Raw genomic sequence first — 547,941 nt, forward strand, 5'->3', positions numbered from 1 at the left:
CAAGTAGATGAGGTAGGCAGGTGTGCTGGGCAAAGGGAGCACAGTTAATGCTCAAAGGCGTCAGAAACTTGGGGCGAGTGGGGAGGATGGCGAGCTGCTCAGAGGCCAGGCCATGTAAGGTTTCCATTTTATTCTGGGGTCAGTGGGAAGCCAGAGTAGGACGTAGAATTGAACAGCAACCTCATTAGATTTGCTTTTAGAACTTATCCCTCAGGAGGCAGAGGATGGGTTATACGTGAGATGGGGACACCAGCGAAGAGGCCACTGGTCATCCAGTAAGAGATGATGGCCTGAATAAAGCCGTAGACCTGGACATGGGGACGAGAGGACGGGGACGGCATGATCAGCAGTATTGGGTCACGGACTGAGTGTGGGGGTGAAAGAGCGTTGTTGAGGATAACTTGCCCATTTTTGGCTTCATTGATCGAGCCCACGTGGTGCCATATACAACAGTAAGGACCTGGAAAAGGAGCAATGGAGGGAAATTATTGTGGCTTCAGTGGTGAGCAAGCGGAACTTGAGGCCCCAGGTGGTCACACAGGTAAAGATGCTCAGGAGGCAACCTGGAGAGATCAGGAGAGAAATCTGAAGTACAGAAGTAAGTTTAGTTTCGAGAGCCATCTGCGTATGGATGGAGCAAAGCCATGAGGATAAAACGGGCCACAGAGAACAGTGAGTGCTGAGAAGTGGGCCGTGCAGGGGAGAAGCAAAGAGGGCCCTGAAGAAACTGAGGAGGGGTGACGTGAGAGAGAGTGCACAGGAAAACCATCAGAGGGACCCTATGTCAGTGCTTACAGGTGTAACTTTTTGTTTTCAAAAGAACTGGGTTCAAATCCCGCCACTGCAACTCTCTAGCTTGGATGGTCTGGTCTTGAGAAGCAGTTTAACTTCTCTGTGCCTCAGTTTCTCATCTGTAAAGTGGGGATACTTGAACATACTTCGCAGGGTTGTTGTGAAGAAAACAAGGTGCCTGTGTGACACGCTTAGCGGAGCCCTGACATGTAGTAAGCACTGTGGTCTGTGATTGTTTCTTATGAACTCCAGAGGAGGACAGTTGTAAGAAGCAGGAAATGGCCAAGGGTGTCGAAATTTACAGAAAACATCTTTGGATTTGGCAATTAGGTCATTTCCGCCATCCCCAGAATAGGGTATGGAGAGTCAGAACTAGAGAAAGGAAGTTTGGAAAGAACTGATTCAACCTTCTCTGTCCATCTCTTTGGGCCCATAGTAGAGACAGGGGAGAAGACAGAGATTGGGGCCAGCTGAAATAGAATTTCCAGGTGGCACTATTCGTGGGACCCAGGTGAAGCAAGACCGTCTCCTATGTGAGCAGACCTATGGGAGACGGCAGCCATCTGTGTGTCCCCCTGCCCCCCACCTCCGCCACTGTGATAATGCAGAACTATCTCTTCAAAGTTGCTATGGAGACGTGGATGGGTTTGTAAACAGTTACAAGGTCTATGTTACATCTTTATTTTGTATTGGTTGTGAGGGCAGGGACCATATTTTATATATCATTGTACAACCTCACCACCTGTCACATTGCAATCTTATATACTCGCTTGGCTTTCATTATTAAAATACCATCCACAGGCTGACCACTCCCAAATCTATTCTCTCCGGCCCTGTTTGCATTCTGGAGCTCAGACTAACATGTCCAGCTGCCCACCGGACGTCTTCTCACCGGTATCCCACAATGCTGCAGACTCGAAATGTCTAAAACTAGACTCATCATCGCGTCCTCCTTTCCCCGTGAACCTCCTTGAGCTCACCCCATGTTCCCCGTCTCCGTAAATGGCACCTCCTTCCACTTGGATCCCAAGTCAGAAAGTTGGGCTCCTTCGTGGTTCCTCCTTCTCTCCCCGCCCCCCACCTCTACCTCCAGTTCATCACCAAGCCCTATTGGTTCTGCCTACTAGGTCTCTCATTCATTCCACTTCATTCCCTTGGCTCAATAAGTGTATTGGCATCTACTCAATGTTAGCTACTATTCTAGGTAATGGGAATATGTTGGGGCAGCCAACAAGCTGGATTTCTGATGTCATAGAGCTTGTATCTAGAGAGGGGTCCACCCAAATCGCCGCTCTGTGGTAGCTCGTTAGATTGAAACAGTCCCCTGACTACCTCCCTGTCTCTCACTCACCGTTAACATGTATTTGTTGAGGTTTGTGCTTGGTGCCTGCCCTGTGCTGGCTGTGCCTGAAGAATGCAGAGAAGACCAGCATGGCTGGGAGGCATTGAGCAAGGAGAGGTGGACGAATGGATAACACAGGAGGGTCAGTAAGGGTCAGAACACCTGGGACCCAGTGGACCATGTGAAAATGTACCATTTCCTTCCAAAAGGATAGGAAGCCACTGAGGACAGAAAGGGCTTTCAGTAGGGGAGTGACGTGATATAGCGAAGCCAACTCTATCACCCCTGGGGTCATTATTACAGTGAGTACGGAGCTCATTCGATGATAGTCTAACATCTGGACGTCAACACTGTCCAGGTGCCCCAGTCACACAGTGGGGATGCTGGGCTGCCATTCAGACCTTGCCTGGCTGTTTCATCAGAAGCGGGGAGGTGGCTTGTCAACGACAGGCGGCTCTTGATATAGCTAATCAGACATGGCCCGTCCCATTTCCTTCCCATTTCAGCACCTCTGTCAATTTATGTCACCCATGATCTCAGCTTGTCAGATGTTAGCACTTTCAAAATTGTCATCCAGTCTCTCCTGGCGCACCTCGTGGCTGAATGTGGCTACATGTTGATCATTACGTGAGTTCTGCTTGAGAACTGGAGAGTCGGCAGGTGGCTTGACTGCCTTCAGGCACGTCTCGGAGCTTTCAGGCAAGCGCCTGCCTGGAACAGCCCTTTTTCACCCCCTAATCACGGGGGTGGGGCAGAGACTGTGGAGACTGACTACATGCCCAGAAAGCAGAATTCGGAGTCCACAGAGTTTGGCAGAAGATTGCAGTAGTATTCCAGGCAAGTAAGCACCCCTCAGTCCCGAGAAAGAGTAAAGAGGGCCCTGTGACATGCACATGGGGCCCGTAATGGGGAATCCCAAAGCAGAAGATAACCAGAAATTGCAGCAGCAAGAAATTCATATGTGAGTGGGTTGTAGGATCCCGGTCTGTAGCCAGCAATATAGAAATAAGAATTGAGTCCTGGGGGAAGAGCAGATAGAATAAATGTTCTAACAAGGAGCCGGCACATCTCAGGGGCTTGACGCTATGGAAGTGTGTTTCTCACTCACCTAACAGTCCAAATATTCCATGGGCAGACTGCCACACAGCGCTTGGGGAACACAGGCTCCTTTAGAGTTGTGACCCCGCCATCGGCTAACTCTCAGTTGCCTCTGCTGGATCCCCTGGGCAAATGGGGAAAAGAAAAAACACGAAGGAGGTTTTTACAGGTCAGGCCTGGACGTGGTATAAACACTCCCACCTTCATTTCCATGGCCAGAATTCAGACACTGGCGACACCTACCTGAAAGGAGGCTGGGAAATGGAGCGGGCCCAGGAGGAAAAAGAAACAAGTTTGGGAAACACATAGCATTCCTCCCTCAGGTAGGTCCCATCCTGGATATGTTCCCAATCTAACGACTCCTGCCATAAGCAACAAGCCACTAGAACAGGAGCAACTGAAGCCCCCCGTCCCCAAAAGCCAAAGCCCCAGAGTCAGTTCAGGGATCAGGGATAGAGAGGAACTAGCCTTTACGATGACAGAGTGCTGACATCTGACCCAGTTTCCCCAACTCTCCCCAAGAGGCTGAGCCTACTTCCCATAGCCCCAGCTGCTAGCAGGGGTTCTGCTCCAAGGCCACCACCAGGACCCTGCCCACAGCTCCAGGAAGCCATTGGAGCCATCCACATACGATGCTCTTCTAGACCCAACTAGGTGAGACTCATCCACCCAGCCAGAGCCTCTCAGATTGTCGTGCTGCTTGAATCAAGCATCCGTTCTCTGAATCAAGTGTCCGTTCTCTGAATCAAGCGTCTGTTCTCCACCTCCCAGTGGACAACGGGAATCAAATATTTGCTCTGCCTAACGGAGTCAGCCTTGTACCTTGAACATGTTGTCAAGCCCCTGTCTTTCATGGTCCTAGCTCCCTCCCCATCTTCATTGGTCCTGAGGTCTTTGAGTTAAATAGTACCATACTGAGATCCCACAGCGAGTATGTACGGAGGTCCCAGCCTGCCTGTACCTGTGCCCACCTGAGTTGGACAGACCCTGTGTCAACCTTTAATTTCATCCTCTCCAAACAAGCCTTTCTGTGCATTTTCAGGACTCAGACTAGATGTCACCTCTTCAAGGAAGGCTCCACGACCACCCATGATGATAAATTGTACCTCTGTGTCCTGCCCTAGTGCCCCAAGCTTTCTCCATTGTCATTGCCTGATTAATTGGATGTCTACATCCTAGATGTAAGCTTTTTAAGAACGGAAACTGTATCTGATTCAACAGCATATCTCCAGTGGCTAGGAGAAAGCCTGCCTGTCACTCAGTAGGTGTTCATGTAATGTTTGTTGAATGAATGAATGCACGTCTGCCTGTGTTTCAGGTAGCAGCCACCAGATGGCAGTAGTGCTCTTTGGGTTAGGAAGGTAGGTCGTAATGCGCTTTCTGCAAGAACACTTGAAAGAAACTGCGGTCTGTTCCTATCATCCAAGCATTTGATTAATCTTCTATAAAATGTATCAATTTGTTGAAATAACCACAATATCATTCCTCAAACTAGATCTTCTCAGAAAAGTATAACAAATGAAATATTGTAAAGAAAGGAAGAGGTATAGAGGAAGCACCATGGAATTCTCGAGTCCTACGTGTCATTCTCCACGTGAGCTCAGTAGGGTACCATTCACCTCCAAGACCTGAGAGTATCCATTCGGATTCCCGAGCATTTGCAGTTTCTGAAGCTGTCCCAGCCTGACACCCCTGTGGCTGCCTGTACCCATTCCGGGTTTATTGGCTCTAATTTTACCTGCCTGTCTTATCAGGGTTTTTCCAGTAGACCAGTTTGGCTGCAGTAGAGGGTTCGTAAATAAGGCTAGTGAGAGATAAGGTAGGAGCGATAAGGAAGGGCCGGTGGGAGGAGGCCTCTGGACCCCAGAGTGTGTGGACTTCCTCTGACACACAGCAGAGTCCTGGCAAAGATGCTTGTGGCACACACACGTGAACATGCGTGTGAGGGCAGGCACGTGTGTGCGTGAGTGAAAGGGAAGTGGAATGGGACGGGAGGGACATATACCAAATGGTGCTGAGAAGGAGACCAGCTGGAAGATGTCTGCAGCAATGTGGGAGGTAAGGCTGGGGCATGAGACAAGTGGAGGACATGGACGGTGGACATCTGGGTGGCTTCAGGTGATGCTCCTATAGGTAGGGCAACTGGAGGACCTGAGGACCGATTGGGAAGACGAGGGAGAGAAGAGAGTCTAGAAAGAAGGTTCACCGCTGGGCTAAATCCTGACTTTGTGCAAATTAGAAAACAGCACCTTGCCCGGGTCACTTTACTTCCACCTGTCGGAAAACTGTCTTGTTTACACGGTTCCTAGGTGATTAGTGCCCCTGGGGTTATTCCCTGCCCACCCTGATCCACAGCAGCCCTGCGAGGAAGCCCAGGTGAGGGAGACGGGGAGGGTAATCCTGAGGGGACTGGGGAAGATGGCGGGAGAACTGTCGTTGAGAGAAGCAGCATCCCAAGTTTCATGTATCTCTAATGCAGTGGTTCTCAGGCATTAATGAGCATCAGACACACACGGGAGGGCTTGTTAAAACACAGATTGCTGGGCCCCCACTGTCTGCATTTCTGAATTGGTCGTTATGGGCTGGGGCCTGAGAGTCTGCATTTCTACCAAATTCCCAATGAAGCTCATGCTGCTGGTCCAGGACCACTCTCCTCTCTGAGAACGACAGACGCTTCTCAACCCCACCTGTGCATTCCAAGCACCGCAGGAGATTTTTTTAAATGCTAAAGTCACAGCCCTTCCCAAACCATCTGAATCAGAATCCAGGTGAAAGAATTTCTTGGAGGGGTTTCCTTCCACCTACACTTTAGATTCAAAGACACCTCAGGTTAGATTTGCTCTGTGTGAGTTGCAGCGTATCAGCAATTTCTCTGGTTTCTGTTCATGAATTTCCCCCCTTTTGTCTCCCACAATCGCCCCTTTCCCCCCAAAAGGCCCCAGCTCCCCCCTCTTTCCCTTAGAGATGTACCAAACTGGCCAGAAGTGTCCAGTCCTGCCTCAGGGTCAATGGAAATTATTTCACATTTGGTTCCTTCACCGTAAGCCCTCATCACTTGGCTTTTTCTAGCTCTGATTCCAGAACTGTCTATTCTGCATTTCCTGTAGGTGAGACATGCTGCTTTCTGTAGACCCCTCCCCTCCCTCCTTTCTCCAAGGTGACCTCCCGCCACCGCCCTGGCCTCACCCCTGCACTCACAGACTAGCAACCCAACTATTTTGAGCCATTGTGTCTTCCCAATAGGATTATTTGAGCTTCTGCAGGAACGGAGAGAAGCGTGTCCTCTCTCACAATATGGTAGTGAAAAGATGAGGTAACATAAGGTGTGTGGGGGATAGAAGTAAATATGGGCCTGAAATCCCACATAATTACATAATGGAGAGGTATTGCCAAGGTAAATTAATAAGAAACTGTTGGGTGATGTTTGCCAACAGAATCAGTTTGGGGTGTGTTATTCGCTGCTTTTGCTTTCTTGAATGAGCCGTGAATTCGAATACAGTAGGTCCCCCCTCTTATCCACAATTTCGCTCTCTGCATTTTCAGTTACCTGAGGTCAACCGTGGTCCGAAAATAGTAAATGGAAAATTCCAGAAATAAACAATTCATACGTTTTAAATTGCACACTGTTCTGAGTAGCATGATGAAATCTTAGGCCACCCTGCTCTGTCCTGCCGGGATGTGAATCATCCCTTTGTCCAGTGTTTCCACGCTGTATAAACTGCCCCCACCCATTAGTCACTTAGCTGTCTCGGTTATCAGATCGATTGTCACAGTACCGTGGTGCTTGCGCTCAACTCACCCTGATTTTACTTAGTAACGGCCACAAAGTGCAAGAGAAGGGATGCTGGCAACTCGGCTCTGCCAAAGAGACGCCATAACGTGCTTCATTTAAGTGAAAAGGCATGTACTCGTATGTAGAGGAAACACGTAGCATATGTGCACGCACACACACACACATACACAGAGGGTGCCAAAAAAATGTATACACGTTTTAAGAAAGGAAAAAACTGTATTAAAATTACACTGATGGTAACCACTTTGAGCACCTCTTGTAATTGCAGAAGTCAAATGTGACTTGTATTCATTTTTTGTTATCGGCATATATTGAGTAGTACAATTTTAATACAGTTTTTTTCCTTTCTTAAAATGTGTATACATTTTTTTTGGCACCGTGTGTGTGTGTGTGTGTGTGTGTGTGTGTGTGTGTAGTCTGGTACTCTCCATGGTTTCAGACATCCACTGGGGGGTGTTGGAATGTGTCCCCCGCGAAGAAGAGGGGAACTATTGTACCATGTTTCCCCGAAAATAAGGCCTAGCCAGACAATCAACTCTAATGTGTCTTTTGGAGCAAAAATTAATATAAGACCCGGTCTTATTTTACTATAATATAAGACCGGATCTTATATAATATTATAATATAACATAATACAGTATGATATATAATATAAGACTGGGTCTTATATTAATTTTTGCTCCAAAAGACACATTAGAGCTGATTGTCCGACTAGGTCTTATTTTCGGGGAAACAGGGTAATACATCTCAAAAGTGGTGACATCATCATGGAAGTGACCAAATTATTCTATCTCCTCTGCCAGGCTATCTAGAAACTAGGAAAATTGCCAAGGTAACACCCGGGAGCTACATGGGGGTTCCTCTGCCCACTGGCTGCTTTGCTGAACATCTCGCTGTTTATCTGTCTGTCTGTCTCTCTGCTTGTCTCTCCCATGTCTGTCTTATCTTTCCATCTATCCCACTCCCGATGCTCTTCTTACAGCACTGGAAAAGCAAGGCCAGGGTTCTCATCTCAAACTCACATTCTCAATGTCTGCCTTAAATTTGCATTCTCTTACATCAAAGGCCCTGGATGGCAGAATTGACACCTCAATCACATTCACTGTCAGTACCATGTAGGCACCTCTCCTCCCAACAGGTCTTGTCAATGGGCCAAGCCAGTTTGGGTTTGCAACAGGACTTGGGCTCATAGCTGGGTTGGAGGAGCCAGCACACGGTGTCACCCATTTAGGAAGCACTCTGGAACAGCAGCTAAGTGACAGGCTCAGGGACAGGGGCTAGGAGAAGAGGATGGACAAGTGCCCTGTGCTCAGGAAGCTCGCCACTCAGTGACTCAGGACAGCAGATCCAGTCAAGATAATAGGATGAGAGTCTGGTGAGAACTCAAGGTCTGTTTCAAGAACCGATGTCTTTGGAAAAGTCTGGAAAATCACAGTCTTTGGAAAACCAAGCAGAGACTCCAGACACCTAAGTCAAAACTGGTCTCTGCTTCAATCTCTCCAATTCTGGGGAGCTCACTTCCTCGTAAAGCAGCCCTTCTCTTGCTGCACAGTTCCAGAACCTGCGTCAGATTTCCCCAAGGCCGCATTTTCCCAGGCCCTCAGCTCCCACATCTGTCCTTTCATCTGATAGTGACAACTACCCTGTGATCTGGGCAGAGCTGCAGAGTGCCCACTTGGCCAAGCAGAGACACTCTGGCTCAGCCAGGTTCGGTGAACCTTGGCAAAGAAGAGACTAGAACTCAGCCCGCTCAATGCCTGGCCTGACGGTGTTTTCGTCAAACAGCTCTGCTGTCATGTTGAGAGCAGTCCAGAGTCCAGCTTTCTGAGTCTGCAATGTACCAACAGTCTAACCTTCCCAGCAAACCTGGGTGAGAAGCTGAGTGTTGGAACCGTGTGCCCCAGACCTCCCACCGTCGTGAAGAATGAGACAATTGCCCAGCCCATGGGCTGAGTTGATGCAGAATTGAGCTGAGGATCAAAGGGAAGGAAGCCTGCCCTTCACAACCCTGGGTGGAGATATGGCTTCGGAGGTGATTTCTTTGTAATTCGATGATTTTTCTGTCCTGAAGGGATGAGACCATGTTGTGCTGCTTCAGAATCCAAGAGAGAGGGATGGAAAGGCTGGTGAAGCACAAAGTCACACAAATAGTCCAGAAGAAGCACCCATCCAAAGGGGGCTGGGCGGAGAGATGAAAACCAGGCCCAGACCAGCGGATGGGCATCCAAGACTTCACTTATGTAGAGTAGAGAGGAGGGAGGACCTGGGAGGGGGCCCATTCTGCCTTCACTTCATTCAGCCTGGCTGGCTTGGAGACTGGGTCCCAAACGTCGTAAGTCTCATTTAGACCTGCTTTTGGAAGAAAAGAACAGTATACATTCTTTGTCATCACTGAACCTCGTATTTGTTAATATTCAACACAGTTATAAAGAAGATCTGGAAAATGCATCGTCTTAAGTTCTAGGGTTCCTGACACAGGTAAGGTGGCTTCAGTTACGCAATTAGAGGAAAATGGTTATGTGGGATTCAGGGACCCAATCCAGGGCCTGACCATAGTTTGGGTGGCCGTAGTCTGTAAGTCTGTGATCAGTGCTACTACTCAAAAGAAGCAGGATATAGAATAACTAAACATTTGGACAAACCTAAGGAATGCTAGACTTATTCTTCCACCTCAAAGACTTTACTGGAAACTGTAAACAGGCCAGTGGGCAATAAGTTTTCCTCAAGCCCTTCACCAGAGGCATCTTTTCTTGGCCAGTGGGTATAGCCAGTCCTTCTGTGCTGATATGGAATCACACACGAAGAGAATGTGACTGCCTTCCAAGGTGGGGGGTATTCAAACATTTCCCAGAAGGACATCATTGACCAAACGCTGGGAGGTTTCTGGATCACTGAAGGTTAGAAGGACTGGATATGAAAGGTCCATGCCTTCCTGGGACGTTCTTCTCCCCTTGTGGTCCTCAAACAAATTGGCACTTCCTCCACAGATGAACGAAGTGACCTTGTCTGATTCTTTGCAGCCATTCAAAGCACTATGGATGGGGTAGAGTTAACTGTCCGTTTTTCATGAGAAGTGGATCTGATACCAGCATTAATCATACAGAAACATTGGGGCTCTCTATCCTTTCCCCGTCAAATGGGGATGGCATGTGGATAAATGATATATTCTACCTCCAACCCTTCTTTTGCCCCGTCTACTTAATTCGAAACCAGTCTCTAAGAAGGGTGCTGTCTTTATTTAGACCTAATCCACAAAATGCAGTACAGGACAGAAGATGTGCTTTTGCATGTACACATGGAGAAAGCAAAGGAAATTTACTTCCTGCTGTTTGTCTGAACTTCCTAAAATCTAGAATGACATGTATTACTATTGTAACCAGGGGGAAAGGTTCTGGGAAAGCTTCTGGTTTGGGCTGCAGGCATCTGATACAAGGATAAATATACATGAAGATGCTTGTTCCCTCCATCTCAGTCTCCCTGAGACACTCACCCCAACGATGTAGGGTCAATATCATGTCTCTGCGCTTGTGCATTTTTGCTCAGTAGGAATTCAGCCTTGGCCACAACCTGTGGAACATTTCAGCCTCATTATCTTTGCTTCAGAAAGAGCTTCCATCTAGCCTTTTATGGCAAGCTGGGGAAAAAGAGCTCTTTTAACATCATCTACACTGCTGCTTTTCAAGGATGGCGATAAGAAATAAACATTAGATATTGAATTTCCACCTGTGGGAGACGGTTCTGTGGCATGAATTCTAGTTGTGCCAAGGCCAGCACTTGAGAGCCTTGACTTTGGATGCTAGAAACCATTGAGCCCCAGATTTATGACTGTTCCCATGTCTCAACCACCTGCTCCAGGCATGTTCCTGAAATTTATGAAATGTAATTGTTCTAAAGGGTACAGGCCAGGAAGTGCAGGGTTGAAATATTCCACCTGGCCAGAGACACTGTCATGTGGACTAATTTAAGGCCCTCTTCATTTTAAGTAGGGTATTTCTCATTCACGACAGAGTACTTTCCATGTGATCTGAAGTAATATGCATAAAGCAGTCAGTTCCTGCTTGAAATGCTCAGAAAATATCCCTCACCAAAGTCATTTGCTATTTCCATTTTTAGGGTTAATTACTGCTGTAGCTCTTGTCTGAGTGAAAAAGTTCTTTTCCTTTTTATTTTCTTCTTTCCCTTCTATTTTTCTTTTCACAATTAGTGAGCCTGTAGACCATGTCTAGATTTTTTTTTTTCTTTCTCAGAAGTAACTTCCACACTGTCCCTTTCAAGAGCCCCAATCAGGCCAGGGAATCATTTCTAGTTCAGAATCATCAAGAAGAGACAGAATCAATCCTCCTGAGATGTTGAACTTTTCACAGACAGGGAAAGGAGAATATGCTCTCACCATTCTGTCCTTCTCCAGGGGGGATAATTTAGCTTTCAGATTAATTGTGAGACACAGTTCTCTTTTGAAACATCTTCTGAGAACAGTTCACCTCACTCACCCATACCACACCTTTGATCGTGAATCTTAGACCCTTGGGAAACATCTGTTCACCACAGATGTGACCCATCATCCAGTGTGACAAAGAGTGACTGTGTGTGCAGAGTATATAGAGATTTGTCCCCACACAGGCAAGAAATAATGTTTCCCCTGTAAACAGACATTTTTAAGAAATCTCAATATCTTTCTGGTTGAATCCCGTCAAAAATTAAGTTATTTCAAATTCTGCTTACTCAAATTAGGATTAAATTACAGTGACCTCAGTCTTTTGATTTTGCTTCTCAGACCCATATGTGGTGTGTAGAGAGAATCTTAAAGACACCCGACTTTTCTTTAGGGAGAGAGTAAAATCGGCATAGGTTTCAGAATTACATAATTCCCATGAAAAATGGACCCAGGCTAACGGGCATAGGTTGAGTCTATGCAGTAGTGTTAGCTCTCACTCTGTTGTGATTTGCTTTTAGATATTTATTTGTGAAATATAAATCTTGCTAAGATTGAAGTCTCTTCCAGAGAAGTGACTACTGCATTTTCTGTAGCTTTAATGGAACTGTTGAATCTTCTCGGAAAACAGAGAGATTCAGTTATATAAATATATTATCCTGGTGAAGGTAAATATATTCATCCTAGGGACATATAACATAACAATTCCAGAGAATTCACTGCTGTCCCTTCTCAGTGAGACTGGAGCTACATTCTGCAGATGTGTGGTAAGTTAGGCGACTTGCGATAACATTCTATGTGGTTAATCAGCTCCAAAAAATATGAGTGACTCTAAAAATGCTGAGGAATTAGAGTCTATGTCATTAACATGACAGGCGTTCGGTTGAAAAACAAAACATATACACAGACAATAGTTGAGTGGTTACCAGAGGGTAAGGGGGGTGGGGGGTGGGAGATGAGGGTAAAGGGGATCAAATATAAGGTGATGGAAGGAGAACTGACTCTGGGTGGTGAACACACAATGGGATATATAGATGATGTAATACAGAATTGTACACCTGAGATCTATGTAATTTTACTAACAATTGTCACCCCAATAAATTAAAAAAAAAGAAAAAAGAAAAACAAAACGTATCATCAGTATTGTCAGTATATTTACGGATTCTTTTCTCATTGATTCATCCCATGGCTAATACAACACCTGTTACATAAGAGACGCTTAAACGCTATTCTGTTCAGTACAACTGGTAACACTTCCTGGTGGACTGTTTGGATTGTCTGTCAGTCAAAATGATGACTTAGAATACTAGTTTTCATCCAGTAAAACAGACTAGGTCTGAGCATAGAGGGCTGAAGGATGTCAAATGCACCACTTCTTTAAATGATCACTTTCCCACAAGGGCTGCATTTGCATCCTGTTGGCTATTAGCAGGAGCCATGACAGTCATCGGCAAGGGGATCCCACGTCTGGGGTCTAGTTGGGGAGCACAACCCCTCCTGCCTAGAATATATGTGCATGAACTATTCATACCTGCAAATGCTCTAGTCCGCTTGGTCAGTGGAGCTGATCAGCAAGCACTGTTTTCATTGAGACCTGGAACACTTCCATCACGCAGCCGTCATCCCTCCCCAGAGTGAATGGGAAGGGAGATGGATGAAGAAAGATCCAAAAGAAAAGGCATCGTCGATTCTTCAAACCATAATTTACTGAGTGTCTACTATGTACCAGGCACTGTACTGGGTTTACAAAGATGAATGAGACACAGCCTCTGTCCTCAAGAAGCTCATGGAACGGGAGGGAGACAGGTGCATAAGTGGATCATTGCAACTTGGGAAGAGCAACGATGGAGACATTCCCAGCTGAGCAGAGCAGGCTCTTAAAGGAAGAATAAGCATTGGCCAGATGTTGGTGGAGAGGAAGGACCACTGGGAAAGAGATCAGGGGTGTCCTGGACCTGGCTCGAACGGGCTCACAAATACCAAGCCTTAAATGTTCATGAATTTTGCAAGATTGCTGTTAAAAATGGTCATTATTAAAAATTTAATTATGTATGTTTGCAATTCAATAAATTATATTAAAACAAAGATAACAAATATTAAAAATGTATCACTCCCTAATCATGATACTACAGTTTACCACTACCGATACCCTTGAGGGTTTTTTAGGTCTATTGTATCTGTATGATGGAAATACTGTCTAATAGTGGCTACTGCCCATCTCTTCCCAGCTCCACGTGCAATGATGTCATGTTTGTTTGAAACTGGCCATGATAGGAATATTTACTCCAGTGGGCAGACAGACAAAACAGAAGTAAACAAACAAAATAATTGCAAATTGTGATACAGGGATTTGGAGGAAATAAACAGGGTAATAGGAATAATGGTGGGAAGTGGGAATGCCAGTACTCAGGGAGGTCCAGAAGGTCTTCTCTGAAGGTGTCATATTGAAGCCAAGACCCCAGGGGTGAGGAGGAGCCTGCTGTTTAAGAGGTAGCAAGGAGGGTGGTCAGTACTTGCCGTGGGCAGAGGACCTGATTGAGGTGGGGAAGGGGCTGCAGGACGCGTGTGGTAAGATGAAGTGAGGTCTGGGGGAAAGAGGCAGGGAGGAAGTCGGGCCGGACCTTGGAGCCAACACAACAAGGATTTGGGATTTTTGTCCTAAGAGCACTGAGAAGCCACTGGAGGGATGGCATGCCCTGACTTGCATTTTTTAAAGATTACGTTCAGGCCACCATGTGGAGAATGAATTGAGCAGGGGGGAGCAGGGGGGAGAGTGAGGAGGTTGTTGCAGAAGCTTCGACAAGAGGAGGCACTAGGGGCCGGACCGGTGTCTCAGGCGGTTAGAGCTCCATGCTCCTAACTCCGAAGGCTGCCGGTTCGATTCCCACATGGGCCAGTGGGCTCTCAACCACAAGGTTGCCAGTTCAATTCCTCGAGTCCCGCAAGGGATGGTGGGCTCTGCCCCCTGCAACTAAGATTGAACACGGCACCTTGAGCTGAGCTGCCGCTGAGCTCCCGGATGGCTCAGTTGGTTGGAGCGCATCCTCTCAACCACAAGGGTGCCAGTTCGACTCCCGCAAGGGATGGTGGGCTGTGCCCCCTGCAACTAGCAACGGCAACTGGACTTGGAGCTGAGCTGCGCCCTCCACAACTAAGACTGAAAGAACAACAACTTGAAGCTGAACAGAACCCTCCACAACTAAGATTGAAAGGACAACAATTTGACCATTGTTCCCCCAATAAAGTCCTATTCCCCTTCCCCAATAAAATCTTTAAAAAAAAAAAAAAAAAAAAAAGAGGAGGCACTGGCCCAAACAAAGGAGATAACTATGGAGATAAAAATTGGAACGTGGGGATGGGCAACGGCGCTGGGTGGGGTGAAATCTACAGGCCTTGCTGATGGATGGCTGAAGGAAGAGAGAGAAGCATGGGCTGATCCACAGGTCCCTGGCCTGGAATGTGGATGTGGGAGCTCCCCGCTGGAGAGGGAGATGTAGTTAGAGGGTGACAGGATATTAGACGATGGGTCAGGTGGAGCAGGCCAGGCTGGCTGCCAGGGAAACCGGGAGACCTCCATGCCTCCGAGACTGATCCAAAGGGATAAGCAAGTTGTTCTAGGACGTGTGTGCCAGCTGAATAGAAGGAATGGAGAGGGAGGCCAGTAAATGAGGACGTGGACTTAATTCAGGGCAGTGAGAAAGGTGAGGAGCTCAAGATATTTTGCCGAAAAACATGGGCAGCCCATGGAGATAAAGAAGGGAGAATCAAAGGTGAGATGAGAAATGAATAATGCCAGTGTCTGCGAAGAGGACAGGTGGAGGGATGAAGCTAATGTCTGATAATGTTTTAAAATAGTGACAGGGCTTCCAGGCAATAAACATAGAGTCAGAATGAAGATCTGAGGTCTAGACTGCTTGCCAGATGACCCACATCCTAGGCAACTGAAAGTGATTCTGTCTTTCACCCATGAATTCCCAGTCTTCCAAAAATCAGAATACACCAACATACACTTAGCCTTCAAACTGCTTTCCTTAGTCAAACCACACTCAACATAACTCATCGCTCTTTGGAAATTCACAACTTTCCTTTAGGTTCTTGTCATGCTTCAGGGTCAGCATGAGGAACATAAATTATCATTGGTATAAAACAACCTTATCTGAAACGGAACTACCATGGTTGGGAGCCTTGATGTGTGAAAGGTACAAAGACTGAGCTCCTGGCTGGAAGGTTTCTAGTCTCACACTTCTTGAAATTTACACAGATTTTTTTTTTTTTCCCCAACGGTAGTGCAACTAACATCTGCCTTTGCTTTCCCCACGTTATCTTGGGAGCCATATGGTAGGCAGCTAATAATGTGGTTTGCAGAACAATGTACCTGGCTACCCCTGATCAAAGCACAGTGAACACGTGTCTCCACCTACTCAGTCTCCCTGTCCCGTCCCTCCTCTTCTTCCCCTGGTGACAGTCTCCTTCTCCCCATCCATTGGCTTCCACTTCCTGTCTTCCTCCCCTTTAATGCTGTCTTCTCTTCCTGCTTCACCAACTTCTTTCTTTCCCTGCTGGCCTGTCTTCTTTGCCTGCTTCATCCATCTTCTCCCCTCCAGAGCTCATAGATTCACCACCGCACGTGCTTGAATCTCATTGTCTGAGCAAGGACTGCCCTCCCTGACTTCTGCCTGTTAAAGGCAAAATTCTTGTCATCTAAGCTTCATGGCTGCCTGGATTCCAGATAAACTAAGATTTATTGTGTGTGTGTAATGGTGACCCCCAGGCTACACACTTTGAATGCATGTCATGAGTGTTCCGAAGAGAAGGGTTGAGGCAAGCAGTCACTTTGTTTTAACCGGAAGACATTATTTTTGTAATTATTGAAGGAGGAAATAAATGAAAGCCAATGAATACTTCACACGGCCAGATCACTGGTCGAGGTCAAAGGAGTCACTCAGAGGACAGCATAGCACCTTGTAGGAGGTTTAAATACTGTATCCTCACTTGTGAGTGTGCACGAGGGTTCTGAGCAACCCATGTGCTACCTGGGGGCCTTCGGTTGTTGACCCTTTTCTTAACTCTTGTCTTTTTCCCTCCTCCCCACCCCTAAAGCCAAACAGGAGGGTAACAAGCTGGTGAGAGTTGGGAGATCTGCTTGGGACAGGAAAGGTTAGCAGAGTAGGGGGGGAAGCCTTTTCTTCCCATCTCTTAACGAAGCACTTTCTACCCAAACAGCTGAATCACTACATGCTTATTTTATTTGTTAAAATGGACAGAATAATAGGACTTTGGAAAGGCTTCCTCCATCAATTCAGCCTTTTTAATAACCAAACAAGATGATAGTATGTAAGGATCAATGTGGGGCAAAGGGCTAATACAATGGCCCAAATCCTTGCCTGACCTCAGAATAATCAACTCAGGCATAAATAACCTCAGGGAGAAGTCACCTGGCTCAGTCAGTACTCACTAGGTTCTTTCAAAGTTGAGAATGAGACACTGAATTTGGCCCCATCACTCCCTGAACTGATTTTCTGGGGCCCCAAGTATTCATTTTGTTCCAGATAGATGCGGCTTTTCCTCAAAGCCTCTATAAGGATATAAAGACAGACCAAGAAGAAAAAACTCTTTTAAATGACAACAATAGCTTCGTGGGCCTTCTTTCCATCTGTGTGTTTAAGACTCGCTAATTATCCTTTCATGGATTTTCGTGTGTTGCAATTTGTATGTTGAATGTTGAGTCTTTCGTGAACATTAGGATTGGACTGTCTATATCATGAGAACACATCTTACTAATTCAGTTAGTTCATTTGAAAATCCTGGGTATTACGTCCACATGAGGTCAAGCAGCAAGTTTAACATCAACAGATACAACCTTTGGAAAGCTTTGGAAACATGCACTGCATTAAGGAGTTGCACATTCTGTATCCCAATCGTCATTAGAGGCTACAGTCAAAATCTGAAACTCTCCTTTTTCTTTCTTTTTTTTTTTTTTAATGAATCGACTTCATTTTTTTTTTTTTTAGAGTAGTTTTAGGTATACAGAAAAATGAGCAGAAAATACAGGTAGTTCCCATGTACCTATTCCCACTCCCCTAGTTTTCTCTATTATTGACATCTTACACTGATGTACGTTAGTTACAACTGAACCAATATTGATACATTATTATTAACTAAAGTCCATAGTTGACACCAGGGTTCCCTCTTTGTGTTGTACATTCATTCTGTGGGTTTTGACAAATATTTAATGACGTGTGTCCACCATTGTGGTATCAAACAGCGTGGTTCCACCACCCTAAAATCCCCTGTGCTCTATCTGTCCTACCTCCTTCCCCTGGATCACTGGGAATCTCTGACCTTTTTATTGTCTCTATAGCCTTGCCTATTCTAAACTGTTGTCTAATTGGAATCATACAGCATGCAGCCTTTTCAGACTGGCTTCTTTCATTTAGCAAGACACATTTAAGGTTCCTCCATATCTCTTTGTGGTTTGATAGCTCATTGATTTTTTATCACTGAATGATATTTCATTGTATGGATGTACCACAGTTTATTTATTTTTTTAAAAAAATTAAATACCTACTATGTGCTCCAAATGCTACCCAGTTCTATGAGGGCTACTCCCAAAATTCTAAAATAGCTTTGTTTTCAAGGTTAGTCTAATTATGAAAATGAGACATATGTTAGACAGAATGATATAAAAGGATATTATAAAGCATTGAAGTATATAGTTTGCAGAAAACAAGTGTGATCTAGAAAAGTGATGTTTTCAGGGGAACATACCCCTCTTGAAATTAGACACATATTTTTGTATATGTGTCCAGGGTCCAAGGCATTCATCAGATTCTTGAGGGGATGTGTTACACCTCCCCCCCAATATTACGAACCACTGTAGAGATGAGGAGAGGTGGCATTTATAACTGGAAAAGAGCTGATGAAGGTACTGAAGCTTGATCTGAAGACCGAAGGATGGTGGTAGGACCTGTTAGGTACAGCAAGGAGCATACAGCAAGAGGCAGGAAAGTTAGGTGGTGGTGTGAAATAGGGAGGAAGGACAGATTTACTTTGAATTGGGGAAGGGAAGAGAAGTAAGGCGGGCTAAGAAAGGGAAGTCCTTCAAAGTCAAGGAGATATTTAATTTGGGATTAAAACCTACAAAATGTCATCTTCACCCCAAATGAAAAGTGTCTCATGCCAGCTGTTGGTTGGCATACGCACACACACACACACACACACACACATACACACATACGCATGATCTACAGAAATAATACTGTCCCTTGGTTTAAGAAATACAGCCTTTTGTTTCTCTTTTGCCACTCTTGTGTGGAACAATTCCCCTGCAAAGAGGCTTTAGATTAGCAAGTCAAGATAAAACCGTAAACCCTGATTAGGAAAGAGAAGAAAGGGCAGAGGGGAAGGGAGGCATGGCTGCCTTCTGTGAAGTCAGGTGGATCTCAAGACTCGGCCCTGAAAAGCTTTGCTCATTTTCACCTCTGCAGCATGCATGACAAAATGCTCTGCAAACTGTAGAACACTTTGTAAGTGTTCCCGTTATTATGCTGTCCCATCTCCTGTGAAATATGTTGCCTTTTCTTCTCTGCTTTTCTAAATCAAATTCCTCCCTAAATGTCTGGCTCAAAATTTAAGCTTTCCTTGACTATTTCTGAAGACTGTGATCTTTCCATTCCCTAAAAGTCAATAGAATTTATAATAAGAATCTTTCACTTAGCCAGTATCACATACCGTCCTTCTATTATTTGTGTGTTCATTTTTTTTCTGGGTCTTTATTTTATCTTTTACTACAAGATTGTGCGACGGGTGTTCACTGATGTGTAACCATGCGCGAAAACAGTGTCTGGCACATAGTAGGTGTTCAATAAATACTTTTAAAATGTACTGATGACTAATGGGATTCCTGCAGGGATGTTTTATGCTAGTTTTCTTCCTCACAAAGTTTTAGTGCATGCCATTCAGATAACTATGTAATAGGTAACCATTTAAGTATCTATCTAGACACTAGTGATTTGATCTGAACATCTTACCTTTTTAGCCATGAGTTAGGCTGCAAACAACTCAATGATGCTTCTTTGCGTAGGTCAGATAATGTTGAACGAAGCTTTCATATCCCTCTTCTTTCCCTTTATTATATTGCCTTGTTTCCTATTGATATCCTCTTTTCTGGGCCTCAAATGATACTAAAGGATGCTTACAGCTTAAAAAGTGCATTTTCCAAGGCATCTCTTTTGGAGGAAAGGAGTGAAAGGAATCCCTTCTCTCCTCCCTCCTTCACCCTTTGCAGCAGAGTTGACTTAGTAGCCGCAGCCTTTGGTAAGAGCAAACTCATTTTCCTGTGACCAGCTAAACAGACAAGGCTTCTGATCCCTGTCATTGCCCCATAGCCCTGGTGACTGAAGGGGACTGGTAGCCACTCACCCAATTCACTTCGTGGGATTCCTGAAGAATAACTACCTATACTTTGTTGATCACTGCTTTGCTTGTTTGTTCTTATTGTCAATAAAATATGCAGATTCTGGGCCCAGTTCTAGAGCAAATTTTACTTCAAAAACAGGGTCTTCAACCACTGAGACCTGCAGAAAGAATAGAGACACTAGCGTGGGTGATAACACAGATAGCACAGCAAACAGATTACGGGTGAGGCTAGTTGACTTTCAGCCTCAGGGATTTATCTCTGAAGAATCTTGTGAAGCCAGAGGGCGGGCCAGGTCTCAGCCTTGTGGTTTTGGTGACTTGATTTTATCAGTTTACCCTTGAGTTTTCGGGATCTGATGAGTTGATCCATTCTAACCAAACCGCAGACTAGTTCCCCTCCCCCAACTCCACCCCCACCCCCACCAAAATCAGAATACCAGTGTATTAATTTAGAGTGAGAGATATATATCCTTCTAAGGCCCAAATATTTAGGTCTAGGACACGTACCTTCTGATATACATGAAACTGATAAATTACATTTCTAAGGAGGAGACAGCTTGCAAAGCATGGAATTAGCGTTTGGGGCCTCACTCTCTGTGGAGAATAGCGTAGCTTGATACCCACACAAGCCCTCCACTGCTTTAGAAAATGTCTTCCCGGGAGAAAGAATATTATGGTGGAGACATACGGACCCATTCTTCCACGTTGCTCCCTTTTTCCTAAATTTCATGAGGACTGCCACCCATTTCCATGTGTCATTATAAAATGCTTCTTTGTGTCAATACTTAAAAGTCAACACTTAAAATTCGTTTAATTCCAAAGTATGGGATCATTGCAAGAAATGAACCAACACTCCAAAGATGTGTAAAGGAAAAGTTAATAAACTCATGTCTCTGCCGTGGTCGCCATTCCCAGCCCTTGTAGAGGAACAGATGTGGAGCGATGCCATGCAGCCCTCTGCACCTCTCACCAGGACCATCCAATGAACTGCAGCACAGTTGGGGATTTTCAGGTTTCTTTTACAAATACGGGATTATATGACGCACCTTACTCTTCTCACATAGTGCATCAGGGACCCTCCTCCTGGTGAATGGATAGACTTCAAGTTCAGTACTTTTCATAGCTGCCTCATATTCCATGGTATGAGTGGATGTACCTACCTACGTCCCTTCTAGTCTTTGGCCACCACCACCAACAAAATGTGAAACACTTCTGTGCATATTTTGTTAGACATTGATATTTTTTGTTTCTATAAACTAGATTTCCCAAAGTGGGTCAATGCCTTTCTAAAAGAAAGGGTAGTTCCAGGTCTATAAGCTGGGTTTTTGTTTGTTTGTTTCTTTGTTTGTTATGAATTACAGTGAATTTCGTTGACCATTTCTTAATGACACAAAGATAAGGACCTTATGTTTATCAGAAAAATATAAAAAATAAAAAAAAATAAAAGAAAAATGTATCCCCCATTCACCAAAAGGGACTGTTAAACCCATGGGATGTAGATTCTTCTAAAACTCCAGCCCCGGTGGGAGAAAGTCCCCCATTTGAGCACTGCACCCTTTCAACAGCATTTGAGAATGTGTGAGCTGGCCTAGCCCAGTGGCCACTTAATAAATATTCGTAGAGTGTTCAATACACGAAGGTCATCTGGTTCGAGTTTCTCATTTCACAGATGGGGAAATTGAAGCCCAGAGGGTTAAGTGAGGCACAATTAGGGGGAAAAGGAGGAAAAAGCCTGAGTGCTCTAAGTTGCAGAGATTTGAGAGCTTGGAATAGGGAGGAGAGACAGCTGCCTTGTATAGAGGCTCCACACAGAGAGGGAGACGTGAGAAGATTTACGAAGTTTGCCTGTGCCTTAAGAAAATGATTCTTCCTTGAAACTTTCTCGAGTGACTGCAGCCAGGATTTAAATTTAATTTTCTTATTTTAATTCTTTCTTGAGGCTGAAGCTATGTGTCTTTGACCCCGTGCAGGAACGGGACCATTGGCAGCACAGCTTTGCACACCGTGTAAGGTACTGCGTGGTGTTCCCAAAAACGTGTCCTCTTCCCCCCTCAATGGGTACATGCAGCCACGTGACTGAGTCGCTGCCCTTGGAGTGCCCTTGCAAGACAGCACAGTTCCTAGGGCTGGGCTGTGACCTCTCTTATGGGGGGTCCTCCATCCTCTCTTATTTGTCTGCCAGCTGGAAACTAAGGGCTCCCAGGTCCCCCACACAGCTGAGGGAAGCCTGGGTCCCTGAATCACTGTGTGGAAGGCCGCCTGATAAACACCCTCTCTGGGCTGTTTTAAGAGTGAGAAATCAGTTTCCACTGTTAGGCCACTGTTACCTCTTATCTGTTACAGCAGCTTGTGTTACTTCACTGAGGCACGGGCTTCCACGGCATTTGTGTTTCTGTTTTTTAAATAAATCACCAGATATAAAACCCAGAACCTGTATCAACCAATAGTGTGGTCATTGTTACACATCCTCTTAATAGCCACTAATTAATGCAAATTTAAAATGGAGTTCTAAGCCACCTACTTTATCCATGAGAATGAATACATAAGAGCAAGAAAAATAAAATGGTCTGACATTAAAAATTTTCCTTACTGCCATGTAACTTAATTTAGGTTGATCGCAGTGGAAACTTGATTTCCTTTCTCCAAGAGTTTCATGAATCATTTTTCTTTTTGAGCACTGCCCTTTTATCCATTGTTCTTGCTTAATCACTCACATGATATTGGGTTTGTTGTCTTGACAGGAGTGGAAACTTTCTAAATAATTATTTCAGTTTTTCTGGCTTTAAAGTTAGGATAAAGGATGAATAGAAAACAGTTGGGGGAGCGGAGGGAAGGAGGATGCCAGGAAATTAGCAGGACTTGCATTGTTCTAGTTCTCAAAAGTCATCACGATACTGTTAATAGGAATCGTAGTAATAGTAGGAGAGGTTTGAAAGTTTCATTGAAACATGAAACCTAGAGAATCCTCTTGGTCCCAACTTACATTTGAAAATAAAGCTAAGACTTTGTAGCTAAGACACATCATTTAGTAAGCCTCAGCGCTTGGTGTCCCAGTTTGAGATAGAATGATTGCCACTTGGTCACAAGTAGGTGGGGTACAAGGAAATTATTGTAGGGAGATGTGTATATGTTGTGGTGAAGAGGAAACGACGGAACATATGAACAGATGACTTTGGCATTTTATCTTCGTGCCTCACTAATCACGTGGCTGAGACTACAAAGCAGCAGTTAGGGCCCAGTATGGGTTGATGGAGAAATTGACCTAGAACTATTAATACATGTACAGACCTAAAAATACTCTCGAAAAAACATACAGGATACAGTGAGTTGAGACCGTAGTGAAAAGACGGTCAAATCCTAGCCCCTGAGCCAGACATTTCACTAATAAGGATATTAAGCATATTCAAAGTACAGGCATTTCTACAAAGTAATATAAAACAAAAAGGTGAATATGTCTGTCTGGTGGGGTGGTAAACCAGGTCAAAATGACACACCGTCACGCCAAGGATGCCCATGCAGCAAATAGGTGGGTGTCACAGATACAGAATTGGGGAAAGGTGTTATATCCTGCTTTTGATAACAATTTGTAAGATGGTCACTTACCCCGCCTCAAACCCTTACAGCTTTTGTTTCCCAGTCTTTCCATTTTTCATCCTCTGCCAACTTGGGCTCCTGCTCAAAAACGCTCAGTGCTTCTCTGCTGCTTACAGAAATAGGGTCACACACCTCTGCTTGGCACCAAAGGCCTTCCCTTATCCAGGCCCAGCTGACTTATTCACTGTTGCCTAACCCCTGTCCCCGTTGGGCCGGGACCATCTCCGTGCAGCGCACCATTCATTCTCAGCTCTGAGCCTCTCCTCTTCCCTCCAGCTCCCCTCCATGTGTCCAACGCTCGGTTCTCTGGATTCTAAGATCGCCACACAGGTCGGGCTCCTGGCTCCCAAAAGGACAGGGTGGCTTCCTGAGTGCAGGCGCACACGGCTCTGTGTGTGGCTTCATGCTCTGCTGTCACTGTCTTGAAACGCTTAACAATTTCTGAACAAGGGGCCCCACAGTTTCATTTTGCCCTGAGCTCCGCAAATTATGTCTCCAGGCCTGTGGGGGGGGAACTATTTGTGTGGGCAACTGCAACATATGGCCTTGTGTTTTTATTTAATTAAAATGGAGATGAAGCTCTAACATACCTAGGGCACTTTACGTGTACAAAGCACCTGCACACACAGCACCTCACCCAAACCACACAGCCGACTTGTGGAGTAAGGGTGCTGAATTCCAGCACCAGTTGGGGGTCTTCAGGCATTTCTGAATCCATCTATGGTCTTCCTTTTGATTTTTGTTCACATTTTCTAGCTCCCCGTGCTCTTTAATGTTTATAATAATAAAAGGTCAGAGTAGCCTAAATGTTCACTGAACAGGTGTGGCTAAACTCCCCCTATATTCATGTTCTTTGAGCTACTATAACAATGTACCACATGCTGAGTGGGTTAAACACCAGAAATTTATTGTCTCTGGAGTCTCGAAGTCTGAAATCTTGGGGTCGGCAGGACTGGGTTCCCTCTGAAACCTGGAGGAAAATCCTTTCTTGCCTCTTGCTAGCTTCTGGTGGTTTCGGGCAATTTGTGGCGTTCCTTGGTGGATAGATACATCACTCCAATTCTGTCTTCACGCACTCATCCTCTTATAAGTACACCAGTCATACTGGATTAGGACCCACCCTCTTCCAGTGTGTCCTCATCTTAATTTAACTGATTCCATCAGCAATGGCCCACTTTCCAAATAAGGTCCCATTCCAAGGTTCTAGGGATTAGGACTTCAGTATATTTGGGGTTGGCAGGGAGGACACAATTTAATCCGTAACACACCCCCTGTCCTGCACACTATTAGTCACTAAGTCCTATAGATTCCAACTCTGAAATGTCTCTTGAAACTAGTCATTTCTCCTAACCTTTGACATCACCATGGCCCAGGCCTGGTTCAGCCTTTGCCTTGTAATCTTGTGGCCCTCCAATCTATTCCCACCCTGCAGTCAATAAGGGCTTTTAAAACCTGTGTGCTCTTGTCACTCCCTAACTTCCCGTTATCTCTGGACAACCCCATCTCTGATGAGCTTTATAAGGCCCTTGCATGACTTGGCCCCACTTACCCCTCTGACCTCCCTCCATTGCCACCTTCCCCCCCATCACTTGTTCCCTTGCTAGCCTCCTATTCCTCCCGTATGTTCCAGGCGACTGAACTTCCCCCAGTGAAGGGCTGTGATCTCTTGTTCTGCAGACCTCCATGCTGCCAGGAACACCCCCCTTTCCTCCTCATCCTTCAGGTTTGGCTTTCACGTCACTTCTTTCAGGATGTCTCCCATCCCATGTGCCCATGTGTCTGAGCAAAGTTAGCACTAAGAGGGCGGACAGAACTTTCTTCTCTACTGTCTACCAAAGAGAACCCTGAAATCACCAGCCTTGAAATGAGTGCCCTGCCCCCTCCCTTTAACCCCAAAAGGGAGGTGAGTTTAAGTCAGTCCACACAATGAAATGCTGGGGTGCTTGGGAAAAGGAAATAAAGTCGGGCGTGGAATGAAGAGAGATTTAATAATTCTTGTCGTGCATGATGACCTTAAATGCCCCTCAGTGTTGTTCCAGAAATGCCAAAAACCAATGGGATTTACTTGAAATTACTTGGAGCTCATGGACTGTCCTGACTATGGCAGTGCTCTGAGATCGAATTTCACGGGATTGCAAGAGTTACCCTCGTGTAACACTTGCCCTTTGTCCATCACAACCGTTGTCACACCACATCATTGGGTTTACTCTTCTCTCTCCCTTCTAGACCACAAGTGTCTAGCACAGGGCCAGGCACCTAGTAAGCCCTCTCATGACTGGCTAAATGATGTAACAGAAGCCAAGTCACAGAGACGTTAAGAGATTTGCCCTTGGTCAGATGGAAAGGATGATGAAGAGGCAGACATTGAACTTGGGTTGACATTTAGACCATGTCCTTCGCCACTGCTCAGTGTGAGTGATGAGCTAGGAGCCTCAGGTCTGTCTTGTCACAGTTGTATTGTCAGTCCCTCCTTGTTGCATGAGAGAGAAATGAGAAGAGGTAATAAAAGAGAAAGGAATGAAGAGATTGTAAAGGTCAGAGAAAGAGGATAGAAAACAGAGAGGGAAGAAAGGAGGAAGAGAGAAGACACGAGAACGCCTTGCCACCCGGCCTAGACTCAGAGGCTGCTGCCTTCTGTTCTCGTTCATGCGACCAGGATGCACAGAAATGCCCAAAACTGTTCTAGATGTTCAGATCACATCAGTGAACAAAATAAACTAAGACTCCTGACTTTGTGGAACTTACATTTTAGTAGGGAAAATCAGACAGTAAAAAAGGAACTGAAAAGATAAGTATTAATAAATAACATATGATGTGAGAATATGATCGATATTATGTGAAAGTAGCACAGTAGGCTAAGGGCAAGGATTCTTATGCTGGACGCCCAGGTCCACAAGGGGTTCGTGGATAGAATTTGGGGGCCTGTGAACGTGGATGGGGAAATTTCTGTGAACTTTCATTAACTTTAAACCTTCAAATCTGACTGTAGGCAACCAACTACAGGAGTAATCGCAGTACCTGTGATTCTGTTACCAGTGAAAGTCACAGATATTTTTACATCATGTTGCCAGTTGTTACAGGTATCCTGAACTATTGTTTATACTCGTTGCTACCTTGTTGCTATTGGGCCTGCAGTTACAGCTTGTTATTTAATGTATCAATAAAGACACATATATTTGGCAACTGTATCTCGGTATAAATAGTTTCTTTTGTAACATTGTACATTTTGGAAACATCATTCTGTGAAGCGGTCCCCACAAGACTGCCAAAGAGTTCACAGGAACAAAAAAAGTTAAGAACACTGGATAAGAGAATGGGGGGTGCAGTGGAGGACAGTTTGAGTGGAAGGACGAGTTGCAAGACAGTCACACACCACCTGACGACGTTTCAGTCTACGACAGTGGACCCATAAGATTATCATGGAGCTGAAAAATTCCTATCACTTAGCTGTCATACGTCATAGTGCAATGCACTACTTATTACTTACATGTTTGTGGTGATACTGGGGTAAACAAACCTATTGCACCACCAATTGTATAAAAGTATAGCACATGCAATTATATACAGTACATAATACTTGATGGTGATAATAAACAACTATGGTAATGTATTTACTATACTATTTATCATTATTTAAGAGTGTACTTTTTCTACTTATAACAAAAAAGTTTGCTGTAAAACAGTGGGCCGTGTTATGCCGGCAGCAGCATCATACATCTCGTGTTTACTGCATCTCTTGATGGCATCATTTTTCTCTTGTGCTTGATTTAATCTCGTGTTGTTTTATACAGTAATGTGATGTACAGGCTTCTAGCCTAGGAGCGGGAGGCTTTGCCATCCCACGTGGGTGGGCAGTAGGCTATACCATCCAGGTGTGTAAGTACAATCTATGATGTGCATTAATTGTCGAGTGATGCATCTCAGAATGTATCCCCATGGTTACTGGAGTGGGCAGCATTGATCTCATGCTGAATGCCCAGTTGAACCCGTTTCTAGCACACGCTCTCCGCGGCCACCCCCCAAAGCTCAGACTCAGATGCCTAGTGAGGCCATCTTGTTGTTTACCAGCCTGTTTCACTGGTGAAAGAACTCCGACACCTCCCTGCCACTCACCACCTTCCCCTCTCAGTGGCTATTTAGCACAGGATTTAACATGCAGAAGTTCCGAATCAACAAAATAATGTTGGAAGAACACAGGGAAATTCAAGGCTATTTTTAAAATCTTCCTGTCTGTTGTTGTTTTGCCTTCTATTTAAATGTCCAACTCATCCAGACAAACTAGCTCTAATCAGCCAGGCAGTATATGTCTCCTAAAGAAAAGATAAGCAAATCAGCATTCTCTGAATGTTGATTAAGTGTATCACCTAGGGCAGATGGAATGAGACGGAGATACTGCCCTGTTTCAAAAGAAATTCTTCAAAAATTCAAATTCATCTCACACGTACAGTGAACATCCTCAGAATTCTGTGACAAAAGAGCCTTTGTTTTTCAAAAATGACACTTTGAGGCTGTCGAAATATTTTAAGAAGATCTCCACGTAGACTATGATAAAACACTATCAGAAAAATCACAAAATTGAAGTCTCCCTTGTGTTAATTAAGATGCTGTTGGCGCTAAGTAATGGGGTGCAAGGCTAAAGGTGGCTTAAGACCTGGCTGCTCTCACTCAACAAGAAGCCTGACGTCAGTGCCTCCGAGGTTCGTTCGTTTCCAGAATGTCAGGACCCTCGGTTGGCCCCTCTAGCCCTAGAGAAAACCATACAGCTTCTCCCGTGATTGAGGCTCCCTCTTCCCAGTTCATCCTTAAACCTCTTAGCTTCTCACACCAGTGGGTGTTCCAGTGCCTGTTGAAATTCTCTGTGATAACTATATCTCTGAGAGAGTCCATTTAAAATGCAGATTCCAAGGCGCCATCCCCAGAGACTCCTGAGTCAGTGGGCTCGGGGTTCTGCCTGAGGAATCGGCATCTTTAGGAGACCTCTGTGGGGTTTGGGCGCAGGTGACCCAAGGGCCACAGTTTGAGAAGTACCACCATGTAACCTCTCCCTGTGTGACCTTGCAGCTCCTTTGGATGAGCCACCCATTGTATACTGATGACTCAAAAGCATGTCTGAGCTCCAGCCCTCTACACCCACTTGGCAACTGGAATCCCTCCATGAATATCTCATAGGAACCTTAAGCTCAACAGGTTCAAAATGGAGCTCACTTTCTCCCCACACCTGGTACCTATAGAATAAAGTATAAATCCCTTGGCTTAGCATACAAGACCCTGCCTGTATCTCTAGCCTCATTGCTGACCACTGCCTGTACCTTATTCTTGGTGTTTAGCAATATGGTGGCGTCTTACAGATACGCCTTTCTCCTTGTCGTCTCCTCCTGCCAGAATTCATGCTGCTGGGCACAAACGTGCCATCTTCTTCATCCCATAAACACACTCCTTGCCGTGTGTCCCTCTGTGCTGGCTTTTGACCAGGTGTATGTATCTGTCTGTTGCTGCACTCATCATATCATGTTGCGCTCTTTACCTGGTGGTTTTGAACTTGATGCTTGAAAGTAGGGGCTGTGGCTTATTCCTTTTTGTACTCTCAGCTCCTGCTGTAGAATCTAACACATAAGAAGCAGTCACTGCACATTTGATGAATTGAATTTCTTGGTGAAAGAAAAAGAAAGAGAGAAGGAATGACCAGGAAGGTTGAAGGGAAATTTAAATAGTGCATCCTTATGAAGTCAACGGAGGGAACTGATTCAAGAAGGGATGAAGGGATTAACAGTCTCTAACTAGTGTTTGTTTAGAGGTCAAGCAGGGGAGGGGCTGAAAAAGGGCACCGGATTTGGCCCTGAAAAGTTCCTTGGCAGTGTCAGAGCAGTCAGTCCTAACAGTGCTGTGCCATGACATTCAACCTCCCTCAAAGGGTTGCCACATAGGGGCAAGCTCTTTCATGCTGGTGGGAGGAAACTTAGAGATACAAACTGTGCACAGCCCACTGGTTAATCACTGAGCTCGGCTTAACTTGGTTTAACAGGACTCTCGGGCTTTGAAAAGAGCTCGCCTGGGTCTACCTTCCCTTCTGCATCTACTTTCTGTGCCATTTCTGCCTAGTTTGTCCACGTTCAGCCTAGACTACATGTCAGGCAAAGCAAGCTATTACCCATCTCCCCTCATCACATGTTTCTCTGCTGGGCTGGTTTGATTTTCAAGAGAAAATGCATCCTAATCTGCCATTCCTGCCACCTCCAACATTGCCCTGTCTTCGGCACATCTACGTCACAGCTTCTTTTACACTCACAGGGCGATGGCATTTGTTTTTTAATTTTTTTAATTTGTTGCCATGATTGCTTTCTGCTGAATGCCATTCTGGCGTCTCTTTGCCATTTCTGTATCCCTGTTCAGGTGTGTGATCATTTTTCTTCTAGGAGCAGAAACAGAAAATGAATGATGTTTTCCCATTCCCCTGATTTTGCCAGTGCAATCTCTGCAAGACTTGCCACTTCCACAATCAGATTCCCTCCACCCTGCTAAGCTCTACCCTTTGCCCTTGAAACGATTGTTCCCTCATTTGAATGCAATGTTTTCTCTTTCACATCCTCTGTCAGTGTAACACCCTATCCTGGAAGCTTTTCTTTAAGGGGTCCTGTAGTTGTTGAATACCAGTCTATTAAAAACAATGTATCGTTTAAGCTGTTCAAAGGTTTAAAGCAGAAATCTGAAGTAATTTCTTAGGAATGACTAAAACAATATAGGTGTATATTATGACTTGTTAGGAAACAGAATCATAAAAAAGAGGAAAGGAGAGAGAGGAGAAATAATGTGGAAGAGAGAGAAAGCTCCAGAGTAAAAGAAAATGAGACCGATACATTGTCAAAAAGAGAAAAACAGATACATCGATGGAGAGACCAAAAGAGAGATGTGATCTGGAAACACATATCCTGAAAAGTGAACTGCCTCCTCTGAGACACGTCCTCCAAAGACAAAACCACAGGCCCCAACACAGAAATAAGGACCAGACAGGAAAATGAGAGCAATACACACCAAGTCCGATAAGACACGAGCTGCCCAGACGTGGTACCGTGAACCCCCTGAGGAGAATTACAAGACACGCACACCTGAATCTGTCCACCGCAAAGAAATCTCTCCATCGTGTGGCCTTGGAGACATCATGGTGTTGTGCATTTTCACAACTGTAGGCGTAAATGAAGACCCTCTGTCGCTTGTCCTGTAAGCAAAATGAACGTGAAACGAGGTCAAAACTCTCCGTTTGCTCTGCCAACCCCTGAGAAAGATGTCACTTGTGCCATTTTGTAGAAAGGCATATAAAGAAGAGGTCACGGGCATAGATGATTACTAAATCCTTTCTAGCTTTTTTGCCTTTGTTATTGTTTTTCACAACATGTTGAAGTTAAGTGTTTTTTGGCAATCGAGAGTCCCATTTGGGCCAAAAAATCAGGTTTATTAAATGAGTTAATATTTGTAAACTTCTTAGAACACTAAGTGCTGGTGGGTTTATTAAGTAACTACGGTACAATGCGTACTATCTCTAGCCAAATGTGATCGCTCCTGGACCCATCTCATTGGCTCACCCCCCGGGGTGACTTCCGTCCCGCTCTCTACCTGGAATATTCTCTAGTGTCCTCTCCTGTCACCTCCCTAACCCTCCTCACACTCCTCCCATGTCCCCCTACCAAACACTACACATTCTTTTCGGGCTGAATTTAAGATCCCTACATTTCCCCCATAATTAGTGTCACCAAAGTCACGGATGTAACTGTTGTTGCTCGATCCAGTGGATGCCTCTCCACTTGCATCTGAAGTGACCTCTCCTGAGCCTCTCTCTGCGGTCTTTGCCCGAGGATGTTCAGGTACCATTCTGTCCAGGTTGTCCACCTCCTTCCCCATCCTCTCCTCCACAGGGAGTCCTTTTTCCTCCTCCCATCCTTTAAATACTGGTGCTCCCTGGGCTCTGTCTCAGATGCTCTCCCCTGCCTGCTCTCACTTTCTCCTTCAGTGGCATTTCACTGTTAGGTTTATATCCTGTTCCCACTTGACTGCAGTGCCTAGAGGGAAGGGAGATGGGCACACTCAATCTGCCAATTCATGAAAAACCAACAACTCCGAATTCATTTAAGTAACATTTTCCATCTCTATGATGCCAAGTACGCGAGCTCAACCGAATGTTTTTCACTGCAGTGGTGCATCACGTAGGTATAGCTTGCGTCACGGTGTAGAGAAGAGGAGACGGAGAGCTTATCTGTCTTGCTCCATCCAGTTCTCCTTTCGTGGGACTTATTTCCATGCCCAAGATGGTTCTTTTCCTGTGGGAAGGAGAACCACTCTTGAGATGTTTTCAGTTCACACATGTGATCTTCCGTCATTTTAATTCACCTTCTGTGGGGGAATGCATTAGTTTGCTAGGGCTGCCATAATATAGTATTCCAGACTGTGTGGTTTTAAAAACTGAAATTTATTTTCTCACAATTCTGGAAGCCAGAAGTCTGAGATCAAAGTGTTGGCAGGTTTGGTTTTTTCTGAGGCCTCCCCACCTTCGCTTGCAAATGCCTGCCTTCTCCCTGTCTTCACAGGGTCTTTCCTCTGTGTGTCTCTGTGTTCTAATTCTGTTATTAGGAGAGATGCTGGATTAGCCCCAGCTCCATGACCTCATTGGAACTTAATTACCTCTTTAGAGAACTTACCACCAAATACAGTCACATTCTGAGGTACTGGGGGTTAGGATTTTAACATGAATTTTGGGGGACAGAGCAGTATTCCAGAAAGTGAAGCTGTCTAGAATTACTCAGGGCTAGACAGCAAGCCGGACAAAGTGGGAGACAGTTACTAAACACTAATCAGTGTAAACCCTGAGCTGAGGGCTATTTAGACAAGTATGCTGTGGGCCACGCCCCAAGATGCTGCCAACCCCATTGTGGAGACAGGGCATCTGTATAGACGAGGAGAGTCAGCCGTCTAGGGTGGGTCGTGCCATGGACAACAGAGCATGTGCGGTAAGCAGGAACTGCTCTGTAAGCCCAGAGGAAGAAGAGGTAAAAATCAGTTGGCTAGGTCAAGGAGAGGTCTTAATAATGACAACAACCACCTTCTATTAAACCTCTACTATCTGCTAGCACTCTATACAAACTCTTAGCTCTATTCTAATCCCATGTCAGGTGCTCGGGGGGGACTATAAGGAGATAACTTGATATAAGGAAATAACTTACATCAAGTTCTTAGTGTTGCACTTGACACAAGTGAACATGTGCTAAATGGCAGCTATCATTCCTTCAACAAATATTTGTGCCAGGTGTGTGCTCATTGCTGGGGATATAACGTCAAGCAATATCAACGTGGTTTCTGCCCTCACTGAGTGTATAGTTTAGAAATGCATTGTCCAATATGGTAACCACTAGCCACACGTGGCTATTAAAAGTAATTTAAATGAAAGATTTTAGGTCCTCAGTCACACTGAGTCACATTTCATATGCTCAACAGCCACAAATCATTACATTTCCATCATGGGAGAAAGTTCTGGCATGCACTGGAACAAGGAAGAGAGATAATACCTGTATGGTAAAGGTCATGATAGACACTTATAGGTGCAATGGAAGAACATTATTTATTATTATTATTATTACTATCTTATTACAATCGAGATGCAGAAACAGAAGGTCTGAGAGGTTAAGCAATTTGACCAAATTCACACAGCTACTAAGCAGAAGAGCTGGGATCTGAATGCAGGTCTGTCTTAACCTCATGCTACCTCAGGCTGCTTTGTGGAGGAAATGAGTCAGGCACAGGTAGAATCTGGTTAAAGAGAAAAGATGGAGGAGGTACCCTCCGTGGGAAAGTGGCAGTTTGGGCAAAGACACAGAAGCACAGAGGGCAAAGCTGGTGAAGAACCATGAGTAAACCAGTCTGACTGGAGGGGCCGTGACTTGCTGAACTTAAGTGCTTGGAAGGGTAAGTCAGGGCCTGCCTGCCTTGATTGTCCCAAAGAGTGAGGAACCTCAGACCTGTGTGCACAGGTTGGGTCCCTGAGGGATGTGAGCAGGACCCTGGCATGGGCAGAATTGTGTGTTATAAAGGTTGTAGTGCTGAGGTGAACAGGGCTGAGACCGGTTAAGGATGACAAGGGGGGTAGGAAAGGAAGGGATGCATGAATGACGTGAAGCAAAGAACACCAGAGTGGGAGCCAAGAGCTGTGACCCTAAGATTCAATACTGTGTGACACTGGGCAACAGACTTCATTTCTTTAATTCTGAAAGGGCTGGCTCAGCTGATCTCGGAGGCCCATTTTAGCAATGGCATCTAGAAACCTGTAAATGTGAACGACAGACTAAGAGATGCAGTAGGAAAGGTAGCATTGAATATGGGGGTGAGGAAGAAGGCAGAGTCAAAGGTCATCCTGACATGAAGGGGCAGTGATGCGCCACGAACAAAATGAGCAAAATGTATGAAAGGGCGTATCTTCTGGGGAGCAGGATCATGAGGTATGGAGGTTGGCAACGATACGTGGTAGTGAGACTATGATGGGTTTGTTTAAAGAAAGTTGTGCGGTATTAGAGACTTTACACCGCCACACAGATTTAAACTTTTTTTGATCCTTGACTTTCAGTATTAGGAAATACAATGTACATCATGGTACATACAGTTGTCCAGTGCATATAACTGAAACAAAAGGTTTGCGAAACATAGTGACGGTTACTAAGGGCAAGGGATTCTAATGTTGTCTATTCTGTTGCATTTCAGTTTTTAAGCTGATTGCCATCCACTGACTTTTTTTTTTTTTTTTTTTTTTTTTATGATCAATTAATGTGTCACGACCCACAGTTTTCAAAACACTGCCTAGGAGGAGACTCCAGTCTTCTTAAGTTGCAGGCGATGGCAGGGATTCCTGTCAAAGACGCCAGGAGGGGGCTGCAGAAGTGAATGTGGAGAGGCTCCGGGCTGAGGAGAATTTGGAGATTTTTTGAAGCCCCGATGGGAGAGAGGGTGGAAAGGAGCAAAGGCCTGGGAAGGAGTCGGCGGGAACTACCCGTCCTGGTGATGCAAGAGGAGCCCCTGAAGATACTGTGGACGTGAGGACAGCGTGGAAATCAGGTTCTCACCGTAATTCAGCGACCGCCGGGTGCCGCATTTCCTAAGTGTGCACGGAATGCCTTCTGCATCTCTGACCTGATACGGATTTCCAGCTCCTCGACTCACTCATCCTCCCTCCCAGGACGGCGTGCACCGCCCACTCCTTCACCCATTCTTCCCACACGGCTCTCAGGGATCGCCAAGGAGGTGCGACTGGGGGAGACACGCTGCCGCCGGTGCCCCCTTGTAAGTCTGTTCCCCCTCCCGCCCCAGCACGCGCGCACACACGCACAAAGTTCTGGTTGCTACCTCTGCGGACGGGCTCTCCTTTGCTGATCAGAATTGATCTGGGCGCACACCTTGCCCTCCCTCGCCTCCCTCGCTCCCTTTAATATCTACTCCCAGGCCCCGCCCCCGTCACCAGGCCCCGCCCCGCAGGCCCCGCCCCCTCTTCCACCCGGCCGGCCCCGCCCCCCCCGGCCGGCCCGCCGCTCTGCCCTCGGCTCGGCCTTCTCCGCCTCGCATCCGTGCCATCGGCGCTCGATTGCGCGCGGACTCCGCTCTCCGCGGCTCCCTCGCTCGCTCGCGCTCGGCCCGCCGCTCCCCGCCCCCCGGCCCCCGCCCCCCGCCCCTCCTCCCGGCTCCTCCCGCCCCTCCTCCGCCTCCCGTGCAACTTTTGCCGAAGCCCCCACACACAGCCATGCTGAGCTGAGCTCCGGCCGGGGACTGGCCGCGCGCTGCCCGCCCCGGCTCCCGCCCCACCGCGGACCCGCTCGGGGGCCGCGGCCGCTCGGCCCCTCGGCCTCGGCCGCTGCGCCCGCCCGGCCGCCCCGGAGCCCCCCGCGCAGGGCCCGGGCCGCGGCGGCGGCGGCGCCCGGCCCCCTCCTCCGGCACCGGCCAAGTGAGGCGGTGATGCGGGCGCTGGCGGCCCCGGCTGCGCCGAGAGCGGAGACACAGGCTCAAGATGGCAGATTCCGACTGAGGCTGGGGGGGCCGAGCTCGCGCGCCGCGTTCCCTTCTCCGTTGCCATGAATCGCGGACACCCCGGCCCCGATGGCCCCCGTGTACGAAGGTAAGGGGTGCCCGGCCCGCCGACCCCGCGAGCCCAGCGCCGCCGCGGTCCCCGCAGCTTTGTTCTGCCCGCGGCCCCTCGCCGGGCAGCCCCCGGCCCGCAGCCCCCGGGCGCCCGGCCTCCGCGCCCCACCCCCGGGCTTCCCCCGGCCCCCCACCCCTCCCGCGACCCCCTCGCCTGCCCAGAAAACAACCGGGATCCGGAATTTAACAGGATCTTATTTCCAGGGTGGAGAAGGGGGGTGGGGGTGCGAGGGTGGGCTGCTGCCCGAAGAAAAGACGTGGGGAGGGGGCGCCTGGGAAAAGACCGATCCGTGACTGTGCTTTTCATTTATTTGTACTAAATAAAGGTGATGCGGTTGAGCGTTCATCTTCACCCCCCGCCCCCAACGAAGATTACCTTTAGGATTATCTCCTTTCCACTCTGTCCTCACCGCTCCCTTTCCATGTCTCTCCACTCCCACCCCACGCTCCTTTATTCCTCGCGAGCCGCTGATTGCGGGGGGCTGTGGGATCGGAATGTGCGGGGCTCGGTGATGAGAGAGGAGGGGAGAGAGGAAAAGTCCATTTCAGACCCGGGCAGAACAATGAAATAGGCGAAAATCTCCCCGCATCAGCGTGTGGAAGGCGAAATGTAGTTTAGGTTTTCAAGTCGAGGAGGCGGCCAGGACGTTTTTCTGGATCGGTTTGGGTAAACCTGCGTGGTGCACCTTCACCTGGCGTTGGGTCATTCTTTTTTTCTGGTTTGACTGTCTTTAGGAAGAAAGAAAAGAACGGAAGGCAAAAGCACTACGTTTCTCTCGCACTCTCTCTCCCTCTTTCGTTTCTCTTGAGTCAGTTCTGTCAGCTTCCAGCCAGAAATCAAACCAGAATCAACTAAGTTTTTTACACTTCAGGGTGTTTTTTTTTTTTTTTTGTGCGTGTGTGTATGTCTATGTGCTTGTAGTAGGAGGGATTTTAAACCTAAGTGTGCCTAATTTTTCAGTCATTTCATCGTGAAAATGTTTTTCTCATGAAATCATTGGAATAGCAGCCTTTACATACTTTTAGCGTCAGTCCATCTGGCTTTCTTTCGGTTTTGTTCAGATATTCTGTGGATGAAATAGCAAATGAGAGGGGGAAAGGGTTTGTGTGGAACAGAGAGGAGGGGCGAGGAAAGATTTTAATCCTTCTATAAATCCGGAGAGCAGTGGTGGCGAGTGAAACAGGGAACGCATTAATAGTTTTATCTCTGTTGTAAGAGGCAGATTAAAAAAAAAAACTTATCTGAAAAGAAAATCTGTTATTAGTTCCAGGGCTCCAAATGAATTAGGTTTCTGGGTGGAATAAAGTTACCAGTCAGGCCTTGGATAACGAGGCTGTAAATAACCTATGGACTGTAAATATTTTTTTTCAGACTCTCTTGGAAACAAAGGGGCTGTTTAGAAGGCAACAGAGAGATGTTATTCCAGGGGCTTTCCTCTTTGATTCTGAAGAACACAAGGTCCATTTAACCATTCGACAAAACAAAACGAAATTTCTGATCACTCCACCATGCAGAATAGAATGAGCCCGTGGCTCTGTGAACATGCGAGGAGGACCCATGATGGGCATTCATTGTTCGCCTGTGTCTATGGGAGGGGGCTACAGTCACTGCTCCCACTGTCTATGGAGTGTTAAAATGAAACAATTTTCTCTTTATTAAGTACCTCCTTGAGACTCCCTCTGCTGGACACTCCGGGTGAACATTAGAGAAGGAACTTGGCATTGAATTCAGAACTATAGTAACCGGCTGCTTTCCCTTTCACAAGGGGCTGGGTATGTGGGTTGGGATGTATTTTGTCAACTTTGTAGAAAGCCATCCTGGGAACTGCGCTGGTCCTCTCCTGTTCCTTTCATTCTAAATGGAACGTAAGCCATAGCCCTGAGGCGAAGACTGGGCACTCCTGTTCTTACCACAGTGTTCTTCCAGGGCTTTACACCAGATAAAGGGCTGCGGGTGTGTAAGGTGTCATGGTTGAAGTATAATCAGGGATCTCCGAGGTCTCAGCAGCACTGTTTTTATTTGCAAGCCTCCCGCCCTGTCCCAGGTGACCTTCCTGGTCCCCTCCTTGAAGCCTGGGTGTCGCTCTGTCTTGTCTCTGTGCTCTCTTAATCATTCCTATATGCTTTGTACCCTTGGAGTCTGCAGAGTTTCTCTGTGCGTCTCTATAATTCTTTGCCTAGTCTGACTCCTCTCCCCTCCTCAACCAGTTCAGCCTCACTCTGCACTAGCCCAGGCCTGGGCCTTGCTGGACGAGACTGTGGGTCGTGCTCTAGAATAGACAGGTGACCTCTATAATCAACGATTGTATTGCTGGGACCTCCATTCACGTACTGTGATGAGTGCTTTTGAGACTCCAGTGACCTCCTTTTTCCCTCCTTGGTGACATCCTCTGGATTCAGTGGACCTGATTTTTACCATATCCCAATCAGAGCACGTGGATTCCCTGTGTGTGTCTTGAAGGAGCAGGGCTTCTCCTGTGGTAGTCTCCAAGAAGAGTGATTTCTTATAGTTTTTGAGTTATTAAAAAAAAAAATCAAACATGGGGTTCTTCTTAGGAGACGTATGAGAGGTGAGGCATTTCATCCGAAATTCAGGAGTGTACTCGTTTGTTTAAATGGGGTGGAGTTGCGTCAGGTTGGGATATTAGGTGAAGGCCTGAATGCATTAGGGGAGCATTCTGAACTGCCAGATATTTAGGGAGAAATGCTGTCTTTGAAACGGTATGTTTGATAATACGAATTAATGCGTAGCAAAATGTAGTCAGTCCACCACAATATGTTTCTAAGGATAGGTTTATAAATAGCGCATTCGTTTTCAGTGGCTTGGTACGGTTTAAGTTAAACTTCTTTAATAAGGTTTATTTTCTTTAGAAGGTTAAACATTCGCCTTGCGATTGTTGTTTACCCCATCAACTTGCTTAGCAAGGCTTTCTTTCATTATGTAGTGCAAAGGCCAACCACAGAGTTCTCTAGTGCCATGGGTTCTGAATGAGGGGATCCTAAATTCCACGTTAATTATGTTCTGCTGTACCTGAGATGAGCCACGGACTTACACAGTCAGGTTTCCCAAAACTGCAGTGCCGAAATCTATCATCAGCTGGGCCCGAATATACCTACCAAGATGCCTACCTACCAAGATGTGGATTCTGAATCATCTTCCATGAAAAGAATTTGATGACACATGTTCCAAAATATCTTTTCCTGTGTTTATGTTTTATATTTTTAAAATGAGTAAGTATAAATATTGTTTTCAGGCTCACCACATTTGAGTAGTGAATCAAGCCTCGTTAATTTTATCCTCAATTCCAGATAGTGTGGGTACAATACTTGAATCAGAGAAACCTGTGTTTGAATCTGGCTGTTATGACTTTGGGCATGTTACTTAACTTCTCTGAGCTTTTTCTTTTTAAGCCTTATTGGATTATGTAAGGACTCGGCTAGAAACCAGTATATGTAAAGTGCCTGGCGATAGTAGGCATTTTCTCAGTGCGTGTTAAATCTATCTTTTGAGCTGCTTGCAGGCGTGATGACTCCAGGGAAAGAATAACCCACAAATAGTTTAGAAAACCAATAATAGCAACATTTCAATTATTAATCTCCTGCTATTCCTTTTCCAGTTTGGGCACCAGCAACAATAAACCCCCTCTGGCCACAGAAGAAAGAGCATTTTTTGACCCCCTCTGTGACCTTTCCAGAGTCTTGATTCCCACTGAGCTGCTGCTGATTTCAGGTAGAGAATTTCTCTTCTGTAGTGGCACATTCTATACCACTTTAAAAATGAGGAAACAAACCGTTAGAACAGAGTTTCAGAGGCTGCAGCTGTGCCTCTGGGAAAGTATCCCAAAGAATGAAAGCTATAACCTTTGCCCTAAACCAGGATCTACAAACTTAGACGCTAGACCTGGAAAGGGAGTACCCAGGGCTGGCTCCCCAAGGGTCTCCTCGGGGAGGCCCCCAGCTGCCCTTGAGCTCATCATGCACTAAACATAATCTTCCTACAAAAGAAATTTGGTGCTTTATGCAAATTACAGCCGCTCATATTCTTCATATTTTATTTGGTCTGTTTTTTCCTTTCTCCCTTCCTCCCATAGAAACCAATCTTGGGGAACCACCTTTGAGGTCTAGATGGAACAAAGTAGTGATGATCAAGAGGGTATTGCCAGTGCTTTCTGGTAGTCGTATGATGACAATTCAGTCACTTCAGGTTGCTATCAAAGGCAGGACTCAGAATAATGCCAGCAGACTTTATATAACCATGACAGAGTGTGCGCATGAAAGGCCCAAGCTCATAATAGTCCATTTCACGTGGCAGTACTTTATTGGGGAGAAAAAGAAAAGGGAAGTTGAAAACCTGGAGTATAGGAAGGTCTTTAGTTTTCATCTCAAAGAAAATGAGGCGCCTGCAGTTTGTCGTGATGATTGTGACGCAGACCCCCCCTTAGTTTGTGCTACACTCTCTGCCCTCATGAACTCACTTCTCCTCCTAACAGACCCACAAGGTAGGCACTGTCCAGACAAGGCACGTCTTTAGTGTGTTCATTTAACAACCATTTATACATTTATGTAGGTCCCTGTCCTGGAGGAGTTCAGGGGGGATGGGAAGTGAAAGTCAAAACTAAACATGGACTCTCCAGCCTGCTGTGTGGCTCAAGATGGAAGGCTGTTTTTGTGTGCACGTATTATGTGCCAGCTCTTAATTTTTACATGCTAATGTTTCTTACGGTGGAAAGGGAAGATCCCATTTCTTTGTTTTCTCTTGAAATATTTTCTTGGAATCAAAAAGTATTTCTGATTATAGAAAATACCTACTACAAATTTCCTTAGAAATTTCCTTAGAAATTACCACCTCTAATTTGCAGAAGATTCTGTCTTCCTCTTTCATGACTTAGATTGTATGCCCTTGTCAATGAACATACATTTCTGATTTGCACATGGTGCTTGGAAACTTGGGTTTTGGTGTTTAGCATTACAGGCTGTTTTGCGAATGGATCCTTGCATCAGATGTGGCTGTTGGAAGATTAATTCCTGGTTTTGCTGCCTGACTGAGATCTTGAACTCCAGGTCGTTCTGTGGCGCTCGTTGGCAGGGATATAGTTGGGTGGTCCTTCAGCAGGTCAGTCAGGGTAGGGAGTTGAAGAAGAAACCCAGCTCTGCCTGCCTCTTGGGAGCGTGGAGCCCAGAGCAGGAGAGGACCTTGGGAGAAATATAGTTCACCCTCCTGCCTTCAGCAAGCGACTTGAAATTGTCAGTTTATCAAAAAAAGTTTTTTTCCAGGGAAAGGCCACACTAGTAACTCCCTCCCTCAGTGACCAATCCCAGTATTCTATTAGCCTGGTTGTCAAGAAACTCCTGGGCCGACCTGGAACCTCTCTTGCTGTCACTCAAACCTGTTTGCTTTTGCTCGGTTCCTTTCTCTAAAACCTTTCATATACTTGAAGATAATAACTGGGTCGCTGGAGCTTGTTCCTCACAGAGCCTGTTCTGTGTCCTCCCTCCTCTGAACTCTCTCTGTTTTCTCCACATTAAAAACAAATGGTGGTGATCAAAACTGAATACAGTTCTTTAATAATGGTCTCATTAGTACAGCTCATACAAGAAAAACGACTTCAGGGTGGTTGCCTCATTGTGAACCCCTGGAGGGCAAGAACCAAGTCTGATTCATCTTTGTATCCCCCACAGCAGCTGTGCAGTTCCTTAAACTAGTAGGCACTTCATAAATATTTGTTGCGTTGACTCCTCCTTTTAATATATTTAAGTAATAACTGACATTATACGAGCCCTGGGTTGATGGCTCTTGGTTACCTTGCTTTCACCTCAATTCTGAGTATTTTTCTTGTTTTCATGTCTTGGTTGCCCTCCCCCCAACAGTGCCATCTTCTGCTTGACTCTTTGAATCTGGTCTGCGTCATTTTGAATTTCACCCCAATACTTCCAGCTCTCTTGGAACCTTATTTAATTTTCTGCTGCAGATCCGACAAACAAAATGCAGAGGACATAAATATAAAAAAGTTGAACTACTCTTGAATGAAGAGGTGAGAGCACACAGAATAATCTTGATGATGCAGTGTAATCTTAGTTCATCCAGGTTTAGAAAGGACAGTTTGTCAAAATCTTTACAGATGCTGAGTCAGCTAAAGCCATACCTGTTTTACCAGGTTCTCTGCAGAGAGTCAGCGAGGTGTCAGGAGAGGGGTTGTAAGTAGACTTGCAGTGGGAATGCCTCCCTCTCTTTGGTCTAAAGCCGATGGAAAAGGCAAAAGACATGATGGGCAAAGCCATTCAGCTTGTGATTCTCTAAAGGACAACTTTGCCATTAGAAAGGAAGCTGGTAAAATAGTTGCCAATGGAACACAAAGGAGCAAGCCCCTAAAATTGCAAAATAGTTTTGTCGTTTTTCAGCCACCAATTTCCAAACACGGCATTGAACAGATTTGTATTGTTTTTGAAAGTGGTCCGTGTTAGCGCTTCTTTTGCTCTGTAGGATCTGATGAATTAAATGCCACTGTGTTTAAGCAGAATGAAGATTGATTCCCTCTTGCATGTGCTAATGCTGTAGACTTTACCAAACCTTCGTTGTCACAATAAGAATTCAGTGTAATATATGGGTGGATAAGGGCATTTTCCCCAGGTCGCGCTGTCCGTCCTCAGTGAAGGATTGCTACAGAACCTGCCAGAACATTGGGTACAAAAAATCCCATTTGGTTCATGCAGTTACAGATTGTATCCTGATGAAATAAAGTTTGTTCCTCTATTTTTGCCGTTTTCCTCCCTATCAATCAATATTACCTCATTGATTCAACCTATGGAATTGTTGTTCACAATGTAAAATGATTTTTCCAAGGGCTTATCATAAGAAAAGTGATCCATCACCCCGTTCAACATAGAACTTCTCCTTTCATAGCACTAAAGAGGCCCATTCGGATGGTATGTGTTCCCGGAATCCTGTTGAAAGTCACATGGTAAGGACATTTGGGAAGCTCTGGCTCGCTGCTGGTAGTGGAAGTGTGTTCTTTTTTTATTTTAGTTTTTTCTCTAATGAGGAATTTATAGGCTCTGACAGAAGCCGGCCTGTAAACTCTTGAAATTGTGCAGAAAAGCAGTAAGTTCCACCCTCCTGAGTTCTGTGTAACTGTACCTATTCACCAGACTCCAGGCTGATAGCAGGAGCTGCTGCAGGGGAATACATTTCAGGGGAACTCATAAGGGGTGACAGGGGGGGAAGAGAGAGAGAGAGAGAGAGAGAACATGGGCACTTGGCGTTACCCCTGAACCACTTCCATCTCCAGCTCCAGCGTGATTACTGTTATTCATTAAGCGTGACGTGCGCCATCAGGAAGAGGTTAATCGATATTCATTATGTTCTGTTAACGGAGATGGGGAGGGTCTCTAATGTATTAGAGAAATGTGTTCATTAGCAAATGGTTAAAATAAAGAAACTCTTTCATTGGGTTATACCATGACTTGCTCTGAAAAGGATTTAAGGCTGCTTTAAAGGGTTCCGTTTCTGGAGGAGGGGAGTTTGTGTAGATCAGTTTTGTGGAGCTGCTGATTTCCAAGGCTGTCGGATAAATGGGGGTCTTCCTATATGAAGAAGCCACAGAACCAGTCAGAGCTCTTGTTCTGGCTTAAGAAGGTGAATAAGCAGAGTGTATAACGGAATTCACTTGGAGTGGGAAGCACGGAGTAGAGTAGCAGACGAGAACGGAGTGTTTGGGAGCAGTTGTTAAAAGGTTTAGAACAGGTTCTGATTCAAGAGACATTTCATGGTGTGCAGGGAGAAGGGGACTGGTATAATCCACGTGATACTTGAACAAGATCATTGTTCCTGGCCTGGACGTCCTAGAAGGAATGAGGCAGCCAGGGGTGAGCCCTGCTGGGAGGCTGTGCAGTGTGGTGGGAGGTGTGAGCACCGTGGCGATGGGGTCACACAGGAGAACACATGGAGAGCACTTAGCACGCCTGACCCAGGGCTTCAATACATATGTGTTCCTTTTCGCTCCCCTCCCCACACCTCGTGGATTTAGGATCAGGAAAGGTTGCTGGTGTTAGCAATACCATGATATTCTGCTTTTCTAAAGAATTTCTTCTTTTTATAGGCTTTCTCACATTCCACATTAGGATCACACTCTCTCAGGATCTTACTGGGCCAGAGTGTAACCCAAGTGGGGTCCTCACACATTAGTATTAACCTTTGGGAACCCAGAGCAGTGAGGCGGCTGCCCCAGTGCCGCCGGGAGAGTTGGGGGAAGGCAGAGCCGAGCCTCTGGCCCCCGGGAGAGTGTGCGCATAAAGCCCAGAGCACGCGTAGGGCTTCTCTGGGCTGCGTTACCAGAGGGAGCTGGAGGGGTGATGGTTCCCACAAGGCCGTCAGAGCCAGGAGGCTTTTTCCCCAGACCCAGGAGGGAGCTACTGGTGGTGGTTCTCCTGGGTCCCCTTGCAGTCCACCGTGCCTCACCGAGCCCAGCGAGAGGGCGAAAGTCCCCCTTTCCCAAGGAAAACAAGGCCGCGCGCTCTCAGCTCCAGTGTCTAAAGAGTCTTCTGTCAGGAAGTTGTCCCTTATGTTTCCCTGAGAAAGTTCACAGCTTGTCACCATGAGCCACTTATTAAAAACAACCACAAAAATCACAGAAGAGAGACCAGTACAATCGTAATGTGTTTCCCAGAACCTCAGAGTACTTTGTAGTCAAGTGGCTTTTTTAAAAAACTCTGACTTCCCAAGGTACATGTTAGAGTCATTTTTTTTTTCCCATTGACATGACCAAAACCAGAGACCCATCTCTGTTGTCACGCATGACATTCTGGCCCCACATTGGATCCCATTACCGTGCTCTGTCTTGTGTTGTTCCTGACCTGCCTTGGAAGATTCCCATCCAGAATGGTAACCCACCCATCAAAGTATTTGAACACGCAAGCTTGCCTTGACATTGGTGAGTCCTGGGACGACAGTGCCAACCAACGCTCCCAGCCTACGAAGCACCAGTTCTCTCTCTACCCCTGGTCTGTGTGTCCGTACTAAACTACCTCCACCTCCCCTTGGACCTGGGGGTGCCTCCTGGCCACCTGCTGAGGGGTGTCCACGTGTGTCCACAGGCCCTGGAGAAGGACTGGAAGTAGGCATGAGGCCTTTTGGACAGGGATTCCCGGGGACCCAGAGCACGGTCTGGGAGTGGGCACACCTCGTAACCCTGGGACTCCTCTTGCCTTGAAGAGGGGTGTGGCTGGCACCTTGAAAGTATGGGGTCCAGGGTGGTGCCCCTGTTGCCCTGTTCGAAGGGCAGTGCTGATAAGATAAGGGGACTTGTTGCTGTAAAACCTTGGGCAACAAAGGCAACTTGAAATGTTTCCTATTTATGCAAGCCATGGCTGGTGGTTGCTCACTGGATACTCTGTCCCTTTTTCCCTCCTCAGCCTTGATCTTACACTTACGGCTGCTCCATAAATCATAGTTGGTGAACTGATCCCTTTCCTGTCGCTTCCTCAGGAAAGGTCAATAACCAGTATGTTCCTTCTGCAGTGAAACTGAACAGAGAGCCTAGTAAATCGGACAGCTTTCCTGTTTTGTCTGTTTCAGCCACTGACATACGTGACCTCTCCTACTGCTGCCCTTCATTGATGTCTTCTCACCTCTGCTTCCACCTACTTATTATTGTGTCCCACTTGTCTACCCACAGCCAGATTCCTTTCCCTACCTATTTATTTGGTTTCGTGTATCTTGGCTGTGCATCTGCCTTGTTATACTTGTAGGTGAGAGGGTCTAAGCGGGGAGGTACACGTAGTTCTCTCTGGGGTATTTTTGTGTAGGGAACTGTTTTGGAGAAGTGGTTCTCCAACTTTGGCGATCAACAGTCACCTGGAGGGCTTGTTAAAACAGATCACTGGGCCCGCCCTCAGAGTTTCTGTTTCAGTGGTTCTGGGGTGGGGCTCGAGACTTTGCATTTCTAAGTGAGAACCCCTGTTTTGGAGGATTGCGTTCAGAATGAAAAAATGAAATATTTAAAATCAGATTTAAAAAAGTAAATGTATTGGGGGTGACATTGGTTAATAAAATTCGATAGGTTTTGTTTTGATTAAAACTTTCCTTGGCTCTGTAAGAGCCGGAGACGTGGCTTGAGCATTATTGCAATTCAGCTGCCTTGTGTGGCCATGACGTCTGGAAGCCGTAGGACACTGTGCAGATCCAGCCTCCAGCCTTCCTGCCGCGGTGCCAGGAGACACAGGCCCCGTAAGTGTGGGAGCTGCGTTCTCTCGTTCTTCCAGAGCCACTCCGCCTGTGGTTCATCCAGTTTGGCCCTGGGGTCCCAGAATAGAAGGGGCAGATATCATGCAATAATAATATATTATTATTAACTAACAGAAAGAGCTCTACGATTTTCTGTATTTACAAAGGAGGTAATTGAGGCTTAGAGGTATTAAATAATATGTCCAATGTGTCATCAGCAGTCACTGGTAGAGCCAGGACTTGAGCCCCACACGATACCAAAGCGTGCCCTTGACTGGCAGGCTGCCCTGCTCCTCACAGGTAAGAGTGGTTGATGCAACACAGAGCAGTTGGGATCGTTGTTGGGGAAGGGCAACCACGGTGGGGCTGATGGTGCTCGAGTGTTACGGTCACATTTCCCAAGGCTCTGCTGTCCCATTTGCCTCCTCTTCATCGAACAGGGTCACAGGAGAGTGGGTGTAAAGCACTTGGCCCAGGGGCTGGCACATAGGAGGGGTACAGTAAACGGCAGCCAAGCCACGAGCCGCCTTTGAGCAGCAAAACATAAAATGTCTGCGAGTACTCACGGAGACCTCTAAGATAGAGGTGTTATGAAAAAATGTTCGTGACAGCTAATAATTCTCCAGCCCTAGCTATTGGCAGTTCTGTTCCACGGCTTCATGTACGTTCGTTGAATCCTTGTAGTAAAGCTCTGAGGTAGGTTCTGCTACCGTTGTGTTTTACTGAAGCACAGGAAGGTTCTGCAGCCTGAAAGTGGCCAGAATTGAGACTGCCCCCAGGCAGCCTGGATCCAGAGCTTGTCCCCCTGCCCGCCAGGCTGTAGCTGCAAAGTGGAGAGTTTCCCCAAGCCCTTCCTAGATAAGGGAGTGAAATTTGTAAATGTGCTCTTCTCCAAATGTAAGTCTTCTTTGTTTCAATCAAAATCTGAGTAAATGTTTCAAAATTTGAGAAACTTCTTTCTGTTGGTCTTCTTGAAAGATGAGGTGGGCAGAGAATCGTCAGGTGTGAAAGAGAAAGAGGAGTGAAGGGGCTGGCTCTCCCCTGTGTTAAACCTTAAAGCTTCCAATGGGCACAAACGTGGACAGACCCATCAGTGGGGCAGCATAGGTGAGCCAGGCTTAAGGCCCTGCTATCTGAGCACGAAGTGGATGGTGAGGGCGGTGCCACAGAGCAGTGGGAAGAGGACGTCGATTGAACAAACGGGGAGGGGACCATGTGATAGCAGTTTGAAACACCTCACTGGGTATTATCACTTCACATCATTATACCAACAAAAATTGTGTGTGATTAAAATGTTACAGCCAACAGAAGCCTGTTGAGCACATTCAGTACGCCAGAGGCTGCTCTAGGTGTTGGGTGGGCAGCAGTGAACAAAACAGGAAAACCCCTCAGCTGAAGCAGTGCGCATGTTAGTAGATAAAGGTAAATCATCCATTTTTTTGTTGTTGTTTTTTAAAGCTTGAAATAAATAGAGGTGGGTATTAAATGTCTGGAGGGGTTGAAATTTCTAAGCTTAGCATCTGTAGAAGAAATCACAAGGAAAATATCAATAGTTTCTCAGTGTAACATTTCCAAATGTTAAGGTTATTTCTGGTTTTCCTCTCATGAATTATTTCTCATTGTTATTCAATGTAACATTAAGGGGTGTCCGAATTTTAGGATAAGTTCTCCAAAGTAGAATTACTGGGTCAAGGAGTGTGAACATTTATTGGGTTCTAGATGGATACCACCAGATAACATTCCTCCCCAAAGTATTTTTATATTCAACAAATCAAAGCACCTAGGTAAAGGTTTAAATTCACCCACCTGTTAACTCAGGAAGGAACAGAGTTCCTCACTGCTCTTAGGGGTTCCTGGGCCCTCTCTTCTTACAAGACATGTCATTTCAAAGAAAGGCTTTTAACACCATCTCTATATGTCAGTGACTCCCAGAGTTATTTTTTTACTTAGACTTCTTTTTTGAGCTCATAAAGCCATCAATCTACGTGACATCTCTGTTTGGATATCTCCCGGGCATCTCAAGCTAAACGTACAAAGAAAAAAATCTTGTTCGACCCTCTGAAATATGTACCTTCTAGAATTCTTGATTTCCGTAAAGAACATATTCTTCCACCTACCAGCTCACATCAGAAACCTGAGAGTCCTCCTTGACTTTGTTTTATTTCACATTAAATCCACCCCCAAATTTTATCGATTTTTGCCTCCTAAATGTAACCATTCTTGGTTTTCGCTGCGGTTCGAGTCTATAAAGTCGCCCACACTGAATTAGCAAATGTAAACCATTGCTCTTAGGTTAGCTTCCTGCGAGCCTCTGGCCATAGTTTCGTCAACTGATCAATATGTAACTTTGTATTATGTGTGCTTCTGTTTAAAGACACCTTACTTATTATATCGGTGATTCATTAACGTTGAACTCATGGCCTATACGACTAAGCTTCTTTACTACGACACGTATTTCTCTATCGGGCCTATCACAGCCTTTTTGTGCTTGGAAACCCCGGACGGCCCATCAGCACTATACTTCGGGGTCATTTTTAACCCTCAACAAGAAACACAAATGCGAAAAGTGGGGTACTTAAACAGACGGTGGAAAGCACACTTGACTTACAGGGTAAGAGCTGACACAGGAAGACGGAGCACAACCCTGTTTGACCTCAGCCGGGAGCGTGTGCGTCAGGCAGCCTAAATTCTTCGCTGCGGCTTGTGCGGGCCAGGGAGGGCCTGAAAGCACTCTCTGAGTACTGATTTTGAGGTTACAAATACATTTTCAGTGCGTCTGAATTCATAAAAACGGAATCCGTGAATAATGCAGAGCAACTGGATATGGTGAACCTGTCTGTCTGTTTCTCTCTGGTCCAGTGGTCAGCAAACCCAATATGTCAAGGGCCAGATAGTTATACTGGGCTCTGGGGCCAAAGGACTCTTGCAATGACTCAGCTCTGCAGTTGTGGTGAAAGCAGCTGTAGATACATAAATGAGTAGGCGGGTCTGTGTTCCAGTAAAACTTAATTTACAAAAATGGGTTGGGCTGGCTTTACCCTCAGATTGTCGTTTAGACGCTCATAGCCTAGTCTAACCCACCATAAGGTCTCGTCTGGACTGCCTTCCTGACCTGTCCCCCCCATCTGTTCCTGAGCCTCCAGCCGATTTCCATGGTGATTCTAAGTGTAGATTAGATCCGATCACTCCCACTTCAGATGTCCAACTGCTCCCCATCACACTTCCAATAAAACCCCCAATCCAGAAGGTCATGGCTGCAGCACGGTCTCCGCTTATGTCTCCCAATCGCATTCCAGGCCGGCCCATCCTGGCCTCTTCCATGTCCGTGACTGTTCCCAGCTGTTTCCTGCTTCGTTGCCTTTACATTCTGCCTGCCTGGCTAACGGTTACTCACTCTGTAGTCATAACTGAAATGTCACTTCCTCCAGCATATAAATTAGACACCCCTCTTCTGATCACCCTGTTTGCCTTCATAACACTAGAGCTGTCAGGTACATTTTATTAGGGTGCATTTGTTTTCCACCTGTCTCCCCCATTAGACCACAAACTCTGTGAAGATGGGAATATGTCTGTGTTCTCTACCAGTGTTGCCTTCAGACACATTGTAGACACTTCCTAGAACTTGTTAAATCAGCAAATGATTGTACAATATAGTTTCGTTTATACAGATTTTTGTATGAAGCTACAATAGAGAAACCTGAAAAAGTCACCCATTTAGAGCATATAGTAGTATATCTTCTAAAATCGAGAGAGATGATTATTAAAGAGAAAAGTCATCCCGATAAGTGAGTTTGTAAACGGGTGAGAATGTATCTTTATTGTCAAAGGGTGATTCTGCCAACAATTCTATCTAGTCTAGTGTTTTCTCCCTGCACCTTGAGTGCTGTGTTAAATCCCGTTAGTCTGCCTTTTCTCCTACAGATTTTTTGAACATTGATGGTAATGTTTTCACGCAGGGAAGTGGGGTAAAGTGTGCTTAAGGAGGCATTTTGGTACATTTAAGGATTGGCATTAATTTCTTCTCTCACCGTCACCTCATTCCTCTGAGACCTTAACTAGTGCTTTATGAGTTTTTTCCCACAGCACTGCCATAGTCTGGGGGGAAAATCTTTGATTTGTCAGAATTATTTTAGCAATTAAGTCCAAGTCAGAGATCATTCCCAAATTATTCCAAGAATCCTGCATGCTATGTGTAGATGGAAAGACCACGTAGCATCTTTTAGGAAGCATTGTTTCCTAGGTGGCCTTTTGTAGATTAGCAGTGGTAAAATTTAAAGTCTTCCTTAACTTATCTTTTTAAAATGAATTATTATAGCAACACTACTTGTGCATTATGAAAAGTTAGAAAATCAAGGCAAGCAACATACACACACACACACACACACTCACACTTTTTCTCTCTCCAGAGATTACCACTGTTATACCTCACAGGCATTTTTCTATGCATATATATGTACACATACTTTTTTTTTTTAACCAAAATGATATGTTACTGTTCTGCAATCTGCATTTTCCAATGAACAATTTCCAACTTTGCGTTTCACTAGAGTTCATTTCCTTTAATTCCTTGTCCATATTTGGCCCCCAAATGTCCTTTGAAGCCAGTTTGTTCAAATTAGTATCTAATTGAGGACTATGAACTGCATCTGGTGGTAACTTCCTTTCAGTCTCTCAGCCTGGCACAGCCTCTCACTGAAGAAACGGGCCAGCTGCCGGCGCAAGTTCTCCCCTTCTGGCTGTGTGCTGAGCGTCCGTCTCAGCCGCTGGGTTTCCTATAGGGATCTACAGGCTCATCAGATTCAAGTTCTTCATTTTTGGCTAGAATATCCCAGGGGTGATTGTGTACACTTCACTTACCTCCCAGTGACTTACTGTGAGTAAAGCTAAAATTTACCCCCTGGATTAGGGTTGTGGCAGCCTGGACGAACCTTCCATCGCCCAGTTCCATCTTCCCCCTTGAGACCAAAAAGTGACCTGTGTGGTGTAACATTGGCATATAGACCATTTGCTAAATGATTTTAGCACTGAATATTAATTCTTGCCTGAACTCATATGTTCATTAGGTTTTGTGAAATGGTGTTTTTTTAATCAATAATTTTTGTGTTACAACTTCAGGCAGTGAGAGCCCTTTAGCTAGCTCCTGTGACCCTTGCACAAGACCTCCCTATTCTTGAAAAGCTTTCTTGCTAATGGCATAAGATACCCCGGGCTCATCTCGGACTTGTTGGTGGAATTGGGCAGCGGTATTAGAGACTGTACCGTAGGCATTAGGGTGGTCATTGCAGCAGAAGTGACTTGTTTCTAGGCAATTTCAGTGGGCAAAGCTAGAAAACACATCTTGTTAAAAATTAAGACTTCAGATTGACAGCTTCAATTTCATTTTAATTTCCCTGTGCTTTCACTTAGTTTCATCAATTTTGTCACTGTAACTCCTTTCTCTTCTACAGAAAATCTTTATTTTTTCTTTAACCTATAAATGTAAGAATAATGTTTCAAAATACCAGTATGTATATTATTACAAATATTGAAAATACAGAGAAAGTATAACACTTTATTATTTTTGTCTTGGCCTTAGAATACATCCGGCTAAGGGTATGTAATAAAAAACTGGCTCTAAAGTCCCTAAAAATGCTTTTGTGGAGTAACTGTGTCACCCGTTTGACATATGGTTAGGTTTGAACCTTTCAGTTTCTTTTCAGTTTAAGAAACTAATTTAGCTTTTTGGAGATAGGTGATGCATTTACATGACTGAAAGTTCAAAACTATATCAATGTTAAATCTAGATGGGAATTTGTTAAATTCTTCTCTCTACATTTCTTTATGTTTTAAAGTTAAAATAATTAAATTTAATATGTATAGAAAGACATACACAATGAAGTCTTGCCCTTTTTACTTTGTTCCCTCATGATAATCATTTTTATTTGTATCTTGCTTAACCTTTTGAGTCTTTCATTTTGCTGATTCAAATTGCGTGTGTGTGCACATACTCTCATTCTCCTTTATTTATACAAAAGGTAACATACCATATATGTGATTCTACATCGTAACTTTTTCTCTTATCAATATGTTCTAGAGCGCTTTTCAAATTAGTTCACAGAGGTTATCTCCAGTCTTTCTTATGGCCACAAAGTACTCGATTTTGTTGACATATAGTTTATGAAACATTAACATAATCTTGGATTATATCCAATCCTCTGCTATTTAGGAACAATCTTTAATGGGTAACCTCATATACATGTCATTTCCTACTCATGCAGGTGCATCTATGGGATAGGGTTCCATAAGTAGGATTGTATGGTCAAAGGGTGAGTACATCTGTAATTTTTTAAAGGTATTGACAAATGCCTCCTGTTAGGACTTGTACCATACTTCACTCACACAAGCTGTATGTAACTGTGCGGGTTTCCTTAGAGCATTGCCCTCAGACTCTATTGTCAAACTTTCAGCTTTTTGCTGGTAGGTGAGAAATTGTATTTTGATGTATGTAGTTTTAATATGTATTTTTTTATTATGTTTTATTATAAGTTCATTTGTTTAAATGTCCTTTTATATTTATTTTTATGTGAACTGTATTTTGAACTTTATACATCTTCCCACTGTGCTACTGGTCTTTTTCTTTATTTCTAAGAGCTCTTTATATATTGTCTTCAGTAGGAGTTGCAAATATTTTTTCCCAGTCAGTTGTGTCTGTTTGGATTCACTTATGGTGGGTTTTTCCCCCCTTTGAAAGTCTTTAATTTTATGTAATCAAATTTGTTTTTGTTTATGGCGTCTATATTTTGAGTCAAAGAGTTAGAAAGACATTTCCTATTTAAGTTCCTTCTGGTACTCTTATAATTTCATTTTTTTCCACTTATGTCTTTGTTCATTTGGTGTTTACACTAAGTTATGTTCTGAGGTTCAAAGCCAATTTTATATGTTTCAAATCCTCAATTGTCTCTACACCATTTATGAAAAGGTTTATATTTTTCCAGCAGTGTTGTAATGTCTACTTTGCCATATATTAAATTCCTATAGGGTTGAGAGTCTATTTTTGGACTATATATATTTCCACTGGTCAGTCTGTTGTTAATTACTGAGTTTATATTATCTTTTAATATCTGAAAGGACTAGCTCTCCCTCATTACTCTTCCTTTTCATAGTTTTCTTGGCTATTCTCTTTGTCTGTTTTTCCATATGAACTTTGGAAACAACATGTCTTGATTTCAGAAAATACCTGTTCGTATTTCCATTGGGATCACATTAAATTTATAAATTACTTACGGAGAATTAAAATCTTTATGCGGTTGAGTCTTCTTATCTAAGATCATGTTTTCTTTCCAAGTTTTCTTTTTGTAATGTTTAAAGTTTTCTGTATATAGTTATACATATCTTAAGTTTATGCTTATAAAGTCTTTCATTGTCTTCTATTGGTTATGGTGATTTCCATATATATTTTAAACAGTGTTATTGAGATAGAATTTGCCTATTTAAAGTGTACAGTTCAGTGGTTTATAGGATATTTACAGAATTCTGCAGTCAGCACCAATCTCTAATTTTACAACATTTTCATCACCCCAAAAAGAAACTCTGTACCTATTAGTAGTCTTTACCCAGTCCCACCCTTCCCTCAGTCTCTGGAAACCACTATTTTTTTTTAAATTCTGGAATTTAATATAAATAGAACCGTACAAAACATTCTTTGTACGTGTCTGCTTTTACTTAGCACGGTGTTTCCAAGGTGTATCCATGAGCAGGTGTCTTTTTTATCATAACCATCCTTGTGGGTGTGAAGTGGTATCTCACTGTGGCTTCGATTCACTGACTTCTAAGTGTATGTAGTTTCCTTTTGCCTCCCACACTCTTGAGATATCATGCATGAAGGTAAGGAGTGGGCTTTTGATTCTCAATCCCCAGTGCCTACCTTGGTTTCTGGCAAATATTTGGTATTCAGTAAATGGTTAATGAATAAATGATTGGATCTATTATATTTCTAGGCCACCTTTACTTTTTAAAGTTAAAATGTGGTTTAGTACACATAAATTAATTTTTATTTTACCCGAGGCAAAATAACATAATTAGAGGGTGTTTCCCCCTCCTCTGGGAGAGTCATGTGTTAATCCAGCAGCGCAGTGAAAGCATTTCGTAGGATACGTGGTATGCGGTGACCAGCGTTACTGTTTCTTACATTAGAATGAACGAGAGCTGCTGGTACATGTGTCTAAGAGACACGTTGTCTTTTCAGGAGGAGGATTTTATTAAACCCTAGATTCTATTACTATTGAGGCTACTTGGTAACATATATAAGATAGAGATGAAAAATTAGCAAAGGTATTCTCGGCCTGGGAATGGGAGTTTTGAGTGAGATTGACCAGTTCATGCATATTTAAGAAGTCCTAAGTTTACCAAGGGCTGTGTTCCAAAATTTCTTTTTTAATATGGTTGCGTGGACATGGGTCACATTTAACAAAAGGGGGAAAAAAGTGGTATCAGGTAAGATTAGGGTCTTAAGCGAGCGTTAAAGAATATTTAAGAGAGCGTAACTGATGCATGTGTGAGAGCAAAGGGGTACATGGGAATCTCTGTACCTTCTGCCCAATTTTGCTGTGAACCTAAAACTGCTTTAAAAAATAAAGTCTAATGAGAAAATTTTTAAAGAGAGCATAGCTGAAGTAAATATATTTTATAGGAAAAGGGAAATAATTACATGCCAAAAAATAATACTGCATGAGAAATGATTATTTCTCTTTAAAGCCAGTGTATGAAGGAAGAAATTTTAATTTTAGAAATAGGTGAGGGGGGTGTGTGTGTGTGTGTGTGTGTGTGAGTTTGCAGGAGAATTTTGGGCACTGTCCAAGTGTTTAGAGGCTGACAATACTGGATTTCTATATTGCCACAATTTTGTCTAAAATATGTGACTTTTAACATGATTCTTAGCTTTCTGTTACGATGCACTTTTGGGGTCGGGGTAGGAGGAAGAGTGAGAGAGATTGATTTGTTCACTGAGTCACTCCTTCATTGGCTGATGGAGACAGATTGATTTCCTGAAGTGTCTGGGCCAGAGAGATGGGGGAAGGTAGAGCCTGATTCAAAGACTATGCTTTGAGGAAATATTTGTCTGAAAGGAATTAATTAAGAACTAAACTGTGTAAAATAGAAGCACTATCTGAAGGGCAGGTGGATAGAAAAAGGTAGTTGTGGATCCATCTTGAACCAATGATTTGACGGCCACAGGGAGCTGAATTAATCAGATTGCAGAGGAGGAACGTGCTGCAATGTCCCCAGCAAGGGGCCGTCCCGGGACACACGATTCTCTCGCACTGGAGGGATTCAAGATGAGCACCTTTTGATGGGACTGCTGGGGAGGAGGATCCAGACGGATGGTTGGACAAGCTGACCTTTACAGGTTCTTCTGAGAGAGAAGGGAATAGGCCTGGTCCCACAGGATGCGTCTGAAGCCCATGGTCCCAGCTCTGTTCCTCGTCACCTCCACAAAGGTCCTGATACACCCAATTCTGTTCTCCGTCAGTGCACAATGAAGCTTCAGTCGGGTGTTTCCTTGACCCAAAGCTAGATGACAGTGTTCATTGACCATCCACCATTTGTGCTCCTTGTGTTATGGGAGAAGTAGACAAAATCACTATTGTTCTTAACTGGTCCTGAAATTAAAGGACAAGGGCCTGATGGACGTACCGGATCTCCTTTTTCTAGCCCTTCAGTTCAGGCCTGTTTGGGCAGCTTTTCCCCCACTTTCTGTGAGTGTCTCTCAGGGAGACGTGGACTCCGAGATAACCAGGATTCGATCCTGAGCTGGAGCAGACAGCGGCCTGGGGCCGTGAGCGGTTCATCCTTGCCCCCGTCTGTCTACGTCTGCCTCTGAGGTGGTGCCTCTCTTTGAAGTCAGGTTGAAGCCCAACGGGCAGGGCCGCTGCCCTCCTGTTCCTTGGTTGTTCGGTGCAACCTTTAGTCTAGGAAAAGTGCCAGTGTTCATTTCCAAGAATCATATCTCCCTAAATGGGGCAATTTGCTTTAAATGCCTTCCCACCTGGCGCCTTCCCCATCTCACGATTGGCATAATTAAAGGAACAGGTTTACCTTTGCAACCGCTTGTACTGTGCTCGATCAGGGTTGGGGGTTGGGGGCCGTGCTGGGGTGTGTGTCGCACACATGCACGAATCCCACCCCTCAGCCCACTTCATTTTCAGAAGTGTGAAGAGTCATAGGTATGCATAAGCCTTACTTCTGCGTTTTCCCTATTGTGCTCGACCTAAAAAGAATTTTTTTTTTTTTTTTTTAAAGCTGACTAGTTACTACGATGCACAGGGCTTTTTGGATCTTGCTGGAAACAATTGCATGCTGAACTGAGAGATATTCCTCTCTCTACATGATCCCCAGACGGACTTTGCTTTATCTCTCCTGACATTGCTGTCTTTCTCCACTGATTCCCCCCTTTCTCCTCTTGCACCCCCAGTCTCAGGTGAGTGCCATGGTGCTCTCCATTCACACAGTTGGGGCTGGTCAGCAAACAGAGTGTCTGCCACGTTGGCTCATCCTCTGATTTCCAGGTCAGCTGACACGCCATCCCCATTCAATTGAGCTCCTTTGGAACCTGGATTTTTATTACGACCTGCCACTCGGCCTAAACCAGTGGCTTCTCTAAGGGCACGTCTGGGACCGCTGCTACCCTCTGTTTCATGAAGGCAGCCGCTGTTTCTGAGCACTTGACTCTCAGAAGTCAGTGTTTCTGGATCATTCGAGGCCCACTGTGTGTGTGTAAAGCCCTGCGCTAGCTGGTTGAGCCGAAAACAGAACAGAAGAGAAAACTGGAGCCCTTGAAAGGGTTGGGAGAACCTTGTCACAGACGCCCCCTGTGCTCTCCTGAGCACAGACAGGGACCCCTCCTGTGGGATGTGCACTTGGAGTTGGGTTTCCTGGTGTTGGGGACAAACCTGTGTTCCTGTCTGCGTCATTTGTCACCCAGGTCCCCTTTGTGATGAAATCTGACCTGCAGAAGTTTAGCCTACAACGGTGGCAGTAGGCTCATGTTGGAAGTTCGGGAACTTTTGGCCTGGAAAGTCTGAGGAAAGCCCCTCGCATTTCAGCAGAGCAGTTGTGGCTGGTTCCCCACATGCTTGGCAGAGTTTATTGTGTTTGTGTTTTTTTTGTGCTGTAAGGAAATATAGCTCAGTGAGAACTAGGATTTGCTTTACAGAGGATGACTTTGGAGAATCAGGTCCTCAAAAGCAAAAGAAACCTAAAGATATGAGTCCTGAGAGAATTTTGGGTGTAGTGGTCCTAACCCCAATAAGTTAGCTTTGGGGGCTTTCTGGAAGTTTCTGGGTTTTCAGCATTAAAGAAGCAAGGTTGACTTGATTGGGTGCAGAAGGAAGAGAGGTGAGAGTGGACATGAGTGAATCACATGCAGACACCTGGAGAAAGGAGGGGTAAGACAGACCACACACCAGGGGAGGGGAGGGCATGCAGAATCTGGCAGTTGAGGGTTACTGGAACCTGAAAGAACATCATTTCATTTTGCCACGTACAGAATTGATTGGAGAGTAAAGAGCGCTCTGCTGCATTACATTTCAGGTGTCTCTGGGACATCTATGGAAGTGTCCTCAGGATGCAAGGGAGCAGGCTCAGAGTGGGAAACGCCTGACAGCGGGCAGTGGGTGCAGGAGCTGGCAAGGGAGGGACTCAGCCACAGCTTGCTTTGCAGTCCCGGTTCAGCCAAAGAAGATGTGTTTGTGCGGGAGGGGGTGGCTGGGTGAGTGGGCTGAGAACATTTAAAATAGTTTCTGAGCCTGTGCAGATATGCCCCTGTGGGTCTGGTGCCTCTAAGAGAAAAAGGCAGAAAAGGCAACATTGTTGGTGACTTGAGAACAGTTGCAATTCAATGTGGAAACAGTTTTACCTTGGTCCAGAGATTATACAAAGTATACTTTTGAATGGACTTAGTCAACTCTCCTGCTTCCCTCCCTCCCTCCCTCTCTTCTGTGTTCTTTTGCAGAAGAGCAGGAGCTATTTGTATATAGTGGTAGAAAACTTGGTGGTTAATAGAGTTTCTAATCGCGTTTATCAGAGATTAACATTTTAGCCCTCCTATGGTTCAGGAGAGAATCCGGACAGCTGCATTTTTGAAGAATGTTTTCAGGAGTGTTTTAGTTATGGCATCTACCTCTTCCAGCCCTTTGTCATTTCTCATCTATTCTTCTCTCTCTCTAAGTGTGCAGTTCAGTGCCTAGCACTTAGTAGTGGTAAAAATTAGTATGTGTGGTTGGCCCAACAGAAACCCATGTTTATTTGTCTGTCTATCCATTCATCCATCCGTCTGTCCAAACCACTCATCAAACAAGGAAATCTTCAGTGAAGACCCCCAGCTGTTCTCCTCTCCTTTTGGATGGAACTGGTAACAAGCCCAGCTCAGATCAGTTACTCCCAGGCACAGGAAGTGATTGGTTTAGACTAATCAGAATTGGTTCCTGACTCACGTGGGGGAAGGTGGGAGCTTGTTGGAGGAGGTGTTGGGGTGACTTCTGAACCAAATCGGGGTTCTGCCAGAGGAGAAAGCAGAAGGGCTGTTAGGAAGGCAGCTTGTATTGTCTGTTTCAGCATGTTCATTTTTTACATTTTACCCTGTGTCATTTTTTAAAAAACTACAGTGTTCTCTAAGTGTGGCTATATTTACTATGGTAACTATCTTAATTGAGTTCTAGTCAATTAATTATTTATACCTCACCTTGTTCTACAAATTATTTGTTTTACAGTATAAATACATATAATAACCAATACACTACAAAAAGAATTTAACAACAGGACCACGAAAATACAAATAAATGTAGAAGTTCAAAGCCAGGAGGAGAAGAGGCACAGGCAGTGAGGCCCCTCCACTACTTTAGTCTCTGAACTTCCTAGGAACAAAGAGACAGGACAAAGTGGTCGCTTCAGTAATTCTTGCTGCCAGAGCTGGAGGGCATCCCAAGTCCTCAAGAGAAGCAGAGTTTTAGTTCTTTAGTTCTAAATTCTGCATGTGGACTTTTACCGAGGAAGAACTGAGTGGTACTGCGAGTGAGTTGCTGACCGTCCCCAGAGCAAATGGAAACTGGGTTCCTACGCCCCTTTTCACAGCAGTCCTCCCTGGACCCTCAAGGCAGGACCTCTGAACAGCATTCAGCAAATGCAACTCTCCACGGCTGAAATAACCGATCTCAGGACTTCACCTACTACTAGTGTGCTTTGCTGCGACGCCAGAACCCCGAATACCAGCGCTGCTGATCTCCTTTTCCATCAGACAGTCTTTCTGACCATTGTTTCTTTGGACTGGTGCATGCGTGTGTGTGTGTGTGTGTGTGTAGAAACACACACCCTCATATACGTGTGCGATACTATGGATCTAGCAGACAGTTGGAGGTTCCGTTCCCCACTGTGCAGTATTCTAGCTCCCTGACTGAGGTGCTAGGAGCTGACCTGGTATGGTTGACATTGTCTAGAAATTAAGGGCTCTATTTGAAACACTCACAGAGGAGCGTTCTATTTCTGTAAATAGGATAATTGGGTGGAAAACTGTGCTAATATCTGTCTTTATTTAACCACTCCCAGGGACGAAGCCTCACGGTTAAAACCGCGAGGCCATAACCAAGAAACCACCATTTACCCAGAGACAGTCTCATCTCTATGCAGGCGAAGCAATTAGAAAGAATGGGGGGGTTGAAAGCAGCCTATTCGGGTCCATATTGCTGTCCCCAGTGTGTGGGTGGAGGTGGGACAGCCGCAGGGAAGAGGGGAGAGTGGTCAGTGCAGGGACCGCCGCTACCAGGAGTGTTATGTAGGGAGAGGGTAGGGAAGCGTGTTTCTGGGAGCGTCAGACGAGATCGTTGTGTCCTGACAAGTGGGATTTATTCTAAATGACTTTTGATGGTCTTCCATCTTGGTGCAGATTGGAAGAGTGGTTAGTGGCAGCACAGCATGGATTATTAGAGTGTGCAATACCAGAGGAACAAGCACTTATAGAGCTCCTACTGTGTACCAGGTGTGTCATTAAATGGTGAGGAGTGTGGCTTTGCACTCAGACAGACCTAGCTCTCGGCTCTCAGCCCAAGTTTCCTCACTCAGAAAATGGGGATAATGAGGGTCCCTTACCCCACACACTCCCTGTGGGGTGTCGTGAACACAGTGTCAGTAAATGTTAGTTATTAGAATGATGCTGATGAATAGGCCTTTCAGAACATGTGAGGTGGATCTCATGCTTCCCATTTTAGAGATAGGTAAACTGAGGCGTAAGGAGGTTCATTACCTTGTCCAAGATCTTTCATCTGGTTAACATCAAAGCTGGGATTCCAGCCAGGTTTTCTAGCGCTGGAGCCTGTGGGTTCCTCTCTGTTCCGTGCTGCCTGAACTTGTAGATGACTCTCTAGTGTCTTGTCACTCAGGGGTGTGGGCCGTGGCACCTCTCTGGTGCACTGTGCTGGGGGCAGACTTTCTGTTCGCTGAGCTCGCGCAGTGATCTGTATGACGATGGTGACGCCCAAGCGCCCTGTGAAGGCGACTTTCCGTTTGGGGTTGCCGTGCTCCAGGGGGGTGAGGCCGTCCGCCTGGGCAGGCCTGGGGGAGGAACTTCATGTTGTGACCGTGCCAGTCGTGACAGTGTTCCTCTCGCACTTCCTTCAAAGCCCACCCAGGTTTGGGTTTTGGTTTTTGCACCTTGTTGAATCTAGTACGGTGGGCTTGCCTTGGCTTGATGTATAAGGGAAATAGCCTTATGTGGAATGAGCTTCTGCCTGGGGTCTCCACCTGCTCCCACAAAGCTGAGTAGCCAGTGGCTTCCTACACATCTTCTCCTGTTAATAGAACATGGAGGACAGAGTGTGTGCCTAGAGCAGTGCTTCTACTTGGAGGCTTTGAGGGCTGTAATGGGGTGAATGGTGACCCCTCCCACCTGCCAGACTCCTGTTGAAGTCCTAACCCCGAGTACCTCAGGATGTGACCTTATTTGGATACACAGTTAAAATGAGTTCAGACTGGAATGGGAGGACCCTAACCCTGTATGAGTGGTGTCCTTGAGGGGGACATTTGGACACAGACGTACACACAGGGAGAAACTCAAGTGGACATGAAGGCAGAGATCGGGCAATGCGTCTGCCATCCAGGGAACACCAAAGATGGCCAGAAAGCACCAGAAGCCAGGGAGAGGGGCCTGGGGCAGATTCTCCTTCAGAACCTCCAGAAGGAACCAACCCTGCCGACATCTTGACCTTGGACTTCCAGCCTCCAGAGCTGTGAGACGATACATTTCTGTTGTTGAAGTCACCCAGTTTCTGGCTGTGTCACAGCAGCCCCAGCAAACTAATACAAGGCTCCTGGAGCAACAGTGACTTAAAAACTCCCGAAGAGAAGTACGAACCACTGAGAAGCGTTGGTGCAAGTTCCCCCTGGAGCGTGGGAGTTGGGTGTAAGGCGGAGGCTTCAGGAAGTAGAGGAGAGAAGCGGCAGGGACCGGCAGACCTGCTTCTGCAGAGCGTGTTTGTGGGTGGGGGGATGTTGCTCTGAGGTCGTGACCTTTACCTCACTGGGTTTCTCAGGGAAAGCAATTTATCCTTTAGGGCAGTACATCGGTTCTAGGAGACCACTAGGTGACTTTTTTTTTTTTTTTTTCAATTAGCTGCTTACAAATGTAAATTTCTTTGTCAAGAACAGTTTTGTCTAACAGAAACTTTGGTACTTTTGGTACTGATCGCATGGCTCAGAGCCCAAATTGTCTTAGACTCTTTGTACTCAGTAGAGAGATGGGGCAAATGAGCGAACGTGAGAAGGAAGTGGGGAAGCTGTGTCTGTGGGTCCAGGTGGACTGAGAAGTTCACATACAGGTCACGTGTGCTGGCCTCAGTGTGCCCTGGGAGGGGAGGGGAGGGGCTGCCGTCCCAAGGTCAGGAAGGCAGGGATGTCCAGACTAGACCACCTTCTCTGAAGGCAGGAGGGTCGGTCACCCAGGTGTGTTTTATACCAGGTTTGTTGTGTGCAGAAGTCTGGTAAATGCTACTAGAGCTCAGCCCCCACCCCCACCCCTGCCCCCCGCCCCCTGCACTGACAGTGTGGCCAGAGGACGCTGTTTTGGAGACAGCGCACGTGGGATTTTCAGAATCTAAGATGCACCAACAGCTGGGCACTGTTAGCTGCGGTTTCACACTGGAAAAGAGCAGTTCCCTGTGAATGTTCTGGCCGGCCCAGGACAAATGACCGTTGTCATTGTATCACCACTGGCTTGGACTCAGTGCCCAGTACAGCTTAGAATTTGCTTCTTTTTCCCACTCTACTTAGTTATCATTTTAATTTCACAGAGAAGTCAGTGGTTCATCAAATCTTACGATTTTTCTAAACCCTGAGACAAACGAGGGGTGTGATGCAGAGACGCTTTATGTCAGAAGGGTGCCTGCCCCTCCATGCTCACTTCACTCTGCAGACTGGACTCTAACCAGTGTGGGGTGTCCTGGAAGGAAGGGGCGGTAAGCCCATGGATGTTTAGCAGCCGGTTCTGGGTCTTGGAGGGCAGGGGTTTTAGACTGAGGAGGTTCGGGTGAGAACAGAGGTGGAGGGAGACCTGCTTGTCAGCCTTCAGCACATGTGGTGGCTCGTGCCGTGTGCATGGCCTCGCACGCAGGGACTGGGGACGCCGATGAGCAGGGGTAACTGACAGTGACGGACGCTCATGTAGACAGTGCTGCGGTGTGTTAACCCACGGAAGCACCAGCTTCCCGTTCGCCAAGAACTTGGGAACCCGTTGCAGCTGAGATGAAGCAAAGCACCAAGATGACAAGTGACGCAAGGTGATGCGTGATGAGCACCATCAAAGAGGCACGGAGAGAAAACCCCAAGGGCCCTAAAGACCGGTGGTGCCCTATCCGATCTGGGCTTTGAAGGGTGGCCTTGATTTGGACGGGCAGCCAGAGTGGAGGGTGCTCCAGGCATGGGGACAGTGGGTATCTAACTCGGTATGACGGGAACAAGTTACAGGTCACAGGTTTTTCCATTTGACTGTAATTATTTGACTGTAGTAGCCATCAGCAGATGGGGAGTTCAGAGGGACTGCACTGAAATAATTAATAATTTGCAGAGGCGGTCAGTAGCCCAGTGTCAGCGTGCCTTCCGTTCCAGCAGAATACACGCAAAGCGCAGCTCGCAGCCCCATCTGCTCTGCTCTTCCTGGCTCTGACTTCTACTTAGTGACCTCTCTGCGACCCGTTCATATGACCGATGCATCCATCTCCTCTTTTTCCCTTTTTCCATGTTTAAATAGCCTTGGCTGCGACTTGCAGTGAAGGGCTTAACTAGTAGCGGGTGGGATTGACCTCTCGGTTCAGTAAACATGGAGCCTAGGGCAGCGCTGTGGTGAGCACACAAAGGAAGAGGTGGACGCCAGCCCTCAAGTGGAAGAGGAGGTCCCAGCCCCCGCCCTGGGTGGGAGAGGGGGAAAGGGTGTGCCAGGTCAGCAGGGCCACGGGGACCTTGTGGGACCATGTGGGAAAAAGGGACAGGGGGAGTAGGCTTATGGGGTGCAGAACAGGGTAGTGACCTTGACGTGGGACATTTTAAGTTAGGGACAGGATGTCCCGGTGGAGACATTCGGTGGGCATTAAAAAGACCGCGACGAAGAGCACTCATAGTGAGAGCGGGAATTCATTTGGCTTCTGCGTTCCCTCCCTTCCCTGAGCAAGCAGTTCCCCATGGAGCCCCTTCTGATGGGGGGGAGGACAGTGTCTTCAGTCCCCCCAGCCTTTATCCTCACACTCGAATGCTAAATCCAGAACTCCCTGTTTCTGCTAAGTGGTTCAAAAGCTCTGAGGGCTCCTTGGAACAGTCGCACCCTGGTGGGACTTTTCAGAGCACTCCTGGGGCTGGGAGAGAAATTTCAGGGTAACCGCAGAACAATGTGAGCTGTAACCAGCTTGCGTGCTCTTCCAGCTGGATCTGGATGTGAGGCGGACGTGTTTGAAGGTTGGTGAATACCTGTTGACCTGAATGACCCAACTGGCTGAACTCCATCTGCCTTTTGATTCCTTGCTAATCGCCGTGAACTGCACACCCGCTCGTCTTCTGTAAAGCGACAGGGGTGAGCGACAGGGGTGAGCGTTCCCTCCAGCCTCGCCGCCTTGGTCGGACAGGTCAGGTGACTGCCTTGAAGCTCTACTTATTCATCTGTAAATTAAGGGATTTGGCGCGATGCCCTTTAACACGACTTCCAACACCAGCATTTGATGTCAGTCAGTGACTCTTTGTCCAGGGAGTGCTGTTTTTTCCATAGGAACAATTCTGCAGTTGCTAGTGAGCGTATCATCTAGGTGAGAAGCAGCCAGGTGAGGTGGACAGAACCCGGCCTTGGGCATCAGCAGCCCGCGTTTAAATCCTCTCTCCGGGACGCGGCTTCGCTGTGCGACTCTTGGCAATCACCTCTTCCTTGCCAACCCTGAAGAATGTTCACCTGTAAAGGGGTGATGATGACATGTATGCATTTCAGGTTCATTGGTGATCGTATGTACCAAGCACCTGCCGTTGTGTCTTTTTTTAAAAAAACTACTTTGTTGAGACGTAATTCACATACCATAAAGTTCACCCTTTTGAAGTGTACAACTCATGTGGGTTTCAGTATATTCTCCGAGTGGTGCATCGGTTACTGCTGTGTGAGTGCAGACCATTTTCTCACCCCATGAAGAAATCCCATCCTCATTAGCAGTTAGTCCCTCCCCTCCCCCTAGTCCCTGGAAACCATTAATCTACTTTCTGTCTCTATGGATTTGCCTGTCCTGGCCACTTCATATCAATGGAGTCGTGTGCTTTTGTGTCTTAGCATAGCGTAATGTTTTCCCAGTTCACCTTGTAGCATGTGTCAGCACTTTGTTTCTCTTTATTGCCAAGTAATATTCCATTGTATCGATGTACCACTTCTTGTGTACCCATTACTCTCTTCATGGACATTTGGGTTGTTTCCACTTTCTGGTTGTTTTGAACAATGTGATAACCATTTGTGCACAAGTTTTTGTGTGGACCTGTGTTTTCAGGTCTCTTGGTATCTCATCCAGGTTTTGATTTGCATTTCTCTAATGCCTAATGATGAGCATTTTTCATGCGCCTTTTTGGCATTTGTATATCTCCTTTGGAGAAATGTCTATTCAAATTCTTTGTTCACTTTAAAAATTGGGTTATTTGTCTTTTTATCACTGAGTTGTAAGAGTTCTTAATATATTCTGAATATTGTGGCCTGGCTTTGACATAGGCCTGCATTCAGCGTTAGTTCCCCTTCCCAGGTTTCTCACAGAAGTCTGTCACCTTTGAGGGGGCCTCTAGATGCTGACTCCCCAGTATCCTGGGCCTTACGCCCTTATATCTTGTCCAGACCTCTTCTTAGGACAGCGCCCTGAGCCGTTGTGATCCTGGAGCCCAAATCTGGGACCTAGACCAGCAGGGAGAGCTGTGGTCTGGAAGGGAGCTCTGGTGGAATCCTTGGGGGCAGTGGCCATTTCTAAGTCTTGTTTTTTCTGGAGGGAGGACTTTAGGGGTAATTGTACAGCTTTTTTTTTTCTTTCCTGCTGCTCCACCAGGATGTCCTCCATCCTGTGCTGCGGGCTTCTGGGTGTTGGGGCTGACACACTAGCCTCTTTCTACGGTGCCACTGCCAAGATGAGTGATATATGTTCCAAGAGTGACCTGGCAGTTTTCAGTCACATATAAAAATGCCCCGAGGAAAACCACGGGTCTGTTTTAAAGAGAAGAAAGTTTTACGGGAAACCCCTGAAGCTCCTTAGAAGACCTAGAAATTATTCTCTGTTCTGAGAACGGTGCTCAGTGTCCCCAAGGCCCATTACTTATATTGCTGCCCCTTTGCCTTTGCAGCTGTCATCCTCTTTCTCCATCCCTCCCACCTGGGTGTGTAACCTCTCGGGGCTTAGCAGGGTCTCCCCACCTCCCAGAAGCCTCTCAGGATCTCTGTGGTTAGGCCCTCTTCCTCCCAGGGAAAAGGTGCCCACGGACAAGTGAAGGCCTGGGCAGTCCAGCCTGGACCGCCCACCAGGGAGCCACCTCCAGACGTTTGTGAAAGAGCCGAGCCACAGGTCTGCCCTAAGACGCGGCCTTTCCTTAGATGTGCGTTTGAAGGGTTGTGGACAGATGCTATTGATTCCTCCTGTGAAGTCAGTCAGAGCAGTTTAAAATCCCTTTAATGCCCAGGGAAATTTGCTTTGGAGGACAGAGCCTATCCAGTTGCCTCTGCATGATGCTGACTTGTTCTAAAAGGGCAGCAGGCACCTCTCAATGTTCAAATCCTGTAGGAGTGGCTGTCCGGAGTGGAGCTCTCTGACGCCTTCTGCTTCGAACATTCGGACCTGCCTCTCCCTGGCTGCCATCTTCTTGATTTCACAGATGAGCAATGGGTTCCCTTGGGCTGTGGGGGAGCGATGGTTTCCCGGTGCTTTGAAGGTGCTCAATGCAGAACCGGCCAATGGAGGCCTTCTCTCTCCTCTGCAGAGATCGTCCTCACCTCACCAACCCATCGCCCCATGTTCAGAACGTGCTTGTGTGGCTTTGGGATTGGTACATCTGCCTGGGAGATTAGTGTGGTGCCCAAACACGAAGCGCAGACATTTGTTCAGTGCCAGCTTGGAAGGGCCGCCTGCCTGATCCTCAATCCCCAGTTGTGTCGGCGGTAGCCTGGCTGCTTTCCTGGGCTTCCGTCCATGTGGGTTCCCGTCTCAGCGCTCGCTCTGGAAGATGTCAGGACTCACAGGCAACAGGCCCCCCAGGACCAGTCTCTCTGACACCTTCCCGTCTGATTGCTCTCTGGGTTTCTCCTGGCCCTCACCCTCTGCCGGTTTCTCAGCAGGCGTGCTGAGGAGCCCAGTCTGTGGGCAGCGTAGACTGCCCTTGGCGCTTTGACCAGGAGCGCAAGCCGCTTTGCCGTGCTGAGGGGACAGTTGGAGAGAGTGCCAGCCTGCACCCTGTCCAGCTGCACTGCGCACAGAGGGCCTCTTCATCTGGGCCCAGTGTGCGCTGTGCCAGACCTTGTCTGCCAGGCCAGGTGCTGGCTCGTGCTCCAGGCAGGGACAAGGCTAAGGATGCTGCTGGCACCGAGAGAGTCACAGCTTCTCTCATTTACTTACCTCGTCTCAAACAAACCCTGACTTCTGCTTCGAATGTAGGCTGTGGTGTTTCACAGAATGACAGAAGGGCAGTCGTTTCTCCAGAATTGCCTTCTGTGGGCTGTGACTGGGACCCCATAATGGCATGACTCTTGGGGACTTCAGGAGGCCACTTGAGAAAACAGTGTGACAGTTCCTCAGAGGGTTAGACCTGGAGTTACCACGCAGACCCAGCAGTTCCCATCCTAGGTCTGCACCCAACAGAAACGCAAACATTGGTGCACACGTTCATGGCAGCGCCGTTCACGGCAGCCAAAAGGTAGCAGCTACGCTAACGCCCCTCAGCTGACGAAAGGATAAACTCATGTGCTCTGTCTGCTCCGTGGAATATTATTCAGCCATAAAAAGGAATGAAATGCTGACACCTGCTCCAACAGGGATGAACCTTGAAAAATTACGTGTAGGGAAAGAAACCAGACACAAAGGGCCACATATTGTATGATACCATCTATATGAAATGTCCAGAATAGGCCAGTCCATGGAAACAGAAAGTAGATTATTGGTTGCCAGGGACCAGGGGAAGGAGAATGAATGGGGGGTGACTGCTAAGGGGTGTGGGGTTTCTGTTCAGAGTAACGATGATCACACAACTCTGAATAGACCGTGTTTCCCCGAAAGTAAGACCCAGCCGGACAGTCAGCTCTCATGCGTCTTTTGGAGCAAAAACTAGTGTAAGACCTGGCAGTATATTATTATATTATATTATGTTATATTATGTTATGTTATACCTGGTCTTATAGTAAAATAAGACTGGGTCTTATATTAATGTTTGCTCCAAAAGACGCATTAGAACTGACTGTTCAGCTGGGTCTTACTTTCAGGGAAACAGTATATGTCAATAAAGCTGTGATCTAAAAAGCTGCCCTGAGGTCGCCATTGCAGTCACGTCCTTTGTGGACCTGTACAGGCTCTAAGGGTCAGTGAAAAGAGGTGGGAAGGCCCCTGTGAGAGAGAAGCTGTGATACTGCCACTGGAGAGAAACACGAAGTGGGGGGCAGGGGGTTTGGACAAGCAACGCTTTGGGGACACATGGCATGTTCTGTGGAACCCAGGGTGTTTGTTCAAATTTTTGGACTGCCTTGAACTTCCTAGTTCCAACCCCCTACCTGCATGGAAGTTCCAGGAGGATCCTGTTAGATTTCATTGGTTAGCAAATATTCATCCACATACATTTAGACAACATTTTATTTACAAATAATTTTAAACTTACTGAAAGTTTGCAGAAATGCAAATAATACAAAGAATAGCTCCAGGTAACAGCTACATGCAATGTCAGAGGGGCAGTAGATTGGGGGAGGTGAGTTATCACTGCGTGAGGGGTGTCAATGTCTATTACCTTGTTTTGTACACCTGAAACTAAAAAAACAAAAACAAAAAAACAAGCAAACAAAACAAAAGCATGGCTCCAGACCTTTTACCCAGATTCACGGATTAGCATTTGACTCTCTTTGCTTTCTCATTTGCATGCACCAGCACAACGCTCTGTTTGACTCTGCCGTCTCACGTGTACATAGCTATACGTGTGTATGTATTAAGTGCTGCTTTTTCTGAGTGGCTTGCGGGTCAGTTATAAACGCCATGGCCTTTGACTTCTGCACCATCCAATACAGCAGCCAATAGCCTCAAGTGGCCATTTAAATTAAAAATCCCTAAAATGTAAATGTCAGTGCCTCAGTCACACCGACCCGACCCCATTTTCAAGCGCTCCGTAGCCACCTGTGCCTAGTGGCTGCTGCGCTGGACAGACGAGGTTACAGCGCCTTTCTTTCCAGTGTGCACGGAGTTCTCGGGACAGCCCGCTTGCCCTCTGAATAGTTCACTGTGTTTCCTGAGAATGGGGTCCTCTGCTCCACCCCACAGTACAGTTACCCACGTTAGAGACTCACACACTGAAACAGTCCTTTTTATCTAACCCACAGTTCACACGCCAGTTTTGTCAGCCGACCCAGTAATGTTCTCAGTGCTTCTGGAACTGAGTCTTGTTTGTGGCCCAAGTCAGCCTGGCTTGTGCCCAGGGAAGCGTCTGGACTCCGCACTGCTAAGCTTTGCGGCTGTTCCTTTAGGACGGCCGTTCTTCGCACAGATCCGGGTCCTTTCTCTGACTCGTGTGCTTGCAGCTCGCTGCTCAGGAGTGTCCACACATCTTCGTCGCTGGTCCAATAGCTCAAGGTGCGGCGCCCCCTCCTGCGCTGACATGTGGTCTCTGAGCAAGTGTGGCTGTGCTCTTAAATCAGCAGGGAAGATTTCCTGGGAGAAAAAGAAACTGCCTCCCCAGCAACCGTACTGTTTTTCTTTGTTGTGATAACTTCTCCCAGATTTTAGCCTCAGCTGAAACAAGGCTTATCTTGTTCCTCATTGGTTTCTGTTTTATGGCTGCGTTGTGGTCCCCGAGCTCTGAATCACCTCCCGTGGCCCAGGACAAGGGCACAGAGGAGCTTCCTGCCCTGGTTGTGTCGCGGGGGCCAGATCTGCCTGGCCCTGGGCTGCCCGTCCCTCATTCCAGGTGCTACCGACCCTGCCCATCCTCAGCTCACTTTTTTCTAGTCCAGGGCAAACGCAGACTCCTGGCAATTTTCAACCACGCTTTGAATGAAGAGGGGTGGTGGTGGTGGGTGAGGAAACTACTGGTGTCAGAGCTTATCCTCCAGGGGCTCCTGGGGGGATTAATGGGATTTTATGGCAGGAGTAAGTATGGAAAACAGATTCCTGACTTCACTTCCGTGGAGCCTCCCTCCGCCCCCTCCCAATAATTCATAGCATTTTATGGGAGGAAAAACCAGGAAACAAGAAATCAACAGGCGTATTCTTTTACCTTCCTTATATTTCCATTTGCCCCTTAGAATGTATTCTCACACTTTCTCCCACCTTTTGTTTTGACTTGGCATTTCTTGGAATAGAAAAATATTTAGCAAGGTGAGCCACTGACAGCCTCGGTGGGAATCCTGTATGAGCCACAGAGTTTGCGCCAAGAAAGAAAGGGGAAATGGATTCATGCAGAGAGAGTGGAAATGGAGCTGATAGCTTCGTTTTCTGCTTAACTAAAACAGAATGAAAAGGGCTTGGCTGGCAGGGTCAAGGCCACTAGGAGAGCCGCTGAGAGCTGTGTGTACAGGACGGGCAGTGAGGTTTCGCCCTTCACCACCTCGAGAACTGCTGTAGAGATGACTTTCAGTGCTGGGTCCGCTCAGCTCATTGGGAGGAGTAAATTGAGGGATTTGATGCTGGTGACAGGACCCTAGTGTGTCCACTGTATCCAGCCATCAGAACAGCGTCAACAGGGATGTTCTCTGCGAATATCTCATGTGTAACAAGAGGCACCCTCATTGGCTAAATTGCTTTGATTGACGCTGTGCTTCTGTAAGGGTTGTCACGTGTTTTAACAGGTTGTAGGTCTCTGTCTCTCCCGGACCGCCGCCCCCCCCCCCCCAAGGATTAAGGTTTTATGTCCCAGCTTCTGCTTGTCACAAGTCAGCAAACTCAGAACCAGCCTGAGGGCTGATTGAGTTTCAGATCAACTCTGGCTGTGGAGATTCACTCACTGAGACTCAGGCAGGCTGGAGGGGCTTTGCCGGCGTGTGCCCTCTGCGTTCCGCTGCCTCAGTTCCCTCGGGGAAGCTCTGTGGCCTCCTGGTCCCTGGCGTGTCCAAGCTCTTTTCGGCAGCAGTTCCACACCCCTGTAATCACCCTTGTTCAGAGGGCCCAGTGCCGACTGGGTCTGGCCGTGAACACCGGGCATGCCTCCCTCTGTCGCTCCAAGTCAGTGAGGCTCCTGAAAAGGACCAGGCGCTAAAGGCCCCTAAAGGCCCTTTACTTCAGACTCCAGGTGGTTTTTCCATATTCCTTCGCCACTCCCTCAGCAGCCCTCCCTCAGCCTCAGTCAGGTGCCTTTATTTTTCCTTGCTTCCCTTTAGGTGGGTTTGGTCCCATTTTATCTTAAATTGTTTTATTTTTATATTGTATCTGCAAACTAATCTAGGTCCTGTGGAAAGCAGACGTCGTATAAACCTTATGTAAAATGGGTCCAATGTTGTTCCCTAACCCTGATGTGTGTCCCTTGGCCCCCGTGCCTCAGTTTATCCCCTCCTTCCTCTTGGGGTGCTCTCTCTGTGCTCCCTCCGCCATCTGAACCCTGCAACATACAGTCAGTGAAGGATACTTACAACTACCTTATATACTCTCTAATCTTTTCTCCTATCACCCACCTCGTCTTGTTGGTCTCTTGAAAAGCAAACAGTGCTGTTTTTCATGGTGCCCATAGCCTTCCCACGACGGTCCCGTGGCATGTGAACACAGTAGGCGCTCAGCAGATATGCTGGATGCTCACCAGGGCCTGGCAGATCTGGACATTTGACTTCATAAATTCATCAGGAATCGTTAGGTTCAGAAGGACTGATTGATTCATAAGGTATAACTAACCTTATAGAAACCGACTGAATGACCAATCCGAATCGTTTAAGGAGAGACCATCCTTGCATTCCAGGGAGGCTAGGCCCGCATATACAAGGACATTTCTCCTTAGTCAGAAGGTCCTCTCTGGAATCCCAGTAAGAGATCAGAGATTGCTTATTGAGCACAGAATTTGAGCAAAAGGCATTACGTGCTTTTTAGGATACCTGTAAATTATGCCAACATTTTCTGCTCTAGGGGTTGTTCCTTCTAAAGAACCTGAAGCAGGCATCTAGAGTGAACTACCCTCTTAACGATGAAAAATCTCACACTCTGGTTTGTAGATTTCACTAAGACAACTGTCGGTTATCACTATAACCTCATCCCTCTTTATTTTGGTATGTTCGGCATTCTATAGTGCCCAAGTTGGTAGTTCTTATTAATCACATTTTAGATGGACCATTTTTTAGTCACACATAAGAGGGCATCTTAAGTCCTGGTTTTGTCATTTTTGAGGATTCCTTCTTTTAGGATCTGCAGATCTCTATTTATAAATTAGTACAACATAACACCCCTCCTAGGGGAATGACCAGTGCTGTGCCTCAATTCTAGGAGTCTCAGTCTAAAACCCCATGTGAGCAAGGAGTCCAGAATAGTGTTTGTTCGGTCATTAATATTAGTGGTACCCTGGGTGTGTGAGCCGTGCTATTTTTAAACCCATTGCTGACTTCAGTGATAAAGAGGGTACAGAATGTGCCTTGCCAGGCTTATAAGCTTACCATGAGTAATATTGATGGTTATTACGATGTCAGAACTTGAATATTCTTTACCAAGAACATAGCCATTACATCATGCAACTGGGGGGCAGAGTGTGAAACGCCCATTTTCCCGGAGAAAACAGCATCACAGGGCATGAGCTGATTCTCCCATTAGGGTCCTCACGCCTGAATTCAGCAGTGCCAAACCCCTCTGGTCAGTTTGAAGAGCAGCTTCCCATTTTAAAGTCACCAGAAAGTCATTTGTCTCAAAGTTTCCAAACCAAACAAGTGACATTTGTGACGGATGATCCCATACCTTCCACTTGTTAAGGGAAGTTATTGGCAGCGATTAGTGTGGGCACACTTGAAATCACCTATAGCTGTGAGGATCAGAGCTATTCCATCACTTGTCACATCGATAGGATGAAGCATTTTCACAGGGCCCAGAAGGGATGCCTGACTATGGAAGACAGGGATTGAACTGTTTAGAATTTTCAAAGGCATCTCGAAAACTGTGCTTTGGTTTTGATGGGTGAGCATCAAAATGCAGTTACACTCGGCCTCGTTCATTCAGACTCATTCGGGATCTCAGTACTAAGGGACGTGACAGTGCGAGTTAGGGTGGGCTAGGTTACGCTGCAGCAACAAACAGCCCCCGTACCTCAGGGACTTATGGCAACCAAGGCTGGTTTCACATCCACGCTCCCTGTCCGCCGTGGGGCAGCTGGGGTCTCTGCTCCTTGTTATGCTCATTTAGTCCCAGACTAAGGAGCCTCTGCCTCCCTCCACCTCCATCATCGCTGTTTCCCACAGCAACGGGAAGAGGGAGGACCAAATACTGTGTTTCCCTGAAAATAAGACCTAGCCGGACCATCAGCTCTAATGCGTCTTTTGGAGCAAAAATTAATATGACTCAGTCTTTTATATAATATTATATTATATTATATTATATTATATTATATTATATTATATTATATTATATTACATTATATTACACCCAGTATTATATTATAGTATACCTGGTCTTATATAAGATCGGGTCTTACATTAATTTTTGCTCCAAAAGACGCATTAGAGCTGATGGTCCGGCTAGGTCTTATTTTCAGGGAAACCCGGTACGCAAATTGCACACTGGCTCTGAAAAGCTTCTGCCCAGAAATGACACTTCCCACTCACTTTTTATTGGCTGAGTTTTTCAGAGGGCCAAGACTAGCCCTTTAGTTACTTGGCTTGGGTTACCTAAGTCATAGCAGGGGTTTTCAAAGTGAAGAGCTCAGGACAATTTATTGGGATACAGAAGAGAATATTAGAATATGTATATTTTATCTCATGCTTTACAATTTTCTATTTTTGTGTTTTTAGCAAACATAGTAGTAAAGTAAAACATACATAATTTATTAAAAATAAACATAGCATGTATTAGAAGGGTTCAGTTTGTTTTGGTGTTTTTTTTTTCTGATGAAGAATTCAGTCAAAAAAGTTTAGATCGTATATCATAGACTCAAATCTGCAGTGAGCATGTTTTACATAGAAACTGGGTCCCAGTTATGACCAAGGGTAGTCCTTTTGGTTAAAATAGCACATGGAAAAAGAAATGTGTTTTATGCTTAAGTAGGTAAAATATAGAGTCTGTATCTGAGTCTTCTGCAGCCCTTAAAGCTTCCCAGGCGGCCTCTTCAGAATCATTGGAAGTGGCTTTCTTCCTGACCAAACCTGCCTGTCCTTGAAGGAATAGCATTGAGATAAGTAACAAACAAGCTTTTGTCCCGTTTCATTGTTTTCCTGTTTCCTTTGTCCAATCGTTCAGAAATGGCGCGCTGAGTCCCATGTATGTGCCAGGACGACTTAGCCATGAGCACCAGCGTCCATCTCAGACGGCAGGTGTGTCGGCCGCATTACATGTCAGATAGGCCTTGCTGAGCTAGCTGGCCGGGTCTCCTCATCGTTCACTGAACGTTTATTTAGGGCTTACTCCGTGCCAGGCACCGTTTCAAGTGCTTTGTAAATACTAACTCATTTCATCCTCACCGCGACCCTATGAGATACTATGACTGTCTCCATTTTATATATGAGGAAACTGAGGCACAGAGAGGCCGTGTAACTTGCTGAGACCATGCAACCAGCCAGGGACGGCGCCCGCATCCGTAACGTAGTTGCTGGGAACTCAGAAACTATGGGTTCAATCTGAAGTGGACCCTTGGAGCTCAGACTGTCCGTGTCACCGGATGCCTTCCTATGTGTTAGAAAGCAGGACGCATGAGAGCCATCTGATGCTTTAGCTGTGCCCCCGAGTGGGCACTTCCCCTCCGCTGAGCGCGAGGGGCCCAGCACTGAGGAGTCGTTGGGTAATAATCACTCCAGAACTGGTTTGATGACAAACTCACAGCATAAAAATGTCCTTACAACAGACCAGAGAACCCACTTTAATATACACCGCTTAGAATAGGCTGCGGGTTGCACTGCCAAGGGATCCTGTTGCCACCTGATTCTCACACCCACACAAATACCTGCTGAAATGCCGTAAATAAGACTTGTGTTGCATTTGTGTTGTGCTTTATAGTTCACAAAGCGCATCACAATGGTGCTTTGGTATCCTGAGTGTGCTCCCGGTACAATTCCACTCGAGTCTGTTTTCTCACTTTTATTTCTTTTTCCTTTTCTTCTTCCTCTCCCTTACTCCCTCCAGCATTCCTGCCTGCCTTTCCCCCAGTTCCTCCAGCTTTCCTTCCTCTGTGCCTTCCCACCCTTCCTCCTTCCCTGCGCCCTGTGGGGGTGGCGCTTCCTGTGCCTTTCCCAAGGTGACCTCTAATTAAGTTTCGTCAGATGTCAGTTAAAGGCAAGTGAGAGTAATGAAAAAATTCTCTGGGGACCAAAGGAGCTGTAATGTAGAGTTACTGTCGTAAACAGCAGTTGCCATTTAAATCAAGAAAGGATATATGACTGTGCTTTCAGAGGAGGATGGAATGAGTCCTGCGCTTGAAGAGAACCCAGGGGACAGGGTTCTGTGCACTGGATGTCCCAGGCATCGCTGGGCCTGCATGACATTTCTCAAAGTTTTCTTTGCAGGCAGCAAACAGCCTAGGGGAGAAACATTGAAGAACTACATAAACATGAGTGCAGGAGGCAGTGAACAGGTGTTGCACTGACAGCAGCTGGCAGGCCAGAGTCCTTTGTCCTGCTTTCTTTGTATCTCACAGCAAAAAGTTTCCTTCTAGAAAGCGCAGGTCTGAGGAAATGCCATCCCGGGACTCCTTAACCTTAGCTGTTGGTGCAGCTACCGAGCATAGACTCAACTTTCAGATGCCTGCCTTAGAAACTTTGTTGTTTTGCAGTCTTAGGTCTGTCATGATGAACTAATATATTTGCATAAAGAAAGGCGGTGTTGGCACCCCAGCAGGAAGTGGAGCTGAGCCATGGGAGTAAGGTTGAGGATGCAGCTATGGCTTTTCAACCAAGAGGCTGCAAGGCAGGCTAGACTGTAAGGGCACTCAGCCAGCATGACTCCACAATTGTTAGAAATACTGCAGCAGAGCCTGAGCACAAACGTGCTTTTTCAATGAAATACACCCTGAATTATATTACAGAGTGTACTAGTTTCCCAGGGCTACTGTAACAGTGTACCACAAACTGGGTGGCTTAAAACCGCAGAAATGTATTCTCTCGTAGTTCTGGAGGCCGGAAGTCCGAAATCAAATTGGCCATGCTCCCTCTGATTCTTCCGTAGAATCCTTCCCTGCCTCTTCTTAGCTTCTGGGGGCTCCTGGCACTTGTTGGTGTCCCTTCGCTTCCAGCTGCATCACTTCAATCTCCGCTTCTGTCGTTTTGTGGCGTTCTCTGTGTGTGTCTGTGTCTTTTCTCCCCTTATAAGGACACTGGTCATCTTAGATTAAGACTCACCTTCACTGCCTCATCTTATCTTGATAACATCTGCAAAGACCTTATTTTCTAATAAAGTCACATTCACAGGTACTGGCAGGTACTGGGGGTCAGGACTCCAACGTGTGAGTATCTTGAAGGGACACATCGTAATAGAATTTACACAGAGTAATAGAATATCATAAAGTAGTAGAATTTACATTGTTTTGGTATAAAAGAGAGTTGGCAGCGGCGCAGTAATAAGAACACCAAAAAGGGAAAGCGTATAGTAGGTTTCTGAGCGTGCAAGACATTTCTGAAGGAGAAACTTGAGTAACCTCAACAAGATGAATCAGTGTGGGCTGGGCTGGGGATGGGGAAGGGTTTAGTAAAACACATATTTTCACTTTAGCAATATAGTTCCAGGCATTTATGAATAGCTAATTCTTTTCTGCAGAAAAGAGAAAAAAGGCCTACCAGATTTTTTGTCATGATATAGACTTTACAAATCATTTCCAAAGGATGGAAAAATTCACTCAGAGGCTTAGAACATTCAATCTGAACACTGGCTGACACACACCTACCTCCCGAGTGCCTGCCCAGCTCCACCTTACGACTTTGTTGGGGTGCTCAGTAATGATTTTGAAACAATACTGAGTGGAGGGGAATTGGTATGCCAATAATAGGGGGGGTGGAAAGATTCAGGGGACGATGCTTGTATAAAAATTTGTGACTCAAACACCTGAAAATTAATACTGCTGAAACTTTAACCACCTTCTGTAGAACATTTGAGGGACAAAGTGAATGGCTTTCTAGATCTTTGAAAACTGTGTATTTTAAATGGAGTTCCTCTGGCTTGAGACGAGAAGTGTAGCTACTTTTACAGTTTTGGGATGTTTGCCTTGTTTGAAAGGTTATCTTCTTGAGATCCTCAGTTAGCAGGAAAATGCCAAGTTGAAAAATGTAACAGTCTCTACAGACTTTGGACTAAAATGACAATGTGGGTAACAGAAGAGAATTAGAGCGAGAAGAGGGACCTGAGCCTCTCTATTAACCCCAAAGGGGACCTGAGGAACGAAACCTCCTAACCCTTACCCACCCTGTGCCGGCCCACAGCTCGTCTGTCTTTTGAGCTTCCTCATGTTCTACTTGAGAAATGCTTGACACACTCGGAATCGGAAACATAGTTTATGCTCTCCCAAATATTATGCCACTGCCAATTCTCTTGTATACCAAAGTGACTACAATTACGCCTTGATATATATTAGATACATTCTTGCATGGCCTTTCCAGAAGCACTGTAACATAAACTTATGCAGAATTCAATTTAAAATAATCATTTTGCTTTTGCTTGTTTCCATCTTTGACTCATTGAAATGCTCCCATAGGTCCCATAAGGTAAGATATAGGGAAATCACAAAATGAAATGTCTTATCTCCAAGGAGGGAAAAACAGAATTCTTTGGAATATCATGACTATCTATCCTGAGAAAATTATACTTTAGTAAATGCTTTTGGTTTCCTGAAACCTGTTTTTATGGGTTGAACTTTGTCCTTCAAAAACTTATATGTAAAATTCCTAAGCCCCAGAATGTGACTTTGTTTGGACGTAGTGTCTTTACAGAGGCAATCAAGTTCCAGTGAAGTGGTTAGGGTGGGTCCTAATTCAATATGATTGGTGTCCTTATAAAAAGGGGAAATTTAGACCCAGACACATATAGAGGGAAGACGATGTGAAGAGACGCAGGGAGCAGATGGTCACCTACAAACCACAGAGAAGCCTGGAATGGACCCTTTCTTCGAAGTCCTCAGAAGGAATCAATTCTGCTGGCACCTAGATTTTGGACTTCCAGCCTCCAGAACTGCAAGACAACACATCTCTGTTGTTTAAGCTGCCAAGTCTGTAGTTTTGTGCCACCTTTGCAAACTAATACACTTATGTTTAGAAAGCGTTTTTTTAGTAATTAGGATTCTTAATTAATGCAACTGTTGTTTTAAAAAGGAGTCTTTGAGTCATTTTGTTTTCATTGTTTCCACCAATTTCCTGCAGAAAAGAAATCGAAAAGTGTGTGTGTGTGGTATCAGCACCATTCTCTAATTCACCAGAATTATGTGGGGGTGGTAATTTTCAGGGTGGTCATTTTCAGAATGCATATGAACACTTGGTAACATGGCCTCTAGATAATCAAGTTATGGACTGTGTGTCCTTACCCACTGCAATGAAAGGCTGGCTCATCCACTGAGATTTATGGCTTAGTCCAAGACAGTATGGCAGAGTCACAGAAAGGTGAATTAACGAGAGGCTTGAAGCTGTTATGGGTGAGCTTAGCAACTTTCAGAAGGAGAAGTAAATCTGAACATGGAGAAGGGCTGATTTCGACAAATAATGAGCCAGTTGGTAGAGACTATATGGAAAATTTACAAATGGTAGGAAAAAGATGTGTTCTCAATTGAAGAAATATAGCTTATGGTAGCATTTGCCGATTCAAGGAGGAAGACATAAAAGATTTTGAAAGTCCTAAGAGAATCCCATTTGTTGCAAAAGCAAGGGGCATAACGTGGTCCATTTGTTTCTCTTCCCCAGAGCACCCCTTCTTTCTCTTCTCCTGATCCTGTGGGGGAGGGGGGCTAGTGGCTTATTCCCGGCCGTGCCCAATAGCTCTTTCTCTGTTGTCGTTCTCCTGGGTCAGTCCCTTAATTGCGTTTATTATCATTTTATCCTTGACCTTTCCCTGTGACTCATACTGTCCTCCGGATACTATTTGACAATGTCTGTGTCTCCAAGGATTACTTTATTTGCCATCTGCTCTACTTTCTACACCGTTTCTCCTGGGAAGCAGATAACCCATATGGATTCCACTTTCCTCTAGGTGTTGACGACAGTCCTTAGGTCAACATCTTCCGCCCTGACCTCTCGCCCATTCTCCTGTCCTGGTTTTCTTCCGTTTTGGTACATATAGAACATTTCCTCTATGTTGCTAGTGCCTAAAATGAAATCTATCCAAAATAGAGCTCTTCCAGCTGGACAGCTAGACTTTGCTTTCACAATCGGCAACTCCATTCCTCTCTGTTTCTGGGATGTGAACCTTTGATTTCTGTCTCACCCTCCACCCCACCTTTTTTGGGGGTCCCTCTGTCCTGCTCATCTTTGTTTAGCAGTATTTTTGGCTCCATCCTTTGTCTTTGGCCTTATGCACGAACTGGTGCAGGGTCACCTTGCCCATTTCCCCCACTGATTAATCCTGTGCAGGCTTAGCCCATCCTATTGATTTTCATTCTCTTTTCAACACGGTTTATCTTCATTCAAGATTCAACTTAGCAAGTGGGAACTAGATGCTGATTGTCAATGACCAGCGGCTCCTGACACTTTAACTGTTGATAAATCAAGCAATTCCTTGCATCAGTTTTACTATGACTAGTTGAACACTGAATATTTCAACTTGGATATCCTGCCAGTGCTTATAATTCAACTTGCTAAAAACCTGCTCCGTTATCACGTGCCCCCTGAGATAAACAACACTTCAGTACCACTTCCCGTCATCCCTATCACTGTCCTTGGAAGCCACCCCGTTTAGTCCCCCAGACGTATTTCCTCTGGGGGACTCGCGTCTTCGCCCTTGCATCCCGTCTGTCAGCGTGTCTTGCCTTTTCTTCTCTGCAAAGTCTTATGTTTCTGCTACTTCCCTCCTATTTCCTCAGGCAGTTCCTTAGTCAAGACCCTCCTTACCTCACCCCTGCACTGCTGTGATAGCCCAGGGCGTCTTACTCAAGACCAGTCTCTGTCCACTGTGCCACTGTGCCTCAGATAAGTGAAGTTTACCTCTTTAAGGGGGTACACTTATTTTATTTGAACTATTTTGAATGGTTATCTGTCTCAAATGTCATCGTAACCAGAGGATACAGAAATGGTCGCTGACAGGACCATTGTTGGTAGGTGTCCATGACTATACTAAGTGGTGTGCAGTCGGCGCTGCCCCATACTTCAGATCTGCTGCTTCTCACACATCAGCTTTCATTTCCCTTTGGCTGTTATTGTACCCGTCTCCCTGTGTGCTGCTTCTAGTCTAAGAACCTAAAGAGTGAAGAAGGAGAATGGCTAACAGCATGGATTTGGGAGTCAGGCAGACCTTCGTGCAAATCCCAGCCCTGCTACTGGTAACAAAGTGACCTTGGACAAACTGTGTCATCTCCCAAAACTGCATTTGTTCATCTGTAAAACAGGGAAAATGCACCTCTCCCTCCAGTTGTGGGTTGTTAGCACCTGGAGTCTTCCACAGAGAGCAAACTCAATAATGACAGTCCCTCTACAACTTGTTCATTGCGTGTTAGATGACAGTCAGTAGGAGCGAGTGAAGCTAAAAGAGTAAAGCGACTGGCTTTGGTGGTAGAGCTTCACACCAGCTTTTATGAGTAATTTAACAATACGGCTAGAAGATTGAAGTTATCAGAAGATGACAGTTCTGGATAAGTAGGCTGTTGGTGCCCAGTGTAGAGCGGCGGTTAATGACTGCTCTAGTATTGTGGTTGCATTACTACTACGCAAATGCTTCTAATTTGTCCCCAAGCAAAGGCTCAGGTTCCTGAGGGCAGAGGCCATCGTGGTGGCTGTTCACCCTCCACTTGCTTACACCCGGTTAGCAGGGTCGGGAACATTGTCCTTCTGCCTTTCCAATGATACCCCATCTTTCTAATCGCAGCTCAAGTCGTAGCTCCTCCGTGAACCCTTGCCCAACCACAACCATAGTGATTCCTGCCTCCCAACTCCTCTCGGGTTGACTTTGGCAACTTGCTTCTGTTGCCTAGAATTGCTGGTTGTCTCTTCATTTGCAATGAACTTGGCAACCCCATGAGACTTTAAGCTCTTTCAGGGCAGTGCGACGTCTTAGATGTCTTTGCATTTCCTTTGGGGCCCAATCCGTCTTTTATATTGAGGACCCTTGAGGCGATCAGCAGTATTGTTATCATCATTATTGACAAACGAATCTGCAAAGCTTGTGGTTGATCCTAAACTGTGCCCTGGTGGGATATGCTCTATGTTTAACACTACGCAACTAGTGGGTTAACAGACTTGGACTGAAAATGATATAAGAGACCCATAGACATTTAGTGTGCACTATTTGGGAAGTGTGTCGTTTAGAAATGGGGTGAATCTGAACTTATCCTTGCACTTCTTGTGAAATATAAACTTGACATGCAAGATGAGTATCATTCAAATTTTATGAATATTGTATTGTGTGTCAATGAAGAAGATTTTTTCTAGTACCTTTCAATCCCCAGGGGCATCAAATTACCATGTCATATACGATAATCAAGGGTTATACAGATTAACCCTTTTCTAGATGTTTTAAAATATCCATTCAGATGCATATTTCTAACAATCATAATTTTTCACGTTTCTTTGGACATATTCTATAATTTTATTGTATTTGATGTGTATAATGTGACATATAAGACAGAGGAGGCATCCCGTTAGGTTTGGGAGTTAATCGCTCCTTTGAGTTTTTGATTATAAAGAAAAAGATCTGTAGTATTTATCAAATACTGATTATTCAGCAGAAGTGTGTGTCCACAGGAGTTCAGGAAGTGGGAAAGTAGGTACCTCTTTAAGGTGTTGTTGGTTGTGTTCCTTTTAATGATGGATTCCAACTGGTAATTTATTTCATGTCTGCCAAACCAAAATTAAACGTTATATACTGATAAAAATGGTGCCACTGTTTTATTTATAATTCCTTCTCTCAAGCTTTGGTAGAACTCAATGAAATCGAATTTCAGGGGGTTTTTTTGTGTGTTTTTTCTTAAACCATAGTTGAACCCTCACTCATCCCTGTGGTTTCACCAGAGTCTGATCTTCCAGTAGATAATTTTGGGTGGTGAAATAGAAAGGAAATGTACTCAGATATGAAGCAACTTTTCAGTTCATCTAATTGTGAAATACAAAATTATGAAGAAACTAAGTAAGTAAGTGGGGGAATAAAAGAGCTAAATGAGCCAATCCTTTAACAAATGACATTTTAAAAAATCTTGTAAGACCTCAGGAAAATCATGCAGATTTTTAGCTCTTCTTCTCTTTCTCCTTCTCCTGCTCCTCCTGCTCCTCCTTCTCCCTCTTCTTCTTATTCTTCATGGAAAAAATTATCCTCAATCCAAAGGAATGAATTTCTCACTGAACCATTAAGACAAAGAGGCACATGGAATTACTCAGGATGGAACTTCTAGGTAACAATCTGGGTTTTTTCCACATATCATAGGAGCCTAAATAAACCCATCATTTGACTTTCTAGCCTTCAAACTAGGACCCTTGTGAGAATGAAAGTGGAGCGGGTACTCTTACTCATTGAATTGGCTTACCCAGCCTAATTCTGGAGTGTCCCAAAGTCAGACGTATGCTTACTCTGTCCATAAAACATCCGGCCCAGAGCCTGGGATGTACCAGATGCTCCAGATTTTAAAATCTGGAGAATCATGAGACTCCTGAGGAATTGGGTTTGAAATCAAGTATGATAGCATCATACAGACATAAATGGCATCCATGGTAAAGGCTAGGAGACACATGTTTTTCAAATAGTATTTTGAAATGCAGACTTACTTGCACATTTTTTTTAAATGCAAAATATGCATTGGAATAAAGTAGCAAAAAGAGGTCCGAGTGCCTTCATTACCTTTAGTATATATGCTATCAAAATGCACCCTAAAATAAATGGGGAGCCTGGATTTGTTTGGGGCATGAAAGAGGCAGTCTTTTCTCTTTGTGGTAGTAAGAAATGACTTCTTACAAATAATGGACTTTAATTCTACTAACTAAAGGATGTATTTTAGTGTCAATTTTATAAGAGCTATTTTTCATTTGCCGTATGCTAGGAGGAATATATTACATACAGTTGTATAAGTTGTTTTACATTTTAAGAAATTTGTTTTTAAATGCTTTTTACTGATCATTTTTACAACTTGTATTGGTATCATTAAAAAGCACATAAGGCCCCAATGTGTATCTCATATCCAGTGTTTATGATTTTGACCTGCTTCTGAGCCAGAGCTGCATGGTAATAAGGATACTTACTGCCTTTTAGAAGCTTTAGCTCTAGATCTTGGTGCCTTGCTATGCTGTCATGAGTGAAAATGTGGACATCTTGTCAGATGTTAACCTTGGCAGGCTGCTTAAGCTTTCGTGGAATGGTCTAGGTCGAATGACCGCTCTAGGAAGCAGGTGTGATTATGGCAGGTTTATTCTGCTCAGTGATTTCCCGGGTCCCTCACACCACTCGCTCCCCATGGGCTCAAAACCCACCCTCACAGTCGGGTTGTAGAGCTTCCCCATCTCCCAACAGAGGGAGAGCAAAACCCACTTTGTCTTTCAAGAGCCAAATTGGAAGGGCAGACATGACTTACAAAACAGTTGAGATTTTGCCACAGGATCAAGCTGGAAATGTCCATGTAGCCCCCACCTTTTCTGAAAAGAAAATGGACAAAGAAGGAGGGACGTAGTCCTTGAAGAGAACAGAGGTCAATACCAAAAGAGATGAGAGTGGAAAACATAAAGGTTCTCCCCTTCCTCGTCCCCAGCCTTAGGGATCTGAATAAATAGGACGTAAAAGGCGTGGAGCTAAACTGATCAGAGGATTTGTTCCGGAAAAACACTCTCAAGGAGGAATATTTGGAACTAAGTTTGGGTGTCGCCATAGATTATTTTAAGATGAAACTGCACAACCACCAGCAGTGTTAACTCCTTATGAGATATTTTAGAGATTTTAAAATGGTAATAGTATTAATTTATGATTATTAACATTAAAGACTTTCTTTAGCTATATTTTCTTTGAGCATTTTGCTTCCCAGAGCAAAATGGCCTCTGCTACAGAATAAAGGTAATAAGGCTGTATTTGCAAACTTCCAGTTATAAGATAAGTTCTGAGATTTAATATACAGCATGGCGACTATAGTTGCCAATACTGTACTGTATACTTGAAAGTTGCTAAAAGAGTAGATCTTAAGTGTTCTTACCACACACACACAAGGTAACTATGAGATGTGATGGACGTGTTGACTGACCTTATTGCAGTAATCATTTCATAATAAATACATGTATCAAGTCATCGCATTGTACACCTTCAACTTACACAATGTTACATGTCAATTATCTCTCAATAAAGCTGAGGAAAAAAATAAGGCTGTACTGGAAATTGTGTCTAGTTCTTAGAATGGTGGCTGGTAACCTTATACAAGAGCAGCAGTGCCCACACCACGCCAGGCCAGAGTCTGAGGCAACTGGTGTGGTGAAGGGCATTTCTAGTCATGTTGGTCCCCTCTGATCCTGGGCATCTGTCCCCAGAGGTAGCCAACGATGATTTCCACAGTTTGATGACTGTTGGCTGTCTTCCCAATAAGTCATAAGCCATCCTCTTCCCCTCTGTAAAATTCCACTTCTGCAACCCTGGCCTTTCCACCAAAATTTTTTTGAAACGGTGAAAACAGAGCCACATATCTTTTATGTAACATCAGCATATTTCTTCCACTGCCAGCCCTGACTGATGCCTCCCCCACCCCAAGTACTGGAGGATTGAGGAGTAAGGGGCAAGCTAGATACCAAAGGATGACGGAAATGCTTACTCGCTTTGCCTCTTCAGTGGATAAGTTACTGAAGATAATCCGGTGGCTGAATATGGGCATATTAGAGGGATTGTATACAACATTTAGAACAATAAGGATATTCAATACTGATAAATATAGAAAAACCATTTTCTGTGTTATTATAGAATTAGCAGGAGGTTGACTTGAACAAAAAGAGCAGTAGGAAGAAACAGGGAAAGTACAGATTCTGAATAAGCAAGCCAAAATAGTCTCGTCAGGCAGAAGGATGTATATAGAAGCATAGTTATGTTACACAGGTAGATGGTGGAGGTTAGGATTCAAACAAGGAAGGAAGCCTCTGTGGGCTCAGGCTCCAGATGGGATTCACGACAGGGATTGGGAAGTCAGCATGACCAGGCTGGAGCCCAGACAGAGCATGACTGCTGGCCCCAGGACAGGAGCTGCCAAGCCTGTGCCTTGGGTATTTTTTTTGTGTGTTTTTTTTTAAGTCTTGGTTTGGATAGAAAAGTATTGGCAGGTGGTTCTTTACTTTCCAGAGTGAAGCCAGGTTCCATAAGTGTCCTGTGACTAGTAGTTGCTCTAAAGCCAGAGAACTAAGCCATTCCGGAGGCCAGGCCACTTAGAGTGCTTTACCCCATCAGCTGTGTGCCTACCGTGTATAATAAACGTGGTTTATTATAAAGTGTAATAAGAAGTATAAGGTATAAACTATAGTTCTTGCTCCAAGAATATAGCCTAGTTATGGAAACATGACCTAAATGTATAAAAAGTTAAATAGCACAAACGATAAGTGATTCAATTCAACCATATAAGAGATTTTGCAAGGCAGAAATGCAATTTCTGGCCAAAGGGATGGTATATATGGAAGCGCCACAGGAACAGAGGGTTGGAAGCAGCCACTGTGGGTTGGAGGTCTGGGAAGGAGAAGGATCCGATTGTCTTATCTTTGGATAAGTTGGGAGAAATGGTGAAGGCATGGCCGATGGAGGACGGGTGTAAGAATGTGGAGGTAGCAAGTATAAGAGCTGGTCTAAAAACAGTGAGTAGAACAGCTTGATTAGCGTTGAGGGTTGAGGAAGGCTAGTAGTTGCAGATGAAGCCAGCAAGGTGTTGAAATAAAACGCGATGGTGTCAAGTTAGAGCCTCAACTTTGTCTTCTAGACGCTAAGGATTCATTGACAGTTGTTGGACAGAGGAGTGACGTGCTTAGAAATATTCTAGGAAGATTCATCGGGTGGCTGAATATGGGCAAATTAGAGGACGAAGGGTGCTCAGGTAGACCAGATGTTTGCGTTTGCTTTAGTCCCGCTAGAAAGTGATACGTAATTTAACTATGGAAATGGCAGCAAGAACAGAAATAAAGAGATAAATATAAGAGATATTTTGAAGGAAAGAGAGACTAATAAGATTTAACACCTTCTTGTCCATGGAGGCAAAGAGGAATCATCAAAGGTAAATCCAGAGTGTTGGAACCAAATGACTAGAAGAATATTTTATAAACAGAAATGCGAACGTTAGGATGGACGCGTCAGATGGCTAAATTTTTAGGAAAAGATAAGGAGTTAAGCTTTGGAGATAGTCCTTGATGTAGCTGGAGGCAGAAATATATTACAGGAAGGTACAAGGCAGAGCCTGGCCTGTGATGAACCTGGGGAGTCGCCTGCATAGAGACGACGGCTTAAACTGTTTGAATGGATGATATCTTCGAGAGAGAACAGAGTCAAACGTTGGAAATGCCAACACTTTAAAGGAGGAAGAGGAAAAGTAACCACCAGGGCACAAAGTGTGCAGTCAGACCCTGGAGGAGGAGGTTACAGATTCACAGAAGCACAGATAAGAACATCAAGACGGAAGCTGTGGTCAGCAGTATCAGATGCTGCAGAGAAGTCAAGGAGAATAGGGGCTGAAAAAAGACCATTGGATTAGGCAATTAGGAAGTCATTTACCTTTAAGAACAGTCTTCTCGTGTGTGTGCGCATGTGAGGGGCGATGGATTCAGGAGTGCGCCTTGCAGAAAAGGGAGCGTAAACCATGGATTACAGGTGAGAAGAAGGGTAGCGTTAAAGGGGGAGAATATGGTTGTTACTCCTCTTGCCTTCCACGTTGGGAGAGTGTGTGTACACACACGTGAATCAGAAGACAGAGATTAAGTCATTGATTTGTTTGGCAAAACTTTACGAAGCACCTGCTAAGGAGTGAGGTCTAATTAACGGAGAAATTGAAAGCTGTAAGAGAAAGGGGAGCGTGGAGGGAACGGGGTTCAAGAGAAAATGGACAGGATGAGTCATGAGAACGGGGAACTTTTAGTATTGGAAAAGAGACACCTCTTCCTCTGTGACCGGAGAGAAGGAAGAAAGGATGGAGGATGGATGTAGATTCAGGAATGTTTTGAAATAAAGAGAAGAAAGATGGAAGGCGAGGCTGCTGACCTCAGGCTTCTGGACAAAGTGGAAGGTGGGTGGCCTGCTGAGACAGGATGGACTAGGGTGACCAGGAAAAGGTCCAATAACCACAGTAGATCGTGCTAGGGGGTCAGAGAGGTACCAACACTCGGGAGGGTGGCTAAACCCCAACGGTGCTTGATGGAAACCCCACTTTCCTCGTGCCTCTAAGAGATGTTTATCTGTTGCAGCTTAGAAGATGGACGGTGTTGGTTTCTACTTTCACCTTTAAGAACTTATTCTTCCCCATTGTCTTATTATTTTTCCTTCATACATTTTCTATGAATTTTTGTTAGTTTTTTGGATCACCATAATTATAAACTGGACAACTATTCCAGAGTTATGCTCTCATAGATTTCTGAGATTATCTAAATGGTGGGTGAAATGTATGAAACCATAGTACTTTCTAGACAAATTTATTGATATATGAACTTAGCAGAAAAAAAATTAGTGAATAGAGCCCCTGAATTGTGCTACCCACTCCCCCACCCCCCAGAAAGCTAATAGAATGTTTTAGACTATGTAAATGAAAACATCAGACCAACTGCTGATCTTCTCAGCCCTGCAGAATTCATTTTCGATGACTAAGATCCAGAAGTAATTATAGTTCATCCAGAAGCTATCAGATCGTGAGTGGCTCCGTGGTTGGACCTATGTGGGAAGATGTTTCTTCAACCGTGAACTAGATAGTGAGGGTGTGTGCCAAGGAGTAGCTGACCATGTAGGACAACATACATAACAGTCACATAGCAGTTAACTGGGCCACCTGATACAGTCTTCAGTTTTAGTAGGATTGTAACCCAGTGAGAACTGAGGAAGAATTCGTTTCTATCACCAACAATATGTACAAAATAATAAGTAACGAACAAAGTCCTGACTTTGAAATTCTGTGTCTTAGTTCTGATTGTATTCCTGGCTCTGCTCTACAAGTCTCTCGCCCTCTTAACAGTGGCAGGTAGGACACGGGAACTACGTGGCCTCACAAACTGAGTGACCGGAATGTGCTTCTGGGTGGAATAGATCCACTTTTCCAACCTTGCTTTGAAGTGGTAGGAAAATACCCTGTAGGATCCAAGCCACCAGTCAGAACAGAAATGCATCTATTGAGTTTATTCATGCCATGGTGACCACAGGATTTATTTTTCCCTTTCTTTGTCTTGTAGGTATGGCCTCACATGTGCAAGTTTTCTCCCCTCACACCCTTCAATCAAGTGCCTTCTGTAGTGTGAAGAAACTGAAAGTAGAGCCGAGTTCCAACTGGGACATGACTGGGTACGGCTCCCACAGCAAAGTGTATAGCCAGAGCAAGAACGTACCACCTTGTCAGCCAGCCACCACAACCGTTAGCACCTCCTTGCCCATCCCGAACCCAAGCCTACCTTACGAGCAGACCATCATCTTCCCAGGAAGCACCGGGCACATAGTCGTAACATCAGCCAGCAGCACTTCTGCCACTGGGCAGGTCCTCGGTGGACCCCATAACCTAATGCGTCGAAGCACTGTGAGCCTTCTTGATACCTACCAAAAATGTGGACTCAAGCGGAAGAGTGAGGAGATTGAGAACACAAGCAGCGTGCAGATCATCGAAGAGCATCCACCCATGATTCAGAACAATGCCAGTGGGGCCACCGTAGCCACTGCCACCACGTCAACTGCCACCTCCAAAAACAGTGGCTCCAACAGTGAGGGTGACTACCAGCTGGTCCAGCATGAGGTGCTGTGCTCCATGACCAACACATATGAAGTGTTAGAGTTCTTGGGCCGAGGGACGTTTGGGCAAGTGGTCAAGTGCTGGAAACGGGGCACCAATGAGATCGTGGCCATCAAGATCCTGAAGAACCACCCGTCCTATGCCCGGCAAGGTCAGATCGAAGTGAGCATTCTGGCCCGCCTGAGCACCGAGAGTGCCGACGACTACAACTTCGTCCGGGCCTACGAGTGCTTTCAGCACAAGAATCACACGTGCTTGGTCTTTGAGATGCTGGAGCAGAACCTCTATGACTTCCTGAAGCAGAACAAGTTCAGCCCTTTGCCCCTCAAGTACATTCGCCCGGTCCTGCAGCAGGTGGCCACAGCCCTGATGAAACTCAAGAGCCTCGGTCTGATCCACGCCGACCTCAAACCGGAAAACATCATGCTGGTGGATCCATCTAGACAGCCGTACCGAGTAAAGGTCATCGACTTCGGTTCAGCCAGTCACGTGTCCAAGGCTGTGTGTTCCACCTACTTGCAGTCCAGATACTACAGGTAAGACCGACCGATTGCACCAAGACAGGAGACGCTGAGTGCCCAGGGGCATTCACAGCAAATGTGCAGGGCTCGTCCCTGTTGAAGCTGCTGAAATGCTGTGCCGGCAGTTGCTGCCCTTGCGTGATCCTAATTTAGTTGGGAAGTTAGGACATGTGCTCGTGGCAATGATGATTAGAAGCCATGTCAGAATGGAGCCAAGTAAGATTCTTGGCATAGATTTCAGAGTTGCAAGGGCCTCATGGGGACTGGGGTGAAGCAAAGAACAGAGGCAAAGCAGGAGTTTGGTCCTCCTGGATGGTAGGATCCAGACATGGGTGGAAGAGAGGGGGCAACGTGCAGTATTGACGTTACTCCAGCAGAAATGCAAGACGAGGGCACCCACCTGGCCAGAACAGAGAATCTGTGGGTGGTGCGAGCTGTGATTGCAACGATAGGTTGGGACCAGGTGGTCTTCAATACCAGACTAAGGGGTTGCAACTGTGTCCTTAAACATGGAGCAAGCACTGAGGCACTTGAACACGAAGTGCCAGGATGAAAGAGATGCTCTGAGAAGATGGAGTTTACAGCCTGTGGAGGAGGGATCAGAGAGCAGAGTCTAGCCTAGGGCCCGTCGGCATGTTCTGTGCTGAGAGAATGCCAGGTCTGGGGGTCAGATGCTGGGCAGGTGATGGGCATAGGGAAGTTCAAAACTTTCCTTCCTTCACTCATTCAGCAGGATGTATTTCACTTCCACCGTGAGCCAGGCCCAGTGCTGCTACCAGAATATAGCCCCGACAGCAGACGGAAGGCCCTCGCCATCCGAGAGCCTCTAGCATGTGCTTCCCACCCTGGCTACACGTGGAAATCACCTGGGGGCTTTGAAAAATCACCTCCCTTGGCTCTCAGTCCCCACAAACTGAATCACCATCTCAAGGGGAGGAGGGGAGAGGCCTTGTGGATGTTTTTAACAGCTTTTCTGAGAACCAGTGCTCTGGTGGGGCCCAGCTGAGAGCCCCGGCTTTGGAGCCAGGAAAACCTGGGTTTGACCCTGCTCCGCGTATTCGCTAAGCTGTGCAGCTTGGGCTTGTTGCCTGATTTCTCTGCACCTCCATTTCCTCACCCGTAAATTGGGAAGGTCCAGTCACCAGCAGCCTGTGGGGTTGTTGGGATGCTGGCATGCTGTGACACAGCTTAAGGGCTTTGCTCCGTGCCCTGCACAGGGCGGGCGCACCGAAGGAGTGGATAGAATGGGAAGCAAGACAGTCCATTCGGCGGAGACAGTGATGGGCTGTGTTTGAGGTGATGTTGAACAGTCCAGTGAAAATGGAAGTTGGCAAGAAATGAAACCAAACTCTCATGAGAAGATGGGGCTGATGACACATGTAAGAGGCTGACATGTAGGCAGTAAAACCAGAACTGCAGGACTCACGCATGCCTGCCACGCTGATTGTGGCTGTGCTGTCTCCATACCTCCTTGCAGGCCCCGGAGGAAAGGCTGGGAAAGGTGCTAGAGCTGGGTGGGCACAGCTGGCCCGACCTCCGGACCTCTACAACCAGCTCCCCTTGTTTACTGACTCCTCACCCTCGGGCCAGGCCTGGCCCCAGACAGGACTTCAGAGATCTCCTCCCACCCCACCTCTCAACCTGTGGCCTCGGTAGACAACCTACAAGATGCGGCCCCCAAAGGCCTCTCTCACCTTCCTGGTCTTCATCCTGGCCCACTGGTCTCTGGTCCCTCCACCTGTGCTATTCTCTCCCTGCCTTGGCCCACCCTCTCTTTGGGAGGCCTTTCCTAAAGAGCTGCAGCTGCTCTGTCCTAGGCTCTTGCATCCGCCCTTCCCCAGCCAGTCCTTTCGCGCTAAGTTCAGGTGCACCTACGGGTCTGGGGAGGAGCCTCCTGATCGCCCACGCCCCCCACGCACTCATTTCTTAGCGTTTGTGGTCTGCTGCGGTCCCTGTGCCCCGGAGCCAGGCGTTTCTGGTCAGACCTACGGAGCTACGTGGAGAGGGAAGCGCAGAGCTCAGGGCTGTGGCCCCTGCGGAAGGTAGACCTGGGCTTGCAGGGAGGGGGCGAGCACCCTGCATGGGCCCTGGGGGAGGGGTGGAAGAAGGAGAACAGCACGGGTTCTCCTTAGAAAGTGTCTGAAAGCCCGCTCTGGGGCGTCACCACAGGTCACCAGCCTGTTGGAGGGGGAGCCAGTGCCTACTCGCCGCTGCTGTTGTCACCTTCTATTTAGGTGCTCTGAGCATGGCAAAGACTGCTTTGTCCTAGGTCTTGGGGGAATTTAGGGCGAACTGCAGCAAACGCGGGCTGGTCGGACTTTTATGATTTAGTTATCCTGAATTGTTTCATGAACAGATACCAGCATTATTCAAGTTACTAAAAATTGAGCGTGGTGCCTTGTCAAATGGCTTTTTAAAACTCCATTTAAAAGGCAATGTCTACTTAGAGAAAACTTGATGAGTCAAGTGGACTTTGGGATTCTCAAGCACTCTCATCTTCTCACCTCGTACCCCTGTGACACACCCAACTCCTGCCCCAACAGATGGACTCTCCAGTTTTACTTTGCTTTCAGCTCTGTCCTTGGTGCCCTGGTGCCGGGGACCCTCCTCAGGAAGTCTGGGGGGGCAGAAGAAACACCTCTGAAGGGTGGTGAAGGCTTGTTTGCTGACACCCCCAGATTTTACATTAGCTCTCATCTCCCACCTTCCATTTTCCACTTCCGCCCCTGCCACCTCACTTCCCTCCCGAGGCCCTTTCTCTTGGTGCTGTATTAGCCCCTGCCTTTAAGCCTGAAGTGACTGTTGCCTAACATTCTGAGGAGGATGCCCTTTCTCTTCACGGTCGCTTTGGCCAAAAAAGGCAAGTGTTCATTCTGGCCTGCAGGTCCTCATGGAGGCCCCGGGGCCCAGCTCTGGTTTCAAGGGCACAGTCAACATGAAATCCAGCCTAGTTTTTCTGCCTGAAGTGATGCTTCATCTCAAAATTGGTTACCACGTCCTGTTTCTCCCCCTGGCCTGGTCTGAGCCCAGTAGCTTGCGGCCATACAGAGCAACCCGAGTGTTTGAGGGCGGTCTCCAGCTCTAGTGCGTTAGCCCTAGCTGTGTGGCACAGCCACCTCCAGGCCACATTTATCAAGTCGGTTTTCCCCATGGCTTTGCGGCTCATTTGCGGGGGGGATGGGGGCAGCTGTTCAATTGTCCATTGTTAATCTGAGAAGGAAGGTGTTTCCAGCTGCATCTTGAGAGAGTGTGTCTGAGCTGCCTGTGGAGAGGCAGCCTCACTGTGTACCTGACCGCAGGCAGAGCCTGGCCCCCCACCCCCACCCCGCGTCCCCCTGTGTCTCAGCTCCGTGCATCCCAGGACCTCTCACTTTCAAAGGGGAGAACACTTACATGCCCCTCCCTGTTTTAAATGGGACAGTAATAAATGTCTCATCCCACCCTCGGTCCTACCTAGCGACATGGAAACTGTGATATAAAGAGAAATTCCTGTCCCCAGCCTGGGGCACCTGGAAAGGTAGGTGGTGTCGCCGGCAGTGAACTGTTTCCCCAGCTGTTAGGCATTTGCGTGGCTGAGGTTGGGGCACTGGCTGTAGGTATTCTGTGAGGCGAGTCTGATTGTGTGTTTTTCAGGAAACAAAGGGTGTATTTTTAGTTTTTTAGGTCTGAGGCTGGGAAGGTCAGGTACATAGTTAAGTGTCACATTGCCCTGGTTCTCAGGCTCTCTTATGCATACGAGTCACCTGGAGAGCTTGTTAAAAACAAATTACCGCCAGGGTCCTGCCCCAGACCCACTGCACCGGAATCTCCACCCGCCCCCAACCCCCTCCCCCCAAAAAAAGAAAACCACCCCCACACAGGCACTGGAGGTGTGGTGGTGCTGTAGGTAATCCTGTTTACTCAGCTCACCTTGGAAGCCGCAGCCATTTCCCTGTTTGATTCTGCACTGATGCCAGTTACTTTTTGGAGCAAGCAATACATGAATGTGGGTATATTTCCACACTCAGTGTGACCAGCAAACTGAAAACCCAACGTTAAGCTCCACTCTCAGGAAAAGCAAACAAAAAGGCATGCCATTCAGGCAGAAGATAGAGATTAAAATGCGTAGATTTTTTTTGTTTCTGCTCTGGGCCATTCAAAATACTTTTGTCTATTAGACATAGTTTGAAATGCTTAAGGCCATTACTAGGACCCCCGAAAAAATAAATGGGCATAAAAATTTAGGACATAAAAAAATGGCCAGTCATCTACTTTTTCAGAATAATCTAACCTTTCTTGTCTGATTCTTTTGGTTACAGACACTACAAGTTGAGTCCATGGTCCTTTTAGGTGAGAGTAGAGGTATATTTTAGTTCAGCTCAACTCATCAGACATTCATTGGGTACCTGCGGTGTCCTTATCACCTCCATTGTCGGGGGTACATGATAAGGCATGAGCTCTATTCTTGAGTTTAGGGTCTCTCTTAGGTGGTTAAAAGACACAGATGGCCTAAAGTGTCATTCCGATGCTTTGATGTCGCAAATGTTTTCTCAATCAGCGAACACTCATTGAGACTGGAGAACAAATGATGAGAAAAACCAGTTAAAGAAATTCAAGTCAAGGACACAGATTTTGTAAATGGGATAATAGGGATGGTTTATAGATCAAGAGCTACATTGAAGGAACCTTGAGGTAGGTCTAAAAGGAAATGAGAAATGGAAGTGGGGGGACCTGGGAGCCATGGAGATTGGAGTAAGGAAGGGAAGATGAGGGAAATGACAGTGTCACCTGGAGGGAGTTGAAGACCTCGGCTGGAAAATGAGCGTTAGGTGAGGGAGGTCTGACAATGGCAATTTTGATGTAGGCTTGAGGGGCTAGGGTTTAACAAGGAGTAATTTAACAAAGTTAAGGATATTAATGAGACTAATCCATTAAAATGGAAAAAAAAACACACATTTTTTTTCAGTTGGGGAGAATCCCAGAGGCTAGGAGACAATAGTAGTTACTCAGGAGTAAAGGGAAAAGGCCGTAGATTATGATGGGGGATTCTTTCCCCCCAACCCCCCCACTAGTATAAGTGAGCACTTATAGTGCTTTTCACTTTTCTGGTACTACGGTTACAGAATGGGCGTAGAGGGAATTGTTGTTTGTTTGTTGACTTGGCTTTCTCTGAGGCACAGTTCTGAAGCTCTGGTCTCTTCAGGACCTGGTTTCAAATCCCACCACTGCTATCCAGTAATAGACTCTGGAAGGAGCATTGAGACACCTTAGCTCAATTCTGGCCATATGTGTCCCCAGCTAACTGTGTTCCACTCAGTCATTACTGGTAGAATGTCAACTGTGAGCCATCCACACTCCTGAATTGGAACCCGTTACGGCCAGGGCCTGTGTATATGAGACCATTTTGTCCTCTGGCCAGAGTTTAGTCTGTGGCCAAAGGACACTTTTATGTCCTGTGGGTTGGCCTTGGCCACATTAGTCCAAACTGGGACCCCTCCATGATCTCCTCCCCATCAACAGGGCACATGGCATATGCCAAAGTGCCTGACAGGCAGACCTCGTTTTATTTCACTTTGCTTTATTGTGCTTCACAGATGTGTGTTTTATGAATTGAAGCCAAGACCCTCCACCAGCAAAATGATTACGAGTCTCGTCAGTGCGAGACTCCCTTCATTGCGGTGGTCGGGAACCAAACCGCAACATGTCCAAGGCGTCCCTGCGGTCTACGTCACTTCAGAAAAGGGCCATAGCTCTGTAAAGCCATAAACATGAGTAGTTTCAAAAATGGCACAGCTTCTGCAGACTATAAAGTATGGAAGGTGACTGACTAGAAGTTAGGTTTTATTGAAAAGAGCCGAAAGTGAGATACTGCATTGCAGCCGTTAACTTTTTAAATTAATTTCTCTTGTGTTACTAATACAAACAACAGGAAGAGTCGCTATTTTACACTTGAGGATATTAAATGAACTATTCAACCCACTGCCAATCTCATTCACCACAGAGATGGTTATAACCAGAGTTATAACCAGAGAGATGGTTATAAAGACATGAAAGATTTCAGGGTTGCAGCTATTTTCTGGGGAGAAGGAATGAGTTACCTGAGTTACTGTCTTCAGTTTTCCCTGACTCATCTCTTGGACCTTGCGTTGTGCAGTGAAATAATTTACAATTGAAATTTTCTTTCCTGTGAAATAACTGAAGTTGGAAGTCCTGTGTGTATTTGAGTGTGTGTCCGCAGCCCCCCCTACATGCACGTGTGCTCACACTCAGGTGACACAATATAAACCCATGCGTGACATCGGCAGGCATAGGTGTGCTGTGAGCATCTTGGTGACAGAAGCTAACTCTCATCTGTAACAGATGCTGACATGCACAGACGCCCACCACGCGGAGGGAGACACACAGACACATGCAACAAACACGCAAGGACACACACTCACACCTTCAAAGACGTTGAAATACCTCACACATTTACAGGTCGCCTGAGCCAACCTGAGGGCCCAGATACAAAAGTGTGTGAGTGCCCCAGAAACTTGGCCCAATTTTCTGCCGTGGTGCAGAGCTCCAACTCCGTGTCCCCAGACCTGAGGACAGTAGGGCTGGACCCACTCGTGGGCTCAAGGTATGAACCAGTCATTTTCAAAGTGTGAACCAAGGACCCTCCTGCCCCAGTATCACCCAGGTACTTGTTAAAAATGGAGATTCCTCAGTTGTAAAACAAATGTAAGGAACAGGCCCCTGGGGTGGGGCCAGGTGACATACATTTAAACAAGCTCCGCAGCTAATTCTTTTTCACTTCATTGAGATATGATTGACATACGAAAAGCTGTACGTATTTAATATGCACAACTCAGTGAGTTTGAAGATAAGTGTATATCCATGAAAGCATCACCACCATCTATGCCTTAAACAGTTCCTTCACCTCCAGAAGTTTCCTCCTGCTGGCATTGTTATTATTATTCCTTTGAGAACTGGTGCTCCAGGCAGCTTGGATTCCAGAGTCCATCGCCCGCAGGGGATGTACTAAGTGCCCTGTCAAGGTGGGCGCAGCGGGGCTGCTGGTGGCAGCCTGGCATCGAGCTCCTCTTTCATCCGAGTGGTTGACGGCCCCTCCATGGGGCCCAGTTGTTACATTGCTTGTGGCCAAACCCCTTGCAGCCCAGCGGTGGTAACAGTGAAGATCCAAAAATAGTTGGTGAGCGTGACAGGAGCAGCCCTGTGGGTCGGTGACCTGGCGAGGGGGTCGTTTGGAGGAGAGGATAGGAGTCCGGTGGCAGCGGGGGAGCAGACGAACAGCCGGGGAGACACGCGTGTGTGTTACTTTCTGCCTGACTGGCCGTAGATGCAGCACTGAAGCAGCTATCGAGCTCTCCCTGTAGCCTCAGCGGGGTTTGGGGCTTTCAGCCTCGTTCATGCATCGAACAAGTAATTTTTTGAATTCCGGAGATGTGCCAGACAACTGTGCTTTGTGCTGAGGCTCCAAGAAGCGAGTAGGAGTGCCCTCAGCTCTGCAGTTCTGCCCCAAATCTGTACTCGAATGAGCTGCCCCTGGGGAGCCAGGGCTTGGGTGTGCCAGCCATCGCTGTCCTCGTCCGCCCGGCATAGCAGCGAGCATTAAACTGAGAAGGCACCACGTGGCCCCCTGGAATGGCTGCTCATTCTCCCTGGCTCTTTGGGCCACGTGTATGTTCTAAGTCCTGAGTGCTGTCCCCAGTGAATGGCCCCTCTCCCTCCTGCCCTTGGCCTCCCCATGACAGTGGGTCTCTGCATCACAGCTGGCACAGTTTGGGTCATCCTTTCCCCCTCCTTCCCTCACCAGCTCCCCAGAGAAGAAGGGGTGAGCTCCCAGCCACAGGCTTGCTGAGCTGTGAAGTTTCCTTTCTCCCTCGGCCCCTGGGGTCTTAAAGGCGATGGAGGATCAGGGCTGTTGGTTCCTGGGCAGAGATGGTGATGGCGACGTTATGGAAGCAATCATCTTCGATGGGTGTCCCCAAAAGCAGAGCCTGCGATAGTGCTTGGGAGCAGGGAGTCTGTTTGGGAGAAGGTCTCAGGAAGCAGGAGTAAGAGAACGGGGAGGGTAATGCCAGAAGGAATTAGGGAGCTGCTCCATTCTACCTCCAAGGGCATCAGAAGGGCGGAAGGTGGGGCTCTGATTCCCCCGGGGCCGAGGGCCGAGGGCCGAGGGCCATCGGTGTTAGCTGCCCTGTGCCTTTGTGTGGGCAGAGCTTGTGCGAGGTCTGGGTGGGCTTGAGCAGACTCAGGAGCCCAGGAAGCACAAAGCAAGGTGATATGGTGCCCAGAACAGACCCTGAAGTCAGAGGGAGGGCAGCATGCCTCCCGGGAGACCCCAGTGTCAGCTTCATCACCATGCCCGGGACATCCATCTTTGTCCTCCCCACCAGTTACATGTGTGGCATCTTTAAATGGAAAGAGAATGAAGGGGAAATGCCTTCTTAGACAAACTTAAGGACTGTCCGCTCAGAATTCAGAGTTGAACTCTAAACTTTGTTGTTTTAGGAGTTGGGGATCTGACATAAAAGCTAAAAATAATGAATCTTGCCTCTACCCCACCCTCCTTTTTTATCTGGCTAGCCTGCAGTGAGAGGGGGGAGACAGGTTGGGCTTTGAAAGAGAACACCTGAGCAGGGGAGGTACCTGAGGGCCTGAAATAAGAGTTTGTCAGAAACAGTGGAGGGAGGTGGAGGTAAACTCCTCTTCCATGTTTTCTCTGTTCGTGCTCAATAGTTGTTGTAAATACCATTCCCCAGGGCCCCTTTGTAGAATGAGTGAGTGAGTGAGTGAGTGAGTGAGTGAGTGAGTGAGTGAGTGAATGAGTGAATGACTGGTACCAGTGGCCTCATATGTCTCTAGCTCAGCTCACACTGTCACACAGCAGAAGCCCTCACATGCTTGGTTTCCTGTAGCCTTTCATACAAGTCCTTTCACAGTTCACCTAAACATTGGGCACACAGCATCCGGCGTTTCCAAGCCCTGGATCACACAGGCCCCCGACATCCGCCTCTTGGGGAACATAAACATCTCACCAAAAATGTTCATTCCCATCATGCCTTTCCACCTGTGAGATTTCAATTTAAAACCTGAAGACAGCGGAGTCAGCATTTAACAGATTAGTTCCCTGAAATCAGCCAACATCTGTCATGTCCCATTCTCCCTGTACAGGCGATTAGAAGTGGCTTCTGCAGCATGAAGCCCTGACTGGAAACCTTGAGGCTGTGAAGACAGCGCCATCCTCGGGCCTCTCACCTCGGGCCTGCTTTTCTGTTTTCGAGCCTTCGTGGACATGCCAGACATGTGCCCCGTAACTTTGTGTTCACACTTAGGAGCCGAATGAACCGAGATTTCCTGTGGAGAATGAGGCTAGCTGTGCACCACTCAACATGTGCCTGGCACATGGCAAGCGCTCAATAAATCTTAGCTGCTATTACTGTTCTTACTACCCACTGTTATCATTGTTCTTACTTTCATCACTTCATGTGGCAGACACACCTGGATTTGAATGCTAGCTCTGCTAGTTTATAGCTGTGTGACTTCAGGCAAGGTCCCAAACCCCTCTGAGGCTCACTGTTCTGTTCTTGTATAAGAGACGTAACAACAGTTCCTGGGGTTGTTATAGGACGGAATGACATAGCCGCACGTGTGTGACTCACCTGCGTGCGCCTTGCCTGGCACTAGGCCTGTATATCGTTGACCACCACCGCACTTTCCCCTGCGCTCCCTTCACAGTTCACGTGCCTCTGGTGTGGCGTTCCTTTTGTTTGGCCTGTATGGTTATTAGCTGTCCACGTCTGCGGCATTCCCAAGCTTCTTGGGATCCTGCTTCGTTTCTTTCTCATCTCTGTAGACACTCTACTTCCATTCAGTGCGTCGTCACTGCCGAGGGCCTGCCTGTGTGGTGGGAGTGTGCTTACTGGGTTTCCTCTGGTGTCGGGAAGGAACTGACCAGAGCAACAGTGAAAGGGTTAACATGTTAGGAGAGGAGCGACCTCTCTTGACGTCTCTTCCCTGAGCCAGGAGGGAGACCTGGCGAGAAAGGTGGGTGCACCACTCTTGACTTGAGGACATGGCCCAACACCTTCCTGCTGCCGCCGGTAACATGAAGCTGAGCTGTGAAGCCCCCACTCTTTGGGCTGGGAGAGGGAGCGGGGCACCGCAAGCTCCTGAAGTTATATTGCGTTGGACACCTGCTGTGATTCCTGCATCCACTCCATCTCCACGGACCTCAGAGGGTTGAGGAGCCGAGACTGGGGTGATGGAAGACTCACTACCTAGACACCCCTGAAGGCAGCGCATGTGTGTGGGGTGTGTGTTGAGTGTGCACGTTGAGTGGCAGCAAGTAGACTGGTCCTGGTGTCTGGAACCCCTTCTCGTCCTGATTCATGTGACTGGGGAGGGGTACTTTCCAATCACGACATGAAAGTGTTGACCATAAAACAAAAGTGTTTTGGTGCCACTTCTTTGTCGTCCAGTGACCTCCAGGGAAGAAGTTCTAGTCCTCTTCTCTTTGTAAATTAGAACTTATATTGGCAAATGGAAATGTGCAAAGTGTGAACCCCCAGAATACAAATAGATCTGGCACCGAGAGTCAGATGTTCTCACTTGTGAAAGCCAACTATTCACCCTGAGCAGCAGCCAGGAGACCTTGGGGAGGGGGGCTGCTCTGTGCCCTGATTGTGGTGGTGGTACCCCAAATCTATGCATCACCTAAACCTCCTAGAATTTACATCAAAAAGTTAAATTTCAAAAAAAAAATTTTAATTTAAAACCTATTTACCCCTAAAGACCTCTAAGGAAATTGATTATAATATTAAGCCCTTAAACCTTATCTTGCCTAGTTTTTCTTCCTGTTTTTGTTTTGTTGTGTTGTGCTTGGGTAAAAGAGATATCTTTGTCCATCCTGTGACAGGATGGCCAGCAGAGTAACAATCATTTCTGGAAACAGCCAGACAGGGGGACCTATGAAAACAAGTCTGGGAAATAAACAGCTGCTGATGACGGAAGCATTGCTATCAGGCAGTTTCTTTATTTTATATGCTGTTGCATGTGTAGGTCGTGGACTTGTCCTCTAAAAGTTAAGGACAGTGACTGCCAGAAATGGAGAAATGATGAACTATTAACCTCTGAATGCCAAGCCTTTGGAAGTCCAGAAAGCAGACTAAATCTTGGTGGAGTTTGGTTATCCAAATTACTGTGCCTTCCAGGTCCTGCCCTTGACTCTGGTACCGTAATACCATGGTAATTACTGTAGCCAACACACCCACGTGTGAAACAGCATAGCTTTCCCTAAAATCGTTTTCCCAAAACCAGCTTTGTCCTACAGCAAGTCTCCCAGCTGAGGGGACTTTCATGGTTCTTACAGAGAAGTGGCTGGCTTTTGCAGGAATGGATTATTCCTGGTTTTTGTAGGAATGGATGACCTTAGATGCAGTGGGTTATCTTGTGTGTGTTCTAAGTGCTGGGGCTTGGAGAGGGATCCCCCTCTCCGTCCTCCGCAGTGATCCCAGGCTTGATGAGGCCAGTTCCCAGCCGCGTGACCTGGGCCATGCACCCCAATAATTGGGCCGTGGCCCAAGGCCGCATGATGGGCGCAGAGCCACGTTCCATCCCTTCCCTCTGCACTGACAGCTTTTTGCTTGTTTCCTTGGAAGAAGCAAGAGGGTCAACAGCACATGAATGTCATTTCACGGTGTCCTCTGAAACTCAGAGCAGCCAGTTTAAGACACGTGTTTTCTGTGACTCTCCCAATAGTGAGACGTCTGTTTGCAGATGTGAGCTCATGGCCACCCCACCCGCTGGCCTTGCCACGGAACCCACCCATCACGCCACTCCGCTGCACTCTACTCTACATTAGTTCCAAGGAGCATTGAGACTGTCCTTCCTTGCTCTTAAATATTCCCTCTTCTTTCTCAGAAGACACTCCCTAAAGCCCCTGCCTTGATTCTGTGTACTTTCCTCTGTTCCCTGCTCTGGCTCTCACATCCTGGTTCCTAACCTGGAATTGAAAGTCCTTCACCTTGGGGCCCCAGCCTTCCCTTCCCCCCATGTGGCCTCAGTACCCAGCCTCCTGTGAGCCCACCCAGGCCCCTAAATCCAGCCCTGCCCCCACTTCCTTTGTGAAACTCATGCCAAATTTGCCACAATCGGAAGTGATTTCTTGTTCCTTGAAACATTTGGACTTAGTGTAATCTGCCTTGTTAGTCATTCATCCATCCATTTGATCTCCAAGAAATGTCTACACTTCCTGGGACCAGGGTCTGGTGCGTAGTCCCTGTGAAAGAACCAGGGTGATGTCATCTACCATTTTTACAGGAGCTGAAGTGACCAGTCACCACCAGCCTAGTCTCGGGAAGTGAGAGGAGACATGAGTCTCGGTGCCCTTTCCTCAGCTTGCCCGGTCAGATGACCACACCAGGACGGTGGAAATTGTGAGGGTCTCTAAGTGTGAAGCATGTGTTTGGCGTCACATAGCCCCTCTGTGTCTTTGCACGGTGCAGACTGTAAATATGTTTTTCCTAACCGTGACCTGCCCACCTCCTCTATTTCTGGCTTTTCCTTTTTCTTTTCTTCCCTCCACCTGTTTGTATTCCTGAAGTTCTCCCATGCTAAGCCAGGTGGACAAGTAGATGAGAAGTCTCCAGACACTGGGGGACACAGTGAAGGGAAATCGAAGTTTTGAGAATGTTGCCAGTTAATTGCTTTACTGTCGTATGTCAGGGCTGTCCCTGCAAGAAATGTGTTCGTGCATAACTCCCAGTTTGGGGCCATGCAGATCCAAATGAGGCTTCTACCGGCACTGACAGAAACAGTAAGTCTGAAGATAGATTTTTCTCTGAGAAATGTGCCATTAAAAATTTTTTCCAACTTCTTATGGTTATATTCTGTGCGTGGCTTGTACAGAAAGATCGCGTCTTCACCTCATTGCTTTGCTTTATGCGCTGTATGCAGCAGGTGATATCACACACTACCTGTACATGTGTGACACCGCAGACACCAAGGGGACCCTACCCTGGCTTTGGGGGCGTGTGCAGCTTCTTTGGAAAGAACAACTCTTAATGAGCCTCACTCATTGGGGTGAAAGCCTCAGGAATGTGAAGGCACCAAAGAAATTAGCAGAGGTGCCAAGTGGGCCAGACCCCCTCCCATGGGGGTTGGGGGTGAATTCTGTCGAGAAAGTCTCACGTGAGAAACGAACTGAGAAGGAAGATCATTTATAGGCTGACATGGGTGGGAGGTTTAACTATAAAATGCAGATTTCAGAGAATGAAGAAAATAAACATTTAGAAAATGGGGAGCATAGCTCTCTGTGTGAACTAAACCTAAGTTTGTATTTGCCCAGGGCCTTTGGTGATGATGGTGACACGTTTTCTGTGTGTTCTAGGAACGTGGCTTTATGTGACTTTCATTATAACTCTGAGGGTACATCCTACAGCATCTCACTGTGCGGTCAGTGCCTTGCTTTGGGGTCACCCACATGCTAGTGACCAAGCCATGAGTGCATCCTGTGTGTCCCGCTCTGTCCAGGCGACTTCTGCCTCCCTCCGGAAAGCCAGGGATGTTGAGAACCCTGGGCGGAGAAATCTCACGGATGTACAAGGACAGCCTCAAGCTCCTCTGGACAGGCCCCGGAATGTGTTTGATCTAAGCAGTTAGTTACCTCGCCATCACCTGCCCTCCCGCCCCGCCCTCCCCCTGCCCTCCCGCCCTCATACAGGCGGGTGTCCTGTCCTCTAGCGAGTACAATACGCTGAGCGGTGATTCGTTTTCCCCTCACGTTGAGTCCCGTGCTGGGGTCTGCATGGACACAGGATTTGCGTACTGCACAGTTTTGCATGTTGTTCCCTGTTTGTCCTGATGGAAGTGAAACGTGGTGTCCTTGACATGCTGGACAGGGCTGCCTCTGTGCCCACTCTGAAATGAACGAGGCTGTGGCAGAGACCCAGCGGCGTGGGTGTGACGCCTCAGTGCGCGCGTGGCTGGCTGTGGCTGGCTGTGCGGCACCTCCGCGCTTCGCCCTGCAGCCTGGGGTCGCGGTGGATTCAGGCACGGCTCAGCCTTGACCCCAAAAGCTTACCCCTCAAACATAAGCAGGATCGACGCAGATAACTGCGATGCCAGGCTGGGAGCAGTCAGTTCCTGTGCTCAGTCAGTTCACGTGCTCCGGGCTTTTGCGCAGGGAAGGACCTCGCGGGAGCTCGGTGCAGAGGGACCCCTGCGGGCGCATCCTCCCGGCGCGGGCCCCACCCTGCCCTCTGACAGCGGGGGCGGGCCGACCTGCCCTTTGATAAACTTCCTCTGTGCAAAGTCTGACTTCGGACTGGGGAAGGAGGGGGCGCACGGCGTAAGCTCGGACCCGGCCCCCAGGTACTAAAGAGGAAGCAGGGAGGGACCTCATGCACATTCATCTTATCATCCCTCCTTGCACGAGCTAGACTCACCGCACTGAAATACTTTCCGCTTTGCCTGCACAGCAGGAGAAGTGCTAGGTGTGTTTTGCCATAGAAATCGAACATTTCTAAGGCAACAGGAGAGCTTTGCCTTTGGTAGCAGGAAGGAGAGCTCTTCTGCAGGAGATGTGCTTCCTGAGGCCCTCGGGAAACGAGCTGGTGCCCTGGGCTGGAGAGAGAGGTGGAGGGTTCCAGCTCCTCACGTCTCCCGGTTGGGGTGCTTGCTGCCCAGCTGCCCCCCTGCATTATCAGCCAGGGCACCCCCTTCCGGAAGGCAGGCCATTGGATAGGATCCAAGCGGGCTGTCGTGCTAAGTGCTCTGCGTGCTTATTTTTATTTATTAAACCCGTCTTTCAGGGTCTTACTCAGGTTTCATTTCTCTATTCATCATTCTTTGGCCACTCTGTTCTCTCTCTCTCTCTCTCTCTCTCTCTCTCTCTCTCTGCTGTAAATTCTTGTTGCATTTAAAATCTGTGTTTTATGCCTCCTCGCAATTGATGGAACTTTTGAACTTACATTTGTTTTGTAATTGTGTCCTGGGTTTTAGTCCTGGGCAACCAGCTAGATTGTAAATGTCGTCAGTGTCGTTCTGGGGATTAACACATTCTCCATGCTTGACAGTGGGGTTTGAGCATTAGAGATTTCACAAGGCCTGTGAGACGAAAGCTGTTACGTAAATCCCATAAGCTTTTCATGTGCCACAAAGGTCAGTATTCATGAAAATCATGTCAGGAATTTTTTTCCTCTAAATTAGATATGTTTAAAAGAACTTTTTTAGGAACCTTCATACATTACTAGTGGGATGTGAAATGGTACAGCCACTATGGGAAACAGTTTGCTATTTCCTCAAAAGGTTCAACACAAAATTACCATATGATCCCTGCAATTCTACTCCTAGGTATTTACCCAAAATAACTGAAAACAGGGACTCAGACAGATACTTGGACATTCATAGCAGCGGTGATCACAACAGCCCAAAGATGAAAACAGCCTAAATGTCCATCAGTGGAGGAATGTTTAACCAATTGTGGTACATTCACACAATGGAATATTAGGCAGCTGTGAAGAGCGATGAGGTACTGATACCTGCTACAGAGTGGAGGTGCATCCAAAATATCGTGCTGAGGGAAAGAAGCCAGACACCAAAGGTCACACGTTGTGTGATGCTCTTTGTAAGGAATGTCCAGAATAGGTGAACTCCATAAAGACACAATGCAGATTTGGTGGTTGTCAGGAGCAGGGAGCAGGGAGGAATGGGGTGAAACTGGGGGGTGGGGGAAGGGTTTTACTTCAGAGTGATGGAAATGTTTTGGAAATAGATAGAAGTCGTGGTTGCATAGCATTGTGAATGTACTAAATGTTACAGAATAGTTCACTTTAAAAAGGTTAATTTTGTCTTATGTGAATTTCAGCCCAATAAATTAATTATTCAAAAGTAAAAAAAGAGGTTTTTCAGGCTGAGAAGTTGGCATGGGATGAGATTATACTGGGCTCTGAGATTTAGGCCCTTTTTTCTTTGTTTGTCCGTGGGACCTAGAACTGTTTAAAAATGCCAGCTAGAATATGAGTTGCTTTGAGAGCCGTATTTGTATAGTGGCTCTAGGAACTGATTTTTAAAAATCCTCACAAAAGCAAATATTTTAGGATGATTTATAGTTTTCTGGTACTAGGCTAAAACACTAAAGTAAATTTTGGTTTGTTTTTTCCCCCCCTGGGCTTGGGAAGAAAAGGAATAGCTTTATCCTCGCTTTCCTTGAGGCCCCTGGGCACGCCAGCAGGTAAAAGTGAAAGCCGGTGTTGCTCAGGTGAACGTGATGTTACCTGAAGAACAGGTGCACAGTGCCCAGTGGGCCAGGAGTTCCAGAGCCGGCTCAGCTGCCTCTGGCCCACTTGTGAGCTCTCCCTCCCTCCCTCTCTCCCTCCGTCTCTCAGGACTAATCTTTTTCTGGGGGGGAAAAAAAAAAGATTTTGTTTATGATATTTTAGTATCTCTAAAGTGTATGGTATAGTTGATTTTAGAGTTGGCAAACCTGAAAGAGAACTCCAGTTCTGCAGCTTACTGGCTATGTGTTCTCGGGCAGGTTACTAAGCTGCCCTGTGCCTCAGCTTTCTGGTCCCTGCATTGGGACCAGATAATGACGCTGTCTTATAAAAGCGTGAGGATTAAATGGAACCCACACATGCAGTGCCCGGCCCCTGGAAATGCACAGAAACATTAACCTCTCTGAAGAGAAGCATGCTGTGACACTGTCACCCATAGAGTGTCACCTCCAGGGAGATGCCATTTGTTCCCTCCAGTCTTGTTCTTGACTCCCCTCACCCTTTTCACCCTTCCCTACACCTGTGTCACACCCTTTCTTTGTCCTACTGTTTAGAGGAAGTACAAAGTACCTGGGTTTTCTTGGGTGTTTTCATCGACTATCTTCCCTAATCAGTAAAGACTCCGTTTCCCCTTTCCCAACTCTGGATTGCCACATAGATAATTATACTTTTTTCTCACAGGCCTTTACATGAGGAAAAAAGGTTGCGTATTGCCACATGTGTATTTACATATTGGCTGTTTCCCTCCTCCTGTCAACACAGCCAACCAGAGTCCAGCAAACATTACATGAGCCTTGCTTTCCAGGCACCCATCCTGCCCTGGTGTCCGTGTGTCTGCAGGACACTTCTGTCCTCTGACCCGTCCTCCCAAGTCTTAAGCATTCATAGTATGTCTGTTCTTCTCCACGTCTTGATTTGCTCCTACTTTTCTTCCTCCCACTTCATTCAGGAAACATTTACAGGACACCTGTCCAAGCCAGGCAGTGAGCCACGGTGAATCTGAAGTGGGCCCCCCCTCGGGGAGAATCATTAAGGAAAGTTAGAAACCTGTGGGATCCAAGTCAGGTTGCGTTCAGTGGGATAAGGTTTCAGTAAACTCTGTTTTCTGGTCGCCGTTTTATTCCCCGGACACGATTTGGGGTAATTTGTCCAAACCGTTTTTTGCAATGTTTCATGACCATTTGTGATCTCCCTTCCCTAAATTTTTCTCTCGAGTGGTTTTTCTTTGGCCACCTGGAACTTTGTAACAAACTGTCTGGCAAATCGTCCCGTGGAACAGCTCTTGTTTGTTCTGCTCCTTTGCTTTCCTCTGGCCTCTTGAAACATTTTTAATGTCCTCAAGCTCAACTAGATCCCTTTCTGTACCATGAATGAGTACAGAAGTTTTTCTCCCTGTAGCACTGACGTCCCGTCATGGGGTTGGCGTCATCAGCCCCATTTCTGGTTGCGGGGCCCCAGGAGGTGATGTGGTGAATCCCCCAAGGCCACCCAGCTAGCTGGGGACGAAACGTGGCTCTGGACCTCTTAACGGCCGTGCAGTTTTAGTTAGGCTTTCCCCTGCGCTCTGGAGCTGCCGCTGTCATGGTCACTTTGAGGACCCTGTGCTCTGAGAATCCAGCTGCAAGCAGCCTTCTCCTCCGATGATAGAACACATGAGGCTGCTGCCAGTGGGAGAACAGTATGAATATTAATACACTATATTTCACTTTTATTACTTTTTTATTAGGTTTTCATGGAGATGGTGTTTGTGAGCAAAGTCCGTGCACTGAGCTCTAGACAGGCGTTTTGTTTTCTTGACAAAATGGTGAGCCTTGCAGCCAGAGGCAGGGGTGTGCTTAGGAGCAGCCAGCTAGGAGGAGTGCCGGTCGGCATGGCAGGCCATATACAATGGGGTGAGCCCGTGAAGTTTTACATTGTAACTGTCACCGGAGGCCCCATCGGTGGTGCCGAGCCCTCCCTCCCCACGCACTGCGCCTCCGAGCCCCGATTCTCCACCTCCTGCGCTCACTGACATCTTTGCACCAAACCACAGCAGACACTCCTCCCCCATTCTCCTGTCTTACCATCCGTCTCTATTCTTGCGTGACCATGGGTGGCCCTGCAATGTGCAGGAATGATTGGGCCAGCAGGTACCGGAAGGCTTCTCCAGACCACTGGACGGGGCATGTGGCCCTTTAGACCCAGAGAGACCAGAACAGGCCCCCTGCCTGCCTCCAGAGACAGGATGTGGTCCCTCACTGGGGCAAATATGACTCTTCTGCGTGCGCCTTTGGTCCTGCCCTGGCGGAGGGCACCATGTGGAGCTCTGAGCTGAGTGTGGTGGGATGTGTCACGGTCACATTCTCTTTGTGGTGGAGATGGGTGTTCGTCACTGGACCAGGTGACAGAATCTCACTCTCGCCACCCAGCTGGTGTCTTGTGGAGCGTGGGAGTGCGTGTGTCTCTGGGAGAGCGAAGCACTGCTGACTGTGAGAGTTGTAGGTGGGGTAGATTTATAATAATGGAATAGATTTGATTCATGAGTCAGGAAGATCAAATGAATTTCTGCTAACTCGAAATTAAATAGTCTATTTTAGCCAGGTCAAAACAGAAACGCGAGAAACCAAAGTACTGAGTAACGCACAACACTTAGACTTAACCATTCTTGGCTATTTATTGAATAGGGAAAGAAAGTATGTTCCTGCTTTTTTAATTCCAGATTTTTTTCTCAGTTTAGAATTAATTGCTTCAAGGGAAGACTGAGCTCCTTATGCACGTAGAAGTTGCTCGTTATTAGAGTTGGGTTATCGCTCTTTTCATGTGTGCAGCGTGCAGCAAGCTGCGTGCCTACTGTGTGCTGGATGCTGTGCCTTAGTACGCTGATGAATACAGGTGTTTTCAGAAATGTTTGCAAGAGTCACGCAGTATTAGAGAATAAAGAATATACTGTGTGTGTAAGTTTTCCAAGTGATGACACATATCCATTTCAACACCATGCTTAACGTGTTTTCACTCTAACAAGAAGATACCATCGCACCACTGCCTTCTGATACAAAGTAGGGGACACAGGGAGATGGCTCTGACATTTAATAATATAAGCACCTGCTAAAGGCCAGGGGCCCACATTTAATCCTCGTGGCAGCCATTATCATCCCCACTTAGTAGATGAGAAAATCAAGTATCAGAAAACCAGTTGAGCGACACAAGTGCTGCTGGGATTGGAACCCAATGTGTCTGTCTTCCACACGCACCATCTTCCCACCAAAGTGTGCTCTTTCTGCAGCAGAGCCTTTTCTCCATTCCTCAGGGTTATCACGAGTGTGATGAAATGTGCTCAAATACAGAGATGCGTTCTATTTAGATGTTTAATTCTCTTTGCTCCAAAGTTAAAAGGCTTCTGTTATCTGTATTCATTGAGTTCTTAAAATAATAACTAGAGCTGCCATTTATTAAGTGTCTGTTATGTGCCAGGAACTTTACATACATCAGTTCTGGCAATGAGATATCACTCCCGTTTAATAGCTGAGGAAACAGGCTCAAAGAGGTTAAGGAAACTGCTCATGATCGTATAACCACTAAGCGATAAGCCAGATCTTTCCGCCTCCAGAGCGTTCACATTTTCTCATATTGGTTGGTCTCTGGTTCTCTCGGGGTTCGGCCAGCTCTGCTCACTGCTGTCTGTGTGCCAGCTCCCTCCCCCCTTCCAGTGTGATATTCTAATGTGTTCATGACTGCAGAGTCAAGTAACCAAACTTGTTAGAGGTAATGAAAAAATACTGGCACAGGAGCCAAAGGACCTGGATGCTAGCCACGGGCTGGACATGTGACCTTGAGCAAGTCGTTAACTCCTGGAATGTTAGAACTGTGAGCCCCTGGTCCCTGCTCCCCTGCCTGAGCTGGGCATTCATCACAAATGTAGGAAAATCTTTATATGTCCCATCCACATAGTGTGTGTAGACTGAATTATGTTCGGTACATATGGACACAACTTGTATTTTTCCTGATGCCTATAGATGATCTTGTGATTAATATATTAAAAAACATTGCTTGGCAATGTTTTAGCCTGTGAGCATTTTTTTCTCAGTTGGAAGATAATTATAAAAGTCCAGTTCCTGTCATGTGGCTTCCCCACACCGCCACCATTTTACAGATAGGACAGAGTTCCACCTGATATCGGGGCCACCGTCCCCACCGGGGAGTGTGCAGGGATACCACCCACCCTGCACACCTGAGCAGGATGGCCGCGTGCGTCCGGGATGTGGAAACACTGCAGGGGCACAGAGCCAGCCCCACGCTCTGCCCTTGCAGGGTGGTGTCTGCGTGAAGCAGGCTGTGCAGAGGGTCTGGCGCCCTGTCCACACCCACGTTCATGAACTTGGTGCGTGGACTCTGGGACTTCTATTTGTGGTGCTCAAAGGCTTTAGGAGTTCACCTCCAGACTCTGAATTATATTCTAGGGGGTTGTTGCTGCCAAAGAAATGAGTTCCACGTGTTATTAAACTTATGTACTCTTCTGAAAAGAAAATACCGTTTCTGATACTTTATAATTGAAATTACATCAGATTGGTCTTTTCTCTGAGTACTGACTTAATGAAAAAAAAAAAAAGATTGTCTATATATAGGAATGCATTTTGGTACTTTAAAAATCTTTCACCTTTCTTAAATCTGATTTTTGAATATAAGAATTTTTTAAAAACTTCTCTTTTTATACCGCCTGGTTACGACAGATTCAATATCTTCCTTGAAAGGAGAAATAAGCATTCCACATAGTGTATTTGTGTTTCAAAGTCTATCTAGAGTTGTTTCATAGAACACAGTTCTTAATTCGTTATTTGTTTTCAATATATAAATATAACTTTATGCTTTACAGAGCACGGTCACGTGTACTATATCATTTAATCATCAGAACAGCTCCGTTTCATGCCCACTTACATATGTGGAAACTGAGAAACTGCCTTGCCCAGGACTCAGACCCAGGAGGGAGTCGAGCCAGCTCTCCCGACGCCCAGGCTTTCACTTAAGTCCTGTTTCTCATACATGACTTGTGTCCCATACAGTAGTACCAGATCAGAGTTTAATAATTCCAAGTAATATATTCCTCCTAGGTGGGGGGACAGGGCTCCAAGTACAAGGCCCGATTCCACGGGCTCTAGCTCGCGTTGTGGTCGTATGGCGTTAAAAGAGAACAAGCCCATTGTCACCCCCTGCACAGAGAAGCACCCCGAGCCTTATTAATCATAATGGTGACGGGCTCATCTGAGTGCTGAATTACCAGCCACTGCCATGTCATTGGATGCTCAGTTTTATCAGCGGCAGGGCCAGATGTTTGCACAATAGAAACTATCGCGCTGCAGGGACATAGACACCAGGCTCGGCAGCGAACCACCTATACTGCGCATCCTGGCCTGTGACAGCAAGGAAAGCACTTCTCCTTTTGTCTGCAGGGGACCTTTCCCACAGAATCCCTGCACTGTGGCGCCGAAAGCGATTGTGGCCATGATCTGATCCCACCTCCTTCACAGTAGAGCCTGTTCAAGGCAGTTATGTCCAGCACACACTTGCCCAGGTTCAGATCTGGCTGGTAGGGGCCCGGCGCTCACCGGGAGCCTCTGTGCTGTGTGTCCCGCTCTCGCCCCTCCACTCTCCGCTGTCTAGTGCGTGGGACCCGATCCAGGACTGTGACCAGGCTGCCCTGATGTGCGTCCGCTGCTCGTGACACTAACCAGTGGCAGACGTGCTCTAGCAGATGGACCTTGGGTTGATGTGGCCTCTGTTCCTTTAGACTGGCCAACAAGCATTCTGCAGTCTCTGCAGCTCCTCTGGGCACAGCGCCTGCCCAAGAACTCGCCCTGCTGTCCCCTTAAAATCTGTCATCTCTGCTGCTCCCTGGTCCTCAGGTACCTGGCTTTGGGCCCCCATGTTCCTGTCAGGGAAGCTCTGTGTCTCAGGGTTATTTACTCATTTCTCCCAACTCTTTCCTCCTCTTCTTTTCCTAATGTCGGAGTTAGAACTCTCTAGACCCCACTTAGTTCTGACTTCTCTAGCACCGTTCAGGCCAGACCTTTGAGCTCTGAGCCACATGATTACGTGGGATGTCTGAGATGGCCCTTGGACCAGTGGGAAGCTGGCGAGAGGCAGCGACCAGCGACGGGCAGGTTTGCATGGGGCTCGTTAGGTGGTAAACATTTCCGGTCAGCTCCCTTGTAGCAGGCCGAGTACGACGCACCTGGCTAGTACGTGTAAGTGGGGTTTTGTGAAAAGAATTCTGGGCTATTTCACGGGAAATATCTATTTTAATTCCAACGTGGGTAGCAAGCCGATTCTTTCTCATGAGAGAGTAGATAACGTAAATTACTTTCAGATGATGCACTTGGACCGGATAACCCTTAACCCTGAGAACTTCAAGGTTCTATTTTGTGCGTGAACTTCGTGGTGGTGATTGAATTAGGGCGCCCCGTTAACACCAACAGAATGTGACCACTTTCTCTGCGTGCGTGCGCCCCCGACTTGGGGAGTTTTCCCCCGTAGCAGAGCAGGCCTCCCTGGCAGAAGCCCAGTATTTCCCCAGTTCTTGGGGAGGAAACCGCTGGGTCCGTGGCTGCATTTACACCCCAGGCAAATGCAGTGCTCAGCGGGCATCTCCAGGCCGTAGCAAGATGGATCTTCACCTAGTTAGTGCTCTAGGTCGCCAGCTGGCAGTTAGGGGTATTTTCATTTTGAGACTTTCTCATCATTTGCCTTGTGAATATTGGGGTTTGACTTGCAGTGATACCATAAGACATGAACTGAAAATAAAATTGCAGAGTATTTTAATATACAAAGCTCCTGAAAGTACCCGTCAAGTCTTTTATGAGTTAATGGTCCTTTTCACTAACTGATTTTTTCACATTCTGTACTGGTAACACTAAATATACACATAGGCAGACTGCTGCTTGCAATGAACCTTAGTATTTTTAAGTTTGCTGTCAGGATGTTGGTTGGGTGGGAGGCAGGAAAAGGGAACGTGATTTTGCATAGGAATTCATCTCTGATATTAAAAATAGTAATCAACGGAGACACACGATTGATACACAAATATTAGCCCATGCCATGTTATTCAGGGAAGCATTTCATGCTAAAATTGTTGCCTGTAGTGGAAAATAGGAGACCAGCCCTCTGAAGTATCCCGCCACCACCCCCACCCATAGGTGGGATCAGGACGCCCCCACCCCAGCTAGCCCCTGGGAGAGAACCAGACAGCAGCCATCAGCTCCCACCTTCTGACCCTTCACATTTGACCTAGACTCTGGGGGTGAGACAGTAGGGAACCAGTTCTTCTGTACTTTCCTGTGTCTTCCAGTCTCCGGCTGCCCTCAACTGCTTCTGATATTCTGAGGTCAAGTTATCATTTACTTGACAATCACCACAAGGTAGCAGAGCCGTAAGGAGAGGAGCTGGGAAGAGTAAGGATAGAGACGCCGAGGAGCCAGCAAAGCCAAGAGAACGAGAGTGGGGGTGGGAGGGGGGAGCACCCCAAGATGAAAGAGTCATCAGAGCCAGACTCACACGGTCAGAAAGGAGCAGGACCTCGCCCAGGCTGGATCTGGCAACGAGAAGGGCGGAGCGTGTGTGTACAGACGTGTGTGCACGTGCGCCATGGTGCATGCACACATGGTGTCCCCCTGGACTTGTCCCTGCAGGCCCACGGGGCCATCTGTGTTTGCTGACCTTGGCAGCATGTCACAGTGGGTTGGCATGACAAGAACGTGTGTTGCTTGAGAACAAGGGCAGACCCACACCTGGCGATGCTCAAACTCAGCTTTCAGAGCTTGGCTAGGAAGGAGCTGAGATCTGGTTCTTCCCAGAGAGCTTTGCCCTCTCTGGGAAATTTTATTTCATCTCGTGTTTGGATTCTTTTCCCACCCACCCATCCACCCGCCTGCCCAAAACTGCCTGAAAACATTATTGATCACAAAGCTGAGCTGTCTGAGCCAGAATTTTGTTTCGTTTAAGGTTAATTACTAGACCCACCATGTACTGATTGAGGTTTGCAAGTTTATGAATCCAGGGGACGAGTATTTCCTCCCAGATGTGGGCGTACTGGTCGTGATGGGGGTGTCTGGTGGTGGACTTGACACGTGGATGGGATGGATTGAGACCAAGATTGGGGGTGACTTATCACCCATACCCTTTGTTAAAATTAAAACTGAAATTCTTAAGTAACATGAAATGTTCTGTGTTGGGCACATTTGTCCGTTTTCTTTACCAATGTATCTGGCACCACAGAACCTAACTATGCCAGGCATATTATAAGTAATAAATATGTTGTTGAATGTTGCTAATTAATTTTTTAGGCATTTAGCGTTTTGAACAATATCTAAAATTTTGCCACTGATCACTTACCTTTAGTCCTTGCCGTTGACAGCTTGGTTACACCAAGATGAGTAGAGTACTTCTTTATACACTTCCTGCATCTTCTATGCAACGGCCCCAGGGCTTTGGGTGGTTTGGCTTTAGGAGCTCTTTCAGGCGGGGACCCTTCACCTCTCTTTTGTGCATCACCTTGTGTCACCTCAGTGAGGGTAACTACAGCCTACTAAAGATATAGTTTCCTAGGCCCTCCTGTTGGAGAGAAGGGAAGAACTTTTATCTTTATATGCTTATCGATTTTTTTTTTTTAATTTCCTACCCCCAGCTGTTTAGACTTATTACCTGAGTTTTATAAGAGCTAAAGTTTGGTTATAATTATTTCCTTTGCAGCTACTCTAACTTGGAATCTGTCATATACTGTGTCTCAATAGAGCTGTTTGTTTGGACTTTGAAAACATGCATGTTTTACTGTAGGACATTATTTTTTAAAGAGTTAACCAAAATGTAACTTTTTAAAGTAGCATTACCTGGAACCAGGTGGGGGACAGTCTAGTACAGGAGGGTCTGGAGAAGATCTACCCTCATTCCTTAAAATTTCCCGACCCTGGCATAAATTCAAAAGCAAGAATATTTCCTGCTAAGGACTTGAAACAATATTATATCAGTGGCATGAATTGTTGAAATGTTTAAAATATTTATATATTTAACATGTTTAAAAATAATATTTGTACAGCCATGTTCATAGCAGCAGCATCCACAGTAGCCAAAAGGTAGAAGCAACCCAAGCATTCATCAACAATGAACGAATAAACAAAATGCGGTGCACACATACAATGGGATATTATTCAGCCTTAAAAAGGAAAGAAATTTTGACAGCTGCTCTAACAGGGATGAACCTTGAGTACATTATACTAAGTGTAAAAAAAAAACAGTCACAAAAGGACAAATATTGTGTGATTCCTCTTATATGAGGAGTAGTCAAATATTTAAAGACAGAAAGAAACATGGTTACCAGAGGCAGCGGGGAGGGGGAATGAGGAATTATTGTTTAATTGGTACCCAGCTGTGCACCTGCCCAAAAGGACCCAGAGATGGGGCAGGTGCGCAGCTGGGGGTGATTAGGGAAAACGTCCCATCGGAGGTGGCCTCCAAAGCGGGCCCTGAGGAAAGTAGAATTGTCATCTCCCTTCTCAGCGCCCCAACAGATCCCTTCATTCCGACACCTCATCGCACATGCGTGTTTATAGGTCTGCCCCTACTCGAGTATGAGTTTCTTGAGGAAACTGATCTAGAGATGGGTGTCTCTTAGTGTCTCTGGTGTCAAGCACCATGCTTGACTCACTGTAGGTCCTCAGGGGAGAATGAATGAATGAATGAATGAATGAATGAATGAATGAATGATTGGGTGAATATAGTGATTGATGAGACTGGAGATGTAACCTGGGCTGAATTGTAAGGGCCTGGAGTGCCATGAGCTAGTTGGCTGTAAAGGGTGATTTCCTTCTAGGATGGAAGCATGTGGCCTGTAGTCTGCACCAAGTAAAGGGTGGAAGCTGGGGGAGGAGCCACATCAGTTGGTGCCTTACCATGAGCCCCCACATTTCCACGTTCTGTGCCCAAAATGGTGTAAGGTGTGTGCCAGTAACAGAGGTGACAAATGAGGGGAAGGAACCAGACCTGAGGATGCATTTGTGATTCCTGGGCTAGAAAGAGCAGGGCCCGCTTAGGCCAAACCACTGTGGTCTGAGAGGCAGCTCCTAGTCCTGGAAGAGGGGCCCCAGGTCACCAGACGAAGAAATACAGGGAGACTCCAGCTCCGAGAACTACAGGCTTTCCAGTCCCAGGAGCAGTGGATGCCGCAGTGGATTTGGCTGGGCCAGTGGAGAGTCCGGGCTGTATTCCGAGAATTTCCTTGGAGAGAACCTTTTCTCCATGGAGACCCAGGACTTGTCATGTACGGATCTTTACATGTGCTCCTTAACTTGTATGTGAAGCAAACAAGCTTAACTGGGACTCAGAAAGTGAGCCGTTTTTTCTTAGTGGTAGTTAGCAATCACTGGAGATCATTTATTTTATTTTATTTTTTTGCATAGTCACCTCTTGATTGTCCACGATAATGGGGTTTGAGGTGGATGGAGCATTGGAACTCAGTATGTAAAACAGCAGGTAATCCAGAAATCTTTTGGCTCTGAAAGTGGATTCGTGCTTCTGTTTATGTTGAGAGGTGCCTGGTGTTCCGAAAATTCACCACAGCATTTCGAAATCAGCATTTAATTAAGACAGCTCAGAAGGACCTGAAAGGCGGGACCGCTTCCTCTCCCCATTCACCTCCATCCTGTCCCAGCCCCACTGGAGAGGGCAGCCTGCCTCCATGCCGAGGAGGAGAGGGTTAAAGCTAAGCCAGAGAAAACTTTGCAAGTTGTCTATGTATGTGGTGTGGCAGTTAATACATTGACCCAATTAAAACTTCCAGGCTCCGTCGAGAGCTGCCTTTCGTGGCCTTTCCTGTACATTTTATATTAGGAAAGGTGTATTACCAGCTCCCCCAAAGTGCAAAGTCTGCCCAAAATAGAGATTGAAGAGTGGCTTTATCATATAGTGAGTCAGTGCGGCTTATCATATAGTGAGTCAGCGACAGCCAAGAGGAAGGGTGAATATGGCCTCATGGCATTCTCCACGGGAAAGTCATGGGCAGGCACCGGGATGGGGCGGGTGCTGTGTAATGCAGCAGTCCTGGGGTCTAACCAGGGTCCTGGGTCCCGTGACAGATGTGACACACAGCTTGTGGGGGTGTGCTTAAAAGAAGACTCGATCAGGTGGCCCTGTTCCAAAATGGGAGGGCTGGCTGTGCCCTTCTCGTCCTGGTTGGGAAGTTCACGAAGCACATTTAAACATACACGTGCCCCCAAACGTGAAAAAGATTGTCTTCCGAGGACTCTTGGCCGATCTTAACATGAAGTTAAAGACGATTTGCCACATTTGAGGCATTCCTTCCAGGCAGTTTTGGATACAGTCCCTGATTATTCTGTTTCTAGGGACATTCGATACCCACATCTGTCATGGTGTATGCTTTTCAAAACATCTCTTGCCCCCACAAACGCCCTCATAACACAGTATCCCCTCCACGCCCAAGGCATCTTGTGGGGCAGGATTTCTAAGTCCCAACATCAGTTTAATATTAAGTACCTAAGCCCGAGTTCGCTTCGGCCCAGGGGAGGGCTCTCTTTTCTAAGGCCCCAGCCTGCCAAGCTGTTTGGGCACCGGCTAAACTGGGGTATAAATCAGGACTCCCGATGGGGAGGAGGCCCCCTGGAGGCGTGTCCTCAGGAAGAGCGAGAGCGGGGAGCCAGCTGGAATCCAACACAAACGTTCCTGGGGCAGAGGGGAACTTCTTTGTCCAGAGTGGTTTGCAAATGCTAAGCTTATACTAAATTCTGCTTAAAGAGCCTTTGGGGAAACCCAGGGCATTCTTCTGAGCTCGATTTACCTTAGAAAATTCCTGTTCACCCTTACTTTCCCGCCTTCTCGTACCCCATGCACACTCTGCTTTGGCATAATCTGCAGAAAGCTTTGTTCCCCAGGGTTCTGGCTTAGGGAATGGAGAAAGACTAATGGCTAGTGCCACAGTGAGTCCTGATAAAGGCGTCCTAGGTGTTAAATATTTATTTTAAGCTAAACGTTCTACTTCTGAGAGGTCAAAAAACAAATTATTTTCATGCACAGCCTTTTCCTAGTTGGCATGTGAGGGTCTTGGGGCTTTTTTATTTGACTCTGCAGCAGCCAGCTAACAAAGTGCGTTCCTGAGATGAGCTGAAAAGCATGCAGAAATGAAGAAATAAACAAAAAGCCATGTTAATTTCAAGCTTCAGTAGGAATACAAAAAGACACATTAACATTTGCTGAATGACAAATAATGAAATGGCTAGGAATTTTTAATGCTTCTAACAAGGTTTTGTAAGCTCTCCTGGAATTTCCACCCAGCAGGTATGGCACATTTATAACTAGCAGTGCCCCGTGAAGGTGGTTTGATAGGTAGTTTAATTTAAAGATTGGTACCTCCGAGCATATGGCGTTCCTAAGCTGATTCCACGGCCCCATTTATATGGCTCTAATCTGCTCAGAGTAGCCGCATCTCCTTAGCAGTATCTTCACAATAGCTCATCCACTAAGTAAAAGTCACTGCACCCGACAAGAGGGATGGTCCCAGAGTTGTTGTTTTGTTGTTTAATATTTATGTAAAACATATGTATGCATGCCAGCCTCTGGCTCCTATTTATTTTCTGTTTCTTTTATGATCATGTTCTTTAGAAGTCTGTCCTCTCACCTTAACATAGTATTTTACACATTGAGAAATACAGAGGGTGTAAAATTTGTATTCATGTGTCAGATAGATGTAAGGCGCTGTTAATTTACATTTACAGTAATTCAATTTAGTACATGATTTTGAGTACCCACTGCATGCAAGGAACGGTGTGAGGCATGGTGTAAATGTAGAAGCATGTGGAGTTTCTTGCAGAGGAAGATGCTATAGCACATCAGGACGGGGAGCTTCATCTGGCTCCGTTCTTCTGTTGAAATTACCGTCTGCCTGTCCGTCTACAATGCTGACACACAGGAGCTTGTTTTCTGCTTTGTCTACCCAGCACTTAGCAGGTGCTTGGCACACAGTGGGGCAAAGGTGCACTCAGGAGCTGGTTGGGAGAGCAGGGAAGGTGTAATGGTGGAGGAGTCTGGGAGGTGGGTGGGCAGAAGAAAGTGTAGGACTTTGACAGTCAGTAATGAGTGCGAGGATACTCCAGGTAAGGAGACCAGCCTTGGCTGGAAGGCCTGAAGGCGGGCAGCTGAAAGTTCACCCCGGAATTCCTGCAAAGGGGTCAGCACACCATGGCCCATGGGCCAGCCACATCCACTCTTTTCCCTGGGGTCTGGCTACTTTTGTGCAATGGCAGCAGACATGAATAGTTGCAACGTATGGCCTGCTACGCTGAAAGGACAAGTAGTTATTATCTGTCCCTTTACAACAAGACTTTGCTGACCTCTGCTCCAGAGGGATAAACCTTAGGACCACATTGTAAAGCAAAGGTACACACTTGTTTCTCTTGCTCAGGGGACTGACCTGATCAGAGGTTATGGTTTAGGAAAGTGAATGTGGGAGAGATTTGTATTGGGGAAGGAGCTGGCTGTCGGAAAACCAGTCAGGAGCTTATTCCAGCCATTTGCTCAGGCATCACTGAGGACAGTATATCACTTGATGTTTTTTCTGAGAGCTGGCTTGGCGCACGTTGTCCTTTGGGCTAGAAACCCTCACCCTCCTGCTAGTTCATATCACTAGCTTGGGTGTCCATCTCAAAGTTCCTTCCAGAAAACTCAAGTCACAGCCTTATTTCTAGTGTTGTTTGTGTATAGGTGCATGTCCTGTCTCACAACCTGCCAGTACCCTGAGGACAGGGACTTGGCCACACCTCTCTCAGTGGTTAAAGTAGTATTTTGAACATAACTAGTCTTTTCGAAATGTTCGGTGATGATACAGTCACTGAGCAAGATGTGTCGTTGGAGAAAACATACCCTATCTCGTTCCATAAATTAGTCAGAATACATCAGGTTAATAATTGTAAGAGCCAGCATCTGTCTGTCTTAGCACCATCATCCCTCAGATAAAGCAGTTAAACCCGCGTCAGTCATTTTGGTACAATAAAACTAAAATTAGACACAGCACACATACAGTCAAGATGAGAGCATTTATCTCAATGTTTGTTTGAAGGCCGATAGAGGCAAATGCTAAAGCCTTTGGACTTTAAGAACAGTTCAGTTAGGTGGCTCTTTGCAGAGAACAGCCTGGGCTGAGTGAGGGAAGGTTATGGCTTGGGGCTGGAGCCTCAAGTTCCCACCGAGCACCCCCTTCTCGTCTTGACCCGAAGCCCTACCAAGGGTATGAAATGCAAGTGTTTTGGAAATATTTAGTCAGCTTTACTTAGTAATATTCATTAATGACCTAAATCAAGGGAGAATCTCCTACTTAATGAAGTAATTAATTTGCTCTGGGAATTGACGTTGAAAACAGAAGACTAATTGATTAATGTGATTACCGTGTTCATTTTTCTTCCTTTCGTGGAAAGGAGCCACTGTTTGGTCCATGCCAGGTTTGATACTTGGGGCTAGAGGAGATCTTTCTGCCTGGAGTTCGTTTTTACTCTTCTCCACACAGCTTGTCTGATTCCCATCTCTGTGCTTTTTTTCCCCTATTCTGCCGACAAACAAAGGCCCTCTCTTTAGCACTTTCTCTCTAAAACCTCGTTTTAGAGGCTCAGCTCACATCTCACCCTCTAGATGGACCCAGGCTGTCTCACCCTTAGGGATGGATCTCTCCTTCCTTAGATTAAGTCACCATTTTCACTTAATCAGTACCATATAGCTTAGCATTTCATTTTTCTTATTGCTTTATGTGTGGGATAATGGAAAAGGATGAAAAGACCAAAACCAAAAATCTCCCTTCACTTTGCCTGGTGTGAAATCTGACCTCACTGAGCTGATAAGCAGCAGACTTATGCAGCCCAGCTCTGAGGAGCAGATGAGAGAGTGTAGGGAAGACTCCTCGTAAAGGGAAGACATGCCACACGTCTTTCACTGCCATCATTCCTGTTGGCTCTCTATACCCCAGCCTTTCTGCTACACTTAATAGTTAAGAGCTCCAAACCAAAAGTCAACAAGTTTTTGAACATCCTGTATGTGAGTGGGCTGTACCCTGTGCCAGACAACTTGCTGGAAATAAAAAATTTTAGAACAGACTCCTTCAGGGTCCCTACTTCCGTTGTAGGTGGAAGGATAGAGAAGACCCACGTGAAACAGTGTGAGAATTCAAATGGTAAACACCTGGGGCCGGCTCTCCCTCCCCCCAGAGCCTGAGAAGGGACCTCCCCAGCCACCAGCCCCCGGAGCCCTCACACAGATGGCCTGACAGACCTGTCTCCAGGGACTTCCCCAACCCTCATCTTCCTCCATGTAGTCTTACAAAAAGCAGCAGAAGACGGCAGGGCTGCTGCTCAGAGAGAGGGGGGGTTTGGCAATGTGTTCGGAAGCACTGGTGGCTGACCGACTTTCCCTCTATGTGAGAGAGAGAAAACTGACAGAATGTGAATGAGAACGAGAGTACGTCGCTGGCAAGGTCAGAAGCCTGCCACTACCATCTTCATTTGTGGCTCGCTGGCGTACTCCTGTGTGTTTCCATCTGACAGTCTTTCAGTCTTCTGTGTTCTCAGTTCACCGTCTGCCCACTCTTCTCTCCTGCAGAGCAGGTGGGGTAGCTCTTCAGGTTTTTAATATAATTTAGTGGCCATCCGCTTCCCTTCCCCCCCTTTTTTCATTAAAAAAAAAATGTTCTAACCACTGCTTGTCTAATCACCACTGTTCTGACCACTAGGACTTTCTGTTCTAGGCAGATTTATTGCTATTAAAATATTTGTCTTCATTGTTGCAGGTGGAAAAAGTTTACCTTATGGGCTTTGTTCCAATTTGCATTATTTTTTGCAAGAAGAATACTGAGTAAGATATAAAATATTAAATCTGGCCATGTCTGAGAATAGTAAAAGTGTACATTCGTTATAAATATAATAGGAGTTAAAGATGAGTTAAGTATGTAGAAGACAGTGATTAAATAAATTGTGATTCTGGTTTAATGAGCTTAATTAATCCCCAAGATTAATAAAAATGTTACTTTTCATTATTGTTTTGAAGTCCTCGTGTTCTGAAGTCAGAAGTTGAACTGACCTTTTTACAGTAGTTAATAGTTAGTTGATATGATATATTTAGAACTTTTCCCAGTTCTTACAAACTTGACTGGTCTTCCATATCAAAGATATTTTATAATTTCATAGCAAGTTAAATAAATGCAACATTTCATTTTCAAATAACTAAGTCAGAAGCTAATCAGTTCTGTTAATATTCAAGCGTTATGAGATAGAATGTAAATTCCATTAGGGGAGGGATATTGGAGGGATACATCTGTATTATTCACTGTGTTATCTCTAGCATCTAAAACAATGCCCAGCATACATGGTGGTCACTAGGTAAATATTGAATGAGTGAGTGAATGTATGAATGAGCTATAGACATAAGCTATAAGAAATCAATAAAAATATTTTTATAAAAATCCAGAGCAATGTATTATAATAAAATTGAAACGTGTCATTTTAAGCTAGAACTGTAAATAGTGAACAAATGGGAGTAATTAAATTTTTTTTTCATTGCCCATCTAAACATTCAACACCCACAAGTTTGGTAATGCCCATTTCTAATAAATGCATTGAAGTCACTTCATTCAAACTTTATTCTCAACTAAAAGAACTATAAGAGAGTCTAATCCATTTTGGCATACATCATATAAATATTTCTGAATCTGCTTTAATTTTCTGATCTGCATTCGGCAGTGTTTATAGAGACTGGTGTAAAGATAGTTGCCAAGAAATCACAATATTAGAGAAAATGTCACGTTAGCAGTTCTGTTCAAGTAAGTCTATAAAATACAAAGTTCATCAGTGCTGTTTTCTATAAACCTGTCTTTGGCATAATTACTATTTCTTTTAATTATTCTGCCTTTTACTTTTATAATCTCCTATTATTGTTTGATGTGCCAATTTTCACTTCACTGAATTCCAGTTGTAATACCTTGTTTTCAAGTATTATAAAACTATCTTAATGTTCTTTCGGTCGCAAATCACTCTTTGGGTTCACTGTTCCAAATTGTGGGTTTTAAGTGTTACTTTTCAAGCTGTAGTCAAAACTGGAAGATGTTTAAACTTGGCTGAAAAAAAAAACCCGTTTGAATATTGGGATGCAGAGACCCCCTTCCTTTGCTGCAGTCAGCAGGAATAATTACATGAGGTTCTTCTTGCCATGCAAAGAACCAAGCAGAGGGCGTCCAGAATCTTACTTCAGGGTGCCGACCTAGGACGGGGGTACCCAGCCTTGTGGGGAAAGGTGTGCACTTGTGGGAGAACAGCCTCTTTGTAGGACTTCTGATCCCACTCAGGCCGCCTCTAACCAATAATGAGAGTTGGAAATGTTTAGTTTCTATTGTGTCACTTCCCACTTGCCAAATGTCTGAAAGCAATTCGAGGGTAATTTAAACCAAATCTTTTAGACGATCTAGTGAAAAATAAATGTAACCTGTTAATTGTGCTACATTTTGCTCAGTGTTGGCATCTCCATACATAAAAGGTTAAAATGATGGGTGTCACAAGAAGTACATAAAGCTTGATTATCCCAGTTTACATTCAGGGCCGGGTATGCCTGTGCCTGGCCGTGGAGTTGACCTCATTGCCATGTGACTGCCATCAATAGCTCTTTATATCTCATCCATGTCCTCTAAAAGCCACACTGACACGTTTACGTTGGTAGTTTTTTTCCCCCATCATAATTGTAATGTAGTTTAGATTATTGAAGTGTTTTGTGAGATACGATGTATTTGACGATTCAAGGCTTTAACACTTTTTACTTTGCCGAATGTTTTTGTGACCGTGGTAGTATTGTTGCTCATGAAGCAGTTCAGTGAGACCTGTGAATTGCGCATGTCATTTATGTGTTCTCATGGTCATCTCTCCATTTGCTGAATTTCATCCGTGCAAGATCCATACTCAACAGATACTTTGTGGAGAACCTGTTCCAGTCTTGTTTTCTTATTCACAAATGAGTTTTGAAAGGCTGAATTTAAGAAGACAATTTTTAAGATCTTTCTCAGTCTACAAAAGAAAAACGGGCTTATTAATGTTACCTCTGTCTTTAATTATGTGGAATCACAGTATAGCTGTCTCCCTTCCCAGCTTTTATCTCCCCTGCCAGATCACCAACTCCTCGGAGGGAGAGATCATGGCTTCTGTTTGTGGTTCATCCTTTTAAATGTCTTCAAAGCAGGCTGAGTACACAGTGACCCACGGCCTGGAGGGTAGACTGCGGCTCCTGGGTGGGAGGAGGGATCTGTGATTCTTCTGGAAAGGTCACTCCCTATCCAGAATGATAAGCCCTCCATTTTTGAGTGTGCTTGTTAGCTAAAGGGATTAACTCAAAGAAAAGGATTCTAAGGCTGAGTCCTTGGTTTTGTTGTTTTTGATAAGAAAATTGGATTGACCCTTCTGGAAATTCTGCAGCAGGCACAGGTTGAAATGATCCTGCCACTTGAATTCTTCCATGGTTATTTGATTGTTTTTAAAATATCTTGACATTTGAAAGGCATATCGACAAAAGCTAATCAATGTAAATAGTTACATTTAGAAGAATAAAAGACAGTCATCAGCCATTTTTTACTTCATTTTTAACCACTTGAATTCAAAGCTGGATTTTGTCTCAACTAACAGCTATTATCCAAACTAATGTGCATTTTTAACATTAACCAGGCAATCCCAGAAAATCTGAGTAACATTTGTAACTTTTAATCACAAAAACTAATGGCATTAAACTCTAACAGCATTGATTTCATTTGTTAATTTCTTCTAATCAATCGAGAAGAAATAAATGTGATAAAGCACACTTATCAGTGCTTCTAATGAGAGATGTCCTACCAGACACCCAGTTAAATAAAAAGTAAATTGTGTCTGTTTACCACAGCATTTAACATTAATCAGAGTTATTTGGTTAGTATTGAGATTACCTGACTACTGTTTGCATAAAATATTGTTGATTTTAATTGATGGGTATTATATGCAAATAAATACTCTCTTCCCTCTTATTTAAAAAGTAACCCAAAGTAAAATAGAATGTAGTCATTACTTTTACGTATGAAACCAGATTGTTCTAATGTGCAAAGGAAATTAACCAATATGTTTTGTATGTTACCCAAATGTACACATTTTTTCCTGGGACTATGGCAAGTTTTTTTTCAAGATCTCATTCTTTGTTGTTGTTTTCTTATTATCAAAGCCAGCAAGTCAATGCCATTTCTGAAATGGCAGTCACTATTTTAAGATCCTGCAGCAAGTGACTCAGCACAAAAGATAGATCAAAAATATAAAATTGAATTTTAAACTATGTATTTGTGTAATCCTTCTAAAGATCAATTTAGCAATTTATGCCAGCAGCCATAAATATTCTTATTCCTTTTAACTTGATAATCTCATTCCTTAAAATGATAATTACTTTTTTAAAATACTGTGTGTGTGTGTATATATATATATATGATTATTCAACTATTGCTTTTAAAAACTAAATATTAGAGAAAACCAAAATCAGGAAATCAGCGTTAAAGAATAAAAGTTTGAAAGAGAATATTCACAGTTGTTGGACTCTGGATTATAAGTATAAAGACCAAAAGTATACAAGAGAAATGATAAACTATCAAGTAACAAAGGAGACAAAATTTAAATGAATAACAATTACGTTAGAGTAAGAATATGAATTTTTTCTTTAGTTTTTTATATTATTACAAAGTTCAATATATTTTCAAACATGTTTTCGTTATGCAGCGCTATAAGGAGGAATAGAAGGGATTAGTTAATGACATGTCATGTCACCCAAAAGAAGGAGTCTCAGTGGTATCATGGTGCCATTTAACAAATGACTGCATCCCTCTGTGGCATCCTGAAAGAATGACTGCTTTTCCTAAGAGTGCTTTACCAACGCCCATAAAGTCGTTTACACAGTGGGATAATTCCTTCTCTAGTGTTTTATCTGTCTAGTTAAAAACCTCATGGAAAAAGATGACATTTGCCAGGACATAAACTGACCTTTGGCCACCTGACCTTTGACTTTTAAGAAGTGCCAGAGGGTCCTTAATGGTTCCAGCGAGTCTTGGGTTTTCGGTGTTATCATAGGGACCGTCCCTCTTATGGCCACCGCCTTCTCCTCAGGTCTCAGAAGGACCCGAATCCACAGTCGCTGGGTTGAGTTCAAGAATAGCTTGACATTCCCACCCCTTTTAAGACTGATTTAACTGGTACTCTTCTTGACTTTTTATTAAAGGAGGGAGGGTTCAGATAGGTAAAATATTTGCTCTTTGTGTATGCCAGTAAATTATTTTGAAAAATTGCAACCTCCAGAAACATGCTTACCATGTATGTCATCTCTATCCTTTCTTACTTTGTTTTTGATTGGGTGTTATTGCTGCCCTTATAGAAATTGGCTTCTGGCTACTAACAATCACTGCCCATCAGCACAGCCTATCAAGTAACTATGCTATTGAAAGTGCCATCTGGACAGCTCAGTGTTTAAAAAAAAAAAAAGCTCTGCTTACTGATTTTTAAAGAGCTTACAGTCTAGTTGGAAACAACTGAAGGATGTCCTCAAAGCTCAAGAAGAGCAGGTCACATCATAAGTATTTGCTGGGTGATCTTGAACACATGAGTGACAGGGTCAGATTAACTCAGCAGATGGCACAGGGTGTCCCAGGTGGAGGGACTGTGCCTGTCAGAGAAAGGTAAGTACCAGGACCTAATTTAAAGGGGATGACTTTGGTAATGTGAGGAGAATAAAGAGCACTTGTAGATTTTTGGTAAGTGGGTAATGGAATAAAAATTGTGACTAAGCGATGGGTTGATTGATTAATGGAGCCGGAGGCTGGAGACAAGAGCCCAGCTTGAAGTGGGTCAGTCCTACATACCGTGTTTCCCCGAAAATAAGACCTAGCTGGGCCATCAGCTCGAATGCGTATTTTGGAGCAAAAATTAATACAAGACCGGGTCTTATATAAGACCCGGTATTGTATTGTATTGTACTATATTATAGTAAAATAACACCGTGTCTTATATTAATTATTGCTCCAAAAGACGCATTAGAGCTGACGGTCCGGCTAGGTCTCATTTTCGGGGAAACATGGTAGCTAGGGGATCTGCTGAGAAAATGGGGAAGGCACAGCAAAGTTAGATCTTCTACAGGAAAGGAATCTGCTGGGTTTTGTAAAGTACTGGATGTGAGATAAGGAGGAGGAAGGGCAACTAAGGGGAAGAGCCAAAAAGAATTTTAAGCGTTTGGAAACTGTTGTTAAGGTGGTGTTGATGATAAGCTGGGGACAGGGTGCCTATATTAAGATCAGAGGAGGGATTCTGAGCTGCTTGTGTGGTAAGTATCCAGTATCAGCAGGATGTTCCTGCAGACAATTAAGGTATAGAATTTGGAATTAGGATCTTTTTGAGCTTTGGATGAGTTACTATGCAGAAGGAAAGTACTTGAAAGTCAATGGGAGGATGGAATGAATGGTGGAGAAGGGGCAAAGGGAGAGTAGAGAAACCTAGGGCCACAGCGTGGCCTCAGGCCCACTTCACAACCCGCAGAGGTGACTCTCAGTGTCTTCCAAAAGGGACGTTCTAACATGGCAGTGAGGATAGAAACCAACGTGTAGGAATGAAGAAGAGCGTTTGCAGGAGAGAGTTTGCTGATTGGAGTAGTTGAAAAAGCAGGTGGGGAAAAGCAGGTGTCGGGGGAAAAATGAAAGATGAAAGCTGGGTGATAAACGGGAAGATTTTTTTTCAGTTCCAGAGAAGTCTGGGTGGTTAGGCATGAGAGAGGGGCGGCAGTGAGGCAAGTGACTGGTGTGAAGAGAGAAGGTCCTCGTGGAAAGAAGGCCGCTTGGAGGCCTGGCACTGCTTCAGCCTGCCCGTGCCGTTTGCTTGACAGAGGACCATGGAAAGAAAAAGTTCCCAGCTTGCCCTGGGCGTGAGCGAAACCAGGATTAGTATTTAGAAGGTTTCTGGGTTAGTGGCTTTTTATCAATTACTTTGTCTCTAGGCTTCAAAGGGTGGGCATGTGGAAAGTGCTAATCTCTTAAGGTTAGATTTCCCCCCAGAGTCTAATTGAATTTAACTTTTACAGGGTGTTTGTTTGTTTCTAATGTCTCTGTGTTAACCTGAAGCTATTACTTAGTTTGGTTCCTAATGCATATTAATAGCATGAAGATGGCCCTGCCTGAAACCCCTCCTCACCCATCTGTTAGTTTATGGTTTATACCCTTTAGCGGAGGGATACCAGTCATAATACCAGTAGCCTACAACTCTGTGGGTCTTTTCAATTTCTAAAGAACGTTCAGTGTAGTGTCATATCTGAACCTCGGGCAGTTGGGGAGGCCTGGAGGTCGTCCAGCTCCTAAGTGGCAGAACCATCATTCAGACTCAGGTCCTGTGGCTCTGTGGCTACACTGCCGCCACCACCTCTGTGAGGGTAAACTCCCTTTAGAGCTAGGAAGAGAGCTCAACTTGGTTGTAAAGGCCATCGTTCTATGAATCCGCGACTAGAAGCATTTGAGTGAATATTGTATAAAGAAGGCAAAGGTCAGTGGGGACCAAAATGGAGAGAAGAAGCTGCATGGGGGAGGGGGCTTCCGGTGTACCCTGAAGATGAGGTAGGACTTAGCAAGGCCGAAAGCAGGAAGATAGTTTATGGGCTGAGGGAGGAGTTGCAGGAATTAGCACAGCTGGTAGTGGACAGAAAGGCTGCCCGAAATAGAGCAGAAGGGGTGTGGCGGCCAGGTGGATGGTGGGGCCAGGTGACAGAAGACCCTGAGAGGGAGAAGGCGTAGGATGTATACAGAGGAGAGAGCTAAAGAACCCTGGGAAGGCCCTGAGTGGTAGAACTTGTCACGGATGTCCAGAAAGTGTCTAGTAAGGATTATTTCGCAAGTGGTTTATAAGAAACTACAATCATAAAGTGCCCCTGTGACTTGACTGAGAACAAAGCGTGCCAAATGAATCCCATTTATTTTCTTCATAACGTTCCTGGAGGGATAGATCTGCAGGGCGAGGGGCAGATAATAGGCAAATCCTTACCTTTGTGCAGTGCTTTTCTGCTAAAAGTACATTCTAAATTTCAGAATTTGACAAATGTTTGAAATTCTAGGAGCAAGACGGAGAAATACAGACTGGACAGTGGTAGAGTTGGGTGGATTTCAGCTGGTAGGAAGACCATACTCAAAAAGCACAGATTAAAGAATTGTGCTCCCTGGAGGGAAATCTAGAGCATATCTCAGGATTCTGTCTGTGTGCGTGTATTCAATGAAGACCTCGAAGGCTTGTTTACCACGTTCGTGGGTAACACAAACTTTGGAAGAATAAAAAAGTTCCTGGATGATAGAATCAATAGGACAGAAGCATGGGCCAAGCTAACCATATAACATTTAGTAAGAAGAATCTACTTAGCATGGATTTTTTTTTAAATCAGTTAATAGGAGAAACCTGAATTAATTGTAGAGCCCATTAAAAGACTTTGAAATGGGGGGAGAGGCTTTGGGAGAGAGAGATGTAAGGATGAGTGGTCAGTATCAGATGGTTGTCAAAAGGGTAAATGCAACCTTAGGAGAGGGTAAGAAAAACAGTGTTTAGAACAAAGGAGATAATAGTCTCGTTTCATCATGTTTTGGTTATGTTACCTACGAAACATTTTATGTTCAGTTTATTGGGGGGCACAGTTTTACTTTTGATGTGAAGGGTGACGATTGAATAATCTGGGGATATTTGCTTAGCATGGAGAAGAAACACCTCAAGGTTCGTGATGACTGTCTTCATATATGTAGAGGTTGCCATGTTCAAGACCCCACGATGGGTAAGTTTATTCTCCAGTGGACACACATAGGGAGTCTCGGGTAAACAGATTTTGACTCACGAGCAGCTCGTCAGCAGAGGATTAAGCAGACGTTGTATGAAGTTGTCAGAGATTCTGTAGAAAGGCCTGTTATACTGGGTCCTGGGTTGTATTTCATGTTTTCTTCTGTGTATTTTTCAGTGTTGTGCTGGAGCTGATTTGTACCAGCTTGCAGGAGCCGATTGTTAAGTGATCAGGGACTTGGCAAGCTAGTAGTTAAACTGTTGGTGGCTTGAACTTGGCCATGGGGGCAGTATTTATGCCACAGAAGTTCTGTGGTATAATGTTCTGGACCAGCCCCGCCCCACCCTGCCCCCACCCAGTGCCACGGCACCACCAGTTCTGCCCAGGATAAAGAGTGTCTGTTAGAAGCTGCCATCCTCTGGAATGTGAAAGAGCAGATCGGGGAAGGGAACGTCCACGTTTATGTTCTTGTTTTCAGATTCTGTTTCCCTTCATTGTGTGCAGCTCCGCTTGTTGGTGCTCAAACCACTTCCTATCTCCTGCCAAGATCTGGGGCCTGTGAATTTCTCTGTCACCGGATCTGCCAGGGAAACTCGGATGTCTTCTGTTTCTTGGAATAATTCTTTCCTTGTTATGTATCTAGATTGGCCAGCCCTATGGAATAGATGGCTCCCACTGCATTCTCAGCACTAGCCAAAAGAACTGTGAATCGCTAATGAATTCAGACATTGAAATAGGATTTAGAAACACCTGGGCTGTTGAGAACATGTGCTTACAGTTGCAAGGTCCAGCTCATGAAAATGACAAAGCTGATGGTGGGGCCAAACGATGGGGATGGGACCGGCTGTGTGTGCTGACCTCAGACCAGCCTCTGTCCTGAGGCCTGATGGGCAGAGAGCAAACAATGATTTTAATTCTGTTGTTGATCATTGCTTTTCAAAGAGAGGATTTGAATAAAGTCTGAATCATGATGTGTAAGGGGAAAGCCAGTGTCCTGTGGTAGACACGATAGGCAAATTCAGCCTGTGGTTGTGCAAATTCTGCTTAAGTTTGTTCTGAGGCTCTAAGGCAAAAATGGATTGTTTTTACTTTTCTGATGTCTTCTATCTTCTAGGTCACATTTGAAACCCAAAGGCTTTTGTTTTCCCCAGCCCTGCCTTGTCCCCACTCCCTCCCCTTGGTTTCCTAGGAGACAGACTACAGCATAAATGGTTAGAAGCCAGATGTGAGCTCCTATAAGTGTGGAAGGCCCTTCCAATAGTTTGTATTGCCAGCCAGTGAACTGTTTGTATTAAATAAAAAGTTTTCTTATCAAAACAATCCATCCAAAGGTGATTTTTGAACTGTGGAGCAAACAACTCTGAATCTCAATATTCAAATTATACGCAAGGGAGTTGAACTATAAGTGCCAACACTTTTAATACGCAGTAGTGTATTGTGAAGCTATAAATGAGCCTGTTTTACAAGAGACTAACCCAAGTAGAGATGAGCTATATGCTTGTATGATGATGGGCTATGAAGAAGGGTCAGAAAGAATTGAATGAAGGAATAAAGGCAAGGCAGGAAGAAAAGACAGAAAAGAGACAGAATGCAGTTCTAGCCAACCCAGTTCACAGGCTGGAGACACCCCCTTTGAAGGAAGGCCAAGGACAGAGAATAAAGAAAAAATGGGCTTCCTGCTGCAGAAGCTATACGATGACAGGAGGTGACAGGATGATCATTTTAACCCGAGGCCTGACCTGGGGCAAAGGATCCCAGGGAAGAATCTCACTCGAGGCTGATAAAAGCTACAGGTGCAGCCTGGGGGCCCAGCTGGGTTTACTGACCAGAGCTCTGCTGCCTGGGCTCAGGGCCTGGAGAACCTTGCAAAAGGACGGACTTGGATACGGTTGCTTCTGACTCGAACCGAGTCCGACTGCTGTTCATCTGCGCCTGTTGCATCTTCAGCTGCATGAAAGGCATACCTGAGCGTGCTTACTGAGTAGAGTTTGGTTTGAATGGCCTGATTGTGACGCACAGCAGGGAAAATGTTAGGAAAAGGGCTACTCCCCGGAAAGAAGTAATGCAGTGAGGGAAATGTGGACACAAGGGGCATAGAAAAGCCACTGAGCTCACTAAGGTAGCGCTCTCCAGTAAAGAAAATCACTACCCCCCGCCCCCTTGCCCTTGGTGGCAGCAAAGAAACAGGGCACCTATTGTTTTGGTCAGCCACATGCAGTTGGCCTTAGTAAGAAATATGTCCACTGGTCTGCAGCTAACCTTCCCCTATCACGGGTCCAGGGGAGAATTAGCCCTCCTGCCCTAAGATGTGTGTAACAAATCTACTTCTCTCCTGGACGCCTGGGGTGCTGCTCAAGAAGATGACAGGTAATTTTCTGTGTTCTGTAGTTCAGATGAAGAACCTCCTTGAGAAAGGGTGGCAGTGCCATGACCTGAGACTGGCCTTCCAATATGAAATCAGCAAGCATTTTAGCAGCCTCGTGGGGTTCTGCCTGAAGAAGGTTGCAGAAAGCAGCTGGAGTCATAGACACTCGAAATTGGGAATGTATGAAGCAAGATCTTACCCCACTTTAGAAGCACCTCCCATCAGAACTCTGATTGTCTCCCATCTCTACCCGGGATGAAATCCTTTATCAATAAGCCTAATCTATGCTTCCACGTCTCTCCCCCGTCAAAACTTCTAGTCTTGGGTTTAGAAAATAGGTATGTTCCAGAATATTAGCATTGTTAGTTTCTATGAAGAAAACTTGGTTTTTGCTTTTTCATTTCTCATAGAAATCATTCCGTGAAAATAATTCAGTGGCATGGAAACCCCTTGTTTCATCATCACTTAGTAGCCTGGTCATTTGTAGAGCATACGTTGCATGACTGAGTGAATTAAGTTTATAATTAACAGTCTTTCACATAGGTTGACAGAACTGATCTTTCCCCCAATATATAAAGTTATCAGGTAGGAATTATTCTTACTGTCTTACAGTTGAGTAAACTTAGGCGCATAACATTTAAGTGACTCAACCAGAAACACAAAGTAGGTTAAGTGGCAAAGTCAGGTATAGAGCCCAGGTCTCTTGGGTCACTGATCCAGAGCGCTTGACCAGTCACATGGTATGAGACAAAATATTAAGTCCACCAGCTGTGTTTTGGTGAGTACCTGTTACATAACACTGTGTTTGGTGATATGGGTGTCCACGAAAAGGAGATGCTATAGTTTTTTCGTCAAGAAGCTTAGTGTTTAATGGAGATATTAAACTGTCACAACCTAGAAAAAATTAAGTGTAATGGAAGGTGCGTGAAGGAAAAGAACAGCGTTCCTGAATGCACCAAAGAGGTTCCTGAGAAAAGAATTGAAACTGAATTTGGGGCAGAGATAAGACTGTGTAACCAGAGGCCAACAAGCGTGAGGGTCCAGCAAGCAGGGGATTGTGGCCAGAGGTCATCTGGCTGAAGGTAAGACATACAAGTCCAGTCTGTATCTAGCAGTCTGACGGTGAGGTCTGAAAGCTCAGCATAGGTGAGCCCTGGGGCTTTGGACCAGTAGAGTGAAAAATCAAATAGAAACAGTCTGAAGGGACATTTGGGTAAACCCACGCATGGTAGTGACCTGCGATGCTAAGCCCAACGTGGTCAAAGAGAGCACCCTGGCTGGTATAAGACAGTGGCAGCGAGCAAGGAGGGCAGAGCACGGACTGGGGCTCGTGATTAGAGCAGAAGCCTGGGGTGAGGTGTGGAAAGACCGCCGCCCGAGGTGCAAGTGGAACTGAAGTCGGAGGATGTTTGGAATTTGAACAGAAGAGGGAGAAGCCGTTCCAGATGGAGACAGCAAGAAGGACGGAGTAAGAAGTAAAGATTCTGACCTGAAACAAGAGGAAGTTACTGATTGAACAGAGAGACCCACGATGAGATAAAGAGATGGGAATGGCTACTCTGGGGCCTGGGAAGCAATTAGAGTTTGGATGGCATGCAATAAGCACATTGGTTCTGGAGAAAGGAAGGTGTGATGAAAGCAGTTTTAGGAAACCAAGTCCGGCAGCAGCAGTGTGTCGATGGGATTGGAAAGGGGGGGAAATGAGAGGCAGAGAAACCAGCGGGGAGACTGTCAATAATCTGGGTGAGACCGTGGGGGAAAGGTGACTATGAGGTACATTCCGAAACGAAAGCAGAAACTTGAGAGGTAAGGGAAGATGTGATGGGTAAAGATGACTCTTGAGGGTCCTCATTTTGGAGACGAAACAATAATGATTCTGCTGGATAACAGGTGGCTTGGAAAGGAACCCCGCCCGTTTTGGAGGGGGCAGTTCATAGTCAATTTGAGGCATCCAAATAGAGATACTTCAACCTGTGAGAATCCGGACCTGGAACTCAGGAAGAGGTTGGGGCCAGCGGTGCAGCTGGCTGTTGATACCTGACAGTGAACAAGACCCACGGGAGAGGGAGAGGGCCCAGCGTAAGGAAGTGAGAGAAGGAAGAGCAGCCAGCACAGGAAAGAGAATTATGGGAGAAATCAGTAGAGAACCAGCAAAACACATTATAGGCCTAAGAGGATTTTGCAAGTGAGTTGGACATCAACAGGGTTATCAAAGAGAGAGAAAGCTGAGGTTGGGAGCTGAGGAGAAGGCCAGTGGATCCCCAAAGAAGGAAGGGGGTCAGTGGTGGCATGCGAGAGCAGTGTCTCTGTGTGGGGTGGGCGCCTCCTCCAGCATTAAATTACCTGCTGGCCTGTCGCCCTGCCCCCAGCCTGCTCAGCGTCTCCTCCTTGGTCCTCCAGGGGCCTGCTAGGAGAGAGCTTTCTCCAAAATCATAATCAATGAATAGTTATGTTTCTGAAGTACAAATCTAATCATAGGTTTTAAATTGGATTTGTGAAGTACGTTGGAAATGAAGGAAGGTTGTGTAGCTCCACGTGTGAGCCTCTGTCAGTGGAGAGAATGAGAGAGAGGGAATTAAAGAGGGGAGAGCTGGGACAAGCAGCTCTGTTTCAAAAGGCAGAAAGGGAGCAGGGGCAAGGGGAACAGTAAAAGGAAGTGAGCGTGTTTGAAGCAAAAGCAAAGAAGCCCTTGCGTGTGGGATAAGGTGTAAGGTGAGGCTCTGCGAGTCGCTCCTCCCTGGTCGTCAGCGACCTGGGGCACCAAAGGCAGACGGACGCCTCCTTCAGCACAAAGCCCCCTCCCCCATGAACTCTATAACCCCCTTTGCTCACCACTTACAGCTCCGTAGGTGATAAATCTTTCCTTCGTTCCAAATGAAGGTACATATTTGCTTATTTATCATAAGTTGCTTCATTTGCTCTCGATTTGTTTGCCTTCTCAGTACTTCCCTCCACTGTTTACCTGTTTTGCATTTATTGTGACTCTGGCCCCTTAACTGCGTGTGGTGATTGCCATTAACTCTGCACCTTCTGGCCTCTTCGAATTCAGTGACTTGCTCATCACTACATCAGCTCCAGGCATAGGACCTCATTCCTGGAGCCACTTTCTTACGTAAGTGAGCTCCTCCACCACCGTCATAACAGCCCCTCGTGCAGAGGAATGGCTTGCATCGCTCTCTGTTGCCTGTGACTAATTCCGTGTGACCAGAAGGAAAGCAGTCATAGAATCCTAGAATCATGGCGTTTGGCAGGAACTTGAGAAATCTCCCTTCTCAACCTCCCACCCACAGGGCACCCCTTCTGTTTAACTTTTTTGTTTTATTTTGATAGCTTTTCTCTTGATTTAAACTGTGCCCCAAATAAATATTGGGTGAGTGATCCAGGGAGCGTTTCGAGAGTTGACATTAGCAAGCTTCTCAAAACTTGGGAATTTTGTTGGACTTACAATTATGCACACCCTACCTGTCCTCCCTGCCGAGCTTTTGCTTTCTTGCTAATCACTGTCCCCATCCACGGGGACAGCCCTGCGTGCTCTGGCAGGGGAGGCGCAGGGGAACCAGATGACAGACCCTGCGAAGCCTCAGGCCGTGACTCCAAGGACCCCACCCCTTCCTAAACGTGTCCAGCAGTTCCAGAGATGCGTTTTGAATGATGGTGGGTGAGCCTTGTTCATGGGGCAGCAGTTTGGACGTGGCGCCCATGCATTGAGCCTGTGTGAACCCATGGGGCCCGTCAGGTCTCTGTGCCACAGGGACCCTGTTTTGTTTCTTTGTCATTCAGCATGCCAGGCCGCACATGCCTAGTAAAGACACAGTCTTGGGGGGCAGGGGAGCTTGGTTTGCCTTCCCCCCACCTTTGGGAAGGAAAAAGCATTGCACAGGTGGGAAAGCCTTGCTAATGCAACATAAGATTTGGAGACCTCCATCGTACCAGGTCAGGTAATCCGGCTGTGCTTCTTGGGGCATTTCCCCTGTTCACTTACTGCCTCTCAGTGGCCAGCTCCATAGGTGTGTGTGTCAGACCCTTCCAGTATGGTGGCAGCGAGAGAGGTGTGACTTGTCCCATAAAATCTCTAAACCCACTGGCCATCTCACAACATTTAACAATCCCCAAGTACCGTCTTTTCCAGTTATTCCTATTTAAAGACAAACGCCCTTGTGTCTGCACCTTCTGAGTAAAGGGATGAAAGAATAGCTTATTGTCTTACCCCAGGGCTGGCACAGGAAGTGGAGCTAGTCTTTGTGCCCTGGTAGCATTTGCCCCTTACACTGCCCTAGCCCATCGTGTCCCTTCCTGGTTCTCTTGCGCATTCCTTGTGTTCTGCCTCTGCACGTACTGCTTTCTGACCTGCAGGCCCTCTTCCTTCTCTGGACTCCCTACTGGTCATATTAAACCCTACCTTTTTGAATTCTCCCCTGTTCTTCCCAGCCTGGAGTGGGCAGAGACTGTCTTTTTTGTTCATTGCCAAATACTTGGTGCCCAGCACATAGTAGGTGCTCAGTAAACATTTATTGGCTGAAAGACAGTGATTCTCCTTGTAAACTTAGCTGGCACCTGATATAGCAGGGGTGCTCAAAAAATGCATACACATGACTTGTATTCATCTTTTGTTATCGATATATATTGAGTATTACAATTTTAGTATTGGTTTTTCCTTTCTTAAAATGTGTATACATTTTTTTGGCACCCCCCAGTATATGAGTACAGACTTCTGTCTGTACTCACCTTTCCATACATACACATCAGACACTAAGCTTCTTGAGAACAGAGACCAAGACTTTGTATCCCCCTCCAGCAGAGTCTTGAACACACCAGGAGCTCAATAAATACTGGTGATTGCGTTTATTACGTGATCACTCAGTAATGTTCCCTGAGCATGGGGTGGGGGTGGGGATGCAGGAGAGTGTCTTTCTCCCGTTCTCTTACATAAAACCACCTTGAGCAGCATTTTAAGGGCCCCCCTCCTCCCACCCAGCACTTGACTATTTAGAAAGAATATTCTTAAAAGCACGATGCTGTTAACATTACATTCCTCTTCTAAAAATTTGCAAAAGACTGTATAGAATTGTCCAAGAGTCAGTTATGCAGTGGTTGGCTAGTTAATTCCTGAGTAAGCCACTCTGAAAACTGATTATAATCCTGCTTCAAATGGAGAGTTGGGAGAAGGCCAAAAACGGGTATATTATTGTGTCTTGTAGGAGGGAAGAATCCAGCAGATATTCACTGAGTTATGGCGCCAGGGCCTTCCTTTCTTCTGTTATTGTAAATTATTGTTATAGTAGAAAAGCCAAATCAGCAAAGTGGGACTCCAGCATTGCACTTCCTCTCAGCTGAGGTCTTATATAATGAAGACCTTCATAAACAAACATTGCATAAACTTAACATGGCATCTCTCCGATTAACGTTCATGCTGTTTAATGTAAAGTGGAATAATTGTTTTACGGTCCTGATTAGCTCTAAGGTGTCCCTTGCTTCTGGGGTAGCTGTTGACTAAACCTATTGAATAAAAGAAAAGTAGTCTTACACCCCTCCAAAGTCCCCAGTACACAGCTAAAAACAGTAATTTTGCTGAGCTACGGCCACTTGTCTTCCTGCCTCTGACCTCTCTCCTCTGGATCGCAAACTCAAATGCTCTCGGGCCAGGCAGGTAGTTCTGTGAGCTAGTGAGGACGGAGCAGATGGTACACAGGTGTGCCATTTAAGGGGCAGCGACTCAGCCTGACAGAATTGCTGCCAAGAACAAATGTGTAGTTGCCAGAGCTGTAGATTTTCAAGAAAAGCTGGAAATCCAAACTTTTAGGAAATATCACCTGATTTCTAAATGTTAATAAATAATTTAAAAAAAATTGTTTTTTCTTTTTTTAAAATTTATTGGGGGGACAATTGTTAGTAAAATTACATAGATTTCAGGTGTACAATTCTGTATTACATCATCTATAAATCCCATTGTGTGTTCACCACCCAGAGTCACTCAAAAAATGTTTAAATCCTCTGCAGGCCAAATAGTCTGTGTCTCTGTGTTGGATGCTTCCAGTAGGATGGCGCTTTGCAACCTTTGTTCCATTCCCTCCAGCCTTTCTGCCTTTGGGTGCTAGAAAATTCCCCTCAGGCATCATTCATTGTACCACCTACCTTTTCTGTTTTTTCCCTTTCTTCTGCTGCACGCCCCCCCCCCCCGCCCCCCCCAGCCATTGTTTCTCAGTCTAGTTGTGTAGGACACAGCTCCCTGGCCCATGCTGGTATTAGGAGCCTTGAGCTCCCCCCACCCCACCCCACCCCCCTGGCTGAGGCAGTCGGTCACCGGTCAAGGGTCCTGTTGGCAGCCAATCGGCTGCTCACGGCAGCTCAGGCCAGCCTCCAGCTGTCCAGGGAGAGCTGTTATTCACAATCTTAGCTGTAGATGGTACAGCTCACTGTCCCATGTGGGAATCAAACGGGCAACCTCGGCGTTAGGAGCACCGCACTCCAACCACCTGAGCCACCTGGCAGGCCCGCTACCTACCTTTTCAAGGGGGTGTTTAATTGATTCCCTTCCAGAGTGTCTGCCCCTGTAGGGAAGGGACCAGATGGACAATGCTAGTACAATGCTGGGTACCAGGCAGAGACTTGTCGAAAGAACAAGTCTTCAACTTACATTGCATGATCCCTCCTCTCTTAGAAATATGTCTACACGTGGGTATTAGTTATCTGTCGCTGCGAAACAAATGTCCTCAAAACTCAGTGGCTTAAAGCATGATAAGCATGTATTATCTCACATTTTCTGTGGGCCAGGAATCTGGGAACAACTTGGCTGGCCAGTTCTGCTTGAGTTCTCCAGTGAGTTGCCCTTCAAGCTCTCCGCCAGGGCTACAGTCATCTAAGGGCCTGGCTGGGCTGGCAAGCTGGTGTTGGGGGTTGGCAGGAGGCCTCAGTTCTTGTCATGTGGGTTGTTCCATAGGACAGCTTGAGTGTCCTCACAACGTGGCCACTGGCCTCTCCCAGAGCGAGTGATCTGAGAGAGAGCGAGACACAGCTGCAATGTCTTTTATAACCTAATCTCAGAAGCCCTATGTCATCATTTCTGCAATAGCCTATTGGTTATGCCCATTCAGTGTGGGAGGGGAGCATCGTGGAGGCTGGCTGTCACAGCTGCGCTTACAATAGACCCTCAGTCAATCCTATGTAAACAAATGATCCAATACTGAGAGGAGTTTTTCAAAAAACCTAAAGGAATGATATTTATGTCACAGTACGTAATATTCATGCCATTTACTATTGTGTTTTTGAACCTTAGAAACTAAATATCCTATTTTTATAGCCTGTCTTAGAACTGTCTTCCCTAAAGGGTCCAAAGCATTTTTAAAACATAAATTTTAAAATGCTACCTGTATCACCCTTAGAGTGATAGATTTAGGTGTACCATCTGCTGTCAAGGGATCTGTCCGTTATTGCTTACCTCCATTTGCTTCATGGGCATTCCTTGTTCTCACATTCTCTCAGTTGTTTGAAATGACACTTGTCTACTGAACCTAATGTTTTTTAAAGATTTGAAAGAAATCCCCAAGAAGTAGCATCTGGAACAAAGAGTAGTACCCCCTTTGATATAATAATAGCACTTGTGAAAACAGATAGCCCCCGGCGATTCCCTGGGGCCCTCTGGGTTGGTAAGGGAGGGGTGCCGGTTAATCAGAGGCATCAGGGATTCCTGCCACAGGATCCATTTCTGGTAGGTCCTTTCCAGACTCCCCACCCCAACTCACACAGCAGGACTGAGTGGGGGGCTGCTGGTGTTCTAAACACACACACACACACACACACACACACACCCTCAAGCTGCGTGTTGCCTTTGCTTCCTTCAGGATCACCCTTCATACTCATTTTAACCAGATTTCGCCTTAATAAAAATGTTAAGGGGAAGGAAAGGTGCCCCAGTGTGATTTCCCTTAGGAAAATTCCCACTGGTAGCTAGTTCTTATTTGTTCGATAAACAAAACCTTAGACTGGGAATTGAAGGTCAAACAAGCAGAATCCACGTGGCACATTTGCCTGTGCACCTGGGGGAGGGGGCCGGCATCGCCCCACCCTCCACCCCGCCCTCTGCCTTGGCAGTGGTCACCAGGCGGGTGTTGGTGAATGGAAATGAAATGTATAATTCATAAGGCAGAGGTGGCGTGCGATCTGTGGAAGGGGGGTGGTGATTACAGAATTGAGAAATGAGGCTGCAGTGCGTAAGTAACCTTTCTAGGTTAGAGGCTGCTGTGATAGATGGCCCGCATTGTTCTCTTTCTGACCCTTTTCTGAACTTCCCCTTAGAAGAACAGAGGAAATACAGTTCTGTCTTTTCCCGTATTGTTTTTGAATAATACCTTCAGATTCCAGCTTTTTGCATTTCTGTTCTTCCGTTTGGGGTTTTGCTTCCCCCCTGAGCTTTGCTGCTTCCCATAGAAAACTGTAGCCGCTAATTACTTTATCCCAGTATTAATGGCAAATACAGAGGCTACACAAATATTTGTCTTTATTGAACATAGTATGCACGGGAAAGAAAATACCCCTGCAGTAGCCTTTCCTCCTCTCTGCCCCACCTTACCCCGGCCAACCAAGACAGTCCTGAGAATCGTCCTCGGCAATGATGCAGGTGGGCCGATGAAAAATGTGTGGGACGTGGCTGTCCGGTAGGAACAATGATGGACCCTGAGGTCCGGCTTGCAGACCAGAGTCATCTGAACCAGATGTTAAGGTGCGCGCAGGAAGAACGCTCACTCACATTTAAGCTATTGCTGCATTCCTAGAGAAAAACAAAATAACAAGGCTGGGGAATGTGTGCCTTGTGTCTTTCATCAACCTTTCCTCTGTGTAACCCAAAATACCCAGTGTTACACCCTCGACACATCCCTCCACCAGCATTGGTTTCCTGGTCTGAACTGTGAGTCCCCAAGTGATGGTCCCTAACTTTCCGCTCTGTGATCATCTGAAGTCTGTCGGCCTCTGGAAAGTCAGGCCACCCGAGAGGAGGGAAGAAGGAAGACTTCTGTTTGATTTTTCACACAAGCAAGCACCACTAAAGAGTCAGGCCGAATTGTTTCAGCCTCAAAACTGAAATCTCGAGTTGAATTATGGGGCTATTTAGGGTTGTTTTGTTTCTTGAAAAACAGTCTTTTTGAGGCCAAGTGAAAAGGAACTACACAGTTCTCTCAGAGCCTGTCCAGCTGGGGACAGAATTTGGGTATCTCCATTTGGTTGGCTAATGCTGATTGAGCACCTGCTGTATGCAGAGTAACCACACTCAGGCCGCTGAGCACTTCCTTAGGAAGCAAATATAGCTTCTTTCTCCCCAGGGGACTTTTGATCTCATGGGGGAACCCGGGGCAAGCCTAAATACATACATGCAAAAACCAAATGATGCAGCCGACACTCTGTCGAGGCAGCCTGACAAGCAGCCGCTCGGTTACTTTAAATGATATTTCAAAACCTTTATTCTTTGGCAGAAGAGACACTGAGCTCTTCCCACCAATCATCGCTGCCATTCTTTCAAACATCCATTTAATTGCTTGTGGGGTTTTTTAAGTTGATTTTTTTTTTTTTAATCTCCCTAGCTGCCTCCTCTCTACCACACTCCACTTGTTATTTCTTTCTTCATCCCCAGATAGTTTCTCCTTTTTCACCCACCACGCCTCAGCTTATATATATTTTAAAGATACACTTCCTGTGTCAAGCTTCTCCCATTAAAAATAAATGGAGCTTTATCGGTTTCTATTCAGATTTCTCCGTGGAAATCCCCGTTGCCAGAGAAGAACTAGGAAGAGCTTACTTGCTCCCACCCCTTCTCTTTCCTTAACAATAAATATATACCTACATAAAGAGATAAGCAAATAGTAAGAATTCCCTGTGTTTACTTCTTCCTCAGCTAGTCCCTTCAGTTCAGCGAACATCTGGGGATTGAGCAGCATGTCCTTGCACAGTGTTGGGTGGCAGGGAAAAGGTAAAGAATCTGTAGCCCCTTCCAGCGCATGAGTGTGAAGCACGACAAACAATATCTGGAGGACATTCCCCCCCCCCCCCCCCCCCCGCCCCACGAGGTGTGCAGAGAGACATAACGCACCGGCCAGCACCTCAAGATACTTCCAGTCTCGGCGAGAAGCTAACTATAGGCTGTTCTCATTTTAAAAACTAGTAGCTGTCGGTGGAAGGATGAGTGAGTAGAGCTGAACCGGCAGTAGATACAAGGTGGGAACACAGACTAGGAGAGCCTCAGTCTGGGAGGGGCCCTGGAGGAGGCAGGATGAGAGGTGAAAGCCTGGAAGGCTTCAGACCCAGCCAGAGAGGTGCTTTCCGCAGAGCTGACCGGCAGGGGACGCAGGGGATGCCTGGGGGTGTGCAGGGGCCGCCCCCCGACCACTCAGTCCCCCACTCCATTTCCTTCTTGCTCCCCCCGCGTGAGGCCCTGCCTCCTTTCTTCCTTTCTTTTTCCTCTCCCTCTTCCAGCTGGCACGTGGCAGCTCCCTGATTCCATAGTCTGGTTAGCTCACTTGGCTAAGTGGCGTTCAGTGCTCAGGAGGACGAAGTGAACTTTTGATCTCTCTTGCTGAAGGCTGCTCCGTTCCGGAGGCATGTGCGAGGGTCCCAGCTCCTGGCTTATGAAGAGGCTCCATTGTCAGGAAGAGAAAAACAGTTTAGGAAGATGGGGCCGCGGTGCCCTCATCTGGGGGACAAGTGACGTCCCTTCCACTGACCCTCTTCCTGGGTGCTCCACAGTTTGCTGTGGATTTCTCACAGTGCACTTCAGCCACTGTCCCCGGTGGGTTCCGTCCCTTCGTCCGCTGGGAGCTTAAGGTTCAGGTGCCTTTCAGATCGCGCGTGTCTGCTGCACTTCAGCGCCCCCTAGTGTGAGCTGTAAAGAGCCAGCTTAGCTTTCCCTCTGTGGCCTAAACATGAGAAAGCCAACTTGGGCTTTGTTGGGTTTTTTCAGCTCCTTTAGGAAAAGTTGAATGTTGGGAGGTTTTCCCTAAATAAGCTGCCCTTGGCTGAAGATATGGAATTTATGCCCACTTTGTTTGGCAAACTGTCCCGTTCCTAACTCCTGCTGGAACAAACAAGCAGCCGCCATGGGAGCTCCGTCCTTGCCCTGACCGTGGCCGCAGGTAAGGCCACTCTGCAATGTCTCCTGCTGGAGAGTTGGGTGAAGGCTGTGTCCTCGGTCCTCTGCTGCGGGGTTGGTCTCCTGGCAAAGCCAGAATGATGTGCACTCTCCCAGCCTTGTGCACCTGGCTCCTCTCGCCCTGCTCACACCTGCCGGCTGGGAAACGGCACATCCTGACCTTCCCGTGTCACCGCCGACTTCACGGTGCAGAATGGCTCCGGGCTTTATTTGAAGACTGGCTTAGGGGGCGTATTAGCAGGCTTCAGCCCTCGTTTCTCAGTAGTTCTCTACCAACAGTGCAATACAGGAGGGAGGCTCCTGAGGGTCTGGGAACATCCCTGTGGCTGCCACGGAAATTCACCCTCCAATGTGTGTGCATCTTTACTCAATGGATTCTTTTTCATAGCTCAGGCTTCTGGCTTCTGCTCTCTTAGTTGTAGGTCTCCAGTCAGCGACCCTGAATGCAGGTTCCCATCTTCAGTCCCAGACGATCAGCCATGAACGGTGCCTCATGATTTAGCCCTATAGGCCACATGGTCAGATGGGGCTGTCGGGAAAGGAATTGTCTGAGGATGAGCCTTGTTTCTGTTACAGTTCACTTGCTAAGAGTTCAGAACTCCGGGTCCTCTCCAGTGCGGGCATAGGGGCCTCTGGAAGGGAGGCATCGTGATTCTTCAGCTTTGTGTTTGTTCATTCTTTCTTCCCACAGACATTCTGAGTACTCGCTGTGAACCAGTCAAAGCTAAATATTAACCAATGAGAAGTTTTACATTTAAATCAATGAAGTTGCATATTAGTAAGTGATATTACCTGCTTAGTATGCTTTTATCTGGGGTAGAGGGTGAGCTTTGAATTAATTGATTAGTGTGAAAGAGGCCAGCCTTTTTTCCTGGCCTGATATCTCATTTTCACTCTACGGGTGGGTAACATATCACCACTCTGAATACATTGAAGATGCTGCATTTGCAATTGATCCACAGGAACTGAAATAACCAAATTCCCTCCCAGTGCACAGAAAAGAGGAGTGGACTCGGGGAAGCTAAAAGGTGACAGCAGGTGACTGCGTCTTGGACCCGACCTTCCGGTGTCAGCAGGCTTCCTGGGGAAGCTCTAAATGCACAGTTTCAACCCTCACTTCCAGTCAACAGGCGAACAACAAAGCAGAAGGGAAACAATCAACAAGAGGAACTGAAATGAATGTCAGAGGCTTTGTTTCCTTTCTTGCTCAGCCAGCTGTGCCATTTTCCCTGTTCCAGGCCTTTGGGCTGAGCCCCTTTTGGTTTGAGCTGGAGCTCCTGTCAACCCACCTGTTCAGATGCCTGTACCTGGGCACAGTGGCAGGGTCTACCTGAGGCTCGGCGTCTACATCACTGACATGCACATACATCCCTGAGGGCTGCATTTGGCCACCGCATGTAGGTGGGAGAGCGGATCGTGTCAGGAGGGGATAGGAGAGACTCTCTGTGATGGTGGCCACGTTCTGTTTCTCCACCTGGCCGGTAGTGACACTGGTCATTGTTTCCTGATAAGTCACTGAGCTATAATAGGTTTTTGCTTTGTGCATGTCTTTGGATGTGTGGTATCTTTCACTGTTAAAAAAGATTGAAAGAAACTTTAAAAAAGAACTTGGAACAGTACATGTGTAAAAAGAATCGCTATATGTAGATACATGCAGAAACCTGTGATTCCGTGTCCCTGGCTGGCAGGTGCTTCTACAGACATTTATTGAGCATGTATTTTGGCAAAAAGTACGTGCATTAAACCTGGTAAAACTCGAGTCCTGTGGGGTGTTGGGAAGTAAGAGCAGGCTTGGCCCAGGAGCCTCGGTTTTGTGGTAAAGAGACCAGAGACCAGACTGGGAGATAATGGGGCGCCTGGGCTGGATGCAGGCTCAGTGGGCACCAGGCACCTCAAAAGGAGAAGGGATTTGACAAGGCAGCGTGAGCATCTCTGAAATGCCCCGTTGTGGGGTCCAAGCTGGTTCTAGGAACCTTTCCTCATTGAGATTTACAAGGAATTTAGAGGCTAACATCAGAATATACTCCGGACATCTGAGCACTGGTTTCTGACTTATACCGACACCATCAGAAGCCTTTGGAGATTATGGTCAGTTAAGTTTCAAATCCAAACGTTTCTTCTGGTATATAAACAAGAAAGTTAGATTTTGGCCCTGCACTTTGCAGAGTGGCACTCGTGCTGGGAATCACAGATCAGCATGGGGTGGGGATATTATATACATTTAGTGCACACCAGGAAAGAAGGTCTCATTCGGAGCCAAGATGAAAAACAAAACAAAAAACCACTGCTTCTCTTGAGTTTAACATTATACTGGAAATGGTCAATTGAACCAAGGAGGCCAGCTTCCTTTGGGAGACTGTCCAAATGTGACATGACAATGATGTGAACACCTAGACCAAACTGTGACTATACATAATCCACCTTCCATGTGGATATAACATCAGTTCTAAAGTCCTGAGCAGTTCTGTTGGTGATAGCTGCAGATATTCAATGAAGACAGAATCACCGGGGAGGTCTTAACATGAACCTCATCAGCACGCAGCTTGGTGGTCATCGGTAATGGCCCCTAAGGTGGAACTTCTGGAGCGTCTCTGCAGCAATTTTGCAGCGTGTGTCACATCCAGCTGGAGCCACTCACAGGCCCGAGTGGGGTGTCTCTCCTCGCTCTCCGTCTGGAGTCTGAGCCTTGCTCCTTTGCTGCAGCTCCCTGCATCACAAGGCCATCTTCAGCTTATTACAGGGCAGTATACTCTCCTGGGGTGGGGGTCGGGGGTTTCTAGAGATCTTAGGGTCCATAGTGTTTGGCAAGGCCATTACAAGGACAGCCTCCTTGTCAGCTGGGCTCAGTGCAAGCTCACACAATGGATGGGCTCCTGGTCAACCTCACCCGGTTTCATTCCTGGAGCTCCACCCGTGGGTCGCTTTGTCTTTCTCATCTACCCAGCACCCCAGGCACAGACAAAGCTATTTCTCTCCTCGCTCCTCCTTGCCGAGGAAGCTGTGTCTTTTTCCAAATCAAATCCCAGGCTGGCCTTGGATTAGCCAGGCCTCGGTCAATATGTAGATAGATCTCTACTTGGACCTTCCTGGATCCCCCAGACATGGTGCATAAATCCACCTTTTAGGGGTGCTGCTCCCCATTTTCCTGGTAGCCCGCCTGTCCAGAGCCTTCAAGCTTTAGATCCAGTTTCTCTCAAATAGCCTCCTTCTAGTCCCCAGATGTCTGTCCTGTGTTTCTAGGGTCCTGTGTTGCTTTGATGTAAGCCCTTGCCTCCCACTCTGGGTCACCAGATCAAATAATGGCTCAGCGCTCATGTCAGCGTTTCCAAATCTCCTGATTTTTGCAGTGGAAACATAAGATTTAACAACCCCTCTGAAATACAATTTTACATTTTGATTGCTTCTGCCCCAGCCATACCGAGGTTACTTTCAATCTACATATATTTGTGGGAACGGGCTTCTCCACTGCAGTTCAATTCGAGTCCACCTTATAATATCAGTGATTATAAAATACCATGGGCTAATAGAGTGTCTTGCTTCCAAGGAGTTCAAACTGCTTTATAATTCTACCGACCATAATTTATCTTCATAAGCTGCTGTAGAGACAAGAAAAAAAGCAAGATTAATAATCACATTTTATAGATGGTGAAATAAAAACTCAGAAAAATTGAGTAACATTTTTCCAGAAATGCACAGTTCTTCCTGTGCTCTCTGATTGGTGTTGCAGATGGATTGCCTAAGTTGGGAGTGGCTGTGAACCCTGTACTTGTTTTATTAGTATACTGTGTGGATGATCGAGACAATGACGCTGGTCTTAACACTTGGCCGGGGAGGTTGGGCGAGCAGGAGCTTGTACCATGAAAGGAAATGCAGAGTTGGGACCCTGCTTCCCTCTGCCAGGAGGGAGTGGGGGCCATGGGCAAGCAGCTTTCTTTCTAAAGCCAGGTGGTAGGTCCTTGGTTGTTGGCTATATTAATCGTCATCTTTTTTTATATAAATAAATGAAACAAAAGGTGTTTCATGTATACGTTTTAATAGATTTAAAGAGTTGTCCTAATGTTTCAACTTATAAAGAGGAAAACAGGCTTTAAAAAAGAGGAAAAGGGACGCTCTCCATTTGATTGCTGTCACATGACCGTAGGCCTGTTATAGATAAGGGATTTAATATTTGTTGACTGCCTCCTCTATGCCAGGCCTGTGGTGGGTGTTTCTTAGCGCACTCTGTTTAATTTCACCCTCGTACCAGCGTCAGGAAGCGTGTGCACAGCTGGACCCTTACAGAGCTGAGTGTCCCTGGGAGCACGGGGCGCCCAGCATGTGTTGTGTGTCTTCACTCGGCTTCTGTGGTCTCCCCACCGCTGTTGGGGGTCACTGCCCCAGAGGGTCGCGTGACCTGCACGTGATCTGGGAATAGCCTAGCAGCTGTGTGCGCCCTCAGGAGAGCTGGTGGAGCGAAATATCAAAGCTTCAATAATTGATGTGTTGAAAATGACAGTTGTTGATTCTCTTTTTACAGGAAAATAGAATTTTCAGTGGCTTGCTATGGGAATGTGGGAAAGGAGCAACCCCTCTCTCACTTACGTGCAAATTTTGTCTGATACTTCATGTATGTTTAAAGTATTTTTGATGTCCCAAAATAGCAATGAGGAGAGTCTGTTAGATGATCCCGGGGTGTGGGGGGGTTGGGGGGGTGGCGAATGAAGGATGAGTCATTAACAGAACCCGGGTGATCTGAGCCCAATGGGAAAGGTCATTTCTCAAGTCAGCGGTCCTACCTGCTGTGGAACTGAACTGAGAACAGAAACAGCCCTCATGGAAAAAACAGAAATGTGATATTTTTTTTTTTCTTTAAGCAGGCAAACTTTGAAACAGAAAGGCCAAGGAGATGGTGCCAGCTTCAGGAAAAGATGGTACCTGTTGCGGGTATGGGGTTGAAACAGAAAGATTCATTCCTTGTGCAAATGTATAGTGAGCCCCTACCATGCTCAGGCACTGTGCTCGGCCTGGAGCTACAGCAGTGACATGGGGAGGGGGCCGGAGAGGACATGCACTCACCCTGCCCCGTGCCTGGAGGCCGCCCCACATGTCTGCTTCCCAAGCCTCAGCTCAGAGCGCTCCCGGAAGCCCTCCCTGCTTTGCCGGCTCCCCCAGTGAGCCCCTCCTTTGTGTACTGGACACACACTCGGCCCGCGGTGTGTTAGCTCTTGGCGTGCTTGGCCTCTGACTAGACGGAGACCTCCTGGAGGAGCTGTGAGGTCCGGTTTGTTTTTCGATCTTCGCACCCAGCACAGTGCCTGGCATATAGTAGGCATATCGGAAATGGAGGCTGAACATTCGAATATGTGAACGAATAAGTGGAGCTTGAGCCAAATACTGTCACAGAACCAGTCTGGGCAAGACTCATTGGCAAGTCTGGGTTCTCCTTCACTGAAGAGTAAATAGGCCTTAGAACCGCCGAACGTGCTTCAGGTGTGCTAAACACAAAGAAACAGATTTTAGACTTGGCTTTGAACTTTCAGGAGCGAAGAGGCTTATGGGTTAGCAGCGCAGGGGACACGGCATCTGGCAGATCACAGCAGAATGGCCTCCAGTCCCCCAGGGATGACTGGGGGGCGATGGAGAGGTGCCTTCCTTACCGCAGGGCTCCTGGCCTGGGTGCTGAGCACATTTTGGGGGAGCTCCTGCTGTGTGGATCAAAGATGAGCACAGCCCGACCCTGCCCCTCAGAAGGCCTCGTAGGGGGCAGATATGCGGACATGTATATGGAACAGGAAGTGCTCGATGAATATGCATTGGACCAATCTGGTTATTCATGTGTGTGTCTTCAGCACCTGGGACACCAGCACAGAGGAAGAGGGCGGTGTGTCTGAGGGAGGGAGGGGGCGGGGAGCAGGCAGGCTGTGTCAGAAACATGATCCATGTATCGTGTGTGCAGACGAAAGGACACATTCGTAGGGATGAGGCAGAATTTCAGGGTAGATTGGAAAAGGTTGAACCCAAAGGCAAGAGACCAGTAGGGGCTTTCGAGACCAGTAGGATTGAAGATGGCTTAGTTAAGATGGTAGCAGTAGGAGCTCGTGGGGAACTAACTTCAAGGAATTAAGAAGAAATAGGCTCTAAAGGACTAGATCTCGGAGGCCTTTTCTGCCCTAAGGTCCCAACCCTACCCTGCATTATCCTGGTGCCACCTCCGGCCCCCGCCACTCCCTCTAGCTTTTGTGCTGTGACCCCTTGGTGAGCCGCTTGCAGACAGGCATCTCCGGCCCTCGGGGCCAGCCCTGTTGCAGGTGCCTTGCACAGGTGAGCGTGGCTGCACGGTCATGCCCACCTCTGGGCCGTGGTTCTCGCCTGCACGCAGGTCTGCTCTTCGCAGGCTAAACCCTGCACCTCGTGCCCGGGCTTTCATCCCTTCATGAAGAGTCAGCCCTTCTGCTCCCCTTTCTTTGCACTGCTTTACAACTTTTAATCTGAATCACATATTGTGGCACTTTCTTCTGTTTATTAATGGTTTATTCAATCAACAAACCATTATTGAGTGAGTGGCTACTAACTGCCAGGCACTGTGCTGCCCTCGTGGACGTAGCAGGGGGAAGGACAGTAAGCAGGTGATTGGGAAAGTGCTGTAAAGTGACATTTATGGCACTGTAGATGGAAACTAACTGGTGTCCAGGGAGGCCTTTCTGTGGTGGTGACAATTAAGCTGAGGTTTGAAGGATGCGAAGGAGGCGGCCATCTGAGAGCCCACAGAGAGAGAGCATTTGAGGCAGAAGCATAAGATTGCATAAGGGCTCTAGGTCCAGAAGTAGCTTAGGGATTCTAGAAATTGAAAGGAAATGGATTGGGCTGGAGCTTATTGAACCAGGAGAGTGGATTTCAATGACAGTGGAGACCTGGGCAGGGTCCCCATCAAGGAGAACCCTGTGGGCCATGGAAGGATTTAGATTTCATTCTAAGTGCAGTGGGGAGCCTCTGAAGGGCTTACAGCCAAGGGAGATGTGACCTGTTCACTTTGGCAGCTACGTAGAGAGTGGATTGGAGGAAAGACAGACCACAAAGGAGGCTCCAGGTGTGACAGGAGACCCAGGGCCAGAGTGGTGGCAGCAGAAGTAGAAAATCAGGAGCCAATTTGAAATAAACTTTGGAGCTGACCATGTTGGTGGATTGCGTGGTGAGGTTGAAGGGAGACAGAGAGGCCTCAGAGATCATTCGCAGGTTTGTAGCATGAGAGGTGGGGCGGGAGAGAGGGGGGTAATTTCGTTTTGTGAAACAAGAGGGACAGAGGGAGGAATATGTTGGGTGGGGAAGGGGGCAGAGGGGAAGAGTTCCCTCTTAAACACACTCAGCTTTTAGCTGATTGTGAGACATTCCAGTGGCGATGTCAGGCTGCCAGAACATAGTACATCGAGAGCTGAGAAAGGTCCATGATGGAGATAGACGTTTGGAAGTCACGAATGGAATTTAAACCTGTGGGAATGGATACGATTACTGTGTCGGTTTCTTAGGCCTGTGGGAACATGCACCACAAAATGCATGACTTAGAACAACAGATATTTATTCTCTCACAGTTCTAGAAGTCCAAAATCAAGGTGTCGGTAGGGCCAGGCTCCCTCTGAAGCCACTGGGAGAGGATCCTTTCTTGCCTTTCTCCAGCTTCCAGTGGCCCCAGGTGTCCCTCGGCGTGTGGCAGCATCACGCCAATCTCTGCTTCCGTCTTCACCTCATCTTCCCTCAGCATCTGTGTCCAAATCTTTCTCTTTTAAGGACACCAGTCCTACTGGATCAAGGGCCCAACCTACCCCAGGATGACATCATCTGAACTAAATTACATCTGCAGTAACCCCACTCTCAAATATGGTCACGTTCTGAGATACCAGGATTAGGATTTCAGCATGTATTTTTGGGGGGCATAGATTAACCCATAACGATGACCTAGAACAAGGATGAAAAGAGAGAAGACAAGGGGTCCTAGGACTTTGTCATCATCTTGCAGTTGGATGGAGGACAAGCCAGCAAAGGAAACGGACAAGCCACATGCAGAGAGGCAAGACAAATATGGGTGTGTGTGGCGTCCTGAAACCCCAAACTGTTTCAAAGCAGAAGGGAATGGTCAGCAGTGAGAAAGAAATGTGGCTCTTGGGTCACAGAGCTGAGAAGTTGACCAGTGGATGTGACAACGTGGTCACCGGTGATCTTGACCAACACAGCACTGGAGTGGAGCATAGGGTGGAAGTCCAGTTAGAGGAGATGAGAAGACGATGTGAGGCAAAGCCGGGGAAACCGCAGGAGATGACACTTTAGAGATTTGCCTCTGGCAGGAGAACAGAGAAATAGGGCAACAGCTGCAGGGAGAAGAAGGGATTAAGGAAAGGCTTGGTTTGGGTTTTGGTGTGTTTTGTTCTTGTGTTTTGCTTTTTTTTTTTTAATGGGAGATGCTGGCGCATGTTTGTATGCTTGGATTAGCTCTATTTTCGTATCTGTGTGTTTATATTGTGTATGTTTTGTATTCCACTTTAGTTGTTATATGTGAGTTTTGGAGTTGCCTTCCCAGCATCGGGGCCCCTTGGGGACAGGACTGTGCCTTCTATTTCTTTTGTCTTGCATCCATCTAGCCTGACACCGAGCATTTGTTCATTGTAGTCACAGCAAGAAAAACATTGTGCTGTACTTATCATGGCACTGGGCACGGCTGTCATTTCATTCTCTATTGGAAAATAACTACGAGTGATTTTCACAGGCCCTGTTCATGTAACGTCAGCCGACGAAATCCACGTCTGGTGCTTCTTCCCAAAGACACCACTGCAGTGCCCTCGGCGTGACAGCCTCGTTTGTTAGATTCTGCCTGGCACGTCCTCAGGGAATAGAAACTGGGAAATGGGTTTCCTGAGGTTCCAAATGACCCCCTCAGGGGCGTGAGAACCAGTTAATTAACCCCAGAGGAAGGGCAGACCCACAGTCACCTCCAGAGAAGTCCTCACGGAACCAGACCCGCCTGTTCCTAAGACCCAACCTGGAGACTGGAGTGTCCAGGCGGCCAAGTGCAAAGGTGCAGGTCACAGGACTAGGAGGACAGAGATCCAGGCATGAGTGACCTGGAGCCAGGAGCCTGCCAGCGGAGGGGCTCCTCAGGAACCGGCCTCAGATCTCTTCTCCCGGGAAAAAGCCTGAGTCTGCGTGGGGGGACGAGGTGGGGGACACACCTGACCCGAGAACAGAGAGGGCAGAAAGAGAAGCAGCGTCTCACACATGTGCACATGTGTAATAAAAGCATGCTGTTTTCTCTGTACTGTTCTTTCAGAGATTGCCTTTTCTAAGTGCTGTGGGGTTTGTTTTTTCTAAATAAACCAAAACCATCTCTAAAGAGATTGCATTGCTAGAGGCAGCTGCCATGATGTCGTCAGTTACACACGATGATCAGGTGACTCTGAAAGCCCTGGTGTGGGTGGGTGGAGGCTGGACACAGTGAGCTAGGCAGGCCATGGAATTGAAGGCCCCGTGATACAGGACAGTCCAGCACTGATGGGCCATCAGACCACCACAGGCAACCCAGTGCATCAGTGCCAGGGGGCCAGAGTGGCCTCCCGTGTTTACGCAAACGATCAGCAACCAGAACTGGAGGAGACACAGACCAGAGAGAGGACCACGTACCCGGCAGGACACTGGCAGCTGAAGGTGCCTGGCAGTGAGGGGACAGGGACACGGCAGGCCCAGTAAGTAGCACCAAGGTACTCTCCCCCACGCTCCACAGTAACTCCGTCCTGAGAAGGCCCAGTCGTGGACTGCAGGAAAAGCATGTCTTGCTACCCAGACCAATGACTGTGGCATTCCAGAAGCACCCACCCAGCCGCAGTGCTGAATTTCCACCTCAAAAGAAGTGAAGAAACTCTTTTTTAGATCAGAAAAATCAGAAGACTTTGTAACAAGACATCTGGTTTTTGGTTTGTTTTTTTCCATACTATGATATGGAGAAGAAAGGTGAGCAATGAGAGCGAATTTATAGGAACAAGGTGGGGAGATGCTTTCCAAGTGGGGAAAATTTCAGCTCGAAGCTTCGAGGCAAGTGAGGTGTTTTCATCACACCCTGCTTCCCTCCTCTCAAGCTAAATGGGTGAAGATAACCTAGATAGAAAAGGCTCCCCAGCAACCTTCACTCCCACAACAGGCTGCTGAAAGGGTAGGCGAGGGGCGTCTTCTGGCGTTGCTTGATCAAGTGGGAAATTTTTAGAGGAAACAGAAGTTGAGCTAATGCATTTCGTGATCAGTAGAGTGCCCTGAACCTCGTCGTTTAAAAAACATAAACTGTCTTCCCATCTCAGACTTTGAACTTGGTTTTCTCCAAGATGTACCCCTCCCTACTCGGGACAGATGTTCAGAAAAGAAGATGCCCTCTGTGGTCTCTTTGGTTTTGGTTACTAACTACATGTGAAATGTTCTCTGCGTTGAGGTGATTTCTTTCAGAAGCTCCAGTATGTAATCTTCACCTCCTGTCTGTGAATAACTCCTACCGTCGGGAACGAGTTTATAATGGAATTCCGATTGACACCCCGATTATGTATTCATGAACATGGTTCTATAATTGTAATGTTAGAGAACTTTTTAGGAGATTAACTTGTTAGAAGCTAATGAAAAAACTAGTGTTTCCTTGAAAATGTAACACGGACTCCTAAGAAAGGGACACCGGCATGAACCGCTATTGGGTTTAATCCCATTATGCTGGGTGGAGGCAACTTGTTTTGTATAGATTATTAAAAACAGAATACCTGTGTTGGGGAATTTCTTTGGAAAACCTAGGCGTTGTCTAAAGATTGGTTTCCCGAGTTTTCAGCTACAAAAGAGAACGCCTGAGTATCTAAAGTGGTTCTTGGCTCATCTGGTTGGAGTGTAACAGTAATGGAGTCAGTAGATGTGGTTCCCTGTAGGTCTGTTCCAGAGCCACAGACCAGCCATCGGACCCGGCTCCCCACTAATGGGGAGGAGCAGGCCAAGGAATGGAGGAATCACTGCCACACAGCTGAGAACACAGGCCCGTTAGAGGGGTCAGTGATGGCACCCTGGGTTTGAAACATAGGATTTTATGTAGAATTCATACAGAAATAGCTGCCTGCATTTCCAAATAGCTAATGCTTTCTTCCGTTCTTCCTTCGCAGGGCCCCCGAGATCATCCTTGGGTTACCATTTTGTGAGGCCATTGACATGTGGTCCCTGGGCTGTGTCATAGCAGAGCTGTTCCTGGGCTGGCCGCTGTACCCGGGCGCTTCCGAGTATGATCAGGTGGGTCCGAGCAACACAGGTATTGACATCAAGCACTCGGTTTTCACTCGGGTTAGCACTTTGTGTTTATGACATGAACGTGCGTGGGGTTCTGGGGTTATGTCATCTCCCGAACCTTGCTTCCCCCAACCTTGCTTTTCTTTCTTTGTTCCTCTTTCTTTTTTTACTTCTTTCTTTCCCTATAGCATTGTCGTTTTTCCTCAAAGGCACTAGGACCAGGAGTCTACCATATGTACAATGACAGGAAAAGCCCTGACCTCATTCTCATCTTTTCTTGCAGATTCGGTATATTTCACAAACACAGGGTTTGCCAGCTGAATATTTATTAAGCGCAGGAACAAAGACGACCAGGTTTTTCAACCGTGACACAGACTCGCCGTATCCTTTGTGGAGGCTGAAGGTAGGAAGAGCATCCCCTCCATTGCTCACCAACACCCAACGCTCAGGGAAGAAGTGGGGAGCTTTTGACAGCAGCACGTTGATTCTGCGTCTCACTCGGATTGGGCCGGCGTCATGGGGGAGGGGCGGCTGTTGTTGATACGGGGTTTGGATGAATGGAAATGTTCAAAAGCACCACTTTGCTTGGCTTGCAGAGCTTGAGTCCCAAGCTCTGATTTGCTAAGCTCCCGGGATTTAATTGATGACCTGTCTGGTTTGTGTAGAGAGAGAAATGAATGACCCCCAGCCCTCAAGGAGCTCCCAGTGCAGAGGGAGGCCAAATGCGTGCAGCAAACCCTCGCCCCGTAACCTGTGGCAGAGGGCCGGGGAGCAGCATTTGAGCCGGGCTCCAAAGGATGAAGAGTGTCTTCCAGGCAAAGGAAATAGCTTAGGCAGCCACGGCACCCTGAGGCCCGGGCAGGGATCTGTTTGTCCAGCTGGCACGTGATGCAGCGCCCCGTTGCACACCATAAACTCGGGTGGCTTCGCTTTCACAGAAACATATTTTGCTTTCACTTTGATCTACACCTAGTAATTAAAATTAATGTATTTTCCTGGGAAGGAGAAAATAATGGAAGCTTTAAGTAAGTTTTCTGTTCATTTTAGGTTCTTCTTCTTTTTTTTTTTACCAGAGAGTGAGTGGGTGTTTTCTGCTTATGCTTTTGGGGTTTTTTTTTTACAAAAGCCATAGCCAAATTCTAATACGGTTGAAAGATAATGTGAGGCCAGTAAGTTACAAAAGATTTACTAGAGATGTTTGGGAGCTAAGCAAGCACTCTGGGGCTATTGGTGGGAGGGCTGGCATCTGGCAACTGTGAGGGTGAGTGACTCAAGGTCAGGTCCAGTACAAAAGAGTCCTGGGACGGAGGAGGGTGAGGCCAGGCAGGGGCCTCTTCTGTCTTAGTTAAGAGCCTTGGTCCTTCTTGTCCAGCTGTTCCTGGGATCGAAGCCTAGATCTTAGCAGTTCCAGGTGTGCTATTCTTAGTGAGATTTTGAGGATTAATTACTTGTGATCCAGGGGTCCAAAAACCCATAGTAAATGAAAACAGCACTTTCCTAGACGAAGGGTAATGGGGAAACCGGATGTGTGTGCCCCAGCCCCAGGCGGAGGGGCGGTGCAGAGCACAGACTCCAGAGCCAGCTGCCACATACCGGCCATGTGACCCGGCAAGCTCCTTAAGGTTTCTATTCCTGTTTCTCCCTCTGGAAATGGGTTGGTAATCGTCCTACCTAAGATTGTAGTGAAGAGCCTTAAATGAGTTCATGTGCTTTAGGATTAGTGCCTGGCACACAGTCATAGCTACATGTGTAAGCATTTGATGCATAAAATTAAATTAAAATTTTAAAATGTGTGGGAAAGGGCTTCTGTTTTTCCACATGTGAAATTTTACCTTATCCCTTAAATTAGGGAAGAATGTAAAGTTATCATGGATATGGCATATCTTGCTTTTCTTGGAACCCTCCAGACCTGACTCAGAGCAGGTCCCAGCAGGTGTTCATGGGAGAGAGGGAGGGAGGGAAGGAAGGAAGGAAGGAAGGAAGGAAGGAAGGAAGGAAGGAAGGAAGGAAAAGAGATGAGTTAGTGTGGAAGATGAAGAGAGAAAGGAATGAGTTTGCAGGTTACTTTGAGAAGAATCAAAGTCTCCTCTAAAAAGTGGGGAAAAGACCCTCCGTGAGAAGCAGAAGCTCGAGGGTTTAAGTCACAGTGACCAGAAAATAATTCACGTGACTCATCAGTTTTTGCCTCTCTTGACCAGACACCAGATGACCATGAAGCAGAGACGGGGATTAAGTCAAAAGAAGCAAGGAAGTACATTTTCAACTGTTTAGATGATATGGCGCAGGTAAGCAACGTGGGTGAGTATGCCATGTTAGCCCTTTAAAACCCAGCACGGCAAGACTTCTGCAAGAATAATGTAGCAAGGCGTGTAGCAATCCACATTACTCAACTGCAGTGGTTGACCTTGACCTTAAACAATGATATGCCAGCCTTAGTAAGAATACCACTGGATTTGTGGGACATTTGAAAAACCTTACACCAGCTCCTTAAAAATATCTTCAGTTTATTGGTTGCCATTTTTGAAGTGGTACTGGCCAGTCTTACCGATGTTTTCCTGAGAAGAATTCAAGCCCAGTAGTACATTTGAGTGCATTGCCCGTGGTTCGGCGTTACTTCCCTTGTGTGACAAGGTACCACAGTTCTGGGGGCTTGAAGTTCGAAATCCAAGTATCAACAGGGAGCTGTTCCCTCTGAAGACTCTAGGAAGAAACTGCCCATGCCTCTCCTAGCTTCTAGCCCCTAACAGTCCTCAGTGTCCCGCCATCCCCCATGCTCGGCCTCCTCCTTCGTGTGGCCTTCATCCTGTTTCCTCTTATTTCTGTGTCCAAATATCCCTCTTAGAAAGGCACCAGTCATTGGATTTAGGGCCCAGCCTATTCCAGTTTGACCTCATTTTAACTTGATGACACCTGCAAAGACCCCATTTCCGAATCAGGCCACATTCACAGGACCCAGGGGTTAGGACGTGCACATATCTTTTGCAGGGACACAATTCCACTCACTACACTCTGTCTCTCTTGGCTCACTGGAGAGACCACAGGCTCTCACCTTTGTGCTACAACTTCAGCTATTTTTAACGTAAAGACTAGTCTAAAATCAGGGCAACCCAAAGTGAATTTTTCTTAAAAGCAATGAGAAATAAAGCTAGAGACCCATGAACACTTAGCACACCTCTTACTGAAGATAAGTGTAACCAAAAACCGTGATAGTCAGTAAAGTATACTTGTCAGTTGATTGGAAGCTTAGATTGTCTGAGGAAAGTGAAATTGCTTTCCAGAGCATGCCTTGGAAAACATAGACAGCGCCACAAAACTGGTCTTTTCCAAGGCTATCCCAGTATAGACTTGCTCTGGGAAGAAAAATTCTGTGTTCAGATATCCTGCTTGTCATGGTCAGAAGTAACCCCAATGAACACAAGGACTGAAATGATCCTGGCCCTAACTCGGGGAGCTACAAGAAGACTGATACACATAGATGTAGGAAGGGTCACGCGGGCCCCTACATTTCCCTCTGAAGGTTAAATAAAGAAACCTTTTTGCATCTTATTTTGTACTGCTGGGTTGTAGTTATTGTTTTTTAATTGCGGTAGAATACAGAGAGCATAAAAGTTACCGTCTCACCATTTATAATTGTACAATTCAGTCGTAGTAAGTACATTCACATTGTTATGCAACTTATGACAGCGCCTCCAACAGGGCAGACACAGCCTCCTGGGAAGTGGGAGGGGGTGACTAAGAGATTGGGGTGGAGCTGCAGGAGAATAAGGGAAGGCGGGGATGGGGGAGGCATAGCAGGGTCTCTCTAACCTGTCCCTACTTACTTCCAGGTGAACATGACAACAGATTTGGAAGGCAGTGACATGTTGGTGGAAAAGGCAGACCGGCGGGAGTTCATCGACTTGTTAAAGAAGATGCTGACCATAGATGCTGATAAGAGAATCACCCCGATCGAAACCCTGAACCACCCCTTTGTCACCATGACACACTTACTCGACTTTCCCCATAGCACACAGTAGGTGTCCTGCTCAGGGCTTTATACCGGGGCTCGGCAAACTTTTTCTTTAAAGCCTGATTTAAAGATTTTTTAGGTTTAATGGCCATACAGTCTCTGTCACAATCACTCAGCTCTGCTGTTCTGGCTGAAAGCAGCTGTAGACAATTCATAAACAAATGAGTGAGGCTGTGATCCAATAAAACATTATTTCTAAAAACAGGTGGCCAGATTGGGACCCTGGGCCACAGTTTGCTTTACCCCAATAAAGGAGGGGACGGTGGAGCATAGGAAAGTTCAGGGTTGCGTGGACCAGACTCTGGGTGTCTGTGCATGAAGGGAGATGCTCAAAATGACTGGATACGGAGGCATAGCAACTTCTAATGCCAGAGGTCACTCCCAGGACCATTCCAGGGAGGACTCAGTCTAATTTGGATTTGGGTTTGTTCATTCATCCATCCATCCATCCATCCAGTGTGCTGTGTGCTATGCCAGGTGCTGGGGGTACACTGGGGGGCTGAGGTAGAGATGGAGCCGCTCCCCACTGGAGCTTGCAGTCCATAGGATAGAGAAAGGTATAAAACTAATGATACCCAAATAGCCTGGCTGATATCAGGGAAAGTATAGGGTGTGATGAGAGCGTGTGACGAAGGCGACTCGCTTGGGGTGGGACAGGCAAGATCCTGGGGAAGTAACCGCTGAAAGATGAGTGAGAGGGAACTGGTGGAAAAGCCCACGAAAGCGGAAAGGGCACGGCCTGTGCAGAGACGCCCCTACTGGCAGGGACAACCCTGAGAGCTGGGGGACAGTGGGAGAGATGAGGCCCCAGGATGAGCCGAGGGTGAGCCTTCCGTGGTCAGGATTTTGGTCTTGGTCCTAAGAGTGAGGTGGCGTCACTGCAGGACGTGTAAGCAGGGACTGGCTGGTCAGAGCGTGGTTACCAAGATCTGTCCACTGCTGCTTGGTGAGTCAGTGAGCCAGGAAGACGTGCCCATCACATTTGGCAACTTGGAAGCTGTTGGTAACTTAGTGGGAGCTGTTTCAGGGGATGGCAGAAGCAGAAACCAGCTTAGCAGGATGAAAGACTGAGAAAGAGGTGAAGAAATAGGAAGCTTTCAAGAAGGAAGGCTGTGAAAGGGGAGGGAGGAAATAGAGGGGAGACTGAGGAGGGCCCAAGGGGGCTTTCTTTTAATATGGAAGAGATTTGAGCGATTTTAAATGCTGATGGGAGTGTCTGGTAGCAAGTGAGAGATTACAGATAAAGGATGCTCAGAAGAGAAGTTTCCTGAGACAGTGGATGGGGCTGGGATTCAGAGCACGGGTAGAGGAATAAGCCTCTGTCACCGGAAGGGTCGTGAATGTTGGCAGGTGTGCTGGTCTAGCGGAGCACAGCTGAAGGAGTTCTTCAGCAGCTCTGTCTTCTCTTGTTGAGAGCAAGGTGATTGGTGGTTTAAGAAGGGTAGGAAAGTTTAGGTAGTCGGAACAGAATACAGAGCAACTTGAACAGAGACATACAGTAGAATTGAGCTTGGAGGTTGGACACAAATCACGTGGGGTGTCACTGAACTCCCCAGGTGAAGGCACAGAGAAAACAGGTAATTGGGTTCATCCAGGTTGGAGTTTTGCCAGGTGGCTAAGAGAAAAAGACAGATTGACAGACTTACGTTGTTGGCAGTAGAGTAACGTATAGGAAATGGGGTGGGGGCACAGTTCAGCTCATAACTGGATAATGAGAAATCTCACTTCAGCCTCTCAACCCCGAGGCACTTGGGATTTGAAACGCACATCCCTGGGTGTCTGCTGGGAGCAGCAGTGTACTAAAGAGAGCACCAGATTTTAGTTAGGGTCAGGAGGAAAAGGGGATATGTGAGAAGAGGCTGGGGATAAGAGACCTTTGCAGAGGACAGTGGGCCCTGCCGTGGCCAGCCTCAAATGAGGCCGAGTGTCCAGGCTGGACTTGACCTTAAGCAGCCTACGAGAAATGAATGGGTGGCGTCCACCACAGATTGTGCTTCCTCTAATTTCAGTTCTGTTCCTTATCCGTTAATGTTAAGCAAGTCAAATCATATTACAACAACCAGACACTGAGTCTTTAATTTAGAACCATGTTTGAAACAAGCAAACTCCAATACAAAGAAGGAACTTGAACTCGTTTCTTGCAAACTCTTTTTATGATGGGATTTGTCCTGTTTCTGGGTGTGGTAGGGGTAAGTCAAGGGGATGTCAGTTCAGCACCATAGAATGGTCTTTTTACATTCAGGGCGGAAGTGGGATGATTGAGGAACAGCTATTGGGAGGAAAAAGAGGGGTGCTCTCCAGAGGGCTCCCGTTGGCCATCCACACTAAGTCGATGAGACAGTCACCCACATAAAGCCACAGTCACGGTTGATGACCTCAGGGTTCTGTCCGTCCCTGGGTTCTATGAGGAAGCAGCAGTAGAATGCTTCACTGTCCTTGGTGAAGACCGAGCATGGAGACCATGAGCGTCAGCTTCAAATTCAGACCTTGGTGAGGGTCCCAAGAGGACCACTGACCACTTATAACTCAGAAAATGGGCCTCAGAAGGAGAAACAGGTCTTTGAGCACACCTGGGCTTACCTGGCAGTAAGCCTAATCCCTAAGGGTCCCCAGAACTTGCTGGGAAGACTATGAGAAGTCCGGGTGAGAAGAAGCCTCCTGGCCCACCTGCTGTAGACCCCACCCATGGAGCTGGACCACAGCTGCCCCAACATCTAGATTAATAGTTGAAAGAGACCCCACGCATCCCTCCAAACCAGGACTCTAGTGCACAAATTCCTTAAAAACCATTCTCATAGGATTAACCCAACGTGAAAGTGTTTGCCTCTTCCTGAAACTCAGAACTCAAACCATTTCAGAATATTCTGAGTCTAAAAGCTTTGGGTTGAATTGTCACAAAATTAGTGAATCCTTTAATATACTACAAAAAGACTACAACATCCATCATTTTATTGCTTCAGCTTCCATGTGAAAGCACTTAGCAGTGTGCTTGGTACTTAGAAGGTGCTCAAAGTGTGTTGGCTTTACCAGCATTATTAGTTTTGGTGTTTTTTTTAGCTATTGGTTACCGTAGAGTCTGTTTTCCTTTCTCTCCAGGGTCAACAGTCAGTAAACATTTATTTCATGGGCACTGTGTGGCCAATGTAAGTCGTCATCAACTCAGAAAGAAAGGATTCTCTGAGTATATCTAAGTCAGTTCGGAACATCTTTCATGGAAAGAGTGTTTTAGGATAGCCCGCTAGCACCTGTTCGGCCCAAAATACAGCTCACCTCTGTGATATGCAGAAATAGTACATACTTGTAATCTTAGAATGGTAGAAAATTATTTATTTATATTCAGTTATTACATATAATTAAAATAAGCTTAACATTGAACTTTAAATGCTGTTTTATTATCTTGAATTTTGGCATTTAAGGTAAACTAAGTTCAGTTAGAAGAAGACACAGATGTGAGAAACCATGTGTAAATTCTGAAGGACACTTTATGGTGGGTTTTGATTCTGGTGTCGGCAACACATTTGTACTTTACTTTCATAATGAGGGTTTTGTTTTGATTCACAAATGCAACGGTGGGTGGGGGCGAAGCGGGAGAAGATTTTATTTCATGTAACTGGGCAAGAATTAGAAAATAAAAAGGAAGGATGAAAGAAGTTCACGAGGATGTATATGTATGTGCATACATGAAGATTGCCAGTAATTAACTCTAGACCTTGGCAAATGACCTCTCCTCTCTAAATTTCATCCTTACTTGTAAAATAGGGGCAACAATGGTCTCTCCCTCTCGTGGTTGTTGTAGGACTGAGTGAAAGCATCTGCACACAACAACCACACTTTGAATCAATGTTAGCTGCTATTATTAATTATTGCTATTATTATTGTTCTCCTTACATCCACAATTCTGGTGGGAAGAGTGGCAATAGGGCCATAGTAGGTTGGCTAGTGCCCTGGCTGTCCCCTAGATGGCGCTGGTGCCCCAGAATAGCTGGGAAAGATCAGACCAAGGGGCCCTGTTTGGGGGAAGGTGGAGGCAGATCATAAGCTGCTGTTTAATGTTCTAAATCAAAGAACTTATATGCTTGTTTATGGGCTAGAAAGTACTCTGAAAGCTGAGAGTGAGCACTGAAGCTGGAGGCAGATCAGCGATATGAGGAAAATGCAGTGACAGCCATCAGATCTGTTGTGCTGTGGAGAACCTTTACCCATCCAGGGTGGGGAGACGAGGTAGAAAGACAGTGGGGGAAACTCATCTAAATAACATTGACTGTTACAGACATAGACTTTACATGAGAAATCCAGGAAATTTAGACTTAAAGTTAAGTTCCCCCAGTTTTCTTTCCTGTAAGGATTAACTGTTGTCTCCTCTTCCCTCTCCATTTTCTCCCCCCTTTATCCCACATTCCTCTTGTCTTTCCCTTGTGCCTCTGTCTCTGCCTTTTGCATGAACAGCGTCAAATCATGTTTCCAGAACATGGAGATTTGCAAACGTCGGGTGAATATGTACGACACAGTGAACCAGAGCAAAACCCCATTCATCACACACGTGGCCCCCAGCACATCCACCAACCTGACCATGACCTTCAACAACCAGCTAAACACTGTCCACAACCAGGTAAGTGGGGAGCAGAGGAGAAAGGCAGGGCTGACAGCATCAGGAATTATATTTTCCCTCCAAACCCAGTCAGGAGACAGAATTCCTCCCATATCACATACAAGAGACAAAATTCCGCTAGTGTCATATTCAGTTCCATAAAAAGGTGTTTGTTTCCAAGGTTATTTCCTCTGAGAGCCCCAGGCACTCTTTGTATCAACTGCTGGCCCCGCTGAAAGATCCCAGAAAAGACATAGTAAGGAAGTTGTTTCTGAGATGGTACCTCTTACCGCTTCCCTCTGTCCTAAAGCGGAAATAAGGTAAAGGAGATGCTATGATTCTTGTATATCACGCATCGGCCTGGTAAAGAATTCTAGAACTGGGACACTAGCAACCATCCTGTCAGGCCCTTGCCCCTTGTCCCCACTCTGCTGGCTCCCCATGATCTCCTTTCAGATAGAATATGTTCTCTCTCCAAGTCGTGGGGAAATGCAGTTCATCAGTCTGTCACCAGAATCCCAGCATCTGGAACTAGAAGGGACCGAGAAACTAAGGTTTTCTTCCCACAGATTTCCAGCCTTTTGCAGAAAATTAGCAGAATCTAGCACCTAACATGCTGCTTGCAATATACATGGCACCCAGGGAATCTAGAATAAATACTCTCTAGGTCCCAGCTCAGGGGGTCTCTGTTATCTAAGAGACTTTTACTCCCATCTTACAATCTTACCAGATCTCGCAAAGACATGTCCCTAGACTTTTTCAGTCTTGATATCAATCTGTAGTGACACCACTCCCCTTCGTGTGCACACACACACACCACACATACACACCCCTCCAGAGGAGAGGAGTGTGTGTGTTCTAATCCTGAAGTATGAATGAATACCTCCACCTGGCCATCCGTTCTTTTGGACAAGTCCCCTACTGTCACTGAGGCGTCACTGACCCTGTTTTCCTAGGTCATTCCTGCAGCACGTTGGGTTGCCAGTGCCTAGTTTTACCTCCCAGCCTGTCCTCTCTCTCTCTGCCTAAACTCTAGAAGAAGCCCCCTGAGGTCACTGGTATTCTTAAAGCTCTGCTGAGGGGAAGAGCTAGTGCTCTCTAAGGCCAGAGAGTCCAGAAACAGCCCCTCCCAGTACCTCGCCCAGCCCTCAGGTTAAAGCATCGCAGCCAGACGGGTGAGCTCCTGGGCGGATCTCTCCATGGTTTTGTTCTTCATCACCAGAGCCGCGTTACAATGAGTAGACTGGTGTGGCTGGTGCCAAGAGCTCAGGGAGCAGAGGGAGACCCATTTAGAAGGGAAGGTTGGCCAAACCGTGGGTAGGGAGTGCCAGACCAAAGGGCATAGGCCGTGTCCATTAGGCAGTGACTGGAGATTTTTGAGCAGGGCCGGTGACATGCACAAAGTAGTCTTTTAGAAAGAATTTTCTCGCCTCTGTGCCCAAGGGCTGGAAGAGAAAGGGTACAGGCCAAAACATCACTAGTCAGAGCCTCACAGGTCCCAGGCACCAGCGGGGAGGGTCTCTGCTGAGGAAGTAGCCACCGAAAAGAGATGGGGAGGGGGGACACTGTGAAGCGAAAAGCAGCAGGACCCGTGACTCATCAGAGGGTGAGACAGTCGAGGATATTGGTGCCCCAAAGAGGGAAGATTGGACCCAAACCCGAGGGGAGTCTGGACTTTGGCGTGTGAGTCTGAGCAGGCAGTGGGAACTGTGTGTGTGGCCTTCAGGAGAGACGGGGCCACGGAGAGAACAGACAGGAAATGCTAGACATGTCATCAGTAACAAAACACGGACACTGGGCCACACGTGTCGCCCACGCGTTCCCAGTCACATGACCTGGAGTCTCGCTATGTGATGCTGCACAAACAGACGCTTAGCGTTACAATATGTTCCTTAAAATGCGAACGTACTCCACATCGTTTAGTCATCACCTTCAAACAAATGAATTTGCTTTGCACTGAAATTCAGCATAAAAGCTAAGTATTAAAAATGTAAAGTGAAATTTTATCCTCTTTTCAAATTTGGCACGCATACATACCCTTCCTATAATTCTATTTGTGTGTGTGTCCAAGGTGTCCTTGTGGTTCCGTCTTCCTTATTCTTCAGTCCTCGTAACCTCTAATGACCAGACCTCTTGTAAACAATGGTGAATTTGAGCCACTGGTAACCTCCACTTGCGGTGATGGAGGCTCAGTGTGGAGAAAGCTAAGATGGGGTGAAAAGGGACAATTCCCAGTGTAGACGTTATTTTCCTTCTGCCGTCTTGCTTTACATGGAAGTTCAGTCTCAGATGATGTTTCTTTCTGAAAGAGAAAAGAGAGAGGACATAATTTCCACATTTGTCTAACCCGTCTGCTTTTCAAGTTTCGTGACCCACCAGCATCTTTCTCTCTGCCTTCCAGCCTTAGTAGTTGAACACCAGTGTAAGAGGGTACCAAGCTCAAAGAAGAAACACCCCCCGCTCCATGTCTGTTTCTATAGCATATTTCTTGCCAGTAACTGCTGTGTAGCACCTAAGCGTATCTAAATAGTGCTCCCTTAGACCTGAACAAGACAGCCTCCTTCTGGCCCCACCTCCAGGTATGTGTGCTTCCATGTCACACTCTGGGTACCTAGGCCTGGATTCAGCCTCCCAAGTATGGACCACACCCCCAGGTCCACATATGTGTGCCCAGAGCCAGGCACCTGTGGGACAGAGCCGGGGCCGGGAGAGAAGGAAGGCAGGACTTCAGCAGCCCCGCCACTATGTTCCAGTACACAACCCAAGGACTGCAGGAGTCCTACACTCAAACCTGGCCTTCCAGATGAAGGCATATCTGTCAGAGTGGAAGGGCAGAACGTTCCTCATGCCTAGCCTAATTTTTAACATCATAGCATTCAGACATACGAGTATGGTACGCAGGCATCAGTTTGCACTCTTGTCCAGGCCCCACACAAGTTAGAACAGGCCTGAATATAAGCACCGAAGGTGAGTCTGTGTCATGTGGCTGCAGGTGCCTGCTTTTTCTCTTGACACTTCTCAACTGTATTTCCACTCCCCTCTGTTTTTGCTTCTTTGCTCTTGATTTTTATTTGTTCTTCTTTGAGTTCATTTGTTTGATTTAGATTCGTGTCTCCCAACCTGCCACTGCCCTCATTTTTTATTTTTGTTTATTTTTGTTTAATCCCCATCATTCCTTTAGGCTCCCACCTCCACCAGTGCCACTCTTTCCTTAGCCAATCCCGAAGTCTCCATACTAAACTACCACTCTGCACTCTACCAGCCCTCAGCGGCATCCATGGCTGCAGTGGCCCAGCGGAGCATGCCCCTGCAGACGGGAACAGCCCAGATTTGTGCCCGGCCCGACCCCTTCCAGCAAGCTCTAATCGTGTGTCCGCCCGGCTTCCAAGGTAAGCATGAGCAGACACAGCGTCTCCCCTGCTCCCGGCTGGACAGCCTCTGAGCTGCTGGCCCCACAGTGTTCCATCCTGGCAACTTCCTGGGGGAAGGCCCTCTTCCTTTCCTTTGGTGAGAGCACCAGCATCACTGAACTTGAGGCCCCTAGCCTACTGTGGCCTAGAAACAATGGGAATTTGTTATTCCACCACCTGCCCGTGATTTTATCCCTGGCCAGCTGTCTGTAAATAAGCACATTGTTTGTGTGCCCCCATTGTTATGTTGATAGCAGCTCACATGCGATGCACTCTGGGTGGCCAATGCCTGCCAGCCCACCTGGTCCCAGTTCTCAGGGAAAATGTAAATCTCTCTGAAAAGTCCCTCCCAGGCCACCCGCAAATGATTCTGTGGCCATGCATCCCCACACTCTTTTCCTGAGAGCACTAAGAAGCTGGCGTTGACCGTGTACTTGGTCACAGTTTACACGGAAAGTTTGAGAATTTGTTTTTGCAAACCCAGGAGGTAAGCATGTGTGGTTGCCCAGTTTCAGAGTCAGTGCAACTCCTAACGGACTCATGTTCTCTCCCCAACACCCCTGGCTTTGACGTACATGATTTTTCTTCCTGTCTGAAGCAGTTGTTCTCCTGTCATAATTTGTCAGCGTAACTGTTCCACTTTTGGTTTTACAGACTCCTTAAATTGACCTTCTAATCTTTGAACACATTCATAGTTATTTTTTGTGGGGTTCTTTTCTTTTCTTTTTGGTTTTCTAAAAAAATTTAAGTTAGAAACGAAAGGGGAGATTTCCACAGGACCGGGCAATACTGGTGGGTCTGACGCAAAGGGGAGTTGAGCGCTGACACGTTAGGATGGCTGCATTCATCTAGCCGGTTCCAATCGCTCAGCTGACCCCTCTCTCTCTTGCCCATTGTCTGACGCAGGACTGCAGCCCTCTCCCTCGAAGCATGCTGGCTATTCTGTGCGAATGGAAAATGCTGTTCCCATCGTCACCCAAGCCCCAGGAGCTCAGCCTCTTCAGATCCAACCAGGTCTGCTTGCCCAGGTAATTTTTTTGTTCTTATTCCTGGTGTTGCCATTTATCCATGTCAGTGTTCCCAGGAGAGACGTCGCTCCCCCTATTGCCTCCCTGGCAGTGAGTTAGGTGCTTCGAATCATTAGAATACCTCCGTCATATTCTGGGTGATCCCAGGAGAATTACCTTCCTAAGTGTCTGGCTTACAATTCTAAGAAGAAATTTAGACACAGGGAGAGTCTGGGGAAATTATTACTATTATTGTATCTTTCTAATGCAAATTAGTAGGGGAGACCTAAGTTTTCATCCTAACACTACTAATAAGTCTCTGTGACCTACAGCAAGTGAGTTAACATTTGTTTGCCTTGATTTTCTTCCTTGTAAAATAGAAATTATTTTCTCAGCACCAAAGAAGACTTGGAGATGATCTCCTTATTTTATAGTTGAAAAGCCAGGATCACAGAAGCTGTGAGCTGGAACCTTCCTTGTCTGTTTATATAGGTCCTCTGATGGTAGAATGAGATCACAGAGGTGAAAGTGGTTGAAAATGTGTAAAGCGCTGTGGAAATGTAAGGTCACATGGTGATGCAGTGACAATGGTAGTGACAGTTGAACCTTAATACATACATCATCATTATGCCAAGCACTTCAGAAATTATTATTGATGTCATCCCCAGAAACACACTAAGGTATTTGTCTTCTTTTGACAAATAGGGAAAATGAGGCACAATCACTGGCCCAAAGTCACACAGCAATTAGGTGACAGAACCAGGACACAAACCCAACAAGTCTGACATCAGCAGCTGTATTTTAACCACCGAGCTAAACTGCTTCCAAATAATCATTTCTGTTGTTGGTACCAAGGACACCTTGACCTAAATGTTGGTAGTTTAGAAGCAGGTTTATTTTTCATTTTATTTTATTTTACTTTTAAGATTTTATTGGGGAAGGGGAACAGGACTTTATTGGGGAACAGTGTGCACCTTTATTTTTAAATAAGATAGGTTCCCAAAAGGTTTTTTTGAAGTATTTTCAAACACATTTTATTTATGGTGTCTTGTTGAATAGAAGTTTTAGCTTTCATATTAATGTAGTCAAATTACATACGTCTGTTTTGGGCTTTCTATTTCCTTCCATTGGCCTCTCTACTATCCTATTGTCTTGACTATTATAACTTCAATGTGTGTGTTGGTATCTGGTAGGGAAAGCCCTGCTCCCACAGCGTTCTTCAAAATTTCCTTGTCTGTTCTTTTCCTTTCAGTTTTCCATGTGAATTTAAATATCACTCTTACATAAGAATTTTAGTTCCAAAAAAAAATTCTGGTTTGTATTTATTGGACTTGCCTTAAATATATATTTACTTTAGAACTACTGACATTTCATCCCTGAACATGATATGACCGTTATTCCTCTCATTAAAGTTTCCTTTTGTTGGAATAATTCTTAAATATAATTAATTATTTTTTCTAATTGTTTGTCTTTGATTTATAGCAATATACTGACTTTGGTCTTTTGAGTTTGTTATCTAGCAATCCTTCTAAAATCTGTTTATTTCTGATTATTTCCGTGAATTCCCTTTGATTTTCTATGGGGATAATCCTTTTATTTGCCAATAACAGTTGTTTCTTCCTTCCTAATCCTTATACTTTATCGTTCTGATATCACTGTGCTGACAGCACCTCCAAAACAATGTTTAATAACAGTATTGATATTGGGCATCTTTAACTTGTACCTAATTTTAAAGGAAATCCTAGCTGTTTGCCATTAGGTATTTTGTTTACTAACAATATTGATAGAGACACTTTATCAAGTTTGCTAAATTTTTTTGATGAATGAATACTAATTGCATCAAATGTTCTTTCTGCATCTATTGAAGTACTCATATGTTTTTGTTCCTTAATCTGTTAATGTAGCAAGTTACTTAATAGATTTTGTCATGTTAAACTGTTCTTGTATTTCCGAGATCAACTTTATTTGATCATGTTGCGTTTGATATGTTTGCATTGCTTTTCAATACCAGATTGTTTGTAAATATTGTAGTATTTTTGCATTCATAAGTGAAAAATGGCATATAATTTCTCTTTCTTATAGAATCCTTATCTGATTTGGGCATCAAGGTTAGACCAGTCTCATAAACTATGTTGGATATTATTACCTCTTCTTCTGTTTTCTGGAACAGCTTGTTTAAGATTGATATTAACCGCTGTTCATCTCTTTGTTCGTACGTCCAAATTGACACTGCAAGTCACCACTAACACCAGCTTCTGGTGACACACACAGTTTTGTCTTGCTGGAAGTGTGTAAACAGAGAACCTTCTGTATTTAAAGCCGGCCCTCTACTCCTACCTCTTGCACTGGTCCTCACAGCTTCCTTTTGTTTGCCCAGTTTGGTAGGAGGGAGTTCAGAGAAGGCCAAGGCAGAGCATGAGAAAGAACTACAGCTCACTCCAGGCCAAAGTAGCTTGTTCATGTTTCATCCGAGTGGCAGAAATCCAGACCAGTCTCCCAGCACGCCTCCTCTGGGCTAAAACCTAAAGAATTCACATATACCTTAAAGGGTACTTTTAGACCCATTTTTGTGTTTGCACATTTAACCTTAGTAAGCCCAGAACCACCTCTGAAAGAAATAATAATTAGCACCTCTTATTAGCTAAAATAGACATTCTTCATTGTTCAGTTGGGTGGAAACCAATAGGCTCAGTGTTTCTGAATTCGTATCAGTCTTTTAATCATAGCAGGGAAGAGCTTTTACCTGTTGCTCACTTGAAAAAGAGTCTCTAGGATGCTGTAAATCTCCTAACCTAAAGCTGTAACTGGGAAAGTGAACAAAAAATATATATATACAGGATTTTAATTACTACAGTGTTTATAACAAGGAACTGCTGGGAGCACGTTGAATGTCAGTAGGAGATTTGTTAAATTGATATGTGCATAAAATGGAACCCCATGTAGCAATTAAGAAGCACATGGGAGACCAGTGTGTCTTCACACGCAATGATTTCTAAGCTCTACTAAGTAAGAAATTCCTAACCTATCCAGTATCATGTTGTGTCTTTTGTTTGTTGCCTGCTTTCTTTTTCTCTCTGCTTGTCACTTAATCCATGCCAATATGTTAGCTTGTTATGATGGAGCTCTGTCCTAGAAATTTTTAAATGGTCCCTTCAAAGGACAAAAATAAGCTAGCCTATAGAAACTAGTATGGTAGCTATTTTAAAAAATAGCAATAACTAAACATTTAAACAGATGCCTTCATTTTTCTCTGGATAAGTTTCTAGGTTTTAAGTTTCTATTATTTATGTTAAATATATCCAAAACGTTGCCATCATTCTTTTTAGCTAAATATTTAAACCTTTTCAAGTATTTTATTGGTGAAAGTTTAGAGACGGAGTCTTTTGAATCCATTGCTCCCGTTAGTTTTGTTTGCTTTGCCCTTCCCCTCCACACCTCCCAGCAGCGTCTCGTGTCCCTCAGAGGGGAACAGTCTCTCTGGGGCATCCTAAGGAGGTGTGCCTGGAAGGAGAAGGTGTCATCACACCCTCTTGTTTCAGTGACATGAAGTGACCTTTGTGGATTGCCGTAGAGTAATGCTGTTTTGATACTGCCTAAAAGCTGCTGTCACCTCTTCCTCCCAAGCCCCAAGCCAGAGCTAGCGTCTTGACCACCATTAGAAATCGTGAAGGAGTCGGTAAAGGTGGGACATGGGAAGTACAGTTCTTGGTTGAGATGGTATTGAATTTCTCTCACTCTTCACATGGCAAGATCCAAAACCCACTTTGACGAGCAAGGCTGGAACAGACTCACAGTCCCCCAAGATGTGGAGATGTCTGTTTGCCAGCTCCTTGTAGACCCTGCCCTTCTGTGAAGACGTTTTTTACATTTTTCTAGCCAATCAACTCATCACCTGAACCCCATTAAATATTTCCCTTAAGGACAAACTGTTGGCCTGAACTCTGAACTGTCCAGAATACAACACTCAAACCTCCCTTGGTAACATTTTCGGGAGCTGGGCTTCCCGACCATTCTCTCTTGCTTGGTGCCTGATCATGGTTAATGAACAAGACTTTTTCATACCCCTTTTACGCCGTTCCCACCAATGCCTGATTCTGAATAGGGCCGTGCATGCTGGGTAGCGTCTCCAGAAAGAGCTGCCAGGAGTATATGGCTGAGAGCATGGGCTCTGGGATTCCCGTGTTCGGATGCCAGCCCCACCACTTCCTGGTTATATGACTCTGGGAGAGTTTTTGTTTTTGTTTTAATTTCATTCTTTTTCAAAGTAATACGTATACACCATTTTTAAAGTTAAGTGCCACCACAAACTTAAACAAAAATAATAGTCTCCTGCTCTCTCCCATCCCCAATATCCACTCCCCCAAAATAATAATGTTTAACTGTTTTATTTTATTTAGCTCCACGTTTCTAAAGAACATGATTAAAATGCTTTTTTACTGATTTTTCCATGTGAGGCACCGACTGACTTCCTACCGTGGAAGACAAAGGCTTAGCTCTCTAACCCCCCATCCCCGTCACACACACGCGTGCTCGTGTGCTCACTCTCTCCCTCTCTCTTTCACCCACTCACTCTTCCCTTCTCTCATTCCTCCCATATCATTTTGTATTCAACCACTTTGCATTATTTACATAATTATTGTCATCAATATTGTATAATATCATTCTCAGCTGAGCCTCATACTGAGTCTGTTTCCTTTCCTGTACCACTTGTTTTCCCTGGAGGTTTGGATGTCTCACTTCTTTGTGGGGTTAGTTTCCTCTGTGTACATCTATTGTTATGCAGCCCCAAACTCTTCCAGGGCCACGAAAGGTCTGTGTTTGATGTGTTGATGTGTTGGAGCGTGTCAAGAAGTTCAGTGTGTTGTTACTTTTTTCTCTTTCTGATGATGTTGTTTTGGTATCTTTCTGAAGCTTTTAGAAGACTCCCTTTGTCCATGGTGGTCTGAAATATGACTACATGCTTTCTTACAGATCTTTTTCATACATTGTCCTGCACACCCTATTTGCCTTTTTAATCTGGAAAATTTTCTTCTATTTTTCCTTTGTTAATTTCTTCCCCTCAATTTTCTGTTTTTCTTTGTGGAATTCTTATTAATTGGGTGTTGGTACTTCTGAATTGATCATCTGATTTTCATTATCTTTTCCCCCCTTATTTTCTCATATATATATTCCATCTGTGACTGAGAGGTTTTCTCACCCTTTTAAAACTTCGATGGAATTGTTAATCTCTGTCGTCATTTCCAAGAGTTCTTTCTTGTTCTCTGAATACAGATATGGATAGATATATGTTTCTATATATGGTCTTGTTTCATGGAGAGAGAGAGAGCGAGCGAGCGAGAGCGAGAGAGAGGATATCTATATCTATATCTAGATATATATAGGTATAGAAATACATTAACTCTGTGAGGACATTAGTTACAGATTTTTGGAAATTTTCTTCTGTTTTTATTTCCTCTGAGTTTATTTTTTTGTTTTAGTCACTTTCATGTTAGAAGCTTCCTTTAATGTGTGGTGAACCTTGGCTATTCATTCGTATTTCGGACTAAAGCACTAAAAACTAACTGGGAAGATTGGGGGGAGGGGTTAGGACTACTGAACGTGGGCTTCTCTACAGGCTGATAAGGCGTGAGCCCAGCATTTTCATTGGCAGATCCCCTGATGTTCCAATGTGATCTGTAATTTTTTTCTATTGAACGAGTCAGTTCACTAGAGAGATTCCTCCAGCCTTCTGCTTTGGGGTGGAGCCTACATTCCAGAGATCTGGAAACCAACAAGTGAAGGAATCTCATGGTTTAATATGCAGACTTGACCTTAGATTCCTTCAGTCTGCTAACTCCGTTAGTAATTACCCTTGTTTTACAGTTTCTAAAATTTTGTTAACTGTTTTTGTCTCTCCCTGTTCTCTCTGTCCTTGTAGATCTATCTATATATTTTATTCCTTTGTTATCATTTTAGTTGGGTTGAGAGAGAGCAATAAATGTATATGTTTAATTTACCATAGTTCTGAACAAGTTATTTAAGTTCTGTGTGTTTCAGTTTATTAATCTGAGAAATGGGAGAAAATGATAGTCTCCATTTCCCAGGATAGATGTTAGTTAAGATGAAGCCAGAAAATCCATTGATGGTCTTTGCTGTGCTTAGCACACAATATGCATCAAGAAATATTAGCTCTAATTTTATAAATTATAAAGTAGTAATAAGTTATAAATTGTAGCAGTGTCGGATGAATTGTCATCGCAAATGAGTTGAACATACCAATCAATGTGAAAGAGGTAAAAAAAAACACAGCCATTTGCCCTATCTCTCTGAGGTAAAATGTTATTATCCACTTTAGGGAGATGTGGGAAATGATGTTCTTAGCTTAGTATCAACATTTATTATTTAAAAATGACATTAGTCAAAACACATGCTTTTCATGAAATCTGAAATGAGTTTCAGACAAAGTCAGTAGCAACCTTACTGCCAACAAAATTGTTAATTATTTAACATCTTGTAACTCTTTTAATCAATTAAATTATTTTTCTGCTTATTGCGTTTGAATTCAATAAACCTGAAATACAATTAACAATAATTAACTACCTTGGTAGAATTGCTCCTTTATCAATATTTATTAAGCCCTTGCTGTATAATCTGTGATCCCTGAGTTTTCTGCCGATATCGGAACAGATCAATGAGCAAACAGGTACTATCAAAAAAACAAATAAGAGATCTCTCTGAGCCTCTTCTGTAGCATGAGATCAATGGACCAGGTGAACTGTCCATTCAGATCTAAAATGTGATCATATCATTTTTACACCCATTGCTGTTGATTAAGCTTTGATTCAAATTTGTAACCCATTTCCAGAAGTGCTTGTGTGTTCCTATGAGCCCAAACACACATAGTAGACACATGCACTTTGTGGAGCACTACATTGTATAAATTACCCAATGTTGGTTGTGTCCAGCCTGATGGAGAGAGAGAGAGATAACTCAGATCCCAAATCTTTAAATTCTTGACCTGCCGAAGAAGATTTTACCTTAGTGGTGTTCCTTTAAGTGTCCAACCTGGACACATTCAGCTGTGTCCAGTCTGAATCATTTAATGACCAGAGACAAGCAGCATTGTGATTTGAGGATACAGAGAGCTTAAAACACACCAACACACACACACACACACATACACACCAGTAAGTCTATTCAAGGAGTAATCAGGAAAATTTTTAGATTTCTTAGAAAAATCTTAATACTTAAGAAGAATCAAGCTGTAGCTTTCTAGCTTTCATTTTTGCTTTGAGAGAGCAAGGTAATTCTCAATTAAGCTTAAAGACCTAGCTAAGAATTTTATTTCACATTTGCTTGCTCTCAGATGCAGGCAAGTACCAGATATTTGGTGATGTCAGAATTATGTTAATGAATCCCTTCCATACAACTCTTTGCCCATGTACATATTATCTTCTGTGTAGTTCATGTATGTTCATTGTATCTCCCCTTAACTTCGTTTTTGAGGCCCAAGACCAGGTCTTTCACACCCATCACAGAGACTAGCACAGAATAAGTACTTGACTCATGCAAATTGATCACGTGATCGACAAACATGGTGATTGCAAACGTCGTCTGTTCCACAGCAGGCCTGGCCAAGCGGGACCCAGCAGATCCTGCTTCCCCCGGCGTGGCAGCAGCTGACTGGAGTGGCCACCCACACATCAGTGCAGCACGCAACTGTGATTCCCGAGACCATGGCAGGCACCCAGCAGTTGGCCGACTGGAGGTAAGCAGGAGAGCAGGCATGTCTAGGCTGGGAGGCAGGTCTGCCGCTGACCTACAGAGCTGCCAGGCTGGCCTGTGCCCGAATTCCCTGATGTGTAGAAAGCTTTTTCAATTAAAAAGAATATTGTGTGGGTGGGATATGACTTCAATGTGAGGAGAGGTCATTTTTAAATAAATGTACCAGAAAACAAGAAAATCAGCTTCATTACTTTATGGTCAGTTGTCACTTTCAACCCAAAATTCAGTTACATCATTAAACCACCACTGTAATTCACTGAATTTGGCTCTAGATGATTTTTTATTATTGCTCAGAATTAAATTCCACTCCCAAAAAACAATGATTTGTCATCAGTGAAAGAATGCAGAAGAGAGAGTCCCCAAGGCTCCTCAGCAATTCTAGAAAGTGTTCTCAAGGTGTCTGAGATGCGGGCACACTGGAGGCTTCTCAGCTCTCCCAGGGGAAGGCTTGACAGATGGGGTTTGTTTCGAACGGCAGACTCTGATTCGTTTGCTGAGTGTGGCTCTTCAGTTAACACGTGGTCATAACTTACAGACTGAAGTCCACTTTCCACAGACCCCAGAGGCATCCAGCTGACAGCCACCAGCACGTCCTACCCCCTGCATCTGTTTCCGGAACCCACCTATCCCCCTGGCTGACTTCCTTACCCACCATTGCTCTGTTGTTTTACAGCCACTTTCCACTTTGCCTTGTACCTCCGCCCACCCCATCCCAGCACCACCACCAGTGCAGAGCCAAATGGCAACCCCCCCAAGTTGTCCCCAGCTCCCCATTCCCCATAAGAGGCAGTTTGGGCTCTCATTCCGCCCAAACATTAGGGCAGGTCATACCCCTCACCCTCTGACAGGCTCCATACCAACTAGGGGCCTCCCCCGCAGTTCCTTTTCTGACCTAAAGGCCTATTATGAATGAAGAGCTCTCAGTAACACGTAGTAGAGCTATAAGCCCCCAGTCAAGCGTCAGCTGCAGCTTCCTCCATTCCTCCATTTAATTTTCTGACTAGTGAAGAGAGTATATAGGCTCTTTCCCACAGCCCCCCCACCACTCACTGACAGCCCCCCATGTCCACCCCACTCATTGGTAAAACTGGGTTCAATCCTGGCTCTGCATGGCCTGGGCGAGTCTTAACCTGTGTGAGCTTGGGTTTCCTCTTCAGCAGAATGGAGATAATAAGGGTGGGGATCATCCTGCCTCAGAGGATGGTCGGGAGGCTTAAATAAGATAAAATGCAAAGCACTTGACCTGAATTTAACATGTACCGTACCGGTGCCTGGTACATGGCAGGGAACACATAAGTCTGTTTCTTCCTTTCCGCTACTGGCATCGGTTCATGCTCAAGACCACGTCCCCTCTCCAGCTTATTAGGAAAACAACCAAGTGGAAAACATTTGCCCAGTTTTTCTTTTTTCTCACCCCTTTCTCTCCTAAAATACCACCTGTATGCTGTACTCCTTCTTTCCTGTGTCTTTGAGCATTTATACCTCATTTAATTTCAGCAATATTCACATACTCATTCATACATATTTTCTTATTCCTCCTCCCTCCTCATCTGTTAACCTGGTTACCTCAGAAAACACTTAAAGCCGACACACTTTCTCCATTTCGTGTGTGGACCAAAGAGCATCCATAACCACGGCTAATAAAAGAAAAGTACCAATGCTAGACCTGTATGAAAGGAAAAAGCCAGTGCTGTCTGTAGAATAGCAACTACAAAATAAAGAAGCTATAACATCATTTTCTAAAATCCATGTAAATGTCCAAGATTATCAAAATCCCTACAAAAGTGTCCTGCGCTTTCTTTTTATCCTATTCATCCTGTTCCCCAAGTTGCAAAGGTAAATTGTATAATATTTTTAAAATTCAAATAAATTTTCCTGTAGCTTTTTAAAATGTATTAAGTGGGCTTTTATGGGCAAGTCTCTGAATGAATCACCACTTCTAATATTTCTGTGGGAAAACAAGCCTTTGCGTTCTATACAACCCAGACCATAAGACCTTTTGAAACAACCCACCTTCAGGACAGTGGCTGCCAGTATCTCTATCAACATGTCTGACTGTTATTAGTTTTGATTTAATGCCAAACTCCATACTATCACGTGTAGTCAGCCTTCAGTGCTAATCGCTGACTCAGCGAGCATGTAATTAGCGGATCAGCGGCCACGGGCCTGAGCGTCACGTGAGCCACTGGGAATTCAGAACAACGCTAATGCCGCCTGACGCCAAACGCATACGGCTCCCAGGCTTCAGTTTGTTTTCCCACATAAACTACGATTTCCTCACGTATAAAATGGCATCACTAAGACATCCTGCCTGCCGCACAGAGCGGGTCACCTGCTGAAGCCACTCCGTAAATTCTGTAATAAAATACGCAGCACAATCACCTGCTCAGGGACTTGAAGCGCTGAGGGAGTATTTCTCTGCTTCTCCCAAACGTAAGCCAAGCCCGCGCACTTGGGTTCTCCCCCGAAATGTCCTCTTTCTCATGCGCCAGAAACCGTGTCCCTGCCGCTCCTGCAGAACAGCACGGACTTCACTGCGCCTGGGACACGGTCCTGATGCGCTCACCTGGCGAGGCTCATCCCGTCACCAACCCCGCGAGCCACTGAAATCACCCACTTTGGGGCTTAATTTGGCTTTTAACTGGGGTGGGGGTAACCTTTATCTTAAAAGGAAGCCCTGTGTTTAGAAAACCAATAACGAGCCTTTTCCCACTTCCTTTCAGGAACACACACGCTCACGGCAGCCATTACAATCCCATCATGCAGCAGCCTGCGCTGTTGACTGGTCACGTGACCCTTCCGGCAGCGCAGCCGTTAAATGTGGGCGTGGCCCACGTGATGCGGCAGCAGCCAACCAGCAGCAGCTCCTCCCGGAAGAGTAAGCAGCATCAGTCGTCAGCGAGGTAGGTGGCGAGGGTCTACCTGGGGGTGAGAACGCGCTGCAGGTCCCAAGTCCGCGGCACCTCGCAGTGTTAGGGAGCATCCGCGCGTGCGCCGAGTCTCGCGCGTGGGACAGGGAATGGCCCGCTGAGTGCTCTCGGTCACGGGTCTGAGGGGGGGTCATTCTGCGGCGTGTGCAGGTGTCCACCCGCCTCTTGCCGCCCCCTCCTCCGGCCTCATCCGCCCCCTGAGGCCGGCGGCCGGGAGGCCCGGTGCTCAGTGCCGGGGCCGTGAGCGAGTCTGTCCCCTGCCCCTTCTCTGGACACTCGGACTCACCCGGGAAGTCGCGCGGTGGAATCCGTAATAGCTTTTCTTTAAAAATAGTCATCATGTGCTTTTCTTGAAATCTGAAGTCAGAAATTTAAGTCATGTCGCCGCTCACTTCAATATAAGCAGTGACTTTTGTTAATCCTGGACGCTCACCAGCAGGAGAATAATCTTGCCCGTTCCCTTTCAATCCAGTCTCATCTCAGTGAACTATTAAAAATCAAAACCGCGCAGGCCACGTGCTGCACGATTCCGTATGTGTGGCGTTTGGGAAAAGGCAAAGCTCTGGAGACAGAGACCAGCTCAGGAGCTGCCGGGACGAGGGCAGGAGAGGAGGCGGTTGACGGGAGCGTCAGGGAACTTTCCAGGGGGGAGAAGAAGCTCCGTGTCCGGATTGTGGTGAGGTTACATGACCATACGTTTGTCACAACTTATCAAACACTTCAAAAGGGTGACTTCCTGTACCACAATGAACCTGAATTGTTTTAAAAAATAGAGATTTCCAAACAAACAAAAAAAAAGAAAGAAAAGGTCAAGACTGCAGTGGCAGAATTACCCTACGTGTCTCTGAGAAACCCTGTCGTGGAGGAACCCAATTGCTTATTAGGTTAGTTAATAGGTTAATTAAGAAAAGTCCAGTATACAAAGTGTCTAGCAGAGTTGGGTTTTCTGCTTCCTCAGACAGCCAGGCACCGGAAGTGAAGCCTGCCTTTTTTCATTCTCATTCGGAAATTAATACAAGAGCTGACTCCCTCCAGTTACCATCCTTCAAGAGTCCTTATTTGGGTGTTGCTGACAACTCAGGGAAATCCACCTTAGGTCCGTGGCAGGCCTCCAAAATGCTTTTATTTGGCAGCCCTGTGACAAGACACCCATGTCTTTATTAGATTGGGCAGCAACATAGGCCACCATCTCAATCCTCGGGCTCTGTCGTGCCCAGCGAAGTAGGCCGTCACACAGAGCACTGGTCTGACCCAGGGCTGATGCTCGCATCCTTGTGGCTCACCTGGGCCAGGTAAGAGCCTCCCAAATTGTTGACAAGTCCCTCCCTGATGCCTGCTCACCATGCAGCTAGCTTTCTGAGGCTCATTGTCAGTGCATTTCAAGATCAGTATAATTCTAGTGAAAGTGGTGTATTTGCCTATCTTTAAGACCAATGCCTTAGGCAAACAGCCTGAAGACCAGAATGTTCTCCGTGTTTGGTGGTGCAGCCAAGCGTACTTTTCTTTAATAATGCCAGTGGAGATATTTTAACTGCTGGAGTGGTGAAAACATAATCTCAAAATTGTAACAGTAACAATAACAAATATATAGGTTTATGGTAAACAATGATATAGTCTTATCAGTAAAACTTATTATTACCAGCCTCCCAAAAGGAACAAGTAACGTATCTGACACCAACTAAATAGAAAATTAAATAAATTCATCTTTATGGAATTATTTTCATCTTACTGCCATCCCCGTAGCTAGAAGGTGGAAGAGTCTCTAAGGACATATCAGGTTGGCTTTGGTCTCACTGTATAGATATGACCCAGTCAGCAAGTGTCATTGGGAAGGGGAAAAGGTCAGGTGTTTTTTCCCTAAAGTTACTGGAAATTACATGGACTTATTTCATGAGGAGTCTTGACTTTATCAAAATCAAGATTAAAGGGTCCCTTTCTAAGCACACCTTTTCCTTGTCCTCTTTTCCCAGTTTTTCATTACAATTGAAACAGACTTGTAAGCTTCCTATGAGGCTCGGGTGTCAAAATCCAGGGAAAGAAATTTTTTTTAAAATTATACACACACAGCTACTTTCATGGTCATGTCTCTTTACCAGAGGAAGAAAGAGGGAAAGCTAAACTTTCACCAACATTAGATCTTTTAGATCTAGACACTCTTAAGAAATGAGAGCTTTAGTTTATTAAATGGTAAACCAGCCATTAGCAAGGAAATGAAAGCTTTATGTGGTAAATACCATCTCTTCCACCAAATAAGACCTCAGGGCGTTTGGGAGGGTGACCAGACAGAGCTCAGGAAATCAGGCCTTGCCCCGGGAGATGAGGCTGCTTTGGGGCCGACACACTTACATCCTGGGCAGTCACACCTACCCCCACAAGACCAGCCCATCTCGGGCACAACCCTGCCCCTTCGTAGAGCCCTGGCTGTTCCCTTTGTCCTGCTTGGAGCTGGCACCCGGCGCCACGCCAGAGCCCTGAGAAGGCCAGGCTGCTGTCCCATCTGTGTAGGGACTACCTGAAAGAAAGCCCTCTAGAGGCGGCCACTTACCTGGTTACAGGTGAAGCCTGAGTGCCCTCACCCTCTAACTTCTTTATGGAGATTTGGCAAAGCTGGGGTTTCTAAACAGTTAGGCTCCTTAGAGGGCGCTGCTGGGCTGACCTTCCTCTGTGAGTCTGTGTGACTTTGTTGTTACAGAAACGTCTCCACCTGTGAGGTGTCCTCCTCTCAGGCCATCAGCTCTCCTCAGCGGTCCAAGCGTGTCAAGGAGAACACACCACCCCGCTGTGCCCTGGTGCACAGCAGCCCGGCCTGCAGCTCCTCCGTGACATGCGGCTGGGGCGACGGGGCCTCCAGCACCACCAGAGAGCGGCAGCGGCAGACGATTGTCATTCCCGACACCCCCAGCCCCACAGTCAGCGTCATCACCATCAGCAGCGACACAGATGAGGAGGAGGAACAGAAGCACGCCCCCACCAGGTGAGGCCTTGCCGCCTTCAGACTCCAGGGAGGACCAGGACAGGTGTGCACTGTGTGTGGTGGCTCACACAGAGATGGTTATCTGTGGAGCGGGGCCACTTTCCATCATCACTCTCTCCTTGTCCCTAAATTGTAGTTTTGCCACGTCCTGGAGTCCTAAAGTGATTTCAAGGGAACGTCGGGCAGATTTTCCATAATTGTTCAAAGCCAAAATAATTTTGAATCACTTTGGTCTTAAAAAATAGTTATAGGCTCTATACATTTGGGGCACTTGAGACCATAAAAATCAGGCACACGATGCCAGTGTATGTCAAACCCCGTAAGCTTAAGAAGCTCTGCCTCAGGCTATTGAATTTATTCCCAGTTGGTCAGACTATTTCTCTAATATCACCTTGGCTCTCACAGAATTCAAAATAATTGTCCAATTAATCAGAAATTTCCCTGTGTCTGATTAACCCAATCTTTCAAACTGCCAGTCGGCTCTTCACCCAGAGAGCATTACTGTTTATTCCAAAGTAGTAAGAACTCATTTACTCTCTGTGCTTCCTGGGAAGAGGGAAGAAATATTATTATATTTGCAAGACTGTTATCTCTGGCACCAGAGCCTCTTTCTACGTTTTCCCGCTGGACTTGAGCAGAATGCAGTGTGTGCTTGGGATGCCTGGTGAACCCCTGGAATTGGTCCCTCCGGAAGGGTGGGTCCCCTGGCCTTCTGCACCTCCAGGGGCCCCGGGACTTTGTAGATGCAAAGCCTCATGACCCCGACCTGCTGGCTCCTCACATTGGGACCAAGGGCCTGGGAAGGGAGGCCTACCAGCCCCAGGCCACACACCCCAGGACCGGATGCAGTTAGGCCCGAATTACTAATTCCTGATTGGATGCAATGTCATTAATTAGGCATCAGAAGTCCTTTTGATTAGATAATAAATTCCCACGCTTGAAATCATCAGGAAATATACAGATAGAGTGACTAAAACATTTTTGGGATGGCTGCTCCCCCGTGGGCGTCCCTCTTCCCAACTTTATCATCAACTCATGTTTTGTTTGGTTTTCATGGTTGGCCTAGCATATGCCTCATTGGGGTGTCCTCTATCCCCGTTTAATGGCTCAGCCTAACCGTCAATGGGTCTCAGTAAAGAATATAATTGGAGCACTGCTGGTCCTAGCATTGCACCAGGGGCCAGAGGGGCCACCGGGTCTGGGAGGCCAGGCATAGTGCTTCACTCCCCACCTACCTACGCCAGGCCTGGCCTCAGTTTCCTTTTTAGTAACAGCCCTAGGTGGAGCCAATACTCCATCCTCCCCGGTGCCTCATGCCCCCAGCCCAGAAATATTATGGACCCAGGCAGTCCCTGCACAAAGACAAAGGCTTTTCCCAGCCCTGGACCGGCCTCCAGCCTGGAGAGGCCCATCCACACGTGTGTAGCATTGGGCATCAGGCGGGCCCAACAGCCTCACACAGCCCTTTGCCACAACTGGAAAAAAGCAGAAGCCGTTTAAAAATATGACAGTTGATTAGGTTGGAATATCATTTTTGAAGTATGAGAGTTGAATTGGCACAGACTCTCCACACACGTGCTCAGGAGAGAATTGAATAGCATGTCTGAGGAAAGAGAGGACGAGGCCACTGTCTCTCCAATCCGAGCTGCCGGGTCTGAGAGCACCAGGCACAGCCGAAGCACAACCTGCTCCCGCAGCAGCCCCCAAGGGTCCGGGAAGAGACAGTGCTCAAGTGCTGGCCAGCACGTGAGGACCGTGATGTAAATGGCTTGAGACATAGGGGAGAGCAGGGAAGGAGCCGAGGGGCAGGGACACGTGTGAGGAGCAGCCACCAGCAGTGACAGTGGGCCACCGAGTCCCAGAGCGTCATAAAATGAAAAATATAGGGGACTGCCCAGGATAATGAAATGTACCCGAGACGAAACAGCGAATGCAGGGAACTGCAGGTAGAGACCAGAGTGTCATCGCCAAGGGTTTCAGCTCTCCGCAGTTGTGACAGGAGAATGAGATGTAGTGTTTTCTGGAAAGATCAAATGACTTGCCTTTAAAATCTGTTCTAGGGCCCAAGAAGACAGGAAAGTGTGTTGGAGTCTGAGTAGGATAAAAAGGAAACCAGTAGCTGTTTTATTTATAGAGAAACGACTGTGTGTAGTGTGATCCCATTATTGCGATTACATTTTGGAATAAGAGAAAAATGGGGTGGATATGATTATTCATCCTTAGAAATCAGAATTATCATAAAACCTAACATGGTAAATATTTATTGGCCCCACCAGCGTAAGAGATTTGCTAGGAACTGCAGGTGTTGTATTAATAAAGTGGGCAGTCTCTCCTAAGGAGGCTTGCAGGGGAATAAGCAAGATAAGACACCTACAAATCATTATAACACAAAACAGCATCAGTCCCATAAAAGCTAGCAGAGCACTATGGGGGTGCAAAGGGAAAATAACTTGAGGAGATAGCAGGGGAGAGGGCACTTTTTAAGGCCCCTTTGGGTCTGCCAGGGGTGGACAAACAGCAGAGGAAGTAAGATTGCCCCAGTGAGGTAAAGTGGGGGGCAAAGCCTCAGAGGTGGGCTGGGGACAAGAGCACATGGGGCGGCCGATCAGAGACAATGCTGGAGGCAAGAAAGAGAGGCTTCTCAGAACAGAAAGCAGGCCTTGAGGGTCCCCCCTTGGACGGGGGTGGTCAGCTTCGTTAGAAGTACTGGGGAGCTCACGGGAAAGCATCAATTCTGTACCCCCAAATGCGACCCACTGGGGGCCACTTGGCTCTTCTCCACTAGAAGCTTCTCTAGCCCGTCAGTGTTCAGTTTGAACAGTGGCGACTTCCCTCCTCGCCTCTGGTCACTCTTCCTCCCAAAGCTGGCTTCTCCTGTGCCCTGAGCATCTAGATCTCCAGTCTGCTGAGTTCCTGACCTCATGGCCTATTAGGTACTCACCCAAGTCTAGCATCTTTCAATTTCCAGGGCTAGCCCCATAACTGCCTGAAATGCTGATTACTCCCCTGTGGGTCTCAGCCTCCACGCCAGCTAGAGAGTCAGGGGGGCGATGATACTCTCGGGGTGGTGAGTGCAGGGTCAGATGGCAGCCCCTCCACCCCCAAGCACCTTTTAGAGCCAACGTGAGGCCAAGAATGGTAAACCCACATTTTTAGACCTCATTGCAGGTGTCACGAAATCTCCAGGACCACATGACATTGCCTAGAATTTTTAAAGGCATGCCAAGGCACAGGTATTATTCCTAACCCCCAGTATGTGACTTAGTTGCCGGAGCAGATGAATGGTCAGCAGCTCCCACTTGAAGGGAGGACTCCAGAGCATGGGGGGCAGGCTGGGAGCGAGTGAGTTAAAGGGGAGGAGGGATCATAAACATTCACCAGGCATTTTCACCTGCACAATGTCGTGCATCATTTGATGGGGTGCACGAGGCCTGTAGTTCTAGTCTCACACCCCCATGCTTAGAGAAGACCACTGCCACCAAATATGCCCCCAAAGGAACCAGGAGGAGTTTCAGTTAGCTTACATTCTCAGCGTTTGTGGTACTGTATTGTACACTTAAATATTTAGGAGGGTAGATCTCGTGTTAAATATTCTTATCACAATAAAATAAAATTTTAAAAAATAAATAAAGCTAAGATTATGCTTAGTCACACACACAGAAATGCTAGCTCTTAGTTCAAATCTGACTCTGCCCCTATGTGACCTTGAACAAGCAAGTGAGCCAGGCTGTCCGCACCTGAAGTTTGTTCTTACAATGAGAGTTGTTACTATTCTTTCCTGCATAATCTGCCTTGAGGATTAGAGGAGATAACACATACAAAGCGCTTTGAGCAGTGGTGGTTGTGCATCCGATAAATGTTACCGAGATTTAGTCATCAGTGTCGTAATAATAGAAGAGTAGTATTTTTCACATATAGCACTGACTATGGAATCAGAGGAGTGAAGTAAGTCATGGGAAGTTTATTAGTGAAGATGAGTTTTGACCCTGGTCTTGAAGGATGGAATTGACTGAGACTGGCAAATCGAAATCAGAAACGCATTCCAGATGGGGCCACACAGGGGAGGGGTCATGGGTTTGTATGCTCTTGTGGCAGTGTTTTCTCCATTGGGGCTGATTTCTTTACTTTTTAGTGCCTTATTTCTAGTCATCATTTTAAAATTATGAACATCATCTATTGCCATGACAACACAATGCCATCGTGAACTCTGGCAGCTTTGTTCCTTATTCCTTATGTTCCATCAAGGCCATTTAAGCAAATATTTCTCATTCTACTGCTGTCACTTTCTCACTTCCATTAACCAATTCATAGTGGAATTGATAAGCGATCAATAATAATTAGACACTATAGTGGAATGAACCCCAGCTGAATCGATGCATTTGAGCCTAAAGAATCCATAGTAATAATGTCAGATGTGTGCTCTTTTTTCAAATGACTCGTTTAGCAGTTTTCCATTTGTTCTCTAACCTGCATAGTATATTCAGGTAGAGCACAGAAATTTCAAACAACAGAAGAGATTAAAAACAGAGCTGTCAAATTAATTCACCTTTTTCAAACCTATCACATGCAGATCCAAAAAGGTAGGTAAATCAGCGTTGGACTGGGTGGTATCTCTTTGCTCATTAGGTGTAGGGGTGTCCCAGCTCCAATGAAAGGGAGGGGACCCATGAAGAGTGGGACCCACTACCTGTTAGGTTTCCACCAGGAGGTGGCCCTAAATTCTTACAGTTCATTTAGACCAAGGTTTCAGCTGTTACAAGACTTGCCAGAAAGCCATTGTTCGGTGACAGGAAGCTCCCTGGTTCATGAAGTGGCCCATTGTATGTTCAGATAGTTCCCATTGTCAGAAAATTCTTACATTGAGCTGAAGCTTCTCCACAGTTTCCAAATTTGAATGAAGAATTCAAAATATGTCCGATTTGAATTTTATTACTGCTTGGCCAAAATTAATGTTGTGTGTGTGTGTGATTTTAATTTGCTCGTTTTGAAAAATACTCAGAAATTAAGGAAGCTATGGTCAGCGGGAATTGGCCACATGTGGGTCTACATGTAGGGAATTTAAGTGTCTTAATAATAAATCTTTAAGGGACCCTCACAACAGATCCTTTAATGCCATTCTCCCTAATGGATTTTATAGCAGGTTGGATGGAGCTGGAGGCATGTCGAGGGTCACACCAGTAAAGGGACAGCAGAGCCAGGACTAGAACACCAGCTCCCAGGACACATTTGAGAGCCAGCCTCTGTTCTTCGTGTGGGGTCCACCACCCCCAGGCACACACCTGCAACAGAAATGTCTTCATTTTGTGAGATGACCAGATCAGCCACTGTGGGTTCGTGTTAGTCACCCAGAACCGGCTGTGACCGAAGCTGAGCGTGAAGGGCAGGGCAGTGCCGTCTCCTTGCATCCCCTAGGGAGCTGGGAGCTGCGTGGTCATGCCTCCCAGGCCTCCTCCCGGTCCTGGGACAACTTTGTACCATGCGGGAGGAAGGCAGCGTTCCTCCTAATAGCATCTCGCTACACAGCAGACTCGGCATGGACGGTCGTTGCCCTTTGCCCAGCCCCAGCCCCGCAGGAAACAGCTGAGGTCTCACTCGTCTTTGTCTCCCTGTGGCAGGTCTCTCTCCTTCCCTCCAATGCTCCCTCCTAATTCCACAGCTGTCCACAATGCCTTGCTGCTCTTGGATTCCTTCTCCCAACTGTATAGCCTCAGGGATCTTTTCCTGGTGCCCCACTTTCTAATTCTTGTGCCAAATCTCGTGTGCCCCCCACCTCCACCTCCTCACCCCATACCCACCCGCTAATCCCTTTTGCTTTTTTGTTTCTGAATAAGCATATGGACTTTTTAAAAATTGAGATATAATTCACATGCCAAACAATTCACTCATGTGAAGTGTGTAATTCAGTGTTTTTCGTTACATTACATTAATTTTTTTACATTGTGGTAACATATACATAGCACCAAATTTGCCGTTTAACTCTTTAAGTGTACAATTTATTGATATTAAGCACATTCACAAATGTTTGCAACCCATCACCACTATCTACTTCCAGAACTTTTCCATCCCCCCAGCAAACTGTACCCATTAAGCAGCAGCGCCCTGTTCCTCCCTCTCCCAGCCCTGGTCACCTCTAACCTACTTACTGCCTCTATGAATTTGCTTATTCTAGGTACCTCCTGTAAGTGGGATCATACGATACCTGCCCTTTTGTGTCTGGCTTATTTCACTTAGCATAATATTTCCAAGGTTCATCCATATTGCGGCATACGTCAGCGCTTACTCACTTTTAGGGCTGAATAATACTCCATTGTGTGGACACACCACATTCTGTTTATCCATTCAGCCGTTGATGGACACGGGGGTTATTTCCACCTTTTGGCTGTTGTGAGTCATGCTGCTGTGAACACTAGCGTACAAGTATCTGTTTGAGTCCCTGCTTTCAATTCCTTTGAAAAGTATATGCCCAGGAGTGGAATTGCTGGGTCATATGGAAACGCTCTGTTTAGCTTTCTGAGGAACAAGCATATGGATTTTTTGCATTTATAATTGTTATAGGTGGGAAGTGTAGGTCTTTATTAATTAAAATTTGTCTATTTTATCAAAGTTAACTTGAAGAGATATAAATATATGCTCATTCCTCACCTTTCGTGTTCTTAACAATTATCTATTCAAATCATTTGACAGTTCATCACGGAAGGCTTTGTGACATCCATTATTCTCTTTAACTATTACTTTAAAGCTTTTACTGTTTAACTTGTCATGTTTTTATACAGTTCCCCCACTGAGATTTTAATCTCCTTCCGGGCAGAGCAGAGACAGGTATTGCATTTCTTTGTACAGGAATTCCCTGTGGCACCCAGCATAGACCTCTGAGACATCTGACTGATGGGTTTTAATTTCTTTCATATCAATCTTCTGGTTTATTCATAAAGTAGAAACTTTTCCAGCAAATCCATGCCTTGATGTAATTTACTTTGCCTAGTTACATTTTTTTGTAAACCTATTTTCACATGTTAAATAAGGTAAATACAATAATAATAATACTAATAGCTAATTTTTGTAGAATACTTACTATATGTCATACACTATGCAAAACACTTCTCATGTATTTTCTAACTTAATTCTCAAAACAAGCCTATGATATAGCTACTATTATTATCCACATTTTACTGATGAGGACACTGAGCCACTCAGGGTGAATAGCTTCCCAAGGCCACATCACCAGCAAATGCTGACGTTTGACATCTGGCTGCAGGGCCCATGTTCTTACCCAGACACAGTTAGGGAGGGGCCTTTCTACCCTGAGCCAGGGGGACAGAATGTGCAGCCCCGAGGGGAATTACCCAGCCCCGGTGTCAGCGGAGCAGGAGACCTGACCTGTGGACTCGCCGCCCAGCGCCCCCAGCCTCCCGTCGGGGAGCAGCCCTGCTGTCCTTCACTCACCTTCTGCCCAGCTGCCTGGGGCTCCTGAGTTTGCGCACTTCTCTGCCGCCCTTAGGAGGCAAAGATCGACCTTGGAGAGAACCTGGCCTGTGACTGGCCGTGTGACCTTGGCCAAGACACCTCGGGGATTGTCGTGTCCCCATTAGGCCTCTATAAATACCGGCTCCTTCTCTTAGCAAATTAGGTGGAAACTGACCATCTCATGTAGGCAATCAGTGTTGCTTAAAAATAGATGATCAATATACAAAAATAGATGAAAATCCATTTTTTAAACCTTCACAATAAGGAACACATTTCATACCCATCATCCTACCAGCCTCTCACGGAGCTTGGAGGCAGATAGAATTGGTTCTCAGAGTAACCGCACAAACATAAATATCTCAGGGGGAATAAAATGTCCTGTGGCCAAGAGCCATCCCGAGCTCGTTCCTCCCTGTTGGCACATTAAGTTTCAGACACAGGGTGCAACAGACCAGGGTCCCCAGGGTCCAGAGCAGCTGTCGCGTAGGCAACGTCCCGGTGGCACCTCAGACCCATCCACATGCAGTGCTGTCACCTCCCTGATCCGAGGGGCCTCCCCTCCCCTCCGAAGGGGCCTCTCAGAGGTCCTGGGTGGCCTGTGCCACAAGGTCACCCCACACAGCACCCTCACAGCAGAAAGGTGGCCGAGGGTGTCGAGTCTCAGCGTGTCTGAACTGCACTGTGGGAATCAGCCTTCTCCGAACCTCACGTTGCTTCCATCCGCATCTCTGTGTCCTGCTTCCTTTCGGATGTTCCATTCCGTCCTGCCTAAGTTTGCTCGGTCTCCCAGGCCCCAAGCCTAAGCTTGTGCCGTTCCCTTCCCAGCGGTGGTGGTCTCCTGAACCAGGAGCTCAGGTGGCCTGGGTCTTGCTGGGCTCTCTGTTTGCTCACATGCATGGCCACCCCAGTCTGGGCTACAGGTGCTTGCCCTGCAGTTCTGAGCGCTGCTGTTGCAGGGGAGAGGCCAGGCCCACCCAGAAATATCTCACTCCCCGGTTTCCAGAAGTGCCTGTAGGCCCAACTCCAGCCCTTTCTCATGTCTTCATATATCCCCCACGATCCGTTAGGCAGGTGACACATGTGTGCCCTTCCTCCCTGTTAGGGTAACAGAATGAGGGCAGAAGTTACATTCCTGCCCCCTTCTCTCGCTCTGCTTCCCTCCCCGCCCCGCATGACTGCTCCGAGCGGCGGGTTTGCTGTCTCGTTTCTCATGGTTGTGTCTTCTCCTGTCCGTTTTCAGCACTGTCTCCAAGCAGAGGAAAAACGTCATCAGCTGTGTCACAGTCCACGACTCTCCGTACTCCGACTCCTCCAGCACCACCAGCCCGTATGCCGTGCAGCACCGCACTGGTCACGCCACCACCACCTTCGACACCAAGGGGGGCCTGGAGAATCACTGCACGGGGAACCCCCGAACCATCATCGTGCCACCCCTGAAAACCCAGGCCAGCGAAGTGTTGGTGGAATGTGACAGCCTGGTGCCAGGTAATTCGGGGCGTGGACAGGTCAGCAACGTGTCTGGAGACTGGTTTTCTTGCATTCTGCTGTTACCGGTTGTGTTACATGAGAGCTAAGTGCCAGGTTATGGCAGATCCTCACCAAGGATTCTGTTCAGGTGGCCAAGGTAGGACTCTGCTTAGCATCACACCGTACGAGCAGCATTTTCATAGTTTAATTCTGTGACTAACACCTCACTGCCTTTACAGTGGCTCTCCCTCTGACCTGGTTGACTATGTAAAATAAAAGGCACCCAGGTCCTTATCCGCCGATCTGGAAAGATACCTAGTGTGGGGAGTTCCTGGCCAACTTCTGGCCTCACTCCTTCCAAGAGGCCCGGGGGAAGTGGGGGTGCTGCCTGTGTAGGAAGAACCTTCTTCGAGTCTCCGTCAGTGATGGTGAAACAGGCTCTTCTTGCATCTCCTTGGAAGTCACTGTTGGGAGGACAGGTCATGGCAAGCGTGCTTCTCCCTCACACGTTGCTTGATTAGGACTCCTTCCATCCTGTGTAGGGCTTGTCCTGAAAACTGGGCCCTAGAAGAAAGGCTGAGAACTTAACCTTCCAGATACACTTAGCGCCTCACCCTAGATTTAGTAGCATCTACTCAGTGACTCCCTTGCTTAGTCTCGCCAGTGGAAGAATTTGGGGAATGAACCAGAAGAAATCTGCACATCTGTTTTTCTGCTGCAAACCGTCACCAGCCCATCCAAGCTAGTCAGTGCCCTCACGGGCACCATTTAGAAGGAAAGGGATACAGACGGCCGAAAAGATTTTGTTTTGATGTGAGAAGTAATTATTCATGAGTTATTACTCATTCATCCCGTCTGTGTCACCTAAGGTTGCTCCAGGAGACCTTGGAACCTTCTTGGGGTAACCACCCCACGAGGGCAAGGCCCACTAGGCCTAGCTGAGTCAGGTAGTCCCCTGAGGATGACCTGAGGGTAGAGAGTGGAATTCAGGATGGAGTCTTTGGGGACTTGTCCAGCCCATAGGCCATCCTGCATAGTGTGGGACGTGAGGATTTCTCTTTCCCAGGCAAGTATTTTAGTGGAAGCCTTGGCAGGAAGCAGCAGTCTCTAGCAGTGCCCAAAGGAACCTGAAGGCAAACAGAGGTGTTCCCCAGGGGACGGGATGCCCCAGAACAGTGGCCCTCAATACTTGTCTGCTCAAGTATCCCACAAATAACTGTTTAAAACTACATCCATCACACAGTTGTAAGTTCAAGTATTTGCAAAGGATGTAATTTCTGTCATGTTGCATATTGTGCCATTATTTGTTTTACATACATTTGTCAAAACCTGGAAGCTGCACGTTCAGCCCCTTTAACACACGGATGTGCTTACTGCCTATGAGCAGTCACTCCTGGTTGTCAGCCGGTGGCCCAAGCTCACTTTACCTCTGTCAGAGAAAGTCTTCCCTGCGACAGCCACCTCACTGCTAAATTTTATCTCATGAATAGATGGATCAGGTAGGGAGTTTACAAAGGGTTTGTAGCCTGGATACAATAAGCCTGCGCAGCCTTCCATGTTTCTTACTGAAAAGATGGCTTTGCTCTTAAGGGCCTATCCCTTGGGAGCTATCCATTCTAGAATTATCCCGTCTGGCAGTCAGTAACCATATTAACATGCAGGACAGTGACACTGGAAGCCGCTCTTTTGTAAAATGGGAGAAGTGTGAATGTGAGAGAGAAGGTGGGAAAGGGGAGGGATGGAGCCCGGTGCTAGTGAATCAGTGTAGGAAAAGATGCATTTGAAAGTTGAGAATCTGGAAATTGACCTCTTAACTCCTTATTTGCCTCTCCCTCAGCCCTACTCATTCCCCAGTTTAAATTGCAGCCTTAAATGCATACTACTTGGCTTAGATAACACTAATGCTCTCAAAACTATGTTGTTAAAATCCTTAAGGAAAACCAACCCTTTTACAGACCCGGAAGAGAAGGAAATATTCCTCCCTTGTCTGCAATCCAAAATCAAAAAAAGTTCTGAAAAGCAAATTTTAAGTTTACGGCAAACTCAGTTGGTGGTTGAAAAAAACAAAACAAAAACAAGCAAACCTGGCCTGAACCAGCAAGAGGCTGTTCATAGTGCCTTTGTCGTAATCATATTGGTGACAGTTATATTTGTGTCTTTGAGGACAGGGTGGTACTGAGGGCCCGCTGGGGGTAACCTAATATATTGACTAGGTACCAAATTACCTTTCTGAAATCTGAAATGCTGAATTTCAAAAATGTCTGACCCCAGGAATTTCTGATCAGGGATTATAGACCCACAGGATGCGACAGTGAGTTTTGTAAATCAAGGGTGCCTGGTTCTAAGACATCTCTGGGAAATTCTGTAACCATAATTATCCCTTAAAAATGCATGATAATGGTATATAAGAATTGGTTTATGACAGACCTAGGAATTGATTTTTTTTTTTTTTTTTTTTTTCAAAAAGTGGCCAATGCTAAATTTCTCTTGGCCTTTTAAAGCAAGATGGAGGATGCTTGAGAGAGTGGCCAGGTTTCCCGGTAGGAATCTTCCGTCTTGGAGCTTTGTCGGCCATACTGCTGGCGCCACTCTGTGGGAGGCAACAACATTGTGGCAAAAGTTTCTGAAATTTTTAAGACCACCTAGTTCAACCTCCCTAGTTTAAGACAGGTAAGGAAGCTGAAGACCAGCCATGCCCGGCTGAACAGAGCAGTTTTCTGTCTTCAAAAACCACAAAGGTGAGCACCGAGAGAAGACAACGTTATGGAGCCCATGTTTTACACATTACTCTCCAACAATTAATCAGCATTCCCCCTTGCTGTCCCCAGCCTCAGGCGTCTCCTCTTTGGCTTTGATTTTGTCTCCCTGGGATTTGTGGTGGAATCGATCCAACTCAGTGTTGTCAAGGCCTGATCCTTATTCTGTGGGCTGCATATTAATACTTAGCATCCTCTACCCCCAAGAATGGCCAGATTCACCCATTTTACACTAGCAATCATGGGTACCTAACTGAGACTATGTTAGGCTTCTGTTTTCTGAAGATGCTCAGGCCCAGGAAATCCGAATTCTTCCTGCTGAACAGCATGAGAAGTAGACCTGTCTTTTGACGTCTGTGCCTGTCCTTGCCATTAGACTCTGTACGGTTCTTCTCTTGAACACCCCTGCTCTGGGCAGCTCCCTCGAGTGTGGACAGTCTTAAGAGTTGGGTGTCTGTGGAAGACAGCGCAGGTTTTGGCGGGTGACTGGGTTCCCTGTGACAAACGCCTCTTTCATGTTGACTGTGGATGGTTTCATCTTGGTTTTCATTTATCTGTACTAGGCAGAGCTTCAGGAGAGAGATGTTTGATGTCTAGAGAGGCAGTAGCACCCAATTCTGCCACGTCCCACATGGTGTGTGGCAGTCCTCTGACTTAGCCCCCTAGAGGCACAGGTCCCACTCAGCTGGGAGCTGGTATTCACAGATCACTAACACCGAAATTGACTCATAGGACTCATTTAATATGAACTTCTTACCCTATTCATTTTATCTCAGTTGTTTTTTTCCTCCAAGACATATGTGGTCTTTTTTTTTGTTTCTTTCTTTTTGTTTTTTTTTTGAGAGGCGGTCATCTTTATCCTGCTGTATCTGTCACTATGTCTCTGTATCTCAACAGATAGCCCCCAACTGCAACCTTAGGTGGGACGCTGAAATGCTGCAGAGATCTCTCCTGCCTTCCTCTGTTAGGCTCTCCTTGTGCTTTTCAGTGTCACCAGACTGTAATTCTAAAGGCCCACAAGGTTTGCTCCCAACCAGTGGAACAATCCAGAGCCCAGTGGCCAGTCCATGGTCAAGGCAGAATCTTAACTGGGCCTGGGGGCGATGAGGCTGATTTGTGATTGGCCAGTGTCAGGAATGGGTTCCTTCCTGGAAGACCACTGTTGCCCCCTAGAGGGGTAGTATCTTCTGCACAGCTGAGGACCTGACCGATCTGTGACCTGTTTCTCCTCTGCACACAGTCAACACCAGTCACCACTCGTCCTCCTACAAGTCCAAGTCCTCCAACAACGTGACCTCCACCAGCGGTCACTCTTCAGGGAGCTCGTCTGGAGCCATTGCCTACCGGCAGCAGCGGCCAGGACCACATTTCCAGCAGCAGCAGCCTCTCAACCTCAGCCAGGTAGGCCCCACCCAGTGGCTGTCTCACCTCGTCCCCTCCATTTCCAGCTTCAGAAAAGGTCACTGTGGCAGACCCATCCCCTCAGAGCTGCAGTCCCTCTAGCGGGGGCAGGAAGTGCCCTGAGTGACCTCTGCAGTTTCCTTTCCTCCATGGTTCACCGTTGGGGAAGTTGGAATCACTGGTTCACGGAGAGCTGTCCCAAAGCAGAATGACAGAGCACTGAGTGATAAGGTGCCAGAGCTGAAAAATAGGGTGGCCCCCACCTTGCTCTCTCAACCCAGTCAGGCCAGGACGCCAGGGACAGGCGTGCAGCACAACACAGGCTTCCTGACTCCTGCAGTGAGGGAGGCCACACACCCGAAGCCCCAAACCAAGGGCAGGAGTCGGGGGATTTGGAGAAAGAAGGTGACGTTTAGGAGGAAAGTAAATGAAGCAGAGTCTCCGAGGGCAGAGCTGACCTGTATGTAAAGGGTCAAGTCAGGTCTGGAAACAGGAGCCTGTTTCCTTAGAAGCCACAGAGATGAGATAAGGGGGAAGTTTGTGTTCAGAAACCCCTGACGTGAAGTGCTGCACCTGGGTTGTAAGCTGAGACTGTCTCTGTGTCATTGTGACTTAGATTCCCCAGGTAAGAGAGGGCTGGTATATGTACCAATTCAAACAGCCCAGTCTCTGAGGGCATCGATTTTAGAGACACAGACTTCACGGTGAGAGAGAAAACAGTTATCACTTAAAGAGGGGCTCCTTTACCCCTTGGCCGCTGCAGTGTGTCCTGTCCTAGGGAGACATACCATGTCCTGTTAACTCGCAGCCGGCTTTGTCTGTGTGTCACCCAGCTGGGGGGTGCTGTGCGTCGCGCATAGCATTCCCTTCTCCGTGCAGGCTAATTTTTACTTCCCAGCATTACTGGGAAGGCATCGTGTGTCACTCCCACCGCTTCTGGCATCCTCTCCCTCCTCCCTCCCCTCCTCCTGCTTCTCCTCTCTCCTCCCCCGTTCTCCCTGCTCCCTGCTCCTCGCTGCCCCCTCCCCCGTGTGTCCAGCCCCCAGTGCAGCCCTGTCCTGGTGCCTCTCCTTCTCCAGGCTCAGCAGCACATCACCGCGGACCGCACCGGGAGCCACCGACGGCAGCAGGCCTACATCACGCCCACAATGGCCCAGGCTCCGTACTCCTTCCCACACAACAGCCCCAGCCACGGCACTGTGCACCCCCACCTGGCTGCCGCTGCCGCCCACCTCCCCACCCAGCCCCACCTTTACACCTACACGGCGCCCGCGGCCCTGGGCTCCACCGGCACCGTGGCCCACCTGGTGGCCTCCCAAGGCTCGGCGCGTCACACTGTGCAGCACACTGCCTACCCGGCCAGCATCGTCCACCAGGTCCCTGTGAGCATGGGCCCCCGGGTGCTGCCCTCGCCCACCATCCACCCGAGTCAGTATCCAGCCCAGTTTGCCCACCAGACCTACATCAGCGCCTCTCCGGCCTCCACTGTCTACACTGGATACCCACTGAGCCCCGCCAAGGTCAACCAGTACCCTTACATATAAACACTGGAACGGGAGGGGAGGGAGGGGAGGACGGCCGAGGGGAGGGGGGGAGGAGGGACCTCGTGGGAGCTGGGCTTTTTATACTGAAGATGCCGCACAGAAACAATGCAAATGGGGCAGGGGAGGGGGAACGGGGCAGGGACGGGACGCAAATGAAACTTGAACTAGGAAGTGGGAGGACTTAGAGCAGAGAACATTTTAAAAAGGAAGGGATTGGGGGGGAGGGGAATCTATGCTTTTTATTTTTAAAAAGAAAAAGAAAAAAAAGAAAACGTCAGTAACAAAAAAACACAGCTCACGAACCCATTCTGCACCAAACTGGAAAGGAGAAGAAGAGAGCAACGGAAGATTCTGGAAGTGGGGGGGCCCCAGTTTTTGAAGAACTTTATGAACTTTTCAAAGATTATTTTCATATGGCAGCAAGTGACATTTAAGAATTTGCTGTCAGGGGACACCTGATATGAAATCCAATAGATTTTTAATTATTGAACGTAAGAATTAGGGATTTTTCCAGAACTCAAAAGGGTCAGCAGCTCTCTAAAAACTCAAGCCGTGGCCTGAGGGGTCTGATATTTGGGGGTTGTTCTGGGGTTGGAAAAGCATAGTTCTGGCTCATTCACCAGGACTGATGGGGGGTGGCCAGGCTGAAGGAAGACTTCCCCTCCACCCCAGCCCCCCAAGAGGGCACATTTTCTCTTTCTGAGTTCTCTGGATAAATCCCTAAGCAATGTTATGCCTCAAATGTCATTAATAACGTGTGTTGCAAACTTGAGGGGTTTTTTTCTTTTCTGAAGGTTTATTTTCTCTTGGAACCAATCCCTAGTCACGTAGTGTAGGGCTCACGGTCATTGCTGACACCCTAGTGGAATGTAGCACTCTGCACCCTTGTTTTCTGCTTTGTGTTCAACTCCAGTGATACCAATAGACTATTCCTCAGTGTAATTGCACAAAAAAAAAAAAAAAAGTGATAGAACATAGGCAAGTAACCAATGTGGTGGTCCAGGCGTGTGCGCGTGAGCGAGCGCGTGTGGCCGCCGCCCTCCCTGTGTCCCTGGGCACGCTGCCGCACTCTTGACTCTACACCATTCCCTCCTAGTGCCTTACCGACGACAGACGCGCGTGAGGGTTTACTTCCATGGTACTCCAAGAAGCTGATGGAAGCGAGTCGGAGCCTCTCGGCTCTTCCTTTGTGCTGTTGTAACATTTTATTCTGGTCTTTCCTGTTTTCTTTTTCTTTTTTTAATTTTAAGTTCATTTTGTTTCAATCCCTGTTGTCTTTCTTGGGCCGTTTGCTACAGAAGGCTATCAGGGAGCTGGCAGGGCTAGGAGAGCCCACGGGTCTTGAGAGGGACATGACGGATGGATGGTCGGGGTTGAACCTGATGGCGATGACGGTTTCAGTTAACTTTTTTTGGAGACAGAGCAAGAGAGACTCCCCACCCCGCACCCTCACCACACTGTGCCCCCAGTTCTACCGGTGCGGTCGGCTCTGCCAATTGTGGAACCAGAGGTCCCCTCTCAGTGTTAGGAACGCTGGCGTAGACAGGTGGCCTCCTGGTGTGGAAGGGACAGAGGAGACAAGGCCGCCTCCAGCCTCCAGGCCGGGCACACCCTTCCTGTTGCTGTCCGGGGGCTGGAGAGGAGGCCTGGTCCCCAGCCCCATGTTCTCAGACTCGCCCCATGTGTCACTGTCAGCCCTGCCCCTCTCTCCTCTGGTTCCTTGGCTGTGTGTCGCTCTCGCGGTCTTGCTGGATCCTTACCTCCATATATACCATCAGCCCTTGGTCACTGCAGAGTCTTTCCTCACATTACCCATGTCTACTCACGACATGACTTTGTTTTGGTTTTCAAGGGCTCTGCTGGGCAGAAGGTTGGAGGGACACTTATGAGGGTGATTGGGGGTCTTACACTGCACCTTGAAAAACTCTCCCACCGCCAGTTACATTTCCAAAGAAATACGCCCTTTGCCCTCTCTCACCACTGATACATTCTGGGAGTTTTCTCAGGCTTTGAACCTGCTGGGTGGAGGGTGTCTCCATTCACAGTAAATTGCGCTTAACACACATGATGGTTGGGAGACTATCTGATCATAGAAGGGGCTTTAAACGGTGGTCCTAATTGTTTGACTCTCAATGCTGAGTACTTAACTAACCCCAAAGCCAAATATCCAGAGTGCAAAGAGGTGGCTCCCAATTTCGGCACTCCACCTCATCTCCCCGCTCCCTTCCTCACTCCACAGCCTCCCTTAATGATTTACTGTGAAAGGTGTTTTTATAGCGATACCCGATCTAATTCAGTGAGGAAGCCAAACCGTTTCCTTAGCTCTTAGCTGTGAAATGTGAAATAACTCTGGAAATTTCCCCTCCCCAACCCTAAGTTCTACTTATCTTACAAAGAAATCAGTCCCCAAACTGGAACCAGCTTAGTCCAGGCCTTAGGCTGGAGGGAAGGACACCATGACCCACTCGAGGCGGCCCCCCCAGTACCCAGTGGGATGCGATGGGACGAGATGCCCTTCTCGTGGTGCCACGATCCATAGTCTGTATCTGGAGGTGGGGAAGTGCCATCGTTCTGAGACAGCAGTAAGATGGCCAGTCCAGAGAGGGTGGGGGGTCAAGTGGAGGACACAGGAGCCGGAGTCCTCCTGGGGCCACATCAGCCTAGAAAACCCGTCCGCCCCGGACTTTGGGCAGCCAGATGGCAGCAGAGCCCAACAGACCTCATGCCCAGTTACACACGTCTTGGCTGCAAATGAGCCTCTGTTTGCCTTAGTGGGTGGCATCCTGGATCCACTGGCACACAGTTCACTTCTGGCCCTTTCTACATCTGCCCTTTTACGGGGAAAGACAACAAACATAGCCTTCCATTTTAAAGAAAACGATTTTGTCTACTAAGTTGGAAGTCTCACTCTTTTACCTGACATTTTCTTTCCTTCCCTTCCAGATCAGGAATGAAAGTTCCATGCTGCTCATAAACATAATATTATTGGACTAATTATTTTGGTTCGTAGCATTGTGATTATTTTCATTATTAGCATCATGTGGATATTTTAGGTGGAGTTTGAAATGCACATTTATTCCGTGTATCTTTGTGTTTTCTCTTTAATATTTAAACTTATTATTATATCTGTGAGTCTGTGAGTAGACAGAAGGGACATACGGATGTCCAGTTTTGTCAGACAGAAAAAAGGAAAGACCCAGGAATTAGGAAAATTGTTTCTGTCATCTCTATTCCATTAAGAGCTGTCAAGAAAGATCTGGCACAGAGCAAACGTTTGGAAAAATCAAAGCCTTTGTCTCTGTACAGACAACACGGGCACGACCAATATTGTACGTTTCTAGATTCTCAGTGGCCTGGAAAGAGGTCGGAGGATGCATCTCACGGGCTGCCATGCTTTTCTCACACATTCCCTGTGCTCTCCTTGCTTCTGAAATCTGCTAACTAGACCCTTGACCTGCCTCACATCGGCTATTTACGTGACAAGCAAAACAAAAACAACCCGCTCCCCAGAGCTGACCCAGCTCGTTTCCCAAATGTCCTCCCATTTCCCATAATGCACCAGGAGTGTGGCTTACATCCTTCAGAGTAGAGACAGTTGTCCCCTCCTAGAAACCACTGGGTGTAATGAGCTGATGTAAGCGTACCAGGCAGGTGGTACCGTCCCCTGAGAAATTTCAGCCTCACTTGGCCTCCTTCCTCTCACTAACCACACTTCTTCTGTCTCTCCCTTGCCCCCAGTGCATCTTCTTGGCACACAATTCTAGGGACAAACTAAAGAGCCTAAAAAAGGCAAACTGATGGTAGGAGGCCAGAGGACACTGACAAAGTCTAGCAGCTCCCCAGATACTGCGGGCCACAGCCCCCCCTGAAATCATTGGCCAGGAAGGGGCACAGCAGGGCCTTCATGGCCATCCCCACTGGGCTCTGACTGCACCCCTCGGTGCATTGCACTTTGTGTGATGGACTTTAAACCAGCTTGAGGTACCCACACGCTGCCCACCGAACCCAGAAACCACGGGCCTGGCTGAAGAAAGGCTTGAAATGGCTGGCTCCACTGAAAGGGAAGCAGCAGCTTACAGAGGGAGATGTCACGCGGTAGCCAGTCCGCAGACACTCAGCCAACATTAGTGTGCCCTCCCCTCGTCCCCACCTGCCTCCCTCTTCCAGTCCCAAGCACAGAGCTGTGGGATCTGAAGCCCCCAGTGAGACAGGCCGGCCCCAGCATGTGCTCCGTTAGCACTTGCCCGAATCTGCCATCCTGTCCTCTACCTCAGAATAAAAGGCTGCCCGTCCCTAGAACCAAGCTCTCAAGTAGAGGGATGCCAACCGAATCCTTATTTAGCCCTCAAATAACCTAGAACAGCATCTGTTCTTTAATTGGCGCCATCCATCCTTCTTTGCTGAAGAAACATCGTTAGAGTAAGGGGAAGATTTCCAAGGACAGGTCAAGGAGAACCGTGCAGTTTGAAGCCTGAGGAACCACAGGTTGATATGCTTCTGCTCGGTGGGTCGGTGCTGACCCGTCTGGGTGTTTGCACCCGTGTCTCTGCGCTCAGGGCCTCTTTCATGACGTTTTAGCTGTTTCCAAGGGAAGGGGTGAGCAGGCCGATGGGTGGGAGAGTCTGAGGCTTGATGCCAGTTATTACTGTGAAGTGGGGCATGTGGCTGATCGAATTCAGAGGGAAAAGAAGGGGTGAGGCAAACCGACGGTTGTCTCCTGGACTGGATTTGCAGTCTGGCCTTCCTGGCGGCTGAGTGGCTTGCAGGCTGTGGGAGCCAGCTGGCTTTGTCCTCTTCACCCTGGAAGACTCAACCCGCCCAGACACCAGATTGTTGGATGTGAGGAAGGGAAGGCGAGAGTAGACAGCTGCTAACAGGCTGATTTGCCTTGACCGGACCTTTAGAATTGCAAACACTCATTTTTGAACAAGCTTGTGGTGGAGGATTTGGAGTTGTGTGAGTGTGTGTGAGTGAGTGGAGCAGACTTTCTTGGAAACCGGAGGAAGGACGTGAGGAGGCTTAAGGCGCTATAACTGATGGGCTGTGGTTGATGAAACGAGATGCATCCACAGGCAGACAGCTTTCATTCCAGATTCTCTGTCTGGTGCCGGGGCCAAGGTGGGCTGTGGGGCTCTTGCTGGCCTGCCCAGTAGCTGCTAGGACAGAAGAAAATAACCAGGAGCCCTCAAGTAGCAGAGAGAATTCAACAGAGAGGCAAGGATTCCTTCCGCAGGCCTCATCTGGGACTTCACAAGGCCTGCGTAAGCGATTTTGCCATGACACATTCCAGCCCCAGGGCCTTTGCATGCTTCTGGCCTGTCTCTGTCTTTTCTTTCTGGTGAATCTTACAGAGTTCAGATGGGGAACCCTCCAAATTGAGCAGGCCAGAGATGTCCTTACCAAATTGGAAAGGAAGGTGAAGCTGTTCCTTTCTTTAGCCAAAGAACCCTTTTCAAAGACACCTCCAAATACGGACAAAATGGCATCATTCCTCTCTCCTTTCTGGGCAACAATGACATCGTCAGTGATGCATTTCCACTTACCCTCTCCTCTTTATCCTGACTTGCATTGTTTGTTTGTTTTTTGCATTTATTTCAAAACTGTACTCATCTTTTAAGAGAAGTGGAGACCAGTCACCCTAGCACGGCTGCTATTGGGAGAGTGGGCACACTGTGTGAGCTTAACAGGTCTGGTGTCAGCACGGGTGTGACCGAAGCAGACCTGCCATGAAGTTTGGCTGCGTCGCGTTCAGGTTCATGCTGGAGCTGGGCTGGGGTGTCAGTGCTTTTCCACTTTGCTGCCGTCTAATCTCCATCCACTAGACGCTGTAAAATCTTAGTCGGGCTACTAGAGAATTGAAGGTGGTGAAATGACATTTAAATGCAATAGAAATCTTTCAAAGGCTTTTGGTGCCACTGCTCAGTAGAGTAACCCAACCTGTAGAGGTTTCTCAACATCCTGCTTGCAGCTTCCAGAAGTTCAAGAGAGCCAGCTCCAAGCCAGTCTTTCCCTTCAGACTCTGAGAGTTTCCAAAGAAGTTACCCTCGGCAGGGCACACTTTCTCAGGATACCTGTACCAGCGGGATCTCCCTGAGGCCCCCAGCTCGACTCCCACAAGCCTTTGAGCGCCCCTTAGCTCAGACCCTGCATTCAAACATTATGTTGACTATCTCTTATTTGGTGAAACTTGCAGAGTCCCTCAAGTAAGTGACAGCCAACATTTGTTGAATGCTTTTGATACGCCAAGCCCTGTGTGAGGGTGATTTCATGGAGCCCTCAGAGTCACCCCATTTATGATGAGGAAGCTGACGCCCTAAGAGAGTAGCATGTGTTCAAGGAAAGAAAACATAATGGCGGTCCGAAATCTCCACATTTCCAGTGAAATTTTTGTTAATGAGGCCTTCACTGAGATACGCTTTTGTTTCTCTTAATTAGCAATGCATGGCCTCCTGTTTCTGACAAACCATTTAACGATACTCCCTTGACTGTGTACCAAACACGGTGCTAAAAGTTGCCCACTGACGATCTTGTTTAATTTAGTCTTCATAATAACCCTGTGAAATCAGCAATATTAGTCTCTTGCAGATGAGGCAGCTGGCTTGGAGAGCTGGTAACCTGCCCAGGGGCACGCAGCTAGTAAGGGAGCCAGGCCTCGAAGCTGGGTCTGCCCAGCTTCAGAACGGAGCTCAGAGCCGCTCGCCACGTAGATACAAAGAGAGGCCTTGGAGGAATGTGACCCTGCGCCATCCCTGCCCGTGCGTGGAACTTGCCACAAGGTGTGTGAGCAGAGGGAGTCCTGAATTGGGTACAAGCAGAAGGGGCAGAATTAGTTTGACTTGTTAGAGAAAATCGTAGGAGTTTCTTCTAGTTCATAGTAGAAATCATTTTAGATTCCTTTCCAGTGTACCAGCTAGCTTTAGTAGTGCTGCTAACAGACTCTTACGAGAGTGAAGGAAAAAAAAAGTGTTTTCTTCTTTAAAAAAAAAAGTAATTCTTTTCTTGCTTATAGTTAATTCTAGAAAAGGCAATACTAAAGGTATATATTTTTTTCTAAATGCTATTTTTTACTGCACTGATAAATATCATAACAACTCTGGTCTCTGTAATTGATCCACTCTTCAGCTCTGGGTAGAACCAGGTGCGGGATTCACACCAAATTTGTAAATACCGTGTGTGGGTCTGGTGTCCAGGAACCTTTTTCTTTGTGTTTAAAATAAAATTTAAAAAAAGGAGGAGAAAGACAAGATGACTTTTAGAAAGAGGAACAAAACCAAGTTTTCTCTTGAGATAGGCTTCTCAAAGAAATGGAAAGCAATAGTTGTGTAAACTGAGGAAACCAGCCAACTTTTAAGACATAAGGAGGGAAAGTCTCTTGCTGACGTATGGGATTAATAGTAATTAATAGTAACAGAAGCACCTTTATTATGGTTGAAAGGTGACAGAATTTAGAAATGCTTAGGACTAGATTTTTAATTTTTTAGAAAACTCTTATTTGTTATGAAGCATCTCCTTGGTTGTTTTGGATGGATTTTTTTTTTTTTTTTTTGGTTTCTGTTTTATTTTTAAAATGTCTTTAGTGACTGGCTCTAGGCTTGTTTACCTAAATTCTTAGGTAGTTTACACAAGTTCTAGAACCTTCTAGAACTTGAACTCCATTGGAAGCAAACCCAACTAATCAGAATTTGAGATCCTGGTTGGTTTCAATAGATGTTCTGGAATTCTGACAGAACACCTACAGATTTTTTTAAAGAAGATTTTAGATACATTATCTTACACAAACTGTGACCTAATGGCAATAATTACCTCAAATGTGGGCATTCATCCTGGTTTTAGCCTTTTTTGAAATCATGTAGCCAGCTTGATCTTGGGATTTAACAGACTATGAACTCCGTGTGGGCTGAAAATGATTAATGCACACTCTGGTCACTGTTGCTTAAGCGAATTCTGAAATAGCTAATCTTACAACAAACATTAAACCAAGGCAGAGATTATACTTTGTGTGTTATAATCAAATGTGATATTCAAATGTACATGTTAAGTATATATGTTTTTAGCTACTGTAAAATGCTGTTAGCCTTCTAAAATACCGAGAGAGTCACATTTTAAATGCGTAAACTAAATAATTGACTGTGGATACTTAAGCATATTTCTGGCTACATTTTATAGTTAAAGTGTTTTATAGTTTACATTTAAACTGGTACTTTTTGAAGAAAATTTCTGTTTATAGCGGACATATTCAAACCCCAGCAATTGCCTCTTTAGTTGGAGGCCATGTGCCCCCAAGGCAGGTATGTTCTACGCATACTGTTGTGTTGTGTAGCCCAACACCAGCATTTCCCGCCATGTCATTGCTTTCCATGTGAACTCGAAAGAATGTGAAAGGATTTCCAGGTTAAGTCCACAGCCTGGGCCAGATGCGAAGACCTCATGCCATGTTGTATCAACACTTGTCTTCAAAGCCTTCTCTTTGACATCTTGGAAGAGGCAGAGAGAACAGATACCTGGTTCGTTGATTTTTGTCCTGATTTGAATGTTTAACTTATTAACTGATCCACTGACTTCCAATCACTAGGCAGTAGGAGACACTGGGATTCAGGTGGCCCGGAATGTTTCTGGGCCCCCTGGCGGCTGTTTCTGGGCCCCCTGGCAGTATTCTGATCTGTGTTTTGCAGGAGAGAGTCACACACCCCTACGCCCATATTCATTGGCTAGGTTTTCCATATATCTGCTGTCATTTATTCCTTTGCTCCTTTAAAACAAAATAAATGCAAAAGGATGTGTTTACTTTCTACACTGTGTCAAACTTAGATTTGAAGCCTAGGTCAGTGGCGGGGGGGGGGGGGGGGGGGGCGCCATTCCTTCCTAGAGATTGTAAGTGCTGCTGAGGAGGGGGTGCTGGGGAACTGAGAGGCAGCCGGGGCCTTTGAGACCCATCAAAGTGAAGACCGTAATTGTAACGGCAAGAGAGACGTTTCAGAGGGAGGGCCCCCTGCCATGCAGGAACAGGCTGGAAAACGCGGGTTCCCCTAAGAGTTTTGGTTCATTTTTTGTTTTGTGAGGAGGACCGGCTAAAGGGCATCCCTTTAGCAGATGAGACCTTGAAAACTGCAAAATACCTGGGACCAGGGAACTGTTTGTGCATTGTTGGTTTTGTTTTGTTTTTAAATGCGTTTCCTTTTCCCTGGGAACTCTGTTGGTAGTCTGTTTTTATTACAGTTTTTTGTTAGAAATGTTACTGTAAAATATTTTTCATCTCGCCCCTCCTAATTCCTGCTTTCCTCTGATTGGTTTTCTCCTTTGCTGTAATTAACCAAATGAATTTTATGTCCTCATCTTTGGGGCTTAACCATATTTTTAAAAACTAGAGGTATAGAAATTGGCTTTAAAAAAAAACCACACAGCTAAATATACTGTATCCAGAAAAGGGCTCCGCCATTGCTCTGTAGTTTCTTTTCAACCAGTTCCGGAGCTGCCTCCCCTCTTTATGTTGGGTCACTGTCCCTGTGGCCACCTCAGCCTCTGCCCTGCTGTCACCACAGCCCCACGCCCAGGTACCCAGGCTTCCCAGGTAGCTCTCACGAGCCAGGAAGCAGGTCCCACTTAGCCTTGTGAGTGGTGGTCTTACTTCCCTGTTAGATATTCTCCTGCTTGGTTGAAGGGGCAATGGACTTATTGTTATCATATTATTATTATTATTTTAATAGTTTGGCTCAGGTTATAAGGAAGAACTTGGGAAGTGAAAAGTGACTTGACCACGCTCACCCTTTGTAGCTTCCTGTGACTTCTGAATGGAACAGAAAGCGTCCCCCACCCCACTCACCCCTGCTCCCTTCCAGGCAAGTGTTCCTGTTGGCGCCGCCTCCACGGCATGTGGTTTCTCCCCACCCCGTCACTCTCCTCACTCGTGTTACTGCTCATTGAAACTTTCTTCCATGGCTTTGCCAGGGCACAATCACTTCTGGCCCCCAGAGCACGTCCTCATCCTCTCCGTGTGCATCTTTTTAACCAAATGAAGTAGACCAGGAAGTCACACTTTGGGGCAGCAGAATGTCTAGTTTAGTAGAATCACTGTATAGATATAGATGTTGATATATATGTTTGTGTATATATATATCAAACCAAATTCCGGATAGGAGAAGTATAGCTTTACGGATGAGGAGGAAGTCGGCATCAGAGTGGGCCCAGCAGGGGAGCCGGGACGGCCCCAGGCCGCACCTGCCATCCCCGGCCTGAGGCGGGGCTCCGCGCACCTTGTCACGCACCTCACCACAGTGGAGGCGGGTGGCCCTGAAGGTGCCACTGTGCCCTCTGGGTCCCCAGCGTCAAGGGCATAGATGAGGGCGGGAGGGAGGCAACAAATCAGAATGACTGGAATTTTCCACCCTGTTTTGCTTTGACCACATGTATCGAGCTGCCGCCTCTGATATATCACGTTTCCAAAAATGGAATCCATTAGGATGGAAAGGGAACGGATCTGTAGAAATGTTTACCTTTCAACTGCCCGTGAATTTAGTCCACTCTGGATAGAAAGACTCACTCCCCGAAATGAGAACAGGGACGAGGAGACCTGGTGACACTCACCAGTCCAAGGGACGTGGCTCCCTCCCCAAGGTCATCTCGTTCTAGATCTTTCTACCAGGTCATCTCAGCTCAATAACCCTATGAAAGCCCTGGTCTGTTGTGTTCCTTCACTGTACGGTTTCTGTAATAAAAAGTGTTAATCCACGTTAATCTTTGTGAAAATTATTGCGTGCAACAGTATTTTCTCGTGTACCTCTTTTTCCTATGTGAATTGTCCCTCTTTTCTTTTTTATTTATAAATGTCTACTTTTTTTTTAAAAGACAAACCAATGTGTCGTAGACCTCTATGTAACCTACTCCTTAGTCTCATATTATAGGTATGTTATAAGAATGGATATTTTACTTGGCTTTAGAATGTTTTACAAGAAAAATAATTCTTAACTGATCAAGTCCTTGCTACTAAAATGCTTGTGTTTTTCATCATGACGTCGTGTGCTTCTAAATTAATAATCATTTTCGTTGTAGAAAAATGGAGTGAATTTATATTAGTCTTGGAAACTAATAATAGCATTGTAAATTTATGAGATGATTTTAACAGAAAAAATTATAGAAGAATATAGTTATTTTAATTGTAATATTACTAACTGTAGGGTGAGAAAGGGGGGTCCCGTTGTGGTGAACTATGTTATAGCTTGTTACTCACAGTTTCTTTTTGATCATTTTTTCGGTCTCTGAGGTGAAACGAGTTATTAATTAAAATTTGTAAACTCACATATGCATATTGTATATGTGTAGAAATGTAATCACACTTTGTCTTGGAATTACATTAAACTGTTTGGAGTCACTGTATACTCAGCCTGGCACACTTATTTATTCTAGAACCAGACTAGTTATAAGATCTAAGAGGTTATTGTTGCCAGTGACATCTTTCGAAAATTATTTACTACATCAGAACATGTTCATAACCCGCTACTGCATTGAAAATTTGCCAAGATGACCATGTGTGGCCATAGAGAAGGGGCGTAGAGATCATTTCACTGCCAAGTCCCGTGCAGCTGGGCAGCGGAGCGTCTCCTCGCTCCCTTTGCCTCATCTGAGCCATGTCAGCCCCGTCCATTTGCAAACTCCTTCCCTGAGGCCTGCGTCCTCGCTGTCATCTGCTGGCCTGAGAGCTTTGCGTCGTTCCCAGGTCCGGGTGCAGTGTGTGGCTTTCCTTGGCATCCGGGCCCTGCCCTCACCAGACCAGGTCAGGCGGCCCCTCCCCGGGACCCTCCCTGGGACTCCCCACTTGAGCCGTGAGCTCCACAACCCACCCACATCCTGGCCACCACACCACAGCCGTGCCACCTCAGGAAGCATAAAAATCCACATCCTCCTCTCACTGCGGCTTCCAGCATTTTCTTATGGTAAAATAGACAAAATTTACCATTTTAACCATTGTAAAGTATAATTAGTGGCGTTAACTACAGTCACAGTGCTGTGCAGCCATCACCACTAGCTATTTCTAGCACTTTCACCATCCCAAACAAGCTCTGTACCCATTAAGCGATCCCTGCTCCCAGCCCTTGGCAAACGCCCCTCCACTTTCTGTCTCTGCGTTTGCCTCCTCTGGCTCCTCATGTGAGTGGAATCATACAGTATTTGCCCCCTTTTTGGCTTATCTCACTTAGCAATGTTTTCAAGTTTCATCCATGTTATAGCATGAATCAGGATTTCCTCCCATTTTAAGACTGAATGACGTTCCATTGTATGTATTGTATGTATGTGTGTATCACATTTTATCTTCATCTGTTGGTGGGTGAGCTGTTTCCACCTTCTGGCTTTTGTGAATAATGCTACACTGGTATGCGAGCATCTGAGTCCCTGCTTTCAATTCTTTTGGATATATACTTAGGAGTGGAATTGCTGGATTAGATGGTAATTCTTAACTTTTTAGGGAACTGCCAAACTTTTCCCCAATGGCTGCACGATTTGACACTTTCACCAGCAACACTCAAGGGTCCCAATTTCCTCCCCTGGCACTCTTACCATAGCTTACACTGCCAGTGTCCTCGGATCTCAGACCACCAGCCTCCCGGCCCCGTATCTTCTGCGCCTCCTGGTCTCACAGGCTTCCCAACCAGCCTAAACCCCACTCACCTTCTCCCCTGTCCCCTCAGCTCCCTGCCACACTTACCTGCTGTAGATGGATTCAACCACCTACGTCTCTGCTCCCACAGCTGCTGGAGACCCCCCAACCCGTGAGCAAGGTCCGGCTTTCCTTGGCATCCGGGCCCTGCCTTCACCAGACCAGGTCAGGCGGACCCTCCCGGGGACCCTCCCTGGGACTCCCCACTTGAGCCGTGAGCTCCAAAACCCACCCACATCCTGGCCACCACACCACAACCGTGCCACCTCAGGAAGCATAAAAATCCACATCCTCCTCTCACTGCGGCTTCCAGCATTTTCTTATGGTAAAATAGACATAAAATTTACCATTTTAACCATTGTAAAGTATAATTAGTGGCGTTAACTACAGTCACAGTGTTGTGCAGCCATCACCACTAGCTATTTCTAGCACTTTCACCATCCCAAACAAGCTCTGTACCCATTAAGCGATCCCCGCTCCCAGCCCTTGGCAAACACCCCTCCACTTTCTGTCTCTGCGTTTGCCTCCTCTGGCTCCTCATGTGAGTGGAATCGTACAGTATTTGCCCCCTTTTTGGCTTATCTCACTTAGCAATGTTTTCAAGTGTCATCCATGTTATAGCATGAATCAGGATTTCCTCCCATTGTAAGACTGAATGACGTTCCATTGTATGTATTGTATGTATGTATGTATCACATTTTATCTTCATCTGTCGGTGGGTGAGCTGTTTCCACCTTCTGGCTTTTGTGAATAATGCTACACTGGTATGCGAGCATCTGAGTCCCTGCTTTCAATTCTTTTGGATATATACTTAGGAGTGGAATTGCTGGATTAGATGGATATTCTTAACTTTTTAGGGAACTGCCAAACTTTTCCCCAATGGCTGCACGATTTGACACTTTCACCAGCAACGCTCAAGGGTCCCGATTTCCTCCCCTGGCACTCTTACCATAGCTTACACTGCCAGTGTCCTCGGATCTCGGACCACCAGCCTCCCAACCCCGTATCTTCTGCGCCTCCTGGTCTCACAGGCCTCCCAACCAGCCTAAACCCCACCCACCTTCTCACCTGTCCCCTCAGCTCCCTGCCACACTTACCTGCTATAGATGGATTCAACCACCTATGTCTCTGCTCCCACAGCTGCTGGAGACCCCCCGACCTGTGAGCAAGGTCGGCTTTCCGTGCGTATCAGCTCCCTCTTGTGGCTAACTGCAAATCACCAGGCTCTCCAAGCTCCTGCCTCCTCACTCTCGCCGGACCTTCTACTCCCCAAAGTGACCCAGAGAAATCCAGGCAGCTCCAGAGCTCCCACAATCCCACCCCCTTCCACAAACCTGTCTGCCTCACGTGTCTGTCCCTTCAGCCTCAGGAAGAAGGGCCTTGTGCCTACCTTTTGTCCCTCACTCTCCAGGGCTCTTTCTTGTCAAGCTTTCCCACCCTCCTTTGGACCTTTGTGCTTTCTCACACCTGTGCCCTTCAGGAACCAGCCGGAGTCATCTCTCCAGGAGGCTTGGCCTCACGCTCCTGATGAGGTGGGGTCCCCTTCTAGGTTCCCAACCCCTCGTGTGTAATTCTCATTACGCCACAGTGTCAGCGTTTTTTTCCTGATCTTCCTTCCCCACAAAACTACAAAATCCTCGCAGGTAAGAATTTATCTCTCATCTCTTTCTAGGGCATCTGTTACAATGCCAAGCACAGAGTGGGTGGTCAACAAATATTTGGATATGTGCGTGGCCCATTTTCATCGCCCAATCAACCCACCTTTCCAGTCTCCAAATTCTGTGTCTCCCAGAATTCAGGTAATAATACCAATAAAGCCCTAAGTGCAGGCAACTCTTGAACTTGGGATTAATTCAACTGAGCCAAAATTCAAGTTACTAAAATCCATGCAAAAGATTGAGACAAAAGTCTTCCGTCATACCTTTTTTTTTTTTTTTAATTAGAAATGCGCTGCTGGGGATCACAACCTGTGGAAACGGAGAGGAAAGCAGACCCCATACACCAGTGGGATAAGAGCGCGTCAATAGAAACACAACGCAGCTGTGTATAGGGTCTTGCCACCAGTATCTCTGGAAAGTTATTTAAATCTAAAGTGGAAAGACATACTCCTGACAATATGTTCCTTCAAGTATACCCAATACTGTGGTCATAACTAATTTTAAATCGTCTTAGTTGCTCACTCAAACTGACGATGAACAGGGAAGTTGAATTCTAGACCCCGCAAGAGATACTATGGGTATTTCCCCGCTGACCCAAGGAGCCCCTAGAAGGGGACCAAACCAACCATTAGATGGCACTGTCACCCAGCGGCCAGCTCAGGACTCTGTCCATGGGTGGGTGGGTCGTGGGGAGTGTTGGGGGGCATGTGACTGGGTGGTGGAGGTCATCCCGAGGAGCCAATTCCAAACAGCCAGGTGTACATTTTTTGTGAGAACCTGACTTACATGTTTTCTAACTCTTCCCTAGACTCCCTAAGCTTAAACAAACACTAAGTGAATATAAAAGTAGAGAGCCAACGGGCCGGCCCGGTGGCTCAGATGGTTGGTGCGCTGTGCTCCTAATGCCGAGGCCTCGGGTTCAGTTCCCAGCAGGTGTACACTTTTCATGAGAGCCTGACTTATATGTTTTCTAACTCTTCCCTAGAATCCCTTAGCTTAAGCAAACACTGAGCATAAAAGTAGAGAACCCCTAGATTTACGTGTTTTCTAACTCTTCCCTAGAATCCCTGAGCTTAAGGAAACACTAAGTGAGTATAAAAGCAGAAACCCGCAGGGCCGGCCTGGTGGCTCAGGTGGTTGGTGCGCTGTGCTCCTAATGCCCAGGCCTCGAGTTCAGTTCCCATCAGGTGTACACTTTTCATGAGAGCCTGCCTTACGTGTTTTCTAACTCTTCCCTAGAATCCCTTAGCTTAAGCAAACACTGAGTATAAAAGCAGAGAACCCCTAGATTTACGTGTTTTCTAACTCTTCCCTAGAATCCCTAAGCTTAAGCAAACACTAAGTGAGTATAAAAGCAGAAACCTGCCAGGCAGGCCCGGTGGTGCAGGTGGTTGGTACCGTGTGCTACTAAGGCCGAGGTCTGAGGGCTCAGGTTCGATTCCTGCACAGGCCAAACAGCCAGTTACGTGTTTTTCGTGAGAACCTGCCTTACGTATTTTCTAACTCTTCCCTAGAATCCCTTAGCTTAAGCAAACACTGAGTATAAAAGCAGAGAACCCCTAGATTTACGTGTTTTTCTAACTCTTCCGTAGAATCCCTAAGCTTAAGCAAACACTAAGTGAGTATAAAAGCAGAAACCTGCAGGGCCGGCCCGGTGGCTCAGGTGGTTGGAGCGCGGTGCTCCTAAGGCCGAGATCCGAGGTCTCGGGTTCGATTCCCACATGGGCCCAGTGAGCCGCGCCCTCTACAGCGAAGGCTGTGAACGACAGCTCCCCAGCCAGCCGGGAGCCAGAGTGAGTGGCCGGCAGTCAGCGGCCAAGTGCCGCCGTGTTTGTGTGTGGCTGCCTTGTGCTACCACTGTGCGCTGCCCGTGCTGTGCTGTTCGTTCTCATGTGCTTGCTGTTCCAAGCGTGGGTGCCGTGGCCGGCGGCTGCCGAGTCCCTCCCCCCTTACACCATGGCTTTGGAGTCGGCCATGAAGCTGGGAAACCACTTAACCTCACCTCTCAAGCTTCAGTTTTCTCAGCAGTAAAATGGGGCTAATACTACCCGTGGCAAAGACTGGCTGGATATTCCCCAAAGATGTTTCTAGGTTATATTTCCTAGTTTTCTTTGCAGATAAATATGGCCAGAGATGGACCCTAAGAAAACTCTCACACATTTATCCACACTCTCTTCCCTGGATTTCTGGCCAGACATGGAAAATCCGAGGACAGGACTCTGAGGGCCTAGAGAATGGTGGGGCCACCAGAAGCCCAGGTCACTGAATGGCTGGCTTCCTGGTCTCCTAATAAACCCACACTGGACAAAAACCACAAAAGAGTAAGAAATGTCTATTATATTTGAGCCACTGAAATTTTAGGGTTGTTTTATTATACCAGTTAACCTATCTTATTATCTTCTTTAACTATAATGCAGGCTGAGTAGGGTATTAGAGTATGCTAACTTCTGGAACAATGCCCAAATTTCAGAGGTTTAACAGTAAGGATCTCTTCCTGGGTCACACCACAGACTAATGCAGGTCAGTGACGGTGAACGGCTCTGCTCCATCCAGGGATGTGAATGGAGAGCTTCACAGAGGACGTGTTCCCGGGAATGTGGTGGAGCAGGCCTGCCACGCACCGAGTTTTTCAGTTTCCTTCCCGCACATGGAAGGATTGTATTTCCTGGCTCATGTGAAGTTAGCTGTCTTGCTTTAAACCAAGGAAAAGTGACACGAGTCCTTTCCAGGGAGAAGCATGTAAGAACCAGTGCACATTTCTCCGTGTTTGCCCTCCCCCCAGCCGTGATTGGTCAAGTTGGAGGTTTCATAGGACAGAAACATTTTGAAACACTGAGTAAAGATGTGACAGACAGCTTTCCTTGAGCGTTGTCTGAATCAGCAGTGCACTGTGTGAGAAATGAAGCCTCTGAGAAGATAAACTTTTATTAAGCACCGACTATGAGCCCGGCTAAGTAAGAAACGCTTAACACAGTGGCCCTGATAAGCTCTCAATTAGTAGTGTTAATTGTGTTGTCATTCCAACTCTGTCTTAGACGTACGTGTCTGTATTTGCTCAAATGGATCCTGTGCTCTAGATTCCAGGACACTCCTGGATGTTGCAGGGCAGCCGAGCATCTTTCTTCTCTCTTCCTCTAAAACATCGGAACGTTTTCATAGGTAGTGGGCAGCTGAACTGGAAGTGCAGAGTTCCGGGATCAAAGACAGTGTGGTGTAGAGGCAAGAGCACTTGAACGAGGAGTCAAGCTCAATTAAGTTCAACACACATTTATTGAGCACCTTGTGTATGTACCAGGCGCTAGAGAAACAAAAAAGTGTGAGACTGAATCCCTACCCTCTAGGAGCTTACATTTCTGCATGGATGGCAAACAAGTAAACAAATTAACAAAGCATGATCCATGCAATAATAAGAGTATAAACAGGAAATAAGAGCCACGAGACCTGACTAGTTCTGCCATGTGCTGTGTGACCTTGGACATGTTACTTAACCTCTCTGGGCCTCGCGGATAGTGAGAATGGGGTGGATCATTTCTAACCCCTGAAATTCTAACATCTACAGCTCTCAAAACCCTGTGAGGTCGGCAGGGCAGGCGTGATTTCTACTTTATAGACGTGGAGCCTGGGGTCAGAGAGCTTTAAAAGCACAGTGGCCTGAGCTACACAACTGCTCGTTGATAGAGCTAGCGCCCAACTAGTCTTCAGAGCCAGGCCTCGTGTATCCACTCCAGGCTGCTTTGGCAGAGAGGTGAGCATGGCAAGAGGCTTCCTGGATGCCCCCACTCCCAGTCTGGAGCTGGCTACAGACCAAGAAGAGGAAAGAGGCAGTTACCTCCCCCACCTCCATCCCTCCTGCTGTAAGTACTCAGCAAATAGTGGGCATTTTTGAAAACCAGGTCTCGTCTTTCGAGGAACAGCACAGTGATATTAGCATGACATCCTGGGGATCCCAGGAACCTTCAGCAGCCAGCCCCATCACCGTCCCTGAGCCTGGTTCCCACTCACAGCCATCTCCTCACCCACTGGGACCTACATACGATGCAAAGGACATTTTGGAGGCCTAGACTGCTCTCCCTCACCCCCACCCCGACCCCATACTTCCAGACCACCCTTACTGAGCCCGCCCAGGATGTATGTGCATGCTTTAGGGAATGCTGTGAGCGCATTTAATTGAAGCAAAACAAATTATAGAGTTCATCTTTGCTGTGCCTCTGAAATCATGCCATGCCCACCGAAGCCAAAAATACAAATCTGACTATGGCGGCCACTGCTGTCTCCCACCATTAACCGGCAAACAGTTAAGGACGCTGTGGGCTTTCTTACTGTCGGGTACCACAGTCAGCACATGCTATGTGTGCCACACCGAGACCAACAACACACAGTGCTCGCTCTCCAGGGGTTTATCATCTGATGACAGGAGCAGTCTGAGGACATGAAGAGACAAGTCATCGATGGCGAGGCAACAGATGGGGCATGGGAGAGGCTCAGTCTTAAGTGCTGGAGGTGCTGGGGAAAGGGAGTGGCCCTGAGGGCTGCTGCTGTCCTGGAAGGCGTCCCAGGGAGGCTCCAGCTGGGCCCTGGAGGGAGAGGAGGACAGAAGTCATTGTTTGCATTACCCACTCTCTAATGGCAATTCATAGGAAATCACATGAAGAAGATAAAAGTGTCCAGAAAAAGAATCGCCTGCAGGAACGCGGACGTCCTTCCCAGGGCGGCCCCTTCTCCATCACCAGCACGCCCCCTCCTCCCTGCTGGCCTTAGAGCTGGGTGGGGGACACACTGGCCACACCCTGGCTTCCCAGAAGCCCTGTGGGTGTGGGTCTGCGTTCAAATACTGCCTCCCCCACCTCCGAGCTGTGTAATACGGAGCAAGTCCCTTAACTTCTCTGAGCCTGTTTCCTCATCTGTAAAGACAAACAGATGAGAAATATATGGTGATGGAAGAACTGACTCTGGGTGGTAAGCACACAATGTGATATACAGATGACATGTTATACAAATGTACACTGAAACCTATGTAATTTCACTAACCATTGTCATCCCAATAAACTTAATAAAAAATAAAATAAAAGCAAGCTTACGATGCAGGCTTTGCAGGGTTGTGGGACATGCACAAACCTAACACTAGTTAACCCTCGCACCGCAGCGGAACAGCTATCACCCTAGTGTGTCTTCCAGAAAAAGTCCTCCCTGTCACCCTCCATCTTCACAAAAGACATCTGAAGGTGGCCGGGTGTGCGTGCCCCAGCCTTCCAAAGACCCCCTGCCCGCTCCAGAGGTTATACCGAGGACGGCGCTGGAGTTTGGGTTCAAATGCGCCCAGGGAGCAGCAGCCCTCGCTCGAGCTAAGTGTGCTCAGTGCTTCCCCCGTGTGGCCGCCGGAGAGCACAGCACCGGGCTCCGCAGCGCTGCAAACACCGCAAACCTGGCCTAGCTCTGACCACGTGGGAGGGTGGGGGCGCTCGGCTGGTTTATAACCTTGGGAAGGATTTTCTGTATTTCTGAAGACTGGCGTGCCAGCGTTTTGTTTTAGTTTTGTGCTTCTTTCCTCGGTAAGAACCAGATGGGAAAACTCTTAAAACACTGGTGACCCTGAGTCAGGTTTCCTGTAGCTTTACAACTGATTAAAATTGTTGTCTGGTCCCAGGACAAACCCACGGTTAGGACAGCTTACTTGCCAATGTGCCTCAAAAGCTCCAGGCAACACGCTTTTGGAGAATCGAGTGAGAAGACCCGAACGACACGGGTTCTCGGTGCCCTGTCCTTTCACACGGCTCCTTCCCAGCCCACCTTGTCGCTGGTCCCTCCCTTCTGAACCCCCAGAGCACAGCTCAATTGCTTCTCCTGGCCTTGGTAAAGTAAAGTTTTGTCCCCTGTGGAGCATTACCTGCCTTGGGGCACTTCTGTTAGAATTAAATGAGGGGACAAGTTAGGTGAGGCGCTAAGGCTTCTGAGCCCGCGGTCTTCGCGGGGGAGGGGAGGGATACTGTGAGAGCCAGGGGCCTGTGAGAACAGGGGTGAGTGAAAGGACCCCCATCCCCAAGCAGCAGCAGCAGCTAACCACTTCCTTCCTGCCACCCCCACAGGCCCACCACCACCACACTGAGTTCCCTTAACTTATTGTCCACCCAGGTTCCCCACTTGCTTCCCAATAAAAACAAAATACAAAACCACAAAGTACCCATATTTTGCTAAAAATCTGGAAAGCATGCGAAAAGGTCAACCAAACCAGTTGATGGCTTTGTGTGAAAGCTGACAAAAGATCTGAGCAAGCAGAGCTGGACCTACCTTCCCTGAGCTACTTTCTAAAAATGGTCTAAGACCCAAATTCACACAGGCAGCTACCAGGCAGGCCGCCCACATCTCACCCGGCCAGGGGCACCAAGAAGAGGTTGGGGAGGCCTGGGCCCCCCCGCCCCCCAGCAACTTGCTCTGGGGCTCCAAGTGTGTGTGTGTTGGAGGAGGGGGCATGCAGGGCCTCCCCAGGCCCAGGGGAACTGCCAGCCTCCTCCCTCCCCCCCTTTCCTCCCCAGACAGACCACGGGGGACAGGAAGAGGGACCCAGGTGAGAGGAAGCCTTCCCTCCGCCTCCCCAGGAACCAGGAGAGAAATGGCTTGGAGACTGCAGGGAGGTGCCGTGTGTGTGTGTGTGTGTGTGTGTGTGTGTGTGTGTGTGTGTGTGTGTGATGTGTGTGGGGGGGTGCGCGCGTGGGGGGGGTGTTTGTGCATGTGTGTGTGCGCGCGTGTGCGCGTGTGTGTGCGCGTGTGTGTGTGGTGTGTGTGCCTGTGTGCGCACGTGTGTGGTGTGTGCGCACGTGTGTGCGTGTGTGTGTGTGTGTGTGCTGGGGGCCAGGTGCCTACACTACTGAGCATGTGGCATTGCTGAGCCACAGGACCTGCCTGGGGCCAAGGAGACCAGGAACCAGGGCCATGGGCCTTGCAGGTGCCCAGGGTGGAGGCCACCCTCCTCACTGCTTCGCCTCGCGGAGGAGACTGGGGCAGCAGGTCTGGCCGCGCTGGAGGGCGCCACGGGCCGACCCACCTCATGTGTAGGCCATCTTGCTGCACACCCAGGGCCGGGTCATCAGACACTCCGTCGATACCAGCCTGGTGGGCTCCACGAAGACACACTCCCCCAGGCCCGCGACGGGGAATCTGTGGCCGGGAGAGAAGAGACCAGGTGCTCACGACCTGACGCACAGCCCACTCCCCACCGGGCCCTGTGGGGTCGGCCCCTCTCTCTACAGTCACCTTCCAGAACATTCAGCCCAAGACCTTTCCAGCAGGGACTGCATTGTCTCCCTACTCTGTGCACCACGGCCCCAGCCACCCTGCCGATGCCCCAGTTTCCTGGGCACACAGCCCTTCTGCATCTGCTCCCACATCCTCCCAGGTCAGCTCACTCGTCCCTGAGCAGCAGTCACTGGGGACCCCCCTCTGCCCACCCTGCCTCCCCCAGCAGCCTGCCTGCTCCCGGGGGCACCACATCACAGCCTCCCAGGGGCCTGTGTCTGTCTGTCCCCAGCAGCCCCAGACGGTCAGCTCCTGGACAGCGGGCTCCCCTATGGCACAGCGTAGCACAGAAAGAGCTCAGCAGAGAGGAGCAGAATTAAATTACCTGGCAGGTTAGGGGTGGTCCCAAATAACCCCAGTGTTTAACACCCAGCACTGTGCTGCCCGGGAAATCACTGACATCATTCGTGGACCCGGGGCTGAGAGGCCCTCCCCATCACCGTCCCTGAGCCTGGTTCCCACTCACAGCCATCTCCTCACCCACTGGGACCTACATACGATGCAAAGGACATTTTGGAGGCCTAGACTGCTCTCCCTCACCCCCACCCCGACCCCATACTTCCAGACCACCCTTACTGAGCCCACCCAGGATGTATGTGCATGCTTTAGGGAATGCTGTGAGCTCATTTAATTGAAGCAAAACAAATTATAGAGTTCATCTTTGCTGTGCCTCTGAAATCATGCCATGCCCACCGAAGCCAAAAATACAAATCTGACTATGGCGGCCACTGCTGTCTCCCACCATTAACCGGCAAACAGTTAAGGACGCTGTGGGCTTTCTTACTGTCGGGTACCACAGTCAGCACATGCTATGTGTGCCACACCGAGACCAACAACACACAGTGCTCGCTCTCCAGGGGTTTATCATCTGATGACAGGAGCAGTCTGAGGACATGAAGAGACAAGTCATCAATGGCGAGGCAACAGATGGGGCATGGGAGAGGCTCAGTCTTAAGTGCTGGAGGTGCTGGGGAAAGGGAGTGGCCCTGAGGGCTGCTGCTGTCCTGGAAGGCGTCCCAGGGAGGCTCCAGCTGGGCCCTGGAGGGAGAGGAGGACAGAAGTCATTGTTTGCATTACCCACTCGCTAATGGCAATTCATAGGAAATCACATGAAGAAGCTAAAAGTGTCCAGAAAAAGAATCGCCTGCAGGAACGCGGACGTCCTTCCCAGGGCGGCCCCTTCTCCATCACCAGCACCCCCCCTCCTCCCTGCTGGCCTTAGAGCTGGGTGGGGGACACACCGGCCACACACTGACTTCCCAGAAGCCCTGTGGGTGTGGGTCTGCGTTCAAATACTGCCTCCCCCACCTCCGAGCTGTGTAATACGGAGCAAGTCCCTTAACTTCTCTGAGCCTGTTTCCTCATCTGTAAAGACAAACAGATGAGAAATATATGGTGATGGAAGAACTGACTCTGGGTGGTAAGCACACAATGTGATATACAGATGATGTGTTATACAAATGTACACTTGAAACCTATGTAATTTCACTAACCATTGTCAGCCCAATAAACTTAATAAAAAATAAAATAAAAGCAAGCTTACGATGCAGACTTTGCAGGGTTGTGGGACATGCACAAAACTAACACTAGTTAACCCTCGCACCGCAGCAGAACAGCTACCAGCCTACTGAGTCTTCCTGAAAAAGTCCTCCCTGTCACCGTCCATCTTCACAAAAGACATCTGAAGGTGGCCGGGTGTGCGTGCCCCAGCCTTCCAAAGACCCCCTGCCCGCTCCAGAGGTTATACCGAGGACGGCGCTGGAGTTTGGGTTTAAATGCGCCCAGGGAGCAGCAGCCCTCGCTGGAGCTAAGTGTGCTCAGTGCTTCCCCCGTGTGGCCGCCGGAGAGCACAGCACCGGGCTCCGCAGCGCTGCAAACACCGCAAACCTGGCCTAGCTCTGACCACGTGGGAGGGTGGGGGCGCTCGGCTGGTTTATAACCTTGGGAAGGATTTTCTGTATTTCTGAAGACTGGCGTGCCAGCGTTTTGTTTTAGTTTTGTGCTTCTTTCCTCGGTAAGAACCAGATGGGAAAACTCTTAACACACTGGTGACCCTGAGTCGGGTTTCCTCTAGCTTTACAACTGATTAAAATTGTTGTCTGGTCCCAGGACAAACCCACCGTTAGGACAGCTTACTTACCAATGTGCCTCAAAAGCTCCAGGCAACACGCTCTGGAGAATCGAATGAGGAGAAATAAGACCCGAACGACACGGGTTCTCGGCGCCGTGTCCTTTCTCGCGGCTCCTTCCCAGCCCACCTTGTCGCTGGTCCCTCCCTTCTGAACCCCCAGAGCACAGCTCCATTGCTTCTCCTGGCCTTGGTAAAGTAAAGTTTTATCCCCTGTGGAGCATTACCTGCCTTGGGGCACGTCTGTTAGAATTAAATGAGGGGACAAGTTAGGTGAGGCGCTAAGGCTTCTGAGCCTGCTCGCGGGGGAGGGGAGGGATACTGTGAGAGCCGGGGGCCTGTGTGAGAACAGGGATGAGTGAAAGGACCCCCACATCCCCAAGCAGCAGCAGCAGCTAACCACTTCCTTCCTGCCACCCCCACAGGCCCACCACCACCACACTGAGTTCCCTTAACTTATTGTCCACCCAGGTTCCCCACTCGCTTCCCAATAAAAACAAAATACAAAACCACAAAGTACCCATATTTTGATAAAAATCTGGAAAGCATTCGAAAAGGTCAACCAAACCAAGTTGATGGCTTTGTGTGAAAGCTGACAAAAGATCTGAGCAAGCAGAGCCGGACCTGCTTTCCCTGAGCTACTTTCTGAAAATGGGCCAGGACCCAAATTCACACAGGCAGCTACCAGGCAGGCCGCCCACATCTCACCCGGCCAGGGGCACCAAGAAGAGGTTGGGGAGGCCTGGGCCCCCCGCCCCCCAGCAGCTTGCTCTGGGGCTCCAAGTGTGTGTGTGTTGGAGGAGGGGGCATGCGGGGCCTCCCCAGGCCCAGGGGAACTGCCAGCCTCCTCCCTCCCCCCCCCTTTCCTCCCCAGACAGACCACGGGGGACAGGAAGAGGGACCCAGGTGAGAGGAAGCCTTCCCTCCGCCTCCCCAGGAACCAGGAGAGAAATGGCTTGGAGACTGCAGGGAGGTGCCGTGTGTGTGTGTGTGTGTGTGTGTGTGTGTGTGTGTGTGTGTGTGTGTGATGTGTGTGTGGGGGGGTGCGCGCGTGGGGGGGGTGTATGTGCGTGTGGTGTGTGTGTGTGGTGTGTGTGTGCGTGTGTGGTGTATGTGTGTGGTGTGTGTGTGCGTGCATGTGTGTGTGCGTGTGTAGTGTGTGTGCGTGTGTGTGTGTGTGTGTGTGTGTGTGCTGGGGGCCAGGTGCCTACACTACTGAGCATGTGGCATTGCTGAGCCACAGGACCTGCCTGGGGCCAAGGAGACCAGGAACCAGGGCCCATGGGCCTTGCAGGTGCCCAGGGTGGAGGCCACCCTCCTCACTGCTTCGCCTAGCGGAGGAGACTGGGGCAGCAGGTCTGGCCGCGCTGGAGGGCACCACTGGCCGACCCACCTCATGTGTAGGCCATCTTGCTGCACACCCAGGGCCGGGTCATCAGACACTCCGTCGACACCAGCCTGGTGGGCTCCACGAAGACACACTCCCCCAGGCCCGCGACGGGGAATCTGTGGCCGGGAGAGAAGAGACCAGGTGCTCACGACCTGACGCACAGCCCACTCCCCACCGGGCCCTGTGGGGTCGGCCCCTCTCTCTACAGTCACCTTCCAGAACATTCAGCCCAAGACCTTTCTAGCAGGGACTGCATTGTCTCCCTACTCTGTGCACCACGGCCCCAGCCACCCTGCCGATGCCCCAGTTTCCTGGGCACACAGCCCTTCTGCATCTGCTCCCACATCCTCCCAGGTCAGCTCGCTCGTCCCTGAGCAGCAGTCACTGGGGACCCCCCTCTGCCCACCCTGCCTCCCCCAGCAGCCTGCCTGCTCCCGGGGGCACCACATCACAGCCTCCCAGGGGCCTGTGTCTGTCTGTCCCCAGCAGCCCCAGACGGTCAGCTCCTGGACAGCGGGCTCCCCTATGGCACAGCGTAGCACAGGAAGAGCTCAGCAGAGAGGAGCAGAATTAAATTACCTGGCAGGTTAGGGGTGGACCCAAATAACCCCAGTGTTTAACACCCAGCGCTGTGCTGCCGGGGAAATCACTGACATCATTCGTGGACCCGGGGCTGAGAGGCCCTCCCTGCCTAAAATCATCCCTTTCACTACGCCCCCACTGGGCTCCTCGGGGCCCATTCCTGCAGCTGCAGGGTCTGGACCGGAAGCTGAGGCTCTTATTCCCCTAATCCCTGCATTTCCCTAACCTAGACTGCCCCCCACACTATCACCACCCCCACTGCCACAGCCACACACACCCCCACCCATGATAGCTGCCACCATCACTCACACCACAAACCAGTCTTGGTGTCACACACCTGCCACCCCATCGCACGCTCACTTCCACACCACGTGGGCCACAAATAACACCAGCACTGCACACAGCCCAGCTCCCTCAGAGCTGTTTTCTCTAAGAGAACGCTCGTGGTGCCCGGGCCTCAGATCCCCTTTCTTCCCCAGTAACAGCGTTCAGGTGGCACATGGCTGCCCAGAATAGAGGCCCCACCTCCCACCCTCCCTGGCAGCCAGGTGTCGTCATGTGGCTAAGTTCTGGCCAACACAGAGGGACGTGCAAGGCACAGACTCTGGTTAGCACAAAACCAAGTGGTTCTCCCTTGGGAGGTGTCCGGGGGGCTGGGCCCCGCCTGGTCTGCGCTCGGTGGCCAGAAGATGAAGCCTCAGCTCACGTGTCCGGCTCAAACGGGTCCCCATTGACCCAGTGGAATTCGTCCCCCACTCTGCGCAGGCCAATCCAGGGTTCCCTCCGCGTGAACTTGAACATAAATTCCTGCACCAAGGAAAGAGGAAAAGCACAGAGTCAGGTGCAGTCTCCTGGATGCTCACACTTCCCAAGACTAACCTCAGCTTGAAAACTGACTGCCAACATGTACAGATGCCAAGAGGAAGGTGCCTCAGTGTACCCCAAAAGTGAGGCACTGGGGTTACAGAGAGCCCTGCGCTCACACTGACCACCCAGCAGTTACCTGCAACGGCCTCCAAGGGACCTGGCTCTGGGAGCCTGCCCGCTGGGCCAGGAAGCCTGGAACAGGGTTTGTCCCTCTGGCTCAGCGGCCCAGGGTGACAGCATTCCTAATTTGCAGGAAGCTGAGACTGCCCACTTGATGGGTTACCTGGCACAAATCTCCACACTCAGCTTGGCTGTCCTTCTACCTGCCTACTTCTGGGGCTTCCTCTGCTGCAGGGGGCCATTATACTGTGTATCGGAGACAAACAAGTGAGTTTTAGGTTACGTGCTATCTTGGATTGCCACACCACTGTTACCCTCCAAATCCAGAAGGGCCAACAGACTCACTGATTGTGTTTCTTTCCCGTTTCTATGGGTAAAACTCTGGGGTGTTCCACGAGAGCTCGTGTCCTGATATGGCCCAGTAGGAGAGGCCGGTGTGTTTTTCTATTTCACAGGTGCATCTGCAATGTGCAATCCTTACATGTTACAATACTGAGTTGAGCTCAGCAAACCAGCCTGGAATGACAACGTTGGCCTTGACAAGAGCAGGTGAAAACGAAGGCCACCGTGGACCCGCTCAGACCCTGAGGGGCCCACGTGCACATGGTGGGCTGTGCGGTGGCTGGGTGTGCTCTGGAGACACGTCACAGGGCGACACCTCCCGAAGGTTGCCCTGTGCCCTGGCACTCACCAGCTCCTTCTGGCTCTGAACCACAGCCAGCGCGGCCTCGTGGGTGTGGCAGTACTGTCTGCCCGTGTTCCAGTCTCTCGGCTCCTCAGAGAAGAAGTAGCATTTTCTTCCATAGAGCAGCCAGTCCTCTGGGCAGGGCGCTTCACACTTGATGCAGCCCTTGGAAGCTACAGGGGAGAGAGAGGGGGCTCAGCATCCAACAGTGCTCCTGCCCCCCCTCTGGCCCTGCCTGGTCCCGCCTGGCCCCACCTGGCCCCCAAAGAAGCCACCTCTGCTCCCTGCAGGTCCCTCCACCTGCCTCAACTTTGGTGCCCTTCACTGACATGACTCACGTGGACGCCTTCTCAGGTGGCACCTCTCACAGGGCCTGGCAGGTAGAAGGGTGGTGGCCAAGGCCTAAGGAAGAGGAACTTGGGGGACTGGCCAGGACCCCACTACGAGGGGCTGAGACAGCAGGTTAGGCCCTTGGTAAAGCTCTCTCTCTCTCTCTCTCTCTCTGTCTCTCTCTCTCTCTGTCTCTCTCTCTCTCTGTCTCTCTCTCTCTCTGTCTCTCTCTCTCTCTCTCTCTCTCTCTCTCTGTCTCTCTCTCTCTCTCTCTCTGTCTCTCTCTCTCTCTCTCTCTCTCTCTCTCTCTCTCTCTCTCTCTGAACCCTTCAAGACATGGAACCCCAGAAACTCAGACCTGGGCGGGCCCTAGAGGCCACTGGCCCCCCTCTCCAGCCAGGGTGGGAACCACTTACAGGCTCGGTGGGCCCGCTCTCACTGGCCTCGCCCTCATTAGCTAACAAGGCAGCCTGTCCCACCACGGACCTGCTGGAAAGTTCTTTTCAGTTCTGCGTTCCAATCTGCCATCCTGGGACAGTGTGACCCAGGGCAAACCCACTCTGCCATCTAGCGCCTACTTTTAGAAGGACACCAGCCTCACCTCCTCCAGGCTTAATCAGACACCGTCTCCTCTGCACTTCTTGGCAGGGCTTGCCCTCCAGACCCTTCTCCATCCTGCCTGGCTCACTGCAGAGTGCCCCCATGGCCACTGAAACGCTGCCACCAGAACAGACTGGAAACAACAGAAGTGGCCCCATCACCAGCAAGTGATCACCACAGCACTACTTTCCAGCCTGCAGACGGCTTCCGTGAGGAGAATCTGGGTATGTGCACACGGGCACTTTTCTGGGAAGGAAGCCCAGAGCTTCCAACAGCTTCTCAAAGGGCCTCCTTGCCCAAACGAAATAAGCCAGACTCTTCGATTGTTTTCTGTTTCCAAGTCGGGTCTCCCCAGTGGCCCGAACATGGCGTAAATCGCTTTTTTATAACCCAATGAAGGGTCTTATATTTCTTTCTTCCACATTTATCTCACTCACGTTGGCTCATTTGTGTTTTTAAAGATACATTTTAATCTTCATTTTTTTTTTCACCTGTCATATTAAACATCCGTCTTTGGATCGTGTATCCTACACATTCTATAAGCATCTTTTGTTTTCGTTTTCATACCAGTGATTGATTAAATGGAGCCCAGGACAGAGCCAAGAAGGGGCCCACGGTACTCCAGCCCCTCGGGACCTCTGGCCACACTGACAGCAGCTAATTAGCGGACACTGCGTATCCGCTTTTCCACAAGGCTCTCTGACGAGACTCTGTGATGCTTTCCTGACATCACACTATGCTGCATACACATGGCACTGCCCTCCCAACCCAGCAACAAGACAAAAGGAAACAGATTTCATTTGTAGGCATTATTCTAGATGAACCCAAGCTGGCGCCAGTGGTCACCAGATTCTTTTCTCAACACTCACAAACACCCTGCTAATCATGCACGCCCTGTAGGCAAGGATTTAATAGGGACTGATAAGTGTCACTGGACTTTCCACCCATTTTGAGGTGCCCACCTCTGGTCCTGCGGCGCTTCTCAAAGATTAAAGAGAGAGGCACAGAAATCACTTTGCAAACCCTTCAGGACCCATGACATCCTTTGACTTGAATGCATTTAAAACAGCCGAATTCCTTGGTCATCTAGCCTCGCCGCCCTTAGTGACCGTGTCCTCCACTTTCATTCCTCTGCCCTTTCTGTCCCACACACCACTCGGTGCTGCTCAGGTGTCTCCCCTTGGATTGTTCTGTTCCCTCTACCTCCTGGTCTCCTGAAAACCCCTATTCATTCTTCAGGGTTTGGCACACGTTTCCCCATCATGGAAGCCCCCAGCAGTAACAGCTCTACACCTGACATGTCATCCTCATCTTTTTTTAAAATCCCTAGCACTTAGCCCAGGGCCTAACTAACCACCACAGGGCTCAAGAAATGTTTGTGGAATGAATGAATGTGATCTTACCCCAAACTCATCTCCTCCAAGAAGCATAAGCATTGCCTGTCTAACCCACCCCAGTCGGTTCTGAGTTCTTGTGGCATTTACGTCATAGAACCAAAGTCACGTCTCCACTTTCCCTGCATGGCTTAGTACAAGGGACATGTGGAATCGATGTGTGAATAAATTATTACAGACTAAAATCTCCTCTAGAACTAATAGTTGGATTTCTATTTACTTTGTCTCCCACAGAATTCGTGATACATCTGAAACTTTCCTTGACCTAAGTAGACGTGCTTTTGACAAGGTGATATACACAGAATTGCATACGTGCTGCCACATCCATGCTCACCCAAGATGCTCATCACCACCAGGATGGCGAACAGAAGGATGGCGATGGCTCCCAGCAGGAGACGGGTGGTGGTGTCTGAGGAGAACAGAAAGGGTTCAATTCCTGGCCACTCACCCACCCACCCACGACCAGTCCCCACAGCCAGGCCCACATCCTAATACTGAGAAACTCTGGGGACAGGCACCAGCCACAAGCCCTCCAGGTACTGAGGACTGAGAGTCACTATTGCCGAGCACAGTCCTGAGTCTGTGATTCCCAGCTTGATAACCCTCCCTCCAGGGCTTTGCACTCAAACTCCTTCTGTAGCCATCAGAGCTTTCCAGCCTCTCATCTCCTGCCACTTCTCTACAGGGCCCTGGTTTCAGCCACACAGACTCCTTGAAATAATGCAGTCCATCCTCCCAGCCCTGCAGCTGGGTTTTTATCCCCAAGGTTCTGACCTCCACTGCTACCTCTTGAAATCCCACCCACCCTTACACCATCCATCCTCTTGCCAAAACCTTTCCTGATCTTCTGGCTGCTCCCTTTTGATATTTACTTGTTACCATTTAAAGTTTTTATTCTACATTTAATGAAAGAATCATGTTAGACTTTAGACATAGGGTCTTTTAATTGTCTTTTTATTGTGGTAAAATGTACATAACATAAAAATTGCCGTTTTTCAAATGTACAATTTTCAAATGTACAATTAGTGGCATTCATTACATTCACGATATTGTGCAACCATCCCCACTGTTCGTCTGCAAAACTTTTTCATCACCCCAAACAGAAATTCTGTTCCAGTTAAGCATTAACTGCCCAGTCCCACCTTCCCCCAATCCCGGGAAACCTCTAATATTATACTTTGCATCTCCATGAATTTGCCTCTTCTCATATTTCACATAAGTGAAAACGCAATATTTGTCCTTTGGTGTCTGACTTGTTCATCCATGTTACAGCATATATCAGAATTTTATTCCTTTTTATGGCTGAATGATATTCCATTGTACGAATACATACATTTTATATATCCATTCATCTGTTGATGGACATGTGGGTTGTTCCACCTTTTGCTTGTGAACAACGCTGCTATGAACATTGGAACACATTCATACATTTGAGTATCTGCTTGAGTCCCTGTTTTCAGTTCTTTTGAGCATATACTTAGGAGCGGAATTGCTGGATCATATCCTAATTCTATGTTTAACTCTTTGAGGAATCACCATGCTGTTTTCCACACTGGCTACGCCATTTTACATCCTACCAGCAATGTCAATGCACAAGAGTCCTAATTTCTCCACCACCTCACCAACACTTTTTAGTTTCCTTTTTTAACATTTTTATTAGAGCTTTCCTAGTAGTGAGAACTCCCTTTTTTTAAAGTCCTTTTTTAAAAGCAAAGTTATGCATGAGCATAGACGAAAGCAGTACCTCTAGTGCTTGTCTGTACACTGTCACTCATCCATGATGACGTGAGTACCAGAAGTGAGGAAATATCTGGACACTTTTATAGCAATTTAACATGCTGCACCATCCACATGCATGATATTTCCAGTGATTCATTTGTAGTGTACTTCACAAAGATTGGGAAATGCTAAACCTCTTAGATTGGTCCTCCGAGTTTTCTTCCTCCCGCCCCTCTTTCTCTCTCCCTGATCTACTACTGTCCCTTGGCCATTTTGCTCTATTTCCTGGAAGACGTTTTTCAACTTTATTTTCCTGCCCTTCGGCTGAATTCTTCATTTCTGAGATTATTTTTAATCTTCAAAGTTGTTTTGGCTTTGTTGTGGCTGTTCTCTGAAAACTTCCTCTTAAAGCATTCTGTTCTTATTTTAATGATGCAATCCTTTCTCTCATCTCTTTGGGGAATATTACTGATAGCGTTTTATTGGGGGGGGGCGCAAAAAGTTTATTCCTCCTGGTATAGTCTCTGTTTCCTCCAACTTGCGTTTCTTCTGATCGTTAGTTTTGGTCTCTAACTTCTATGTTAGAGACTTTCCTTGGATGTCTGGATTATTTGTTCATGATTAAGGCAGGAGGACCAGCGTTCACTGGAGTCTCTGAGACGATGGAGAGGTTTATTAACTGTGGACGGTCATGGCAGATTGACCCAGCGGGGCTCTCTGTATGTGGACTTCCTTGGGTTTTTCCTTTTGGGTGGGTCAGCCCTGGAGAAGACTCTTCTGGTTTCCCTCCTGGAAGGCGTAGGCTGGGCCAGGAGAAGCGCTGGGAGGCCATCCTTGGCATTCCTTATGTAAATGTCACCTTAATTGCTTGCTCTCAAATGTGTTGGCTCTAGAGACCCTCTCTCAGGAGACTCACCCTCAAGGCCGGGAAGAAGATGTACAGAATAGGAAGAGGATCTGGGGATCCAAAGCCTTCCTAAGGAAGTGTTGATCCAGTCCTCCTGTGTTCAGCGCCATCTTCAAGCACTGCCATAGTGATGGTGGCGCCGTCCCTGTGCTTTGGGGGTCCAGCGTGTGACTCAGGGGTTTCCTGTGCTGGTGAAGTCAGTTACCATTCATTCTTTACTGCCTAGGTCTCTAGGTCTAAATGTTGTTGCTATTGTCCTCTCTCCTGTGCCTGTGGTCCTTGTGGCCTTTTACAAGGCCCCTAACTGCTGTATTAGTGGGCTTTGGAAGAGAAAGAGAATAAATGCATGCGTTCCGTCTGCCATCTTTACCTGCAAGTCCAACCAACATTTTGGAGTCATGAGCAAGGTGGACGATGGCAAGCGACCGGGAATCCAGAGGCGGGTGGCTGCAGGTATACGGTAAGAGCAGTGGCCCGAGCCTGCCCTCGAGGGCCGCGCTTTTCCTGCAGCTGCTCTGCTGCCCTCAGTGGCAATCTGTCGCTAGGTGGGTCCCCCTTGAGCTGCATGACGGCTGCCTGTGGCAAGTGCACTGTAGGTATCCTGCCCTTCTTTTCTGCTCACACCTCTCTATCCTCTCCTAGAACACTGGCTCTATAACCCTTTGTGCAGAGGATAAGAGCATAGTGTGTTACAGCTTCTCCACTGGGTTCAAATCCCAGCTCTGTTACATTCCAAATGACTTCGTTACTGAGCTTCTATTTTATTTCATTTTCCTCCTCTTTAGAATGAAGTACTAGTAGTATCTGCCTCTTAGAATTTTATGGAAATTCAATGTACAGTAGCTATAACAGTGTGTGGCATGGTAACCTCTCCGTCAGTGTTAGGAGTTACCAAGCTGCTGCTGCTGGCGAAGATGATGAGCCCACGGGCTCCTGTTGGGTAAGAGCTGTGCTCAACTCCCCTTTCAATTTCCTATACTAGGGCTAAGCCACAGCCTTGCATGTGACAGAATACCCAATGGCACTAAAAACACAGGGGACTTAGCCACGCTGAACGGCAATGTCCTTGGTCGGCCTCAAACTCAACTGAGTTTGTTGGAAAGGGCCCCCTGGGAAGACAGACACCTGCTCTCTGGGGAAAGGGGGTCTGTGCGTGCATCTCCAGCATCACCGGAACTGAGAAGCCTCTTTATCCTCGCATGGGGATAGCTGCCCTGGACGCTGCACTGCGGACAGAGAGAGGACACTCTAGGACGCCCGACTCACTGCTCACTGTCTATCCTCCCAGAGGATGACTGTGGGGCTGGACAATCCAAAACAATGTTGTACTAGTTTCCTAGGGTGGATGGAACAAAGTTCCACAAACGAGGTGGCTTAAAACACCAGCCATTTCTTGTCTCACGGTTCTGGAGGCTAGAAGCTCACGGTCAAGGTATCAGCGGGGCCAGGCTCCCTCGGAAACCTGCACGGAGTCCTTCCTTGCCTCGTCTTAGCTTCTGGTGGTTTGCTGGCGCTCGTTGGCTTATACCTGCATCACTCCCATCTCTGCCTTCACTGTCACATGGCCTTCTCCTTGTGAGCCTCGGTCCTCATGTGACCGTCTTCTTAGAAGGACACCAGTCATGTTGGATTAGGAGCCCACCCTACTTCAGTATGTCCCCATCTTAACTACTTACGTCTGCAACGACCATATTTCCAAATAAGGTCATATTCTGAGGTCCTGGGGGTTAGGACTTCAACATATCTCTTTGGAGGGGACACAATCCAAGCCGTAACAAATGTCTAACTCAGCAATCCTTCCTTCTAGGCAAGGCCCTTATTATGTTTATAAATGGATATGATTTAGCCTAATGTTAGAAGGAACAATTGAAAAAAAGCTGGCTCCCAAGCCCAGACCAATCTCCCATCACCCGCATACCCACAGTGGACATCTCTAAGTTGTCAGGGCCACAGCCTGGCGAGCACAGTGTTGATTGCTCAAAATTATCCAATGTAGAGTTTGGTAATTTTTAAATTTAAAGAGGCTTTGCTAAATGTATGCGTGTGGTTTTGATCAGGAAGTCGTGGGTTTATGCCTAATCAAGAAACTTTCAGCATTAAAAATTCAGAATTGGTGAGCGCTGGAAAAAATCTATAGCTTGAGATATGCAGAATCACTCTGCCCGCACCACCACGCCCCCATGCCCCTTTTCCCTACTCCAACCCCAATGCCAGAAATGTCCCCATCTCAAAACACCTCCAGTCTTCCCAGAACCTGGCGGGAGCTCTGGGTCACCTTTTCCAGCCTCTCCCCAAAGGCTGGGGGTGGAAGGAAAGGTTAATATTCACAGATATGAACAGAGAAGACTTCATCAAAGAGAACTTCTGACTGGCTTTCTATTTATAAAGCTAATTGCTCATCTAAGGAAAGTCTTAATGACCTGAGCGCTATGCCCAACCTTATGATTTAAGAAGCTCTCCATTTCACTTAACCTGTGAGGAGGAAAAATTGTCTGAGTTGGAGGTGGTGGGATTGTCTGAGGAGCACGAGCAGGAAAGCAACGTGCGTCTGAAGTACAATCTGAGTCTCTCCAATTTGCCCCACCAAGCCCGATGTCCTTGGTTAGCTCAGGGCAGTGTAGGAGCTTTCACGTCAGAGGGCCCTGCAGAAAACCCAGTGGGGTTTCATGTGTTAGCAACCAACATGTGTCCTTGGGCACAACACGTGGCTTCTCTGAGTGTCAGTTTCCTCCTCTATAAAATAGATAGAACACTTGCCAACTCCCCACGACGGTAGATGTGAAGATTAAAGGAGACAGCTGTTGTGAAAGCCTCCAGCACATAGTAGGGGCTTGATAAATGTTCAGCTCATGGTAATAAAGGAGCACAGGTCCCCTGAGTATTCAGCTTGGACAAGTCCAGAGGTCTCTTGCTTCTCTCAAGACAGGTGTTTGGCTAAACAAAGTCCCCATGGCCCCCAAATGTGGTAGACCCCTCGTCCATCACGGGTGTTCTCAGTGTCCGTGGACTAGGTTCATGACATGAACTCCAGTTTGGGGTGGGGAGTGCACTCAAGGTAGGCAGAGCAGCAGTCAAAGGATTGCAGCTGAGCTCCCCCATCAGGGCTGCAGGAGGCCACGTCTAGGTCACCGGGGAGAAGAGTCACCTGTGTACAGCCACCCCCAGCACCTTGGTCTGTGTAGCCCTGAGAGGGAGAAATGACTATCTAGCTTGGCAGATGGGGAAACTGAGGCTCAAATAAGTTTTAAAAACCTGGGCAGGGGGAGGGTCTGGCTTGGGTTCACCTGACTCCAGACTCTATGCTCTCTGCCCCTCAGCAGGCTGCCTCTGTCCCTGTCCTGTGATTTGTCCAAGGGCAGGTATGTTCCCTGGGCCCTGGGCTGTGCCTGGGCAGTGTGGGCCCTCCATAAATGTTTGTGGAAGGAAAGAAAGAATAAACGGATGTGGGAGAGCCGTGCAAAGACTGGCCCTGGGCCCACACACCAGCACCCTGGAGAGCACCAGTCCTGCTCCACAAGCTCCGCCCTTCTGACAGGAGATGGCAGCGCCCAGCGAACACCCAGGAGACTCTCAGGGGATGGGCGGAAGGGAGGCCCCTCACAGGGACTCAGATTCCAGAACCTAAAACACCTGGGGAAGAAGTCCATGGGCCCCAGATGCTGAGCCCCCAAGGACCACAGGTATCACGCGCAGGGCTGATCTTGGGTGGAGAACTTGGAGGAGGCGGGACCAGAGGGGGCATGAGACACAGAGGCAGGCCAGGCAGGGGGCCACGCCAGGATAGCCAAGACAAGGCTGGACCACAGGTAGGCACTAAACAGGGAGTGGGCCAGACTCCCCAGCAGAAAGAAGACCTGGCGTCCCAAGACAGCCCCTGGGCCATTTCCTGCCTCGCTCACAGGTGGTCAGCCCAGCCAAGGTCAGGGCTGGAGGGAGAACAGAAACTAGCACTCCAGAGGCATTGAAAGAGGCCACACCACCTTGACGTGGCCCAAACCATCGGGGGTTAGAGTTAGATTAGGGCAGACCCTGCCGAAATCTTACAAATGAACGAATGAGGAAATACAGGCGACAGGAGTGAGCAACTTCCAGGAATCAGTTGGACGGGATGGAGGCAGGAGGTCACAGGCAATTCCAACAATGCGCCTGGAGATACGTGTCAGAGAGGGGTTTGTCCACCTTTACTCAACTCAACTCTTCTCAGCTTGAGGCTCCTCTGCCCCAAGATCCCACCTCTTTGCCTCTTTAGTCCCAATCACCACCCAGGCTCCGATTCCCCTCCAGAGTCTGCACAGCACCCTCTCCGGCTGTGGGCCAGACACTGGCATGACCAACGCCCACCTCTCCCTCCGCAGCAAGGCACCGGCCCTGGCAGGTGCTGCTTATATCCCTCCCCTGAGCCCTGCCCCACCTTCCTCACTGATGTTGCCTTGATCTGACCCCTCGAGGCCACCAGCACTCTTCCCAGGGCAAACCCAAGGCCTCATTCTGTGCTTTAAATCTCTCAATGGCTCCTTCTAAGTCCAAACTCTCTGGCAAGGCCTTGATGACCATTCGCCGTCTGGGCCCTTCAGACTCATCTCTTCTCACCCCTCCCTCCCATCCTGGTATTCTGAAGTTCTGTGCCTCCCGAGGGACAGGCTGGCTCTAGCCATCTGGTCCCTGAACATGTCACTGCTTGCGCCTAGTTCACCTCTTTCTCTCCACACCTCCTAAGAGATCACCAACCCCAGGAAACCCTCCTTTTCTGATACGTCCTCCCTAAGGGTTGGGTGCTCCCGACTCTGGGCTTTCCTAGGTAACGCTACCCAGGTCTCCGCCTTTGGGTGTCAGGAGCACCGAGGAGCCTCCGGAGGACCCTCCCTCTCTCGCCAACTCTAGCATGTCCCACACCACACACCACCAGTGGCCAACAGAAGTTTCCTAAAAACTCATGAACTTGAAATTTATTTTCCACTTTGCTTACTGCCTCCTTGGTCAGCCAGGAGTCACCCCTCTGACTGGAAGGGGAAGGGGGGGACCCATGAAATTACAAGGAAGAGCCTGCGTATATTCGCCATCTCTCCCCTCCCTACCTGGCCCCATCACGACGAGGTGCCCCCCAACTCCCTTCTCACACAGCACCGGCCCCTTCTCTGGGGTCTACAGCTTTTGTCACTTTGCCCAAAGCGTCTCCACTGCTACAGAGTCAAGCCATCCCCTCAACATGCCCACTAGGTGAGTGCCGGACAGTAACTGTCCCCCTTTACTCATGAGGAAACTGAGGCTCAGAGCATGAAACCTGCTCCCAAGGTCAAAGAGTGAGTTAGCGGCAGAGATAGAGGCAAGGCTGTAACTATAGGTGGTCCCCAGTTACATCCCTCCCCACACTCCCAGGATGGCATGTAATTGCCCTGAAATCAGTCCTCCGGGTTCCCGAGTCGCGCTCCCCGCCCTCCCCTCCGGGAGACCCGCCAAGGTGATTCTCAGCCGCCTTCCCGGGTCCCCAGGCCAGGGGCTGGAGGGCCGCTCAGCTCTTACCCTCCAAGGCCGCCTTCCAGCTGGTGCTGCCTTCGTAGCCGGAGCCCGACCGCCGCAGCTGCCCCTCGGGGCCGCGCGCCTCCGCCTCTGCGGGCGAGCGCGGCCTGGGCGCGGCAGGGGCGGGCGCGGGGCGGGCGGCGGGCGGCGGCGGCGGGCGGGCCCGCGCGGGGGGCTGCCGGGCCGGCTCCATGCCCGCTGCTCCAACGCGCCGCGCCCGCGCTCCTGCTCCCGGGTGCGGGGCCCAGCTCGACGCGCACTCGGCGCTCCGGGCGCCCTGGGGGCCCCCAGGCCGGCCTCAGGATGGCGCTCGCCGGGGCTGAGCCCGGCTCCCGGCGCTCGACCCGCTGCGCCGGGTCGCCACGGGCGCCACCGTGCGCGCCGCGCCTGCCCTGCCACGCAGCAGCCTCCGCGCACAGCCCGGCGCCGGAAGAAACCGAAGGAGCGGGGCAGGCGCGCGGGAGTGGGGGAGGGTGGGCAGGGAGGGAGGAGGCGCCGAGCAGCAATGACACCCCCACAGTCCCCGGCCCCCGCCGGCCACCGATCCTCGGCGGGAGGCCAGATGCCGCAGAGCGAGGAGCGCGGATCCTGGAGCCAGGACACCTGGCTTCTAAACCAGCGCCACCTGCCAGCCTCCTACTCGACCTCTGTTAATATCGGGGGAAAGTTTACGGGGACGATGCCTTGAAGCTCGGGAAGATGGGGGCTTTCCTCTGGGCAGAGGGGTGGGAGCTGTGACGTGGCCCAGACTCTTGACAGATGAGGGGGAGAGGACAGACTCGGTGAGCACGGGTCCGAGGGGATACGTGGGGCAACATTTCAAATTCAATTCACATTGAGCATCTACTAAGCGCCAGCGACTTTTACGTATACTAGCTGCCAGCATCCTCAGTTTAGGCTGAGAATTGCAATCTCAGAGGTCAAGGGCACTTTTGAAGGCGGCATCATCAAGTGGGTGGATGGCAGATTTTCTGACTCCCAGGCCAGAGCTTTTTCCTTCAGTCTTTACAAGCAGCTGAGCCAGAGTCACCTCAGACTATACGCCTCCAACCCTGCGCTTGTTTTCTTCCCAGACCCAATCCCACCTGTTTCCTGTCTCACCGGAGGCTCCTCATCGCAGCTTCTCCTGCTCTCTCCCCCCACACCCAATTACCCACCAACTCTCCGGAATCCTCCCTGTGAAGTCTCAGTCTGCCCATTTCTCTCTGTCCTACAGCTGCTTGCCAAGTACAAGTCAATGTCATGTCTTGTCTGACCACAGTAGCAGCCTCATAATGGTCCCTTCAAATCTTCTTCCCTCAAATCCAGCCCCTCTGTCTCAGCACCACAGGGATCTTCCTCAAGTGACAACCTCAGCCATCATTCACCGCTCCCTCTGCCTGTGGGTTAAGTCCAACTTTTTACCAGGCTACTAAGTCTTATTTCAGGCTTCATCTCCTCTCCCCCTTCTCTGCTAGCCCCAGGCACACCCAACTATGTTCTCTTTCCTCCAGGACTTTAAACGTTCTCTCCCCTCTGCCCGACACACGTTTCCTCCTTGCAGCCCCTCAAATACCACTTTGCCGATCTGATTTATGCCAATGCGTCAGATTGCACATCCTCTAGGACACTGCAGATTACGCTCAGATTAGGTTTAGCAGACAAGAGAAAAACCCCAATAACAGGGGCTTAAACTAGAAAGAAGTTTACTTTTTCTCCCATAAAAGAAGTCTGAAGGTCGATACAGGAATAGATTGAGATCTCCAGGGTAATCAGAGACCTAGGTTCCTTCAATCTTTCTGCTCACCATCCCTCGCATGGATATCCGTCTTCAAGATTCCCTCATAATCACAATACGGCCACTGCAGTTCCCGCCGTCACACCTGGTACCAGGGTGTAGGAAGTAGGAAAGATGAAAGGGGGAAAGTGTGTGTCTTATTGAATCAGGCTCCTTTAAAGGGCTTTTCTGGAAACCCAATGACTTCTACTCATCTCTCACTGGCACTTCTATCTGCCAGGAAGTCTGGGGAATGTGGTGGTGTTCAGCTGGAGCCACTGCCTAACAAAGTCACTGCCCAAAATGCAGATCTGTTAGGAAGAAGGGGCCAATGGATCACATGCCCAGCCAGCAGTGTCTGCATCAAAAGCCTCCTGGGACCCAAGGCTGTGTTTGGCACATCTCCTAGAACACCCTCTTCCTCTCTCATCACTGCTCTGACCACCCCCTATTGTCACTGCTTGTCTCCTCAGCCAGAGGGCCAGCTGCGTGGGGGTAGGCACTGCTGTATCCCCTGCTCCTCGCACAGTGCCTGGCTGGAATACAAGGCCCAAAGCATCAGCCTTCATCTCACAGTCATCAGGGGGCATCAAAGACATTTGAGCAGAAAAATACCATGATGAACATGCTTCGGGAAAGTGAACCCTGGTATCAGGTGCCAGGTGGTTTGGGAGCAGGGAGATCAGTGAGGAAGCTCTTGCAATAAATAGTGGAGACAAAGCCATAAACCACAGCACTTCCGGTGCAGCTGACCTTAGAAGCATTCCAAGGGCCAATTGAGAGCCATTAGGACCTGATCAGAGGTAAGGACTAGGACTCCCAGAGTCCCCAACACATCCTTACTGGCTTCCCTGCTTCCCTCCCAAGGCGTCCTGAGATCACTTCCCCAATAAACGACTTGCATTCAAATCTTTATATCAGGGTGTGCTCTGGGGAAACCCAAAGTAACACAGTGACAATTGGAGCTGTCTAAATTAGAGTCTTTTGCAGGGGCTGCTGCAGTCACCAAAAGAGGCTCATGAAAATGGACACTACAACTGAGATAAAACCCATCCACACCCCCTACCCCTTGCTCTGCGAGAGCACGGAGGTTTTGTGATGGCTCTCCTTGGGGACATGGGTGGCCAAGGCTGCAGCAGCTGTGCGGCCACGAGCAAGCAGGCTGTGTGCTGCCTCCCTTGAGGGGGACCCAGTTTTGTATGACAGCGCTAGAGCAGGAACTAAACCCTCTGCTAGCCAATCCCCTTGGGTCCTTACACTGGACACGTGGGTCACGTGCCTATCCCCGAACCAATCACTGTGGTAAGGTCTGGGTCATATGTCCAAGCCTGGAGCTGTGGTCAGGGTCACTCCCTGGCAAATCACAGGACTGAGAGTGGGGAAGCAACAAAGGAAACGCAGGCTCCTGTTACAGGGGAAGGGCTGCTGCGAGTGCAGGGAGAATAGCAAATGTTTGCCGTGTATACAGAGGAATAGTAAGCAGTCATTTAAAAAGAACTGGGTAAATCTGTGTCTGCTGACTTGGAACAATCTCCAAGATAAGTTAAGTTGGAAGAAAGCAAGGTGCAGAAGACTGTGTACCAAAAGGTGTGGACGGAGGCTGAGCCCCTTGGTCGTCTCTCTTTCTCCTTAGAAATTCCTGAGTGAGAGACCACCAGGCCCCACTCACCCACCACAAGATGAGCGCCTGGGTACCAGCTCTGACAGAGAACAGGCAACCATGTTTAGCATTTCCTGATGGAACCAAAATCTGCAGTCAAGGAAAGCTGGTCCTGGCGAAAAGACTGACTTTTGGATGAGAATGATGTCTTCAATAATTATCCTGCTAAAAACCACTCTCTCACATTAGCTCTCTCCCTGAAGGGTAACGGAAACCTGACGGAAAAGTCAACTCAGACCCGCTGAGGAAAAAACCCAAATCCGATTTTGTGTTTTTTTTCCTTAACCGACAAAAATAAACATATATTTTCTTATTACAAAATTAATTCATTGGCTGTTTTCACACAAACAGTACATACATTTTTTAAATAACTTGTCTTTAGAGTTTGCTCTACCCGGTGTGCTTCTAAGCACTTTTGAATGTATGTAAAATAAATACTTACAATTTTTCTTTTTTTACAAAGGTGAGGTTACTTACATGCATTCAATTAAATAGGTATCCAACGTTGTAAGAATAAGCACTGTTCCCTGTCGAACTAAAACTATTTTTCATTTTGAATGGGGTAAAAATACAGCCTTGACGCATCCTTGCTTTCCCAGGTTTTGGCTTTGGAAACGTAGAAAGTTTCTCTGAAGTCCTGCCCCATCCCTTATTGTCTCTGTTGATAACCCACAGGTGACGCCAATCCCTGCGGTGCCTCCACCCTGAAGTTCTGGGCAGACGCTAAGGCACCTGAGCCCAGTATATTGGCAGGAGATGAGTGAATTAGCATCAATCGTGAAGTGTCATCCGGCCGCAGAAAATTCGCTTAGTGGCTGTTTCTCGTGTCTTAACACCCTCATCCATACTCAGACCCTTTGGTTTTGGAGCGGTGACGTGCAGGACTGCGGAGCAATTCCATGAGCTTCCAAACACAGTCAGAGCTGTTATTGTTGATAAATTGTACAAGCTGTGACCACACAGAGACACTGGTTTTCCGAGAAAACTTCTGCGGTCCGATGGTGCGTGCGGCTCCCGCGCTGCTCCCGCTGCGCGGACGCCACCTCGGCGGTGGCCTGGAGTCCCAGGTGCGTTTCGCGGAGGCTCCTGGTCCCTCGGTGTATGTTCTCTCCTCCTTTTCTTAAGGCTCACGTCCTTGCGTTGAGATAATACTTCACCTAAAAACACCATTTTGGGGGCAAACAAGGTTCCCAACGCCGTGGCGAAGTGCCACTTGCCGTCTGCGCACAGCTGGGGGCCCCGGGGAGCTGGGCGGGCTGCCGGGTCCTCCGCCCGGAGCCGGGGAGGAACTGCCTTCCAGACCCGCACCTCCTGAGCCCGGGGCCAACAGGAAAGCCGCGACTTCTTTATCCAGCCTTGCTCATCTGGATTCCCTCGAGGGACCCCGCCTAGGGGAAAAACCGTGGTCCCCTTTCTGCCTCGGGCGGCCTGGTGGTGAGCGGTTCCCACGGCGTGTTGCTTTACCTTTACACAGGGTTGCCATCTAGTGACAACAAGGGCATACTGCTACTTCCTAACGTCAAGGCATACAACGCTACAACCTTGGAACGTTCTGGTTTGTGCAGTGGGGAGTGGACCCAATTACAGACCCTGCTGGGGGAGGGTGTTTGGTGGCCCTTCGCTCCCCTGCAACACGCGGCGTGGGGCCATTTCTGCAGAGGAAGAAGTGTCAGGTCCAAACACTGAGTCAGACCTCTTGTGGACAATACCCTTGTTCTTTCAAAAAGTGAGGCCTATAGCCCCACTGAGGTTGGCTCTGAAAGCCCCAGTGCGGCATAAGACCTGTCTGGAAGTAGTTCTGGCTTAGGAAACCCCACTCTTGGTTGGCAGCGGGAAAGGCGTCAGGGAGTCAAAGGTGCCAGAGGGAGCTCCACCAGTGAGAGCGCAGAACAGGTCTGCCTCCTGGCCTCCCTGAGTCCCCCTCCGGTTACAGACGTGAAGACAGGGGAGGGGGAGGGCAGAACTCCCAGGTTCCTGGAAGTCTCCCCAAAAGCTAACCCCTCCCCCGACCCCCCCAACACAACTCCCACTTATTCCAGGCACAGACCCGAGGTCATTAAGCGTTCAGGCCTGGTGAGACTCCCCTCTCGTTTTCTTAGACTCCCCTAATATTTACAAGGGGTTTTCTTGCAGCCCAGAGCCTGGCTTCTTGGAGGGAAAGCACCCAACCCCTCTAACGGATAATACGTCCTCACAAGCACTGTGCTCCCAAAGGTTGATGACCTCTCTTCCTTCTAGTGATCTGATATTGAGGGCACGGGGGAGAGGGAAAGCAAGTGGCACCACTCAATATGCCCCACTCAATGTGCCCGGTGGATAGGCTTGGCCCGACTGTTCAGGTTCCTTGTACTTAGAATGTGGGGCACTTAGCACCTCTTATCTACAGCTTTGGGCCTTCATTGCCATTCTCCGGCAACAGGACAAATCCCCCGGCAACAGGACAAATCCCCCATGCAAATGGGATCAGTGCATTAATAGAAGCAGATGCAAACAGAGAATGCAAAGAGCAACCAGTGCTGCCATGTACGTTTGTGCAATTTGCTCACTGCACAAGGGCGCCTGTCCTGGGGGGGGGGGCCATTGGGATATGGAATTCAACCCCTAGCCCATCGCAGAGCAGTGCCACCTGGTAAGGCATTGTCTGCCTGGAGCAAGGGGCGCAGTTTTGAATTCACCTGCTCTCTGTGAGTAGGCCCACGAGCTCTACTGGCTGTGCCTGCTCTCAGAGGCCCCCTTTTCCTAAGGCTCACAGAGGCACAGATGGGGTGGGGGGTCAGCTGCAGCCTGTGGGGAGTTAGCAGACTCTCCTTAGAGAAAGGGCTCCTGCACCGAGCCCCAGCCCAGGACTCCTTGGCTTCTGTGGGCCCTGACTCATTTCTGTATTCACTTGCAAGGGTTGCTGTAACAAACTAGGTGGCTTAAACAACGCAGATGTACTGCCTCATCGTTCTGGAGTCTGAAGTCCAAGATCAAGGCCTCTGCAGAATTGGTTCCTTCTGAGAACTGTCAGAGAGAACCTGCTCCAGGCCTCTCCCAGAGCACCTGCTGGTTTGCTGGCCGTCTTTGGTGGCCCTTGGCTTGTAGACACATCACTCCATCTGCCTTCATCTTCACACAGCGTTCTCCCTGTGTGGGTGTCTGTATCCAAATCTCCTTTTATAAGGGCCCAGTTATATTGGATTAGAGCCCACCCTAATGACCTCACCTTAACTAATTACATCTGTAATGACCCTGTCTCCAAATAAGATATTGGGGGTTAGGACTTCAACATCTCAGTGTGTATGTGTGTGCGTGTGGGGGGGAGGGTACACAGTTCAACCTATACAGTAAGATCCCCAAACAAGACAGCACTAAAACCCTCATCTTCTACCCATCACCATGGTGACAGAAGGAGATGTTGGAGGAACAGAAAGTTCAGCTCGTAAATACTATAAGAAAGCTTTTCTTTCTGCATCAGGTTTGTCTCAGGATTGTGTGTGATCACCAGGTAACCAATAAAATCTCTAAGACAGATAATCTCTTATATATGTATCCCCAGCCCACAAAGGAGAGGGAGGTTTCGATAGCCCAAACAGACCCTGAAATATCTCAGTGGCCAGAAAACAGTTCTGTAGGAGGCCTGGAAAGGCTGGTCAGCATGAGCCATCATAGACCTTGCAGGAGGCTGCCCCTTCGGCTTTTGAAATCATAAGCTCTCTTAACCATCACTGTGAAGGTCTCCTTAAAATTAACGATAGCTCAAATGTCTGTTTTAGCCAATGTATTTTGCTTGCAGAAATATCATAGTTGCAGCTGAAAATCAAAGTATTGAATTCTCGACCATCATGGCCATACTGGTTCCCATGCTATCTGAGTCATGGTACTTCAATCTGTTGCATATAAAAGTCACCCATAATCCCAGTTTGGGGCCCAGATGAGACAGGTGGAAAAGTGCCCTCGAATGGCCTATGAAAGCTTCCTGGGCAAAAATGCGCAGAATCAATAAGCCAGCTGATTAGAGCCTCACCCTGTAGACCAGGCCTCCTTACATTGCTGCTCATGGGTGGGCTTCATGAAATCTGTGACCCTCTAAAACTGAAAACTGCAAAATGTATTTTACTAGAGAGAGGGTTCCCAGCTTTCATTGGAGTCTCAAAGGGATCTATATACAAACCATTTAAGGACTATTGCCCTGAAAACACCCATCTCCTCATACATCTTTATGATAGAACAATAAATTCAATTTTTTTCTAAAGTGTAGAAGCTCGTCATGAAATTTGGAATTGTTAGCAATGGGAGCCAGACCTTTCAACTTGACAGTGGCTAATCTCCCAATCTGGACCATGAAGTTTTTGTTAAGGTTATGAATGTGGATTTCTAATTGGGAACGTGAGGCTAGGTGCTTGTGGTGACACAAGGACATATGATGTGATCCCCTGTGGCCTGGGGTCTCTGATGGGTACCCAGGAATAGAAGTGTCCATTCCTTTAGAGAGAAGGGTGGACCTTGATGGAGTCCATGAATGTGGTTGGCACAAAACGTCCACGGGCGAGCAAGTCCAGGCTGTGGTCTCCCCCTGCCAATGCCAGCCTTGGGCCTTTGGGGCCACAGAGGTGTGGCTGGATCGGTGGGTGGGAGATGGGCTCAGGCCCCTGAACTCCTAGAGAAAAGGGACAGGCTTGGTTTGGATTCAGGCCTGAGGGAAGACCTGGCCGTGGGACGTGCTGGCATCGGACTGGCAGGGCTGTGACTTGGTGGCAACATGTGGACAATCCCTGGATTCAAGGACTGCTCCCTTGTGAGGGGTGAAGGTGTCCTCGGGGAGTCACATTGTTCATGCAAGACCCCTCCAAAATCTGAGACAGGTCTGTCAGGGAGCAGGTCCACCTATTTTAAGGTGGGCCAAGAGGACTGAGGGGGCAGGTGGAAGACGGTGAGAGGAGCTGTCCCAGAAGCAGAAAAAGATGAAAGTGGACCAAGGCCTGGGAGGGCAGGAGAACCCATGTCTTTAACAGACAGAGGCAGCCAGGTCAGCTCAGTCCCAACAGAGCCAAGTCCAAGGCCTGAGAGAGCCAGGGAAGATCCACCCCTGTTGGCTGTGGGGTTGCTGAGGTCTTACATCTGACCTTTGAGCCTGACCCGTCCAGGGCTGCCTGCTGGCCTCAGCAATGCCTAGCACCCAGCAGCCCAACTTCCTTGGGAGGACCAATCTGTTAGATCCAAGTGGACCCAGAATCTGGTAAGTTTGAAATTACCTCAGGCTCTTTGTCCTCACTGAGCTCTGCACCATCCAAGCTAGAGCAGGTGGGTAGCCAGGGTCTTGCAAGGAGGCCCCCACATCTTCCTCTGCAGCCCAGACCGCCACCGGGGCTCAGGCACAGGGCCCAGCAGAAGGGCTCTTGACCAGGCTGTGCATTCATCAGTGCAGGCTGTGAACTGCTGAGCCCAGGGCGTGCCACTCAACTAGACTCTGAGGTGAGTGAGGGCTGGGCTTCACTGGAGCTGAGGCCGTAAAGAAGCCACCATCTTACTTTCCTTTAGACTCACTACCAAAAAAGAGAGGCATTTTCTGCTTCTTCCCCTTCAGCAGACAGTTGGACTTTTTGTCCTGAAAATTAGTGTTCCTAGCCCCAGGGGAGAGTTGAGTGTTTCATTTTTAAAAGCCTAGACTCATAAAATAATCATACAAAAAAATAAAATACAATAGTCATACACAGGAGGTTGGGCATAGAAGAGTCCATGGTGTGGGTCCAAAGAACGTCCCAAGGACTGAGGAGTCTGGGAAGGGACAGAAGAAGAAACTAAGAGGGTGGGTTCCAAGCCTGCTGCCTACATGCTCCGAGATACAGAACTCAGGCAGACATTAATCAATGATCCAGAGCAATCTCTCCGGAAGACTAGAGATTCCACTAGGACCATCCGTGTAATTAAGCCCACAGCAAATTAAACACAGGTTGTGCTTTACAAGAGTTAAAAACCAACCTGCCCCTATTCTTCCTGCATCTTACTGAAGTCAAAGATAAATTTACCATTGTTCTATCTTCCTTTCCCCCCCACACCAACAAATTTTCCATGAAAGCAGAAAACACATGCCAACCCTAGCCTGGGGGATGGAGGGAGTCTGTCTTCCACTAGCGATTAGAGACCGCCACGCTGTCTATGAGATGGCCTTTCTTTTCTCACTCTCTGCTAAATAAACTTACTTCGACTTTAAACTCTGTATCGGCTCATGTTTGAATTCTTTCCTTTGTGAAGCCAAGGCCTCTCTCTTCCCGCAACACTCGAAGCCCTTTCATTAGATTTTCACAAAGCCTGATGTGATTTGGGAGATGCCCTTGGCCTAAGGACTCGCTAGCAAACCTCATTCGCAGTGGACTGATTTGGCTCAGAGGGGAAGAGGGTAATAACTTTACCCCCAAATTTGGGGTGTCCCTACTGAGGTGCTCCTGGATACTTGTGTCTTCTCCTTTTGCAGCATGGGGTCCCCAGCAGCCTTATGAAAAGAGCCTTTTACACACCTGTGGTGTGAGGTGGTGGGTACTGCTTCTTCTGTTCCCCTTGAGCCCCTTATCAGTTTCGGTCCCTGGTCTGCCGGTCCTTGCACGTGTCCCACCCAGGTCTTTCCGAGTTTTGAGCCTGCAATACAGAGAGGTCAGCTAAGGGGGTGCCACTTCCACAGGAGAGGTAGGTCTGCCCCATATGTTACTGAGTGGGGCTGTGTATTCACACGCATTAGTTACTCACAATCCCTGCATCCGACAGGAATGAATTCTAGGAGTGCAGCTCCCCACACGGGAGGGTCAGTGTTGGGACTTGCAGCCAGCAAGCCGCGGGTGACTCAGGGAGACATTTTCCCGCCCTGTTATGGCTCTTCTACAAGTCTCCTTGGGTGAGTTTGCGCACATCTAGGTGGAATGTTTTTCAGTCCCTGTTGCAGGCTTACCTACACCCCTGACCCAATGCCACCATGTGTTCCCCTACTGGAGCTGTGTTTGTCCCTTCCCTAGCTGCAAGTGGATCCTCCACTAAATGAGTGAGGCAGAAACAGGAAATCCTGTCCCTCCCACTCTCCGGCTAACGTCTCAGAGCCGTAGCACCCATAAGGGTGAGGAGTGGGGGTGTGGCTGGAGGAACTTGAAAGTGAAGCCTAGTCCAGTGAGTAACTGGGTGGACACCTCCACCGAGGCCCCAACCCATGATTTGCATGGACCAGACCAGCCAGAGACTGGGAATGAAACCTCCAGGGAACCAAGAGGATGAGGGGAGCAAGATGTAGGAAAGGGGAAAAGGACGCGTTTGGTGTCAGAGACGCACAATTGCATCTTAACTTTCCCGCCTTGGATTCATGTGATTCTGGCAAGTTCCTCCACCTCCTGAGTCTCACCTTCCTCACCTGTAATGTAGGCATTTTAGTGCCTTCCTCACAGTTATTATGAAGAGTTAATAGACATAACAGCCAAATGCAATATATGAGACTTGATGAGGTCCTTGTTTTAAAAAAAGGGGGAAATTTAAATATGGCCTCTGAATGGTTTGCACTTGGGTAGAATATGTGTATTCGTAGGAGACACTTGCTGAAGCATTGAAAGGTTGCACCAGATCTGCAGCACACTCCTGGGTCAACAACAACAAAATTATGTTTGCATGGAGATGAAGCAAATTAAGGAAAGGCTAACTGTTGACTCTAAGTGGAAGTTATTCAAGTGTTCACAACTTATTCTTTTCATTTTGCTTAATGTTTAAAATTTGTCAAGTAAAAATTGAGGGAGAAAAAGAATAAAGAACAGGTATGTCAAACACCCCACACAATGCCCTGTTCGGCAGTATTTATTTTGTAAATATTCACTAAGCCACTGGGCTTAAGCTAAGCATCAGCTAAGCAGCAGGATGGCCATGCCGGCTACGATTCTAGGGGACAGAGCAATGATTTCCAGAGGGCTAAAGACGAACAGTAAACAACAAGACAAATATGTGAACATGTTGGCAGAAGACAGTGCTGAGTGCTGTGAGGACACTCCACAGGGGAGGGACACGGGTCTGGGGGTGAGACTGCCCCTGAGCCTCTGAGCAGATGGAATGTGAGCTGAGGATGGACCATGCCAGGGAGCTGGCCAGGCAGAACCCTTTCCCTCCCTTCACCTGTTTGTCCAGGGGCCCTAGAAAGGCCCAAGATGCCAGAGGGGGTGACATCAGCCAAGAGCCAGGGGTGGGCATGTCTGTTTCCTCTCTGGAGCAGCCACCCATGGTTAAGTTTATGCTCTTAGCACTCACCCAGATACCATCAGCTTCCCTGAACCAGTGAACTCTGAGGTGCTGGGGCAGGAGAGGGTGACGGGGGTGCCAGCGGAACCACTTCCTGGAACCAGCTGGTGATCTGGAGCCGGCCTTAGAGGGAATCGCAGTGGCCCTTTACACAGGCCCTGAGAATGGCAAAGACACAACATAAGTAACAAATGAAAAGATTTGTTAACTTCATTTATACCTAAAATAAATGCAAGATGAAATTTCATAATTCCACCTGCCAGATTGGGAAAGACTAAGAGATTGATAATATCAAGTGATGGTGAGGCTGTGGGAAACAATGCTCTCTCCTCCATTGTTCGCTTGGCCTCTTGTGAGTAATTTGGGTAATTGTGGCTTCGTCCATCAGATGTAAAACTGTGAGCATCCTTTGGCTCAGCAGTTCCATTTTAATGAATCTAGTCTCAAGATATCATCAGAGATGTGAGTTATAAAAAACAATGTACAAGAATGGTCATTGAATTATAACTGTGGAAGAAAGAAGCAAAAGAAAAAAAGGAAAGAAAGAAAAACAGGAATGATAACTGTGGCATTTGCAGCATTGCAGTAATGATGTCACGCAAATGGAAACAACTCAAAAGTCTATCAGTAGGAGACTGCTTACATAAATTAGGTATAGGTATACATTTAATAGTGAGTAAAGTTTTGGAAATAAAAATATGTACATATCATAACAATATAGTTTAGGGTATGCATAGAAAAAACCCCAGAAGAATGTACACTGAATCATTAATAACAGAGATCTCTGGGGCATGAAATACTGGGAACTTTTACTTTCTACAGTATGTATTTCTGTAATATTTAAATTTTGTATCACAGCAGGTATTGCTGTTGTAAGTAGAAAAAAAGGATTTTAAAGAGAGAAGGAAGAAAGGAAGGAATGCAGTAGATATTTGTTCTTTTTGCTGGCCAGGATCTGAGCCCCCTTGCAATGTTTTGGTGTGCTCGCTTCGACAGCACATATACTAAAATTGGAACGATACAGAGAAGATTAGCACGGCCCCTGCGCAAGGATGACACGCAAATTCGTGAAGCGTTCCATATTAAAAAAACAAAAGAAATGTTTTGGTAATTTACCTGCCTCAGGGTCTCCCACCACAGAAGTTGTAAATGACCAACGATGCCAGGGCCTCCGTGACTCTGTCATGAAAGGCACAATGCAGACTGCTCCAAAACCTGGTTCTCAGCCCCAGAGAGCCCCAGGGAGCTCAAGGCAGCCAGTGGTTGGACTTGGAGTTTTTTTTACCACTTGCAATCTGAGTGTTAAATGCTATGCTAACTTAAGACAAAAAAAAAAAAGGGGGAGTTAGGGAAAGGGTTTCATGAAATCCACAGAATTGAACAAGCAAGTTTTAGGAAGGGCTGAAACCAGAGAGACTCACGGACCTAAGGAGGAGCTTGTGAGTCTTCTTTCTAGACAGCTGCCCTATTGTGAGTTGTGACAACTTTCAGCTCTGCATCTCTCAGATCAAGAGCTAAATTCCTGCCAGGGAGAAATCTGATTGGCCCAGCTGAGTCAGTGATGGTAAGTGGTGGGGGTGCAGAGACCACCAGTGTCTGGAGAGCCATCCCCAGCGCAGGCAACCAACCGCTCACCGCCCAAACTGTAACTCTCCAAATCAGCACAATGGCAGAGGCCTGGGGGTGGGGGGAGAATGTGGGGGACCAGGGACAAAGAAGAGGGACAAGTCAGGCCGGGCTCTGGGTGCTCCTTCACACGTCTGCTCCCAGCTCTGCCTTTGGGGTAACCACTCATCAAGGCCCTTCTGCCCCTCTCTTTCCCCCTGTGCCTTGTGAAGGCGGAGCTGATGGCCTGAAGGGGAAAGGCCAACAGAACCCCAAACACAGCCAATCCCAGCGGGGTGCTTGAGTGGGTGGGGCATGGCGGAGAGGGGTGTGGCTTGACAACTACAGCGACTCGGCTGAACCGATCCTGACCAGAGAGGCAACACTGATTCTCCACCTGGGCCCAGGTGAGCTCCACTCTGAATCAGTCGGTTGCTCGGCGCCCAGGATGGAAAGGGCCGGGACGGTATCCGGAGGAGACCAAGCCGGGGCCGAGTTCCCGATGCAGCCCTTGGAAAACCAGGTCCCGAGCGTGGAGCAACCACAGGTCCCCGCAGAGGAGCGACGGCATGAGAGTCCTGAGAGCAGCCCGGCTACCGCCGTGCAGGAGGCGACGGGCGGAAAGAAGCTGCCCTCGCCTCTCCCCGCGCGCCTGCGGCTGCTGCCACCCAACCTGGGCTACGGCGCCTTCCGCCGCCAGGCGTCCACCAGCCGGGAGTTGCCGTCCCCGGGCCCCGCCGCAGCCGAGCAGCCCCGGGAAGGCGAGGCTCCGGGGGCCGAGCTGGTGCCCTGGGCCGCACCGGGGGAGCCGGCGCCCGCAGCCTGGGCGCCTATGGAGCTGCAGGTGGACGTGCGCGTGAAGCCTATGGGCACGGCGGGCGGCAGCCATGCTCCCTCGCCCACGCCCTCCACGCGCTTCATCACCGTGCCGGTGCCTGAGTCCCCCGCCTTCTCCCGCCACGCCTCCCCCGCGTACCCGCTCCTGCAGCGGACCGCGTCCATGGGCAGCACGTGGGGCCGGGGCGCGCAGCTGGCCGCCGCCCCGGCGGAGCGTGGCCTGGATGCTGAGGGCCAGGCCAGCCCCGCCGAGGGGGGCGCGGAGCCCCCAGGCTCCCCCACGTGCCGCTGCCGCTGCAAGGAGCAGGAGCAGGAGGACGCCGTGTTGCTGCACCGCGCCCAGGTGGACGGCGGCAAGAAGCTGCACCGGGCGATCAAGCTCATAGGTAAGGCGCACGGGCGCGGGGAATCGGCGCCTCCGCATCCGGATCCTCGCAGCCTGAGGCCCCCCCGACATTCACCCAGCGGAGGGACTAGGGGACCCAGACGACCATCCCAATGCCCGACCCCACCTGGCCTCTCTCTGGCCTGGAACCAATATAACATTCTGGTCTATAATTATAATTCAAATTGCGATAAAAGAATAAAACCACTATTCTTCCCCCTTCCCGAGAAATTTCACATTCCCTCTTATCGTGCGCAGCATCTTTGAGAAGTAGAGGTGGAAGGAAATTCCAGGCGAGGGGAAGTCTTTCAGGGTCACCTGACACCCCCCCACACACACACACACACACACTCCCACGTACCCACATCCCCTCGGCGGGAACACAGGTTCCGGACTCCTGCCTGGCTCCAGGGCGGCGGGACCGCAACTCTACCCAGGGCCGACTTCTCACAGGCTCAGGCTGCCTTTCTCGCCACCAAATACCTTCGGCCCCCCACACTCATCCATTCAGCAGCTTCTGCGTGGGGACCAGGAACCAAACTGTGCTGGGTGTGTGTGGGTTTTCCTTTGGTGGGAGGGGCAGTAGGCAGGAGAAAAAGGAAGAGCATGAAATAGATAATAAACAACGAAATAATCCTGGACAAGGAACCCAGCAGGGAATGTTTGGTGAACTTGGTGGCATGGGAAAGTTTCCCAGAGTTAAGCCTTGAAAGTAGGAATGGGGGTGGGCGAGGTCCCTTCTACCTGGAGCTGCAGGAACAGGCCAGGAGAGGCGAATGGCCTGCACAGAGAGGAAGAGCAAGCCAGCTAGACAGGCCCCAAATCCCAAGGGCCCATGTGCCAGGGGTTCTTAAGCACGGGTAGAATACCAGGGACTCAGATCACTTAGGAACTTTTGCAAAGTTTGGTGTGAACACATTTTCTGCAGGATGGCATATGAGTTTTCTACAGCTGCTGTAACCAACTGCACAAACTTAGTTGCTTAAAACGACAAATGTATTATCTTACCGTTATGTAGGTCAGGAGTCTGACATGGGCTCAGTGGTCTAAAGTCCAGTTGTCAGCCGCCCTGTGTTCCTTTCTGGGGGGCTCTAGGGTTTCCTTTCTGGGGTTTCCTTGCCTTTTCTATCTTCCAGAGGCCACTGCGTTCCTTAACTCATGGCCCGGCTGTAATCAAAGCTGCAATGTCAGGTTGAATCCTTCTCGCACTGACCCTCCTGCTCTTCTGCCTCTGTCTTCCATTTTTAAGGACCCTTGTGATTACATCGGACCCACCCAGAAAATCCTAAGTAATCTCCTCATCTCAAGGTCAACGGATTAGCAATCTTAATTCTATCTGCAACTTTAATTCCCCTGTGCCATAGTACCTAACACAGACATCTTAAGATGTGGACATCTTTAGGGGGACATTATTCTGCCCACCTCAATGAGTCTATAGCTTTTTAAAAATCAGATTAATAATGAGAGAGTCTGTGACTAAAAAGAGTGGGATGGAAACATTCTAGAAAGTGAGTCCTTTAGCACTGTCCTGATAGCATTTAGCACGAGTCCTGACAGCATTGTGGAGGAAAGATAGGACAGGCGTAAGATTGAAGGAGGGCAGTTAGGAGATGATAGCTAGCTCAACAAGAGATGATGAAGACGTGAGCTATGGCAGAGGTGGGAGGGAGGAGGATTCAAGGGGTTAATTAGTGAGCTGGGCCACTGAACTGATAAGGTGTGCCAATGGGAGGAGTGGGGAAAGCTCCTACTATGTTGTTGCCCAGGGTAAAGGTATGATGGACCGCGTTATCCATCCAAGAGGGAGAGCGGGGGAAGGGGTATGAGAGACATAGATAGGAAGGTGCTTTGGGGAGTTCCAGGTAGAGAAGTCATCTAAAGGAAGAGGAACCAGCCACGGACTGGGAAAGAAAAATGTAGGTGGTAGGAAGAGACTCAGGACACGTGGAAGCAGGAAAAGGAGAATTTCTAGAAGAGTGTGGTCAACAGTGTCAAATGCTTGTGGAGGCATCAGGAGAGAGGCAGGTTTGGGCCTGGACGGTTAGACGGTGCTATCACATTGAAACAGTGCTGGGGCTGGAACAGGAAACAAGCATGTGAAGAAGGATGCGTGGGAGAGCGAGGTGTCAGAGCACAATAGAGGGTGCATGCTGATGCTGGGTGCTTCGGGCTTGCTCTCTGGGATTAAGGAAGCTTGGGGTTCCCAGTGCCGGGCTGAGGCTTGGTCTGAGGATGGCTGCTCGGATGAGGAGCTCTGCAGAGTGGTTTCTGCCAATGGTGGCTGGTACCACCTGGGATCAAGCTGGCTACCTGAACAACAGGGCAAACCAAGGCACAGGCTCCGTGACCTGCCCAAGCCCACGCAGGAATGCCCTAACCCAGCTGTTTCACAGCCCCCGCCGCAAGAACCGGAAAGGGAAGCGACTATGGAGAGGGTTGGAAACATTGCTGCTTTGCCTCTTCCCCTGCTCATTTGGGCAAGTGTCCAAAGGTACTGTCCAGCTGTCAGCCGGATCAAAGACTCAGAGAATGTTTTCAAAGGCAGCACTTAGTCCAGGGGAGACATCTGTTTGCAGAGAGTCTAAAACTGGGGGGAAAGCCAGCTCCTCAGAGGCGCTGGTTAGAGTCATTTCCTCTGGTCCCCACGGCTGGATGACGTGTCCTTATTCCATGCTCCCATCAGCACTAGCCCTTGTACTGCTTACTGTGGTATTTCTGGTCCCTCTTTGTAAATATCCTCCCCTGGATTCTGAAACCCCTGGCAGCATGGAAGGGGACAGTCTAGACTTTCACTGCAAGTCCCAACACCTGGCACATCAGTGCTTTGTAAATAATTACTAAATTAACGGCCCTAACCATCTCAAGACACACATCAGAAATTCTTCGCCTCCAGCCCTCCCTGGGGAAGGCGAGAGGGAGTTGGATCTCAGTGGTTGTCCAGCCCACTGGACCGAGGGGATGGGTGGGTGCTCAGGTACGCGTGGTGCTGGTGGATAAGTCAGGGATTCTGAGCTGGGCACGGTTGGGATGGTCTCCTTCTAACGTGTTTCCTGGTTGTCCCCTCCCTTCCCCAGGTCTGCCCATGTACATGAAGTCCCTGCGCTGGGCCCTGGCAGTCATGGCCGTGCTCCTGGCGGTGTCCACGGTCGCCATTGTGGCCTTGGCCTCTAGAGCAGGTATGGTGCCTCCTCCCAGCCCCCTCTCTTCCCTGGCTCCACCGCCAGGGTGTCTAGTCCTTACAGCACCTTTGTAAGAAGCACAAAAGGACATCCCCACTGGGCAGAGGCAGAATGAAGCCATGGGCCTGTTGAGCAAAGATCAGGAAAAGAGGTTCCTCCCCCCCGTTGGATACAGCCCGTGCTCTGACAAGCAATCAGATGCCAGCCCCATGGGGGCGCTTTGTGCACTGCACACATTGTACAGCCTTCCGGGGGCCCTGCCCACCCCGCTCGCCACCCAAAGGCTTGCCAACTCCATGCCTCCAGATTTGGCCGTCAATGCAATGGCCAGGTTTTGATTTTTTAACTTAGTTTCTCCCACAGCTCACCAGTGGTCTCTGCTTGCAGGGGCCAGGTGCCGGCCATGCCCCCAGGGCTGGCTGTGGTCCGGGGAGCATTGCTACTACCTCTCTGCTGAAGCTCAGGCCTGGGAGGCCAGCCAGGCTTTCTGCTCTGCCCAGCACGCTACCCTACCCCTGCTGATCCACACCGAGGTGAGGAGGGAGGGTGGCTGGGCGGCCTAGGCATGAGGGTATTACAGATTAGATTGCTAGGCTGGGAAGGAATTGGTAAAATCGAGTCCAATTCCACATTACAGAGAAAGTCACCAAGGCCTGCAGAAGTAAAGTGACATGGAGGGGGACCAGACTTCAAGTCGCCACGGTCTTGAATTTACTCTTCATTCTAAGAAGTGGAGGTGGAGCTGGGACAGCTGGAGCAGGGACGCACGCAGCCAGCCTGGTGGCCACGCACTTAACAGGGAGCTCAGAAACCTGTGCTGGCAGGTCTGTGGGGGGGACACATGTGCATCCTCTGGGAGGTTATATGGAACAGAAATTACATGCAGTGCTCATGCTAGCCAGCTATTGCTAGGAGAATGCGGGGGAACAAGTCACTGCTGAAGTCGGTGAACTTCGGTGAAGGCCAGAAACGTTTCTTTCTTGCTCGTTGGTCTGTGGGAGGACGGTTGACAGGCTCATCTTGGCTGGGTCTGGCAGACAGCTCAGCTGCAGGGTGCCGATTAGCTGGGCTTGGCTTGAGCCTCCTGGTTGGCTCTGCTCCGGGAGCCTCTCCTCCTTCTACCTGAGAGAAAGTCCTCATGAGAAAAATGGCAGAATCAAGCACCACTTAAGGCTTCTGTTATATCTGCTAACATCCCACTGGCCAAAGCAAATAGCACAGCCACGCCCAACATCAAAGGAATACGGTAGTGTACTCCATCCCAGGGAGAGGGGGAGAGGAGTGAATATTTGCTGAATAACCATCCAACCAATGGGTTGGAGAGTGATTACAAAAAAGGACCTACAATCTGGATCCAGCTGTTGGCTTCCTTTTACTTAGGGCAGGTGCCAAGAATTTCTGTTAGCTGTTCTGATATGCATGAAAAGACAGCATTCCTTCAGCCAGTGCTTTCATAAATATTCATTGAGCACTTACTGTGTGTTTTATTTTTTGGGAGGTGGGGGGGTTCAGTGATGAGCCCCAATAACCCAGCCTCCACATTTGCACAGCTAAGAGAGCAGTGAGTGAGACAGACGTTAATCAGGAAATCATAGAAGTAGGTATTTAAGTACTGATCTGTGCTATGAAGGGAAGGTGGACAGTGTTCTGAGAGTATATGACAGAAGGATGTGACCTAAAGGTCAACGTGGGTGAGGCAATATGGATCTTTTAAGGAAAGAAAAAAAACACAAAAAACAAAGGCCTGGGAGACAGCCAGGCAGCCTTCAGGGGGAACTATTGTCTCCAATAGTTGAGCCTTGTGGTGCTTCGTAATAGAAATTGGTGTATTTTCAGCTTCCTCCCACCCGCCCTCTTGAAAACCCACTGAGCTCTCTTGGGTCTGCTAAGCCAATCAGTTGTCCAGCTTCCAAAATTTTGTTGACATTTCTCATCTATTATCTTCTCCCATTCTTGTTGTCCTTACCCTCCGCCCCCTTATATTATCCTTTAAGGATGTTCCCCTCTGTTTCTGTTTTGCTGAGAGTTTTAAACATGAAGGAGTTTAATTTCATTGGATGCTTTTTCTTCTGTACACTGAGATGATAAAATCTCTTTTTTGTTTCCTCTTTTAATCTCTTCTTGTGAATCACAGTCTTGGTTTCAGTCTTGGCTTTTTGTGATCAAGTTTACTTAGCCATGATTTTTTCTTCCCAAAATACTTCCAGATTTGACTTGTTAATATTTTACTTAAGATTTTCACATGCATGAAATCTTGTTTTCTGGGACTGCTCCTGCCCAGTCCTGAAATAAGGGAATTCTGCCCCATAAAGTAGGGAGGGCAATTTCTGTCTTTTTCTTTTCTCTGGGAGATGTCCCGGGAGTAGATATAAAAATCTGCTGGGGAAAATATTTTACAATAAACATGGGTTATTTTATTACCAGGAATAACGTTTATTTAAAAAAAAAAAAAGGGGGAAATGAAAAGGATGCAGTGTAGACTGAGAAAAATTAAGTCTGTTATCCCAGTATGGTACATATGTATGTAAAGAAAAAACACTGCAAGGAAATACACTAGTAATAATACCACTGGGAGGCAAGATTCTGAGTGATATTTTTTTCTTCTTTAAAGCTTTTTCAAACTGTTCTAAATGTTCTACAAATAATATTAGCTAGAAGTAGGGGGAAATGCTAGAGGCATGGTAGCTGGTGGAGGCAAGAGATCAGCACATAACAGTTTCTGCCCAGGGCCTGGGCTGGGCCCTGAATTCTTAACATTGTGAGATGAGAACAGGCTGGGCAGAGAAACCTGCCCAGGTCCCTGCGTCAGACATCAAACGACCCCACCTGGTTTCATCTGCAAATTGAAGACCAGTGGTGGGGTCGGTAGAGAGTGCTTGGAGCTGGGGATGGGGCTTCGCAGGGCAAGGACTCAGCAGGCCAGCATCATTTTTCCATCTCCTGAGACAGACCCACAGCACAGCAAATGGCATCAGGAAGCCAGTGACCGAAAGGGTACCTGCCCTTTAGGCCGGTTCAATCCAGAATGACCTTGGACCTGGGCTGAGCAAATGGCCTCCTTCTGGCTGGTGGGGGCTCACAGGTGGGGTTGGGTTTAGGGGGGAAAAAAAAACTAACTAAACACACAGGATCCATCATTTGAAATACAAGTAAACATCCAGAAACTGTATCACAGAGTTTGGATAAGCTTCTTCTATAAAAGCTTCCAAAAAGCTCCTTGCAAGAAGACCCAAACTAAGATTTGGGTCCTGAGCGGTTGAAATCCGGAACATGACGGCTGTGAAGCTCTGGGGTGCTCCCCGGGTCTGGATGAGGACCGGAAGCTCCAGGAGGTGCCACACCAGGGATGGTGGGGGGAATACAGGCTGGCGAAGGCCAGGCTCCATGAGCTGGGACGCAGGGACATGCCCAGGCGCCAGGAACACACACAGCTCCAGGATAAACACGGCCCAGCCTCCCCGAGGGCTGGTTTTGCTCAGTTAGCAAAACAAAGAAAGTTGAAGGGCCACCTGTGCCATCTAAGATTCACATGCCATTGGTTTAGTAACAGCTTTGTTTTGTAGGGTGGAGGAAAGAAGCTACCTCATATGTATATGTTGACTAAAAGCCACACCTTGATTTCAGAAAGATTAAAATGACTGAATACCTGTCATACAATTAAGAAAATTAAGTAATTCGGGGCATTTAAATATTAAAGCAGAAATGTATGAAGACAGAAAGTAGGTGGTTGATGGGGGAAGGGGAATGAGGAGTCAGTGTTTAATGGGTAGTTTCAGTTGGGGAAGATGAAAATATTTGCGAGATGCTGGGGGTGATGGTTGTACAACAATGTGAATGTACTTAAAAATGGTTAAAATGGTAAATTTTATGATGTGTGTATTTTACCATAATTTTTTTTAAACAAATGTATGAAGGCAGAGAAAATAATTTACCTGAATTTTAGGATGCAAAATATGAGATTTCAAGTAAATTCTGCTCTGGATCAGAACTTCCCCCCTACACTGGTGGGGAAATTGGAGACGCACAAGCTGAAGGCGGTGAGGCCCCACGATCTCTGTGCCATCAATGCAGAGCAGTCCGTTGAGTCGGAAGTTTCTGGAATTTATAACTCTAGACATTGTTTTTCCCACACCATGATTTTTGCCGACAGTGAGAACAGGTTAATGGAGTCTGAGCTGCAAGGAAAAGAAGAACCGAATGGAGTGGGTATTGCTGGGTGGGGACAGCCCAAGGCTCCTGTCACCAGGATACCCAGAGTGGAAGAGAGCCAGACGGCCTGGGGCTGGGAGAGAAAGAAGGGCAGCAAGCTCTGGGCAGGCATTGCATCAAATGAGGTCACGTGTGAGGGCAGGGCACGCAGCTTTGCATACCGCCCAGCAGTTTCCCTCAGCAGAAGGGACATTTAACGAGTGTGTATTATGGCTTTATACATAGCAGGGGTGCCAAAAAAATGGATACGCATGACTTGTATCAGTGCACATTATCACAATTTTAAGCCAGTTTTTTCCTTTCTTAAAATGTGTCTACATTTTTTTGGCACCTTCTGTATTAGTATCTCAGACCTCATTACAAACATCCCCATTTTACAGAGGACCGTGCTGACACTCTGAAAGGCTGGTAACACAGAGCTTACAAGTCACAGGACCAGAATATGAACATGAGGCAATCTGGCTTCAAAGCTCTACTACTCTCCGCAGTGGCAGCCGTGCTCTGAGCCCCAAGAGAAGCTCTCGGCCCTGAACCAGCAGCTGATTGCTCCCAGGAGGGCGGTGCTGGCCAGCAGGAGCCCCAGATCTGCTGCAGTCACGCAGCAAGACGCTTGGGGCTGCCCTGCCTTCTGACTCACACCTCAGGGCCAGCCCAGGTTCCTGCTCCTCTCCAAAGCTGCCGGCCCAGCCCTGCCCGCAGGCCCCTGCCTGTGGCATGGAGCCAGAGAGGAAATGGCCAGCCAAGGCAGGGCCGTGTGAGCCTTACCTGTTCTGGCCACCACTCTCCACTTCCATGTGCAGTCTGATCTTCGGGATCTCAGGTGGTAGGTTAGCAAGGGTAGCCCGAGGCTGCTTTTGGCTTCACTCGCCTGTGCTCCCTTGGGAAGACAACTCTGGGGCACATCTCCGATCGGCCTGCTGGCCTGGGTTTTACCTGGAGCCCTTGGTGGTTACTGGCAGTTTTGCTGAGCTGGCCTACTGTGTGCTAGGCTCTCATGCTCCATGGTGAGAAAGACAGGCCCCTGGTCCTCTCCAAGTTCACTAATTGACAAGTAAGCAAGCCACTGAAATGCTGCACGCCAAGCTCTCAACTCTGAGGGTTATGGCAGCACAGGGAAGGGCACGCATCTCGGAAGGGTCAGCATGGTGTCCTTACAGGAAGGGACCTTTAAGCTGAGACCTGAAGGATAAATGGGAGTGGCATCAACACAGTCGTCACTCCAGTGCTTGGTTACTAATTCCCAGGGTTAAATACAGAGGTTGCATCAACTAAACCATTTTCTGGGGAAGAACGGAGCATAACCTTTATTTATGCCGTCCCGCTTCTGATCTTCGCTGACATGAATCTGATTCTTGGCATCTCCTTGCTGCTGTGGTCTGCCTTTTTTTCACTTGGCATGATCTTGGATTTCCATTTTCTTGCATAACTACATTTTCTATGTACTTGTCGTCTTAAACAGCACTGTACTTTTCCATCTTGTTGCTGTCTCACAATTTGCCTAGTATATTTCACCTGGGTGGTTTCCACTTTTTCTTTATAAATGGCACTGTGTTACCTCTGGGTAAACTCCTCTGGTCCCCTTTATGTTACTGGCTTTACTCCTCAAAGTGGAATCGCCCATCCAAGAGCGACAAGCACAATGTTACTGCTCGTTATATATGTAGCACCAACGTACGTTCCCGAAAGACTGGACTGGTGTGGTCCCTGCATCAGGAGGTACATTGTTGAGACATCTTTTAAATACAATTGAAATGCACTTTCCAAACAAGGTAAAAAATTTAAATACACTCTTCTGCTTTACTTCCTTGTTACAAGCAATACGACATCAAGGGCAAATAGAAGAAATAACCATCTCTAATAGCTTGCTAACGTACTTGTTTTGGTCTTGTTCCTGTGTCTGCGTCCATGGACGTCCATATTTGTTTTCATTGTTATAGTCCAGTCACAACTTCGATTCACTTTTGTCACTTACTGTGACTGTACTATACCTTCCCCCATGTCGCTCCATGGTCTTCAGACTTTAAGTGGCCTTAACAGTGTTGTACTGAAGTGATATAACGTACTCGATGTTCTTGCTGGCAGGTGTATTGTTGGCCATCCGCTCCCAGGCCACCTCTACAGCCTCCTCTACCCCATCCCTCGCCTCCTGCCCAGTTAGGCTGTTTGCCGTTACCTGCGTGTGCTCTGTAGCCGCCCAGCTTTGCTCGTGCCTCCCCTGTCTCTTCAGAGCCCCTGTGTTCCTCTGTCCTCTCCATGTGAATACCCATCGTGCATTGCTCGGTGGGGCTTGGTATTCACACCCTCTCCCCTTCAGGGCTGATGGGATCACCCCCATTTCTGGTCTCCATTCCTGAGACCAGTGCCTGGCAACCAGCAACTACCCCACAGAGTTTTCCAGTTCCTATAATGTTTGGGAAGAGTTGAGCTGGATTGCTTCTCTGGCCTGGCAAGCTGGGAACTTGCGGACGCATCAGGTGAGCTGTGCCAGCATCCGGAGAATGACCAGCTGCTTTTCTCCCTCAGGACTTCCTGACCAGATACCCAGTCACCAAGTACTCCTGGGTGGGAGCCCGGCGAGGTCCCCAGGGCTGGCACTGGATTGACGGGGCCCCCCTGCCGCCCCAGCTGTGAGTGACTGTGGGGCTGGGTGGGGGGGGCGCCCTCCCTCCCCAATGCATTAGCCTGGGCTCCCCAATGTGAGCAGTGACATCACAGCAGCCGCCAAAGGGCTGCAGGCCTTCCCCCTCCTCTGCGGACACCTCCTCCCCCACTGCTGTCCCGGGTCCTCCATCTCATCCCAGCTTCTGTTCTCCAGCTCCACCCCTGGCCTGGGGCGCCTCTTGGGAGGCTGAGGCCACACCCATGCCCAGGGCCTGGTTTTGTTTAGTCCCCATCACCCCATCCCTTGTTTGGGACCCCCAGCACATTCAGCCAAGCAGGACTGTCATCCTGTTCTACAGATAAGGGGCGTGCCGCTCAGAGAGGTTTGGTGGTTCGCCCAGCACCACAGCTGATGAGTCGGGGGCATCCTCAGGACTCCCACCCCAGAGCTCTTCCCAAACCCCCGCCCTGTGCCATGATTCAAACAGTACCCAGGCCAGCAGAGACAGGCAAGCAGGCTGGAGGGCCCATGACGCCAGGAAGCCCCTTCACCCTGAGCACCCCCCTTCCCCTGTCCTTCCCCAGACTCCCAGAGGAAGCTGAGGACCAGCCGCACCTTCAGTGTGGGGGCCTGGAGGGAGGCAAGCTCGTGGCTTTGGACTGCGCCTCTTCAAGACCCTGGGCCTGCGCCAAGGGGACCAAGTGACTTGGGTCCCAACCCACCCTGAGCCTGCTGGGGCGTGCAGCGCCCCCAGGGGACCGAGTGAAGAGCTGGGGCAGCCTCTTCCCTGGACCCGGGCTGCCACGTCCCCCTGCTCCATGTTCATGGGGCTCTGCCTGAGTGACCCAGGGAGCCAGGCGGCGTTCTGTGGCCCTGGGGCCGAGTGCCCGTTTTAGTCTCCAGCTGCTGGAGAGGATTTGTTTGGTGACCTTGGGATGGTTTTAAGCATTTCTGAGCCTTGGTCTCTCCTTCATTAAAACGGCCATTTCCCATTCGCTTACCTGCTTAAATCACACACCCTTTCAGTCCTAGAGGAACAGAATGAATTAGCAGTCACAGGTGAGCCCAACCTGGGTTCTCATGGAGCCCGTGAAATGAGTTTTCCATTGGCCTGTGGCAATGGGGTTTGGCAGCAACGTCATTGCTCTAAATACCATTTCCCGGCAGCTGAGCAGCAGTGCCATGGCAGATGAGAAGTGGTGGGCCCAAGGAGGAAGAGGGAGGGTCTGCCCTGATGGCCAAGCCTGGGGCAATGCAGAGGACAGGGCAGCCTGGGCAGGAGGAGCCAAGGGAACATAGCCACCCCTCCTCCCCACACTTGGGAGGTGCAAGATGCTGCAAAACATAGGGTCCAAGAAAGGAAACTTGAGAAATGTGAGGGGGTTCAAGGCAACTCTTCCACCGCAGCTGTGGGGAACCAGCCTGCAGATGTCTGTGTTGGGGTTCAGTGAAGGGCCTCAGGGCTAGAGGGAGTGCCACCAGTGGACTGGAAGGGCTTGTTTAGTCTCCTCCGTCTGTACAGACCTCTCCAATGCAGGGGACTGGACCTGCGTCCTACCCCAGAGCCGAGCATGCGACACAACTGTCCTATACAAACCAATTTCCCTCTTTAAACTCTGATCATGCGTCCCAATTCCCCTTGAAAACACCCAAATTGGTCCATTGAAAACAGTAGCATGTACAGACTATACAGGCATCTGGGAGAAAGGGTTATTAGAAGGTTGTAAAGGGCACATCTGACAAGCAATAAACATCTTAGAAACACTTTGGTCTTTCTTGTGGCTTTCTTATTGCAACTACAAATTAACCCCTGAGCTTCACATGTTCGATTTTTAACTCACCTCAAAGCCCTTTTCTGCAGAAGTTCTGTGTGTGGGGCGTCAGGCTGGTTTACTACCAGGAGCCCTTCGGCTCCTCCCAGCTTCAAGGCCAAGGATCGCTGGCTTGGGGCTCCTCGGGGCCCAGGTCCCACTTAGAATACCAGTGGAGGTGCCCAGGGTGCGGTGCTGTGGCCTGGAAATCTGGAAGTTCTTTATCTTCACTTGGTGAGGACAGGGGATGAGAGTGAACTTCTGACTTACCACACTAGGAAGCTACTAGTTACTGTCCAAAGCTGGCAAACCAAGAAATAGCAGTGTAAGCTTATTATTTACAAACACGGAAACAAACACAAGAATAAACAGCAAAAATAATTTTAAGTGGTTGCCTTAAAAATAATCATTGGTAACAGAAGACAGGATAGTGGCTATTTTGGCAAAGGGGCACACACCCAGGACAGACAGTCTAGGGTGCTGGAAGTGGTCTAGGTCTTCATCAGGGTGGGGTTGGGTGCATACATGTAAAAACTCATCAAGCTGTTACACCTAAGATTCAAAACTAAAATGTCTGTCTCCAAGGAACAGGAATGAGGTTACAGAGAGACTGATTTTTTTTTTCTTTCTTTCACTGAGGTACATACGTTCTCACACAAGTTTCGGTCTCGCCTTCACAGCATGTCTTTCCCTTTCTACAAAACAAAAGCTGGAAAAGTTACAGAGCAGGTTGATCTGCATGGAATTCCTCTGAGTAGATTTTCTAGTCTCTGCCCAGCAGGCACTGCACTGCCAAGTGCTATTGTTTGAAATCAACATCTAGTAACTCTGCCACCGGCACCGGCTTGTTTCATGGAGCTTGGAGACCAGCCTCTGGCAGCGGCTCTGGACACCCAGTTTGTTAGGTACAAGGAACTCAGTCCCTCACGTCCTGAGATTCTGATCCAGTGGATCAGGGCCCCCAAGTCAGGTTTGTATCAGCTTTCTTGGTGGTGATTCTGATGCAGACGGTCCAGAAACTACATTTGGAGAACCCTTGTCTGAGAGCCCAGACTGCCACCAGGGGGAAAAAAGCGTATGTTATTTTAAATCAACTTTTAGGTATAATTTGCACCAAAGAAAATGCAGTGATCTCAAAGAGTACCTTTTGACAAATGTAGGCACCTGTGTAATCACTGCCAATCAAGATATGGAATAGTGCCTACACTCTAGAAAGTTCCCTTGCGTCCCTCTGTAGTTGACCCACCCTCCTCCAGCCCCGAGCAAATCTGTAGTGTCTCCATGGCTCAAGCTCAGCTTGTTCTAGGACTTCACATGAAAGAGAAGTACTCTTGTGTGTCTGCTTTTTCAGCCGAGTCTAAGGTTTGAATAACTTACTCATGTCGCTGTGCGTTATCAGTTGGGACTGGGTTACGATTTATCTTGTCTAGTTGGGGGTTACGGCTGTCTCCAATTTGTGGCTATTATGAATACAGCTGCTATGGACATTTGCAGAAAAGTCTTTGTGTGGACATAGGTTTTCATCTCTCGTGGGTACCCGGGAGTGGGATTACTGGGTTTTATGGTTAGGATATGTTTAATTTTTAAGAAATTGCCAAACTGTTTTCCAAAGCAGCTGCACCATTTTACAGTCCTACCAAAACCCACGAGTTCCTGTTGCTCCATATTTTCATCAACACTTGGTGTTGCCAGTGTTTTTACATTTAGCCATTCCTGTGGGTGTTTGGTGGTATCTCATGGTTTGCATGTGCCTTTTCCTGATGACTGATAATATGGAGCTTCCTTCATGAGCAAATAGACTCTTGGAGGGAAAACTGGGAACTTGGAAAATTTAAACATTAGTGTTAAGGTTAATTCTCAGAGAGGCAAGAAAGTTTTTAAAAAATAAAGCCGACTTAGAAATGGAGGGATTTTACTTCAGTTTCAGTTGCTGCTGCTGATACAGCTTGGCAAAGCAGCTTTGGGGAAAATGCCTGAAGAGAGCAAAACGAAGGCCCTAGTGAAGGAGAAACTAAGCAGGACATCCCAGAGGGTTACGTGCTTCTGCAAGTAGGTGACTAAACTTACACTTTCCACTCTAGTCACCAGCTAACACAAAAGTACCAAAAACTGTAGGAAAAACAGAGCTATTAAGATGGAAATTTTAGCGTTCTTCTTACTCCAAGCGGCTGCCCTGGTTTAAGGATGATTGTAGATTGTTTACCCCAAAGTCTAAATACTGGAAGTATCTAAGCAACACAATCGTTCAAAAGGGTTGTTCAAGTGGGATTTATGCATGTAAAGAACCACACAGTGAAGGGATCCAGCATGGTGCCCAGCCCAGGATGACCACGTCCAACACTGGCCACCACTGACCCGTTGGTCCGGCAGCCTGTACCGCCCACCAATCGTGACTGCAGTCACAGCTGATAATACAGGTATTTGTACAGTTAGGCAGAGAATTAGTACTACGTGCCAATTATGCAAACACAATGCTGAAACCTATTTTTCATCATGTTTTGAGTTTGGTGTCCCACTCCAGCCGTGTCACTAACCGTTAACAGGTCAGGTCCCAGTGTTCCTTGTACCCACCAGCTTAACCTTTTCACCTGACTCTACATCCCAAAGCACTAAACCCAAAGTGCCTGTAAGGATTTAGGAGAATAGTGCAGACCACTAGGAACAGAGAAGATACCAAGGAATTTCTCAGCCACCAAAAAGAGAAGGGAATGAGGCCACAGATGCGGGTTGAGTCTCAGATTAAACTGTAAATTCAATGTGTGGAACCAAATATAGCAGAAAACCTTCAATTAATGAGGCGAGTGTCCCTGTTAGATGTAAATCTGACATCAATTAGACTATCAGTTTCCATTTCTGAGGCCCACATTCCTCTGTAACATCAAATATGTCACTTAGGGGAACAAAGACAAAAACAGCTCTTGAAAGGTGATCTTCGTTAACTACACTCACACACTAATTCCATTACTTAATGTATATTTTTGTTCCTCAGGTTCTCTAGAATCACAAGTGATACTTGCCAACTACTGTTTAAATCACTGGGTATACAGCTCTTCAATGCAGAAATCGTTAGTCTCATTAAGTTGGTTATACCATGTTTTTATTTCAGTTTGCTGAATGAGAAATACAAAACAGAAAACAAATGAAAAACCCAGTTTCTTCTGCAGGTCCAGTCCTTCTCTATAGCGATGTTACAGACAGCCCCAGAGTAGCTGGAATATAATCAGCAAGGGACCCCGGTGGGACAACAGTTCATCTGGAATCTTTGCAAGCATGTACTTATTCCTTTGGTGCCTTGCACGGTAAGGCACTATTAATGATGTAACAGAATAGAAGAAATGCCCACAGCAAATAGTTCTAGTGACAATTTACTAGACAAGTTACAGTTTAATAATGGTGGTGGTGATTGTTTCTTCCATTTTATTATTATTTTTTACAATGAGGGTGTAGCCTTTATACTCCACACACACAAAATAAAACAAGAAGTGCTTATGAAAAAGTCCCTGCCCCACCCCCCTTTTCAAAACACCCTGAACATAGCAATTCAATAGAACAGAAAAATCAAGACTTGTTTGATTTCAAATTTTCAATAAAAAAAGCAAAGTATATAATGCAATAGCTGTTCAACTTCCAACTCTAAGTAGGCACCGTTAAACAAACAAAAAAACTCCCAGTATTTAAATTCCTCCAGCACACATTCCAGTATAAATGCTCTGAACTGTAATCAGCTAGTTAGTTAATAATGGGAATAGAAGTTACATTGCTTCCTGCCCCTCTTCTCTTATCATTAGAGGGTGGAGGTACTAGGGGATACAAAAGTCAGAGGAAGAAGAATTAAAAAGGAAAATTCCCAAAGCTTCTGCTGTTTGGATTAGAAACATGGACAGCATTTTACAAATGTTCAAAAAATCCCAACGCAGGTAACAATTCATTCACTATCACTCCTACTAGAAAGAATAAAGACATCAGCGTTGTATATAAAATGGTACGTTCAGAATTGTATTATAGGTTCACCAGAAACTATGGATGTAGTTTTAGGCTTCATCAAGAAAGCAAGTTCAGTTCAGATCCACTGAGATACTGCGCATCTAGCCTAGCTGGACCGGTGTCTGGAACTGCTCACTGTGTCACCCCGAACAGCTGTAAACTAAACAATAGTATGTAACTCCATTGGAAGCTTAAGGATTGAGGATATGTACACAGCTAATTATATCTCCCCTGCTTCGCGCTCTTCAGAGCTCCTCCTGTCTTCTGATCTGCCATTAGCGCTCTCATAGGACCGCTTCTTATCTTTTCGATCTCTGTCACGAGGTGATCTGTCTCTTGAATTCCTGTCTCTGTCACGTGATGCTAAGTCTTGGTCTCTGAATCTTTCTTTTGAGGATCTGAAAAATATTAATTTGAGGAGCAAAATGTGTTGGGAAACCCAAAATCCAAATGAGAGAATCGGATAAATATTAAGGTATTGATAGCTGAAGATATACAGAATACATCCAAGAAAGCCAGGAGTCAGTGTTCTGACAGAAGCGCACTACCACATCGGATGAGGTACTAAAACCAGGAGATGGGTGAAAGCAAATAGCTAAGGGTCAAAACCATGCGCTAAACTAGTGATTTACAGAATATTCTCACTATCTCAGAGGCAATCATAAAGCTTCTTCGATTCATAACAAATGTATTTAATATAAAAATAATATATAGACAATACCTTAAAAAAGTAAAAGGTATGATGCAATTAAAAAACAGAATATAGATCCCAAATTGGATGGAAATCAATGCCTTACACAGAGGGTCAGCAAACCTTTTTTTCTTTGTTGTCTGGCCAGAGTGTAAATATTTTCAGGTTGAGGTCACATACAGTCTCTGTGGTATATGCTTTCTTTTCTTTTCATCAACCCTTTAACAATGTGAAAACCATTCATAGCTCGCTGTCTATACAAAAATAATATAGGGGGCCAGATGTGGCCTGCAGGCAACAGTTTCCCAACACTTGATTTAGATGGATAAGAGAACTACTCAATTAATGACATGGTTTTAAAGAACCATTTATTATTTTAAAAATCTGCTTTACTCCTCCTGAGTTAGCTCATTCAAACAGAAAAAAAATCAGAATGGAAAACAGAGAAAGATGACCACATTATAATAAATCGATTAACCAAAACTGTTTGTTAATGCCACCTTCTCTGTTCCCACACCCAACTTCAATAAGGCAAATAATAACAAAACAAGCTCGTATCAAAGATTCAATCAGAAGGAAAACCAAAGGACATTATGGGGTCAGAATTAATATGGAATCTTCTATATTTTCAACATCTAGAATAAATCAGTAACATATATTACATTTATTTTGTTCTTTACAGGTGACATGGTACTTTTACATAATTATCTCATTTAACCCATGTTCAGAACTTGAATCTCAGGCCTGATTAAGTAATACTTTCAACTTCTAAGGCAGGAAAAAACTACTACTACTATACTCAGTTTTAGAAATATAGTAAAGGAGGATTAAACCAAAAAGACTGAAAGATTAAATAATGTCAACTTTGAGCATTCTACTTAATTAAGGTTTTAATAACCTTAATTTAAAAATTATGTGTGAAAAAGAAAAATCACAGTGCACATCTGGTTATTGCAATCCTACCCACAAGTCTTTGTAAGAACGGACTATGAAGAGAGATACAGATGATAATGAAGACTAAGGACATGAGCTGCTGGTAAGTCCCAGAGGTCAGTAATAATAATTGAGAAAATGACTATGAGCTAAGTATCAATTAATGTTTTGTGAGAGATTAGAATGTCCTATACATAAGCAGTTCCCATTCACCATTTCACTCAAACTACCAATAATCCTAACAGAGCAGGTACTTTTACTGTCTCTACTTAGATGGGGAAAGAAAGGTGGGATAATTAGATTACTTGGCCAAAGGCCACTGAACCCAAGGAGTCTGACTCTGGAGTCTGCACTGTATGTGTCTGAACAGAGCAGGAAGCAGAAAAATGCAAATAGCCCTCATTTACCAAGGGTAACTGCTGCCAGGGAAAGGTCACAAACAGACACTACTTATATCAGAGACCAATATTTCAGTTGGGACAGGAGAACAGTAAATCATAAATGACTCATAACTAGGACTTTTACCTTGAAAATTAAACTCAAATATGTAGCAATACCTTTGTTATCTTATATGTAACAACATAGGTTTTAATAGCAATTGTCTGATTTTTAGTAAAAACAAAGAATGGTGCTTTGAAAATTTGAATATCAAGATTAGAAGTGCTCTTCAGAAAAACAAAACTTTCAATAGTTTCACAAAAATAATCTCTTTATGAACATGCTGAAAAGATCAGATTAGGGGCATTATGCAGTAAGGTGGAAAAACTTCCTACACTACTTCGCAAATGCAGGAAGCACGAGGGACTGGGGTGACACCATCTCAGAGGGGCATCCCCTCCCTCCTTACCACAAGCAAAGACATTTAAGAGGTCACAGACACCAGAAACAAATGACAGGTGGGCAGGCTCAAGACGACTTGTCCAGACCTTTCATCAACCAGCAGAATGATTCCCAAAACGTGCAGTGCAGTTAAGACTCATGGATAATTTTTTTTTTTAAATGAGTTTTCTGGGCACTGCACTGCGTACCTAGTTTTAAGAATATGAGACAAGTGGCCTACAATCACACTGTCAGGAATTCTGTCCCGTCTAAAGTCCCTGCTCATTCTCTGTATGGTGCCTGATATGCACTCTGCAGCATCTTTCTCCTCCCTGGTTTTACCTATTCAAATGTTACCTACTTTATTCAAGCTTCACCTACTACCTGAAGCCATTTTTCATTACTCTGGCGTTTCCCGCATCTGAACTCCTGTCTTACTTGCTCTATGACACACCGTTTAGCACTTCATAATGTGCTACATCTTCTGCCAGTCTGATTGTTGTCAGAGATGTTGGTCTTCTGTTCTAGCTCATGTGAAAAAAGTCACTCGACTATGTTATATTTCTTTGTTATTTTTTACTAGGCCTCGCACAGTAGAAAGTGTACAATTCTTATTGATTAAAGTCACCTTAAGAACTACTGGTTTGCTAAGAGTAGAACTTAAATGTTCTCACTAAAAAAAAGAGATAAGCATGTGAGGTGATGGATGTGTTAATTAACTAATGGTGGGAATCCTTTCATAATGCATACGTACACCAAATCACCACAATGTACACTTTAAATATCTTAGAATTTTATTTGTCAATTAAACCTCGATAAAGAAAAAAAAAAAGACCTATTTAGAATATGGCAAGAATATAAGAAATAAAATATTGATTGAGAGTCTATTAACCAGCTTAGCTTGTGGAGTGGTTTCAGAGACTGGCTAGTTGAGGGTCAAAAAAAGAAAATTTAAATGGCTTTCTGTGGATTCTGTCATGGGCTTTCTGTGGAGTAATCCACAGAAAATTTAAGACTAGTAGGTACCAGGCACTCAAAAAATGTTTATCATATATATGCTTAAGAAGAGTTGTCAAGAAAAAAGCAATTTTAAGTATGGTTTATGTTCCACAGAAATGAACTAGCTTAAGAGCTGTCATCTGACCTGAGTTTTAGGAGTTTGGTCTACACAATTTGAGTGCTAAGATTCCACCACATTCTAATTCTTGGCCTGATTAAATATTCAGGTACTTAAATATACTTTAGCTTGGGTCTGCCCTCCATGCACCTTTTGAATTTTCATGCCAAGGAAGCCTAACTTCCTTAAGATTTTGAATCTGCCCTGTCAAGCTAATTGTATATAATAATGCATATATACAGTGCAGATTAAACAAGAATATACTAGAATGTGTCTGCTCTGAAAAAGTGCACCAGCTCAAAGAAGTTTGGAAAACAGTAAGTCAAACAAAGCCGAACAATTCTTTTAATGAAAGGACTTCTCAGAGCCCCTAATTCATCAATACATACGGAAAAGACTATTGGTACCTAAAATTATTTGCCCATAAAGTACTTTCTTTTTCCAAGACACACTAAGAAGAGAAAGGCAACAACCTCTGCACATGTTTGTTCCAATTTCTCACTCTGGCTCATAAGTATATTCCTTCTGAACTACCCATATAATCAGGGGGAAAATGTTATACACCCACACACAAATGAGTACACATTACCAGATGCAAGTTTCAAACCAACAGAATTCCAATTCTAAACCATAAAGGTAGTTCATTATCCTTTTACGGACACTTCAGTACCTCCTCCTGGATCGCTCTCTGCTCCTGTCTCTAGAACTGTGTCTGCTTCTCTGGTGGCTGCGGCTTCGGCTTCGGCTGCTAGAGCGAGATCTGTGGCGATGGCGTTTCTCCCGAGATTTGGATCGAGTTCTCCTCTTCCGTTCCCGTGACATGGAGCGAGACCGATGTCGGCGATGCTCTCTGGACCTGGATCTACAAAAGACATTTGATTTAGTTTTCAGCTTTGTCAGCACTACATTTCTCAATTACTGACGCCTCTAATTTAAAGAGAAACCATCCCTCAGTAGTTTTACTTAACGATAGTGCTATTTCAGGTCAGCTAACTCTACACTAAAATAAATGGATGGTATATTAAATAACTACGCAAATTTCAAAATAAAAATTAAGCACTAGGCTCTCAAAGGTTAATCAATATTGTATAAATTTACATCAAGGATACAAAAAAATTAAGGACACAATCTACACCACAACTACACACCAGGGATTGTATTATCTAGATGCTGTATGGATTTAATTTCATTTCAACTTCTAAGATTTTTAGTATGCTTCAGACAAAGTATGTACCTGATGGACATGGATAGAAGGGAGGAGAAGTATGAGAAAGACTATTGTTTAGAATAAGTTACTAATTCTCTCTGAATTAGAGGTCATGTGACCATCAGAATAAGTTTGAATGTTCACAATATGCCTAGTCACAGTATAATCAGAACACAGTAAGACAGTTCTCTATTCAAGTGGTACATAGTTTGGCAGAAAAAAACTAACATGCATGAACCATTTTAGACAATTTTACTTAAATTGAAAAAAAATGCATTTACGACGAGTGTCTATGAGCACAGAGAGGTAAAAACATTTTGAAGAAGCGAGAAGGAAAAACACTTTTGTAGCCTCCACTGAGTCACAAGACTAACTGCTGTACCGTGTGTGTGTGAGGTGGGGAACAGCATATGCACAGAACAGAGAACATTTGAGGAAAAACAACGGGGAAGGAAGGTATGCAGTTTTGTTAAGAGTTACTTAATTTGACAAGTTCAAAAGCATGTGATTCAGGCGATACAATTTACAAACAGATTATTTTCAAATGATTGTTTTGTTAAGTGAAGTTTAAAAGCATTCAGCGTATGTCAACATTATAGTCAACGAAAGGCCCATTTTGAGGACATAATAGCAACAAGAGTTGAATAGAATATTTCCATAACTGAATACAATATTTCTGAAAAAAGGCAGGGGTAAAAGAACATAAAATTTATTCAATACAGGTTTTTCCAAATGATAATTTAACCACTCATTCTGAGCTATTATAATGAATCTATTGCTTGCAATGTATAATTTCATTCTTTTAAAAAATTCTAGACAAGTTATTCATTTATTTAAAAAATATTTACTGGGTGCCTATTGTGTTGTTCTAGGTACTAGGGAGACTGAGTAGCAAACCAAGCCCTTAACCTCATGGAGCATATACTCCAGAAAGATGTCTACACAGTTATATAGGCAGTAAATAAAGATAGGTCAGGTAAAGAAATATTAAGAAGGGTACAAAAGGCGAGAGAAACGAGGTGGTAATCTTTTATCTAGAATAGGCAGGGTAGCAGGCTTTCCTGACAGGCTAGCACTAAGCGATGAAGTACGGGAATCAGCTCATCAATCACCTCAGAGAAGAGTGCTTCAGGCAGAGGGCACACAGGTGCAAAGGCCCTGCGGTGGGAGAAAGCTCAGCACGTTGAAGGGAGAGACCTGTGAGGCAGGAATGAAGTGAGGAACGGGGAGTAATTCCGGGTGTCTTACAGACAGGATGACCAAGTACTTTATCATTCAAACCATGATGTTCTCAACGATAAATTACACACAGGGAAAAAGAGCTATAAATAAATGTTCAGTGACAAGACATACACCGTAACTACCCTGGGCAGACTGAGCACTACTTAAAAGCTACGGTGAGTTTTGTTCCACCTTGGGCCAGGCAGAACGACTCCTACAAAGAAGGGTAGTGAGAAGCAGAGGGCCGTTCTGCCATCAACGAGGTAGTGACCAGAGAATACACCATTCAACATTCACAAGTGTCTCTATGGAATGGGTTTCAAGAAGTGTGCCCCTGGGGCACTCCATATGTACGCATTAACAGCAGGCTCAACAAAGCCATCTGGGCCAAAGGAATAAGGAATGTCCCATACGGATCCAGGTGTGGTTGTCCAAAAAAAGTAATGAAGATGAAGATTCACCAAACAAGCTCTATACTCTGGTAACCTATGTACAGTGGTACCTCGGGTTTCGAACATAATCCATTCCTGAAGGCTGTTCGAGTTCTGAAATTTTTGAAAACAGCCAACAGCTAGGCCTCAGGATCTTGCACTTAGCAGAAGCCGAGTGACATGTTCGACTTCCGAGGTGTGTTCGAAAACTGAGGCATTTACTTCCAGGTTTACGATGTTCGTAAACCGAAATGTTCGTCAACAGGGACATTTGAAAACCGAGGTACTACTGTACCTGCTACCACTTTCAAAAATCTACGAACAGTTAATGTGGATAAGAACTGCTGATTGTAAAATAAAAATTATAACCGCCCCCCCCCCAAATGCTATGGGAAGAAGACTTCTGTTCAAGATAGTGGGGTAAGTAAACTCCTCCCATGATAACATCAAAATTACAACTACATTACAGAACAACTATCACTGACAACCATCTGAAGATACGCTCAACCGAGTCCTATAACCAAGGATATAAAAGCCACTTCAAACCTAGTAGTAGGGGTGGAGACTTGGAACGGGCAGATTCCACACCTATGGTGTGGCAATTATGGAACAGAAAGGTATCTCAGCTGCAGAGATTCCTTCTGAGGAGAGAGGGGTCCCAGCCTGACATTAGGCTCCCCATAACATCAGGCTGTGAAAACCAGCAAGGATATTGTATCCAAGAAAGACAAAGGGCTACTAGAGACCAAGGCACTGCTCTTCAAGGGCCTGCAGACTCACTAACTCTGAGCTCCAGTGCAGGAGCAGCAGCTCGAAAAGCACCAGGGACACGCAGAGAGGAACTGACGTGACTATCTTCAGGGTGAGGGCTGGAGGGGCAGGGGTTGGGGAAACTCTCTCCAGGGGTAGAAGCACTGGTAGGCGCCACTTCTGTGTTCTCTATTAACCTGGCTAGCACTGTTCACCCCCGTCCTGGTGATTCCCTGAGACCTCGACCCACCCAACGTACTCACAAACCCAAGCCTCTTCCAGCGGTTCCTCCACATGAGTGGCCTGCATCAACTCGTGCTGCAGACTCACTCGAAAGACCACAAATCCTACATGAGTGGTGGATGCCCTAGGCTTGCGCTGCAGACTTCCTCAAAAGCCTGCAAATCCCACACAGCAGCAGGCAGTCTTGATGTGCATTGTAGCTCCAGCAAGCAGGCCTCAAGCCCAGCTCAAGGGGCGACCGGTCTCAGCTTGCATTGTTACTCCCATCAAGTGGCCCCAAATCTGGCATAAGCAGTGGCCAGGATTGGCCTGTAATGTAGCTCCAACTAAGCACCTGCAAGCCAGGCAGAAGTGGCAGCCGGCCCTCGTCCACAGTCCAGCTCCCAACAGCCTCCATGCCAAGTACAACCTACTGTGTATCAGTCTGTAGCTCCTACCAAGTGGCCCCAAAGCTGGCAAAAGCAGCAGCTGACCATGGCCTAAAACAGAGCTTCTCCCAAGAGGCTCCAGACCCAACTGACTGGAGTGAGATATCAACTGTATCAAGAAAGAAATCAGAAGATACCTTGAGACAAATGAAAATGAAAACACAACAACCCAAAATCTATGCAACACAGCCAAGCAATTCTAAAAGGGAAATTTATTGGAATACAGGAGTACCTCAAGAAACAAGAAAAATCTCATATAAACAATCTAACCTTACACCTAAAGGAACTAGATAAAGAATAAATGAAGCCAAAGTGAGTACAAGAAAGGAAATAATATAGATTAGAGAGGAAATAAATGAAACAGTCTGAAAAAACAATAGAAAAGATCAATGAAACCAAAAACTGGTTCTTTAAAAAGATAAATAAAATTGATAAACCTTTAGCCAGGCTCATAAAAAAAAAGAGAGGGCCCAAATAAATAAAATCATAAATGAAAGGAAAGTGACAAAACCACAGAAATACAAAGGAGTATAAGGGAATACGATGAACAATTATATTCCAACAAATTGGACAACCTGGAATAAATACATAAACTGCTAGAAACATACAATCTTCCAAGACTAACTAATCAGGAAGAAATAAAAACTCTGAACAGAGCAATAACTACTAACAAAATCAAACCAGTAATAAAAAAACTCCTAACAAACAAAAACCCTGGAGAATTTTACTAAATATTCAAAGAAGAATACTTATCCTTTTCAAATTATTAAAAAAAAAAAAAAAACTGAAGAGGAGGGAAGACTCTCAAACTCATTTTACGAGGCTATCATTACCCTGGCCAGGCAAAGACACTACAAAAAAGAAAAGTCTAGGCCAATATCCCTGACGAACACAGATACAAAAATTCTCAACAGAATATTAGCAAACCAAATTCAGCAATACATTAAAAAGATCCTACACCAGGATCAAGTGGAATTTATTCCAGGGATGCAAGGGTGGTTCAATACCCACAAATCAATTAACATGACACACACCACATAAACAAAATGAAGGATAAAAACATATGATCATATCAACAGATGCAGAAAAAGCATTTGACAAAATCCAACATCTGTTATGATAAAAACTCTCTCAGTATTAGAAATCCTGACCACAGAAATCAGACAAGAAAAAGAAATAAAGAGCATCTGAATTAGAAAGGAAGAACTGTCATTTGCAAATGACATGATACTAGATATAGATAACCCTAAAGATTACACACAGAAAAACTATTAGAATAAATGAATTCAGTAAAGTAGAAGAATACAAAATCAATATTCAGTAATCAGTTGTATTTTTATACACCAATAACAAATTATCAGAACTAAATTAAGAAAACAATCCCATTTCCAATTGCATCAAAAAGAATAAAATACCTAGGAATAAATTTAACCAAGGAGGTTAAAAATCTGTACTCAGAAAACTGTTAAGACACTGAAGAAAGAAACTGAAGATGTAAAAAAATGGAAGTATATACTGTGCTCATGAATAGGAAGAATTAACACTGTTAAAATGTCCACACTACTCAAAACAATCTACAGATTCAACGAAATCCCTATCAAACTACCAATGGCATTTTTCACAGAACTAGAACAATTCTAAAATTTATATGGAACCACAAAAGATAGCCACAGCAATCTTGAGAAAGAACAAAGTTGGAGGTATCATGCTACCTGATATAGAGACCCCCAAAATAAACTCATGCCTATATGGTCAATTTATGAGGAAGGAGGCAAGACTACACAAAGGGGTAAAGACAGTCTATTCAATAAATGGTGCTGTGAAAACTGTACAATTACATGCAAAAAAATGAAACCGGACCACTCCCTTACACCACATACAAAAAAACTCAAAATGTATTCAAGACATAACATTTTGTAAGCGGGCATTTTCCCGCCAAATCGCGTAGTAACGCAGGGCTTTTCTGACATTTTCTCGCCAAAATTAGACTTTCCGTAAAATATTCATATCTTTCGATCTATTTGATATTTTTCTATGAAACTTTCAGTGTTTTAGTTTAAAAAGAGGTCTGTATTTATTTACTTTGCAAAATTTTTGCCGGTTCCAACTAGAGGCGATATGACGAGTTTACTCGTTTCCCACAAACAATGTGTTAAATGTAAGACCTGAAACCATATAACTCCAAGAAGAAAATTTGGCAGTAAACTCTTTGACATTGCTCTTAGCAGTATTTTCTGAATATGTCTCCTGGCAAGGGAAACAAACAAACAAATAAACAAATGGGACTATACATACTAAAAAGTTTTTGCACAGCAAAGGAAACCATAAACAAATGAAAAGACGACTTACTGAATGGGAGAATATACTCCCCAATGACACATCTAATAAGGGGTTAATATTCAAAATATATAAAGACTTCATACAACTTAACACCAAAAAAACCAAACAATCCAATTAAAAAATGGACAGAAGGCTTGAATATACATTTCTTCAAAGAGGGCATATAGATGGCCAATAAACATGTGAGAACCTGTTTTCACTAATCATCAGGAAAATGCAAATTAAAATCACAATGAAACATCACCTCACACCTATCAAAATGGCTATCATCAATAAATAAACAAGTGCTGGCGTGGATGCGGAGAAAAGAGAACCCTTGTGCACTGCTGGTGAGATTGTAAATTGGTGCAGCCACTATGGAAAACAGTATGAAGGTTCCTCAAAAAATTAAAAATAGGACTACTGGACAACACAACAATCCCCCTTTTTTGGGTACTGATCTGAAGAAATCCAAAACACTAATTTGAAAAGATACATGTGCCCCTATGTTCACTGCAGCACTATTTACAACAGCCAAGATATGGAAGCAACCTAAGTGTCCACTGACAGATGGATAAAAGATGAGGTACATATATACAATGGAATATTACTCAGCCACATAAAAGAACGAAATATTACCGTTTGTGACAACATGGGTGAACCTAGAGAGTATTATGCTAAGTGAAATAAGTCAGAAAGAGACAAATACCATATGATTTCACTTACATGTGGAATGTAAAACGAACAAAACAGAAATAATCTCATAGATACAGAGAACAAAATGATGGTTGCCAGATGAGAGGAGGGTTGAGGGAGGTGGGTAAAAAAGATGACGGGATAAGGAAGTATACAAATTGCGAGTTATAAGAACAGTCATGGGGATGTAAAGTACAGCATACGGAATATAGTCAATAATACTGTAATAACTACATATAGTGTCAGATGGGTACTAGACTTACCGGGGTGATCACTTCGTAAGGTATATAAATGTCTAATCATTATGTTGTACACCTGAAACTAATATAATATTGTATGTCAACTATAATTGAAAAGTAAAAATTAGTTTTTAAAAAAGCTATGGTGAGGATTTCAGCTTCTAACCTCTGGAAGGGCTGACATGATTTATTTCAATTTTTAAAAATCTCATTCTGATTGATGTATGAAAAACAGACTGAGGCGGAGACGGGAGTGGGCAAGCACAGAAATTATGAGACCAGTTAAGAGGCTATGGTAACACCAACAAGTGGCCGAAATTAAATTTCTGGGTTGAATATCTAAATAGATTCTATGTACAAATAAATACTTTAAACATCTTTGTCAACAAAGGGACCAGACTGCAGTAATCAACCAGTAAACAAGAACAGTATCACCACTTAATGTTTCTACTTCTCTTTCTAGATTTGAGAAACTCAACAACAATATAAATTTGCTAACACAACTGAACGTATTTACTAATATCTTAGGTTTTTTTTTTAGTTTTAAGCAGAAAAACCATTGAAAGATTCTGAAAATCACTAAGGGGTATCTAACAGAAATGTAAGCTTTTTCATAAGGACAAATGCTTTAGTTTACAGGGCTCCAAGTTCTTGGGAAATAGTTACTCTTTTAGAGTTAAGAATACTCAGAAGTTTCAAATTGATGTGATTTAAATAAGAGGAATGGTAAGATTTGAAAAAGAATGAGAAAGGATATTCTAGGTGGGAACAAATTCACGAGAAAGGCTCAATGATAAGAATGAGAATGGCAAGTAAAGAATTAACATGAAGCACACCATGTTTTCCCACCTTAGATAGAGAAAAAAAAATTACCAGTTGCTAGTATAAACTATTAAAAAAGATGTTAAAAATCCCCCAAATATTAAAGGCAAAGATCAAAAGAAAGCGTTATCTTTTCTTCTTCCTCTTTAAGGCTATAAATGACCCCTTTGAAGATTTTGTGATCAAAAAGCTTTATAACTTATAAAGGGATAATAAACTCATATAATGTCAAGATCGGGACATAAACTAAACATTTTAGTTTCCCTAACAGCCCACCATGGAGCCCTCATTCAAAAATGTATGCCACTATTCAACCTACTTATTCTCAACAGGTACAACCTCTTAGAATGTGTTTCTTAGATGTGCCGCCCAAATTGATTTTTAAAAAATAAATCTCGTCACATATTTACCGTGAGCTTCTAAAGAAGATTTTAAAGAAATATTGAAATATTTTTAGCTTTCCTTCTAATTGCAGGGCACTGTGTATAATTTTACTCTTTATCAGAGTAAAATTACAGCTAAACTATAGTTCATGCATATCTCCTAACCAATTTCTTTTCAAATAACATTGCTCAAACCTGAACTACAAAAGAAGAGTACTAATCCATTAATTCTCATTCATTTTATAAAGATATTTAGTCTACAAAAATGAACTTTGAAAAACAGCTTCACTAGTTAATACTTGTATAACACCCACCTTTTGGGATTCTTGCTATGTGATCGAGACCTAAGGGGGGAAAAAAAAATCTATTTTTAGAATACGTAAGTGAGAATAAGTACAATGTGCTATTATTATTAAATTCTTCTGATACCTATTTTTTATATTAATCTTTAAATATAAGGCACGTATTATAAACATAAGGCACACAAATGTTTCCTAAACGCACCACAAATTCTACAGACTTCCCCACCTTGGCGTATGAGCTTCCTTAACTAGGATACCTAGCTCTTAAAAAAGAATACGCTTCTAGAAGACTAAAAAACAGTACATTACAACTAATTCTCCAGACACCACTTCCCAGCTTGGAAAAAATTCTTTGTTATGTATATCTCTGTCATTCTTTCTTGCCCCCTGGGAACAAAGTAAAATTTCTAGGATCTGAGATGCTCACACTTTGGATTGACAACTTCATACTATAATCCCTAGAACACCCAATTCTATCTTACAACACGTTTCTTAACACAACACATGACACTCTTATATAAATACTCTTCAAATTTCCTGCACACAATTAACACTCAATAAATAGTAATAGCTAATATTATGGTTACTAGGAAGTCACAGGGATTTTTTTGTGTGGAGAATATATAGCATGGCTGTGGACTCAGCCTGAAGTAAGTTTTAACTCCGGTTCCTCCACTAATATCTGTGACCTAGGTAGATTGTATTATCTTCCCTCAGCGTTGTTTTTATGTCATTTGTAAAAAGTGGGATAGTAATGTAAATTTCACAGGGGAATGGTAAGGATTAGATGAACTAATATAGTAAATCCTTCGCACAGTGTATTATGGCACATATTAAGCACTCAGTGACAGTAATTTTTATCATTACCTTTTTCACTACCATAGGTGGAATCCCATCTTGTCTAATTTTTTACTCATTTGTAATTTCCTCGTCTTCCATACTTAGTTACAATATTTCCTCAAGTTACAGGTAAATTAAAAAAATTTTTTTTACAAATCATTTCTGAAATACATTACATTTTATAATCAATGTTGAAAGAAATTTGCCAGGTGGTAACAAAGGACTAATGACACCTATAGTTATGAAAATGTAGTTCGGCAAAGACTTTTTATTCTAATTTGACTCATTTCAGTTAAATTTTAACTTTAAGCTGAGATTTCCAATGCCATTTACATTGTCTTAAATATTACAATACTGGGCAATATTACCATAGAATCTTAGTGTACACAAAACAGAACAGAGATAAAGCTCTGAGGTAAAATTTATGGCAAATGAACAAACAATAGAATAACCGCAATTCCCCTAAAAAGGAAGATGTCCACATACAGCTTTGTTTCATTTTGTCATTTCAGTGCAAAAAAATTACCTGCTGTAAGTCATGAAACAAATGAAGTCAGTTTAAACATCTCAGAATAGACTGACTATATAATGCTCAAAGCTTGGAGGAAGTTGGCAAGACCTATCACATATTATAAAGGGTTTTAATTAACTTAGGCACAACATCTGCTGAAGAGAAGTTATTTAAATTTTAGAGATACAATTAAGGAAACACTAGAAATTAGTATAGTAAATCTTGTGTGTCATACCTGTCCATCCTAACGTTGTTAAAGAAGATACGAACACAAGGTACAAAGTACGTGGCCATCACAATGCCATGCAATTTGTTGCCAATGGGTAAAAGTGACTCAGAACATTCAAACACTCTAAATATGAAGATTTATAGGATTCTATCAACTAGTGAATAACAATATAAAAATAATTATGTACATTTATCAATTATTAAATTAATAAAATTTTTAATAGTTTATAGATCCTAGAATTTAAGAAGTATAGAATGGAAATACAATATAAAAAAAATCAAACCTTTTATCAAGTATTAAATATATCATAAAAATACAGTTCTATGCCAACCTGGTCCAAATATAGCCCATTATGAAAATCAGAGGGCTAGAAAAGGGTGTGTTATTTATCTTACAAAACAAAGATGGTAAAGCACTCTTTATTACCTCTTCCATACATTCTGAAGGAAATCACCTAGACTTAAATGGCCACAAGCTAACTTACTTGTATTAACATTGTTTTGCATGGTAACATTTTAAAGAGTAAACAAAAATTTCCCATGTCCAGATTTTTTAACATCTTGTGCCTATCACATCTCTTTTTAGAACCAAGGGATATTCAACTTCAGATAGGTGGACTATTCAGTTCATTACTCCGTACCTCCTCAGCTTCTCCCTTTCTTCTCTCTCCCTTTCTTCTCTTCTCTTCAGGCGTTCCTGGTTTCTTTTCTCCTGCTTCTCAGCTACAACTCTCTTCAAAAACAATGACAGTTTAAATAATATAAATGAGGAGCATTATTTACTGGCCTATTCTTAGTGAGCATTATCCTAAACTTTACCGCATCTGGTTTCCCACATTGCACCAGTAACATTAAAATCTGTTTACGAACAATTCAATTTGAAGTTTTGACAGTTGAAATCATTAGGCTGATGAGTCTGGTTTTCAAAATCTTTTCCCCTTTTGGGGAACATTTTAAAAATTTCATTACCTATGACTTTTTAATATTTTTAAATCACTTCTGTAAGATTTTTCTCCTCTGAATGCTTTCTAGTATTATTTTGTATTTTTATAAGAAATCAACCATTACGTATCACTACAAGTTCCCATGCCCTATGATTTCCAATATAGAAATATCTTCTGCCACTTCCAATTATCATCCTGATGTTGCTTTTCAAAACACTAGTAAAACGTCAACAGTTTTGTTGCTAGGTTTATATTTGCAAAGACACCCAAAAAGGTACCATTTTTGAGTTTTAACTTAAGAGTCCAATAACCATTTGCTGTAGTAAAAGTCATCATTTAAAAAAACTTAACTGAAGATCATTCTAGCTACTCAGAATACTGAGAACTCACTGTTAACTACAATATCCACTGACTCTGCTTGGGTATACCTCCTCAGAAATACCTTTTTTTGTTTGCTTTTCTCTTCTCAAAAGCACTCAGCAGATGAGTAAGAACTGTGTTGCCTTTCTCACAATAGCCTACATATTTAAGTGACAGTGACGGTCCTTTTTAAAATAGGTTTCATTCTAAATCCTTTTGAAATGGGGGCAGAAATGTAAAATAAAACTCTAAGTCATACAAGCTTGCTATTTAGTGAATAACTGCAAAATATTTCAAATAAATATTGGACTCATTTTCTCAATCTTCCTTTAAAGTACTATATTATTGTCACAGAAAAAAATAAAAATTTTAGGGGACTCTGTGTAAAAGAATTAGTTTACAACTCAGTTTTCAAAATTCCTAATTTCACATACCCAACACAAATTACTGCCTCAACGATAAAGGGGTTAAGTATTTAAAGGTCTGTTTCTTAGACATCAGCCATTAAACCAGCTATCATCTCCATGAAAATCCTACACTACTCAATATGAATTGTTAAGAGAATCACAGTCAAGAATACTATACAAAAAGACAATACAGATCAAAGGCATGAGTGGCTAAGTTGGATAAAGTGAGGGATATTAATTTACCAATGTACCTTTAATTCTTCAAGCTTCTCTCTTATTTCAATAAATCCCAGGTGCAGTTTACCCCCAAAATGATCAGCCAGTCGCCTATCATTATCATGAAGACCTAAATATGCAGAGCAGACTTCACAGACTCGGAGTTTCTGCTGTTGGAAACTGGAAGCTGGCATAGAATTCCGATAAACTTCCTAAACCAAAGTGAGAAAAACAATGTTCATGTAAACCTCAGTGAAAGTCATATAATTAAAGAAAACATACTATGTTTACACCAAAAATATTTTCTCATGAATACACTAAAGCATGGCTATTTTGTCATGCAAATTATAGATTGCCCATTACCCTCATCTTCTGTCCTCAGGACCGCTCCACTGGAGATAAAACATCAGAGTCTCAAATACCTTTTGCCAAGAACTATCATAACAATTCCACCATGATACAGAGCATGACTTCCTAAAGATTTTCTCAATGTTCTACAATGTTCTGCTTTCTATAATTTTTGTTTAAAAAAAAAAAAGAGAAGTGGCAACGCCTAAATTGTACATTGGTGAAGGATCAAGGAAGTAGAAGTCGCCATGCTTGCAGAGAAGGAATGCATGTTTCCCATGTTGCTACAGCTCCCTTCCACTGCCATCTTTCCCACAGATCATTTCCCCTCCTCTGGAAATGTTTCCCTTCCTCTGGAAATGTGGACAGCTCATACAAATAATAAGCTTCCTACTAAGGAGTAGTTCTGTAAGACAAGAGATGAAAGGTGCCTTGCTGAGATTTAGAAGTCTTGTACTCAACCATTTTAGTTATTTAAGACTGCTTTTGACTTCTTTTATACCATGCACCCTTCTACGTCTCAGGCACTGAAACTAAAACAAACAGCGGAAGAAGGATTGGTACCTTACAAAAACCTTTAGAGAAATGAAAAAGCCAAACGGTCCGCCAGAAACTGTGGTGTGATTCCATAGCTGCCCCCAGTTTGCCTGCCTTCTGCCTCCCCCTCCACTGCCCCTGCCACCCCCAAGTCAGCAAGACCAGTCCCTCCTCAGGCTCCTCAACGTGAAGACGACAAGGATGAAGCCCTTGGTGATGAGCCACTTCCACTTAATGAACAGTAAATAATCTTCCTGCCCTACAGTTAATAAACTTAACTGCGTTTATGTGTCTGTGTGTGGAAACCTAACAATGTGCAGCAAGAACCGTAGGGGACATTCCTGCGCCATGATCACCATCGCCTACGCATTCATCGTGTGGGTCATCGTGTGCAGGCTGGTCCTGAGTGGACAGCCTCTCCTTACATAGGCGTACGGGGCTACTTAATATAGAATTAGTAACGTGTTACTTTTCTTACTGTTTTAAACTTTGCTTTCCAGGAATTACTTTACCGTACAGCATGCCCCCCATCTTATTATATAAGACCAGTCTTATATTACAGTAAAACAAGACAGGGTTTTATGTTAATTTTTGCTCCAAAAGATGCATGAGAGCTGATTGTCCACTAGGTCTTATTTTTGGGGAAACACAGTAATCTTCCGCTTTAACATGCTATCGTGACAAATTAAACCCAGCTGTATGACACAGAAGCAATGACGACAACTGCAAAAGCAGAGAGTACAATCCCATCTGAAGGCAATTTTCTAAAAAAACATCAGTTGGGCTTAACAAAACAGACTTTGTTTGCAGGATATCAGATTGTGAGCTGGGCTGTGGAGGAAAAATGACAGGAGGCTCCAAGGTACTAGCAGACTATACTGAGGGGGAAAGAGAAAAGAGAATGCTGACGCTGCATGCAATAGATTGGGGGATATGGTGTCACTATAACCAGGTACATGCAGAGTGTATGTGTGTGCCTGTTGTGTTGTGTAAAGACGGTTAAGTATGGCTAGCTAGTGTAGTTAATTTTATTTACCAGTTATAAATTTCCATGTTATCAATGGCTCTAAATTCTAAAAACCATTAATTCTGACACACAGTCCACTAGTATGACACGGACTAATTAAATATTTTTACATTGGTTTGAATTCCCTTTAATAGTAATAACTTTGCAATAATTTCCAGTCAAATATATGTGCTTTAAGAAGTACAGATACTAAGGCTCTATACACCACCAGTAAGAATTTAGTTACCTCTGCTTCTCTTTTCTTTGCCCGTGCTTTCTCTACTTCGTCCATTACTTTCTGGGATTCCTCCACATTCCCTTCAGCTCCTAGTTGTTCCACCTTGGCCAACAATTTACCAATTTCTTCATTTAACTCATGAACACGTTCTGCCTAGAAAAAAACAGAAAAGATCGTGAATAAAAAGCAGAGTAAGAATCAAAGTTCACGGTGTTCAGAGAAGACTTAAGTGAACTAAAGCAATATGAGAATAAACAATGCTTTCTAAGCATATCATAAATGAATTCGTGGGACATGAGGATGTTTTGAGCCTGCCTGTCTTCACTTCAGTAAGGTCAAGGATACATACAACTGATCTCGATATAACTATTACTTTCCCACCTCGCTTTGGCAGTGAACTCCAAGTATAAAACACTTCTTCTTCCACAATCTAGCCCTCTGTACCTTTTCAAACCATCTCTTGGTGGTGTCCTAGTTCACAACAAAATCTGTATTTCTATTTTGTTTCCCAAATTTATCCTGTTTTCTGCCTTTGACTTTGCACATACTGTTGCCTCTTCCTGGGATGTCATCCCTTAGCTCCCTTGCCTGTCTAGTGAATGTCTATTCATTCAACAAGATCCAACTCAAGAGTCTATTCTGTGACATGTTCTTGAAAATCAATCCCATCTCACCCCCACTTACATAAGCAGAGACCCATCCCCCTTTTGCGCCACCTTGTATCTTTTATGATTATATATATAATATATACATATATTATATATATAGCAATCTGTATGATCTAATGTCCAACAAATAGCATAAAGTCAAATATGAGTTTAAAAAATGAATTGGTGAATACTCTTTCAAGCAAAGATATGGCTTTAGAGTCCAACAGATCTGGCCTATGGCCAAGCCAGCTACCAGGTGTGCAATGTTGGCCCTATTACTTAACCTGAATCTACTTCCTCATCTGTGAGGTAGGGATTAGTAGTATCTCTCTCACAAAGCTGTGACAACTGAGAAAATGTGCCTTGTCCATATATTGCACAGCACGGCACCCCTTCTCCCTTAGCTCGTGTCTCTCCACTAGGATTAATCCTTGATTTGGGGTTTGATGTGCCTCCTCCTCCTCAGCAGCAGCACCACCATCATCCTGGAAATCTACTTCATCCCTATTGTTCTAATGGTACATGATAAATAGACATAGTTTTTATTTTGACCACAAAATAAGTATTCATCCTGTGTGGCCAATTATATCAGAAAGAAGGTTCTAATTTGATACAGACATCCAGTCCCAACAAACTAGTGTACCAACAATTTTTACATCTCAAATTTCCTTCAATCTAAGACATCTGCCCCTCAAAGAAATCCCCAACTCTATTATCATTACCTTACCTCTTTAACAAAGTGGGATTTTTCTTTAAACATCTGTCATGGAATGACTGCATTAATGCCCTGCAACTCTTCACGCTTCCCTGTACCCATGCCTTTTGCTATGTACCCAAGTATACTCTGAATCTCAACTTGGACATATAACATATAACTTGGATATGTAACAGGACAGTAGCAAACACCATAAACGGCTTGAAAAACGCTCATATGACTAGGCTTCATGCTTTTGCACCTCTACTCCCATCATGAGAACACAGTTCAGTAGCCTCCAGCTAAGTGGAAGACATGGGAGTGAGCCTAGCTAAGACAGTAATAACTGGCCAGTCAAGTTTAGCCTAAATCATTGACTGCAGACTTATGGGCTAAATAAATACTGTTTTAAGTCACTGAGTTTTGAGGTACTTTTTAAAAAAGTATTTTTGTAGTGATGGATAACCAATACAGTGTGAGGTCTGGCCAGTACCTGTACATCTCTTTCAACCATGAGGTATTAGATCGCTTGTACTTAGGATGCCCGTCTTTATAGTACCCATCTTCAGAGAACATTTTAGAAAAAGTTGGTTAAAAGTAAACCTTCCCTCAAATAAGGGAATCCATTTACCTTTGTGCATATGAGTACGTATCTAAGCATTATGTTTAATGTCATCTGAAATCTCTCTGCGTAACTCTGTCCCCATTCTACATTTTCATACAATGTACCAGACCACACTGAATGGTACAGAATATTATAAAGTAGTAAATCATCAATCAACAAAATGCAATATACAGGTACTTCCTGGATTATTTGAAACAACCAACTCTATATAGGAAAAATAAACACACTGTGGATATTAGATAATATTTAAAAAATTACTAACTTTATGGATATGATTTTGTGGTTATGTTTTAGAGGTGAAATGAATTTGCTTTTAAAATAAACAATAGCAGAAAGCTGACAGCTTTGAATCCACTGATTCACTATACTTTTCCCTTCTACTTTTTGCACATAAGTTCTGAATGAAACATTTTTAAAAAGTAGTAAAGTAGAACATCTGAAAAACACTCAAAACTGAACATTTGAAAAAACTGAGCAATCCATTTGGACAGTAGGCATAAGACATACACAGACATTTCACTGAAGAGGATATACAGACGGCAAATAAGCATGTGAAAAACATGTTCAAAGTCATTAGTCATTAGGGAAATGCAAATTAAAACCACAATGAGATTTCACTAAACACCTTTCAGAAGGGATAAAATGAGACAGTGACACCATCAAATGCTGGCATGGATGTAGAGAAAGTGGATCATTAATACACTGCTGGTAAGAATGTAAAATGGGACAACCACTCTAGAAAAAAGCCTGGCACTTGCTTTCAAAACTGGAAATGGCCTTATCACATGACTCAGCAATTATACTCTTGGGCACTTATCCTAAAGAAATGAAAACTTAAGTCCACACAAAAATCTGTACACGAATGTTTACTGAAGCTTTAATGATATTAGCCAAAAAGCTGAAAACAACCTAAATGTCTCCTTAATTGTGTGAATTATTAAACTGTGATATATCCATGCCATGGAATGCTACCCAGAAATATAAAGGAATGAACTGCTACTGATACATACAACTTGTATGAATCTCAAGGAAGTTGTGATGAGTGAAAAAAGGCAATCTGAAAAGGATGTACACTCTCTGATTCCACTTATGTAATATTAAGTGAAATAAAGATGAAGATTAGTGACTGCCAGTGGCTAAAGGGAGTGGGTGGCTTTGGCTATAAAAGGGCTACATAAGGGAGTCTCGTGATGCTAGTTAATTTAATGATGGTGGTAGTTACCCAAGTTACACATGTGACATTACATTACATTACACACACACACAAATGAGCGCATGATTAACTGGTGATACCTGAATAAAATGTAAGGACTGGACCAATATTCTTTGCTTTGTTACTATACTATATAGTTGTGTGAGATGTTAACATAAGGAGAGGCTAGAGCAGAGTACATAAAATTCCCTGTAGATGTCTTTACAATCTCTGTGAATATAATTTTTCAAAATAAAAAACTAATAGTAGTAATTGAAACTGTATTTTGTACTATTGAAATGACTGAAATGCTTACCTTTGCTGCCACTTCAGCACTAATCTCTTCTTGAGTTTCTGCTAATCTTTTCTTAGCCACTTCTGTTCTTCGATCACAATCTGCAATGAATGACTGCAGATGATCCATAGCCTACAAAGTTTAATTAAAAGACAATTATTGATAGAAATCAACTTTATTCAGAAATATCTTTACTCAAAAAATTATACTTTTTTAAAAAATGCTATTATGAACATAAAATAACAAAAAGCAGATTAAAAAATGAATCGGAAATACTATTCATGTATCAAATTGGCAAACAGTAAACATCAGTAATTCCCAGGAAAGGTAAGGCCGTTAAAAAACTGCCATTCTCATATTCTGCTGAAGGAAGCCCAAACCACTGGCAGCCTTTATAAAAAGGCAATGCGGTAATTGGTAGTAAATGCCTTAAAAATGTCCCCCAACTTAGTCATTTTACTTCCAGAAATTTGTTCTAAGAAATCAGAGATGTATGGAAATATTAATATTCAAAGATGTTCTTCACAGTGTTATTTTTAATAGTTCATTTAAAAGTAAACTTTTAAAATTCATTCCCAAGTTAAGCAATTTGGACTTTCATGTTACTGTACAGATATACAGATAATTTGGAAAATAAATGTTTTAATTGAAAATATAAATTTACTCAGCATATATATTCTAAAAATGGTTGGTCAACCCAAGAATTTCTTGAAAGTAAAAAGCAGTAAAGGTCATTTAAAGCTTTTATCTGTGATGACAAATAGCTATTAACTCTTTTAATTTAAAATTCATCTTTAAATTAAACCAAAAATCTGCCATATTAACATTTCCTTATGTGAAAATAAAAGTGGCATCTCAGAGCATTGGGAGAGAAAAGATGGACTAACCAATAAATAGTATTGCATCAACTAAGTAGTTATCTGTAAAAAGAAAGCTGTTATCTATACCTCAATTCCTTAGACAAGAATAAATTTAAGTTGGATCCAAGGTTTAAGTGTATAAAATGAAGCCATAAAAATACCAGAAGAAATCATGAGAGACAAATCATAACCTCAAATGAGGGATGGCCTTTCAAATTAATCCAATAGAGATCTTTAAAAGATTAATAAATTAGACAAAAATATTCTGCAAGGCCCATTACCACCAAAAGAAAAACAGGAAAAAAAAATCCAATGCATTATCAAAGAGAACGGACTAATTTTCGTAATATGTAACGTTAGTACAAATCAGCTAGAAAAATGCTAATACCCAAAGTTAGCCAATAGCCAAAACCAGTAACTGTACAGATAGTTCACTGCAAAGGAACTATAAACAGATATTAAAACATATGAAATATGTTCAAACTCACTCATAAGAGAAATGCAAATTAAAACTACACTTTATATTCCACATTTCATCTGTCAAAGTTGCCAAGCAATTTTGACAACACACTATGTGGCTATATGGGAAACAATCTCATATATTACTGGTTGGACGATAAATTGGTAATTCTGTTTTTTGAAACTCCAGGTCTTTTTATTTTACTTACAATGAAATGTTATGCTAAATTTATTAACAAACAGCAACGCTGTTATATTTATATTTCTCTCAGGTTCCTTAAGCTTATTTATACTAACTTGTTAATTTTGATGGACAGCAATCTGGCAAAATTACTCTTTGACTCAGTTATTCTATATCTAGACATTTATTCTAGACACTTGATATGTAAAAATAGTACTTAATCATACTATAATAGAAAAAGACTAAAAAAATAACCTAAATATCCTACCCATACCCTTACACCCAGATGATGCATTTCTGCTGTATTTTATGCCCAGTGTGTATTAAATGATAACCCAGTTACTTTAAGGTGCTTCCCCCAATTGTTTCAGCCATATATTAAATTATGCTTACATAGATGGTTTTCATGTGCACTAGCAGAAAATCTTAGAAGTTCAGAAAAGTAGATGGAGGGCCTACTTACTGCTGTTATCTCCCAAACCAAATAAAACTCCTATCATCTCACTGATAAAAAGTGTTGTAAGATTTATGCTCATCAGTTTTATGTAATGCTGACTGGTATGTTTTATTGAAGTATGAAAAAGTTTCCCTGTTTTTACAGAAACAATTCCTATGTTTGTATAAAAACAATACAGTCAGATTTTGAGCCCTTCAGATCCCTAAATGGTATCTTTTACTTCCTCTAATAGTTCTGTTAGTTTTACATAAAAACCTGTGTCATTAACATCCCCCTCTCCACCTGTCTATTTACAGACATAAAAATGAGTATGAATGTAAAAATTCAGTATATTAAAGGGCCTTACATAAACTAGAAATTAGTTGTTTATATTTACTTAAATTGATATTTCCTTAATCATGACGACTTTATTGGGAAGAATATGCTCAATTTTCAAAAGAATATATGAATTGCATGACTTTTGCATATTTTCTTAAAATATCCAGTTTCACTTTTTTCCCCAAAACTTTTATTTATTTAAGTGTGTTTTTCCAGGACCCATCAGCTCCAAGTCAAGTAGTTGTTTCAATCTACTTGTGCAGGGTGCAACTCACTGGCCCATGTGGGGATCGAACTGGCAACCTTGTTGTTAAGAGCACCCTGCTCTAACCAACTGAGCTAACGGGCTGCCCTTCATCTTGTATTTTTTAAAAATATTGTTAGTTACGAAAGTACATGATCTTACTTAATTTAGTATTACCTCATATAACCAAAGGCTAAGAGCCTTTGCCTATTAAGAGAAATTAATACATATTCAAAATGTTTTATTGCAAAAGATAACCTAACCCATTAAAGTAAAATCACATACATCAAGTTCAAAGAAAAAATCTTGTTCTTTGGATGCAATTTCATAATCTGCTCTTAAAGCCAGGTCATGGACTTTCAGACATTCTCCAAGATCCATTCTCTAAAAGGGAAAAAAAGACACGTTACTGAAATAGAAACCACATTTTTCAAAAACTCATTGACAACCACAGTAATCTTCAAAATACATATTAAGTCATACAGATGCTTCTTTATTTATGGACTTCCAAATTACAAAATTTCATAGACAAGTATAAAACTTGGTGCCAGAAAAAAAAGCCACATCAATTCTGTCTACCAACAGATGGGAACAATGATCACTTTTGTACTTAAGAACAAATAGACAGGGAAAAGCCTGTCAGAATCTGAAAAAAGCTCTTAGCCACAAACTGCAGATATGTATAACAAAGGATATGATCACCAATTCTGACAATATCCCATGCTACAAAGGACAGTGAATTCACTGGATTACGATTCGAAAAGACTGATATCCCAGATAAAATGTAAAAAATATGAAGTCCTATAGTTATACCTAAGACGACAAGTTTACAAATAACTAGGTATAAGCAGAAAATTATAGACAAGTTGAAAAACTTACTAGTCAAGAGTTAGGGGTACAAGGTGGCATGACTGAGGTAAATTTATGTGATATAAAAGTAACTTACAGGATATAGTATAACAAAGTGAGAAATCTTACTGAAGGCTGGTTTTAAAATCAAGCCCCTTCTCCAAAAGACACATTCTGTGTGCTAACATATTTCAAAAGGGATATAAATAAACTAGACAAATGGTCTCAAAATCAAGCTATACAAAAAAGCCAGAGAAGAAGTAATTAGATGGAGGAAAAATCAACATGTAAACCTAGTCATTCATCTATCCACTGAAGAACTTTCAGTATGAAATAGAAATAGATTTTATTATGGCCCCAAGGGACTGCAGAGAGTCAGATTTTAACTCTTTCAATGTGAGAAAATACTTTCTAATGATCAGAGCTTTCCAAAAATGGAATAAGTTTCCTCAGGAGTTACTGAGTTACCCGGTAACGGAGAGATTCAAATATAGTTTAGACAACCATTTTTCTAGGATATTGAGGAAAGAATTCAACTACCAGGTAGCTTTTATTCTTCCAACTCTGAGATTTTATGACTATCTAAAAAAAGGTCTCTAAAACTGCATTATTTCAGTTCTTGATTAAATAAAGGAACAAATGGGAAAGTAAGCAGACAATGCCCTCAAAGATGTCCTCTGGGAAATAATAAGGAATGTTCACCTCTATTAAAAAAGCCCTCATATCACACTAATGGTTTGAAAGCATCATTGTGTTGCTGAGCGAGCCGAGCTTTTCCAGGCCCCATTGCTTCTTCTCGCTCATTAGTCTACGGGTTAACAAACTTAAGGACTTTTCCAGTGATGAGAAACAGCAACTGAAACCTTAAAGACATGTGGAAATTCAAAGCTGCTTATTAAGCAACATTTATTAAGAAAAGGCTGCAGAAAAAAAATGTAATATTCTTTAAAACAGAACATGCTGGAAAAGACAGGAATAAAAGAAGTTAATGGCAAAAGAATGTTGTTACCCTCTTTGCTATACCAGCCAATTGATTTCTTAATTAATAGCATCTTTATATTAATCACTCCAACAATTCCCTTTGCATTTGTATGTATTTCCACAGCTATAGTTGCTCAGGGGAGGCCAAACTGCTTTCATAAAATGTTAAGATGTCACAGTTTGAAATGCCTTTCATCCACTGCAGTGGTTCTCAACCTGGACCTGAACAGTTTTTAAATAATACTGATGGAGAATTTTGAAGAGGCCCAAGCCCTACCTTCCAAAGATTGTATTGTAAAAATCTCGTAGGGGTTTTTAATGTACAGTGTTGAGAACCATGCACTCACTGATCTAGTTTTACTTCCCTTCCACAGAAAAAGGAACTGAAGCCCAGACTGACTTATTTGGAGTACTTATTAGAAAACGTGGTTTAGATTTCTAGCCCAATACCCTTTCCACTTATTTTGTCATGCTAATTCCAATTATTTCAATACTAACTTATCATTTAATATTTTTAGGTAACCATCCTCCATGCAATCTGAACAAGCTCAGCACATAGCAGGCATTCAAAGCAGCTGTCTACTGCCTTTCCTCCAGTTATCTCCCTTATCTTTATCCTCTAACTGTATTTCCAATCTGTTCTCAACAAAAACTGAAGTCCCATATAAACTTTGCCTCATTGTGTTTAACCTAAATATCTCTGTTGCCCACCTATACTAACCTTTGGCAGGAATTCTAGGCTTTCCCCCCACTCTATCTTTAAACTTACATCACACAACCAACCAAAAGAAGAAAAGCAACTATGTGGGTCAAGAACAAAATGAACACCAAACAGGCCACAATTATATTAATACCACCGTAAAAGGGGTGGAGTTTTGGTGAGGGGAGGAGAGGTGAAGCGAATGTATGCCTTGGGAGAGGGGGGAATTTATAGGAGGGGGAAAGATTTATTACTCACTAGAATGTGAGCTCCATAAGGACAAGGGTTTTTTTTTTTTTACCCATTATGTATCTGCCTTAATAAATATTTGCTGAATGAACCAAACTGGGAAAAGAGGGCAGAGAAGAACATTTGGCACAAGGGGCCCTGGGCTTAACCAGCAAGGTGGTGAAGATGCACCGGGGACAAAAACTGGCCTGAGCTCTGGAAGGTCTTCTATAGCCTCTCCTTGGATGATCTCCTTTGCTTGCACTCCTTCCCTTAAATGTTTCGAGCAATTCCTCTCTTTTCACTGTGTGCTCTGCTCCTCTCCTTCAGGAGGGAGACTACTTGGGCTTTTCACTCACTATCCTGGACCTTGAGCACCTACAGCTAGCTTTCCGGTCAAATCTCGCTCACCACTGATTTTGGGACCAAAGCCCTAGAAGGAAGGGCCTAGTGATAGTTTTCTGTTTGTTTTTTGTGGCCTGGAACAGCCCCAGTGCTATTTCTTCAGGGACCTGGCAGGACAATACGTAGTCAGGCACATTCTCAGAATTCTAGATACCAGTCGTCTATTTTCCCCTGTCCATACCATCATGACTAAGCACCCAGTCTGGCACTGTGCCATGCACATGAGGCATATTTAAATAAAAAACAAATACGCAAGCCAAAATAAACCCAATAATCCCAGCGGCCACCATAAACGTGAGTGAAGGCCAAGTACGTATGCCTATGTTAAAGCTCTCCGTGACCCTAGTCATCTAAAAAGAAGCCATGTCTCCAGAGAAGAGACATGATAGAACCACACCATGGCCAACTATGGACCAGTTCTCAAAAGCCACATCAATCCTGACTTCATCACTGAGGGTGCAACAGTGCTTTGAACACCAGGTGCACAGATATTTGCTGCTGCTGCTTCTCTTTTCAAGTGAGCTTCAAACTGAACAAAACACAATGTTTGGTTATTCATTTTAACTTAAAATAACTTTGTGATGAAAGCCACAGGAAGAGTTTTGAATTTTTTATTTTAACAAGTAATTTACTTCATTATTAAATTCTTTCCATGTTTGTTTATTCTTGGTATTTTACTTAATAATCAAAGTCTCAGATTGTAAATGAAAAAAATGCTTATTTTTAACTGAATAAATTCAGTTCTGCATTTTGTCTTCTCCATCCTAAATCCATTTCCTCCATGAAGTCTTGACCAAATAACTGTACTTGATCCTGATAACTTCTCTTATAACCTCACAGCATTTTATACTATGTTTTACTAGTTAACATCAAAAGTTGATTCTGTTAAGTGCTTTTTAATTATTCTTTTGAAATTCCAAAAGTGAATGTTATCTCCCAAATGGACTCTAAGCTTCATGAGGAAAATGGTTTATTTCTTTTATTTTTCCATCCTACATAAAAGATCAGGTTTTGCTCAACCCATGACTATTAAATAAACTTCATGTTTGACTAAGGAACTGTACGTCTAAGAACTTGAGGAAACAATGAAATAAGTACACATAAATAGACATTGATAATAAAATTTAACAATGGTGTTTTTGATCTAAAACATTAGAAACATTTTAAGAGCTTGGCAACAGGACTGGATTATTGAATAGCCGTATAACACGTAATATAGCCATGAGAAATGACGTTCTTGAAATTAAGTGGAGAAAAGATGGCAAAGACATAAAATGCCATTTTTATAAATTCAGATATTGCTGTGAGGTTGGTTCGTTGGTTTGAACTTTTTTATACTGGCTGAATTAAATGCAATGAGCATATATTATTCTTACAATTAGAAAAATCAATAAAGCCTCCTTAATTTTAGAGAAAAATATTTAAATGACAGAAATAGAGGTATGTGGAAATTATACATCAAAATCAAATAAAATGGTATTTCAGTGGAGCAAATTAAAGGGGTAACTCACACATCTGAGTGTACTGCCAAGTGTAAACTAATGGCAGTAATAGGAATATACCAGTGATAGACACTGGGTATATTAACAGCTCCAAGTATTTGCAAATATTCTTGCTTTCTTAGATGTTAGGACATTTGCTCAGTTCTATAAGCTAAATCCTAAAGGGAATTATAAAACAGTATGAAAATATAATACCTGCTATCAAGGAATTTATATTCTCAATGGAAAAAAACAAACTAACAGTCGCAAATGTGGACAAAAATGTATACACAAGGATTTCATTGCCACACTGTACACGGAAAACAGAAACAAAAACTACTGATATATTAATAGTCACTGCATAAATAATTTAGGAAACAGAAGTATTATGAAATATTATGCAGTCATTTTTTCAAAACAGGAGACCAGGTATATAGAAACTTCTCTAAGACAAACGAGAAAAATTAAAACAGTATTTGTTAAAACACACGCACACACAGACACAGACATGCACACTTGTAAATGTACACAAAGGAGAGTGAAAGATGTACATTAAACTGTTGACAGGGCTTAGGTCCGAGAAGGGGGATGATGTTAGTGGGAAACACTCATGTTTTATCCTTTTATCCTTGACGACTATATTGCTTAATAAACAAGACAGACTGGGCACTGATCAACTCAGAAGACCTCCCTTTACCTCTTTATTTTTTAAAATTTACTAGAGTAACATTGGTTATTAACATATAAACTTCAGGTGTACAACTTTGTAATAAGACATCTGTATACTCTATTGTGTGCTCACCACCCGGTCCAGTCTCCCCTTCTATCACCTTGTATTTGACTTCCTTTACCCTCTTCATCCACCCCTCACCCCCCTTTCCCTCTGTTAATTACCATTCTGTTGTCTGTATCTATGAGTTTTTTTGTTTGTTGGTTGGTTGATTGGTTTTTGTTTTATATCCCACATGAGTGAAATCATATGGTTCTTTTTCTTTTCCATCTGACTTATTTCACTAAAAATAAAATAAAATAAAAAAATAAATGGGACTACATCAAACTAAATAGCTTCTGCACAGCAAAAGAAACCATCAACAAAAAGGCAACTAACTGAATAGGAGAAGATTTTTGCAAACGACACTTCTGATAGAGGGGTAATATCCAAGATATACAACGAACTCATACAACTCAACAACAACAACAAAAATGAACAATCAGATTAAAAAATGGGCAGAGAACCTGAAGAGTCAATTTTCCATAGAGGACATAGAGATGGCCAACAGATGTATGAAAAGATGCTTAACTAGTTATAAGGGAAACACAAATCAAAAAACCACAATGAGATACCACCTCACACCTGTTAGAACGGCTATTATCAATTAAGACAAGAAATAACAAGTGTTGGAGAGGATATGGAGAAAATAGAACCCTGAAATGCTACTGGTGGGAATGTAAACTGGTACAGCCACTATGGAAAACAGTATGGAGATTCCTCAAAAAATTAAGAACAGAATTACCATATCACCCATCAATCCCTCTTCTGGGTATCTAGCTGAAAATTTTGAAAATAATTTTTCATAAAGATATATGCACCCCTACGTTCACTGTAGCACTATTCACAATACCCAAGACACAGAAACAACCTAAATGTCCTTCAATGGATGACTGAATAAAGACATGGTACATGGATACAATGAAATACTACTCAGCCATAAGATGAAATTTGCCATTTGTGACAACATGGATGGATCCTGAGAGTATTATGCTAAGTGAAATAAGTCAGGCTAAAAAGGACAAAAACCTTTGTCTCTTATCCATTTAACTCTGAGAAATTCACTTAATCTCTACGAACCCCTTTTCTCAGTACTTCAGGACTGCTGTATGGATCACATTACAGACTGACTAGATTGTGGAAGACTTTGAATATGAGTCAACACGTGCAGAATTTATTCTGTAGGCCAAGAAGAATGCTTGCCTACTTGGACAAAAATAACATAACAAAACCATGTTTTAGAAGCATTAACACCACACTACTGGATGAACTGACAAGAAGAAAGAGACCAACGGCTGGAGAGGCTACAAACCAGAAATAAAGCCGTAAGGGTTGAATCAGAAGAGAAAGGAAGCGATGGAGGTAAAATAGTGCTAAAGAAGAATAAAAGCTTTTTAAGGACGGGAAGGATGTCTGAAATAAATTCCATCATCACCTTCTAACAAATACGAAAAACAAGGCTCAGAGAAGTCACAAGATCATAAGTTAGTGGGAGCAGAGTAAAAATTTGAATCCAGTCTTTAACACAGCTCAATACGCTTTCAGTAACACAGTGACTCTCAATCAACAGGCTTTCACTGAATGGAAATGAAGTGTGCAGAGAAAAAAGGTCAGGGGTCATATCAAGGCTTCAAGAATTTCAAGAATGAGCAAATGATGCCACCAAGAGAACTAAGTCAAACGGGAGAGTTAATCTGTGATGTAAAGTGCTTTGTTTTGGACATGTTGAATTTGATGTAACATACTCCTCCTTGGAGCTACAGCCCAAGTATTTTTCTAGGAGACCCTCATTAACAAATCATATAGGAGTCTGACCTCCCTAGGTCAAGTTATTAATACTGAAGATACTGAAAAGTATTTCTAAAAAACCACATCACCTGCAAGATCATAACACATCACCATAGGAAAATTTAATGAAGAAAAAGGTGAGGAATACTTGGGAATAACAGTATAAATTTCTATAAAATGTGCCTTAATAATGTAAATAAGAACTTTCATCAACTTAAGATTTTAAAACAAACCCCATTCCTTGGTAATTTTCTTTAACATTTTTTTAAACCTTCATTAGAGCAATAGTTCTCTTTTCATCTAACCTGGCTTTAATTCTTCCATTTATTTGTTTGTTTAAAATAGTAATTCTTCCAATTTGTCTTTTTATTACAAATTCTTACACTGTGTTTAAAGAGTCTCAAGTAAAAGAAAGTTGAAAGACACCAAGGAATATAAAAACAAATGGCAAGATTGAAAAAACACTAAAAGGAATAATACCAGCTGGAGAGATGGAAACAAAACCCGACAGCAGCAGAGAGAGCACAAAAAAATACAAACATGCAGCCAAGCATTTGAACCCTTCCATATATAGATCCAATAGCAATGTGATTTTCTAAAACACAAATCATCTCTACACTTTGATCCTCACTTCTTGCACCTTCACTTTCTTCCTTCCTCTTATTTGTAAAATCTCTCTTCCATCCAGGTTCAATGCTTATTTCACCACCCAGCTCAAGAGCAAGAGAAAGCCCAGGATAATATGGGGAAAGTCTTCAAATAACAAAATCGGGATATGCGTTTCAGTTATGCCACTATTGTTTTAAAATAATGATGTTCTTCTTTCCTAATTGCAATCCTGGTGCTCAAAATGAACAAGTCAAACAGGAGTGTTGGCTGAAGAGGAATGGGGCACACTGAGCAGTAAGCAGGAAGTAGTTCCTGCTCTTCTAACACTTCCCAAATTTTTAACTGCCCATTCCCATTTGTATGTTCCAACCCCAAGTGCATTTTTCCGAGTGGATAGAGAAAAACAAAGCTCTTCCACCCTTTATTAATATTTTTCGAAGAATTTAGCAGGAAATACTTTGCTATCCATTTCTAACCCTCGAGATAAAAATATATCTAGATAATATTAAAATAAAAGGGTGGGGGGTGGGAGATGAGGGTAAGGGGGATCGAATATATGGTGATGGAAGGAGAACTGACTCTGGGTGATGAACACACAATGGGATTTATAGATGATGTAATACAGAATTGTACACCTGAAATCTATGTAATTTTACTAACAATTGTCACCCCAATAAATTTAATAAAATAAAAAAAAAATTAAAAAAAAATATTAAAATAAAAGGCCATGCCTTACAAAAATTATACTATCTACTTGAGAGCGAACATACACATAAAATTAAACAGCAAGTGCCTATTCAGTAGTATGAAGGACAGGTGCCACATGGGGGTTCACAGGCTAACCTATATAGGCTCAGACAATGATGTATAGTAAGCCAGGCAGAGTCAAAATCTGTAGAGGAGAAAGGGTATTCCAAGCAGAGAAAAAGGAGCAGGCAAAAATGAGAAGTGTGCTGGGGAAGGCAAGTAGTGAGACAATAATGAATGAATCAGTCTGGTTCAAGCAGAGGACCAAACTGATTTATTCATTCAAGGAAGAGGTAGACTGGGCCAAGGGTTTTAGAGTTTTGATCGTAAATACAATAGGGAACCACTAAAATATTTGTGTTGAAGCAACGTATGGTTAAATTTATTCCCATTCAGGAAAGACCGGCTTCTTTTCTTAACATTTAGATCTCTTCAAATATCATTTCATCAAAAAAGATTTTTCTAAAAAAAAAAAAAGTTTTTTCTAACCACCTTGCAGGAGTAGCTGCTTGCCGGTCCCCAACTATCTAATTTATCTAGCCATGCTTTTTTCTCATAGCACTTAAATCACTATCTGAAATCACATTATTTCTTTTCATACTTGGCTGTGTGTCTCCCATATTAGAATATAAGCTCCCGCCACTAAAGCAGAAATCCGTGTCCATTTCTGTATCCCCAGCGTAGCACATGTCACATAGTAGGTCCTTGAGAAATATTTAAGTGAATGAACGAATGAATGCTGATCACAGCCACCAGCACCAGTCCCAGAAAGATGAAAAAATAAACCACTTCTTAAAGGGCAATTTTTTGTTAACTTTTACTGTGAATTCTCTTTACTTTCTCCATTCAGCCTTCAGTAAACTGACACCGCTTGCTCACCCTTTTCTATTTCTTCCAGTGCTGAATTCCCATATTACTTGAATTTCATTACTCCAAACACTATTAAACTAAATACATTAAAGTAGAAAAAACAACAATCTATCCAAATTTGGAAAATTTACAAATTCATTATCCAAGTACGTCAATATATATGCCTACGCGTATGTTTTTTAATCCGATAGACCTAAAAATGTATATGGGATGATATATATTCAAGATGTTTAACTCTATACAGGTCAAAGTAAAACACCAATTGCTTTTAAAAGTTTCCTTAATGAGTAAGAACCATCCAACTGGAGAGGATTTTACTAACTCATTTGGTCTTGCTACCTGCATATCAAGGTAGAACTCATCACATTTAAAAAAATATTTCCAGTTAGAAAATCCATGACTTTACTTGGTGTTTGTGGTTAATCATCTGTGAAACAAAAATATGTTTCAGGTTTTCATTTATTACCATGTATTTGCTCTTTTCTGTGTTCATTGTCTATATCCTCTAAACGATGCATTTATTAACCCAACCCTTCCTTTTTGAACAAAGAGCCTCAGAGAACAAACTAGTTTCTTCAGACATGTTACTAATAAAATGCAGTTTACAAAGAAAGAAACGTAAGAGGAAAAAAGAAAATAGAAAAAATGCAGCTTATAAAACTGTACATATCTCAAAAAAATGGATGAAGAGTTCAGGGAATACCAAGAAGATGATTCCTTGTTAGGTAACCAGCATTTATTGAGAAATCATTGTACATACAAACAAATGTGACACGGAACTATGTCCACCAAGTACCAGACTATGAAAAACAATCTGCTTCAACAATGACTTCCAGACCTCATTCTGTTTTCTTGGAAGAACTGGTCTTTGCTACTTTCTATTATTTCAAGAGTCATCCTAAAATAGGTTCAAGATTTAAGATTTACTTCAAAAAAACTACAAAAGGATGGAGAGGACATATGTGATTATAAAGGAAATAAGGTAGCTATGGGTAAAATATTTACTGAGTTGGTGTGTGGGTACATGAAGTTCATTATATAATTCTATTTTTATTTATAGCTGAAATTTTCTATTAAAGAAGTTAAAAAAGATTCTGCCCTCAGACTGATTCTGAGGGAATCATAAAATATATTAGAGAATATTGTATTACATAATAAAAATTTAAAGTGAAGTTAATTTGTAGTTGATTTATAGAGATTGGACATCAGCACTACAGGTCATCATATACATGCATGTATATTTATATTTAACCACTAATCCAAGTAAGGGACAAATATGCTGATGAACCTCAATGAGAGACAGCCTAAACTAGAACAAGATTCTAGAATACATGGTCTCTGGGTTGGTTACTTAAAAAAAAAAAAAGAAAAAGAAAAAAAGAAAAAGTCACCTTTATAAGCCTGAAGTATATTAAGTCACTTTAAGTATACAAAACGAATGACTGAAAATATTCATAATGACAGAAAAAGGTAATTTCATAAAAGCATATGTACTCTAACTTGAATAGTTCAGTGTATTAATGTGCCAAATGCCAACAATGCTCCAAATTATATTCAGGACTTGGTTTTTCAAGTTTTACAGTAAAGTTTTAATTGTTCATTGGGAAGTTTTTAATATGTCTCTGATTTCCTAAGCATCAAATATATTTTTGGTTTAGGCAGTCTCCAGAAATACTTATTAAAGGAATAAATATTTTTGCAGTAACTGAGAAGAATAAAATACAAACAGCACATCTGCTTTATATAAGAACATAATACACTTCAAAAGCCAAATCTTGTAAAACTTGTGCTAACTGGCATTTTGCAAATTGGGAAGCTTTAGAAATTGGCTAATTTAAAATGAAAAAAATCATGTCACTAACCTGAAAAACACTTGTTAAAAAATACCAAAGTAACCCAAAACAAACCATTTGTGAGGAATAGGTTAGTTTAAAACATCTACAGACTAATTTTTCACATCTGCATGTGAACCCACTGCTGCCTTATTTTGATAAGCAACTCAACACTGAAATACTCAACTCCTTATCTGTTAAAACACATTTCCCACTAACAATTATTAATTTTTGAAACTCAAAGTTAGTTTCTGAAACAGATTTATTTAGCATTCTACTTTTGGGTGTATCAATTATTCATTCAATACAATAGAGGGACACTGTTCTAGATGCCGGGGATATAGCACTGAACAAAACAATGTCCCTGCCCTTATAATGAAACTTACATTCTAGTGGCTGGTTGAGAAAATTTTGTGCAGGTTTACTTCTTATCACTTATTCTGCTTCTCCATACTTTCATGGCTCTTTTACATATGTACTATCAAAGAGACTTCAGCAGTTTTAAAGTTCAGGTTTGTATGCACCCAAGTAACTGATTTTAGACCAGGCCTTAAAAGAAAGAGTTAGAGAAGCAATAAAGGAGTTTCAATTAGTAAAAATTGCACTTTGGATAAAACCCAGAACCTACTGGGGCACCATTAAATCAACTCAATCAAAATAGTTTTACAACCAGTAACTTCCATCCAATCACTTCAAAAAGGCAGATAAAGGTTTTACTTTATCCCTGTTCCTAAGCATTTTTCAATATCAGTTCTTTAAATTTAAATTCTATTTCTGAGCAGAGCTTCTTTTTTGTAAACAAAATTTCCTGTAATTTTGTATACTTCCCCAAATTTTCTATATTTAAAATGTGCAAAATTCTACTTGAAATAGGAAAGACTGGCCTATCCCCATGTCCTCAGTACATGTGATGCCTCCAAGGACATTTCAGAAATATCTGAAAGTCACTACCCTAAGTAATTGTGTTATCTAAAAAACTAACAACAAAAAACATTTCAAAAGTATTTAGATTTAAATTACTCGGAGATTCCTCTGTGGCAGAATATACTGTGATTCTTCAATTATGTGATATCTAACTAGCACAATTTCTATGAACTTTAATTTTTCCCATCTACCAAATGATGACCTTATACAAGAAAACATGATGACCTGTCAATGCTAAAATTATACTATGATGAAGGCTATAACAAAATTAGTAGTGGCCATTTCTGAACTGAGGACAGGCACATTATGAGAGTAAACATTTCCATCCCTGCAGGTCTTAAATTTCAAGCTTCTGTTACCATCTCTGCCTTAGATTTAACGCTTTCTGTAAATTATTACTATCACATATTTTTTTTCCCAGATCACTAGGAACTAGATGGAAAGATTTTTTTTTTTCATACTTATCGTCCCTTAGGGAAGGTATGTACCAGATATGCGTGGGGGTGGGGGGAAATGACCACTCTACCTAGGTTTTTTGTTTTGCCTAAAAGGGGATGCTGTCTACAAATACAACAGGGAGAAATCAAGTGTGCCAAGAGAAGAAAAAAGTGGGACTAAATCAAGAAAATATTCTAGATGAATAGGAAAACAACCCAAGCCTTTGAAAAATACTAGCTTCCTAATATTCACACTTCTTATAAAAATCATAATCCAAAGATAAAATGTACACAATTATTTTGATTCTTTGCTCTACATTTTGCTTCCTCTGAATAATTTATTAGCTAAAGAATTAGTTATACTAGATTAATAAAAGGTAAAATGTCACAGAGGCATTTTCATCCAACTCAATTCCAAAAATATTCCATACTAATTGTCAGTTATGAGTACATTTTTAGAAACCACACTTACTATCACCAAGTGCTGGATATAAAGTCCAACACTTTATAATGAATGAAGCCAGAGAATACATCTCTGTGTATTCTTCTGCTAAATAATATAGAATATTGGTGAATCATACCTGATAAAAGTGACAGATCTGTGGAACAAGGTCATGAAAACTAAAGGGCAACCTTTAGTTATATAACAAACAAAAAACATTACAAAATCAACAGCTAGAATTTGGTTCTTTTTATCCTTCATGTAATGTGTAAAAAAAAAGAGAGAAAAGGTCATTTTTAACATAAAGAGGTATGAAATGTTCGACCTTGTGCCAGAAAAGCATGTATTTGTTCTACAGAGATTGGTTGTTAAGGAAGTCACAGCTCTGTAATTGCTTATGTAAACCATTTGTACATAAGATAAACTGTTATAAATAGCCCTTTTCAGTAATACGGGTAATGAGAAAGTCACAAGTTCTCAAGAACTTGTCTCAAGAAAGTCTAAGTTCTCAAGAAAACCACTCTGCAACAACCGTGGAGTCTCACAGAGCCCTAAAGCCAGTCCTTAAACTGCTTAAATTCTCAAAGAGGTTCACAACTACTAAACCCCATCCTCACTTAAGACAATCTCTTCTCTATCAGAATTACAAAAGGGAGATATTTCTCGTGCAGAGATTCCCTGGCTAGTGCCTTTAAATGAGTTTTCCTAAACTGTTCTTTTGTATAATTTATCAACAATTTTAAGCCTCATCAAATTCTGTACCATGAGAAAAATGTTACCAATTAAGATAGCATTTTTCTATCCACAATTTTGAGATGTGTATTTCAGAGATGTTAAAATTTGAAAGTAATATGCCATTTTACAAACCCACCAGCAAGAATTTTACAAGGAAAGTCCAAGACCAACCACTCATTTTTATTTAATATGATGGAGTTAGTATTCCCTACAGAGTAGAAAACATACTGAGTAAGACTACACCTCAGAAAATTTGTGTTTGGCCCCCGTTTTACTTAAAATCAACAGAACTGAATGATTTTGAGTAAGTCACTATCATTGAGGCTAACTGAATCATATGCCTCGTAGAATTGTTTCATGAAAAAAATGAACATAAATAGCATTATCTGCAACATACAATGTAAAACACAACTGTGATGTTAGATTTCCATTATTAATGCCAAACTTGAAGACTATAACAATATGTCAAAGTCTTGCTATGGCTGTTTTTTATGTATCAAAAAAAGGAAAAAACTAAATTCTGCCATTTTGTTAATTAAATTTTGTTCTCAAAATTTATTTGAAGTGATAATTTAGCCATTTAATAAAATGAACTGTTAAACTGAATACAATAGTAAATGTGGAGAATCAAAGTATACTGCAGATGATTTCAACTGTATTATAGATATGAGGGTTAATTATCTGTCATAGTACTAATTCAAGTGCGCAAAAACAGGGTTTCTTCCCTTGTAGTATTACACCTTTTACAAATGTAGTACTGTATTTTTAATATAGATTCTTTTTTCCTTTTAACATTATACAGTTTCAACCGTTTTTCCTACTGGAAAAAGTCAGAGGTGTTTCCTACATTGTACATGCCTCAATGTCCATCTGTTTGGGGCATTTCGCTCTTCCTACCAAGAAGAAACCACTCATTTAGACGTCTGTAAGTAAAGGAACTTAACGCTTCTGAAAATTGAAGTCGAAAATCTTCATTTCAGTCATTTCTGGTAAATGAGAAATAAAGTCAGCTAAATGTTTAGCCCCTTCTAGCCCTCCTCTGCCATCAGATGTAGCCTGTGAAGGGAAGCTCCTGCCCATGTATTGATTTCATCCAAATCCAAACCAAAGGGATCATATCCGTTTTTCCATTTAAGTAGGTCCATCATCGTGTGGTTTATCTTCCAAACTAAAATGATATTCTGGTATCAACCAACATCACTAGACACAGCATCTAAATTAAGTGAGCTGTGTATTATTAGGAGTCAGCAATATAAATAAATTTTAAGTGACAACACTACTCACACATTAGCCTGTGCAAATTTAAGTATTTACTAATATATTTTCCCTACAATGATTTCCACAATATAAATATGACAAATCTTAAATGTTATGATGTTTTGGATAAAGTTTACTCTGTTTAACAGTAAACTGTTTTTAAAATAATTTGTATTATTTCTGAACTAAAAGTACAGCTGCTATGTAACTGTTTGTATATTCCAAACACAAATTTTTTTTTTAAATTGCTCTGAATAGAAAAAATTATAAAGGCATAGCAACTACTTTTGTAAGGGATCTCAGTTTTGCAGATTTAGATCAACCTAAACAAACACACAATATAAGGGATGCAAATCCCTCCTGTAACAGTTTTTTTAAAAAAAATTGAGCAATAAATTGACAAGGAATTAAGACTTTATCAAGTACTTCATTTCTATAGTATGCCAATAATCAAATAATAGATTTAATAAATACGTACAGTCCCAGAGAGGACATCATGAGGGCAACAGTTGAGAAGGTGACTCTTGCATACTCTGTCATCACTGAATTTGATTCGTTGACGAGTAGTATCTCCTGTAATATAGGAAAGTTAATAACATTCAAGGTTAGACAACAACTGGAAAACGTTTATTTCCTGAGAGCCCTCCTATCACTAGCTTTTTATGTGTGCTTACACACACACACATTTATAAATCAGCTCAAGAGGGATTAGTTTTTTCTATAGTATCTTACAGAAAAACTATTTTAGACAACATGCAGTTGCAGTATGTGTACTGCACATGTAATTCAAATAGTCAAAGTGGGAAAGCAATGCATTCTGTTAAAAAGAGTAATTCAGAAAAGCATAGGATTTAGAGCAGGAATGGACCTTAATGATTATCGAGTCCAACTCCTTCACATTGCAGATGAGGAAACTGAGGCCTGGAGAGGTTAAGCGACTTGTAGCAGACCCACTAGGAGAGTTTCTACTGGTTTACAACGTTCCCTACTTGACACTAAGCATTGATTTATTTTGTAATTATTTACATTAATTGAAAAACATAAAAAGTAATCTTGCAAACATTGCATACACACTGCGAATCCCCACTGAACCCCAGACGCCATTTCTTCCACTATTTTGTTCCAGCTGAAGTGTCTCCCTTTTGCTGCTGGGAGGAGTTAGAGAGGGTAGAATAACGTGTTTAAGAGCGTACAAACCTGGAAGAAGGACTTACACACCAGTCAAACAAAGGCACATTGCCTAAATGAAAAGTTAACTGTAATGCCTCCAAAGGTCCCATACCTCCAAGTTTTATGTAGCCTGTGCTATATATGGCCAAACTGGGTACATTTAAATTCATTGTGTCTTCTTGTAACACAATACACCTAACCAAGAGAAGCATCCAACCTGCTAAACAAATATGCCTATCTACTCAAAACTTTAAAGAACCTAAGAAAAAGAAAGGTAACTAGCTCTAATAATAAAATACAAATGTTAGTTACACTTTTTTTTTGGCTTAGAATCTCTTTGGTTAAAAAAAGGAAAAACTCTTAAGGACGTTTCCTCTATGTACAGTGATAAGCCCTAAGAAATGTCGGTGTTTTGGTTTAGCCTTAAACTGATATCACTGATGAATGAAAACCTACTGGTGAATTACTGAAGCGAGAAGTGTTGGTACCAAAATAGACTGTAAATAAAACTGTACTTCACATGATGCCTGGAGCACTCCAAAAACTTTCATCTAGGAAGTGATTCAATTATTTGAATTAATTTGTTTTTCACATGTAAATTACAGAAAGATTAAAACTTTACCCCTTTAACATGGTCTCATTTTGAAGAGCTTAATTCAAAGTCAACTACATATTGTCATTTTTAGGTGGGGTAAGATTTTGTTCAAATTGTTTTAACTTGGTTAAAAAGACTTAAAGAACATTCTGATTTGCAACCAGGGTATATAAAAATTTTTAAGAAGTGATTTAGTGCTAAAATGATAGCTTCAGAGCAGTTCAACAATAGGTTTTCTACAGGCTAGTCTCTAAGTAAAGTAGGTTATTTTTGACACCACAATTTGGAATAATTCATTTAGTGTTCACGCCTGCTACTATAATAAAGGTTATTTTGATGATCCTTTTTTCCTTTTAAACACAACTGCTTTTGTTCCACATTCATTAACACATCTGAAAAGTTAGCAGTAACTCACGGCTCGGCGAATGCGGGGCCTTTCTGACACTCCCTTGCAGATTGAAGTAGGCAGGCATAGATACATTGAACCTTTACAAATAAAACAAGGGGCCAGATTGTTCAGTTTGTATGGAATAGACTCTGCCAGCAATTTCAATACAGCATCTAGAAGTACATGTTGACTGTAAAGATTCTTGTATATGAAAACAAAAGTGAACAAAATCAGGGTGTTTTATTTTTCAACTATTAATGAGTGCTAAGAGAAAAATACGACTGACCAGAGGTAAAAGTCCAAGGCGAGAGCTCTGGAATAGTGCTTCTTGGACCACCTGGGATTTTACGAAATGTTTTTTTTTAAAAAAATATATATTTCATTGAGACTTTGGTGAGGGCCTTAAAGCTCATGTTAGACTGGTAGGTATGATGACAGGCTCACACCAGAATGACAATGCTGTATTAGAGGCTTTCTGCTTCCTAACATATTAAAAAGAAGTTTTATTTTAAATCTGTACCCAAATTATACTAAAAAATTTAAATATAAATTTTTTAACTAGAAGAAAAAAACACCTTCTATATCTAGGAGTCTCTCTGCTACAAGTATCTAAGCTTTTCAGTAATGCAACATAGTACGTTTTCAGTGTTTTGTTGAACTACATACTAATGGCTCAAGATTATAAGCCAGGCCTTAGAATAAAATCAAGATTCACAGAAATTTTACCAAGCAAACATTTCCTGAAGTAGGGTGACTGTTTTTGTTTCAGAAATCGCATTAAATCTAATATTAAGATACATGTGCCCTGAAGACACAGCTGTCAGATAAAATATGAACAATTCCAAATACGAATTCAGCAAACATTATCCCTGATGAGCTTTAAAAAAGTTAGTTTCTATAAATGCCAGAAAGTATTTTAAAACGACTTCTCACTGCATATAAGTGGTGGCTCTCTACACATTTGCTAACTGCATTAAATAATATACATAGCTATCAAATATCAGTCTATATATTACAGAAACTTTTAAAACAGTGAAATAATAAGACTCAATTTGAGATACAGAAATACCCTGAGGGTCTAGTAACTGAGTATCTGTTTATTGATATTGTTAAAGTTTTACTTAAGAGATTTTTAACATTTAAAGTAATTTAAAGTAATTTGGTAACATTTAAAGTAATTTGGCTACATTACCATGTCCATGTAGTATTTAATAAATTTGGGCTTATGCTATGAAAGTAGAGTTTGGCTAAACCAACAAAGAATTTTAAAATAAAAATACTGGTAATTTTGGTTTCTTTTAAGATATCTGGCCCAAACCATGTTTTTCAAAAGAAACTAGGTAAAACAGTACCCATTTGTTAAAAAAAAAAAAAAAAGGAGGGGTGAGCACAACATAATGATTAATATAGAAAGCAAATATAAACCAAATCTTATAATACAAAGAATTATTTTATGAATTCAGTGTACTTGTCTTTGGATTTTCAGGGCATATAATCATATAAAAATAACTTAAGAAAAAAACAATTGCCCTGTTACACTAATATTGGATTCAAATGACAGAACCAAACCTATTAGTGAACACATCTTCTGTGCTAGGCAATGGGGTTACAAAGAGGCATAGAAGACACGCTCTATACCCTCAAGGAGCTCATGATTTTGCTACAGAAACAGGACATTCAAATGAAGTAACAAGTAATAATACCAGGTAGCATGATCCAAGTGCCAAATGGATGTTTCAAATAGTAGTACTTCAGGAATTCTAGGACTAGAATGACCACCAAGGACTGGAGAGGTTAGAAAAGGCTTCAAATAAGACACAGAAGTCAAAATTTGAAGGAAAGATTGCATTTAGACCAAAAGAAAGAATAATATTCCAAATTGGAATAACTGGAGTAACAATCTTTGACAAAGTTTACCGAGGCAGGAAGGTTTGGGGAATAGTAAGTAAATCATATTTGGTTTTGGCAAATGGCTTCATGTAGGGGAATAGCAAAGTTGGGGCCAGAATATTTTTGGGGTAAAAATCTGATTTCTTTAATAACTTTTTCATTTTTTGTTTCAATCGATTTTCAGTGCGTAAACAAAGTAAAAAAAAAAAGTTTAAAAATAACGGGGCAGAGATTAGACTAAGCTATTTAACAACAAAATGACAAAATGTCCTACGTGTAAAAAAAAGGAGGTCACTCTACCCTCTTAACCGCCACAATAATTTCATTAGACTGTGTACATTAACTACAATGCCAAGTCTTTAGAGTTAGAAACTTGATTTAGAACTTTGGCGGGCAAAGTGTTCATTTGAATGAAAGCATCAAAATTTCTATTAGTATTTCTTACCAAGCAACTAACTTCAGAGTAACAAACTCTCTTAACCTGTTTTTTGTTCAACCCCTTCATGAGTTTCATGGATTATAACCTATATCTGGGAACACCTGAGTCAAGATATACAATAAGAACTATAATGCATATTTTTCCTCTCCTGATCTTTCAGCAATGTCACAGAGCCTAAGGTGGTACTGAGGCAGTTTCACTCAGGGAATAGAACAGACTACTCTGAAAAGAAGACTCCTGTCCAAACTACACTCAAATACTACTATTTTCAAAATCCCCTTCAATCCTTTGGGAGGGAAAACAGCCCACTGTAAATCCCAACACTACCATTTTATGGTCCTGTCTTTCCTGAAACTGACATAGACTTACATTGTAGTAACACTTAAAACTTAGATGGTATCTGACATCATTTTATACGGTGCATGCTATTTTCCCAATATCCACCCCCCTCCCCTCCAGTGCCACCCACCCTCTCCCTCCCATACAAGCAATAATTCAAATCAACTTTCACAGGTTTAGGTGCTATTTTAAAAACATCAAAATTTTACTTTACCCATTCTCTCCGATGCTCCCTGTATTTTTTAAAGCTGTGAGTGGATGACCATGCTATGTGATCAACAACTGTGAAGGCTAAGCAAAAGTGAACTGAGTTTAGTATTGTAATTCCAAAAGAACCTTAAAGTTTGTAATATTTGACATATATAATGGTATGTAGAATCCTTATTTTACTGCATATTATCAGGCATCAATGGCAAGCAATTTATAAAAACAACTAATTAATATTTCTTTTGTACAGGATTAGTTTAGAGCTTAGCTTATGGAAAATAGAGAGGAGAAAACTCAACAGTACACAAATAGAAGCAACTCCTAGTTTATAAATGGGGCAGGAGAAGGAAAGCCCTCCCATATTCTCCAATGTGACAACCAAAGCTGTCCCCACAGGTACACTTGTTGGGGGCCACATGTCACTGCTGGCTTGGGGCAGGGTAGGCACATTCCCTCTAAAATAAAAAACATACGCCTTCAGTGAAAGGGAAATCAGAGCTACAAAAAGGTGTATACCTGAAAGCTTAAAACTTCTCATTTCCCGGTGCCCTTGAATCCTCAAATGCAGAGAAATGTTCCACCCTCTTATTACCATTTCTTACAATATAAGCTACTGAGTCCACATAATAAGGAGGGAACTATATAAAGACCCATGGCCAATTTCTAGTCCAGTACAGGGCAGAAGGAGACCTGCCTGTCCTTTACTAGTAAACCCTTATGTCTTCATGAAGAACCAAGGTAAAAGCAGGTGACTACAGCTGCATAGTGACTATTATACTAAAGAACCAATCTGATCACTTTTACACCCTCTTCCAAGTTCCTCACCAACTCTGCTAACTTCTCCCACCTACCTTTATTGTTCCTTTAGAATTCAGTCTAAAACTCACCTACAGGAACCCTTTAGTAATTAACCTTTTAAAAAACAACCTCATTACTCCATTTTCCCTTAAAAACACTCAGTTAATTCACTGCATATTTATACAGTTCAAAGTACAGGATTCATTTATAACAGAACTCACTACCATGTCTTAACATAATGATTATAGATACTTCGAAAGCATTTAATATAACTTGATACATGTCAAGCTTTTCAGGAATATATTACATAAGGAAAGGAAAGAAAGTGTACTCAGCCAAAAATGACAGTGGGATAAACCAGTTAATGGCATTCTCCCTTCCAAATGTAATATCATGTCATTTCTTTCTAACAGAACTTATAAAATCATACAACTGTAGCAGCTTTTCTTTCCCCCAGAAAATACAAAAATAAGGGCACTATACAGTTCAGAAAAGCTATCCCTCTTAATACTTTTATATAGTTGTATAAATTTATAATTACAAATAGATACCAATTAACACCTCCATCACAATCCCCATGACAAGCCCAACATTTTAAAAATGCAATGCCGATTGCAGAAGAAATTTCCAGAACAAGTATATTTTTGCTGAATATGATCAAAGATGAATAATGCTAAAATAATTTTTAAAATCTACCAGCCTACTTGTCTATGAAAATCCATGTAACAAAATTATAAGGAACGAGACTGGGAAACAGCCTTGGTAATAAGAGAAAAGGCTTACAGGGTCTTTAAGAGCTAACAGAATGGCAATGGAAATGTGAGAACAGAGATACTAAAGTAGCTATATTCCAAGGGCTCTATTCCACCACTTGCCACAATCTATCTTCTCTCATATACAAGCAAAGCATCTTGGCCACTCTATGCCATCATATTTCTGGGGGAATATATGCTTTAGGAAATCTATTAATGTATTTCTCCTCTTAGATTTAAGAAATACATTAGAAAAGCTTGAATAGTTACCTAAAAATTAAGTTCTAAAAGGCGATTATATAGAATTTGTTTTATGGATATTTATGTTATAAAGGAAAGCCAGTCATTAAAAAGTTACAGCCTGCTAAATTTTGTATTTTGATACTTACTTGCAGAGCTGCAATTCTGATACAGTAACACTGGTACTCTGGATTACTTGGTGCTTTCTATCATCCAGAACTTTCAATACACAAAATTAGATGTAATGAAAGCTATCTCTGGCTATAAAGAAATAGCTGAAAAGAACCAAAGCAAAAGTGATTGACTGACTATTAAAAAGACAAGTTCTCATAGGGTGATGATAGCTACAAAGGCTAAGCAAAGCCTCCCCCAATCTAAAGCCAATGAAAAAATAAAAAGGAAAAAGAAATGAGAATATCAAAGGACAGAAGTGACAACACAACTCAATGAGGAAGTAAAACGAAAAACAGAGGTTACCATGAAGGAGACTGAGCCTTACAAACTACTGAAACACCGCAGAAATACTGTGTCACATTGAATACACACTAATTCACAAGGATTGCCTCTGGGAAAAGGACTGACACTGTCTAGGGCAGGGGTGTCCAAACTGCGGCCCGCGGGCCAACTGCGGCGCGCGATCCATTTTTTATTGGTCCGCAGAAAATTCCAAAAATGTATTTAGTTTACTTAAACAAACCAGGTGAGGCAATGCGTACTTCACCTCAAGTGAGTGGCCCGGCCATTTGTGTATTTTACCGCATATGGCCCTTGGTGAAAAACGTTGAAAAAAGTTTGGACACCCCTGGTCTAGGGGAACATAAGGGACTTCATTTGGAATACTTTTTTAATTGAGGAAAATACACAAAATAACATTTGCTTATTCTTATAGGTGTCTGATTGTATTTCTTAAACTTTTTCAAAATTAGACACCTATAATCAGTATCACAGAATTCACACTTAAAAGTAAACACAACTGTTCAAGAGTAAATTCTTCACTCCTCACTAGACTTTCAGTCCCTCTAAGAGTGGAGTCCTATATGTCAGTACTTTATTGCGGCACCAAAAGACAAGAGAAATAAATATATCCATACTCTCTAAGAAAAGGAAAGGAAGAAATAACTAAAGCAACTCAGCAACCTGGGGATATTCAGGAAAATTAAGATTCTATTCTATTACCAATTACTATATCCTAAAGCACATCAGCCAATAAATATACAGAAAACCATGTCTGGGCCAATAAATATACAGAAGACCATGTATTCCTGAGGCAAATTAAAGCATTAACACAGCAAGTTCTCCAAATACAAATACATGGTTTCTAGAATCTGAAGTGGATCAACTGTTTTCCTAGTAAGCATGCCCAGCTGTTCCTGGTCCTTAATGTAGAATCACAATCACTTCCCGTAGTCTCTTGTCCAGGGGTTATCTTTGATAAGCAGCTTTCCTCACGACCAGGTACCTTTTCACAGTCCTACAATGGAACAGGCTGGTAAGATCCACTGCTGACCACCACAGATTGAAGCACTAGTGGAGAGGTGAGAAATCAAGCTAAGAGGTAATGTTACTCTAGAAGTCTAGGTGGACATCTCTAGGGCCTCCGAGACCGCTCCACCTCACAGGTGTGCCTTTCTGGGCAGTCATTTCTACTTTGGGGCTTTGGTATATACAGTTCAAGCATCGTTCCTTTCACATGAATAACCAGAACAGTATTTTTCAAGTATGGGATTTACACAAAGGATGATTTAGATGTTATTTGATTTCACCAACATGACATTTTAAACACCACTCATTCACTTAACAGTGATTATTTATTATAAGTCAAGACAAAAGTTTCCATTTGGAGCTTAGTATGTAACACGTCTAACAAGTTCAAATTTTTAGCACAGGGTAAGTTCTCTTATTTGTTTTCATTATACTTATTTTTGGGGGGACATAAATTTTCATTTTAAAATTAACTTTTTAGAAAATGAGTTGACATAAAGGAAAAATATTAAATAAATAGAAAACAGTAAAAAATACTAAAGGTGATAAGTGTGGCTAACACTTGGGAAACATTTATCTAGAACAAGGCTTCGCAAACTTTTAAAAAATTTTTATCAAATTTATTGGGGGTAACTTTTAATGTGTATCAAAGTCATGTAGGATTCTTAAAATAGACTGCTAGGGATGGCCAGTTAGCTCAGTTGGTTAGAGCATAGTGCTCTTGGCACCAAGGCTGCCGGCATGGCCCCTGCATGAGCCACTGTGAGCGGCGCCCTCCTTAAGGAAAATAAATAAATATTAAAACAAAACAAAACAAAAAAAACCCACCAGATTGCTGGCCCCATCCCCAGAATTTCTATAGGTCTGGGCTCTGGGATGGGACCAATAATTTACATTTTTTATTTTTAAGGAGGGCGCAGCTCAGTGGCTCATGCGGGGATCCAACTGGAAACGTTGGTGTTATTAGCACCAGGCTCTAACCAACTGAACTAACCAGCCACCACCCACCACCCCACCTTTTTTTTTTAAGAATTTACATTTCTAACAATTTCCCCGGTGATGTTTAGGTTGCTGGTCTGGGGATCACACTTTGAGAACCACTGATCTAGAACACTGGTCAACAAGCTTTTTCTTAAAGAGCCAGGCTGTAAATATTTTAAGCTTGCCAGTCATGTCTCTGTTGCAACTACTCAACTCTGCTGTTGTAAGGCAGAGCAGCCACAGACAATACGTACACAAATGGGCATGGCTGTATTCCAATAAAACTTTATTTACAAAAAGCAGGTGGGCCATATTGCCAGCCCTGATCTAAAACATACCCTCAAGTAACTGAAAAGTGTATACAGTAGTACCTCGGTTTTCGAACATCTCTGTTGAACATTTTGGTTTATGAATGCCGTAAACAGGAAGTACATGATTCAGTTTTCGAACACGCCTCGGAAGTCCAATATGTCACACAGCTTCCCCTGAGTGCAAGATCCTGAGGTCTAACTGTCAGTGTTTTCGAATGTTTCAGAGCTCGTGAATTATACTCGAAAACCGAGGTACCACTGTACTGTATAAACTAATAGTTTAACAGAATTCAGAAGCAGCTGAACAGCTAGGTTTATGGTAGATACTATCCAAAAAATATCCAATGTGTTTTATTGAAAGGCAAAGCTTTGGAAAGTTTAACTCTGAAAGAAAAAACTGAGGTCTGCAGAAAACTGAGGTCTCAAGATAAAAAGAAAACAATTTACCATACATTCAGGAGACAGGACAAAAGACTCAGAAAGGGCAGCTGATTAAATTCTTTTCATGTTGAATCACACAGGTCAAACATGATTGCAGATGGTTCACAACTAAATGAGAACGCATGGTTCAGTATCTAGTGAGTGGTTTTTTTTTTTTTTTTTAGAAAAGTTTCACAGACCCCTTTCTCTAGCCCATGTTAAACAGCAAAATATGTCATTTATTCAGGTGACTGAGCTACATGTTATTTTCCGATGGCTTTGACTTTTCAAAGTCATAAGTTACTCAGTTAAAACAAAAACATGAAGTTGTAGCCAATTTCAGAGTTTTTACAAACTACTTTTCTCCATAGTCTCAATAATTTAGTCTCACCTATTTTGGCCTTGCCTTCCAATTTCTACGCTAGCAGCTGCTAGTGCGTAAGAATTTAAACCAAAAAGGACAGAATGACTTTTCTGCAGGCACAGAATCCATAAGATTCCCGTCAGAAACTTACCCTCTCTCCCACTCCCTCCTCATTCTTTCTCTAGCAAAATGTTTCAAACTTTTTTTATCTTTAGTTTACAGTTTCTTAGTAGACTACATTGGGTAGCAGAATCACTTGTTTCTTCAAGCACTATACTAACAGCCCTGGGCTTCTAGGATTCAGTCCATTTCAAGCCCCTTCCTGGAATTCCATTGTCAAGGAGCATCTGCCTATCTTTGCAACCCCACTGGTTGCCTGAACGCTTAGCAACTTCCAACTTTAACATGTGTATGAACCACCTGGCATTGAACATCATCGGACTCACTAAACCTGACTCTGAACCATGATACTTACTTGCTCTTGGGTGCCTGCTACCCATCTGGAACATGCAGCTCAGTACCATTTATGCTAATATGACATTTTACCCAAATCAAATCAAAGCATTTACTTGCTGCTTATAGAGCTTATGCAGTGATAGACAAAATGATTCTTCTTTGGTTTCAATTTTTTAACCAAAGTAAAAGAATGTCTAAAAATCATAAAGCTTTCTTGAGGAGAGCTAAACAACTGTAGAGAATCCACGGACAATGCAGGGTTGTGTGAAGTGATACTATTATTGTTTTCTGGGCTTCTGTAGCTAGAAATATTCAGAATTCAAAATGCAAAATGAGTTATAGGTTTGTTTTTTACATGAATTCACTGCGGGTGTTAACAAAGCTTTCAATATTCTGATATGCCTAGACCTCTGATTAAACCAAATATTGACTAAAACTCTGTTTAGCCTTATGTTTAACTACTGTTCAACATGTTTGTTAAAATTTCTTATACTATTAAAGAATTTACAAGTTCTAAAGATACCCCATTATTATTAAAAATAACTTGTATATTAAAGGCTACGCCTCCTTCACTTAAAATGAACAATCCAACTGGAATAGAAGAATGGCTTACAAGTGACCAAGAAATAAATATGGTTCATTATGTTAATGAAAGAAAATTAAAATAAAATGCTCTCAATGTTGATGACAAGTCAAAGAACACAGATTACAGTAAAGATGATTTTATGAAGAAAATCCACTGAAGACTACTACAGCCTTTGAATTAATAATTTATTTTGCAGAAGGCAGTAATGTCATACTGCTCTATAGGTTCGACAGTTATGTATCACTAACTTATATTAGGGACAAGTGAATGATTTTCTGAACTGTATTTTCCTAAGATGAGTATCCTTTTAATTTTACATCTCATAAACTGCAACTACTGTACCATATAACTGATCAGCAAAAATATTAAATTCTGATTAATGTACTCTATTAACTGAGGCAGTACATTACTATGTTTAGGAAGATTACCATCAAAAATAGCTAAAATTATCTGAAAGCCTTAATTTGCCCTACACATTCCCTAACCACGTTGGACAACTAATGATGCTATAAAGTTCTATGCTATATTCTACTTTCTATTAGTCTACGGTTGTTTATAAGGGCAGATTGTCATTCTGATCCCATTTAAAGGTTATAGCAAATAAGAGTTATGGAATCCACAAAACTACCTTCTGTAACTTCCCTAGTTTCTAAACTTAGGATATAATCTAAATTCACCCCGTCAATTTTGTTTAGTTTCTATCCCTTGTACTCTACCAGGCCTGTCTGGGGTCAGCATCAGAGACTTAACCAAAACCAAACTGTAGTTGTTGGAAAAGGGGCTTTAGCTAAAGGAAATCCTTGCGATTAACCCAACTCAGCACAAAAGTCTGTGAGGACACTGAGTTCCTCCAAGTGTCACACAGACAAATCTCAACCTGTACTTGAATTTTCCTGTCTTGCTACTTCCTGCTTTCAAATGGGAAAAACAAATTATCCCTCTCCCTTCTTTTAATGCTAACAACTAAAACAGAAAGGGATTTATAAAATTTAATATATCTTAAACTTCAGATAGATTAACTAATTTATATCTACTTATGGTTCCTCCCTTCTAGAAAACTTAAAGATATACTTATTTTTCCAACATATTTTAAGTATAACATAGGAAATTATTTGGTTTCCCATTTAACAAATTATAGATTTAACTTGAGGCAAAAAAGGTTAAGTGACTTACCCAAGGTTACAATTAGAGGTACAGCTGGGCCTAGAAACCAGGTCTCCTGAGTCTCAGCCCAGTGCTCTTTTCCTTAGCCCATGATGCCTTATTAGAAAAATCCAAATACAGTCAGACCCCCAGTTACATGGGTATGAGTTACACTGATTCACATATACAAACTTTATATAGTGTGACCAATGTTTCAACTCACGCGGTACCCTGCTTCCATTTATGCAGTATGCCAGGCATCGGCACGATTTTCAGTGGCACACAGGCGGTTGCCACCACCAGGGCCCTAGGCAAAATTGCAAAGAAGGCAAAGTTTGTCTTTGGCCCTCCCACCTCCCTTAAGCATTCCTCTCCCACCTCCTGGTCATCCCCCTGCCCGGCCTCCCAGCGCCATCATGCTGCCCTCTGGTTCTCCAAAGCCCCCCACTTCCACCACTCACCCAGGACTATCCTTTCTGGAAGTGCCCAGTGATCCAAAATTACCTCTCCATGTTTCTGCCACTAAAATTCCTATTCCTGAGGATTTCAGTGGAGTTTAGATAATCTAAATAATTTAAGTAACCCCAAATAAGGTACATTTAACAGACTTAAATCTCCAAGGAGTTTAAAAAGAAACTAATTAAAAGTTCTGCTTTTGGGGAGTGGAAGACGGAATCGATCTTTTATTGGGAGCAGGGAGACATGAAAGGGAAGCAAGGTTTTCCCAGTGCCCTGGGCCTCCTGTGCCATTTCGGATTCCCTAACAGACAGGACACTAAGGGTTGAGGGCCTTATTGCCACCTTGAGTCCCACTATCCTAGAAGACAGTAGTTGCTTTATAGTTAGTCTCTAGGATTAAAAGTTAAAAAAAGAAAAAAAATGGACAGGGCTGCCTCAAATACCTCCTACCTACCTTTTCCACCTCTCTCCTACCTCTCAGGTCCCCAACTCCACCTCTTAGTGCCAAGAACACAAAACAGCATTCCCTGTAAGCTGTTCCTGGGTCCAATACAAAGCTTCCCATTATATGGTTTCAAATTACATGGTGTTACTGAGGAACGTATCCATGTTCCCCTATCCCTGGATAACTTGAAGTTGACAGTATGCTAAAAAAGAACAATCCTAATTATTTAAAGGTCCTGAATCATAAAATGAAATATGTAAACTCATTAACTATCTGGTAAGAAGGAAAAGAATGTTCTATTATCTTGTACACATAAAAGAACTTGGTTATCTAAGAAAAACATTCAATTCTTTTCCTTGAAAGTAGTATGTTTCTTACTTCTGACCCAACAACAGCGGTGAAAATCCAGTCATTTCAGCTAAATGATATTGTGGACTCATAAACATGAATTCATTGGTAAATCCTCTTAGTGTAGAGGCAAAAAAAACCCCATGATATAAATTTATTTGTATACAAAACAGAATGGATTTTAAGAAATTCATGTTTCTGCTGACTACACACAGAAATGAATACATTTATGTATATATATTATACATATATATACGTATTGCAGAGCTCAATCATATTTGATTGAGCTCTGCAATACTAGATTAACTAGAGGCCTAGTTCAGAAATTTATCAGGTGATAGTAGTGTACTTTGATCCAACTACCTCCCAGCAAAATTAGGAAATTCAATCCATTCAGAAGATACCATAAATGGTATCCATCTAGGATTAAAAGGATCATGTAAAGCAAATCTTTAATGATTTCTATAATTTTATTACGAAGATTAGTTATTCTGTCAACTAAAATCCTGGATTAAGCCTCTTCCCAATACTGTTTTCATCATGTAAAAGGAGCAATGTTAAGACATGCTGCAGATGTAAAATGACCACTCTTACCTAAAAGTAAAAAATGGTAAGTTTCTCCAGTGGCATTTTTAATTAATTGTTAACTTTCAAGTGTTTACTGCACAAATAAAATTCATTTCCTTCCCAACCTTCCCCTTCTCGCTACACAACCACAAGGAGGTTTGCCATCTACACCTTTGTCTTATGTGTCCTACAAAGATAAGTTCCCAATATGGGTTTTTATTAAAACTGAACTGTGAACACTGAAAAGCCATTCTAAATATGCATTGCCAAAAATACCTGAATTCAATGAATTTTTAAAAATCTACTCACATATTTTGCTGCAAAGCACTCAAGAAAATTAAAAGAGAGCGACTTAAAAATTTAAGAATGTGCCTTTTCTCTTATGTCAAACAATTTAAATTGTTAAGAAAAAAGCATTTCATTAACGGCTAAGAAACTATTTGCCTGAACAAGCAACATATAAAAATAAACAAGTGTTTTATTTTGTTTTTAATAAAGTATTGAACTAGACCTTTCCTCCACATCAGTATGGATTTGAGCTGAACTGGAAAGAGTACACTACTAATTATCATCAACAAAAAAGCAACAGCATTTCATCTTTTTATTTAGAAATTCTCTTTATGATAAAAGGTATCCAGCAATTAGTGGTTTTCTATACAAATTCTAACCTAAGTACCTAAAAGAACCTCAATCCTACTTCACTGGGCATATTTTCAAAATGGTTCTATTTGGGGCACATGCAAGATTTGTCAATATTTACTGAACAAAGCCTCTATTAAATTGTCTAACAAAATGGAGGTCTCTCGGAAAAAACAGGCCATAACATTTTTCTTTTCACAAAATGGGGCCAAACACACCCACTTCAAGAAACCATGGTTTGGGTCAGATTTTTCCATAAGAATGGTTGTTTCTATGGGGATCGCGAGTGCATTTCTGGGACTGGGTTCATAGTAAAGGTTTCCTCCGGACCCAGATGAGGGGGCGGGGGAAGTTCTCTCTAAAGACTCTGAAGGGCGGCGGCGAGGGAAGATCCCAAAACTCAGGGTTAGGGATTAGTTCAGGGGGCGGAGGCTCTAGCGGTCCGCAGGTACTACCTATTCCGCCACAAAACTGGCCGTCGGACTACGAGAGAGAGACGTGGGCTCTTCCCGTCCCAGCCAAGTCAACACTGAATGCTCAAACTCTCCTTTCTGTCTCCAGGCCCCGCCTGACCCCATTGGCAGCAGTTCCCGCCAATCCGCTTGGTCACCGCCCCCCCAGGCCGCTTGCCCAGCCCTGATTGGACGGGATGGGAGCCGGGACCTCGTGTTACCAATCTGGGAGCCCCTTACTCAGCCACACACACACAAGCCCAGGTGCGCCCGCGGAGCCCCTTCTCCTCGCCTTCCCCATCCCCTCCCCCACCCCCAGAGCACTGGCAGAGACTTACCGTCCCGGGAGGTGCCCATCAACTGGTCCAGCATTGCGCGCATCTGGGCCTGCGCCGACATGGCGGCGTAGCGGGCAGGCGGACAGGTGGGGGTGGGGCGCAGACCGGGCCCTTTCGGGCGGGGGGGACAAGGGGAAGGGCTGGGGGAAGGTGAGACGCTGTCTCGCTCGGTTGCCGCTGCCGCCTCGAGGCGTGCGGAAAAGGAGCCGGAGGGGTTGCAGGAGAGTCCGGGCTGCGCTCCTGACGACGACGCGTACGTGGAAGGCAGCAGCCCCCGAAAACGACCCTCGTTCCCTCACTGTCCGTCCGGTTCCTGGGGCAGAGGCGATACGGGCTAAGCAAGCTCTCGCCTCCAACACCGCCACCCGCCAGAAGCCGTCAGCCCCCCCCTCTAAGCTCTGACGCCGCTCGCCACCGCCGTCGCCGCGACGTGACCGCGCACGCTTCTCACGCTGAGTCGTTTCCCGCGGGGGCTCCACCAACTGGCGTCCAACTGTATTTGCTCCGCCCGACCCGCCCGGAGGGTTCCACCCTAACGGCTCTCGGGCGCGTGCACGCGAGGTCGTCCCATCCCTTCCCCCCTCCCCGATCTCGCGAGACTCTGGTGCCTTAACCGACCCTCGAGTCGGATGTGCCTGAGGCTCTAAACCTCAAGTTCCCGGCTGTAGGTTGGATAGGGCCGCGCGGCACAACGTGATAACGAACCAGGCCCAAATTAGCAAATGTGCCTGAGGGTTAGCCCGAGTCGTAAGTAGAGACCTAGTCCCTCGTTCCGACTGACGTTAGCAGTCTTAGTAGCTAATATGGGCGTATTCCTGACGAATACTCATGATTAACTCGTTTTCAGGGACCCACCCAGAATCGTGTAGACTCAAAACCTTTTTCTCACTGCTGCCCTACTCTGCAAAAGGAGACCTGGCATCTGGGTCATTTTCCTTCATCTACATAGAGGCTTTAAGCCCCCAGAACTGGGATAAGTCAAATTCAGGAAATAACACCCGGAATTAATACACTAGGAAACAGGCGATCTAACCTTTCGGATTAATCATCATTACTTATAATAATGGCAGGAAGCTGTTAGTCATAAGTTAGGAACTATAAAGATTAAGCTGTATTCTGAGAAAGGAAAGGAGGTGATCTTGTGGAGAATTTCTTTTTTTCCTGTTTGAGAAATTTGAAGGATAAGGCCTTTTCAGTTAGTTAGCAGCAGCAACGGAAAGAAAGCCCGTTCATAGGTTCATAGTTTACCGTCACCCTGGATTCAAAACCTTGGTCGTCTGATAACTAACCGGGTCCTTCAGCAATTGAATTCTTAATCTCATGTTTAATAGAAATAAAGAGATACCTTACAGCATTGTTGTGAGGACTAAATGAGCTAACAGAAAATGCCTAGCCCATAGCTTTGCCCTGGTGTTTTACCTTTTTTCTTTATTAATTCCTTGAGATGATCATAGGCAGTTCCTAGATACTTTGAAATAGTGGCAAATTTTTTTTCCATTAAAATTTTATATGCATTGCCTTGGAACTTATAATTTATTAGCAAGATCAATAGAAAATTAACACGAAATAGCAATTAATTGTCCCTGGATCCTTTAAAATGCATATTGAGGCAACAAAAATTTTAGAATCACATTTTTTTTAGTAACTGACATAATAGTTTCTCTCCAGTTATTCAGATAACTTGAAAATCAAACATCTCCAGATACTAGGAATGCCATCTTCTGAAAAGTATACAATAAAAGAAAAATGTTCAAATTAATATGTCCTAGAGGGATGCACTATTATATATATAATATCCTTAGGAGGAGGATATACACTAAACTGTTGAATAATTATGTGTTAGTGAAGAGATTTTAGTTTTCATCTTTCTGGTTGCTTACAGAGCTTTTAAACAGCATCTGGTGGTGGTGGTGGGTTTCTTTAATAGTCTGATATTCACTGTCTTTTAACTGAAGCATTTAATCGTTTCTATTCATGTAATTAGTCATGTTTGGATTTAAAGTTCTTATTTTTGTCTATTTGTCTCATCTGTTTTAATTTTTCCCCTTTCTCCCTGCCTTTTAATCATTTTTTTTATGTCAAAGTCTTTTAATCATTTTTAACATGTCAAAGTCTAATTTCATCAATACCTTTACATTTCTCCCTGAAAAAAAAATAACACGAGCAACCTAAAAAACTCCATTTACCTTCTTCCCAAATCTTGTTATGTGTTTTAGTTGTTTTTTAAGCCAAGTTTCATATAATTGATGTCCATTTACCTCTTTCTTTGCTCTTCATTCCTTCTGGAATCTCTTGCCTTTCCATTTGGGATCATTTTCTTTTGTCTGAAGTTTATAGGACGGGAGTCAACAACCTACAGTCCACACATCCAGCCTACTGCCTATTTTTGTGAATAGTTTCACTGAAATACTGCCAGGTTCATACATTTGCTATTGTCTATGCTTTCTTTTGCACTACAACAACAGAGTTGAATGGTTGTGACAGATAACATACTGTAGGACCTGCAAGAGTAAAATATTTACAATAAGGCTCTTCACAGAAGTTTGCCTACCCTGCTACGGTTTGCTTTTGTTTCCCTGTTAGTGAGGAACTCTCCCACTTTTGTTGATCGGAAAAGATCTGCATTTTGCCTTTCTTAGTTCTAGATTAATATTTTTACTGGGTATATAATTCTCAGTTGGAAGTTATTTTCCTTCAACACATAGATTCTATTTTTCCTGCTGCTTTTTACCTTCCATTTTTCCTAAGAAGTCAGTTCTCTGTCACTCTTTTCACAATAGTTGGCTGCTTTAAATTTGTTCTTTTTGCCTTTGGTTTTCTGCAATTTACTATGATATATCTGAGTATGGATTTATTTATTGTGGTTGGGATTCATTGAGCTTTTAGAATCTGTGAACTGACGTCTTCTAACAATTCAGGAAAGTTTTAGCTGTTCTCAGAGATTTCTCACTCATCAAATCTGGACTTCCAAATAAATGTATATTAGAGTTTTCACTGTATCCTCTATCTCTCTTTACTCTTTGCATTTTCCACCTTGTCTTGCCAAACTTTCTTTTGTTCTGACAAATTTTATAGTTCATTTATCTCCCTTCCGCTGTGTTAGTCTGTTAAATTCATAAATTTAATTTTTTCAGTTCTAGAATTTTTATTGTGTTCTTTTTCAAATCTATGTCATTTTTCATATTTTCTAGTTCCTTGAGTAAATTCCCAAGTTCGGCTGTTCTTTGACTCGTTTGGCTGTTCTTTGACCCAAATTTGGAACTCCAAGTTGCTAATTATAATATCTGAAGTGTTTTGTGGTTCTTTCTGTTGTCTGCTGTTTCTGCCAGTTTTTACTTATGGGGTGTTGTTTTCTTATATATCTAGTTATCTCTGTGTGATGAATATGTGTGTGAAAAAAATATGTATAGGAATTATACATTTATATTTATGTAATTTATACATGCTAGCTAGCCACTAGATAATTAAGAATAGATACAAGTAACATACACTTTTCTAGCAGTCCAGAGCAGACAACTCTTCATTTTATAGTAATTTATAAACTAAATATGGTAAATAATTAAAGGCTATATAGTAAAATTTAATATTGCAGTTCTTCTGGGGATCAGTACATTCCTACTATCAAATTTTATGAACATGGTTCCTGTTAATTTAAATGTAGATTTAAAAATTGAAATTTTTGGGGCCAGCCCGGTGGCTCAGGCGGTTAGAGTTCCATGCTCCTAACTCCGAAGGCTGTCGGTTTGATTCCCACATGAGCCAGTGGGCTCTCAACCACAAGGTTGCTAGTTCAATTCCTCGACTCCTGCAAGGGATGGTGGGCAGCGCCCACTGCAACTAAGATTGAGCTGCTGCTGAGCTCTAGGATGGTTCAGTTGGTTGGGGCTCGTCCTGTCAACCACAAGATTACTGGTTCGATTCCCGCAAGGGATGGTGGGCTGCGCCCCCTGCAACTAGCAAGGGCAACTGGACCTGGAGCTGAGCTGCGCCCTCCGCAACTAAGACTGAAAGGACAACAACTTGACATGGGAAAAAGAAAAAAAAAAAAGTCCTGGAAGTACACACTGTTCCCCAATAAAGTCCTGTTCCCCTTCCCCAATTAAAAAAACAAAATTGAAATTCTGTGTAAATGACGTATCTTTTAGTTGGGTGAATTAAAAACTTACCTTACAAACAATGTGCCTTGGATTAGCTTGCCCTTAGTTCAAAACTGCAGATGTCTTTTCCCCTCACATAATCCTAGTATGTGAACCCTTCATTCTTATCATGTTCGTATTTGTACCCCTAGCACTCACACACAAAAGGGACAAGCAAAGTACCAATAATGCAATACCTTATAGCCAGAAACAGTTCTAGTCAAACTGCATAAATATCTGAATTACATGGAAAGGAGAAATAGCAAAATCCAAATATGAACTGAGAGCTAGTTGATTGGCCTATTAAAGACAGAGGCATTAAAAGCAATAACCATATACAAACCATGTTGCTTGAAAAAGGACCCTTTCACATTTTTAAGAGTAGAAAGATAAGGATACCTAAGCCAGTGTGGAGCACATAGCAGACATTCAAAAACGCTTGTTGAAGAGAAAGTGAAATTTAACCTGAGATCTGCAGAATTAATTAGGAATTAGCTTGGGAAGGGGGGTATGATTAGGAGAAAGAGCTTTCCATGCATAAGGAACAGCAAAATACTGGAAGACGATGGCTCCTAGAACTGAATTTCAGTCTGCTAGACTGTCAAATATAAGCAGAGTAGAGTTGAGGCTGAAGAGATATGGCAAAGGCCAAATCCTGGAGGTCCTTGTTGAACTTTGAAGTGTAAGCCAGAGTGACAGGATCAGATCTGTGCATAATGGAAAACGGATTGAAGAGAGCAATTTGGAGTTAAAGAGACCAATTAGGGAGGGCAATGGTTCAGGGAAGAGATGCAAAAAAAGAGGCTGGACTAGGGTAGTAGCCACAGATTCAAGAGGTTCTTAGGAGGTAGAATCTAATTAGCGCTTAACTGAGAATGTGAGGGAAAGGCAACAGGCTAGAACTACTCAGATTTCTGACTTGAGTGACTGAAAGTGTCAATGAACTGACAAGGAACACCAGAGCAATTTAGAGGGAAAGATAATGAGGCTCCATTTTGGATGCACTGCATTTGAGATTACTTTGAGACATCTAAGGGGCATTGTCTGCTAGGCAGCTGGCCATACAGGTCAATAGCTTGGCAGGGGGGCCTGGACTGGAGTTAGCCTCTTGATAATTGAAGACTTGGAATAGATGTAATCACCCAGGGAAAGAATGTAGATTGTGAGGTAAGGACCTAGGTCTGAACCCAAGGAACACCATCATATAAGGGATACACAGAAGAGGAAACTGAAGACAAATGGCCAGAGTTAAGAGAAGAAAACAGAGGAATATGGTATCATGAAAGCCAAAGGAAAAGGAAGGGTCACTAGAGTCAAATGTGCTGTAGAGATGAAGCAAGATAAGGAACGATCCACTGGGTTTAGTGGTCTAAAGTTCATTTGTAACCTTGGAAGATATTCTGGCAGAACAGAGGGGCAGAAACCAGACTTCAATGGACTGAGGATAAATGGGCAACAAAAAATGCAGAAAGTGGAGATGTGCAACAACTCGGATTATTAACCCCAAAATCAGTATGCTGAGCAAAAGAAGCCAACTCAAAAGAGTACATGACTGCATTTGGATGAAATAACTTGAACAGGACAAACTAATCTATGGTGACACCAAACAGGTCAGTGGTTGTCTGGCACAGGTATGGATGGGGAAGGGAGACTGACTGCAAAGGGGCACAAGAGAACTTTTGGGGGCAGTGACAATGTTCTGTAGCTTAACTGGGGTGGTTATTACACAAGTGCATTCCTTCATCATTATTCATTGACCTGTAAACTTAAAAGGGGGTATATTTAGTATATGTAAATTGTACCTCACTACAACTTATTTCATAAGTTTAAAAAATGTAGAAAATGGAAATAATTTGTTCATTGAATATATTCATCCTATTAGTTTGTGAAGAGGAACAACAGAAGATAGCAGCTAAAAAGGCATTTTACAAGCAGAATACATTGTTTTTAGAAAGAGCCTTGATTTATGCGAAATATACGCTACGTGCTAATAGAATTCAGGGAGAGGAAGCAATTGAAGGTAAAGGAAAGCACGTAAGAGACAGTAAAGTGAAGGAATGTGACAAAGCAGTTACCACATCAAAAATGAAGAATAGTGAATTAACACAATGTCACAACCTCCAACCCCCTAGTTCTGGCATCTTCCCAGTATAGAAAGATTACCATTAATACAGTTCATGTTCCAGAAGCAATTCCTTCTTTTTCTAACATTGAGTTCAGCTAATGCTTGATGATAAGAACATTAGTAAGAAGTATAGGTTGATTACATATAGACAGAAATGGCCTGAGTGAATTATTTAAACCATAAGAAATAGTTTACGTATACTTCAGAAGACTGGTGGCAATAGAGCTTAGAAAGACGGGTTCATGATAAAAGAAGAGTGTAGTAAAAAAATGAAAAGATTTTCTTTTTGTCAGGCACTCACGTACTATGCAAATGTTTTATTTTAAAAAACTTCTTGGCATTTCCATTTTACAAAAGAGGGAACAAGCTCAAGTCAACTAACCTGCCCAAGATTACACAGCTGGTAAATTATGAAAGTGGGATTAAAATCTAGCTCTAGGTGAGTTCAAACCCATAATAAACATTTCTTACCTTGTTAAGCAATTCTGTGTCAAATACTTTTCTTTAAAAATGTTATTTATTGTATGCATAGTATTGTAACAACAAAAGAAAGAAAACCATCAACTTATACTAATCTTTTGCTTCCTTTTTTTGTAGCAAAACATCTTCAGATAATATACCCATGTCCATGAAATAAACCAGGGGGGAAAAAGTATGTTAAACATTACTAGTTTTTGATCTGTTCAATTGAATAAATTCTTATTTGACCTCAATACTATTAATGTTAATATCTTAGGAGAAATGGTATTTTGAAAAGCTTTATGAATAGTTCTGTTCAGACTGTTCTCTTCCTAGTGAGTAGAAGCTAACGGACCCGTGCATTCAAAACACTGGTTGAATAATGCTGTGTGTAAGTCACTGTGGAAGGTGCTTTGGATAAATGAGGCATGATCCTTACCCTTACAGTCTAGGGATAAAGAGGTTACATGTTCACAATTATAGCAGAAGAAACTGACATACCACCAAGGCGGCACAGATAAAAGAACTGTTGGTATTTCACAGAAAGAATAATTTTTATTTGAGGAATTCAAGACGTTAAAAGCAAAGGGGCCATTTAATAGACTAGTTTAATAGTTTAGCCAAAAGATTTTCAGTGCTTGAAGTATGAGAGAGGCAGTGAAGATTGAGGGGGCAGAAGGATGTTAGAGCCACTGCAGAAGGAGAAATTGCTCACTGATCAGATGTGGAGAGTGAAGAGAAATACAGAATGAAGCCCAGGTTTTTGACTTGGTCAGCCAAGTGCATGGCGGAGCCTTTCACCCTGACAGAGGATTCAAGAGGAAGCACAATTTGACATGAAGATTAGAAGGCAGGAGATAGAAGTCAGTGTGCTCATTCCTTCTCCCTCTCCCTGGTCTTCCTCCCAGAGGCCAGTAGTTGAGTGGTGGCCATGTTCTACCTAAGGGTCACCTTGGTCTGGCCCAGGGAGATGATAATAGCACCCCACTGTTGCTAGGCTCTCTTGTTGACCTTAATTCAGGCCGTCTTTATATATCTCTCCATTAACTCTCCTTAGTAACCCTATTTGAGTGTGCCATTTGTTTCCTACTAGGAATTATAACACATATTTGCGTATTTTTTAAATAATGTATATATGTGTAATTGTATGTTTGTATATGCACAGGAAATATCTGGAAAATGCACACAAAACTCCTAGTAATAGTTTCCACCTGGCAATGGGAATGGGTGAAGGAGGGACAAGGGAAAAGGAAAGAGGGCTTTTATTTTATGTCTATACCATTTGAGTTCCTTAACCATAGGCTTGTGTTACTTTTAAAATAAAAAAAGAACAGTTTTAAATCAGCCTAGTGTTAAGAAGTTCAGTCAATTCACTGAGAATAAAGATAAAACCTCCCCAAGAAACACTTGGGCAACAAATTACAGAGAAAAAAACCTAAACTTAAAAAAAAAATTTTAATGATAAATACATATTGATAGAAATAATTAAATTCTTCTCTGAAGGCAGCATCCATGGAATCGCCCCATTTTCATGGCTCCCAGCCCTTCCCTCCGGGCTGCTGGGGCAACGTGAGACCCACCAAGCCAGCTGACTCTTCCACCGAGCGCTCACCCTTGCCGTGAAATTCCTGATGAAGGGCCACATGTTGGCGGACACTGCGGAGGAGGCAGAGGTAGGTGGCGGCTTGGAAATGAAGCTCATGTTGGGCTCTGCACAACTTCTCACTGGTGACCTAGAGAAGTAGCAAGGTCAGATACTGTGGTAAGAGCCCAGGTACAGGGCCACAGAGAAAGATTTAACAAACAAGCTTTCCCTAGAATGAAAGTCAATTCCACAGAGGAAATACATGTGTGTATGTGTGTGTACACACACACACACACACACACACACACACACACACACACACGCACATATAGAGGAACTCTGTTGAGTTCATCGAAGAGGAATTTTACAAACTGTTTCACTGAGGTGTGTCATCGAGTGACCTCACATTTTAATACTGGAAAAAAATTCATCTGGTTTCAACTGTCTCATTATACAAAATAGGAAACTAAAGCCCAGAGAGTCTTGGTGATTGGTTAATGGTTAATGGCAGAGGTGCGGAACTATTATCAGGTCACTGATCACTAATGTCATCTAGGAAATATAATGTAGAACTTTCTCCCCTTCATACAAAACAAAGGGCTGCTTCTTATGTTACTGTGGACTTTGGTTAATGTGGCATATGACTTTCATTTCAGTGAAAATTTAAAACTTATTTTGTCTGAAAAATAGCTTTGTCCTCAACAGTAACAAAATAAAGGTTTACAGTAATATGCAAATATTCGTATTACTTAATTATATTCACTCTTGCAAGTCACTTATCCATCTGAAAAATCTGGATTCTGATGACCTTAAGAAGCTGGAAACTTCATAGCTTCTGAAGTCCTCAGTGACTCCAATGTCTTATTTTTTCTTCATCACAATTTCCAGATGAAGGAAGTCAATCCACTGCCCTTTACTTGACTAGTTTTATGTTCTGTGGTGGTGAGAAGGGGGCAGGAAGGGTGAGATAAAGATGGGCACATAGCCTCAAATGACTGAAGGAGCCCTGTCCAAATGTGGATTACCCTCTGGCGCCACTGCCTACAGAATCCTCTTTCTTCATCCTTTCTTTATTTAAACATCTAGGGTTGGAATCTGAAAAACAATGTGTTGTTTATGATCTGCAGATCATAAGGGGGGAAGGGGTGGTACATGAGGGTAAAGGGGATCAAACATACTGTGATGGAACGAGAACTGAGTCTGGGTGGTGAACACACAATGTGATATATAGATGATGTAATACAGAATTGTACACCTGAAATCTACGTAACTTGACTAACAACTGTCACCCCAATAAACGTTAATTTAAAAGAAAAGATCTGCAGATCACATATGTGAAAATGCCACGCATTAGGTGCTCAAAAATAGAATTCATCTGCTTTCATCAATTAACTTTTCATAATTAAAAATTTATGAGATTAATACCAATGTCAAACATCAACGAAGGGTAATATCCATTGCTATTATATATACCTAAATTTGTAGGATATGAAATAGGAATTCTATGTTAGTGTAGGACCAGGAATAGTGATCTTAATTCAACTAGGCCTGAATCATGAGTCGGGAGAGAAGGGTCAAGAGTATAACACAGTAAATAAAACACAAGAGACCAAAAGAGATCAAATGAAATAGAAAACTCTATTGTCCCTCAGGCAAAAGGAGAAGTTCCTCCCTAACTGAACCCCTTCAGTTTAGGGAAAGGATAGAGAAGATGGGCATAGGTGATTATTGAGTTAGCTTTGAACCAGCAGGAAACAGAAACCATTCCCCATATCCTTATATGCATTCTGGAATTTTTAGTATGAATTTCAGATTTACTATTGAGGAATTTTACAGCCATTACCAAGCCTCTCTTAAGGACAATAATGTGGCCTCCATAAGGGACAACTATAAACACATTACATTCTTAAAAATCTTAGAATAACCTCCCATAGATTTACAACAAAATTTAAATTCCTGCCTGCCACCTACCTCATCTTCCTTCACTTCACCCACCACATCTCATGCTTTAACCATTCTCAGCTGTTAGTTCTTCTCACCTCTGGGCTTCCGGTTATGTGGCTTCTTTACTTGGACCTCATCTTCCCCAGTCCCCATTTGCTTGCTAACTCAAATTCATCCTTCAAATCCTTGCTTAATGCAATTTCCTCCTGAAAGCCTACCCCTTCTTTCTATTAGGACCCCTGCTGCCTACTCCCTGAGACTTAGTGATTCTAAGTGCTTGGTCACATAGATCTTCAGGTGGACTGTCAGCTTCTTAGAAGACAGGAAGGACCCTGTCGTTTTTTAGCCAAGTTCCTAGAAGTTCCTAACATTGTGGCCTTTTAACAATTGGCTGAATTTCCGTTCTAACATTTTGCATTCTCATTGCCATGGCTCAAAAATTCAACATTTAGGCTGATGGTTCTCCCACTTCCCACACTCCTCAAAGGACAGTAAGTTTCCTTCCCTAAAGCCCAAGCTGACTCTCCAATTTATTATTTCTGAGAGAGGTTGCAACTTCTTGTCCAAGCCAGATCCATAACGCCAAAGACAGTAATTAATGGAAGACTCGTATTTGGGAACCTAGATTCTAGTTGTTCTACACGTCCTTGCACAGATCACAGTCCCTGAGCCTCAGCTGTCCAATTTGAAAAATGAAACTATCTTCCATTCTCTCTTGCCTAAGGGCGACATGGAGTGTGGATTTCACAATGAAATTTCTCAAGGATGGCTTCCCATATATTTATATTCATCTGCTACAGAAGAAAATGCATCTGGTCATATATCACGTTAATGACGTCACTTACAGTACAACCTCATTACAAGTTTCTAGTCCCGCTCTACAAAGCACCATTTTGTAAAGTGGTGAAGGGGTTACAACATAAGTAAAACGCAGTTCCTGCTCTTCAGGAATCTCCCAATATTCCACACGTTATTCCAGTTTTATTTTCTATCTCAAAAACTGCTTCTCAGAATAGCTTTACTAGGAGAAGGACGGGGAGTGTGTTGGGTAGATGCGGTGGCTAGTGACTCTCCACCGTGTACATCTTTTTTCTTTTCCCTATTTCCTCCATTTCAGTTTCCAGACGTTCCCCTCAACACAAGCAAAAAGACAGCCAATGAAATCCTTGGAGACGGTTCCACCCCCGGGCGACATTGCTCTCCCGCCGACCCTGGGTTAGTCACGGGCTTAGCCCACGCACGAGAGCCTAGGGTTTGCGTTCATTTGGTCGCAACCGGGACTGGGTGGGAGCGTCAGCCTCAGAAATGCAGGCGAGAAGGCCCGGCGCTCCCTGCCCCCTCCAGGACCCTACTCTTCCTCCCAAGCCGGGGAAGGGACGCTGGGGCACCCGGACACGGGCTTCCGTACCCGATGTGCACGGAAAGCCTTCATGAGATACCGATAGGCTGCGGTGTCGCGATAGGGTCGGCCAGTGGCTGCGTTCAGGTAGCGCAGCTCCCGCAGAAGGCCTCGCAAAGTGCGCGCCGGAGACCCTAGGGCCGCCATGTTCCCGTCCTTCCGGCCCGGTGCCCGGTGGCGCTCTAAGCCCCTCGCGCTCCCTCCCCCCGCAGCCCAGCCGCTTGATGGTTCGACCTGAGTCGGACTGCCGGCTCCCCCTAACGGTGCGACGCAGTGGAACGTCTCACTTCCCTTCTCTGCGGAGGCTGAGGAATCCAACGCCGAGCGGCGCCCTAAGACATTAAGGGAAAAGCAAACAAGTCGGGCGAGAGAGAAGGAAGTCCTTTCAGGAGTGCGTCATTTAAGACGCCATTGACTGAGTCTCGATGGAATGACCTGGTGGGGTGTGGGTGTCGACTTAGAACACGCTGAGAGGATCCTTTTTTATGTCTACAGGGGCTAATAAAATGCAATGTATTGACTTCTCGGAATCAGAGAAAGGAAATGGAGTATGCTGATTCTCGTAAACTGTAGCCCAACACCTAAGGAAAAAACCACACATCGACTTCTCATCTTTAAAAAGTAAAACTACGTTTAAGTGTTTTGCTACGATGGTTTAAAAAAGGAAAAACGCATTTTAAAGGCAAAAGCTCAACCACCCCAGATGGGACTCGAACCCACAATCCCTGGCTTAGGAGGCCAATGCCTTATCCATTAGGCCACTGGGGCTTCTGTGAACGACGCCCTCGAACAACGTATTCAATTTTTTTCACTCTGGTACGTCACTGTCACTTAAATTTCTTAACCTATCCTGGGAAACTACACCTAGTACCAATGTGAGCGGCGAGGCATGCTGGGATTTGTAGTTCAGAGACCAAAAGCTTCATTACAGCTCCAAAAGCTTTACCCTCGACATAGCATCGATGCGCCCGACGGGGAGCGGGCGCGCGCACGGTTTTGCACACGTGTTTGCCTGCGTGGTATTCTCCGCGCCTGCGCAGAAGAGGCCATACGACGTCGCGGAGCCGAGAGCGCCGGGTACACAGGCGGAATCTCCGAGACTCGCCCTTTGAGCCTCTGCTCCATCGGGTTTTTACCGGAAACAGTCGGCCCCTTCCGGTGTTGCGGCTTTCCGGACTGCGTTTGCCTGTAGCCCGCCGTTAGGTGGCGTCCGCAGTGGTCCTTTTCTGTTTCCGGTTGAAGCGCTGAAGCCATTTCCGCAGAGCCAGTGGCGAGTTAGATCCGTTTACGTTGCCTTAAAATTGGCTGCTCAGTGACAAACGTGGGGCAGCGGGGAATTCGTACTTAATGCATTAGGTAGTAGTTAATTAGAAATATTTAGGAGTTAATTTAGTTTCTGGTTCTGTTCGTAATTGTACAACTAGGGCAAGTCACTTCTCTGAAGCTCAGCGACCTTAACTCTTGTTTAAAATCGGTGGCTCCCCGTTGCCCCTAAAATAAAGTTCAGACTGCTGAACCCTGCCTGAATTGACCCTTTCTTACATCTCGACCTTCATCTCTCACTGTTCTTTGTCCTCTGAGCTTCTCTTACTGCCTTCCTTCCCCCACCTTATTTATTCCCTCTGCCTGAACTTAACCATTTGTAGTCATATTCCCATTTACCTTTTGGGCTTCGAATTTCCTTGGGAAGTCTGGGTCAGACACTTCTCTAGCCCCTTGTGTTCAATATCGCAAGGTTAAAACGATTCACCTCTAGATTGATTATGTGATTTTATGTTTTGAAAGCTAGATTACCTACGTCTCAGCTCAATCATCTTCCGCATGAACCAAAGTGCAACTGCTCAGACGCAGGAATTCCCCCTCTAACAGGTCTCTCCTCTTAGGTCTCGGTCAGCCTCTGCCTGTGGCCAACTTTGGAATAACCTTTTATGTTTTGGCTGGAATCCTGATATGTCCAGAATCAACAGAAGAGGAAACTAGTATGACTTAATGAATGAATCTGTTTGTTACATTCATAAAATATTCATTTCATCATTTTCACAAGCATCTGATTTTAAAAGGTAAATATGCAGGAGAGGTTAGGGAGAATGCTAGCAGTTATTCTCCTCTTAATACAAATTTGTCTAACCAGCTTTCTAAGATGTAGCAAATTTAAACCAGCTCTGAGAAAGCGAGGTAATTTACAGGAAGTACGTCTTCAGTAACTTAACTGTTGATATGTTGTGGTAAGAGGCAATATGAAGAAATTCTGAATTCCTTTTTACTGAACTACCCAGAGACTTTTCTTCCACCCTAAGCCATTCTTACACTAAGGCAGAGTAATTAGATAATCATAAAATGTTAGTTCTATGTAGCCACTAGTCTCCATAGATGGCCCCTTCCAGAACAATCTTCTCTGTAACATATATATATGTTGCTCCTTACATCAAGAGATGAAGCATACTTCCCATCCCACCCACCCCTCTCCTTTTGAATCTCAGCTGGCCTTGTGACTAGCTTTGACCAACAGAATGCGGCAGAAGTGAGATCCTGAGACTTCTATGGAATGCCAGGCCTTAAAACTGACAACTTTCACTTCCTGTTTCTTATCTAGCTACCTACCATGCTGTGAAAACCCCAAGGCACATGAGAGTACTGAGAGAGACCCAGCTGAGCCCTCAGCTGACAGAACCCATTACCAGCCACGCGAGTAAGCCATTTTCAATGTCCCAATCCAGTAGCACCCCAGATGATTACAATCTTAGCCAACATCATATGGAGCAGAGAATTGCCCAGGTAAACCCAGTCAATTGAAAGCACCATTAAATGGCTATTGTTTAGGCATAATTCCACTGTTTTGGAATTACTGTGCAGCAATCGAAAGCCCAATCGGTCTGAAAAAATTCTTAGAGACAATTTAGCCAAACTTTAAAATTTTGCTTTAGAAAATCTTTATATTCCTAGTGCAGGGCTACAAACTCAAAACCCTACAGCAGAAGCCGGGCAGATAACACAAGAGTTAATCAGGCCAGGTGGGTTCCTACCTCCTCCAAAGAAACTAGACTCTTCAGCTCAGTCTCCTTGTTACAAAGTAGGAGTGTGGTCCCAGTGTTGCCAGAGCTTCTGATTTTTCAAGAGAAGTAAATCTAGCATTTTTATGAAATGCCGTAACTTTTAAATGATAGTACTCAGTTTAAAACAACAGTTTGTCAAAAACAAACTTTTGTTGGCTTTATATAACCTAGGGTTGCAAGTGTGCAGCTAGGTCTCAGGGTATTTTACAGGCAATGTCTTATTTGACCTTCACCAAAATCCTATAGGTAGTACTCTGATTTTACCCACCTCCAAATGTGGGAACAAGCTCAGAGCAGTTTCGTGGTTTAGTCAACATTACTAACTGGTTAGTGGTGAATGAAGCTGCTGTTTGACCCCAGGCAATCTAACTCCAAAGTCTATTTAAAAAATTTGTGTTTAAAGTTTTATAGCAGAAAAGACATTTTTATTAGAAAGATGCTGGGTGAATTTCCTGGTAAGGCTAGAGATCTGGCTTGGAAGCTACAAGCCAAGAACCTCACCCCAAATCCTGCCCCATATCTGGTCCAGTGAAGACACTACCAGGTACAGTCACGACAGCTTGCAATGCTGACACAGTGACACTGGATGGGCTGGACACCAGCTCCGAAGCTGCCTATACCTGGCTTCGCTCCTTCTACTTGTGTCAGAGGATTAAGTCAGCAGAGTTATGTTCTGGGCCAGTACTTCTAATTAGCATAGCCTGGGTCATGTTCCCATATAATGGTCAAGGGAAGCTGGGAAAGCAAGTATTTTATCATTCAATGAATTTTATTTGCTATGAGTCAGGCACTCTTCAAGATGCTAGGGAAACAAAAGCAAGTAGAATGGGCAACACTTGGTATACTCATGGAGCGTCCATTCTAGAAAGGTTGACAGACAATAATCAAATAAACAAGTAAAACATAACATTTGTGAATGGGTGATGAGTGCTATGGAGAAGAATACAGCTGGGGGCAGGGCATTGGGACCTGCTGCTTTATAATGTGTTCAGGGAGCTTCTTACTGATAAGGTGACATTTGAGCAGAGACCCAGATGACGTGAGGGCATTTTCAGCTTGTGTGTGCGCGCGCAAGTGTTGGGGTGGGACAATGCCCATACTTTTAAGTGGAGCAACTCTACCTCCGTTCCCCAGCCATTGTGAAGCCACAGCTATTCTGTCCTTCAAGCTCTGAGGGTAAAGGAGTTGTTTGGGGACAAGGTTTCTATGCCCAGTGAAACTGTGGGAATAGACCCCTGAGAGTCCAGTCTTGACTCTGCAACTACAGTAACGACTGGCTACCTGGCCATGCACGTGGGAATTTGAAGAAAATTTTGGTGGGAAAAGAGCCAGAACTAATCAAAATGAGTGTGTCTGAGAGAGTCACTTCCATCAACTGTGATACTGTCAATGTGTCCTAAAGCACTTATTTCTAAACTTTTTTGATTGTGTGTATCCACAGCTATAAAAACCTTGTGCCTCTGCCATAAGTCTTTGTACTTATTTTTAAATCACATTCATGTACTACTGAATCAATGTAGTATGTACATTTAAAACATGCATAAAATAGAAATAAAAAGGATATTTTACAAATGAAATAATATTTTGAAAATATTTTTATTTATTAACAGTAAAAAAAGTCCTAATTTCTCTCAGTAAAGAAAGATTATTACCGTTTATTGAAAACAATGTAATTCAGTTTCATTATTTTGAAAATCCTGGTTTTTAACACATTATTTTGGGCAACAAAATCACATAGTGATAAACATTTCTAAACATCCATTTTCAAATTTCTCTCTTCATAGCATGAGTTTCTTTTAAAAAGGCAGTTAATGCCTCACTTACAGCTTTAAGAAATTACTTTTTAACTTTTTTTAAAGGGACCCATTAAGTATGTTTATTTCTTTGAAAATATCAGCTGTATCCATCAGGGCTCAGTCAGAAAGAGAAACCACTGCAGGCCTTTCAAGCAGAAAGGATTGAGTGCAGGCCATTGAGATGCTAATGGCATTAGAACTGCAGGAGTCAGGGAACTTGCCATTAACACTCAGCAGTTCAGAGTATTAGGCTGTTTACCTAGGTCAGAAAAATGCAGGGAACCCCCATTGCTGATCAGAGCTGCCCCGAAGTACTGAAATAGGGGCCCGATAGGAGGTCACTGGGAGGGTACGGTAGAACTGTATGTCTCCCGTGGCCTACCATTTTGCTAGGTGCTGCCAGAGAACAAGAAATGCCAATTTTTCCTCCCACCAGTGAAATCTCACATGAACACACTAGCAGAAGGAAATCACATCCAGAGTCTTGAAGGAAAGGAGATTGGGAAATGTCGTTTCCTTAAGTCTAGGCCCTGTAACACAGAGAATAGCATAGAAGGATGTGGAAATGAACAGACTTTAGACCACACAGCAACATACTCCTGATAGCCTCAGAAGAGGACAGCAACAAACACTTGCTTGTTTCATGAAAGGAAAATAGGTAATTAATTTTTAAGTTTGACAACTCTTGTAAATACGTTTCAGCAAGATAATCACTCAATCTCTGTGGCTTATAGGATTTCCATGGCTACTTCCCATTACATCGTAGTTTCTGCTATTTAAAGGTCTTACATTTAATCAAATTTATCTTACTGATAACATCCTGTCGCATATAAACTGCAGTACATTATGATACTCAGAAGTAAATGTGACGATTCACAAGCAAGCTGGACTTGCTAGTGCAAGCAGAGAGCAATTTATTCCGCTCACCGTGGCTGCTTGTGAATCTCCTGGTTCTCCTCCTTTCTTTCCAGCATGAAATCGTGGGTGGTTCACACAGCTTCTCCAGGAAATAACAGGACAATTAGCCTTTTTTCTTTGGTTTTAAAAATTTCCAGTCTAGATAACATTAAAATGCCAAACTTTATCCAATAAAACTTCTCCCCATTGTCAACTGAGGCTGCCAGGGGAGGAAAAATGGGCAGTGAGGGTTGGAGGACATGCCAACCTCTCCATCTGCCCGATCTGCTCTTCTGCCCTTTCAAATGGCAACCTTTTTGCGGAACAATCTAGACTCTGTGAGGTATAAACAGAAAGCAACTGTTTTCTCATGCGTGCCCCTACAAACATGCTGTAATATTTATTCTTATGCCTGGGGGAATTTATAGCTTTTTCCAGTCTCCTTTAGGTAACAAACAAGTTAAAGAGTTATCATCATCATTTTAAAAATAGTCTCTGTTTTTCTAAGTATTGACGAGTCTCAGCCAGTGTCATATCAAAACTTCAAATGTTAAAACTTCTCCCTTCCTCCAGCCTGAAAATCTGAGGGAGCGTGGGTTTCGTGGTCAGTGTCATTTCTATTTCTCACACACCACCTCTTCCCCATCTGCCAGTTGCTGTTTTGGGCCCACTCTCCTGTTGTAGCCATGGAAGGAAGAAGAGCTAAGGTCATACTTGACTGTTAGAACTGTAAACGGGTGTTAGTGTCCTCTGGGAGTAGCTGATTCCAGTGCTTCTTTTCTCATAGGTGCTTTCTCGTGGGTTCTCCCGAGTTTCTCTGTCACTGGGGATCTCTCACCTGTAGTTCCCTTGTAGGCCAGGCCTTCTCTAGTTACGTAGGATTCCTGCCCCAGCCCCTTAGTTTCCAGCAGCGCCCCCTCCACTGATTTCATTTCCTCCTTCTAGGTGTTCCCTTTGGTTGCATTCCTTCTTAAAATGACCACATCTGGCTCCCTCTCTTGAGAACCACATCAGCCCCACAGGAACTCCGGAACTTGGAGAGTGCAAGCCATTCCAAATGCAGCCTTTTCTCCTCTTCTGTCTTCTCAAGGAGCTGGCCACCTACACTTTGACTTTAGACTTTTAGGAGTGAGTCAGACACCAGTCCCTGTGTCCCTCAAACTCCATAGGCTGTGTCAAGCTCCCGAATGGTCCTCTTGAAGTGCCCCTCCTTTGGCAGGAAGAGGAAGCACCCCCAACCTCTCCTGCTGGGGAGAAGGGAAATGTCCAGCACTGACCACTGCTTCCAAAGCAACGCTCTTACATTGTCTCACGTAGCCTGGACGTGTCTGTGGAGCTAATCCTTCCCAGCATTGAGCTAGGCTTCCCAGCTTCATAATCTCTTAGCATGTGGTACAGAGGTGATCTAGCTCCTCCTCCCTTTAGAATGTGGATGGACTTGGCACCTATTGCTTTGTTCTCAGCCTTTGGGGTTTCTGGTGAAACTGATACAGAAAGAGTCCCATTTTAGTAAATGAAGTTACCATTGTCAACCCCTCTTCCTTTATGGAACTCCTGTTCTTTCATTAGGACACCTGATGCACTGTAGGTGACATGGGACAGTCTGACTTATGAACTGGATAGTGTGAATATACAGCTAATACAGAACTATTAAATACTTATATATTATCAATTATAGTTTTATATTAATTACATTAATGCTTATATGTTTATATATAGACGTAACTATTTTTATGCAAAACATATATAGGACTTTTGTTTTTGACATTATGGAAGATTAGATGTACAGGGAAATCTCTCTCAATATATAAAACCCCTTAAACTATTAGGTGAAATTTTAACAAACACACAGAAAAACTTTTTCAAAGCATGACTGAGCTGTAAAGTAAAGGAAACCAGGATAACCAGAGGTCAGTAGGGAGGAGGAACGGGTAAGAAAGCATAGAAAGCAGCATTTGCTTTGAGGATATCTGCTGCTCCTCAGTGGCCTTGAGTCTGGATTTTAATTTGCCTTAGGAAGTCATAAGGAAAGAAAGCCTCAGACTAGCGTGGCGAGAGGTCAGATCATAAGCTCTTGCAAAATGATGGAACCCCCAATGATTGACCTCATTGCTGGGAAGGGGGAAAAAAGAAATCCCTGGCCTCACCAAAAAGAGACGTTTCTGACTCAAACTCAGCTCAGGGTGGGGTGGCAGGGTGGGGAACCTTCTACAGGAGTTCTTAGTCACATGCATTTGTGGCTGAAATTCATCCTATCTCTGTAACCCCCGAATCCTTAAGCTGAACATTGAATTTGAAGTGGTCCTGAGGTGGTAAGGTTACTAAGAGCGTGGAAGAAGTAAACTCAACTACTCTTTAGAGGAACACACTTTAAATTCAGGCCTCAAAGAAAGCTCAGAGCTCAAGTTCCAAAGTGCAGGGATATATAATAAAATGTCACCAAACACACAGAGAAATAAATAAGCCACTGGGAGCAAATCAGTAGAAAACAAACAGCAGGACTGGACCCAGAGTTTGGTTCAAGGTCTGCCTCTGGTGCCTGAGGATTGCTGTGGGAAATGCCCCCTGATTCTCCCCACCCACTTCTTAAAGCACATGCTCTAGGGCCCTGACCTTGGCCTCTCCTCTTCGTACACCTATCACCTGCTAAGAAAGCTGATAAACCCAGGAAAAAACAAGCTCACAGGTAAAAAATAATCAAATATTTGAGGAGTACAATCACAACAAAAGAGACAATAAATGGAACAAACTGTACTAGACAAAGCAGAATGGGAGAAGACAGATCAAGAACTTACAATAAGCACAATAAAGATCCTCACAGAGTTAAGACGATAATAAGGAACAAGCAGTTATACAGAACCAAATGAAAACACTGGTATGAAATATGTAATAGTTGAACAAAACCAATAAATTGGATAAAAACAAGAATGGCTACATAGCTAAGAAATAAAGATCTAGATCAGCTCAAGGAATTTTTCCAGAAGTTCCTGGAAAGAGATGGAAAATATGAACATACACGAAATTACTACTATTACTTCTACTAATGTCAGTATCTGTATGAGTCCCAGAGAAAAGAAAATGGGTTTAGGGAAGAGAATATTTAAAGAAATCGTCAGTAAGGAATTTCAAATATTAAAGACAATATTTGGACTCCAAAGGTCTCATGGAGCACCAAATAAAACACAGAAAAAACAAACTTTGAGACATTACAGTGAAATTTAAGAACATTATAGACAAACACAAAATTCTAAAAGCTTCTAGAGAGAAGGGGCAGATAATTCACAAAAGAATAAGACTTAGATTGACATTAGTCTTCCTAACAGAAACACTGGAGACAAAAAGCAATGAAGTTATATTTTGTATAAGTGATGAAGGAAAATAACTTAGAATATTATGTCCAGATAAACTATTATTTAAATGTGAAGAATCAAAGATGATACATTCAGACGTACAAGACCTTAGAAAGTACAGCACAGAGGCCCTTTGAAAACTCTACTGAAGTACTCATATTTAATATACTAATATAAGTAAATTATACTTAATATACTAAGTATTTAACAAGCACATGAAAAGATAACTCAACACCATTAGTCATTCAGGAAATGCAAATCAAAAGGAACAAAATATCACTTTATACCTATCAGGACAGCTATAATTAAAAAAAAAAAGTAAAATAACAAGTGCTGGTCAGGATGTGGAGAAATTTAAATAATTATTCATTGCTGGTGGGAATAAAATGGTTCAGCTACTGTGGGAAAGAGTTTGGTGGTTCCTCAAAATATTAAACATAAAGTTACCATGTAGATCCAGCAATTCCACTCCTAGGTATACACCCGAGAGAATTGAAAACATACGTCCACAAAAAAAGTTGTACACAGATGTTCATAGCAGCATTATTCATAATATTAAAAAAGTGGAAACAAACAAAAAGTGGAAACAGCTCAAGTGTCTATCAGCTGATAAATGGGTAAATAAAAATGTGATGTGTTCATACAATGGAATAATATTCAGGATATAGATAGCTGGGATATCAAATTTAATATTAGGGCAAAAACATCATAAAGAAAAATGAGGGACATTATATATTGGTTAAAAAAATAAATAAAAAATATACTACCGTAATGAACACATTTGCACCTAATAGAATTCATGGTTCCTTGAAAAATTAATAAGAACAAACCTCTGGCAAGACTGAATAAGAAAAAAGGAGAAGATGCATGTAAAAAAATAGAATAAAAATAGGAAAATACAGATACAGCACAGATTATAAGAATTAAAAAATGTATTATGAATACATTTCTAAGAAATTTTCCACAAGTGTTAATCATATATGGGTGTTATAGTCAAGTACCTGATATAATTCAACTCATACTTATGATCAGCATTCCCAGAAAATTAGGAATGGAAAATTCTCTTAACTTCATAAAAATTATATACCAAAAATCTAGAATAAACACCATACTGAATGGAGAAAATTTAGATATTTTCCCATTAAAATAAAGATGCCACTTTCACCACTACTGTCAAACAGTATTAAAGGACCAGTCTAATGCTCCAAGATGAGACAAGACATAAAACGTAAAAGCATTGGGAGAGATTAAACTGTCATTATTTGTAGCTTATATGAACATCTCCGTAGAAACACTAATATAATAATCAGATGAGTTATTAGAATAAGAGAATTTAGCAAAATAGTTGGATACAAACTCAGCTTTCAAAAATCAATAGCATTCCTTGATGCCAGCAAAAAACATGAGAAAATATAACAGAAAATTACATACCATTTAGAAAAGCTGTATTAGAAGCCATAAGAGGATCTGAATATACGAGTGAAGTAATTTAACAGAGTAAAATTCTATTCTTCCTAAACTACTCCATAAATTTAATCCCACTAAATATTTTAGCTGGACTTTTTAATAGATTTGAAGATTTTCTTCTAAAATGTATAAAGGGGATAAAAATGCAAAATGAGCAGAGTCAACCTAGAGGAGCAAAGAGGGAGATTCACCTTACGAGATACAGTAGTTCTCCCTTATCTGCAGGGGATCTGTTCCAAGATCCCCAGTGGATGCCTGAAATCGTGGATAGTACCAAACCCTGTACGTCCTGGTTTTTTCCCTCTACATACATGCCTTTTCACTTAAAGCACCTTCCCGCTTCTCTTCGGCAGATCCGAACTGCCAGCGTCACTACTCTTGCTCTTTGGGACCATTATCAGGTAAAATAAGGGTGACTTGAGCAGAAGCATTGCCATACGGCACAGTCGATCTGATAACTGAGATAGCCACTAAGTGACGAATGGGCAGGGAGTTTATATGCCATGGAGACACTGAACAAAGGGATGGTTCACATCCCTGGGTGGGACAGAGCAGGACAGCGTGAGATTTCATAACGCTACCCAGAATGGTACGCGATTTAAAAATTTGTGAATTGTTTATTTCTGGAATTTTCCATTTAATATTTTTGGACTGCGGTTGACTGTGAGTAACTAAAAACACAGAAAGCAAACCCGTAGATAAGGGGGGACTACTGTATTAAGGCATACTGTAAGTCTACAGTAATGAAAAACAGTATGATACTGGCACAAAAATAAATACAAAAACAATGGAACAATAAAGCTCAGAAATAGACACTTGCATATATGAAAACTTGACGTGATAAAAATGGTACCAAAAATTAATGGGAGAAGTATTGATTTACTAGATGGTGCTCGGAAAATTGCCTCACTAAATGAAGAAAAATAAAGCTGGGCCCCGACATCACACAGCATACAAAGGTGGACAACAGCTGGATCATAAATGAAAAAATGAAAGGTAAAACGATAAAACTAATAAAAGAAACTGTAGAACGATATCTTTGTGACCTAGGGGTAGGGAAATATTTTATAACAAACTCTTCAAAGCACAAATGTAGGCAAAAAGTAGATAGATTTGACCACTAAAAAAGTTTTTCTGTTCAATAAAAGATGCCATAGACAGTTAAAAGACAGGTAAACAGACTAAAATATCTGACGCATCTAAAACTGAAGCGATTATGATCTCTGACAAAAACATGAAAAAGGAACTGAATTAACGAGCAGAGATGAGCAGGTAATTCACAGAGGACTACAGCCCGCCTTGTGGGTCTAAGGCATTGGAGGCTAGAACCCAGGTTTCTACCTCTAGGGGGACGGATATATGTATGTATTAAGATGTGGCGGATGAACACGGGAAGACTACGCAGCGATAAGAAGCAACACACAGGATGTACAAATAGCAACTCGGATAAACCCAAGAAAAGTGCAAAAAGGTAGGAAACTGCAAGATTTAGAGCACAGGACCATGTGTATACATTTAAATTGCATACACACAAAATAACACTACTTTAGAGGGGTGCACGCATAACAAGGGGCACATATCGAAAAAACGATTGGGTGCTTATGGGACAGAGGGGAGTGGGGACTAAGGAAGGAGAAAGCTAGTTTATAATAAAATGAGGAAATGAGTGCTTGTATTGAGTGATGATGACCATGTACTAGGAATTGAGGAGCATAATTAATGCATCGCTTTGCATTTTTAGAGCAGTTTCCTTTCACTTATTAAGTCAGGGGTTTGATACCTGCGATGAAAAAAATTTAACTGATATTTTTCCATGCCTGTCCTTTTAAATATTGAACGATTTTTTTTTTTAAACACTGTGGCTTCACTTACATATTTTGGGAAATTAGGAGAGCAAGAGGAAGCATGAATTTAAGAAGAAAAAAGGCAGAAATGAGACAGAGTAATAGTAGCCACTATTTATCAGCTCTTATGTGCTAGGCACTTTGCTAGGTGCTTTCCATACCTTGTGTCTAATTCAACAACAGACCCCGCCACTGGGTATTATCACTGCAGAAATTAGGACACAGACTGACAGGAGCTAAGCTTCTTGTCGAAAGTGCCACAGTTTCCTAGTGAGGTCTTGGGAACCCAAGTCTGTCTAATGTCAGCTCATTCTCCTCTGCTTCTCTCTGCTATGCCACCCTACTAGAAAAAAGACAGTGGAGAAAATAATGAAGGGACACACACAGGGACAGAGGGAAGAGGTAAATATACAGAGACAGAAAAAACAAGCTATGCCAAGGCACATACTGAGGAAACGCGATCGTTTTTTGAGATACGGACACATGACATACCAAGGTCTACCTGTATCGGAAGGGGTTGTCTCTGTCCTTTGAAAAGCTCACGATCTCATTTGCAACATAACTCAACCATTGGTGCACCTGAAATCAGCTCTTCTGCTTTTATGTCCAATTTTCAAACTCTTTTTGATAAAAGATTTATTTTCTCATGCATTTTTCAAAGCTTACAGTGATATGTAGCAATGTCAGATTCTAGACAGACTCTCATATCTAGTGTTAGGTCATTATTATCCGTGCCAAAATGAACTTCTGATTGTCCGTTTGATATGCATACACAGACTATAAATATAGAAAGGATATTACAGTTTGACCTGTGATAGTAATCTAAATGCCCATCAATAAAGGATACAATAAATCGTCGTGATACCACAACTATGGAATATGATGAGCTGTCAGAAAGAAACAGACAGACCTCTATGTATTGATGTGGAATAATCTCCAAGATAATTGGGGAAAATGCTAGGTACAGTACAGCAGATAAGTATGCTTGATTTGTTTAAAAATCAGATACATATTTATACTTATAACTGGAGAAATTGGTAGCAGTGGTTGCTCTGGGGAAAGAAAATGAGGACCATGGGTAGGAAAGAGATGCTTTCCACTCAGTCTCCCCCATGTACTTGGTAACTTGGTACTTTTTTTTTTTAACCAAGTACAAGAATAATCTTTTCCCCAAAAACCCTTTATTTTAAATCACGTGCTTCCTTGTTTTCCTCCAAGCCAGATCCAATTTAGGGATCTAGTAGGGTCTGAGTGGAATACATTTTCTTTTCCCTTCTCCCAGTGATGAGACAAGAGCTTCCTTACCATTTCTTTCTCCCTTCCTTCAACCAAGTCCACTGACTTGTTTCTTTCAAACAAAACCAACAACCAAAAAAACTTACTCATGTTATCCACGTTCAACGGAAAATACATTTAAGTAACAGGATAAGGAAAAAGCACGCCTACCGGCACTCTTTATATTTCAGAATGTATGTCCTATGTATTTTTCTGTGCCTACGTGCGTTTACATTTATCACTGCTCTTTCATGTAATACATGCACATCTTGGTCTTATCTTATTTAAAAATTTATTATTACTTTTATTTACTTAACCAATTCCCTCTAACATGGCATTAGCCTATTTCAAACTTTTATGAGCAACACTGAGACAAATATCCTTGTACAGAAACCTTTGTACAAAGTTCGTTTTCCCGAGAATAAATTTGCAAAAGCAAAGTAGCTCCACCACCAATCTAACTTTGCCTTTGATCTCCATCTGTAGGGGCTGGTCCATGCACCCTTTTCATAACCAGCCACAGACACTTCCGTGTGTCAAAGCTCAGGTCTGAGACTATTTCTTGCCTATGCAGACAAGTGTAAAACATACTTTCCGCTTCATACTTTTTCTATATTCTCTTGAACCACCTCACCATTTGGATACCTGACCTTCATGTCAACTCTTATAGAATTGGCTGCATTTCTCTAGCGGCTTGCTTCTTGGCTCTCTAAACCAAGAGAGTAATATTTATCCCTTGGTTTTTCGGAAATCCATAACTCCTTGGACCATGGTTTTTCTTAAAAACGTTAAAAAAATAAAGAACTGGCATGAAGGATAATAAAAGCTAACATTTGCCTAGAGCTTATGTGTCATTGTGCTAAGTGTTTTACATGCCTTATATAATTTAATGCTAATTGGAGTTACATAAAAAAAACATTCCATGGTCAAATAAGGGGGAAGTTAATGGGTTTAAAAAAAAATCTTAACAATGGCACCTTTAAGATGTTAATTAACATCTACAAGATGGCGACAACATAGTTAAGTATAGTCACATTATTTCACCACAGGTTTCTTGAGGGGCTACTACTCCCAAGAACACACTTTCACAAAACTGTCCTTAAATGTTGTTAGTTTTTTAGTAAAAGCCTTGTAGCCTACCCTCCTCCCTCATGCATGAGGACCATGCCTTTTAAAAATTAATGACAACGCACTGAAAATACTTATGTGAAAGGAAAAATAAAAAGCACTCATAGCACCTGTCTTTTCGCACATATGTCCTTGTCTGCATACACTTATACTTTTCCTAGAAGCGCTCTTCAAGTAAAGCTTTAAAAGATGATCCATTTTGCAGATAATTGCCATATCTACGTTTCAAGCACTGATCCTGGTGGCATCCTGGAAAACATACACACCCTAACCCACAGGGAGAACGCAGTGAGCCCGCATTCCAGGACTCCCACAGTCTGGCTGCTGCTACTCATCCCACGCACACCTCACACCAGCCTGCTCTACTTCCTGCTTCGGCAGGGTCACTCGGGACATTCCCTTTCCCTTCTTCCTGGCCAAATCCCACTCCTCCTTGGAGGCCCCGTTCAGCTGCCATCCACCTGACAAAGTCTTCCCAGATCTCTCTGGTCCAGTTTCTCCCCTGCTCTGACAAAATGTCAGGTGGCAATGGAGCACACCTTTGTGGCAAATTTTGAATTGTTACCTTTTAACTTGTCATGTGATTGCAAACTCTCAATATATTGAGGGTGGGGGCCGTGCCCTTTACTTCTGCATCCCATCGTGCCTAGCACAGGGCGGTACAGACAACAGATGTTCAACTGCTACTGAAAGAACGAGACAGTAAAATCCAACTTAGCCCAATAATACAACAGACACGAGAATAATATGTACATTCCTCTTTATTTAATACAACGACACGTAACACATACAAAAAGAAAAAACAATCATGTAAAAGGCCCTGTCACAAAGGCTAGACAGGAAACATCTACATTAAATCAAATAAGGCTCCTGCTTCAAAACAGGGGTTTGCTAGCTACACCTGGAATATGAGCAAGGCTGTTGCAAAAGAAAAGGAGAGAAAAGAACGAAAAGAAAAGAAATGCCCTGCACTGAAGGAGTATATCCATGGGGTTTTTACTAAATTCACAGATCCACATTTAGGAATGTTTAAGCCCTCTCACAGATCCAGAATTCATCAGCGTTTTATGAAATGTGTGATTTTCATTGATCTTTTTGGTTAAAAAATTTACCTCTCCTTCTTAGAAAATAGTGACAAGAGCTCTCTAAAAACTAGAGACCAGCAAACCACCCATAGTTTGGAGAGCATTACCATTACATTTCAAAGGGTGTGTAGAACTCAGAATGCAAAGGCAAGATGGCAGTGGGTAGAAGAATTTAACTTCTTAGTCATTTCCTGGTAGTTCATATTTGATCAACCACTGGGAAAGACAAAATGGAAATACCTAGGCTCAGTGCAGGGTTCAGTAGCAGCAGTTTGTCCATATTCCTGCTCTGATTAGAGCCGGAAATTAAACAAGCACCAGTTCGTCCCAAAAGAGCCTTATACAAACACACACACGTACCCACACACATCCACAAGTCATCACCCCCCTTTTATTTAAATTTATTATTATTATTTTTTTTTACTAAAATAATACAAAAAAGGGAGACAGGTATATTTACAAAAATCCATGGCTGGTACAGTACATAATTTTTAAGACACACTAAATGCTACAATCTTTCAGGTCCTGAGATTATTACAAATATCAACTCAAAGCTGTGTTCAGGTCCAGTTTCAAAGGAAGAAAAAAACAACCCCAAATATTAAGTCACACACTTATTTAAAATACAGCATATCCCTTCAAGTTAGCAAAAATGCACCTCCCTATGAGCAAATGCAATACAGTAACCAGTGCTTTCACCCAGAGGAGCAGCAATTATTCCAGCTCCTTCCTTCAAGATCGGTTGTGAAACATGCTGGCATCTCTATTGAGCACGGAGGTGGCTAAAGTAAGAGGAAGATGTGTAACTGGAGGGAAGTTCCTCTGTAGAGTGAACATTCACTGTATAAATAAGCCCTGTTTTTCCTTCTGTTACCAAACAAGTCTTTCCCTTATCAAATTTATACTGTATAGGTTGGAAATATGTGCTTAGCCGGACTAAAAATCAGAATCCTTATTCCCAATCAGTTATAGCAAATAGGTCTGAAGTCCCACAGTAATTTTTACAACTGCAAATAAACTTTCTTGCTTGTAATAAAGGAGAGAAAACACTCATCACTTAGTTACCTTGGTAGACTTTGATTACCACATTATTTGGGGCACAAAATTTTCACCAGCCAGAGATTTCTTTTCCTCTTCTTTTAAGCTTGACAATGTATAGCAAGAAAAACACAATGGCAAGCTTCAGATTTACATACTAGTTCTAAGAATAATTTGTATTTTTGATACTTTCTATAATTTTTCAATGACAGCCAACAAAGGACATTACAAAGCTGGGATCCTTTCTCTGGAGGCTGGCCGTGGATCAGAGGAAATCATTTGTAGGTTGGGACCCTACCTGTACTGGTGAAGGGACCTTTGTTTATCTGAAAGTCTCAGAAGGTATATGTAATTAATTATGTAGGCATAGCCAGGATTTAAAAAGTGGGCCAAAGTTGGCCAACTTTCCAATTAACTATCTAAAAACAGTAATACCTTTGTTAACTGAGAATAACTTCTTTCTCTTTTAATGCCTCTAGCCAAAATTGGGGTAATCCTTGGTCATTTTGCAGGTACGGGAAAGAAAACCCAGTGTGCTGGCACAGAGCACACTACCCCCGCAAGCAGCAGAGATAAACAAAAAATGAAAGTTTATGGCTGCAAGAATAGAAAATACAAGATAGCTAAGATCTGACAAATTAAGGGCAGGTTGTCACACAGGAAAAGATGCCAACTGCTGGCCTTGGTTCTAACTCCTAAATGTGCTTAGAGGCTAGATGGAGCTGTTGAGTTCCAAAACAGAAGTATTTCCAAGTTACCTCGGGTAATGGTCCTCCTGTTTGAATTTAATTAGGTCTCTATTAGTGCTCCATTACAAAGTATTTTTAAACTAGATTTAAGGTAAAATAGAATTATATTATTAGGAAAATGGGAGCAAATAATGTAGAGTTTCTGAGAAACATAAAATTGGTACTAAGGATTCATATGGCCTATTGACGCAAACCTTTGCAAAGTAGGTTTACTGCAGGGAAGTATGAAAATAAGCAAGGCAGAGGAGTATGAGAACTAAGAGTCCCTAACAAAGGCCTGCATACTCTTTTGAAGAATTTTGAAAAGTATCCAGAGGAAGCCATGAAATGTGGCTACTACCACATTATAGAGAAACCTATTGTTTACTACAAAGGAGAAGGGAAAAAAATTCTGGTCACTAGGGATAATTCTAAATCCTGGACATACAGACCCCCTTAATTATAGAGATTTCTAAAGTATTCTTGACCTGTTTGGATAACAGTTTGGAAAAGAATCAGAAATTTAACTACTAACCCACTATGAACTGAAAATATGTAAGAAAGACTGAGAAGTAGAAGTACTATAGTCTGAGGAAATTAAATAAAGATCACAAACAGCTACTTTCAAGGAAATGATACTGTGGGAGTATCTGAGAAAAAAGTAATATCAAGTCATTCAAAGGCAGTCTGCTTAAAATACTCTGAGTCCCTGTCTTGAGTCTGTGCTTGGATGGACCGGTCTCCTGGAACACGCCTGTAGGCTTTACTTTTGAATTAGCCTACAGGGGGCACAGGATAGATGGCCAAAGGGACTGAGAAAAGGAGGTGACTGACAGTTTATTTCTCCCCCCCACCACTCTTAACAACATGCAACTGATATTCCAGTGTAGCAACTGGTTGATGAAAGGGTTAATTTAAGAGCTCTGACTGGAGGAAACGAAGAATAAAGACGGAAATGAAGAAAGAATTCAACATTAATATTCAAAGCTATTTTTAATTAAAATCTGACCATCTGTTCAGCTCTACAAACCTGAACACTGTGCCACACATCTAAAACTTTCTCAGAATTGAACACTGGGATGATTTATCTTAACAACCCAAAGAGATTCCATGATTGTTACTACTGTTTTGCACCAGTGAAAGGATCTGTACTTAGTTTTTCAATATAAAGTTCACAGTTTAGGATAGAAGAACACATAAAATATCTCTATTTTATGCTTCTGTTAATTTTCCCTAGAGAAACAAACACACATTCAACAAAACCCTTATATCTTGTATCTTTGGGTAGAAGTCTTAACAGCTGTTATTTAAAGAAGGGAAAAAGGAAAAATGTGGAAAATAAAGGGTATATTTATCTGCATAGTTGATACTTAGAGGCTACTAACTAAGGCCTTATCTGGAAAGCAATAAAAAAATCAAAAAGTGATTTTTAAGGAAAAAAACGTCTTATCACTAGAGATTAAAGGGGCCTTGACCAATTTTGGGAATTGACCCAGTGCTTAGTCTGCTTGGGCCTGGTGCTTTCTCCTGACTCCATTGAGCTGGATAGTTCGTTCCTCATCCCCTTACATTTTCTTTTCTGATCCTGAATATGTGCTACAATTCAGATCTACACACAACCCCTAACAATTGTTGCTCAGCATTTAGCCCTAACTAAAAACGCAGCATCTATTTTTTCCTGTTGTTTTAAATGATAAAAGGAAAATTCTATGAATTAGTACCTAATACGCTGGGATAGAAGGTGGGATAAAATGATCTTCATTTCCTCCTAGGAGTTGGGCAAAACATGTTTCCTTCTACCCCACCCTCCTCGCCCCTGACCCAGCTAGAAAGTGAGTTCTGCCTCCCGTCTCCCATTTTCCTACAACCTGAGCATTTGATGGCTCCAACTCTTTCATGGGTAGAAGAAGCATAAATTACAAAGGTAGACTGACTAAAAGTGTACCCAGCTGACTGTGTGTCGTGCTTACCCCTCAGCTCAAAGCTGGACAAACCTATAGTTACAGAAAAAGTACACAATGTCTGATTTACAAGAATGAGGAGACTCCCATTCATTTTTAGAAAGTTAAAAGCTTAATTATCCATCACCAAACAACTACTGTAAGAAAAGCAGATTGAGAAGATGGAAAAGCGAGGCAGATAAAACTTTCAAGATCCTGTATCAACCCCAACAATCAGTCATCCAAACTTTACCTAGCTTCAACTCCGCAACCTTGGGAAAAATGACACACGTAATTACACCATAAAAGGCTAAAATAAAATCTATGCATACTGAAGAAACTTAGTGTTATTCCCCCCTCCCCACTTATTAACCTGAAAGTAACCATTTTACTCCACCACAAACATAATGTTTAAATAACAAATATGCATCTAAATTAGACTTCCAGTGATTTTTTTTAAACTTAAAAATCATATGGTGCTTTTATACCCATTTTTTTAGCCTTTGCAGGACGATGATAATACTTTTTTTTAATTATATAGAACATTTTAGAAAAACTCAAATTATTTTTGAAATAGTAAAGTCTCTGATATCCCTGGGAGGTAGGTGAATATTATTATACCCAATATTCTAATGGGTAATCTGAGGCACGAAGGTTCAATGATATCCCCCTAAACATAGTAATCCAAGTGTAACACGACTGAACAGCGGCTGCCTGACAGCAGTTATGCTATCAGGTAACACTACCGGGAGCCTCTGCTTTCTTTTTAGCCACCAGTCTCTTTCCAATTAAAATGTATTTAAAAGGGGGGCACTTATTAGATATTTGAACTGGGTTTTGAGGATTGATTCAACTTAAGACTCCTTTAACATGTCACAACTGTTTTCCACAAAAAACCAAAAATTATGTTATTTTGCTCAAGGAGGAATCTAAATAACCATAAAAGCAGATTAGCCAAATGTAATTACCTGGCAAATGAAAACAAAACTGAAGATCTCTCAAGAATGCTATAGGTTACATGAGTGTTTTCCTCAGTATCTGAAGTCTTTCGACTTCTATTAACCTTCTGGCAGCTATGCAGCTATATGAATTCTTCAAAAATCATTTCCCAGAAGAAAATATGATGCATTTGTAATGTTGACAAAGTTGCGAACTTCCTTGCAAACGTATTCCGATACAATACCATGATGTAATTACCTCTAGCTCTTCCGTATCTTCCTGCCTGCCCTAGCGCACCTTATTGACTTGACCCACAAGACTCGTTATTCCAATGCTTTCTCCAATATTACTCATGCCATGTGAAGAGCACAGAGCAGTGGGCTGCATCTAGAAATAGTCAATGAGTCCACTAAATTTACTTTACTTGTAATAACTGACTTATTTAATACATATATATATGTATATATATACATATATATATGTGTATGTATATTTTTTGTTAACTTCTACGAACAGATATTTAAAGGGGGAAGATAGCATCTTGTGAAAAGACAATTTCCCACCCATTAGAATTGACTAAAAGTAGTGGAATAAACAGGGCAGAAGTCTTGCAAACACTGAGGGGAGTGTTCAAAAAGGATGCAATGGTACAGCAGCTACTAGTTTTATATATATATTACATATGTATACATATATATATACATATATATGTATGTCTGCATCTTACACACATATCCACATACATATCAAGAAAGGGAAGACTAGTACAGCATGACGTGACGTTGGCAAGTTTGAGATTCTTCCTCCTGAATCCCCTGACTTATTAGCCTGTACTTTAGGATATCAGAGAACAGTTTCAAAAGAGGGGGAAAAAGAAAGAAAAAAAAGGCACTTAACAAAGACAAAGGCCTGAATTGAGCTTGTTTTAGAGGAGCAATATAAGCATTTTACCAGAGCTAAGAAATGATTTACAGAGTTAAACTTTTCCCCATAAATTTTATCAAATAAAATTGCATAACATGTTTGTAATCAGTCATTTACCTACTACTGCATTTTTCTTCCGCTTCATTATTACAAAAACAAAAGCCCCCCCAAAGCAAAAAACAATCATACATGCACAATAGAAAGTAAAAGTGCCCCTTCTGAGAACATAAGGTCAGCAGAAACTACAGTCTGAAGCACAGGGAAAGTTCTTCAGTTTGGCTTGATTACAGATTTTTCTCACTCTTCTATTTCTAATTTAAAACAAAACAAATACCAACGAACAAAACAAGCAAACACAAATTCAAAACCTAAATGATGATACAAAGAATACAGGGACCAGTGTGCTTTTATGGTACACTCCTAAAATAAAGTATCCTAATTCTATACGTGCATCCAATTATATGACAAGACCTTCTAAAAATAAAGAACTGTAAATTAGGTTAAAGTCGACCAATACAGGCAAAGTTCATTTTACAAATGTAGCAGCAAATCTGATAGATAACTGGAGTTCTAAGAGATGATCCCAAAGGACAGAGTTCTCATATTCAATGGCAGTTTGAAAAACAGTAGAATTTCCATTTCAGAAAAGGTCTTGAACCAAGTAGAGGTGGAAAGGGGTGTGGAAGAGGGCAACCAGAGGAGAAAGACTAGAGGTGTCTGCCCTTTCCAACCCTGGGTAGTAAACAATTTAGATCTGCTTTGGGAAAAAAAAATCCTGGGTTAAAAATCTTTTCCAATAAGTTGTTTTCAGGCAGGTGTCAAACCCACAGTATTCAAACATGTACGTGCCCCGTTCTTCCTCCTACCTTGGTGATACAAATAACCCTATTCAACTTCTATGATATTTTTAAAAATGTGATTTGGGCTAACAACATCCATCAAAGGGGTGGTAGGCATGAAAGAATGTATCAACACAATCCTCTGATTGCCTCCGACTATCAGGACTTTGTGACTTCGGATTAACCTTACTTCTCCCAAAACGTTTTTCCTCAGGCTGTTTTAAAACCTTGATTTTTGGTACCCTCTGATCTCAGAAGCATAGGAGAGTTATAGTCAACGTATAATGGAATTATTGCTTGCATTGATCTTGGAGGCTCTGAATGAGCTTGACACTTTGCTCCCAAACAGTCTCCAACTGGGGCTCAGCACTGCTATCTTGAAAGACAACCCTGCTGACCATTATTGCTTGTGAATACTGAGGATTAGCTTGTATGTACAGTAACAGCTTATACATCAGGGAAGGCAATTTAAAATACGAGACAATTGAAAACAGCTTCATTTTCCTGAATGGAGAATCCTGCCCAGGGGGATGTAAGTGTGAGGCTTACGTTTGCTCTGGGATGCTGCAAATGCTCTTCAGAAATACACACGGCTCTATATCCTTTCCAATGACTCATCATTTGAAAAAATAACGTAGTTTGATTTTTAAGTGCAAAAATACCGTATGAGTCACAAGTCTCTGTGCTAAAAAATAACCAATTTATATGTTTGTTTTTTAGTAAGAAAAACTGTAAAGATAGATGACCATATAGTATGAACACCACTTTCAATGTTATGGTCTAGAAAAGAAAGTTTTATATTTACACGTAGGAATTCTTTGACCATACTTATCTATTAAGAGAAACAAAGGTGTTTGTTTCATTTGTACAAAATAAAAGGGTAGTCTTGATCGAAATGGATGTAAGTTAGTGAAAATGTGGTGGTGGGGAGTGAGGTGGGGATCTGGTAGCAGTCCCCAAGGGATCAAGACTGAAGAGAATGGAACATAATCTCCATCTATATTGACTTCTGAGAGCCAAGAGCCTTCAGATATTTTTAACAGTTAGTTATAAAGTGATACCGGGGGAAGAATGGATAATCCTGTTCTTCTCCAATGATGACAGACTCATCAGCGATCTTCACATAGCATGATTCAGAATTGATGGATTTAAGAAATTAAAATGATTATTCCTTAAACTAGTAATGAATTTATATATGAATAAATATATGTGTATACACACACACACACACAAATGAATACATACACAATTATCAGCAGGAAGAGCTTAATGTGTACGGACTTCTCTCCTGGTATGTGAAGTAAAACAAAGGCTAGCTTCACGAGGGAAAACTCCTACATAGTATTAGCAAAGACTTCCCCCCACAAATTAGATAAAAACAAGAAGTATGCTACACTGGTTACTCAAGAATTGGGTAATCTTCCCTAATGAAAAAACCAAACAAATGTGAATCAAACATACCCAATTCAAGTCAAACCTCTCTGCAACATCCCAATATCCTTCCAAAACATCTACCAGGGTTGATACAACATTCTTGTTTGTTTTACTGGTAAATTAAATTCCCAGAGGCAAGTAATTGTATCAATGATCCCCTTGAAATAATCCTTTCCCCTTACTGTAACAAGTTCTTGGAACTAAAGTTTTCAGTTATTTATTAACTTTTTTTCTATGAAGCAAGCCAATGTGACTTTGAAGTCAAAATATAGGTTTACAGATCTGAATACATCTGTTGTAATTTATTCACAGTCCTATAGGCTATTTGGGACTTTTGCTTATAAAAGGAAAAAAGGGCCTGGTTAATACTTTTATTTGAATCAACTTAAGGGTATAGGGTGATTTGTAGTGAAAACATGCAAGAAATCTTGCTACTACCAATCTGATGCTAATTTTTAGGGTAATCTGTCATTATAAATAGACCAAGCTTACACCATTCTTGGGTATAGTTTGAACAAACAACTGAGAGAGAGAGATACTAGACTGATGATGAGGCATAAAAAATGAAATAAAATGTATCCAAACAGAACCATAAATTTCTCCTTTAACATCCTTTGCTGAATATGCTATTTGCATAAGGAAACCATAATCACCAAGGAGTCTTATTATGTGCAGGTTTACTCACATATTGATATTCTGAGTAAATATTAGTAAATACTCCAAACCTATTTCAGTACACTGGATATAGGGAGTAAAAATACACTGTGATTGTTATAAAAAATAATCCCTTGTACACATAATGATTCTAACGTTATTCCTCCCTTTAAAATACTATCTTAAAAATTCCAAAAATATATATATGCTATTTGAATGACAAATGAAGAAACGTATGTAGTAGTACACACTTATACCTGTTTCTATCAATATTTAACAGTCACCTGAAGTACCACTAGCTAAAAGAACAGAAGAAGTTGTGAAGTGAGGTGAAGTTGGGGGAAATTTACAATTCCTAGTGGTAGGCCTGCAAGGGCTAAGACACCAAAGTCTCAGCCCTACGTTAAAGATCCCCATTTCTCAAGAGAAAAATGTGAACAGAGTCACATTTTAACATCAAGAATGGAAATAAGAATTAACCAGTCAATACCAGATGCACAAATCACCTGAAGAAGAGAGTTAAGTACCTGCTTCTGAATGGAAGATGAAATTGACCCTTTTACAAAAAGGGGATATCTAAGTTTCGTCTGTTAAGAGCAACAGGCTCAATTTCTTGACTTTTAAAAATCTCCATGATTTAATAAGAATATATATCACTGTGCTAAAATAACTTTCCTGAAGCATCTTTAGTCCACTGATTTTCATGGGGGAGTTGCTACACACTGGAGAAGATTCAAGTCTGTTCAGGAATTTTGAGGGTACTATTTACTCAGCTATTGTCTATATCAGACATAGTGTCATTAATTCCTTTTGTGGCAAATTTGCTGCACAGTCCACTTAAATAGACATGATCGTTACTCCTGACAAACTGGCCTAATTCCGATATGTTGAGTGTTAGTCTGCAATGGTGTCTACAAGTGTTCAGATCCAACCCCCAGGATGGATGGAGTTTACCCAAATCCTCGATTTCTTTCTTCCTCCACGGGGAAAAATGAAATTTTTGTACTTCTGTGGGTTTGACAACTGAGTCTCTTTCAAGTCAGTTAACATGGTAACTTTGTCTTTCTTTAGAAGAGACCAAAGGTCACTAACTTTGCAAGAAAGTGTTTCTTCCTCCTGCACCTAGCTTTACTCAAGTAATGTTTTCTTTTCTTTTTCCTCCTCACCACAGTGCTTGGGACGAGAGAATGTAAACATCGACAGAACAGCAGCCCTATGACTACATGAGTACTTTCCCATCAGGTAGGTTCCATCAGCCAGCTGAGTGTCCCATCTCCTTTGCTTGTTGGGAAGTCACTGAGATTTCCGTGGTAATTTAGTGTCCCCTTTACTTTGGCCTCCATCTAAGAAAAGAGATGTTTAAATTGGTACGGGTAGGCATGTTATGAAAAACAGATAAAAACAAACAAAGCAAAAAGAATAATTAACTTTAAGTTTTCATGTGGATGACATTGCTAAAAAGATAACCTTCAATATCGTACATCTTACATGCTATATAGCATTATAGAGATTGAGAAATCATAGGAGATAAAAACTCAACAAGAATGATCCTCTTCAAATGACTGTGGTTCAATTGGTTTTCAGTGTCCTACAAACACTACCTCAACAAGTATTTATTATCTACCTCGTAGCCAACTGTGCCAAATGCTGTGAGGATTATAAAGGAACCCAAAAGACATAATCCTCACCTTCAAGGGACCTACCACATCTTTTGATTCCTTTAGAAGACAAGGTCAGTTTTATTTTCTTTGCAAGTGAAATTAAATTGAATGCCCTAACACAGCATCTGATAATTAATTCTCAATTATTTATGTAAATGAATGGGGCACACTGGTAGTGAAAAATCCAGCTGAGTCTTTGTTTTAGTCCTAAACTGGCAAAAGTTGTGATAGGCAAGTCTGTCATTGGGACCAATGGTTTCTAGTTTTACATATGACTTTTACTGGGAAAATGTGCTAACTCTATTTAAAATGGGCAAGAGTAGGGACCGGTGGCTTTGAAAGCCAAAAAAATATAAACGAAGTCTCTAATATGTCATTGTCTTAATAAGAAACATGAAGTCCCCCCACCATCCATCCCGGCCTAACAGAAAAAGTCAGGGGAGGCATGGGAGAAATACATAGGTGAAAAGGACAAAATATTGTATTATAATAACAATCTTAAGGCGGGAGAAGATCACAGAAGTCACACTGCTAGGTCCACTCATGGGATACCTAAATTATTCTGGCAGAACAAACAAAACAACAACAAAAAAAACCTGTCTTTACCGAAGAAAAGATATTATCAATGAAACGGGACGATTATTTCAAAAGCTGTATAAGCAGAATACTATTAAAATAACTTCGGTACCAACATCTAAGGACTGGCTTTTCCATTTATAATGAGATATTATATACTTGCATTTGTAAAGAGAAATGATTTAACTTGACATGTAATTAAATTCATAAAATGGCAAGGTTGGATTTTGCTCAAAGAAACTTTGGTTAATTAGTAACATAAAATACTCATAATAATTGCACTGTGAGTCTTTAGACCAGGGTTTGGCCTAAGGGCTAAATCTGGCCTGCCACCTCTTATTATAAATAAAGTTTTATTGGAATTCAGCAACACTCATGTTATTAATACATATTGTCTATGGCTGTTTTCATACTACAGTGACAGAGTTGAGTAGTTGTAATAAGATTATATGGCCTGTGAAGTCTAAAATATTTACTATTTGGGCCTTTATAGGAAAAGTTTACTGACCCCCGTTTTCAGATAAAGTTAGAGAATTAACATTAATTGAACACTAAGGTACCATGCTAGAAGCTTTAAATACATTTTCATTAAATTCTCATTTCATTAAATTCATTACATTCTCACGGGAAGCCTATTAAGCACATCTTGTGCTGGGTTACAAGTAAGAGAAGTGATGGTCAAACAAGAAACTTGCTCAAAGTGGCAGTCCTGAAATTCAAAAATCGAACCCTGATTCTCAAACTCTGTCTTATACTTTAAAATATTTTTTTTATTAGTTTCAGGTACACAAGACAAAGTAATACTTAGACGTTTATCATTTATATCCCTCACACTGTGTGAACCCCCTCCTCCCATCCTCTATCCCTCTGACATCGCACAGAGCCATTACACTTCCATAAAATGTTTTTAAAAGGAAAAATTGTAAACTTTTTCATTCCAGTTACTTGGAAACTACTGACAGTCATACTTCCTTTCTCCCCAGATAACATAAGAGAATTCGTATAAAAGCTGGACTACTGGGGTTGTGTTGAACCACGAGAATCCTGTTCAATTCCTGGCAGGTCCACACCAACATGTGTCGCGCACACGGCCCTAAGCTGGACTCACTGTACACAGTGCTGTCAAAAGCCAGGGTGGAACTGCGTTAGTCACAGGGCTATTTTCCTTAAGCATTAAAACCTACTCAAGTTCAGGGAGCTCAGGACTGCCGACGCTTATGCCTACTTATGATCCCCATTTGCACAACTGTGGTGTTACATTCACTCTGTCAAGGCGTGAGTCAGAGGCAGCTAACCACTTAGATTTTACTGGGTTAATTACAACCTGTTGCCTGGAGATTGCTACATAGCTCCCATTTCCACATTGTGGCCAACTGTAAACTTGTTCAAAGATAATTTGAAATGCAGTAGCCAAAAAAAAAGAAAAGAAATAGAGAGGCTCCAGGCAACTTCCAAAGTTAAGAGGGTAGCTGGGCCATTATTTCTGCTTAAAAGATCCTGAAAATGGCCTTCAGAATAAATAGTATCAGCAGTCTACTGAGATCAACTGCTGGTGAGAGTAGGAACATGGAGGCCATGTGTTATGCCCAGTGTCAACTATCTAATTTAAGATTTCAGAGCGATCTTGTTGGGCAGCAAGTATGTAATGTAAAGTTCGGATCATGTTAATTTAATCACTGCCAAGAGGCAGAAAAGTTCAATAGTGAAGAATACGGGCTGTGGAACCAGACTTCCTGAGCGTCTATCTCAGAATGAACAATTCAGTGTATCATCTTGGGCAAGCTGCTTATCACTGATTCAGTTTTCTGATCTATAAAATGGGATTGTTATCTCATTCACAGGCCGGTTGTAAGGATCAACTTAGCTAACACATGTAAGTCACAAAACTACCTGGCACTCAGTAGAAAGCTTCTCTCAATTACTACATGTAAACTATTATAATTACCGGACATGACTTTTGTACACTGTCTTATGAATCCTCTTCTTTGTCATCACTTCCATATAACACACACCTTCAAAAAGGCTCTCTTCACATGTAACAGAAGATCTCATTTACTTATTTCCTTTCTCTTCAAAGAAGTTTGTTGCTAATGATTCAATCATATGAAAATCTGTTTTTTCCAACCTTTGTCATTCCATTCACACTGTTTGCAGAAAAGATTTCTAGTCCAATCTACACAGCTATATAAGCAATAAAGAGATGAAGAAATAGGCGGCTTTCTTACCATTAAATGTTTGCTGTAAATGTGTAGGCAGAGGTGAGTGGGAAAGTGTTGCTGCATGCTGAGCTCCTGGCTGTAAACCCTTTAGTAAATCTGAGAGGAAAACAGACTTGTCAGTGATCTTCTTCAATCTGATATGAGCCCTCTTAGATCAAAAATGAAAATAGTTTGATTTTTCTAACGCAAGCACAGCCCCTGACTTCAAAGGCCTTCTTAGGATACATACATTTAAAAAATTTACATATATAAATATATATGTGTATGCAAATAACCCAGCAAATTTGACTTCCTCTTATTACAAATTTCATTAAGATAGAAATATGGTATCGTGGTTCATTTAGAAACTGTCAATAAACGCTCAGAATCCAGTACTTTGACTTATTACATACAGATGAAATAAACAGCGGTTCCCTGTTCTGTCCTGCTCGGCGTCCAGGTCAGTGAAGGGCCACTTACTGTGGGTCAGGCTGTGGTGGAAGGCCGCTGAGGTAGATCCCGTCGTAGCTGTCACTCCAGCTGTGTCCGTTCCAAAGCCAAGTAGCTCCAAGGGAAACTGGAAGGGCATGGTCACTGGAACAAGGCCACCCAGCATCCCAAAAGGAGTCATATTTTGATTTGTTACAGACAAAGGTGATGTCATGAGAGTCAGAGGTGAGGCATTAGCCAATAATGACGCTCCTGCTGTGGACTGCAGAAACCAGGGGTCAAAACACGTAAGAAAGCAAACCTTCACCCTGAGCTGAGTCATTTCATATCCTCATGGGCACGCCTGGGTCTTACCTCTGCTCTAATGGACACTTCAGGGGACAGAATGAAGACTGTGGCGAAAAATGTATTTCAAAGAGCTACCAATATTGGTTTTGGAAATAAGTCTACACTCAGCTCTTCATCATGTTTACACTCTGGCTTATTTTAATGCCGGTATTAACATCCATTCACTCTTAATCCACTCATTTCTACCCTTAGATTTCCACCTTTGCTCCTAGCTGCTAGACCTGAGCCACTAGTAATTAATCCCATAGCATTTCAGTTTGGTCCCTGCAAATGCTCAGCTTTTACTATTTGCCTTACACGCTTTCTCTTACAATCCTTGTAGCTGCTATTCCACACTTACTCTCGCAGAGCCAGGTAACTCAACATATGTTCCTTTGCTCGTAACATCTTACGGAGATGAGGCCATCCTGGACGTTCCGCCATAGCATCAGCCTGCCCTGCCTCTTCTCCAAAAGTTAACCAGCCACCTGACCTATGTCATGACTCCCACCTATGCAGAACTTTCTGGTCCAAGTATTTAGTAGTACTGCACGTTTTCCACGTTTCCTCTGCCTTCTCATAAACAGAGACCTCTCACCTCTTTTTACAACCACAGTTATTCCTGGCTCTTCCTCAACCCCTAGAAACAGCCTGACTTACCTGTATTCCTTTTATTATCAAACTTAATGAATGATAGCCTCTGTTTTCCACTTTAGTCTCTCTTTAATCCCTACAGGCTGGTATTTTTCTGAACTCAGACTCCCTAAAGTAAAAGGTAAATTAGAGGGTGTTGTGACACTCCCCAACCTGGGCTTTAATGCTATGTTTATGAATAAAAACACTTAAATCAGAAATATGCTCACATTGATGAACTTTTATTGAGAAATTAATTAAATATACTTCATAAAGCTAATTTAACTCTTTGAACAATTTTCTATACCGCAGTTAAAGAATTTTTCCCATTTTGACTTATTTCTTCTCTATGTGCACTTATCAACAGATTACAATAAATTTTTCTCAGTATCCGATATGATCTATTATAGTTTCTGCAACTGTGAGTTTTCTTTTGTAGCCTTATTTTACCAATTATAAATTTCCCCGGCCAAAAATTTTATATGTTACCTAGTATCAGGTTTATTTTATGTGTTGATTATTCTACCAGTAACATTACTGATTAATAAAGGGTCGATCATTTCGTTTCTTAGCTCGTGTATGAGAACAATGTAGGTGATCTGCCCGTACATATACGCCACATTACGTATACTTATACATCTAGTGGTCCATGCCACTGCTGCACAGAAACTGCAGAACACCTTCAAGAAGCTTTCTTTTCTGGCTTTGCCACGCTCTCCAATAGCCTCCCCTTTCATTATCTCCTTTGTTTTTAAACTCTCAAATTTACATCTGTAGTTCTACCCTCTCATCTCAGTTTCAATGCTGTACATCTAGAAGTTCAGTGAAGAATTTCACTCAAAATCTGGCATTTCCACAACTGAGCTCATCATCTCCTGCAGTGCCGACTGCTATCACCAATAGTCTCAGTCTTGCCCACCACTCAGGCTTGAAACCATCGTTTTTAGGCATAAAGTGAAGGATAAGGCGAGCTCATGGGCAACACACAGTCTTTCTTTCTTTCTTTCTTTTTTTTATTTTTTTATCACAACTTCCTCTAACACTTAAGCACAAATCTTTATCACTTTATGCTTGGACTTGACTACTTTCTTAGTTTCATCTTTCTATTGTGCCAATCATGATATACAAAATGGGTGCATTAAGGAAAGAATTACGAAGTTAAAAATAATGCTTTGACGTAATTTGGATAGAAAGGATCCTGCACCAATTTAAGAATTAACAAGAGTGCTTTCTTCTTTTTGATCATAACTCTACTGTAGTCTCAGGGTAACATGAGACACACTCCAAGGCAGTGAGCCCAAATGGAGCCCCCGGTGAGAAACATTAAATACTGCTAATACGGAGAACTCAAGCTTTTCTGCAGGAGGCTAATTTAAGCATTAAAATAGATGGAAAATGTAATAGGGCAACTTCCAAAATTAAGTAACTGAGTATCAGCAATAAAAAATGGTGCCATGCCATAAATGTCTAATATTTTGTACTCTCAAAATACTTCTATATCTAATTTTGTTTATAAAACTAAAACGAAACATCAGATTATCTAAATGTCACATTGGCATTTTTAAGTTTCTCTCTCCTAGAAGATAAAGACCTTTCAAAAGAGGGGTATCCCACCATTGATATTATTCAGAAACATACAGGAGAAGTTGTCAACATGAAGTAGGCAATAGCTCAGGATAATGCCCCATTATCAAAAATACTTTCTATGACCTCCACATTTCATTTATGAAGGGAAACCTTCATAAATATGAAGGGAATATCAAAAATATGAAGGGAAACCTTGCTCTTCCTGTGGTGGGCATTACATTTTTTTTAACCATGTGTTTCATTTTGGTGAGTGCACCTGACCCCCCCTTTCTCTACAATATGAGTGATCCTTTGAAATACCAATCAGACCATGCCCCTCCCCTGTAGAAGGCTCTCCAACAGCTTCCCACTGCGCACGGAATAAAATCTCACAAGGCCCTCCGTCACACACCTGGTTTGGCTCCAACCTCCTCACCACCTCTCTCCCTAGTCTAGTCATGCAAGTCTACAAGTCAGGCTCTTTCCTGTCGCAGCGTCTTCACACCCACCAGGCCTCTTGCCTGGACTGTTTGTTCCATCTGATTTCCAAACGGCTGCTCCTGCTCATTCAGTTCTTAGCTTAAATGTTGCCTCCTCACAGAGGCCTTTCCCGACTCCCTTATCTATGTTAGCAACAATCAAACTCTATTATCATATTATTCCATTTTATTTTTTCATAGCACTTAACATATTCTTAAAATTTGTGTTTTGCTTATCTTCCTATCTGGAATATATGCTCCACGAGAGGAGGAATCTTGACTATGGGTTCACCCTATTTCCCCAGCACCTAGAAGAGTGCCTGGCACATATCAAACACTTAATAAACATTTGTTTAATAAATGAATTATTTTGGGACTTACAAAGTGGCAAAGACAAGGATCACAGAAAACAGAAAATCAGTAAGTTGAAAGGCAAGAAAGAAGAGGAACACCTTGAGTGGAATGTTATTAAATAGAAAGCAGGTAGAGGTAATAATCTGAACCCAGAAAGATTGTAACTTCTGTTAAACTCAGGATCTGTCACAAATGAGTAGAAAGCTAAAGACGTCTTTCAGACAGGAGCTGAATGTTTCGCAGGAATAGACAGGAAATCAGTTTTTAGTTACTGGACTGCTAGAGACAGGATCTACAGGCCACTAGGTAGCTGGTAAGATTTCAGTGAGATGGTATGTTAAAAAACAAAAAAACAAAACAAAACCCAAAAAAAACTTTAGGTTCACCAGAAGTTAGAAACACCCTTATTCAATTACTGGCCTTTCCTTCAGCCAGACCAGTAAGACAGAACAAAAAGGATCCGATATGAAGGCAGGAACACTAACTAAGGTCTCCAAATTATAATGCCATTATGGAGAGGAAGAAAACCAGGAGGGTGTACTTTTTAGAAACACAAATTTTGCTGTGTAAATTCATGCAGACAAATTGAATGGTAAACAACTTGCATACCAAGTATGTGGGTTCTTTTGGGATAAATGATCAAATACAGGAAGCTTTCTGGAGGAAAAAAAGAAGACTGATAGAGTCTAGAGATAACAAAAGACAAAGAAAGAAAATGAAGCAAGTGAAAAAAAACATATTTTTTAACGCCAGGAAAAAGCCAAAAATTGGTAAGAAAGCAAATGAAACTATAGTGTACAAGATTTAGCTCCACAGAGATAATATTGTACACAGTCATGGATTTAACCAAAATTTGTAATTTTACTCTTTCAGGAAAATGGAAAAAATATAAGAGCGCTAAAAGCCTTACTTATCATAATGAGAAGTTAAAGACAATACTAAAATGAATAAATTAAGAGTCTTCCATTTATTCTTATTATTTAAAAACACAGAAAAAAGCTAAGAGTTCAAAGTAGTTGACACTAGTAAGGAGGATATGGGGCAGGAACTGCCATTTCTGTTATAATCTTCTTACATATTCCTTTGATCTAAGTAAAGATTAATTTAAAAAAATAGTCAACATTTTAATAAAGGTAATACAAACAGGAAGGTGGACTAACTCTCAGATCTTAGTTGTAACTTAAATTTTAACATACAATCCCTAATCAGTTTATTTGTTTTTTGTTATTTTTCGAAGTTCTGATCAAAGTAAAGTATATAACATTATCTATGTAAGATAAAACATAAGTTAATCCTAGATTTCAATTAATAAAGTATTAGTTAATTGAATTTTGTTCTATATTAGAAGTCTGGAATTAATTCATTTCTAAGCCTACGGTAATGGCATGGTGATGATTTGGGTTTTAATTGTATATTGAATACTAATGCTGAGTTTGTAATGAATAGCAGAGAACCTCTACGAACACCAAGGGAAAAATTCTTTCATTAAATATTCTTACTCCACATAAACAGGAAGCAGTACAAAGTCTTAGACAACAGAATTTGATAAACCAATGTCATTTTCAAAGAATATTTAAGAAACTAAGAACACATCATAAATTATTAATTTAAAAAATCTTGTTATGAAACAAAGTATTATATAAAATATACTTTCTTAAAGAGTCTAAAAAAATACCAGGAAAATATACATCGTGGTGGACTAAATTGGTGATTTTTATTTTCTTTTTGAATTTGCCTACAGTGAACATGTATTACTTTTCAGGAGGAAAGAAAAAAAAATAAAATAAAAAGAACATTAAAGAAACCAAAACAGTTAATGTGAAGGACAAACCTGAGAAAGTCTCAGAATAGAAAGAAGTGGCAGAAAGATGAAAACAGTAACAGAGAAAATGGTATGGAAGGCAGAGACGAAATATATGAGTAATAAAGAGTTCTCAAAAATCCTGTGCCAAAAGGATCAGAAATAATAATCAGACACATAATAGAAGGAAATATTTTTGAGCTGAAAAAACAGGCAGGTCTGAAACTGAAATATGTTACCATGTTCTAGGCACAAAATTAATGAAAACGAGATAAATCTAGCCAAATTCTGGAAACACTTGCATTTCAACGAAAAAAGAGAAAATCTTACTAGCATTTAGACAGAGAAAACACATTACTGATAAAGGAACAAAAACTCAGAATGGCCTCAGACTTCTCTATAATCCTAAGTTACAAAGCAAGGGTCAGTTGAGTGGTATTTACAAAATTTGGAGTGAGACACTTATTAGTGACCCAAGAAGTCTATTAAGTGTGACAGCACAGAAACGACCAGGTATGCAAGAGCTAAGGTAAAACAGCTTTCACATTAGCCTTCTTGAAAAGACTCCTTGAGTGAGGCACTCCTGTTAACTGAGAGAGAAATTTCAATTAAAAACTCACAAAGGGGAAACTGTGGTATAAAAGGATTACTGATACTAATTTGACATAGAGAACTATATATGAGTATTGGCAAAATTCATGCAAAATAAAAATTTGATTAAAAAAGACAAATGGTTAAAGGAAAAATAATATGAATGTATAAATTTAACTAAAAAAAATTAAGAAAGCTGGCCGTAGAAAGCGTACTAGGGTGGGGAAGAGAGAAGTGAAGGTATATTAAATTTGTAAGTTACTCCCTTGTCTGGACTTTAATAAAATAGTTTTAAATATGCATTTAGTTATGTCCTTCAAAAATTCTGAAAGCATGTGATACTTCACTAAAAAAAGCTATAAGCTATTTAATAAGCAAGCTATATATTATAATGTTATTAAATGGACTCACAAGATTACAAATCTTACATTTTATCATATGAATGTATGTAACATACATACCTGCACACTGGCTGTTACCACTGAAGACCCTGAGGCAGAGGATGGTCTATGTGGAGTAGACAACGGTTTAGTAGCACCCTGTGTTCCACTTCCTGTTCCCCCAGATAGACTAGTCCTATTAGCTCCGCTTGAGTTAAGGTTGCTACCTCTACTGGCAGGTACATTCATTGCAAGTCCACTCAAGCTATTCTTCCCAACAGTTCCAGTGGATGAGTTTGGTAGCTTTGAAGAGGCCTGAAGATTTTTTGTAGACGGAAGGCCTGAAGTGCGATTAGAGGGCAATAAATTCAAGGTCGGAGACTGTCTGCTGATGTTTATTCCACTGGGCTGTTTATGGACGGGGTTGTTACTGCTGGAGTGGCTACTCTGGGCTACTAGTGCATTTGGACTGGAAGAACTTGGGGATACAGTAGGCTTGGGAGTTGGGTTGGATTTAGAAATCAGTTTAGTTGATACTGAAGGCTTAGCTGACAGAGAGGGCTTGGGCGAGGCAGAAGGCTTAGGTGAGGGCAAGGGTTTAGGAGATGTGGCAGGCTTGGGGGAAGCGGCAAGTTTTGGGGATGCAGCCATTGAGAAGGGAGATTTGAAACCCTGCGTGGAGATTTGTGACACCATAGCCTTGGCTAAATAGTTACTGGAGGTAGTGGTGCTAGGTACTGTCCTAGAAACCAGGGAGTGGGACCCTTGAGAACCATTTCCAAGTGAGGGAGTAGAGATGGGAAGGCGGTACATAAGTGTCTTATCTGAATTCTTAGTAAGTGACGATGAACAGGAAAGCTGGGGATTATTACTTAATTTCACCACTGGGTTGGTCTGTGATTTACTAATGGTTGCTTGTAATGGAGTCACGTAATTTTGTTGGACAGCTGAATGCTGGTGCACCTTTGTTACTTGTGTTAACGAAGAAGCATCTTGGGCCTCGGATGTTCCCAGAGCATGAGAGGAGGCAGCAACTTGGGCTTGGGAGGAAGAGGAGACATGGGTCTGTGAAGAGGAAGCGTGGATCTGGCTTGACCTCTGGAGTCCTTGTTGAAGGAGCCTGGCTGGCAAAGGTTCTAAGGAAACTTTAGGGTTCTGAATTGAAGACCCGGCAATAAGGCCCGACGAGATGCCAGTATGAGCTAAATCCTGGGGTTTCTTTGGTACCGGCCCGGTGTGACCAGCAATAAGACTTGATGAATGTGCAGTCTGAGTAGAATCTAGTTTTTTGGGAGTAGCCAGTGGCAGCTTACTCATGATACTTGCTAATTTTTCTTCCCTCAGTCCTGGACGAGGCTTTGCAGTTGGCATGTTTATCCTTGAGCCAGCTGGAGGGCCCTTGTTCCCATTGTTGATAGCAGCTAAAGCTTCCGAAACAAGATCAAGTGCAGGTGGATGGAAAGAAAGGTCTTCGTCTAGTGAGTCATCAAGGCAGATCGTCTCCTGGGCTGGTGTAGAACTGGTGGAGGCCACGACAGATGTGCTAGAGCTTGCTGAAGGACCACCAACGGAGGCCACCAAGGATGCAGGAGTTTTCTGGTCCTTTTTTGGACTACACTCCTAGCATAAACAGCATTATATTAGGAAAAAAGTAAAATGATTAATACAAAATTATAAAGTACTATTTTTAAAGGACTAAGAAATTCTCATAATGATTAAAACGCTACTGGAACACTTCTTTAGAGACTGTGAAAACCAAAATAATTTTTGAAAGGCTAGAGCTCCAGAACGAATTGTCCTCATAAGCCTAACTATCTGATATGTTGCACACAGCTGCATACCTTAGCAAGCCATTCTAAGCAGGCTTCAAACCGAGCTGAAGGAACAGGCACACACGTCACACTGTTGATGAAACTCCCCTCCCCCGCCCTCCTCTGTCAAATCTTCAGGTATTATTCCAAATACATTCGTTCAGAGACAATTCTCTTTTTATTCACCTTGCACCTAGGAGGAATTCTGTCTTTATCTTAAGTCTCTACCCCTCTTGTGTAGTATGGTTTGCTAGGATACTGGCTCTCACTTTCTGCTTTCTTGCATTTCTACCTCTTTGTATGCCCTGTCCTGTGGCTACCCATAGCCATTATATAGAGACACTGATACATCAAACTGCCAGATAATTCAATCCAATTATACTTAAATCATGTTTTCTATTCATTATCGAAGAAGTCATTTGTATTTTTTTCAACATATATTTACTAAGTGTCCACTATGAACAAGGCACTGCGCTAAGAAAAGAAGGGAATTAGGAATTAAAACTATGACTACTTCAGAGAATAGTTCTTGTTTTCACACAAAAAATTAACTTTCTTAAAATTCAAAAAAAAAGGTAAGAGAATCTGAGCACAGTTTAATATATTCAAAGAGCAAAAGAATTAAAAAGTACTACTTATCATTTTTTAAGAGTAAGAAGAAATAAAACTATTACATAAAAATGTCAAACGTTTCTTCAATTTGTTTCAACAAACAAACAAACCCAAGTAAACCCAAAGCCAAAGTCTTGTATTACAATATGGATTTATACAACCACAGCACTTACCTTAGCCATAGTGGGGAAAGAATGGGGAGGAAGGGTCTTTACCATTACCTTCTAAGGTACTACAGTAAACAAGCTGTTAAGATGCTGTTACAATTTTTCTAAGCTTCTATTCTAAAAGCCCTGATTAAAGTCTGCAGTATAACTACATTAAGGTTAAAATTGTCTGCTAGGATGAATGGGTAATGCAGATGAGACATGTTTGCTTTGACATGCCATCCAATTACATAATTAGTAAAAATTCCATTATTAGAAAAAGTAGAGAAACTGAGACTGAGGGAGTGTATCAGAATAATACTGGTAGCGTTACCAGTATAAAATTGCTGTTTTAAGTTTATGAAAAATTTTTTCTTTATAAGAAAACATTAAATCCACCTGAGAGAGTACAGTGCAGATTTACATTGGCAGAGAAAATTGTTCAGGACATGTATTTCACTCACAAAAGTAGGTTAATCCATTAATATGCAATGTTAATTCAATCTGAATAAATGAATGGTTGGATAGATGGATGGAAGGAGGAGAAGAAGGGACAGAGATGCAGAAGGAGAGAAGGCAGATGTGTACCAGGAAGTTGAGCTTTTTTCTCTGAGTGAGCAGAAATTTCTGGGTATTTTTACTTTTATCCTTCTTATTTTTCTGTATTGTTTGCATTTTCTTTTCACTGTGTTTCCTTATATTACCTCTCCAATTAAAGTAGGTATTTGAGGAGTGGTACGATGGGGAAAAACCAAATCAGCAATATAGTTTTTCCATTTTGAGAAAAAGTAAAAAGTAATTTAATCACAAAGCAACAAAACAGGTAATTCCCCTATACTAACACATCCATTTATTAGAATCCTGAAAAATTTATCATATGTTTGAATAGAGGTATCAAAATTTAACCAACCCTTAATGGAGGGTATTAGGAGTTTAAAAATAAAGTATCAATACAAAGCATGAACTTAACAAATTTAATAAAATATTGGCTGAATATTATTTGGATTAGAAGACAAAGGTTACTGAGAGGACTGTTTACTCTGTATTCAAAGAGCCTCTGAAATTAAAAGTTAAGACAGTCAGAGAGCAACAAATATTTTGACTTTCTAGCCATAACCTCATAAGCAAAGAAACTCATCTATTCAAAGAGAGGAAGGTTATGAGAAAAGTCTAAAACTTAAGAGGGTGGGCTTTCATTACAATTTTAATTTCAAGTGATTAGTTTTCACCTCTAAAGGTTACACTTGGTTCTTTCTTAACTCTACTTATCTATTTTGATAGGATACTTTTAATCCCTTCTTCTATTTCGTTAAATTATTTTTAAAAATTTAAGTGAAATTACTTTATGTTCTAAACCCAATAATTCGATCACTTGTCCTTTTAGGGATCTAATTCTGTTGTTTCTGCTGACTCACTCATAGTAATGTATTTCCTCACAGATTCTGTATTTTCAGAGTGTAAGCTCATGTTTGACACATTGTATCTGTGATAAGCTGTTGAGGCCTGGGATGGTGGTGTGTTTTTCCAGAGAGAATTTGATTTGCCAGTTGCTCTGGGTTAATACTAATCTAAAAACTTCAGGTTATCTTCTCAGCTTGAGGTTTTCCCAGATCACAGAGGTAGAATAAATTAAACTAAACTGAGGGAAATTCTCAGGGAGGATTATCTTCTCCTAATCCAGAACCCAGGCAAAGACACACAAGTTTCTTAACATTTCTGTTAGTGAGTGGCTTTCTTTTCTAGTCCTTTGTCTTACTAGGGATGTTATCCTTTGAGGGTCCCACGTTTATGCACAGTTTCATTCTAATTCTCAATCTGTATTAGCCCAAGAAAACCCAATCTGCTGCACTCTGAGAAGAAATTTAAAAGTAAATCATAAGGTCATGTATAGAAACCAGCAAATGCCACTAAAGGCAACCAAAATTTCAGTAGCAGATTAACACTATGGCAGCTAATTCTTTGTTTGGGACTTTAGGATTTCTCTTACATATTGCAATGTCAGCTATGCTTTTAAAGGGTATCTGTTATATTTTATCCAGCAGTTCTAAGTAGTGTTAAGCCTTACAGTGTAACTAATATATGCAAATTTCTCACTGCTACACAGTCATCTATTCTCCCAAATACAATGGTTCTAGGATTTTTACAAAGTTTGAAAGCACACATCTTAAGAGTATGGTACATGTCGATCTATGCTGAATACCACGTCCTTTTCATCTTAAGAATGCCTTTCAACATTCACCATTATGACTAATGAAAGATTTGGTTCAATACTTACCTTCACTTTGGGTTTAGGTGGAGGAATCACTTTTTTCTTTGCCCTAAAGATTAAAAAAGAGGCCATTTCAGTAGCAGTTAAGTCACTCATTAGGAAATTATAACATATAATCTTGTAATTACATGGGTAAATAATTTCTTCTGCTATCTGGACAGCACATTGAAGGGAGGAACTGTATATAAGTGCTGAATTTACACTGAATGTACAGCAACATTTCCCCCAATTTTGATTAACTAGAACAAAGGCTAAACCATTAGTAAAATAGGAAATGTAGATAATAAAGTTGTTCGAAAAAAATTAAATGTAAATATTCAAAGTAAAATAAAAATAACTCAAAATAGGCTAACAAAGCTGCATAAGGAGATTCACTTCAAAGAACTGGTAAGAATTTATAATTATAAGAAAACAGAGCTTTAAGAAACTTCAAGCTCAAATTAATTCATGCCAAAAAGTTGTAAATAAAATAATATTTAAAAAACAAAATAAAAATTTCTCAAACTTGGGCCAGCCGGGTGGCTCAGGTGGTTGGAGTGCCGTGTTCCTAACGCTGAGGTCGCTGGTTCAATTCCCACATGGGCCAGTGAGCTGCACCCTCTACAGCTAAGATTGTGACCAATAGCTCTGCCTGGAGCTGTGCTGCTGTGAGCAGCCGGAGCTCGGCGTGAGCTGCAGCAGGCTGCTGTGCTGCCCTGGGCTACTGTGTGCTGCCAGGAGCGGCCAGTAGCCAGCATGAGTGGCCAGCAGCCGGCGAGAGCTGCCGTGAACTGCTGTGAGTGGCCGACCGATGACCGGCGACTGACAGCCTCAGCCGCGGGGAGCGCAAGGCTCCTAATACCACCATGGGCCAGGGAGCTGTGTCCTACACAACTAGACTCAGAAACAACGCTTGAACCGGAGTTGGGGTGGGGGGGCAGAAGAAGAGGGGAAAAATTTCTCAAATTTTTAAAGAAAATTGTTTTTAATATAAAAATTCAAATAAAAATCTAAAAATGACAGAAATAAAGGCAAGGAGAAATACCATGGAATCTTCGAACCTTTGGAAACCAGTGTGAAATTGTTGGAAGTTAAAAGAATCTTATGAATGCCACAGTACGAGAAAGTACTCAAATGTTTGTTGAGTAATTAAAGGGTTGACAAGCTAAAATACCTCACATTGTCTGAATATTTCTATTTCACTAAGTTAAATGTCTTGAACTAAATTAACAAGTATCTTGATTAAAACTGCCAATCTACAACTTCATTAAGGCAACAGTAATTTTCAAAGTTTTTTTGTTTTTGTTTTTGTTTGATAATGACTACTTGGACAAAAGACTTCCAGTCCCACCTACCTCATAAATTCCTACTTTCTGGGACAAAACAAAACACAAAATTAGTTATAATAATGAAACTGTAAAAAAAAGAAACAAAAACCCTGCAGGAGAGGATCTACGTAAACACCTGCTTTGGAATTAAAAGAATGAATTATTTATACTTGAATTGTAATGTCTATGTGATTTTAGACATATAGGGAAATTAAGGGCCAGAAACAGTATTGACACAAATACATATTTTAAAAAATTATATATGTATGTATGTATTCCCTGCCCCTAAGCCATGTGCAACAAAGTAAACCTATAATACTCGGGGTGCCCAAAAAATGCATACACATGACTTGTAGTTATATTTTGTTATTGAACATTACAATTTTAATACAGTTTTTTTCCTTTCTTAAAATGTGCATACATTTTTTGGGCACCCTCTGTATATGAAACCAAATTATTCCAAACTTATACTCAAAAAACAAGAATAGTAAGAACTGAAAACCATAACCAACTCAAGACATCTCTGATGGTATACTAACAAACTGTCCTTCCTAAGAACTGTAAAAAATTCCATCTATTATTAAGTATATACAAGGAGAGGGGGAATTTTGTAATGCTACACAGATGCTAACCAGATCACTTCGCAGAGTGACTTACTAATTTTTATACTTTATTAACCCCTTAATAATATACTTCTAGGCTACAGAGAATTAGCCCTAAGTTGTAGGTTAAAAAAAAAAAAAAATTCTTGAGTCAACCAGTATTCACCTAAAAAATGTAACCAAAGAAAAATCTTGCCTTTCTACTACCTGTCAGGAGGAGAAGAGACCTTCTTTAGTAATCACATCACTAAGGAAATACCAGTTTTGAACAGAAGGAAGGACATGAAGAGTATATTAATTTTGTGGAATAAAACCCTTTACAAGGCAAGGAGGTGTAAGTATGGATGTAGAACTGTCTTGGAAAGCACTATAGGTTACTTACATAGATGGTCATTAAGAGAAGAAAAAGGACACAAAAGCACTGAAGGGCAGAGGCCTAGGAACTAAGGAAACACGAGAGCCTTCCTGTTTGCACGGCTCCTTACCACCAGATCTCAGGCCAATACATGTTACGTTACGGATTCAGGGTTTTGGAGACTAGCCTGAGAACTGTGGAATGGGTAAGTGCATTCTGAGGTCTACATAGTCAACAGTACAAACAATTTTTTTTTTTTAAAGGCAGTGGTGGTAACATGGAGATTGTCCAAATGTATGTTTAAGTCTGATTTCACCTAGCATTTAATAAATGATACTTTTTTTACTAAAGCATATAATGTGAATAAAAATAAATGAAGAAATCTGGAGTCTGCATTTACTCACGGAGCAGAAGTAAGATGATTGTGTACTCTCCGGCTTTCCTTAAAAAGCATTCTGGAAAAATTAAAAGGACACCATTTTTTTTTTAATGGCAGATAAATAACATAATTACTTTACAATTTTAAGCATTTGATTTTCAACAAGTTAAATTATTTGCTTATTTACCAAGTAAAAGTCATAATGGTACAGTAAATTCAATAATCTATTTTATGAGGAGTTTTTATATCACCTCTATTTAAATAGAAGACATCTATTGATTTAAGATGCAACTCTTTAAGACGATGGGTTGGAATAGTCAAGTCTATTAATTTTAATGAATTCTTTACTTAACTATTTACACTTTAAGTTGGGCTATTCATAGTTCCTGAGATACCATTCCACATTTGACTACTTTCAATAAAACCTAAGGCTGTGACTCTAAATCTTGCATTCAGTTCCTTATCTTCACAATATCCATATGAAATTACTCTCCCAAAGTTCATAACCATCTTCCCCTTTCCATTTTTCTCTACTACAAATTCAGGTGCAAAAAAGAAACAGTGATTGGTTAAAAAAAATCACCTTTATGCATATTTCTATATCTCTATTTCCATGTAACAAATTGTTTAGTCTTTTAAGTGCTTGAAGTTTTTGAAGCAGAGATCATCTGAGATAACTGCATAGAATGTTAAACACATTAGGTTTTTAGCAAATGTCATATATGTGTGTGTGTGTATATATGTATCTTTAATAATAGCAATAAGAAGTAATATAAAATCTAGGATGTCTTATTTCTTACCTTGCCTGCATCCAGCCCTTAGGCCACAAAGGTTTTACCTCTGTCTCCATAAAGGATTTAAGATAATCCTCAGCAGACTGGCTTTTATTTGGCTCTAACTCATAGCATCCCAACTTGATCTCAACGAGGTTACATAACAAAGTTCTAAACAGATTAAAGATATATATTTATATATAAACATGACTGCAAAATTGTAGAAAATTAAGCTTGAAACAGATTTTTTAAAAAGCCCACAAATCTGACAGCAATAGTAAAGAATATTATCTGAAGAATTCAGAAGATGATATGAAGATAATAATTTCTAACATACATCCTTCACTGCACTATAGCCAAATCCTCAAATGAAACAATTTCCTTTGGTACCTTTAATCTAGGCACCAAAGATTGAAAGGGGGAGTCCTAACTAAACCCTTAATTACGATACAGGATTACTGGTAAGAAAGATAACTGATTACATGAATATATTAAGTCCTTCACCTTCTGAAACCAGTATATGACTTAATAACTAAAAAACTAGCTTATAAAAAGCACTGTATGAAAATAAAAGTGATAGCACTCTAAAAATATTTGGATCGAATCAATCTTCTCTTGTATAAAATTTTCCTAAATATTAATCTTTGGTTGCTTCCAATCTAGTCTTCCATTTACTGTACATTGTTTTTATAAGATACCTTACTCCTGCATTATCTATTTAGTTAAAAGCAAAGGCTTTGGTTAAATCTTACCTAATGGTGTCATCCCAGTGGAATTTCTTTCTTGGTCCTATGACACGTTTCCCTGGCTTCTCATCATCATCTTCCTCTGATCCATTTTTTTCTCGTTCTTCATCTGTCTGCAACCTAACAATGAAAAACATTTTATGAAGCAAAGTTTTAATTCAATACTGCCTATAATATGCTTCTTAGAAACTTGAATTGCTTATTGGATGTTAACTCACAAAACAAGGTAAACAGAAAAACTACCTTTCCACATGATTACTTTGAATTTCAAGTGTGTTATAAAGTGACTTAGTAAATAAGGTCTTCAAACTATAATATAAAGGCATGAACACTTATCTTTTAGTTCAGAGTATATTGGTGTCCAACCTCAGCAAGTCAAGTTGGTCAACATGTGAAATGTCTGACCTGCTTTCATCAAACCCATACACTAAATCAACACAGCTTTTGCCTTTGACATCAAAGCAACTGAACGGGAAGTGATGCGTAATTTAGAAAATATTCAATTATACAATTTCAGTGGTATATGTGGATTTCTACTTGGTGATTAAGTCCACTTAAGACCAATCCCTAACATCTATAACTATTTCTCAAGTGCAAAAGCCAGTCCCAAGAGAAGAGGTACATACTTGGCACACTTAGCTTGACTCCGAGCCTGGCAGTCCTCCTGGTATTTAAATAGCTGTTCAGGCATGACATTGCTAACAGCCAGTTTCAGTTTCTGCAGAGGTTCTCTTAAACGATCATCCTGAGAAAAAAACAAACTAAAAGTTTTTTCAAACATATTTACAAAACTTATTTTGCAAGCAGATTCTCAAAAGATGAAATGTTTTAGATACTGATTACAGATGTGAAGTGTTAACGTATTTAAATATGCACACTTTTTCTACAATGACTTTTCATAATGCACACTGGATATAAGATTAGGATGACCATACTTCCCAGGTAGCCAAAGAGAGTTCCAGGTTTTGCCTGTTGCCCCAGCATAAGTATTAAGAGTGTTCCTTTATATTTTAAAAAATGCCCCAGGTTTGGCCAATAAATTATACAGATACTTCAATAGTAATACAAATGACTAAATAAAGAACAAAGTCTGCACTACGTGGACTACTAATGGTTAACCCCCATTATGAAGGGGAACCAGTACCACAAGAAGAGATGCTGCTTTGGAACACTGCAATTGCACAATTTGGTTTGGATGACTACCAACAGGATATTGGCATCCTGTTCTCTCCTTTATTGTTAGTAATTGTGACTTACGTTGCAAGCAAAGATGCAAAGTCAAGGCCAAAGTGAAAGAGGAAACTCGAAGACTTTTACTCATGTGGGCTCAGGGCAAAAAGAAAAGCAAGTAAATTTGTATCTGAAAGGTTTAATCAACTAATTTATTATTTTCATCTTGTAAGTAACAAGATATATATTTATCTAAAATGCACTTTTATTACTGTCATAAGTACAGAAATGTTCTAAGTCTTTGCTTTTCTTCACTGACGTAACTATTTTTAAAATGTGATTTTTGTTAAGGAGAGGATTTTTAGGAATACAATTATGTTACGGCAGGTATATTTTACAAATTAAAACATTTCATTTTATTAATAACATTTATCTTCTTAAAAACAGAACACAAATATTACTAATAAGCATTTTACTTATTTCATGCATATCAATTAATAAATATTACTGCAATATGACAGTGTCTGCTATAAAATCCCAGTTTAAAAAATGTGAATATCCAGTATCATGGTTCCTGGGAGATCACTTTTTAAGAATTATGTAGCTGAGATTATATGCCTGGGAACAACCCAAATATCCACCAACAGTAAAAAGAATAAATTAATTGGGATATATTCATACAATGGACCACTGTTCACACAGTAAAAATGAATGGAGTCCCACCACATGTAAAGACATATAAATTGAGATGCATCAGGTTGAGTATAGAAAAGTAAGCAGAAGAAAACACACAGTTTGAGTCTACGTATTTATATGAAGCTTAAGAACATGCAAAACCAAACAATATAATGTTTACATTTACAAACATGTGATAAAACCATAAAAAGAAAAGCAAGGGTAAGATCAATGCCTTTCTTCTATAGACAATAGGGATGTTAAGTAACTTCAAACATCAATCTTGAAATATTCCTTAGAAAATATTTTATAATGTGCAAAATGTTGTTTCCTAACTTCTAGTTCTTTTTTTTATTATTACCCATTTGTATCTCCTGAACTTATGGCAGTAACCTCCAACTGTAAACATCCGAAGGAGCCAGGCATAAGCACAAAATCCGAGATCTCAGATAAATTTCATTGGTTCATTAACCTGCTTTGAACTGAGAAAGAACTATAGTTTTTCAGTTCAAAACAAGTAGTCTATTAACCGAAGTATAGTACCTATACTAAAGAATTCTGTCAGATCACACCAAGTACAGTGACCCAGGATACCACTTGTTCCCCCATTTGTACCTCGGTGGACCTTGGATAGCTATGTTTTGCTGTGTGACTCCCAACCCCTGGCCAGGAAAGTTTAGGTTGATCCAAGACAGTATAATCAGACTTTTTAGTCCCAAGAATTTGGATTGGGATGAGAGACCTGAGTCAGTCACTGTGTGTGGCTTTTCTGTAATATAAGACCTTGGGAATCAAGTAATCTTATCTGCAGATGCACCATAAAAGGACAAAAATGAGAGGTGGGGAGAGGCAGAGAGAAAGAGTTAATTCAAGTAATCGGTTCCCATCCTTCCTAGCTGTGTTCTTGCCCTTAATCCCATTAAATACCTTTATTCACAGAAAAGTCTTTTTTTTTCATTACACTGCATTCAAGTTCTTTTCTATTACTTTCTGTTAAAGTTATAAATATTTTAAAAATATACAGGCAAACAAATCATTAAGAGAAAAGTAACCAGGACAATGAAAGTACTGAAAACCATTTTAGATGAAGTAAGAAGGGGACATGAGAAAAGCTTTAAAAAATATAAAGGCCGGGCTGGCCCGGTGGCTCAGGCGGTTAGAGCTCCATGCTCCTAACTCCGAAGGCTGCTGGTTGGATTCCCACATGGGCCAGTGGGCTCTCAACCACAAGGTTGCCAGTTCAATTCCTCAAGTCCCACAAGGGATGGTGGGCTCCGCCCCCGCAACTAAGATTGAACACGGCACCTTGAGCTGAGCTGCCTCCCGGATGGCTCAGTTGGTTGGAGTGAGGGCTCTCAACCACAAAGTTGCCAGTTCGATTCCTCGACTCCCGCAAGGGATGGTGGGCTGCGCCCCCTGCAACTAGCAACAGCAACTGGACCTGGAGCTGAAGCTGAGCTGCGCCCTCCACAACTAAGAAAGGACAACAACTTGACTTGGAAAAAAAAGTCCTGAAAGTACACACTGTTCCCTAATAAAGTCCTGTTCCCCTTCCCTAATAAAATCTTTAAAATAAATAAATATAAAGGCCACAAAGTGGACAAATGACTAGATGTGTAAATGGACTCAAAGGCACAATTAGGACCAACAGGGTAGAAAGCACTTGGATTTGGCTCAACGTGAGGAAGAACTTTCTGAGACTGTTTGAAATAAGCTTCTGACCAATGGAAGCATTTAACTTGGACAATCGCTTAGTTGGGTTGTAGTCAAGGAGAACCTAGCAAAACATGGATGATTACACTAAGCAATCTTTAAATTTACATGCAACTCTGTGATTCTTTCCATTAATCCGCATATGTCCATACAGATCCATTCAGGAATAAGAAAATTGAGCTCTAAATATGTCAGATTATTTGTTGAAGGTAAATTTTGTCAGCTGTGGAACTGAGGTTAATTCACCAGCCCAAGAATCTACGCCTTAGAAAGCATTATTTTTCACCTAAACCTATCAATTATTGAAAAGTATTTTTTTTCAGGGGCTTCAACATGCCTTTAATATACATACAACATGACTATAAAGCAACTAATACGTAAACGCCCCAAACAGAAACCAGCGTCTTTACAGATTACAAAACCCCTGGTGTAGATATTGCTTCTCCCCTTACCTGGACGTTGAGATGTAACTTCTTTAGACGTTTTACCAGTGTTTCTTTATTGCATGGCACAAAAGCTTCCAGATGGGAGTAGACACCACTACGAATGACAGGGCCTAGTTCCTGTAGCTGTAACTCAATGCTGACCAAAAGCAACAACAAATAAACAGTTTCTTTTAGGTACCAACATACAAGCACGGAGGCAAAAGCAGTGATTCTTTTCTCATTTTACATTTCCATGATTTCCCAGACAGTATTTTTCAAAGGACAAAAAATAAAATCAATAAATAGTAATGCTACAGAAAATTTCAATGAGTCTCATTTAAGAGTAGAATTTATATAACCACAAACAAGCTGGCAAATACTTTTTTCATGACGGGAAATTTACATTTTTGGATAAAGCACAGGAACTCCATTATTAACCAAAAGCTCATTTCCTCAAAGAGTTATCATACTTCTCCTTACTCTCCTTAACCATTGGTGCAATTGCTATACTAGTGAGTCACATAGTTTCAATGAGTTCTTAGAATATTTTTTCCTTAGAAGGTGTTTGAAAAAATTTCAGAGTCCAAAGAGGTAAAACTCTTCTGGCTGCACACAGACTGTTTTATCCATCTTTGTTTCCCTTCTTGTGCCTGCATTACAAACTAGATATTTAATACTTTGTTCAATTTATTCGAATTTTCCAGTTCCCATTTCCATTTATAAATTAGGTTTTAAGATAGAAAACACGTTGTTAAATGGGTACTTCACCTAATAATTATTAAAAAAATAAAAGGAAAAGCCATCATATTCTCAGCAGGACAAGCCTACGAGTAAATAATTGAGGTTTCTTCCAAGATAGAAAACAATGCATCTGGCAGCTGCTACTGTAGATGAGAACAGATGTTAAGATGAAGGCCAAGATCAAAGTGGGACTCTTGGCAACAAACTATACCCAAATTTTCACATTCTTTAAAGAGAAGGTGCAAATGATAAATACTTTTCCCAAGTGTAAGATGCATCCAAAGACTCAAATAACAGCTTCTGGGAAAGGAACCCTGCCCTATCCAATGTAGCCATTGTTTCTAAGATAATATTGCAAATTCAGGAACAGTGAAATGTGGAAAACTATGTTCCTTAGACCTGGCAATAGAAAATTCTTGTTATTAGAGAAGCCAAACACAATTTTAAAAATGGGAAGAAGTTCAAGACCTATAAGAACCAGAGGATCAAATGCAGAGGTTCATATGGAAAACAATCACTATGGTCATGAGTTCTGTGTATAAACATTTGGTTAAAGACCAGTGTGTGGTTAGATCACCATTAAAAGTCTAGACTCTGGGTGGAAAGCTTTCTAGGTTTGCCCCACTATTAAAGGTTAGTTGAGGCTGAAAATAAAATGGTAACTGCAAGTAATAAGAGATTCCAAGGAAGGATAGATTGACTCAATGACCTACTTATAAAAATCAGTGGTTTCCAAAGAGATGGTAACTGAGTAACAGGAAGAGCTGACTCCCTGCTCCTAAGCCAATAATACTAGGTAAAAATTAGAGAAACATACTAACTCTAGAGGTTACTGACTGTATTTGTTTGTCACAAATATATACAATTCCTATTTGAGAGGAGTATACAATTATGTGCCACATAATGACATTTTGGTGAGTGACAGACCACACAGATGACAGTGGTCCCATACGATTATAATGGAGCTGAAAGTTTCCTATCGCTTAGTGACGTCACAGCCATTGTAATGTCTATCATGTTACTCCTGTGCTTGTGGTGACGCTGGTGTGAGAAAGCCCACTAAGCTGCCAGTCGTAGTATAAAAGTATAACACATACAATTATGTACACCACATGATACTTGATAACAATAAACCGTTACTGGCTTATGTATTTTCTATACCATGTATTTTTTTTTTGAATTATTCTTTCTACATATATATGTATGTATGTATGTATGTATGTATGTATGTATATATATAAAACAAAAAACATTTGCTACAAAACAGTACGCTGTGTTACACCGGTAGCAGCCTTATATGTCTTGTGTTTACCTTGTGTCTTGATTGCATCATTTCTCTTATGCTTGATTTAATCTCATGTTGTTTTATAAATTTAGTGTAGGCAAAGTGTACAGTGTTTATAAAGTCTACAGTCATGCCCTAGGTCTTCACATTCACTCCCACTCACTCACTGACTCACCCAGAGGAACTTCCAGTCCTGCAAGCTCCATGCATGGTAAGTACCTGACACAGGTGGACCATTTTTTATCTCTTATAATGTATTTTTTACTGTACACTTTCTATGTTTAGATACGCAAATATTTACTATTGTGTTACAATTGCCTACAGTATTCAGTACAATAACGTGCTGTACAGGTTTGAGGCCTAGGAGCAACATGTTACATACCACACAGCCTAGGTGCGCAGTAGGCTCCCACCCAGGTGTATGGAAGTACACTCTGTGATGTGCGCACAATGAAACTGCCTGACAAAACATTGCTCAGAACGTATCCCCATCATTAGGCAGCGCATGACTATTTTGAGTACACATCCCCTTTAATTTTTTTCCCTAAGAATTCCAATCTTCTAAGGTTTAAGAAGTATCTGGGGACACCTACAAACACATGACAATAAAAGGGTGAATTTCAGATATTCTCACAGTTATTTCACAAAGAAATAAAGGTTCTCCTGTAGTGGTGAAATTTCTTGAGTCCTGCCCCCTTCTTTCCTTCGGGCTTCTTTTCCTTCTTTAAGTGAAATCTATCCAAAAGCAGATTATCATGCATGAAAGTTACTATGAATGGGACTGAAACCTCTGATAATCAATTATGAGCATGAGATCACTAAAGACTCTAAATGGATGAAATGAAAATATACTGGGACCATCTGCTGTTAATGAATGAAAGAACAAACATGGGTTTTGTTGAGTAAATATCCCTGTCTATACAAGGCTCTCATTTGTCCCTGGAGAAGCTTCAGAGAAAAGCAACATGGGAATCCATAACTGAAGCAATGGCCACCTTTGTAAGTAAGACTCTCCTGTTCAAGAATATTCAGTGATAGCCACTATGGTATTTTCATGCAGGATTCTAGAAATATAGTCTTTTTCTCATATGGAAGATATATGACATATCTTCCTACTCCATCAACTCCCTCTTTTTAAAAAACAAAATATTTTTCTGATTCAATCAGTTTAAAATACCAGTGAAAGAAAAACTCTAAGTCCAAATGAATTCTGGAACCTACTGAATTTCTTGGCTTTTTTACTCAACTATTCCAGATATCCTATCAATATTGTCCAAATAACACAATCATCAAAAACTACTAAGTGATGAAAGACTTCGAGAGCAATAACCCAAACTCAAAATCCCAAATAGCTCTTATCTTATAGCAAGTATTCCAAAGCCTATTGATGTGTTATCTGATAATAGACAAGAACTGAGTCCGTCCCTCTTATCCCTGAACAACTGCTTTATTCAGGTGGGCTGGTTCTAGGGTTCCCTAAAGTCCTGCTGAAGAATAGGTTAGAAATATGGTTGAAAAATTGTTTGAGATTTTCCCCACCCTTCAAGAGAGTAAGGAAAAGCTGTGGCTTAGGATCAATCCTTTCACTTTGTTAACTTTCCTTTATTTCAGAGACAGAGAGTGAGAGACATGAATTGATAAGCCCGTTTATATTGAGATTCAAAAGTTACTCCTCACTCCTGAGCTCCTTACAGGAGCCTCTCACGATGACATGGCAGACAGGTCTCATTACAAGTGTCCGCTAGGATTGGTAGTCCCTGCCTAGAGCATTTGTTGAGTAGAACTGTCAGGATGAATTGGAATCATAGGCAGAGTCAAGATTTTACTAGTAGCAAAGGCTATTTGAGATAAAGGAGGAGATCAAGCCAGCATGCTGTATGTTTTGATCCGTGTCAAATCCGATTAGGCAAAGAGTAAAAGGGTTCCCTATTCCAACAAACTCATCTCTTTTTCTCCCCAGCATAAGGAAGCAATGAGGAGCCAGAGCCAAGACACACCTGGATAACTTCATGGGAATAACTACCCCAAATAATCATGTACCCTATGCCCCCTGGAGGTTTGTTTAGGAAAGCGGAAAAAGAGGCTGGGGGCATAAGAAAGTGACTGAAATGGAAAAAAATTCAACTGCACACTAGGGCTTATAGAATTGGAGGTACACTCTGTGAAATAAAAAGTAGATGGGCTCCAAAAAACTAGAGGATTTCTTTTAAGATAGACATGGCAGGATAACAGACAAGCCAGTTAATGGAATGCTGATATTCTGCTTATTTGAGATGTTATGTTCCACGGATGGTCTTTTGATTCTCCCGGGGGAAAAATAGTTGTTCCCTCTTACAGAAGAGTAAAATAAAAAAGAACTGTCTCAGTCTCAGGAAAAGGATCTGATCTAGTAAACTTAGGGCTTTCAAATGGAAAGAAAAAGCAGAGCTAGTCAGATCTGATTATGGAATCTGGGACAGTGCTGATGAGTAATGGTTAGTCTGTTTATTGAATCTGGGGTTTTAAGGGAGATAGGTAAAAGGAGCTGGTGCAGACAGGAAGCAGTTATTTGCCTTGCTTTCAGGCAGACAATCAATCTGAATCTCCCTGGCTAAAACAAAGAAGAATGGGAACAAGGAATTCACCATATTAGCAGCATATTAGGTTAATGTTTCATGAGTCCATGGGCATCAAAAACATAATTTAAGTACTCCAGGATAATGAGAGATTGCAATTAATTAAAATAGTTATCAGAACCAAACAAACCAATCTGTCCTTTATAGTTCATGAGAAACTATCTCCATTATATATTTAAAAGACAGAAATCATAGTATTAGAAACATTGCTTTCCTGTTTCTTCCTATATGATGTTACTGAACCACCGTTATTTTCATCAGGAGTAAAATTTGCTGCTTTCCTCAGGATCACTTCTTTTTTGCCCAGTTCTGCCTGCAGCCAATTATATACTTAATTTCTGGAACCAATGATCAACATTTATAAGCCAATAGGTTTATAAGTACATCTTATTAGACCACAATCTTAGAATCTGCAGCTTCATTAGTATCACAATTTAAGAATGAAAATTACCACAAATTCAAATGCAATCTACATCACATATGAGCCTTCACACTCTCCTTCCCAATCTAACTTCTGTTTTTTATCCACAATGGACTCCATCCTACCCTACAAGCATGATTTCTTCATTAAATCATTTCTATTTGCCTATGAATGTTTGTATGTATTATAATTAACTCTACTAGATACCAATGGAATTGTTTTTCCCAAATCTGAAAAGTAAATGGAAAATTATACCAAATTTAATGTAAACACTCAGAACTGTCTCAGAAGGATATTTTCATATAAGCTGACAAGAAATACATTTAAATCTAGAATACTACTCAACCTATACAGTGGTCGTTGCCTCTGGCAGTTATAATATTGGAAGCTCTGATTATCCTAAGGGCTCCTGGAGAACAATACATGCAGAGGCACAACCCTGCTGAGGGCTGACAAGGAAGCCCTAATGCATGAGATGAGCTGACCACTCAGTATTTGTATCTCGAAGGCGTACCATATTTATAAATGAATTCTTAAGGTTTAAATAATTTTTAAGGTTTTTTTAATCAAAGAAGAAAATTACTTACTCCAGAAGAATATTATTCATATCCTGTGTAAAGAATTTTTTCCTTCCTTCTTCATCAAAAAGTTTGGCAGCCTAGAGAAACATAAGATTGGCAATATAACTCTCAATAAATACATTATTTGTTTCCATATCTATTTACTAAAGAATAAGCACCCTACCTCACTTTTAATCCTCTTAATACGCTGGTATTTAAAGTCGCCAATTAAAGTATGCTGTAACAAATTTAGCATGCATTCAATTCTTTCCCATTATGCTTGTATTTAATTTTCTCAATCTTTCTAAATTCACAAAATTATACATACAAGACTTTTTAGTGCTTTGGGTGTCTTGTGCTGTGATCTCCACGGTAACAGAAAGCAGATGTCTCACTTTTTCCAGACATTATTGTCTATAATGTGTCTGATATGTTGTATTTTATACACATTACCATGTTCAATACTCAAAACGGCCGATGACAATGGTATTATAATCTCCATTTCACAAACAAGGACCCTAAATCTTACAGAGGTTTCACGATGCGCCTTAAAACCGCACTGCTAGTAAGTGGTGGGTGGGCCCAGGACTCAGACCGGAAGCTTTCTGACTTCAATTGTACAACACTGACGCCCGTACAAAGACACTCAGCTGACTGCAGCCAATCTGGGTTCTACCTAATTATGTACTGACAATGACAAAATTAGCCAAGGTTATTATCAACAGGCAAACAAAATTTAATCCAATGAGTAGAAGAAGGATAACATCTTCCAACTGACCAGAAATAAGGAGTGTACAAACCAAGTTACTCTTTGGTCTTTTGATTCTCCCAGGGAAGAAAATAGTTGTTCCCTCTTACAAAAGAGTAAAAGAAAAAAGAATTATCAGCTCACCAGAAACTAAGAGTGTACAAACCAAGACATTCTACCATAAGCAAATTTTACTGGGGAAATAACAAAAGATAGTTTACCTTAAGAGCCACCAGATGTAAAAATGAAAGAAACCCAATCCAATACTCTGAGGAAGCCATATACTGACTCTGTCAATCTACCACATTATTTGACAATTTTACATGCTGTAAATATTTTAGTATATGTGCTGCCGAAGCGAGCACACATGCTGTAAATAGATAAGGAAGTTTCTGAGATGTACCTCAGTGCTTCTTAGAAGGGATAAAGCCTGGGTTTGTGTAGAGGGCAGAAATATAGGAAGAAAGCTAGAATGAAAACTAAACTTCAAGAAAGAGATGAGGTTGAAGGGTGGAAAAATGTTATAAAGTAAGAAAAGAGCAACAAGAAGAAACTCCTTATGGAACATGAGCATTTTAGACAAGGATGAACTCTCATCTCCTGAAGAAAAAACACCTCACATTTCAATGAAAAAATACGGAAAATGCATAGACATCAGATAAGTGAAATGAATCTTCTTATTGATAATTTCCTACTAAGCAGTAATATTAATCCTGACATGGCTACTACAGAGATGATAGTTTTTGATATATGAGATATGACAGTTTACAAGATTGAAACACACTCATTACTAATTTTTTAAATTTTATTAAATGAGAATGAAAGGCATATAACACAGCAGACAAAGTGCAAGCTATGGGGCTTGATAGTCCTGCCTTTAATCTTCATTTTGAATCATGGCTCAGCCACTTAAAAATTATGTGGCCTTGGGCAAATCACTTAACCTTTTGAACCTTAGTTCCCTCACCTATGAAATGTAAGAATACTACCTACCTCACATTGTTGGAAGACTAGACTACAGGGCACGTGAAGCACACTAAACCAAGCCAGGGCACTGTCTCCTGAAGGCCAAATAGTGCCTTGTAAAGTGTGGGACACAGCAACACTGCTCTCAATACATGGTATAGGTTTTTGCTAAATAAACAGTAGCTGTTATTATTAATTACATCTTGAAACACCTGCATCACATCACTAGCACTTTTTAAAACCCTGAAAGATTTTAGGGGCGAGGCAACATGGGGACAGCACAAAGCACATACTTCAGAGTCAGGTGAGCCTCGTGTTTAATTTGGGCTGACTAGTTGTGTGGACTTGACCAAGCTATTTAACTTAAGTTTCTTAATTGTGAAAAGGAAGCAATACCTACACTTCATTCTTGGAGTCTTTGATAAGATTAAATAAAAAATCTACTCGATGAACAAAACTATAGATTGTATACTTTTCAAAAAATAAGTGTAGAAAATAGCAAAAGCATGGAAACAAAGGAGAGGGAGGGAGCAATAAAACAGAATATTAAAAATGACAGAATAAAGATCAATTATATCCTTAAAACAACTGTAAGACAAAATCATTTGCTAAAAGAAAAAAGACTCAGAAGATCAATAAACAAATTTCCATTTACACGCTATCTATAAGAAAAAGAGCTAAAATAAAGGAAGTCAAAAACGTTGCAAGTGAATGATGAGAAAAGCTATACCATGCAGAAATAAAGAAAAAGGAGTCACCAGTAAAATGAGACAAACCTGAATTCAAGATGAAGTGCATCAATAGCACAAAAAGGGTCACCTTCAAATTATAACCATCACAACAAAGATCTAGCCATCAAGAATCTTAACAGCCAAACAACACAGGTTGGAAATAAACAAAGCAAAAACTATGGTAAACACAAGTTATTACCTAAGACACACTGACGAGATACTTTAACATAATTCTTTAAGTCCTGGACTAATGAAGCACAATAAAATAAGTAAAAATATAGAACTAATTAACAAGTTGGGATCTCAGAAGAAACACTAGGAAGCACAGAAAATAGGAATGAGAAATAAAATCCTAGGACCAGTTGTTGGCAAAATTAGGTAAATCTTGCACTTCCCTAATCAGACAGAGATGATTAATAAATTTTAAAATGTGATTTAAATGGATTACTGTAATCCTAGGAGAAAGAAGCAAGTTGTAGAATAGTCCATATATTATAACCCTATGAAGAATTATCTTGAATAATAATATAACATTTGCAAATGCATGGATTAAAATCCAGAAAAATAAACAGTAGTTTAATAGTGGTCATCTCTGCTGGGCGTGGGATTATCAAATAGGAAATCTTTCCCTAAGTATGAAATACATTTTTTTTAAAATACATTTTTATATTGTGTATTTTATTTTTATAATAAAAAAGAGGACTAAAATAATGCATGAGTTTAGATAAACATGCTAAAGTAACCATAAAGGGTATTTTAAGCTAGGTTTGGCATATTTTAAGTGAAAATAATATTTTGCTGAGATTAAATGGAAAAGTGTGATAACATTTATCTAGTTAAACAAAAGAAGACTATGAATCCAGGTTGATCTGGAGAGGGATACGACATGCTAAAACCTCAACTCTTAAGTTTGTCCTAGTAGGAACACAATGCATGCTTACCAAAGCTGCTGATTAGCTGGTAAAATCAGTCACATTTCTGCAATGTACCTGCTCCTACCTTCCGTCTGTTTTGCTTACATGATTATGGAAGCTAATAAATATTGTATTTACGAAAACTATGCAGAAGAATATTTATAAAGCAAAGTGACATAATAAAACAATCAATTGTACCCATGTTATAATTATATATATAATAAATTATATCTCTATTTAAATGCAAAGGTCTATGCTATCAGTTGATTTCTTAGCAGAACTTTTACAATCCAGAAGGGAGGAGGAGCAAGATAGGCACCTACAACCTAGAATATTATACCTGGCAAGGTTATCATTCAGAATTGAAGGAGAGATAAATATATTTCCAGACAAGCAAAAACTAAAGGAGTTAATCACCACTAAACCAACTTTACAAGAAATGTTAAAGGGTCTTCTTTATGCAGAAAAGGCCATAACCAGAAATAATAGAGGGGAAAAAAATCTCACAGGTAAAGGCAAATATAGAATTACCACATTGGATCGATCAGCCACTTAAAAATCTAATACAAAGGTTAAAAGACAAAAGTAGCAAAATTAACCATAACTGTAATAAATAATCAAGAGACACACAAAACAAAAAAAAATATATAAAATATAGTATCAAAAACACAAAGTGTGGAGGGCGGAGTGAAAATGTAGTGCTTTTAGATTGTGTTTAAACTTGAACAGCTTAAAGCAAGATGGCTATAGATATAGATGGATATATATTATCCTCATAGTAACCACAAACCAAAAAAATTACCAAAAATACACACAAAAAAGAGAGAGAGAGAAAAGAACCCAAACAAAATAGAAAAAGAAACCAGCAAACCAAATGCAAAGAAATCAAGAAGGAACAGAGAATTACAAAACTACCAAAAAACAATTAACCAAATGCCAATAAATAAATACCTGTCAATAATTATTTTAAATGTAAATGGACTAAATGTTCCACTCAAAAGCCGGAGTGGCTGAATGGATTAAAAAACATGACCCATCTATATGCTGCCTATAAGAGACTAACTTCACATTGACAGACACACAGAGACTGAAAGTGAAGGGATGGGAAAAGATACTGCATAAAAATAGAAATCAAAAGAAAGGGGTAGCAATACTTGTATCAGACAAAATAGACTTTAAAATAAAGTTTGTAAAAAGAGACAAGGAGGACTTCATATAAAGAGAAATGGTCAATCCAAGAAGACGTAACAATTGTAAATATCTGTGCACCTAACATAGAACACCTCAATACATAAAGCAAATATTAATGAACCTAAAGGAAGAAAATAACAGCAATAGAATAAGAGTAGGGGACTTTAATACCCCTGTAACATCATTGGACAATCATCCAGACGGAAAATTAATAAGGAAATAATGACCTTAATGTCATATTATACAAGACTGAATTAACAGACATTTATAGAACTTTTAATCCAAAAACCGCAGAGTACACAATTTTTTCAAGTGGACATGGAACATGTGATCTCCAAGACTTAATCACATATTAGGCCACAAAACAAGTCTCAGTAAATTCAAGAAGACTGAAATCGTATTAAGCATTTTTTCTGACCACAATGGTATGAAACTAGAAATCCACTATGAGAACAAGACTGAAAAAAACATAAACATGTGAGATTAAACAACGTGCTACAACAACAAATGAATTAAAGAGGAAATTCAGAAATACTTTGAGACAAATGAAAATACAGCTCCCCAAAATTTATGGGAGGCAGCAAAAGCAGTTCTAAAACGGATGTTCAAAGCAATAAAGGCCTACCTCAAGAAACATTCACAATGAACAACTTAATTTTACACCTAAAGGAACTAGAAAAACAACAAACAAAACCTAAAGTAGAAGGAAGGAAATAATAAAGATCAGAGCAGACATAAACTAAAAATAGAGTTTCAAAAACAATAGAAAAGATCAATGAAACCAACAGTTACTTCTTTGAAATAAACAAAATCAACAAACCTTTAGCCGATTCATCAAGAAAAGAAAGAGCCAGAAATGAAAAAGGAGAGGTCACAACTGACAACACAGAAACACAAAGAATCATTAAAGAATACTGGGAACACTTATATGCCAACAAATTGGACAACCTACAAGAAATGAATAAATTTCTACAAACGTACAACCTTTCAATACTGAACCTGGAAGAAAAAGCAAATCTAAATAGACTAATTACTACTAGCAACAGCATTGAAGCTGTAATAAAAAAAGGAAGGAAGGAAAAAAGGAAGGAAGGAAGGAAGGAAGGAAGGAAGGAAGGAAGGAAGGAAGGAAGGAAGGAAGGAAACCTCCCTACAAATAAGTGTCCAGGAGCAGACAGTTTCATAGATAAATTCTACCAAACATTTAAAGAAAAATACCTATCTATCGCAAACTATTCCAAAAAATTGAAGAGGAACACTTGCGAATTCATTCTAAAAGGCTAGCATTACCTAATACCAAAAGGGTAGCATTACCTAATACCAAAATTAGACAAAGACACTAAAGGAAAGAAAATTACAGGCCAATATTCATGAGGAACATAGATTCAAAAATCTCAACAAAATCCTAGTAAACCGAATTCAACAATATATTAAAAAGATTACACACCATGATCAAGTAGTATTCATCCCAGGGATGCAAGGAAGGTTCAACATCTGCAAATCAACTGTAACATGATACACCACATCAACAAAACCAAGGATAAAAATCATATGATCATCTCAGTAGATGCAGAAAAAGCATGTAACAAAATTCAACATCCATTCATGATGAAAACTCTAAAAAAAGTAGGCATGGAGGGAACTTACCTCAACATAAAGGCTATATATGACAAACCCACAGCTAACAACATACTCAATGGTGAAAAGCTGGAAGCTTTTCCTCTATGATCAGGCACAAGATAAGGATGCCCATTTTCACCACTTTATTCAACATGGTATTGAAAAGTCCTAGCCACAGAAATAAGACAAGAAAAAGAAATCAAAGGCATCCAAACTGGAAAGAAAAAAGAACTAAGTCTTTTCAATAACTGATGTTGGGAAAACTGGAGAGATACATGCAAAAAAAAAAAAGAAAAGAAAAGAAACTGGACCATTCTCTTATACCATATACAAAATTAAACTCAAAATGGATTAGAGTCAAATGTAAAACCTGAAACCATAAAACTTCTACAAAAAAAGATAGAAAGTCAACTCTTTGACATCAGTCCTAGTAATATCTTTTTGGATATGTCCTCTCCAGCAAGGAAAACAAAATAAAAAGTAAACAAATGGGACTTAATCAAATTAAAAAAGCTTCTAGGGGCCGGCCCAGTGGCTCAGGTGGTTGGAGCTCCGTGCTCCTAACTCTGAAGGCTGCCAGTTCAATTCCCACATGGGCCAGTGGGCTCTCAACCACAAGGGTGCCAGTTCGACTCCTCAACTCCCGCAAGGGATGGTGGGCTGCACCCTCTGCAACTAAGATTGAACATGGCACCTTGAGCTGAGCTGCTGCTGAGCTCCCGGATGGCTCAGTTGGTTGCAGTGCATCCTCTCAACCACAAGATTGCCAGTTCAACTCCCGCAAGGGATGGTGGGCTGTGCCCTCTGCAACTAACAATGGCAACTGGACCTGGAGCTTAACTGCGCCCTCTACAACTACGACTGAAAGGACAACAACTTGACTTGGAAAAAATCCTGTTAAGATACACTGTTCCCCAATAAAGTCCTGTTCCCCTTGCACCCCCCCCAAAAGAAAAGCTTCTGCACAGTGTAGGATACCATCAATAAAATTAAAACACAATCTACTGAATGGGAAAATATATTCGCAAATGATATATCCGATAAGGGGTTAATATCCAAAATATATAAAGAACTCATACAACTCAGTAACAAAAATATAAACCAATCAAAGGATGGGCAGAGGAGATAAATAGACATTTCTCTAAAGAAGACACACGTATGGCCAACAGACATATGAAAAGATGCTCAACATTACTAATCATCAGGAAAATGCAAATTAAAACCACAGTGAGATACCACCTCACACCTGTTAGACTGGCTTATCAAAAAGTTAATAAACAAGTGTTGGTGAGGATGGGGAGAAAAGGGAACCTTCATGCACTGTGGGTGGGAGTGTAAACTGGTACAGCCACTATGGACATCAGTATGAAGATTCCTCAAAAAATTAAATTAGAACTACCATATGACTCAGTGATTCTACTTTTGGGTATTTATCCGAAGACATTCGAAACACTAATTCACAAAGATAAATGCACCCCTATGTTCACTGTGGCATTATTCACAATAGCCAAGATATGGAAGCAACCTAGGTATCCATGAGTATATCAATTAATATATATACACACACATATGAATTCATACATACACAATTACTCAACAGTTAAAAGGGATGAAATCTTGACATTTATGACAACATGGATGGACACAGAGTGTATTATGTTAAGTGAAACAAGTCAGACTAAGACAAATATCCTATGATTTCACTTATGGGTATATGTGAAGTCTAAAACAAAAACAAATGAACAAACAAAACAAAAACAGACTCACAGAAATAGAGATCAAACTGATGGTTTCCAGAGGGGAGGGAGGTGGAGGGGGAGGGAGGCGGAGGGACAGGTGAAAAAGCTGGAGGGGGATACAGGCAATAACAATGTGATAACTTTGCACAGGGACAGATGATTCCTAGACTTAGTGTGGTGAACCCTTCATAAAGTACAGAAATGTTGAATCACTATATTGTACACCTGAAGATAATATATACCAACTATACTTAAATAAATATGTAAATATAAATATAATAAACAAAAAACAAATGCCTATACATATAGGCTTTAGAGCCAAGGAGTAAAAGGAAATTAAAAGTTTGTTGTTTTTGTGAATGTTGGGATCGTGGGTTATTATTTTTATCTTTAAAAAACATTTATTGTTATATCTGTGCAGCAAATAAAAAACAGGAGCATTATTCCACTTACTACACGGAGGTCTTCAATACGTTTTTCAAGGAGGACCGGTAGACCCTCTGGGAGTGTAGGCACCACCTTGGGCATAACCTGAGAGGCATAGGTTGGCTGGGTGGTGTTTCCATTTTCTCCCCCTGACTCAGAGAGGGGGCTACCATCAGAAGCAGCATCCAGTAATCTGTCAAAGTCGATATCATCTAGCATCTTTAGGGCACTTTCAGCTTCCTGAAACAGTTCACGTTCATTGCTAACAAAAATGGGGAGGTCCGGGTCAGCGTTGTTCAGGTTTAAGTCTGAGACGTCATTTCCCAGCGCTACAGCAGTGGAGGGGGGTTTATTCAGAGCAGTGGTCATTAAGTTCACGGGGACTTTGGCGGGGACTTTCGGGTTAGACTCCTTATCTAACGCGTCCTTCTCTTTCTGAAATTTTCTTATCATGGCAGCTAGAGAAAGAGAATCTTTGTAACGTTTCTTCTTTTTTTCAGATTTGTGTGAATTTAGAGCCACAACTCTGTGAAGAAAAAAGTAATCAGTTAGGCGATGTATGATTTGAAACATTAAAGCCCCATGGAAATAAGTACACACAGATTATCAAAATAATCATTTGACAGGTGGGAGAGCAAATTTCTCATTAAATTATACTTTTAAAATAGCGTCTGCATCATTATCTAGATTGTCACTTATGAAAGGTAAATACGTAAATGGACATTTGAGTGAAGAAAATGAAAGGAATAAAGTCAACAGAAAGAAACAAAGCTGAATACAGCTCAGGTTTATTCAAGCTTAACTTACTCGTCTTTTGGGAATGTTCACATTCTTTAGTACATCTACAAAGCAGTCACCTACAGAATTAACTAAAGAAAGAAATGCACTTTTGCTGAAAACAGAGTTGCCTTACAAACGGTGAAGCCCATACACAGTACACCTTCAAACTTGTAACCCAGGTGGCTTATGCTGCAAACTGCCAATGAAATATAAAATCCTCTTATCAATCTGCGAGCCTTCATTCATCCCTATGACCCTACCTTCTGATCATTTTTCACTTTCCATTCTAGGAAGAGCTGCGTGAGGCAATCAGGGAGAGATGAAATCTTTTCTAAATTCTGTGGCTTATGTGCTTCTATGTGCATTACAGAACCTAAAAGATTATTAGCACCTTGAGGGCAGTTCCATGTTTCATTACTGTTATATATCGAAACCAGAACAGTGCCTGGTTTACAATAGGTATTCAATAAATATTCGCTGAATAAGTTATAAATTTGAGAAAATGATAAATTCAATAAAAGGCATTACTTATAGTTTTTGCTCCCAAAGAAGCTTACTTGTAAATAATAAAACATTTCAAATAGCCCTTAGTAGTATATTTCTTTTTCTTAATAATTTCTTAATGACTCAAAGATTACTATAATCTCATACTCAGGAGGGGATAAATACCTCCCTACATCAAACTTTTGGATATTGACAGCCCAAAATTCACATGTGTTTCCCCTGTTCGGGAGGGGAGGGATATCCAGCTTTTTACAAGTTTCTGTACCTTAGTTTTTCAAAAAAAGCCTTAGAGGCAGGGGAAATTGGTAGTTTTATGACTGCATGATACAAACATTTTATTCTTATGATTTAAGGTTTTTGAGATCTTGTACTTGGTTTTTAGAAACAATATCATTAGCTAAAGTCACAAGTGTTAAGGATAGCTAAATAAAACTTTGTTTTAGATTAAAACAACAATAAATTGTTTACATAGACTACTGCCAATCCTCAATCCCCAGACATCTAAGTGTAGTTTTAGTATGAAAAGATTAAAATGATTTGTTCAATGTTGTTACCTTTACAAACTGGTTCTTGTTGGTAAAAGTAGTAATAGGCAAAATATTTAATGAACCAATTTGCAAATCTGATCTAACACACTGTCTCGATTAAGACAACAAAGACTTCTACTTACTAATAAAAAAATATTAAAATATAAGTTAGTAGGTCACTGAAATTTACAAAGTGTATTAAATTAGACCCAGCTAAGCTAAATTATTTAATGTGAATAATATTATGACACTGGTTCTTTTATGTTTAATTTCACGTACCCCAGTTGTTTGGGTACTTTTTTCCTTGGTTTCTTCTCCTTTTCCCCTTCCTCTTTCCGCTTTCGCTTCTTCATTTCAATATCATCTTCTTTTATTTTGGGAATCTGCAAAATGATAAAAGAATGCATCATTTATCTAAGTATTGATGCTTTTCTCTGATGTTAGCAATCCAGCATCCAGGGCAGTATTTTTTTCTCAAATTTCAGGTAGCATTAGAACTGCTTGTTAAAAATGCAGATTCTTGGGGTCCAGGAGTACTCCCACCCTTAGTTTTGATTCAGTTATCTGTATTTTTTAACAAACATTTTGGTGATTCTGGTACAAGTATGTCTTTGGACCATACCTCACAAAACACTTATCTAAGGACACGTTCTCTATTTCCCAAACTATATATATATATATATATATATATATATATATATATATATATATATTCTATAGAATTTGCTTTACAAATCACATCTTAGGAAAGGTAAAGGCTATTAACACTCATTTCTAATAGTCTCGCCTCTCTTTGGAGAGAAAAAGAACATCTTCTGTCTTTAAGCAGATTTTTCCCTAGAGAGGAACACTAAAAGATTGGGGGTGAAATTTTTTGAGGCCTTGCTTGAGCAAGGCTAAAAAAAACAACAAAAAAACCCCAGTCATTTCTATACCAAGTTTTAACATGTCCTAGAAATTTAACTATATCCCAGAAACAGATTATTAGACCACATTTGGAGAGAGAAATTTTAAAAGAAAACATAATTCTACTATGATATAAATATCAACTTGCCCATGTCTACACAATTTTACTTTAAAGAATGTAATTAACTACAGATTCATTAAACAACTGTTAGCATTTTTCTTTTCCTTATATTCATAGTGTAAAGCACAAGTTAAAATTCAAAAAGTATATTCTATTAATCGAATGCTCTCATTACTGTTGCAATGTTGAATAAACTCACTTTGGGTGGCTTGTGCTTTTGGTTGTCTGTAGTATCATCTTCTTCAGTATCTGAAGCTTGGCGAAACTGAAGAGTGCCAGTGTTGATATAAAAGCCTCCATACTTTGTTGTTAGAGAAGCAGGAACTAATTCATCATACTAGATTTAAAAAAAGAAGTTTTCAGATATCTCTTATTATCTTTAATTCTATAAGTATATCGAAGAAATTCAATTACCATGTCAGCATCTTCCTTAAATCCTACCTGCAAAACTGACTGCAATGAGAATGTATGTAGAATGAATTTAGAAAAAGTTAATATCTGGAGGAAAAATAAGTTCTGATCATTCAGTATTTATTAGAAAGGCACTTCTGGAATAATGAAGCAAATTCTAAATATATCATCTGCTGAGAAAAATTTAAGTAAGGGCCACTGCTACTGTTCTTAATGACAAATGATTGTAAAGAGAAATTGAAACAAATTAAAACAGATGATTAAATGTCCAAATAACAAATTTCATTTCCTACCATATCAGTATATAATTTTATTCACAAGGAGATTGTAAAAAAAAAAAATAAAGTATTTCTTCTGTCTTAGCGCTAAGCTTTTAAGTGGCAAAATTTTTAAACATTAGAAAGAAGAACAGCATGTATGTGTTTCGAGGGAAGCAGAAAAAGAATTCCCTAGTTCAGGAGGCACACATGGTGGCCCATGATGAGCTACACACTTTGCTTGGAGCAAGACACTCAAACTGCCTAAATCAGACTGAAGGGCTAACCTGGAATAGCCCTTAAAGCTGATGTCCTCAAAGCACGGATTTTAAAATTTATCATTATCTCACTTAATGAGGATGGACAACATGCAACCATTAAATGAAGGTCAATCTTAACCAAATGAAGGTGTTTATAGTAGGAGAGAAAACAGAAATTATTTGTCTAATAGAAGTAAGATATCTGCTATCTGGGGTCCCCAGAACTCTACTTAAAGGTTCTTCATATTATATAATTAGTGTTTAAGAAATTCAGATGTTTAAAGACAAATCTTTGCCATGGGCAAGAAATATACATAACATACTAGTTACTACAAGAATATTAAGGCTAAGTGCAGAAGTTGTGATTTTTAACCTGCATCCTTTTAAAAATATATTGAGAATGGAAAAAGAAATACCTGGTTCAATCATATTAAATAAAAAAGAAATGAAGTAAGAAAAAAAGAAAAAGGCTTGAACTCCTTCTTGCTCCACTTCATGGGCTACTATAAAGATTTACAGGTAAGACCTTCAAAAAGGGTCCAGTCCCATCTGCAAGTAAAGGAGCGATGAGAAGAGCAAAGGATTAAAAGTAAAAAGACTTTGTAATGATTATTTTGAAAGTGTGTAATTGTGATAACATAAATACCTGTACCTTTTGTATACTGCTTTATAATTTTCTATGCTTCTTCATGGAAATTATTTGTTGGTCTTCCTGATACCCTTGTGAGGTAAGGAAGGCAAATATTTTCCCATTTTATAAGTGAAGTACAGATTCAGAGAGGTCAAGAACTTTGCCAGAGTAATTTTATAGTTTACGGCAGAGTCACTGGCTGACTCCCCACCCATCCACTCCACCAAGCAGCTTCTCACGTGGGAAACACCCCGTCACCAGGTTACCAGGCAGTGTGGACGTTCTCAACATCTGCCTTCTTCAGCGTTCTGCTGAGCTTTCCCTACCAGGACACTGTTCAGTACAACAAACTCTTTATGCATATTTAATTTGTCCTTTTAAGTAGAATGTGTTTAGGAGGCAATGAGCACTGAACTTGAGAATCAGAAGGCTTGGGTTTAGGTCCTTTGCCAATGACGAGCTATTGTGACCCAGAACAAATCACTTAACATCAATACTGTGAGGCTGTAAAACAGTAAAATTATTTCACAAAGTCGTAGTGAAATTTTAAAATACAACCTAAATAAAAGTGTTACTCATGCCTGGTATTATTATTTATTAATAATAAAAAAAATTTTCTTTCCATCTTTTTAAATCTCAGCAGTATTTAAGTGTAAGCCTACGACTAATCTTCAAAAGCATTTAATTTCAGTTATTTACAGCAGTTAGTACATGATTCTGAAAATTAATTGTAACCAGATTATTGCCACTATCAAATAATATACGAACAGTAAGAGCCCACTGGCAATGTAATCAATGAAAGAACAGAGAATCATTTGGTTGAATCATAATTGTTTTATGTCTGAATTATCTCATAAAAAGAAGCAAATAATCTGTTAAGGAAGACAATACAAGATTATTTTGCAAGTCAATAAACCTGAATTTTAGTTCAATTTCTTATAAAACAGTGACATACCTTGTCCTATATATATCAGCAACTAATTGTGTAACTTTTATACAACTTATACCTACAGAATTCATCCTTATTCAATAAAGCTGTGGCTTTCAAATTTTCTTCACCACAACCCAAGCAGAAAATACATTACACATCAAAACCCAGAGTACATATACACACACATACATATGCACATAACAAAAATCACACAATCTACCAGTGATTCACTATGATAGTTCCTATTCTATCTCATTTTCTTTAAAAATGCTGTCCACACTCTCTAAGTTGATATATAATCCAATTATGGTTTGCAAAAGTCAGTTTGAAAAATCTTTATTCTGAATGCTACAAAAGAAGATATTTAAAATGCTATTTATGAAAGGCTACATATTGTACGATTCCAACTATATGACATTCTGGAAAAGGCAAAACTATGTTGATGGTAAAAGGATTGGTCGTTGCCAAAGGATAGGGAGAGAGGAACAGGCAGAGCAGTTTTTCGGGGCAGTAAAACTATTCTGTATGGTATTATAATGGTGGATACACGCCATCATATATTTGTCAAAACCCACAGAATGCACACCACCAAGAGTGAGCCCTAAAGTAAATTATGGACTTTGGGGAACGCTGACAATGGGGGAAGCTGTGCATGTGTGGGGACAGGGAGTAGATGGCATTATCCCTGTACCTTCTGCTCAATTTTGCTGTGAACCTAAAACTGCTCTAAAAAACTTCAGTTTATTAATGAGAAAAATGCTATTTATGTAAGCCTCAGTACATGCAATGCCCATTTATATATATGGCTAAGTTCTTTCTTGGTTTATTTAGAATTCAAAATCCAATTTACGTAAGTTAACACTAATACTAATGATTTACATATTCTTTATGCTTTTCAGCATGTCATTATCTTATTTGAGTCTCAGAGTAATTCTGCTGGGCAAGCCAAACAGCAGAGAAAAGTTGGTGCTGTTAAAACAGTCCATGGCTTATTAGAAACTTTGACCGAGTCAGATCTAGAATCGAGGATTTTTGACTTCAGTTCCAAATCAAGTTCAAGACTCTTCAAAATATGCCATGCCCTAACCTACTGATTGACCACCTTTTCAGTAACAGGAAGACCCCTCTACTCAAATGGTCATTGTCAGTATTTTACTTCTGACAGGACCAGGCTGCCTGGGATGGTAAACCAGTTTATGTCAGGATACGAGAACATCTCAGAAGTATGACAGGGTATCCAGTAGGCCTCATGCTGGGAGTTACTTCCTGTCACTCTCCTACCACCATATGCCTTGTCATCCTCTATAAAACCAAACACTGTAGTAAAAGGAAAAAGACTAATCTGTGAATAGTATAATACCATGTTTCCCCAAAAATAAGACCTGGTCGGACAATCAGCTCTGATGCACCTTTTGGAGCAAAAATTAATACTGTAAGACCTGGTCTTATTTTACTATAAGTAAAATATAATATTAAAATATTATAATGTAATATCATAAGACCTGGTCTTATTTTACTATAAGACCGGGTCTTACATAATATAATATAATATAATATAATATAATATAATATAATATAATATAATATAATAAATATAATATAATATAATATAATATAATATAATATAATATAATATAATAAATATAATATTTGTATAAGACCCGGTCTTATATTAATTTTTGCTCCAAAAGACGCATTAGAGCTGATTATCTGGCTAGGTCTTATTTTCGGGGAAACACGGTAGTCACCTTCGCGTCACTTTCTGTATAGCCTACGTAATCACCGCATGATAAAGAGACTATTACAATCCTAGCATTTAGAGAAGTGCACTGAGAAGCATGTGAGAACATGTATGTGTACCTTACCTACCCCAAAACACAACATGTCCTCCTTCACTTGCTAGGTGATCAATGGACTGCCACAGTCCTTAAAGGCTCTCTTGAATTCCTCTTCCTCTTGTAAGAGAAAGAGGATTCCAGGGGAAAACTGTAGGACTCGATCAAGACACACTGTGAAAAGGCTGGCATTTAATCACCACCATTGTAGTGAGTCTTGGCAGCAATAAGAAAATGTAAGCACATTTTAAAGATGTCTGCCAAATTAATTCCAACCCATTAGTTCCGATCTTTAAAATCAAATGATTCTTATCTGGAAGTCATTTCAAAACACATCTGGCCCCAGTTTGGGAATATCAACAAAAATTCAAGATGTAAATACCCTTTGATCAAAAATTTCCACTGCTAGAAATTTATCCTACACATGTATTTACACTCTATGATTAATATTTACTCAAGTACACAAAGATAAATGTACACAGATGCTCAATTATTTGTAAGTGCATAAAACTGGAAACAATTTAGATGTACATCAATAGGGGATTAGTTTGTAAAAACATTCACTGAACTATTTTATTTACTTTACCCTTGACTTGAACTATCCCAAACAAACAAGAATTACTGCTATATTAAAGATACATTACTCACAGCCTCTGAGTTATCAATAAATGGATCTGTCTCATCATAGCCAAAGCCTATATCAATTAAATCTTGTAGCCGATCCTTCCGGTGTTTACGGGGTTTCCCACCCTGCAAAGAACAGATATGTTAGATTGATTCAGTATTCATGCTATTTCCATAAAGTTAAAAAATACATACTGGCAGAATCCCAAATACTTTCTGTAGACAATCCCCTCTCCAGGAGGTTGAATCTAAGTTCCCCCAATACCTTGAATGGAAGTTGGGCTTAGGAACTTGCTCCCAAAGAGCAGAGATTGAAGAGGAGCCCAAGTAACCTTACAGTGAAAAACCTGGCCAGGCGATCAAGGTTAACATCAACAGTCATAAGTCATGTTGACAGAATGTATCCTTGATATCAAGTGATAAAAATGGTACTTTACCTTTGTGGTCTTTCTCTTAAAAGCCTATAACCCCAGTTATAGATTAACAATAAGAAAAAAAAATCACGACAAATTAAACCATGAGAAAAACATTTAACGGAGGGACAGTCTATAAATAACTGACCAGTATTCCTCAAAGCTGTCAAAATGATCAAAAAGAAAATCTGAAAAACTGTCACAGTCTTGATGAGCCTAAGAAGCCATAATGACTAAATGTGATGTGGTATCCTGGGTGGGCTCCAGGAATTAAAAAAGAACCTTGGGGGGGACTAGTAAAATCTGAAGATAGTGTGGAGTTTAACTAATAGTAATGTACCAATGCTGGTTTGTTAGATGTAAAAAACGTACTGCAGAAATGTACGAAGTTCTAGGGGACAGTGGGTGAGGACTAGATAGGAACTCTGCATTATCTCTGCAACTTTTCTGAAAATCCAAACTATTTTTATTGTTTAAAATGTCACAGAACTATATACATAGACACACAAGAAAATGAAACATGAGTACACGCAAAAACTGATAAAATCTGAATAAGGTCTCAGTCTAGTTATTAATTGTATTGTGTGATGCATACATAACTATATTTATGTAAAAGATACTACCCCTGGGAGAAATTGGGCGGTGGGTATGAAGGATCTCTTTAAAATATATTTGCAGTTTCTTGTGAGTCTATACTTCGTTTTAAAGCTTTTTTTAAAAAAAACCAAAACAAAACAAAAACAACAAGAACCAGTTCGTGTAGATTCCACTTTTCATGTCACTTTTTTAAACTCTGGCTAAATACAATATAAAGAACTCATTCTATCTCAGGTATAAAACGTTACATGCATTCTGAAGGTTATACACTATAAGCTTGTTATAAGTAGTTTAAGTGGGCAGGAAGCTAAAATTATTGTGAAAATACTAAAACAAGTATTTAGTTCAGTCTCCAACACTTATTTTAGATATCCACATTTACTTACTCAAATTTAACTATACTTTCTAAGCATCTTTCTAATAAATACTTTGCCAACTTGATTTGTAATACGGCCCTTACATGAAAGCAAATTTCTGCATCTTATTTTCATGCAAAGAAATAGTGACTTTCCCCAGTGTTTGATGGAAAAAATTGTTATGCTGGACTTACTGAGAGGTGTCTCCAACGTGATGCCATCCCTTTCTAAGTAATTTGCAAAGGTAATTCTGACTAAATGCTACGTTTGTATTAGATGTTTAAAAATCTACCCCCATAAGCTATGACTCCACTGTATGCTTTTCAGTGGACAAAACAACACTATTACTATCCCATCACAACCAAGAGAGTGGTGTGAGATAAAGTGGTGATTCCCCTATTTTTAGATTTTACAAGTTAGATAAATTTCAAAAACAATTCTGGAGACCAACATGGGGTGGCAACCATTTCATTTTGCTAAATAAGGTCACTAAGGCCATAATCTCAGAATGAGGACAATTCTCAAGAACTACTAGTTGGCAACCTTAACCACACATACAGACACGTGTGTGGTATATACACAGACACATACATCTACGCACAACATACAGGCATGCTTAAATGCAATGCGTATATTTTTTCCATTTGCCAGGTCTGCAAACTGTTACCTTTACACTACATTATAGAATTACAGTGAGAATCAGAAGTCAGAGGAAGGAAAGAGGTATTGCTAGGATAGGAGGTACTCTCTTGAGAAAGTCACACACAGGCAGTTACGTACCTGAGGGACTGTTTCGCCACCCCCCAAAAGAGAGAGCGCTCTCAGAAGAATACAAAAACCAATGAAGAGGACTAGCCTTGTCACAGATTAAATATATTTAAAGTTATAGGAGTTAAATAGATATGGCAGGAATATAAGAATACACAGCAATGTTCAGAAACCGAGCCCTGTATATAAGATTTAACGTGAAAAAGGCAGCATTACAACTCAATGGAGTGCAATTAATAAATCAAATCAATGGAATTAAAGTAAGATACCAATTTCATCTATCAAATTATAAACCTTAAAATTCTGATAAGGTGGAGAAGAAACAGGACTGCTCAAACACTGCTAATGAAAGTATACCAATAAAACTCTTCCGGAAAGCAATCTGAAAACATCTGCCAAGAAATTTTGCCATACCCTTATATTTTCTTTGTTTGCCTCTTCCATGTTTCCCAAACTTTCTATGAAGTATTAATGTTATAACGGAAATATCCTAAAATAATTTTTAAAACTCTTCATCACATTTGACCCAATACTACTAAGTTACATAGCTTATTTTGAACCACTGCTTAGATTCAACAGTATCTGCTAAGAACTTATGCTATAGAAAGCAATGTATTAAACATCAGAAGGGATTAAAATTTAATGAAAAGTCCTGTCTTCAAAGAACCTAAAACAAGATAATGTACTCACCTGAGCACCTACCAAGGGCAGCCTTCATGGATTTTATAGTATTATGGAAAGGCAAAAGATTAAACAAATAATTACAATAGTGTGAAACGGCAGAAAGAAAAATGTAGTGTATTGAGACTTTTTTAACAGAGGACCTTATCAAGGCTTTCCTGAGATATTTATGCCCAGACAAGGATGAGTGGAGGTAATCACTTGCAAAGGCCACTGAAAGGATAAAAATAAGGAAGTAACCTGACAAGATCAGCGCTTAACAAAATCACTCTGGCTATTGTGGGAAATGAACACAGTTGGGGAGGTGATCAGTTAGGAAGGAAAACAATGCAGAGATTTACAAGAAAGTCACAAATTATGGGAACATAAAATTATACTTAAGTACTAATCATGATGACGATAGCTACCCTTCACGGAGTGCTAACTGTGCATGAGCACTTATGCTAAGTACAACCGTCTATTATTTCATTTGACAAATGGCGAAAAACTAAAGCTTGGAAAGGACAAATAACTTGTCTAGGCTCACACAGAAAGGAACATCTAATCTTCAAATGCATGACTGTCTGACTCCAAACTTTCACCCCTCAAAACTTCTGTAAAAGAAGCTGTAGCACCTCTGGGGTCATACTTAAACTCAATACCAAAACTGAAACCGTGCCCCCACTGTCACTCGTCTCCAAATTAACTTCTCCCACTTGACATTCGCATTTGATTCATTCTATTTTTCTGCCTTAAAACTTCACTATTCACTAACATTTAAAAAGCTGATGATACCAAGTGTTAACGAGAATGGGGAGCAATTGAAACTCTTCTGCATGGCTGGTGGAAAATGACAGTCACTTTGGAAAACAGTTTGGCAGTTTCTTATAAACTAAACGGTACACCTACCAAATGACCTAACAATCCCTCTCTTATTATTCACTCAAGAGAAATGAAAATGTATGAGTATGTTCACACCAAGACTTGTATTCTAATATTCAGAGCAGCTTTATTCATAGCAGCCAAAAATTGCAAACAACCCAATTAATGCCCATTGTCTGGTGAGTGGATAAATTGTGGTACATCCACACAATGGATTACTACAAAGCAACAAAAAGGAAGGAACTACTGATACATGAACACATGGATGAATTTCAGAAGCATTAGCTAAAGAAGCCAGACACAAAAGACTGTAAGATTCCATTTACAGGACATGCTAGAAAAAGCAAAAAAAAATCCCCCCAACCTATAGTGACAGGAGGTAGGTCAGAGGTTGCCAGGGGTCAGTGCTGGAGGGAGAGGATTATCTGTAGAGAAATCAAAGGGAACTTTCTAGGTGATTACACTGTTCTGTATCATGATCGTGGAACTTTCTGGTGTGATGAAATTGTTCTATGTCATGACAGTGGTAGTAGATATAGCACTGCCTCTATTTGTCAAAACTCATCAAATTGCACACTTAAATGGATGAACTGCATTTATTTTAATTATATTTCAACAATGCTGATTTTTTAAAACCTCTCATGATTATTTCCACTTCAACTCCCGCCCCCCCAACAAATCTTTGTTCATATGTTTATTCTCATCTACAGCTTCCTTTCCCTTCCACGTTGCTATAATGCTGGCTATTGTTTTCCATGTAAATGGAATGACTGCTGATTAGCCTCTCCTTCCTCGTATTTACCCTTAATTTATCCTGTATAATGTCATCCAATTAGTATTTCCAAAATACCATTCATATCACCCACTGCTCAAAATGCTTTAGAAGCATCCTACCTATTGTAAGATAAATCCAAATCTCTTACTATGGTATTAATAAGATGTTTTCTACATGTTAACCCAAATTACCTTTCCAACTTTTTTCTTAAAATTTTCCAACTTGAACACTTTGACCCATTCAGTCTATCTATTTACACTCCCCAAACGCATTGCTATCTCATGCTTAGCAGTGTCCTCACGCTTTCCCCTTATCCGGAATAATCTCTTCCTCCTCTCTGAACTCTCCCACCTTCACAGCTCAGCCCAAGTTTTAAACCTTTTCTCCTTGATGCTTCCTACTTAAAATCACAATGATACTTTTCTGCTCTAACTTATTTTTTGGTCCAGGCACAACTAGCTGCCTGTAAGATTCACTTAGGGAAAACTGAAAACAAACCAAATAGGTTCTTTGTTATGAGCACAATCAGACATATGCAGAAGTACAAATAACACGTATAATTAGAGAGATTTAGGAACATTTAAGTCTAGTCAAGGTGATCAGTAGTTATCACACGAAACCATAGCTGTTGTTCATCGTTCTGAGTCCCTAATCTAACATATGCAGTAAGTGGTTAAATAAATAAATGTGAATCGTATCAACAATAGTAAACAAAATGGTTAAAGCTTTACTACATTATAATCGTACTACTCTGACCAAAATGCCTCTCAAAAAAGGATCTTACAAGTTTAAGATCTTTACCAAACACTGTATCAATTATAGCATCATAACAATGTTCCATGTTAACAGCCATTTTAAAACAACATGGTCAAGGAATAATAATATAGAAGGCAACAAAAGCAGTTTGCCAAATGTTATATATAGTTCAGGCTATTCACAGAAAAGGGAGCGTTAATGGTCACTAAGCAGGTGAAAGTGTTCAACCTGCTAAGCCTGGAGACAACATTAAAATAACAAGACACTGCTTTTTCCGCTATCATACAAACAGTGGGATCCCGATTATGAAAAACACAACACAGCAATGTATGTCAACAGACATATATAAAATGCTCAAAGAATCCCCGCAAGCAGACAACCATGGTTATTAACAATAGGAAAAGAATATAATTGGAGACAGTGGTGAAGGAAGACTGTGGCTCAATATGTATCATTTGAATTTGTTTTTAGTAACAGGAATGTGAATTTCTTTAAGAGCAAGAGAGCATATATGTAAGCACGCATGCATTTTTAAAAGCCCTGAAAGAAAAATCATCGAACTATGAACAGTGATTATGCCTGACAGTGGGCTTATAGAGGATTAGGTGATTTTTACTTTCTTCTCTCTGTTTGTCTGTATTTACACTTCCTTTTACAGTGAACAAAATCTTTGAAATATGGAAATGCTTACATACACATAGATCTCTGGGACAAGAAACAGTGTTACCTGTGAGGAGGAAACTAGTTGGCTGGGAATCAGGAGTAGGAAGATTTACTTTTCATCATCCGTATTACCTTTCGTATCTTTTGAATTTTTGTTAAGTACACATATGACCCACTCAAGAACTTTTATTTTCTTGGGTCTGGTCCACCAAACGTTCAACAGCGTTCAGTTATTGACACAGTCCCACGGTGGGGACAGAGCTTTGGATAACCTGTGTGTGACACATCCATGCCTGAGTGTCACACAGCAGGGTTACATTACACAGTCTTTGCTCTACCCTTTAATGGCTTTCTGCTAAAGCATTATTGTCAGGCCTTCACCAGAGAGGCCTCAGCGTGCAGTTTTCTTGCCTCAGTTGCCTTTTCCTCGCTTTCTGGCCTTACTGGAAAAACTTCTCCCCTGCCCGGCCTCCTGCCTTACACCCTCCTTGCCTGTCTTACGCCCCCCCACTTCTATTCCCTAACCTCTAGTTCTCTAGTTCCCCAGTTAGGCTAAAAGTCAGTGACATGCAAATGGCATAAACTGAAACCAAACTTTTGACAGTTGCCAAAAAGGCACAAACCAATTAATTCACAAATAGTAAAATTTCACCACAGGAGCTAAGGATAGACAGACATATAGATAGATAGATAGGCTTATTTTGAACTGCTCTCTTTCAGCAGCCTTAGCAAGAATACTCCCTGCAGCACAGTCTTACTTGATACATTTTCTCGACCTTTGCAGTTATTGATGTTAACAGTTTACACAATAGATACATCTTACAAAAATACAAACTATATTTTCCAAATTTAAACAAAAGCCTTGAATTTTGCTACACCTGAAATGAAGAAACCCCTTTAAGTTTATTCCCAGGGTATTACTTCACTATGACTCAGAAGAAAATTACTGAGTCATTAGTACCTGTTTAACTTGATAATCAGTGTTTCAAGCCAGTGCAGTCTGATTACCCTGTAACACTAAGCTGGAAAACATACAAACAAACAAGACGTTCCTACTACCGGACCCCCTATTGCCTCCAGGAAGTAAGAAACCTAATTAATACCCAACATCCATTGATCACCTATGGAAGATAGAGCAAGCATGACACTAATTGCTACGACTCCAGTCTTATAATTGAGAAGAAAATATCCCCTGGTTGTAAAGCTTCCCTATTTGTCCTACCCCGTCACAACCTAATCTCTCTCCATCCCCCTCTGCTGATTTTCTTAACCTAGAAAAGCATAGAGAGTTAAGCCAGTAGAAAGATAGCCAAGAGCTGACTTCACTGCACAGAAATAATATACCCAGATTTTTATAATCACCACTTATGGATAGAGGGTCTTCCTCCCAAACACCCTAAAACTGCTGGTTCTCAACTGTTCCTGAGGGGTTTAAAGAAGTTAAAGAGAATATTCAGCGCAAAGAGGCCAAGGAATTAAAAGGGCATGTCATGGCAAGTGATTACAATTGGTAACTGCAGTTAGAAACTATTGAGTTGAGATGTCTCTTGACCTTTTTAAGATCCCCCTTCAGTTTGCTTTAAAATGTTATTATGTTATGTTTTTACTGTATATATAATGTCATACTATTGTCGGTCTATAGAACCTAAGTACACTGTTATTTGTGCTTTGTAAGTAGAATTTATTTGGTGGTGGTGGTAACAAGTTTGTCCAAATTGCTTTACCCAAAGCCCTACCAAGTTGATCCTTAGGGACGAGACCCAACATAAGGCCAAAACCAACATGAAAACCATCCAAGGGAGATCCAAAAAAAGTGCTAACCCCTCAGCAAGTGTGAACAGTCAACTAATAATCTGAGTAACTGACAGAATTCTTAAAACTCCCAGAAAGAGGGCATGAACGCTTTCTAACATCCACTTGTATCAGTCCCGAGGACACTTTTAAACAATCCGTAATTATTTTAAGTATAAAAATATATATCCTTTTCGCTCAATTAAGTAGTAGTTACTGTGAAGAAGTCTGTCTTTGGAAATTACACAATTATTCTAAGATATTGCCATTCTTTAAAAACTGCCTGGACAAAATCAATTTTAAAAGCCACACCAAGAGAAAATCAACACATTTTGTGAATGTACTTTTTGAATTAAAACAATTTTAATTCCATTTGATCAACTGTTTTATTTAGACTACTCAGAATTACTTTAACAACATCAAATCTACCTTTATCCTTCCAAAATAAATACAAAACCATTATACTCTGAGAGTCCAAAACCACATAGAATTAAGCACCAAAGGTGGTATTCAAAGTCCACATAGTATAGTAGGTAGGTTTTAAGTCATAATGTGATTTCATAAATGCTAATAAACGCCTGACAGAATACATGTCTACCTATTCAGAGTCAGTCAGATTCAAATAGTCTTAACTGAGCCCCTGGTAGGCACCAGGTATTGTGCTAAGCACTTTTAGTTAGATTATTGAATTCATATCCAATTTTAGGATAGCATGATCTTTCAAGGTGGCTGGGGTGACAGGGTGAGAAAAAACAAAACTCTAAAAAAAATCTTACAACCATCCCAGGCTATCCTATGCCCTAGAAGGCTTAGAGACAAATCTATATCCATCAAAGCAAACCTCATTCCCTGCTCTAGTTTATGGCCTCAGAAAAAGCATACACAATCTAGGAACCACCTAAAAACGGTGTTGGAAACTAGGCTATTTAGCCTAAATATCTGGAGCCTTATAACTGGGAGTGAGGAAAGGAATGAGGGGCTTTATGTAAACTGCATCTTGCTTCCTTCCTACGGTAACCAAGATGAATTTGGAGCCTATAGAGTGGTAAAAATAGGACAGAATAGGGGAAAACAACACAAACCATTCCATACAGGGTGCTCCTTTTACAGTGCTTTTCAACTACCAGAGCTGTCTTCATGCTTCCACCCCGAGTAACTGCTACAGGAGAAGGCACACATCCTGTGTTCCATGGCCATCCTCCTCTTCTCCCGCAAGTGGCAGCTTGCTCCACTTCTAGCAATTCCCCTCCAGCACAAGCAACAGCTACGCATATGCAAGACCATAAAAAGCCCTTACACTTGCCCCTCAGGCCTTCCACCAACCACAGAATTCACCACTAACATCACTCATAGATCCAGCCACATCTCAATGCACCTTATCTTTGCCCAAATCTGGAAACCCCCAACTGAATTTAACTTGCTCAGTTCTCTGAAATGTCCTACAAACACATTCTCCTCCACAGTGGACGTGGCATATCCTCCCACGCGTACCACCAAACATTCTGCTCACAGCCGAGAAAAGGCAAAATGTAAAAGGAGACGGACTGAGGAAGTAAATATACTAGGAGATGAACAGTGAAGCCAGTACACCGAGGCCTCAAATGAGGGCTTGAGAACTGAATTTGGCCCACCGATGTATTTGGTTTGGCCCACTAGGTGTTCTAGTTAGCAATGAGTATTTAAATGAAAAAGATATTAGAGGAACTTAAGCCCAAGTTCCTGCAGAGCAAAGGGCTGGAACTGGCCCCTTTAGCTATGGCACGTGCTGTCCCGTCTGGGACAGTCGCCCACATTTATTGTCCATCTGGCCTGCTTCACTGATTGAGCAGCAAAAATCTTGGGACTTCTGAATCTGCTACTCCTGAACCACAGGACAGTGAACTATCGGTCAAAGAGATTTTTGTTCATTGTTTACAAGTGATCTTTTGTGAGAGCCTAGCACCGGACCAGGTATCTTCTCCCAGGTCACTTTTGGCCTGATGATCTTCTTAAAAGGTTGCAAATAATCTGCTGTGGTCTTTAAGACGACCACAACAGTTAAGAAGAATCAGTAAAAAGTGACCGAAGGACCAAAGGTAAAGACCATTTGGAATAGAATGCCTGAACTAGACGATCAAAATCAGTGGGGTAGTCAATTAACAGGTTAAAATCCCATAGATGTTTATGTTAAAAAGAAGTTATGACATGTACAGAGTAAGACACAGCTCTCCACAAGAGTGATATGTTAAGTGACTAAACAGCTTTTCACATTTACATAACATAGCACTTTCAATATGTCAAACGCTAACAATAAATTTTTTCATCTAATGTTGATAAAACCCTTGTGCTATAAAAGATGGCTAGGCAGATCTTATTTTCCCGTCACAGGTACCAAAGCATAAAAAAGCCAATAGCCTTCACTAAGTCACCCTAGTTAACAGGGCAAAGATGGGATCACAATCCAGTTGTGTTAACTCATAAATCCTTTGCTCCTTCCACAACAATACACTGCCACTACTGCCTCTCATCCACTGCTATCCTTCAAAGGGTAGAAAAGCTATTCCAGGTGTTACAGAGAAATGTGGTTCCACAGGAGACTGGAAGTATCCATCACAGAGAAAATAGGCCAATAGGATAAAGTTACCTACATGAACACTTTATTATACTCACATATTTCATTTCAAACTTCTTAGCCAACATTTCCACTTCTTGCCTCTCTTGACGCTCATCATTGAATGGGTCTTCTGTGGGAACAGGCTTCTTCTGATTCTAAGTGAATGGGGGAAAGAATAGAAGTATTAGTATTCATCCAGAGTTGAAGGTGTCCTTAAATTTAATGCAAATCAATTTTTCCAAATGTTAACAAATAAGTTAGAAGCACTAAAATGAGAAAGAAATGTTGGTTTGTACTAAAAAAAAAAATTACAATTTTAATGGATTCTTACACATTCTACAGTTCAAACTGCGTCCACCTGTAAAATGATCGCATGGTCACCCCATCCAAAATAAGGCCTAAAAACCCCAAGAAAATTAGGTTAAAAAAAAAAATCCCACTTATAGCTCGAGTTTGAGTTCTTCCTAAAAAGATTCCTACTTTGGTCAGGAAACGCTCCTAAAGGGATCTCTAGGTTATTAATTTAGAGTCAGCATTTCATCATCTGCCCTGAGTTATTACTAGACTATATGTAGCTGCTATAGCTTTCGGCTGAGGCCCAGCACCAAGCTCCACATTACCTACATCCTGTCAATGGAGATCCATTCCGGGAATACGTTCTACTTTCAAATAAAGCTAGAGAAGTGACATCGCTGCAAATAGATTACATTACATGGTTTACTTCTAGCAGGGGAGAGGGAGAGTTTCTTATAGAACTTGTGTTAAAAATACACACACACAGCTAGGATTCCACGTTTAGCATCTATTTACCAATACAAACAAAAAGATAAATCACATCCTTTACTCAAGTTTACTATTTTAGCAGACACATTTCATATATATGGAAAAAAGCGAAAACAAAACGATACAAGACAACTGATTAGAAAGTTAAATTTTTTTTTTTTAAAGGAAGGCTAGATGTTTTTACTGAAGTAGCATCTTCAAATAATTAAAAATGAAAGTATATTACAGCTGAAATACTGGATACAGATTTGGTTGACCCTGAAGGGCAAGGAAAAAAAATTCAGGAGAGACAAAGATTTGCACACTTTGGAATTGGGACACTTCACCCTGGATACAAAAGCTGAGATGTGATCAATCTAAAAAATATGACAGAAAAATATGGACAGAAGGAATACAAAACAATTCATCATACCTAGGGCACTAGCATAAAGGAATACTCCTTAAAGACTAAAGAAAATAATTTTAGAATCAATTTTAAAAGTTACTGTAACAGGTAATAAATGTACAGAATCCTTTATGCTAACAAGAGTTAACCAATGGAAAATATAAACATGACATAAAAGGAAATAAACTAGCAGGAACAGCCAGATAATGAAATAAGAAACACTAGGCATGTTCAGAATGTGGCCTTAACGTGAGATTAAAGTTAAGGACAGTGAGTAACCACCTGGCCTTGCCGTTGTCAACTGCGTCTGCATGTCACTTTGAGGTCCAATTACTAGGTCTTATACGTGCAAATAGAAACACATGGAGATACATTTTTAAATAAGAATCACCTTATGTGTCATTCTAAAATATTTCATGTAGACTTCACATAGCAATCAAAAGTAAATCTTTTATTTACTCGATAATGTCTAAAAATAAATTTACGAAAACTGACTCACTTTTCTTTCATTGTAAAGAAATAACCCCGTACCCACCATCAAGGCTCTACATAAGCTGTGTGCTTTTCAGGTGAAAAAAGGATCTGAAAAGTATTTTAAATATCAAATTTACCAATTGCCACCAAGCAAAATTGACACAGTAATTGTTTTTTGAGGTTAACTCATTAACACCATTTTCAGGAGCTCTTTCCCATACATAGTATCCAAAATAGGTCATGTGACAAGCAAGGAATAACACAGAATTCTGTAACAGTATGATAACATTAACACTATTATCATTTATTTTTCCTTTCATAGTAAAAGTTCAATGAATCATGTTCACAAATGTATGTTCTGTTTAACTGATTTTCTGGTTTACTAAGAGTTAAAAAAAAGAATTGCTTGTGTAAGAATTACTGCCGAAATGTATTTCTAAGCGGTACTATTTCCCTTTAGCCAGAAAAGGTGAACAAATTAATTTTTCAGGCTAGAGATGATTTAGGTGTCTCAGTCATCATCCCGAATCACCTCAATCAGGGCTCAATACTCTACAGATCTAACAAAGGTTAAAGGTTTAGCTAACCTGTGTCCTGACAACCTGGAAGGAGGTTTTGAATTTCGTATTTTGCCAACATATGCTTGTTTAAATGTGCTTTTTCTCATTAATAAAGATTATAGAAAAAATTCTGATTGCATTCAGTTAATCAGGGTTTTACTATTCATTTCGTATTTATGAAGGACAATGATTTAAATGTACCCCAATATAGATGGTGTTCACATGTAACAGGTTTTTTATATCTATACCTATCAAGGATCTGAAACTAAAATCTTATTCAGTGATAGATGGCTATTTCAAATTTTTAGAACGTTTTTCTCCTAATTTCACAAGATCTCTTTTCCTCCCCCTTCTCTTACCCTGCTATATGGTGTGCTGTTCAATGATAATAACTCAAAATTAAAGCTATTTTGAAAACATGATAACATCCCTAAAAATATTTGGACTCCCCCCGAGGGGCAAAAGAAACAAATTTGGGAATCGCCACTTTCCAGACCAATTCTAATGGCCACATTTTGCTTTTTGATGGTCTCTCTTCCTGGGATTTCCTTTTGTGGATCTATGACAACTCTATTTAGAAAGGTGTTTTCTATACTTATGTAATGAATATGTTCATTGGGGGTAATCATAGGAAAATCTGGCAAATCTTTATTGCAAAGATGCATTATATAAAAAATGGATTTGCTTTGTGGAATATGTCCATTGATATATGGCTAAATATACAATAAGAAAATTGAACTAATAAACGCCTAAATTGGTAGTTAAACTGAAAAATTAAATGGAATTATTCATCCTTCTCCTATTACATGAAACTAGTAGTTCTGATGTTATCAAGTTAACAAGGTAAAGTGTCAAAATTAACGTTTTTATAATTAAAAGATACATATCTATTGTTAATTTATCAATGCATGAATATTACAGCATATAGAGAGTCATAATAGAGGTCTTTGTATTTCTACTATGACTTTAATTTTAGCTCATTTTGGCAGATTCCTGTAAATTTAAGCTATATGAGTTAACTACAAGAATTTTTGTTTTACTAAAAATTGGTGATTATATGCATATAAGTATTAATAAAATCACATGTAACCACTCCATTAGCCTCCTCATTTGCAAAGTGGGGATAATGGTCCTTACCTCATGGAGCTCAAATGCACTAAACTCGATAAACCATACACCATACTCACAGCTGTGTCTAGCATATTCTAAGAACTCAGTAAATGTTAGCTATTGTTATGTATTTTTATCCAAACAGATGCTTTTCACCTGCAATTTATGAACTAGATTAGGGAGTAAAACTGCAAACCTACTTAGATTAGAAAATCAAATACAAATTATTTTAAAAATGCTCCAATCCAGCATTTTCAAAATTCTTTTGGGGATAAAAAAATGACATCACATTCATAAATAATAGGGGCACTAAAGTGCAAAATGTGACGTAGAAAAGACCAAAATGATCTCTACCTTTAATTCATTTTGGTTGACATCACTTAGTAATGATTTGACACACAACAGTATTTGTAAATTAATGATTAAAAGATTATCTGCAATAAAATAAACAAAATCTAGTGACAATAATATATTTTAAAATTAGGAGTCATTCATTTTAACTATAAAGATATTCAAGAATAAAAATAAAACAAGTAACTTCTGGAGTCCGTTAAACCTGTACTAAAGCAAAACCTAATAAAGAGCATAATCACTAAACAATGGAGGAAATTGATCTCATATTACTCTTACTCTATCTTTTCCCTTTTTAGTTTACTTCTGAAGATCACCAACCCACCAAACCTTTCTATTTCCATTGTTCACCAGTTCCACCAAAGGCATACCCATATCTTTTCAATAAAGTTTTTAAAAATTCAAAGCTGAGATTTTTTCCATCATTCTCTAAACATTACAATGGCCAAGTGCAACAACCTCCAACTCGCACCTATAAACTAATTATATGCACTCAAATAAGAATAGGATAGTAGGCGCCAAATGAAACAGGCGCGTCACCTTCCCAGTCAATTACAATATGAACAAATTCCGGAGAAAACAAAGCTAAAAAGGTTCACCAGCATCAAGAGAGAAAAATAAGTAACCAGATAACTAACACTTCACCTTCATTCCTCAAGTAGAATTCTTAGTCTGAAAATGTTTAGCTTACTCTTAAATCCCCTTCAATTAAGAATACTCCACGCTCACAAGCGCATCTCAACAGCCACAACGCATAACAAATAGTGACGAAGATGAGGATATTGGAGGGGGTTACACAATTTCCCCGCTTCAGAGTGGGGGGCGTGTCCCCCAAGGTTTTCTCTTCCTCTCTACTGGAAAGGACAGCTGTGGAGCTCCACACGGAAAACCCAACCACGCAACTTGCAGGGCCCGCTGATTTTGTGTGGGGGGCAGAAAGGAGGAAAACCTGAGGTTTCGAAAGGTGCAGAGGAAAACGTGCTCGGGGCAGCTACTGGAACGGGTGCACACGCGGGGGGAGGTCGGTGGAGCCGGGTGGGAGCTTTGGCCAACCCTGGGGAGCAGAGGAAAGCAGCACCAACCACCCGACCCCTTGCTCAACCCCTGCCCCTCCAGGGCGACCAGAGCTCAGGGTAGGCGTCAGATGGTGCAAACCACTGAGGACGGCGGACGGCTCCTAGACTCCCGGGGTCTGGGGGATGAGCGAGGAACCTTCTGTACCCGTTGTTCTCCGCACAGCAGCAGCTCCGGGTAACTGAACTCCACGCAGCTCTCGTCGGTGGGATCCTTGAGCACCAGCTCCAGGCGCACCGTCTCCCTCGGCGGCTTCTGCGGCGGCTCGACCCGGGGAGCGGACTCCCGCGGCGGAGGCGGCTGCAAGTGCAGCTGCGGGAGCGGCGGCGGCGGTGGCGGCGGCGGCTCCGGCCGCGGAGGCTCGCGCTGGAGCGACATGGGCGGTTCGGCGCGGCTGACCTCGCGCTGGGGGAGCGGCTTCTCGCGCGGCGGGGGCTGCGCGTCCGACCGGGGGGCAGCCTCCCGCGGGGCCGGCTGCTCCGACCGGGCCGGCTCACGGTGCGGCTGCGGCTCCAGCCGGGGAGGCTCGCGAGGGTACTCGGGCTCGCGTTCAGCCCCAGGGTACTCGGCCTCGCGCCGCCTCACCGGTGACAGGCTAATAAACGCTACTCTGCGCGGCTCCGCCATCCCCACTGTTCTGGCCCTCTGCCCTCGCTCGAGCCGGCGCTCGGTTGTACGCCGAGTTGTTTGCCTGCCCGCCCTTCCTTTTGCTCTCCTTCGCTTTTCTGCCCTCCACCACCCTCAGCCGTCTCCGCCGACGCCACCGTGAGTGCGGACCGTGCCCCCTTCCCCGCCACTATGTTCTGATGGGTTCCACCGCCATCGCCAGGGTCGCCGCAGCCGCCATGTTGGATCCCCCACATAAATAGAAGCTAGCCGCTGAGCGGGCGCATGCGCACACAGGAGACGCTCGCGTCCACCGTCGTGGCTGTGGCTCAGTTTTCCTCTTTTCCTCCCAACAGTCTGGGAGGCCAGACAGGTCAGCGGAAGTGACGTCATGGCAGGGCCGGTTTCCTTGGAAACGAAGACGCCGTCTGCACCCTTACTAAAAGGGAGGGGTTTGGGGGTTCCCGAGAAGCTTCCTCTTCGCACCCGGAACCCGGCGGCGCGCTCGGGGCTTGCCAAGGGCGAGTGTCGGGATGTGCCTGGGGCCGACCTAGTCATGGCGCCGGGTGCGGGAGCTCCCGGCACATCCCTCCCGCTCTCGGCACTAGCGAGTTGGAGTTGTCAGCCGGCTGTTCAGGGCGGATTCGGAGAAAGGGTAGAGGGACGCGGGGACAAGCCGATGTACCTGCCCGCCCAGCTCCCCCTCAGCCCTAAATATCGAGGAAAGAAAGGAAATGGCTCACTCCAGCCGGACTCGCCCTGCGGCTTCCTTCCGCAGAGCGCAACACTGACTCCCACAGGCGTCCCTTTCCGAGACCGGTTTCCTAGACCGACGCCTGTGTTTTCTCGCCTTCCTGCGGTGGGGATTGTGTGAGCACCTTCGTAAAAAGCTCAGTAACGTTTTGCGGTTGGGAAATCGGACACCAGCAAGTGAGCAGTTCTGAGCTCATTTATAAAGCCTGAGCGGTTGAAATGAAAACTTCTCGAGGGTTTGGTATTTTAGGGTACGTACGCTCTGAAAAAGTTGAATGCTAAATGACCCATTTCGTGGTGGGGGAGAAACCTGGATTGGGCCCGCCTCGTAGGCACACCTTGATTAAACTAATTGGAATTCATATAAAATGGATGACAATTACTGTCCATTTCAGTCCACTCAGTAGAAAGATTTGAAAGCACACCCTCCACATCCTGAAGGAATCCTGTTAATTCCATTGACCGGATTACAATTCTATCACCTATTGACGACTCTTTGAATCAGTGTGACGTCATAGACAAATTCTGAGTAGGTTCAGTTTTTTGCTCTCCTATTACTTTTCCTATTTGTGTGAACATGGTGATGGAATCGATGGTTCCAGAGGTCGCTCCCAGCTTTAAAATGCTACCATTTTCCCTTTCCACTCTTGTTTTACCTCCAGTATCCTCTTTCCCATTGCTCCTCTTGATTCTGTATTAAGGTCTCATTTCTGGATTGTCTTAGCACTTTAATCACCTTCTGTCTTCAGTCTCTTTTCCTGCCAGTCTTGCAATGGGGCTTTATTAATGCTTCTAAAACACTGCTTTACTTTTATATCATTCTCTATTCTAGCTGCAACTTAACCTGCAAAGTCAATTCTATATTTAACTCATATTCTGTATCCTCCACAATGCAGCTCAGATAGCAAACTGGTGGTCTGTGTGCCACATGGTTCTGCAGGTGTGTTACTCATCCAATTTTATCTTCTGACTTCTAACGCATTGACTGTTTTTCCAACTTTGTGAACCACAACCCACAGTAAAGAGATTTTGCACTGTAATCCAGTGTACACACATATGTATGTACACACACATATCTGAAATACAAGTTTCACAATACGTTATTGTGTAGAATACAGCAAGAACAACAAAGGTAATATAAACATTTTATAAAACAATATGGAAATAAATATAAGCAGGATCAAATATATGGTGCTGGAAGGAGAACTGACTCTGGGTGGTGAACACACAATGTGATACATAGATGATGTATTACAGAATTGTACACCTGAAACCTGTGACTTTGCTAACAGTTGTCACCCCAATAAACTTCAATTAATAAAAAAAATAAGCAGTACTGAAGCAAATTAGCAACAATTTTATATAACGCCTTACCTGTTCATAAATTTATTCCAGTCCAGCATTCATGAGAACAATGCTACCTGCACATTTGGTCAACGATTGAGCCTGATCTTTTCCTTTATTTTTAAATAGGCCAAAATTGAAGGTCCTAGTTCACGTATATAGGCAGTCGTGAGTAGTAGTAATGTGAATCTATTTTCTCTTAGCAGTAAGTTCTTTCATTTTAATGCAACATGATGATAAATTTCATGTCTGGCAATCGATTTTCTGTGTAAATGAAGTACTCAGTCACAATAATTTATTCTCTTCATAGAACAAGTGTAATTCAATTATTTAAGGTTTTGAAACCAAATGAACCTTATATACAATGTTTTGTTTTTATTTAATGTTTCAAATTATCTTGTTTTTATTGGTTTCTAAAAATATTATTTAAACTGTGTTTCTTGATATTTGTTGTTCTAGCCCTTGCAATTTCAGTATAAATTGTATAGGTTAATTTTTATTGACCTAAATGCTATTTTCTAGTTCTGAATATAATTTTCTTCACACAGACAATAACTCCTCTATAAAACTTTCTTGCTGCACGTATCACATAAAAGCGTTATGCAACTTGCAATATTAATACTTTCATCAAGTTAGACTGTGACTGCATAATCATTGATTCTTCAAAATATTCTGTGGTAATAGAGTTGATATTGTGTTATTGCCAAGAGTTATAGTTTTTAATTTATCAACTGCTTTGTCACCAAAAAAAAAAAAGCACCATATTCATAAATACTGGATGAAAAAGACTGTCGGCACTTAGTATGATCCATTCCTCTTCTGCTACATTGATAGGAACTGAATTCAGTGATTGTCTTCTTTCATTAAGACTTGCAGAACAACTGAGAAATTGTGCCAATAACTTTATGCCTTTTCCCTTAAGAACATATCTGAGGGGCTTATTGACAAGTTGATGATGGTGTATTTTCCAGTGTCCTTTTAATTTTGAAGGTATTCAACTTTCACTTACAGGAAATGCACTATCTTTTTCTTTTCAGAATAAGACGTAAAGTCAGGATTTTCTGATTAGACTGAACATTTTTCTCAATATTTTCACTATTCATAATTCCAAATCTAGCAGCTACATTTGAACATGCTTCTGTATTTTTTACTTTATTTCTTTTTATTCTGATACTAAGGCAACTTCTCTGAGGGCAATTTACACTAGTTTGATTAGTGTATTTTCACACACACACACACACACACACACACACACACAAACACACACACACTATACCTGATGAAATCCGTTCCCAAAAACATATTTAATGTTCTTCATTGGGACTCAATTGAAAATTCTGTGTTTTCTATCAGCAAATAAAACTCCCCTGTACCTCATTTCATAAATCACAGGTAGTGGTGATAATATAAAATTAGGCTGTACGATGTTACCTGTTCAACAAATTAACCCAGGAATTCCAATGAGATACCAGTGCATGTATCACATGTTGCTCCCCAACTCTAGCCCTGGAAGGATTAATGTGCTTCACTCTGACAGTGAATTCCTTTTTTTTTTTAACACTACTCGTGACCCTCAAAATTGTTTTCACAATCTTCTAACTGGTTACAGTCAACACCTTGAAATGGACAGCCACCTTACTAGTTGGAGACTGAATAGGTGGGAAAAATTAATTTAGTAGCTAGGGACTTTCCAGGGGTAGAGCATGTCAACCTATGCACTTCTGTACAAATTTGGAAAATCACTTTTGTTGAGTGGTGAAGGCCTTTGAGGAGGCTGGAAAGAGGTCGAAGTCAATGCCTGTTCAATACAAAGTCTTTAAAAGACTATATCTTTCAGATATTAGATTATCTAAGATACTAGTGTTAACTAACTGTAGAGCTATAGGATCAGGTGCTCTTTTTTAAATAATACATAAAATACCATGTGAAATCAAGGTACTCCTACCTTTTTCATGAATAATTACTATCTAAAACATCTTCAGCACACAATTTTGATAATTTTGTTTATATATACCTAAAATATCTCTGGATGTATATTCACAAAACTGAAAAGTGATCTGAAGACGGATACTGAGTGGCCGGTTTTAGAAACAGAATAAGTTTAACTGCTATCAGCTGGTGACAGTCTAGCTGTGCTTGTTTTGATGTGAAGCCAACTCTGGTAGCTGAACATTTGCATCTTTTTTAATTTTTAAATTCAGGAATCCTTAACATACAGGAAGATGCATACAACTTGATGAATTTTTGTTTTTGTGTACACCCCTTTGATCATTACTTCAAGATATATAAGATTTCCTTCATGCCAGAAAGGTCTTTCCTGTACCTTTCCACTCAATACCCTCACAGAACTAATCCCCATTCTGACTTATGTCATCATAGATTCGTTTTGCCCATGTGGATGCTATGTACACAGAATGATAAAGTATGTATTCACATATATATTACGTCTGGTTTCCTTCAACCAACATAATGGTTTTAAAATTCATCCATGTTATTGCATATTACCAGTATGCTTATTTTTTGCTGTGCAGTATTCCATTTATGAATATACCACAATTTGTTTATATAGTGAACTTATTAATGGACATTCCATATACACTTCAACTTTTATGCTTATAAAGTATAATTACTTTCTGTTTTCCAATTTTAAGAAGCTCATGTTGAACAGTTCCCTGAGCAGAACCTGTGTGCTTTAAGTAATGAAGTACTAAACTAATAGTAGGTTTACCGGAGCAGGTTCATGAGATTATAACCATGGGGCCAGAGTATGGGAATTTCACACTGCAGAAGCGGGAGGACTAAAAGATTCTGTGTGAAAGTCTGATGCGTGAGATGGAAAAGCTTTGAGATTTATTTGGCATAACTGGGCAAACATTTTTCAGCTCTCCTCCCAATATACAAATGTTACATGGACATTCAGAGAAGGAAGAAATCAAAGAGGTTTGGCATAGTTAGGGAAACTTTATGGAGGAAACAAGGACTACTTTTTAAGGATGAGGAGGATATGGGTCAATAGAACAAGGGAAGGCATGACCACAGAATCAGAGACAGACTGTAAGGGCCTGGAAGGATGGAATGAGCTGCCACGCCCCAACAGCGTGGAAAGAAGAGCAGTGGGAATTAGAACTGAATAATATTAGAACTTTCGGTTTCAGGTATCATAAAAGAAATCAGCATAAGCTAGTTGAATACACAGAGAAGTTTACAAAGCAGATGCTGGAATTTGTCCCAGAACCCAAGGGACGGAACACAATTCGGCTCCAAGAAGATGGAACCAGAATTAGGGACTAGGAAAGCTACACAGACTCCAGGCAATATTTTCTGTCTCATTTCTGCTTCTCTCTAAGATCTGTTTCATTCTGCTCCCCTTTCTCTGTGGACTAGCTTTCTCTGCTCCCTAAGTTACCCGATTTAAAATATGGCCTTGTTATACTTACCCCAATTGTTTTTTTTTTTTTACATCTTTGTTGGAGAGACCAGACTAAATTAGGAAATGTTTATGTCCAGTTCCAAAATCGGAGAGAAGTTTCCCTGACTGACCTAGTTTGGGTCAGGTGCTCACCCCTTGATCAAACAACTAGGAGGAAAGTATAGCTACCAGGAGCCTGTGATGAGGTAGATGGAGTTGGGGCGGAGAGCAGGAGGCTGTTCCAAGAAAGGGTAAGGGGCCTGTCAGGCTATCCACCACATGTCCACTACACGAAATGGAAGAACATGTTGTGGTAAAAATCACTGTGAATCACAGTAATGGCTTATCCTAGAAAAAAACTGTAACAAGTATAACAAAACTGACTTCAGAAACAACAGAAAATCCAGGCCAATTGGAATAGAAGAAATCAAGAACGCTGCTGCCAAAGAACTAGCCCTCCCTTTTCCCAAAGAAAAAGGGGGGAAAAGAAAGCTAGAACCAGAACGTGTCACAGAGAAATTCTACCAAGGCTTTACAGAACACTAGGTTTAATATTATTTAAAGTGTACATTATAGAATAATAGGAGAAAAGCTCCCAACTTCTTTTCGTGACCCAAACAGAACACTGATTTCACTTCTAGCAAAGATTGCACCCACAAAATATACACATTAAAAACTTATACAGGGATCCTATTTTTCATTTAGCAGGTTGACAAATGCAAAAAAAAAGTGGTAATACTGTGCTGCTGTGGTTTGGGGAAACAATCACTTTCATTCATTGCTGGTGGAGACAGGAATTGGAATCACCTCTGTATAGAGCTATTCAGTAATACCTGTCAAATACAAATGTATATACTCTTTAATTTAACCCCGTACTTGCACTTCTATGAATATATCCAAGACCTATAATAATTTGTATGTATGTGTTCTCACCCTCACCTTGATTCGTTAGATTAAGTTTTGTTTATTTTTTTTCAAAGAACTAGCTCCTTAGCTTACTTCTTAATTATACCATTTTTCTAGTTTTAAATTCATTAATTTCAGAGTTTATTCATTTTTCTTGGCAGAGTCCTTATGTTTATTTCAATATTCTTTGTATTACTTCTTGGTAAGATACTTAAGTCACTCATTTTTTTTCTGTTCATTAATATAAGAATTCAAGACCTTAACTTGTCCTCTGAGCCTTGTATCTAATCCAGTTCGGCTATAGCGTGGAATTTCTTTTATCCCAAAGTGAAAAGAGGGTTTTTGTTTGCTATTTGTTTGAGTTTTCTTGGTTGGTTGGTTGGTTAATTGGTTTTCTTTTCTGTCTTCCTTTTTTTTGTTTGGGTGGTATGGTTCTTCATTTTTTGGCTTTATTAGCTTCTACTTTTATGATTAGAAACATCTGCATTGGTTCTATTTTTGAGACTCCTGCTTCCCTTCTGTAACTTGAATGCAAGCACCTTCAGCATTCAGTGTCTTAGTGTGCAAAATGGGAATAATAATATACATACTTTTTAAAGTTGTTGGGATTGAGTTAATGTATGTGAAGTGCTTTGATGAGTGGCTGGTGCATAGCAAGCACTTACCTGAGTGTTTGAAGGTACTTACCTGAGTGTTTGTGGCTAGTGTACAGTCAGCTTTATTGAATGCATGTTCAATGGGTCCCAGAAAAGGAAATCTGTTGTGTTTTCAAGGTATAAGCTATATTAACAATATATTCCTTTAGTTGTGGTATTTAAGTTATCTAAACATTTTACTTACAGTTTTTTCATTTCAACTGGTATGAATTGTAATCTACTACTATTGTCATTGTTACTCTTACCGTTTGTTTTTTGAATATTGATGCCATTTCCTTTGTTGCATATTCATAACTGTTATATTTTCATTGAGAAATGGACCCTTTATCATTCAAAGTGTGTTCCTTTGACTTGCTTAATGATTTTGACCTGGATTCAACCCTGTGTGATTGTGACACCTGCTCTCTTTTTATTTGCATTTGCCTGATTGTACTATTGCCCATCTTTTATTATCAACATTTATGCGTAAACAGCACAGAGTTCGGTTGTGCTTTGTGATCCAATCTGCCAATCTTTTTCATTTAATAGGTGAGTTCAGCCTATTTACATTTTTGACATGAGAGGTACGTCTGAGCATAGATCGGCCACATTATCTTATGTCACGTTTTCTCCTTTAGGTCTTTTAAAAAAATCCTCCGTGAACTGATGATATGTTTGTTTTGTTTTATGTACATTACTTCTGATAATTTGGAAGGTTTATATTTGTGTTCTAATAGGAAAATTTTATAATACGCTTAATCCTCATTTTCTTTGGACATTGTCTATAATTTAATACTATGATCAAAGATAAAATTTATATATTTTCCTTTTCTATACTTTATGTTTAACATGGTATTGTAAAATACCCTTATATACTTACTTCTTGATTTATCACCTTGAATGAATACTTAAAGGTGAAATATCAATGAACTACACTATTTTCTATTTCCTTTCAGAGTTCTACTATTTTATGTTTTGTTACAGTTTTCATACACACATCACCAATTTTCTAGTGATATTTTTTGTCCACTATTTCCCTCCCTTCTTTCCTTCTCCTTCCTTCTTTCCTTTCTTCCTCCCTTTCTTTTCTCTTGTATTAATTTTCTATAGAGCCTTAGCTACATTGTCTGTTTATCTTTGAGGAAGATGAGTTTTCCTGGAGCAGTTCTTTTGGTGAATATACATGCCATGGGACCCCAGGTCCATGAGCCCACCTGGCAGGCATTTATTTACGTTACGACTCAGGGTTTTACATTTACTCTCCTGCACCTCCTTTGATTAGCATCTGTGGAACTGTTCACACTGATGTTTCTCTGCTACAGGGCAAAGTGCTTCCTGCAAATATGGCTTCACTCTGTGATTCTTCGGTTTGCTCGGTCTCCTGTGCTTCTCAAAACTAAATTGTGGAAATTTTTTTCCACTTATCATAGTGCAATGAAATATGAAGATTTAGCTTTTTCTCACACTCGCCCCCAACATGGACACTTCCCATCCCCCACAACTTCCCATCCCTGTCCTCCCAATACTGTTGGTCTATTTTTGGTTGAATCTATGTTGTTTCCTCTCCACCCCAGCCCGTTTCTCTCCCAATCCTGATAACCACCAACCTGACTTCTTTGTTCATCATTCTCCTGCTTCCATTTTGATTTTATATTTATGTTTGAGTTGTCTTTTAATTATAAAAAGTTATTACTATAAGCAATTTATTGCTAAGTGTCATTCGCATTGTTGCAAGAGGCTATAGTTCAGTTATTTCGTATAATATTCCATTCTGACTTTACCGCAGTTTATTTATCCATTCCCGTCAGTGGGTATTTGGTTTGTTTCCAGGCTTTTCCTGGGGTCAGCGCTATGAGGACCATCTTGCACGTATCTCCTGCTGTACACATACAGGAGTATCTGTTCAACATACACCAAAGAATGAAATTGCTGGGTCACAGTATGAAACTAGAAGTTTACAAATAAGGCCATACTGTTTTTCAAAGGACAAATTAACCTCTACATGAAAATAAAGAATAGGAACAACTAAAGTTAAGATTAAACATCTGTAAGTATTATTCATGGCTTCACTTGTACTTTTATCGTCATCTGACATAATTGTTTACTTATTCTCTACCTAATTAAATTCTATACTTCAAGTTTCAGCTTAAGATTCACTTCCCCTATTTGGCTTTTCTATTTAACCTACTCCACAGTGTTTTTTTTGCCTGTTGAATTTCCTCAGTAAATGTATAAACTATACGTATGCTATTCCATCATTTCATTGCTTTTACAGTACCTTGCGGTTATTTTTTAGGTCACTATTACCTATATTTCCATCCTAACATATGCTTGTAATTTTAAAAACTTGAATAGCTTGTCTCAGCTCCAGCACATTAATAACTACTCTTCAAACACTGGCAGAGGAGAGTATAATTATATGTTTACAGAGGAAATTAGAACTAGATGGACACATGTAACTGCATAGTAGGAAAGACCTGTACATGTTTAAAGGAGCAATAGGTCCCCTTGAAACTTTCGTTAAGCATATAGTTATGTCTAAGTTATAGTGCAGAAAACCTAATTCAGGAACCCATGAACAATTACTGGGAATCCAGGTTTTTCTTCCCCTGAGGGTATTCGTTCACACACAGTGGCTGTGAATTTTGTGTCTGGTTGTTTCACTCTTTGCTTCGGTTGGGAAGAAGCTTGAAGGTGAATTTCTGGCCCATCTTTAGTAATTCTGGTCTGTACTTTTTGTATATGAACTTTGTTCTTGATTTCCTTTACTCTTATCCACAACATATCTATTCCTATGTTGGAAAATTATCGCAAATCTGGAACACAGTGGGATATAAGTAACTGACCAGATAAATGCACGAGTACAGGAGTGAATATTAAAAAAATACGATGAATCAAATGAGGTAACATGCACCCGTAATTTATGCGATGGACACCCAAGTCTGTGCTTCCCACTGTCCTCTCACCCAAAGGTCACCTGGCAGGGTACTTATTCCCTACATCTGAGGTCTGGGAACTGTGCTGCCCTAGGAGGGGCAGCCTGACTGGTAGACCTGCTGCGTCTGCTTCCTTTCCTCCCATTTGCCCCGACCACCAGGAAAGTTCCTAGTTGTATTTGGCAGTTAGGTGTTATTTAAAGAAAGGGTTTTAATGTAAAAAGAGAAGTGTCAACTTGTCTGGACACTACACACTCAGTTCGCACACCTCAGCTGATTGCATTCACCTAGGGTTTGCCTTTGTGCTGGCTTATATTCCTCCCACATTCCTGCAGTCGGAGGTAAGCTGGGTTATAGGCATATGATTGGGTCCCTAGTTCTGCTTCTCTGAGATCATCTCTAAATAGGCAGAATACTGTTTGAACATTATCATATAATACATGTAAGCCTTACTAGTATTGTATAGGATGAAGAAGAGAGAGAAGAGGACTATCTAAGTCAGATTGAGACAGTCCTAAGTATAAGAACTAGCAAGTCACTAATTCGTTTTTGCCATTATAAGGTAGATATAACTATTACGATGTAATGCCCACCTGCTTGCAAGGTTTTCAGTGTGCCAAGCTCTAACGGAAGAAAACAGTCCTTTGTCGTCTGTGTTCATGGGTGTATGTTGCATATGCTGCACACGTGGCAGAAGCCTGGGCATCTTGTTAGCTCTGGAGTTTCAGGATCCATTATGACCGCTTCTGGGGGGGCGGGCAGGACATTTCCCATTTATAAGGATACGAACGTTCACATTGCCTTCTTTCACCTCTCAAGCCTTTGTTCCTACTGACGACAATCACGTTACTGTGTTTAGTTGTGTAGACTTGTTCGACTGAGCCCCTTTAAGGGTCAGCACTATGCATTATGTATCTTCACAACCCCAGCACCTCGTATATGTTGGCACATGATAAAACAGTAATTAGATGGGAACCAGCATATATGAGGTCAGGTCTCACAAGTGCCCTGCTCTACCACCTATTGAATGTTTAACTATTCAGTAAACAAGAACATGAGCGCTTTCTATGTGGGAGGTATTGTAGTGTGCACTGGTCATACAATTTCTGGAATGCACTGTAAGTCAGCAAAGAGCCAAACCTAAAATGACTTAGCAGGAAACATGGGCCTTTGCGGACAGGAATTCTTAGGGAATAAATATCTATTATCCTCTTACGAAGTGCAGCTGGTGCAGCCCAAAACTTTGGGGTTTTTTCCCCCTTTACTCTGGGTTCAGGAAAGAAAGGGGAGAAGGCACACGATATACCCAGGGCTCCCACTCACCACACTCACAGAATGTCATAATAAGAACCAAATAAACTTTAATTTTAATATATTACAGTAGAATAATTCTTTTGAAGTATAAAAATAATTGTAACATTTTTTTCCATTTGCAAGTAATATTTGCTACAGACTATAAATAGTCCATTGATGCTATGAACTGTACACATTACACTACATTCCTGAGCCGGGACCTTTCTCTCTCCTCTATCACCACATGAAGAAAAACAGCTGTGTAATCTTGGGAAGGGTCCAAGACATTCCAGAAGTAGCTACCCTTAATGGCAGGATTGGATGGTATCTCTCCTAAACTAGTCTTTATGTTTTTTGGTTCAATTCTACAGATTAAAAAACTTTTTAAAAAAATGAGTCTAAAATTCTGGGAATTGCTATTTTTGGAATATCTAATTTTTTCCCCCCAAAAGACAGGAAAACACAGGGAGAAGTGTTAAATTCAACAAAAGCTCATTGAAAAGTAAATCGCCATCAGTGGAAAAGCTTTCTAAGTATAGGAAATTTGAAAATAACAGCAATTAACTGGAAGACAAATTTCATTGCTAAAAACCACTGAGGAATTCCATTTGTCTTTTTCCACTGTTATGTTTCCTAATATTTTAAGTGAGGTAAGTTAAGAATTACCAGAAAGATTCTAAAAATTATAGCAGGTTCTGCCCAGATCTGACCCACCTAGTACTTTAGATGCTGAGAACCAATTATTTAAAAAGTAGGAACAACATAATGAAACAGAGAAGCTTTGGCATACAAAAAAGATGTAACTTTGTTTTCTACAATTCAGTTATCCAGGCCAGTTTATTTTGATTTGTGCTCTGCACTGCTTAGATCTGGGTCTAAGCTAAAAGATGAGAAAACTGGTCATCTTCCTGAGTAGAGCTGAAAGAACCTCTTGCAACTGTCTTTGACTCCTGCCATGTTCCCATCTCCATTCTATACACTTTCATCTGCAGTGAGATGGTCGGGGTATAGGTGGAGCAACTGATACAGTGCTTATAGGAATTCTCCTGTCTTTAGTGCTTCAAGGAATTATAACTTTCAGTGCTCATGCTGGCTAGGGATGGCTCTGCGCTTTCTACACCTCTAACACTGAGTACCCTAAACTCCCAGGAAAAAAAATTACATGGTGTAGAAACAAAGGTAATCTGGTACAGAAAAACATGGAGAGCTATTTTCTGAAAATAGCTTGTGAGCCTCAGAATGCTCAGTTGTATAATAGGTTTATGTTGCAAAAGCTCAGAAACATGGGCCTGGAATATGACTTTGGATAGAGTGAGGCCCTTGGGAGATCTCGCAAAGGGCTCTACACAATCCATATTCTATATCATTACATTAATACGAGCAAATGGCCATAATGCATACATATCTTTGTAGCCCTACTTTCAAAATTGATGTTTATTCAGCAAGATACATGAAAAAAAATCTAACCTGTTTTGTTACCTAAAATATAATGGAGAAGTGAAAAATGAGATTTGTATAGTTTGCTTCCTGAATAACCTTAAATGTACCACACAGATTTTTTTTTCATAGTACTCACCTTTTAAAAGACTGCAATACTCCTTTACTCCACTGTAACATGTTATAATCATCAAGAATGCAATTACTGAAAGAGTAATTCCATAAGTCTATTAGCTATTAATGACTGGACAGCTTGATAAAGGATCTGACTGCCATTCTTGGAATCATATAGCTATTTATAACCTCTGTTAAGAGATGCAAGATTCAGAGACGCATTACAGAACTCTTTATGGAATTCCCCAGTAAAAAGAATGTACACAGATGGCTAAAAATAAGATGAGAGAATGACGGCAACTCTTGAACATTAATGGCATTTGTGATTGCAGCTTGGAGAAAATGCCATAGAACGTTAATACAAAAAAAAGTTCGCCGTTCTCCTTCAAGTCAGTGAATGACCTAAGAGTACTCTGAGTATTTTTGGAAGAAAGGCACCGAAGACCAAAGTCTTATTGCTACTCAGATCCTACTGGGGCCACAGCACAGACTATGGCACTTAGTTCAGCCAGGTGGCAAGTTCTAAGCAGCCAGCCGCTGGTTTTGTGGCTTCAAGAGCAGGGAAGGAAAACATCAATGAAATAGAAGCCTGCATCTTACATCAAACTTGAGGAAAACGCTTTTCAATTTTATGTCAAGGTGGTGGCTGGTTCCGAGGCCTGTGGAGCTGTCTCAGACAGGCACTCTATTTTCTTTGGCCCATTTCTTCATGATCCGGATGATGTACTCTACTTGAGTGTTACCCGTGCTTCTCAGTAAATGGAGGACTTCTCGAAGGGTGTCTCTGAGGAAAAGATTTGAAAGGACAAAATGCTTCAACAGAGAATGAGAATTAACAAGTAAAATAAACTCGTAACTGTTCTTCATATACTTCTCGTAGGGCATTTTTGGTGACAGACTCCTTCCTTCCTAGCCTTCGTTCTTAGGGTGGCATATAGTAAAATGAAAATTCTGTGACCTCCTTCTCTCCAACCCAAGTTTTCCTTGTTTACTTATATTACCTGCATACATGCTATTAATCTTTTTGTCCTGATAGGACATAAATATTTCCACTTCTGTGCTTATTTTGCAGGACAGAGTAGAAAGAGGGTATATCAAGGAGTTGGGTTCCAAGAGCTGGGTTGAAATTCTAGCTCCACACTAACAAGTCACTTAACTTGTCTGAGTCCCAGATTTCACTTCTGTTTCAGGTGCTAATCACTTTAAACTGGGTGTCACTGCCATGTCTGTGACGTTTTACAAAAAGCCAAAGGAATGATTTCTTCAAGAAAAGTAATACATCAATGAATATGGAAGACAGGAAAATTAAGGACCAAGATTTGCTAAATGTCTAGTATTTATGTTTTAAGTAACTTAAATTTAATTACAACTAAAACTAATGTTTAAAGTAATGCATACGAAAACTTTCCTATTACCTTGTCAAATCTACAGTTCTCTCATATTTTTGACTTTCTTCCTTCAGTCAACCTCTTTTACTTAACCAAATTCTTTTAAACTTTTATTTAGGACTGGAAGTAGATATAAGGCAGGAGGTAACTGTTGATAGATTATTCACTTATAAAATAATCACATCTCATAGTCATACATTGATAACAAACATATTCCATGAAGTTCTTTTCGAACATTGAATTTAGTTTTTAAGTATTTTAATTTTGTTACAAATGGAGCTGCAAACAACTTAATTCTATGTATTCCAATATCTCAGAATTTCAGGGAATATGAGAAAAGAAAAGAAAAATAACAACTATCAACGACATCCATTCCATTCCTAATTCATTAAGGCCTAAAAGACACAGTAAAAAGCCTAGACAAAGAAAAAACCAGAAGAGATTGAGAAAGACTTTGTTTATGAAATGGCAACTTAGTTGGAGTCAAATATATATCTTGCTCTTATATATAAGAACTGTAGTATAAGAGCGGTGTCCCTAGTATATATGATTTAGAATGATCCAATTCTATAAAATAAAATAAAATTCTGGAGGAAAAAGGGTCAGATACACATCTTAACCCTTTATTCATCATTCTAAAACATCATGACAATTTTGAGTTTTCAGAGGACATCATCCATGAAAACAATTCCTTTGTCTCACAAACAAGCAAATGAATAGCATCTCTTGTCTGTTGACTTACTTGGGTTCTCTCCCAGCTAAGATCATCTGGAAGATGCCCACACAGGCACCCCTCTTGCCTTCCCAATATTCAGGGTTGGGATCCAGTCTCTCTAGGACATCAAAGGCTTTGGCTGAATAGTAAAACTGGCCCATCTGAATAAAAGAAAGTATTGTGGTCACGACACTGCACAGGATGAAACAACATAGAGATGCCATGAAACAGAACTGTATAAAACGCGTGCATGGGTAATGACAACATTTTCAGTTAGCAAATTAGATAAATTTAAATTTTTTATTAAAATAAGAAGGAAAATCACAGTTTGGGTACACAGGTTCAGTTTAAATGCGCTTATCTTCATTCAGTTTTCAACAACATAACATTTTTTCTACATATAGTCAAGTTGTGCTATAACGAACACATCTGTCACTTCTACTTATATTCTAATCTTGAGGATAAACTCTGAGAGTGTGATTTGAAGTGACTGTTTTTCATGTCTTCTCCATACATTCTGTAGATCATCATTCATTCGATGCTAATTTGATCATGTTCAACCCAAGAGGATGGTGTTTTCCTGACCTTATTCCTAAGTTCTCACAATGCCTAGATGTATACTGACTACTACTCTAAACACCAAATCTTTTAAACATTTAATTATTGTGGCAGGTATCTTTCTCAAATATACTACACATTTCCTTGGCCTTGTAAACCATGCTGAATACCATTAAATTTTGCTTCGATTTCTCAATTGGCAATCATAAATGTACAGTGTTGCCAATTTTGCTGAAGGCTTCAAACTGCTGAGCAATCCTCCACTCCGTGTGGTTTAGTGACTTCTCCATTCCTGTAAACTGTTGTTCTGAATATCTACTAATTTTCTTAAGATCTTTATTGCATTCTTGGCTTGGCATTTTTCTATACTTCATAGGAAAAACACAACTTTCCTCCCTTTGGTACAAATTATACTTATCCCTTTATTCACCCTTCCCTCTTTTCTACTTATCTCACAGGAAGAAGTGTTCTTCCTCCTTTTCAAGGTTAATCCTTCATCCTATGTTCTCTTAAACATTTTTTTATGTGTGTGAAAGAACTCACATACACAATGGTGCATGAAATATAAATGTACAATTGAATGACTAATTATTACGTTAACACAAGTGTAACCACCACCCAGGTCAAGAAATGAAACACTGACGACAAAACAGAAGCCCTGTGTCACTTCCGTACCACAGCCTTCTCCTTTCCTCCAGAAGTAACTACTGTATTCCGACTTTTATGGTCATCAGTCCTTTAACTTTATAGTTTTATCACCTATGTATACATTTTCAGACAATATAATTGAGCTTTGCCTCTCAGAATTTTATCTATATGAAATAATACTGTAAACATTCTTTTGTGTCTCGCATATGCTTATAAGATTTCATCTCAATTGCTGGATATAGCTCTAGTTGGTTTATTTTTTAAAAACTTTAAATTTTGAATTATAGATTTACAGACAGTTGCAGATAATACAGAGAGGTCCCATGTACTTTCACCCAAACCCCCTGCCTGATGGCTGATGCAGTAATATTATATCAAAACCAGGAAATTTACATTGCTACAATGTGTGTATAGTTCCGACATTTTATCAAATGTGTAGATTCATATAACCACCACTATCCAGATACACAATTATTCCATCACCAGGAAAATCCCTTTATAATCACATGCATTGCCCTCCCTGCTCACCATCCCTAACCCCTGGTGATCATTAATTTATTCTACGTCGATAATTTTTAAGAATGTTATATATATATATAAAATCAAGCAATATGGGGCCCTTTGAGATTGGCTTTTGCCACTCAGCACAATGCCCTTGTTTTTCCCAGTTATTGTACATATTGCTGGTTTCTGTCTGTTACGGAACCCTACAAAAGCAGGAGGTGCCTCTGCCCAGCTTGGTTTGGATGTCGAGAATGATGACACCACACACACACCAAAAGGACATGAAAAGGTTTTTCACTTGACATAATTGAGTTCTCCGGAGAGAACAGGGCAGGTCTCTCAAGCAGGTCCAAAATGGCCCGAGAGAGCAAGGAAAGGAGACTGGCCTGGGTTTTTACTGTGGTTGCGGGAAGAGCTGTGGTGAGAGTTCCTGAGAACAGGCAGGGGCTTGTGTGGTTTGAATCAACTGATGGTGGCAGGGAAGGGAGCAACCAGGATTTCTTATCATTTTGTCCAGGGCACAAAGGGAAGTAGAAGGGGTGAGGCTTAAAAGCCGCCAGGATTCAAACATCCAGAAATGGAGTCAGACTCATCATTCTAGTTCCTCTTTTTATTACTGACTAGTATTTCATGCCAAACCACAGTTTGCTTAACCGTTCACCTACAAAAGGACGCCTGGATTGTTTCCAGTTTGGGGCTATTAAAAATAAAGGCAATATTGACACTGTGAGTAAGTGTTTATGTGGATATACGTTTTCATTTCTCTGGGATAAATACCCATGAGTGCAATTGCTGGGTTGTATGGTAAGCATATGTTTGTTTTTTAAAGAAACTTCGGAACTAGTTCATGATGTATCTTTTTTCATCCTTTAATTTTCAACCGATCTATATCATTATATTAGAAGTGAGTTTCTTGTAGAGAGCCCATAGTCGGGTTATGGATTTTTATCTCCTCTGTTGCTATCTGTCTTTTATTTAATGTATTTAGACCGTTGACATTTAATGCAATTATTGATATATTAGGACTTAATCCTACCCTTTCCCCCCCCCCCCATTTGTTCTTTCTGTTTTTCTTAGACAATGGCATCTCACACAGGTCTCTGCAGTTTGTAGCTGGAGAAAGACATGACTGTACAATGTGCACAGAAGGAGGACAAGAAAGCCAGTGGTTGATGTCACGAGTCTTTGCCTGTCCGTCTCTTTTTCCTGCTGTTCCTGTATTGTATGTAATAAATCCTAGCCATAAGTATAACTTTATGTTGAGTTCTGTGAGTCCTTGCAGTGAATCACTGAACTAGTGGGTAGTCGTGGGACCACTGAGACACCATGGAACGCCAAAGTGTTTTTCACAGTCACTAGCTTCCTTTGATCTTGACCCCAATCCCCTCTCATTTTCTCTAGCAATTTACTCCATCAAAAACGCCCCCACTCTCTTGAATCTTGAATCTCCCTGTTCAATGGCTCCTCTTCCTCTGTCTAAAGATATACTCTTACCCATTATTCTAAAAGAAAAAGAACTCCCCCTCCACCTGCAAAAATAAATCGCCCCCAAATCTCTAAACTTGTTTCCCCTTTTAGGTTAGCATCACATTTTTCTCCTTCTTCTCAGCATCAATTTTTCAAAAGACTGGGGTCTACATTCCACTTTTTGTATCTGCTTTCTAATCCGACTCTGTTCTCTAGCTATTCCAGTCTCCTTAGGCCTACGCAGGTCAATCTAGTTGCAGATTTGACACTCTCCTCCCTTGGCTTTTGGTAAAACAGGAATGGGGGTGGGGGGAATGTAATGGAAACATGGTTTTTCTCTCTCCTGGTTTTCCTCTTTCCTTTCTGTTCATCCTCTGCCTCTTCCACTGACTCTTCTTTCTATTCCTGTCCCATAATCAGTGCTGTTCCACACGGTTCCTCACACCTTTCGCTGGTTCATCTTTCTCTCCCTCACTCTGTGCTCCTGCGGCTACTGCTCCTGCCACCACCGTAACTGCTGTTAACTTCCAAAACCACATCTCTGAGCCCGGCCTCTCACCTGAACTCTGGGCTCACCCTGCTAATTTCCCACGTGAATACCTGTGCCTGGGAGCCCCAAACACACTTCGGATTTATTGTATTAAAATTGAACTCAATTCCTGTCTTTTAATGTTTTTTTTTCCCATTTGCCTCCCCTAACTCAACAGCAATGCCATTCACCAAGTCAGGTTAAAGAATTTCAAGTTTCCTATGTTTGAAACCTTTTTCCATTGATGGTGAGTCACTTTATTTTTTATAAGGATGCACTTTGAAATGAGTTATTATTAATTTAACACTAGACTCTCTTTACCTGACATTTTCTTGTCCTCTGGATAGGAAGACACATACCAAAAATAGGAATTTCTGAATTTGAGGCTAATTTTTTAAAAGCTTTTAATCTACTAGTATAGGACAGGGCCCAAAACTCCTCCACCTTCCCTGCCTTTCCAACTCCACACACACACACACACACACACACACAGAGTCAGTCCTTTACTAAATGACTGCTTTTTTTTTAATTCTCTTTTTCTGGTTCCTTTGTCTTTCCTGTCTACTATTTACATCTTAGCACTCCCCAAGATTTGGTTTGCCAGCCTCTACTTTCCTCACTTTACTTCCTTACCTGAGTAATCTCGCTGTTTTTCAGCATTTCAATTACTACTGAAATGTTGATGATTTCTCCAAATCAATGTCTCTAGATGTCAGAGGACATCTTTCTTGCGCCTCAAAACCAAATGTCCAACTACCAGATGAATATCTTTTTCTGGATGGTATCTAAAGATTCACAGCCTTTAAACATCTAAAACCTCTTCTCTTAATCATGATTTCATACGCATGGAAAACCTTGACATGCTGTCTGTCTCTGAGTTCAGTTCATTCATAAAAGAGATGACACGTCTGATATCACTACGCGAATGCTCCTACCAAGAGCCATTGAGTTTCTAAGACACGTTCCCCTAGTCTTTCGCCCATGCAGCCATGTGACACACTGACCTTCAACGTTCCCTCAGACCCACCTTGTAGCAATCATTAGCGATGAGCTGTAAGAGGCTAAAGGACTCGCCAGATGTTTCCATCTTGAGATAAAGTTCCCAGGCTAGTCTTGGTTTCTTATTCATTATATCTACAAAAAGAAGTAAAGATTTATGCTTTTCAAATGTATAAGAAATACACTTCTGCATCTTGCTAGCCTACGGATTTGGTTCGATGTTTCAAACATACAAAGCAATGGTCAATAGCCCCTACATGGACAGCTTGCAATGTTGGCATTAAGCTGCTTCCCCATCTGAACTCAATCATATTTAAAATTTTTAAGGTAGGATTCAGATAATTTTGTCTTTTTAGATTCGGTTGATTTCCAGTAGTTCCCATTGAGTTCATTTGCTTGAAAGAGGATATCTATCATTCATTCAATCTCACGCATACAGTTTTGGCCTTAGAATATGTGATTGTAAAAATTTTCCCGCAACTTCAAAAACTCAGTGAACATTTTAAACTCAAGTGAACAAAAAGAGCAAGAAAAGAGTGGACAGACAGACAGACAGAGACTATACGCTAAATAATACACAAAAAAATTACGTTTCTGACATTTGCCACTTTTAAAGCCTACACCATAGTAAAAAGGTAAAAAATCAGCAAAACAGTATCATTTCTTAAAAAACACTTTAAAGTGTGACTCTGGAAACTTTAACAGGGCTAAAGGAAGAACCTGGCATCTTTCAGGACTGCATGTGCTAGGTCAATGTTATGTGGCAGAACTAATCACAGGGTAAACTTATATAATAGATATACATGGCCATCCTTACTGAGTAGCACTGATAACACAATTTTGGCGTTTATTCCTTCTACAGAACAAAATTACAAAATGCTCAATATAATTTCCATCCAGAAGATTAGGCAATAGACAAAAAAAAAAAAAGAGGATTCTGCTATGACATTTAAAAGCAGACTCACAGCATCGAGCCAACCAACTGAGGTAAATGTAATCGTTTCTCATCTTCTCACTTTGGATTAAAAGAAACACCTGTGAGGAGAGGCAAGAAAGGGAATCGACATGAAGATGCTTTTGCAGTAAGAACATTCATATCAGCTTACCTTCCATTCATGAGTAACATAGCCTTATGGACGACCAATTCTACACAGGCTGCTAAGAAAAGTGAAGGGCAAAACTGGGGTGATGTTAACACGCTTCCTTCAGTTACTGTTATCACGAGCTAACAAAAGATTGGTAAGGATAGAGAAGATTTGGACGGAATAATTAACAACTGCACAATCCATACTATTTTCAAGCACACATGACCATGCTCCTGGGCAATAAAACAAGTTTTGCAACACATTTTAAAGGGTTGGTGTTATACAGACCACATTCTGTGATCACAATATAATTAAGTTAGAAATCAAAATAAAATAAACTGGAAAGGATCAAGCATGCTTGAAAATCGTGAAACATTTTAAAATAAGTCACAGTCAAAGAAGAAATCATAAGGGAAATTAGAAAATATTCGGAATTTAAATAATAATAAGTTGAATAATTTGCTGAATTAACAAAATTCAACTGAATAATTCAACCGAAATATTTTGAATAAGTTAGACATATCAATCTAGGAAGTTAGAAGTCAAGACGGTAGTTAGCCTTGGGGGAAAGAGGCTGACACAAAAAGAGATGGAGGGTTTCTAGGGTTATGATAATATTCTGTTTCATGGTTTGGGTACTGATTATTTGGGTATGTTAACCATCAAACTGTATACTTTGATTTGTATGCTTTTCTCCATGTATGTTATGCTTTTATAAAATGTATCAAAAAAAGGAAAACATTCATGTGGTTATAAAAGTTATAGATCTATTCATATTGTACTTTTTAATGTAACTTATGAACAAGGGAACTTTTAATAATCCTTTACCCTTGAACACTTAATTTCATCAAGAAAAAGGCAACAATGTTTTTGCACAGAATCATTCAAATGCCTTCCAAAGCAGGTACCCACCTCTTGAGCCTCGCTGGTATGGCCTATTGCAGCTTTGGCTTGCGCATAATTAAAGTTAAAGATGTCATCATTATAGAAGTAACTCTGAAAAACAGCCCCAAAACAGGTCATATTGAGCATTAACAGATAAAATATAAAAACATCAGTTATAACAGATAAACACAACAATAATATTACGGAATTACCTGATACCACTAACGCCAACATAGTAAGAGGGCCGTCTCTAAGAGTATCTTAGCCCTGACATATTATATATGAGGTCAGACAATTAAGTTTGCGAACTTTCCACTTTTTCTATATAGTATTTTGGATACAAGATCATCTAGAAAATTCTATACTGACCTTAAATGAGTTGAGGTAAATCAAGACATCATCAAATTGCTTAAGCAGGAAGAAACAGGAAGCCATGCACTGCCTCCCGGGTATTGTATCTGAAATGACACAGGAGAAGAAACCATGTGTATTCATGAAACCAAAAGGTTTCTTTCACTGAAATTTGAACTCAAATAAATGTGAACTCTTTTATAATTTAGAGATAGGAATGTATTCCAAGACATCTTTTTAGACTCTGAAATTACAGATTCTGTTCAGTGGACAAAAACCTCAGCATAACAAAGATCACAGTACTGGAGAGTGGCCGGTAATCTCGCTCTGGGTTAACTCTCAGAGTCCAAAATGAACACATGCCCTGAAGGTTCCAGGACTCCCCAGTTCTTTTTCCAGGGCTTTGATTCTCTCAACTCCAATGGCTGCACCAGCAACTAATGTGGCTTAGTATCCATTATTACTCATCCAAGACAACCTGGCACTTTTAATCTCAAATGGGGAAATAATTTGCCATAGAACCATCTGATCCAGATCCCGACCCAACCTTTTGTCTCATGTCACATTCCTATTTGAGGCGGCAGATGATTAGTACAACCCCCACTCTGCCACTGGCACTTCCAATCCACCTTGCTCTGTTCAATCTTTTCCCCATAGCTCTCATCACAGATATGCTATATAGTCTATCTATTATGTTTTCAGTCTGTCCCACTAGACTGTATGAATGAATGAAATGGGGGAAAGGAAATATTACTCAACAAATGGTTCTGAAAGAATGTTTTGTCACAGGGGTGACAAAAAAATATTTAACAACCAGTTCAGCATGAACACTGTTCATCAGAATAGATGCGGCACAGACAACCGGTACAGACAGCCATGTCAGTTCCTACTGGCTAACTATCAGCTGTTTTTATAGCCCTTCCTCAAATCTGACCCTGAGTCTTGACTGATGAAATCAATACTTTAATAGAAATGAAGCCACAAAACTACTTGTGGGAAAGATAGGTGAATATTATATAACCGCAGGTGTAAGAATGTACTGTCTAATCAACTTGATATCCATGTAAGAAATCATTATTGAAAGGATAAACTTTATTAAATAAAACTGAAGTATTTTTATATAGGAAAGAATATGATAGGTAAATAAAAGTCAAATGACCCATTGGAAAAAATATCTACAGCATGACAAAAGCTCTAATATATAAAGAGCTCTTGAAAAATCAAAAGTTAATGTTTCAAATCAAAAACAGAATCAAATGTTTAAAACACTCATGAACTAAAGAATACATTTATTCTCTTCTATTTCTATATTCCTCATCCCGCTTTAGCTGAGATATTGAGAAGAGCTAATTCCGATTTTCTTTCCTGTGTCTGACTTCCCATTTTATAATGGGAAACCTAACAGCTGTACCCGTGGACACAGAATCAAACGTCACCAGTCAACATACAACCAGCTCCAATGAATCACGCTCACAAGTACAGATGTCAGACGTACCACATTCACTAGCTGATCCTCCCACCAACTGGAAGAACTGCTGGGCAATTTTCACATGATCCCTCTGAAAAACAAAGCACAGCTGATATAGAAGAATGAGCTGAAAATATTTTATTTGTATTATACTTTATGGTTTTACCATATTTGTCAGGATTTAACATATAGCCTTGTTTAAAGTCCTCCCCAAAACAATATTAATTCTAATTAGCGTAAGAAACTAGGAAATGAAACGGAATTAAAACGTACTCTGGGCCAGATAAAAGAAACACAAAATCCATCCTGAAATTCTAGCCTAAGAGTACCTTCGTTAACCACTCAGCAAATATTTATGGCTCTTTTACCACCTAACGGACCATATGGTAGCAGCTATGGTTCTAACAAGGAGTACTTATTAAGTTCATTTATTCAACAACTAACTCTTGTCTACCTATCTGCTATGTGAAACACTGTGAAGTGAGATGGAGGTAAGATTTATTTATATCCCACTTTGTTCCAAAAAGAACTCAATATTCATATTTAGAATATTAGAATTCTAAATAAAAGTATTCTTATTCTTTTTAGAATATTAGATAAATCATATTTAGATGAATAAGAGTTTCATTTCTTTTTCTTTTTCTTTTTTTTCAGTTTAATTTAAGACAGTGTTTTGGTGTTTATGAAGAGCTTTTCCAGAGAAACAATTATCCTCATTTTGCAGGTACCAAAATTATAGCTCGAGATGTGTGATGTTAAAAAAAGAAGTCACTGGGGTGGCCGGTTAGCTCAGGTGGTTAGAGCATGGTGCTTTTGACAACAAGGTTGCTGGTTCGATCCCCACATGGGCCACTGTGAGCTGTGCCCTCCACAACTAGATTGAAACTACTACTTGAGTTGGAGCTGATGGGTCCTGGAAAAACACACCTAAATAAACAAAAGTTTAAAGAAAAAAAAAAAAAGATTGCCCTGGCTATTCGGAGTCTTTAAAAAAAAAGAAGTCACTGAAAATAAGAATGAAGCTGTGCAATGATTTGTTGTTGTTATTAGATGTAAACACTTTAAAACTGGGAGATTTTTAGCATTAAAGCTTTTTATTGTCTTTAATATAAACTTCTTTTTACAATGGAATCTGGACTGGGGGATACAGAGAAATGAGAAACTGCCGAAGAGCCTATTTGTAAGCTTATTGCTGGCTGAACTCTGACATTTGTTTTCAAAGTTTCCATACACTACAACTTTGCAGACTATAGGTTACCAGTGGTTTCATACTCACAGAACCCATTTCCTGGCCAAGGGCTGCATTGACCACTCCTTTGAGGATATACTCCTGGAAACAGAGAATAACACTGATTTAAAAGGAATGTGAAGCTAAGAGATATCTTTCAAGTAAATTATTTGCATCAACTCAATACTTTATATACATTATCAAAAGCTACCTAGTGTGATTTTTCTCTGTTCTATCCCTGGTTTGAAGTAAAGAATTAGGAAACTTTCATTTGGTTTCCAGTAGGTAAGTGTCCATATAACAGAACTTAACTATATTTGTAAATTCTCAACCTTAAGCAGAAATAACGCAGTAAAAACTTCCAGGAGTTAAGTTTTGTTTTATTTCAATTCAATGGGAAAAAAATTAACCATGAAATGTCTGTTGACCATTTTTATCACCTTATCAACCACTGCCATTCTCTGTGACATCATATATATTATTTTCCCATTCCAATGATATGATAATCACCCTTTGTTAGTGATCCTTTCTTCAAAAAAAAAAAAGTGTTCTCTGGTTTCCATTTGTAAGGTATTCTCTTTTGGGGTGCTAGGGACTCACCTATATCCCTTTCTGACTTGGTTCTAGTCTTTAACAGATACCCTCCTTAGCAGCTTTATCAGTTTTTATCTGAGTGCTATTTTTATTTAAGAATGTGCATGAAGAGAATAGTAGAAGATGCTAAAGCTTTTAATACACTTGAGAAATACACCTGTTTAGACTTCATGGGGTCTGGAAACATTTTTCAATTAGTGTTTCATTCAATAAGTAGAATGATTACTGTGTGCTTAGTGTACACAACATTGGAGATACAATGCAGACGCCAACCCTGACTGACTGCAAGGAGCTGAACAATCTAGTGGGAGAGAAAGACCAGTTACAGACAGTTATACTAGTGAGATAAGTGTCTATATCTCATCGTTGCTTTCATCAGAATTCTTTTAGGTTGGTGCAAATGTAACTGCGGTTTAAAAGGTTAAAAACAATTGCAAAAACTGCAATTACTTTTGCACCAACCTAGTAGATTTCAGTATTTCCAAACCTCAACCCTTTTGAGAAAATGATCACATATAAGGGAGTTCAAAAATGTCAAAAAGACCAGAACATTCATATCCTTAAGTTTATTTCAAGGTATTTTGTTGTTGTTGTTGTTGCAATCGCAAAAGGGATTTTTCTTTCTTTTTCTGAAATTTCATTGTTAGTATATAGGAATGCAATGAATTTTTGTACATTGATTTTTGTATCCTGCAACTTTACTGTATGTTTATTATTTCTAATAGCTTTTTGGTGGAGTCTCTAGGGTTTTCTATATAAAGAATCATGTCATCTGCAAAAAGGACAATTTAATTTCATTCCCAATTCAGATGCCTTTTATTTCCTTCTCTTGCCTGATTGCTCTGGTGAGGACTTCCAATACTATGTTAACAGTGGTAAGAGGGGGCATCCTTGTCTTGTTCTTGATCTTATAGGAAAAGCTTTCAGTTTTTCACCACTAAGTATAATATTAGCTGAGGATTTGTTGTACATGGTCTTTATTATGCTGAAGGATTTTCCTTCCATACCCATTTTGTTAAGTGTTTTCATCACAAATGGATATTGTATCTTGTCAAATGCTTTTTCTGCATCTATTGATATGATCACATGATTTTTATCCTTTATTTTGTTTATGTACCACATTGATCAATTTGTGTATGATGAACCATCCTTGTGCTCCTGGAATGAACCCCACTTGATTGTGATATATAATTTGTTTAATGTTATGTTTGATTTCCTAGTATTTTGTTTTGGATATCTGCATCTGTATTCAACAGAGATATTCGTCTGTAGTTTTCTTTATTTGTGTTATCCTTACCAGATTTTGGTATCAGGGCAAGGTAGGTCTCATAAAATGAGTTTGGAAGTATTGCCTCTTCAATTTTTTGGAAGAGTTTGAGAAGGACAATTTACAGTTTGAGAAGGATAATTTAAATTATCTTTGAATGTTTGGTAGAATTCACTAGTGAAGCCATCTGGTCCTGGACTTTTGTTTTTGGGAAGGTTTTAGATGACTGATTCAATTTCCTTACTTTACTGTTGATTGATCTACTTAGATAGATGATTGGATAAAGAAGATCAGGTACATTTATACAATGAAATATTACTCAGCCATAAGAAAAGATGAAATACTGCCATTTGCAACAACATGGATGGGTCTTGAGATTACCATGCCAAGTGAAATAAGTCAGACAGAAAAAGTCAAGAACCATATGACTTCACTCATACGTTGGCTATAAAACTGAAAGCAACAAACAAATAAGACGAACAAAAACTCATAGACCATAGACAACAGTTTAGTGGTTACCAGAGGGTAAGTGGGTAGAAGGGAAGGTAGTAGCAGGTAAAGGGGGTCCAATACATGGTGACAGAGGGAGATTTGACTTTGGGTGGTAAACATGCAATGAAATACATAGATGATGTATTATTATAGAATTGTACACTTGAAACCTATATAATTGTATTAACCAATGTTACGCCAATAAATTTAAAAATAATAATAATTTTAAAAGACCAGAACATTCATTCTTTAATCAAAAATCTCACATAACATTTCTAGATCAACATATATGGACTTTCCTGGGATTCGACAAGCAAGAATCTTCTCTAATATGCCTTCCAGGTACTATTCTAAAGTTCCGTTTTCAATAGGACTTGGTTAGTAACAGATAACACATTCTCAGTTACCTGAGGAGTAGTGGGTTCCACATCCTTAATTAAGTTATAGGCTTCGTGCACATCATCTGAAATATAAGAAATAAGTAGCTATACTAGTCTGTGTTTCAGCAAACTCTTCTGAAACAGTCCCCAAAAACATAAGATCCTTCAGTACTCAAACATTCATGAGAAATATGATCTATTTTATCTGTCTTCTAACATTCTATCAAGTTCAATGTTGAGTAGTAATCCTAAAGATAACCAAATAGCCTTAGGAAACCCATATTAAACCATGAAGCACCTAAAAAAATGTTCCAGCTAAGAATATGGACTGGGTATTATATACCAGTGGTATAATAGTTATCTAAAAAAAACAACCATTTTTTAAAAAGAGATACAAAGTACCTAGGAGTAAAATGACATGAAGTCTGGGATTTGCTTTAAAACATTTCAGCAACGAAAAAGGGAGAGAGAGGACAGACGAAAAAAGATTGTCAGTATCTTGAAAACTGGTGACTCTGGGATGAATATTCGGGTGTTCATTTTGGGTGGTCATACTAGCTACTTTTGTTTATGTTTGAAAATTTTTATAATAAAAATTAATTTATAAAATACGTAAGATGTTCTTTGAATTCTTGCCCCAAAGTATATTTCTTTGTGCTTATATATATGTATTTGTTTGTGCTTACATAGAGAGAACTGTTTGCAAGTTCATGTTCTTACTCTAATAAACACATGTTCCTCGGACTATGTTGTCTGGTTGGTTTCTAACATGCACCTAAAGGCCCACACTGTTAGTGCGAGGCCCATGACAGAGTGCTACCACCAACGCGTGGATGCTACTAGCCTGTACTCATCACTGTTAGATGAAAGACTGCTTTAGGCATGTGTCCAGCAATTTTATCCTTACCTAGGGGCAATAAATATCATAATCCTCTTTGAATCATAACATTTCTTATAAGAAACCAGGGGTACAAAGAAAAAGAAAGGCAGACAATTAGAGCAAAGAAAAAACAGTTCGTGATAAAACAAAAAAAAGACTTACGAAGACTGGGAGGTACTCTATACTTAGGGGAACACTAGAAAAAGAAAGACCTGCAAGGGAGGAGAAGGAAAAACAAGGGAAACACTGAAACAGAATAGTAGAGAACAAAGGAGAGAAAAATAAGCAGAAAATAGAAAAACAGAATATGGGAGAAGGTTAGAAGCAACAGAGGAAGAAAGAGAGGCTAAAGAGTCAAGGCGCAACAAATAAGCACCAGTGAATTTGTTCTGTCCTATGAACCTGTTGCGAATACATTGTTGGGAAGTACTATGAATTTTAGAAGTTAAGCAAATAGTTCAATGAGAGATTAAATAGTCTAAAGTAAATCACTATGAGCAAGAACAAGACAAAGTTTTCTTACCTTGACGAAGGTAGTAAATCACTAAGTTTAGCCTGGCTTCAGGAATGACATCAACCAGGGGAGGCAAAACCTGCAAAGCGCCTTCACCTCCTCGGAAAACAACCTCGAGACAGAGAAATTGAGTTATTGTGGCGATAAGTACAAATACATTTACTGGTGGAAATGCTTCTGGAGCTGCCACGTATAACTGGGTACATGATATCCAACTAAAATAGCTCTGGGAACCACTGAACCCTGAGAACTCTTATCATTCACTGAATGTATTATTGCATAACTATTGTCTGTGCCTCTTACCATCTCTCTTCCTTTCCCTACCCTCTGACTTTGATGCTTCTATATTTATATATTTCATTTTTTTACCCTATCTAATACCTACCTCCACTATCAGTGTTTATACCTTCACCTTCCTTTATTTTCACTCATAACACTTGTCATTTCATGTATCTGTTATCTGTTTGTCTGTTATACCTACACGCATATAAACTCCATATTGACAAGGAACTCTACATTTACCATGCAGTCCCGGCCCCCAAAACTGTAATTAATACAGTCAGCAATCCTTTCTTTGAAAGGATGAATATGTTTTTGAAGCTCTCTATATACACATGACCCTGACATCATTGAAAAAAAGCCATTATCTAAATTACAGTAAGTATAAGAAAATAAACGTGAAAACTCTTAAACTACTCAATAATTAATGAAACTCTTTTCTAGATAGATAGTCTACATCAAACCCCCCATGAAGGAATTTATATAACCTTTCTGAGCTTGTTTCCTCATCTCTAAATGGCATTAGGAATGTCTACCTTTCAGGGTTATTATGAAGATTAAATGAGTTAAAGTGGGCTAAATGTGTAGCACATAGTAGGGAACGTTTCATTTAATTAATTCAGTAAATGTTGACTAGCACCTATCATATGCCTGGTATTGTAATAAGCACTGGGGTTACAGTAGGAACAAGTCACTCCCCTGTCACTCTATACAGCCTACATTCAAGTGGGGAGAGACCTTCAGAAAGCAAACATGTAAGTATGTTGTCATATGATAATAAATGCTATAGAGAAGAGCGAAAACAAAAACACTATCCATGAAAGGACAGTTTTGTGCACGCTTGTGTTCCCAGAGCCTAGCACAGTATCTGGCACATCACAAGATGTTTCTTAAGTCAATACGTAGAAATCAAGACTGTTAGGCAGGAACTACCTGATCGCTTCTTTCTACCTCAGAATATCTATTTGGTCATCTTTTTTGGTTCCTTCTTGTCTGAGATGTTCCCTGCTTTGGCCAAGATGAATTGTTTCACCTGTCTTCTTGAACTCATGACTTCTAACTTCATCTGGATCTTGTTCCTCCATTAATTAATAATTCTATCGTCATTAGCCCTGGTTCTACTTCTCAACTTTAAACATACACAAGGGTTTTGCTCTCTTGAAAACTCTTCTGCTGATATGTGATATATAAACCAAAAACAACCAAAGAACAAGACAAACAAATGAGAAACAGAAACTCATAGACACAGACAATAGTTTAGTGGTTACCAGAGGGTAAGGGGGGTGGGGGGTGGGAGATGAGGGTAAAGGGGGATCAAATATATGGTGATGGAAGGAGAACTGACTCTGGGTGGTGAGCACACAATGGGATTTATAGATGATGTAATACAGAATTGTACACCTGAAATCTATGTAATTTTACTAACAATTGTCACCCCAATAAATTTAAAAAAAAAAAAAGAAAGAAAGAAAACTCTTCCACTTGGTGCCATTGTTCCCTCTGGGTAGTACCCTATCTCTCGCCTTTCTTTCCATGCCACACTTCAAAAGCGTGTGGCTTCCTGCTTCAACGTTCTCTTCCTTAACCTCCCAGAAAACTGGATTCTGTTCTGAGAACACCAGTAAAACTTATTCTTGCAAGTCACAAATTAACCCCGTTAGCCAAATTCAATGGACTTTCGGTCCTCTTGCTCTGTGATGTGCCTGCAGGTTTGACACTGATGGCCACAGCATGTCAACAGTGGCAGTATTTACCACACGCTTACAGTCTGCTAAGTACTGTGGGAGGCACTTCCCACAGATCACCTCTATAGGAACAGGAGAAACTTTCCCCTTACCCTTTTACTTCTTCTGGCTTGTCAAATAATTCAAATGACATACAGCCGATTAACAGGAGAAAATCTAATTTTAATAGGTGTGCATGGGAATTCACATAAGCATGACAATTCTAAAGACAGGAGGCATATATGTCATTTTGCACTAAGAAGGGGTAGGCAACTCACAGGTAGTTGAGGAAGAGCAAACATTTGGTAAACAGATGCTTGCAGGGCCACCCAGAAACAATGGGACACAAAGGGGAGTCTAGCAAACAGACTTTTGCTTGGGCCCTCCCTGTGGACCACACTTAATTCATATGTGCTAAGGTGAATATTCAGGTTCCCTTCTGAAGCAGGTTTTTCTATCTGCATCTCTTTAGGCAGGTAAGGGGTAGGTAAAAAGCTCTTCCTGAGTTGTTGGGCTTTGTTTTTAGCTCCAAATAAACTGCATGCCAGGGTGGTACATTCTGGACTCCCGCACCTCATTTAATCCTCATAGGAATATAAGGCAGGTACTGTAATTTCCCCTATTTTATATATGAGAACACAGACTCAGCAAGGTTAGGTGACTTACTCAAAGTTACAAAGCTAGTACATAGCTTGATTTTGACCTCAAGTCTAATTGCAAAAGTTGATGCTCATAACAACTATTCATATTGTTCGATGTGTTTCAGGTTTTGTTTTAAACTTTAAAAGTAATAGGTGTTCATCGGCAAAAACCCCTTACATATAGTATTACAAAAGCAAAAAGGAACATTTTTACATTCTTACTTCTCTCTTTAATCCCACTCTCCAAGGATAATCCCTACGTACTAGCTGATATGCTTCTCCCCGTCATTTATACATACAGTGGTTCTTTACTCTGGCTGTATATTACATCCTCCAGGGAAGCTTTTAAGAAACATATTGAGAGCTGGGCCCCAGCCCAACCATTAAATAAAAATCTCTTGGGGGTGTGGGGGTGGACTCCATGCGTCATTATTTTTAAAAACCTCCCAGGTGATTAAAATGTGAAGTTGTAAATAATATTACATTACCTAGGTGCTCTTTCTTGCCTGCCTTTTCTTGTCTTATTTGCTTATACAGCTTCCGCCAGCCCCGTAAATACAGATGCTCTCTTGGAACCATATTTTTTCCCTGTGTTTAATTCTTTCCTCTGCATTTAATTGTCAGGTCTTTGGCAACCACCTCTCTTATGAAAACTAAACCTATTCTCCAGTCTTGATCTCTCTCCAAGCTTAATATCCAGACTACTATCTCTAACACGTCAGTCTCCACAAAAATTCATCTGGCTTTAATTTATAAACTAGATGAGAAATCAAAAGATTAGCGGCAGAAACTCATGATAGAAACTATCCAAAGAAAACAATATCTGTGAAGGAGGCCTGAATTAGAAAAGGAATAGAATATAAGACATTGCCAAGAAAAGATTAATATGATTAAATGAGTGAGCAGATATCAGAAATAAAGGCAGGGGAGAGGGCCTAAAACAACTATGGCTTTTAACATGCATACTGGGAGAACTGGTGCTAAAGAAACAGAGAAAACAGAAAGAAAAGCATGTATTATTAGCGCCATTGTTGGCCGAGGAATCTGAAACTCAGCTGTATTACATACATTTGGCCCCTGTCCCCAGGTGTCTGAGTTGAAAGCTGCTCTGCATCCACCATATTGCATGGTCAACAGAATCACACTTAACCCAAGCCTGGATTTTTTAGCAAAGGCCATCAGAACCCAGCCCTAAACCTCGCGACCCCTTTACTTTTTCACTAAGTACAACTGTACTTTACACTATGCTCAGTACAAACTGTCTAGTAAGCTTAATCTGCTCACAACTGTTCACACGTGCCATCCTAGTTCTAAACTCAGCCATCCTTCAAAGATGAGCTCAACTTTTACTTTCACCAGAGAATGCTTCCCATTTATTCTAACCCAAAATGATACACTCCTTTGTCTTTGCCAACAAACCAAACACTTGGCTTTGCACTGCCTTGCACTTCTTTCTAAATGTTTTTATGTATGAGGGGGAGCAGAGTTTGCTACCCCCAAATATGCTTTTTTGGGGATTTTCATTATTTTAGGCCAGTTACTTTTAAGAAACAAAAGACTCAAGAAGAGCCTTTACCTCCGCCTTACCGGTCTAATGGAATTTAGATAGAAAAACCTGCTCCAGGAAGGGAGCTATTAATATCATCATAGATTAACTGTATTTTCATGTGACCTAAGTGCAGCAGACAACGAGGAACATAGCAGGCTATTTGGGAGACTCCCCTCACTGTCCATTGTTTCTGGGTGGCCCTGCAAGAATTTGGTTACCAAACGTTTGCTCCTTCTCACCTACCTGTGAATTGCTCACCTCCCCCTTTGAAGTCCAAACCACATTCCCCTTTCTCCTTAGCTCAAGATGGCTTATAAACCTCAACTGCCTGATTCGTCCTCAGGACTTGTATTCTTGAGGTCCTTGTGTGTATACAGGTAATAAATTTGGTTATTTTCTCTTTTAATCTGTCTCATGTCAATTTGATTATTAGACCAGCCAGAAGAATTTAGAAAGGATGAAGGAAAATTCCTTTTCTTCCCCGACATAAGTATCACTGTCCTCCCAATAAGGATTTCCTTGATGAAAGTCCTGATATTTTAAACTCGTTTTCTCTCCTCAACAGCAAGGAGGAGTTCCCCTAGAGTAGAGAAATATTTGCTGAGATATTTCCCTTCATTCATCATTCTAACTGCTGAGATGTACCAAATAGGGCAGGACTCAAGTCAGTCAAGATGGGAAACTATTACTTACCAGATTGTGTCTAATGAGTTCTTTAGCAAATTCAAAGTTAGAAGAGGCGCTGTCCATCAAACTTTTGAGTTCTGCCTGAAATTGAAACAGGAAAGGCTTATGAAAATGACAAGTGTGTAGTTCTTTCACCACATATTTGAACAATGCTTTATAGTTTACAAAGAATTTAACAGGCTATTTCATTTGTTCCCCAGGACTCTATGAAATAGTCAATGTAATTATCATTATCCTGATTTTACAATTGAGAATATTGAAGCTTATACAAGTTAGGTGACTTGAAACTTACAGTAAGCAGCAAGCTTGAAACTGGTGAACCTGAATCTAAAGACTCCTAGAATTAGTCTTTCTTTAAGGGCCAAAGATAATAAGGGAGCTAAACTTTTGACAGCTGAGGTTGATTCTTAAATCAAACCATTCCACCTATATCCTGAATTCTCATAGTACCACCTCCCTGCTCAATTGCCATTTATATACATAACTCAATTAAAATGCCTTCTGCCCTCTATTGTATTACTTATTAATATTGCACCTATCAGATCTGTCTGTATTCGCCTCCCCTTAAAACAAATGGTCCTTTCCAGTGTTTTCACTAACACCCTAGACTCAGTTACCTTCCTCAGCTTTCTGTTCTTCCTACCTTGCCAATCTATAATTTTGAGTAATCCTCCCCTCTTCCTTGTTCTACTTCCATCAGTGGGTAGTTGAGCTTTTCTGGATAAAATAATTAAGTTCTTGATTGTTCTCACTAACTACTACAAGCTTGTTCTACCTGCTCTCAGATGGGAGTGCATGTCTACTCAGCAATCCTTTTATTAATCTCTTCTCTTGATCACAGCAGCCGTTCCAAAATGTTGAGTAATATTTGGCTCGATCAGCAGTTTTCAAGCTTTTAAATCTCAGGATTCCTTCTATAATCTTAACAATTATTAAGAATCTCAAAGAGCTTTTGTTTATGTGGGTTAAAGCCATCAATATTTATTGTGTTAGAAACTAAAACAGAAAATTTTAAGTATTCAATAAAAAAAAAAAAAAGACCCTACTATACACTAACATAACATGTTTTATTTTTTAAAATAGCTGTATTTGCCAAGACAAAAATTTTGTGGGAAGAGAGTAGTTCTGTTTTCACATTTTTGCAAGTCTCTTTAATGTCTGGTTTAGCAGGGGACAGCAAGATAGGTATATCTGAAACTGCAGTCGATCTATTTCGAAATCATGTTGTCTCTGGAAAACCTCATTGCACACTTGAGCAAATGAAAGTGAAAAGACACAATCTTTTATATTATGAGGATCGTTTCAATCTCAGGCAGGGCCGGTCGGAACTAAGGGTGAGGCAAGCAAGGTGCCTCGGGCACAGAATTGAAAGCAGCACTCACTCACATCTGTGCAGCGGTACAAATGCACCCTCTTCAATTGTGCACCCAGGCAGCTTGCTTGCCTCATACAAGTGCCGGCCCTGCCTCACAGACCCCATGAAATGGAGTCCCAGACCACACTTCGAGAGCCCCTGGCTTAGGTGATTCCAGTCAGTGTTCCCACTGAAAACAAATAAAAATAGACAGGTTTTTAAAAGCTAGAAATGATTAAGCTTAGCAAAGAAGGCCTGTCGAAGATCAAGATAGGCCAAAAGCTATGTCTCTAGTTAGCCAAGAAACTGCCACCGCCGTTCAACTTTCAGCAACCACCACCCTGATCAGTCAGTAGCCATCAACTTCAAGGCAAGACCCTCCACCAGCAAACAGATTATGACTCGCTGAAGGTTCAGATGATGTTATTGCACGCTGAATAGACTACAGTGTAGCATAAACATAACTTTCATATGCACTGGAAAACCAAAAAATTCATGTGACTTGCTTTATTGTGATATAAGCTTTATAGTGATACACGCTTTACTGCAGTAGAAACTGATCTGGAACTGAACCCACAACATCCCCAGGTATGCCTGTATAAATGTTTCCAGAAAATTGTAACATATGGTACTCTCTCCATTCACTTCATGAGGCCAGTATAACCTTTGTACCCAGACCTGATGAGACCTGTACCAATAAAAAAATGAAATTGTAGACTAATCAAATTGATTAGTATTGATGCAAAAATCTTAAATAGTATATTAGCTAGCTGAACCTTGTGAGAATTTATTATAAAGCTGCAGCAATTAAGGCAGTATGAAATTGAGAGCAGGAAAAAACAAATGAATCGACAGAATAGAATAGAGGGTTTTGGAGTCAGCCAGACCAGGGTTTGAGACCTGAACTTGCCACATTAAGAATTAATCAATCATTACATATTATTACAGAATGCTATAGGTGTTTGTGGAAAGAATGAACCATATAGTACAGAACCCATTATATAAGTTACTAGAGGAATTCCTGATTGTATGTGTTTTAATAAAATTATCATAAGTAAACACAAACTATATCCCATTGCTACCAAACAAAAGAGTTTCTTAGGGTATATCTGACATAATTATCTACTGCTGGAGTACATCATAAAATCAAAAATCAGTACGTAAAAATCAGTACGTAAACTACACTGACACAATTTCAAATGAGAAAGCATGCTTTTTCGGGAAGAGAAGCAGTTTGAGGCTCTGACTTGGATAGCACTAGACCTACAGAATACTGATTAGCCATGCTACGCATCCCAGACCATGGAAAGAACACGTGCAGATAAAATATAAACATTTCATAGATTGGACCTTATACCAAAATTGGCAAAGTCCCCAAGAGTAACTCAAAGTAGAAAGGCAAGAATATATATTCTTTATTTGTTCTTACCAAGGATGAGAACTTCAAAGAGATCAAATTGCAAACCCAGTTTACTATTAAACTGCTGATGCAGGAAAGTAGCCAATTAGGCAGACCCAAGGGACTTTTTAGTTGAAATGAATATACACAACAATGTATTGTATATAATATATAAATGGGCTGTTCGATTGTATACTGAGCAATTTAATTGGTGGGCATTTCTTCTCCCACAACTGACCACCTTTTTCAACATAAGCCATTAAACATGAACCTGCGCTTATGCTAAAGGCACATGCTCTCCACCCTGTCCCATCTCCCACCAACGACTAAACACTGTTTCACTCAGGAGTTGAATCTTCTGTCAGCATGAAGCGTGTTAATAGGGCTCCTTGCTATTTAGTTTTCACAATACATTTTGCTGTGATACAGTTCACTTGCTAGCTTCAGTTTCTTTCTTTCCTCCTCCTCCTCTAGGGTGGCAGGATGCCATCTGGAACTGTTTTTTGGGCAGGAGTACGATTTTTAAACTTTGACACATAGAGAAATTTTACATTTAAATTTTGGTGGCTTCTGACATCAACTAATGACCAAGGAACTAATTTCCAAACATGGCCCCCTATAGGGTTAACCTAAAAACCATCTCTATATAAAGTATATACATCTCTATATAAAGTATATATCTGTGTGTGTGTGTGCGTGTGTATGTATATATATATATGTGTGTGTGTATACGTATACACACATATTTATCTGAATTTGTAGTATAGTATAGAATATGCTCTCTATATATCTATTTATATCTATATATGTGTATATGCGTGTATATATATAATCTTAATAAAAGGGGGGGTCATATTGTATGGACTCCTGTATACTCTCAGTTTCCCACAAAAAGAGCAGTAATAGAATTTATCCATAGGATTATCAGGAAAACTAAACAGTGAATATAAAGAGTTCTGCACAGTGCCTGTAATTAGCTAACTTCTATGTACTTATAAAATATCTACCTCTATTGCTTCTTGGGGTAACCTGAGCGGAGACACTAATGTGTACCAAGCAGAGAAAGACATTTCAGGGAATGAGAACGGTGTCTGCAAAGCTATGGTGGTAGGAGAAAGGTCTACGGAACAAATTCAGTGGCCGGACTAGAGAGAACAAGACTACAGGCAGGGAAGGAACAGAAATAGGAGATGAGCACTAGAGCAGTGCAAGGAGAAAGGGGGTGGAGAGATAGCCAGGACACAGAACTGATAGGAACTGGTGAATGATTAGATGGGCGTGGAGGAGAAGAGAGCGGAGGACATCCTAGGTTCCGACGTGACCTATGCACAGCTCACATCGCATCACACAGCCTCAAACATACTTTAGAGAAAGAAGTGGAAATGTTTGGTTTTAATGTATGTGAATTAAGGCATCTAGGTGAAGATCATCCATAATATATTAGGCACACACAGAGAATTCAGAAGTCGACATTCTTTTTAGACTGCCTTTTAAGTGTAAATACTGATATCCTTCAGTTCTTACAGACGTACACTGGCCATAACAAAGGGGTATTATTAATCAAAAGTGATAGGTAATAGTTTCATGAAAAATCCAGGAAGTACAGGGTAATTCAAACTAGAATTAAGAAAGTTAAAGATAAGTTTCCATCACTACCTCAGCTGCTTTGCCGTTGTAAAGGCGAAAATGATTACAGGCCTTAAGATTGAGTGCGATGGTACTATCAGGAATTTGCTGGAGGTAAACAGCCAGAATTTCTTGAGACACATCATAGTAATCCAGCTTGTAGTAACATAGGGCCACATAAGCATTGAGGGCAAGGTACTCCCTGGTAGATGGAAGAATTAAGGTTAACAGTTTAAGTCTACTTCACAGAAATGTTGTCAAACCACAAAGACTTTTTTAATGGCTCAAATGAACAGCAAGGCAAACAGGATATGAATTTGCCTTTTGAAGAAAGAAGGCAAGATATAATCAGTGCAATCATTTTCTTTTTGTATTGTCACATTTGGGTGTTTTGATATAAGTAGAATAAAAGATGGCACTACAGAAGAAAGGGAAAAAGTTCAGCTCTACCTACTCATGTTTACAAATGAACATATGCTGTAATTGAGCACAGACGTGAATAAGCACACACCATAGAGAGGATGGACAGGCAAGTCAAGTAGACTCGATGAGTGAAAACGGGAATGAGTGGGAGACTGTGAAGGTAAAGCAAAAGAAGGGAGAAGGGAGGTGGATGAGATATCTTTGGAATGTGGGAGAGAGGTCACGTGGTCAGCGACAAAGTTGGAATGTTAATTTTTCAGAATTGTTTGTTTCTAATTTTGTCAGCAAGTTACCCACGATGTAGCTATAACACTGAAATTGATACATCTAGACCATGCATTTTTCAATATGGGCAACATCACCCTCAAAGGGCCAAACATTGGTTCTTGTAAGGAGGTGGGAAATGGTACTACTCATTTTATGTATAGAACATAGATACACATATAGTACATAAACAGATATCCAGTATATCTGTTGTGATAAAATTTCATGAGAGGGCAATTAGGGAAAAAAAAGCCTAAAAAGGCTCCTTGGAAGGGTGATAATGAAATAAAGGTGGATAAACCTTGATCTAGACAATAAGAAGTTATTAACCTCACCAGATTATGAGCTAAGCAGATTTGAATACATGGTTTAGATCGAAAGGACACTATGTCCTCATTAGTTACAGAAGAAACTAACACAATGAGATTTCCACTGGGCATAAGAGGACACAGACCTGTTATCCAGCATTATTCGCTTGTAAATATCAATTGCTTCTTGGTAGTGAGAGCGCATGTAGTGAATGGAAGCCAAACTGAGTTGATCTTCTGTGATATCCTGAAGATTCTGATGAAAGTTCATCAACTTCTTCTCATCATTAAACTAAAATTGTGAGAAAGAAAAATACATGTAAAGCTTCACATTAAAATAGAGGCAGAGAAATCAACACCGATGTTATCGAGATTTTAACTCCTTCTTCTCCTTCAGACATTTTATGTCTAGGTTCTCCCTGCTTCCCTTCACCTTCTTGTTTTCTTCGCCTGCGTCTCCTCTTCAGTGAAAGAATGGAAAAAACCTCTGGAGGCACAGGTTTGACAATGGAAAGCCTTTATGTCACAGCTCATATTAATTACTCGACCTCCCATTTCCTCTTACCTTCTTTTTCTGTTCTATTTATTTTTTTGTATTTTCTCCCTTTCCTTTTTTCCTATGTCTCTTTATCATTTTTATATTCTGTTTATAAGAGAAACATTTAAAATATAAAGATAAAGAAGGTAGAAAGTAAAAGGATGGAAAGAGCTATAATAGGCAAACAGTAACCCCAAAACAGCTGTTGTAGCTGTACAAATATGACAACACAGGACTATATGTGAAAAAGAATTTTTACACATCAAGAGAGACATTTCATAATGATAAATGTTTCAGTCCACTAGATGGACATAACAAGAATTTACAGTTAATTATTTTTCACCATTGTTGGTAACAAGAAGGAAAAAAAATATTTTAAAAGCAACAAGTGTGAAATGAGAATGTAGATACCTTGTGAGCCAAGTGAAAGAGGAGGCGGTTTTGAAGCCGGCTTTTTGGAGCTGGAAAAAAAGAAAATCCAAGCTGCTTATTAAAGAACTCACTTTCCTGTGGCACTTAGTCCCACACAGGAATAAGATGAGACTCCTATAAATCTTCCCAAACCCTTACCTACCTGTTCCTGATATGTCTCTGCTATGTAATATACACCATGCCAGGCTGGTCTCCAACGGCAGGAGCAGCAACAGCATCATGAACCGGAAGACAAATGTTCCACGGTTCTGTTCTTCCCCACCATTTGTTCTACCTGATTCAATTATGATGACCCCCAGCACAGCACTCCACACACACAGCCCACCACTGTGTCATTCACTGAACCCAAGACTGGGCATAAACAGGTATGGTCATGTCGATACGTGCAGGAACCCGCTCTCATTCAGCTGTGCTTCCCAGTCTTCATTGTCAAATCCTTCTGGAATCTCCTTTGCCACAATTACTGTATTGCCATAGTTTCTGAATAACTTAGCCCAGCCTCTACCCTCTACGGATCTTCCAGCATGATTCTCTGCCACAGTCAAACAGGTAGCCAAGCAAAAAGGTGAACCCCTTTCAAGTTCAAATCCCCTTTGCACTCTGGGAGAATTTTCCTAGTTCTGGACACCCAATCCGATATCTCTTTACAGCAAAAAGTCATACGTCAATGTATGAAAAAGAGAAAATGTCTATGAAAAGAGAGAGAACTACCTTGGTCACCTATGTGACTAATACTGTTCTAGGCACAGATCAAGTCTAGAAACATAAGATAAAGTAACTTAAAGGCCCTTCTAACTAAATTAGGAAAAACTGTATTAGTACATATGAAACCATTTGGGTACAAATCAAGACAGGCTTCGAGTTTCACATTTCCCATGAATCTGAGCAGGAATTCTTTCTAAATATGTATATGTCAGTTAATTTGCTAAAAATTCTACCCTGAAATACACTCTTCCTTAACAAATTTCCCAACAGACATTCCCTTGCCTACGTTCTGTATATTTCTTTGAATTTAATGTGATTCATACTCTAATTATTCCCAATCTTTCCTCCCATATTTCCCTTTGCCCTACTCTTATTGGCAGATTTGAGTCTAGTTCTCCTTAGATGATTGTCATGACAAGGAAAACAAAAGTAAAGAAGTACGGATTCTTCAACCTAAAATTACTTCTCTCTCAGAAGCACGAAAAGCAGCTATGAAATCCACATCCATAAGCACCTGAACGGCACCCAACTCCTGTCAGCTCCTAACATATCATGAATATGCTCCCATGATGTGGCCTAAGAAAGGTATCTAGCCCTTTTTCTTCTCTCATTCTTGTACCTTCTATAGCTTCTGCGGAGGTGGGGTGGGGGGGTAGCAGCACAGAGATAAACTCTTCCTTTAAACATAAAGTTGCTCAAATCCAATATTCTTCGATGAGTAAAGCTATGCTTTAGCTTTGTAATACCACTTGCCTGTTCCTCAACAGAAAAAGGAATTAAATATTAAGTTTTTAAATCTCCAAAATGACTTCCTATTAGTAATGAATACCAGATATTAAAAGGGCCCATTTTACCTTTAAATCCAGCAGCTTCCGCTTGTTTATACATTCCCAGAAAAAAGTAGGTACAGGCTAGGTTCACCCAGACTTCAGGATTGCAATTTTCCTCTTTTGTCGCATTTTCATATTCCTAAAATATATATTAAACAGTGATGTCATTTCAGGAGTAAAGTAATTGATGGGCCATCCTTCTATTATGGAATAGGACTTCTTACTGAGACTGGGCAAGTTCCCATTTGGGGAATCCTATGTGCTCAGCGATTCTATACCCGAATACTTCAATACTGAAGTGAAAGCTCAATCCTACCCATGCAGGGCTAGTTCCATATAATCTTACACATATTTTTTTTTCTCCTTTTAACACTGATTTGGGCTGACAAACTGCAGAAATGAAAAGTGACTAAAATATTTTACTTTTGCTAACTTAAAAAGACACACAAAAGATACCTTATAAAAATGCATAGGTTCAGTGAACTTAAAATCTGATAACCTTACTACACTACAAATTTGCTTTCATTCTAATTGGTCTCTGGCTTTGTTTATTTGGCTTTACATTTTAAAAAGGTATTTATTTTCCTGCCAAGGACTCTTTCTGAAATTTACTTTGTCAACTACACTTTCCATATACTCTTACTATTTACCAGTCTTTACCAGATGCCTTTGTTTCTTTTTCTTACACTTGGGTTACTCTCCTTTCTTCTGTATCTTTCACAAATACTACCAGCCTCTATTCTGTCCTTTTCACATTTTCCTTTTCCTTCACTGATTTTGTTGCTTTTGTTCTCCATCTCATAGCCTCATTTCCTGATCTTGGATACTTTCATTTTAGTTATGCAGGCTTTTTAAATATCCTCAGATTACATTTTGGGAGTAAGAATATATGGGAAATGTTTAAACAATTTCATTTATGAATTAAAAATTGCTTGACATAAGGCATCTATAATTTTATCTACATTCATAATCCTATAGATTGTTCATTAGATAAGAAGGGTTTACAATGACCAAGAAAAACAACTTCCAAAACTATACTTGTAAAAATATAAAGATAAAATAATCTATCCATCTCACAGAGCTGGTGCTACATATTTTGTTTTGGAAAACACTGGCCTGGAGTCTAAAGATAACAAAACAAAATAAAAATTAAGTTGTTTTGAGAAATGACTCATGAAAAATTTTCTATCAAATGGATTATTTTTCCTCTCCTGAAGACTTACTTAAGAAATATTAAATATATGGTGATGGAAGGTGAACTGACTCTGGTTGGTGAACACACAATGGGATTTATAGATGATGTAATACAGAATTGTACACCTGAAATCTATGTAACTTTACTAACAATTGTCACCCCAATAAACTTTAATAAAAAAAAGAAATATTAATGTTATCTCATTAGCTTATATCTAAAAATAAACAAAATACATACCAGTATGTACACATATACAGATGTATATATATATATATATATAGATATATACTCGAACTTATATAGAAGATTTCTGAAGCAACACATCAAAAAAGAGCTAATGGTTGCCTCCATTGACAAAGAAGTAGAACTGGGAACAGCAGATAGGGTGGGTTTTTTTCATTATACTTTGTTCCCTTCTATATTGTTTGAATTTTACCATGAGCATCTACTATTATAATACAAAGCTTAGTAACATTTTCAGAGCCCTTCTGTTATAATTTTTTTTTTAAACTAACCTCCAAAGCTCTCTTGTAGTCACCCAGGTGAAAAGCACAGTATCCAATCCACAAATTAGTATCCTCTTCTTGTTCCCCAACATGACGTTTGAACTTCAGGTTAAAATTTCATGAAAAAAAAAAAAAATTTCATGAAAAGAAATCATGCAAAACTTTTAAAAGTAAGCCCTCTGTTTAAAAAATTGCTTCATTAAGTTACTGATGAATATTAAAAAATCACAAGTAATAGAAGCAAGTCACAACCCAGTTTAATTAAACCTATACCTATAGCACTCGGCACAGTTACCTTCTAATTCTCACAGAAACTTATATTTTCAAACATTTCACATTTATTTTTCTGTATTTACTGACACCTCACCCCAGAAAAGTATTTAAGCACTATCTTCATAGCAATTCTGGGTGATATGTAAGGAACATAAGAATTATGTGAAATATTTAGTCCCAAATAACTGAAGAAGGTTGGAGACATTAAGCAATAAACTCAAGACCACACAGCCAGTAAGTGGGGTGGTAGGGACTTAATGTTTGACTCCAAAGCCCATGTTCTCACCTTCCATGCAGTAAACTGCATTCAACCTCACACTTCAAACCTGTCCCATTAGTACACACGTCTATTTACTCATAGATTATAACTGATTTGGATAAGCTCCCAAATCATTCAACTCCCCACTTTAAAGACGAGAAGGCTGATACAAAAAAGTTAAACAATGTGCTCAGTACCAGAGCACTAAGAAGAGAAGTAGTACTATCCATGGAAGACTGAGAAAAATATATAAAGCGAGTTAAAACAATTGCTGTTGATAGATTATGAGTAAGATGCCTGAGTAGTGCTTTGGAGAAATGATTGTGGTAACATAACCAGGCTGGCTGTCAAACCCCATCTCCTCATTCTTTGGTTTCCCCCCTTCATTCTCCGATACCATGTGCTTCTCACAAAGAGTTTCTCAAAGTGTAGTGTCTTTGCATCATCTACGGAAGAAACGCTTAGGCTACTCCTCTAACAGGCAAATTCCTGAGCACCACTGAAGACTGATTCCGTAAAGAATCAGAACCCCTAAGGCAGAAGCCCAGGAATATGCACTTTAATAAGCACCGCAGATGACTCTGATGCATATTAAAAGTTGAGAACTACTGCCATAGCGATTGAAATATTTTCTGAAGATATATTATTTTGACAATAAGCACGAAGAATGATGGTAGATTTAAGTTTGACCAAAATTTTAAACACATCATAGGTATAAGTCATAAATCGGTCACGAATTGGGATAAATAATGTGTGAACTGACACTGCGTTAAATGAGACTCCATATTTTTAGACTGGATTCGCCATCAGCCATACTAGACAAAATTAAAAATGTCCCTCAAGATAGGGCAGCCGGTTGGCTCAGTTAGTTAGAGCGCAGTGCTTATAACACCCAGGTCACCGGAATGTTCGATTCCCACATGGGCCAGTGAGCTGCGCCCCCCACAACTGAATTGAAAACAACAACTTTACTTGGAGCTGATGGGTCCTGGAAAAACACACTGTTCCCTAATATTCCCCAATAAAATTTTTTTTTTAAAGTCCCTCACGAAGTAAGTCTTTTTAGCTCATCTTTGATTAGACTTATAATTAACTTAGAATCTGGAGTCTGTGCCTGACTAGATTTACAGGAAGCCCCAGAATGCACCCACCTGTTCCAACAGCACAGCAACCAGAATTCACCCAAACATTCATCTATATTCTGGTATTCACCTCCCAAGAAGCAACCTTCTTTGAACATTACCTCCAGTAGGGTAATAGCTCCAGTGAAATCTCTTTGTGAAAGTAGCTCCTCTAGTTTCGGAATCTTCCTACCTTTCTTCTTTATTTTGTCAGTGTGCAGCAAGTCTCCGCCTACAGCAGGTTTGGCCCTTGAAAGCATCTGTGAAAGAAACAACAGATATCTGTCTGATCCAAAGCAGATGGTCAGTTTTAAACTGAGAGTGACAGACAGCTCCAGGATTTACAAGTCAAATCCTTAACAACGAACCCCAGGATAGCCTATTCAAATCCTTTCAGTAACACGCATTTTACTAAAAGGGCCATCATCCTGTACTTGAGCTGAACCAAACAGCTACTCCCAAGTTCTTTATCTTCTCCAGTGAGAGTGAGGTAAGAGGTGATTTCGTGACGCTTGTCATCTCAGCCTTCCCTTGGTCTGCTTTCCATCCCACGCGCAGCTCAGGTGTGAGGAAATGGAGAAGTAGGAGAGAAGAAAGCTTCGAGGTATTTACAGTAGCATCCCGGTCCCCCACGGGAACACGGGGAGGGCAGGGAGATAGATCCTCCGCTGACACGCCTAGACTTTGCCCAGTAGTGTCCTGGGAACTTCTACTCTCCAGTCGCAGGACCTACTGAAAATTCTCCCTCACTGTTTAGAGCCACTAACCATCTTGGCGTGGGTCCTGTGAGCCCCCTGGGCAGTCAGGTAGTAAAGGCCCAGCCTCGGCGCTCCTCCGCATCCACAGCTCGCTCCGTCTCCACGGCAACCCCACTGGAGGGGGCTGGTCCGTCCCAGAGAAGTGCTCGTGGGAGCCCCTAGCGCTCTGCTCCTTGGTTCCGTCCCGCTGCCGCCGCTGCAGGAATAGAAGTTCCTCTCGGGAGGAGAGCGTAGCTTTCTGTGCTGATAGCAAGAATTTGCTTTAGGAAAAAGCGAATTAGAATGACATTGTTTTAAGAATACAAGTTTCCTGGGAAAGTAATTTTCAAGGACCACTTCCGATTTGGAGTGCATTGGGCTCCATAGCAACCCCGAGCGCTGACTGGCACGTGATCTCGAGCCTCTGCAGGTGCCGGAAGGTTAGAAAAAAATTTTCTGCTGAACCGAGGAAGCTGACGTCGGGAGGCGGGAGTTCCTCAAAATACAGTTTCAGATTTCCATTGCTATACCTACACACAATAAAGTACTGTAATGTGTGTTGATTGGACGACTTTATCTTAATCCCGAGCCCAGTTAACACAGCTGAAAGCGTAGTTTAAAATCACCGACTCGTGCAATGTTACAGCTGGATGGGACTTTTAAAGGACATCCAGGGGTGGCCGGTTAGCTCAGTTGGTTAGAGCGCGGTGCTGGTAGCAGCAAGGTTGCCGGTTGGATCCCTGCACGGCCACTGTGAGCTGTGCCCTCCTTAAAAACAAAACAAAATAAAGGACATCTAGTATAACCCTCAGAACTAACAGACTAAGAACTAACATTCACAGAAGTGAAGTTATTTTCCCCGTTTATAGGTAGTTGTGGCATAGTTGAATTACATTGCATACCACTCTGAATAGGAGCTCGTAACTAGCCCTGTGGAGACTCAAATATACAACAAGGTCATAGGAGGCAGGTGTGATTTCTTACATTCTTTTTGCATCCTGATGCTCCAGCCCCTGTCTCTCCCCAACACCCCTGTCCTGCCCCGCAATCACTTAGAGAGGAAATGACTACATTATCTTAATTCACTGATATATACCTACAGTTTTATACATACAAACATTCATATGTAGAGACACATACAGACAGGCACCTACATAGACTTCAGAGATGTACAAAGTCACCAGCACTATTACTTCTCACCCACCTTCCCCCAGCCTCTAATTACTATGTATGCTATTTACTGTCTGTATGGATTTGCCTATCTGGACTTTTAATATAAATGAAATAATGTAAACACAGGTCCACATACCATGTCTAAACATTGAAAAAAATTGTATCAGCTTAGCAAACTGTTAAAGTATGTTATCCTCCTTCCTTGACAAATATATCATTATGAAGGTCAGGCTCCAATTTAGAATTCTGTGCTGCAGGTGGCAGTGTGGAGAGAACTAGACCCCACCCTCAGCCCAGAACATTCTCTACTCAGGCCAGGCTCCATCTTGCACTGTGAGGGGCCTTGTGCATGAGCATGGACACCCAGCAACAAATGCAAGCTCTAGGCACCCACTCACCTGTGAGCTGTCACCCCTGACAGACTAAAGGGAGGACAGACCCAGGGAAGAGACCGACTCAAGGGTGGAAACAGGCTTGGGGTTGTATGAGGGGCACCATAGCATGGTGAGGAAGGTCACAAGAACGCTGACAAGAAAAACAATTTTGAGATGCTCTAAATTAAAATTACAGCAGCCGGAGAGTGAGAGAGAGACAGAACAGTTAGCCTGCTAATAGCTGTGGACCAGCTCTGACAAAAGACTGCTCACATTCCTGGAATTTAGGATACATTTCCAGGTAGCTCTTTCCCCAAAGAGAGAAGAGCCAGGAGCCATAGAACCCCAGGAGCCTCAGCTTCTTGTTTGCACATGGACTTTCCAACCTGCTGCCCACAGCTAATCAACTTCTTCCTTGCAGTCTCTGTTGCAGCTATCCCAGAACTAGCCCTGTTTCACCTTCTCTCCCCACCCCCCACTTGATGTATGAAAACACTTGCAAAATCCCAGGATGATGGACATGCTGTCTTTCCTACCTAACCATGCTATTGGTGGTTTGGACTCCATGCCCCAAGACTGGTCTTTTTTTTTTTTTTTTGCTAGCAATGGCCTAATAAACCCTGTCTTTTAAAAACGACTTTCCGCCATGGAAATTAAAAGTTTTTAACAACCCTTTAGCTCCATGGCTTCTTGACATCTGGCATAGGGTGCGGTCAGAACCAAGAGCCCAGGACATGGGCCTCTCACTTCAGGATCTAAGGGCAGTATTGCTGGTAATGCTGTAAACAACCCTGTTGAACTTGCTAAATCTGTGAAAATGACCTCTGATTTTCATCAGTTTGAGATATTGCTATAAGTCTCTAAATCCCTGCAGAGTCTGTTTGAACTGTAGCTGTAATTATGAAGGGTAGAACATGGCACTGAGTGTACTTGAGAAGAAGCAGTTATTCCCAGCTACAGCTCTAAGCTCATCCAGGTGTTATGAAACACATACTAACATAGACACAAAAGCTGGTTACATGGGTAAGAGGCAAAGTTGGAACTCGCACCTTTATTGCAATTGCAATAGAACAGAAGTTTCTGAGTGATTTTGAAAAATAATCCAGATTGTTATGATGGTTGTATGACTATGTAGATTTTCTAAAAAAACATTGTATATATACTTACTTACAACAGGTGATTTTTAAGATGTGTAAATTGCATCTCACTAAATCTGTGGGTGTCCTTTTCTTTTTTAATCAATAATCCAACTCTGAGCTCAGAGTGCTGTTCCAGAGTCTGTGTTGGCTGCAATTTAGTCCTGATGCGTAGTGCCACTGAGGTCCTTGGAACCATGGCCCTGTGATTCACCAAGGTTGTGAGTTGCTGAGGGAATGTGAAAGACAGTAAGAAGTGTTGGCATTTCTTTCTAGGGTGGATTCTCCATAAGGACAAAGTCTCATCAAAAGAACCCTCAGCATTTCTCCCACGAACCATAGTAATTCTGTTCATCAGCTCTATTGAGTGCTGTTAGTTTTTTGATTCTTTTGTTCACAAATATTCTACCTTACCATCAAAAAGAAGACTTTAACAACCAAATTTTGTTCCATTTCCTCCTAGTGTGTTACATGGACTCAGAGGGAGAGGACCCATTTTTGACTGTTCTAAGCAAGAGCCAGAATGACTCTGGGAGTAAACATTTCAAAGTACAGTCCTTCAAGAAATATATTTTTTATTATTTTAAAATAACCTGAAGGTACTGAAAATTAAAATGAAGAAAGTGTAAATTATCTATAAACTTTTGAAGCAAGAAACAATGCCTATTCACATTTTGCTTTTTAAAATGTGATTTAACCAGTACTAAAGGATAATATAGCTATGACTGAACTACTAATAAATTGGAAACCTAGTTAATAAGAAATATATAAGTGATAAATGTTCAAGCTAGGTGATGAGTACGTGAGTGTTTATTTCACCATTTTACTTTTGTATAGAAATTTTCCATAATCCAAAATGAAAAAGAGATATCTACTTAAAAACTCCCAAGTTCTTCTTTAAGGCCAAATTTTTAACTGAAATGAGCTCAAGATATGGGAGTCAATATTTATTTCAATACTGGAGGTGCCAAAAAAATATATACAAGTGGACACTTTGGTCAACGTTGCTCAAGCAGTAGTTCACTGTAATCAGAAGTGTCTGGACGCTGATGGTAACCACTTTGAGCACCTCTTGTAATTGCAGAAGTCAAATGTGACTTGTATTCATCTTTTGTTATTGGTATATATTGAGTATCACAATTTTAATACAATTTTCGTTTCTTAAAATGTGTATACATGTTTTTGGCACCCTCTGTATAAAAGATAACTTTTATTTATACCAATTAAAATTAATGGATCTGTCTCTGGGAAGATACTGAGAAAAATAATTTTCAACTTCTGATTGCTAGTGTTTATTTGGGGGAAAAGATAATTAGAAAATCAGAAAGTAATATGAACATAATAAAATGTAAATAGGAAAAACACCAGGCATTGCAATCCATGAGCCCTGAGAGGAGGAACTCCCTGTATCAGCCAGCAGCTGAGGGGCGGGATTCTGGGGAGGCCAGGTTCAGTTCATCCCCTACTCTCCTAGCCTCTAGCAAGAGCTGAAGATGACATAGGGTTGTGTGCTTTGGAGTCGGAAAGACCTGGATTTGAACCCTGCCTCCCCGCTCCCCACATGCTTCCTACCTTTGTGACCTTGAGCAGGTTACTTAACCTGTCTGAGGTTTTGTTTTCTGAGGTAAGAAAACTCATCTCACTGATATGCTTAAAACCCACCTGAGATCATTCACAAATGAGGGTTAGTATGATATAGTGGTTAAGCTTTCAGCCTCTGGAAATAGACTGCCTGGGTTTGATTCTTGGCTCTAACACATGCTTTAGCTGTGTGACTTGGGCAAGTCACTTAACCTCTCTGGGTCTCGTTTTTCTCACCTGATAATAATAGTACCTACCTCCTAGGTCCATTGGTTATGAAATTGTAGGGGAGGAAAAATTCTCCTTATACCCTTCTAAGTTCTGGCTGGTCTAATAATCAAATTAACAATAGACAGATTAACGGGAGAAAATAACCAAATTTATTGTGTTTGTACATATGGAGGTACCATAAGAATCTGGGACACGAGAACAACTTAGGCAGTTAAGGGTTATACGCTGTTTTGAGCTAAGGAGAAGCAGAGGTTGTGGTTTGGGACTCCAAAGGGAAGAAAGCAATTCACATGGAGATAGAAAAGCAAATGTTTGATAGACAAATGTTTGCTGGGCCATCTCTAACAATGGGACAGAGAGGGGACTTTGATCCAACAGGTTCCTCCCTGTCTGTCACTCTTAGTTCATATGAAACTGTACTTATCTATGGTCATAGTTTCCTTCCTGGAGCAGATCCTCTATCTAAATTATTTCAGGAGGTTGGGGGGAGGTCAAAGGTTCTTCCCGAGTTTTGTTTCTTAAAAATAACCAACTTAATATAATAAATATCAACAACAACAACAACAAAAAGGCATCTTTTGGGGAAACTCTGCTCCCCTTCAATAGTTAAATGAATTATATACAGAAAGTATCTGCAATAGTGGTGAGCATAGTCCGTGCTATTCTATGTGCTTCCGTCTTGTTCTTTTTTTAATGAGATATAATTCGCATGCCATAAAATTCACTATTTAATGTGTACGATTTAGTGATTTTTAATATAGTCACAAGATTGTCCATCACCATTATCTAATTTCAGAACATTTCATCACCCTCCAAAAGAAACGTGTACTCATTAACAGTCACTCCCCATTCCTCCACCCCCCAATCCCCTGGCAACCATTAATCTATTTTCTGTCTCTATGGATTTGCCTATTCTGGACATTTCATATAAATGGAATAACGCCTCTTTCACTCAGCATAATGTTTCCCAGGCTCCTCCATATTGTGGCATGTGTCAGTGCCCCTCATGCCGTTTTATGACTGAATAATATTCCATGGTATGGCTAGGCCACATTTTCTTTGTCTTCATATTATAAAAGCACTTAACACATGGTTGAGGAATAGAGGGAAGAAATAAAATGGAGTCACTGTGATCCAGCGGCTAAATTATTAAATTTAAGTAGGTTGAGGCATGGGGAGATGATTCCAGTCTTGTTTTAACTTATTCTAGGAACACAAACTTCCGAACTTTCCAGTCCTTCATCAGTGCTGGATGCACATCAGACTTTTCTGCGTCAATACCTGGACATACATCAAGCCCTCCGATGACCATTAAATGACCTCAGGAAGAAACCATTCCCTTGTCCAGACCACCGGATAGCTGAAGATTACCATCTTGGACCAATCCAGGAGCTAAAAATTCAGGACTGATTCTTCTCAAGAAGGTACTTTGTACCATAAGAGCCTTCAGCTTTTCTTTTTCCTATGGGACACGTAGGTTTTGCGTAACTGTGTTCCAATTTGCAATCTCTAAGACCTCTTAGTAAATCTTTGTCATTTGTTTCTAGCCAAAGCCTCCTGCATCTTTGAGTCCATTTGACATAGTAATGATGGTCTTGTCAGCAATGACCCAGTGCTTGGGGTTTAGGGCACAGTCATAATCCTATTCCATCCCAGGTAGAATAGGACTCAGGGAAGAAGCCCGAGCCATGAAAAGCCACCCAGATGCAGCTGCTGCTGGGGCCTCTCCGCCTTCCAAGCCTGGTCCTGCCTTAACCTTCCATACACTGGTCTCAGAGATCTCACATTCCGTTTTCCCTCTCCAGCCACACACAACCGGGTCACCTGTTGTAATTCCCACTCCCTCTGATCCAATCTTTCTTTCATCCGTTCTTTCAGTCCTCTGGACCTGATGACTTACCCAGTTTCCTTAAATAGTCCACATTACTTAGTGTTTTGGACTTTTGTTACTTTTGTGTTTGGATATATTGTATTAATTATCCATTGCTGCATAACAATTTACCCCAAAACTTAATCGCTTAAAGCAATCAATATTCTCATCTCTCATAGCTACTGTTGAGTAGCTTAGCTGGGTGGTTTTGTCTGAAAGTCTCCCCTGAGGTGAAGTCAAGCTATCAGATGGGGCTGTAGTCACATGACGTTTTGGCTAGAGCTGTTGGATCCCACTCCAAAAGGACAATTAGTGCCGGTTGTTGGTAGGTAGTCTTTGGTCCCTGCCACATGGACCTCTCCATTGGGCTGCTTGCGTATCCACACAACATAATGAAGGAGGAATATGTCTCTGTGAGTCCCCAAATAATGTAGGGGACTTTGGAGTGAGCGAGTGCCGGGATCGTGTCTCATGAGACCGAAGAATGGAAACACAGACCCAGGAGAGGCAAAGAGTTTTAAAAAGAGGATAGTTTATTGAAAGCAAAGGGTCAGAGCTCTTGAGTGGGAGAGGGTCCCGAATGGGGCTGCCCAGTGACTGAGGCAAAAGCTCTTACTTTGAGCTTCCCTTGCCTGCTTGGGGAAGGGGAGCTGTTTGAAGAAGGGAACTGGCACCTTCTAATGAAATTCGTCTACTAGGTTTGTTCTACTTGCCCATCCTAAAGGAATTAGCAAAATAACCCACTCTTATCTATCAGATCTGCTCCATTTGTCAGGCCAAAAGGAATTGTATGATTAATCTCAAGGCGTTGTTACATTTTGTCCTGGAGCAAAGGAGTTTTAGGATATGGCTGTCTTTGTTTATTCCACCAGGGACCTCCCTGTCTACCTAGGGACATGCTAGCTAACCTGTCTCAATAACTGCTGGCTTCCCCAGAGAGAGAGAACAATATGGAAGTCAGAATGTTTTTTATGACCTCATCTTGGAACTCACACTGTTGCTTCTGTAATACCCGGTTGATTCCACAGATCAGTTCTATTGAACGCGGCAGAGGACTACACAGTGGTGCAAATATCAGGAGGCAGGGGGCTCTCTCGGGGGCTAGCCAACTACCGCATCAAGCCATCTCATCCTCACATTAGCCCCGCCTCTAGATTACAACATGTTCATTGCCTGTGCTTTCATCCAAGCGTTCCCAGCAGAAGGCTTGCAACCTGAAGTTCCTCATTTGAACAGCACCAAAGCAAAGTCTGTAAATTTACCTTCAAAGAGGGAAATGGCCCGTCTCACTCTAAAGTCAATCCCTCCACCTCACCTACAGCTTCTTCCCTCCCAGGTCACGTGTTCCCAGGGAGTCTTGCAAGACTGTTAGGCAGGTTCAGTCTAGGGAAAACCCCTCTGGCGGCCCTTTACCTCTACCCTCCTCTGCCTGGCTGACTAATGCCTGCCTGGACTTCCATATCTCCTGGAGAACATCTGTTTACCGTGGACTTTGGACATTACATCTGACTCAACCCTCTGGTGTTTATGTGCTTTTCGTTTTTGTGACTTAGCGTAGCTGACTCACTGCTGCCTTGTGTATGTTTTGCTTCCCTTTTCCACTGGTGGTGGTTCAAGTAATCACATCGCCTGATATGCTAATGTGCCCTAGAAACTGCAGCTTTGCACTCTCCCGAGATTTATGTCTTTGAAATGTTCACATATGCCCAGATCTTCCAGTAAAACATTAATACACACGCAAGCAAACAAACAAAAAAAACTCTCTCTCTAACTACCCGAGTGATTCCTCTTCCTTTTTCTTCTCTCTTCTCCTTTCCTTGTCAATCTTCTAAAATGAGTGACTCGTCTTGATTTTATACCTTACAATTCTGAACAAAACTGCTGTATCAAAGGAGCTGGAATATAAGACTGTCTACAGGAGACTTTATTGACATAGGAGCGCTCTCACAGGTTATAAGCTTTAGCATCCTGTCAAGAACCAGAGGATGGCGCAAATCTGCTGCTGGGTGGCTCCTAGAAACTTGACGGCCTACAAAGAGTGAGGTCGGAATGCCTAACTTTCTGGGGCAGACAGTAAAGAAAGGATAAAAGACTCAGCAAAGTGGATGTGCTGGAAAGATATATGATGTTAAGGCCAGAAGGCTCACGAGAGCATTAGGCTCCACAGCTATTAGTGCCATTCTTAAATATAAAAATGATGAAGACACGTTGTCCCTATTGTATCTCTGTATCACTAGCCAGTGTTGACCTTGCAGCAACCGGATGGGTCCTAGAGAACGACTGCAGACTACTGCAAGAAGTGGAACCCCTCTACACCTGCTGGGCCTGCTGTAGTGGCTTGGCTAGCTTGGAGTTATGCAGCCCCAGCTACGTGGTTGGTGGCCGTTGATTTGGCGGATGCTTTCTTTTCTATCCCGATCAGGAAAGAGGATCAGAAATAGTTCATATTCACACAGAATGGGTACCAACAAGCATATAGAGTTTTGCCACAGTTTTGTGTTCACGCTTCAGTCCTTTGTCCTGAAACAGTCCCAAGAGAACTGGAGACTTTGGACATCCCACATAACGTCACCTCGACCCATGACATTGATGATACCATGCTGCTCAGGCAGGTTGAGAAAAAGGCGGCGCACATGTAGTGACTTCATATGACACATGTCCCAGAGAGTGGGAGGTAAGTCCTACAAAGATTCCGTGACCTGCCACTTCACTAAAGATGTGAGGGGCCTGATGGTCAGCAGCATGCTGGAACATTTCCTCCTCGGTAAAAGAGACATTGCTGCATCTCGATCCCTTACTAGGAAAGAGGAAGCACAAAGCCTGTTAGGAATCTTTGGGTTCTTGAGGAAATACAGTCTACACCTACAAATACTGTTGCTACCCACGTGCTCGGTGACGTGGAAGGTGGCCAGCTTTGAGTGGGGCTCAGAGCAGGAAAGAAAAAGCTCGGCAGCAGGTCCAGGCTGTGATACAAACAGCTCTTCTGCTTGGACTCTACCATCTGGCAGAGGCTAGAGTGTTGACGGTGTCAATGATGGGAAAAGATGCAGTGCGGCATTAATGGCATGTCCCAGCAGAAGAATCAGAATGCAGACCCCTGGGATTATAGAACAAGGCTATGCCAACTGCGGCGAAGAATTACACTCCTTTTGAAGCTCCTAGCTTGCTGCTGGGCACTGGTAGAGATAACAAATGACCGTGGGTTTGGATTTGGCCTGCAGGAGCTAGGTCCTATTGGACATGTCAGATCATAAAGCCAGGCAGGCCCAGCATCATCGGCATCATGAGGTGAAACAGGTACATGTGGGACTGAGTACCATCCAGAATGAGCATATGACTTACTGATGAGTAAGTCGCCCGGATCTTCATGTCACTTATTACAGTTGCACTGTCCTCCCCCAGCTTAACACCGATGGCCATATGAGGCCGTCCCACATAAATAGCTAAAAGAGGGAAGACAAGACCAAGCTCGAGTTATGGATGGGTCATCTCACTATGTGCATGCAAGCTAAAAATGGACGGCGGCTATATTATAGTCTCACACACTTAGAACACAGTGGTGAGGGAAAATCACCCCAATGGGAGGGGTTTTGGGATGTGCATCTGGGTGTCCACTCTGCGTGGAAGGAGAATGGCCCATGGTTAGAACATATGTGAATCCATGGCAGTGATGTGTGGCTTGGCTTGTGGGTAGGGGGCCTGAAAGGAACAGATATAACATCAGAGCTAAGAAGATGTGGGACAGAGGAATATGGATGGACCTGTAGGAGGGGACTCTGAGTGGGAAGTTGTTTATATCACATGTTGAAGCCCACTAGTAAGTATCTATCACAGAAGATGTGCCAACTAGACGAAATAACTTACCCAGTTAATGGAGCCAGGCATTGTCAGAACCCCCTCGCTCCCAACTGCTACATGATGGGTACCTGAACAAGGAGGCTATGGTGGCAGAGATGGGGTTGATGTAAAAACCTAACAGCATGGGCTGTCATTTACCAAAACGAATATAGCTACCGCCACCTCTGCATGTCCAGCCTCCCAGCCATAAAGACCAATGCTCAGCTTTTATATTTGGTGAGGAGGCCAAGAGGCTACTTGGTGACCAGCTGACTATATTGGGGCCCCCTTTTCCCTAGAAGGGCGAGCATTTTGCTCTCACAAGAATGGACGCTGATTCCGAATATGGGGCTGCTTTCCTTGCCTGCAGTGCCTCAGTAGCACCACTGTTGGGGGCCTTAAAGACCACCTGATCCACGGACTTAGAATTCCATGTAACATAGCATCTGAGCAGAGGACTCTGTCTATGGCACCGAGAGTGGGGGAGTGGGCCCATGAATATAGGATCTGCTGGTCATATCACACACCCCACCCCCAGAAGCTGCTGGATAGTTAAAGGTCAGTTACAGTTGCAGCTGAAGCTCCAGCATGGAGGTAATACACTGCAATGGTGACATTTCCTCCAGGACTTCGTAGTATGTGACTTTTGTCAGACAACTTAGTATGGTGCTGTTTCCCTAATAGAAAGAGTGCATGGGACTGGAAATAAGGGGTGGAAGCATGAGTGGCCCCAATTAGCATCATTCCAGTGACCCATTTGCGCCTCTCTGTCTCCACAACTCTGGGCTCGGCAGGGTTAGAGGTTTTGGTCCCCAAAAGGGGCACATTCTTGCCTGGAGTAAAACAGTAAAAATTCCACCGGATGACAAGTTCTGGCTGTCACCAGGCTCTTTGGCCTCCTCGTGGTCAGAGACTAACAGGTAAAACAAAGAACTGCTCTCTTATCAGGCAATTGAGCTGCTCAGCAGAAGGAAGTAGGGCCACACTATTAAGACAGCAGGAGGAATATGTGTGGACTCGGGTGACTTATTTGGGGGTCAGTTGGCACTCAGTTGGTACTGTGACTGTGACTGAATGGACAAGACAAGAATGACAACCCTACTCTGAGAAGTAGTCAGAGCACTTAGGAATGGGGATTTCGGGTACCCACCCAAGTAAGCTGAGGTGGTAACTGAGGGAGAGGGGAATTAGACTGCATAGTGGTAGAGGTATAGCATGAGGCCTGTGGTGGCTTTGCAGCCGGTTGCTGTGACAGGAGGTCGAGTTCATTCCATTGACTTCCCTCTGCTAAGTTTCCTTTCAGGAAGAGCAGCCCATCAGAGGCCTAAAGGAGCTGAGCTGTTCCCTGAACACAGATGGAGAAATAGGTACACGTGCCGCAAAGGGTGGCCTATGGCAGACAGTGTGTCACTTAGATCCCCCTTACGTTAGGGCTTATTGCCCAACTCAGGGAGTGTGTTTAGGCCATAGCCTCCAGCTTTAGTTCCTTCAGGATCTGCCCCAGTGTTTGAGCTAAAACATAGTACTTCTCTAGTACCCCTCTCCCCCATGACCAAACAAGGTGGTGGCCCAGGCTGGCAGACTTGTGAGGTCTGCATGGCAGTCTAAAAGCTCCCAGGGACCAATGTTGCTTCTTCCTTTGACTTTCTCTGATGTTACACCCTGGGAAACCTTTTGTATCCCGAGCTTTGCGCTTCATATCAGTGTCTGCTTCCTGGAGAAGTCAACCTGTGACAACCTTTGAAATGTGACAACACATTTCAAAATTGCCCAAAATGCCTGCTTTTTCCCTTCTCACAATCCCTTAAATCATTTTTTCATGGCTTCAAATTGAGGGGAATTTTATATCTTTATTCCCAACCATTCTAGCCAAACTTGCTCTTTCTTCTCAAATGTCTCATACACCGATTGCAGCATTTAACCTTTTGGAAAGCAAAATTCAACTGAGTAAATTTGAAGACCTAATTGGCTTTATTAAGGGATTCAGAAATCGGACAGAACACCATTCTAGCAAGTGGAAGGGTGTTCTGAAGGGTTGTACAAAATGGAAGGTTTTTATAGGCAGAAGGGTGTGGTAGGCATTATTAGCAAAAGAGAGAAAGGATTATTTTTAGACCAGGACATCATCTTTTTTGGGGGAAAGAAAGGGTAAGGGTTTTATCATTCAGATCGCCTGTCTTCCTTTCGGGGGCAGGGACGGTGGAGAGGGCCCACTGACAGATTATGTTACTGGTGCTTGACTAGACTGAGACTGTATTTCTGGGAGAGGGTAAAACTGTAGTTAAATCAGGTATTAAAAATCTATGTTTGCTATCATGGGCTTTTAGCATAAGTGATGCATTTTGGGCCTGTGGTTTTCTTTTTAACTGATTTCCGTATGTTAGAATGCTTTTTCATGTCTTCCCAAACACAAACTCCTTGAGGGTAGGGACTATTTCTTAAACTTCTGCATGTTCAGAGTGACTAATGTAAGACCACACAGAAGATACCATATTGAACTTAATTGATTCGATAATGCAAGCCCAGTCCTGGGAACCTTTTAGAACACAGATAAGGCCACGTGGATCAAGGCAACTACAGAAGTAACAGCTAGAGGGAACAGGAAGTCAGATGATCCTGAGTGGGTCCCATGTTTGGCTGGTTTTCATACCAAAGTATTCTATTCTTGAAAGACACAGTTCATCTACCGTGCGAATTACTAAGCTGAGAATTTGCATTGATCATTTTGAAGACAGAATTTCTAATTGGACAACTGTATTCTACCAATTTTAAAAAAGGTTTATTTCCGATTTGATCAGTGACACATTTATTTTACTTGGGAGTGCTGAGAGGAAAAACTGTTTCCTCTTCCAACATGGGTCCAGGCTTGGGGGCCTGCAAATTAACTGACAATAGACAGATGAACAGGAGGAAAGACTAGATTTATTTACACCTTAGGAGGGCTGGGGAGCTCCCAGTAATGGAAAAACTCCTGGAACAGCCAAAAGTTTATATCTCAACTTAAGGGATTTTTTTTTCTTCTTCTTCTTTTTAAGGGCTTCAATGGGGGAGGATGTGGAAGGTTCTATTGGTTTTTTTGATGCTAATGACAATGGGCAGTCTGTCTCCACCGGGCAATAGAATTAGCAGGAAACTCCCTTGGAAAGTTAATGGTAGCTGTATTTTCTGGAGGCTTTGATTTAGTCAAGAGTAAGAGAATTTCAGATAAAATTTCTTTAACATCTTCTGTGGCTCAAATGTTTTCACTTTAAGATAATCTGTATATAAACTCTGGGAGCCCAACTGGGTCCACACGGGGAAAAGGTCTTGTTTAAATATCTAAAGAGAGAAACGTAACTGAAATCTTGGGATAAGTCCAAACACGCACCTCTGACTGCTTGCTGTGGGGAATGAAGCGATGCCTGGGGCACCGAGGTTAGCGATTACAGGCAGGCAAGAAAGGTCAAGAAATGGTTCTTCAAAAAAACTCGAGAGAAGGCAAATGAGAGAAGGCAAATGAGAGAGGAGTTTTTTTAGGAGGGCATGATGCCATGGGAGAAAGTGCACATCGGCCCTAGCCTGGCGGTCCACGATCTGGGGTCTGGGAGCCAGATTTGGGGAACTTCAGGTAGTGTCCGGGTTCCAGCATGATTGCTGTGCGTATCGCTCACGTTTGTTCCTCAAACACAAAGTGAGGACAACAATACCTAACTCGGGGAGTAGTTAAGAAGATTGATTAATATCGGAGGCAGGGCGTCCAGCCCCGAGCAAGTGCTCACTAGATGTGTTCTTTCCCGGATGGGGGGGTGGGGTCGAGAGAAGACTCCTCAAGAGGGCTCCAAACACGCGTCATTCGCCACTTCGGCTGGCTTATAAAAACTCCACCAGCGCCTCAGTATCATTTTTACTTTCTCTTCTTTCGGAAGAAGCCTCACCCTGCCCAGCCGGGGAACCTCACCCTCTCGGGGGCTAGAACCCAGCGGGAGCCGTACGGGTGGCCACCACGGTCGCCAGTAGATCCGCCCGTGCGCTGTTCGCTTTCTTTCCATTCGGTTGCCGTCGCGGTTGACTTTACATCTGACGCAGGGATCGGGTAGGTGACCTCGGTCCTGGGGACCCAGAGAAATCGAAACCGCCGGGCTCCGCTAACGGCGGGGAGCGCGCATTCGCGGGCCCGTGGCGCGCCCAACTCGAGCACCGCCCGTGACCGCCCCCGCCCCCGGGGCTGTTGTTAAGTTTCGATTCTCCCCGGAGCAGAGTCCCGCGCCGCCAGGCCTGGCCAGAGCAGAGCCATGGCGGACCCTGAAGTGTGCTGCTTCATCACCAAAATCCTGTGCGCCCACGGGGGCCGCATGGCCCTGGACGCGCTGCTCGACGAGATCGCGCTCTCCGAGGCGCAGCTCTGCGAGGTGCTGCAGGCGGCCGGGCCCAACCGCTTCGTGATATTGGAGACCGGCGGCGGGGCCGGGGTCACCCGGTCCGTGGTGGCCACTACCGGAGCCCGGGTCTGCCGTCGCAAGTTCTGCCAGAAAAGCTGCGGAAACCTGCACCTCTGCAAGCTCAACCTGCTGGGCCGATGCCACTATTCGCAGTCGGAGCGGTGAGTGCGCTGCGAAGGAGGGGCGGTTCCGCGGGGCCCGGGCTGGGAGGACCGTCGGGGCTGCTGTCCGCGAGGGGCGCGCCCTCGGGGTTTCTCGTACCCCACGCCCTGTTCCTCCAGCCCCTCACTTCTCTGCTCCCTTCCTCTAGCGCCTCCAGACCTTTCCTCGAATATGGCTAACGCGATATGGCCCCGGCAAAGACTATGCTTAACTCCCCGCCCCCAGAAGAAGAAAGTACTTTGGGGTCCGCCAGGACTTAGAGAATTTGGAGTCAGGTTTGGGAAGGAAGGAGAATGTCCCCAGTCCCTGGACTCTTGGATCTTTCCCTGCTCCCCCCATCCCTGGGCGCGTTGCTGTTTTCCCAGCACCCCCACCGCGCTCCGCACACGGATGCGTCTCCGCCGTCCCCGGCGCCGGGTCTCTGCTTGGCCCTCCATTCCTAGCTGCCTCCGTTCCCCTCATTGTCGGTTTTCTGATATCTGATGTTCGTCCACACCACCTGACTAGAACGGTCCTATTCCAGGGTCCCAGTGATGTGTTCTCTCCCCGCGGTGGCTGGAACCGCTGACCTCCCGCTCTTGGGGACACTTCGAAATAGAGTGTCTTACCTGTCAGGCAGCTCTTGCTGTGTTTCCACTTGTTCTTCTTCTTTTTTTTTTTTTGCCTGTAAATATAGGTGTGCCCCAAGGTTTGGGTTAAGCCTTCTGACCTATTAAGTCTCCCTAAGAGAGCTCACTCTTGGGTTCAGCTGTCACATCTCAAAGATGGCTCCCGTAGTACCGCCCTGCTGCCCAGACTTGCCAACCGAATCTAGGTTCTCCTAGTGTTTGAGGAGCATCTCTACCTGAATATCCTGCTAATAAAAGTCAAACTCATCTTCCTTCCCCCAGGCACTTTCCCCCAGGGTCTCTGACACTCGTCGTCTTTCCCCCAGGGCAGGGTCTGTGACACTCTCCCCAAACCCTTCTTCACCCTTCACAATACCTTGATCAGCAAGTCCTTTTATTGAAGTCTCCTAAACCCCTTCCTGCGGGTCCTCCTTCCTATCTCACTTCTGAATGAATGCCTGGTTGAGTTAGTGAATGATTCTCTCCTACCATAGCCTTCTCTCCACCTTTTCCATCCCTGTGTACTTCTGCTCAGTTCTTTTTCTTGATGTAGTACTTTTCACACTTGGCCCTCCTTAAAAATTTTAAGCGATGTCCTAGTGTCCAAAATGGTGGTTCTAACTTTCGATCATGCCCTTGTTATCGAAACACTTTAGATTACTCATCCCCAATATATGTAATAAAACATACAAAAGATATGTTTTCAATGCGCGAGGTGGATGCGATAGTATTTTTAAAAAATGTATTTGTTTAGGGCAAAACTGAACATTTTTTTAAAAGTTCTTAAATTTGCAGCATTAATTAATAATATGCATTGAATATGTTGTGAGGCACCAGTTTCAAAAATCTGTTTCTGGATTTGGGGAAGTTTTGTGTATAGAGGAAAATATCTAAGTCACAGCAACGGGTGATATCAGGAAGGAAGGAGGGAAGAGAGGGGGGAGGATAGAAAGAAGAGGAAGGAACATTCTAGCACTATTCTGAATAACAGAGTTGGAGGGCTTTGTTTTTTTATTGTTCTGTTGTGCACATTTTTTCACCAACTCGTGTTGGCTTTTAACCTAAGTTTTAAATACATATGCTTCTTATCTTTTAATTTTTTACTGTGGATATTTTCATATCTATATATGAAAATGTATACAAAATTTCCCTTCACCAGTTTTCAAAATATGGACAGTCTTATTTCATTTATTCCCCCATCCCTACCCCCAACTCTAACTTGGAAGTGTGGGAGTTATTTTAAACCAAAAGGCAATCATTTCCTTCATAAATAACTTTATCGCCGAAGGATAAGGAATCTTAATAACATAACCACAGTGATCACGTTGTTTCACAATTACAATTCTAATATCATCTAATATCAAGTTGGTGTTCAAATTTCCCTGATTGTCTTATAATCTGACTTTCGTTTTCAGGAAAAAATGCCTACACAGACATAATCCATAATTGTTTCAATATGTCACATATCCAGTATATTTAGAAATTTTGTTTCAGTTTCTTGCAGTATGTTTCGAAACTAGTTTTTTGTTTTAAGAATTTTATTATTATTTTTTTTGGCCTGGTTTGACACATCAAAGCCATTTTAAGCTCATAAATTGGGTGGTTAACTTGAACTTTTCTATATTTTAAAAGTATATATAGGGACGGCCCGGTGGCTCAGGCAGTTAGAGCTCTGTGCTCCTAAGTCCGAAGGCTGCCGGTTCAATTCCCATATGGGCCAGTGGGCTCTCAACCACAAGGTTGCCAGTTCAATTCCTCGACTCCCGCAAGGGATGGTGGGCTCTGCCCCCTGCAACTAGCAATGGCAACTGGACCTGGAGCTGAGCTGCGCCCTCCACAACTAAGACTGAAAGGACAACAACTTGAAGCTGAACGGTACCCTCCACAACTAAGATTGAAAGGACAACAACTTGACTTGGAAAAACGTCCTGGAAGTACACACTGTCCCCCAATAAAGTCCTGTTCCCCTTCCCCAATAAAAAAAAAGTATATATAAAACATAGGCATCATTTGGTCAGTGCATATTTGGATGGATCCTTCAGGTAATTCATTAGCCTTTTTTTTTAGTGAAGTGATAAATTCGTATTTCTTACATTTATTGGTCTTGTCCTGTTTTTCATTAACTTTTCTTTCCTTTATATCACTTTTGAATTTGAGAACTACAAATTTTTAATCCATTAATGTACATTTTGTCCTCATAATAAGGACCCTTAGAAGAATTTTTTTTCTTGCCTTAAAACCTAGAAAAGTATGTGTTTTTTCCCCCCTAACTATGTTTTAAAAATATTCCCCTTTCTTAGCAACTTACAAAACTTTATCTTCTAAAACTTGAAGTGTGGGAGTCTCAGGACTTTCTTTGTGACTTACAGCTTAATGGGATCTATTGATCAATTGGTAACCATGTTGAAATTACCATTCCGTTTGGTAAACTGTTCTCTGTTTGCTGGACTTATAAAATTTCCTCTATGGTGTTGTTATTCATAAATGGGATTTCTCCTATCCTGTAGTTTGCATTTTTCTCTTACATTGCTTTAAGCTATACTTTTTAGTCAACAACAGGGCTGACTTTCTTCAGTGTTAGATAATTGTTTGTTTTGGTGCATCTGTTTGGATATTTGTATTTGCTTTGCTAAAATACATGCCTACGCGTGACATTCTAACCCCAGTTCAGTTACAAACAATAAACACCATTTATTGAACAAATAACTCTGTACCAAGCACGCTGAGAAGCACTTCAGAGATGGTATCCAAGTCAGTCTTTACCATGATTCTTGAGGTAGGTATTATAAATTCCATCTCAACGTAAGGAAATAGGCCTAAAGCTGTTTAGAAGAAATTGACCGAAGGTCACATAGCAGATAGCTGGCAGAGTTAGGGTTGAACTCAGATTTACATGATTTGTTAACTAGCTACTCATGTTGTCAAATAGCTGTGTGTAGTGTGATCTTTCATTAATTCAAGTTATTTTTTTGCAAGCATGATTTCTGTTTAAAGCAGGTTTTCTGTCTTCAACTAAGCTTTGTGGTTTTTCTGCTAATGTGCCTGTTTTCTCTGGGCTCTTTCCTGTTTGTGTGCCTTTCTCTCCCTTGCGGTTGATTGAAACTTTATGTGGGGGGTGGGTAGGTGAAAAGAGAATCAGTTGACCATTTCATAAATTGAAAAAAAACAACAACCCAAAAGTGCAAAGAATATACAGGCATCAAAGTATATATATCCTGAGTATATAATATAACAAAAGTTATGTATAGAATCGTAAGTTATAACTCACCTCCAAGAATAAATATTTACATTTTTCATTTTTGTTTCTTTTAAAATAAAATGAAAGCCACAACAGACCTAATGTTATTTTTTGTTTTCCCTCTTCCCTATCGTTTTTTTCCCCCTCTTCCCAGAGCAACCTCAATCATGATGTTGGTGTATATCCTGCCCTTCCGTAATTTCCTCAGATATATTTATATCCAGATCCAAAATGTAGTATTTCATGTGTTGTAGAATTTTTACTCCATGTTATGTTTTGGAGATCTTACGTTATCATAAGATTCTAGCTCATTAATTTTACCAGTAGTATTTCATCATATGATTTATAACATAGTTCAGTATCTGTTCCTCCAATAATGGGCATTTGGGATATTTCCAATTTTTTGCTACCATCCTTTGCCAAGAATATACATGTTTCTTGGTGCTTGTGGCAGGAGCTTGTTGGGGTGGATCATTAGGAAATGAAATTGCTGGGTTGAATGGCTGCACAACTTCAACTTTTCCAGATTCTGACAAATTAGTATTAAAGGTGGTTGTACCAATTTATGCTTTCATGGTTTTTTTTTTTTTTATTATTGGGGAAGGAGAACAGGACTTTATTGGGGAACAGTGTGTACTTCCAGGACTTTTTTTTTTTTCCAAGTCAAGTTGTTGTCCTTTCAATCTTAGTTGTGGAGGGCGCAGCTCAGCTCCAGGTCCAGATGCCGTTGCTAGTTGCAGGGGGCGCAGCCCACCATCCCTTGTGGGACTCGAGGAATTGAACCGGCAACCTTGTGGTTGAGACCCCACTGGCCCATGTAGGAATCCAACTGGCAGCCTTCGGAGTTAGGAGCACGGAGCTCTAACCGCCTGAGCCACCTGGATGGCCCTATGCTTTCATGTTTGAGAGTCCCCGTTTCTCCCATTTTATGGCCAACTAGCACTTGGTATTATTTTTTTGATTTATGCCAATACGAAGGGTGTAAAATGGTATCTTTTGTTTCAATTTTAAAATAATATTCTCATTAAAGTTTTTATTATGTGATATTTAAGTCTTATGAAAATAAGTAAATCATACAATAAATATCTATGTACCCACAAATTAGCTACAGAAGTAGAGTATCACACGGTTAACCCCTCCCGAATTCTCTTCCTTGATCACCTCCCCCATTGTAGAAGTGATCACTAGAGATAAATAATGTTCTTATTTTTCTTCCAGTTTTATTGAGAGTATGATTGACTAATAAACATTATATAGATTTAAGGTATACAATGTATACAATGACATTTTGATATACATACATTGTAAAACGATTCCCTTAATCAAATTAATTAAACTATCCATCACCTCATCTATTTACCCCCACCCCTTTTTTTGATGGTGTGAATACTTAAGATAAACTTTCTCGGCAAATTTCAGCCATACGTTAACTATTATCACCATGCTTTTCCTTAAATCTTCAGAACTTATTCATTTTATAACTGAAAGTTTGTACCCTTCGACCAGCATCCGCCCATTCCTTCCACTCCCTCATCCCTGGCAATTCTACTCTCTTCTTCTATGAATTTGGCTTTTTTTTTTCACGATTCCATGTATCAGTGAGGTGATGCAATATTTATCTTCCTGTGACTGGCTTATTTCACTTATCATAATGTCATTTAGGTTCATACAAGTCACAAATGGCAGGGTTTCCTTCTTTTTATGGCTGCATAATATTTCATTGTATACATATGTACCACATTTTCTTTATCAGTTCATCTGTTGATAGACACTTTGTTCCCATGTTTTGCCTACTGTGAATAATGCTGCAATGAACACGGGAGTGCAAATATCTCTTTAAGATAGCGATTTCATTTCCTTGTGATAAATTCCCAGATGTAGGATTGCTGGATCATTTGGTGTGTGTTTTTTCTCATTTGTTATTTTTCTACATATATGTATGTAGCAATATTTAGGATTGGTTTGCTTGTTTTTAAGCCTATAAATGACATCAATACTAGATTTGTAAATGCTTTATTCCCTCTTGTTTGTGCAGCATGGTGTTTCTGAGACTCACCCCTAATATACGGAGCCCTATTTCTGTACCACCTTTAGACGAGCAAGATGGACCTGTGCCCTCTGCTCTGCAGGTTCTAATTCTGGCCCTCCTCCTGTTGCGTCCTGACTTTTTGAGGAGTCCATGGGACCAAGGAATCATGCTCATCTAGAACCTGTAGCCCCACCATGTTCTAAACCATGTTCTGGGTTCCTGGCACTCTGGAATTCCCAAGCCCACTTCCAGAGCCTGTGTGGGCTTTTCCCCCAGGGTCTCCCTACACGTGGAAGGAGTTTGGTTGACATGTCCATTGCCTCTAGAATGGCACAAGCAGTGTGGCACAGAGCCTGGGCTGGGAAGAGCAGTGGTGGGTTGGCGTTGGTAGTCAGGGCTGACTTTTTTCGTTCTGCTATATACTATCATTGAGGAGTCTGAGAATTCTAAATTCCAACTTGGCCTTCCAGGTCATTATGAAAGTATGTTTGTCAAGATAGGGTATATTTTGTTGAATCATTTTGTAGCTGGATTAATTAGGTTTAAGTATTTAGACACTTGGTGCGTGGGCCTCCATTTTGTCTTGCTCCAGCCCCACAAATTTTAGAAGAGGGACTGCACTGGTTCATTCAAATGTGTCCTTTCTTTTGTATGAATGGACACAATTTACATGTCAGTTTTCTCATTAAAATATAGATTGCTTTCAATTTTTTGCTATTACAAACCATGATGCATTGAACATTTTGGTGTATCTTTCCTTGTGTACATGTGCAAGAGTTCCCTACGTATCCAGCAGAGGAATTCCCATACTTAAGTATGCAATGATCCCAAATTATTTTCCAAGTGTGCATACCAAGTTTTATCCCACCAGAAGAATATGAATAATGCTTGTTTCACATCCTTGGCAGTTGATGTCATCAGCCTTTTACGATTTGTGCCAATACGAGGAATGTGAAATGTACCTCATTGTGGTTTTAATTCTTTATGTATTCTGTGTCTCCAGGCCTTGTAAGTCATAATGCTTGTTTTTCAAGTCTGTCTTACATGGTGTCTAGTTGTTAGTAGTTGCTTATTTGCAAGTAGCTTTTTTGTGTGTGTGGTCATCTTAGCGCTCTGTTTACTTTTGTCTGTAGTAGCCGTTCTTTTCTATCTTTTTCTTTTTCTTTTTTTTTTTTTCCAGAACAGCCTTCTGCCCCTTCCTTTTTCACTCAAGGAATCCTCAAACGCTGTTAACCAGTTAATCTTTCTCTCTAGTTTATTTGAATCTTCTTAACCTCCAAGGGGATTTATTTTGGGAAGTGTGGTAGCAGGTGAAGGGACAGGTGTGAGGAGAGGAGCCTTGATGACCTATTTTTTCTAATCATCAAGATTTTAGCAATACTGCCGCCACCTCCTACTCTTGGCCTTTGTCACTTCCTACACTTTTTCTCAGTCCTGATACGGACAGTTCCCAAACTTTTGCTGCACATGGGAATCACTTGGGGAATCTTCAAAAAAATACTGATGTCTGGCTCCCACCCCTAGACATTCTGGTGTAACTGGTGTGGGGTATGACTTGGGTATTGGGGTTTTTAAAAAGTCCCTCAGTGTTTCTCATGGGCAGCAAGGTTTGGGAACCACTAATTTGGGGGACTGGAGAAATAAGTCACGACTGGGGAGTTTGTCTACATTAATAGGCAGGTGATTTTTTCGGTGGCAAAGACACGGTTCACCTCACTGTCAGGACGACTCTAGAATATGCACAGTTCCTGGCGGAGGCCCCCTGCCTCTCCCGTCCTCAGCAGGCCTGGTCCCCTCCTGTTGGCCTTCTGCTTCCCAGGGTCCCGCAGCCTACCAGATCCATGGAGGCGAGGCCTGCAGCCGGCCCCTTGGTTGCACCCTGTCGACGTAGACATCTGGCGGTCTCTTGTTTTCACACCTGGTATGTTCCTGGTAATAGTTGTGTTCACCGAAGGCCCATTTCCTCAGCTCCACCCTTTTTCTTTTCCCCATTGTTCTTACCCTGCTCCTTTGTTGCCTACTGGTCTGTGTGGTTCTCGCCCTTCCAGCTGGGGGTTGCAGATTTGGTGACCCACCCCTGCGTATTTCTTGAACATCAGAAGTACAAACAGAGAGAATAGGAGCCTCATGGCTTTAAAATAATACTTCATTAGGGTTGTTTCATTGGTGACATTTTATTTTTTAGACCTGTGTTCTCTAGATTTTATCTTTCACACATCCTGGTTCCTTTTTCACCTGATTTGTATCATGGTGAGCTATTTCCTGTTGTCTGTACAAATGAACCGTCTCTTTATTTTTTATCTACCCCTCATGAGGTGTTGGGGAGCAGAGAGGGTGAGGGCGAGAAGGAAGGGGGTATTTTGATACAAATTACTGTAAAAGAAGTAAGACTCCCTTCCGTTATTATCTTTTTCCTGTTGGTGTGCTTGTTGAGCCCAGAGCCAAGCCAGTGTTTACTGACTTGTGGAGTGCAACAGCTCAGAGGTGACCCACCAGTTCAGGACCTGACTTAGAAGCTGATCTGACAGGTGCAGCCAGCTCTGCTCAGCCCTTTGCTCACAGTAGTCACCTGGGGCCCCACCTCCCGTCGGACCAAATCCATCTCGGAGGGTGTGGCCCAGGTTTAGGTTATTTTTAAACACTCCCCAGTTGATGATTAAGTGTAAGGAGGGATGAGACCCACTCTGCAGGCGAGGCCTCATCCGTGTGGAGGAGGGTGCATCGCCAGGGTTAAAATAACATTTTGTTAGGTGGCTGGAAGAGGGAAGTGAAAAGGTCATTTGTTTTGAAGCTTTCGGCCTGAGATTCCTGAGAGCGTTCTGCCCCTTTCAAGGCCATCTTTGCTGTTTTGTTGAAGTTATCATCTTCTATCCTACTCCCGCTGTTTGCATGTTATCTGCTCCAAGTGCAGGCAGCGTTCTGCAAACACTCGCTGTTCCCTGGACAGTTCAGCATGGTTTGTAGGTGAGCTCTTTTCTGTGCCAGGAGGTGGGGAGTCCCTGTGGCTGTGAGCCAACCTTCTGCAGGACACAGTGTCCTGGGCTGCAGACGGTAACCTTGAGCCTCGATACTCCAAACGTACTCACTGGATTGGACCAGCGCCCTTAGCATCACCCAGGAGCCTGGCAGAAATGCAGATTTCTGTGCGCCACCCCCCCACCCCCCATGGATCAGGATGGGGCCCAACACTCTGTGTTCTAACAAACGCGCTAGATAATTCTGATGCGTGATAGAGGTTTGAGACTCACTGGGATGGGGCCTGAGAATTTGCATTTCTGACAACCTCATGGGATGATTGAGGCAATTAAATAACAGATACAAACTTCATGTCAGATGGGCAGCATCAAGGATCCAGCCAGTGCAGCATGTGCTGGGTGGGCTTCTCTTCCAGGCATGAGTGTCTTGGGTGGGCTTGGAAAAGCTTGGACACTCAGGGTTCCAGGCAGAAGCGTCCCCATTAGGCTGCCTGGCTACCGTTAGTTATTTAGAGGAAATATTGACTGCAGGGACCTTGGCAGTATTCCACTCCCCCTTGTTTAGAACAGGACAGACACAGGACAGGTATGACCAATGCTGCATCTCTCTGGGGCCTGGAGAGGGCTGGGTCCTCTTCTGTGACCCTGATTTGGCCACAGGACAAACACGGTGCCATAGTCTTGGTTCCGTGTTCATGATGTCTGGACGGGAGCTAAAGGGAAAGCAAAGATTCTTAATTCCATCTAATTAACAGTTGTCAAGTGTCTCCAAGCCAGAGGGCTGAACCTGTCTAGCTAGCGGTGGGATGCTTGAACAGGGTCATTTTCAGCTTCATAGCAAGAGGTAATGGCAATGGCCAATGGAGTGAAACGCCTAATGAGGCGGACACATCTGGTAACGCTATAACCGAGGGGCTTTCAGCTTTGGGCTGAGGGTGGGCCCTTCTTGCTGTAGTTCTTTTCAGATCCCTCCTCCCATGGAGGTTGGGGGAGGGATGAGGTGGAGTCCTTAGCCCAGCTGCTGAGAGCTCTGGGGGGTGGGGCCTGTGGGGAAACCGTTATCTGAAACCACAGAACCCAAAAGCAAGCAGAGAGCTGAGGTGGGCATTATCAAGGAGCGCCAGAAACACTAAAAGCCAGGGACACCGGGTTGGAGAAAGCTCGAAGAGGGCCTGCCTGAAAAAATGGCGAGGATAGAGGCTGTTGCCAGAGGCCTGCCTGATCAGCTGCCCTTGACTTCTCCATGAAGCAAGGTGTTTGGGGGGGGGGGGGTTGGGTTTTCAGATGGTTGACATAGTTGTTGATTCTGTGATTTTTCATATAAGACTCCACAGCTAGATCTGAAGGCACTATCTACCAGAGGGTTTCAGAAATGCTTTACATACAGGCAGCAAGCCCTTGAATAAGTCACTTTCAAAGATTAATTCTTAGAGAATAACTTTTACCTTAGATGTTTACGTTTAAAATCAAATTATCAATTTCAATAAGATAATTTTGCGAAGTAATTCGCATTTTTGTTTACTATAATTTTGCAAAGTCAATTTTGTTTACTAGAAGGTAATTTTGTAAAGTCATTTGCATTTCTACTAGTGACAGAGAACTAAAAAATAACAGTGGCAACATACATATTTAATATTTGGGAAATGAAAGAGAACTACTAAAAGAAAGATTTTAATTCTCAATAAGGAAAATAGAACAAGACTTGAATAAATGGAGAGATTTGTTTACTAAATGAAAATGAAAAATATAAGTTTATTTTATACCTATTAATGTAACAAAATGATAAAACTCAATGTTAGTGTACTTGTGGGGAAATAGACACACTCACAGATTATTGGTGTGTTTTCTGGAGAGCAGTAGATCAAAATGAAACACAAGCTGCCAAGAAAATTGTGATGTCCTTTGGAGAGTACTCCTAAAGGAATAAATCCCAGGAAAATAATGTAAAGGAAGAAAAGTTATATTTGTACAAAGGTAATTGTAGCCACACAATTTATATAGTGAAAATCTGGCCATTCCCTAACCACCTGACCATTTGATAATGGTTGTGCAAACTAGAAAATATTAATATCCTATCATATTAATAACGATTAAAATCATAAATGAGGACTTTGGTGATATTTTAGGTGGTATATGTAAGTTAAAGAGTGGAATGAGTTTGTTATGTGAACATGATAACTGTCAAATTATGTTTGTCTAATGAAAACATCAGTGCTATCAGGATTTCCTTTTTATCTAAATCAGTGCCTCTTGGGCTTTAATGTGATTGAATTATTGGGGATGTTGTTGAAAGACAGATATTGATTCAGTATGAGTGGGGTGGGGCCTGAGATTCTAAATTTCTGGCAAGTTACCAGGTAACGGCAGTGCCACTGGTTCTCCACACTTTGAATAGCAAAGATCTAAATCTCTGCTATTTAGGATAGTAGCCCCCAGGTGTGTGTGGGTAATCAAATTTAAATGAATTAAAATAAAACAAAATAGGAAAATTTCCTACATCTCACTAGCTAGGTTTCAGGTGCTCAGTAGCCGTGCAAGGCTTTCATCTTGGAAAGTTCAGATGCCAGAACAATTCCATCCTCATAGAACGTTCTATTGGATAGTGTTGACCTAAATCATCAAGGCCTTAAATTGAAAGGGATTTTTATCATTTTTGCTCTAGGGTTGTTTGAAGTATACAATTAAGAGCTTGTTTCATTCCTTTGTAGTCACAAATCATACGGGTATACATTGGTATATAAGACATTGAAAAGATAAAGCAATACACAATTCCGCATAATAAAAAATGTTTGATAAATGGAATTTTGTTTTCCCACTGACTTTATTGTCAGTCCATAGATGTGTTATCTGGGGGCAGTCATTTTAAATAATTTGGTTTCAGTTTCTTTGCTAAGTTTTTTCCTCTTCTCACATTGTTAATAAATACTAGATGAGATAATTTTTTTTTTAGATGAGATAATTTTTAAAGAAGTATTACAGTAATTTAAAGTATAGATGTGTATACTTTGGGGAAAAAAATACTCACACAGACTCCCATCTAGATGTTTCATCAATTTATATTTTTAAAGTGTGTTCTTTATGCTGGACCGACCTGTATTAGTTATCGAAGGATATGGGTATTGAGCCTTACTGACTGAAAGTTCCCTGGATGATTTCTTTTTCTTTACTTTGGTGAATTGGAAACGCTGAACAATTGTCATTTTCTTCCAGGAATTTATGCAAATATTCTCACGAAGTTCTCTCGGAAGACAACTTCAGAATCCTGAAAAATCATCAGCTCTCTGGACTGAACAAAGAAGAATTAGCAGTGCTTCTTGTACAAAGCGACCCTTTCTTTATGCCTGAGGTAAGTTACGATTCCTGGGTGTAAAAAACTGGAAGAATATCATTGGCAGTATTGTGTCCTGGATGTGTTGGAGTAGGAGCAGGAAAAAACTCAGCACCAGAGCTCTGCAGGTGGCACTACCAACAGGTGGGTGTTGTTGAGTGATCTGGGAGATTCCAGCAATTTCCTTCCTTGTTGAAGTTTTACAAGAATTTGAGTCTAAATGCCTTCTCTGCTAGGTTGCTAGGGAACCCTGTGTGAACAGCTATGATCTGAAGACATAGTAGTGGGACTCGTGGATGCTTTCCATCAGGGTGGCCTTCTGGAAGAGGTGGGCTTTGAATTGAAGTTTTAGAAAATGACAGGGTATATTGGTTAAGGATATGGGTTAAGTTGTTGTAACAAAGAGACCCCAACATGTGATTCAAATGAAATATAATTTTATTTTGCTATCACTTGATAGTTTAGATCGGGGGTCATTAAATTATAGCCCATGGGTCAAATCTGGCCTGACATCTATTTTTATAAAGAAACTTTTATTGGAACACAGCCACACCCATTTACTTACGTATTGTCTATTGCTGCTTTCTCCATACAAAGATGAGTTGAGTAGTTGCAACAGACTGACTGGCCTGCAAAGCCTAAAATATTTACTACCTGGTCCTTCACAGAAAAAGTTTGATGACTCTTGGTCTTGCCTGGATGTAGGTAGGCATGTAGCCCAGTGGTCAGTAAGTGGATGTAAATCGAAGGCAAGCAATTTCCTGTTTAAAAGATGCCACCTGGACATTTTACTCAGCGCCTCTGCTCCCATCTCATTGGCCAGACCTTATCACATGGTCACGCCTAGCTGGAAGGGAGGTGGGGAAGTGTAGTTTCTGGCTGGTAACCTTGTGTCCAGTTAAAACTCTGGAGCTTCTATTACTAGAAGAAAGATAGGGACAATGGCTGATCATTAACATTCCCTCCACACTGGAATATTGACTTGAAAATTAGAGGATGCTGTTTAAAGAATGGTATCTGACCTGAAAAGAAATGTTTGAGTAGAGAAGTTAGCCTCACACTGATAGGCACAGAAACATAATGGAAGGCCCAAGAGGGGTCAGTGGAAGGGACAGAGAAAAGACAAGCAACGTTGAAATCCAGATGAGCTTTTATATATGACAACATAGCTATTAGGGACCTGTGGAGGGTTACATACTTTTTGACTCTAAGCAAAGCACTCTATACACATTTGTTCAGGGAGGGGAAGTAGGGGAGGGAAATATCTCATTTCCTCTCCCCACCCCGTGTAGTCTCTTTCTGTTTCCAGGAGCCTAGGGTTTAGAGATCTTGTTTTGGGATATCTATGGCCCTTGGCCTATGTGCCAGCCCAGTTCCCCCGTGGCTACCAGCATGGGGAAAATGCCTTACACACCAACCTCGAGAAATGTCCTGTTGACAAACAGAGGCATCTCTCCTTTCCTTTTTATGTGAAGGAATGACAATATGAAGATTTATGACACTTGAGAAGAGTGTTGACCCGTGGTCCACCTGTAGTCTAGTTTTAAACTTGGAGGTTTGAAAAGGTCACTCATCAGGTCTGATCTCGGATTCAGTTCTCTAAAATCACCAAGGGCTTTTTATATCAAGTCCCTAGAGAATAAAAGGAGTGGCTGCTCTTCCTTTGAGAAGCTGTCGAGGGGGCTGAATTGTTGTTGCGAGAGTCTGAATCCATGTGCTTGCCGTCTAAATAAGTCCCAGTGAACCGTGTGGAGCGGGCTTGCTGTCTACTGAAACAACTTACAAATGTTTTGCTCTTTAAGATTCTTCAGGTCATGCTTTAAACATTTGCATCACATTGTAGATTTTGTACAACACACTCACGTATTTTATTATTTAATCTGCTGAACAGCGTGGTTTAGGCAGACAGAGCAAATATTTTCTTCTTTGACAACAAAGGAAACAGGCTGGGAGTAAGTCAGTAGTTCAGGTGAGGTGGTTGTAGGGCTGCAGACTTCAAGTAGCATATTCCAGTCCTGCGTCACATGGTCTGGCCTCAGAGTTAATATTTCTTCTGCCCTCCTTCCAGTAAGAACTACATCTCTGTAGAGCTAGGTAGGTAGATATATATATTTACATAGAAATATAAAAATTATCTTCTTTGGTTGGTCTTTTGAGAAACTTTGCCATGTTCTGCCTAGCAGAGACTAGATTCTGGATTTTCAATCATTGCTGATAAGACCCTGTCCTTTTAATAGCAGAATGAGTTGATGTCCAAAGATAGCCCTTCCTGTTTGAGGTGCCCTTATAATATAGGGCTCACTTTGGGTCCTGTTTGGGCCTATCTGTAGCTGGCCATCTTAATTTGATTCCTCCAAAGGGTTAATCAAATTTACGTTTCTTTTAGTTAGTCCACAGGCTTCTTCTGCCCCAAAGACATGATCGATTGAATGCAAATTCATCAAAGTCTGTGGAATACACACACATTGTTTTCCTTTGGTATATCTCTGTTTGCTTCTGAAATTTGTGGATACATAAACTTTCCTTAATGACTGTGTGGCAGACGCTGAAGGTGTTTTGTCTCTGGCTATTGTTTCCCTCTTCTGTAGATCTGCAAAAGTTACAAGGGGGAAGGTCGAAAGCAGATCTGTAGCCAGCAGCCACCATGTGAAAGACTCCACATTTGTGAACACTTCACCCGAGGGAACTGCGGTTATGCCAACTGCCTCAGGTCTCATAACCTGATGGACAGGAAGGTGCTGGCAATCATGAGGGAACACGGGCTGACTGCAGACGTGGTCCAAAATATCCAGGACATCTGCAACAGCAAGCACAACCGGAAGAAACCCTCTGGGTTCCGAGGTAAATGCTTTCTACTTTTCAATTGTAACAGAAATCACAAGGAAAGAAAAACTTGACCCAGAATCACTCTCCTCCACCACAGAAAACTTTCCTTCTCAGACCCTGTCCACACTTCATACACAAATTTTATGTAATTATAATCGTGGTATATGTGTGATGATGCGATTTGATTTTCATGCTAAGCCCTTTTCCACCCGCCCCCCACCGGGTTTTTAAAATGTTTATCGTTTCTCTAAAAGTTAGTGGATAGAGCTTTTTTTTTTAATGGAAAAATACCCATAAAATGTTTTTAGATTCACCAGTTGTTAACATTTTGTCACAATTGTTTTATTGCTTTCTCTCGCTATGTGTCCAGGTAGATACTCACACACACATAACATTTTTGTGATTAAAGTGTTTGACATATGCAGTCATCAGGATACTCCACAGCTAAATAAATCAGCATGTTCTCCCTTAAATTAAAATAAGGCCATTCTCTTACATAACCACAATGCAATTAATACAGGGAATCTAGCATTAATATAAAACTATATACAATTTAATGAATTGTCGTCAGTACTGCTTTTTAAAAAGTTTGTATGTTTTTACTGTTTAAATTGTAGTGAAATATAACGTAACATGAGCTATTTTAACCATTTTTAAGACAGATCAATGGCATTAAGTACATTTTTGTGTAACTATCACCACTATCCATCTCCAGAACTTTTTCGTCTTCCCAAACTGAAATTCTGTCCCCATTAAACAATAACCCATGCCCTCCTTCCCCCAGCCCCTGGCAAACACCACTTCACTTTCTGTCTCTATGAATTTGACAGTTCTAGGAACTTCCTAGAAGGGGAATCATACAGGGTTTGTCTTTGTGCGACTGGCTGTTTTCACTCAGCGTAATGTCTTCAAGGTTCATTTAATCAATGTAATGGCATGTCGGAATTTCCTTTCTTTTAAAAAATATGGAGAATTTAAAAAAATTGTGGTAAAAATATGTTACGGATACCAGGACCGGAAAGAACCCAAGCGGCAGTCAGAGAGTTAGGAGAGTCAGCTTTATTACGCCTGTGGGCTCAGCGGGATCCTTCGCAAAATACTGAGCCCCTAGCAAGGTTTTGAGCAGGTTTTTATGGGTTGGGGACTTCCTTGAGTTGGGGAAGGGGTAGGTGTCATCTGGTGATAGGCTCGGGGTGTGGCTGGAGGGGGTTATGCGGAAGTGGGCTGGGGCGTAGGCTGGGGACTTCTCTCTCCGCTCAGCCACCATCTTAGTTCAGTTCCACGTGGCAGGGAAACCATTTTAGGTCAGTTTCTCCATTAAATACACAACATGAAATTTACCGTCTTACCAGTTTTTAAGTCTTCAGTGGCATTAAGTACATTCACACCGGCGTGCACAGTCTCCAGGACTCTTCATTTTGCAAAACTGAAACTCTACCTATGAAAAACAATACCTCCCCATTTTCTCCTCCCCCTAGCTCCGTTTAACCACCATTTTAGTTTCTGTTTCTTTGAATTTGCCTACCCTAGGTAACTCATCGAAGTGGAATCATACAGTGTTTGTCTTTTTGTGACTGGCTTATTTCACTTTGCATTAATGTCCTCGGAGTTCATGCGTGTTGTAGCCTAGTAAGAATTTCCGTCCTCCGGAAGGCTGAATAACACTCATTGTGTGAAATGCCACATTTTGTTTGTCCATTCATCTGTCTTTGGACTCTGGGTTGCTCCTACCTTTTGGCTAGTGTAAATAATGCTCTTAGGAACGTGGGTGTACAAATATCTCTGAATCCTCACTTTCAGTTCTTTTGTGTATAGGCCCAGAAGTGGAATTGCTGGATCACATGGTCATTCTAGGTTTAATTTTTTTAGGAACTTTCATACCATTTTCCACAGTGGCCGCACCATTTTACATTCCTACCATTCTAATATCTCTACCTCCTTGTACCACTGTGTAATTTTCTGCCTTTTTGGGTAATAGCCGTCTTAATGGGTGTGAAAGGAACAGTACTATTTTTTAAGCATTTTTATATTGTTTAATAGTATGAACACTTGCAATTTTTAATGTCTTTATGAGGTGGATATAGAAGAGATGAATTTTAGGAAGCAAATAGAATACATAATTCTAAGATTCTGTAAGTGGTAATAAACAATCACACCTCCTTATGTTTGAGAAATGCTTTAGAGTGTATAAGGGACTTCCACCTGAAATATCTCATCATTGTTCCTTGCAGCAAAACCATAAAGAAAGAAAGGCAGGTGTATTATTAGCCTCACTTCATGGATGAGAAAACAGTCTTGGAAATTCTAAGTGACTTGTATTGCAAGCAGCCTTGAATCATTTTTAGAAGAATGAAGGGTAACACTGAATAAATAAGAGTCATGTTTCGAGACCTCCCACCACTAGACAGTAGCAGAGATGCTGGGTTCTGTTTCTACATCTGATATCTCCTCTCCCACACCACAGTGCTCTCAACAAGGGGACATCTGGAGGGATGATTTTTGGTGTCATTTCTTAATATGAATTTATTGTATGTGAGAGAGGTCTTTATGATCACTTCTGGTTAATCTACTTCATTAACTTTCTGTTGACAGGAAGGGGTTGTCTGCTTTTACTATCTTCCTGCTGCCCCCTGGGTTTGGGAGAAAAAGGACCTCTCTTCCTCCCCTTCCCCACACACAATAGCACAACTCACACACCATGCACATACACACCCATGCACACTGCACACTCCACACTTGCACATCTTACTTATGGACACATCTCACACCAACTGTATGTCACACGTGCATGCACCCCTCAAACATGTAGCCTACATGTGCACACCTTACCCACACATGCACCCCTCATGCACACACACACACATACACACACACACACACACACACCACACATAAACATCACACACATGCATGCCACATAAGCACATTTCACACACACGCTCGCTCACTGCTTCCTGGGGAGTGTGACACATCACGCTTCTAGAGAGAGGCCACTTCTTTTTGATATTGCTCATTTAAGTGTGGGCATTTGGAGGGGTTAGATGAGGAACTTTGGAAAACTTCTGAGTTTAAGTGAAATTAGACCTTTAGACAATAGTTTCATTGGTTTGTTTTACATTTTGTGAATCCTTAACTTGTGAGGATTCATACCTACATCACAATATGGATAAAATCGAGATGATTTTTGGAAAATCCGTCCTGATTTGCCCCAGTCTGTCTCTCCATTCACCATAGCAGTAAATGTGGACTCGAACCCGGGGGTAGTGGACAGCCCCACCTAAGAGTCTGAAGGCCTGGGGGCTACATCTGAGGTCCAGGAGAGAAGCGGAGAAGAGCCACGTGCAGCTCTTCTCCTAGTTGGTGGGATGGTGTTTTCTGCTGTGCTAGCAGAATGTCAGGATTCCTTCATCACCCTAACTGCCCTTCTCAGGATTTTTACACCATATTCTGAAAAGTAATTTGATCGAACATGGATAGCAAACCTGGAAGAGCAGTGGTAAGAACTCGATCATGTTAACTCTAATTTTCATTGTTTTTTTCCTTCTCCTAGCACCCTCACACCACAGAGACATGGCGCACAGAGGTAGAAGCAAGAGCAGAGATCGAGTTCAGGAGAAACTCGAATTTCTTCCATCTGCATCAGTTTCTACTGCGAGGTCTGGCACACCCAGTCCAGATCATATCGGCCGTAGGTCTCCCCGGGATGATGTGCGTATAGAGGGTCTCGCCCACAAGTTTATGCATTTGGGAAGTCAGGATGGCCCTCAGCCTTCCTCAGTCTCATCTAAGGCTGTCAATCTTGGAGGAACAGGTCAAGTGGCAGGAAGCCAGAGGTTTTCAGAGAATGGCAGCCCAGAGCGCTTTTTTTATGGGAATCAAGTCTGTACTCCCCTCACTTCTGATGTAACATCAGCTTCCAACTGGAAGGACCCCACATGCTGGCTGAATGACAAAGGTACCAGTAGAGAGAATTTGTATTCTCCGAGTCAAGCTGCCTCATATTCTCCACAAACATCTGACAACGGAGCCACCAGAAAGAGTGCGGGTCTGCTTTCCTCGGGCTACACGACTATCGAGGGCAAAAGTGGGACTCAAGATGGCCAGCATTTCCCAACTTTTAATAATCATTTTGATGGACTGGCCACAGATATAACTTCCACAAAATCTTTCAATTACCAACTGGCAACCAGTAGACAGAGAGAAAACTCGTTACCTAGGAATCAGGAAACCGGAACTACTCACGCTAATCTTCAAACCATCAGCAAAATTACAGATGATGCTGAACCGGGAATAGCATTTGTTATCAGTAAAGACAGAGAGACGACATTATGGACTTCTCCATCCATCCGCAACACGTCAAATGGCTCTAGTAAAGTTACATATGAAACTACTGATAACGCTGGTGCCACTGGCTTTGGTTTACCATCAGCAGTCAGAGGGGCCAATGGTGCACTACGCTCTGGAAGTCAGAGTCTGAGAAGCCAGGTCCTACTCACACCTGGGGAGACCACTGCCCCCACACAAGTCAGCACTCTGCCCAAGGCGCCACTTTCTACACCTTCTTCAAGCAGTAGAGCTACAATCTGTGAGCCCCGTGGTCAGAACTCTGCTCAAATCCCTACCAGTGAGCTTACAAGAAGGACCCCAGGCAGTGCTCTGAGTAAGTCACTAATGGGGCCCCATGTCTTGAGTCTGCAGCAGAATAGTTGTGGCTGGTGGTTTCTCTTTGGATGTTCCCCAGCAGTGATTAAAGGACATAGAGTTAGAGGGTTTTCGTTAAGGGGTGGTACTGGTGAGGAGACTGACGTAGAAGATGGAAGGACCAACCAGTAGAGCAATATGGATTAAATGGCTACATTTATTAAGAATAGGAAGAGTTTGACCTTAATGTTCACGTTTGCTTTTACGGAGGGCTGTCTGCGTTCTCATGAGCAACACATGAATCATAGGAATTTTCTTGAACACGGCCTCAGCTTCAGTTATTCTTTCCCGTTGTGAGACCAGGTATCCTGATTTTTGCTTTAAACATTAACATCGGCACACATGCACCTTCTTTTGTTTTATAGATTCCATATTGGATGTTGCGAGTACCACTTCTTCCGGGACAGGTGATTGTGGCTCAAAGGAAATTTGTCTTAAGAGCCTGATACATAAGAGTTGTCAACTGAGTGAGTAACTTAAGGTCTTTCTAGAAGCAGAAACTTTATTAATAGTAATATGGCTAACATTTACTGAGATTTTGTGCTATATGTCAGGCACAGTGCTAAGAACCTTATATGCATTTTCTTTAAATTTCCCATCAGTAACCCTAGACTAGGTTCTGCCCTTAACCTGTTTTACAGAATCTGGAGGAATAGAGATGTTAAGACCTTACGTGCACAAATAGGCAAATTGGCTTTTGACCCTGCCGAGCCCACCTGTCTCCTTCACCACGGCGTGTATTATACTTTCTCCTTTTGCAATTCAGTTTCAGGTGAAATAAGATACTTAATCAGGGACCCATCCCTTCATGCACTAAAAGCAAGCAAATAAATAGCAAATCCAAAACACAAAGGTATTCTAGCAGACACTTTTTATTTATTCTTTTTTTTTTTAAGGAGGGCGCAGCTCACAGTGGCCCATGTGGGGATCGAACCGGTAACCTTGGTGCCATTAGCACCACGCTCTAACCAACTGAGCTAATTGGCCGCCCCCTAGCAGCCAGATTTTCAAAGTTCATTTCCTATCATTTAGGCATTGTCTCTATTCTGGGCCATGGGCTGTTTGCAGTCATTCCTCATGTGTGAGCTGAAGATGACCAGTGATTTGTGTGTAATTCTAGTTGAGGAGCCACACCTGGTCACTGTCCCCTTCCACCAGGCTTCCTATAGAAATGATTCCCACGGGACTGTGCCTGGCACAACTTGCTATCCTCTCACTCTTAAACCACTTTCTCACCTTTCTGCCTCTGCCCTGGGCCTGGGCATCGTGTCTGATTTCATTGATCACTTAGTGGTCTTAGATTCATTTGCCTTGTGTCTGAAAAGGAGGATTATGCCCTACGTTCTCTAAATCGCAAGCCTTTAACTTAAAACTTTGTTTTCCTTTTTAATTGTGGTAAAATACCTATAACGTAGATTTTTTTTTTTGCTCATCTTAGTAATTTTAAATGTACAGTTCAGTAGTCTTAATTACATTCGTATCCATCTCCAGAACTCTTTACATTTTGCAAAACTGAAACTCTATACCCATTAAACAACAGCTCCCCATTTCCCCCTTTTCCAGCCCATGGCAACCATCATTCTAGCTTCTATTTCTATGAATATTGACTATTCTAAGTCCCTCGTATGAGTGGAATCACACAGTACTTGTCTTTTTGTGATACTGGCTTATTTCATGTAGTGTAATGTCCTCAAGGTTTCTCCATGTTGTAGCATGTGTCAAAATTTCTTTCCTTTTTAAGGCTGAATAATATTTTACTATATGTATATACCACATTTTGTTTATCCATCCGTTGATGGATAATTGAGTTATTTCTACCTTTTGGCTATTGTTAAGAATGCTGCTATGAAGATTGGTATACAAATATCTGCTTGAGACCTTGCTTTCATTTCTTTTGGGTAGATACCCACAAGCTGGATTATATGGTAATTGTATGTTTAATTTTTTTCTGAGGAATTGCCACACCGTTTTCCACAGCAGATGTACCATTTTACATTTTTACTCGCAACGCACAAGTGTTCCAATTTCTCCACATCGTCAGCAACACTTGTTTTTTTTTTTGTTTTTTTTTAAATAGCAGTCATTCTAATGGGGATGAGGTATGGACTCTAACAAATGGTTATATACTTTTGAATCAGCCAAGTCTCAGGCAGTACCAGTTGTGGGTTTTTCTGTGACGTCTAAACCTGCCTTTTTTTGGTTTTCAATAGTCGCATACCTTTTGGACGTTTCCAAAATGATTTAAACATGACATAATAAAAATTGTGAAGAATAACTGTTTTCTGTGTTTCTGCATTATGTGCTTATTAATTCATTATTCAATAAGCATTGATTTAATGCCCATCTTTTGCATGCCCAGCCTTCCGCTAGTCATGCAGAGGAGATACAAGCGGTTCTTTAGAGTTTGTGATTATAGAGGGCATCAGACCACCTACAAATGAGAAAAACTGCATAAAATAAGTAAATACATAAATAAAAAAGCACAAACCGAGTTCTGAGTCCTGGCTAAAGGAATACAAAATATAATACAAGCCAGATCATAATAGAGTGAGATGAACGAGGGGATCTTTCTGGAAGAGACGGATTGCAGGCTCGGGCTTCAAGGAAGGACAAGCAGTGGCCTGTGCTGGGGAGCAGTTTGTCTCCACTTATCCACTTGGGGGTTACAGAAAGGGTAACTTTAAATGTATGATGACCTCAAATTTCCATGTGAGTAAAGTGACTTTTTGGGGAGTGGGGAATTTTTGTTTTCTGTGGAGTATCCACTGGTAATAAAGGAACCTGGAGGTTCGGGGATGGACGGGGCAGTGCAGGCAGCAGCCATCATAAGCGAAGCTGTAGACGGTGAGTGTGCTTGCCCAAGGGCTGGCAGGGAGGGAAAAGCAGGCCTTGAGGGGGAGAATCAGCAGTGAACTTGGCTGAACTGGTTAGGATCCCTTTTCAACAGACCCTCAGACCTCCTCTCTGTCTTTGCAGAAGGTTGCAGCAAAGTTCATTTCCGCCTGCCCTACCAGTGGCAGGTGTGCATTGGAAATATCTGGATCGACTTCCAGCTAATGGAGTCTATTGAGAAGGCCTATTGTAACCCCCAAATCTCCAGGTAAGTTGGTGGCTGGACTCTGGCTTGTGAGATCCACATCATCAAAGGAAAACAGTGTGAGGCTTACGGGAAGAAGAAAAAATTTTCCTTTAGAATCCTATTCAAGTTTGAGATAAAAACGAGCAAATGCCCTCTGAGTTAATAGAAAACAAACAAACCCATAAGCTGGGTACATTGGAAGTCATACAGCCTGGCTAATACTAGGGATTCTGGGACTGTTTGCTGACTCACGTGGAATAAACAGTGACACGATTATTATTTGTTTAGTTACTGTTTGTCCATGTATTTAGTAATAAACACAATGCAGAGGTCTTGGAAGCACTAAATGATTAGCTCAAAAGAGCCTGTGGCTTAATTTCATAGTTTTAGAACATGATTTGATGAATTGCATATAGTTCTAGTGCAGAATTTTGTTGTATACTTTAGCGTCTTACATGTGCCTTCATGTTTGCTGTTTTCTCTATCCTGGAGATATCTAAGGGGATGCCTTACATTTCTATTTCTGTCAGGGCCTAAATGGGTGATACCACACATGACCATATTTATAAAATGAATCCTAGTTTTGTAAGGAACTTCTTTGGGGCAAAAAAATTACATGCATTTCAACATCTGCAGATTTAATGAATTTTTGGTGCAGATTCTGTTGCTGCATTTTGCCACTAGAGGGTGGCATTAGCTATTTTCTTGTTTCTAGATGAATTTTGTTTCCCCCCACTAGGTAAACCTGAAGCATGTTTTCTTGACCTTAGCGCTACTGACTTTTTTTGGAGCCAGATAATTATTTGTGGGGGGAGGTGGGGCGGTTTAGCAGCATTCCTGGCCTTTTCCCACTGGATGTCAGTTGTGATAACCAAAACTGTCGTTAGACAGTGCCAAATGTCCCCAGGGGGACAAATCATTCCTTGTTGGAACCATTGATCAAGGAGGTAGAGCAATAATTCTCAAACTTTTTGGTATGAGGACCCCTCTAAAGTCTTAACAATGTAATGAAGAGCCCAAAGAGCTCTGTTGATGTGGATTATAGCTACCAATATTTATCATAATAAGAATAAAAAACTGAGAAAAATTAAATACTGATTCATTTAAAAATAATAAACTCATTACATGTTAACCTAAATAGCATTTTATATAACTATATTGATATAATTAGACATAGTTTTATGCATCTAACTGTAAGTGTAATACATAACAAAAATAAACTATTTTCCAAAACAAAACAAATTCATTGAGAAGAATGACAATGTTTTATACTTTGGGAAATCTCTTTATTGTGAAGTCACACATCATGTAGCCTCTGGGAAACTCCACTGTCCACCTGTGAGAATATGCGAGTGAAAAGGGCACATAATGTCTTCGTATTATGGAAATAACTTTGACCTTGCTGGCTCCCTGAAAAGGTCTGTGATTATACTTTAATAACTAAATAATAATTGAAAAAACTGGCCTACCATGAGTTTCTGACTCACTTTCTAACATTGAGGCAATCAACTGTTTTGTGGACACAGTTTTATTTGGGGATATTTTTTGAGGAAAGAATACATTTTGGGACACCATTAAAAATGTGGGGTAGGCAAGTTACATTACCTTTCTGTATCTCAGTTTTTCCTTTTATGAGTAAGACCTGGAGCTGTCTCAAAAAAATTTGAAGATCCCTTTTAGCTCTAAAAATTTAATTCTGTGCTCTTCTTAGGGAAGACCAGATTGTAGGAAAAAGAGGTCAATGAAGCATTTTGTTAACTTTAAACTTCCCCCCCCGCAGCATTTTTGTGGGAAATGATAAAATCAATTTCCAGAAAATGACTTGTGATTCAAATCCCATCCGACGTAACTCCACGCCTTCATCTGTCACGATGCCGCAAAATCCTGTCTTCACCACAAAGTGGATTTGGTATTGGAGGAATGAATTTGACGAATGGGTTGAATATGGGACGAAGGTGAGTCCCGTTCTTTCCGGTGGAGGTGCGTGTTTAAACTTGCCAACTCCAGGAGAAAACTATTACTAAAATGACACCTACGTGGTTACCCCTGGAGAGTGGATGTGGTAGAGAAGTGCTGCTTTTTTGTATTATGCACAACAAACTGTATTTGCATTTTTTTTTTTTTAGCACGCATGTACTCTGATTCCAATCATAAACATAAACATATTATTTTTCAGGAAATGCTTGAGACATGAGTCAGCCACCTGTCCCTCTTTCTTCACTCTCTGTGACTGGGGTGGAACCTTGAGCTAGCTTTCTGTGTATTGGTAAACAAAGGTACAGAGATTACTGCTTCTAGCCAGAAAAGGCGAGAGTGAAGAGTCAGAAGATCGATCTGGATGGTCACCAGGATTCAGTCAGAGTCTGGATTCAGGTGCACTGTAAAGACTGGACCTGGAAGATTCTAGGCTTAGTCAGTCACACAGGGACATACTAATTGGGGAATAGAAGTTTAGATAAGTATGAGGCTGGTGCAAAAGTAATTGCGGTTTTTGCAGTTGTTTTTTAACCTTTTAAACTGCAATTACTTTTGCACCAACTGAATAGAACTACTGCCTAGGGAGTGTCCCTTTCTCCCTTTGATTCATAGGATGAGAGAGAGAGAGAGAGAGAGAACTTAAGTAGGCACTGAAAGCAGATTGATGAGGCAGAGAAAATAAAAGAAAGAGATTAAAATGAAGTTAAAGACAAAGCAGGGACACGGAAATGCCAGCATGAGGTTTGACAAAGTTAGAAGTCGATGGGCCATCAATTTGGCTCTGAGCTGTCAAAGCGAACAAAGAAACACAAGCTGTTACAAGTTCCCCTTCTACGGGAAGAACACACCAGTGGCTCCCGAGAAACACTACTTTTTTCTGTGAGTGGAGCCTGAGGAAACGTCTCCTGTGGGGCCACATAGAGGGGACTGTGTGTGCTCTGGTGAGTCCCACTGTTACTAGTGCAACACTGGTTTCCCAGCTGCCTTAGCAGCAGGTACATGTTACCACGTAATCGTCCACAGAAGCTCAGGGAGCACCCTGGTCACACACAGCTGCCCTGTGGAAATAGGCTAGGGGCTCAGAGCCTGGTCTCTGGGTCTCCTTCCTCTTTGCTCTCCGCTGTCCTGCAGTGGCCTCTGGGGCACCTCGTTGTGGAAACTCCTCTGATGTTGAACTTCGTACAGGTTGTTTTTATGTTCAAGAATACTGACAGTGCAGTTTCTTAGAAGTGATTCTGTGAGGTGCCTGTGGAATAGAAATTATAAAGTCAAGTTAATTCGCTGTGGTTAAAATAAAAATAAACTATAGGTCTCAACGGTTCTTATGTCAAATATTTGAAGTTTTCAGTAAGATAAGGGAAAAGGGTTGGGAAACATTTGCATTCTTGTGATATCAGGGTCTCAGAGACGAAAGAGAACTCTCAGTGGAAAATAGATGATATTTAAATTTACACAAGTTCCCTTGCTCACGTTCCCTAGTAAAACATAAAGAAACTTAACACAGAGTTCTCCCTGGGACATTCAGTCTGTATTCAATGCAGAGTTTTAGAATGTGACTTGCAACCTGCAAACATATAAAATGCTGTATTCATTCAATCTGTGGCACATGTTCTCAAAGATGTGAATAAATGCATGCTGTCTCATATTAATTTTAACCATCATTATATAAATTGAGTTGGCTCTCCTGTTACTAAAGAAAAAAAAAGAAAAAAAGGAAAAACAGGTCCTAGATTTGGTGTTTTCTTGCTGGCTATCTAATTGAAATAAAAATGGTGGTTCCAGGAGATTTGAATGCAAACATAATGAGCAGCCTGGTTTTCATGGTTCCGTGTGTTTTAGTCCCAGTTTGCAGCTCTCTGAAGGCCTGGTTTCACCCCCTGTACAGAGCAGAGTATTTAGAGAAAAGAGTGGACTGTATAGCCTTCAGACAGAGCCCTACAGGTTTTATTTCCTATAACTGAATTCTTAGTAAGAGTTGGGCAATTGAGATTTCCAGGTTAGAACCTCCCTACTAGGAAATGGGAGAACAGAAAATTTTGTTAAAAAAGTGTAGGTACGTATGCTTTGACAGTAGACTCTCTGGAAGATAGAGTTGATATCCTTTTATGTAAATGATGGTGCTTAACCAGGACTTGTACCGACATAGATGGTTGAGACGGAGAGGACATGGTTTTGGGAGAAATGATGACCAATTGGACAGCATTAGTATAGGACGGACCTATAGCAGGAGTGACAGGAGGGCAGAGTCTGGTAGTCATGGGGTTTGCATCAGGCAGGGATACAGGTTCCTGAAACACAATTCAAGTTTATTACCACTTTGCCCTATGTGTGTATATTTACCCAGCTTTTCTGCCCCCACTCTATATATTCTTCTCCAGGCTAAAGAGACTGAGTTCAGGCACTCCTCCATTCCGGACATTTTCCTTGGATGCTGTCATTCTGGTGCCCTTCCCGTATATCCAGCAGGCATCGTATTAGGGAAGGGGCAGTAGGATGGTTGTAGCTGAAAGCTACAGAGTCTGCAGTATCATTAAAGGACCTGGGAGCCCCTCCCCACTGGGGGCTGCCAGCAGGATTTTGCTGTCATTAGCCTCTCCATTCTAGATCACGAGGAACAAGTATCACCATTAAATATTGGGAGCCCCTGCTATTAAGGGTTTAAACATCCAGTCTGCCCCTAGGCTGCCACCCCTGCCATACCATGGGGATAGTGGAATGGTGGCCTAACCTGTCCCCTTGCTAGAATCAACACACTTCCCTTTACGCACCCATTCTGATGTTCAGCCCCTTCATAAATATCTGTGATCAGAAATAGGTTATGTTTATATTTTGGGGGTATTTTTTTTTTTTTTCCCCAAGTCAAGTTGTTGTCCTTTCAATCTTAGTTGTGGAGGGTCCTGTTCAGCTTCAAGTCGTTGTTCTTTCAGTCTTAGTTGTGGAGGGCGCAGCTCAGCTCCAGGTCCAGTTGCCGTTGCTAGTTGCAGGGGGCACAGCCCACCATCCCTTGCGGGAGTCGAACCGGCAACCTTGTGGTTGAGAGGATGCGCTCCAACCAACTGAGCCATCCGGGAGCTCAGTGGCAGCTCAGCTCAAGGTGTCGTGTTCAATCTTAGTTGCAGGGACAGAGCCCACCATCCCTTGCGGGACTCGAGGAATTGAACTGGCAACCTTGTGGTTGAGAGCCCACTGGCCCATGTGGGAATCGGACTGGCAGCCTTCGGAGTTAGGAGCACGGAGCTCTAACCACCTGAGCCACCGGGCCGGCCCTTGGGGGTATTCTTTGCCCCATTTTTTATAGCCCCAAGTCAGTGGCAAATCGAAGTGCTTTTTCAGTGTCACGGACTGACTGTAGACTCAGTCAGTTTTGTTTGCTTACTCTGGTTCAGTGCAGAGGAGAGGGGCTCGGTCATTTACATTTGGACAGCAGTACACCTACTGGAGCTCTACCTGCCTCACTGCAACTCTCCCTGTGCTTTCTCGTCATGTGATGGAGTAAAATGGCTACACTGTTCTCCTTCAGGCCAGAGTGTTGATTGGCGTCCACGATGTTCACACTGTGGGTCTCAGTTGCTCAGTACACTTGAGTCATATTTTATGACAAGTGTAAAAAGATTATTGCAAAGAGCTGTTTTTTCAGGCTTACAGTTTCTACAGGGTAGACTTTTCTCTCCTAGCCCCAGGGTGGAGGAGACTTTTACAAAAGAGTGGGACGTGGTCCTAACCTGGAACACTTTACAATCTGCTTGGAGAGTCAAGATGCATTCTTCTTTCAATTCCATGGCTAAAATAAAATTATGTAACATACAATGGTAGAGAGGCAGCCGATTCGCTCAGTTGGTTAGAGCGCGATGCTCGTAACACCAGGGTTGCCAGTTCGATCCCCACATGGGCCACTGTGAGCTGCGCCCTCCACAACGAGATGGAAACAACTACTTGACTTGGAGCTGATGGGTCCTGGAAAAACACACTTAAAATTAGTAAAAAGTTAAAAAAAAAAGGAAGAAAAGATAACAGTGGCAGAGATTTCTTAAAAGCCCACCATGAAGTCTTTACTTTTTATTTTTATTTTTTTAATTAGAAAGACAATCAGCAAAGTTTGACCGTCGACTCTTCCTACCTGGAGTCTTTGTTCCAGTTCTATCCCAGGGGAATTGTGACGTTTCAGGTGGGCTCACAGAACTACGAGCTGAGTTTCCAAGGTAAGCTTTGCGTTTGCTGGTGGCGTGTGTCACTGGATTCCGGCCTGAGGTGGACACATAGGATGGGGAGCAGAGTGGGCGTCCATGCTGCACCCAGGACCCAGATTCTTTTTAGCAAGACCAGTAGCAGTCTGGGGTCTGGCCGCCTTTGGCCGTCAGAAGAGCTGTGCTCTAAAGCCTTGGCTCTGACCCACAGTGGCTGTGTAACCCTGGGAGGAGCACCTGGCCTCTTGTGCTCTCAGGTCCCTCATCTGTGAAATGAGGGGATTGGACTCAAGGGGGTACTTCCAGCTCTGCCATTCTAAGTTGCATATTCCAGGTGTGCTGCTTCTCAGGCTGAGGCAGAATTTTCAGGTGCTGAGGACTCCAGCAGAGACCCTGGGCCTGTGGGTGCCTTTAGATTAGAACCATGCTTTTCCTTCTAGGCATCATCATCTAGGTCAGTGGTTTCATCCATCACCTTTTCCAAAGACTTTCCCTTCCTCCATGTCTCAGTTACACGGAAAGGTCTTCCGTTTAGCTTGTCCCAGTCTGTTGTGTTTAGTGAGAAATCAGAGCAGGACAGCCCTCCCTCTGAATGTGCTGTCCTGTAGGCTGCACCCCTGGGACACTCACTCCCTGCCTGTGGGCTGACACTTGCTTTTTCAGGACGAGCCCTAACCCTGCAGGAGCTTTAAAGGTCCTTGACCTTCCCAGGTGGTACCTGAGATTTAGGCCCGCTACCAATTACTGTGTGTTAACTAGTGTAGCTTTGAAGGACCATTGTACCAACTCTTTTGGAAAGCAACCTGGCGATACATGTCAAGAGATAGTAAAATATGCTAAACTAGAGGAATAACCTGTGTATCAGTAGGCCAGTGGCTAAACAAATTGGGTATTAAATTTCAGTGGAGTATTGGGTCATTGTTAAAAATTATGATTATGAAAACTAGTACGTAGTGAAAGCAACATTTGATATTGTTCAATGAAAAAGGCAGAACCCCCAATTTGTGTTTCTGCACTTTTCTATTTGTATGTTATATTTACAATGGAAAAGATTTAAAAAAATAATAATAATGTGCACGTTCAGTGCAGCGATGAATGCGTGTGGACTGAGACGAGAAGGCAACAGAGGAAAATAAAAATCTCTGTTGGCTCGTGAAATTAAAAATGACGTAAGTTAACACTTTTCTTTGGTGACAGTCTGTCACTTTGACAATGTAAAAGGGTGGTGGAGAGATGAAAACCAATGTTCCTGAGTCTGCAGCAATTTGACCAGTAATTTTGTTCACTGGCTTCATAGAAAGCAGTTCAGAGCAGTTTGCAGGGTTCCCGACTCTTTTTGTCTATTTCTTATATCCGCCCATTTATTAAACTAGTACCGGAGCATCAGCTGTATGCCAGGCATTGTTCTAGATGCTGGCAAACCAGGCAATTTCAGAAAGAGCTTATAGCTATCGGGGAAAGGAGCCATGTGAAGAAGCAGCGAGAGAAGGGAAGAGTCACGGGAAAGTGCCTACTTTTATTGGAGGAGGAAACTTTGGAAGGGAAGGAGGGCTCTCCAGGAGAGAGGAGCCTAGCACTAAGGCTGTAAGCTGCAGTCAAGCCTGAGGGTTCAAAGAACAGTAAGAAGGTCTGTAAAAGATGAGAGCAGACGTAGAAACTTGGATGTTTTTTGAGCTGGACACCAGGAGAAGGTTGCGCCATGATCTGATTGGCTCTTTGTGTTGTTATGTTCATTTTGCATCACCTATACTGAGGCATAATTGCTGCAGTAAAATGCATGCATTTTAACTGTGCAGTTGGATGAGTGCTGACAAATGCATCCCACTACTATCCTAATCAAGATATAGAACGTTCCCATCAATTCAGAAAGTTTCCTCATGCCCTTTTGCCATCAGTCTTCTACTCCTCCCGCCCCCAATGATTTGCTTTCTGTCACTATAGATTTGTTCTATCTATTCTAGAACTTAATATAAATAGAGTCTTGTAGTATGTACTCTGCATGTGGTTGACTTCTTTCACTCAGAGTGTTTTTTTAGGTTCATCTATGTATGTCGTTACGTGAAAAGTCATTCTTCCCTTTTCATTGATGAGTAAGATTCCATTGTAAGGATATGTGCATGTGTGCACGCGCACGCGCACACACACACGCACACACACACACACACCATGGTTGGTTTATCCATTCACCTGTTCATGAATATTTGGGTTGTTTTTACTTTTTGGTTATTATAATAACACTACTAGGAATAATCAAATGGAAAGTCTTTGCATATACAGGTTTTAATTTCAGGAGTGAGATTGCTGGATCACATAGACAGTATATGCTTAACTTTATAAGGTAATGCCAAATGGTTTTCCAAAGTGGTTGTGCCATTTTACATTCTCACTAACAATATATGATGATTTGCTTTTTAAAGAGATCACTTCGGCTACAGCTTGGACCTAGGTGTACAACATGCATGAACTGTAAATAACATTTCACATTTGATGGAGAAAAAAACCCTTAAAAATATATCAACTGCATTCCAACCCATAATCACCGGTGCCTGGTTTAGGGCACATACATGGCTGATGTCTTATCTGGTGACCCTAGCTTTATTCTTTATCATCTGACTTTGATTTAAAGATTAGATTAACTGCTAAATGCTCATTTATCTCTTTGTTTTCTGGGTCTTATAAAAAGGGCAGTGAAGATGAAAGCTTAAAAAAAAAACAATGGAAAAGATTTAAAAAAATAATAATGTGTATGTTAAGTACAACAATGAATGCATGTGGACTGAGACTAGAAGGCAACTTTTCTTTTAAGTGTGTTTTTGAAACTTTTATTTATTTAAGTGTGTTTTTCCAGGACCCATCAGCTCCAAGACAAGTCGTTGTTTCAATCTAGTTGTGAAGGGCACAGCTCACAGTGGCCCATGCGGGGATTGAACCAGCAACCTTGTTGTTAAGAGCCCTGCGCTCTAACCAACTGAGCTAACCGGCCGCCCCGAAGATAACAAGTTTTTATCATGAGCAATTTCCATCCAACAGGATTGTCTCTATTCGTACATGTACAGTTCAGACACAAATACTTGCTATGTCACTAGCCTCTGAAAAATAACAACAACTCATTTTCTAGGACTAATTCTTCATTCCTACTGGTTTTCTTTTTTCTGTCTAAAGGGATGATTCAGACAAACACCAAATCCAAGACCCAAAGAGGTGTCATTCGAAGACCAGTATTTGTGTCTGCCCAGGACGTGGAGCAAATTAGAAGTGGACTAGAGTAAGTGTTCTGAGGCACTGCTTGCTGGCAGGTGTTTGAGATGGTCACACACTGATCTCGCCGAGTCACTCATGAATCCGGAGCCTGTTTTCTTGAAATGTTCCTGTTGCGTTGCATTGCAGTGTCCTTTTGCATTATCTATGAGTAAGGTGCTTTTAAGCAGCAATCTGTGACGGAAAGAATAGTGGAAAAAGAAATCTGTCTTCCCCTGTAACTCACAGGGGACTTCCGGCCAGTCTGAGCTGCTGTGGGCCTCAGCTTCTTTTGCTGTGAATGGCTGGATTAATGGGGTGTGCCTGGGAAATAATCAAATGCACTGGGTTTGGTTTTGCTGTGAGTTCTGTGTAGCCTACATTTTATTGAGGGTGGGAAACTGAGAAAGAAATGGGAATGAAAAACAGGTTGAGGTAGCTGCCTGAGCAAGGGGATTTGGAGAAAGCTAAAGTTGACAAAAGGGGTTTTTGAAAGGAAATTTTGCGGTGGGGGATTCAATGTAACTCTCTCCTCTGTCTGCTCATGAAACTCAGTAAAATTGACATTGTTTATGAACATTTTTGGACTTGGATTTTTTTCCCCCCCTGAATGATGTAAAACAGATTTCAAGGCAGGTGCAAAATCAATGCGTTCTAATTAGGTTCTTTTGGTTATAAGAATTAAGGTATTGCATGAAAAAGGGAAGTTACTGAAAGGGTAAATAGGGTGTAGTGAGGAAAACATTTCGCAGGAATGTGAGGGCGGGAACGGAGCTGTATCAGGGCCTCGGGAATGGGAGTCTGTTCCAGTTCTGCTTTAGAACCTGAGTGGCCTGGTCCACAGGTCCCTGCCTGTGGCCAGGTTACCATCCCTGGCTCTTGATCTGCATTCCTTGGTTCAGATTCTGCCTGCTACGCATTCGTTGTGTGAATTTGGACAAATGAATCACTCTGCAACCCCTCATCTATAAAATGGGCTCAAAAATAATACCTTTGTCAAGGTTGCTGGGTGAATACACTCGGGACGCTCAGAACGGTGGCCAGCGTGGCAAGCTGGTCAGTCAGTGTCAGCTGCTTTCCTTATTTTTATTCCCCTGCAGTTAACAGTCTCAGTCACCAGAGATATTTATGTCTATTTCTATGCTTATATCTCCTAATACTTTTCTATGACGAATGCTTGGCAGTTTTAACCTCAGAATTGCAATCTTCATATCCCCTCCGCCTTACCTTCTGCCACTGCTTTCTAATTTTCTCTGAATTTCTTAAGTAAAACTCCCAAGAATAGAGTCAGATTGGCCTAGCCATTTAGGGTCCCTTCTAGTTCTTTTAAAATTCAATGAATAAAGTGAAAATATGGCGGGAGGAGTACAGTTCACGCCCTCGTTGGAGCTTACACCAGACATCTGGTGGAATGGACAATAGAAGTAACTGCTTGAGTTAGTGCTACGTGTTTAGCAGAGCAGGACCAGAAGGGAGTGTCATTTTCATTCAGGCAACTCAATGAGATCATTGTAGCAGCTACTTAGTCCTTCAAATGGTTCTGGCAGGATGTCTTAACAAAATTTTGTGTATACTGTATTTCCTTAAAGCAACTTGTAATTTTGACTTTTAGACAATTCTTACACTCCCATTTGGTTGAAACCAGTGAGACCATACTTTGTTGCCTTTCTGCACAGCAGAAGCTCTCCACATTTGTGTGCCTTTTTAACTTCAGGCTGGATGATTCTTTCTGTGCATATGTATTTTTCCAAGGGAAGATATTGGTTTGCAGCATTTCCAAATATTTCATGGCGTCTGTTGATTGTCTATCAATAATTTCCACGGCATAGTTGCCTCGTGCTTTTCCGTTTGCTCTTCCCCACCTCTGGGAACATCTTCCCCATCCCTCATATGAATTCAGCATCTCTCTTGGCCCACCCCGAATGCCACTTTCCCGTGCAAACTTTACTTGGGACTGTCCCCCAATCCTCTCCCTTTCCCTCCAGTAACATTTTGTAAGTCCCTTATAGTAGTTCTCCCCTCTACCTTGAAATACAGTTATTCGTGTAACTGTCTTCCCTGGCACAGCTCTCCCTCTTTCCTCTCCTGCAACAATGATCAGCTCCTCGAAGCTCTTGAGGTATTTTGCATAGTGAAGGTATATAGTGATACTAAGTGAAGAGCTAGTGAGTGAATGAATCACTCACTGTCACCGGCCCAGAGGAGACACATTTGCCTTAGGATAGAATGAGGGCTGTGATTTCTATCCTGCACAGTCCGACCAAAGACACATGAACTGTAGCACACTTTGTTGTGAATGGGGACCTTAAAGCGATGTAATCTGCTCTGCGCGAGACCAATTCAGGGGGGATGGGGGCCAATCTCTCATTCCAAAAGAATCTTCATTTTACACAAGGGAACCTTTAAAAAGTTTTTCCTTAAAGCGTTTTAAAACATGTAATGTTTCATTATGGAAAATGTCAAAGTTAAACAAAGTAGAGAAAATTGTATAATAAATCTCTGTGTACGTGGGGGTGGGAGTGGTCATGTGAGAATACCAACTTCAATGACTCAGTATTTTATCATTCTTGATTCATTTATCTCCACCATTTTCTCTAAGTTTTTTCTTTTGCTGGATGGAACGTTTTCATGTAAATCCCACACATATCATTTCACTGTAAATACTTTGGGTATATCTAACAGATAAGGAGTTTTAAAAAACATATAATACTATTAACCCATCTAACAAAATGGACAATTCCTTAATATCATCTAATACCCAGTTCATGTTCTATTTTTTCCCATTGCCTGAAAAAATTTTTTACCATTGATTTACTCCCATTTCTATCAAAACAGGGTATATACATTTATTTGCTAGATTTATCTCTTAAGCCTCTTTTAATCTATCAGTTTCCTCTCCTCAACCTTTTTTTTAAAGATATGAGGTGATTTGTCCTTGAGAATTTCCGAGGGGTGACTGGTGAGCTCTGTTGGTTAGGACGTGGGACTGATAACACCAAGTTTGTTGGTTCGATCCCCGCATGGGCCACTGTGAGCTGTGCCCTCCTTAAACAAGACAAAAAAAAAGAATTTCCCAAATTCAAAATGTAGCAAATTGTATCCTCATGGGGTCATTTGAATGTAACTTCTGTGAATTGATGGTTAGATTTAGAGGATTGATTAGATTCCAGGTTCCATTTTGGGTCAAGAGTACTTTGTGAGTGGTGCTTTGCACTTCCTGTCACATATTATTAAGAGGTACATAATGTCTGGTTTTCCTGTTCTTAGTGATAAAGATGGGAAAGTGGGTTCAGGTCATTTCAGTCTAATTCCTCCAGTATCTTTCTCATCTGATCTTTCACTTAATGGTTTTCGTAGCTAGTCATGATCACTGTTGAGACTCGTTATTTCATTAGGGATTGCAAAATACTGGTTTTCTAATTCTGTCAATTCTTCTGTAATTAATAGCTGTGATTGTCTGTAAAAAAGAATTTTTCCTTATGTCTGGTTACCCTGAAAGGCAGTTCATAGGTAGCAGGATTCTTTCTTCTATTACCCCTAATACTTAAATGTTTGTCATTTGACAAAGAAGCGGCAAGGCACACTCAATTCTAATCCATTAGGACCTTTGAAGGTTGAGGAAAAATATAATAAAAAAGAACCCATGCTTTTACCTTTTAAATGAAGGGGGAAATCGTACTTAATTAATTTACCAAAGAATGAATAATTCTGCGTTTTTTAAAAGCATGGTGACTGGTACATCTGTATCACAAATATGCAGGGATGTGTTCAAAGAAAAACTCTGAGAAACCTTTGCTTACTGGCTGAAAATCCCTTGGGCATGTGGGATGGGGAACCAAGTGAATTCTTACTCTTTCTTATTTGTAGCCCTCAGCCGGCGCCGATCCAGTCAGAGCCTTTAACTGCGACACCTCCTGATCTGCGGAACTTTCCCACCCCATCCTTGAAAAAATACGAGGTACTTGGTTTTTACTGTTTGCTAGGGGAATTATTTAAAGGTAGGGAAAGGTACTTTGCTACAGATGTGTGTATTTGTTCGAATGAAAGAATGAAAACTCTTGGATCAAGATGCAAAGGCAGACATCTAAATGGTGATCAAGTGTGTCACTTCCCCAGAAGGTGACCACCCTCTGCAGGGAGCCCCGTTGTTTCCAGAGTCCAGCCACACAGGATGTCATTTGGGCAGGCCTCACAACAACCCTGTGAGATAGATATTAGTATCTGACTTTATGGATGAACACCCTGAAATGCGGAGAGTAAAAGTGACTTGTTCATTAGTTGGAGTTATACAGATGGTTTCAAGGGGAGATACGCAGACTATGCCTCACCTTGTCACAGACTAGCCTGGTTGGGGCAAGTCTTCTTATATTGTTTACTCTCCACATCGTACTCCATTTTGGGGTGCACGCCGCTTTATTTGGGCTCCATGGGCATCTCCAATGCCTCTGCCCCTGCACTGGCTTGAGACAAAGAACTCTCTAGGTCACTGGACTAAATCAGACAACTCGGGGGGGCCTCCCTTTGACATTAGGCATAATGCTTTGTTAGCCATAACTCAGCCTGAACAGGTAGGCCCAGTACCAGCTAATTCATCACTAGAATGAGTTGCTATATGGGTAAACCTATGCCAGCTTATCCCACCTGCTTTCATAGGTTTGGCAAGGATACCCCATGGTATAGGGGGGCCACACATGTGGACATAGTATGCTTTAAATGTTTCCTATTTCACATGTTTATATGTTTTTAGTTATCAGAGATCAATATCCAGTATCCCGAATATACCAACATAAGCGAGCATTTTAAAGCAACCATGAAAAATGCCACTATTGCAAAGATAAGGAAGATCAAGAACGCAGAGCTCTTGGATGCTTTTGAAAGGTTGGTGCCACATGATGAAGTTTCTTTACGTAAAGTTTGAAAAGATTAGTTAAGAGCTACCCTTTAAGGTTTATTTTCATTGGTTTCTTTTATTAGTCGGCAGTTTCTTCCATCTCTAGTTTTCATCGTGTAAACTTGAGCTTCTCTCTTTCAGCTTTAGTTTCACAATTCAATGTTTTCATATGTTTATCATTTAAAAGTTAATCATAATTTTTCTTTATAGCTATTGCCTTCATGTTAGTAGTTCCATTCTGAACGCTGGTGAAATGAAATTTTAAGATGATTAGACTATAGTTGGGAGTAATGTTATTAACCAGAGTAGGAGAGGAATGTTCTTGGTGTTAAGTTTCATATTTCCTGTATTAGGAGAAAAATGAAGATGACGAAGACAAACGAAAAAAGGTTGTTTTGTGCAGTAGGCCGCACCAATGTGGAGTATATCTGTGCGAATAATTTTGACTGGATCCTGCATGGAACTTCTGAAACCAAATATGGAAAAGGTTTGTGCTGACATGGAGAAGCCTAGCTTGTAGAGTCATAACTCAGCTCTATACATGCTTCTGTTACGAGGTATTTGTGATTATTTTGTACGAACCAGAATGTTCAGGCTTTCACAGTCATGGAGAGAAAATAAGCTAACCTTAACCTTAAGTGCCCAAATTCGAGTGGTAAGTTGACTTGGGATTTGACTGCTGTACCTTAGCCTGGCTCCTGTCTTCCAGGCTTTTGTTTTTTGGTTCTTTTTGGCAGTCCAGGGGGGTGGTCCAAAGAGTCTTAGACATGCTTGCTGGGTACTTCACTTGTTGACTATGTTTTCTACCATTGCTACTCAGTTCTGGCCATGGCTTTTCTTGACCTATGTCCATCCCTGCAAAGCTACTTGAAGTGGCCACTTCAAGCCACCTGTATTGCCACTGATGGATTTTAATCAAAGGTGGGAGAAGAGGCCTCTTCTTATCTCAGGCCGCGCTGGGGTCACCTGGGGACTAAAGTAGCACCAGTCTGCTCTCACACAGAATCTTTTTAGCTCTTTTCTTTTTGCTCCTAAACTCCTTCACGCAACTCTTAGAGACAAACAAAAAACCAAGAATCTCTCATCTTAAGGGAACAAGTAATAGTTTACCAAGTTTCAAAGTGGGCTCAACTAATACAACTAAGATTAAATTCAACCCCCCCCCCAAAAAAAAAAAAAAGCAAGAAGCCAATCAGTCCATCAAAAAATGCTTTGAGTGCCTGCTATATGCTAGGTGCTGGGAACACAGTGGTGAACACACTAGGCATGACCTTCCCTAATTATTTCACATAATTAATTAAATGATTGCAAGTATACAGCTGTTGTAGAGGAAAAGAACAGGACCTGTGAACACTAACCTGGCTGGAGAGGTGTTCCCAAGGAAAGGCGTGCAGTGGGGTTCATCTGCCTCGGAGACTTAGCGTGCGAGGAAGAGACAAGTGGTGCAAAATATGGCCACACAGGCAAGAATTCAGACTTGACCCTCAGGGCATCAGAAGCTAATGAAGGGTTTGAAGCTGGGAGATGACTTGATGAGAATTTCATAAGTTTATTAAGTTTAGAGGCATCACGAAAACTTACCAAAAGTTTGCGGAAAGTGGGGTCGCCATCTTGAGTGAAATACAACATGTGTGAAATTTAAATCCATCAGTTTCTCAAAGTCTCTCTAGTGTCAGAACTCATTTATCTATGTTAGAAAATGGAAATACAATGCATATATATGTGTCCGCAGTTTGGGCCAGAACTGGCTCTGATGGTGACATACATGAGAGCTTAGTGTGTTTCTCCTTTTTTATAAACAGAAGAGTACTGAAGCCCTCTGAAATATATTTTGATGGTTTGATAGTGTTACTCACATGCTATAATTTTCCTTTAACTTGGTGAAAGGGGAGAGTTGTTGACAGCCAAGAAAATACCCTTGTCCAGCTGGGATGTAGTGTACAGTTCTCACAGACAGGCAAGGTGCTTCTTGAGGAATTTCACCTTTTTCCCGTGCCTCCCTCCCTCGTGAAGGTCCTTGGCCCGTCTCTTGTTACAGAGAATTAGGAGGGGTTTTTGATTTGTGTGTACTTATTTTTAATGTCAGCTTTCCATTCCCATCACTCATGATGCTACTAGTCCTGGCTAGAGAGACTGGTGTGAATCACTGGGCCCATATTCTTACAAAGGTCAAGCAGTTATCCTAGAAGAGGCCAAGTGGTAGGACTCAAAGATACTGCTGCTCTCTGAGGGAAAGCAAAGCCCCCAGTGCACGTGTGAACCCACTCTGGGGAGGCTGTTATCTGCATGCTTTCGTATGTGACTGTGTTTGAGGGGTGCTGAGCAAGTAGCATATGCCTGGAAAGATAGAAGGGCTCTGGGCAGCAGCTTGATAAACCAAATTTGGAAAGCGGGTATCGGGGAGATGGAGGAGAATAGTGGAAAACAGGTTAGTTAAGAGGCTTCATAAGAGCTATATCCTTGTGCTAGCACTGACCAGTCTGGAATGAAGATAAAAACCACAGCAGTTAAGTAAAAACCATACAACTCTACAGGGGACATTATAAAAACTTAGATTTCAATAAAAAGCAGAAGAAGGTGAAATTAGAAAAAGAAGCCCCTGCTTGAGCAGTAGCTAAGCAAAGGACTGTTGTGGCACCAATGGGACTCAAGAGGACAAAAGGGCAGCATGGAAGGCCAGGGAGCATATTTAAGATATGGGGTCCTGCACAGCATTACATCTATAAAACCTCCCAGGATTCTGCAGCCCAGGTCCATGAAGATGCTACGTGGTTAGAAAGAAAGAAACAAAAATAATTACTTTTGAAGATAAACATGGGTTCCATAGAGAATATCCCAAAGAATCCGCAGAGAATTGGAACGTTGGTGTTCTACACAGGAAGTGAGACACACGCTTCCCTCTGTCGCTGGACTCCTGTCAACTTTAGCCAGGCTCAGTGTGCTGGGGCCCGAAGCCCCTGGATGACTGAGTCAGAGCCAACTTGACTCTTTTTGCCTCTCAACATAGAGAGGGCTCCTTTCTCCGGTCTTATTCAGTTTTTTTTTTTTTCCTAGTTAACAAAGCCTGTTGTTTATTGCAGTGCGTTTCTAGATCCTATTTTGGTCAACAAAAGCTGATCATGATTCTTTTTCCTTATATATTCCTTCCAGTGAGTCTAAATCTGAGACAGATAGTGCGTCTGGCAATGAAAGATGGTTATGTATACAAAAATCACAAAAAAAACCCCACCCAGCACAATGTTTTCAACAGTATTTTCCCATTACATAAATTATATTGAGTGAATGAAAAAAATGAATCATGTAGATTACAGAAAATCAGCATATTGTGAAATCTAAGTGTGACCTGTTGGACAAACAAAAGCTAACTAGCCAAAAAAAAAAAAAAAAAAGATGAGAGAAGATTAGATTTATGAAGACGAGAGATTAGCAAAGGCCAGGGATAGCAGAGCACGTTTCAGGTGTGGTGGTAGTGACAGCAGATGAGGTGGGAGCGGTAGGTTGGGGTCGGGTCCTGAAAGACGTTACAAGCCATGCTAAGGGGATGGATCTTTCTTCTGAGAGCAACCGAAAACCATCAATGGCTTTAGGAAGGAGTGACGTGAGGACTGTATGTAATGAAGAAAGGCTGGGTAGAGAGAACATTAAGAGGTTGTTTCAAGACTCCAGGCGAGAATTGAGGGTGGCCTAGACCCAGGTAGTGGCAGAGGGATGGAGGGGTGTTGGGGTTCAGGGGATCTAGTCCCTGTAAGTATTTGCAACAAAACAGAGTCCAGGTCTTAGGAGAGTGCTCTGTAAGGTTGGGGTGTAGGCTTGGATCAATTAAGCAAATGTAGGTTCCAGATTATATAAGCACGCTTTAAAAACAACTGGCGCCTCGTTTTAAAAGTCAGTTGTTTAGAGTAATGGTTACTCTTTTCTGAATGGAGAGAAGTAAAGATATCCTCCAAAGATCTATAATTCCTATATAAAGAATCATTTTTCACTGACTTCATAAGTCTTTCATTTGGTTATCATTGATAAACAAAAATAATCGAAGAATCAAATCACTCAGTCTTTCTTACAAGATAGAAAAAGAAAAAACGAATTGAATAAGTATAAAAGTAACTCATTAAAAACGTATGTACAACTGTCTCTGAATGTTTGAAATAGGTTTTATGGCTTTACTAAGCAATTAAAATGCACACTGAAGAAAAATATGGGTGGAATTCCCGTCTATCGATTTAATTCCATTTGCTTTGAGTCAAATCTATTTTTACGTTAACTCCATACTATTTACTTTATACCTTTTACATGCATAACTGGAATTCACTTATCTGGAAAGGTTAGCTTTCTGGAATATAACTCAGAATCTGAAAGAATGAACAACTGTGTTAGGGTAGCTTGAGTTGCTGTCATAAAATTCCTCTACTGAAGATCATGTATGTTTATCCTTAGGAGCTTCTCAGAATCCACTTAGTCTTATTTCAGAAACAGTGGTGTGTTTTTTTTTTCTCTCAGCCCAGCAAGTGTTAAAACTGAGGAGCTGGGGCCATTGGCAATGACAGAGGTGGAGTGAGTGGGTGGCCAAGTAGAAATGTGGTGGGTTGATGGATTTTGTTTGTCATGGTCATTTTCCAGTTACCTACTGGCCCACTATAAAATCTTACAAAACCCTGTAAAAAGATCCCAGTGGACTTAGTGTCTTCCGAATATAGGCTTGTTTTGGTCACACATTGGTAAGAAAAAGATTTTATACTGGATAATATAATAGGGAAAAAAAAGGAAAAAGCAGTTCAGAGAAAAAGCTTATGAAATATGCCAAAGAGCATATGAAAAGATGCTCAATGTCACCAGTCTTCAGAGAAATATATATTCAAATCAGTATTTTTTTTTTTTTTTTTTGCCCAGGATTGTAAGGATGGACAATATCCATAGTGGCAAGGAAGTGGAGAAACAGGACTTTCTTCATTGTTGGTGTTAAAATTTTTAGAGGGCAATTTGCAGTATCTGTCAAAATTTAATATGCTCCTGTCCTTTGACTCAGCCCCTATAGTTTTGCAGTCTGTTCTACAGAACTACTTATATGGATTCTCAAAAGCATATTTACCAGGATGTTTTAGAAGCACTTATTTAGAAGTTTTTGGTAATAGCAAAAAAGTGGAATCAACCATGTTTTCATCCATACAGGAGTGGTTAAATTAAATATGATAATCCATACAATGGAATCCTATACAGCCATTAAAAAGAACAAGGTGGAGTTAGCTGTACTGAGATAGCAAGATTTCTAGGACTAATGTGGAAAAAAAAGTTGTAGAACAATTCATATAGACCTATTTATGAACAAATAAATGAAAAATAAAACTGATTATATTTGCGTATAGGTATGTAAATGCATAGAAACAGATGTGAGAATCCCTACGAAGCCGCTAACTGTGCTTGTTAAGACAAATAGGACTTATTTTTTATTCTAAATGTAGTTGAACAAACAAAATAAATGAAAAAGTATCAACACATTTGTTACTGTAAATACAGGTTCATTTTATGTATTAATTTCTGCATAGAAAATCAGAATTTGCAATGTGTACTTATTTCCTTTAAAAGGGCAGGGAGGCAGCTGGCAACGACAAAACTAGGAAATTTTAATTTGTCAGGCAATTGTCGGTCTGCTGAGTAAGGAAACATCAGCGATTAGCAGAGGTTGTTTTAGAGTTCAGGATGATGGCTCGATCATCTGTTTTTGACAAGCTCTGCCAGGGTCAACTGCTGGCTCATGCTACATCTCTCCCTTTCACATTTTCTAGGACTCTCCCATCAGTAGTAAATGACCTTTGTCCCTTATATTAAATGGGCTCTGCTGGAATGTCTTTGGTTCAACAGTTACAGTTCAACTCACCCTGCATGAACTGCATGGACTGGGGCCACTGTGATATCACCACTTAGTCCTGGTACCCGCTGGCTTTCCCCATCACCATGAGGCCTGCACAGTAGCAACTGTTGCTGTTATTTCAGTAGGGTTATACACCGTGTTCACATTCACTTGTATAATAAACCTGTTTTTATAAGTACAAAGGAAAGTTTGTAAGTATCAGTAAGGTATTGTTGACGTATACTTCGTCAACGCCCATCATCTGATGTGTAAATAATCTTTCAAACTGCATACGTTCTTTTATAATTCTTAACCTTTTTTTTTTATTATTATTATGATTTCTAGGAAATTACTTCACAAAAGATGCCATCTCTGCCCATAACAATTGCCAGTGTGATCCCAAATACATCGTTATGTTTGTAGCCCGAGTCCTGGTTGGAGAGTATATTGAAGGACAAAAGAGTTACACGCATCCTCCTCCACCGTATGACAGCTGTGTGGATACAAGGTTGAATCCCTCCGTTTTTGTCATCTTTCAGAAAGATCAGATTTACCCAGAATATGTGATCGAATATACCGCAGGAGACAAAGCCTGTGTGATTAGTTAGAAATGACGACTACATCGTCATCACGGGTGCCGTCACCCTTCGGTTCAGTTACAAAACCAGATTACCCCAGATAATAGTTACATACGCTATTTTACATTTCCTCGTGTAGTCAGCAAATGTGCCTTAGCTGAATGGTTCCCAAACTTTGCTGTACATTTGATCAGCTGGAAACTTTAAAAAATTCCAATATCCAAGATGAACCCCGTTCCAATTAAATCACTGTTTTGGGGGGGTGAGAGCCAGGCAGCGGTTATTTTTGAAATCCCCTGAGGATTCAAATGTGTCATAAAGTTTGGGAACCACTGTCTTAATGTAACTGGCAAAGACTGATTGCTAAAACTTCTGTAATTGCAACTTTCTGTCCCAACTACTTTTTTAGTTTACTGTATGGCATAGTTTCGTTTTAGTTAAATTGAAAAAAAATGAATTTGGGAAATTGGAGAGACATCTAAAAATGCCTTTTGAAATAAGGACATCAGATTGGATGGACGATTGTGAAAAGTTCTGTGTCGGGGGGGAATACTTAGGAATATGTGGGGGGAAATAATGAAGGTAATTTAAATGCTATTACATCGCTGCAGGAGTGTGCCTTTGTGGTGAAACTGAGTCAGGGCATACCTTTCGTTATCTCTACACTTATTTAGGGGACTCCATCTAGGTTGACTCTGGAATTCAATTTAAAGAGCTGCCCACTGTGGCTCAGAGAGAAGCAACCAACCGGGAGTTAATGGCCCATTTGGGTTCTTTACCTAATTATGGCAAAGTAGACATTTATAACTTACTCAGTAGAAGTCCAGAGCAGACTTTTTTCAGGTCCGTCTTTCACGAAATGTCTGTATTTTGGGAGTACTGAGTTGTACTAACCAAAGTCACACAAGCATGACTGATAAACCTGAGTCCTACTGTAGTCGATGGCTGTGGCAGATGAGGCTCACAGGCGTTAGGCGTTAGGAACAGGCCCAGACTATTGAAGGATGGGCCCTCTAAGGAGGCGAGATTCGTTTCCTGGTGAGCATAGAATCAGAACAAAGAGAATAATGCCTCAGTCAGGCCTTGCACCTGAAGGGGCTTCTTTTTCTAAATTTAACGGATTGTATAAAATTATAGTACAGTCTTTAGAGCAGTTGAAGTGCCTGAACCAAGAGTTCCTTCCTTATTCTGAATCGGGCTTTTCCTTTCAATTTCCTTCTTCAACATTCCATGCCAGTCGCCAAAATCTGCTATTGTGCCTTCCAGCAGACATGTTACAAATATTAATTAGCATTAGAGATATTATATTAGTCAGATTTTTTTGATCAGCGTGCCACAACTCCTTAGTTTAAAGGATTCCATAGTAACGAATGTGTAGAGATTTTTTTTTAGCGTAGGGTTAGTTTCTGAGAGGCTTGCCACAAATAGTTACTGTCATTCACTTATTTTTTTTTTTCATGGTAGTTTCTATTTTGGAGTTTTCATTTTCTGGTCTTGACCCTCATGTTGCAGAGATTCAGTGGTAATACACTTCACCTACACACAATTTTAGAAATAAATTGAAAATGAAATAAAATTAATATTAACATAAAAGGGACATAAATTGGACATGGCTATAATAAAGGACAATTAAGTAGTCAGCTGTTTACCTTTACTTACAATGAATAAATTGAACTTAAAGTAGATCAGAAGCTATTTTGTACAAAGAAGTATGAGAAAATGAAACAGCAGGGATATGAGTGGACATTAGAATAAAAACTTGTGATACAATAACTTGTTTGCATATGTTAATACTTATTTCTATAAGAACGAAATAGTTTTAATTGAAATAAAGATACTATGCAACAAAATTGACAGGTTGTCGAAATGGAGAAAACGAGGAAATATATGTTTGCAGACGAGCTGTAGGTCATACACGAATGTCTAGTGTGAGACGTTCAAAATTCGTATAGGGTGCAGAATAATTCCTTAACTGAGGAACTGTCCGATGTATTGCCAGATGTTCAGCACACTTGGCTCTCACATACTAAATGCTAGGAGCACCCTCCCCTACTCCCAGTTACTGACAACACAAACCCAATCAGATCTAGTCACCTTTTTCAGAGCAGATTTTTTGTAACATCCCCTTTGCTGTTCTGAGATGATTCATAGATAATACAATCTACTTACACACATACATTTCTTTACAAATCAATTTACTGCCTTAACTCTTACTATAATGGAGAAACAGAAGGAAAGAAATTTGTAATACAAATAAACTGAATTTCCACAAATAAGTGCTCAGGCATGACTACGCTATATGACATCATGAAATAGATATTTACTCCTACTTATAGTGAATAGGTTTGAATTTAGGAGTCGACAGAGGCTGCTTCCTGTAAAGAAGTACAGAAAAATGAAAGATAAGAAGTATGGGTGATACTAGAATGAAGACCAGTATTAGGGTAAGTCATAACAGACCATATACCTTATCTGTATATGGTAAGGGAAAGAGCGAAAGTACCTTATTTTAAATAAGGATAATAGGACAAAACAAATTATAGATTGACTATATTTCTTAGTCGAGCTGTAGGTCCTAAATAAATGTCCGGCAGGACATTAAAAAGTCGTATAGGTACAGAATAATTCTTCGTTGTATGGCGCTAACCCATACACTGCAGGACTTCTACTACCGTGTTTCCCGGAAAATAAGACCCGGTCGTATATAACATAATATAATGTAAGACTGGATCTTATATTAATTTTTGCTCCAAAAGACGCATTAGAGGTGATGGTCCTGCCAGGTCTTATTTTCAGGGAAACATGGCATCTCTGGCTGCATCCACTCAATGCCAGTGACAATCCTCAATTATCGTGAAACCAACTACTTATCAATTCCAAAAATACATGAAAATCACTGACTCAGTTGATAGCTAGCATCTTGAGATTAGCTTGTTACCTCCATAAGGAGTCCTGTAGATTAGACTGGATGATTGCTTCCCAAATCCCCATTTAAAAAAATACTTTGTGCCTTGCTGTATTCATTTTCAGTATCTACCCAACTTGAAGTTGTCTGCTTTCCGCATTAGAATGTAAGCTCCTTGAGGGCCAGGTTAACTTGTCTTGTTCATTGTGCCACAATGCTGAATGCTTGCTATGCTGATAACTTTGCATACATTTTGTTGAATAAAGTCAGTGCAACAATTATATTTCAGTAGTTGAGTTTTATTTCTGTTCTTCTTCAAGCTCAATTTGAGACTAACAAAAAGAAATAAATACTAATTTTGCTCTGCTGCCTTTATTTGCTTTATTTCTAGGTATCTCCAAAACGATAGGCACCAGCTTATTCAGTGGGGGATAGAAGATGTGTTTTGTCTCTTCCAGCTTTATCATTCCAGGACTCAGTGACCAAGGAGCCTTCAGCACACTGCCACGGAAAGGCAGGGCACTGGTGATGGAGGAGCCCACAGCAGGCTGGCACATCGTTTGTCTAGGAGCTTAGAGAGGGAGAGGCTGGCAGCTGCTAACACTTCTTCCTCTGGTCCCAGGGGTGGGACCAGGGCCAGGCTGAGGCCCAAAAGTTAACAAAATAAATGGTCATTAGCACTGTCCTGTCCGTCACTCCTTTAAAAGCCCTTTTCAGGTCATTCTTTTTTAATCACAAAACTTGGGATGGAGAGAGAGAGAGGAGGCCTAATCACTTTGATGTCACTCAAACCCATATTCCTCTCCATCTTTCTTAAGTTCTTCTATATATAATACAACTGCCTACTGAGCATCTTATCTTGGGTTGTCCATTGCAAACTCAACACAATAAAAATTGACATTTAGTCCCTCACATCCTGTTTCTCTTCTGTTATTCCTTGTCTTGCTTTTCTAGAAATCCATTCTTACTTCTTCCAGGGATCTTTCGAAAACACCTATCCTACAGTATAGCTAGGCCTGGTTTTAAGTTTGGGGATATGGCAATGAATAAGACAAATGAGATTCCTGCTTTCATGTCCTTGAATTCTACAAATGTTAAGTAAACCAGAAGAAAAAATACCAGAGATTTAAGTTCCATGCAGATACTGGAGAGGTACTTTATATAGGGAGGTCGGGAAAGGCCTTGCTGAAGAAGACATTTAAGCTCAGGGTTGAAAGACAAAATGGAGACCTCTATATCGGGAAAGCATTCTAGGCAGAGGGTTCACGTCACTCCCCAAATGAAATTCCTTAAGTGGCTTCCCTAAGTCTTTAGTATGGACATCCAAACTTCTTAGCATGGTAGAAAAGATCTTCCAGCAGTTGCCTTCTAGCTTCTTGACCTGACATTGACTCACTACATCCTCACAACGCCCCCATCCCCCGGTAAGAGAGCAAGCAGGCTGGTTGAGTCCTTGATTATGTCTTATTCATCTTTGTCCTCTGTCACTGCCATTAGCAGTTGGCTCAGTGAATGTTCATTAAACGAGCCTGGTGTTGGGCGATACGGCCAGCTGCTTAAGGTGCAGGTCAGGACCTGTGCTGTCCAACAAAAGTAAGGTGAGCCACAATTGTGATTTGCAATTTCCTCACAGCAACTTCAGAGAAGTAAAAGAAGCAGATGAAATTGTAATATTTAAATACCATTTTAACATGATTAACATAAAGTTACTAATGAGGTATTTGTCATTCTTTTCATTCTAAATCTTCTAACTCCAGTGTGTGTATTTCACATATCTCCCTTTAGACTGGTCACATGTGAAGTGTTTTTTCGGCTACTGGCTATCTCCTCTGACCTTTCCCTACCAACTACCTAAGGCCACCCCAGCCCTGAATCTTCTAACCACATAACCAAAAAAAAAAATATTCTGATATGTTCTAAATTAAAATTACAGTAGCAGAGCGTGAAAGGGAACGGTTAGTCTGTTAATAGCTGTGGACCAGCTCTGACAAAAGACTGCTCACATTCCTATATGTCCGTTGGAATGTAGGATAAATTTCCAGGTGGCTATTTCCCCAATTATCCCAAAGAGAGAACAGCCAGGCGCCACAGAACCCCAGGAACCTCAGCTTATTTGCACGTGAACTTTCCCATCTGCTGCCCACAGCTAATCCACAGGAGCGGGACACTTCTTTGCAACGAGCGGGAGCCCGGCTTCACCTTCTCCGTCGCCTTTGTCTATAGCTAATGTAAATCCTTTCAGACTGGCTTACATCTTTCTCCCCAATACTTGATGTATGAAAACTTTTGCAGAACTCCAGGACCACGGACATGTTGTCTTTCCTACCTAACCATGCTATTGGTAGTGTAGACTCCATGCCCCAAGACCAGTCTTTTTGCAAGCAATGGCCTAATACATTTTTTCTTTTAAAAAGACTTTCCACCGTGCAAGTTAAAACTTTTTGTTTAACTTACATTACCTATTTCATTTTCTTTGCAGCCCATATCAGTTCCTCAAATTCTCTCATTTGCTTGCGTGTTGTGACTCCCCCACTATACAAGCGTCTCAGGCTAGGACTCACTTTGACCCGTGCCTGGCACAGAACCGGCGCTCAGTAAATACTGACCCTACCCGACCCGCGCCGAGGGCAAACCGCAGACCCCTGGGCCCTCCTCTGACAGCCGGTGCCCACGGCCGCCGCCCCCCGCCCGCCCTTCTCCAGGCCATCCCGGGATCTTGGTTTGAAATCGTGGACGTGACTGGGAGGAGTCTGCCCGCCTCGGATTTCGTGCTCGCGGCGCAGGGAGCTGGGCCGCGACCATGGCGGAGCTCACGGTGTGCTCCTTCCTCACCAAGGTGCTGTGTGCCAACGGCGGGCGCATGTTCCTCCAGGACCTGCGCGCCCACGTGGAGCTCTCGGAGGCCAGGCTCCTGGACGTGCTGCGCCAGGCCGGGCCCGACCGCTTCCTGCTGCAGGAGGTGGAGATGAAGGAGGGCCTCTGGGACGCGGAGGCCGAGGCTGCGGCCGGCGCGGGCGCGGGCGCGGGAGCGGGCGCTGGCGCGGGCGGGGCGGGAGGCGGCGGCCCCTTGGCCTGGAGAGTGGTGGCCGTGTCCTCCGCGCGCCTCTGCGCCCGCTACCAGCGCGGCGAGTGCCAGGCCTGCGACCAGCTGCACCTCTGTCGCCGCCACATGCTGGGCAAGTGCCCGAACCGAGACTGCTGGTGAGGCGACGGGGGGACCTGGTGGCGGGCGGGGCCGGGCGGCCTCCTGGGACTCAGACGGCGGCGCGATCACGGCGCGCGGGCCGCGGGCCTGACCCGTTCAGCTGCAAGTGGGACCCGAGAGAAATGAGAAAAAGGATGGTTCGCCCAGGGGCCGGCGACTCCCTCGGAAAAGGCGGAAGGGAAGCCTCGGGAAGGGCCGATGGCGGGGTCCTCCCGGGGAGGCCTCCCCTGCGCTCTTAGCTCTGGTGCGGAATAAGGGGAAAGGTTGGCTCAGTTTGGGTTACTTAGCGGCCTCTCGCCCTCAAAAATTGCAGCCCCTGCCCAGGGATCCTCCACATTTGCTGGGATAAATCAGGATTGGGACTTTGGGAGTCCTTTGGGGGGCATTTGCAGAGCGCATCAGATCCATGGACCCTTTATGCAGATAGCATCTTCCTACATAAACACAGTTTTACAGAAGCCAGTCTGTGCAGTCTAGGTTTAAAAAGCCGATCTAGTTTGACCCCAAGCAAACAGCGGTGGATGATTTGGGAGCGGTCGCCTGAGGCTGCCTACTGAGTCCAGCCTTCCTGGGTGTACAGAAGTTCCCCAAAGTGGAGTTGGTGGGGACACTTCTTTTAACGTTGGTGGACTGTGGGGGTGGGCAGCTGTGTGGCGTGGAGAAGGCAAGTGCAATCACCTATAGAACAGGTGGGCACCATCTGTCAAGGCAGGTGACTGGGGGAGGGGGTACCCTTGGCTTTCAAGCATCCTCATTTAAAATGAAAATGACCCAGCTTTCTTATTGTCAGAGCTTAGTAGGCTGTAGTGTCTACAAATTCATGAGAAATTGTTTCACGTCAGATGCAAGTTGAAAGCAGCCCGAGGCAAGGTATTTGACAGACTCATCTTCAACTGGGCCTCTGATCCAGTGCTTTATGTTCTAGGTCTACCTGTACCCTTTCCCACGATATCCACACACCTGTCAACATCCAAGTGCTGAAAAACCATGGGCTTTTTGGCCTCAATGAGGCCCAGCTTCGGATTCTGCTTTTACAGAACGACCCCTGTCTTTTACCAGAGGTGAGTCAGCACGAAGTCACCCTCAGATTGTCTGCCTGGTGAAAGAAATCGGGGGATAGTATCAGAAGTCTGCTTATAGAGGACAGCCTGAGGAGTATTGGGGTGAGGTGGGGTTATGGTGCAGTGTTGACCTTTCTGGAGTCTCTATGATTTTGCTGGGCTTTGATACGCAGGGAATGATGGACCTGTGTGGTATGGAAATAATAATATTGGCGACTGGTTGTCTGAGTGCTTACTGCATACTTAGCAATTTATATACTTTAGCTTATTAATAACTTGCTCCCATTTTACAGGTGAGGAAACTGAGTCTGATTAAATAACTTGCTCAAGGTCACACAGTAACTGGCATATTTGCATTTAGTACGTCTACCTGTGAAGCCTGTGTTTTGTGAATTGCCTGTTTATGCTTTCGCCTATTTTCTATTTTTCTGTTGATGCATTTGTCTTTTTCTGTTAATTATTAGATGTCCTCAATGATACAGATTCCTTTATGGGTCACATTTGTTATAAGTGTCCCCCCCCACCCCCATTTACTTTTTTGGGAGCTTTAGATACTAAATTTGATTGCTTCAAAACAACATGATTTAGTTCCAAATGTTTGAAAAGTACCCATTATAACTGCTCTAATGGTGAAATTAGTATGTTTGTATCTGTTTAGCTAGACACAAAGAATATTTAAATATGAAACAATTGGAATCCCAAAAGAAAATTTTACGAGAGACTACCAATGAAAAGTAGTTTTCTAATCTGGCACAGTGATTCCGTCATGGACACTCTCCCAAGTTGCCAGAAGAAGGGGGAGCGTTGGGAAAATAGAGGGTGGTTCATGATTGTGGTCCTGTTTTAACTCTAAGGTATTGCAGGGTCTAGAAGAGGAGAACGTCACAGGGCTGGAGCCTTTGGTTCAGATGGCAGAGGCTGCCCTTCAAGGCAGCAGAGTTTGTACCCATAAGCAGCAACTGGAGGCAGCCTTAGGAGCCAAGATATTCTGCTTGGCCTCCAACTACTTTCTCATTTCTTCAAATTTTGAACCCAGGTTTGGTATCACATGAGCCAGACACATTCCAACCACGTGGCCAGGAAGTACACAATGTCTGGTCATCATTTTTGTTTGTGAGGTTGAAATTGATTCGTGGTGTCAGGGTTGACAGCCTGTCCCATTATTATCAAGTTCCCCATCAGGAGGGTCTTGGTTTGCCTGGGACAGACCCGGTTGACATTAATTGTCCCAATGTAATTATGAATAATGCTCCCTAAAAAAAATGCCCTTGTCTGGGTGATAAATCATCTGTTCACGTTACCTGTCTGGGTTGGATTCCCTGGAGGCAGAGCCTGACTTAGGGATTTAGGTGCGTGTGATTTCTTGAAGGAAGGCCCCTGGTAAACACTCCGTAAAGGAGGAAAGCAGGTGAAAGGGAAGGAAAAGCTACAAGCAAGGTAAAGTCTGGCCTTCACTTGATTCATGGTGGGCCTCTGGAGCAGAAATACCCTGAAGAATTATTCCAGCCTTAAGGCAAAGGGCCCAGACTTTTGTACCTGCATAGAATTCTTGGTTGGCTACAGGATTTGGGAGAGGAGGGCAGGTCAAATGAGGGTCAAAGTAAGAGAGAGGCAGCTGTGCTTTAGTAACAGCTGGGGGAGATCTAGGTGGGGGTACTGTAACACTACCCATCTGCCTTTCACCCAGTGATTTTAACAGCCACAGAGGACCAGAAGTTGCCATTTAGAGAAGTTGTTGTTTGTTGGCGTGAAAGATACAGTGCAAACCAGTGTTTCAGTGTTGCCTCATTTCTTTCCCAGGTCTGTTTGCTCTACAACAAAGGTGAAGCGCTGTATGGTTATTGCAACCTCAAGGACAAATGCAACAAGTTTCACGTGTGCAAGTCCTTCGTCAGGGGAGAGTGCAGGCTTCAGAGATGCAAACGGTCCCATCAGCTCATCCATGCCACAGCTCTGAAGCTGCTGCAGGACCAAGGACCGAATATCCCCAGCGTCGTTAATTTTCAGATCATCTCTACCTACAGGCACATGAAGTTGCATAAGATGCTTGAAAATAAAGGTGAGAGTATCAGAGGACTCGCTGAGCATTATCAACGATGTGGTTTTGACCTGAACGTGAGTCTGGGGAGAAAGCACTTCATGTGTTAAGTGCTTTGTCCTTGTGGAAGCTTCGGGTAGTCAACACTATGTTCCAGAACTGTGATTCTAACCAAAGGAGGGAGGGATGGAGTTTATTTTCAGCACTGCCCCAGTATTTGAACAGTGTAGTTGGTAAGTTGGGGATCAGAAGTACGGAGACCAGTCTTAAGCGCTTCATTGGGAAAAAAGAGGAGGGAGATGGGCCAGTAACTAGAAAGGTAAGGATAAGGTAAGGATGGCTTTCTTTTATTAAATTGAATTCAAGTTTTTTCTTTTTTAATTGTTAGGAAATTTGAACCACATTACAGAAAATTTTGGATAATAGAGTAGAAATAAAAATTGCGTGTAACTCCATTCGCTCTAATGCACAGTCACTGTTACCATTTAATTGCAGGCCCTTCGGTTTTGTTACTATAGGAATACTAGTCCAGTTGTATTAATTATCTTAAATTTTCACTTTATACAACATCATAAATATCTTCTCATATCACTGCATAGTCTTGTTTTTTTAAGGTCTACAAAGTGTGGTTTGGTGGTCTTTTCATTGTAATGCATTCAGGTTACTTTTTCTTTTATTAATAGATTTGCCTGTAGCGGGAAATCAGTTTCAGTGGGTAGTCAGGTCAGGGGAATTGTTGATGGGAAAACCAAATCACCAAAATCAGAGCCTCTAAGCTTTTCCTGTGGAGTCGTCTTATGTTGGGCTGGTAGTGGTGGGCTTCATGGGCAAGTGGTGTGAAAGTGAGGAGGGCTGTGCAAATCACAGTGTGAGAGGCTAACTAGGGAGCCCCGAATGTGGCAGAGACCCTCTGCTCTGTATATGTATCGGGCCTGTCCTTCTCTTCTGGGCCTGTTTTGTGGGTCTCTCCTAACGAGGAGAGTTTCTTTCTGCTTGCTGAGTGTGTGTGTGTGTGTAATTTATTTCAAATCCACAAGACACGAACTCTCCAAAACCCGAGTGTTGGGAGTTTTGTCTTGAGAGTTGATTACCTGCCCCCAACAGAAAACGAAATTTAGAGTGATAAAAAGAGTGTCTTAGGAAGCTGCATCTCTTTCTCCTTTTTCAGATAATTCAGCTGCTTCTGCCGAGCAGTCACAGGGCCTTGAGAAACAAGGAGGACGAGTTGCTGGGGCTGCAGAAGCCTCTCCCCTGGTTTCTGTCCCTGCCCAGTCTGCCAAGAAGCCATGCGCAGGTAAACCGTAAGGGACATCGGTGAAGTAAGAAGCAGCGTGTCCCGTTGGAAGGTCTGAAAACAAAGCTATGTTGAGCTTTACTTTGTAACCATTCATTCATGAAATCATTTTGTAATAATGGCCATAATAATACCTACCTCACAGGGTGTTGTGAGAATTAAAGAAGATGGAAAAGGAGACAGTGTCAATTTGGGAGGATAAAATTGGAGGGACACGGGGGTTGGGGAGGAGGTTGGGCATTGAACAGGCAAAGAAAGGGTAAGACCTGAGTGCAGATGGGGTCAGGGCAGGGCAAATCCTAGAGATGGCAACCTCTGCCTGCAGCCCCTGAGAGCTTTCCTCAGAATGGCTGGCGGGCGCTCTGAAAGAGGCAGGTTTCTGCTGACTTGCTCTGTGTCCCAGGCCCATGTTTTTCTATACCTCCATATATACAGTTTACATTGTGGTATTCATAGAGTATGGAAACTTTATATTCTTTTTTGTTCCACTTAATGTTCCAGAAGCATCTTTCCATATTGGTTCACATTTATCATGCATAATCATTTTTGTGCACTAATATATCATAGTTTATGTAACTGTTCCCCTATTCTGGGATATTTTGATTCTAACAAATTTTGAATACAGCTCTTCTTAAAATCCACACAATAGTGAGTTTTTAAAGTTAGTCTTTTGCTTAGCTTATAGTTGCCAAATGAGACTGTCTTATGATTTGCATTTCTTTAAATTTATGTACAAGTGAATATTTTTCTGTGTCTGCTTTCTGTATGTCTGCATTTTGTGCATTTTGTACTTGCCCTTTAATCCTGGGCATCTAATTACCTCCTCTGTGCTGATGTGGGATGGCCTTCAATTAGGCTCCTTAATTTTTATGAAAGGATGTCAACCAAACTGTACTCTAACTCTTGTGGATCCATCCTCAGCCAACACCAGAGAGTGTACAACTTTCCAGTGCTCACCAGAGATTTCTACCTCACTCTGTCTGCTCTCCATCTCTTATTAAACTTTTGCCAAAGTCCAGTTGCTGTGGTTTGAAGGATGTGTAGTTCATCCATTCCTTGAAGTTGGATCCATTCTAATATGGATCAGGGTGGACCATCAGAAATTTATATACCTCGTCCATTTCATGTTGACTTTCCCCTCCCTCCCCTCTCTGTTTCCCCCACCCTCCCGCTGTCTTCATCCAGTTTTCACTTAGATGTTTGGTTCTTGGTTTTCATCAAAGGCTACCACGAGAAGCAGCTTCATGAAATCCTTTCCCTATTTGCTGTAGTAATATTCCCCAAATATCAGCGTGCAAAGGGTTTTTAAAAATATTTAATTGTCCCGCAATGACATACCATTTGAGAAATAGAGACAAGGTAGTGAGTTTTTCATCAAGCTAAATTTGTTTAATTTTGAAAACTTTTATCATGAAATGCTGTCTTTTCTGTTGGGGAAAGTGTGTAAAAAATGTCCTTCGTGAAGGGAGAAATTGCTGTTTTCTCCTAATGTATACGGTAATAGTGATCCACCTTACATGAGCCATTTCACTTGGTTATCAAGAGTAGTTTTTCTGAAAGCCCTTCCTGCATATCTTACTTTTTTTTTTCCCTAGTTCTGATTTCTCCTGGTGCTAGCTTTTTTTGAAAAAAATTATTTTTACATTTTATTATCATTATTTACATTTTATCCTTTTACTATGTATATGTTTATTGTAAGCCATCTTAAATCCTTAATGGAAACAGTGTAGTATATAAATGCATATCCTTTACATTAAGACTTGCTAGACTTTTATATTATTGTTCTTTTTATATATCTTATAATTATACTTTTCTATATGAAGTTATTGACCCTCTGTAATCTTTGTTGCAATATTTTATTCAATTCTATGAATCTTCCAGTTCCATCTTAGTTCTGTTGGTATCCATTCTGTAGAAATATAGAAGCATATCTGTCACTGCTATTTTTGTCTGACAATCAGCTGTTAGAGTTATCACATTAGACATGGAGATAAGTTTTCTTTGGCAATTTATTGGAACTTATAAGATGAAGTCGCAGATCTCTAGCCTCTACAAACTCAGCATATGCTAAACTGAGTGATGAACTTTTCTCCAGACTTTTTCGACTTTTTCCTCCTTTTGTTTCTTTATTTTGGAGTGTCACCACCTAATGACTTAAGCCAAAAACCTGCAAACTGTCCTAATCTTGTCTTTCTCTTTGTTCCCGGTGTCACATTGATTATCTAGATTGAGACTTTTTTCATCCTCAAAAATCTCTCAAAATATTAACTATCTTTACCCCTTTCTTTTCATTCCCTACGCCTTGCCCTGTTTTAAACCGTCGTCACCTCTTGTATTCTACAGATGCAAAACTCAGTGGTTTTCATGTCTTGTGAGTTTCCTGTGGGAGGTGCTGGGTGACTCCCCTTTGATGATGGTAGCCCCATTTTACTTTTTAATGTAATAGGCTTGTGTGGATTTCATTGCTCTCCTTACCACCCTTCTCTCCCTCTGCTTTCCACTCTGCTGCCTGGTTGATCTTTTGAAATCCTGACTTAATCATATCGCTTTTTGCTGCCACCACCTTTATTGGTCCCCATCATATAGGGTAGGAGTCATAAACTCAGAGGGATACAGGGACCAGAAAGCTGAGTTGATGGATGAAGTGAGCTAGACGTAAGAGGGATCGGGAAAAGAGGAAGTGCTGTGGTAAACTGTCCCCTCCAAAAGGGGCAGGTGCCCCTTATTTCCATGTGGGAATGTGGGCCCAGTTTGTGAGACTGTCCAATTTGACAAAAGAAGCCAGAAATCCAAGTTTTTCTGAGAAATTTTCTGATTTTTAAATACTGATTTATAATTGTGTGTAGTGACCTTGCAAATTTTGGAATGTGCCATTTTACCTTGTGACTCTGTGTTTGTAGATGATACTCCAAGTCCCCTTCTTTCTCCCTCCACCTGCCTCAAAACCTGGCAAGGTTAGATTCTTTAAAATGCTGACCTAACCTTTCCTGACCCCAAGAGAGTTTTCAAAGCTCTAGCATAGCACTTACTCCATTACATTGCAATGCCTTTTTTTTATTCCCTAGCTTTGAGCAGAAACATTATTTATTCTTGGTTATTCTAACACTTGGTAGTTAAGTTTTTTTTGCCATATAATGAATTAAACTCTCCATTTGAATTCATTGAATGAGTATCAGATTGGTCTTCATTGTTCTTTTTTCTTCCCACATATATATTTTTAATATTCAAAAAATATTTTTCCCCCTAAGGAATGTGTTATATAAGATAAACATCTCTTTGATGCTTCAGTTTGAATTGCCTAGGTCTAAAATAAATGCTTTAAAACTTATGTTCATGGTACTAATTCTTTCCATCAAGGAATTAACTCTCTCCATTATTGATGTGTTTCTTGATTTCTTTGTAATCGTTATAATTTGTTCTTGTTTTTGTCTAGGTCTTATCTAACCCTTAACACATTAATTCTTTCTGGGATAAATACGTCTGTATTGCTACTCAGTGTGGGAATTTCTATCGTTAGAATGCTATTAATTTTTAAAATATTTTTCTGTTAGTGAATTGCCTTTGTTCTAACAGTGTTAGAAGGCCAATTTGTTTTTTTGAAATATAAAATCATAGCTGCAAAAATATTCATCTTTCCTTATGTATTTCTATTTTGTTTAGTGTTAAATAAAATTGTGATAAAAAGATTTTTTGATAACTCTTCATTAAATATGAAGCTACTTGTTGGTTTTAAACAAATGTTCTCTATTTAATAAGGGAAATGACATCTATTGTTTATTAGAAGCTTTTAAAAAGAATTGGTATCTTTTGATATAATCAGAATTTTTATCATTTAAATTGCCTAATATGATTATATTAATGGTTTTCACTATATTAAAATATCCTTAAATTCTGAGTAAATTCTACTTGATTATGGCATTATATTCTTTTAATGTATTTTCCCCCTAATTGGTAACCTTTATTATAAGTTTATACATCCATACATTTATAAATAAAATTCATTTATATTTTATGTGTGTATGTAGCAATTTTTGTTTTTATTGCTGTATACTCAAAGGATAAATTTTTTTCAGAGTGTTGTTTTGAGTTTTTGTAAATTGATTTGTAACGTCATTATTTTAAATTTTTCCAGCTTTTTTGAGATATAATTGACATATTACATTGTGGGAGTTTAAGGTGATGATTTGGTATATGTATGCATTATGAAATGATTACCACAATGTTAGTTAGCTTATCCATCACCTCACATTCATTATTACATTAAAAATAATGTATTACTGTATCCTTGAATCACTGTCTTTAGTATTATTTAAGAATTTTTTTCTAAAAGATTTATTTTGGAAAATATAATAGTAGAAATTTTGGAGAATACAAGAATGCATTCAGAAGGAAGTAATAATCACCCATAATACTACTATGTAGAGACAATTACTCTTAAATACTTCAGGATATTTTTTCAATCTTTTTTTATACACATGTTATTAAATGTTGAGGGTATACTATAAATACAATTTCATATTATGCTGTTTTGGATTGACATTATTTTGTAAGCATTTTCCTACGTAATTGAAAGCATTCATAATTATATTTGATGGCTATATTCTGTTTTTTATGTATCATTTATTTAATCATAGGCCTCTTGTTGGATATTTATTGTTTGCTACATTTTAGTACATAAATCGTCTGCATTTCTGATTATTTTATTAGAATATATTTATAGATGTGAATATACTCTTCCAGAGATATGAACATTTTAAACACTCAAAAAGTATTTCAAAATTGTCTTCCAGTGTGGCTGTATCATTGACACTCATCATTAGCGTGGAAATCGCCTCTTACTACACTTTCAACAGCGTGTTATAGGCACATGCTGATGAAAGAGAGAATATCTTTTGTTTCCTACGGAGTTCTTCTGGGCAGGTATTTAGAAAATAGATAACAGAAAAATACATTGGTATTAATTGCTACTTAATTACACGGTAAAGGCTATGACTGTAATTAATAACATGATTAAGTTATGTGCAATTTCTGATGTTTTTACCTTTACTGAAATTTCCTTTTTGCTTTACATTTGCATAGTAAGCTTTTTTTGTGTGAACTGATGACCATGCATTCATCTTACAAGGGTAAAATTTATTCTCATAGTACCTCATAGGTGCTCACTCTCAGATATTTATCTCCCAGATAAATTTTTCTTTTATTCAGAAAGAGATACAGTGAAACTGCCTCCCTCTAATACACATGGCAAGCTCGTAGTTCAGTGAAGTGTCTACTAATCTGAGTTGACTATCCCTGCTCTCAGGTTTTGGACGGCTGGTCTAGCTAAGGAAAACTTGGAAATGCCTCAAATAAACCTTTCTTCGGCTCTACTCTTCTCCAGGTCCATAAAACCAAGCCAGAAGACACAGGCAGATGTTCCATAAAGCATTTTCCTTATTTGATCTCTCAGCTCCACATGTTCCTGTTTCTCCCTCTGGTCTCTCCACGTGTTGTGGTTCCTGACATCTGACTCTGACTTTCTGGAACAATGTCTAGTGTGGCTTCTTTTAGTCCCTACATCTCCAGCCACAAGCCCATGTACCTACTCTGACCTATTTCTCACATGTTTGCCAAGTGGCTGCATTCCTGGGCTCCCCATCACTCACCTAGCTGCCTGAGATGTTTGCTGTACTGGGAGAACAAGGCATGGTGACGGGAGATTGCTGGCACCATGGGCGGGTTGCTCTGTTAGTTACCTGGAGGATGGAGACCAGTCATCTCACACAACTGCCCTGACAGGATAGCCCATCTTCCTCTTCCTCCCCTCCAGGACTCCCTTTAGAGAGTCCAGTGAATGTCCAGACTGCTCCAAGTCAAAGATACAGGAACAATCAGTGCTTACACATAATGTAAAGATATGTCATCAACATAGGTTAGGTCATGCTGCAATAGTAAACAACCACCAAATCTCATGATATAGCAACAAAGATTTATTTTTCATTTGTGTTCATCATGGTCAGTTTCAATTCTGTTCCATGTCCTTTTCACGTTGGGACTCAGGTGGACAGAGCAGCCCCTATCTGGACCAGTGCTTGTGTCCTGGCAGGGGGAAACCCAAGCTGGCTCTAAAAGCATCTACTCTCAATTGCATTGGTCAAAGCAGATCATGTGACCATCCTGTGCACAATAGGGCGGGGATGTATAATCCTATGTGGAAGGGTATGATGGATCATATGGCCAAGCCTAGTGTCAATGGACAGGGACGATAATGCACCCTCAGGAAGTGGCCGTAACTACTGTGAACTATAACACAGTCAACCACGGGAGGAAGCGCAGACAGGTGGCGCTGTGCGGAGGCAGTTCCTTTAAAGATGCTGTAGCATTTCTGATGTTAGTATACTTCTATTGCTTCAACCAAAATGTGGTCAACACTGCCAATAGGTTGGCAATGGAGGTAAACTAAGATACTGCAGAGTTCTGGTTTCTAGCCACCAGCTGGAGGGACCCAAACCAGCACTGAGAAAACATATTTATCACGTATTCTATAGAGAGAGAGGCTGACCATCTTTACTCCTCCCACCTTCATCCCTCCCCTCTGGATTGTCTTGGATTCTCACGCCCAATATGCTAAAAACTATCTGTCCACAACTTTGCTCACCTGTCAACCTCCTCTTCATTTTTTGGCTCTGTGTTGTCTCTATGCCCAATTTCAAGGTGAGAAGAAAGCAACAGCCAGAATAAATTCAACTGCCTCACAACTAACTCCACGTCATCCTCTCCTGCTGCGGCACTACACCGATTCCGGGTCCCAGGCTTCATTCCTGACTTTGCTGATGCCTTTTATTTGGACTAGTGGATACTGGTTAATTCCTGGCAGTGGGGTTTCCTGTCAGTCTTGACTCTGCCTGTGGATCATACAGCCCTGCTACAGTTCCTGCAGACAAGGCAAGCAGTATTTGTTTTAAAATGGAGATTTTGTTTTTATTCAGGTATGCCGAGGTCAACAGATCAGGAGAATAGGCAGTATATTACAGTTCCCAAGAGGACGGGGCAAGACACGCCATGCAGAACCGCGAGAGAACACTGTCTGTCACAGGCAGAAGGAAGTGGTGGAAAAGGAGAGAGCGGGAGAAAGGATGGATTGAGGGAGAGGGAGAAAGAGAGAGAGAAAGACAGGAATGGGTGACTAGGCTAAGCAAGTTTAGGGCTGGTTGGTTTGGATAATGTCTCTGGGTTCTAGGGTGTAGTGATCTCTAGTTGTCTGATACCCTGGGTTGATGGGGCAGAGGAATAGTGTCAGAGCAAACAGAACAGCAGGTGGGGGAGTGTGGCCTCTGGATTGGTTAGTTTGCATACGACAACTACGCAACAGAGGAGGGGAGGAGGAGTGGGCAGGGGAGAAGGTTGTTTTCTATCTCTAGGAGTCCCCGGAATCCTCTAATCCTGGGAGGGGCAGTCCCTCTCTCATCTGAAAGGCTCCAGATGTCAAAATCTCAGATACAGAAATTGAAAAACATGTTTAGTACAGTATTTTAAACACATTCAGACCTTCATGGGCAGGACTTAGCATTAGCCATCCACCCAAATCCAATATTAGGTGATATACTGGTGGTCACTTGGCTCTGGATTTATTACTTGGCCATCCATAATAATAATATATAACATTTGTTGTGCTAGCACTGTATATGGCTCTTATCATGGTAGATTGGTTGTAAAAATGGCCCAATACTCTACCCCTCTATATCCATGACTTTGTAGCTTCTCCCGTCCAAAGAAGGAGTTTGTATCCCCATCCCTTACATTTGGGCAGGCCACATGACTTGTTTGATCAATAGAATACAGACGAAATGAAGGGATGGCCCTGCAGTTGACCATTAGAGCATGAGTGAGTCTATCCAATCCCAGCTGACCTGTGGATTTGTGAGCAATGATCACTGCTGTTTTAGCTTTCCTGTGGATTTGTTTTTCTCAGTGGGTAGATACATTATATATGTGCTTTTTGTTATATATTTTGTTTGTTGAAAGTATACAGAACTATATTTTTAGAAAGACTTTATTTTTTAGAGTAGGAATTTCTGAGGAAGTAATAGACTAGCAACTTAATCTGGATTGTAATAGAGGAGTAGTTCCTAAAATTAGGGGGGAAAAGCTGGAAAAAAAAAAACAACCACAAGAAAAACAAAAACAAAGAACGCAAAACCCCAAAAAATAAAAGAAAAAAAATAAGCTGAGCTTGAAATTCAAAAATAATATCTAATTGGACAAGGGGCCTTAAGGCTGACCCTCAGGCACTGCTGGAGGAAGGCTATATGAGATGACAAGTTGGCAGTATTATAACAGGTCCTAAAAATACACATGCTCTTTGATCAAATAATTCCAGTTTCAGAAGTTTATCATGTGAGGGGCAGCCAGGTAGTGCAGTTGGTTAGAGTGCAGTGCTCTTAACAACAAGGTTGTCAGTTTGATCCCCACCTGGGCCACTGTGAGCTGTGCCCTCCACAACTAGTTTGAAACAACTGCTTGACTTAGAGCTGATGGGTCCTGGAAAAACACACTTAAATAAATAAAAGATTTTTTTAAAAAAAGAAAAGAAATTTATCATGTGATATTAATAAAAAATGTGTAGAGAAATTTACCTACAAAGTTGTTCCTATTTGTTAGGGTCCTGGCAAGAAACAGATGACACTCTTAGACTGGACAAGTGTGGAGAATTTAATGAAGGACTATTGAAAAAGGCATGGCGGGGTTAAAAGAAACCAAAAAATGCTGGAGGGCTTGGACTAGCAGTGCGGGGGGCACCATATCAGCCTAAGCATGAAGGTGCAAGGGAGGGGAGCTATTACAGGAACCCAGGGAGAATAGCCATAGGAGAGAACTTCCTACCAGATGGGTTCAAGGTCTTAATGTTCAACAACACAGCCAAGTAGTAGTGCTTCAGGGAGGGAGCTGGGGGATTAAATACTCTTGCCTCCTTTTTTCCCCATTATCAGATTTCTCGCTGGTGCCCTTCATTAGCCAAACCTAGAGGAAGCTAGAGAGGGCAGAAGTCCAGTGATGCATTCTTGCAAAGGTCAGCTTCCAGGAGCAAATAGCATGGTGGATAAAGGTAAAGCATGGGCTGAGGGCTAATAAAGATACATAGCACCATGTCTGGGGCAGCATTGCTTGTAATAGTGAAATATTGGGACCCACTTGAGCATCCACATTAGGGAATTTGCTGAACAACTTATGATAGGTTCATATCTTGGAATACAAGGCCACCATTAAAAATGGTGTGTTGGAAATATTTTATTAAGGTGAAAAGATGTTCATAATATATTGTTGAATGAAACAAAAAACTTTATGTACATTCAGATACCAATTTTCTGCCAGTATTTTGTGTGTATGTGTGTGTGTGTGTGTGTGTGTGTGTGTGTTTGTGTGTGTGTGTGTGTGTGTGCATGCATTTATGCATTTAAACTGTCTGGAAGAACATATGGTCTAATGTTTATAGTGCTTCTTTTGCAGTGGTGAGATTACAGATAATTTTAAGATTCATAACTTGCTCCTTTGTATATTCTGCTTTTTCTACAATGTCTAATACAAAATTAAAGTTCTTTTTAGAAAAATGAGAAATATGGCATGATCCCAAATTAATTCTGTGAATTAAATAGGTGCTAGTCTTCACACTGAAAAGGAAAATTTCTTTAAAAATTCTGTTAGAAGCCAATTTCATTTTTGAACAGTTACAAAATTCTTAAATGAAATCCTAGCAAAGAATTGAGCAATAGTAATTATCATTGTATGCCGTTAGATGCTGGTTACAATGCTGAGTGACTTGCCTGATTCTCTTATTTTCGTACAACACTATGAAGTAGCTATTCACATTTCTACTTTTAGGTGAGGGAACCAAGGCTCAGAAAAATCATGCCCAGAATGTCATGGTTATTAAATGGTGAAATAGTATTCAATGCCAGGTCTATCTTCCTCTAAAACCAGTGTTCTCAACCACACCATCTCTAAGTAGTACTCATCTCCAAACACAAGACTAGCAGATCACAAAGAGAACTTGGAATGTCTTACATCATATCAACAAAAGGAATAGTGAGCATCAGAAGATTACTTTATAGACACAGCAACAGCATTGTGTGATATTTAAAAGACTGTCTGAAGCTGGAAGCAGGTAGATTCTTCATTAACCTGGTGTCTGTTTAAAACCAAATGTCAACACATTAACTATAAATTAACTGGTCACCATTATAATTATTCAGAATTCTTTTAGAGATTATTGTCATTGCTTTAAGATGGCAAAGAAAAAGATTAGAACATTGCTACAATAAGTAGCCTGATGGAAATTCAATCATTCATTCATTCATTCATTCATTCATTCATTCATTCATCAGTATTTACTAAGAACCTGCTATGTGCCAGATACTGTAGCAAGCATTGACCAAATAGTGGCAAAATATATATTAGCTAACGCTAATGTGGAGCTTGCTATAACTAGCTAGGCTCTTTTCGAAGTGCTTCATGTATAACAACTCATTTAATCTTTATAAATCTCTGCAAGGCAGTTATTGTTGCTCCTTTTTATAGATGAGGAGACTGAGTCACAGAGGAGCTAACGTGTCATTGCTAGGAAGTAGTGGAGCTGTGACAAACACAGACAATCTTGGCCCAAGAGTCTGAGTAATTAACCCTCTTTAAACAAGAAATAATGGCCTCTGTGTTCATGGCAAACATAAATTTAGTAAACATTTGCTGGTGTCAGTTACGATAGCTTTCCAAACTCTGTACAAAGCCAAACTAATGTCATGTCTGAAGTGACCTTTTATGTTTTTAAGCAGTCTCCAGTTGGTGTTTCATTGTCTATAGCAGAGGAATCCAGCATTTCTTGACAAAATTAAATATACAGTTTCCAATAGTAAGAGCTAACAGGAAAAGACCAACAGGAATGACTTACTTAGATGGGGACGGGGCAGTCAGGGATGGCCGGGATAAGGAGGAGCTCATCAGATGAAGGGGGGGGATGAAGGGCCAGAGGCAGTGAGGAAGCAGGTGCAGAGGGCCCGGGGGCGGCACCTGGAAAGGTAGTCCCAGTGTCGCCTTACCTGCAGGAGCCTGAGAACCTTTGCAGGACGTGCTGAGCAATGGGTTTTATTTGAAGAGAGCTGGGGAGCTTTCGGAGTTTTGTTTTTACAAAATGTTTTCACGACAGATGTTTTAACTGCAGACATCTTGTTATTAAAAAACTCGTCTGATAGCTAATTCGTACTGTACATCGGACTCCCTCAGATTTCTTCTGTGGTTGTGAGGGATGGTGGCTGAGTTTGATTCTGGCCTGAGTCTCAGGCAGACAACCCCTCACACCCAAACCTAGAATTCCAGGTGCTTCTCAGAGGGTTAGAGGGACACAGTGGTGAGGAAACTCAGGTACAGAACGTTGTTTTTGCCACAGATATCAGTACCTATCATGGACCACGTCCACGATTTATAATCAGACCTGAAAGCGTGTTATAAATCGGCAGTTTCTGTACTTAGTTTACCATATGGCAGCTGTTACACTTTTTTTCATGGTCTAGGATTGTGCTGTCCAATGTGATGGCCACTGGCCACATGTGGATATTTAACTTGAAATTAATTAAAATGAAATAACATTACAAATTCAGCTCATCAGTCCCACTAGCCACACTTCGAGTGCTCATAGCCATTTGTGGTTAGTGGCTTGGCTACTTCACTGGGCAATACAGATTTATAGAACAGTTCCATCATTATGGAAAGTTCTTCCGGACAACCCTGGTCTAATTTGCCCTTTTCAACGGTGGGTGAGTTCCACACAGAGTTGTTTGTGGGCAGATAATTTTGTCATCCAGCTTCTCACAATTTTCCTCCGGAGCCTATATATAAAATTCAAATTTCGTAAGCATGTTTTATTGTTTGGAGATTGCCATTTCCTAAAGGGCAGAGATTGTGTTTTTCCTCTATTTCTGTGAAGAGCCCTTGTTTACTAAATTCAATAAACATTTGCTGGTGCCAGTTACGATAGCTTACCAAACTCTGTACAAAGCCAAACTAATGTCATGTCTGAAGTGACCTTTTATGTTTTTAAGCAACCTCCAGTTGGTGTTCCATTGTCTATAGCAGAGGAATCCAGCATTTCTTGACATACTGTGAGGTCTGAGAAGTTGTTCTGTCAGTGTAAGAATGGATAAGTAGGTGCCACATCCCTTTTGCCTCTTGAACCAAATAACCCTAGACAAACTCCTGCTCCCCTTAGATTATTTGCTAAGTCAACGTAGTTAATTAGGTAAGTTGTTAATTGGGGATCAGAGAGGGGTGAGATGAGGGAAGAGACTGGCTTGGAGCTTAGTTCTAATACTTCCATGTTTCATTCGACAAGCATGAATTGAGCCCTACAACCTCCCAAACACTGCACGAGACCCTGGGGACTAAAGAGATGAAAACAAGAAGGTCTCTGCCGTTGAAAAACTTAAAGACACATGAAGATTTATTCCATGTGGTCAGTATAGTGACAGAAGTATCACAGAGACTTATGGGAACACAGAGGAAGGGCAACAAACTCAGCCCGGGGAGATCAGGGGAGGCTTTTGGGAGAAGTAATGCCCTGCCCACAACTCCAGGAGGCTCAAGAGCAGAGATCTCTCCCAGGAAGGGTGTCCATCTAGGGGTCTGAGTGAGGACAGAGTTTTCTAGAGAAGCAGAGAAATTAGGACAGATACAGAATTAGTGTGAGTTTGGCTTCATTTATTCATGTAATTGATCTGAACTCATGGCAAGATGGAAGAACAAGGAATGGAGGTAGACCATCATTATTCTGATTCTGAATTTGAGCCAGAGTTGATGAGTTTTAGAGCACAGTCATATGTGAGTTGGAGTTAGTTGAATGCCAGAGAATGAGGGTGATTCCAAAAACAGCTTTCACCAACTGTTGCCGTGATTCTACTGTGGATTTTTGGCATGGCTCAGGAGAGCTGCCCATGGGTTTGGGGCTATAGTGGGAAATGACCGTGGACAGTGTGGGCAGAAGATTGAGCGAGTTGATCGGTGGCAGCTTGTGTGTTGGGGGTTGAGGAAAGGAAGAGAGGGAATCTGCAGCAGATAGAGAGGCGAGGCCTGGAACCTGCCTCAGGAACATTCTTACTTGCCAGTATTGCTACCAAACTGCAAGAAGGACAGACATTTTCAGCCCTTTCCATCCAAGACATGGATTCTAGTTTTAAGCATTGTAGCTGCGGTCATGGGTGCTTTGAGGATGTCTCTCCCTTCACTGGCTTCCCCTTTGGTAAGCCGGAGGTCTTCACTAGGGATTGAGTTAAATTGAGGAATTATTTAGTCGAGAGCATGTCAGGTCAAAACTCTTTGCTTGTTACAATCTGACCATAACCTACCTGTTTGCTCTTTTGTCCCCAAATTCCTTCTAAGTAGCTTTTCCTACAGTTGGGCAGGTGGCCCTGCTCTGTGCCCATATCCTGTTCATTTTTACCTTCTTGCCTTTCTAATTTCTATTTTGTTTTTGCTTTGCCTTTCTACCGCTCTTTTCTCTGCAATACCCCAACCCCCACCACTTCTTTTTCCTTCCTTTAACAAATGTACCCATTGCTCTCTTCGATCATTCAAGACCCAGCTTAAGCCACACATAGTCTGTGAAACCTTCCCTGGTACTGCAGCCCATGCTTATCTTTTCCTTTTTTGGACCTTCATATTTAGAGTCCAAATCCTGCAGTTTAACACTGAGACTTATGGTACTGAAGACAGAGGCCACCTAAGGTCCATCTTGCCCCATCACCATCTGTCCTTTCTGCTCTTGGAGCAAGACATTGCCTTCTAAACGTTGTTTTCCTCTTCAGCGTTTCCAAAATGAAGGTCTTTCTCAAGGGCCTGTCCTTAGTCACCTTTTCCTTCTCTCCTCTCTTCCAAGACACAGTCATTTGCTTTCACAGCTTAAAAAAATAACTGCAAATGATTTCCATAGCTGTCTTCTTAGCCCCACCTGCCCCATCTCCCAAGCCTGAGGCTCCCCTCCACCACCCACTGCTTCCACCCACTTTGCTCCCTGGTGCTGGACCAGCTTCTCACAGCCAGCACATCCAGCACTCACCACTTCTTTTCCCCTAACGCAGCCTCTCCAACTGACTTCCTTCAGAGGCCTTAAAACCTCTGAATCGTCTTTTATTCTTTGTTTTCTTTATATTTCACCAGTTGATTTAACATCCAGAATGTGTCTCATCCATTTTCCAATTTCCATTCACACATAGTTTTTATTTAAAAACAATTTAAATACAAAGGTAGTACATGCTTGTGTTAAAAATTCAAATGATACCAGTTGTATTAATCAGATATAATACCATTGTAATCTGATGTATTAATATATAGAGCAAAAAGTGAACGTTCCTCTTCAGAAAAGTGAACATTCGTCTTCATGTATTTACTCTCCAACCTCTTTCCAAATAATTTCTTTTCCCAGTGGATAAACAAATTGTGGTATATCCATTCAATGGAATACTAGTTAGCAATAGAAAGGAACAAATTTCTGATACATTCAACAACTTGGGTGAATCTCAAAGACATTTTGCTAAGTAAAAGAAACCAGACACAAAGGGCTACGTACTGTGTGATTCCATTTATATGAAATACTAGGAAAGACAAAGCTGTAGAAACAGAAATCAGATCAGCGGTTGCCAGGGGTTGGGGTAGGAGCAGGGGCTAGGTTGGCACAGGGGAACTTTTTAGGGCAAAAGAAATATTCTATATCTTGAATGTGGTGGTCTTTACAGGACTTCATACATTTACCAAAACTCATTGAACTGTACACTTTTAAAAAGGTGAATTTTGTCTGATTGAATTACCTGACTGAATTTACCTGCCTGAATTAAGTCTGACTAGAAAAAAGAAAAAGAAGAAAGAGGAAAGAAAGGAAAGAAGAAGGAAGCAAGGAAGGAAGGAAAGAAGAAAGGGAAGAAAAAGTTAGGAAGAAAGAAAGAAGCAAAAGCTTTATTGAAGTGGAATTTTCTGTACCAGATGGTGAGCTGATTTTAAATTTTGATAGCTAAGGCCAAATTGTCCTCCCAAGTGGCTATACCAATTTACACTGCCAGCAGTAGAATCCGAGAGTGCCCATTTCCCCACACTCTTGCACAAATAGATATAATCAATTTTTTAAAAGTTCTGTCTATTTGATGGTGAAAAATGTTATGATCCTTGATAATTCAGGCACACAGTTAAGATCTTGCCCTAATTGTTCTCTCTACTTGCAGTCTTTTTTCTCCCCAAATCACCTTATATATTGTTAATAGAGTAATCCTTCTTGTGCTTAGTTCTAATAATATCTTAAAAATCATTACCCCATTGCCTACAAAATTAAATCCAGACGTTTAGGCAGATACTCGAGTCCTGACTTTTATCCCAACTTTCCTGTTCTCTCTTCTGCACTACTGTCTTATCATTCTTAGTAGGAAGGTTGTCTCAAACCTTAGCTCAGTTGTTTTTACTCTTTGTTTTCTAGCTTGGTTGAGATATAACTGTCATATAAGACTGTGTGAGTTTAAAGTGTACAATGTGATCGTTTGATATATGTATATATTGTGAAATGTTTATCACAGTAAGGTTCGTTAACCTCCTTCACCTCATGGAATTACCATTTTGTTGTTGTTACCGTGAGAACATTAAAGCTCTATTTTCTCAGCAACTTTCAAGTATAAAATACAGTACTGTTAACTATAGTCACCTTGCTGTACCTTAGACCCCTGGAACTTATTCGTCTTATGACTGAAAGTTTTTATTCTTTAAATAACGTCTCCCCATGTCTTCTACTCCTTAGCCCCTATTTCCATATTTCTATGAGCTCAATGTTTTTAGATTCCACAAATAAGTGAGATTGTACAGTACTTGGCTTTTCTCTGTCTTATTTCACTTAGCATAATGTCCGTAAGGTCCACCCATGATTGTCAAAAATGACAAGATTTCCTTCTTTTTTTCATAGCTGAATCATATTCCATTATATTATATATACATATATACTCGTATATGCTCACGCAGTATACACACACGTACACACCCCTACCTTGTACCACTCCGTCTGTCTTGGACTTCCAAGTCACAGTACTTACCAGCTGGACTGTAAGAGCCCTGCACACTGACGTAGAATGCTCTAAATCCTAACAGAAGTGACATTTGGTTTTATGCCCTCAGAACTTGGAGACTATGGGACTCCATGGATCTTACTTTCCTTAGAAAGTTGGTGACCTTGAATCATTTCTATTATCTCAAAGTTGCGATTTTTATTTCCAACTGATGTCAATCCCTTCTTATTGGCTGGGCAAACATTTAATCTTCCTTGAATTGGCTGAGAATTGAGAGGGTGCCTTCTTTCTCTGACATCCTGGGTTCTGGTGTAGGTGGGCGCTTACCAGAGGTTGGGGCCAAATCTGAAAGGCTGCACCTCTTCACTGGGCAAGTGGATGCTCTGGTTCAAATCAACAAGTGTACATGTATAATGAGGGTTTACTGGTATTACGAGAGATCCTAAGCAGGATTCAAACTTCACATTAATTTAGTTGGAGAGGTAAGGCCTAAATGCATAAAAGATAAAATCGCGTAACAGGACAATTTAAGAATCATCCCAAGGCAGCGGTTTGTAGTCAAATGTTTTTACACAATGAGTTCAGAGAATGAAGAAAAGTGTGCATAAGAGGTCCCAGATCTAGGGCAAGCGGATCGAGGGACCAGACATACTGTGACAGGCAGCAGCATCTCCACATAGGTACCCACCAGGAGTTTATGAGCTGGAGGCAAGGTCTGCAAAGCCTGTTAATGGGGCAGAGGAACAGGGGAAGATTAATTGCTAAGAACGAGGGACTGTTTAATAAAGTACAAATTAGGAACACCAACCAAAGCTATCTGTAACCTTTATTCTCAATTATTTTCCTTGAAGCTAACAAGTAGGCACTTACAGAAGAATGCCTCCGCCTTATTCTGAGGAGGGGTTATTACTGATTTTCCAATCTTACCCCGGGGCAAGACACCTAGATGGGTTGCAGTTGCAAGGCTGGGCCTCGTAGGGGGACCCGACTGGAGCAACCCGGATGCTTTTGTCAATGTAGATGATTCACGTTTTTCACTGTCCACCATAGTTCCCCGGGAAATAAGATAGTGTTCTCAACTCACACCTTTGGTACCGGGCCTGGTGCAAGCGCTCCAATAGGATGCAAAGATTCAAAATTGCCAATTCCACTTTCCAAGACCTTAAAATCACAGAGTGTCTTCGGAGTTAGATGCCTGGCACATACGTAGCAGGTACTTGACAAATGTTAACTCCCTTCTTCACTTTCCTCATTTCCCCAGGGAACGCTAACCCCCAAACGCCAATCTTCTGACGTTCTCTCCATCTCCCCAAAGCGCTGTTTTCCCTAATAGCCTGGACCAGCGCGGTTCTCTCCAGCTCCGCTTCAATTCGGTTCAACAGGCGCCTTCTGAAGGCCTACTACGTGCGGGGTGTGTGGGCCTCCCAGCCCCAGATCGCCCTGTCCGATGACCGGGACAGTAGGCA

General features: G+C 42.9%; 9 protein-coding genes, 1 long non-coding RNA gene and 2 other non-coding genes across 35 annotated transcripts; 5 read left to right on the plus strand and 7 right to left on the minus strand.

The window, feature by feature from the left end:
- Positions 1 to 31,582: 31,582 nt before the first annotated feature.
- On the minus strand, positions 31,583 to 34,875 carry LOC141567698 (uncharacterized). Its single transcript, XR_012490518.1, has 2 exons — positions 34,566 to 34,875; positions 31,583 to 31,778 (listed from the first exon to the last, which is right to left on the minus strand). It is a non-coding gene; the product is annotated as an uncharacterized LOC141567698 (long non-coding RNA).
- Positions 34,876 to 35,220: 345 nt separating this feature from the next.
- On the plus strand, positions 35,221 to 210,420 carry HIPK2 (homeodomain interacting protein kinase 2). 8 transcript variants are annotated; one of them, XM_074315298.1, is made up of 15 exons: positions 35,222 to 35,608; positions 88,197 to 89,280; positions 154,015 to 154,138; positions 154,419 to 154,538; positions 156,334 to 156,420; positions 157,963 to 158,147; positions 162,591 to 162,753; positions 165,914 to 166,120; positions 167,045 to 167,170; positions 174,757 to 174,896; positions 177,637 to 177,816; positions 180,536 to 180,817; positions 189,522 to 189,766; positions 193,745 to 193,905; positions 194,985 to 195,480. In XM_074315298.1, the coding sequence occupies exons 1-15, from the start codon at positions 35,590 to 35,592 to the stop codon at positions 195,447 to 195,449; spliced, it is 3,588 nt and encodes a 1,195-aa protein (XP_074171399.1). In that variant the 5' UTR covers positions 35,222 to 35,589; the 3' UTR covers positions 195,450 to 195,480. The 8 variants fall into 8 exon arrangements, with proteins under 8 accessions (XP_074171404.1, XP_074171399.1, XP_074171397.1 ...); XM_074315296.1 differs by having other exon boundaries at positions 35,223 to 35,608; positions 174,754 to 174,896; positions 194,985 to 206,819; XM_074315299.1 differs by having other exon boundaries at positions 35,223 to 35,608; positions 165,914 to 166,121; positions 167,049 to 167,170; positions 194,985 to 195,479.
- A 2,587-nt stretch (positions 210,421 to 213,007) lies between these two features.
- CLEC2L (C-type lectin domain family 2 member L) lies at positions 213,008 to 233,914 on the minus strand. Of its 2 annotated transcripts, none has more exons than XM_074315305.1 (6): positions 233,289 to 233,914; positions 225,477 to 225,551; positions 222,825 to 222,991; positions 221,853 to 221,953; positions 216,796 to 216,908; positions 213,008 to 214,330 (listed from the first exon to the last, which is right to left on the minus strand). In XM_074315305.1, exons 1-5 carry the CDS (start codon positions 233,476 to 233,478, stop codon positions 216,797 to 216,799), a joined length of 645 nt encoding a protein of 214 aa, XP_074171406.1. In that variant the 5' UTR covers positions 233,479 to 233,914; the 3' UTR covers positions 213,008 to 214,330; position 216,796. The 2 variants fall into 2 exon arrangements, with proteins under 2 accessions (XP_074171406.1, XP_074171405.1); XM_074315304.1 differs by lacking the exons at positions 213,008 to 214,330; positions 216,796 to 216,908 and adding exons at positions 217,490 to 218,084; positions 220,568 to 220,680 and having other exon boundaries at positions 233,289 to 233,735.
- A 12,008-nt stretch (positions 233,915 to 245,922) lies between these two features.
- On the plus strand, positions 245,923 to 246,029 carry LOC141567752 (U6 spliceosomal RNA). Its single transcript, XR_012490581.1, has one exon. It is a non-coding gene; the product is annotated as a U6 spliceosomal RNA (small nuclear RNA).
- Positions 246,030 to 246,722: 693 nt separating this feature from the next.
- KLRG2 (killer cell lectin like receptor G2) lies at positions 246,723 to 259,524 on the plus strand. Of its 3 annotated transcripts, XR_002139008.2 has the most exons (6): positions 246,723 to 247,770; positions 250,844 to 250,945; positions 251,336 to 251,481; positions 251,586 to 251,772; positions 257,681 to 257,784; positions 258,344 to 258,361. XR_002139008.2 is itself a non-coding variant. In XM_019750209.2 (5 exons), the coding sequence occupies exons 1-5, from the start codon at positions 246,996 to 246,998 to the stop codon at positions 258,462 to 258,464; spliced, it is 1,248 nt and encodes a 415-aa protein (XP_019605768.2). In that variant the 5' UTR covers positions 246,743 to 246,995; the 3' UTR covers positions 258,465 to 259,524. The 3 variants fall into 3 exon arrangements, 2 of the variants coding, with proteins under 2 accessions (XP_074171407.1, XP_019605768.2); XM_019750209.2 differs by lacking the exon at positions 251,586 to 251,772 and having other exon boundaries at positions 246,743 to 247,770; positions 258,344 to 259,524; XM_074315306.1 differs by lacking the exons at positions 257,681 to 257,784; positions 258,344 to 258,361 and having other exon boundaries at positions 251,586 to 253,085.
- Positions 259,525 to 262,645: 3,121 nt separating this feature from the next.
- LUC7L2 (LUC7 like 2, pre-mRNA splicing factor) lies at positions 262,646 to 319,157 on the minus strand. Of its 10 annotated transcripts, none has more exons than XM_019750278.2 (13): positions 318,629 to 319,041; positions 315,604 to 315,687; positions 315,411 to 315,497; positions 307,855 to 307,931; positions 303,298 to 303,392; positions 288,051 to 288,149; positions 285,268 to 285,378; positions 281,800 to 281,943; positions 279,697 to 279,873; positions 278,376 to 278,467; positions 276,168 to 276,197; positions 267,785 to 267,976; positions 262,646 to 263,952 (listed from the first exon to the last, which is right to left on the minus strand). In XM_019750278.2, exons 4-13 carry the CDS (start codon positions 307,856 to 307,858, stop codon positions 263,775 to 263,777), a joined length of 1,122 nt encoding a protein of 373 aa, XP_019605837.2. In that variant the 5' UTR covers positions 307,859 to 307,931; positions 315,411 to 315,497; positions 315,604 to 315,687; positions 318,629 to 319,041; the 3' UTR covers positions 262,646 to 263,774. The 10 variants fall into 10 exon arrangements, with proteins under 10 accessions (XP_019605837.2, XP_019605807.2, XP_074171409.1 ...); XM_019750248.2 differs by lacking the exon at positions 315,411 to 315,497 and adding an exon at positions 305,000 to 305,070 and having other exon boundaries at positions 318,629 to 319,018; XM_074315308.1 differs by lacking the exon at positions 318,629 to 319,041 and adding an exon at positions 305,000 to 305,070 and having other exon boundaries at positions 315,604 to 315,634.
- Positions 319,158 to 326,784: 7,627 nt separating this feature from the next.
- On the minus strand, positions 326,785 to 330,482 carry FMC1 (formation of mitochondrial complex V assembly factor 1 homolog). The gene is made up of 2 exons (XM_019750334.2): positions 330,286 to 330,482; positions 326,785 to 327,081 (listed from the first exon to the last, which is right to left on the minus strand). Exons 1-2 carry the CDS (start codon positions 330,421 to 330,423, stop codon positions 326,878 to 326,880), a joined length of 342 nt encoding a protein of 113 aa, XP_019605893.1. The 5' UTR covers positions 330,424 to 330,482; the 3' UTR covers positions 326,785 to 326,877.
- Positions 330,483 to 330,971: 489 nt separating this feature from the next.
- Positions 330,972 to 331,044, minus strand: TRNAR-CCU (transfer RNA arginine (anticodon CCU)). Its single transcript has one exon. It is a non-coding gene; the product is annotated as a tRNA-Arg (tRNA).
- Positions 331,045 to 334,929: 3,885 nt separating this feature from the next.
- Positions 334,930 to 416,270, minus strand: UBN2 (ubinuclein 2). Of its 3 annotated transcripts, XM_019750346.2 has the most exons (17): positions 415,549 to 416,270; positions 410,721 to 410,819; positions 400,435 to 400,536; positions 395,661 to 395,798; positions 394,714 to 394,817; positions 392,651 to 393,149; positions 384,316 to 384,386; positions 378,694 to 378,823; positions 375,310 to 375,428; positions 374,690 to 374,803; positions 373,965 to 374,108; positions 373,190 to 373,240; positions 370,528 to 370,570; positions 365,765 to 367,303; positions 359,583 to 359,814; positions 359,130 to 359,219; positions 345,830 to 356,010 (listed from the first exon to the last, which is right to left on the minus strand). In XM_019750346.2, exons 1-17 carry the CDS (start codon positions 416,026 to 416,028, stop codon positions 355,961 to 355,963), a joined length of 4,005 nt encoding a protein of 1,334 aa, XP_019605905.1. In that variant the 5' UTR covers positions 416,029 to 416,270; the 3' UTR covers positions 345,830 to 355,960. The 3 variants fall into 3 exon arrangements, with proteins under 3 accessions (XP_019605918.1, XP_019605905.1, XP_019605911.1); XM_019750359.2 differs by lacking the exons at positions 345,830 to 356,010; positions 359,130 to 359,219; positions 359,583 to 359,814 and adding an exon at positions 334,930 to 337,506; XM_019750352.2 differs by lacking the exons at positions 345,830 to 356,010; positions 359,130 to 359,219; positions 359,583 to 359,814 and adding an exon at positions 360,734 to 365,302.
- An 11,061-nt stretch (positions 416,271 to 427,331) lies between these two features.
- IFT56 (intraflagellar transport 56) lies at positions 427,332 to 462,035 on the minus strand. 2 transcript variants are annotated; one of them, XM_019750379.2, is made up of 18 exons: positions 461,667 to 462,035; positions 461,022 to 461,159; positions 459,256 to 459,348; positions 457,570 to 457,684; positions 455,990 to 456,039; positions 455,187 to 455,332; positions 454,076 to 454,247; positions 449,673 to 449,747; positions 444,796 to 444,898; positions 443,420 to 443,475; positions 440,708 to 440,761; positions 439,459 to 439,522; positions 437,982 to 438,070; positions 437,640 to 437,723; positions 436,608 to 436,677; positions 435,671 to 435,777; positions 430,965 to 431,098; positions 427,332 to 429,618 (listed from the first exon to the last, which is right to left on the minus strand). In XM_019750379.2, exons 1-18 carry the CDS (start codon positions 462,009 to 462,011, stop codon positions 429,507 to 429,509), a joined length of 2,007 nt encoding a protein of 668 aa, XP_019605938.2. In that variant the 5' UTR covers positions 462,012 to 462,035; the 3' UTR covers positions 427,332 to 429,506. The 2 variants fall into 2 exon arrangements, with proteins under 2 accessions (XP_019605938.2, XP_019605946.2); XM_019750387.2 differs by having other exon boundaries at positions 461,093 to 461,159; positions 461,667 to 461,740.
- Positions 462,036 to 475,634: 13,599 nt separating this feature from the next.
- ZC3HAV1 (zinc finger CCCH-type containing, antiviral 1) lies at positions 475,635 to 523,102 on the plus strand. The gene is made up of 14 exons (XM_019750407.2): positions 475,635 to 475,910; positions 476,075 to 476,417; positions 488,479 to 488,614; positions 491,185 to 491,437; positions 494,973 to 496,082; positions 496,489 to 496,590; positions 499,100 to 499,223; positions 500,983 to 501,157; positions 505,258 to 505,378; positions 508,526 to 508,628; positions 512,468 to 512,558; positions 513,348 to 513,478; positions 513,845 to 513,978; positions 519,682 to 523,102. Exons 2-14 carry the CDS (start codon positions 476,110 to 476,112, stop codon positions 519,942 to 519,944), a joined length of 3,051 nt encoding a protein of 1,016 aa, XP_019605966.2. The 5' UTR covers positions 475,635 to 475,910; positions 476,075 to 476,109; the 3' UTR covers positions 519,945 to 523,102.
- Positions 523,103 to 525,400: 2,298 nt separating this feature from the next.
- ZC3HAV1L (ZC3HAV1 like) lies at positions 525,401 to 537,688 on the plus strand. Of its 2 annotated transcripts, XR_012490350.1 has the most exons (6): positions 525,405 to 526,020; positions 526,950 to 527,085; positions 528,886 to 529,144; positions 530,292 to 530,417; positions 535,208 to 535,337; positions 537,111 to 537,246. XR_012490350.1 is itself a non-coding variant. In XM_019750414.2 (5 exons), exons 1-5 carry the CDS (start codon positions 525,620 to 525,622, stop codon positions 537,293 to 537,295), a joined length of 1,107 nt encoding a protein of 368 aa, XP_019605973.2. In that variant the 5' UTR covers positions 525,401 to 525,619; the 3' UTR covers positions 537,296 to 537,688. The 2 variants fall into 2 exon arrangements, 1 of the variants encoding a protein (XP_019605973.2); XM_019750414.2 differs by lacking the exon at positions 535,208 to 535,337 and having other exon boundaries at positions 525,401 to 526,020; positions 537,111 to 537,688.
- The last annotated feature ends 10,253 nt before the right edge of the window (positions 537,689 to 547,941 follow it).

This window comes from Rhinolophus sinicus, linkage group LG11 (assembly GCF_036562045.2).
Source record: "Rhinolophus sinicus isolate RSC01 linkage group LG11, ASM3656204v1, whole genome shotgun sequence".
NCBI lineage: Eukaryota > Metazoa > Chordata > Mammalia > Chiroptera > Rhinolophidae > Rhinolophus > Rhinolophus sinicus.

Bases quoted from the DNA above. Each gene is read 5' to 3' on its own strand.
- HIPK2 (XM_074315296.1), top strand. The intron at 154,139-154,418 runs GTGGGTCCGAGC...CTTTTCTTGCAG, and splicing joins GCGCTTCCGAGTATGATCAG to ATTCGGTATATTTCACAAAC. The intron at 189,767-193,744 runs GTAATTCGGGGC...CTCTGCACACAG, and splicing joins ATGTGACAGCCTGGTGCCAG to TCAACACCAGTCACCACTCG.
- CLEC2L (XM_074315305.1), bottom strand. From the start codon at position 233,478: ATGGAGCCGGCCCGGCAGCCCCCCGCGCGGGCCCGCCCGCCGCCGCCG. The intron at 222,992-225,476 runs GTGAGCATGGAT...TCTCCCCTGTAG, and splicing joins GGTGGTGATGAGCATCTTGG to CTTCCAAGGGCTGCATCAAG. The intron at 216,909-221,852 runs GTGAGCTGAGGC...TCCCGGCCACAG, and splicing joins GACCCGTTTGAGCCGGACAC to ATTCCCCGTCGCGGGCCTGG.
- KLRG2 (XM_019750209.2), top strand. From the start codon at position 246,996: ATGGAAAGGGCCGGGACGGTATCCGGAGGAGACCAAGCCGGGGCCGAG. The intron at 247,771-250,843 runs GTAAGGCGCACG...TCCCTTCCCCAG, and splicing joins CCGGGCGATCAAGCTCATAG to GTCTGCCCATGTACATGAAG. The intron at 251,482-257,680 runs GTGAGGAGGGAG...TTTCTCCCTCAG, and splicing joins CCCTGCTGATCCACACCGAG to GACTTCCTGACCAGATACCC.
- LUC7L2 (XM_074315307.1), bottom strand. From the start codon at position 315,641: ATGCCTGGCATACTGCATAAATGGAAGCAGGGTACCGC. The intron at 281,944-285,267 runs GTAAGCATTTCA...GTTTTTTTCTAG, and splicing joins GTGCTGAAGTGGCAGCAAAG to GCAGAACGTGTTCATGAGTT. The intron at 279,874-281,799 runs GTAACTAAATTC...ACTTTGGTTTAG, and splicing joins CAAAGAAAAGAGAAGCAGAG to GAAGTTTATCGGAATTCTAT.
- FMC1 (XM_019750334.2), bottom strand. From the start codon at position 330,423: ATGGCGGCCCTAGGGTCTCCGGCGCGCACTTTGCGAGGCCTTCTGCGG. The intron at 327,082-330,285 runs GTACGGAAGCCC...CTACTTCTCTAG, and splicing joins AGGCTTTCCGTGCACATCGG to GTCACCAGTGAGAAGTTGTG.
- UBN2 (XM_019750346.2), bottom strand. From the start codon at position 416,028: ATGGCGGAGCCGCGCAGAGTAGCGTTTATTAGCCTGTCACCGGTGAGG. The intron at 384,387-392,650 runs GTAAGTGGAATA...ATGTTTCTCTAG, and splicing joins GTATTGAAGACCTCCGTGTA to GCTGCCAAACTTTTTGATGA. The intron at 359,815-365,764 runs GTATGTATGTTA...TGGTTTCTGCAG, and splicing joins TGGTAACAGCCAGTGTGCAG to TCCACAGCAGGAGCGTCATT.
- IFT56 (XM_019750379.2), bottom strand. From the start codon at position 462,011: ATGCACTCCAAATCGGAAGTGGTCCTTGAAAATTACTTTCCCAGGAAA. The intron at 438,071-439,458 runs GTACGTCTGACA...GTGTCATTTCAG, and splicing joins AGGATCAGCTAGTGAATGTG to ATACAATACCCGGGAGGCAG. The intron at 435,778-436,607 runs GTGAGTCTGCTT...TTCTTTTTGTAG, and splicing joins CAGTTGGTTGGCTCGATGCT to ATATAATGAATAAGAAACCA.
- ZC3HAV1 (XM_019750407.2), top strand. From the start codon at position 476,110: ATGGCGGACCCTGAAGTGTGCTGCTTCATCACCAAAATCCTGTGCGCC. The intron at 488,615-491,184 runs GTAAGTTACGAT...CCTCTTCTGTAG, and splicing joins ACCCTTTCTTTATGCCTGAG to ATCTGCAAAAGTTACAAGGG. The intron at 499,224-500,982 runs GTAAGTTGGTGG...CCCCCCCCGCAG, and splicing joins TGTAACCCCCAAATCTCCAG to CATTTTTGTGGGAAATGATA.
- ZC3HAV1L (XM_019750414.2), top strand. From the start codon at position 525,620: ATGGCGGAGCTCACGGTGTGCTCCTTCCTCACCAAGGTGCTGTGTGCC. The intron at 527,086-528,885 runs GTGAGTCAGCAC...TTTCTTTCCCAG, and splicing joins ACCCCTGTCTTTTACCAGAG to GTCTGTTTGCTCTACAACAA. The intron at 530,418-537,110 runs GTAAACCGTAAG...CCCAATTTCAAG, and splicing joins TGCCAAGAAGCCATGCGCAG to GTGAGAAGAAAGCAACAGCC.